The sequence below is a fragment of the Prionailurus viverrinus genome, chromosome B4, assembly GCF_022837055.1.
Source record: "Prionailurus viverrinus isolate Anna chromosome B4, UM_Priviv_1.0, whole genome shotgun sequence".
NCBI lineage: Eukaryota > Metazoa > Chordata > Mammalia > Carnivora > Felidae > Prionailurus > Prionailurus viverrinus.
The window spans coordinates 76,544,720-77,059,450 of record NC_062567.1 but is presented as its reverse complement, the minus strand read 5'-3'; the positions used below and the strand labels follow the sequence as shown (position 1 = coordinate 77,059,450).

The following is a 514,731-nucleotide window of genomic DNA, read 5'->3' as shown; positions in this document are numbered from 1 at the left end:
TGCCCTCAACTCCATCCCTCCGAAGTCTGTTTGATTTTCCTTCCGTCCCTGCCGCCCCCCCTCTCTCTGTTGCCATCCTCACGTACCCGTATGCGCACACTGACTCCACAGTCACAAAAACACATTCATCCACTCTAACCAGCTTCACAGGCTAGACACACACACCGCGTCGTAAAGCATTTATTAAGGAGCTGAGTGCTCACCAAGGCTCTGAGCAATGCCCAGCACAAGCCATGCCTACAGCCCGCTTGTTCCCCAGCCCAGTAGCTCCCTTATCAGTCACCCTCCTCTGCCTTCAGGGTCCCTGGGTGGGCAACCTGTACCAATCCCTCTCTCCACCCACCTGAACCCCCCACCAATCCACCCCCCTTCCAGCCCCACCTGGATGACATCCTTCCATCCTTCCTTCTTCCCTCCTGTCGCCGTCTCCTAGCAACCCCATCTCATTCCCTGAATCCCTTCCAAGGAAATTAGAGATAATGGATCTCTCCTCTCTCCATCTCAACTCCTCTTTATTGATCCTCCTTTAATGAAAGTTAATTATAACAATGATTTAATTAATAGAATCCCTCTCTTCCTTTATTGCTTCCCGTATTAAGACTATTAATAAATACGAGCTGGGCTGACAGAGGCATCCATCACCCGCCTGGGATTCCCCCCATCCCTCCTTTTTCCCTCCCCCTTGCCCCCTCCCTCGCTTGGCCTATAAACTTGCCGGGGTAGTGGGGGTTAATCAGAGAGGAATTATGAGCCAACATCCCCAGCAGGAGGTGCATTTAATGAAATCACTTGTGATTTATGTCTGGGGGAGGTTGAGGAGGGAAGAATCTGGAACCCAGACATCCTGGCTTCCAGAAGTATGCCCCACCTAGTGCAAAAGGGGAGGATAGGAGACAGAAACGGGGGCCCAGAACCCCTGCTCCCACCCCACAGCTCCTGCCGAGCCACACACACACACACCCACAGGAGCCACATGGGTAGCTGCACGAGGCCATTGACACAGGCTGCCAGACTAAATAATAGCCCTTATGAGGACTGTGGCATAGGTTTTGTTCTTTCCCACCTCCAGGACTTCACAGGGGTCATTCTCATCTCCCATTATCCCCAGCCCAGTTCTGCCCCACCTTCCCAAACCCATGCCTCCATGAAGCCCGCCCTCCCCTCCCCCAACAGTTCCTCACCAGACTCCTCTACCTGGATATCTAGAGTTCTTCCCTCTGCCCTTCATAGGTCTTCTCGTGTGCTATCTGCCCCTTCAGGCTGGGAAGTTTAGAGCCATTTCTCATCCCTACTCATAATTTGCCTACCCCAGGATCCAGTGCATGGCCCCTGACGCGGGGAGCTCAGGGAAGATCATTGACTGCCTGGGCCAGGAGGGAAGACACCTGGGTTCCAACCCGAGCTCATTCTCCTACCCACTCGGTGGTATTTGGCAACTCAGCCTTTCTCGTTGTTTCCCTCCTGGAATGGATGGTCTCTTCTGCCCTGCTTCCCAGCATCTATGCAGACGGTGTTGGATCTGAATGGGCTCAAGGCCCTAGTGTGAGAGGAAGAGTCAGACCAAGTAGCAGCAAACAGGCACTGGGGTGTCAGTATCTGGTGGGAGATGACGAATCCAAACATCGCTCCCTGCTTCCAGAACCTCGGTGGCTGCGTGTTGCCTACAGGAACACGAAGTGCAGGCCATTAAGTGTGCCAGTCAGGGTCTTCGCCATCTGACTCCAACTTGCCTTTCCATTTCCCTCCCACCCTAAGGAACCCTGGCGTCCAGCTTCATGGAACCACTCTACCATTTTTGCATACCTCTGAGCACGTGCTTGCCCCACAGCTCAGGGGACACCTCCTCCATGAGGTCTTACTTGACTTCTTGCAGTTATCCCCCGGGGGGTGTTTTTCATAAAAAACACTACAACACGTTTACAAGCCTTTCTTCTTTCTCAACTCTAAACAGCTGGAGGGCAGGTTCTGTGTTTGTACGTGGAAAAAAGAAAAGTTATTTTTGCCAGGCCTTCAAAAATAACTTTTTAAATTATTTTAATAAAATATTTCCCGAAAAATATTTCATGCATACAAAAGGGTATATATATATATATATATATATCTCCACATACAAGAGATAAAGAACAATAAAGTGAACATTATTGGACTTTACTAACCAGCTTTAGGAAAACATCACCAATGCCATTGAAGTGTGCTGAGGTAGCCTGAAGAAATAAAGTGTGACGTCCTTTGGGACAAAGACATGTGCATTAATTCAGAGAACTTTCTGTAGTGTTCTTTATGGGTCAGGTTCTGGGCATAGAGAATCGGGATGGAATAGTCAAAAACCCTGTTAAAAACTGCCCTCACAGAGCTTATAGTCAAAGCAACAAATCTTCCTAAGCAAGATAAGCACTACTTTAGAGGTATGCACAGCATGCTACGGGGCCACAGAGGAAGGATAATTAACCAAGACTGGGGGACGCAAAGCTTCCCATGGGTGACCATGTAGAGGCTGAATCTTAAAGAGACAGAAGGAACAGAACGTGCAAAGACATAACTGGCTTAGAAGGCTAAATACTCGGGGCTGCTGAGTGAGGATTGTGCACTGTGTGAAGTGAGACTGGAAAGATGGACTAAAAGATACTCACACATTCACTCAACAAATATTCATCGAGTGCCTACTATGTGCCCGGTGCTGCTCTAGGCACTGGGAAACAGCATGAACAAAACATAAGAGGAGCGCCTGGGTGGCTCAGCCGGTTAAGCATCCAACTCTTGGTTTTGGCTCAGGTCATGATCTCACAGTTCATGAGTTCGAGCCCCACATCAGGTTCTGTGCTGACAGTGGGGAACCTGCTTGGGATTCTCTCTCTCCCTCTGCCCCTCCCTTTCTCTCTCTCTCTCTCTCTCTCTCTCTCTCAAAATAAAGAAACTTAAAAAAAATAAATAAGAGGGGCCTGGGTGGCTCAGTCTGTTAAGCGTCCGACTCTTGATTTCCGCTCAGGTCATGATTTCATGGTTCGTGAGCTCAAGCCCTGCGTTGGGCTCTGCACTGACAGTGTGGAGCCTGCCTGGGATTCTCTCTCTCTCTTTCTCTCTCTCTGCACTTCTTGCACTCACACTCTGTCAAAATAAATAAATAAACTCTAAAAAAAAAAAAAAAAACAGAAAACAAAAACCAAAAACATAAGAATGCCTGTCCTTACAGGACAAGCTTACACTCTATTGCCAGATCATGAAATTCCAGAGCAATCAGTGAGGAACCTATTGTAATAACCCAGGCAAAAATGGTGAACACTGCACTTAAGCCATGTCAAGAGGAAAAGAGGCAGAATTCTTTAGGATGCAGAATTAATGGAAGTGAACAGACGGAGTCAAGTTGATCCCAGATTTCTAGTTTCAATGAACAGATAACCAGCAATGCCATTCACCAAATAAATAATATAAATGGAGAAATACATCGAGGGAAATATGACCGGTGCAATTTTGACTTGTTGACACATTTCCAATGTGTTTGCAATCTTCCAAAGAAGAGAGAGATCCAGTAGGCAGTTGGATAGATATTTAAGTCTGGAGTTTAAGAGAGTTTGGAACTGAAGACAGAGACTTAAGATCCTTGAAAGTCAAGGTGATGAGAGTGAAGAAAGATCACCCAGGTGTCCCTGCATGTACAGTGAGAGGGCAAGAGGGCCAAGGGCAGAATCCAGGTGACCATCCACATGGAAGAGAAGTTCAGAGAACGCAAAGTCACGGAAAAGACTGGGAAGGATCAGTCAGAGGGAGAAAGGTGTGGCAGGTGCAGCAGAAAGGTCAAGGAAATGACTCCTGGAAACCACTGGATTGGCAGGTCACTGGTGGCTTGACGAGAGCTTGAGGAAAGTGTTGTAGGTGGAAGTTACTGTACCACCAGACTTCACAGAACCTGTAATAGATACACAATTCCAACCCATGGGAATTGGGAGTATGTCTCCAGACTCACATAAAAACCGGGACTCCTGAGTCAAGGTGTAAGAAAAATCAAGGGCAGGAGCCAAGATGTCCGGATCCACCATCAAAGAATTCGTACTTGCTTTTGACCAGCCAGGTGTGAGGCACACTCTAAGCCTGCACTATCCGCTATGGTAGCCACCAGCCCATGTGACTCCTGAGCACTTGAACTGTGGCTAATCCAAACTGAGATGCTGTGAGTATAAATTGCATAACAGATTTCCAGACTTTGTACCAAAAATTAAAAAACAATTTAAAATAATTTTATGTTGACTGCATGTTTAAATGATAATAACTTGGATATATAGCATTACATAAAATATGTTGTTAAAGTTAGTTTTGCCTGGTTCTTTTTTTTTTATTACTATTAAGGGGCACCTGGGTGGCTCAGTTGGTAAAGTATCTGACCTCGGCTCGGGGTCATGATCTCATGGTTCGTGAGTTCGAACCCCGCGTCGGGCTCTGTGCTGACAGCTCAGAGCCTGGAGCCTGTTTCAGATTCTGTGTCTCCCTCTCTCTCTGCCCCTCCTCACACACCCCCCGCCCCCCCGCTTGTACTCTGTCTCTCTCTCTCTCTCTCTCTCTCTCTCTGTTAAAAGATTTTTATTTTGGGGGCACCTAGGTGACTCAGTGGGTTGAGTGTTCGACTTCTGCTCAGGTCGTGATCTCACAGTTTGTGAGTTCAAGACCCATGGTTGGGTTCTCTGTGGTCTGCTTGGAGCCCACTTCTGATCCTCTGTCCCTCTCTCTCTCTGTACCTCCCCCATTTATTCTCTCTCTCTCTCTCTCTCTCAAAAATAAACATTAAAAAAAAAAGATGTTTATTTTCAAGTAATCTCTATGCCCAATGTGGGCTCAAACTCATGACCCAGAGATCAAGAGTCACGTGCTGTCTGGACTGAGTCAGCCAGGCGATCCTCACCTCATTCTTTTGACTTTTTTAAATGTGGCTACTAGAAAACTTAAAATTCAAAATTCAAAATTACGTATTAAATTTTTACTGCACCGTGCTAACCAAAGCCCTGCCCCAGAATGGGACATCTCCAGACTCCCAACATCCCTAGCAGAAGGAAGATGTATCCCAGAAACTTCCAAGACTGCATTCTAGACACACCCCTTTGCCCCATGTCCCAAGGCCATAACCTAAGGATCCCAAGGGATCCCAGTGCTTAGTACCCATCTCCAGATCGCCATTCCTGTTCCCACCATTTTTTTTTTCTTTCTCCAGGTCTATTGATAATCAGGTGAGCGTAGAAATGACCTTTTCTACCTCACAAAAGTGCATTTTTTTCCAGGCTTAGAATCCAGAATCTCTCTCTCCCAAACCCTAAATTTAGAAGCCATGTCTTCCCTCTTCTGTTTCCCCTGTTTCTCAAATCATGGCGTTGTGGCCATCACGTAGGTTCTCCAGATTTAACTTGTCATACTTCCTAGCCATGTGACCTGGAGCAAAAACACTTCATGTCTCTGAGCCCTTATCTGCAAGATGTGGAGAACTGCTACCTGGGAAAGTTATCGTGAGGATTATATGAAATCAGACGTGTAAAATGCCTTGCACAGAGCCAGGCACACGGGAGGTACTTTATAATTTGGGGTTTTCTGTTTTGCATCTTACCCCTGCGTATTTGGAGAAGAGCGAACTCGGGTTCATATGATATATGGGCAGTGATAGGACCTCAAAAGCAAAAGGGCGCTTAGAGATATATTTGCAGCTTCTCATTCAGTACAGAAATTCCCTGGACGACATCCCTCATTGGTAGTCATCCAACCTCTGCTTCAACATCTCCAGGGGCCATTCACTGGTTCACACAATAAATAAGAACAAGGCACTGTGGGAGCCACAAAGAAGGGCAGACACAGATCTTGCTGTTAAGGAGCTTATATTTTAGCAAAAAGGATATATAGAGGAATAACTGTAATACAGGGTAAATGTGGTATGTGCCAATTGAGGTGCCATGACAGAGCCAACAACCTTACAAATTAATCCACGTACAACAAAGCATGACTCTAATATTGAAATTTCTCCCAAGTGTCAGACCTCAGTTTTCCCTACTCATTTCGTAGAAAGTGGTACAAAATTCTTCCACACTAGATCACCAGACTGTTCTCAAGGAGGACATTTCTGTAATAATCTTAAAACTCCAGGAGGGTGTGGCCATGGAAGAGGCTAGAGTGGATGAATGGGAGCACGGGTGTGGGGAGAATTGGTTTTGCTGCAAGACCCTCCGGTCTCTTCCGTATCACAGAATTTCTGGGAGTCCCTAGATGTTCATCCCACCCTCTACGTACTACCAAGGAATTCCTGCCTACCTGGAAAGCCCTGAACATCCCTACTCTCAGGACTTATCCAAACGTTTTTCTGTCTGTGCTTTTTCTCTCCCTTCCCCCCCTCCCCCATCTTTATCACATTTTCTTTATCTTTATCAGCATCTCTATAATTTTCTTTGTGTCCATTTCTGCTTCAGTCCGTCCCTCTCGTCATTTAGATTTGGGTGTCTGTTATTCTTGAGAGGGTCTCTGCCTCCATTTCTGTCTTCCTCTCTTTTACTCTTTATCATCGTTCTCCATTTCTTGGTCGGTTTCCATTTTTCTGTCTCTGGCCTTGCTTTCTCCCCAGCTGCCGCAAAGCTATAAACCCAGCCGGCCCTGCAGCAGGCAGCCGCCAATCACTAGGCTCCAGGAGTTGGGGGAGGGGGCTGCAGGGAGGTGGGGACCTGGGGAAGCTGGGGCACTGTTGCTACAGCAGGGGAGGGGAGAGGCAGAAAAGAGCAAAGAGATGCCACTCCCAGAAGGCGACCACAGCTGCCTCCACAGCCTGTGCCTGGACCCCCATCCTGCAGGGAACAGACACCTGGCCTTCTTTCCATTGTGAGCCAGAGTACCTGGGTCCCTCCCATATCCTCCCCAAACCATGATTTCTCATCCAAAACCACTGACCACAGATCACTCCATAAGAGATTTGTCTCCTCCTTCATTCTTAGGCCCTCCCAAGATGAGGGAGCTAAGGGACCCTGGGGGTCTGAGGATGTCTGGGACACATGCTTACGTGAACACTGGGACAATAAAAGGATGGTCAGGACAGGCTGGAGGGAAGGATGCTGAGAAACAATGGGTATTGGGGAGGCCCTGAGAGGAGGGGGAGTCCTAACGAGCAAGGATGAGCCAGAAGGTTGGGCATTCCAGGCTTCTTACCAGCTCCCTGGCCATTCCTAAGGCAGGATTGACAGCCAGAATCCCTGGTCCCTGGGGCAGGTGGGGATTGGGCAGATTAGGGTGCTGCCTAATGAGCAACTACTTAGCCCGTCATTAGAAATCTATAGGGTCGGGGAGAGGGTGGGGGTTGGGGGTGTTGCCCAGGCGGGGAAAGCTGGGAAGGGGAGGGATTAGCCAGAGATTTTAGGAGATTTTAGGAGAAGGGCAGGGGAGGAGGAACAGTTCCATGTTGTAGGGCAGGAGGAGACCGACCCAGCAAGTAGTAATTCCTGGTGTGCCGGCGACCCCTGCTGGCTACGCACATCACCACCTGGGAGACGAGAAGGTACGGCCAGCCTGTGTGAGTCCCCGTGTGGGTAGAATGTGACACTGCGTTATACGAATGTCTCACCGTACCACAGTGACAGGGCGTATTAGCGCTCCCCGTGATAATGTGTGGGCACCCCCAGGTGAAGGCAGAAATGTGACCAGGCACAGAAGCCACAAAGTTCAGGTCCTGAACTCCTGGCCCCCCGGTGGGCAGTCTGGGTGTCCAGGTTGGGTGAGGTCTTTGAGCCCACCATGTGTCCTCACTAGTGTCACAACAGCAGTACAGATCCATTCGGTGGGGCGCTGCTGGCATCAAAGTGAAATTAACAAGTCCAGGGGGGGGGGGAATGGGCGCTTTGGAATCAGACATCCCTGAATTAAAATTCTGATGCCCCCCCCTCACCATCCGCATGACCTCAGGCAAGTTACTGAACTTCTTTGAGCCCAATTTCCTCACCTATAAGGGCATAATAATACCTATCTCGCAGGGTTACTGTGAGTATTTAGCACAGTGCCTGGCATTTAATAGATGCTAATTTTCTGCCTCCCTCTCCCTTTATCTACTCCCACCCCCAAGGTCAAGCAGAGATTTCAAAAGGCAAATAAACTGAGGATGATGTTGACAATGATGATGGTGGTGGTTTATATTTACATCACTCATGCAAATCATTTTAAACATATTTTTAATACACGGCTTTTTTTCCTTTTTATTAGCCAAGCACATCATGATCATGTTTTATTGGGACAGAAATATCCTGGTGTTATGGCAGGTATCTAGAAGGATGGCCTTATGAAGTGATAACAAGGCATGACAAATCTTTCTTTATTGTGATACATTTTCATTACTCAGGTTAATCAGGAATTACCCATTAGAACAAGGGCTTAAGATAAGTACATGACAATCATCTGTGGAGATCAGAATCTCCTGATTTTCCAATGGGTATCTAATTGTTATTGCTGTTGTGGGGGCCGATTAATGCTTTGATTGAACTGGTCTTAAAGCATTAGAATAACTCAAGGAGCTATGACAGGTAGTTAGAAATAGTATATTCTGAAATTAAAAAGAAGACGGATTTCAATTCCACGAACGAATATTCTGATCCCGACAGCAGTCCAGTGACCGGGCAAACTGTTTATGAAGTAAAGAGCTCCATTTCAGTGGGAGGATTGAAGCAGAAGCCGCCGACTCCCTGGCAAGCTCACTGTGACAGAAATTGAGGCTGCAAAGGGACACTGGAGAAGAGGCCCTCCGAGGCCCCTCCACAAACACACTCCAACACACAAGTAATACTTAGCTGGTAGCAGCGTTGTTCCAAATGGCATTACTGCCCTCCCCGCGGTCATTGTTTGTCACCATGGAGTGGAGGCGGTGGGGGGAGGGGACATAGAAATAATAACAACTGTATTCTTTTCCTCTCTCAGACTTTGTTCTTCCTAAGGAAAGGCAAGACCCCAGGATCTTTCCTTCTCTCGCCCCACATTCCTCTTGATTTCTTCTGCAATCCTTTTTTTTTTTTTTTTCCCTCCTAGCTTAATGAGATCCACCTTCGAGTATCTTAAAGAAAACCTTAAAGAAAGGGCTTTTTACATCCTTTAATTCTGTCTCCAAGAGGTGGGCAAGCAATGGGTGGGGGCAAAGAAGGGAACAAACATTTGTTGAGTCCTCTTTAGAGCCTATGCTGTAATTTTAGCATTTGATGGAGAGAGATGTGTATCTGCTGTGGCAGGTAAGTGTGGAGATATAAAGTATCTATTGTTTTCTAAATGTGGATGCATCTGCAGGAGTTCTTTGCTGTTCCGGCCTCTCTGAGGGACTTTGGTATCTAGCTGCCTGTGGAGAGATCTGTGTGCAGCTCCTCTGAGGGTTTCAATACCTGCCATGTGTACATTGATGAGCCAGGAGTTATTCTTCTCGCTTCAGGATCTTTGTACCCGATCCCAGGCTTGTCTTCCCCCCATTCCTGGGCACAAAGGGGTGGTCACATCAGGCCCCATCTCCCTCCTTACCTAACAAGTGTGAGGCATTGCATTCCCCATCTCATCACAGTGCCCAACCAGACCCACAATAAGCCATGTGTATCCTGTGGCCCCTCCTCCCACCTCTGTGGAGAGTCCTTGGCACCCTCCCCTCCTGGCTGCCCCCACTCCCCACTTTCCATGCCAGGAGAGATCTAATTACACAGAAATTAGTACAGAGAAGGATCGTTTGCTTTTATGGCACCAGCACCAGGGCAGCTGTAAATCTGGGGCCGCTGCTGTAGCCGCCTCTGGGCACTGTGCAGGCTGTAGGGGGGCTCTCACCTCCACACCCCACTTTGTTCCACCTCGGTCCAGCTGCCTGGGCCTCCACCCCTGCCCAGGAAACCAGAGCCCTCTTTGGTTCCTATCTCAAGGGAGTAGGGGGGGGGCCTGGGGGGAGGTGTGGCCAATCAAAAATGACACATAATAGGTGTTCAATTAATGTTATCCGAACGATCAGAGAGGCGTTAATCCCAGCAATGCCAACTGGTACCCAACTACCCAGACCAGTGGCCAAGGAATGTATGTATATTCCTGGTAAGTACTTACTAGATGGTCTCCACTTCCTTATGAGTAAATGGGGTGTTCTGTCCCCCCATTCTGACCCAGGGGGTCATCCTGGCTTCCACTTTCCAGACCCTAAACTCCTTCTCAGGCAGCATCAGTTAATGAAAACAGCCCAGGGTTCAGACCTTGAATCTTCTGTTTACTGGCTCAGTGACCTTGGACACCCTACAACTTTCACCTGACCCTTGGTTTCCTCGTTTGTGAAAGGGTGGTCATGAAACCCATCTTTCAAGTTGTTGTGAGACATCAGTGAGAAAGTTCTGGATCAGGAAGAAAGTAGTCCACTAATCGTTATCACTGGTAACATCTTGCTAGCTAACACATCCATGTCCCCATACCTCTTAACTAGCCTTTATCCCAACCAACTCCCTCAAGTGCCACCATACAATTTGGGGCAACTGGATATGCAGGGTGGTCGTTCCCAACCTGGAAAGAATGTTTCTTTATTTAAGAATCTCATCGGGGGCGCCTGGGTGGCTCAGTGACTTTGGCTCAGGTCAGGATCTCCAGTTGGTGAGTTCAAGCCCCACATCGGGCTCTGTGCTAACAGCTCAGAGCCTGGAGCCTATTTTACATTCTGTGTCTCCCTCTCTCTCTGCCCTTCCCCTGCTCATGCTCTGTCTTTTTCTCTCAAAACTAAATAAGTACTAAAGAAAAAAAAAAAAAAAAGATAGGTGATTCCAACAGTCCTTGTTTACCTGGAGACACCACTTTACACATAGCCAACCCTCTTCAAGCTCTCACCTTGGCAGTAATTATTTTGATCTCCTTATTTTCATGGAGGATATGAATTTGTTCCTTGGGGTACTGGAGAGTCTTGTAAATGGCTGGATAAAAATAATCAAGGACTTGGGAAATTAGGAAGGAGTAGGAGCTGCGGAACTAGGGTGGAGACAGGAGGCTTAGACCCATCCCAGAGCAAGGTCTAGGGGCCCTTCAGGGAGTAGCAGAGACAGAGGCCGACTCCCATCTTCTTGCCAATACAGTCTCTAAACCCCGGGACTTGGGGTCTCCTCCCTCTTGGCCTCTTCTATTTGATGTCTCCAGCCCAGGCCACTCAGACAAGAATTCCTGATTTTTCCCCTATGAACGCTAAGTGGTGTGTAGGCCCGGAAGGGAAGAGCCAAAGAAAGGAAGGGGTGCATCCTCTTCCCCAACCGGTCTGCCTGGATCTCCAAGCACCATTTGTCAGGACCCCTTCTCCCATCCTTCAGGGGCACGAGGAGCCCACATGAGAAAGCTGAGGCACATCCTCCGTGTCTGGCCTCTCACCCCCTGATCTGCGTCCCAAGGAGGGTGAGGATTTGGCGTGAAGGGCAGAGCGGCTGGGGCATCTCTGGCCCCCGCCTCCCCCACCCCCAACCCCAACTCAGGCTGCAGTCTCTCCTCGTTGTAGCAGAGCGAGAGCAAAGGGACGGGCAGTAAAGATGAGTGATGGCGCGGAGACAAGCAGAAATACACCATCATGAAAATGCTAATGACTCCTTGCTCTCTTTCTTTATGGTTGGAGTAATACAGACTTCAATCATAAAAACAATCTCCCAACATTTTAATGGGCTCCATCATGCCCGCACTTGTCGGTATATTTGAAGAATAAATCACCCTCCCCGCTCGGAATGAATTCGCTGTCAAACTCGGCTCCCTCGGAGAAAATGGATGGGGAGCGAGGATGGAGGGGTGTGTGTGTGTGCGTGCGTGTGTGTGCGTGCGTGTGTGTGTGTGTGTTGAGGGGGGGTGGGTCCTTTCCCTGTCTAACTCCCTCCTAAACCGTTCTTCAGACTGTTGTGCGAGATGCCTGCATCCTGAGTGGGAGGAGGGGGCAACTGGGAATTGGTGGAGCTGAGCCCTAAGGGAGGGTTTGGGGCAAAAAAGGGCAAGAATTGAGGGACTCCACAAGGAGAAGCCGCCCCTGAGATGGACAAGGAAGAGAGGGGCAGGAACTGTGGCAGCTTTGGACGGAAGGGGCAAAATCTTGCCATTGAACCGAGAGAATGCAAAGAAGATGCAAACCGCATACAAATCCGCATTATTTCTGCGTTATTTGGTAGGATTTCTTTCAGACTAGGCCTCAGGCAGAGGCGCCGAGGGAAAAAGGAAAAGTTCGGGAGATCTCTCTGGGGGAAGAGAAGGCAGAGAGGCAAAGAAACGAGACCAGGAGTTCTCGCTCTGAGCTTGCAGGTTTCAACGCAGTAAGCCACAGGTCCACACTGCAGGGAGAGGCAGAGAGTCCCGTGTAATTCTCATTTCCATACAGGTGGCCGTCAGCCAATGAAAACTTGGGATGCGCACACTATGAGCAGCCAATCCTAGTAAAGGATGAGCCGAGCTGCCAGGCTTAATTGCGTCTTGATTGGTTGTGATGTTGCTAGGCAGACATGGAGTCCTGGAGATTGATGCAGGCAAGACTGAAGAGGCAGGTGGATAAGAAAATATCTGGAAACCTAGACTCCTGGATTGACATTTTTCTTCCCGATCTCCTTTATTCCTAAAGGATTAATGGGGTCAGGGGAATGACTCTCCCTCTCCTCCTCCGCTTTAGTGGGACAGAGCTAAACAGTTGCATCTTTTTCCCCAAACGCCTTCAGAGAATTCTGGCTACTTCCGGGGTCTTCTAATCCGAAAAATCCCCATGAGGTATTTCAACCTCACGATCAGTCTTCCCACTACGTAAGTCCTTTCTGAGACCTATCTTCAAGACTTCCGACAGTGGTGTAGGGCAAATTTTCCCTAATAGGCTCAGGAAACAAATCTTGCCACCCGTTCTTCCTTCATTACAGCAACACTCAAAGAACAAGAGAACGCCCTACCTCCTGGCCACTGCACCATGACCCAAGGGGGGCCCTGCAGACCCTGCGTGGGCTCAAGGCGGCCATAACCTACCCCCAAAGGGCGGCGTGGTGGCGTTCCCAAACACGCGGTTTCTGCACCTTCATGCATAAACCCGGTTCCCCTGTCACCCCGCTTCTGCAGTTCCTCTCCCTCCGCGTGACCCGCCCTCCACACACTACCCCTCTCCCCAGCCCTCTCGCCCCCACCCCAGCGCACCCCCGCCTGCAGCCTCCCCTGCTGGAGACTAGGCGCCGGAGCCTCCCGCGGTTCCTGAGTCACAGCCTCCGGGGAGGCCGGAGGGAGACTGCGCGGGGGGGGGGGGGGGGGGAGAGGCGGGGGCTGCCGCCGGGAGCGGCGAACCCGCCGGTCTGAACTAGACCGTCCGCGAACAATATGCCACCATTTAAATCTGAACGCACGCCAGCCGCCGATTGTGATGTTAATTCGGGGATGATTTAGGGGGGCGGGACGGAGGGGGGGCTGGCCGCCTCTCTGTCAAAGTGCTGTCCGGGGGCTTAATATTTGTAATTGAAGCTGATGAGGACTCCGTCTCTGTTTCCACTGATAAAAAAAGGCAGGGAGGGAAAAAGAGCAACTAAATTATGGGGCCGGGAGAAAAACATGATTAATCAAAGGTTTGAACTGTCGCCGTGTTCGAGGCCCAGTAAATCTCGCCCGGCCGGGGCTTGTGGAGGCCGGAGGATAAATCTGAACCGCCCGGTGTTTGCCGCCCCTTTCTGTTTGCCTCTCGGTTAGCACGTCAATTAATTCGATAATTGGATTTGAAGAGATGTCAGGAGATTATCGAGGGGCAGCCGGGAGGAGCGGGTGTGGAGGAAGGGGCCGCGGGAATGGCGAGGAAGGAGGCGAGAGCCGGCGGGGTCAGGTGGTGGAAGGACCCAGAGAGCCCGGCCTGCCGAGACAGCACCTCGCCCGCTGCCTGAGCGAGCGCCTTTCGAGGCAGAGACCCCGGGGAAGGCGGCTGGGTTGTGCCTAGCCTTCAGCTGCGGTTCCCAGGCAACGTCTCCGCACACGCTTCCTCCGAGAAGCTTTCCCAGATTTTCTCTAAATTCTGCCCTCTCGCCCTCAACTCCCTTCCCAGTTCGGTTCTGCATTTGAAGTTGACGGTTGTCCCGGCGTGAATTCATTTGCAATTGTTTGTGTGTTTGTTTGTAAACTGAGTTTAACTGTTCCCTGGTCCCTTCCTCTGATTCACCCCATCTGACCCAGAGTCTGCCCCCCCAAAGCCTGGGGTTTCCCAGAAAGGCAGAGAGGGCGACTTGTTTCTGAATCCCTTACCCTAGTGGTCAGAACAGAACTTTTTCCTCATCCCCCCAAGGGCCTTTCCCCACCCCCATCCCCACCCCCTTAGAATTCCAACCTAAAATCAAAGCTACTCTCTGGAGTACCTGGGTGGCTCAGTCGATTGAGCGTCTGACTTCCACTAGGGCCCTGGTCCAGAAGTTCGTGGGTTGGAGCGGGCGTCAGGCTCTGTGCTGACAGCTCGAAGCCTGGAGGCTACTTAGGAATCTGTCTCCCTCTCTCTCTCTGCCCCTACCCTGCTCTCACTCTGTCTCTGTCTCTCTCTCAAACATAAATAAACATTTAAGAAGTTAAAAAAAAACAAAACAAAAAAACTCTGCTTAAGGAAAACACCTTTACAAACAAATAACATACCCACGAAGTAGGACCCCAAACCACAGGTCACCAGGCCCTCAGCTGCAGCCTGACTTAGAAGTAGCTACTTCAAAAATTCAGTCTTTTAGGGACTGTCTGTGCAGGATGAAACTTTTGATCTCGGAGTTGTGCGTTTGAGCCCCACTTTGGGTTCATAGAGATTACTTTAAAATAATTTTAAAAATCTAAAAAAGCGAGGGAGGGGGGTGCCTGGGTGGCTCAGTTGGTTAAACATCCGACTTCGGCTCAGGTCATGATCTCACAGTTTGTGAGTTTGAGCCCTGCATTGGGCTGTGTGCTGACAGCTCAGAGCCTGGAACCTGCTTTAGATGCTTTGTCTCCCTCTCTCTCCCCTTCTCCGCTAGTGCTCTGTCTCTCTGTCTCTCAAAAATGAATAAATGTTTAAAAATTTTTTTAATAATAATAATTTTTTTAACCTAAAAAAAATAAAATAAAAATCAGTCCTTTAGTAACTTAAGGTGGACCCCCTAAAAGAGTGGACTCATCTCCTAGAAGGGGAGTGAGTTTTTAAGGGTTCCCTCCTACCATTTCTTTGTTTTGTTTGGGGAGTTTGGGGTTTTGTTTTTTGTTTTAGAAATGATCTTGATTTGATATTTGGGGGCATGGTAAGTAAGGTCAGAGGAGAGCTTATGTCTGTCTGCCACTGTGCGTTGAGTGTGTGAGAGAGAGGCGGGGGGAGGGAAGGAGAATTTTTTAGTAGGTTTTTCTCCCTTATCTCTGTAGAATTTTATGCAGAGATGAAGAAGAAAATTGCAAAAAAAAAAAAAAAAAAAAAGCATACAGGAGAACCATGCAAATGATTGTGGAAAATGACAAGATGAGATTAGAGGCTAGGGAAGGTGGTGAGAGCAGGGACATAAAGGCCATCCTGCCAGGTTACCTGGTGTTAAAGAAGCCTAGGAAAAGACATTAGCAGGCACCCCAACCAGAGGCTGCCCCAGTGAGAACAGAACCCACAGCTACCCTTGGTACCCAAACAAGGGTGATTAAGGAGGGAGAGCTGAGCCAAATAATAACATGAGGGGTACAGCAAACCAATTTTTATTTAAGCACACCAGCTTAGAATACTGACTGATGCCAGCCAACCACGCACACTTGTTCAGATAATTATCATCCTTTGTCTGCATACGTAGGAGACAAAATCCCATCTATGGAGGGACAAAATGGAGCATTTCGGCAGCTTCGGTTTCTGTGTGCAGGCTCCTCAGAGAAGTGCATTTGTGCCTGCTCTTCCATGCTACCTGGTCTCAATCTCCTGCCCACGTAGATTAAGCTCCACGGCTTCAACTGACTGAAGCCTGGACTGAAGGGGGCTGACCACCTGTCCTTCGATCATAGCTTAGTTTTTCCTATGTGCTGTCTGAATGCTTCCTTGATTGCAAGCATCCTGTATACTGGAAAATGTTTTCACTTAAACCTAACAATTAAGGGATGGAGTCACAGAATTTGAGTTCAGGGCTCCTTCTGCAGCTCTCGCTATGCTCCCCATCAGCCAAGCCTTTCATGAAGCCATCGAGATCTTCACAGAGGGGCACCTGGGTGGCTCAGTCGGTTAAGCATCTGACTTCTGATCAGGTCACGATCTCACAGTCTGTGAGTTTGAGCCCTGCTTCAGGCTCTGTGCTGACCGCTCGGAACCTGGAGCCTGCTTCAGATTCTGCCCCTCCCCTTCTCACTCTCTGTCTCTCTCAAAAATAAATAGACATGTCTGGCGCGCCTGGGTGGTGCAGTCGGTTAAGCGTCCGACTTCAGCCAGGTCACGATCTCGCAGTCCGTGAGTTCGAGCCCCGCGTCGGGCTCTGAGCTGATGGCTCAGAGCCTGGAGCCTGTTTCCGATTCTGTGTCTCCCTCTCTCTCTGCCCCTCCCCCGTTCATGCTCTGTCTCTCTCTGTCCCAAAAATAAATAAACGTTGAAAAAAAAATTAAAATAAAATAAAATAAATAGACATGTTTAAAAAAATATTTTTTTAAGATCTTCATATACAATTTATGAAAAAAGGATACCCATCTCATGAATGACAGTACCACAAGCTGCCCCTGATACCACAAGGAGGTAAAAGATGAGAGTTAAGGGATCACCACAAGATTTGGGCAGTCGAGGCTGGTAGAAAGAGCACAGGACTTGAATTCAAAATAATAGGCTTTAAGACCAGTGTTATCACTCTTTAGCTCTGTGAGCAAAAGGCGCTGATGATCAGTTCGCTGAAATGACTTGTGCCGGTCACACAGCAAGCAAGCGGCAGGGTCAGCTTAAGAACTCAGTTCTCCACTTTCCCTATTCACATGTAGACAGCGCAGTGTAAAATCAGACTTCTTGGAGTCAGGTCCTATCTTTTCTGCTTAGTGGTTGTGTCTCAGTTTCCTCTCGTGCAAAGTGGAGATAATAATCATTCATACCTACTTCATGGAATTATTGTTAGGGTTTAGATAATTCATGTGAAGAAATCAGCACTACATCTAGCACATAATAAGTATTTAATAGTAACTGTTTTCATTATGATGGTGGACATAGTTCTTATAACTCACCAACCTGAATGATGCAAAGGTATTCACCGATGCCTGTAAAATGCTTTGTGATTTAACCACGAGGACTTAAGGGAAGCAGTGAACACCACCTTTGAAAGATTATCTGTTTTGATAACCCTAAAGACCATTTCTCCCCCCAAACCAGTCTCACACCTTTAAGTCTGCCAGAACCAGATTCATATAGGAGGGTACACCTGGAACAGCTGTATCAGGGGATTCAGTTATTTCATGCATTTGTTCATTTGTTGAATGTCTAGTTGAAAAGAAGTATGGCCCCTCAATCTATCAAACCTATATTGATGGTCTATCATGTGTGCAACACATTTAGAAGCAGTTATCAAACCATGAGTCATTACATTATTAGTTCCTCTCTCTATATATATATATATGTGTGTGTGTGTGTGTGTGTGTGTGTGTGTGTGTGTAGAGAGAGAGAGAGAGAGAAACATTTATTTTTATTTTTTTAATGTTTTATTTATTTTTGAGACAGAGAGACACAGAGCATGAATAGGGAGGGGCAGAGAGAGAGGGAGACACAGAATCCCAAGCAGGCTCCAGGCTCTTAGCTGTCAGCACAGAGCCCGACGTGGGGCTCAAACTCACAAACCGCGAGATCATGACCTGAGCCAAAGTCAGACGCTCAACCGACCAAGCCACCCAGGCGCCCCAAGAGAGAAACATTTTTATATCCCCAGCACCCAACACAGTTCCGGCACATGGGAACACAATAAATGATACTGAATGAGTACACAGACACAGACAAATGGGAAATGCTAGAAAAATAGAAACAGTTCCTTCCCTTAATAAGCTTAAGCTCTAATTGGGGAGATAAGACTTTGCACACAGGAAAGAGTAAGAACAATATAAGACAGTAAACATATCAAGAGTGTCAACGCGTTCTAGGTGATACGGATTAGGAAGAGCTCAAGGGAATGTGGGGTGGGTGGTGGGGAGAGAGGCCTAATATGAAAAGAGTGGACTTGAAATAAAGACTAGAATTTGGAATGGTTGAGGAGAAAGAGGGAGGTCCAGCTGCAGGAACAGCAAGAGTGACAGCACGTGGTAAGAACCTATACATGTTCCAGAACAACACAAGATCAACTTAATAAGGAGGTCAGACTCCGACTTTGAAAGGCAGAATCCATATGTGCTCACAACCATGTGTTTCTCTGAGTGTGTTTCTGGTCACCAAAAAAAAAAAATAATAATAATGTTTGCATTTTCTATTATGTCAGATCATTCACACCTTCTTCCCCTATCTTAACCTGAAAACCAAGTAAACAGCTGCGACTGCCAACAAAACAAACAGATTGTGAAAGCAATTACACCATTACTATTTCTCATTTATCTGCATACAAGACAACTTACTCTTCCTCTTTCTCCCACATGGTCCTAGCCTGAGATGGGATTATTACTGCCTAGATTATGACTCTTTCCTTCATAAACTCCCTTTCTCCCAGACCCCCTCCTCCCAGACAGCCTTGCCTGAGAAAAACTTCCTATCTTTTCCCCAGCCTCCATGGTTGCTTTGAGGAAAGCATGGGGCGTGTGGAAGGAAAACAATGTGAATGAGTGGTTGTTATTAAATACCAGATGCTTGGTACAGATTAGCTTATTTATTCTCACGATAATCCTGTGGGGGGAGATATTATTATTATTATCCCCATTTTATAAGTAAGGAGACTGAAGCTCAGAGAGTTCGCCCAGATTCACAGAAGAGGAAATATCAGAATAGAGATCTGAGCCCAATCTATAGGATCCCAAAGTCTATGCCCTTAGTCCTGGCCTGTTTTAGAAGCTCTCCTCCTCCAGAGTGAGGATAACTTCAGGCCAAGGGGACCAGATCTCATGACTCCCCCGTTCTGAGCTATCCTCCAGTTACCAGAATCCCTTGCCAAGCACCCCTGAGCCCACTTTCAGGACTTCTTCCTGAGTCCAATCTCCTAAAAGCACAGAAGGAGCTTCTGGGGGAACACCACTCACTAGCCCTGTGGGCCTGGAGTGTGGATGGAGTTCAGATGTGTGGTTGCCCTGAGCACACACTTTTGTGTGAGGCCCCTCAGGTAGCAGGACAGAGCCTGGAATGGAAAGAGAACCCCAAAGGTCAGATGAGGGGCCAGAAGAGTCCCAGAATTCTGAATATAAATCTTCCAGTTGGTATTGATATAGTTGTCAAGATAAGAGGGCAGAACATGTTTTATTTAACAGTTTGTTACCTTTGATTTATAACTTTTACATATTTAGACATTTGGTATGTAGGCCTTCATATATATATATATATATATATACATATATATATATATATATATATATATTTTTTTTTTTTTATCTTGCCCTGGGCCCCAGAAATGTTACGGGTAAGCCTGTTAGTCTCACTATGACACTGACTCTTTTCCTCCTGCCCTTCCCATTCTGTCCTTTGTGCCTAGAATGCCCTAGACTTGCCCCTCTTGATTCTTACAACTTCCCAGATCCCTCTTTCCCCTGAAACTTTTCCAGCTGACTACAAGAGCAAGCACGGGTTTCCTAGCCTCTGTCCTCTCACAGCCACCAAGATTTCTGCTATTCCCAGCCTGAAGACACTGTGGCCGACTTACACGGCAGCTTGTATTCATTTTACTCTCTGTCCCTCCTTTCTTCTGTCCTTTATGTCAGGGAGTCTTCAGGTGGCCTGTAGTACTTGTGAGTGGCTCCCATGGGCCACAACCCTGTCTTACCCTCTATAGAGAAATATTGGGGAAGATCTTTGTTCTTAGAGGAACTCCCAATCTGATACACAAGGCAGGCCTCGGGACTCAGGCAGGGTTTGGAAAAGTGAGGACAGGGGCGCCTGCCTGGCTCTGTTGGTAGGGCATGCAATTCTGGATCTTGGGGTTGTGAGTTCAAGCCCCACATTAGATGTGGAGATTACACAAAAATAAAAACTTTAGGGACACCTGGGTGGCTCAGTCAGGTAAGTGTCTGACTTTGGCTTAGGTCATGATCTCGCAGTATGTGAGTTCGAGCCCCGTGTCGGGCTCTGTGCTGACAGCTCAGAGCCTGGAGCCTGCTTGGGATTCTGTGTCTCCCTCTCTCTCTGCCCCTCCCCTGCTCCTACTCTGTCTCTGTCTCTGTCTTTCTCAAACAAACATTTAAAAATAACATAAAATCTTTTTTTAAAAATGTAAGGACAGAACCAGGGTTATCTAGATGGTGGTTTCAGTTTCATTTATATATATATATATATATTTTTATTTTTTAAGTTTATTTTGAGAGAGAGAGAGAGAGAGAAAGAGGGAGAGAGAGAATCCCAAGCAGGCTCTCCCCTGTCAGTTCAGAGCCTGACCCGGGTATCGAACCCACGAACCGTGAGATCATGCCCTGAACTGAAATCAAGAATTGGACACTTAACCGACTGACCCACCCAGGTGTCCCTCATTTTTATTTTGTTAAGGAAGCTCTACCCCCAACGTGGGGCTTGAAATGACAACATGGACCTCATGCTCTACTGACTGAGCCAGCCAGGTGCCTTTTCTGTTTCATTCAGTGTGTTGAAAATGGAGGGAGTAGAGCCCAGAGAAGAGGTTAGATTCATGCAGGGTCATTGGGTACAGGACCAGGTTTTAGAGAGCAGAGCTTCTAGGTTGAAGAGCCCATCAGGTGGTTCCCAGAAAGGAAAAGGACTAGGCTTTGGAGAGAGCCAGAGAATGGCATCATTCATGACCCAGGCCAGAAAACCAAGTACCATATTCATCTACCCTTCTCCTTCATCCCCCACAACAAGCCGTGAATCCTATCAGTTCTTCCTTCTGACTCTCTTGAGCTCTGCCCACTTCTCTCCATTCCCACTATCACCACAAACCATCTCCCATCTGGATTTTTTAATAAAGATTTTCTTTTTAAGTAATCTCTACACCCAAAGTGGGTCTCAAACTCACAATCCCAAGATCAAGAATCGCATGCTCCACCGACGGACCCAGCCAGGCACCCTCCCACCTGGATTTTGGCAACAGCCTCCTATTAAATGCTATGCCCCTAGTCCTCCCACTCTCATCCATTCTCCACCCTAGAGCTAGAATGATCTTTCTAAAGCACAAATCTAAAATGCAAGAGCTTCGGGGGGCCTGGCTGGCTCAGTCAGTGGAGCATTCAACTTTTGATCTTGGGGTGGTGAATTGGAGCCCCACATTGGGTGTACAGATTACTTAAAAAGAAAATAATAAAAACAAATGCAAGAGCTTCTCACTCTTTTGTTTAAATGACTCCTTGTTGGGGCACCTGGATGGCTCAGTTGGTTAAGCATCCAACTTCGGCTGAGGTCATGGTCTCGCAGTTCATGAGTTCAAGCCCTGCGTCGGGCTCTATGCTGACAGCTCGGAGCCTTGGAGCCTGCTTTGGATTCTGTGTCTTCCTCTCTCTCTCTGCCCCTCCCCCACTCACGCTGTGTGTGTGTGTGTGTGTGTGTGTCTCAAAAATAAACAAACATTAAAAATAATAAATAAACAAATAAATAAATAAATAAATAAATAAATAAATAAAAACAATTCCTTGCTGCTTCCTGAATAAAATCCACATGTCTTAGCTTGATGCTCAAGATCCTTCAAGACCTAGCCATTAACAACCAGTCTCGCCTCTCTGCACCCTCCAACACTCAAAGCTGTTCATTCCGGCCGCACTGAATTACTTGCCCTTTGTGGAAGAGACCATGTAATCCCTCACTTCGAAGACATTATATTTACTGCTCCTTCTCTATGGAACATCCTTCTATTCCCTCCCTATGCAGGTCCTCCTTGTGGGTCTTAAATGTGACCTCCTGGAAGTCTTCCTTGACTACCAGTGCTCAGGATTGGGATGCATGTCCTCCCTATGTCCTCCCTCAGGACTGGGATGCATGTCCTCATTTCCATAGTGTCCAATGCTTACCCCTCTTACAATACTATCACACTGCGTTGAAATTATTTGCTTTATTTTTTTAAGTTTATTTCTTTGTTTTGAGAGAGAGAGAGGTCATGCACATGTGTTTGAGCAGGGGAGGGGCAGAGAGAGAGGGAGAGAGAGAGAGAGAGAGAGAGAGAGAATCCCAAGCAGAGCTCAGAGGCTGACTTGGGGCTCAGTCTCAGGAACCATGAGATCATGACCTGAGCCAAAATCAAGAGCCAGATGCTTAACCGACTGAGCCACCCAGGTGCCCCAAAATGATTTGCCTTTTAATTCTCTGTATTCCCTGATAGACTCTCAATTTTTTTTAAAACAAAATTTTTTTAACGTTTATTTATTTAGTTAGAGAGCACAAGCAGGAAAGGGGCAGAGAGAGAGGGACACACAGAATCCGAAGCAGGCTCCAGACTCTGTGCTGTCAGCACAGAGCCCGAGGCGGGGCTCAAACCCACAAACTGTGAGGTCATGACCTGATCTGAAGTCGAACGCTTAACAGCTTAACCAACTGAGCCACCCAGGCACCCCTAAACTATAAACTTTTTAAGGGCAAGGACTCTATATTATTCACTGTTCAATCATTCACAGAATTTCTGCTGAGAGCCTACTGTATTCCAGACACTATTCCAAATGCTGAGGATACAGTAGTAAAGAAGGTCCCTGGCCCAGTGGGGCTTATCTTCTAACAGGAAAAAAAAAGAAGAAGAATATTAATAATACACTATGATAAGTGCTAAAAAGAAAAATAAAGGAAGAAAGGAGTTAAAGAAGAGAAAGTAGTGACTATTTAGATGGGGTGGTCAGGAAAGGCCTTATAAGGCGGTGCTCTTTGAGGTGAGACCTAAATAAAATGAGAGAGTGTATGATCGGGGACAAGAATGTTCTGGGCATAGGAAATAACAAAGGGCTGCAGTGGGAACAAGCTGGTATGTCTGAGAATCAGTAGGAACAAGCTGAACCCTGGAATTTTTTCTTTGAGCCCTGGAAAACTATTGGGAGGTTTTAAGTTGCATTATCTGATCTACATTTTAAAAGATCACTTTAGTTATTTACTGAGTGGAGAATAGATTAGGGCAAAACCAGTCGGAATCCAGGAGACCAGCTAGGAACCTATTGTAGTGGTCCAGCAAGAGCTGTCAGTGGCTTGGACCCACTAGATTTTGGAAGTGGTAAGGAATGAGCAAATGTGGGATATATTTGTATTCTCACGATCCAGCATGATGTCTGGCTACACATTCAATAAATATTTGATGAATGAATTAAGAATTAATTAATCCAACTAAATGAGGACTCTGAGCTGGAACTGAAACCATCCATCCTTTAAGCCTTTACTAAAATGCCAAGCCCTCTACAAACTGGAAGCAGATAGCGGCCACTGACGAAAGATCAGTACTAGGCTATACGTATTTTGTTAATTCCTAAAAATCAATAGGGAGATGACAAATATCCCAGTAGGAAAATGGGCAAAGGACATACATGAATAGGCATTTCACAGAAGAAGAAACATGAGTGGTCAATAAATATATGAAAAGATGCTCAACCTCATTAATAATAAGGAAAGTATAGGGGCGCCTGGGTGGCTCAGTCGGTTAAGCATCCGACTTCAGCTCAGGTCATGATCTCGCGGTCTGTGAGTTCAAGCCCCGCATCGGGCTCTGTGCTGACAGCTCAGAGCCTGGAGCCTGTTTCAAATTCTGTGTCTCCCTCTCTCTCTGACCCTCCCCCATTCATGCTGTTTCTCCCTGTCTCAAAAATAAATAAACGTTAAAAAAAAAAAATCAGGCAAGAATAAATTTAAACCACTGTGAAATATCATTTTACATCCCACAGATTAGTTAAATACCAAAGTTGGTAAGGATAAGGCAGCAACCAAAACTCAGATGCTTTGGTGGGCATAAATACTGGAAAGCAATTTGACATTATCTGGAAAAGTTCATATCGTACAACCTAACAATTCCCTTTATGCAGAAACTCTTGCTCACGTATATCAGGAGACACGTACAGAAATGTTCTGAGCAGTATTGTTTGTAATGGCAAAAAGCTGGAAACACACCTAAATACTCATCAACAGGGGAACTGAGCAACAAATGAGTGGGTTATTACACATCGATGAAAATGGATGAACTACAGCTATCTACATCAACGTGGATGAATCTTAGAAAGATAATGTCGAATGAAAAGGGCGAGCAAAGGGAGTCTACAAACAATATTATATCATTCTTAGCATGGTAACAAAATAAAAAGGGGAGCCAAAATAAACAATATATGGCAAAAATATGAAAACAAATCTTGCAATGATAAACATAAAATTCGGGGGCTACTATAAGAGAGGAGTATGTGGGGCCTCTCGGTGGCATTGGTAATAATATTTTTCTTTTCTTTTCTTTTAAATAACTCTACCCCCAAAGTGGGGCTCAAACTCAACCCCAAGATCAAGAGTCACAGGCTCTACTGACTGAGCCAGCCAGGCACCCATGGAAAACAAGGATTTTTGTCTTATTTTGTTCATGCATGTCTATGTTTCAGGCACCTAGCACGGTGCCTGGAACATAGGATATCAACAAATGTCTGTTGAGTAAATCCTATATGTTACTTGCATTCTTTCATGTGATTCAAATTATTTCATACTTTTTTAAAAGAAAAAAAAACTATTTTAATCATGGTGTCCCCTTGCTCATTCTAGCTGGAACTCATACTGCCCCCTCAACATCGGTTCTGCAAATAACCTATTAAATCTTGTTGCATATCATAGCTGTATGTGCATATGTCTTTCTTATTGATTATAAATTTATGAAGACAATTTTTTGTCTTAAAAAATTTTTTTTAGCTTTTATGCAGTTTTGGGAGAGAGAGAGAGAGAGAGAGAGAGAGAGAGAGTGTGAGCAGGGGAGGGGCAGAGAAAGAGAGACACACAGAATTGGAAGTGGGCTCCAGGCTCCAAGCTGTCAGCACAAAGCTCGAAGTGGGGCTCATACTCACAAACGGTGAGATCATGACCTGAGCCGAAGTTGGCCGCTTAGCTGACTGAGCCACCAGGCACCCCCTCTTTATTTTTATTTTTATTTTTATTCCCATTATTTTTGTTCCCATTCACACTGTTTTTGTTCCCATTCACACTGGTTTTATTCCCGCTCACACCACGAAGCACAATACCTTTCACGTAGTAGATGCTCAGTAAACATTGATTGCTTATTTGAAGTCACAGGAGACAAGGGCAACCCAGAAAGGACAAAGCTATGCTATTTACATTTAAAGCTGAAAAAAGAACTTAATTATCATCTAGGGCTCTCCCGCACATTTCAGCTGAGAAAGCTGAAGTCCAGAGAGGTGAAGTGATTTTTCTCAAAGTTATATGACTAATTAGTAGTATTACAAAATTTAGATTCGGATCTCTGGTTTGTGTCCTTAGGTCTTCACATTATATCACAGTGACTTTTATTTTCTGTTTTGTCTGTGTGTGTTCCTTGGCTTAGGAGCCACCAGACGGCAAGCACCAAATCTATGTTTACATAGATACTTAATCATGGCTTCTAGATAAATATGTAGGACCTGTACAAATTCATCATACAAATTCAAAGGAACTTCAAAATTTGTTTGGCTGTCCTTCTGCCACCAACTGTCCCACTGGCCCCTCCCTCAGAAGCCTGGATACTACTGATTCTTTCCCTCCTTCCATCTATTGTTTTCTTCCTCCACGAATAGGGAGGTTTACTGATGGCTCACCACCTGCTATCCTGGGGAACTGATTTGGCATGAGAAAATAGGAAATCCATCAGTCAGCACCCACTGGCCCCAGGAGCTTGAAATTAACAATCGCAAATAGGGTTCAAGACTTAAGAATAGTCCTTGTTGGGGGGGCACCTGGGTGGCTTAACAGATTAAATGTCTTGACTTTGGCTCAGGTTATTATCTCATAGTTCATGGGTTCAAGCACAGTGTCGGGCTCTGTGCTGACAGTTCAGAGCCTGGAGCCTGCTTCGGATTCTGTGTCTCCCTCTCTCTTTGTGCTCTGCCTCCCTCTGTCTCTCAAAAATAAGTAAAGGTTAAAAATAAATAAATAAAAATAATAGTCCTTGTTGGGGGTGCCTGGGTTGCTCAGTCAAGAATAGCACGCAACTCTTGGTCTTGGGCTTGTGAGTTTGAGCCCCACACTGGATGTAGAGATTACTAAAAAAAAAAATAAACTAAAAACAAACAAAACAAAATAAAACAAAAAAACCAAAGAATAGTCCTGATTGGTAATACAAAGGTAGCCCTTTCAACTTGTACAAAAGTGCCTGTTTAACAGAATGAAAGAATATCCTAGAAAGCTAACTAACACTGGAGAGAGCTTCAGAAACCACCTACTTTTCTCCCTGATTTTTCCAAGTGAGGAAATTAGAGTTTTGAGAGATGAAGTAACTTGCAAAGTTATTCACCTAGTTAGTGGTAAGGCTGGGACTAGACTCCCAGTCTCCTGCTCCCAAGACAGCTGTTCTTTCTGTGCCACGTGCCGGTGACATGTGCATCTAGCAACACGCATCATAAAGTAGCCTCATCCTAGCCTTTAGAAGTGAAAAATAAATTATTCAAACACTTCCTCTTCTCTCTGGCAATTTTTTTTTCTTTGCATTTCTCTGTGTCCTACTCTCTCTCTCTTTTTATCCATCTTATGTTTCTCTCTGTGAATCCATCTTTCTGTTTGGGGTTTCAAACTGAACTGTGGCATGCCTTTCGAGATCCTTTTGATTTTTCTTCTCGGAGCTATTGTGTTTCCCGTCCGAAGGCAAACATGCATAAGCCAATCAAGACTCATTTTTTGGTGACCTTTGTGGAAAAGAACACCCAGAATTTCCATGTGAGAGGTGCTGGACCTCCCTCCTAGCCTAGCTAGTCAATTAAAATGAGTCTCTGGCCCCCCTGAGGGCTGTTAACCAATCCTAAGAAAGAAAAGATCAATCTCATTTTTTCGTCACCACTGTGCAGGGAGGCTGCTAACCAGTCAGAATGTGCCACTAACAGTCATTAGAAAAACTGGCCAATCAGGCCAACCTTGTTACATGGTCTGGTAGGAAAAGAAAGGGATTGATTGGAAAGGATAGTCTGGCTCCACACCCTTTCCTTCCTGGATCCTAGTTTTCCCTCACTGAAGTGGAGGAAGGACCCTTTCCCAAGCCCTGGATTAAGAAGATCCCTCGACCTTCGCTAACGTTCTCTTTTGTGGTCTTCAAATTCACTCTTCCCTCACGTAGCTCAACCGTTTTTACATAGTCTGTTTCCCTACTGATTGCATTTCTGACTTCAGGCCTGGTAGCAATAGCCTCCCGAATACTTGGCCCTCCCCACAGATCTCTCCATCCACCTACCTGTCAAATAACTTGTTTTGCATGATTTATGAGGGTGGAAAAGTTCAGTAAGTGATAAGTTGAGTCTCGAGATATCATTGAAGGGACCTTGCAATCGAGTCTCCAGGGAGCAGTGCAGAATTGAGTTGCAATGCTCCCAACTCTAATGATAATAACAATAACAATAACTATTATTATTATTACTATCATGTATTGACCTCTTACTGAGTTCCAAGCACCTTGCTAAAAGCTTCACATCTATTATCCCAATATTTGCTCAGGGGTAAGCACTATTATTATTCCAAATCTGCAGAGGAGGAAATCGATTTAGAGGGGTTAAACAGCTTGCCCAAGATCACAGTGGCTTGGAAACCCTGGTTTGCGTGAATCCGGAGCCCACCACTGAACCAGGGTAGGGGAGAATTAAACATTGCAGGCTCTAACAGCTTGCGGGAGGAGCCAGCTTAGGTTCCTCGTGGGCCCCTTGGTCCCAATCCCGCTTTGGGATTGTCGGCGATATCCGAGAAGGGTCTGAATTGTCGCAACAAACAGCTGCAACAACCGTTCGGTGGCAGCGGCTCCTGAGGACGGAGGACTTTTTGCCTGGGAGGCTGTGAAGCTGAGAGCTGAAAGGAATTCAGGATGGGCGGGGGGGCGGGGGGTGTCTGGGGACTTCAGGGGAGATCCTGGCCGGCCCGGCTTCCCTCTCTGCTCACAGCATCTGACACCGTGCCTGGCACCAATTGGTACTTGGTAAATACCTGTTGATTGACTCCCAACGATCCCCAGCTCCATTCTTCACCTACCCCCACCCCCTTTCCACCCCGAGTCAACAACTGGAACGGAAGGGATATTGGGGAATCGCAGGGCAACCAGGGAGAATCCTCGCCCGAGCTGGAATCGTGGATTTAGGAAAGGCGGGAAGTCCCCCACCCTTCTCTCCTCGCCCGCGTCTCCGATTTCTCCCCACTCTTTCCCCTCCCTTTCAGGAGCTCAGGGCCATAAAAATGCAGATGGAGGATCGGTGTGAAATAACGGGCCCATATAAATCCCTCTGCCGCCCGCCTGCAAGATGGATTGGCCGCATTGAAATTCCTCCGCGAGGATAATTAAACTCGGGGCCTCATCCGGGCAAAATTACATTCCTGTAATGGCGTCGCTCGGGGTCCCGGGAAATTGCTCCGTGGGCTTTCAGCGGCGGTTTTTATCGCCGGCCGGGGTGTGCCTGGCTGCGGCTCGCCTCTCCTCCGGGACCGTAAAGCTGCTGCCGTGATTTATCCTCCCCTTCTCCCAAATCCGATTAAATGGAGGAGCTCGGGGCCGGGGCGCCGCGGGGCCCGGGAGCCGGGAGGGGGCGGCGGGAAGGACGGGGCCAAGGAGGGGAGGACAAACGGCCCCTCAGAGGGTGGCGGATTTGGCTTTATTTACAGCCGCGGCTCTCTTTTTATTTTTTATTTTTTATGGGGGTTTGGTGAGCTTTCCCCGTCCTTCTCGTGCTGCATTCAAGCGCGATGCCTGGGTAGCTGGGGTTTGGGCATGAGGAAAAGTGGGTAGGCCCTGCTGCCCTCCTTCCAAGGGGGCTGCTCAGAACCTGTCTCCCGAGACCAAGAGGCCTAGAAGAAGGGATGAGGGCCGGAGCTTCCCCCCACCCCCAATTTATTTTGGAAAGGAAGAGCAAAAGGGCACGAGGGAGAAGCGGAGAGGCATGGGGAACTGCTTAACTCCCACGGATGGAGCCTGGGCAGAGGCCCGGGCATGCCTGCAGTGACCTCACAGCCTCACTACAGGTCCCTGGTGCCTACTATTCCTTGACTGTCTCAGGACTCCGGAGAGAAGGCTTAGTGTCAGGACGCCTGAGTCACAATCATCATTAGCCCCTATCTTCTGGTTCGATGACGCTGGTTTCCTCACGGCTGATCGCTAGAATAAGAAAGACAGAGAGGAAAATAAAGGCGGGGCCGCCACAGGCAGCTGGGGCACTTTGCTGACTATTCGCCCACGGAACGGGTTTCCCATCCATAAAGTCAGGGTCCCTGGGCGACAGAAGACAGAAGTCCCATGACTTCATTTTCCTTCTGCCACATTTGGGCACCGAACCCCAAACCCGGTGTTTGTGATTTAACACTGAATTTCTGGTGTGGGCGGGGCTGACAATGTGACTGCACATGCTGGGTACGGGGACGTGAGTCCCAAGATCCCAAACGCCGAGCCGACCAAACCGCCGGCCACGTTACAGATCCGTTTCCACTGCAGTTGTCCTCATTTCTGTAGAGGGTCGGCTCCGCCTGCAGTTTCTCCTCTCAAACACCAGGTGGAGCGACTGGCCGAATGCGGCCACAAAGCTGGCAGGCGGCGCTGTGGCGCCTGGGCCGACCCTCAACGCTGCGATTTTTCTATCCTTAGAAGAACGACTCGTTGGTTCAGGCCGCGCCTGCGCCGAGCCTTCCTTTCGCTCTTCCCGCCCTCCCCCCGCCCCTCTCTGTCTTCTGTGCTCTGGGAGCAGGTAAGGCCTTGGGCCCTCGCGCCCGCGATGCGCCGCGCACGCGCGCGGGACACCCACCGCGCACGAGTCCTTTGAGGTCCTTACCTTGCATGCTCCCACCCTGGCCCTGACGCCCTCCCTTGGGCCTGGTACTCCCGCGCCTTAGGGCTGCCCCTTCCGCGTGCCGTGACCTCCAACCGCGCGGGCCTGGCGCCATCTTGGATGTCTCGTGGGAGGGGGGAGGGAAGACCGCCTTGGAGCCGGCGAAAGTCCAATCCCAGAGGGCTCGTTTTCACCTTTTCCTCTCGACCCTTGCAGACGCTCTCGTCTCACCCTCTAGACTGTTCAGAGTTGTCACAAACCTCCGGCTCTCTCCTCCTTTTTATTGCTTTCCCTTCGCTTTCTGACTCGTTCCATTCTTACCCAGCAACTGCAAGACTTGGCCCCAGGACTTCAGATGCCACGAGCAATGGAGAGAGCAGATAGTCTGTTTTAAAAGTAAACGTGAACGTGGTAGAACAAAACAGCCAAAACACCTTCTCCGTTCGGGCTGTGCCCTGGGGAGACCTATGGCAGGAAAGAGGCCGGTTTCTTTGAAACCATTGGCTGTCTCCCAGTTTCTCCTCCTTCCACTCCAGTGAAGTTGGAGGAAACAGAAGTGGTGGGCTAATAGCGAGGTTTTCTGTTAGAGGCAGCAGGCCCAAGAGAGTCGTGTGGGGCAGCCTGGGATAGTCTTCACCGGCCAGCTTTCCTGTCAAGGGTCTACCAAGAGTCCCCTGGCCCTGCTCTCAAGAGGAAAAGAAGGTTTAAGGAAGGGAATGGGTAAGTCAGCAGCCCCCTAATTCGGCTGATCTACACGAAGGAATAAACTCATGATGATGTAGGCCCGCTGATTCTGGATGAGGCTGTGGTCCGAGGTGTCCTAAGCTAACAGGTCCAGACTTGCCTGGTTAGGTGGCCAGTGGAGGCATCTGTACTTTGCACAGGGCTCCCTTAATTGCCACCTTTTGTTGTGGACTTGTAACACGTCAGCACTACTTTCAGCTGTTTACACGTTATTTAATTTAACCCCCCCAGCTATATTTTATGAATGATAATATTGAGGTTTAATTGCCTTGGGGAAAAAAACTATTTACTTGTTTATTATTTTTTAAGTAAGCTCTATGCCCCACTTGGGGCTTGAACTCAGGACTCAGGAATCACATGCCCTATTGACTGAACCAGCCAGGTGCTTTACTCCTCCTGTTCTTTTCTTTTCTCTTTTCTTTTCTCTTTTCTTTTCTTTTCTTTTCTTTTCTTTTCTTTTCTTTTCTTTTCTTTTCTTTTCTTTTCATGTTTATTTTTTTGAGAGAGAGGGAGAGAGAATCTCAAGCAGGCTCCATGCCGTCAGCTCAGAGCCTGATGTGGGCCTGGATCTCACCAACCGCGAGCTCATGACCTGCGCCGAAATCAAGAGTCAGACACTTAAAAGGCTGAGCCACCCAGGAGCCCTTCTTTTTTAAAGTATTAGGGAAATTTTGGATTTTGACCCAAGAAAACCTTTATAGTCTGCAGCAGAATTAGGATAGAGTTAACTTACGGGCAGTTTAAGACAGGGGACAAGAGTTGAAGGCATGGATTAATCCAAAAGTGACTAAGATTCTGGATTCAGAGGTGTAACCTGGGAAAATATTGAGTACAACTCCTTTAAGGAAGTGCCCTTTAACAGGTTTAAGTAATCCTGAGTATTTCAACTTGTAGCATATTAAGAAGTATTAAGTGTGAGATTTCAAGTCCTGGATCTACCACCACCATCATTTCAGGACTGATTTTAAGAATGTGCTCTTGGGGTGCCTGAGTGGCTCAGTCAGTTAAGCATCAGACTTTGACTCAGGTCATGATCTCGTGGTTCATGGGTTCGAGTCCTACGTCAGGCTCTGTGCTGACAGCTCAGAGCCTGGAGCCTGCTTCGGATTCTGTGTCTCCCTCTCTGCCCCTCCCCTGTTTGTGCTCTCTCTCAAAAATAAATAAAGGTTACAAAACAAAAACAAAAAAGACTGTGCTCCCAGTGTACCACTTGAGAAGCTTGTTTGAAATATAGGATACTTGGGCCTTATCACCAGAGAGCTTGTCCAGGAAGGTCTAAAGTGGCACCCGAATATGTATTTTTTTTTTAATATGCATTTTTTAATACATATACCATCCCTGCCTTCAGGTAACTAGTTCACATGAACGTTGAAGAAATTCTTTTTTGTAGGTCTTTAACCCACCCACTCCTCTCTCAGATAATTTCTACTAACTTAGGCACCTACAGGGTGTCAGCTCTGTTTTAGGTCTTCGGCATACAAAACAGAATGCCTCTTAGTGTGATGGTGCAAATGAATACGTTAACAGTCGTGGCTAATTAGAGTAAAGGCAGGATTCTTCCTTGGTCTGCCTCGCCCTGTTAATTAATGTAGGAAATGGAAGTCTTTTGGGGAGTCCAATAACTTCCAGGGATTTCAGTAAAAAGATTTTTGGAGATCCTTCCAGGGTCTTGGCCACCAACAACTATCTCCCAAGAGTCCTTAAAGGGCAGCAGTTTTAGTCCCAGACAATGAAGTCTTGAGAAGAGTTCCTTTTAGAGAGAGTAAGGAAAATTTAGGTAGAAGACACGGGAACTTCCTCTGACCACAACTCGTGAAGCTATAGAAATGAATAACAAAGCTGAGACCAGGTGGCTGCTTGTTCAGACTAGGGGGAGTCACTTGATTATAAGGAAATCTTGGAAGCTGTGTGGAGGAAATCTTGACTTTAAGGTTTTATTTTTTAAGTTTATTTATTCTGAGAGTGTGTGTGCACATGTGCACACGGGGATATTGGGGCAGAGAGAGAAACTCTGACAGTGCAGAGCCTGATGCAAGGGCTCAAACCCATGAACCGTGAGATTATGACCTAAGAGTCAGACACTTAACTGACTGAGCCAGCCAGGTGTCCCTTGACTTCAGGGTTTTAATTCTGTCTCTGCTGATGACTTGAAGTCATTTACTGTGCTGTTTGGGCCATGTAAATTTAACGGCACCTTTTCTGCTATTAAGGATATCCTTTGGAGCGCCTGGGTGGCACAGTCAGTTAAGCGTCTGACTTTGGTTCAGGTCACGATCTCACAGTTCATGGGTTCGAGCCCCGCATCAGGCTCTGTGCTGACAGCTCGGAGCCTGGAGCCTGTTCCGGATTCTGTGTCTCCCTTTCTCTCTGTTCCTCCCCCACTCATGCTCTGTCTCTCTCTGTCTCTCAAAAACAAATGTTAAAAAAAAAAAAAAAAAAGATACCCTTTGATGAACAAGGACAATATTTACAGCGCTACTTTTGTAATTCCAGCTCTCCTGCCACAGCCCCTCATCCCCTGAAAATGTATACCTGTGCAAAGTTCGTCTCCTCCCCCTTCTTGGTGAGTGCTTGCCTTTTCTGGGAAAGTTTTTGAAGAGGGGCATCGTGTTTCTTCCTTGCCACACGTTGCTCTTCACAGCTGGGTTGAGGGAAGGTCCTTTGCCGCGTTAGCCTGACAACAGAGAGTGAATGCTTACCAGGCACCCCTGTCTCAGATCCCTTGGAGGCCAGTTAATTCTTTTCATCCAACTATGTTAGAAGAGTGTAAATGAGAATCTCGAGTAAGGTCAGGTTATTCCTATCTTGAAACTCTGTGTGCCTGTAAACTGGAACCCTGCCAGGAATGGTAAGCATGAAGTAGGTAGCCTAACTTGGACCGAGTACACGCTGTGTTCAGGATCTTGCGCTGAGTGTCAGAGTCATACCTGGGAGTTCCCTCCGGAAGCTTCAATTTGGGTGGCAAGTTGAAACACACGGAAATACACGTTGGAAAAATATTTTGACTTAACAAGCAACAGCATGGAAGAATTTATAGATTAGATGGTGGAGGCAATTGGTTTATACATCTGTAAGTGAAAAGGAGTGATATTATTATTGGGGGGGGTACCATTGATTGAGCACCTGAGTTTACCAGTTTGTATACATAATTTCATTTATTCCTCAAATCAACCCTGAGGTACAGCATTCCAATTTGGTAGAAGAGAAAGCAGGCTTAGAAAGATTTAAGTGACTTGTCCTAAGATCACACAGCTGAAGTAAAGGTAAGATTAGAATCTAGATCTATCTGATTAAAACCCTGGCTGTTAACTACCATGTTGTCTGCTTTGGTTTGGGGTTAGAAAAGGCTACGAGAAGGGGTGAATTTTGAATGTGGATCTTTGTGCCTATTTTCCTGAAGGATGTGTCTAGGGAAAAATGCTCCCCTAATCATTGGCTTCCCTCTTATGGGTTGGCCATTACCAAAATATCTCTCTCTCACTGAGTGAAGCAAATGCTTCTGGGGCTTAGATTTCTTCCTGTTCTAGAGGCCTGTAAAAGGGTATGGGGAGAGTGGGTAATACCTCATAGCCTGAAAGGAAGTACGTTTCTTCCCTTAAAACAAAGGAGAAGCCTAGGAAGCAAGAGAACTGGTTTGGTTCTTGAGTCTAAAATTTACTGGAAGTAAAAGAATGATCGAAGATCAAGAGAATGAATGGGGCATCCACGAAACAACTTGGGGTGGTTCTGAAATTCCTCCACAGCCATCCTTGACCCTCTTGCCCTTGTGTCATTCCCCCTAGGTCAGGAGCACCTCTCAGCTGTTGAGCCGATCACTGTCTGCAGTGGCACTAAAACCACCAGAGACACTGACAGATGAGGTACTTTATAAGGTGGAAATTGGGCCTGTGGTTGGGGGTGAGGGGGGAAGAGGGTTACCTGGCAGCACCAGTAGGGGGAGTGCTGAGGACGATCATCACAGACTAAAGTTAGTGAAGGATCAAGGCCATTGGCTTTAGGTGAGGGTGGAGGACAGTTGATACCACATATGATCTAGTGTTCCAGTTTTTGCCACTGGCAGTGCATGCCCATGTGTGCTGCTGATAACTACCATTATGTGACCTGGTTTACTGACTTCATTTAGTGGCAGTTGGTCCCAGGAAGACGATGATTTCAGGGCACCAAGAACAGGCTAGGCCTTCAGTCTTAGACTTCTAGAGCACACCTGAATTTTGAAGGTATTTGATGTCTACCTCTTGCATCAAAGAGTTCTGCTTGGCAGCATGTTAGGGGATTTTCCAGGGAGTTAAAAGTTTTTCTGTTTGGGGGAGAAGCCATGGAATGTGGTAGCATAAAGGGTTTAAATGGCACAAAACTTTCTGAAACAAAAAAGAGATTTCTTAAAATCTTTATCCTCTACCTGCATCTTCTTCACAGAGCCTCAGCAGCTGGGCAGCCCCACGTCCCCTGACCTCACTTATTCCTAGCCGTGGTTTCCAAACCAGTGCTGCTTCAAGGGACATCGACACAGCAGCCAAGTTCATTGGGGCTGGGGCTGCCACAGTTGGGGTGGCTGGTTCTGGGGCTGGAATTGGGACTGTGTTTGGGAGCCTCATCATTGGTTATGCCAGGTAAGCTGGGCCCTCAATTGGCTCTCTGTTTCCAGAGGTCTGGGCAGAGATATCTGGGGATCTTGAGCTATATGTCCTATACAGTAGCCACATGAACTTATTTGAGTTCAAATTTTAGTTAACTAGGGGCACCTGGCTGGCTCAGTCAGTAGGACATGTGACTCTTCATCTCAGGTCATGAGTTCGAGCCCCATATTGGGCACAGACGTTACATAAAAATAAATAAAAATTTAATTAACTAAAAGTACACAAAGTTTAAATTTTGTGTACTTATAATGTGGCTAGGTGGCCACGTGTGACTAGTGGCTACCATATTGGAAAATTCCATTGAAAAGCTTTGGTTTAGAGTAGGAGTCAGCAAACTGAGGTGGAGGGCCATATCGAGCCACCGCCTGTTTTTTGTATAGCTGAGCTAAGAATGGGTTTAACATTTTTAAAAGGTCATGAAAAAGAGACCGTATGTGACCCACAGCATCTAAAACGTTTACTATCTAGCTCTTTACGGAGAAAGTTGGCTACCACTGATCTAGAGCCTCAAGTCAGCATAGTGGTTTCTTTACTGTTTTTCCCCATCCCTGGGAATTCCCGACCCCCCCCTCCCCCATCACTCCTGGGAAAACTGCCTTTGCAGCCAGCCCCACAGCTTCCTGACACTTGGGACTGTTTAGTCCCCACCAACCCCTGGCAACTCACTGTTAGAACTAAATTAATCCTCTAGAGACCTGCAAGTTCTCTTAATGCCTTTGAGGAAATAGGTTTATTTTTTGGGATGTATATGAAACAAGAAGCCTGACTGCTTCTGCATCCACAGTTCTGTTAAAAGCTGGCGTTGCTTTACCTTATCAAGGCTTCCAGAGGTGACAGAGTAAGGGAAATAGAAATTATATATTGACTTTCAAAGTTGGAAGACTTACCTTTATCCCATTTTGACTCATAATCTAAACCCCACAGACCATTTGTAGGCTTTTTTTTTTTTTTTTTTTTAAGTTTATTTTGAGAGAGAGAGTATGTGCACACACAAGCAGGGGAGGGACAGAGAGGAGGAGAATCCCATGTGGGCTCCATACCAGCAGCACAGAGCTGGACTCAGGGTTCAGTCCCACCAGCCGTGAGATCATGACTGAAATCAAGAGTCAAGACACTCAACCGATTGAGCCACACAGGCACCCCCCCCTTCCCCCCGCATTTCTTAAAGCCCAAAATCTTTAACTAATTTGAAGTGAAAGAAGGTAGTGTGTCCCCTGGCTTTATGGAACACCACTAGAAAAACCCCATTGTAGAGGGTTTTTCTGGTTGTGTTTCATCAGGCCATAGGGTTCTGAAGTATGCCCAAAGACCATCTAAAGAATAAAGAGGAGACCAAGCCTTTAAAATCCCCCACTTTTTTAACATTGTAGCTCGGCTTTTATACATTTTTTTATTTGGGGTTCTGCTCCTTCAAGTTTCAGAGCAGTGCTCTGATAGATTCTGCCACTCTGGATACCTGTTCCATCCTGGTTGAGCCCTGGATAGTTAAAGGTCCAGGCCCAGAGGCCTTAAGTTAGGCTATGGGTGATCCACTAGAGGAGGTTATGTTTGTACCTGGGCCATGTTAAAGAATTTTGGATTGTCCACTCCCATCACTCAGTCTCTGTAGAGCCCTTGATGGATCCAGCAGGAATTGGGGCCTGATGGTGCCACCGTGAGAGACTCATTACATAAGATGAGCTTGAGGAGATGAATTTTCCCCGAGCCCACCTTTGATGTTTATCTTTTTCTTTGTGTGGACTAGAAATTCAGTCTTTTCTCCTCCCCTTCTCTCAGGAACCCCTCTCTGAAGCAGCAGCTCTTCTCCTACGCCATTCTGGGCTTTGCCCTCTCGGAGGCCATGGGGCTATTTTGCCTGATGGTGGCCTTTCTCATCCTCTTCGCCATGTGAAGGAGCCGTGTCCACCTCCCATAGGTCTTTTTCCCGTGTCACGTCTGCCCTGTATGTTCCTTTTCCTATACCTCCCCAGGCAGCCTGGGGAAAGTGGTTGGCTCAGGGTTTGACAGAGGGAAGACAAATAAATACTGTATTAATAAGATCTTTTCTTGTGTCTCCTGTGTATATTTGTTCTCCTTAGTTGGCTGAGTGCCTTGGTGAGAGTGTAAGGCCTGGAGGGTGGTGACAGTTCTAAGTTCACCAGGAGTCTGGGCTCACTTGTTCTTTATTCTCTGTGTCAGGAAAGCTTTATTCAAATTAGCACTCCTTTTTTAATAATTTTCACCGGGGATGGCCTGTTATCTTGGAGGACTGGGTCAGTAGAAACGAACAGCAGTGGCTTAACATTTTGACTAATGGGCTCGGGCTCTCTGTTGCCACTGCTACTATCCTGGCTCAGGGCCTCCTCACCACCCACTTGGTCTATTGCAGTAACCTTTTAACTGGCCTTCTGCCTCCAGTCTCTTCCCTCTAGCATTTACTTCTGCCCACCACTGCCAGGTTAATTCTTAAGTATAAGACTAGTTTTTGTCATTTACCAATTCAAGAACAGTCTGCCCTCAGCTTTCTTGGCTTTATCTTTTATTATTCCCATACTCTACCCAAAGTGGTATTGTCATTTTTTAAATACTTTCCCTCTTTCCTGTCCTTATCTTCACGCCTTGCCCTTTGGCCATCTCTGCTTTTTCCTGAATCTTTGCTCACTTTCCTCTTTTTCAAACTCCCTGTTGTCTTTAAAGACTGAGTTTAAATGCTACCTCTTACTCCATGAAACTTTCATCTGGTTTCCATCTACCATCAGTCAAATGAGCATTAACTCAAATAAAGGACTGTAGATCATGTTGTATCCTTTATAATGCTTAGGGTCTGTGTAAATTGTGGATTTGCTATGTACATGTGTGTCCTTTATCTTCCAAGTTAGACTATTGGTTTTTTGAAGGGACTATGTCATGTTCATTTTGTATCCCTAATAGTATTTAGCATGATATATCTCAGCAATATTTTTTTTTTTTTATGTTTATGTTTGAGAGAGAGCACGAGCGAGGGAGAGGCAGAGGAAGAGGGAGATAGAATCTGAAGCAGGCTCCAAGCTCTTGAGCTGTCAGCGTAGAGCCCAATGCAGGGATTGAACTCATGTGAGATCATGACCTGCGCCAAAGTCAAACGCATAGAGGACTGAGTCACCCAGGCACCTCTCTCAGTAATATCTTTGTCAAATTTTTTACTTGGTCATCTCACCCATCCACCTCACTTCAAAAATGAGGAAACTAAGACTTTGAAAAGTCAAAGGATTCTCAGGAACATTCAGTAGCTGAGCTGGAGCTAGAGCAAGGATCACATCTTTTAATCAGGGTGTCAGACTACCATACTCGATCTTGTGGGACTCCCCAAGCCCAGTGTTGCCAGTGACTTATTTTCCCAAGCATGAAGGAAAGGGCAGAATAAGCAAAGTAAACCTTTTCCCTTAAAAATCCCCCCAAGAGGGACTTTGGACAGTGAGGTTAGTAAAAAGTAACGAATTTTATTTATTTTTATTTTTTTTAACATTTATTTTTGAGAGACCACATGAGCAGGGGAGGGGCGGAGAGAGAGAGACACACACACGCAGAATCTGAAGCAGGCTTCAGGCTCCGAGCTGTCAGCACAGAGCCTGACGCAGGGCTCAAACTCACAGTCTGCGAGTTCATGACCTGAGCTGAAGTCGGCCGCTCAACCAACTGAGCCACCCAGGTGCCCCAAGAATTGTATTTTCTAAAAGCTGGATACATTTTTAGATACCCAACGCACGCTTCAAGTAACTGGGTTAAAGTCCTTTCGTGATAATGTGAACGACCACAACAGTTTTTCTTTTGGTTTAATTGAGGACTATAAAGCCCAGGGTAGAGACTTAACCCCAGAGTAAACATTCTCAGAAAGCAGGTCATCCAAAATCTTTCACCCTTGTCCTTTTGCTGTTGTGATCGAGGGTTGAGAGGGATCCTATCCACGGTTTGCTTCCAGATTGCTATACTGTTCCCAGCTAAGTGTATTGTGGGCTGTGGGGCTCTAAGTGGGGCTTTCACCAGAACAGCTCGAGCCAAGAGTAGGTGGAAGGTATCTACATATTTTGAGATGAGAAATAGACCTCTCTTTTGGTCTTGAATTTGTATGTCTGGTCGGTCCGCTGCCCATCCCCTTTCTGAGTCATCCAGTATCCTGTTTTCTTTCTCTCCTTGGCCCTTTCTTTGGGATGGATTCTAGCTAATCCCTTATCAGCTTAGGTGCTTGGAGAACTCAAGGTTTAGTGGCCTTGTGTTTTTGTTCTCGCTGAGGTGAATGATGAGATGGTGTTGCAAGAAGCTTGGAAGCAAATTTCTTCGGGAGGAGTCAAGGCAACCTCTCTTTTTCAAGCCCCAGGAGATAATTTGCTGGCAGCCAAAGCTACTAATAACATGGAGAAGGGAGTGCTATGTTTCAGTAGAGGGTCCAAGAGCAAATTTCCTAGAGATCTTTCCAACTTTGATCACATTATGTAATGAAAGCTTTTTTTTTTTCTCTCTCTCAAAAAAATTGTTAATGTTTATTCTTGAGAGAGAGGGAGAGACAGAGTGTGAGTGGGGGAGGGGCAGAGAGAGAGAGAGAGAGAGGGACACAGAATCCGAAGCAGGCTCCAGGCTCTGAGCTGTCAGCACAGATCCCAACCTGGGGCTCATGAGCCATGAGATCATGACCTGAGCCAAAGTCAGACACTTAACCGACTGAGCCACCCAAGTGCCCCTGTAATGAAAGTTTTCTTCTTGCCCTTGTAGTTTAGAAAGAGCCCATGATTTGAAATCAGATATTTTTTTAAAGTATATTGGGGGCACCTTGGTGGCTCAGTTAAGCATGACTTCGGCTCAGGTCATGAACTCATGGCTGTGAGTTCAAGCCCCGCATCAGGCTCTGTACTGGCAGCTCAGAGCCTGGAGCCTGCTTCAGATTCTGTGTCTCCCTCTCTCTCTGCCCCTCCCCTGTTCACGCTCTTTCTCTCTCTCCTTCAAAAATAAATAAACATAAAAAATTAAAGTATAGTGGACCACAGTGTTAAATTAGTTTCAGGTATATTGGGAAATGTTCTAATCTCTCTTCTACCATGGCCACTGTGATGTTAGACAGATCACTACCCAGTAACTTTCTAGGACCTCAGTTTCTCCTCATCTATTGAATAGGGATAATAATGTTCATCTCAGGAATTATGTGCATAGACACAGGTCCAAGAAAAGGAAAGGATGGTACCTTCAAAATTTAATATATAATTATTATTTGCTTTCTCATTCCCCATGGACCTCAGGGCATATCACAGGCATTTTGGAGATAGCTTCTCCCTTTTCTATGGTTGGCATAGAAAAGGGAACTGACTATCCAAAATTTATAAAGTCTAGCCATAATGCATCTGAGAGAGAACCCAGGGATGCTGAAGATAGCGAGGCTTGCTTCCCTCTTCTGCCTTAGTTTTTTCAAGAGTCCTTTGCATTTCTTCAGAACCAGGGGAAGAATGCCATTTAGGGAGGAAGATGATGTCCTTTGGAGATCCTCTAAATGCTAAACAGCAATAATGAGTAACCCTGTTTCAGCCTTCCTCTCCAGATGGATTTATTAATTTAAGGCTTTGTCAGGTCACCAGGATGAGATACGTATTCAGGAACAACACTGATAATTTAGCATAAGTTGGTGTCCAGGAACCTAGAGACTGCTCTGTGTCTTACATCCTTTGAAGAGAAATGAGGTGAAAGAATATTCAGGTTGAATTCTGAAATAGAAAAAGGGAGAGGAGTAGCATCACACTGGTGAGGAGATTATATTGTCCTCATCCTCTTTTTGAGCAAAGAAATTGTCTTTATTGAGTCATATCTAAAATTATCATGCATTTTCCAACATGAATTCTTAGGACACACTCTTGGATGGCTTGGTGTTCTCACTGTTTGATGAGGAAAACTTAAAATACAAGGTGATTTTTTTAGTCCCCAAGCATTCTTTAAAATGTTTTTATTTTTGAGGATTTAGCTCCAGGTACTGTGAATGTTAGGAAGTATATTGTGACCAAACTAGCAACCTTAGAAATGGCAGAAGGTTGGGGCGCCTGGGTGGCGCAGTCGGTTAAGCGTCCGACTTCAGCCAGGTCACGATCTCGCGGTCTGTGGGTTCGAGCCCCGCGTCAGGCTCTGGGCTGATGGCTCAGAGCCTGGAGCCTGTTTCCGATTCTGTGTCTCCCTCTCTCTCTGCCCCTCCCCCGTTCATGCTCTGTCTCTCTCTGTCCCAAAAAAATAAATAAGCGTTAAAAAAAAAAAAAAGAAATGGCAGAAGGCATGATGGGTAGATGAGGATGAGGTCAGACCTCTCTCCTCTCAAATGCTTGGCTTCTCTTATTAGCGTGAATGGTTAGATAGTTTGTTCCCACTTTCTTTGTCCCCTTACCCCATAAGAGATTCTTTCCTTTCATCTTTTGAATAAGTGCTGAGGTAGGCAGGATTTTTTTAATGACTCCCCTAAATATGTCCTGCTTGAATCCCCAGAACCTGTGAATTTGATGGGATATGATGCGTGTGGTTTTGTTACATTAACATGGCACAGTTGACTGAGATAGATTATCTGTGTGGGTGTGATCTAATCGCATGAACCCTTAAAAGCAAAGAGTTTTCTTAGTCTGGTGGCAGAAAGAGAAACGGGAGATTTGAGGATTCAAGGTGCCATTGCTGGCTTTGAAGACCTAGGGAACCACAGGCAAGGACTGAAAGGTGGCCTCTGCGAGCTGAAATTGACCCCCTAAACAGGAGCCAGCAAGGAAATGGGGACCTCAGTCCTACAACTGCAAGGAACTGACTTCTGCCAACAGCCTAAATGAACTTGGAAGTGTTTGTTTCCTCAAAACCTCTTAAGATTTCAGCCCAGTCAACACCTTCCTCGACTTTGGCTCTGTGAGACCCTAAGCAGAGAAGATGATCAAGGCTTCCTGGATTTATGATGGAACAGTAAGGTGATAAATGGATGTTGTTTTAAACCACTAAGTTTATGATAATTTGTTATGTAGCAATAGAAAGCTTACACAAATGCAACCTTTCAATCTGGAAAAGGAGTAACGTTTCATCTGAATCTTGCACTGAGAAAAAACCCAAAAATTGACTTCTCTGACCCTCTGCCTCTTGACTTCATTGAATCTAATCTAGCTCAGGGGCGCCTGGGTGGCTCAGTAGGTTAAGCGTCCGACTTCAGCTCAGGTCACGATCTCGCAGTCCGTGAGTTCGAGCCCCACGTCGGGCTTTAGGCTGATGGCTCGGAGCCTGGAGCCTGCTTCCAATTCTGTGTCTCCCTCTCTCTCTGCCCCTCCCCCGTTCGTGCTCTGTCTCTCTCTATCTCAAAAATAAATAAACATTTAAAAAAAAAAAAAAAAAGAATCTAATCTAGCTCAGAAAGGCTAAAGAAGGAAAGACCTTTAAACACAAATTGTATACCATGGTCTTCTACCATAGTCATTTCATTTGTATGAAATAGATATTTTTTCTTGGTTTAAAAGATGAGAAAACGGAGACTCAGATTCAACAGTGATGACTCGGTCCTTGAGATTATCTAGGCAGAAAGTAATAAAACCAGATAGAAACCGATGACCAAAGCTGCCTATATTATATCACACCACAAGGTAGAGGAGCCACAATACCATTGGTGGAGAGGGAAAGACAGATTAGACAGTTTTTCAGATTTCTCAGTGAAGGTGATTAGTCTGTTTTTCTTACAATTACCATCCTTGTTGTTAACTTGCAGATAAGTAGCATTTTGCCTCCCTCTGGGTTCATTTTACCCCACTGCTCATTTCCTGGGTATCTGGACAGGCTCACTTTAGTTGGCTCAGCTCTGCCCTCAAGATGGATATTTTTAACCATTGTAGATTAGAGCCTTCCAGGAATCATGTAGCTGCTTTTACAGAAACCAACTCTGCAGATGTTGCGGGGCAAGGGGAGTTATGTGTGTGTATGGGTGGTATCTGAGACCAGACAGACTTGCATCCCTTTTGTACCTTTAAGGCCTTTCCATTCTCATCTCCCAGCATTTGGAGCGAGGACTTTAAGTTTCCAAAACATAGCTGCAAAGGATAACAAACAGCTAGCCTATAACTCCCATAGCAACAGGGGAATAGTCAGTAGGGATTTAGCTCAGGAAAATTTGTGCAGTGCAAAAGACCTATAAAATTTTCAGAAAGCAGCTTGGCCCTATAGAAATGAGCAGATTGAAAGTCCCAGAATCCTGGGTTCAAGTCACTTTTGGTACAGTCTTCTTATGCTTCAAGTTCCTTCTCTGGTGTGAAATGAGCAGGTTTCCTTGAGATGCGCCTCCTGGAGATGTCACTGAAATAAGTGGAATTAGATTAAAAAAATTTTTTAATGTTTATTTTTAAGGGAAAGAGCGCACGTGCGCAGGAAAGGGGCAGAGAGAGAGGGAGACAGGATCTGAAGTGGGCTCTGTGCTGACAGCGGAGAGACAGATGCAGGGCTCAAACCCACCAACTGTGAGATCATGACCTGAGCTGAAGTCGGATGCTTAACTCACTGAGCCACCCAGTGCCCCAAAATTAGATTTTGAAACTTCTTTTTGGCACACAAGATCTTATAAATTGTCTCTATCTCTGCTCTTTCTTGATTACTAATTTACCAGGAGTAACTTAACACTAGGATTCTCCGCCAGTGCTAAAATTAGACTCCACCACTCTGGGGCTTCCTTTCCTCCTCCTTGCTTTGTTTTAGGGCTTGAGGGAAACATGTACCGTTGGAATTAAACTAAAGACTAAAGAAAAACTTTTCCCCTTAGAAAACACTATTTTCATCCTACCCACCTTATCGTCCTTTTACAGAAGGAAGCCAGCTCTGCCCTGGATTTTGATTATTTGATTCAGTTGTACAGATGGACTCGGGAAAGCCTAGGAATCCTTTGGGAATAAGAGAGGAATAAACAGAATTGGAATGGAGACAAGTTAGTCTCCCGGTCTCTCCAGCCAGCTTTCCTTTCCCAGCCAGATAAGCTTTCTGCCATGAAAACTTCGAGGTTCTCTGTCACATCACAAAAGGGCCTAGAGTTACTGCTAAGTGTGCTGACATCCTGTCTGAGGGTGGGAGGTTCAGGTATTGGGCACTTTTCCTGACCAGAGATCTGGGGAAAAGAAACAGGCGAGAAGGGAGTCAATCTTTTCCAGCTGCAACCTAGAGAGAGAAAAGGAACAAATTCTTCACCAGGGAAGATTGTGTAAACAGTGCCTTTGGCTGGAGCCATAGAGTTGGGGAAGCAAAGAAAGGGATCTTTGTTCTCCCCTACCCCAGCCAGAGCACAATCGTAGAGCTGGGATTGTTTGCTTTGGCAAGGGACTCCCTGCTTGAAAGGACTAGGCGTTCCAGAGACTGGTGAGGCCTCTGTTGGGTTTCCCTTATGGAGCTGAGGAGAGGATAATCCCTGGCCTAAATTTTTTACCTAAGGAAGTGAGCTGGGAAGCCTGGAGGCCTAAGGTATCTCGCCCATTCTTTAGCTTTGTTCACCTCCTTCCCTTTCCAACTTGACCCCACCACAGGATGTTAGTTAGCTTCAATCTTCCTGCCTTTGAGGATGCTTGTGGTTCTTGTACTAGTGTTCTATCCCACAGACAGCAAGAGAATCCCAGCGCTCCTTTCTAACGAATCAAACAGGAAAAAGGGATTCCAAGATTATCTTATTCATTCTGTTACTCTTTTTTTTAAGTTTATTTTTTATTTATTTTGAGAGAGAGTGGGAGGGAGGGGCAGAGAGAGAGGAAGAGAGGATCCCAAGCAGGTTCCACACTATCAGTTCGGAGCCCGGAGTGGGGCTCGAACTCAGGAATCATGAGATAATGACCTGGGCCGAAAATCTAGAGTCAGACGCTTAACCCACTGAGCTATCCAGGTGCCGCTTTATCCTGTTACTTTTTGGTTGTATTGCACATGATGCTGATAGTTGTGGGCAATCCAAAAATCTCCAGAAATGTCCCATTTTCTTTGGGTAGCATTAATGTCTCACAAATGTGAAATACCATTTATGTATTGCCTGCTTATGCCAAGTGTTTTACAAATGCCATTTCTTCATGACCACCTATTAGGTAGATACAATTACCCCATTTTACAGATTGGGACACTAGGGATTAGCAAAATAGAATAATTTGTCCATGGTGCATTAGTTTGCTAGGGCTACCAGAACAAAGTACCACAAACTGAGTGGCTTAACAGAAATTTATTATCTCACAGTTCTGAAGGCTGAAAGTCCAAGATCAATGTGTCAATGGAGTTGGTTTCTTCTGAAGACTGTGAAACAGAATCTGTTCCATGCCTCTCCATTAGCTTCCAGTGGTTTGTTGGTAATCTGTAGCATTCCTTGACCCCTAGATCTGTGCCTTCGTGTTCAAATGGCATTATCTCTGCGTGCATGTCTATGACCAAATTTTCCCTTTTTATAAGGATACCAATTGTTGGATTAGGGCCTTATCCTCCTCCAGTATGACCTTATCTTTAAAAAAAAAATTTTTTTAACGTTTATTTATTTTTGAGACAGAGAGAGACAAAGCATGAACGGGGGAGGGTCAGAGAGAGGGAGACACAGAATCGGAAACAGGCTCCAGGCTCTGAGCTGTCAGCACAGAGCCCGACGCGGGGCTCAAACTCACGGACCGCGAGATCGTGACCTGAGCCGAAGTCGGCCGCTTAACCGACTGAGCCACCCAGGCGCCCCTGTATGACCTTATCTTAACTGATTACAACTTCAATGACTATTTCCAAATGAGGTCACATCTGAGGTACGAGGGTTAGGACTTCAACATATGAATTGGAGATGGAGGGGAGACACGATTCAACTTGTAATAGATGGAAATTTGCTATGTCAAGATTTTAATTGGGGGGGGGTGCCTATGTGGCTCAGTTGGTTAAGTGTCTGACTCTTGGTTTCAGCTCAGGTCATGATTTCATGGTTTGTGAGATCAAACCCTACATTGGGCTCTGTGCTGACATCACACAGCCTGCTTGTGATTCTCTCTCTCTCTCTCTCTCTGCTCCTCCTCCACTCACTCACCCTTTCTCTCTATCTCTCTGTCACAAAATAAATAAACTTGAATATTAAAAAGATTTCAATTTGGGTCTGACTCCAAAGCCATTTGTTCTTCCTACTATACTTTATGCCTCCTTAAAATAAGAAAGTTATTAAAAATGTCTCCTAGTTTCCAATGTCTCTCATCTTCAAGCCAAACTCTTTGTTGCAGCTGCTAGTTACCTTTCTAAAATGTGAATTTGATTAGTCACTCTCCTACTTAAAATCTTTGAGTGGTGGGGTGCCTGGGTGGCTCAGTCAGCTAAGCATCCAACTTTGGCTCAGGTCATGATCTCATGGTTTGTGAGTTTGAGCCCCATGTCGGGCTCTGTGCTGACAGCTCAGAGCCTGGAGCCTGCTTCGGATTCTGTGTCTCCCTCTCTCACTCTCTCTCTCTGCCCCTCCCCCGCTCACACTCTGTCTCTGTCTCAAAAATAAATGAACATTTAAAAAAAAATTTTGTTTCGAGTGGCTTCCAGTGGCTAGCTGCATAAAGTCCAGATACTTTATGGTGGTAAACAGGGTCTTTCTTCCATGCCTGTGTTTTCAGCTTCCTTTCTCATCACTCTCTCCTCCATTTAGTCACCATAAACTCCAACCATACTGACCTGTTTGCAATTCGCAGCAAACACATTATGCTTATACACTCCTTCGGGACTGGCTTTCATCCATCACTTCTCCAAGTTTATTCCTCTTATAGTTATTCTCATTTCAGCTGTTCAAACCAAAAGACCCTAGACTCATCTTTGATTCCTCTCTACTTCCTTGACTCTATGCATCTATCTCCACTGTCACCACCCTAGTCTAAACCACCATCATCTCACATATACTACTGCAATAGCCTCCTAACTGGTCTGTCTGCCTCCGTTCTTGACCACTCCATAGTAGAGTGACACGTAAAGTGAAATTGTGATTGTTATTCTGAAAAGAACTACCAATGCCTTACCATTGAACTTGGACTTGAATCTGAAGTACTCACAATGCCTCTAAGTCTACAAGACTGCTCTCTACCCACTTCACCAACTTCACCTGCGATTACTCCCCCATCTCACAGTATGTTAGCTATCTATAATTGTGTGACAGTTATACCCCAGGCTTAGTGGCTTGAAACAACAAATATTTATTATCCCACAGTTTCTTTGGGTCAGGGATTTGGGACTGGCTTAGCTAGTTGGTTTCGCCTCAGGACTTCTGTTGAGGTTGCAGACAAGATGTCGGCCAGAGCAGCAGCCCCAGTTAATTCAAGGATTGGGACTTGAGGGTCAGATTCCAAGGTGTCTCATTCACATGTTGGCAAGAGGTTTCAGTTCCTTATCATGTGGGCCTCTCCATAAGGGTGGTGGGTGTCCTCACAATACCTGGCTTCCCTTCTAGTGAGTGATCCAAGAGAGAAGTAGGAGAAAGCTACAATGTCTTTTATGGCCTATAATTCAGGTTTATTGAGGAATAATTTATGTACAATAAAATTCACCATTTTAAAATGTATAATGTGTTGACTTTGGGCAGATGTATAACATAATGTAACCATCACAATTGGGATATAGGACATTTCTATCACCCCAGCAAGTTCTTGTGTGTCTTTATAGTCTGTCTCCCCCCGCCCACCACCTTCACCACAGCCTCTCGCAACCACTCATTTGATTCCTGTCTCTGTACTTTTGACTTTTCCAGATTGTCATGAAATGGCATAATACAGAATGTAGGGTTTGTGTCTGGCTCCTTTCACTTCATGTGATGCTTTTGAGATTCTTCTGTTGCCTGTATTATTCCTTTTTATTGCTGAGTAGTATTTCATTGTATAGATGTGCTATAATTTCTATATCAGTTCACCAGTTGATAGACATTTAAGTAGTTCCCAGTTTGGAGCTATTTATAATAAAGCTGTCCTAAGCATTCATGTATGGGTCTTTGTGTGGGTAGATTTCTCTTGGGGAAATACCCAGGAGTTGGATTTCTGGGTTATGTGGTAAATGTATGTGTAACTATGTAAGAAACTGCCAAGTTGTACACCTGAAACTAATATAACCTTCTATGTCAACTATTCATCAATCAATAAGGAAGGGAGCGGGGGAGGAAGGAAGAATTGCCAAATTGTTCTCCAAAGGGGATATATCAATGAAGGAATGAAGGCCTTTGAATATGTTGTTTCTTTCTTTCTTTCTTTCTTTTTTTTTTTTAATATGTTGTTTCTTTAAACTGAATAATCTGGATACCTGGCTGGCTGAGTCAGTAGAGCATGTGACTCTTTTTTTTTTTTTTTTGGTAAGTTTATTTATTTTGAAAGAGAAAGAGAGCGCACACACACAAGCTGGAGTGTGAGTGGGGAGGGGCAGAGAGAGAGAGGGAGAGAGAGAATCCCAAGCAGATTCCTCACAGTGCAGAGCCCTACCCAGGGCTCAAACTCAGCAAACCATGAGATCATGACCTGAGCTGAAATCAAGAGTTGGACACTTAATTGAATGAACCACCCAGGCGCCCTGAGCATGTGACTCTTGATGTCGGGGTTGTGGGTTTGAGCCCCAGGTTGGGTATAGAGATTACTTAAAAATAAAATCTTTAAAAAAATGGAATAGTCTTCCACCCTTTAAATCTCATATATACCCATTAAAACAGCTCAATAAGAAACTAAACTTGTCAACTCGCTCTAGAGTTTGTTGTTCTTTGCTCTGTGTGGCTATACATACATTTGTTTTAACACTTAACTATGTTATATTGTAATTATTTATGTACATATCTGTCTTGGCCACAAGATTGTGAATATCTGTGACATAGTAGCCACTCAGTAACTAGTTTTTAAATGGATGAATGAATGAAAGAAATGTCTAACATTATGGCTTATATTATAGTTTATCGTTCTATAAGATGGAGCAATTTAAAAGCAAAACAAACAAAAATACACACAAAATAAGAAATAAATACACCTTAAAGGACCACTCTTTTTTTTTTAAAGAGTTTTTAAAGTAATCTCTACACCGAAAGTGGGGATCGAGCCCACAATCCCAAGATCAAGAGTCACATGCTCTAAGACTGAGCCAGCCAGGCACCCCTTTAGAGGACCACACTTCACATTAGATGGGGGGGGGGGGGGGGGGGGGCGCCTGAGTGGAGTCTACTTAAAAAAAATAATAAATTGATATTTTTTTCTTTAAGTAATCTCTACACCTAATGTGGGGCTTAAAGTCACAACCTTGGGATCAAGAGTCACATGCTCTACTGACTGAGCCAGCAAGGCACTTGAATAAATGCAAACTTAAATTCAGAGCTTTGGAGGTAGCCTGTGTCAGGAAGAACCCCTCGAAGCTTAAGTGTCTTTAGCTTCAAGGCAAATCTACCTCTAATGCCAGGCACTATTCTAAAGGTATTACCTAATCTGCTTAAACAACCCTATGAAGCAGAGCTTCCATTTTAGAGACGAAGACGTTGAGATCCAAAGAGACAGCAAATTTTTACAGGATCCCACTACTAGTAAGTATGGCAGGGAGGTTTGGAGCCCAGGATGTCTGGCTTCAGAGTTTGCTTCCCTGAATCAGTGTGAAGTATTTATCATTCATTGTAGGTCTAGATCTGGCATTCCCCATCTAAGGTAACTTGTAAATCTGAAACCTGGCTCAGGGTTTGGTACAACCAAAGCTGCAGGGCATGGCTTTCTTTAAGTACCTGGGGCATTTCTCTAGCTAGAAGCTTGAATATCTTCAGAATTTAGATAAAGATGAAAGAGTAACATTGAGTCTCTGGTAGCTCTCTTGGGTCCAGCTATTCTATTTTTTCTTCTGAATCTGTATACCTAATAACCTCAAACAGGGTCATTTGGGGTATAGCTATGTAAACCATTATGGACGTAGAGGTACTTACCTGGCTGGTTCAGTTGGAAGAGCACGCAACTCTTGATCTTGGGGTTGTGAGTCTGAGCCTCGTGTTGGCTGTAGAAATTACTTAAAAAAAAAAAAAAAGAATATTATAGACAGATTAGCTGCACCTAGTCTAATAATGAAACGTCATTTCCTTTCTGCTACAAGTAAGAGTAGCCAATAATACTGTGAATGACAATGAGAAATCAAAACGTTTGGAGGCTTTTTTTCTTCTTAATTAAAAAATAATTATGAGCCTACTTGTCTTCTTCCTTCCTGTCTTCCTCCTTCCTTCCTGAATAATTTAGTCTAAGAGCCATTCGGTGGGGATTGTAGGAGTCCAGTTAGTCGAGCAACCACAGTGGCCCATTGTGGGGTGCTGGAGCCTGAGGAGGGTGAAGAGGTTTCTGATTCTATGTGGAGAGACCACTGTGGGAGTCTGGCACGGGGTATTGGGGGTCAAGAGGGCATTCATGGTGCAGGGAAGCGATTGGGCAGCAATAGCAACAGAAGATTGATTATATATAAGGGGGACTGATCAAATAAATAAATATATTAAGGGTAAAGGAAACCAGATTTTTTCTGCCAGACAGGGTCTCAACTATGGAAAAGGACAAAAACAGAAAGAATCCTGTAACATTGGGTTAGAATTGGAGGTATCAGAGTGAAATATATATACCTACACATACATACACATATTTCCCCCCGAATTCTGTTCTGAAAGGACCTCAGAATAATGACTCCCCCTAGCACTGATCACATCTGGTATTGGTTTCTAGTACCATTCTCCACTAAAAAGGACCATTGCTTCTTGGAGAAAGGGCTGACCCAAGGCCTGGGGAGGGAAAGTTCAAGACAAACCTGAGACATCTGATTGTGCCAAAAAAGTGTGGAATGACCTAATAATCACAGGGACGTTTTAGAAGGATGCAAGAGCAAGCTTGAAGGGGTTCCCACTTGTCAAATCTGGGGCAATTTGAATATCAACTAAATAATAACAGTAAAAGATTAGAATCCACTGAATAAAACAGGAATCTATGAGCCATTCTGATAGTAATTAATTAAGAAATAGGAAGAAGAAAAAGCTTTTCGCAGTAAAATGACTAATAAACATAGAAGGAATGATGGAATTAGAACGTGTCACTTAGTAACCATCATAATAACCACAAAACATCAATGACTACTAAACCCAGTGGGTGAAAACTGGACAAGGAATACGAAGTCTCAAAGTACTTTCCCACAAAATGCTTATAAAAGTATAAAAATAATTTTACAGTGGAGAAACCTGGCAGACATCACCACAACTAAGAGATTAATGTTACCATTAATGGGACAAATCAAAATAATGTATAAGCTGATGGGATGCAATTAGAACATCACTTCTGTTGTAATCCCTGACAAAAATGCATAACCTGAATCTAATCATAAGAAAATATCAGACATACCAAACTGAGGAATATTCTATAAAATAGCCGGCCGGGGGGCGCCTGGGTGGCTCGGTCGGTTAAGCGTCCGACTTCGGCTCAGGTCATGATCTCATGGTCCGTGAGTTCGAGCCCCGCGTCGGGCTCTGTGCTGACAGCTCAGAACCTGGAGCCTGTTTCAGATTCTGTGTCTTCCTCTCTCTCTGCCCCTCCCCTGTTCATGCTCTGTCTCTCTCTGTCTCAAAAACAAATAAACGTTAAAAGAAAAAAATTAAAAAAAAAATAAAACAGCCGGCCGGTAGTCTTTAAAAGCATCAAGGTCATGGGGCGCCTGAGTGACTCAGTCAGTTAAGCTTCTGACTTTGGCTCAGGTCACAATCTCACTGTTCTTGGGTTCGAGCCCCGCGTTGGGCTCTGTGCTGACAGCTCAGAGGCTGGAGCCTGCTTCGGATTCTGTGTCTCTTCTCTGCCGCTCCTGTGCGCTCTCGCTCTGTCTCTCTCTCTCAAAAAAAAAAAAAAAAAGAAAAAAAAATTTTAAATATTTACAAAAAATAAAAGCGTCAAGGTCATGAAAGTTAAGGGAAGACCAAGAAACTGTTCCATATTGAAGGAGAGTAAAGCAACATGACAACTAAATACAACACGTGACTGAGCTGGATCCTTTGGCTTTAGAGGATATTTTGGGGAAAATTGGCAAAACTTGAACAAAGTCTATGGATTATATAGTAGTAATGTATCAAATATTAATTTCCTGATTCTGATGGCTTTATTATGGTTATCTAGAATTCCTACTTGGTAGGAATCATACTAAAGAAATAAAAAGCATACATTTTAAAAAGGAAGAACCAAAACTGTCTTTTTTCATAGGTATCATGAATGTTTATACAGAAAATCCTATGGAATCTACAAGAAAACCACTAGAACTAATAAGGAAGTTTGACAAGGTTACTGGGTAGAATATCAATATGTAAAAGCCATACACACACACACACACACACACACACACACACACGCAGGTATTGTTAGCCACTGGACTCTGAGTCTGCAAAAGGCCATTCCACTGTTCTATCAAACCAGCTGCTTCAGGACCGTGGGAAATATGGTAAGACCGGTGAATTCAAAGACCATAAATAGATTCATTGCTGCACTTCTTTGGATGAGAAATGAGTTCCTTGATCAAATCAATGGTGTATGGACTACCATGACGGTAGATAAGGCATTCTGTAAGTCCATGGACGGTAATTTTGGCTAAAATATCTCAGGTAAGGAAAATCTATATCCAGAGTAAGTATCTATTCTGGTAAGAACAAAATGCTGCCCCTTCCGTGATAGAAGTGGTCCATTGTAACCAATCTGCCATCAGCAAGCAGATCGCCCCAGGGAATGGTGCCATATCGGACACTCAGCAATGGTTGTACCCAGATTGGCTTTGGTGAATGGAAGTCCATATTGCTGAGCCCATGCATAACTTCCATCTCTGCCACCATGTCCAGTTTGTTCATGAGCCCATTGGGTGATGACAGGAGTGGCTGGGGAAAGAGGCCGACTGGTATCCATAGAACGGATCATCCTATCCACTTGATTATTAAAATCTTTCTCTGCTGAGAGCACAAAGTACACAAATATTTTCACGTTTTTTGCCCATTCAGAGAGTCTATATACATACTTCTTCCCTAAATTTCCTTGTCATCAATTTTCTACTCATATCCCTTCCAAGTCCCTGACCATCCAGCCAAACCATTAACCACAGCCCATGAATTGGCATATCATCACATGTCTGGCTGTTTCTCCTTCCAAGCAAAGTAAACAATCAGGTGCAGAACAACCAGTTCTGCTCCCTGGGATGATTTCCTATCAGGAATGTCCCAGAAAAAGGCTGCAGTACAGCAACTGTCTACTTCAGCATGGTACCTGCACATCATGCAGAACTATCTGTAAACCAGGCCTACGTCTCCTCTTTATCTCCTAATCATAGAGAACTGTGTGAGGCCATCAGTGCAGGCCAGGAGAGGATGCCAGTGTGACAGGAGTGGGGACCACGGGCATCTGGGCCACCTCTTCATGTAACTTACTTATGCCTTCAGGACTTGCTCAGGCCTGATCACCTAGGTACCACTTCCATGTGATGATGGAGTGCTGCTGTGCATACCCAACCTTACGGCTTAGTGGGTGAAACAACACCCAGTTCATGATGGGTAGCTGAGGTTGCCTGGTAACTTGGTGGCTCATGATTAGGAATTCAGTCTCTACTATGGCCAACTAGTAGGCCAAGAACAGTTTCTCGAAAGGAGAGTAGTATCTACAGAGGATGGCAGGGCTTTGCTCTAGAATCCAAAAGTCCTATGTTGCGATTCACTGACAGGGACCTACCTGCCAGAAGCTCCAAACAGCATCCCTGTGTGCCACTATCGCTTCAAGCACCATTGGATCTGGTGGATCACGTGGCCCAAGTAGCAGAGCAACTCGCACGAGCCCTGTTGTGAGGCCTGCTGTTGTGGCACACTCAAAACTAGCAGCTTTTTGGGTCACTTGGTAAGTAAGCTGTAGTAACACCCAAAGGAGGAATACGTTGCTTCGGAAGTTCAAAGCAGCCCACTGGGGGGCGCCAGCGTGGCTCAGTGGGGTCAGCGTCAGCGGGGTCTGTGAGCTCAAGCCTCAAGTCAGGCTCTGTGCTGACAGCGTGTCCCTCTGGCCTTCCCCCGCTTGCGCTCTCTCTCTCAAAAATAAATAATACACATTTTTTAAATAATAAATAAGTAAATAAGCAAAGCAGCCCACTGGGCATTGTGACTTTATCGTTTGTGGGAGGGGCCAGATGCAACAACTTATCGATAACTTCATCTTGGAAGGGGGATAGCTCCACATGCCCCACACTACTGGGCCCCTAGAACTTTCACTGAGCTAGAAGACCCCTGAATTATTGGATTTATTTTCCACCCTCCAGCATGCAACTATCTTACAAATCAGTCTGGAGCAGTTACCACTTCTTGTTCATGAGGTCTAATCCGCATCATGTTCTTGATGTAATGGACCAGTGCAATGTCTTGTGGAAAGGAATGACAATTAAAACTATCGTGAACTGGGGCGCCTGGGTGGGGCTCAGTTGGTTAAGCATCTGACTTTGGCTCAGGTCATGATCCCACTGTTCGTGAGTTCGAGCCCCACGTTGGGCTCTGGGCTGACAGCTCAGAGCCTGGAGCTGCTTTGGATTCTGTGTCTCCCTCTCTCTCTGTCCCTCCCTGCTTGCACTCTGTCTCTCTGTCTCTCTCAAAAATAAATAAAAAATTAAAAAACTATTGTGAATTAAATTGTGATTATAGGGCTCAAGAGTTGATATACCCTTGAGGTAAGAGAGTGTATTGCTGACCTTGCCAATATAATGTTTATTTACTCATTTACTTTTTTAAAAAATGTTTATTTTTGAGGACGCACATTCACACACACACACAAGCAGGGGAGGGGAGAGAGAAACGGAGACAGGATCCCAAGCCGGCTGTGCGCTGACAGCAGAGGGCCCCATGCAGGGCTTGAACTCACATGCTGTGAGATCATGACCTGAGCTGAAGTCAGACACTCAACCGACTGAGCCACCCAAGCACCCCTGACCTTGCCAGTTTAAAGCAAACAGCTTCTGGTGGGCCTTATTGACAGGGATGGAGAAAAGGGCATTTGCCAGATTGATAGCTGCACACCAGGTAACCAGGGCATGTGTTAATTTCCTCAGGCAATGAAACCACATCTACAGCAGCTACAACTGGAGTCACCATCTGATTAAGCTTACAATAGTCCACTGTCATTCTCCAAGGACCACGTATCTCCTGCACAGACCAAATAGGCAAGTTGGATGGATTATGTGTTCTGGAACTGGGAAAATAACCATAGGATGGGTTCAGGGACCAGTGGACCCACTGTGAGGACCTGAGCTAAAACTCCCCAAGCCCCTACTCTGACTGGTGGGCCACAGTGACATTTTGGGTCTCCTAGAATTAGTGTCAGTTCAGAATCAGTGCCCAGTAGCCCCTGGAAATTCGGATTCTTTCTTTAACCCTAATGCAGTTACACTGGCGAAAGACTATAGGTTCCTTTGTGGAAGGCTTGGAGAAAGATTAGCAGTATAAATTTCAGTACCAGGGTCCTTCATCAAGGGGACCCAGCCTCCCCTTCATCAAGGGGACCCAGCCTCCCCTTCATTAAAGCAGTTCTGAGTCTGTAAACTGGCTAAAGTGTGAGAATGGATTGAGGGGCCATGACTCTGTGATTCAGGTTAAAGTCTTGTCCATCTGACCTAGAACTTTTTTCCTTATACCAATCAAGTAAGAAACTTAGTAGGCTTCTTATCTATTACACTTCTAGAAACACCATGAACAACTAGTCAATGCCACAGTTCTGTGAGCATCAGATTATTCTGATTGCCTCTACTATCTATTATGGTAATCATGCCTACCTTGCCTTTGGTGGCTGACTGCTGCCATTTGGCCCTTGCCCCTCAGGATCTAATTACTCTCACTGCATTTAGGTGTCGCAATTCAGTGACTGCATTGCTCACTGTAAGGTCTGGTCTATAGAGAAGAATGATCACAGAGTTCTCCAAGGATTCTTGGGTTCCCCTCATGAAATTTTTTTTTTAAGTTGATTTGTATGTTTTGAGAGAGAGAGAGAGAAAACACAGGAGGGGGAGAGAGAAAGGGAGAGAGAGAGAGGATCCCAACCAGTCTCCATGCCGTCAGTGTGGAGCCCGATGCAGGGCTCAAACTCAAAACCATGAGATTATGACCTGAGCTGAAATCAATAGTTGGCTGCTTAACCGACTGAGCCACCTAGGTGCCCCTAAATAAAAAAAATTTTTAAGAGTTTTATTATAAGATTTATTATAGCAAATTAGTTTATTGGGGTGCCTGGGTGGCTCAGTCAGTTAAGTGTCTGACTCTTGGTTTTGGCTCAGGTCATGATCTCACAGTTTGTGGGTTCAAGCCCCATGTCAAGTTGTGCACTGACAGAGCAGAGCCTGCTTGGGATCCTCTCTCTCTCGCTCTTTCTCTGCCCCTACCCTGCTCACATGGTCTCTATCTCTCTCAAAAATAAATAAATAAGCTTTAAAAAATAATGAATTACTTTATAACAAATAAATACGTTTACCATTAATTGGCTTATGCAGTTATGGAGGCTGAGAAGTACCACAACTGGAGACCCAGGATAGCCAGTGGTTTCGTTTGTGTCTGAGTTCAAGAGCCTGAGAACAAAGAGAACCAGTGGTGTGAGTTCCAATCCAGATCTGAAGGCTTGAGAACCGGGACTGATGGTGTGAGTTCCAATGTAACTGGAAGAGACAATTCTATGTCCCAGCTGGAAAGTATTTGGACAGAGAGCAAATTCTCCCTCACCCCCAGCTTTGTTCTAGTCAGGCCTACAATGGATTGGATGAGGCCTACCCACATTGGGGAGGGCAATCCATTTTGTTCAGTCCACTGATTCAAATGTGTTTTTGGAGGGCTTTTTCTCATGACCCTGAGATCAAGACCCGAGCTGAGATCAAGAGTCTGACACTTAAAAAAAAAAAAAAAAAAGAGTCTGAAGCTTAACCATCTGAGCTACCCAGGTACCCCTACTGATCTGATTCAAATGTTAATCTTATCCAGAAACACTGAGAGACACATCGGGAATAATATTTAACCAAAAACAAACAAACAAACAAACAAACCACAATAAGAAGCCATCACACATGTATTAGAGGCAGTTGAACTCTCATAGCTTCATTGTGGGAATGCAAAATGATATATTCACTGGAAAACAGTTTGGCAGTTTCTTTAAAAAATTACACATTTAGGGGTGCCTGGCTGGCTCAGTTGGTGGAGCATGTGACTTGATCCTGGGGTTGTGAGTTCAAGCCCCACGTTTGGCATAGAGATTACTTAAAAAAATACATACACACATACATACATACACACATTTAGCTATGATTGAGCAATTTTACTCCTAGGTATTTCCAAAGAAAATGAAAGCATATGTTCATAAAAGACTTATGCACAGACTGTGGTATATCCAAACAAAGGAATACCACCCAACAATGAAAAGGAATGAACTGCCAGAGTGCGTGGCTGACTTAGTGAAGTGTGCGACTCTCGATTTTGGGGTCGTGTGTCCCAGCACTACGTTGAGTGTGGAGCTTACTTACATTTAAAAAAAAAAAGGAGGGGTGCCTGGGTGGCGCAGTCGGTTAAGCGTCCGACTTCAGCCAGGTCACGATCTTGTGGTCCGTGAGTTCGAGCCCCGCATCAGGCTCTGGGCTGATGGCTCAGAGCCTGGAGCCTGCTTCTGATTCTGTGTCTCCCTCTCTCTCTGCCCCTCCCCCGTTCATGCTCTGTCTCTCTCTGTCCCAAAATAAATAAAAAACGTTGAAAAAAATTAAAAAAAAAAAAAAAAAAAAAAGGAATAAACTCTTGGTACATGCACCAGTATGGATGAATCTCAAAATAAGTATGCTGAGTGAAAGAAGACAATTTTTTTTTAATTAAAAAAAAAATTTTTTTTCAACGTTTATTTATTTTTGGGACAGAGAGAGACAAAGCATGAACGGGGGAGGGGCAGAGAGAGAGGGAGACACAGAATCGGAAACAGGCTCCAGGCTCTGAGCCATCAGCCCAGAGCCTGACGCGGGGCTCGAACTCCCGGACCGCGAGATCGTGACCTGGCTGAAGTCGGACGCTCAACCGACTGAGCCACCCAGGCGCCCTGACAAATTTTTAAAAGTATATACTATATCATTTCACTTATATACAATTTTAGGAAATGAAGGATAATCCATAGTAAAAGAAATGTCAATAGTGTCTTGGGGACAGCTAGGGGAAGGGGATGGGTCGGAGGGACAGATAACAAAGGGATGGGAAGAAACCTTTGGGGGTGATGTGTGTATGTTTATTATCTTGATTGTGATGATGGCTTCGTGGATGTATACATATTTAAACCTATCAAATTGCATGGGCCACCTGACTGGCATAGTCGATAGAGCATGTGACTCTTGGTCTCAGGGTTCTGAGTTCAAGCCTCATTTTGGGCACAGACCTTAGTTAAATAAAACAAAACAAAAACAAACTATCAAATTGTACATGTTAAACACGTGTAGTTTATCTTATGTCAATTATACTTCAATAGGACTGTAAAAAAACTTCAATAAGAATGTGAACTGAGGGGCTCCTGGGTGGCTCAGTCGGTTAAATCTCCGACTTTGGCTCAGGTCATGATCTCGCGGTCCGTGAGTTCGAGCCCTGCATTGGGCTCTGTGCTGACAGCTCAGAGCCTAGAGCCTGCTTCGGATTCTGTGTCTCCGTCCTCTCTGCCCCTTCCCTGCTCTCTCTCTCTCTCTCTCTCTCTCAAAAATTAATAAATGTCAGGGGCGCCTGGGTGGCTCAGTCAGTTGGCCTTAGGTTCATGGTCTCACAGTCTCTGAGTTCAAGCCCTGCGTCAGACTCTGTGCTGACAGCTCAGAGTCTGGAGCCTGTTGCAGATTCTGTGTCTCCCTCTCTTTCTGCCCCTCCCCTGCTCACTCTGTCTCTCTGTCTCTCTTCAAAATAAACATTAAAATAAATAAAATAAAATAAATAAATAAAAATTAATAAATGTTTAAACATTTTTTAGAAATGTGGATTGATATAAAGTAAAAATATTAATAATAAAATATTTCAGATACAGACACAGCTTTACCTACCGGGCCCTCCCCTCCTTCTTACACAGACATAACCTACATTCCTGAAAAGTTGCTGTGTATCATTCTGTGTGTCTTTATACTCGTCTAATATGTATAAATATCCATAAATTATATATACTATAAATTATACATATTTCTTAACATATTTTATAGTTACAAATGGCACCATATCGTATGTATTCTTTTCCAACTTGCTTTCTATTATGTTTTTGAGACTTACCCATGTTGATAAATGTAAATGTAAATGTAATTCATTCATTTTAACTGTTGTATGGTAGCCCATGTTTGCAAGGAGGAGCCGTTTCCAACTGTGTGGCAATGAACATTGTACACATGTCTCCTTGTATACAAGTGTAAATATATCTCCAGGGAAGACTCCTCCACAGGAAATTACTAGGGAATACAGCATATGTATCTTCAGTTTTATGAGGTGGTGTCAGATTGCTCCAAAGTAGTTGTTCCAAGCATTTGCAATAACTATAGCCTCGCCAGCAGTTTCTGCACGTATTAGTTTTCATTTGCCAAATGGTGTGAAATGGAATCTTATTATTTTAATTTCCATTTCCCTAATAAAGAGATTGAGCATCTTTTCATATGCTTATTATTCATTTGGGCTTCTTCCTCTATGAATTCTCCTTATTATCCTTTGTCTAGCCCATTTTCTATTACATTGTTTGTGTTTTTCTTATTGGTCTCTGGGAGTTCTTTATATATTCCATATACTTATCCTTTATGTGGATTGCAGATATCTTCTAGTCTGTGACTTGTCTTTTCACTTTGTTTATGATATCTTTTGATATAGAGAATTTCAGTCTTCTCAGTCTTTCCTTTCATGGGTATGCTTTTTTAGGGTTGCTCAGGAATACTTCCCTATCATGTTGTCATAAGAACATTCTCCCACAATTATTTCTAAATTCTGGCTTTGTTACTAACTAGCTATGTAATCTTGGGCAAGTTTCTTCATCTTTCTGGGCCTCAAAGTTCACATCTGTAAAATGAGAATGGTAATGTCTACCTCATAGAGTTGTTCTTAGCATTACTCATCTGTATCGGGCAGGGACCCAAAGGAAATAAATGTTACTCTTAAATTAGAATGATAAGAGATGCGGGGCACCTGGGTGGCTCAGTCTGTTAAGCATCCGACTTAAGCTCAGGTCACGATCTCGCGGTCCGTGAGTTCGAGCCCTGAGTCGGGCTCTGGGCTGATGGCTCAGAGCCTGGAGCCTGCTTCTGATTCTCTCTCTCTCTCTCTCTGCCCCTCCCCCGTTCATGCTGTGTCTCTCTCTGTCTCAAAAATAAATAAACGTTAAAAAAATTAAAAAAAAAAAAGAATGATAAGAGATGGGTTTATTCACAAAAGTATGGTTGGGTGTAGGGAAACCACAAGGAATAGTACAATATCCTGAGGGTAGTAACAACAAAGAAACTATCATAACACTGAGGCCAAAAGGGAGGAGGAAGGTAGGCAATGGTTATTGAAAGCAGACTCCATGTACAAAGGGTCACCTTAGGAGAGATAATGATCTTAGATCCAGGGACAGGATAAACCTGAAGCAATTGGGCAGGGAGTAGCCTGGGGAATAAGTACTCTTGAGTTCACTGTTTTCTTTTCCAAACTCCTACTGGGGTTCTGCATTGGCCGAGGCCAGAGGGCAAAGAAGTCCACTGATGATGTCGATATGCACACTGGAAAGAAGGGAAAGAGTGAATCTGGAGGAGCAAATGGAAGATATTTGGTAGTACATTCAACTGGAATTTATTGAATCCCCAGATGATCCAGGTACAGTCCTAGGCACTGAAGGTACAACAATGAACACAGTGGACAAAGTCCCTGACTAATGGGAGGAGACAGATGATAAATATAAGTGAACACACTACGTCATGTAGTGATAAGTTTTAGGAAAAAATGGGGTGAGACGAGGATAGACTGATGTGGTATGAGGTGTAGAGCGGTCAGGGGAGCATCTCTGAAGAAGTATCATTTGGACCATGATTTGAAGAAAGTAAGGGAAGGAGCTATGTGTATATCTTGTAGGAAAATGCAAAGGTTTTGAAACAGGACCATGCTTGGCAGTCTGAGGAAAGGTCAAGAGGTGGTGGTGTTGGAAAATAATGAGAGGAGAGAGGTGGCTTACTTAGATCAGGGTGATAGCAATGAAAGTGGAAATAAGAGGTGTGATCCTGAATATATTTTGAAGGTAGAGGATCTGTTATCTCTACAGTATTTGTTGATGTGGGGATGTTTGAGAAAGACAGATACCAAGGATGGCTCTACAGGATTTGGCTGGAGGTGCTTGGCTGGCTCAGTCAGTAGAGCACGCAACTCTTGATCTTGGGGTTGTAAGTTCAAGCCTCACGTCGGGCATAGAGATTACCTAAATAAATATATTTTTAAAAAATAGGCTAAGCAGGGGTGGCTGGGCAGTTCAGTCAGTAAAGTGTCCGACTCTTGGTTTCAGCTCAGGTCATGGTCTCATGGTTCATGAGTTCCAGCCCCGCATTAGGCTCCACGCTGACAGTGTGGAGCCTGCTTGGGATTCTCTCTCTCTCCCTCTCTCTCTGCCCCTCTCCTGCCTCTCCATGTCTGTCTTACAATAAATAAATAAACATTAAAAAATAAAGAAAAATAAAAATAGGCTAACCAAAAAATTTTAAAGGAAAATCTGGGGATTGTAATGTCCATAAGGGGCTTTGGAGTATGTTCTGATATATTCCTGGGGAGATTCCTGGGACCATGCACCCATTCATAAAGCTGTGTACATGGTCAGAAAAGACCTGAGAAGCTCTTAAACTCTCACCATTGACTAACATTGAGGTTCTGCACAATCAAGAAGTGAAGCTTCAGGCAAAGAACTGCCTGCCTGAGTGTTGAAGGCATGCCCCAATATGCATTAAGAGTCCCTTGGCAAAGATATACTGGATCCGGGCATTTAAAGAAATTTCTGACCAATAATTAGCTGACTACTACGCTAATTGAGCAGATACTTCAGTGGACACACACACAAAAAAAAACAAAGAAAACAGAATCTACAGAATTTTTTAAAGTTTATTTATTTATTTGGGGGGGGGCGGGGTGGAGAGGCAGAGAGAGAGGGAGATAGAGAGAATCCCAAGCAGGCTCCACATTGTTGGTGCAGTGCCTGATGCAAGGCTCGAACCCACAAACCACAAGATTATGACCTGAGCTGAAATCAAGAGTTGGACGCCTAACCGACTGAGCCACCCAGGCACCCCCAGAATCTACAGAATTATTTCAGAAAAACCACTAAACAAAAAAAAAGAAAAGACACACACACACACACACACACACACAAAAACAATGACAACTAACAACAAACAGCATCAAAACAGACCTTGGAGAGGGGGGAGAATCTGATTTTCATTGTTGTCACATTAATATATTTATTTATTTTTTAAATGTTTATTTATTTTTGAGAGAGAGACAGAGCGTGAGCAGGGGAGGGGCAGAGAGAGAGGGAGACACAGAATCCGAAACAGGCTCCAGGCTCTGAGCTGTCAGCACATAGCCGGATGCAGGGCTTGAACTCATGAACTGCAAGATCATGACCTGAGCCGAAGTCGGATGTTTAACCAACTGAGCCACCCAGGCGCCCCCCACATTAATATATTTTAATGTCCAGTTTCAATAAAAAATTATGTGATATTCAAGGGAATAAGAAAATATGGATTATACACAAGAAAAAAAGTAGTCAGTAGAAACTGTCCCTGAGGGGCGCCTGGGTGGCTCAGTCAGTTAAGTGTCCGACTTCAGCTTGGGTCATGATCTCGTGGTCTGTGAGTTTGAACCCCACGTCAGGTTCTGTGCTGACAGCTCAGAGCCTGGAGCCTGCTTCAGATTCTGTGCCTCCCTCTCTCTCTGCCCCCTCCCCTACTCATGCTCTGTCTCTCTCTGTCTCTCAAAAATCAATAAATGTTGAAAGAAAGAAACAAACAAAGAAAGAAACAAAGAAACAAAGAAAGAAACTGTCCCTGAGAAAGGCCATAGACTTACTAGATGAAGACTTTTGATTAATCACATTTAAAATATACTCAGGAGCACCTGGCCCACTTAGTCAGTAGAAAATGCCACTCTTGATCTTGGGATCATGATTTCAAGCCCCACCTTGGGTATAGAGATTACTTTAAAAAAATAGAAATTTAAGGGGTGCCTGAATGGGTCAGTCGTCAAGCATCTGAGTTTGGCTCAGGTCATGATCTCATAGTCCATGAGCTTGAGCCCTGCTTCATGAGCCCAGGGTGAGCCCTGCTTCTCTCTCTCTTTCTCTGCAACTCGCTCACTTGTGCTCTCTCTCTCTTTCAAAAAAAAAAATAAATTAAAAAAATTATATATATAGAGGCGCCTGGGTGGCTCAGTCGGTTGAGCGTCCGACTTCGGCTCAGGTCATGATCTCATGGCTTGTGGGTTCGAGCCCCATGTTGGGCTCCGTGCTGACAGCTCAGAGCCTGGAGCCTGCTTGGGATTCTGTGTCTCCCTCTTTCTCTGCCCCTAACCCACTCGCATTCTGTCTCTGTCTCTCTCAAAAATAAATAAACATTAAAAAAAGTAAAAAAAAAAAAAATATATATATATATATACATTAAAAGAACTAAAAGAAATCATGTATGAAGAACTAAATGAAAGAGAATGACTAATCAAACAGAATATCGATAAAAATATAGAACCTATTTTTAAAAGAATCAAATAGAAATTCTGATGTTGAAAAATATAATAACTAAAATGAAAAATTCACTAGAAGGGCTCAACAGTAGATTTGAACAGACAAAAGAGAGAAATAGGGAATTTAAAGGCAGGCGAATTGCAATTATCCAGTCTGAGGAACAAGAAAGAAGAATGCAGAAAAATGGACAGAGCCTCAGAGACCTGTAATACTCCATCAAGTATACATGGAAGAAGAGCAGAGGAAAAAAACACAGAAAGAATATTTGACAAAATAACAGCCAAAAGCTTCCCAAATTTCATGAAAAACATCAGCTACACATCCAAGTTCAACAAACTCCACGTAGGAAAAATTCAAGCAGATTCATACCTACACACATCATAACCACACAATCAAAAAACAAATACAAAGAGTGAATCTTGTTTTTTTAATTTTTAAAACATTTTAATTTCATTTAATTTTTCATTCAGTTATAATTTACATATCAGCATATCCAACTGGATGAGTTTTGACAAATGCATACACTCCTATGTCTCTGCTACCATCAAATTTAAGTGTTTATTTTTGAGAGAGAGAGAGAGAGCACAAGCACGTGAGGGCCAGAGAAAGAGGGGAACAGAGGATCTGAAGTGGGCTCCATGCTGACAGCAGATAGCCCAATGTGGGGTTTGAACTCATGAACCATGAGATCATGGCCTGAGCCAAAGTTGGAGGTTTAACCAACTGAGCCACTGAGGCACGCCAATTTTTTTTTTTTTAATTTTAGAGAGAGAGAGAGAGAGAGAAAGAGATCAAGTAGGGGAGAGAGGCAGAAGGAGAGAATCTTTAGCAGGCTCCCCTCTCAGCATGGAGCCTAATGTGGGGCTCAATCCCATGACCCTGGAATCAACCTGAGCTGAAATTAAGAGTCAGTCGCTCAACCAACTGAACCACCCAGGCGCCCCTAAAAAGTGAATCTTGAAAGCAGCAGGAGAGAAGTGATTCACCACGTACAGGGGATCCTCAATGTAATTTCACAACAGAAACGATGAAGGCCAGAGACAGTAGGGTGACATATTACAAGTACTGGAAGAAAAAGACTGTCAACCAAAACTTCTATATTCAGCAAGTCTATTCTTCAAAAATAAAGGAGGGTGCCTGGCTGACTCAGTTGGTAGAGCATGTAACTCTTGATCTCACAGTCATGAGTTTGAGTCATGTAGAGATTACTTAAATAAATAAAACTTTAAAAATGATAAAAGGATTAATTTATCAAGAAGATATAGCAATTACAAACATAAATGTATCTAACAACAGAGCCCCCAAATACATGAAGCAACAATTGATGGAACTGAAGAGATAAATAGTTCAATAATATTTGAAGACTTCAGTACTACACTTTCTTTTCTTTTTTCTAGAATTAAGGTGTCTTATTTCTTTGTATCAAGAGTACAGAAAATGCTTATTGTCATATTTCTATACAAGTGAGAATCTTTTCTATGCCTTGGTAAATTGTTAGCCTCCTTTCTAAATTTGTATTATCTTCCAACATTTTATCCTTTGCACTTTCTATGCCATGAACAATCTGAGAGTTCCTTCAATGAGAATTTTTTTGCCAGCATCACTTGCTGTGGGACATCTCATCCTTTTTGTCACTTTCCTCATTTATGGCAATAAGTTCACCTTCACTGAGTTCCTTTGCTTGCTTATCCCGAGTCTCTAGAATGGCACCCACCAGTGTCAATATTCCCTTGATCAGCTATCTTTTTGAAATTCCAGTTGTATTCAATTTGAATTTCACTTCCTGCATTACCCTTTTCATGTCTTCCTTCTCTATCACATTTGTTGGCCAGTAACCTCCGTTAATTATCCATTTTTGTAGATGTCACATGGGCTATCCCTGGAAGACAAGAAGGCAATGCAACTACACCCTGTGCTGTTTTGGGGTAAACTGAATAACAGATGCACAGTGACCAATCACTGACAGACTTTGAAAGAAGTGACATGACTGCTACCCATCGTGATGCACATAGCTACAAAGTATTTTGTGTACTGATGAGCTAACAGTGAAGTTTGTACTTCATGCAAGTACTCACAGTTCATATACCATGGTAACTGAAATTTGAACCATGTTGTTGACAGGAAATACCCTACTTTCAGTAATTGATAGAACAACAGAAGATCAACGAAGATAAAGAAGATTTGAACAAAACTATAAACGAACTACACTCAACAAGTATCTATAGAACATCTCATCCAACAATCACAGAATACACATTCTTCTAAAGTGCACCTGAACCCTTTTCCGGAGTAGACCATACATTAGGCCATAAAATAAGTCTTTATAATTTTTAAAACATTGTAACTGTGCAAAGTATCATAGTAAAATAGTTCTTTGGGGGTGCCTGGCTGGCTCAGTCAGTAGAGCATGAAACTCTTGATCTTGGGGTTGTGAGTTCAAATGTCACATTGAGTATGGAGCCTACTTTAAAAAAAAAAAAAGGTTCTCAGGGCACCTGGGTGGCTCAGTCAGTTAAGCAAACGACTTCTGTGCAGGTCATGATCTAACCATTTGTTTTTTAATTTTTTTAAATGTTTATTTATTTTTGAGACAGAGCATGAACAGGGGAGGGTCAGAGAGAGAGGGAGACACAGAATCTGAAACAGGCTCCGGGCTCCGAGCTGTCAGCACAGAGCCCAATGCGGGGCTCGAACCCACGGACCGCGAGATCATGACCTGGGCCGAAGTCGGACGCTCAACCGACTGAGCCACCCAGGTGCCCTATGATCTAACCGTTTGTGAGTTCAAGCCCCACCTTGGGATCTGTGCAGACAGCCTGGAGGCTGCTTCGGATTTTATGTCTCCCTCTTTCTCTGCCCCTCCCCCCTTGCACTCTGTCTCTCTCTCTCTCTCAAAAATAAATAAACATTAAAAAATAAACAAAATAGAATAACATAACAAAATAAAATAAATTAAATAAAGTTCTCAAGAAGACTGAGTGACTCAGTGAGTTGAGTGTCCAACTCTTGAATTTTGGCTCGGGTCATGATCCCAGATTGTGGGATCAAACCCCATGTCAGGCTCTATGCTGAGTGTAGAGCCTGCTTAAGACTCTCTCTCTCTCTCTCTCTCTCTCTCTCTCCCTCTGCCCCTCTCCTCCACTCTCTCTCTCTCCCTCTGCCCCTCTCCTCCACTCTCTCTCTCTCTCCCTCTGCCCCTCTCCTCCACTCTCTCTCTCTAAAACAAAATTAAAAAAAAAAGTTCTCTGATCACAGTGAAATGAAATTAGAAATGAATAACAGAAGGAAACAGGGAACTCACAAATATGTGGAAATTAAACAACTCAATCCTGTATAATCAACAGGTCAAAGAAAAAATTGCAAGTTAAATTAGGAAATACTTTGAGGGGCACCTAGTTGGTTCAGTCAGTAGAGCATGTGACTTGATCTTGAGGTTGTAAGTTCAAGCCCCATGTTGGGTGTAGGGCATACTTAAAAATAAAATCTGAAAAAAAAATACTTCAAGATGAATGAAAATGAAAACACAACCTATCAAAACTTATGGAATGTAGTGAAAGTAATACTTACAGGAAATTTTATAGCTACAAGTGAGTGTAGTAAATAGAAAAAAAAATCTCAAATCAATTAGCTAAGCTAAAGAAAAAGAAGAGCAAGAGCAAAGGGGCATCTGGCTAGCTTAGTCGGTGGAGTGTACAACTCTTGATCTCAGGGTTGTGAGTTTGAGTCCCATGCTGGGTATAGAGATTTTTTTAAAATTTATTTTAAATGTTTGTAAAATTCATTTTGAGAGACAGAAAGAGATGGGAATGCAAACTGGTGCAGCCACTCTGGAAAACAGTATGGAGGTTCCCCAAAAAACTAAAAATAGAACTACCCTATGACCCAGCAATTGCACTACTAGGCATTTATCCACGGGATACAGGTGTGCTGTTTCAAAGGGACACATGCACCCCCATGTTTATAGCAGCACTATCAACAATAGCCAAAGTACGGAAAGAACCCAAATGTCCATCAATGGATGAGTGGATAAAGAACATGTGGTATAGATATATGATGGAATATTACTCGGCAATCAAGGAGAATGAAATCTTGCCATTTGCAACTATGTGGATGGAACTGGAGGGTATTATGCTAAGTGAAATTAGTTCGTCAGAGAAAGACGAAAATCATATGACTTCACTCATATGAGGACTTTAAGAGACAAAACAGATGAACGTAAGGGAAGGGAAACAAAAATAATATAAAAACAGGGAGGGGGACAAAACAGAAGAGACTTAAATATGGGGAACAAACTGAGGGTTACTGGAGGGGTTGTGGGAGGGGGGATGGGATAAATGAGTAAGGGGCGCTAAGGAATCTACTCCTGAAGTCATTGTTGCACTATATGCAACTAATTTGGATGTAAATTTAAAAAAATTAAAAATAAAATTAAAAACAAATACATAAAAATAAAAGAAATAAAAAAAGAAAGAAAGAGAGAGAGAGAGAGAGAGAGAGAGAGAGAGACAGAACATGAGTCGGGGAGGGGCAGAGGGAGGGCGAGAGGATCCCAAGCAGGCTGGGTGCTATCAGCACAGAGCCTGAAGTGGGGCTCAGTCCCACAAACCATGAGATCATGACCAAAATCAAGAGTAGAACCCTTAATCAACTGAGCCACCCAGGTCCCCCTGGGTGTAGAAATTACTTTTTTAAAAAATCTTCAAAGTGGCACCTGGGTGGCTCAGTCGGTTAAGTGTCTGACTCTTGGTTTCGGCACAGGTCATGATCTTGTGGTTTCGTGAGTTCGAGCCCCACATCCAGCTCCACACCAGGAGTGTGTTTCTGTCACATTATCTGTCTTAAAAGAAATAAGTAAGCTTTAAAAAAATTAAAAAATAAATAATCTCAAAAAAAAAAAAAGAAAAGAAAAAGAGGACCAAGAAGGAGAAGGAAGGAAATAATAGAGATTAGAGAATGAAATAGAGAATATAGAAATAATAGGGAGGATCAGTGAGGCCAAAAGTTGGTTTCTTTTGAAATGATCAACAAAATTGACAAAACTTTAACAAGACTGACAAAAATAAAAAGAGAGAGGATTCAAAAAAAGAAAAGAAAAGATTCAACTCACTAAAAATGGGAATAAAAGAAAGTACATTACTTCAGCCTCACAGAAATAAAAAGGAGTATAAAGGAATATTATGAAGCATATGCCAAAAAACTTAGCCTAAAAGAAATGGAAAAATTCCTGAAAAGATACAAACTACAGAGGCCAACTCAAGAAATACAAATAGACCTATAACCAGTAAAGAGATTGAACCAGTAAGAACAAAACAAAGCAAAACAAAACTCACAAAACTTCCCACAAAGAAAATCCTAGGATCATAGAAGAGGAAGCGACATTTCTCAATTCATTTTATGAGGCTAGTATTATCCTGATATCAAAACTAGATAAAGACACCACAAGAAAACAAAACTACAGATTAGTATCTCTTAAATACACAAAAATATTCAACAAAATGCTTGTAAACAAAATACAGCAACATGCAAAAAGGATTATACACCATGACCAGCTGGGATTTATTCCCCAAATGCAAGCTTGGTTTAATATATGAAAATCAATCAATGTAATACACCATGCTAATAGGATAAGGAGAAAAATTACACTAGTATCTCAATGGGTATATTTTCTAAATGCATTTAATACCCTTTCATGATAAAAACACAGCAATCTAAGAATAGAAACAAACATCTTTAATGTGATAAAGGGCATCTACAACAAACCTACTCTTAATATTTTCTTTTTAATTTAATTTAAATTCTATTTTATTTTAGAGAGAGAGTGTGCGAGCAGGGGAGAGGGGCAGAGGGAGAGAGAAAGAGAGAGAATCTTAAGCAGGCTCTATGCTCAGCACAGAGGCTGATGCAAGGCTCGATCCCACAATCCTGAGATCATGATCTGAGCCGAAATCAAGCATCAGATGCTTCACCAACTCAGCCAACCAGGTACCCACTACTGTTAATCTTTAATGAGATAAACAGCATCTACAACAAGCTTACAGTTATCAGCATACTTAATGGTGACAGACTAAAATCTTTCCCCCTAAAATCAGGAACAAGACAAGGATACTCACACTCACCACTTCCATTCAAATTTTATTGAAGGTTTTAGCTACAGGAATTAAGCAAAAAACAAGAAATAAAAAGCATCTAGATTGAAAATGAAGAAGTAAAAAAACTATCTCTATTTGCAAGCGATCCTCAGGAATCCACAAGAAATCTATTAAAGCTCATAAATAATGCAGTGAGATTGCAAGGTACAAGTTCAGTGTATAAAAATTAATTGTGGGGTGCCTGGCTCAGTCCACAAAGCATGTGACTCTTGATCTTGGGGTTGTGAGTTTGAACCATATGTTGGGTGTAGAGATTACTTTAAAAAATTAATTGTATTTTTATATAGTAGCAATAAACAATCTGAAAATGAAATTAAGGAAACAATTTCATTTACAATAGCATCAAAAGGAAAAATACTTATAGATAAATTTAACAAAATAAGAGAAAGATTTGTACACTGAAAACTACAAAACATATTTCAAAGAAATTAAGAAGACCAAAATAGGGGCGCCTGGATGGCTCAGTTGGTTGGGCGTCCGACTTCGGCTCAGGTCATAATCTCACGGTTCATGAGTTTGAGCCCCGCGTCGGGCCCTGTGCTGACAGCTTGGAGCCTGGAGCCTGCTTTGGATTCTGTGTTTCCCTCTCTCTCTGCCCCTCCCTTGCTTGCACTCTGTCTCTCTCTCTCTCTCTCTCAAAAATAAAAATAAGTATTAAAAAATTTAAAAAAAGGCCAAAATAAATGGAAAGACATCCTATGTTCGTGAATTGGAAGACTTAACATTATTAAGATGGTAATACCCCCCAAATGGATACAGATTCAATACAATCTCCATCAAAAAAATTTTTTTAATTTAATTTTTAAAAAGAATTTCAGGTTAGTTAACATACGGTGTAGTCTTAGCTTCAGGAGAACCCAGTGATTCGTTTCTTACATATGACACCTAGTACTCATCCCGAAAAGTGACCTCCTTAATGCCTGTCACACATTTAACACCCCCCCCACACACACACATACTCCCCTCCAGCAACCCTCAGTTTGTTCTGTGTATTTAAGTCTCTTGTGGTTTGCCTCCCTGTCTGTTTTTATCTTATTTCCACCCCCCCCATGTTCATCTGTTGAGTTTCTCAAATTCCACATATGAGTGAAAGCATGTGATATCTGTCTTTGTCTGACTTATTTCACTTAGCATAATATATACCCTCCAGTTCCATCCATGGTGTTGCAATTGGCAAGATTTCATTCTTTTTCATCACTGAGTAGTATTCCATTGTAAATATGTACCACATCTTGTAAATATATACCGTTTGGGCTCTTTCCATAATTTGGCTATTGCTGATAACACTACTATAAACATTAGGGTACATGTGCCCCTTCAAATCAGCATTTTTGTATCCTTTGGATAAATTCCCAGTAGTACAATTGCTGGGTCATAGGATAGTTCTATTTTTAATTTTTTGAGGAACCTCCATACTGTTTTCCAGAGTGGCTGCATCAGTTTGCATTCCCACCAACAGTGCAAAAGAGTTCCCCTTTCTCCACATCCTCACCAACATCTGTTGTTTCCTGAGTTATTCATTTTAGCCATTCTGACCAGCATGAGGTGATATCTCATTGTGGTTTTGATTTGCATTTCCCTGATGATGAGTGATGTTGAACATCTTTTCATGTGTCTGTTTGCCATCTGGATGTCTTCTTTGGAAAAGTGTCTATTCATGTCTCTTGCCCATTTCTTCATTAGGTTATTTGTTTTTTTTTCCATCAAAATCTTAACTGGCTCTTTTGCAGAAACTGACAAACTGATTCTAAAATTCATATGGAAATGCAAGGGACCCAGAATATCCAAATCAATCTTGAAAAAGAAGAACCAAGTTGGAGGACTCACACTTCCCAATTTCCAAACTTACTATAAAACTAGAGTTATTGAGCTATTTTTATATGGCATAAAAATAGACCTAAGGAACAATAGAACAGAATTGAGACTCCAAAAATAAGCCCAAATATTTAAGGTCAACTGATTTTGATGAGTGCCAAGGTAATTCAATGAGGACAGAATAATCTTTTCAACAAATGGTATTGGGACAACTGAGTATCTATTTGCAAAAGAATGAAATTGGATCCCTACCTTATACCATATAGAAAGAGTTATCTTAAAATGGCTCAAAGATCTAAATACAGAAGCTAACACTATAAAAATCTTAGAATAAATACAAGCATAAATCTCTGTGTTCTTAGATTACTGTTGTATACCAACGGTACAAACAAGCAAAAATAAATTGGACCTTACCAAAATTAAAAACTTTTGTGTTTCAGAGCAGCTGGCTGCCTCAGTCAGTAGAACATTGTTGGATTCTTGATCTTGGAGTCATGAGTTCAAGTCCCCATTGGGTGGAGAGATTACTTTAAAAAAAAAATTAAAGGGGCGCCTGGGTGGCGCAGTTGGTTAAGCGTCCGACTTCAGCCAGGTCACGATCTCGCGGTCCGTGAGTTCGAGCCCCGCGTCAGGCTCTGGGCTGATAGCTCAGAGCCTGGAGCCTGTTTCCGATTCTGTGTCTCCTTCTCTCTCTGCCCCTCCCTCGTTCATGCTCTGTCTCTCTCTGTCCCAAAAATAAAAATAAACGCTGAAAAAAAAATTTAAAAAAAATTAAAAAATTAAAGACTAAAACTGTTTTTTATTTTTTTTAAATTTTTTTTTAACGTTCATTTATTTTTGAGACAGAGAGAGACAGAGCATGAATGGGGGAGGGTCAGAGAGAGGGAGACACAGAATCTGAAAGAGGCTCCAGGCCCTGAGCTGTCTGCACAGAGCCCGATGCGGGGCTCGAACTCACGGACCGCGAGATCATGACCTGAGCTGAAGTCGGCTGCTTAACCGACTGAGCCACCCAGGCGCCCCTAAAACTGTTTTTTAAAAAACTTGTGGGGTGCCTGAGTGGCTCAGTGGTTAAGCATCCAATTCTTGATTTCAACTCAGGTCATGATCTCACCATTTGTGAATTGGAGCCTCTGCACTGACAGCATGGAGCCTGCTTGGGATTCTCTCTTTCCCTCTCCCTCCACCCCTCCCCAACTCGCACTCAAAATAAAAATAAATAAAACTTAAAAAAAAATTTCTGCTTCAAAATAAACACCATCACCATCAGAAAGTGAAGAGACAACTCATAGAATGGGAGGAAGTATTTGCAAATCATATATCTGATAAGAGTCTAGTATCTAGAATATATAAAGTGCTTTTATAACTTAATAATAGAAAGACAACGCAATTACAAAAGGGGCAAAGGATCTGAATAGACATTTCTCCAAAGAAGATATATAAGTGGCCAATAGGCACATGAAGTGACATTCAACATTGTAAGTCATTAGGGAAACATAAATAAAAACTACAGTGAGATACTATTTCACACTCACTGGGATGGTGAGAATCAAGAAGATGGACAATATAATTGTTGGTGTGTAGATTGTAGATGCGGAGGGATTAGAACCTTCATACATTGTCGGTGGGGATGTAAAATGATGCAGCTGCTTTTGAAAAATCTGGCATTTCTCAAAAAGTTAAATACTTACCACATGACTCAACAATTCCATTCCTCAGTATTTATCATGAGAATTGAAAACAATACTTGCCTAAAAGCTTGTATATGATGCTCAAAGCAAAATTATTTTACAATACCAAAACAATGGGTACAACCCAAAAGTCCATCAACTGATGAATAAACAAGACTTGGTATATCCATTCAATGGGATGTTATTCTGCCATGAAAGGAATGAAGTGTTGATGCACACTGACATGAATGAACCTCAAAAACATTACATTAAATGAAAGAAGCCAGACATGTTTTCAGATATTATAAAGATCAGATATTATATTATTCCATATACTTAAAATGTCCATAACAGGCAAATCCACAGACAGAAAGTAGGCTGATGGGTGCCAGGGGCTGGTGAGGGGGCAAATGGGGAGTGACTATTTAGTGAGTATGGACTTTCTTTTTTGAGGTGATGAAAATTTTCCAGAATTGGAAACTGGTGATGGTTGCATAACTTTGTAAGTATACTAAAAATCACTAAGTTGTATACTTTAAAAGGTGAATTTTGTGGTATATGCATTACATCTCAATAAAAAAATACGACTGGGACAATCGCGGAATTTTACCAAGATAGAGAAAACTAGGGACACATGTGGGAGAGAAAAGCAGAATTTGTTTTGGACATGGCGAAGTTTGAAATAGCCATTAGATCGCACTCTATGTTAACTAATTAATATTTAAATCAATCAAACAAACAAATAAAAACAAACAAAAAAGAAATACCCATCGGAGGGGCCCCTGGGTGGCTCAGGAGCATCCGATTCTTGGTTTCAGCTCAGGTCATGATCTTACGGTTTGTGGGGTTGACCCATGTCTGGCTCCACACTGACAGCAGGGAGCTTGCTTGGGATTCTCTCTCTCCCTCTTTCTCTGCCCCTCCTCCCCTCCCACCCAAACCAAATAAACTAACGCGCGTGCGTGCACACACACACACACACACGCACAAAACAAAAAAGAAATTCCCATTAGATATCCAAGTGGATTTCTGAAGTATGTAATTGGAAATATTAGTCTTCAGTTCAGGGGAGAGATAGGGGTTGGAGATATAAATTTGGAGGAAAATGAATTAATACATGTAAAACACTTCAAATGGTTCCTGGAGGCTCAGTCTGTTAAATGTCTGACTTTGGCTCAGGTCATAATCTCATGGTTTGTGAGTTCGAGCCCTGCATCTGGTTCTGTGCTGACAGCTCAGAGCCTGGAGCCTGCTTCACATTCTGTGTCTCCCTCTCTCTCTGCCCCTTCCCTGCTCATTCTGTGTCTCTCTCTGTCTCAAAAATAAACATTAAAAAAAAATTAAAAATTTTTTTTAATGTTTATTTATTTTTGAGAGAGAGAGAGACAGAGTGTGAGCAGGAGAGCAGCAGAGAGAGGGAGACATAGATTCTGAAGCAGGCTTCAGGCTCTGAGCTGTCAGCACAGAGCCTGACGCGGGGCTCGAACTCATGAACTGTGAGATCATGACCTGAGCCGAAGTCAGACGCTTAACCGACTGAGCCACCCAGGCGCCCCAAAAATTTTTTTAAAAAATAAAATAAAATGGTTCCTGGAACACAGCAAGATCTATAAATGTTAGCTACTATATTTATTATTTTGTATGTATAGAGTAATAGTCAATTGTCCAAACACAATTTGTAGAACGCTTTACTCCCTGACTTTTTTTTTTTTTTTAAGATTTTATTTTTAGGTAATCTCTACACCTGGTATGGGGCTCAAACTCACAATCCTGAGATCAAGAATCGCAGGCTCCACTGACTGAGCCAGCCAGGCACCCCTACCCCCTACTTTTTTTTTTTTTTTGAGAGAGAGAGAAAGAGAGAGAACTGGGGAGGGGCAGAGAGAGAGGGAGAAAGAGAATCCCAAGTAGGCTCCACACTCAGCACAGAGCCTGATGCAGGGCTCCATCTCCGAAACCATGAGATTATGACCTAACTGAAACCAAGAGTCAGACGCTTAAACCACTGGGCCACCCAGGTGCCCCTTTACTCCCTGATTTTTAATGCCACTTCTGTTATATACAAATCTCCCATTTCACTGAGGATTTGTTTCTATTGTTGCATTCTTTTTTTTTTTTTTTTAACGTTTATTTATTTTTGGGACAGAGAGAGACAGAGCATGAACGGGGGAGGGGCAGAGAGAGAGGGAGACACAGAATCGGAAACAGGTTCCAGGCTCTGAGCCATCAGCCCAGAGCCCGACGCGGGGCTCGAACTCCCGGACCGCGAGATCGTGACCTGGCTGAAGTCGGACGCTTAACCGACTGCGCCACCCAGGCGCCCCTATTGTTGCATTCTTTTAACTAGGAATTGTTTCAGGGGAGAGTAGATTGGAAGCCAAGACTTCTCTCAACTTTTCTCAATTCACTTCACAAGAACATAAGTGGTTCTATGCTTCTGTTTCACCTTTGTTACCTAGGGAGAAATCACCTGGATTCTTTCTACTTTTTAGAGGGTGCTATGAGGATGGACGATATCTCAGGAAGGGAGTTCAGAAAGCCAACTAATATAACGCTGTAGAGGGAAGTTACCTGAGAGAAAATAGATTCCATTGGTAGTACTTTGGGTCAATTCTACTTAAAATTATGGTAACTTTTTAAAGTTGGTTTTTGTTTGGTTGGTCTTTTCATTGTGGCAAAACCCCATGTAACATAAAATGTGCCATCTTGGGGGTCCCTGGCTGGCTCAGTTGGAAGAGCATGTGCCTCTTGATCTCAGGGTTGTGAGTTCCAGCCCCAAGCTGAGTGTAGAGATTACTTAAAAATAAAATCTTTGGGACAACCGGGGGCTCATTTGGTTGAGTGTCAGACTCTTGAATTCGGCTCAGGTCATGATCCCAACCTCAGGCTCTGTTCTGAGCACAGTGCCTGCTTGAGAGTCTTTCCCCCTCTCTCTCTTTGTTCCTCCCTCCACTCCTCCCTACTCATGTGTGCTCTCTCTCTCTTTCTAAAAAAAAAAAAAAAAATATATATATATATATATATATAATAAAAATCTTAAAAAGTAATAATAATTGAAAGCTTATTTATTTATTTTGAGAGAGAGAGCGTACACAGGAGGGACAGAGAGAAGGGGAGGGAGAGAATCCTAAGCAGGGTCTGCAATGTCAGTGCACAGCCTGATGCAGGACTCGATCTCAGGAACAGTGAAATCATGACCTGAGCTGAAATCAAGAGTTGGGACACTTAACCCACTGAGCCACCCAAGCACCCCTAATTTTTTTTTTTAAAGTACCATCTTGGTTACCACATGAGAACAAATTTTAATATAGTCTTTCCATTTGATGCTTTACCTAAAATCGTCCCAAGGCTGTCTTCTCATAATTCAACTGCTGGTGCAAACATGTTCCTTCTTCAAAGAGGCCTTCCCGACGCCAGGAGTAAAAGTTGCTTCCCCACCTCCCCACTTGCTGTCTCATTACCCTGAAAGCACTCTTCACTACTGAAATATTTGTGTTTATTGGGTTATTAACTGTCTCCCCTTCCCCACAAAGATATAACTTCTACCAGAGCCGGGACTTGGTCTGTCTGCTCGTCTCCCCATGCCTAGAACAGTGCCTTGCACATACTATGTCCTGTTAAGTATTTGTTGAGATACTTACTGAATAATAAGTAGTGTCTTTAATTCCCAGTGCTATATATTTTATCTCATTTGATCATTACAACTCTTTGAGTAAAATGGGATTACTAGCCCCAGAGTAAAAAGATTCAGAGAATCATCTCGCTGGAAGTCACAGGCTAACTAAATAACAGAGTTGGGACTGCTTAGGTAGGTGGCTTGTTTTTTCCAATACATTCACTCCAGTTCTAGGATTAAGGGCATTTCACATTACTTTCCAATTAAGGAAGTGATAACTCTGGAGGAGAGTAGAAACAACCTGCACATTTATTTGTAAGTCGCCAGTTCCCTTACCATCCCCACCCCTTATGCAGACACACACATAGCAGAGTTATGGCCACACTGATATTATTCTAAGTGCAAAGAAGAAAATGCAATTACTCAACTGTTTGGCAACCTGAATCCCCTTGTGTATCCGCCTCAAGTCCCTCCCCGCCCCCTTTTTCTTTTAAAACAGCTTCATTTAGGTATAATCTTTCATTTTTCTTTTTTTTTTTTCCACGTTTATTTATTTTGAGAGAGAGAGAGAGAGAGAGAGAGAGAGAGAGAGAGAGAGAGAGAGAGAATCCCAATCAGGCTCCGTCTCTCGGCTGGAGCTCATAGCCCAAATCAAGAGTCTGATGCTGAATCAACTGAGCCACCCAGGTACCCCAAAACTCTTGTTATTCAAGTGTGCTCCTTTAGCGGCCAAGGGAGGGGAAACCAAAGTGCGCTCCTTTTAAATAATCGCATTCCCTATAATGTTTACTTGAATATACACTTTTGAGTTTATTTATTTAAGGGATCGCTATACCCCAGGTGGGGCTTGAACTCATGACCTTAAGATCAAGAATCGCATCCTCTTCTACCAGGCGCCCCTTCACGCTACCTTTTGGATCTCCACCACTACAAGCGTCTGGAAGGATTCCCTTTCCCTTTCGTTTTACCCCTATATTCCACAGCCAAACACGTGTAACCTGTGTGTACCGAATTCGCTCAGCCTCTCTCCCCAGTCGAGCCCGACGCACCGAAAGCCCGGCCCCTTCTTTTTTCCGGAGCCCCGCCTTTCGGCCCCTTTCCAACTTAGGTCCTACGGATCTCGCCCTTCCTCCCCCAGCACCCCCCACATCTCGCGAGAGGTGAGAGCCCCTGGCCGGACGAGAAGAAAGTATCTGCTCCGCTGAGGGGGGAAAGAAGGAGCTGGAGACAGATTGTGGGACCGAACGCGGGCGGGCGGGAGGCGACGGAGCTACCAGCGGGTGAGTTCTTTTAACATTAACTAGTCCATGATCTGGCAGAGTCTCCCTTTCAACTCTGGCCAGTCCCAGTGTCCCAGGCCGGGGTCTCCCCTCCCAGTCTGTGTTGGACGGGGGCGCTGAGGCGGTGGCCGGGCCCAGTCTGAGGAAGTGGGTGGGGCATGGGCTAACGCCGGCCAATAAAAGAGAAGGAAGCTACGATTGGCGGCGATGAACACTAATGAGAGATCGTCCTTACCTTGCGGAGTGCCGCCCCTCTTCTCTCCCTCCTACCGCCTCCTTCCTTTGGGGGGGAAGGCGGGGCCAGAGGCCTGAAGTGTGGGGAGAACTTGGGGTAAGTAGCCCCGGGGGGCACAGGGCGTGGCAAGGACAGGGGAGTTGAATCCTGAGGGAATGAAAGTCTGGTAGAGCCTAATGGGAGGATCAGGGGATGGAGTGGAACGGGAGGAAGGGGAAGGGTACTAAATTGGTTGAAGACCCAGGCTTATCAAAGAGTGGTGTTAGGAGCTTGGCATTGGAAGAGCCAGGGGTAATAGGCAGGAGGTAGGGAGAGTAGGTGAAAACATGGCACTGGGTTTGGTTGGAAAGATAGGTAGGAGTAAATCATTGGAAACGGGAGTCCTGGCATTTCGACAGCATTATGAAAAAGCATAGGGACAGGATTTCAGAGAGAAAGTCTGAATTTGGAGAAGATTCAGTGAATGAGTTTAGGAAGTTAATAGGGGTGTACTTAGTAGTCAAAAAGCATCGGTTTTGAGAAGGGTGTAGGAATTCAGAGGGGGTAAAGGAGGTGGTGTTTGGAAAGGAGACAGCTGATAGATACGTTTTTCGCCTAGGTGTCAGAAGCAGCCTAGGATATTGATTCGGGGCTTTTGGTGTATAGGGCACCTAGTCTGGTGACCAGCTTGCAAGAATGGTGGGATAGGGGTACAGGAGGAGAAAAATAGAACAATTTCATCACTTCTATTGTGATTTCCTTTCTCTCTCTCTTCCTTTTCCTACACTCCTATCTTCCTAAACTCAGGGATGGGGGCTTGGGACTTAAGCAGCCCAAGTTGGAGCCCCATTGGGAGTCATGTTGCTCCGAATTGCTTGTTATGTTCTCTGACTGGGGTGTTTACTACCCAGGGCACCTCCTACCCAGATTGCCGCGTTGCTACTTTCCTAACTTTAAAAGTTTGTTTTCTACTTAATAGAGGAGTATTTTAGTATCTCCGAAGGTTGTGTCCTAGTAAGTGTAGGGTTGTGGGGGTCTGCAGAGCTTTCTGGGCAAGCTCGCTTGATTCTTATGTTTAAAAACTTTGCAGTAGTGTAAGTAAAGTAATTCTTATAAAGACATCGGCCTTTACAGTTCTTGTAAGCACAGAAAAATATACTCAATTGAAGTTTGTTTTGTTAAATGTCGTATCCACTTATATTCTTGAAGAGTTGTTAAATGGATGGCTGTAGGTAGTTTTCATTAGCTTATATATTTTAAACGGTGTAAATAAGATGGACATGTATTTCAGGAAAGTGAAAAAAATTCAGTTTCTTCCTTTGTGTCTAGACTCAGAAGCTAAAGATATGTCATAATATCTTAGGGCAAGTGTTGAGGAAATCAAACACAATTTGTACTTAAACATGGAGGATGTAAGGTAAGTGGAGACTATTGCGAAATGTAACATGTCTGTAAGAAAAGAAGCTAAAGAAAAGTTTGGCAGCTATACTAAGTAGTCTTACCAGTTCTTAATTCTGTACAGCAAAGGGACAAGCCTTTGCCCTTTGTTTGATAGTTGTGTATTTAATAATGGATTGAACCAACGCAGCCAATTAATTAATAACTTCTTTTCTATTGCATAGATTTGTCTTTTCCATCCTTCTCTTCTTTTACTTTTGAGAAGCAAAATAATGTCTGAAATGCCGGTAAAGCTGTTACATAAAGAGAAGCTGGAGTGTGTTGCTTTGTATTAACCTTCGGTTTTCAGGGACCATTTGAAGCTTTTTCTCCTGGCCAGAAAGTTGCCCCTACAACACATTAAGACTAATTAATTACTGACACTTTGGCGTTAATTACTGAATTGGGTTCCAGTATTTCACATTTACAGCAGTTCTATTGGGCATTCAGACATTTTTGCGGTTTGCCTGACAGCAGCACAAAAAAATATACAGTGAAGAAGCAAAGTCCCTTGTTTTATTCTCCCATCCTAGAATTTGTGATGGCTTTAACTTGGGCACTATTAAATGCAAGATTCTTTTTTCCTTCATTAGTGTTAACACCTAGCAGAAAGCTAGAGAGTGCTAATATTCCTCATCTTTAAGCTTGTGGATCAAAGGTTACATCCTGGAAGAGTTTCAGTGTTGTAATTTTTAAGCATTTTGGTTTACCATTGCTTCTAAATGTTCACGGATACTGCTCTTGTACCTCCTTTCTCTTTCCTCTCCCACTTCCAAAATGAAAATTGTTTTTTTCAACCAACTCTTAAGCTATACTGCTTTGCCTCAAGTAAAGTCCCTGGCTCTGCCTGAACACAGCTGCTCTGAAGTTCTCACGAGTTACTGTTTTGTACATGTCAAGACGGAGTTTTTCCTAGGCTTCAGTAGGAGGGAGTCAGTGTTCAAGCAGCCTCATCCACGCCTGATAAGGAGGAGTCTTCTCCTTGCAAGGAAGTTTTAGGTGGAGCAAATAGCGTTGCCTTGTACATGCATAACAAAGACAGCTCTCTTCTTGAGACTAGTTGGCAGGCTGGCATATAATTGTCCCTTATCCCTTGATAAAGGTACTAAAGTTAAGATGCAGATGTTGTTTCTTTGAGAAAAACAAATGCAGCATTCATTAAGAAAGAAGAAGCATTAATTTCTTTTGTTGTTGGTTTCTCTGAAAATGGTATTATGATTTTAGAGTTCATGAAAAAGTCTTCCATCGGGGTACCTGGCTGGCTCAGTCGGTGTAGCTTGCAACTTTTGATCTTGGGGTCATGAGTTCGAGCCCCATGTTGGATGTAGAGAGAGAATACTAAAAAAAAATAAATAAACTTTAAAAAAGAGAAAAGGTCTTCCACCTATTTAGAAACATGTCAAGGAAAACAATTTTTAAGCATCTGGTTTTTGAATGTTGTCTTCCTGCAGCAGGCTTCTTTGGGGATCAATATATTCATGAAATGTGAAAATACATTATATTTGGAATCCCTGGTACTTGGGTCTTTTCACTTCCCAATGTTATAAGGAAGAGGTCCCCACTTCACAGATACCCTATCCCATTATTGGAGGTCTACTTCTAGAACATTCTTTACATTGTGCTGAAGCTCTGTAGTTCTGCCATTTGCAGCTACAATAAATAAACCTAATTATTTGTCAACATGGTAGCCCTTCAAATATTTGAGGACGGTTATGTCCCATGAAGAGAGGCTTCTCTTACTGGGGTAGATATTCCAAGTTATGTCAGCCATTCCTCAAATGACCATTTTTAATAAAGTTCACGTTCCTCATCAACTCGGTTGCCTGAATCTTTAGGGTTTCTTATCTAGAACTGAAATAATGACATCTCAGGTATAATCTGATCAATACATAGTACAAGGGAGAGTATGGCCTCTTTTCTGCTGCACTTGGTACCTCTGTTCTTAAGGTCTAAGATTGCATTAATTTGTGTAATTTTTTACATGTAATTGATGACCTTACATTTATCCTTGTTATTGTCATCTTGTTAGTTTGTGTTTATTGTTTTAGCTTAATAATGTTATTTAGCCTCTTGGCCATTCCTCATGTCATATTCTCATATTTGTATCATTGATAGATAAATTTGATAAACAAGACATAAACATGACCCCTATGTGTTTGTTTTAGGTCACTGGTAAAAATAAGTAAGAGTGGAGTGATGCTCTGTAAATCAGCACTCCATTAATCAACCTTTCGGGTAAAACTCAATTGTGAATCCACCTACTGTTTTATGTTCTTAACCTACATTTCCTGTGAAATATAAAGAGGTATCTTGTTGAAATCTAAATATATTGTCTCTGACCTATCCCTGAGCTCCTAGGCTAGTGACCTGTTAAAAAATGAAATGAAGTTAGGGGCTCCTGGGCTCAATTAAGCGTCCGACTTCAGCTCAGGTCATGATCTCAGGGTTTAGTTCCTGATTTCGAGCCCCACATTGGGCTCTGTGCTGACAGCTCAGAGCCGGGAGCCTGATTTGGATTCTATGTCTCCCTCTCTCTGCCCGCTCCCTGCTCACGTTCTCTCCCTCTCTCATCTCTCAAAAATAAACATTAAAAAAAAAAAAAAGAAAAAAGAAATGAAGTTAGACATTAGTTGCTACCTAGCTATGTTACACTAGTGTTTATAGATCACTACATTACTTGCCGGTTGTTCATAAGCCATCTATTTAATAATTCCCCTATTTTGGGGGCACCTGGGTGGCTGAGTCGGTTGAACGTCCGACTTCGGCTTGGGTCATGATCTCACCATTCGTGGGTTCGAGCCCCACATCAGGCTCTGTGCTGGCAACTCAGAGCCTGGAGCCTTCTTCGAATTCTATGTCTCCCTCTCTCTCTTCCCCTCCCCTGCTCATGCTCTGTCTCTCTCTCTCAAAAATAAATAAACATTAAAAAAATAATAATTCCCCTATTTTTTAGCTGTAATTTTCCTCCCATTTCCAACATTGCTGGTCCTGCTTTATTATTTTTTTTTTTTTACTTTCTCTTTATTTTTTAAACAATTCTAGAATGATTAACAGTGTTTCTTCATAGGTGGATGTTTTTTGTCATCAGGTGAAATTCTGTTTTAGAAACTTTTAGGAAGGAAAAAAAAGAAACTTTTAAGAAGAAATGTCATTCCCTCAACATTTTATTCATTTATTCATTTATTTATTTTTAAGTATTTATTTTTGAGAGAGAAAAAGAAAGAGAGAGAAAATCCCAAGCAGGCTTCACACTCTGCGCTGAGTCCAACGTAGGGCTTGGTCCCAGGACTGTGAGATCATGACCTGAACCGAAATCAAGAGTCAGTTGGACGCCTAACCAACTGAGCCACCCAGGCGCCCCATTCCCTCGACATTTTAAGTTACATATTAAAAAATTAAACTTTTGCCCATGTAACAGTTATATTGTAGCTGCCCCATAATATTGATACCTCCAAATTAGACCTAAGTTTTCATTTTCTGTTTGGAATAAAAACCTATACCACCTGTAAGAAAACACACACACACACACACACACACACACACACACACACACACACACAAAATTGACATTTATAATTACAGTTTATTGATGTGGTGGCCTAAGTTTGCCATGTTCTGTGCTGTAGGTAAAATTGTGCTAGCAATAAGCCAGAAATCAGAAGACATCTCTCTAGGGACTAAAGACGATGTTGGCAGCCAACATTACTTTCCTGTGTGTTAATTTTAGACCTGATAGTTGAATTTATGTTTGAGCAGTTTTAGCTGATAAATGCATTTTTTAAAGCACCTTCCTCTTTTGGGGTTTTAATTTTTACTTTCACTTTTAGAAAATTGCAAATTGTGAATGGAAATGTCTGTGCAGAATAAAGTAGCATGCCATTAGGGACAGGATGCATCTTCTTTTGATAGCTTCTCATCCATCTGAGATTGTTTAGTTACGAATTCTCCTGGAAAGCAGAACGATGGACTTGACGACCCCTCAAAGTCCTTTCCAGTCCACACATTCATAAATAGAAACTCAGATCAAAGAACTTATGTTGAAGAATGAGGAAGAAAAATAGAGTGTAAAGAAAATGAAATTGAAATGGTTCTGCTGACCCAGTGGGAATGGCTAAACAAAAAGTAAGGAACATAAATGAGAAGAAATAACTCCTTTGAGCAAAAACACCAGAAAACAAAACAAAACAAAACAAAAACCCAAAACACAAAAGTCAACAACAACAACAAATATTTTGCATTGGGGTCATTTCATGTCTTTAAATATTTCATCATGATACTTTCTTTCCAAAATTTCCCTGGTGGACACTTTGTATTGAAAGAATGTTTTTTTTTTTTTTCTTTCCTTAAGTCATAGTATTTTGTTTCCTTTCCTTCTCTTGTTTATCCTTTTGTTTAGAAACTTTTTTTGGTGGGGGAAGGATTTGAAGAATATACCCACTGCCTGTATACAATGAAGAAGATTCAGTTTAGTTTTGAAAGTAAATGTATACTGCTTGGCTTCCTTAGAGAGGAAGGATGAGTGTTATATTTCAGGAAAAATTTTATGAAAAGACCAGTTTGTTATGTAGTTTTTAAAGCTTTGTAAGCAGACACCTAGGAAAGATTCCCAACTAAGGCAACTGTGAGTTACTACATTAGTATTGTGAAGGGTATAAGAACACTTAGTAGGAGAACAAAACTCATTAGAGACTCACAACTTCACTTTGTTAGCTTTTTCTCATTTTTTGGTGATTTTAATTCTAAATGTTCTCATATATTTGAAACCCGAGCATGTATAGAATTTCTCTTCTGGGGGTACCTGGCTGGCTCAGTTGTAGAGCATGAGACTCTTGGTCTTGGGGTTATGAGTTCGAGCTCCACGTTGGAGGTAGAGTTTAGTTAATAAAAAAAGGTTTCCCTTTTCTATTCAGTACTGCATTTATCCTTAATAAATGTCAATTTATGAAGGTCTAACAGGAGCCATGATTTAGCTTAAAAAGTCACTTTTTGTGAGCTTGTGGCTTGGGCCTCTGTGGGACATTGTTTTGACATAGCCCCACCTTCTCACAAAATCCAACTTGTTTTGAGTAGAATTACCTATTAATATCTTCTTATCTGGTATAGTGCTTTTTGCTGACATAATGGACAAAGGAGATTTATATGCTAAATTGGTCATACTGTATTTGGGGCTTAAAATTTACAATGTGGTAGAAAAATTACATTTTTTTCACATTAAAAAATAGAGTGTAATCATTCTTTTTGAATAGGAATATGCCTGACTATATTATAAAAACAGGATGACTTATTGGATAGAACATATGACTGCTATAAATGATTTGTGTTGGCACCAAGTTTCTTGCCAGTAATGTTTATTTAAGCTTTATCAAACTTGAGTGACACCATGTTGGTTTTATTTAACATGGTTTTTCTGGTATTTCTGATACTAACTTGTCTCCTGTAGCACCATTTTCTTTATTGTTTTAAGTTTTGGGCAAGCAGTAGTTTGCTGATATTTTATACATCTGTGTTTGGGACTGTTGAAAGCCAATCAGTGAGCATTAGAATACCCCAAACAGATCACTGTGTTGCCAATCTGTGGACAGTCTTAGAAAATAGATACCCGCGCCCCCCCCCCCCCCCCCCAGACAGTTTCTAACCATTGCCATGATTGTCATCGTGAGATAACTGTAGCAATTTCTTATCTAGGACCAACCTCATACTGGAGTTTAATGTTAAAGTCTATCAGGTTTGTTGTTGCTTGCAGTCTGTTTAAATTAAGTCCATAAAAAAAATAGTAAGTTCATGAAGATGTTAAATTTATCCTTAAAGATTAGTATTTTGGGGCGCCTGGGTGACTCAGTTAAGTGTTTGACTTTGGCTCAGGTCATGATGTTGTGGTTCCTGGGTTCCAGCCCTGCATCAGGCTCTGCACTGACAGCTCAGAGCCTGGAGCCTGCTTCAGATTCTGGGTCTCCTTCTCTCTCTGTCCCTACCCCACTTGAACTCTCTCTCTCTCTCTCTCTCTCTCTCTCTCTCTCTCTCTCTCCCAAAAATAAATAAACATTAAAAAAAGTTAAAAGATTAGTGTTTTGGGGTTGACTGGTGTTGGTTTATTGTTTTAGTGATGATACTTTATCTGAAAATGAGTAGGAAAAAACACAAAACACAACATTAGATTTAAAAAAATTTGTTTTTAATGTTTATTTATTTTTTGAGAGAGAGACAGAGTGTGAGTGGGGGAGGGGCAGAGAGAGAGAGAGAGAGAGAGGGAGACACAGAATCTGAAGCAGGCTCCAGGCTCCAAACTGTCAGCACAGAGCCTGACGCGGGGCTCGAACTCACAAGCTGTGAGATCATGACCTGAGCCGAAGTCAGATGCTTAACCAACTGAGCCACCCAGGCGCCCCCAACATTAGATTTTTGACAGCTTACCATTTTCCAGGAATTTTTCGACTCCTAAAATGCATATTGAAGCCAAACATAAATAGGTATAATGTTCTCTAGTTATTTCTAACTCTGCTTCCTGCTTAGCAAGTTGTTGCTTCTTTGTCTTTGCTTTATTAACTTTTCTGAGGATAGCTCAGAATAGTTCCTTGAATCCTCCAAAAGCCTAGAGAGACTTAAAAAAAAAAAAATTCTAGTCAAGTAGTTGCCTATATGAAGCTGCTTTCAGATAGGTTTTAAGCTTTGGCCATGTGTTGCCTAACTTATGATTCAGCCTAATTCTCACTCCCATCTGTTTTCAGTCATTTGCTACAAAACTATTTGGTCTATTTAAGCTGGCTCCTTTTTTTGAAACCTGTCCCTGCATGTCAGAGCTCGAAATCCAGAAATTAATTTTAACCTTCTCTTTGATCAGTCCAGGGTATTCTACTGCCTGTGTATTTCATAAAGCAATGGGTTTCAAACTGCTTTTGGTCTCAGTACCTATCCCTTTATACTCTACAATTTTTGGGGACTCCAAAGGGCTTTGGTTTGTCTTGGTTATATCTATTGATATTGAACATACTAGAAATTAAAATGGAGCAGTTGAAAAAATATTTATTTTATTTTATTTTTAAATGTGTTTTATTTGTTTATTTTTAGAGAGAGAGTGCATGAGAGAGTGGAGGGCGGGAGGGGCGGAGAGGAGGGAGAATCCCAGGCAGGCCCCATGCTCAGCACGGAGTCCTGTGCGAAGCTCCATCCCATTACCCTGGGACCATGACCTGATCCGAAATCAGGAGTTGGGCATTCAACCAACTGAGTCATCCAGGCACTGTGAAAAAATATTACTTTAAAATGATAGCATAAATAACTGTATTATAGTGTCAAAAAAAATTAGGGGAAGGGCTTCAGATCTCTTTAACATCTGGCTTAATAGAAAACAGCTGGATTCTGGGGCACCTGGGTGGCTCGGTCGGTTAAGCGTCCGACTTCGGCTCAGGTCATGATCTCATGGTCCGTGAGTTCGAGCCCCGCGTCGGGCTCTGTGCTGATGGCTCAGAGCCTGGAGCCTGTTTCCGATTCTGTGTCTCCCTCTCTCTCTGCCCCTCCCCCGTTCATGCTCTGTCTCTCTCTGTCTCAAAAATAAATAAACATTAAAAAAAAAAAAAACCAGCTGGATTCTTATATCTGCTTCTGCATCCAGTCTGTTACACTATGTTGTTTTGGTGAAGTATATGAGGATAACCTGGGCTCACACTGATACTTGATAGGAAAAGGAAAGATTCTTTTCAGATAGTTGTAGATAGTCTTTCCTTGATACTATACCAGAATCCAAAATGTGGTAGTTTCTTAAAGGTTAGCTGTTGTGTAGAATCTAAAATCACATCTGTGAACTTTTAATACCTTATTACGTTAAAATGAATTAGCCTATCTTGCCCTTTAAACAGATGGTTTACCCATCTATGACTTGAACGGCCCTCTGAAAGGGTCTCAGGGATCTATGGGCATCCCTGCACCCCACTTTGAGAACTGCTGTCTGATAGTACCAAACTGGAAAAATACACGCGTTTACTATGTGGAAGAACTAAACTTTCCAACCACTTTAGTGCCTCTCAAATGCTGGGTTACTGACCATTTGCATTGGAATTACCCAGGGTGTTTTTTTAAGTGTAGATTCTTGGGTCCCAAAGCCAAGAGAATCCAGGAGGCATAGGAATCAGCATTTTTCAAGGTGCCCAGGTGAATATGCTAAAGATTGAGAACTATAGAGCTAGATTAATTAATCTTATTTTAAGAAAACCTAATTTCTGGGGTGCCTGGCTGACTCAAGCAGAAGAGCATAGGACTCTTGATCTTGGAGTTGTGAATCTGAGCCCCATGTTGGGTGTAGAGATTACTTAAAAAAAAAAAAAAAAAAAAAAAGAAAGAAAACCTAATTTCTAAAATTTGTAGTCAAATAAAAAGGAATTGGTTGAATAGTCACATTATAAAAGTTCTTATTAATTAATACATATACTCTGACATTTCTTATAATTGGGATCTCCTAATTAAGCATGTACTTTAATTAATAATAGTTATTTATGAATATCAAGAGTTTGCAAACTAAGACCAGAGAGTAAATATGTTAGGCTCTGCAGGCGTGAGGTCTGTGTTGTAAGTACTCAACTCTGCCATTGTAGCACGAAAGTAGCCATAGACAACATGCAAAGGATAAGCTTGGTTGTTTGCCCTTCAAACTTTTTTTTATGGACACTAAAATTTGAACGTCATGTATTGTTTAATTATGATGATTATTTTAATGTTTATTTTTAAGAGAGAAAGAGAGACAGAGCACAAGCAGGGGAGGGGCAGAGAGAGGGAGACACACAACCTGAAGCAGGCTCCCAGGCTCTGAGCTGTCAGCACAGAGCCCAATGTGGGGCTCGAACCCACAAACCATGAGATCATGACCTGAGCCAAAGTCAAACGTTTAACCAACTGAGCCACCCTGGTACCCCAAACTTCATATAATTTTTATGTGTTCTGAAATACTTTTTTTATGCTTTTTTTCAACCATTTAAAAATGTAAAAACCATTCTTAGCTTGTGGGCCATACAAAAACAGGTGGCAGGCTGGCTTTGGCCCACAGACTGAAGTTTGCCAATCCTTGACATATACTAGAACTGGATTGTAAATTGAAAAAATTTATAATAAAATATACTTAATGTTAAAACTATAACATTATTTAATTTCCCTAGACAAAAACAATGCTCCAAGAACTTATAATCCCTCAAATTCATATTTCTGGGCATTCACGTATATAATAAACATGTAAGAAACACCTACTGTGTGTAAACTTTTGGAAAGACACAATTCAGGTGGAAGTAGTTATATAATATACAAGTTGTCATATAACTTTCAGGAGTCCTAAAAAGATGTGCTGTCAATTTTTATATCTTCTTTCAGGTGTGTGAGAATAGGTAACTAGGATTCAGGCCAACCTCAACCTCTTGACTCATCTTTTGCCCATTTTTTTATAACTCTGTACCTCTGTTTTCCAGTCTGTTAGTTAGCAAAGTGCTTTACGCTTTGTGTTTTTACCCAGATATAAAACAGTAAGGCAAGTTAGTTTAAGATTGTAATGATGTATGTGCTTTCTATATTGTCCTTTTGGGGCAGTTAGTTTACGTACTAGTGAAATAATATATGCTAAACTGTTTTTATGCTAAATAACACAGTGGAAAACAAACTCAGAATTTATGAACAGAAATTTCAATTCCTAAATAATCTACTGCCTAGTAAAACTTGAGTCTTTGTTTTCTGAGGTTCACATAACATGTATTATAGTCTCACAGTTCATAGGTTTATTGGCATTTTTTCCTTAAATCATTTTTCTAGATGTAATGCAAATCACAGTAGCACCGAGTATCCTATGGAGAATCAAATGTTGAGACTGCTGTGGTAGAGATCTTTGGTGTTTGTACTTTTTGCTTGGCGGCAGTTAAATTATCTTAGAGTCAGAAACTTAGTATCCAAAGTTATGTTCTTGGAGGAGAACTGTTTGTATATAATTTCTTTCTTTTTAATATCATAAGGAAATGGAGCCCATAGAGCTCTGTTTGGGTGCCTGTCTAAACTTTTTAGCTTGTTTATAGCTGAGCTGAAAGGCATTCAGTACCTGCTAAGCTTGGTTTCAGCTCTTTATTCTCTTTATGATGAATGGATGGGGCCATTTCTGAATGTTTAATGTAAGTAATACTAGTTGTTAGGGAGCATTCATAGGATTCTGAAAATGAGTCCTTGAAGGTAACAAAGGAGGAACTATCTTGAACTGCTTGATTACCCTGTGTATCGTTATGTTTAAATTTCCACTGTGTCTATTTCTATATGAGCTGTTAGTTTATAATTTTAGAAAGATTTTTTGGTAGTCCATTTTGAACTTGTTAATTTGTCAGTTGGTTCTGTTGCTTTGTAGTAGAGAACGAACAACCTTGTATGATTTGTAAGTATGCTGTTTAGTGCTTTGGAATAGTCTAGCAGATGTGGGCCTTTTTGAAACTCATTAGACATGTTTTGTTTTTTTTCAGTCATGCAGATCAGCATTTTTTTTTTATTAGATTACATCATATTCTGTATTTTTATTAAAAGCAATCTGTGATCATTGTAGACTTTGGAAAATTCTGAAGGTACAAAGAAGAAAACAAAATCACCTGGAATACCATTACCCAGAGATAATCATTATTAACATTTGATGCTAATTCCCTTATCTTTTTTATGCTTTTTTTTTTTTGCTTTTTTTTTTCAGTAGGCTCTACACCCAATGTAGGGTTGAACTCATGACCCCAAGATCAAGAGTCTCAGAGTCACTTGTTCTATTGACTGAGCCAGCCAGGCATCGTCCCTATTTTGTTTTCTTTTTTTGTAGATTTGGAATTATGGTGCATATGCAATTTTATTTATTTTTATTAAAAAATTTTTTTAAAAATTAAATTAAAATGTTTATTTTATTTTTGAGAGAGAGAGAGGGAGCGAGCATAAGCGGGGCAGGGGTACAGAGGAGCAGAAGAAGGCTCCTTGCTGACAGCAGAGAGCCCGATGCAGCATGCCCTGAGCATGAGTCGGGCCCCCAACTGACTGAGCCACCCAGGTGCCCCACATATGCAATTTGATAGCCTGCTTTTTTCCCCCCACAGAATGTATAGCATTTTCTCATGTCATTAGATAGCTTTCAGAAACGTTATTCTTAACAACTTAAATATAGTCTATTGTAAGGCAATATCTTAATTTATATTTATCCATTCTTCTTAAATGTTTAATTTCCGTTCCTTTTTTGTTGTTATAAATAGAACTATGATGAACATTTTATTTTTTTTTTTTTAATTTTTTTTTTTTAACGTTTATTTATTTTTGAGACAGAGAGAGACAGAGCATGAACGGGGAAGGGGCAGAGAGAGAGGGAGACACAGAATCGGAAGCAGGCTCCAGGCTCTGAGCCATCAGCCCAGAGCCCGACGCGGGGCTCGAACTCACAGACCGTGAGATCGTGACCTGAGCTGAAGTCGGACGCTTAACCGACTGAGCCACCCAGGCGCCCCTGATGAACATTTTAATACATAAGTGATCCATGTTTTGGGCTTTAACCTCAGAATAAAGTCCTGAAAGAATGATTTGTTCAAAGAATATAAAACACTTTAAGACACTTAATATAAATATTGCCAGATGGCTTTCCAGAATGATTGTTCAAGTATGTACTCCCAAAAGTCTTATATGAAGATGCCCTTTCTACTGCATTCTTTTATACTTGAAAATGTATCTTAACAGCTCTGGCCTAGGTTTTGTTTTCAAGGGCCAGTGAAGGGTTAATTTGACAAATAGCTTCCTTCTCCCAATTTCTTAAAGCTCTAACCAAAAACTACGGAGCCTCCTCTATGTTATTTGGATGATAAGGAAAGCATAGAGTTAGTTGGTTGTACTAAGTCACATCAAGTACCTTGGGCACAAAGTAGCTGTAAAGTATATACTTAAAATATGTCGTTAGACTTTAGTCTTTATTTTTTTTTTTTAATGTTTATTTAGAGAGAGAGTGCACACGCAAGTGGGAGAAGGGCAGAGAGAGAGGAAGAAACAGAATACCACAAAGGCTCCAAGCTGTCAGCACAGAGCCCAACACGGGGCTCAGTCTCACAGACCATGAGATCATGACTTGAGCCGACCTGAGCTGAAATCAAGAGTTGGACGGTTAACCGACTGGGCCACCCAGGTGCCCCTTTTACCAAGAGTTTTAATCCCTCTTTTGTGTGCTCTTGTCTATACTCTGGAATTGGCTAGCAAAGGAACTTGACAAATGACCACAAAGAATAAGAGAAATAGCAAGGGATTTAATATATATACTGATCAATCTGACTAATTGAACTTATAAATTAAGCCATCATTCTTACCACTTACGTGGCATCTCTCATGCCAGTTGACAAAGATTCTTTGACCAAACTTTAGTCAGGTTTGAGAACCTTCTTGTAGGCCTACCTGTGTACTTTCTTGTAAGATCCAGTTTTAGCAAGAACCGCCCCCCCCCACCCCCCCGCCTTCGATATCTGATTACCCTCACATCTGATCAGGTTCTCCATCTTTCTCAATCCCCCGGGTTATATGTGATCATTCTGGCCCATCTTTAGCAAGAACTTGGGGGTGCCTAGGTGATTCAGTTGGTTAAGCATCCGACTTCAGCTCAGGTCATGATCTCACTGGTTCATGAGTTTGAGCCCCACATCGGGCTCTTTGCTGTCATCACAAAGCCCACTTCATATCCCCTGGCCCCCTCTCTTTCTGCCCCTCCCCCACTCTCTCAAAAATAAATTAACGTTAAAAAAAATCTTATTAGGTCGGTTTAGCCAGAATCCCCCTTTGTCCTGATATTTCCTTTTAGTAATTTTTCTATCCATTAACCCCTACTGTGGTCGTTGGCTGTAAATTTCCACTTGTCCATGATGTATTTAGAACAGAGCCCAGGGGCGCCTGGGTGGCGCAGTCGGTTAAGCGTCCGACTTCAGCCAGGTCACGATCTCGCGGTCCGTGAGTTCGAGCCCCGCGTCGGGCTCTGGGCTGATGGCTCAGAGCCTGGAGCCTGTTTCCGATTCTGTGTCTCCCTCTCTCTCTGCCCCTCCCCTGTTCATGCTCTGTCTCTCTCTGTCCCAAAAATAAATAAACGTTGAAAAAAAAAATTTTTTTTTAAAAAAAAGAACAGAGCCCAGTTCTGCACTGAGGTCTCTTTCCCCCTATTACAATAGTTCTGAATAAAATCTGGTTTTTACTGCTTTAACTACTGTTCGGCTCTAGTTTTTCTTTGACACAGATGAGTGAAAGATTCTTTTCTTTCTTCTTCTTCTTTTTTTTTTTTGCAAAGGATTATTGTCTTTTTCAAAAAAAAATGTGTATTTATTTTTGAGAGACAGAGAGAGAGAGAGAGAGTGCAAACAGAGGAGGGGCAGAGAGAGGGGCATAGAGGATCCGAAGTGGGCTCTGTGCTGACAGCAGTCAGCCCAACGTGGGGTGTGAACACACCATCTGCGAGATCAGGACCAGGGCCAAAGTTGGGTGCTCAACTGACTGACCCACCCAGGTGCCTCTGTCTTTTTTTTTTTTTTTTAAATGTTTATTTATTTTTGAGACAGAGAGAGACAGAGCATGAATGGGGGAGGGTCAGAGAGAGGGAGACACAGAATCTGAAACAGGCTCCAGGCTCTGAGCTGTCAGCACAGAGCCTGACGCGGGGCTCGAACTCACGGACCGCGAGATCGTGACCTGAGCCGAAGTCGGCGGCTCAACTGACTGAGCCACCCAGGCGCCCCATCCTCTGTCTTTTTATGTCCACTTTGCCTGGCACTTAGTAGTTCCTAAGTAATACATTTTGAATGAATGAATGATAGCTAGTCTGAACCCTTTCTAGATTTTCATGAATCTTTAATATTAATGTTCTTTGATATTAATATGTTCTTCTCATTTTATATACTTAGTAGTATCTGCTTTTTGTTATTAGGAACCTAAGAACAGGGCCTTGGGTGTATTTGTATATGGCTTTTATTCCTTACAAAAATTGGGCCATTTTATGAACAGCAGTTGGTTACTAAAGAAATAATCATATTACACCTGGGTCCAGAGAACTGACTTTGTAGTCCTCGCTGACAGATTCCATCCTCATTCTATTAAAAAAGAAGAAAAAAGGATAGATATACCTGTGTGTGTGTGTGTGTGTGTGTGTGTGTGTGTGTGTGTATGTGTGTGTGTACACATAGAGAATCAGTTTTCTTATTTGCACATTGACCATTTTAGGATATACTTCTGGTTCTGTCAAAACTATGCAACAGATTTTATGAAATTATCCCAGTTAATAAAAATCAGTGTCTGAACCTTGGATTTTCTTCACTTCTCTCCTAGCATTCAGATAACTTTCTGTCTTTTGAATAAATAGTAATTTTTATCATTTATGCATTCTGGTGAGTCTAGTACATGAGCCTTTTTCTCTGCAGACTTGGCCTCTTGGATAGCCTTTTTCAGCATCTTTGTTTTCCTGTTCTGCGATCTCCTCTGAAAGCATCTCACTTCTCCTTGGAAGTGTCTCTCAATATATGTATCCTTTGCCTTTCATTTGTTGGCTAGTTCTATAAAATGCTTGAGTTTCATCCTGAGGAATAGATCATGGAGAAGACAGCAGACTTGAGTGTCGTGCCCAGACAAGTGATCTACTTGTCAAGTTGTACAGTTACAAATGGGCCGTGAGTTACATTCTAGTGAATGGCAGCATTATTATTCAAGATTTCACCTTTGTCTCAGTCTGTTTATACTATAGAAATGTGTTGGTTTTGTTTTTGAGAAGGCATCAGTTTGACCTCTCTCATGTATGAGATTTGCTTTAAGTATCAAATAGAAATAAGCAACACATTCTCTATATGTAGCAATTGATGCAGCAGATTGGGAATTAAAAAGATGTAAACGGGATTTTTTTTTTTTACTTTTTTTTTAATGTTTATTTATTTTTGAGAGAGACAGAGAATGCGAGTGGGTTGGGGTGGAGAAAGAGGGAGGCACAGAATCTGAAGCAGCCTCCAGGCTCCGAGCTGTCAGCACAGAGCTTGACGCGGAGCTCGAACTCACAAGCTGTGAGATCATGACCTGAGCCGAAGTCGGACACTCAACCGACTGAGCCACCCAGGCGCCCCGGGATTTATTTTTAATGTTTATTATTTTTGAGAGGGAGAGCACAAGTGGGGTAGGAGCAGAGAGAGAGGGGAGACACAGAATCTGAAACAGGCTCCAGGCTCTGGGCTGTCAGCACAGAGCCTTACATGGGGCTCAAACCCATGAACCGTAAGATCATGACCTGAGCCAAAGTTGGACGCTCAACTGACTGAGCCACCCAGGTGCCCCTAGAATTTTAAGTGGGAGAACAGATCATTATTGTTGTTGCTAAATATTCTTTAAAAAGACAAATCACTTTGAAGTGAAAAAGCAAGAATGATGGAAATGAAAAAGAGCAAGAGACTAAGGAATGATTTAAGAATAATTGTGGGTACTTAGGAAAGAGGGCCTTCTTCCTCCCATTGTGATCTTCCTTTTGGTGAAAATGGCAAAACAAAAGCTAGTAAAGTGGGAAGGAAGCAGGAAATCCCAGTTAGTGACTGTCAGATTTCAGTATTTAAAGAGCCATGAAAATGCTTGCTTCTGTTACATTTAATACTTTTCCCCCAACTTGGTTTTGCCTTTTGTTTTCTTTTAGAAAGTCATGATATTGCATTTCTATTCCTAGTAAGGATGCAGTTAAATAAAATTTGGAAGCCATATATTGTGATGTGATTGTACAAAACCAAGAAAACCAAGTTAAATTTTGAATTTTGTGGTTTGAGGGAAATTGTTCCAGAGTGTATTTAATCCCTCTCTGTGCCAGCGCTGCCCTAATCCTTAGCCAGCAAGCACCCTTTTCCTCTTCTAGGTAGAAGACAGAACATTTAGCCTCAAATAACAGAACCAAGGTAAAAGGAAGGAATCCTGCCTGGTTCCTTATGTTATGTCTGCTCTAGTCCTTGTAGTTTTAGTCCTGGTTGAAAAATCTGTTAGAGGACCTTGTTGAAATAAAATTCTCATTTTGTGATTATATCAGGAAAGCAGGTTTGGGGACTAGGAAGTGGAATTATCTCCAGCACAGCAGTTAGGATTTTTTCCAGAGACGAATTGCTTTCCAGAAATGTTCTGAATTTTCAGTCCTAGTGGCCTTGGTCTTTGTATTTATTTACTTTTATTTACTTGTATTTATTTTTTGTACTATGTCATAGTTCCAGAAAGTGCTAAAAAACTCATCACGTATTTAAAACAAACAAACCAGAAAACCCCCTTGTCCTGGGGCTGTGTGAAGAAGAATAAAGCTCTCATTTTCCCAGTACCCAATCATCAGCTCGAGCTGGCTTCTCCTAGGAACAGAATTTATTGAAGCAATTTATCCTGGCTAAATGTGATATAAATCTGTGTACACCTATGTACATACAGGCTCCCTTCCATTACAGCAATGCTGCAGCATCAGTTTCCTTCATAGTTAGACCCTGTTCCTATCACCCTGAAAGATGACTAAGAAGCCCTTTCTATTTTATGGGGCACCCCACAATTTTGAACACTGATTAGTTGTGGAATTACTGATCAGACTACCAGAAATACTGGTTTCCAACCCTAGAGTGAGTCTTGAGAGAGTAGAAGAGATGTTACCTAGCTACCCTCTGAGTTTTAAACATGCTTTTCTGATTACCAAATTCAGTCCAGCATTTTAACATTTTATTTTAATGCAGACCTGAGTGAGGTTAACTCTGACCTTTTGATTTTGGTTACAGTTCTGAAGTTGTTTCTAGGCATATTCAAATTCATCTTCTTCCTCTTTCATCTTCCCTTGTTAATATTCTTTTATACCCCTTTCTTTCTTGTAGAAGGATGTTCAAAAATGTCCTTTAGGAGTTTATTCTATGAAGACTGTTTTTATGCCCTTCCCCCCACCCCTTCAAAACACTGTTTATCTTTTAGGAATATTTTCCCTAGGATTTGCATTTCTCATCCTTATCTACCTCCACCTCTATTTTTATTCCTGGTTGGGAAATGAGAAATTTTCCCAACGCATTCATATTGGAATTATTGTTCTTTGACAAGGAATGTCTATCAACATTTCAAGAGTTTAGCCTCAATAATTAAAAAACAACAACAGTGTAAGCCCTGTTAAATTCTTCAGAGAAATAGAGAGGATGGATGGTGATGCCTTTTAGTGCCATTTCTTTTATCCCCTGCAGCAGCACACATCTGTTGGCTGCAACAGAGCAGCCCAAGAACTCTGGCCGAGAGCAGCACAAACAGCCGGAACATATTCACCCAGTAAACCCCCAAAGAGTCGACATTTGTTTTATTGCTGCTTTTAAAAACCTAGCCATAAATAGAATTAGAGGGGGAAGGGCACCGATATTTCTCCATTTGCCACAGACGATTGGTGGGGGGAGAAGGAGGCTCCCAGTGGGGAGAGAAGGTTTTTATTTTTATTTTTTTATTAATGAAAATCATTTCCCGTGTAGCCCAATAGGATGGGTGCTTTGTTTTCTTTGGCAATAATCTGGGATAAACGGCCCTTGCCAACAGTCTCGTAGTTTATACACCAGGGAGCCAGATTATAGCCCTGTAAAATGGAGCACCCCTCCTATAATCCCTTAATTAATTAAATGACAAATTTTGGTCTTCTCTAGTTCAGAAATATGGCTTCCGCATCGAATGTTCTGTGGATTTATTGACATAGGGAACTGCACTGGTTGTAATTCAGTAGACTAGAGGAGTGTGTTATATACTGTAGCAGAAAGAGGGAAAATCTAGCAAAAGGTCTGAAATTCCTTGACTATTGAGGTCTAAATTTTTCTAATTAAAAGTTTCAGTTGAGGCGCAGTAGATCATATGCCACCTGTCTAATGGGTCTCCCCAAAGTAGCCTGTGTTTATAGCTTTGATAGACAGCATTCTTGGAGCACCTGTTTCTAGGCTTGATATTTTTGAAGCACTTTTTTTTTTTTTAACTCCAGCGTATTTAACATAACTTTTCCCCCTGCCTCCCCCTCCTCAGCTCCGCTCTGCTATATGAAATATGGGAGACGACAGACCGTTTGTGTGCAATGCCCCGGGCTGTGGACAGGTACGTTTACAATATACTTTATTGTGAATGTCTCGTTGTGAATCAAAGTGGCTGTTTTATCACTAAGGCAAAGAGTTTAAAGCCGGTATTTTACGTGATCACTGGAGGTAATCAGATCAGAGGATTTGCAGTGTGTAAATCCATGTTATGAGGAAGTGTAGGCACTCTACCGTAATGAAATCTGCCTTGCTCTCTTTCATATTGTTATTCTACTGGTGTTTGTTTCCCGACACACAGTGTTGGGGAATACATGTTGCTCTCTCCTCCTTTATAAAGCTATCCATCTAAATACAAAACAAGTTTAGAAATATCTTTTCCTCAACCTTCAATGGATATAAAAAGTCTGCTTAACATTTAGAATAGGCAGCCGAGAATGTACCCGTTCACTGTGAACCACAATTTGCTGGAATCTGTTGGATTTTTTAAATAAGAAAAAAAAAAGTTTCTTTGGACTGTTGATCCAGAAAATCATTGCTGGTAGCTAAGGCAGATATCTGTCTATGTAGGGAAGGCAAATCCAGTGTAGAACCTGAGATGTCGCAGCAAATATATAAACTACGAGGTTTCTTAGCCATTTTCCCTCTCTTATGCCATGAAATGCCTTGTGCTGTTCGTCAGCTGCCATGTTATTATTTGCATATGTGTACATTTTGTGTCAGATATTTTTCATTATATGCTTTTTTAATAAAGTAATTTTGTTGAAGTTGCCTTTTTTTTTTCTTCTTCCCCATTTTGCACCTTCTTAACTCTTCTTCCTAGACCCTTCCCTACTGCCATGTTCCACAAAGGATGAAGAAAGGAATACAAAGAAAGTTTTATCTGCCTTCATGAATTGATTTTATGGAAGCTGAAGGTTGAATTTCTGTTCAGTTAGGAATATGCCATGTGACTGCCCAGTGACACTTACTGGTGGTATGTGAGATTGCAGACTAGTTCTATTAAACATTGTAAATACTTAGACAAAAAGAGAGAGTTAAGTTCCAGAGATTCCTAGGAATTGGAATTTGAGAGGTGAATGAGATGGGGGTGGTGACAAGGAATGGGCAGAAGGATGATTCCACATTCCAGTAAATGCTGAAAATTTCAGAGAAGACTAAAAAAGCCATTATATTCTGAAGTATTCAGCATCATAGGGTATATTTCCTTCCTTGTCAGAGTTTTCAACTTTATTGTTGGTTGGATGTTTTCCCCATGTGATTTATGTTTTATTCTTTTACAGTAGAAGCCACCTGAGAAATTAGGATAAATTTGTTTCCATTTTCAAACAGCTGTATTAGAATATATATCTGAACTTGATCCCTCCAGATTTTTGTGTGTGGATGTGTTGATAGCAGTAGTTACTGTGATTTCCATAATTGATACCTGGGACCCTTTTCATTTATCTCCCTTTAAAAATCTGCATTTTTGGTGAAAAGAGTTATTTTTCTCATACTTACATTTATTTTTCTTTGTTCATGGCTTAAGCTACTCAGTGCCCCTCTTATATGTTGTATGCTGAAAACCACCTAGACAAGGACTTAAAGAAATTAAAATGGAAAATCATCTCTGAAGCTCTCGGAAGAAGAAAGGTTTAAATAGGTTTCTTCAGACTGTCTATCAGAAAAGAGTAGTTTTCAATGAAATTTGTGAGATCCCAGATGGTTTTGTGTTTGTTTGTTTCTTTTTGTTTTGCATTTTTTGGACTAGAGGTGGTAAAAACAGTAGGACTTTTTACTTTGGTTCCTTTTGTATTGTTGGGTACTGTTTATCATAAGCCTTTTCCTTCCCCTATTTTTCCTCCCATTTCTGAACTGTCTGCTGGTATTTTGGTTGTTAGGACTCATTATAACCTCTAGTATAAGTCCCAAAGGCTTTTTTCCCTTTAGTGGATATGGTACTCAGGGAGATGAGTATCTTCTTTTGGATTCAAGGTACTTGTTTCATAGAAAAGCATAGAAAACTACGGCTTAAGTCTATGAAGGTAACTCCTTTGCATGTCAGAACTTTATGGTTAGGTAAAATTGTAGTTCTTTAGTTATATTTAGTCTTCTTCCAAGTTTCTCCCAATATCTAAGTAAAATTTAACTCTAGGATCTCTGCAAGACTCACTTTACTGTGATTGCTTTCTATTATATGAAATAGTGGAAATCTGGCAGAGAAGATAAATTTGGGAAAGCGAACTACCCTTGGCCTGTCATCCAACTTCCTTATATCCCTTGAAAATGGTTTCATCCTGGAGCCCTTTTGAGGCCTTCAAGCTATGTATAATCCTCTGTCATTGATTCAAATTTTTTATTCCAGAAATGGTAGAATAATAATTTTTTAAAAAGGCTATGTAAATTCCAGGACTGGCGATAAGAACCATGGTAATTTTTACAAGACACGGTTTGGAACTTACTGCCATAGAAGCCTCAAAAATCGGTGGCTCCGGTATACCACTTAGCGGAAGAAGGAATGAAAGCAAATTACAATTTAAGAGACTGATCCTTAAAAAACCAAACAACAGACGAAAACTATATGAATCTTGCATTATTTCAATATCTGTTCTGTGCCCGGACTTTACCCAATGGGCCCTAAACTCAGAAATCATCTTACGCCTTAATATTAAGGGAAGGTGAAAGGAAAATTTACCTAAAATAGACTAGTGGATTATGCTCTCCACCATATAATCAAAACCACCGGGCTTTCAATGGATACGTAAACATGTTTTGGTTGCTAGGTCTTTAATGGCTGTTATTTTTGGATTCTGTTCATGATCCACTTCCCAACAGTAAGTCTGATGTGACACAGCTGAATTCTAAATATGCTGCATGTACTTTTTTTAAAAAAGATGGCTGCTGAAGGTTGTGTTCTCTGCATTCTTGTCTGAAAAGACAGATGAGAGGGTGTTTTGAGCCCTTTCATTTCTGTTCTCCTGTTGAGACCGTGTTTCTCTTGAGGCCTAATCACTCTCATGAAGAGGAACTTAGGGAAACCAATATTCTTGCTAATACCTCTCTATGGAATGTGGTAGCAGAAGTAGTTAATAGAGCTGCCTCCAGAGAATGGGTTAGTGTTGTTAAGGCAACAGTACCCCAGATACCCTGTGGCAAAGGGTTGGTTGAATTTGAGTGGTTTGGGTTTTTGAAATGTTTATAAGATAGCATCTAATTAAAACCATTCTGACCATAAAATGGCTTTGCTTCTGTTATTAAAATAATAAAAGTTTCGTTTGGTGCTGAATTTAGGTAGTCTTTTAAGTTTTTTTTCTTTTAATTTTTTTTAATGTTTATTCATTTTTGAGAGAGAGAGAGAGAGAGAGAGAAACAGTGTGAGTGGGGGAGGGGCAGAGAGAGAGGGAGACACAGAACTCAAAGCAGGCTCCAGGCTCTGAGCTGTCAGCACAGACAGAGCCCAACGTGGGGCTCTGCGCGGGGCTGGAACCCACAAACCGAGAGATCATGACCTGAGCCACTCAGGCGCCCCAGTCTTTTAAGTTTTTGATGCTTTGAGAGACGTTTTTATTTAAAGATGGATTGTAAAGTTGTTTTATTTTATGTGCAAGCAGAAACAATTACAGTTGACCCTTGAACAGTGCAGGGGTTAGGAACACCCGTGGGGAGTTGAAAATCTGCATACAACTTTTGACCCCCCCCCAAAAACTTAACTACTAATAGCTTACTGTTGACCTAAAGCCTTACCAATAACATAAATGGTTGATTAACTCATATTTTGTATGTTATATGTACTGTATACTGTATTCTCACAATTGAGTAAGCAGAGAAAAGAAAATGTTATTAGGGAAATTGTAAGGAAGAAAAAATTTACAGTATTGTACTATGTTTATCAAATGGGCCTGCCCAGTTCACACCCGTGTCGTTCCAAGGTCAGCTGTACTATGTTTTTGACAGTAATCTTGGATTTGTAAATGCAGTTAGATAACTTATCTTTTAGACGTTTTTTTGTCCAGTTTTTATTACTAGAAGTCAACAAATTCCATATTCCCATACCTCTCTCTCTGGAACATGACACTGTTTTGCAGTACAAATTACGCAGATTTCAGTAGTCCTTCTGGTTATCATAACAAAGCCTTTGAGCAGAAGCTGATCATATAAGCTTATTACTTAGAATGTCTATTTCCTTAAGAACAGGAACACATTTCCTCAGAGGAGATACTTCTAATGCACAGTATCATCCCATTATTAGCCACTGAGAAAGATTTCTGTCATAACCAACTCTGTATCAACTCTGTCCTTTTAAGGACAAATCTTTTGATTGTTTCTCTGTCCAGTGTGACCTGATCAGCTCTTGTTATTTTTTTTCCCCTACGGATGTGTCCTACCAGATCTTTTCTTCTCCCAGAGGACATTTAGGTACAGGTTGAGGTTCTGTTCATATCTGAGACCTGAAACACATAACTAGCTCATAGACCTCCAGGGCCTGCTTTCCCTTTCTAAGGCCAAGAATAGCAATAGAGCCCTAGTTGTGGTGGGATTGAGGGCAGCTTCTTGTACCTCCTTATCTTGTCATATAATAGGAATAATGTTTATGGTGCTGTAGTCCTGGCTTCACTTGGCATTTAACCAACCTCCAGTGCTGTTTATTGCTTCGTATCCTCTGCCTCCATGAACATTATCCCTTAAATCTCTATTGCTTTGTAATATATGAGGCAACAAATAGCTTCTATGATTGGTTAAATGCCGGCATACTACAAAGGTATATGTTTTATTGCCTATGTAACACAAATCTATAGAGACTTTTTCTGTTATCCCAGCCCTCCCTTTAAATGGACCATACTGGTACTATGGGACTCTGGATTTTTAATTCTATCCTTTTGGCATGTTTCCCTATTACCTGGCATTGACACAAAAGAAAAGAAGGAAAATGGGTTGGTGCTGGTTACTAATTCTTTATGTTAGGGGAGCATCTTGAATTAGAGAATAACAAGGAAAGAAATGGCTGGTTAGGTAAACCCCATTTGTGGTGGTACGTACCATATTTACATGCTTCGGCAGGTGAGGGCAATTTCAGGCAGACAGATAAGCCTTTCTTCCTCACCCCCTGCCAAGAGTTTAAAAAAATTCAAATTTTTATTTAATAATTCATATTTCATTCAATAATTCATCCAGTTCCCATCTGGTAAGAGTGCCTGCATGCTGTCAGGCAGCTGAAAATACACTGCATTATACACAATTAGGCCAAATGCTAACCTTGTTTTTTGTAATAATATGTTGATTTTGCAATAACTTTCAGTCCACTCTGACTATGCTGCAGTTTTTTGTAGCCTTGTGATGGAAGTAGACCACCATTTTGCATTGTGTAGACAAAATTGGGACTGAGGTTTTTAAAACTATAAATGTATTAAGAGCAAGGAATTCAACCTGTTTTTAACGTCAGATCTGGCACTCTTGATGCTTGCCCTTAGAAACGTGTGGTTGATTATTTTAGGTTTTCGTATCACAGTTATTGTTACGTTACTAAGAACATGGTAGATTAAAAGCATCCCTGCCCCAGTTTGCCGAGGGGGTGGGGGAGAGGCTGTATGAACCTAATTAGAGCTATACCCAGGAAATTAAGATGAAATTTTTCAGTTATTCACTCTTGTTTTCCTTGGGTATGACTTAATATTTGGAATGGGAGCCCAGAAGCTGTTCTCAGAGCATTCCTAGTGGAAAAAAAATAAAATCCAGTATCTTTGTATCTCCGTTCTTCCTAAATCAGGAGAGAGGCTGTTTGTTAGTCCCTTCTTTCACAAACTGCCTTCTGTCTCTGGGAGCCTGTCCTTCGTTAGTCCCTCTTTTGCCACCCCTGCAAAACCACATATAGCTAGGTTGTTATACTTGCAAGATATTGTCATCGTCGTGTAGAATTCATCATTCTTTTATCAAATACTCTTCCAGCTAATGCGGCAGATTGAAGAACAGCCAGAGTGTTCCCTCTTTCTGGTTAGTGTGTTTCTTTAATGCAGATTGACTTGCTCAGCAGTCGCATTTTGTCTCAAACCCTTGTTAGGGCCTACTCTGTATGTGGATTCATAACACATCTGTGTGTACATCTACAGTGCTGTATAAATAATAATAAGTAATCACCAGATGGCCTATAACTGCTCCTCTGGACCCGCTGGGTCTCTTGAAGCTGTTAGTAAAGTCTTCTGGCGTTTTGCTGGGGAAAACTTGTCATAGATTTATTTCTAAAAAAATTCAAACTCACAACTGGGTGTTTAGGACTAGATATTGCTGTCTGTGTTGTAAATATTTAACAGGCTTTGTACAATGACAAGTAAAAGCGCCATTACTAACCACACACGGTGGCTGTGGAGCTCTTCTTCCCTCCCGGCCATTTAGAAAAAGGAAACGAAATGCCGATAAATTGTGCATTATGAACACGGTGCAAGAGATGCTGTCTGGAAGCTCTTTCATAGGAGAGGAAAGAGAACCTCAGTGTTCTGCTCAAAGGATGGAACCGGACAAACTTAAGCTTTTTAACCATATGCCAGTGACTTCTATTAAAACACAATGTCCTTTTTCAATGGGACTTGCAGTACAAGAAAAACCCCTTCATCTGGAGTTAGGGAAGAGCCAAGTCTTGATCTTAATTGAGTCTTTATAGCCAAATGATAAGCCCCTTTGAAAGGGTTACAGTTGCAAGTATTAGTAAACACTTAGCTAAATTTATATCTAAGAATGTAAGATACTTATTGTTTGCCAGTATTATTTATAAAGCGGAAGGCCTTTATTTTTGTCCTTTTTTTCATTTGTTTTTGTCAAAAGGGTTATATATTTTGCTCTTGGGGAAAAAAGTCTTATTCTGATTTTCTGCTTATAAATTTCTGTGCTATATTTCGCAATTGCTATTACCCTTGCTCCAGTACCTATTTCAGGGTACTTGCTCAGAACAGCAATGCATATTTTAAATAAAAATAGAACTGATTGTCTCTAAATTTTAATGTTTTAAAATCTTTGTTTGTCATAAGATAAAAAAGGTTTCACACAGAAAATGCTTATCTTAACTCTCAAGCCTAGTTTTCTTTTGTCTGTTGAGGGTCGAATCTATTTAACTATAGAGGGACTGTCCTATAAATCATAGCACATGGCCGTTACTTTCAACTTAGGATACATAGAAAGCTTTTCTCTTTTAAAATCTCATCTTGAAGAAGTGACATACAAATTGTGAGGGAGGAATGCTGCTATTAATAGTTTATTGTGGATATATTTTGTTTCTTAAATCCCTCAGAAAATTATCAGGCTAAGGATAAGATTTCACGGAGGTAAACATTGTGGAGAAAAGATGGAAGCTTTGTGGTTTATCTCTTTGTAACAGCACCTTTGTGTTTTTACTTTGAAATGTCTTTGTGCAGGGAAATATACCACCTAAGATTGTGCTTTGGTAAGAATCTGGCCTATTTGCAATTGTCATGTGAAAGTACAGAGAGAATGAGAATGAATTTTGAAATTAGCCCATTCCCAGTCTGGCACGCCATGTGCCCTGGGTGGCTGCTGATCCTGCCGGCAGATTGAAGAGCTGAACCAACTTCTGCTCTAAAGACTAAAATTGCCAGCCATCATTCCAGCTCTTAAATCTTGTTCACATCGATGATGTCAGATTTTGAGCAAACATAGTTCTGTCTTTAGATCCCAGGAGGAATCTGCAATTCCCTGGGTGTAAGGAAAGAGTTCTTCCTTTTTGCCTTTGAAAAACTTGAGTAGCTCTGCAGGGAAAGTCAGCAGAATAAATCTGCAGCCTGGCCGTGTCCTTTGAGTCTTTGTAGAAAGCTGAGTGCTCTGCTCGGCATTCAGCAGATTGGCTGTCAGAGTTGCAGCTCAGCTTATCAAAGACATAGTCTCTCGAAGAGCCATTTATGTTATTCCGGAGAGAATCATCCTGTGGCAAAAGGAACGCCTCCTTTCTCCTCCCAGGGGTCATATCTTCTTTTGATACTGGGCAATTATCCCTTGATTTTCTTGAAAAAAGACCTCAATTTACCATAAAGATTGGCGCGAGCACAGGTTGCAGACTTGGTTACAATGACAGCTCTGATTTCTTAGCCACAGGGAGAGGCATCAGGGTGACACTTGTAAGTATGCCAGAGGCTTAATGCTGGTGATTTTTCTGCCGAGTATCTCAGTACCCCTTATAAACTTGGTTTCTCTTCTCTTTCTCTGAGGGAGAAAACATTTGTTTTAGTTTTTGCATACCAGTCACTAAAAGTGATGTGAGAGTTGTCTCTCTCTCTCTCCTTCACTCACTTCCTCAAGCCTCTTTCCTTGTCTTCAGTTATCATCCTGTTTATTTTGAGATCAAGCTCTGTAGTTTTATCAAGCTCCATAGTCTCATTTTTTACTTTTTGCCTTCTTCTTGTATAGCTTATCTTGGCTGTTACTAGTCATTGTACCTGGCGGGGATTATTAAGCAGTGCTTCCTCTAATTTAAAAAAAAAAAATAGACTTTATTCTTTCGATCAGTTTTACATTTACATTTACAAAAAATTGGGTGGAAAGTATTGGAGTTCTCCGCTACCATATCTTGTATTAGTGTGGTACATGTGTTACAACTGATGAGCCAATGTTGATACATTAATATTAACTAAAGTCCATTATCTACATTAGAGTTTAATCTTTGTGTTGTACATTCTGTGGGTTTTGACAAATGTATAATAATATGTACTCACCATTACAGTATCATACAGGATAGTTTCATTGGCCTAAAAAATCCCCTGTGTTCTATCTATTCATCCCTCCCCACTCCTACCTCCAACCCTTGGTAACCACTGATCTTTTTACTGTCTCCGTAGTTTTGCCTTTTCCAGAATGCCCTATAATTAGAATCATGCAGTCCTCTAATTCTTTAAAGTTGTGAACAGATAGGGGTGCCTGGCTGGCTCAGTCGGTGGAGTGTGTGACTCTTGATCTTGGGGTTATAAGTTCGAGACCCACATTGGGTGTAGAGATTACTTTTTAAAAAATCTTAAAAAAAATAGTTGTGGGTAGATAACCCTACAGTTAGGAATAGCTGGGGAAAGGAAGAGAGAAAATTAAACATTTGAGGTCACAGCTCCAAGGTCCCTCTAAAAGTCCTGAGAATCTCTCCAGGAAGATGAAAGTGGCAGCCTTTCTTCTCTACTGGGAGTCTCTCTGATGTTAAAAGATTTGGCTTGCCTAGTGACTGTTCTACTGGTTCTATGTGTTGGGAGCAAAAAAGGATAGGATGAACATTGAATGGGCTGTATGTATCTGGAGAGTCCCGGTGTTAGGTCTGAGCAAAGCAAGAGGAAGTAGAGCCCATGATCCCTTTTCCTTTGAGGTTGAGGACAATAAAGTCTCCTTTCCGTTGCTCCCATGGGCAGCCTTATATGTGACTAAAGAAAATCAGTGCAATTTAAAGGTAAATAAGAAAGACTCCCTGTCTAAAAGTAATCCTCTATACTTCTACATTAGTTAAAGATTCATAACGAATACGTTTTTTAGAAAAGTAGATAGGGAGCTGTCATTGGCACTTTAGTATAAATCAGTTTAATCATAGATGTAGTACTGGCTACATAAACGAGGAGAAGGTTTTATTTGGGTTAAGGGATAGCGGATGAGGACTGGCTTAGGTGGAATGGTTCTTGAGCAAAGGAGACATGGCAACTTTTGAGGATGTCAAAGACAAACAGATTTATTTCTTAGTTTTGTTTTGGTTTATTTCAGCTTCCTTCTACTGGAAGATAGTTGAGAAGTATAAATCTTAAGAAGGACACTAATGAACACTAGAAGCAACTTAATTAAATCTCTTTGGCTAGAAAGAGAGACATTTCCTCCTTTTCCTGTTCTGGAAAATTTATATTGATAAAATATGGGGGAAGGAGAGTGACCCGATTTCTCTAGTTCTAAGATTCAAGTTTCCTATCTACTTAGAATTCCAACTTCCTGGTATTGGGTAAGATCTCTTTTCATAAAAATAGTGACTCTACACCTTCTAGGTTTGGCTCCACATGAGAATCTTCCAGCTTTGGCCTCAGTGCTAATTTAGTTACTCTGCTTGTTGAACTGAACTGACTCTGTGGTAAAGTGAACATTAGCCTAGGGAAGGTTCTATAACGTGATGTTGGGGATTAATATCAGAGTGCAGAGCAACAGATACATGTATACATGTACATACATACACAATTTAGAGGACATGTTGTGTCTGTATGATATGGAAAATTATATTCCACCCAAGGATCATATGGGGGGAATGGGAAAGGACAAAATACAAAGAAAATGATTTAACTTTATCAATGTAATAATAATAACAGGATTGGCAGTATACAATAGCTAACTGAGCTCTTATGTACTGTGCAAAAAGTGCTTTTATAGATATTATTTAACCCTAGAGATCCCCTGAAGGAGGATATAATATCCCTATTGTACAGATGAGAAAACTAAGGCTCAGAGAGACTGAATAACTCAGATGAGGTCACACGATATTTTGTGTGACCAGATAGATTCCAGACTGGCACTCTTTAACTACTAGGCTAAAGTGGCTTCTTATTATTCTCCTTGTACATGTAAATATACCCATCTAGCATAGGGGAAAAAAAAGAGAGAGAGAGAGTGAATAAGCAGTAATTTTTTGGCAAATGGTCCCAGTGCAATCAGTTAAGTAAGTCCTGACAACAGGTTATTACTGATCTAGGCATTTGGCTGCTATGCCAGAGAGAGCTGGATCTACAACTGTACAAAAAGATAAGAATTCTTACTCAGATGAAGAGACCTCTCTGCAGCCGCATGAGCCTTAATCTGTAATGGTTTTTTATTTGCCTGGGAATGCTGCTGAGATGTGATGAACTCTCTGTGAGGTAAACAACCACTGTTGTGTAGCAGGGACATGATTTTAAGATGAGAAAGAAAACAGATTCTTGACCAACCAGAAAGGTAGAACTAGAAAACTGGGACCTCAAAATCATAGTTTCAGCATCCTCCACTGATAGGCCCTAAAGAAGCATTGTGGTGTCGTCTTTGTGAATTCTCTGTTGGCTCACTTCCTGATTCATAGTCCCTCCTTCTCAATCTTAGTTTTATGTCTGTAAAGCTCCCCAGTACACATGATGCTGTCTGGGTGTCTTGCTTTGTGTAGTGTCATGTAGTGGTGGGGCTTCGGTTATAGTGGCTGCCATACTGATTGGTGACAAGAGGAAATGTGACTAAGGTGGAACTAGGATATGGTTAGAAGTTTGTTAACGGTGCAGTGAGATGTGTATTCTGCTTGGTGATTGCCAGCTTGTTTATTCTCTGAAGTTTTTGGCATATAGCTGCATGGACAGTCTTACCTGTTGAAAATAATAAAATTCTTCTCTACTCAGATCTTACATCCTCCTCTTTGATTTCATAGCACTTCCAGACGTCTAGTCTTTGCATTTCCATTGTGGTGTATTAACGCAGGGGATATCTCATTTTTCAATGGAAGTGAAAATCTGTGGCTAAGTAGATGTATGGAAATATTTACATGAAATGATTTGTGATAAAAATGTGTGGAAGTACACATAAAGGACTGAAAGAGGTTGGAGAGTCTCATGGTTGATATTTATAGTAAAAGAATTCTTTGTATGTTTTGTCTGAATGTCTTTTTATTTTACTGGAAAGTTGCTTAAAATATACATTTTCCTTCTTGATTCTGATAATGATTCATTGTATAACTGTGGACTGTGTGAAACTCTGTGTTCAACTGTAGAAAATATCTGACTGAAGTCTTGTCTTTTCTACCTCTGCCTAAGAAGTCAAATTCTTGGCTTCAGAGCTGAGAATGCCTTATTGGGCAAGGTTACAGACTACTAAAGTGATCACTCTAGGGGTCAGAGATCTCATTTGTTTATTTTGCTGGATGCCTCTGACAGGCCAGTTAGTTGTATGCATGCACTTCTGTGTGTGTTTGTGTGTGTGTGTGTCTGTCTTGTCTGTGTCCCGCCTGGAGTTCCTATAAAACCATAATTGCAGAGAAAAGGTGATTCAAAGCAGCAACCTATCAGAGACTCTAACCTTGACTCTAAGCTTGAACAGGTTATCAGACAGACAGTGGCAGCTTAATAGGATGGATGGATGAATTTTTTTTTTTAAAGGCCTGCATTTTAATACTGAGCCTCAGTTACTTTGTTTTTGTGTCTGTTCTCAAGATCACTGACTGGGAAAAAGACAAATAAATTCGTTTACCGGCATGAGTTACTTGAATCAAGTAAAAAAAGTTGTTGATGTAGTTGTAAAGATCTCGGTTGTGGTGTAGAAGGTGGAGTTTGCTCTCTAATACCAGAGTGAGCAGATAGTATTAGAGACATTTGTCACTTCAGCGAACATCATTTCTCTGTACACAGTGACAATCTGTGTGTATTAATTTTTTACACCGTATTATGTTCATGACTTCAGACATTTGCCATTTTGTTTCAGTTTGAGGTATTTCTTAGGACTAAGAAAGAGACTGTAGTCCACTTCGGCTGTATTGGGAGGGGACAGTAAAAGTAGTTACTCTAAACTTCTTAGGGGTCTGTGGGGCACCTGGGTGGCTCAGTCAGTTAAGCATCTGACTTTGCCTCAGGTCATGATCTCACAGTTCATGGGATCAAGCCCCATGTCGGGGGCTGTGTGCTGACAGCTCAGAGCCTGGAGCCTGCTTTGGATTCTGTGTCTCCTGCTCTCTCTGCCCTTCCCCACTCATGCTGTGTGTGTGTGTGTGTGTGTGTGTGTGTGTGTGTGTGTGTGTGTCCCTCTCTCAAAAATAAATAAAAATCATTAAAAAATTTAAAAATAAGTAAATAAAAGTTTCAGGGGTCTAGGTGTCTAAATTTGTTTTATAAGGCATTATATTAGATTCAGTTTAGCTATTTGGCTATTCCCTCTTCAGCCTTTCCTTTTCTTTCCTTCTAATTTTTACCTAGATAATGCAGAAGTGGAGACTTTATTTGAGCATTCTTTCACTTTATATGCATTTGAAACCACAGCCAGACAGCCTCCTTATGGAGGCTTGTACTTTCAGTTCTGCACATGTGACCACTCAGAGGAGAAAGCGTAGTGTGCACATAATGCAGCAGCTCTTGGCAGAGCAGTGGTTAAAGGTTTGAACGTATTCCTTGTTGGCTATTTTCTTAGTCCTAAGGGAGGCATTTTGCTCCTCCATAGACAGTAATCAGCTTGTCAGAGTCGAATGACTTTTTGTTTTTTCTTTATCTAGTAAAATGCAGTGGGCTAAGCCTTTCTGGGAAGCAATTTCTTCCTCCACCGCATGAACAGAAGGTCGTGGATGCTGTCTCTGAAACAAAGGGGAAGTGGTGATAGAAAAATCAGCGGCTAGGGCATAATTGGACTGGAGCTCTGTCAAAGAGACAACAGTTCTTGCTTGGAAGCTGGACTTTCTGCTATGCTGTGCTTTTCTGTTTTAACATTAGAATAATCAGCAATGAGTACTTCAAGCTTAATTTTTCAGGCTCTTTTCTGAGCCCCCTGAGAAGAAGCATGCTTCAAACTATTTATTTTTCCTTCATCGTTTTCAACTTTTTTCAGGCTTTATTTTTATTTAATTAAAAAATGGGGGGGTTTTTTGTCTGTTTTTTTTGTTTGTTTTTTTTGTTTGTTTGTTTTTGAGAGAGAGTGTGTGTGCACATAGGAGGGGCAGAGAGAGAGAGGGAGAGAGAGAATCCCAAGCTGGCTCCACCCTGTCAGCTCAGAGCCCATTGTGGGGCTCAATCTCATGAACCATGAGATCATGACCTAAGCTAAAATCAAGAGTCAGACACTTAACTGACTGAGCCTCTCACGTACCCCTAAGGCTTTATTTTTTTAGAGCTGTTGTAGGTTCATAGCAAAATTCAGGGGAAGGTATAGAGATTCCCCATATATTCCCTGCCCCCACAGCATCCTCCAGCTGAGTGGTACATTTGCTACGACTGATGAACCTACCCTGACATATCATTATCATACAGAGTCCATGGTTTACTTCAGGATTCACTCTTGGTATTGTACCTTTGATAGGTTTGGACAAAGGTATAATGACATGTATCCATTATTCTGTTATCATAAAATATTTTCACTACCCTAAAAATCCTCTGTGCTATTCTTCCCCTGTCCCCCAGCAACCACTGATCTTTTTACTATCTTTACCATTTTGCCTTTTTCAGCAAGACATTGGTTGGAATCATGCAGTAGGTACCCTTTTCAGATTGGCGTCTTTCACCTAATATGCATTAGTGATATGCACTTAAGGTTCCTCCATGTCTTTTCTTGGCTTGATACCCCATTCATTTTTGGTGCTGAATAATATTCTGTTATCTGGACATACCACAGTTTATTTATCCATTCACCTACTGAAAGATACCGTGGTTGCTTGCAGGTTTTGGCAACTATGAGTAAAGCTGCTGTAAACATTCATGTGTAGGTTTCTGTGTGGTCATGAGTTTTCACCTGCTTTGGATAAATACCAAAGAGCATGATTAATAGATCATATGGTTAAGAGTATGTTTACTTTTGTAAGAAACAGCCAAACTGTCATCCAAAGTGGCTATACCATTTTGCATTCCTACCAGCAATGAATGAGAGAGTTCCTACTGTTTCACACCGTAATCAGCATTCAGTGTTGTTAGTGATCTGGATTTGGGCCATTTGAATAGGTAGGTAGAGGTATGTCATTGTTGTTTTAATTCGTGTTTTCCTGATGACAAGTGATGTGAGACATCTTTTCATGTGCTTATTTGCCATCTGTATATCTTCTTTGGTGGACTGTCTGTCTTTGGCCCATTTTTTAATTGGGTTTTTTTCATATTGAGTTTTCAGAGGGGTTTTTTTGTATGTTTTGGATATATATTTTTCTTTATCAGATGTGTCTTTTGCAAATATTTTCTCCCATTCTGTGGCTTACGTTCTCATTCTCTTGATAATTGGCTTTCACAGAGCAGAAGTTTTTAATTTTAACAAGTCCAGCTTATCAATTATTTCTTTCATGAATTGTATGCCTTTGGTATATCTAAAAAGTTTATTACCAAATCCAAGATTACCTAAATTTTGTATGTTATCTTGTAGGAGTTTTATAATTTTTTTAATGTCTATTTGTTTATTTACTTATGTTTATTTATTTTTGAGACATAGAGAACAGGGGAAGGACAGAGAGAAGGGGAGACAGAGGATCTGAAACAGGCTCTGCACTAACAGCAGAGAGCCTGATACGTGGCTCGAACTCAAGATCTATGAGATCATGACTTGAGCTGAAGTTGGACACTCAAGCAACTGAGCCACTTAGATGCACCAGGAGTTTTATAGTTTTGCCTTTTACATTTATGTCTGTGATGAAGACTGTAAGGTCTGTGTTTAGATTTTTTTTTTTTTTTTTTTTTTTTGGTATATGAACGTCCATTTGTCTCAGCACCATTTGTTGAAAAGAGTATCTTTGCTCCATTGTATTGCCTTTGTTCCTTTGTTAAAGATCAGTTGACTGTATATTTCTGTGGGTCTACTTCTGGGCTCTCTATCCTGTTTCGTTGGTCTTTTTGTCTGTTCTTTCACCAATACTACATTGTCTTGATTACTGTAGCTTTAGAGTATGTTTTGAAGTTGGGTAGTGTCAATCTGTCAACATTGTCCTCCTTCAATACTGTGTTGGCTAGTGTGGGTCTTTTGCCTCTCCACTTAAACTTTAGAATTAGTTTGTTGACATCCACAAAATAATTTGCTGACATTTTGATTGGGATTGCATTGAATCTATGGATCACATTGGGAAGAATTGACATCTTGACAATATTGAAAAAACAGTTGACTGTTGTATATTAACTTTGTATCCTGCAACTTTATTGTAACTACTTATTAATTTCAGGAATTTTTTGTTGTTGTTGTTGATTCTTTTGGATTTTCTACATAATGATTATGCCATCTACCAACAAAGACAGTTTTATTTCTTCCTTCCCAATCTGTATACCTTTTATTTCCTTTTCTTGTCTTATTGCATTAGCTAGGACTTCTGGGACAGTATTGAAAAGGAGTAGTGGGAGGAAACATCCTTGTCTTGTACCTAATCTTAGTGGGAAAGCTTCGAGTTTCTCAACATTAAGTATGATGTTAGCTGTAGGTTTTTTGTAGATGTTCTTTATCAAGTTGAGGAAGTTCTTCTATATTCTTAGTTTGCTGAGAGTTTTTATCATAGGTGTAGGATTTTGTCAAATGCTTTTTTTGCACCTATTGATATGATCATGTGATTTTTCTTTAGCCTGCCAATATGATGTATTACATTAATTATTTTTTGAATGTTGAACCATCCTTGCATACCTGGGATAAATCTCACTTGATTGTGATGTATAATTCTTTTTATACACTGTTGGATTTTACTTACTTTCTTGTTGAAGATATTTGCATCCATATTCATGAGAAACATTGGTCTGTGATTTCTTGTAATATCTTTGCCTGGTTTTGGTTTTAGGGTAATGCTGTCCTCATAGAATAAGTTAGGGAGTATTCCCTCTACCTATGTCCTCTGGAGGAGATTATAGAGAATTGGTATGATTTTTTTTTCCTTAAATGTTTGGTAGAATTCACCATTTAACCCATTTGGGCCTGGTGCTTTCTGTTTTGCAAAGTTTTAATTATTAGTTAAGTTTATTTAATAGATACAGACCTATTCAGTGTGTCTGTTTCTTCTTAATGTAAGTTTCGACAGATTGTGCCTTCTAAAAAACTGGTTCATTTCATCTAGGTTATCAAGTTTTGGGGCATAGGGTTGTACATAATATTCCTTTGCTAGCCTTTTACTGCCCATGGATAATGTTAGTAATTTGTTTTCTCTTTTTTTTTTTTTTCTGAATTAGCATAGCTAGAGATTTATTGATTTTACTGATCTTGCAAAGAATGAGTGTTGGTTTTATTGGTTTCATTTATTGATTTCTTGTTTTTATTTTCATTGATTTCTGCTCTAATTTTTAATATTTATTTTCTCTGCTTTGGATTTAATTTGCTCTTCATTCTTTAGTTTTCTAAGTAGAAGCTTAGATTATTGATTTTGGATTGCTCTTGTTTTCTAATATATCCATTCATGTTCTAAATTTCCCTCTAAGTCCTGCTTTCATGTATTCCACAAATTTCAATAAGGTGTAGTTTTAATTCCATTTAGTTCAGAATATTTTAGAATTTCTCTAGAGATTTCTCTTCTCTAACCTGTGTGTTATTTAGGGGCGCCTCACTGGTTCAGTTGGAAGAGCATGCGACTCTTGATCTCCGGGTTGTGAGTTTGATCCCCGCATTGGGTATAGAGATTACTTACCTAAATAAAACTAAAAACAAAAAAGAAAAAAAAAGAAATGTTATTTAATTCCAAATATTTGAGGACTTTTCATCTGTCTTTTTTGCTTTCCTTTTGATTTCTAGTTTAATTCCATTGTGGTCTAAGAGCAGAAATAGTACAGTTGCTGGTTTTTTGTTTTTTTTTTTTTTCGTGTTTATTTATTTTGAGAGAGCACGGGAGCACGAGTTGGGGAGGGGCAGAGAGAGAGAATCCCAAGCAGGCTCCACACTGTCAGTGCAGAGCCCAGTGTGGGGCTCAATCTCACAAACCATGAGATCAGGACCTGAGCCCAAATCAAGAGTTGGACGCTGAACCAGCTGAGCCACCCAGGTGCCCCAGTTCTTTTACATTTTTTAAGGTGTGTTGTATGACCCAGAATGTGGTCTGTCTTGGTGAATGTGCCTTCCATGTGAATTTGAGAAGAATGTGTAATCTGCTATTCTTGGATGAAGTTTTCTATAGATGTCATTTTAGTTCATTGATGGCTCTGTTGAATTCATCTGTGTCTTTACTGATTTTCTGCCTGCCGGATTTGTCCATTTCTGATAGAGCAGTGTTAAAGTCTCCAACTATAATAGTAGATTCACCTATTTCTCTTTCTCATCAGTTTTGGCCTCACATATTTTGACACTCTCTTGTTGGGCACATAGGTATTAAGGATTGCTCTGTCTTGAAGTATTGACACCTTTATTACTGTGTAAGGCCCCTCTTTATTCCTGATAATGTTCCTTGCTCTGAAGTTTTCTCTCTTTGTAATTAACGTTACAATGGTATATCTTTCTCCATCCCTTTGCTCTTTATGTGTCTTTATTTATTTTATTTATTTATTTATTTATGTCTTTATGTTTAAAGTGAATTTCTTATAAACAACATGTAGTTGAGTCTTGTCTTTTGATTCACTTTGATACTCTACCAAAAACTACCATATTTGTTATGGTCATAGTTCAAGAGGCCAGAAGTCTGAAATCAAGCTATGAACAGAGTCACATTCCCTCTGGAGGCACTCAGAAGAATCCTTTCCTTGCCTCTTCCAGCTTTTGGTGGCTGCTGACATTTTTTGGCTTATGGCCGCATCAATCTCTGCTTCTGTCTTCAAATTACCCTCTCCTCTTTGTGTCTCCCTTTGCCTTGCTCTTACAGGGATACTTGTGATAGCATTGAGGGCCCAGCTGCATCATCCAGGATAAGCTCTTCATATCAAAATCTTCAGTTCAGTCATCATCTAGGTTAACATTTGTGGGGACTAGCAATTAGGACACGGGCATATCTTTGGGAGCTGTTATGGGTTGAATTGTGTCCCCAAAAATTTACATGTTGAAGTCCTAACCCCAAGTTAGGACTCAGAATGTGTCCTTATCTCAGAATGTATCTCAGAATGTGACCTTATTTGGAAATAGGATTGTTGTAGATATGATTAGTAATATGAGATCATACTAGAGTAGGTTGGGCCCCTAATTCAATATAACTGATGTCCTTATAAAAAGAGGAAACCGAACACAGATATGCACCCGGGGAAGACACCATGTAAAGATTAGAGTTATGCCACCGCAAACCAAGGGACACCAGAGATTGCTAGCAAACCACCAGAAACTAGGAGGTAAGCATGGAACAGATTCTCCCTCACATCTTCAGAAGGAACCAGCCCTGCTGACACCTTGATTTCAGACTTCTGACCTATGGAATTGTGAGACAATTAATTTTCTGTTGTTTCGGGTTAGCTTTAGCAAACTAATATATGAGCCATTATAAGCCTACCACACAGTGCTTTGAAATCTTTTGCTATGGTGACTTGTTACCAAGAAGTGAGGACTAGGAGTACCAGTCTTCATTCCTCCTTGACACCCATCAGTATGCTTAATGGCCTTTATTTATCCTTTCTTTCCTCTCTTCCCTTAACAGATGGGACTGTTGTAATGTGATAGGTTAATGTGAAGGTTAATAGGATCCTATTAGCACCTCCTGGTTTTGTCTACATTCTGATATAATAGGATGGGAGGTTCTATATAATTAGAATAATTTGTTATCATTTTAGCCCACAGTCAAAAATTGAATATGGATTTTCACAAATGTCTCTGGTGAGAGACTTGGTGCACACCGAGGATCTGTTGTAAGAATAAAATTAAGGCATTTCCCTTTGTGTATTTTGCCAGGTATTTCCAACCTTGAGTTAAGACTGGGGACAGGTTTCCAGAAACTAGCCCATGAATAATTTTCTCAGTTCAGTCAGACTCTAATTAGCTTTTGTGGCTTTAGTTTAATGAAAAATATATATATTTGAGGAGGGGTGTAGGAGAGGGGGAAATGGGTGATGAGCATTGAGGAGGGCGCTTGTTGGGATGAGCACTGGGTGTTGTATGTAAGCGATGAACCACGGGAATCTACCCCTAAAACCAAGAGCACCCTGTACAACCCTGTATGTTAGCCAATTTGACAATAAATTATATTTAAAAAAAAAAATTAAATACTTGAATACTTAAATACTGTTAGACACCATGCTAGATACTAGTGACAGAAAGATGTAAAAGACAAAGTATTCACTGTCTCATAGGGAAGTCAGACACGTAAAAATGTAGTTACATTGTAATATGAGAAATGTAATAAAACAAATATTTGCAAGTTCAGAGAGGGCTGGTAGACATCAGGGAAGGTTTCCTGGAGGAGATGATGTTTTAACAGTTTTGAAAGATGGGCAAAAATTTGCCAAAAAAAAAAAAAAAAATATATATATATATATATATATATATATATATATATATATATGTATATATTTTTGCCAGACAGAGAAGGTAAAGAAGAATATTAGAGAAGAGTATTCCACACATAAGAGAAGAGCAGACACAAAAGAAGGAGACAGCATGGTACATTCAGAGAAACTGCAGGTAGCTTGGTGATGATGCAGCATGGATTGTGATAGCAGTGGGAGATGCGGCTGGAAAGGTTGGCAGGGGCAGTTTCCCCAGCACTGATGTTGCTGCCGTATTGGATCACTACGGATAGTCGAGAAGTGTGTGGCTAAGTGTTACTGTTAGGCAGCATAGGTTCCATTCTTTTCCCCTGCCTGCCTGTGTTCTTCCAATGCAGACCTCTGTTCAGTGGCCAACATTCCAAAAAATACCTCTTATGGCTAAAAAACACATCCAAAATATAAGGAGTTTCCCGTTTGCTTGGTTTTATCTCAGGGCTTTCCAAGTCAGACACAAAGATAATCAGTCTGCTAAATGTATCAGTAAGAGGGTAAGAATTTCTGCATCAAATTAAGGTGGCAAGGCAGAATCGGTACATCTTACAAGCTTCTGGTTTATTCAAGGGACCTGCCAAACCATTTGAACCTTTGCCTATTTCTTTACTATCCTGTAACCTCTACTGTAGTTGCTGAGGCTGTGGACAGTTAAGTTTTGATAGTTTGTTTAAAACCAAAATATAATGCTGCATTTGGGAGTTATTTTAGAGTGAGTGAGTGAGTGAGTGAGTGAGTGAGTGAGTGAAGTCTTGTAAGCTTGTCCCAATCATTGAAACACTCAGTTTTGGAGTTTTGGAGACTGAGATATCTGTATCTTTCTATCTTTTTTCCTCTCTTCCTCTTCCACCCTCGTCCTTTCCTCCCTCCCTTACCTTCTCCCTCTCTTTCTCTCTGTCTCTGTCTCTCTCCTCCAGGTTCAATTTTTTTTTTTTTTTTTTTTTTTTTTTTTGGCTGAACTGTTATAATAACGAATTGTATAAGTCCTTAAAGGGGCAGAATTTTAGCTATTGTGGCTCTGTAGTGTCATTCGTACATGCTCTACTCAGCTCATTGTAAGCATTCAGAATGTCCTGTATTATCAAGAAGTGTTTATTCTTTTTCCATAATGAAATTTTCAGCAGCCCAAGAGAAAAACACAGTGTCGTAGATCAGACTAACTTTGATGGTTAGGACCCACACTGTTCACACTGTATCTTGTCTTTCCCACCCATATGTAAGATCCAGGCATGACAACACTTACTGTGTGGCAAAATAGAAGATAAAAGTGTTTGATGTCTTATTCAAGGGCTCTATACCTCATAATATCCTAATAAGAATTTGGGAAGAGAGTGGAGATTGAAAAACATAAATGTGTAATGTCCAAAAGAACCTAATAGGAGTGTGTGATAATCGTTTTGACCCAAAAAGCTTCCCCTGTTTTGTTAAGAACTAAACTTTAATAGTACTCCAACTAAGGAGCTACATCTGGAAGGTAGAATACTGAAAGGTCTACCATTAGGCAAGAGCTGTGGAGAAAGCAGTCAGCCAGTCAGCCATGTAACGGACACAGGACCAAGCCCTGCTGAATTACTGCTGGGATTTCTCTGCTCCTAGGCACTGGTTCCTTAAAGTTTGTGAGCATTTAATCCATCTATGTAAGTAGCCACTATCTAAAGAAAGATAATGGATCTATTGTTGCTCTTTTTTTTTTTTTTTTTAGGAAGAGAGAGCACGTGATTGGGGGAGAGTGGTAGAGGGGGAGAGAATCTTAAGCAGGCTCCACGCCCCAGCACGGAGCCCAACACAGAGCCTAACGCAGGGCTCAGTCCCACGACCCTGGGATCATGACCTGAGCTGAAATCAAGAGTCAGACTCAACCGATTGTACCACCCAGCATCTCGTTCAGTCTTAAGTAGAATTCCCAAGAGTGCCCTGGCGTTTAATACAGAGCCAGCCATTAAGTACTTGAGGGGAAAGAGCAGCCAGGAATAAGAGAAGATGTGGGTCAACCTAAAACTCCATATGTTATTGAAGAGGATCTTTAACTACCTCAGGTTTAAGAGCCTCATGACAAGGTGCTTCTCTCTTACCATTTTGTCCTTCCCTAAAGCCCAAACAGTATATTGCCAGTATTTGTAAGGAACCTTGTGGAAATAGGTGATGATGAGATGAAGTAATCTATTTGGTATGCTATGTGAAAGTGAAATGGAATTCTACATTAAGGTACAACTGATAAATATTCATGAAGATGTAGAATGAGATACTGTCTTCCATATTCCATTTCCAAGTTCCTTAAATAGAAAATGAGGAAGAATCTATCCTAAAAATCATCATGTGTTGGTTAGCAATGGTTTAAGCTGCAACTATTTCCCATAGCTTAAAACTTTGTGAACACTTGTAACGCAAGAAGTCTAGAATTAGGACTATTTGAGCAGCTAAGCCTCCCTGCCCCACCATTTTTAGCATATACCTTTTAGTCTCAAGTTTGTTGCCTCACAGTCACAGGATGAGCAAAAAAAGAAAAGAAGCAGCACCAGGAACTTTCCTCTTTTAGTTTCCTTTTTATAAGGAAACAACAGCTTTCCCAGAAGTGCAGTCTTCTATCTCAATCCCCTGTGGATTTCTGTGGCCTAAGCTGTGTGACCGCTTTAATCTTAGCTGTATGGGAGGCTGAGGAAGGGAGTATCTGGCTTTTCAGCCTTTATAGTGGGAGGCAAGCAAGGGAGAAGGGTGTGGAATGGAGACTGGGTTAAAAAACCAATTGTGTCTTCCTCAAACCTATTACCTCTTCCCTGTCTCTCCTCCACTACGACGACAATCCAGTGTGCAAGGCAATAATTGACAACAGCCTCTTCACGACCAGAGAGGCCTGATAAGCCATACACATTTCCAGTTTTAAAGTCATTGGACCCAGAATTTAGTTTATGGCTTTACTGGAAAAAAGTCACAAGGGAATATTACACTAAAAAAGAGAGATTCTGAGAAGGTGGCAGAGTAGGAAGCACCAGGAATCTGTCTCCCCTCCTAGACAACAGTTGTACTGGCAGAATCTGTCTGATGTAACTATTTGAGAATTTTAGAGTCTATAAAAGGCTTGCAATTTACAGGGGGAAAGGATTGGAAGGTAAATTATGATTAATTTTAGTCAGTTTCAGCTCAGCACAGTAGTAGCTACTCTCCCCCACCCCCAGCCAGGAGTGAGGCAGCTGTGTATGTGTTTTTGGAGCAGCTTTGCCACAGCATATGGGAGCTAAGATGGCCAGAAAGGACCCTGTCCTCCAAATATCAGATCTGTGCTCTGATCAGATCACAGATCTGATCACAGAGGTGTGGACAGAGAGGTAGGTAGCCATTTTTGTTGTACCTCACCTCATTGTTGCAAGCCCCTCCCCATCTGGCTGAAGTGATTTCAGGGAGTTTTAAAAGGTTGGCACTTCCCCCACTTTATTCTTCACTTTTCCCCTGTTTGGGAGCCAGACATTAAAGACTAGCACCCTGGGGTGCCTGGGTGGCTCAGTCGGTTAAGCGGCCGACTTCAGCTCAGGTCATGATCTCACGGTCCGTGAGTTCGAGCCCCACGTCGGGCTCTGTGCTGATAGCTCAGAGCCTGGAGCCTGTTTCGGATTCTGTGTCTCCCTCTCTCTGACCCTCCCCCATTCATGCTCTGTCTCTCTCTGTCTCAAAAATAAATAAACGCTAAAATAAATAAATAAATAAATAAATAAATAAATAAATAAATAAATAAAGACTAGCACCCTTAGAAAACAACTGCATATATAAGAAAATTAGAAAGTGACTATGTGTATGCAGGGAAAGGCTCAGAAAAGTTGTAAGAAGATACCAAGCTTATACCTCAGACTGATCCTCAGCACAGAAATACCCTACAACAACCAAAATCACAAAAATAATAACAAAAATCAACAAGACTTGAGGAAGGGGAAGAATCTGATTTCCAGAGTTACTACTTTATTAAATAGATTCAAATGCCCAGTGTTCGGGACACCTGGCTGGCTCAGTCAGTGCAGCATGCAGCTTTTGATCTCAGGGTTGTAAGTGTGAGCCCCACGTTGGGTGTAGAGATTACTTAAAAATAAAATCTTAAAAAAATGCCCAGTGTTCAACAACAACAACAAAAAATCACATGGCATACAAAGAAACAGCAAAATGTGGTGTATTCAAAGGAAAAAAAGAACAGAAACTCCCTGAGAAAGACCTGATGGCAGATCCACTAGACAAAGACTTTAAAACAACTGTTTTAAAGATGTACAGAGAACTAAAGGAAGATGTGACAAAAGTTAAGAGTGTGTGAACCATATGGAAATACCAATAAAGGTAGAGAAAACTTCAAACGAAACCAAAAAGAAATTCTGAAACTGAAAAGTACAGTAACTGAAATGAAAAATTTACTAGAGGGATTTGAAGGTAGATATGAGCAGGCAGAAGAAAGAATCTACAAATTTGAATATAGGAGAATGGAAATTATCAAGTGTGAGGAACAGAAAGTAAGAAGATTGAAGAAAAGCAAACAGAGCCTAGAGGACCTGTGTGATAAACAAGTGGACCAGCATACACATTGTGGTAGTCCTGGAAGGAGAGAGAGAGACAGGAGCAGGAAGAATCTTTGAGGAAATCATGGCTGACACTTTCCAAATTTGATGAAAGACGTGACTTGTAAGCATCCAAAAAGCTCAACAAACTGCAGGTAAGATGAACTTAAAGAGATCCAGACCAAGACACATTTTAAGCAAACTGTGAAAATACAAAGACAGAATCTTGAAAGCAGCAAAAAGGAAGTGAATCATCACATACCAAGGATCCTCAATTATCAGATTTCTGATAAGAAACCTTGGCGGTCAGAAGACAACAGGCTGATACATGCAGTGCTAAAAGAAAACCAGCTACCCATCAAAAATCCTGTATCCAACCAGACTGCCCTTCAGAAGTGAGGAGGGGTGTGCCTGGCAGGCTCTGCCAGTGGAGTGCATGACTCTTGATCTCAGGGTTGTGAGTTTGAGCCCCACATTGGGTATGGAGATTACTTAAAGATAAAATCTTTAAAAACAAAAAACAAAAGTGGGGGAGAAATTATGACATTCCCAGATAAACGAAAGCTGAGTGAGTTCATTTCATGACCACTAGACCTACTGTACAAGAAATTCTTAAGGGAGTCCTGCAAGATGAAATGAAAGGATTCTAGTCAGTAATCCAAATTACAAAAAAAATCATTTACAGGAGCATCAAAAAGAATAAAATACTTAGGAATTAACTTAACCAAGGAGGTGAAAGACTTGTACAATGAAAACTGCAAAACAGTGCTGAAGGAATTTAAAGAAGACATAAATAAATGGAAACACATCCCATGGATTGGAAGCCTTAATATTGTTAGAATGTCAGTATTACCCAAAGCAGTAAGATTCAATGCAATACCTATGAAAATCCAATGACATCTTTTATTAACAGAAAACCCATCCTAAAATTCATATGTAATCACAAGGGACCCTGAATAGCCCTCTCTCTCCTCTCTCTCCTCTCTCAGTAATAAATAAAAACACTTAAAAAAATTTTTTTTAATTGTGCATTAAAAGACACTTTTGAGGGGCACCTGGGTGGCTCAGTCGGTTAAGTGTCCTACTCCTAATTTTGGCTTGGACATGATCTCATGGTTTGTGAGTTCAAACCCCTCATCGGGCTCCACACTAATGGCACAGAATCTGCTTGGGATTCCCTCTTTCTCTGCCCCTTCCCCACTCATATTCATTCATTCTCATTCTCATATTCTCTCTCTCTGTCTCTCTCTCTGTCTCTCTCTCTCTCTCTCTCTCAAAAATAAATCAATGTAAAAAGCAATAATAATAATAAAAAAATAAAAGACACTATCAGGGGTGCCTGGCTGGCTCAGTTGGTAGAGCATGCGACTCTTAATCATGGAGTCATGAGTTTGAGCCCCATGTTGGGCATGGAGCATACTTAAAAAGAATTTTAGAAAATAAAAATTAAAAGAAAAAGACACTGTTGAAGGTAGGTTGGGGAAATGGGTTAAATAGGTGATGGGGATTAAGGAGGGCACTTGTGATGAGCACATGGTATTGTAGGGAAGTGTTGAATCACTATTGTACACCTGAAACTAATATTACGTTGTATGTTAACTAACTTGAATTTCAGTAAGAACTTTAAAAAATGCATAAATTACATACAAATAAAAAATAAATAAAATGTATCTTCAAAAAAGACACTGTCCACAGTGTAAAAATACAACCCACACAATAGGAGAAAATATTTGCAAATCATGTATCTGATAAGAGGTTAATATCCAGAATACATAGAGAATTTCTAAAACAAAACAATGACTTGATTGAATAATAGGCAAAGGACTTGAATAGACATTTTTCCTAAAAAGATATACAGATGGCTAATGAGCACATGAAAAGATGCTAAACATTACTAATCATTAGGAAAATACAAACCAAAAGTACAGTGAAATACTACTTCACACCCATTAGGATGTCTACTTAAAACAAAAACAAAAACAAAAAAATAAGTGTTGATGGGGATGTGGAAAAATTGGAACCCTTATGCACTACTGATGGGAATATAAAATGGTATAGCCAGGGGTGCCCGGGTGGCTCAGTCAGTTAAGCATCCGACTTTGGCTCAGGTCATGATCTCATGGCTCATGGGTTCGAACGCCACGTCAGGCTTTGTGCTGACAGCTCAGAGCCCGGAGCCTGCTTTGCATTCTGTGTCTCCCTCTCTCTCTGCCCCTCCCCTGCTTGTGCTCTCTCTCTGTCTCTCAAAAATAAACAAATGTAAAAAAAAAAAAAAAAAAATTTTTTTTTTAAATGGTGTAGCCAATGTAGAAAACAGTATGGTGACTACTCAGAAAATTAAAAATAGAATTACCATATGATCCAGGAATTCTACTTCTGGGTATGTCCCCAAAAGAATTTAACACAAGGTCTTGAAGAGATATTTGTACACCCATATTTGTAGCAGCATTGTTCACAACAGGTAAAATGTGGAAGCAACCCAAGTACCCATCATTGATTGATGAATAAACAAAATGTGGTATATACATAAATGGGATATTATTCAACCTTAGAAAGGAAGGAAATTCTGCAGTATGCTACAACATGGATGAACCTGGAAGACATGCTAAGTGAAATAAGTCACAAAAGACAAATACTCCACTTATACAGTCAGAGTCATAAAGACAGAAAGTATCATGGTGGTTAACAGGGGTGGGGGGAAGAGGCAATGGGAAGTTATTGTTGAGTAAGTTTAGAGTTTGGTTTTACAAGATGAAAAGAGTTATAGGGATGGATGGTAGTGATGGTCACACAACAGTGTAAATGTAATATCACTGACTATACACTTACAAATGGTTATGATGGTAACTTTCATGTGTATTTTATAAATAAAAATTTAAAATTTAAAAAATTAAAAGAGAGAAGAAAGAGATTTGTGCTTACTAGTTTACTGTGATACTAGGGAATCCCATGGAAAAAAGTTGAGAGGATTAGAACATTGGCTAAATCTATTGAAACCTGAAGTAAGATTATATTTCTCAACCACATTGAGCAACAGGCAGAATTTAAAAATAAAATACCTAACCTTTCCCAACTTAAACTGGTAAATTATATTTACTACCCTCTGTCCTACACTGTTCAGTCCCTGTTGGAGATGGCCTATATGACCTTGAGAGCTCAGTTTCTATTTTGCTGTGATATATTGGGTACCTGCAACTTACTTGACACAAGACATCACCTATGGGGTCATGGTATTTCACATTGTCCTAAACGAAAGGAAGGAACAAGGAACCAAAACTAAAGTGAGTGATCAGGCTGAGTGTTTAAAAAATCTACTACTTACGGATGCCTGGGTGGGTTAGTCAGTTAAGTGTCTGACTCTTGGTTTCATCTCAGGTGGTAATCTCATAGTTCGTGGATTTCAGCCCCTCATCAGGCTCCATGCTGACAGCACGGAGCCTGCTTGGGATTCTCTTTCTCCCTCTCTCTCTCTCTGTCCTTCCCCTCCTTGCACACACACACACACTCTCAAAATAAATAAAGAACTTAAAAAAAAAAAAAGAATTAAAAAAAAAAAAAACTTCTGGTACTTAGAGGAATAGTTGTATTATCATTAATCCAAATAATGTAGAATAAGCATTGATATTAATCCCAGATCTTAACAATGAAGATCCAGCAATTCAATGTCAATTGTGGTTTTAATATTCTTCCCCCTCCCAAGTGATTTGTTGACTAGATTGTAATATTCCTTTTCTTCTTGTCAGATACTCCACACTTTATAAAAGGAGAAATCCAGATTTCAACAGTGCTTGACTCCTGGGGGATACTGATATTGTTCCCTATAAAATTCAAGTAATTGGGATCCTAAAACAAACAAACAAACAAACAAAACTGCTTAAAAGGTTGTGGTTAAAATTACTACTAGTGGTTTGGGGAGTGAAGAAAGAAAAGGATGCTGTTTCTGAATTGACATTTTTTGCATAGAGCATTTTAGTTGGTAGTAAAATGAAGTTCAGCAATGGACTGTGTTACTTAAAGAAAGTGAATTGACCCATAAGGCATGGTACCAGGGTCCTTTCATACAACAGCAGTATAATTCAAGCATGCTGAAATTACCATAGATGCCTTTCTGTAATAAAGGGAATTTGGTGTCTAACAAAATAGTGGAGAGGATACATGAATTTTTACTTATTTGAGCAGTGACGTATACTTTGGAAATGGAGATGGAAAGGCATCAGAACATTCTGAAAGTGTTTCCCTGTTAAAGTCTTAGGACCCAAAGGTAATAAAGTTTTTGAACAATTATTCTCCTACCACTCAGGTCATGACCTCACGGTTCATGAGTTTGAGCCCCGTATCAGTCTCTGTGCTGACAGCTCAGGGCCTGGAGCCTGCCTCGGATTCTGTGTCTCCCTCTCTCTCTGCTCCTCCCCTGCTCACACTCTGTCTCTCTCTCAAAAATAAACCAAGGTTAAAAAAAAAATTTTTTTAAACAAAAAAATAAAACTTGACCCAGCCACTCAAACAGAAATTTACTGAGCCCCTACTGTATGCTCACCACTGGGCCAAGCCCCGAGATGGGGCAGCTGGGAGGGTAAAGAATAAGTGTAGGATACATTTTTAACTCTTCAGTGGTTTACAGTGTACATTAAAAGGATAAAACTATGAGACCATATAGACCAAAATTCTAAATTATGTGGTACAAACTGTTGAAGTACCATACACATTTAGGAAAGATAGATTACTAAAGAATCATTAGAGAAGTTTTCAAAAAATTTCAAAAAAATTTCAGCCGGGCCTAGGAAAAAATGGTAGGATTTGAATAAACAGAGGGAAGAGAGGAAGACATGGCTGAGAATAGGCAAATTGTATGGGGACATAAAACTAAAAACAAGTAGACTTTGCAGATCAGTAGAGAGAGTGACCTGGATAGAAAGCATCCGTGGAAGAGGGAAAAAATCAAGTCGTAAAAATTCAACAGGACCAGAAAACTAATGCTTTTTATGTTCCTGTAAAATCTCCTTTGAGAATGATTTCGACCCCCTTCTCAGAATCAAGAACTTCTTTTCAGTGATTTAATCCCCTTTGTTGCCATTTTGACTTTTTCTTTTTGTCTTAATTTTTGCAGTTGTATTTGTTTCATATCCTAAGCTCCTCCCATTAGAAAATTTTGGTCCTGGGGCGCCTGGGTGGCTCAGATGGTTAGGTGTCCAACTTCAGCCCAGGTCATGATCTTGCGGTTCATAGGTTCAAGCCCTGCTTCCAGCTCTGTGCTAACAACTCAGAGCCTGGAGCCTGCTTCAGATTCTGTCTCCGTCTCTCTCTGCCCCTTGCTGGCTTGTTCTCTCTCTCTCTCTCTCTCTCTCTCTCTCTCTCTCTCTCTCTCTCTCAAATAAAAATAAGCATTAAAAATATATATATATTCTTGGTCCTGAATGGACCCAGCCTCTAGTTCCATTGGAAAGGTTGGGTATTTAAGATACCAACTCCTTTTGGATATAGGTGATGAAAATTTTGCCACCATTGTACACATGGACCAGAGTTTGTAAGTTGGGGATGCTTTGTAGCACTTTAGTGATATATGCTAATTGGCACTTATTCAGCAAATATTAAGTACCTACTGTGTGCAGATACTGTTCTAGGTGCTTGGGATGTTTCCACATACAAACAAATGAATAGGGTCCTTGCTCTTGAGCACTAGATGGCTTCATTGTGAAACTAACTATCAAATAATGTCTCTGCTCTTAAAAACTCTTTTTATGGTGGACTAATTTAGTCAGTGGACAGAATCTTCTCTTTAAGATACTCAAATAGCCTTCTCCAAACAGAAAATTCCTCAATCTATGGGCAAAGGAATTTACCCTGGGTACAATTTGGTGTGTTTCCGCCCCCCCCCCCCCCCCCCCACCGCCTTTAGTTTGTCCTCCTGCATTCCCCTGACAACATTTTCTCTTGGAGTATTTTGGGAAAAAGTTTCCTGTTCTTACTGTTCCTCTATAAATTACCTTGCTCACACATACTGCCTATGAGCTGCCACTGCTGTGGTTGTATTTATTTGTTAAACAATTCTGTTCTTTGAAATGATTCATTTAAGAGCCATGAAGCATTCAAAGCAGGATGTGTGACTCACTTAGTAAATAGCATCCTGAAGTAGAGAACAGGAGCCTAAGATTGACTAAGGTACAAATGAAAGTTATGTTGGCTTTGAGGTGTGTATATTTAGTCCTTTCCCTTCTTCTCCCATTCCCTGCTTTCCCAAACACAAACCATCTCTTGCGTTGGGAATAGAAGCGCTGCAGTGATGGTGAGAAGCATTATTAAGACTGTTGCAGGGGCGCCTGGGTGGCTCAGTTGGTTGAGCGTCCGACTTCAGCTCAGGTCATGATCTCGCAGTTCATGAGTTCGAGCCCCATGTCAGGCTCTGTGCTGACAGCTCGGAGCCTGGAGCCTGCTTCGGATTCTGTGTCTCCCTCTCTTTCTGCCCCTTCCCTGCTCATGTTCTGTCTCTCTCTGTCTCAAAAATGAATAAACGTTTAAAAAAAATGTTTTTTAAATAAAGACTGTTGGGGCGCCTGGATGGCTCAGTCGGTTGAGAGTCTGACTTCGGCTCAGGTCATGATCTCATGGTCTGTGAGTTCGAGCCCCGCATCGGGCTCTGTGCTGACAGCTCAGAGCCTGGAGCCTGTTTCAGATTCTGTGTCTCCCTCTTTCTCTGACCCTCCCCCGTTCATGCTCTGTCTCTCCTTGTCTCAAAAATAAATAAACGTTAAAAAAAAAAAAATTTAGGGGCGCCTGGGTGGCGCAGTCGGTTAAGCGTCCGACTTCAGCCAGGTCACGATCTCGCGGTCCGGGAGTTCGAGCCCCGCGTCGGGCTCTGGGCTGATGGCTCAGAGCCTGGAGCCTGTTTCCGATTCTGTGTCTCCCTCTCTCTCTGCCCCTCCCCCCTTCATGCTCTGTCTCTCTCTGTCCCAAAAATAAATAAATGTTGAAAAAAAAATTAAAAAAAAAATTTAAATAAAGACTTGCGGATCTCCTAGTTTCTCCTTTCAGAATATGTGATCAATTGAAGAGATTAAATAATGCTCATAAAAAGGTTGGTTATTCTTTCTACTCTGTGTAGCACTGATATCACTGTATTTTAGAGCTTGCCCCCCATAGTTATTAAGCTTTCTATGGCTTTTTCATGCTATTTTCTTTCATCAAAATATGTCCATGTGTAGATACTGTAAAAAAAGAAAGTTATTCTGTCCATGCAGCGCTGCCAAACCCAGAAACTTTGGAGAAGGAGATAGATTTGGTTTCAGCATAAATGAATTTCCAGACTATCACAAATATAAACTCAGTTCCTTGCATTGTTTCCTGATAGTTTAGCATTCAGGGCTCATTTCCTAATAACTAAAGAGTTCTCATTTGTCTCCTTCCCCCAGTCTACTCTTCTAAAACAAGGAAAGGGACTTGTATTAATCATAGGTCAGGGCATAAGAGCATTTTTAAATGTGAGACAAATCTACATGGAAACTGGAGCTGTGGTGGCCAAAAACAACATTTCAGGAATGAATTTGGCTAGGGTTTGAGTGCATATTGCACAGAAATTTCATTGGTCACAATACTTTACCCAGGATTTAGCTTGAAACTATTACATTTCTAATGCCCGTATGCTTGTGCCTGGCTCAGAGTCAATAGGCAAAAATTTTGCTCTAGTTTGGCTTGAGCTCTCCTTCACCCTGAGCCTTCTCTTCAGTTCTGTTTAGTGCTGTTATTTCAGAAAGTTTTTGAGAGACTAGTTTTAACTAGATTAAGAAAAGCACTCTCTCTAAACACTGACTTGTTTAGAGTTATTCTGCAAAGAAAAACTAATTTATACTACAATACCTGTCTACCTGGAGAGTAAAATGTAGAGAACTAGCTTGAGCACATGCTGTATGCCAGGTACTATATACGGTTTTATGTGATCATTTCATTTAAAAGCTTAAGAAAAGAGGGATATGAAGAAGACCTTCAGAGTGCCTGAAATGTTTCATGTCTTCATGTAGGTTGTAATCACAGTGGGCATTTATTCGTATAAAAATTCATTGAGCTATATGTACACTTAATATTTGTGGTTTTTTGTACATGATCTATACCAATTAAAAAATTTTAAATCCTTTTTTTTTAATGTTTATTTTTGAGAGAGAGAGGGACAGAGCGCGAGTGGGGGAGGGGCAGAGAGAGAGGGACGCACAGAATCCGAAAGAGGCTCCAGGCTCTGAGTTGTCAGCGCAGAGCCCAGCAGGGGACTCGAACTCAACAAACTGTGAGATCTTGACCTGAACTGAAGTCGGACACTTATAACCGACTGAGCCACCCAGCCGTCCCTAAAAAACTTAAAATCTTAAGACTTCATTCATTGAAATGTATTTCTTTTTTTAATTTTTAAATGTTTATTTATTTTTGAGAGAGAGTGTGAGCGGGCGAGGGGCAGAGAGAGAGGGAGACACAAAATCTGAAACAGGCTCCAGGCTCCAAGCTGTCAGCACAGAGCCCAATGTGGGGCTTGAACTCTGGAACGGCAAGATCATGACTTAGACCAAAGTCAGACACTTAACCAACTGAGCCACCCAGGTGCCCCCATTGAGATGTATTTCTGATTTACAGTACCCACCATCCATGTTTGTTCTTCAGGCCATTCCGCATTCTTTACACTTTACTCTGTTCATTTGGTCAGTTTGCTGGTAGGTAGGATACCAGATTCTACTATCACAGAAGGATAGGAGAAGCTCAAACTTCTAGAAACAGAAAGCATTTTTTACCAAAGATCGCCTGTAGAAAATTGTTAATAAGAAACTATACTGTCCCTGCCCATTTCACAACTGATAACCAGTTTTCAGATCAATTTCCTCATACCCCTTACATTCTATTTTATGTTTCTTAACATTTCTTAAACTAAGAAAATCTCCATTGGGGAGTAAAAATCAAAAGTAGCCAAAATTGTTTTGATTTTCTTCTTCTGTATTACCTCTTTGTAACTAACAAAACAATGTGTGAGAGAGAATTCCATTTAATTTGTTCTTCTCCCAATTATAGTGCCTTCTGTCTCTGTCTTCCTAATTTCCCTATCCTAAGTATTTGCAGATCTGTGGTACATCAGCCATTTTATAAAATGAGGTTGGGAGTTTTCTGCCTGTGTTTTTTCCCTTCCAAGTTTTAGATCCAAAAACATGTGTTGGCAGTTTGGCAAGGGAAACTAAAAAACAGCCTTTTCTTCCCCCCTTGTTTCTTTCTCTCCTTCCCTGTTACCGTGTAGCAGAATTTCTTAACAAAGACACAGTTGATATTTTGGGTCAGATAATTCTTTGTTTTAGAGCCTTGGCTTGTGCATTTCAGCATATTTATCAGCATCCCATGGCTCTACCCTGTAGAGGCCAGTGGCATCCCTCTGGTTGTGATCAGCAGAAATGTCTCCACACATTGCTAAAATGTCCCTTGGGAGTCAGAGTTATCCCTGCTTGAGAACCACTGCCATATAGTATAAACTATATTTAGAGAAAATGGGTTCAGGGGGAAAGACTCAAGACTGGCACATGAGTAAAATTCCCATTGGATCTTTGAGGATATTATCTAGGTCAGAGCTGACCAAATGAAATATGATGCAAACCACATATGTAATTTAAAATTTTCTAGTAGCCACATTAAAAAGTAAAAGTAAATAAGTAAAATTAGTTTTAATAATACATTTAACCCAGTATATCCAAAATCTTATCATTTCAACATGTAATCAACATGAAATTAATGAGATATTTTACATTCTTTTTTTGTACTAAGTCATTGAAATTCAGTGTGTGTTTTGACTTACAGTACATCTAGCCACATTTAAAGTGCTCAATAGCCTCGTGCGGCTAATGGCTACCATATTGAATAGGGCAGAGCTAAATCATCTTGTTCTCTAGATAGGGTGCACATTACCACGTAATACTTCTCCTCACCTATTTATGCCAAGAAACTGCCCTGATTCATTTACTTGAGCAAATTAGATGGTAAACCGTAAGTTACTATACAAATCCTCTCCCAAGGCATGTAAACTGCCTTTTTGATCCAGTATGACTTACATTCTTCAGTCTCCATTTTGAATGATAATCAGCCCTCTGCTGTCTTGAAGATGGTTGATATCTACATATTCCTTGAACATTATCATTATTTACCCTACAACCAGAGTGACTGTTCCCTCAGTGGTTCTTTGCCAAATCCTTAGTCATAGGTAAGACCAAAGAACAAAGGAAGACCCATTAAGGGTATTAACAAATGGGAGAGTTAGATTTTTAAATGGGCAATAATTCAAAAAGGAAATCCTTTTGGGAGCTCCTCTGCTCATTTTAATTCAATAGAATAATAAGGTCAAAATTTTTATCACTTAATGATTTTAGATATTTTGAGAAATTGCTTTCAGAGGGATGGGTTTGCTAAGCTTGCATTTCAAGACTGATCTAGGGAATTCTTAAGGATTAACTTTAAATTTTTTTTTTTTTGAAGATTTTATTTTTATGTAATCTCTACACCCAGTGTGGGGCTCAAACCTATAACCCTGAGATCAAGAGTTGCACTATCCACCAACTAACTAAGCCAGCCAAGCGCCCCCTTAAGGGTTAACTTTTATAAATGTAAGAGAATAAAAGGAACAATGAACATAATAGCCAAATTGACATTCACTTTGATAAAAAGCTTTAGCATACTTTTATCCTCCCATTCCTACTCTAGCCATATAAAAATTGTATTAAAGGGGTGCCTGCGTAACTCAGTCGGTTAAGCTTCTGACTCTTGATCTCGGCTCAGATCTTGATCTCAGGGTCGTGAGTTCAAGCCCCATGTTGGGCTCCACGCTGGGGCATGAAGCCTACTTTAAAAAAATTGTATTACAAATTACAGGGAGAGCCCAGGCCAGTGCCCTGCTTCCTAAAATTCAGCCCATTTGCCTCCTCCTCTGAAGTGCATTACCTGATTTAGTCAGGGACTTTTTTTTTTTTTTTAGAGACTCTAAATTTGGGGGGTGTCATGATCCCCATTGACAATTTGGTGAAGGCTGTGAACCCCTTCTCAGAATATTGTTTTTAAATTATTAAAGTAAAATATATAGGATTATAAAGGAAACCAGTTATTTTGAAATAATAGTTCTCAAAATTATTCTTAAAATATTTAATAATGGAATGCATTATTAGATAACAAGTTCCAGTGTGGGTCTCGTGACTACCATAGTTTCAAATAGTGATGAGTATAAAGGATATTTTGATATATGTGGTAAGAAAATATGTGTGATTTCTATTATGAGTTAGGAATGTTAAATTTCAGGGTTTAGTGAGAATAAAGATACAGCTTTTTTCCTATCAGGGTTCATAGTTATCAAACCTTCTGAGCTGCTGATGGGTGGGAAATCCCTTCAGCCATCTTCAGTTCTTTTCAGATCCCAGCTTTTGATTTGGAAAAAATAAATAGCTCAGTAGCTCAAGGGGGAACATGGTAGCATAGCATGGAAGGGGGAGGGGGCGTGCAACAGAGAGGAGCAAGGGCTAGAGGACAATAAGACAAGTCAGGACTGTGGAGCACAATTCTAACAGAAGGGGAGTTGCCTTTTAAAATACTAAGTGATCCTGACCAGCACAAAACCTGGTTGAGTTTTTTTTTTTTTTTTTTAATTTTTTTTTTTTTCAACGTTTATTTATTTTTGGGACAGAGAGACAGAGCATGAATGGGGGAGGGGCAGAGAGAGAGGGAGACGCAGAATCGGAAACAGGCTCCAGGCTCTGAGCCATCAGCCCAGAGCCTGACGCGGGGCTCGAACTCCCGGACCGCGAGATCGTGACCTGGCTGAAGTCGGCGCTCAACCGACTACGCCACCCAGGCGCCCCAAACCTGGTTGAGTTTTAAAATCTTTTGGGGCGCCTGGGTGGCTCAGTCGGTTAAGCGTTCGACTTCAGCCCAGGTCACGATCTCAGGGTCCGTGAGTTCGAGCCCCACATCAGGCTCTGTGCTGACAGCTCAGAGCCTGGAGCCTGCTTTGGATTCTGTGTCTCCCCCTCTCTCTCTGCCTGTCTGCTCATGCTCTGTCTCTCTCTCTCTCTCTCTCTCTGTCAAAAATAAATAAACATTAAATTTTTTTTTAAAAAAAGGACTTTGCTTGAAAATCATTCTAGATTCTAGAACATTGTGCAAAAATTTTCAGGCTACGTCTATGAAATTTCCATGAAGAACTTATTATAAACATCTTTTTGAAAGATTGTTAGAACATTACCAATGTTATGAAATTCTATACCTTTGCCTAATCCACTACTCTTCCCTAAAATGATGGTTTTGGGGGTGCCTGAGTGGCTCAGTCGGTTAAGTGTCTGCCTCTTGGCTTTGGCTCAAATCACGATCTTATAGTTAATGGGTTCGAGCCCCGCATGCGGCTCTGCGCTAACAGTGTGAAGCCTCCTTGGGATTCTCTGTCTCTCTCTCTTTCTGCCCCTCCCCTACTCATGCTCTGTCTTTCCCCCTCTCTCTCTGCCCCTCTCAGTCTCTCAAAATAAATAAATAAACATTTAAAAATAAATAAGTAAAATGATGGGTTTTGTTCATTGTAGACCAGGTCCTGCTCACTTCCTTTTACCCAATAGCTGGGAAACCCAGAACCTCAACGGTGACTTATCTAACCTACAAATATCATACCCCTGGTTAAAGACTATTCTCTCCTTTCTTCACCCCAACCTCACCGTTTTTTTCCTTAGGGAGAAATCTGTTAAGGACACAATTGATGCCTAGGGTTAACCAACAACAGAGAAAACTAAGTTGTTGGCTAAATTCTCCCACACTTTATTCACTTTTCTCCTGGATCCTTCTGAAACCACTCAGGCAGTCTTTTGAAGGTTTACATTTTGGTTCTTTATACTTTTAAGTGAAAATTCACTTTTCCCTTCAGGCCTGTAGGCCCAGCCTGGAAGGATTTTACACCAGAAGCTAGCTTTAGTTGTGATAGGTCTCAGAGAAAATTTGGGGGAAGATACTTTAAGGTAAAATAAAGGAACTTAAATCGAAGTTCAGGGTCACTTTATTAACTGGATAGGACCTGGGATGGATGAAGCTAACTCCTATCTGGTTCGCAGTCAAGAAGCGCTGTGGAAAAAGAGCTAAAAGTGTTCGGTGGGAAGTGTGTATGTATCTAACAAGGAAAGTAAAAAGAGGGGACTAACCAGTCATTATTTTTAGAAACAAAAAGACAAATAGAACCATGTTTCAGAGCCTGGCTGGTGAGGGAGCTGTGGGAAACCACAGCATCCAAGCTGTTACTGTGTTGCAGGCATGTTTTAATGAAGGAACTGGGCCAGCCAGCCTCAAAGGGAATTTTGAGGGTATCATTCTTTTGAATTACTGCTGTTCATCTGTTCTCTTCACCTCCCCCGCTCTAAAGAAGGGGTGGAAGCATAAATTATTGTCCAGTAACCCTGTCTTACGTGTCATAAAATGAGGCAGACCTAGCCTCACCTTTTCATTGTCCTTTCACCCAAACCCCTAAATAAAGAAAGTCGCTATACCATCTCCTTTCTTTCCCCTTCCCTCGTCCTGCCGACAGGCTTCTCCCCACCCCAACAAAAAATTTTTTGCTTGCATCTTTATTCTGTCATTATATAGCCAGCAGCATTGCACTGGCCCCTTTATGGCTGACAGAGCCCAGGCGGGCTGCACGACGAGGGGAGACAGCATTTGGCCGATGGGGCTGGTGTGTGCCATTACTGCTGGCCATTGGGCCCCTGTCCTCTACAGCCCCATCCTGGCTCATTAAAACCCTGAGCCAAATAGCTGGGCAGGCGCCTGCTGCAGCACTGTGGGGGCCAGGAAGTTAAATGGTTCTCCTAATCCTGCATAATTTATCTCCCTGTTAGCCCCCTCATAAATAGTCCAATTCAGCCCCACCATGGAGAGCTTCACTCTGAATTTCCTATTTTTGTGATGACCAACGAGTGTCCAGCTTTGCCCTTCTTCTCTCTTTATTATTATTATTTAAAATTATTTTCCCCTTGTTCGCTAAGAGCCTTGCCTAAATGTTTTTTTCATTTGGAGCCTCCTGCCTGGACCCCACTTCACCAGCAATCTGTCCACTTCTCGCGTTTTGGACCTGATATTACAGAGCAGTTGGTGCCGCGGTCTTCCTCTTCTCCTCTCCTCCCAGCTTTCTAGTGCCCCTTTTTCTCCTTCCCCGTATTCTCCTTTCGTCCAGCTCCTCTCCTTTTCCATCACTTCCAGTTCTTTCTCCTTTCCATTCCCTCTCCAGTCCCCCTGTCCAGGGACCATCCTTGTGCAGGATGTTTAGTAGGACATTGTAAAAGGGCACCGAAGCGCTTATTTTTTTTTCACATCTCTGTTTCTGTTTCGTTTCAGAGATTTACAAACGAGGACCACCTGGCAGTTCATAAACACAAGCATGAGATGACATTGAAATTTGGCCCAGCCCGAACTGACTCAGTCATCATTGCAGGTATTTGCTGCCCCAGAAGCCACGTGCCTTGGTATCACCAGACAGTTAAGATTAATACCAGGGACCAGATGTACTGGGAGCTATACTCCCCTTTTCCCATTAAGAGCCCTGATGTGATCTGCATTTAATCAGGAAAAAGGAACACTAAAAGCTCCCAAGTTTCTATTGTGCCCTCCATTCTGTTTTTAATACAAGATTGGGTTCTGCGGTTTTTGAGGGTAGGTGTGTTGAGGTTTAGTCTTGGCTTTTTTCAGTCTATTCCCTCCTTGCCTTCTTTTTATTAAGACTTTGGAAGATTTACAGACAAAAGACGCCTTTGACATTTCTCCATACCCACAGCGAAGGGGTGAACAAAAGAAAGCAAGAAAGCCGACCTAGCCTGGCTGCTTCTCTTCCACTGGGTGTCAGTTTCCCCCAAGCAGGCTGATTGTCAGTTCGTAAATTCAACTTGCCTCATGAACCCAGACGGTGTTGAGGGCACATTTCCAAAGCTCAGACAAGACATTTAGTCAATGGGACTCTTCTAAGCCAATTTGGGTGACCTGGAACCTCTCACTGATTGTTTTAGATACTGGCTTGCTTACATATGCCATTCTCAAGGGAGTATCCCTAGCAACTACTCTCAAATCATGGGCAGTTCTGTTGTGCCATTTTCAGCTAGACAGACATACAAACCAAAATGGGCCTTTTCTTTTGATACTATGAGGGGTTCTGGTTTAACCTGGGTTAAGCAAGTTTATCTCAGTATTTAACCAATAGGGGATTTTGTTGGTGGTTATTACATAAGTTAATAACTCAGATAAGGCACAATTTCTCTATTACTAGCCAAAATGCAACCTAAAATACAGTGAAAGAAAGAGAGAACCTCCTTCTCTATACTTCTATGTGTGAACAAAGGAACTTGCCATTACATATCTCCTATTCCTTATTAATTCAGCAAATATTTATTGAATAGCTACTTTGTCCACCAGCCACTTTGCTAGGAGCTTATAGATTGTAATTCCTGGAAAAGGACATGAGTGGGGACATTGTCATTGATGATCCTTAAGAAAGTCTGGAGGAAGGGGTGCCTGGGTGGCTCAGATGGTTGATCATCCGACTCTTGATTTTGGCTCAGGTCATGATCTCACAGTTCATGGGATCGAGCCACTCCTCGGGCTCTGTGCTGACAGTGTGGGGCCTGCTTGAGATTCTTTCTCTCCCTCTCTGTCTGCCCCTCCCACATACATGCAGGCACACAGTCTCTCAAAATAAACTTTAAAAAAATTAATAAATAAAAAAATGTGCCCTAATCTTCCTATTTTTTTTAATGCTTATTTATTTATTTTTTTAAGTGTTTATTTTTGAGAGCTACAGAGACAGAAGGTGAACCATAGAGGGCAGAGAAAGAGGGCGACACAGAATCTGAAGCAAACTACAGGGTCTGAGCTGTTAGCACAGAGCCTGACGTGGGGCTCAAACCCACAAACTGTGAGATCATGACCTGAACTGAAGTCAGGTGCTTTACCAACTGAGCCACCCAGGTGCCCCAATGTTTATTTTTTATAGAGAGAGGGAGAGTAGGGGAGGGGCAGAGAGGGAGGGAGACACAGAATCCAAAGCAAGCTCCAGGCTCTGAGCTGTCAGCACAGAGCCTGAGGATGGGTGGGGCTCGAATCCAAGACCTAGGAGATCATCACCTGAGCCGAAGTCAGACACTTAACCCCCTGAGCCACCCAGGCACCCACCCCTCCTATTTTACTTTAAGGCTGTTTATATTTGGATTTTCAGGCTTTCTGTAACCTAGCCTGATGGTACCTACCTACCCACCTTTGGTTTTTGTTTGTTTTTAAAAGATGTGATTTGCTTTGCTTTGCTTTGCTTTGCTTTGATTTTTTTAAACTAATGCTAATGGCCATCTGCCATTTCTTTTTTTTTTTTTTATGTTTATTTATTTATTTTGAGAGAGTGAGAGCAAATGGGGGAGAGGCCGAGAGAGGAGGAGAGAGACAATCCCAAGCACACTCCATACTGTTAGCACTGAGCCTGACACAGGGCTTAAACCCACAAACGGTGACATCATGACCTGAGCTGAAATCAAGTCAGACACTCAACTGACTGAGCCGCCCAGGCGCCACTTAAAGATTTTATTTTTAAGTAATCTCTACACCCAGTGTGGAGCTCAAACTCATAATCTCAAAATCAACAGTTGCACACTCCACCAACTGAGCCAACCAGGCACCCATACCTACTCAACCTTGTATATAACTTATATACCTAACTTGATTATCTTTTTTTAATTATCATTTTATTTTAAGTAGGCTCCACATCCAGCATAGGGCTTGAACTCACAACCCTGAGATTAAGAGTCATGTGCTCTACCAACTGAGCCATCCAGGCTCCCCCTGACTTGATTATCTTTACCCTGGACGTACCTTTTCCTCCTCATCTATACATGGTGCCCATACCCTTCCTCTCTATGCCTTCACCTGGCTGACTCCTCTTACCCTCCACATCTTCTTTCTCTTGGTGAAAACCATTCTTTAAGGGCCAGCTCAAATCCTGCTTCTTGAAACCTCTTAACTATTCTGTCATTTATTTGTCATTCTTTAATTACTACAATAATTTTATTCTCTACTGCACGTGGCACCTAGTTTTTTATATACCATGATGCTATCTATGTATATTTATTTCCTCAACTAGAAAACATCCTCTTTGTTCTCTAGGGCAAGAGCCATGTCTTATATTTGGGCAGAACTCCTATACTCCTTTCCCTCTCCTCCCCCAAATTTACCCAAAAGTGTATGCATGTACCATCAAGACACATAGAAAGTATTCAGTAAACACTTGTTGATTTCTTTAGAGTCGTCAGAGCAGGCAAAGGGTTTTCTTATACGTTTTCAGGCTATTTGCTTGTTTGTTCAGGAATGGGAGAAGTTTGTATGAGTCTCAGGTCAGAGAACCAAAAGGCCCTCTTCTGCCATCACTGTGCCCTTAGCTGCCTCATCCTGTTTCACTTGAGTTGTGATTTTTTTGTGTGTGCCCTTACTGAAGTACTCTTGAGCATAAAAGATGATATTACCTCCACTCACCCGGGGATGGAGGGAAAGTGGCTTCATCATTGGCCAACCAAAGCTGCCAGAGAACCTTTTAAAACTATTTTGGGAGGTAGTGGTAACTTTTCCAAACACTCTGATTCAGAAGAGGTTTTGTTTAAATTGAAAAAAAAAAAAAAAATGCTCTTTCCATGGAAAATCCCAGTGGACTATTTCCAATCGATCATGCTAGGAGTGATTTTAATCCCTGGTCTCACTCCTTAAAACATCATTTAATCATTGTTCTATATCTATCATTCAGTTTAGTGGTTTGGGGTATAAAATGAATCCCCGAGGTGACTAGCATGTCAAAGAAAACCATCATAATAGAACTTTAGATTAGGGAACAAGATTCAGGTGACCTAAGAGAGAAAAATCAGAAAAGCAGAATGGGGAGAGAGAAGCACAAATCTAAAATTCAGGTTGCTTGAAAAGTTCCCATGGGTTACGGATCTCGCCTTCCTCTTCCCAAGGGCAGAGGCACTGTTGAAAGATTTGTGCAGCCCCTGAGAGGATATTTTGGCTGGCAAATCTAAATCCAAATATCCTGGTTTCCGGAATTTGCTCTGGGCTCAGGTCTCTTTGAAATGAGCTCTATTGTTTGCAGTTTCCTTTCCTAGCTCATGATCTTGCTGTCTTTGTTCAGCAGCCCCTAGATTTGCCCACAATACCTTCAGAAGGTAGCAGACCCTTAGCTCAGTGACCACTGAAAGACAAGACACCGTATCTTTCTTGGTGGCTTTAGCAAGCAAACTCTACCATCTGACCCTCAGTTTCTTCTCCTTCTCATCAGATTTTAACACGCATCTGCTTATACCTCCTCACTTCAGACATAGCAGGGAGTAACTTTAAAGAGAAAATGTCGCTTAACTGTCCTTGATTTTCAGATCTGGAAGTACCACAAACTCCACCTGGGTGGGTGGTTTGGTTTTGTTTTGGGGGTGAGGGAGGTGAAACTAGCCTCTGGGAGTAAGGGGGTTAAGTGGACAGTCACACAACAAAACATTGTTCTGTCTTCCCTCTGCTGGCCTTGAGGCGGCACAGCACAGACACCCCCTCTGGTGGCCTAGCACTGGCCTTCACCTGCTCAAGCTCCATAAAACAACACAGAGACTCTCTCCAAACAGGAGAATAAAAATGTGTTCCCTATATACTCTCAAGTTTTAATTTCAGGTGAAAACTAAAATGAAGTCTCCTGTTTTGTTTTGTTTTTCATGTCTACAGATCAAACTCCTACTCCGACTAGATTCCTGAAGAATTGTGAGGAGGTGGGGCTCTTCAATGAATTAGCTAGCTCCTTTGAACATGAATTCAAGAAAGCTGCAGATGAGGATGAAAAAAAGGCAAGAGGCGGGACATTTGCTGAAAAACTGGCAGTGTTCAGATGGAGGCTGTTTTCATTGTGTCCTGGGACAATTTGCTTAACCGGTTAAAGCACAAAATAATGGGCTTCCTTCTTTAGAACCAGATAGTACCCACTGATCCTAGTCATCCTTCCACAACTTTAGGGGGCCCAGATGATGGGTCCTCACAAGTCTGTCTTTACCAGAAATTAGTCTTCTTTCCTGTTCAGTGCAGCATCAGTCCAGTAATCTATTTTTAAAAAATTATTTCTCTTTTGAATATGTTGAAGATGTTAAAAGATTATAAATTACTCAGATCCTATGAGATGACATTTTTTGGGGTCAAATCTCTTGCTCTTCTTACCTGAACTGTTTTCAGTCAGCCAATCAACAAGCATTTATTGAATTTGGACACTTCTTTGTTTCAATGTATGTAGCTCTTACCTTCAGGTAGCTTTCTAGTAATATTCAAGACAATGAACTTAAAGAAGGATGTTATGTCACGTTAGGAACCTACAAAGAAACTGAGGAATTTGTGCTTAGAAAAGAGAAGATCTAATGTGAACCAAATTGTAGTCTTCGAATATGTGAAGAGCTTTCATGCAAAAGAGGGGTTCAACTTCTCTGTGGCCCAGAGATAGGAATAGGACCAGCAGGTGGAAGCTATCACAAAGTATGTTCAACTATATGGAGGCTGCTTAGTATAGATACTGTAGAGAGGATTAGAATGTTGGAATCCCTTCGTATTCTGAGCTCTTTCCTTTTAAGAAGAAGAGAGCAGGTAAACCAAGAGAGCTGTGCATGACTTTTTTTCACCCAGCTTAAATTGTATTTATAAGAATCATCACTGGAGGTTTTTCCAAGTTCCATAGCTTCCTATGAGCACCTTTTCCTGCTCTCTCTCTCAAACGGAAAGAAAGGAGGGAGATCCAATGGCATATATTTGTAGTTCTGCTTTCAAATGGCTAGACTAGCCGTAGTCTTCTCATCATGATTTTTCTTCTGAAACTCCAGTCTGTCATCTCTCAGTTGCTTCGACCTATGTGGTATAATTTTATTTTATGGCTTCCCTACTTCATCCACCCCTCCATCATTTTTCCTTCCCCCAAGACAAAGAAATCAAATTGTTTTTTCCAGGATATGAGGGATTTAAGATCAAACTCATTATAGGCAAATTCAAGAAAATTAACCTCCCTTTAAAAGCTTGAAGTTTTTTCCACTTCCATTTTAACTCAGTTGACACTTCTGAAAGACCATTCGTAGCTGGTCAGGCCTTTACTTGTTGGGCATCTCCATATTTCTTTCTGCCCATATGGGGGTGGTCCTTACCGCCCCCTTGATGAGAAGAATGGACTCAGTAAAAGACTGTGTCTGGGAATGTTGAATGAGTCTAAAACTTTACTGAACTACAGCTTTTCTAGGAGATGCCTCTAAGGGATTTTAAACCTGTGGCTGTGTTTACTCAGAGGCCTCTCCTTCCCTCCACCCTCTGACTTTTCAGGGATCCCAGAATTAGTTGAATTGGGCCTGACATCTTTGCAATGTAGAAAAAAATGAGGGCAAAAATGAAAGCATCTTTGCTATTGCTCACCCCCATCAGATTGGAGAGAAAGAACCATCACCACCTTCTCTAACGTAGTAGACACCAGATTATCTTCAGTGTGCTCAACTACCAAGAAAATTTCTAGGGATTAAGGTAGCAGGGGAAGAGTCAGAAACAAGCTCCTCTTTCACCGAGAAGCCTAAGTTATGGAAAGAATAGAACAAAGGATCTACTTTGTCATGAAACTGAACTGCAGTGCCAGCCCTCCTGTCGTGGTGCAGTGTTGGGCTGTCATCTCAGATGGTTTATGGGTCCTGCAAAGCCATTTACAGCTTCACAGTTCTGTGAAGTGATTCACCATGGCCAGAAAAGTACTGTCGTTCCTTTTTGGTTTTCTCTAGTCTTGCTTCTAGGACCAAGTTCTAATTTCCTTCACTGAGCAAATGACCAGTCTTTCCTTTCTTTTATTACCCCAAAATGCTTATCTTTCTAACTTCTAGCCTCTACTACCAGATTTTGGGATGAGATCACATCACCATCACTCATGGGAAATTCCCCAGAAAAGATCTTCCCTATCATGTTTGCAGTACTTAAAAAAAAAAATTTTTTTTTAATGTTTATTTATTTTTGAGAGAGAGTGCAAGCAGGGGAGGGGCAGAGAGAGAGGGAGACACAGAATCCAAAGCAGGCTCCACACTCTGAGCTGTCAGCACAGAGCCCGATGTGGGGCTCGAACTCGTGAGCAGTGAGATCATGACCTGAGCTGGAGTTCGATGCTTAACCGACTGGGCCACCCAGGCGCCCCTCATGTTTGCAGTACTTTAATAGCTAATTTGTTTGCTTTTGATACTTGGATAATCTAGTCCTTGTGGTTGGCAGAAAAAGTGCTCACAGTTGTCCAGTGGCCAACAGAGCTGCTTGGAAATAGGCAAGCACTCGATTCAGGAAATCATTTTACTTTTCCTGAAAAATAATATAACTATGGTATTTGCGTGGATTTAAGTGTCAGCTTTCCCCCCGCCTTTCAGGGTCTTTATAAGCATTATAAGTTTGTTTGTTTGTTTGTTTGTTTGTTTGTTTGTTTTTACCTTTCAGAAACTATAAGTATTCACCCATTGTGAAACAGGTATTATTTCCATTTTACAGTTAGAAAAACAGGTTCTGAGAAGTTAAAATGATCTGCCCAGAGTTGTACATAAAACCTAGATTCCATATTTTCTTTGACTTGCAGTTCAGTTCTTTGACCAAAAGCTAAACTTAGAAGTATATTTCCTCAGAGCACCTGGCCAGCTCAGTCCGTGGGACATGCAACTCTTGATCTCAGGGTCATGAGTCCAAGTCCCATGTTGGGTGTGGAGTCTACTTAAAAATAATAATAATAATAGGGGCACCTGGCCTCTCTCTGCCCCTCTCTCTCTGCCCCTCCCTCGCTTGCACTCAGTCTCTCTCTCTCTCTCTCAAAAAAAAAAAAAAATAATAATAATAATAATAAAGTATATTTCTTCATTTTTTAACTGGAAAGATTTAGATTCAGCCTGAAGGGAATGATTGGGTTGAACTCTGCTCATTTCTCTCTTTTAACAGGCTGCTGCTGGGCCCCTTGACATGTCTTTGCCTTCCACACCAGACATCAAAATCAAAGAAGAAGAGCCAGTGGAGGTAGACTCGTCCCCAGCTGATAGCCCTGCTTCCAGTCCCTGTTCCCCGCCACTCAAGGAAAAGGTAAATTTGCTACCAAGAATTATCCCAAATGTTAGTTGGTGGGTAGATTAAGCTTTTATTCATTAGTTGTATAAATAATGGGTGATACAGGATTGATTATATTTACATAAATCTTCATTGTTTAGAAGATTTATATAAATGACACCTATCCTCGGACCAAGCAGTTCCACTTCTGAGTCTTTATGGAAGTGAAATTAGTGTGTATGTCCACTGTATGGCAGTATTTAAGAATGCTCAGGGGCTCCTGGGTGGCTCAGCTGGTTAAGCGGCTGACTTCAGCTCAGCTAATGATCTCACAGTTCATGAGTTCGAGCCCCGCATCGGGCTCTGTGCTGACAGCTCAGAGCCTGGAGCCTGCTTTGGATTCTATGTCTCCCTCTCTCTCTGTCCCTCCCCTGCTCATGCTCTGTCTCTGTCTCAAAAATAAATAAATAAACAAACATTAAAAAAGAATGTTCACAGCAGTTGTACTATAATAATTAAAAAACGGAAGTGGTTTAAATGTCCATCAACAAGAGAATGAATAAATAAACAAATTGTGGTATATTTCTAAATACCACACGGCACTAAAAAAGAACAAACTCATGAACTAATGGTATAAACAGCCATGCGGGTGAATCCCACAAATGTTATACTGAACAACAGCACCAAAATTCAGACACAGAAGTATACACATGACTCCATTTACATCAGGTTCAAGAAGAGGCAAAAACTATTTGATGATGATAGAACTCAAAATAATGTTTAGCTCTTGTGAGGGAAGGTTTGGATCGGGAAGGGACACGGGAGAACCATCTGGGGTGCTGGAAATGGACTCCGTCTTGATTTTACATATATAAAGTCACTTAGTTGTGTCCTTTAGATTAATACACTTTATATATGTTGTACTTCAGTTAAGAAGTAGAAAAGAAAAAAATGTGTAATTCATAAATTGGACATTAAATGATTTAGGAAAAAAGTCTTCTTAGAAGGAAATCTTCTAGTGGCACAAAGAGAAAACCTACTAGGATTCTGAGTATTATTTTTTTAAAGGGAACTTTTTATGAGGTAATATTTTTTATAAATTTATTGAAATAACACACATACAGAAAAGTGCGTAAATTGTAAGTATACAGCTCACTGAATTTTCACGAAGTTTACAGCCCGTGTAACCAGCACCTAGATACTCTCAAAACCTCAGAACCCGCCCCCCCCCCCCCATGCCTCTTTCCAGTCTCCACTATTCTGCTAGTGGTTGTAATTTTAATGTCCAATGTGGTTAGAGCATCTGTATCTCATTTTACCTCCCTCCAAATTTGGTTTGATAACTTCTCCAAACTACTCCCTCCCTAAACATTACAACTCTCCTTCCTCCCTCCCCTTTTCATTAGCAACCAGGTCCTAGAAGTTGTCTGGAGACGCTTGAGGGCCAGTGTGGCCACTAGCAACTAAGACCCTAACCAGGTTAACAGTGGGAAGTAGTTTGTTTTATTACAAGACCATTATGCAAACTCCTGTGCCCCCCCCCCTTTTTTTTTTTTTTAGTTTTATTTATTTAGTTTTAAGCAATCTCTACACCAAACGTGGAGCTCAAACTCACACCCTGAGATTAAGAGTCTCATGCTTTTCCGACTGAGCCATCCAGGCACTCCACCCCCATTCCGCCACCATAGCCCTTTTTTAAAGGGCTCTCTAGGAAATATTGGTTGCCTTATCGCCGGTCTTACACCCTGTCTGTTCTCATTAGAGATCGGAGGACTCTCAGGCATCAAATTTGGAATGAGAGTGGAGCACCTGGGGGGCTCAGTCACTTATGCATTGGGACTTCAGCTCAGGTCATGATCTCACAGTTTGTGAGTTTGAGCCCTGGCATTGGGCTCTCTGCTGTCAGCATGCAGCCTGCTTCGGATCCTCTGTCCCCTCTCTCTCTGCCCCTCCCCTGCTTGCACTGTTTCTCTCAAAAATACATAAACAGTAAAAAAAAAAAAAAAAAAAAAATTTTTGAAATGGGAATATAGAGACTGTGAGAAATTTTTACAGTCCCTGGAACTTATATGGCACTCCAGTGCTTCTGCAAAGATTCCAGGTGATTTTCCAGCTGTCCTCTCATTTGCATAGCAATCATCTCTGAAAGGGAGATAGCCAAAAGGTCTTAACTCAGCATTCCTATTGCATGGGTGAGTGAGGTATGGGTCCATGATCATGATAGAGTCAGGGCATGATTTACATGAGCTGCCACAGTGCTCTTTCCAGTAGACTTGTTCCACATTTTACCAGCTACCTGTTTGCCTATAAGCAGCCCTTTATAGCATTTTGTGATCTGTTGGTCTCTTCTCCCCAGGAGGTGGCCCCAAAGCCTGTTGTGATCTCTACCCCCACACCTACCATCGTGCGCCCTGGCTCCCTGCCTCTCCATTTGGGCTATGATCCACTTCACCCAACCCTTCCCTCCCCAACTTCTGTCATCACACAGGCTCCACCATCCAACAGGCAACTGGGGTAAGTAAAGAGAGCAGGGAGAAACAGTGAAGCCTGAATCTTTTTGTACTTGATGAAAAACAGGACTGTTTTTGAATACTCAAGGAAAACAAGTCCGTGAGATTGTCTCTCAGAATAAAATTTCCCACCATAAACAGAAATCTTTACCTTGTTAGTACACAAGCAAGAATTTATTTGGAAATAATGCTTCCTTAATTTGAAGGTTTAAGACTTCTTTGATCTAAAAGAAGAATCTTTAAGAGTTTAGGAAGTTCATCAAAATGGTGGAGGCCACACAGGGAAGTATATTTTAATTCTTGGCCTCAATCTGCACAAGTTTGGGGGAGCATTACTGAATGACGGACTGAAACCCATTTAGTCATCTTTTTTGAGTCTGGTGTCCCCCTCAGTCCCAGTTAGGGTTCTTGGTCTTTGCTACCCCTAATTTTGTTTGTCTGTTTGTCTTCAATCCTGGCATGGTCTATATAGATTTCCTAATGAAATGACTTGAGCTCCTGTCCCTAGGTACCCAGAGGTTAAGAGGTTGCTGTCAGGATTTAGCCTCTTAAAGCTTATTCCCTGGACCTACTAGGAAAAATACAAAGTGACATCTTTTGGAGGCAGGGTAGAGCAATACGGACAAAAAAAAACAAGAGAAATTAAGTCATGTTTGGCTATCATATGACAGAATTCAGCTTTGCAAAATGACAGCTTTGGTCCAAGTCCTGCCTAAGGCAAGACAGAATTTATACATGCCGGTGGTGGGGATGTTTGTGTAATTGTTCTAAAATCTTTATAGGATTAGCTTCCCACCCATTTGAATTCAGTGGTGCTTGCTTAATTTGCAAAGTGTAAAGATCTTACCATTTCTCTCCATCTATAAGGTAAGTACTCCCTACTTTTTCCACCTTTCTGAGGGTGTCAGGATTTTATAACGTTGCCCTATAGCTTCCCTAACTAGAGAAGACTGGGAAATCTGCTGTAATTCTAGGAGGAAGATCCCTAGGCAAAAGGGTCTGTATTGTGAGCATTTTACTTCATGTCTCTTCTAGATCTCCCACTGGCTCCCTCCCTCTCGTCATGCATCTTGCTAATGGACAGACCATGCCTGTGCTGCCAGGGCCTCCGGTACAGATGCCTTCTGTCATATCGGTGAGCTCTATAGTTGGGGCAGCCAACCCTACCCACACACTAATCCCTCCCTTCCACCTGAATGCTCATAAACACACGTGAGCCCCAGGGAAACGTGGGCTCTGGTCTGTATTAGTTGAGCATGGCAGCCTGCCCAAACTCTTCACTAACCTCTGCCAATCCAGCACTGTGGAACACTAGACAAAGCCTCATCTGGACAATTGGCTCCTGGTCTAGGAATTGGTCTTGCCAGCCCGCTGATTGGTTGATTTTACTTGGCACTTGGTGCCTCCCAAATTGCCCACCACTTTCCTCAAGATACAGCCCCAGTTTTTCCTATAGAAATTGTCATAGCACTGAAGGATTAGATTTCCTACCCTGTGGTGCTCTATGGGGGAAGGTATTTCCCAGGCTGTCCCTGTATGCCCTGTGGGCAGGTTGCACAGAACAGGCCCTGACATGCCAATCTCAGAAGCACTTGATTTTGGGAAGCTGTTGCCCTACCACTAGTATTATGTTCCCTTCTGGTCTTTCTTCCTCCTCTTAATCCAGCTGGCCAGACCTGTGTCTATGGTGCCCCACATTCCTGGTATCCCTGGCCCACCAGTTAACAGCAGTGGTTCCATTTCTCCCTCTGGCCACCCTATGCCATCAGAAGCCAAAATGGTGAGTACATCCCAGCTTGGGGCAGTGTTGGCCCTTTCGAAAGAAGTGTTATCAGTGTAGGTTTTTCAAGTGAGCCAAGCAAAGAAACCTTATGGGGCTTGCAGAGCTAAAGATACCCTGTTGTGGGGTCTGGAGAAGAAAAGACCCTGATTCATGACTCCTATCTCCTCTCTTCCACCTTTACAGCCTGGTACATACACCATGGCAGTGAAAAGAGGCAGCACAGATTGTTTGGCGTGGAATGCTTGCTGTTTCAGTTCCAGGGTGACAGATGGAGGGTGGGTGAGTGGGCAGGAGAGCTGGCCAAGAGGTGAATAGCTGCGTAACCAGCACCTGGCCGGGTTCCAGGAGAGGGCTTTCATCTGGACTCTATTACTTCAACAACCCCCACCCTCCAACTGTGCCCAGGATGATAGCCAAGGAACAGAGTAGGCATTTTAGGGATCCAGGTGCACATTCTCCCTGTCATTTTCTTTTAATTCCTCTGTTAAGGGTAAATTGGCACGGAAATTTTAGCTATTTGTAAGGTCAGTATTAAAATTTAAGCCCACTCTCTTACCCGTGATAGAATCTTACCTTTGACGAACTATTTTTTATTACTGTCCCTCACAGAGACTAAAAGCCACCCTAACCCACCAAGTGTCCTCAATCAATGGTGGATGTGGAATGGTGGTAGGTACTGCCAGCACCATGGTGACGGCCCGTCCTGAGCAAAGCCAGATCCTCATCCAACACCCTGATGCCCCGTCCCCTGCCCAGCCACAGGTCAGTGGGTATTTGGATGGGGGAGCCCGCTGCACCACCATTACTCTTTATGTCATATCTGTTTGAATTTCAAGGAGCGGAAAAATTACAGAGGAGTGAGTTTTAGTTTTCTGGGCATCTTCCTGTACTTTGGTTCTTGTTAAGTTGGACAGCAAAGTGTGTTACCTCCTCTTAGGTTATACTTCTGTCAGGCACACTGGATAACACAACACTGTCACAGAGGAGGTGTCAGTTTTTTGTTTTTGTTTTTTGGTTTTTTTTTTTTCCTATAAACATGTGAATGGTGTATCTGCAGAGCCCTCTAAAATGTGACAGAACCTCACTCAAACCACTTTGTGCACCAAAGGAGGCTCCCCTAGTCTCTTTCCCATTTATTAAGTCCTACAAAAACCAAACAAACCAAAAAACCAAACAAACAAACCCCACAACAACCAAAAACAAAACAAAAAAACTTACCTGATTAGGTTTTATAGCAAAAATTGAGTAATAACAATTTATGAGTAAAATGTGATGTCAGAGGTGTCTGGCTGGCTCAGTTGGTAGAGTGTGCGACTCTTGATTCTCAAGCTTGTGAACTTGAGCCCCAAGTTGGGCATAGAGCATACTTTAAAAAATAATAAAAACATAAAATGTGATGTCATAGTACAAAGATGGCTCAGTAAACGAACAGTAAAACACCTTTTCCTTATCAATGTAATCCCTTTTTATCACAGAGAAATTAAAGTCTTAATAAGGCTAGAACAGTCCCATTTATATGCCCAGTTCTTTTCTCAAGGAAGCCTCAGTTTTAGTAAGTTTCTTCAAAAACTGAACAGGCCTTAGTTTTCATATTGTCTGTGCTGGACAGGTGACAACAACCTGAGATCGGTTTCTAGAATTACATCTTTGCCCAGCCCCTTTCTCCGATGTCCCCACCTGCTTCGTCAGTTACCACCACATGTCCTAACATTTAACGGCCATATGCCGCCTTAAAGCTTGGCCAACAACAAAAGCCTTCACTTGAGTTTTCTTGTTGGAAGCTAAGCTTGCCCACCATCCTGTAACCCCTTCCGATGCCAGTCTTTGGAGATGGTAAAGCAGCAGCCACCTTGCCCGAGTTGTGCTGCTTTCCCTCTTAAGAAAATGCCATAGGGACACCTGGGTGGCTCAGTCGGTTAAGCGTCTGACTTTGGCTTAGGTCATAATCTCACGGTCCATGGGTTTGAGCCCCATGTCGGGCTCTGTGCGGACAGCTCAGAGCCTGGAGTCTGCTTCGGATTCTGTCTCCCTCTCTCTCTCTGTGCCTCCCCCACGCGCGTTCTTTCGCTCTCAAAAATAAACATTAAGGGGCGCCTGGGTGGCGCAGTCGGTTAAGCGTCCGACTTCAGCCAGGTCACGATCTCGCGGTCCGTGAGTTCGAGCCCCACGTCAGGCTCTGGGCTGATGGCTCAAAGCCTGGACCCTGTTTCCGATTCTGTGTGTCCCTCTCTCTCTGCCCCTCCCCCGTTCATGCTCTGTCTCTCTCTGTCCCAAAAATAAATAAAACGTTGAAAAAAAAAAATTTAAAAAAAATAAAATAAAATAAACATTAAAAAAAATTTTATTTAAAAAAAAAATGTGATGAACTTCTTTTTAGTCACCACTGATTCCTTTCTTTCTCCTTCTTCCCTTCTTTCTCCTGGCACTCTTTCCCCTTCATTCCCTGCATGAGCTGCTGAGTTACTGTGAGAGAATAGGAGTCTGTCATTTCCTTTTCCCCATCCTCCTAGAGTGTCGGTCTTCACGTGTGCTCCACTGAGCTCAGGACAAAGAAGAAATTGAAAATCTCAAGAGAATTAGTGTAAACTTATCTTAGTACAGTGAGAAGTGATGACCCAAGGCCTGTAGCTCATTAAATTGAGTTGTAAATTTCTCCTCCATTTTTTTCTTTTGGGACATATAATATTAGTGTGAGTAAATAAAATTATCTCTTGATTATCTATATTAATGGGGAACATGATTTAGTAAGGCCTGAAGTGGAGTATAACATTTTTGGGTGTTTTTTTTTTTTTTTTTTTAATAAGCTCATGCTTATTCTCATGCAACTGATGTGAGTTCTGGCATTTGGGAACTACTAATATAGATATTCTCTAATAGCAACAGATCCAGGAAGAATTTATTTTTGGCATTGTTTTACATTATATAGTTTCTTTTATGCAGATGGCTGACCTTTCTACATTTTAATTTTGGCTGCTATTATAAAGTTGGTCTATCTTCTCTGAACACATATCAGCTAATAGAAAAGGAAGATGATCCAAAAGTACTTTAGTGACAGAGGACATCAGCGTAAAGTTTAAAGACAAGAGGCAGTCCTGTATGACCAATCTGTAAAGGGATTAAAGAACAGTTTTTTGTTTAAAAGCAAACAGACAAACAAGGTGGGGAGGGTGATTGCTGAGGATGATTAATAACTGATTATAAGTAAGAATACACTAATCATTTCTCTGCATGATAACCAGTATCTCGCTGGTAGTAAAATCTTTTCTCCTTTTCTGAAAGGTATCGCATTCAGTCGTTTGTATATATTGCTTGTCCAAATCAGTGATTCTCAAACATTTTTATTGTACGGTCTCCCTAAAAGTTCCCCTGACACCAGTCCCCATTATGATTTCCCTGCCTATAAGATTCCCTATTGTTAAGAAACAAAAAATGATGCTTGTTTCATCTTGGCTGTCTCAGAAATAATTAGTTTCCACCTGAGCTGTGGTTTGTCTAGGTATGGGGCTGAGAAGACTGGAAGGAAATGGGAGGCAGAGTGCGGAACTGCTGCAGAAGAGAAGCTCAGGGGCATGGCAGTGAGACTCAACGCTGATTGCAGAGACTAGTGCATCCCTTTACCAGATCTTTACCAGAGCTTACTAACTTCCTGACATCAGGTCTACTTTGAAAAGAGTTGACGTTCCCTTCAAGTAACTCCTCTTCCTTCCTGGGCACCAGGTCTCACCAGCCCAGCCCACTCCTAGCACCGGAGGGCGTCGGCGACGCACCGTGGATGAAGATCCTGATGAGCGGCGGCAGCGTTTTCTGGAACGCAACCGGGCTGCAGCCTCCCGCTGCCGTCAAAAACGGAAGCTCTGGGTGTCCTCCCTAGAAAAGAAGGCAGAGGAACTCACTTCTCAGAACATTCAGCTGAGTGTGAGTGGGTCCTGAATGATTATTGGGATTGATGAATCTGGGAAAGTGGGATTGAATCAGAAAAAAGTGAAACAGTATCATAAAAGATGATGATTCTTCAGATTAGGACAGATCCAGAAGATGTGCCAGGAAGTGCAGAAAGAAGCTCTTAACCGTCAAAATTAAAATACCTTCCCCAGGGACTAGAAAAGACATTTAACCATCTACTCCCAGACCTGCTGCTGGAGTCTGAATCAACCATAGACCCATTTGGATAAAGAGAATTGGATTAATTGCCCCAGGGTACTCTTTTAGGTCATCAGTAGAAACTGACTGGGGTTGTGGAACACCCAAAGGGAAATGTATATGCCCCAGATAATGCAGCTTAATAAAAGAAAGAAAAAGCCACACAAGCACAAATAGAAAAATTATAATCCAGATATTTTCTTGAATATTACTATTCTTTCTTTTGATTACTTACTAATTAAAAGATTTCAATACAAAGGTAGTGTACGAATGTATTTATATATATATATATATATATAACATGTATACACACATGCACGCACAAAGATACAGAACAAAACCAAAGTTCCTCTTCAGTATTATTTTTTCCTGTAGATAAGTTTGGTGTGCCCATACCAGACATTTATGTATTTCTAAGTATTTTTTCATTTATATTTTTTGTGGGGTGGTCAGGGAGGGACTGTGTGTTTGTCTTAACTTAAATGGGATAATGGTATCTCCTGGAGAACTGGCCATGTCTACAGAGGATCTACTTCATTTTTTTAAATAGCCATATAGTAGTGTATTCTATAGTGTGGTTATATCATAAAGTATGGATATTTATAGTATCTCTAATTTTTTTTTGCCAGAACAGCAATGCTGGAGTAAACATTGCATGCTTTTGAGTAGGTAGTTCTGTTAAATAGATTCCTGGAAGTAGGCTTTCTTAGTCAAAGGACATATGCATTATTAATTTTGGTTTGATTATATCTATCCTAAATAGGAGTAATGTTTCTATTATAAATCCCTACTTTTTACTGTAAGCAGCTCCTGCCGTCGAATTCATGACTGTACTGGCCCTGAGCTGTCTGAAGCCTTGCTGGATCAGGAGTCTCCCAGACTCAGGGGAGAAAATCCAGGCAGCATTCTGTCCTTACTGTGGGGACAGCTGCTGGGGGCTCAAGGGTAGAGGATGAATTTTCTTGATACCTTTATCTTCCCTCCCTCTTTAGAATGAAGTCACGTTACTACGCAATGAGGTGGCTCAGTTGAAACAGCTACTGTTAGCTCATAAAGACTGCCCAGTCACTGCACTACAGAAAAAGACCCAAGGCTATTTAGGTGAGTGACTCACAACCAAAGCAAGGTTGGTCAGTCAGTAAACTGCATGTGCTGCATATCTGAACTGTTTATAATTTTGTAAACCCATTCTGAATGTTCTGGGGGATCCAGACTAATAAGTGAACAAACAGCCTTTCTGGAACAACCAGTCCTACAAAATAACTTTTTTCTGAACCATATAGAGTTATCATAGTTGGAGATAAAGGGTAGCACTATTGATTGGGTGCCTCCTTTGTTTTTTTTTTGTTTTTTTTTCCAACGTTTATTTATTTTTGGGACAGAGAGAGACAGAGCATGAACGGGGGAAGGGCAGAGAGAGAGGGAGACACAGAATCAGAAACAGGCTCCAGGCTCTGAGCCATCAGCCCAGAGCCCGACGCGGGGCTCGAACTCACAGACCGCAAGATCGTGACCTGGCTGAAGTCGGACGCTTAACCGACTGCGCCACCCAGGCGCCCCAATGATTGGGTGCCTCCTTTGTGTTAGGCACTCTACCATCTGCCCAGTTCTCTCAAGAAATGGATCTTGCCCCCATTTATACATTAGAAGACCAAACTCAGAATAGTCATGTACCTGAGGTTACACAGTTGGGGAAGTGGCAGAGGCAAGATTCACATCTAGCTCTTTCTTATGTCAAAGACACTATCTGGGCCTCAAGAGAATATAAACAGCAGATGATGCATTGGCATTTGTTAAGCATTGTGATATGGGGGTATATTTTATCTTCCTAATGATGGGCTGATGGTGGTTTGAGTTTGTAACCTATGTGCACACATAAAACAGTGCTAGAAAGAGACAGTCATAGCGTCGTGCTCAGGACAAGCGCAGTCCTGAGATTAAAATTACTGTGAATACTTTGCTCATGGACAGTGAAAGCAAATAAATCTCCTTTGCAAATTTAACAAATTCATAGAAATTTTGGCTGTCAACTTTTGATATATTGAATTATTTTTCCACTAACTGTCTTTATTATTTCAGAGATGTGTTCCCATAGAAAAAGAGTAACCACATCACTCATTTTAAGCGTCTCTATTTAAATTTTAATTTTAATATGTACTTCAGGATACACTCATTCATTAAGCAGATACTGATTGAGCCTCTTCTGTGCCAGGCACTGTTTTATATGCTGAGGATATAATAGGAAACCAAATATTAGATTAAAATCCCTACCCTTGAGGGGCTTATATTTTAGTAGGCGAGACAGACAACAAGCGAGATAAATAGGTACAATATATGGTATGTTAGGTAAGAGTAAATACTTGGAAGAAAAAATAAAACAGGAAGAGGAATATGAAATGTTGGCAGCAGGGTTGCAATTTTAGATGAGGTGGCTTTTGAATAAAGACACTTAAGGAAGTGAGGGAGGGATGCCTGGGTGGCTCAGTCGGTTGAGCGTCCGACTTCGGCTGAGGTCATGATCTCGCAGTTGACGAGTTTGAGCCCCGCATCGGACTCTGCTGACAGCTCAGAGGCTGGAGCCTGCTTTAGATTCTGTCTTCCTGTCTCTCTGCCCCTCCCCCACTCTCTCTCTCTCTCTCTCTCTCTCTCTCTCTCTCAAAAATAAATAAACATTTAAAAAATTTATATAAAAAAAAAAGGAAGTGAGGGAGCTGGCTATGCATTTGTATAAGGGCAAAAAGTACTGCCAACAGGAGGGATCACAGTTGCAAAGACCCAAAGTAGGAGCATCAGGAAGGCCAGTGTGGCTAAATTGGAGAGAGTGGGGGGTGGAGAGTAGTTGGAGATGAAGTAGGGGAGCTTAATGGGAACAGTTCTGCATAGAGCCTCCTTGGTTGTAGTGAGGACCTCAGCCTTTACTCTCTGTTGGGGACCATCCAAGGGTTTTTAGAAGAGGCGTGACATGACTGATCCGATCTGTTTGAACAGGATCACTCTGTTGGAGTGTGCAGGAGCGCACGGGCAGGAGCGGGCAGTCCATTTAGGAGGCTGTTGCAGTCCTATGAGCAAGAGATGACCAAGCCTTGGACCAGGACGGTGGTAGTGAAAGTGGGGAGAAGAGGGTGAACTCAGGGTGTGTTCTGGAGTTAGAGCGACAGAGTTTGATTATGGGCCAGATGGAGTGGTGTATTTGTGAAAAGAATCAAAAATTGCACCAAAAGTTTTCGCCTGGGCAGCTGCCAGAATGAAGCTGCCATGAATTGGAAGTAGAGGGAAGTATAGAAAGAAATGGATTAGGAGCGTATCTGGAGCTCAGATTTGGACAAGCTGAGCTTAAGAAGCTGACTAGGCTTGGGGCGCCTGGGTGGCGCAGTCGGTTAAGCGTCCGACTTCAGCCAGGTCACGATCTCGCGGTACGTGAGTTCGAGCCCCGCGTCGGGCTCTGGGCTGATGGCTCAGAGCCTGGAGCCTGTTTCCGATTCTGTGTTTCCCTCTCTCTCTGCCCCTCCCCCGTTCATGCTCTGTCTCTCTCTGTCCCAAAAATAAATAAATGTTGAAAAAAAAAAAATTAAAAAAAAAAAAAAAGAAGCTGACTAGGCTTGCGGATGGAGGTGTCAAGTGGAAGCTGGTTATGTGGTCCTGCAGTTCAGAGGAAAGGCTGAAGATATAACTTGGGGAGTCAGCAGCATGTAGTTAGCTTTTAAAGCCACAAAACCGGATGAAATGTTCCTGTTACCAAAAGAGCACAGACAGAGAGAGAAAAGTAGTTGCAGGACTGAGCCCTGGGGTACTTCCAACATTTAGAGGTCAGAGAAAGGAGAAGAAACCCACAGATGAAGCAGAATGAGCCACCAAGAAGGCGGGAGGAAAATGAGCTGAGTAGTGGGTGTGGTGTTCTGGAAACCATAATAAGAAAATGGTTCAACAAGTTCATTGATCAACTATTTCAGATCCTCTTTGATGGGGTAAGGAAGGCAAGGACTGAGTATTCATCAGTATGAAAAATATATATACAGTAAGTTTTCTACTCAATCCTTGCAAGAACTTTTAAGAGGTAGTTGAGCCATTAAACTACTTATTTCCAAAGCTGTATTTAGTTCCTGCTGTGTGGTGTAGACACCGTGGTAGGTATTTAACAAAGGATAAATGACACACTGTCTCCGCCTCTGAGAAACTCAGAGTTATGAGGAGATAAACATGTCAACATGTGAATAAGGTAAGTGCAGCTAACCGAGTCACACGGCCCCTAGAGTGGGAGCTTCCTGAGGACAGGCCTCCTGGTTTATTCATTATATACCCCAGTGCTGGCACACAGGATGCTTGGTAAAAATGATGAATCGATGGAATAGATGAATGTGCGCTCTGAAAGCCCAAGCGATGAAATAGTTAATTTCATGAGTGCAACAAAGAAGGCTCCACAGAGGGGGTTATAGTTGAATCCTGAAAGAAGACTCAGACAATGAAAAATACAACCAACTCTTACTAGTTTGCCCATATTTATTGCATACATCTCTGTTTAAGCAGCCGTAGAGGTTATGTGACATTTAGTAAAACTCGACTGAAGAACAACATGGAGTCACCTCTGTGTGCGGCTCAGCTCTGTGTTTATCGTCACTTTAGGTGACGTGGCATAGCTCATAATACGTGTTTGAAGTCATTAATGCCTAGCTAATTGATAGTCAGGAGGGTCCAACAGGCCTCTTTGTAGTTTGTTGTATTAACTGAACCTTGGCCCAGGACTGGTCATAACGTCATCTGAGTGCAGCTTGATATTTATCAGGCTCACCTGTGGTGCAACTGGTTACTAAAGGAACATAAAAAATAATGGAACAATTAAATTCTTGTGGGAATTAATCAGGATAGCTAAAACAAGCGATCTATTTTAAAGCACCTTTAAAGACATGGATAAAGGAAGAGTGTTCCAATAGGGGTAACCTAGAAGCCAGATGGTGTAATTAACATGTTGAGGTGTCTGCTTTACTAGGATAGGTAGATTAATGTGGGCCTAGTTCTTGCTGCCCATCTCACAACTTCCCATTTCCTAGCCCCTCCATGGCTTAGAAGCCAAGATTCTGGGAAGCTTCCTCCCGAAATGATGGGCTTCCTTTTCTTTTGGACTCCTTTAGAACTGTGGCACAAGGTAGTCCTGCTTGTTTGTCCATGTTGTTTTGTAACCACTTGCTCTCTGCTCTTTGCCTTCCTCCCTGGCAGAAAGCCCCAAGGAAAGCTCAGAGCCCACGGGTTCTCCAGCCCCTGTGATTCAACACAGCTCAGCAACAGCCCCCAGCAATGGCCTCAGTGTTCGCTCTGCAGCTGAAGCTGTGGCCACCTCGGTTCTCACTCAGATGGCCAGCCAAAGGACAGAACTGAGCATGCCGATACAGTCGCATGTGATCATGACCCCACAGTCCCAGTCTGCGGGCAGATGATGCCTCCCCTGGTGGAGAGGTCCCTAGCCAGAGCTCGCCCACCCGAGAACCAAGAGAGATGTCATCTTATCCCCTCCATCTGCCTTGGACGTGGCGGTATGAGGGAAAGATTGTGTGTTGTGAGTAACGGACAGATGTGGGGCTTTTCTCTTCAGCCACATGGTCGTGTACATTGACACCTGTACTAGGAGCCTCCCAGCCCCAGAGCCACATAGATCATCCCCTAAGGGGGCAGTTTCTGATGTACCTACAGCCAAAGGCCTTTCCAGATGGTCCGAACAATCACCCCAGCCTGTGCATGTGTACCTGTCTCTTAACACTAACCCTTGGCACTTCTAGGTTTTGGGTTTCTCAGTTGCCTCTCTTCCCATGAAGCCATGGCTTCCTGTTCCTTAGCAGCATGCCACCTCCTGCTAGGTAGAGGGAGGCTAGTGTTGATGGCAGGTCACCCGCTGGCCCGCCTCAGCTACCCCATAGGCTCAGGACTTTGTCTCCCATTAGCTGCTTATTTTATCCCCTTTTCCCCTTCCTGAAGTCTAGTTAAAACATTCACTTATGGTGAATGTAGTTACCTTTGATACATGAATTAGCAGTATTTTCCAGCTCTTCCATAAACTTTAGTCCTTCTCCCTACCTGCCACCAAAAAAACAAAACAAACAAAAAAAAAACACTCAAAAACAAAAACAAAGCAAAAAGAAACAAACCCCAAGAATTCTAATCCTTTTTCAACTATTTCTAGAGCTATTTGGGTACCTCATTTTTTGTGTCTTGAGTTTTCCCGGTCTCCAGGTGGGGCCTTTTCCACCTCCCACTAAGCCTTGGCAAGATCATCTTGTGTGGCCTTATTAGCTCTTGCTTGTTAGTGAAAAGGGAAAGTGCCCCGAGTGTGACTGATTCCCTGCCTCCCCAGTCCACCCTCCTGCAGTTATCATTAGGGCAGGCAGGAACAGTATAGTTTAAAGCTCATTCTATCAGGTTACTAAATTGAGTCTTTATGTTTTACAAGAGTTTACTGGCCAAAGCACACATATTCCATTTGGTCGTCTGTCCGCTCCTGTATCTCCCTCTTTGTCCCCGTCTGTGTCCTGCCTCTGTCTCGCTTCTTCCGATGCAGCCTCCTGGAACTAGATGCCCCCTAGATGCAATGCATCCCCAAAGGCCCAGCCCCAGGACTCTGAGACATCAGAGCCAGGGTCCTGAGTGGGTTTTCTCGAGGGTCAGGTAACATGGGGAGAGGCAAGAGAGAGAAGGTGCAGTACTGACCTCAGCAGAACAGCCCTGCTTGGGGAAGGTCTGGCCTGCCCAGGGAAATTGGTGACTATTGCTCTCAGCCATTCTTACTTTGAGGCGTTAGGTTGCAGGGGGAGAAATTCATCCCTCTTGTCCCTCTTTCTTCCCCATTAAAACTTCTGATCTTCCTTTGGCTCTGAACTATGCAATTTCTACCAGGGCCACAGGAAGTGATCCAAAGCCAGAGGCCTGTGGATAGATAGGTCAGCTTTAATAGCCTGTCAGTATGAATCCCTTCCAATTATCCCAGAGCCACCTTCTGCCATCTGCCCAAGCCAAGAATGCCCTTTTCTCCCTCTCTCCTACCTCCATCTTAAACATACATGCAAAATAACTGCCAGCTTCCTTCCTTAGTTTGTTTCCCAGAATTGGCTGTCATGGGGGAATGAGGAAATCTAAGCTACGAGATTCCCGTCTTCCCAGAGTGCTGTACTGGTGAGCCATTCAGGTGACTTGTTCTGCTGCGTTTGTTTTTCTTTTCCCCTCCTGCTTTTCAGAACCAGTGCTGAACACGACACACCTGGTAAAGAGAAGGAAGAGAAAACACAGTTTTCTCATCCTCTACCACCCGGGACCCAACAGGAACAGCCCCCGAGGTGACTCAGACTAGCAAATGGCCTGGCAGATGGTCGGGATACAAGTCCCCACCTCCAGGGACTGCACTTGCCTTCCACAGTTCACAGCCATAACTTGTACTCAGGACTTTTCCTTTTGATGGCTGCTCCCTGGGACTTTCTTCTGCTTTAGTTGTGTTTCATTTTTTATCATCTTGATTTCCCACCAGCAGCCTTGCCCTAAAGCTTGACTGAGTTTATGGCTCCTAAGGAGCCTTCACAAGACCCTGGACTATTTTTCTTCCCCCTTCATTCTAGTGTTTTTCAAGTTAAGAATCCGTTTGTCACTGCATACGTGCCCTGCCTCACTGTTTGGCTGTGGAGGAAGTTTGAGTCGTACCCGTCTGTCCCCATGTAGGACAGCTAGTTTATTTAGAGGGTCTCTTAGTCCCCATGTCTCCTTCCCTCGAGCCCTTACCTCATTGTCATCGGTGGGAAGTTCTTATTGGGGCCTAAATGAGGGGATTGCCAGAACCTTACTGGTGAAGCAGTAGGAAGGGACAGGACAGAACCCTCCAGATAGCTCTTTAGCTGGTCCTTGGCCTCACTGAGAAAGCAGGGCAGTTGGTTATCCTGAGACTCTCTCATAGTTAAGGGGAATGTCACTGATACTCACTTGTTATTGCTGCCAGCCGTGTGGCCACTCTCCCTTGGCCTTTGCTTTCCAGACTCATCTGGACCAGAACCAAGCGTCATGGAGGGCGTCACTTCTCCCTTCTTAATGACCGTGGCCTTTCTAGGGGCCCAAGGGAGGATACTTTGTGAGAGGAGCTGAGAGTGTGGATGCCTTGGGACTCTAAGCAAACACAAGATTCAGGCCTCCCACCTCATTCCGGAGACACAGCTGATAGATAACCAAGGCCATAGAGAAAGGTACCAGACCAGGTCTTCAGGTCTGCAGACTTTTGCCCTATTCCTTTAAAAGAAGGCTTGCTCAGAGTTGCAAAGCCTGAGAAAACTTCCCTCACTGCTAGAGAGGGAAAAAGTAGGCCCTCCTTTACTTGCTCTTCCCCTGTTGGTTGTACACCCCAAATCTGGCTTCCTTCAGCCTCCACTCCTCTCCATGGTCCTAAGCACTAGACCGTCTACTCTTGGTAGTGGTAAATAGGAGACGACCTAACCTCACTCACCTTGCTGCCTTCCCTACGCCTGTTCTGCCATTCTTAACTCTTTTCCTGATTCACTGCCCTCCAGCACTACCCATCCTGGTTGACGGGGTACTTAACCATAACCATCCCCTGTCTACAGCCTGAACCACCAAGCAGACACCAAAATACTCCTCCTCTGGTTTCTAAGGCTCCCCTGCTCCACACTGAGAGGCTCCTTTAAAGGTGCTAGCCCTGCGACAGCCCCCTTCCCCTGAGAGTCCCCCCTTTCTTTCATGACTTCCTTGCCATCCCCAAATCATTATTTTTCATTAATATTGTACATTGTATACACAGGAAGGAAATGTATTCTTTTTTTTTTTTTTTTTAATTTCATAACCAGTCCGTTTAGAATCCAGTCCTCCTAGTTATATCACATATGCCTTTGTTGATAGTGCTCTTTCCGCTTTCTTTAGACTTTTGTTTGACAGGGGTGGAGGGGGGAATGGGACAGGTGAGGACCCCAAGGCAGATTAGAGGATTCCCCCATCCTGCTTCAGCCCCCCACAACTTTAATCATCCCCCTCACTGTATAAACCTGATTTCTCTCTGTGTTCGCATACATGCATGTACACACAGACATAAATCCCCACCCACTCACCTCAAAGTGGTGACCCAGCAGGAATGAGCGTTAAGTGGCTACTGGCCACTATTCCCACCCCATTACCAGTTCATCTGTCTCTCCTTGGGGTAAAGTCCTACCCCCAGAATGAGAAAAGGCTGGGGAGAATAAGGCAGGCTAAGGCAGCTGTGTCCTTTGTAGATGCAGGTTTGTATTGTAGCTGTCAGGGTTTATTTTATTTTTTTAATGGGGGGCTGGTAGCACAGAGCTATCATCAACATTAGCTACTGGTGGGTGATGGTTTAGCTGTAAGAAATGGCTATGAGCACTAGTTTCATTGACCTTCCCTTAGGGTGGTGGTTCTCAGGATGTGGTCCAGGCTCAGTAGCAGCAGCAGCACCAGTATCTGGGAGCTTGTTAGAAATGCCCATTTGGGCCCCACCACAGACCTATTGAATGGGAAACTGAACTGGGCTGGGCTCTAACAAGCACTCCACGTGATTCTAACGCACACTAAAGTGTGAGAACCATTGCCTTAGGGGCAAGCTGGAAAATCCTTGTAGGGTGTCAGGGATATTTTAAGTACCATCCTCTGCCTTAGCACTAACACATTTTTCCACTTCCTCCAGTACCTCCCTCCACCCCCATTAAAACAACAACCACGTCATTCATCTCAAAATCTAGGTTTGAGTTCCTTCTACTTCTTCCTAAAACCTGCCCTGCCTTGGTCTGGACAGGAATTGTCGCATATTCCCTTGCAAACTGGTCACTCCACAGTCTTTGTTACGGGAAGGATGGGCTGGAGCTCTAGCTGTCCTGTAACACACACACACACACACACACACACACACACACACACACACACCCCTTTCCAGCAGGGAGATGAGCCTCCAGCCCCAACAGTGGAGGCTACAGCCTCCTGACATTGTGTCTGTTGAAAGAAAGTGGTGTGTATCTATGGTTATATCTCTGTTCATCTGTGTACCTTTGACATGTAGCAGCCCCTCTCCGTCCCGTCAAGGAGCTCGACTCTGGGTCTGGGTCTCCCCAGTCCCCAGTGGCGGACTTTGACAGGTGGGAGGATGCAGTGCTACGGGCTGTTCTGTTACAAAACCGTCTTCTCCCTTTCCCTGCCACCCGACTCGGCATGATCCCTGTGAGCAGGCTCTCACGATCTCCCAGGACGGGGCTGAGACAGAGGCTTCACTCTGTTCTCCCTAACCGTGCCTTCTTCCATCCCCCGCCCCTTACCACCCAGCAGTTCTCCCCCCAGCCATGCCTTCTCCTGCTCCCCCTTGCCCTGACATATATTGTGCCTTATTTATGCTGCAAATATAACATTAAACTATCAAAGAGAACCACTGTTATGTCTAATGCTTCGGTACTCTGATCTACAAGTCTCATTGGCCACTATTCTCTGGGAACTCCTTGGGCTTTCATGTCTGTGCTTTTCCTCACTCTCCCGTTTTTTAGGACAGAAGGAGCAGGGATTCTTATCCCTCCTTTTGATGCAGGGAAGACACAGCCTAGAGAAGGTAGGTGGTTTATATCAATTACATAAAGACAAAAGAAGGCGTAGAGACAGGGGCTCACATCTGTGCACTGCCACGGGCACAAGGGCCTCCACATTATGGGAGCCTTCGCTGTAGAACTTGTGTGCTTTATGTGGATGGGGAATGGTCGGGTGTCTGAAGGCAAGTGGCCTCTTATCTTTCAGTGTTTTTCCCCACCTTCCTCCCAACAATAAAAAACAAAAGCAAGCCCTACTCTCAGAAAGTTTCCAGCATGACTAGGGGAGTGCACACACAAACACACACACAGGAGTTAAAGATGTGGGGAAGAGGTCGATCTGGAAGTGAGGGGTGGAGCTTATTTAAAAGCAGGTAAGAGTTCACAAGAAAAACAGATAATGGCCAGGAACTGGCAAGGGGCAGGGCAGTCACTAGTAATTGCTCATGTTTATGTATCCTTAGATAATTAGCACAAATGAGGAAGAGGGAGCCAGGCTACAGAACTTGACCAGGAGATAGCAGGTGCCTCTGAGGGCTTCCAGGTAGAAGAGAAGTGACTTAGAAGCTGTTTGTGGTTGGTGTTTGGTATAACTGATGCAAGTAGGAAGCCTGAGTCTCTGCAGGAGAGTGGGAAAGGCAGTGGTGGTCTTCACTGTGTTGTGCTCGGGAGCGCATGGGTTTCCAGAGAAGGTGAGAAAATAAGTTGCTGAAATCCAAATACCAAAGCTGCCAAGATCGTGAGGCTTTGGAAGACCTGGGACTGAAGGGAGGGCACTTTCCCAAGTTGGGAGAATTAACCCATCCCAGCTGCAGGCGTATCTTGTTCTGTTGCACTTTGCAGAGGGTGGGATTTTTTGTTTTGTTTTTTACAAATTGAAGGTACAGGATCCCAGTGGAGGAAGTACGTGCAGATGTGGGGGAGATAGTAGCAGAGAACTAGACTTAGAAGTGGAGCCTGAAGATGGGACTGCATTGGTGTAACCCCATGATCCAAGCTGAACAGAGGAGCTGCTGCTTACAGAGGAGCACAGAAAGTGGTTTCTTGAGACAGATTCTCCTGGTGAAGGCGCTGTCAAGACTAGGAATGACAAAGGATTTAGAATATTACAGGGCGGATCTCTGTAGCACGGCCGGTTAGCTCGTCCGGCTGTTAACCCAAAGGTTGACGGTTTGAGCCTACCCAAGGATGTGATATTTGTGGTAGGATGTTACAGGGGTATCTGGCTGGAGTACCGGTTGGTGGAGAGGTGACTCTTGATCTCGGGATTATGAGTTCGAGCCCCATGTTAGGTGTAAAGATTACTTAAAATTAAAATCTTCAAAAAAAAAAAAGATTATGAGAATATTACGGAAACATAGTTGATAAAGCAGTGGTTGAATTTGAGAGGTTTGACTCTAATTTTAAAAATTCTGTGGGTAAAGTGCTATCAAAGAGCATCACACACTACTGAGAAATCATTCATGGAAGGAAGAGCTAATCGATGTGGCAAACTTCATTGTCTTATTTTAAGAAATTGCCATGCCACAGCCACCCCCACCCTTTAGCAGTCACCAACCTGATCAGTCAGCAGTGATCACCATCAAGGCCAGGTCCTCTACCAGCAAAAAGATTACAGCTTGCAGGGGGCCTAGCTGGCTCAGTAGGTGCAGCATTGGCTCTTGATCTCAGGGTCCCTGAGTCTCAGGACTCAGGGTCCTGAGTTCAAGCCCCACGTTGGGTGTAGAGCTTACTTAAGGAAAAAAAAAATTACCATTTGCTAAAAAGCTCAGATGATTGTTAGCATTTTTTAGCAATATCTTAACTTTGTTTTAAGTTTTACTTATTTATTTTAAGAGAGAATCCCAAGTAGGCTCCACGCTGTCAGCACAGAGCCGGAGACAGAGCTAGATCTCATGAACTCTGAGATCATGACCTGAGCCGAAATCAAGAGTCAGATGCTTGACCAACTGAGCCACACTGGTGCCCCAGGAATATTTTAAATTTAAGGTATGGACATGATTTTTTTAGACATTTGCACACTTAATAGACGATAGTATAGTGTAAACATAACTTTTACAGGCACTGGGAAACAAAAATTCATTTGATTTGCCTCATTGCGATACTTTATTGCAGTGGTCTGGATCTGAACCAGCAATATGTCTGTTCGTACCAAAGAAGATAGCTATCTCCATTCTGGACATAGGAAGTTAGCTAGACCTGACCTTTTCTGAATTGAGCCTCAGCTCAGATCCACTTGTAATTGATGATCAGAGACACCAGGAGAATCAGGGTAGCAAACACTTATTGGCTGCTCTGTGCTGGGTGTAACACTAGATGCGTTGCATTCATTAGGTCATTTTCTGTTCACAACAACCCCTTGGTAATGCCTCATTTAAGATGAACTGAGGTTTAGGTTGACATTTGCTCAAGACCCACGGTGACGTGCACGTGCTGGCATTACAATGGCTCTGTCTGACCCCAGAGCCACTCTGCAGTGGTTCACACACCCTCACAATGCTGCCCCTCTGGACTTCTGTCAGATAAGAACAGACAGAGGCCTTGATGTGGTATAGGATCATTTCCCACAGAAAAACCACCTGCTCGTGGACTGGATACTCCTCCCTTCTAAGAAGCGGTGACATTCCAAGATGTGATGATGATGAGTGTCAGGTTCTGTGCTTGGGACCGACTGAGACCAAGCTTACAGAGGGAGGCCGCATTAATAGAAACCTAGTATCTCGAACATGCAGATCAAAACCTGCTCTATTCTACCTATCCAAAGTTATAGATTGGTTGCTAGATGGCTTGCTAAAAGAGGGAGGTCCCCTTAACAAAAAATAGAGTGGAAGAATCAAATACGTGAAAGGCTTGCACACATGAAAGATGTGCAACAGTATGTGACTTAGTGGGGCACACTGAGACCCCTGGTGGAGGCCACAGGAGACGGAAGCCAGCATGGCACATGGATAAGTCTGCCCCACCACTGTCTCAGGAGATGGAAAATTCACTGGGACTCTGCAAGGATCACCACTGCTAACGTTTTGAGGACACTTGCTCTGTGCCAGATCCTGTGCCAAATGGATTACAAAAAGTATCTCAAATAATGCTCACCCTGGAAGGTAGTTTCTTTTATGTCTTAAAAATTTTTAATTTTTTTTTCAATATTTATTTTGAGAGAGAGAAAGAGAGAGAAAGCACGAGCTGGGGAGGGGCAGAGAGAGAGGGAGACACAGAATCCAAAACAGGCTCCAGGCTCTGAGCTGTCAGCACAGAGCCCGATGTGGGGCTTGAACTCACAAACTGAGATCATGACCTGAGCCAAAGTCAGATGTTCAACCGACTGAGCCACCCAGGTGCCCCATTTTTTTTAATGTTTATTTATTTTTGAGAGAAAGAGTGTGAGTGGGGGAGGGGCAGAGAGAGAGAGGGAGACACAGACTCCGAAGCAGGCCCCAGGCTCCAAGCTGTCAGCACAAAGCCCGACCTGGGACTTGAACTCATGGACCACGAGATCATAACCTGAGCCAAAGTCAGACGCTTAACCAACTCAACCACCCAGGCACCCTTCGAAAGTAGTTCCTTTTAACGTTGCCATGTTTTTCGGTGAGGAGACTGTGGGTTTTGAGAGATGGCTTGCCCAAGACTGATCCACAGACTCTTTACTTCATGGCACCTCTCCAGCACAGGCTAGAGAGCCACACGGGGCGGGGACAGGGGAAGTTGAGGAAGGGATTCTAGGATCAGAAGGGAAACTCTATCAGATGACTTTGAAGGACCCCCTTCCTGAGAGCGACTGATTTTTTCCTAAGGCAGAATTCCTGTCACCTGCTCCAACAGGTCAGAGCCAGGCAGAGGCTGGGGTGACTAGTAGGAGGTGAACAGAGCCATATTCCAACCCCAGTTTCCTGCCCCTGCCTTTCTGTGACTCTTTAGAATCAGGCTTAGGAACCTCCATTCTCCGCCCCCCCCCCCCCCCCCCACCCTTCAAAGAGCAGAAAAAGGAAATGACCAGACTTGACAGTGCGGAGCTGTGGCCACAGGGTGGCAGCAGTGCCTCACTGCAGAGGATGGCTCCAGAAGCCCAGGTGAGGTGGGTCCTAAGCAGCGCTCTCTAGTGTGAAGACAGGATCAGTCTGCAGAGATTTGAAGCAATCCCTACTGTGTGGGCTCTGAAACCTTGTAGTCTCCTTCTGTATCCCATTTTTCTGTCCACAAGCAAATCTCAGAATAGTGATCCCATTTTCAACCCTCCCAAGAGCCATGTAGGCAAGGGTGTGAATGGTCTGGATGACCCCAGCTGCAGCCACAGTCACGGCAAGGATCAGGCTCCATCATTCTGGCTAATTCTAACCCTGGCTCTTAGTTCCTCCCTCTGTCCCGGGACATAATGCCTAGCCCTTCTTTAGAAGACTTCCTCTATGCTTTTATTCTCTAAGGAAGGAAAGAGGAGGTGATCAATTGGCGCTCTCCAACCTATTGAGAAATCGGGGGTTCTTGAAGTCCCCCCAGGGCCTGGCTCTGACAACACATCTGCAATTAATGATGCTTCTTGAGCTCTGGAGACAGGATTTATGCATCTAATAAAGTCTCTAACTCCAGGCTTAGAGGTTGGGGGCCGGAGGCTGGGAGCAGGAAGTCCCGGGGGTGCCATGGGAGGGGGTCCCAGGCGGCTCCTAATGGAGCCGTGCATTTCCATTGACTGCTCTAGATCCCCCCTCAGGCTCCTGTGGGGTGGGGGCCGGAGCACAGCAGGTATAAGAGGCGGGTATAGCCGCAGGAGGGCAGATGGCAGGATGGATTCCAGGCGGGCAGCGGTGCTGCTGGTGCTGCTGCTAACAGACTGGGGCTGTGCTGAAGGACCAGGGGGCCAAGACGAAGGACGGCAGATCTTCGTGGTAAGTTACCACCCCCTCTCCATGTCACCATTTTTCTGTCTCAGCGGGAGGCTTGAGCTCCAAGTTCAGATACTCGGGCTGCCAGTGTCTTCACTGGGTCCTCATATCTGAGGAAATGGCTCCTCAGCTTCCCTTTGCCTGGTGACCTAAACGTCCAAGGCCTTTGCCCATCTTCCTTCCCCGATGGCCCTGTACCACAGGAGGAAGACAGCAGGCCCCGCCCGCTGCAGGAGGCCCAGACCCCTGGGTCATTCCTGCACTCCCTGCTCCAGGCCATGCAGAGACCCGGCCGAAGCTCAGCCTTTCGGTTTCAGCCCCAGAGGTGAGTCTGAGAGGGACACTGGGCAAGGCAGGGGCCAGAGGGACAGGAAAGGGGCAGGGGGCGATCTGGGAGGGGCTGAAAGGACCTTCAGCTGAGGATGGATCTCTTCTAAGGTTTGGCAGAAACACCCGGGGCTCCTGGAGCAGCAAGCAGTTGGGTCCCCGAGCCGGGGAGGAGCTCAGCGCCCCGTTCTGGAGCCTGGCTGCCCCTCAGCGCTTTGGGAAGAAGTGACACATCATCCCTTGATATGTTTGCGTGCAAGGCTCACAACTGAAAGTGCCGCATCTCCCTTGCCCCCCCCCACTCCCCACCCCACCCCGCAAATAAAGCTGTCCAGCTTCTGAATCCACGTGTCTGCCTGTATGAGACTTCAAAGGGCTGGGAGAGAGCCCTGGGACCAGAACCACGGCCCCCTCCATCTCCACAAAACCCGAGCGCCGCAGGAGCACAGGCAGTGGGGCCCCCGGAGGTCACTGTACCTAGCCTCCTGCCACTAGAAAGGCAAGTGTGGGGACGTGTGGGGAACCAGGTGGGGAGGCACAACAGGGGAGGCAATCTGGTGCTAACCTCCTTTGTCGTCAGTACCAGTCAGAGAAACCAGAGCAGACGTAAGAATCCAAGACGCAGTGCGTTTATTCTGGGCTCTAGAGGAGAGCCCCCTGATTTCATTCCCACTCGTCACCACCAGTGACAGGAGGCCAGATCTTGAGCCAGCCAAGGCCCTGGGGTCCCTGGCTCCTGGCCCTGTGTCCTGAGCCTGCAGGCAGGCAGTCTGTGTCAGAGGTAGAGACGGCACCTCCAGGGGTACCAGAGCTGAGCAGACACATAGGCTGGGGGCAAGAAGGGCAGGCAGCAGGGGTGCACGTCCGTGAGTCCGGCTGGGGCTTTATTTGCTGCCCGCCATGATCTTGAGGTACTGCAGGGCACGGCAGGCAGCCTCGCCGCGGGCTGCCTCCCTGGTCGCTGCAGAGCCGTGACACACGGTAGCCGGCTGTGTGGACAGCTCCACCAGGCACTGGCAGAGCCCACTCAGGCTCAGTTCCTCTGGAGAGCAAAAGAGAGGAGGGAGGCGTGGTTGGGTGGGAAGGCAGAGCCGGGAGGGGTACATCCACATCACCATCATGCCCTCCCCCACCCCCGTCGGCCCATCTGTACTTGCTCTGCTTCAGTCCCCATCATCCCCGGCCTCCCCGCTAGCCATACCAATATCCAGATAGCTGACATGGAAGGCCTGCTCTTCAGAGAGCTCACTGAGGACACTGCAGCAGGCAGGGCCCAGAGCACCTAAGGCGCCCAGGGAGCAGCTGCGGAGGGACAGGATCTTCTCTCCCACTGAATTTCGCAGAGAATCCCAGGTGCAGCCGGGGCCCCGGTTCCGAAGTCCATCCAGGCGGGAGCCCACACCCTGACAAGATGGGGACAGTGAGAAAGATGCAACCACGAGCTGAGACCCAGGCACCGAACGTTCAATGCCAAGGAGGGAAAAGCCCACAGAATGAATGCTTCATCCAGCTTGCCTTCCCCGAGTTGGCCCCTCTAACTACTAGACTCTGGACCAGGGGTCCAGGCAGCCTTCCTCATGCCAGTAACAGCAGGCTGCAGGGCCCCTGCCCCGGGTCAGCTCCCCACAGCACTCACCAGGCAGGCCTGTAGCTGAGGCTGAGAGGGGGCCCAAGGAACTCTGGGTCTGGTAGGAAAATGGGGAGAAGCAGGCCTGGGACCTGAAGAGGCTCACTCCCGAGTGACAGGCCCATGTCCCCAGGGCCCTTCCTGGCATGGAGGATGGACCACAGTGCCTGGCCCGCACAAACCACTCACAATGGAGAAGTGATCGTCATCAGGCTCTGCCTCATTCCCATCCCGGGCATCCAGAGGCACCGTGTGCACTCGAAGCAGCATTTTGGCCGCCGCATTACGCTTTGCCAGCTTTTTGGAAGTGCCACTGCCTGCGTGTGGGGAGAGGGTTGCTGGATTATGATCCCCAACAGACCCAGTGCTTTCCACCCAGCTCAAACTTGAAGATTGAGGGTCCCCTCACGGGATGTCAGTTGGAAAGAGGAGCTCTGGACCTGCCATGCACCTGAGAACCGGTCAGCCAGAAGGGGGGCAAAGGGCAGAGTGCAAGGGAGACGCCAGGAGGAAGGGAGCCGAGCCAGGGGCTCAGCCAGGACAGCGGGGCTTTGGCAGAGAGAGGCTAGGAGCTGCCTGCGGCCGGGGCTGGAGTAGCTGTAAGAACTCCCCTCCGCCCGGTTACCAATCTCAACGAAACGCTCCACTCGGCAGGTCATGGTAAACTCTTTGCGGTGGGCCGGCCCAGACTCTTGGGTCACCGTGTACTCAGGCAACCGCCAGCCTTTCTGCACCACCAGCTCCTTGGAAGGGAGAGACAAGGGTGTGCAAGGCTGAGTGAGAAAAGACTCGTCCTCTCCTTCCTCCCCTGGGAGCCTCAGGTTCCAGGTTAGAGGAGGAATAAAGGATGTGGGAAAAGCCCTCAGAACAGGGGAAGAGCCCCAAATGACCGTCCCTCATGGCCCCAGGTTCAAGGGAAGACAGGCATGCGTGGGAAATGAGGATGGGGGCACACCTGCAGAGCGCCAACAGGATTGCACTCGGACTGCTGAGGGGAGACGGGGGGCTGCACCTCCATGGGGGGGCTCCTGAAGGAAAAAGGGTCCAGGCCAAAGCTGCTGGGGCTGTCCCTTTTGCGGCTCCCCATGAGTCCTAAGCCCTGCTTCAGCGTCCCCATGACCATTTCCCTACACCCCACCTGGCAGGCAGCTGTCTGTCCAAACATCCAGCCTGCTTCCTCCCCCTCCCACCCAAGTGAGGTCTCTTCCAGGGCCCAGGCCCACTGAGATTTTTCTGGAACAAAAGATCATCACCTTGCCGGGACAGTGGGAGAGGGGCTGTATATCCAGTCCCTGGAAGCACCTGATGGACGCACACACAGGACCATCATGTGACCAACTCAGAAGCAAATGGGGCCTGCGAGACCCTCAGACATGGCCAAATATCATCCACGTGGCTATTTAAAAATCATAAATTCCCTCCTGTCCCAAGAGCTTACCAGCTGGTACGAATTCTTCAAATGCTGGTCCCCAACTATTCCATCCTGTTTACTCTCAGACTTGCTCCTGCCTGACCAGCCTGAGTCCAAAGGCTGGGGGACCAAAAGCCAGGACCCCTTCCTTCCCACCCACCCACCCCCCCCCGCCCCCTTCAGGCAGTCAGGAAACACAAGATACCTGGTTGGAACAGCAGATGGAACAGGAGTCGCAGCCACTGCAGCAGTAAAAACTGGAATGTCCTCAGGCAGTGAAGAGTCTAGGGGAGAAAAAGAACTTCCCGAGGGGAAGGGGGCCTTTGATTCACACCCATGTGTTGGGCGGGGGGGCGGGGGGGAGGGTAGAGGGTGGGGACCCAGGTCCTCCTGACCTGCCCATCCCCTAAGAAAACTTCTTCCACTTCAGCCAAAGACTCAGGGAAGCTTAACCACCAGCGATCCTTTGCTGCCAAACACTGGATCAAAAAGACTGAGAGAAGGGGAAGGAGGGTCTCTTCCTACTCAAGAAACACGGAGGCTACAAACTCCAATGAACGTGTGGAGGAAGGAGGGACAACGTGCTAGACAGAGGCGGCGTGCTGGGGAGTGGCCCCTCTAGCCTCGGCCTCCGCCCCGCACCCTCCCGAGCCTGGGCCCAAACCACAGCCACAGCCCTTTGACATTCCCCCCCAAGGATCCTTCACAGCAGCAGGAGCCCTGGAAGCATCCAGCTCGTCCAGAGGACACTCTCAGGGAGAGGCCCAGGTTGAGGCGGCTAAGTGTCACCAGGCCAGCCCTACTGGGCAGAGGAGGTGGCCGCACAGGGGCCTGCGTTCCTGGCAGGGCCTCTAGGAAGCCTTGGCTGTTCCTCCCTCACCTGCTGTCCTCCAGGGCCGGCTCCAGCATGCTCCCCCCTTTGAGGTGTTTGAGGGCCACCTCAGCTGCCTTGTGCTTGGCTGCCTTCTTGCTGGGGCCCTGACCTGGGAGAGGGGCGTGGGCAATACTGGACGTCACTGGGAGGACAGAAGAAAAACCAGCATCCCACAGCCTCTCTCCTCACAACTGGAGGGAGTCAACCAAGCCCCACTCACCAGGTGCCCCTGCCCAAGACTGGAAGCGTTACACTAGCTGCTGGAAGGAAGGGCTTTTATCTTCCCAGGAGCTCCCCAAATCAAGTCATGCCGGACATAAACTGCTCCTGAGTTCACACACCTTGGGGTGCGGATTCTTTCCCTGCCTTACTTTCCCCTGGGAAGCACTTTCTTTTCTCTCAATACAGATAGACGACTGCAAAGGTAGAAAGAGGGTAGGCTCTAGAGTCAAGGCCTGGCTCTGCCACTTACGAGGCATGGGACCTTGCACGAGTCGTTGCATCTCTCCGGGTCTCACTTTCCTCATATTCAACATGAGGATACTACCATCTACGTCACTCGATTAGACTGGTTTAAGATTAACTGGGAATTTGGTCAAGCACCTGGAACAGAGACCAGTGCAGCCGACACATACTCCCCCAAATACTTCACTGAGACTTGGGTTTATCTCCCCCTTCTCCTCTAGGATGATGGCAATCTGCCAGAGCACTGTGGCCGTCCTGCTTGCTCCTCCAACTCTCCCAAGTCCTACCCACCTCCTCACAGACCCGTTTTCCCAATCCAGTCAGTGGCTTTTCCCCTGAAATCTCTCCTTCCCTCACTGGCCTCAGAGAAGATGACTGGGAAGAGACTCCAAGAAACAAAGCCAGTAGGGCCCTGTGAATGCACACCCCAGCCAGGCTGCCCAAGCCTTCCTCACCAGTGCAGCTGGTGTCGCCAACGGTGACCCGGAAGGTGAAATTAGGCTGGTGGGCTTGGCCCTCGGCTTTGAGAAGGTCGTACACGGGCGTCTTCCCTATTCTGGTCCCATACTCCTGCAGAAGGCTGATCGGGGTCTTGCCCGGGTTGGCTGCCAGCATTTGCTCTATACTGAGGGAGGCGGGAGGCACAGACCCTCATCACACCTCCAACTCTGCACCCACCTGGCCAAGCACTATCAAACCCAGGCACACCATGGGGGACATAGGGTCCAGGGGACCCCGGACAGTACAGCAAACACTAGCTGGATTCAATGTGGAGTAGAGATGCAGGCTGGGAAAGCAGGGTCCACTGCCCCCAGAGCAACCGGGGAATGCACTGTTCCTGTCTCGGTTAGGGAAGAGGATCCTGTACCCCAGTGCAGGTCGCAAGTGCATGTCCCCTGACACAGTGCAGGCCAGGGACCCGGTACCCACCAAATGCACTGAAGGTCGGGGGCATTAAAGCCAAGTGCCCCAAGTGCAGTCTGGGAACCGGGCCAACCCAAACTATTTAGAGCAGGAGGCAGTGGCCACTGCCGGGATGCATGCCGGGAACCACGGCCCACTACCCCAGTGCTTGCCGGGAACAACCCTCAGGCCAGGTGCATGCTGGGGCCGCGCCGCTAACTCCTCCGCACCGCGCCACGTTTTTCGCCCGGCAGGGATCGGTACGAGGCGGCTCACCTGGGCAGCCCGCAGCCCGTGGTAGTGCCGGAGCCCTGCTCCTCTTCACTCATTCCCACCTCCGTCCCCGCGGGCGCCACCGTGACTGCAGCCTCCACGCGCCCCAATACACAGCCGACGAGCTAGGGCCGGGGCCAAGCCCCGAGTCGCGGCCGGTCGGGCCCGCCGCGGGGCATGCTGGGACATGGAGTCCCCCTCCCACCTGACTCCATGAGTCTCCATCGGGAGGGGAGCTATCCGACCCACAACTCTCCGCGTGGTTTGTCCTGCCAGGCAGCACCGCCTTCTGGGAGGAGCAGAGCCCTCCACTATCGCTTCCCGAACTGAGGGTGGTTATGTGTGTGTGTGTGTGTGTGTGTGTGTGTGTGTGTGTGTGTTTTAGTAGCGTTCCGCCTTTTTTCCGCGTCTCCCCTCCCCGGGGCGGGCATGCGTACTAGTAGAGTGGAAGAGGCTAGAGGCGGGGTGGTGAGGGGTAACTCGAGCACCCGGTCCTTTGAATCCCGAGGAAACTACAAAACCCAGAAGCTCGCGCGCCATATTTGTCGCAGCTGGAGGGGCAGGGTCAGGTGTGCACGGAAAGCTTCGCGGTATAATTGGTTATTTCCGATTGCGCTGACTTGCTCCAGCAGATTGCGATTGGTTACGTTACCTAGAAGGGCGGGGACAAGGAAAGAGTCAGTTCCCCTTGGCCCCGCCTCTTTTCTGAAGAGAGGTTGTGATTGGTCCAGTGGCGAGGCGGCTGTCGGATCCTAGCTCTTTGCAGGCTCGGAGGATAGGCCTTCCTTACCTGGACGCGGGGAGGAAACTGTTCTTTGCCCCTCAAGCGGTGGAGCAGGCCAAGTCCATCTCAGGCAGTTCCCCCTCAGCTCGCGGCCTAAGCTCCTGGCCCTCGAGCCTTCGTCTCACAGCATCTGCTTCCTTTTCCTTCACCCCCCTTTCCCTTAATTCTGGCCCGCAGCCTGTCTGGTTTCAGTTCTTTTCTAAAGCCTGTTTAGAGTGTCCCTAGTCAACCTTTTTGTAGCTGGCCAGGAGACCCCCTCTGGGTGCTGAGAATCAGGCTATGGTTGGGACAACAGGATCAGAAGGACACAGCATTCCTTCTGCTGTGGGTCTTGGGTCTCTCAGCTGAAGAGACAGCAAGAGAGGATTCTGGTCTTTTAAAACGAATCCACTAATCTAGGTGCAGAGCAGAACACGTATTTTTGAGTTCCAGAGCTCCAGTCTCTCCTCCCCAAAGTCTCACGACCACGGAGTCAAAAGATGTAGGGGAAATCTTGTGACCTTGGAGAGAGATCACGAAAATGTCTGAGTCTAATGAGTGTTCTGAGAACGGGTCAGGTAGTGGAGGTCCAGAGGAATGTCGGAATGATAATGAGCAACACCGAAGGGGGACGGGGCACTGAGCTGAGTGGATTCCAATTGGGTAGAACTGGAGTGGTGACAATTAGGGGAAGGAAAGCTGGCAATAGCGGTATGACAAGGGAAGCAATGCTAGAGCTCTGAGCGGGTGTGGGTTGTTGAGGGGCTGCTGTCTAAGCGTGTAGGAGGGAGTTTATAAGGCTGGTCATAGAGGGCTCCTACGGAATCAGCGTAAGGCCCGAGGTGCGACTGCCACCAGACACCGCCTGCAGGGAGGTGAGGGGCCCAGAAGGGCCAGGGAAGAGCCTGGAGTGCGCCGGATGGCAGCAGCAGGCTCCTTTAAGAGGCCGGCGGCTCCAGCGCAGCATCCCCCGCTCAGGGCGTGTCCGTCCCGGGGGGCCAGGGGCGGGGGCCTTGGAAGGAGCGGGAGTTCGAGCCGACTGGGGACGGGGCTAGGGGTCGGGGGGTGGGGGGAGAAAGCTGGGGCTGACACCCGTGCACCCGGACACCGCACAAGCATCGCCTGTGGCAGCGCCCCGGGTCCGGTCGAGGGCAGCGGGGGGAGGAGAGAAGGAGGAGGAGAAGGAGGAGGAGGCGGGAGCAGCATCCGGAGCCGAGCTGCAGCAGCGCCGCCTTTTGTGCTGCGGCCGCGGAGCCCCCGAGGTGAGAGCCTGGCCGAGTTGGGGGGGGTAGAGGGCAGGGATGGGTCCCTGTCCTGGGATCCGGGTGCAGAGGGAGGGTCGGGATGCAGATGTGGCGGGGTGGGGGAGGGTGGCGCGGGGATGCTGAGGCTGTGGGGCGGAGGAACTGGGGACCTGGACCCGACGTCTGTGGTGATGGGAAGAAGGGGAACGGAGCGGAGGGACGCCGCGGCCCAGCTTGGAGACGAAGGGCCTCTAGAGCTGGAAAGGACCGTATGGGGTGGGGGTGGGGGAGATGATTGGGGGACAGACTTAAAGGACAGCGGACAAGAGAACGTCCTCCTCTCCTCCCACTCATCCTCCAGAAGGGGAAGAGGGAAGGAGGAGGAAGACTTTGGGTCCCCTCAAGGAAGGAAAGGAAGGACGGGGGCCTGATGCGCCCACCGTCCACCTCCCCACCACCCCACCACCCCCACTCCCACACTCGGCCCACTGCACCTGAGGGTTATAGGCTGAGAGCACCTGTGCCTGGATGCCCAGGTGATGGTCCTCCTCCCCTTCCCTCTGATGCCCCTAATCGCCTCCAGCTGTGGCATTCACCTTCTCCATCCAGCTGTTGCTTCCTCCCCTCCCCCATTCATTTGTGGCTTTCTCCCTCTTTCTCACCTCCTGTGTCTCCCCTAACCCACTTCCCCAGCCCAGGCCTTTCAGGAACCTCCTCCCTTTCCCCCCAAACATTTCTCAAACTCCTGGGCTTAAAAATAAGCAAGAATCTGTTCCACACAGTTGTGACTCCTGATAACCATGGTGTTGGCTGAGGAGCGGGAAGAGAAGGGGTCAGAGGCTCTATAGCTAATGGACGGAAATCGGTGGGGTGCCCCTGAGCATAGAGGGAGGAGTCCCGCCTTTAGCGACTTTAACTCTGCACCTGCTCCCTCTTGGGAGGAGAGTGGGTGGGTGGCCCTCAACCAAGAGGCAGTGTGCTTGAGGTCTATGCCTCACCCAGAGTCCTCTTGGCCACAGCAGTGCCTCCCTCCAAATAACATTCCCTTCCAACTCGTGGGTTCGACTCCATGGCTCTGGGAGCTCTGATTTTCAACTTGAGGGTCATACCAAGGGAAGGCGAGCACAAGGGATTCAGGAAGGAAAGGGCTCAAACGCTCCCTGGTCTTCCTGTCCAGACAGCAAAGTTCCCCAGAGCTTCATTCAGGGCCTGCTCTCTCCCATCTCACGCTTCAGGCTGGCCGAAATCACTTGCCCTCTCGAGCCTGCCACTCATCCATTCTCACAGTGGGCACTGAGGTGATGCTGGGGAGACCAACAGCGTGATACCCCAACTCCAGCACCCATGAAAACACAACTAAATACCCATCCCCGGATCAAACCCCATTATGGGCAGAGGAGGCAAGAAGTTTAAGTGAGGACTGGCTTGGACGTCCTGCGTGTCCTTACAGCTGAGGGTGACAGAAACCCTCTCAAAACCAGGTGCTGTTCCGCAGTCCTTCCCCTGGAAGTAATAATGTCATCTGGCTTTGCCAGGGAGAGGACCCTAAGTCCTAGTACCCACCGCCCCAGACTCACCCAGTGGCTTCTCATGTGTGGCCCTACCTCTCTCTTGCCTGGGCCCAGAAAGAGGAAGGGACTAGGGAGTCAACCCCTCCAGAAGCCCCTCCCCGGGCAGAAGGAGGATACTGTGGAGATGGGCCAGCAGGCCCCACGAGGGCTTCAGGAGGGGCTGGTCCCAGAGACTGGTCCGTCTGCTTCATGTGCTCCCAGAAGTACCAGGGTCATCTGTGTGTTGGGGGAAAGGTGACGTGAGGAGGCAGGGACACTATCGTAGAGGCCACTCAGGATCATCCAGGATAAAAAGCCATTGGTCTTTGGTTCCGTCTTTCTTTGCTCTCCTTTTTTCCCTCGTGTTTGCCTACCTCTCTTTCCACCTGTACCCTCTCTGCTGCAGACGAGGAAAAGGGGAAGAAGGGAATCACATTTATAAAAAATCTGCTACTGCTTGTTAGGCACTTTCCGCATGGCTAATGTTTATGGGAGCTTCCTGTGTGCGAGGTACTGGGCTAGGAACTTTATTTGTATTCTCTTCCTAGCGTCAAAAACAAGACTAAGAGTTGGGTAGTGTTATCATCATCTCTATTTTAGGGATGAGGAAACTGGGGGCCCCGGGGTGGCTCAGTGGTTGAACGTCCGACTTCAGCTCAGGTCATGATCTCAGGGTTCGTGGGTTCGAGCCCCACGTCAGGATCTGCACTGGCAGCACGAAGCCTGCTTGGGATTCTGTCTGTCCCCTCCTCTCCCTGCCCTTCCCCTGCTCGCACTTTCTCTCTCAAAAATGAAAAAAACATTTATTAAAAGCAAAAAAAGTCATCTGTTCAAAGTCTGAAAAGCAGTTAGTGGCAAGAGCTTAGGTCTTGAACCCGGGCCTGCTGCCCCAGGCCTATCTTCTTAGCCACCACGTTATATACTGTGGTACCACTGTGCCCTTTCGGAGAGAAGAAACAGGTTTGTTCAGAAGTCTCTTACTCCAGGTTGCCCACCTGGTCCGGAGCAGAGACAGGACCTCAACCAAGCCTCTCTGATTCTCAGGCCACCCACCCTCCCTGGATAGCACACTGTCCCAAGTTAGATGACAGGAATGGATGAACACTCTGAATTTTTATTTCCTCATTTTCAATTCAAAATCGATTTTTTATTATTTTATTTTTTTAAGTTTATTTATTTGTTTTGAGAGAGAACAAATGAGCAGGGGAGGGGCAGAGAAAGGGAGAGACAGACTCCCAAGCAGGCTCCATGCTATCAGCCCAGAGCCCAATATGGGGCTCAAACTCCGCAACCGTGAGATCACCACCCAAGCCGAGATCAAGAGTCGAACGCTTAACCCACTGAGCCACCCAGGTACCCCAATTTGTTATTATTTTAGAAATAATTCAAAGTTATTACTGAAATATTAGAAAAAATCGATAAGTCACAAGAGAAAAATAAAAACACCCACAATCCCCCCTACTTAGAAACTGTTACACTTTGGTATCTGTCCTTCCAGATCGATCAATCGATCAATCTTTCTTTATTTCTTTATTATTTTTTGTCTTCCACATCTTTTTAAATGTGCACCCCCACTCAGGAGCTATTTGTTTGAATGTGCTGAACTTCTTCCAGGTCCACCTGAGGGCCTGAGTAGGAGGGACCCTGTGGCCCTTCATACCTTGCTCCTACCCCTCCCTCCCCTTCGCTTCTGACCTCAAAGGGTAGGGCTGAGGGGTGATCCTGGGCCACATTGGCCAGGGGTTGAGTATGGAGTGCAGGCCTTCTCCCTTAGCCGAGAGGGGAGTGGAAAGGTAGGCTTTGCAGAGGAAGGACTGAGGATCTGGAGGGGCAGTGGCTGGGGACTCTAGCACACCACTGCCATTGTGACCTGCTTTCCCTGGAGCCTGAAGTCAAGATTTGTCCTGGGGAAGTAGAAGGTCAGAGACCAAGTCTCCCTTTTTCTGGTCAGACAGAAGAGATGGCCTCTCCAGAATCCACAAAGGGAGACCTGGTGGCCAGCCAACCAGGAAGACAAAGCCAGGAGCCAGGCACTGTGTTCAAGGCATTCCCCACATCATCTTAACCCATCCCCCCACCCCATAAGATAGGGTTGGGAGTCTTGGAGGGATTATGGTCTTTAACTGGTGGCAAAACTGAGGTTCTGGCTCTGATCTCTCCAAGTCCAAAGTTGGCTCCTTTTTCCTAAACGGCCCTGCCACCTCCCCCAGCCCTGTCACTGCCCAGCCTGCTGGAAGAAGAGGTGGTGGCAGCTAGGGGGTCTCAGGGCTTGACCTGTATATGGCCCCGGGGGGGGGGGGGGAACGGCTGGATTTAGAGGTGATCCCAAGTGTACCCCAGGTTCTCAGGGGGAGACATTTCCCCCTCATGCAGGTATTGAGAAAGCTGTAGTTCTTTCGCTGTGTGAAGAACTTTGTATTCAAAATTTAGAAAAACAGCTGCTGCCAGTGGCCAGGAGGCAAGGTCAGGAGAGGTCGCAGTCCCTTACCCTGTCAGGAGCTCCAAAGCCCGCGGAGGTGGAACTAGCGTCCCAACATCTTGGGTCTCCTTTCCCTGCGAAGACCTGCCTTCCCACCCCCACTGGAGAGAGCCGGGGAGTCTTCCTTTTATTCTTGAGTGCACAACCAGGTTCAGGACAGGGGTGAGTGCTCAGTGTGAAAGCCCTCAATTTAGACAGATGGCCTTGCCTCTCCACCGAGCCCCCAAGACTGCCAGACATGCAGCTTGGCCTTGAGATTCTGCTGTTAGAACAGGACGTTACAGGAAAGAACTCAAAGGGTTCCCTAGCCACAAGCCTCCAGCACCTCAGACGGGAGACTCCAGGAGGAAGAATAAACAGGGGGGACCTCCCTGCCCCCATCCCCACCACAGGCTCCTGAGGGGGCACTCTGGGAATCACCAGCAAAGCAGAGGATCTGGTAGCTGAAACTGAATTAGGACCTCCCAGGGTGTCCGGAGAGCCTCTTCCCCTGGCGGATGTATAGTTTAGGGACCACTCTGTCCCCTCACCCAATCTGGAGTTCTGCACAGTAAGCACTTGGTAAATATGGTTGACAAAATGACAGAGATATCCACCCCCTCCTGTCACATCCCTGCCCTCCCCCCATGCTCTGCATAATTGATGGCTAGGGAGACAGCTCCCCTCCCCCAGGGTGACTGAATGTCTAGGCCAGGGGCTCCAAGCCCGGGATCTGCCCCCAAAGCCCTGGCGCCAAGGCCCAGCTGGGGGGGACAGTGGGACACAGCTGGCAGGTTGGAGATAAAGGAAACCGTGAGGGGGTGTGTTGGGAGAGGAATCTCCAGTTGACTGCAGCTCCCTGGGGGCTGCGCTTCCCCTTACTCCCTCAGGTCAGTCTGGATGGGCCACATTAGTCAAAGAACAGGATGGGGGCTGGCCTCAGGAGCCTGGCTAGACTCCCTCCTTCTCCCTGGGTCCCATCTTGTACTTCGGGTACTCCCACCGCCCTAAAGACAAACAGGTGAAATGGCTTCTCTCTCCGTCTCCCCAGTTGCTAGTCCTGGATACCGGAGGGGCCTCTGGGGAAGCCTGGTGACCTGGAGGGAGGCTTGGCGGCAAGTGTCTGAGCATTGTCATCCTAGTGGCCAAACACCCTGCGAGGGCTGAAAACTTCCTTTTAAAACCTAGGTGTTGTGCCTAGTCAAGGCTCAGCTTCTAAATAGGAAAGAACTGGGAACGGCACAGATGGTCTCCGCGTTTTCCAGTTCTTTCTCAGCTACTTTTCCTCAGCGTCCTCTCTGCTTTTCACATCCAGTTGTTCAGTCCATCCTTCCCAGATTTGATTCTGCCTGCGCTTCGCTCTGTTTCAGTCTCTGTGAATCTCTCGGCTCGTCCCTCCCTCCCTGGGTGTGCCTGTGGTCCTTTCTGTGTCCGTCTCCCTATCTCCCCATCTCCTGCTTTCTCTGTGGCACTGCACCCCCGATGCCAACCCAAGTCGGCTCTCCCTCCTCTCGGTGCCCTGGCTGAAGATTTGTCTGCATGACGGGTCAAGGGAGGTATGCGAAGGAGGGGAGCACGCAAGCGGCGGGCGGAGGGCACCGGGGTCCGTCCCCGCAGCCCTCCGGGTAATCGGCACATGGGCCTGCCCGGGTCAGGGGCGGGGCCCAGGCGCAGCCCCGCCCCCGCCGTCGCCGCTCACGTGACTCTGGGCTAATCTTGTCCTGGTGACTTCACACGCCGCCTCGGGCCCAGTCGTCATGGTTACGCCGCAGCGCCCAGCGCTTCCCCCAACCCGCTGTGTCCCCTCCCCTTCCCCACCCGGACCCCCTCCTTCCGCCGCCGGGCCCCCGCCTGGTCCCAGCCACGCGCCCCGCGCCACGTGATGGCCGGGAAGGAGGTCGGGAAGGGGGAGGGGGCGCCGGGGCCGTAACCCCTTCGTCCCCGCCTCGAAGGGCCCTCGTTGGGGCTTCCCGCGGGACCTGCCAGCGGCCCAATCCCTCCTGCCCTCCTCGCTGGGCACCTGCCCGGCGGGAGCGCTTGGGGGGCACAGACGAAAGCCCTCGGGTCCTGCAGAGTAAATCCCTGGCTTGTGTTTGTCTTTGGCATTGCAGTGTGTGCATCTAACCCCTCCGAGGCGCCGATAGCTTGCAGCATATGTTGAGGATTGAGAGGCTGGGTCTGTGACTTCAGCTTTCTGAGCCTTAGTTTCCTGCAGAATATAAAGGGACCAATGGTAACGGCTCCTTCCCTGGATGGTGGCGAAGAGCCAGGGAGCTACTGAGTACGTGGTGTAGGGACGGTCTTGAAGACGACCGTCCTGCCAGCGCACCTGATGCCTGGCGAAGCCCTGGGATCCCGTGCGCGAAAGCCAGGGGCTCTCCAGGAGTCCAGGCTCTCAGAGGAGTCAGACACGCCCGAACACACCGTGCATCCAGGATAATAGGAGCCATGACAGGGGAAGCACGGGGGGGCTGTGCCAGCCCCAGAAGGGACATGAACTCAGAGTGGCGGGGAGAGAGAGGAAGAAGACTTCGAGGATGGAGATTTGGAGAGATGGGGCTTGAGAAGAGAAGGCCTGGGGGTGGAGCTTGAGCCTCTTCCTGGCTAAGGCACCCTGGGCAGATTATCCAATACCTCTGTCACTAGGGGTGAGTTTCATTTTGAGGATTAAATGAGTTAATGCGCCTACTGACAGAGGCTAACATACATAGGAAGCCTTCCATAAGAGTTAGCCGTTATTATTAGATGTTCTGGCACAAAAGCCCGACGGTATCCTGATATCAGGCACAGTTCTGTATGGCCCGGGTACCAACAGCAGTGGGAGAGGAGGCTGGGGAGGGACCAGAGCGTGGAGATGAGGCTAGGCTGCTGGACCAAGGGCAGTGAGGGTCACTAAAGGGTTTGAAACTGAAGAGGGGGTCCTGGCCAATCTGTGTTTTAGAAAGATCCTTGAAAGGGCTGGTGGAAAATGAAGCAGGGGGAGCCAAGAAAGTATAGGAGACTACGAGTCAGTTGTTCTGGGCTAAGTGACGCAGCTAACGAGGCCTGAACTAAGACAGTAATGTAGGACTCAAGAGAATAGAATGGCACTGGGTCAGCTTTACAGATGGCCAGATTCAAGTAGGAACCACCTGAGGTGCTTTTTACATATGCGGGTTCTAGGCCCACCCCACACCCAATGAAAAAGTCCTTGAGAGGCCTGGAAATTTGTTATAAGAGCTGAGACCATCCGAGGTGCCAAACCTCTAGGTCTATCTGTGTCATCATCCAGTGACCCCTTTTTATGTGTGGATTCCTGTCCCTCCTCGCCCGTTGTGATTCCGAGGCTCTGGTGCAAGGGTTCGGGGAGGACCCTATTCTGAGGAACAGTTAGAGGATCCCTGCCCTCAGGAATCCTCACATCCCATGATTTGTTAGCTCACTGGAGGTGGAGGGAGACAAGACCAGGGCTCCAGCTGTCAAGATCTGGGCAGGTTTGGGATAGGTTGAAGAATTCGCTGTGCCTGAGTGAGAGCTCGCTTACCCCTTTGTACCGTTGGAGAAATTGAGGCCCGGATCCAGTTTGCCCAAGGTCACACAGCCAGGAAGTGGCAAAGGCTAGAATTCAGATTTTTTTTTTTTTTTTTTTTTTTTTTTTTTTTGGTTTAATGGTTACTTTTTAAATAGCACCTGGTTACAAATTGGGACACATCTCCCCTGTCTGGAAAGCTGGTCCTTGGTTTGGGCAGCTGGGGATGGGAATGGAGAAAGAGGAAAGGAGACGGGGCCTTCTGTAACCACCCCCCCTGGGGGAGCAGCAGATCAGGTGGCAGTGCTAAGGGGGGGTGAAGCAGTAGGCAACCTCGTTCTGACACCGCTTCTGTACCTGCTCTGGGTCCGCCTTTGCCCCCAGCTGTATGTGTGTCCCCCACCCCCGTCGGGGACAGGAGAGCTGATTGGTTGCGGGCTTCACTTACTGGCGAGGCCCCGGTGTGTACCCGTGAGCCCTGGAGAGGGAGACCCAGATGGGAGCCCTGAGTGTGCCTTGGGATGACTCTCGCCCGAGTTTAGTGTCCCTGAGAGGCCTCGGCTGTTTCACGTGTAAGTACACGAGCGGGAGCCCCGGTGCAGCACCGGTATGTGGGAGGCCCAGGAACGTCATCGAAGAGTGCCTGAGCGTCACCCGCCTGTGCCTCAGTGCGAGGGAGATCTAAGTGTGTGCCTACTGTGTGTCTAAGGTTGAGACTCAAAACATGCATGCCTGAGAGACCTTTATGTGACCTGTGTGTGTGCATGGGAGCTTCAAGTGGAAGAAAAATGAGCTCCGGAGGGGACTTTCAGTAATCTTACAAGGCTAAGGGAACTAGTCTGTGACCAGAGTACTTGAGTTTCAGACCTATCTTACCAGTATGTACGTACGTGAGTGGGGCTGTTACCTGTGTCTGCTTGAAAATGATACTCAGGTATGTTACTAATAGATGCTTGAGAGCCAGCTTGTGGATCGGGTTCCTTAGAGGGGTCCCAGGTGAAACGTGGAGGGTACCCGAGGGCGAGGGAGGCTGAGTGTGGTTTCCAGGAGGGCTGTGGTGAGCCCAGATCCCCCACCCAGGCCTCCCTGCCTCTGGGGCGAGCGTTCCAAGCTGGCGCACCTCGGGCCCACCGTCCCTCCTTCCTTTGTTTCCATAGGGCCCACCGCCGGCCACCACACCGGGCCCCAGAGGCCATGGCCTGCCTCCACGAGACCCGCACACCCTCCCCTTCCTTTGGGGGTTTCGTGTCCACCCTAAGTGAGGCGTCCATGCGCAAGCTCGACCCAGACACTTCCGACTGCACCCCCGAGAAGGACCTGACGCCTACCCAGTGTGTACTTCGAGATGTGGTGCCGCTCAGCGGGCAGGGTGGGGGCGGACCCAGCCCCTCCCCAGGCGGAGAGCCACCCCCCGAGCCTTTTGCCAATAGTGTCCTGCAGCTTCACGAGCAGGATGCAGGGGGCCCAGGGGGAGCCACTGGGTCCCCTGAGAGTCGGGCGTCCAGAGTTCGAGCAGATGAGGTGCGGCTGCAGTGCCAGAGTGGCAGTGGCTTCCTGGAAGGGCTCTTCGGCTGCCTGCGCCCCGTCTGGACCATGATTGGCAAAGCCTACTCCACCGAGCACAAGCAGCAGCAGGAAGGTAGGCCGCGTCTTCGCGGGGGCCCGTCTCACTGAGATCTGTGGGCCCTCGCCGCCTCATCACCTGATGACCCTTTGCTTCCCCGAGCCCAGCCACGGCCCCTTATCCGTCCACCAGCCGCCGACTTCCCTGCCTCGTAGGATGCCCGTCTGTTCCCACAGCGGGCCCCCCAAACCTAGTCTTCTTGGTCTGCTTTGGCTGCTTTTCAGCCTCAGCCGCCCTGAGTCACTTCGGCCGGCCCAGCGCTTTCCCCCCGCCTGCCCATCACAAGGCCGAGCGTGGCTTTCTCTGAGCCTTGTGGCACTGTGCCTCCTGTTCACAGACCTTTGGGAGGTCCCCTTTGAGGAAATCCTGGATCTGCAGTGGGTGGGCTCAGGGGCCCAGGGCGCTGTCTTCCTGGGGCGCTTCCACGGGGAGGAGGTGGCTGTGAAGAAGGTACGGGACCTGAAGGAGACTGACATCAAGCACCTCCGAAAGCTGAAGCACCCCAACATCATCACCTTCAAGTAAGGGCCAGGGCAGGGGCCACTCTGCTGTGGGCAGGGACCTGCCTGGGCAGCAGGGATCAACTCCACCTTTTCCTAGAGACGATGCCCGAACAGGCTGGGTGGGAACGGGGGCTCCAAGTGTGAATCAGGGGAGTGCTGGGCTGGCTGAGGCCCTCACACCGCCGTTTGGCCCCCAGGGGCGTGTGCACCCAGGCTCCCTGCTACTGCATCCTCATGGAGTTCTGCGCCCAGGGCCAGCTGTACGAGGTACTGCGGGCCGGCCGCCCTGTCACCCCCTCATTGCTGGTTGACTGGTCCATGGGCATCGCCGGTGGCATGAACTACCTGCACCTGCACAAGATTATCCATAGAGACCTCAAGTCCCCCAAGTGAGTAAGCAAGCACGCACAGAGAAGCTGGTGCGCGTGGTCTCCTGCAGGTGACCCCACCTCTTAGCGTAGCCGTGTCCCAGCTTCCAGACCCTGTCCTAAGCTCATGTGGCCGTCTCAAAAACCCCTCTCAAATGACAGTCCTGTCTCGGGAGGGCCGTGGCAAGCCCCCTACCTCTGGGTGTCCCAAGGGACTTCACACAGGAAGTTAGCTGCTGCAGCTAGATGAGGTGCGGAGGGGCCTGGACCCCAGCTGACTACGATCTTTACCAGCATGCTAATCACGTACGACGATGTGGTGAAGATCTCCGATTTTGGCACTTCCAAGGAGCTGAGTGACAAGAGCACCAAGATGTCCTTTGCAGGGACAGTAGCCTGGATGGCCCCTGAAGTGATCCGCAATGAGCCTGTGTCTGAGAAGGTCGACATCTGGTGAGGGCCAGGTTGAGGACTGCGACTGGCAGGTGGCCAGCCCCGGGGAAGGAGGGAGCTTCGGGGGCCTGAGGCAAGGAGAGGAGCCTGACAGCCAGGGCCTCTCAAGGGAGCCCCTCCCAAGGGATGTCCCCTCTTATCTATCCCCAGGTCCTTTGGTGTGGTGCTGTGGGAACTGCTGACTGGAGAGATCCCCTACAAAGACGTGGATTCCTCAGCCATCATCTGGGGCGTAGGAAGCAACAGTCTCCATCTGCCTGTGCCCTCCAGCTGCCCGGACGGCTTCAAAATCCTGCTTCGCCAGTGCTGGTAAGGGTGGCCTGGCAAAGCTGGGAACACAGGGTTGTTGCTGATGATCAGCCAGCACCTAGGACCCAGGCATCCCGACCCAGAATCCTGAACACAGAAAAAGGGACAGACCTCCCTCATATGGCTTTCCAAGGCCCCTGGATTCAGGGCACAGGTCAAGGGGACTGCAGTTTCCAGCGGAGTGTTGCTGGACTGATCCAGAACCTGCGAGGGTACAGTAAATCGTGCAATGCAACACTGAGCTAGTGGCATCCTCGTCTGTAAAACAGGGACACCAGTGTCTGCCATCCAGAGCTGCTCTGGTGCGCCTGCGAAGGGCAGGCACGGCTGCCCAGCATGGGGGTTTGAGCCTCAAGTTGGCCGCCCTAGAACTCAGGAAGAAGGAGGGCCTTGGACTCCCGTTTGGGACCTAGACTCTGAAGGGAGGGTTGAAGATTTCTAATCTTTGGTTAACCATTTCCCACAGTTAGGTTTCTTTTAATGGAATGAACTCAGAAAAAGGTGTTTTGGCAAACAAGTTGGAAAACAGGATTAGATAGGCTTCCTTACTGCGGGACTTTTGTCACAGAGTACATTCTAGGATTCTCCAGGACGTGCTTTGGAGAAGGATGCCCTAGTTCCTTTCTGGTCTTCCCTGAAATAATCCCTTTGTCTCCTCCAAACTCCATTCCCTCCAGGAACAGCAAGCCACGAAATCGTCCATCATTCCGTCAGATCCTGCTGCATCTGGACATAGCCTCAGCCGACGTCCTCTCCACACCCCAGGAGACTTACTTTAAGTCCCAGGTGTGCTATGGGTGGAAAAGGAATACCTCAACTCCTGCCCTGTGGGGAGGCGGGGAAGGGCCGACTGGATGGCAGGTTAGCTCTTTAAGAGGGCCGAGACCCCATCTTGACCAGTCCTATGCCTACTCCCCTCTTGCTCCTGGTCTGTAGCAGGGCAGCACCTGTATAGGCTTCCTACGGGTGTGAGGTCGGTCCCTCACCCCTCATTGTCTGTCCACCCCCTAGGCAGAGTGGCGCGAAGAGGTAAAGCTGCACTTTGAAAAAATTAAGTCAGAAGGGACCTGTCTGCACCGCCTAGAAGAGGAGCTGGTGATGCGGAGGCGGGAGGAGCTCAGGTGTGTGCCTGTGTCTGGGAAGGGGACACCTTCTGTCAGGACAGCAGGGACCATGGACCAGTTCCCAGAGACTGGGACAGATTACGGCACCAGGTGACGCTAGGTCACCCAGGAGACCCTTCTGCCTGTTTCAGACACGCCTTGGACATCAGGGAGCACTATGAAAGGAAGTTGGAGAGAGCCAACAACCTGTACATGGAACTTAATGCACTCATGCTGCAGCTGGAGCTCAAGGAGCGGGAACTGCTCAGGTAACCACGTGCTCCCCGTGCATCAGATCTCCAGTCTTCGTGGAGCAGTGTGTGACGCAGTGAAGCTCTTGAGCCTGGGTCCCCCTTTCTGACCACATGCCCAACTGAGGTGTCTGGTCTTTAGGAGGGAACAAGCTTTAGAGAGGAGGTGCCCAGGTCTGCTGAAGTCACACCCTTCCCGAGGCCTCCTGCATGGGAACACGATGGAGAAGCTCATCAAGAAGAGGAACGTCCCACAGAAACTGTCACCCCACAGTAAAAGGTGGGACCAGAGTTCACAAGTGCCAAGGTTTAAGAATGGTAAGGGGAATGCCAGAGGCATGGGTAGAGGTCAAGGAGGCCAGGAAGATTGATCTATAGGTGGGGAGATGTGCTTCATACTACCCAAGGTTAGGGAGGGCTTTCAGTGGGTCAATTTGTGAATCTCAGACTTGTACTTTTTCCCTCTTCCCCCAGGCCAGATATCCTCAAGACTGAATCTTTGCTACCTAAACTTGATGCTGCCCTGAGTGGGGTGGGGCTTCCTGGGTGTCCTAAGGGCCCTCCCTCGCCAGGACGGACTCGCCGTGGGAAGACTCGTCACCGCAAGGCCAGCGCCAAGGGCAGCTGCGGAGACCTGCCTGGGCTTCGTGCAGCTTTGCCGCCCCATGAACCTGGGGGACCAGGAAGCCCAGGGGGGCTAGGAGGGGGACCCTCAGCCTGGGAGGCCTGCCCTCCAGCCCTCCGTGGGCTCCACCATGACCTCCTGCTACGAAAGATGTCGTCATCGTCCCCGGATCTGCTGTCAGCAGCACTGGGAGCCCGGGGCCGAGGGGCCACGGGGGGAGCAGGGGATCCTGGCTCACCACCTCCAGCCCGGGGAGACACCCCGCCGAGTGAGGGCTCAGCACCTGGCTCCACCAGCCCAGATTCACCTGGGGGAGCCAAAGGGGAGCCACCTCCACCAGTAGGGCCTGGTGACGTAGGGCTGCTGGGAACTGGAAGGGAAGGGACAGCGGGACGGGGAGGAAGCCGGGCTGGGTCCCAACACTTGACCCCAGCTGCACTGCTGTACAGGGCTGCTGTCACCCGAAGCCAGGTAAAGTATGGGGTGGTTCCTAAGCTCTTTCCCTTTCCTTGTTCTCCCTGGGACCCCCAGTCCGTAACTCATTTCCCATATTAGGTTTTCATCTTAAACCATTCCCTACTTAACCCTTAGGACTACGTTCCCTCCTCGAGTCCTTGCTGACCTCGTCTTTTGACCACAGTCCCCTCATCTCTCCTGTAGAAACGTGGCATCTCATCAGAGGAAGAGGAAGGAGAAGTGGACAGTGAGGTAGAGCTGACATCGAGCCAGAGGTGAGTGACACAGTACAGGAGGCAGTGACACGGTCTTGCTTCTTGGGCTGCAAGGCATGCTGACTGTAGCCCCTGCCTCCCCAACATACAGGTGGCCTCAGGGTCTGAACATGCGCCAGTCACTATCCACCTTCAGCTCAGAGAATCCATCTGATGGGGAGGAGGGCACAGCCAGTGAGCCTTCCCCCAGTGGCACACCTGAAGTCGGCAGTACCAACACGGATGAGCGGCCGGATGAGCGGTCTGATGACATGTGTTCCCAGGGCTCAGAAATCCCACTGGACCCACCTGCTTCAGAGGTGGTTCCTGGCCCCGAACCCAGCTCCTCATCCATCCCACACCAGGACCTACCCAGAGGGGAGCAGGTAAGTCACAGAAACAGCTAGGTATTAAGGGGCAGATGCTTAGTCATTTGTGATCTACTGGGTAAACAGGAGCAGAGGCCAGAAAGCTAGGTATTTAGCCTCCAAGTCACTCAGCAGCTGAGCCCAGTTCCCTCCCTATCAAAGAGCAAACATCCACATGGTAGAATTTGAGAGGCCCTAGGATAGAGCACATAGTATGGTTAGTAGGTTAGCAGCGTTGCTTGTATGTATAAATTGCAGCCAAGAGCAATCCTGAAACCAGGAGTCTGGTGCCTTGGTAATGGCCTGAGCAAAGATCTGAAGCAGTGAAGTCTGAACTGCTGGCTGTTACAGAAACCTCAGTGAAGGATCTTGAAGGAATCTATTTTCTTTGTAATGCCAAGAGATGCTGAGCCTCACTTCACTGCATTTCTACTCTTCACAGGGCCCTCCCAATTCTGAGGACTCAGACTGTGACAGCACTGAACTGGACAACTCCAACAGTGGTGAAACCTTGCAGCCTCCAGCCTCCCTCCCTCCATGAAAGCCACTCTTATTCCTGTACATAGAGAAATATTTATATAAATAATATATAAGCGCCACATAATCAACAGAGAAAGATGGGGCTGTCCCAGCCTTAAGTCAGGCTCAAGGGAGTCTGACCCCTGACCAATTCACCTGAAACTCTAGGGATACTGGCAGCTGTGGAAGTGAAGGACAAGCACTACCCTAGAGCTGTGGGTGCGGGCAAACTGGCCCCTTCCTGCTTCACCCCATTATGTTCAGCAAGCGGTAAGGCAATAGAAAAGCCAGACTTGCCTCTTATGTTCCTCTATACTCTTTCCCCCCTGACCCTGGGGAGGAGGAAAGGGAGCCACTTAGACTGCACTTTTTCCCCCCCCCCACCCGTTTACTCTGTTTACATATTTTGCACTTGGGAGGAGGGAGGCTAAGGCTGGGTCCTCCCCTCGGAGGTTTCTCAGGTGGCAATGTAACTAATTTCTTTGTCCCTCCATTTCTCTGCCCAAGCCCTGGCTTAGGGCCTAGGGGGAGTTTAGGAGATTGTGAAAGCATGTGATGGCTCAGGCTGAAGAAATGGGATGTTGTTTTAAGTCCCTGCTTTTATCCTGGTGCCTGATTGGGGTGGGGACTGTCATATTGTAACCCCTGTGAAAAATCTTAAAATATAACCACTCCATGCAGGCCTAGCTGTTGAGGGTTTTTTTGATGAATGTATGGGGTAGTACACATGGTCAAGTAGGAGCCTTAGGCTCCATACATTATCTGAGACTCTGGACAAGTTACAAATTATTCCCTCCTTTTATGTGGTTTTTTTGTTTTGTTTTGTTTTTACTAAATGAACATCACTTAAAGTTCCAACCTTCTAAAATTATCTGCAAAAATGGGAACAGGTACATCTTTCTAAAGGACTTTAGTAAAAGGACAGAAAATGTTACGACACCCATTTTTATGAAGAGAACTGTAAATGAATAGTTATTCAAAACAGGAAAACTGGTCTTTTAGCTTGGCCGACAGAACAGACATGCCCAGCAACCTGAATCCCAGTCAGACATCCATCCGACTGCTTCCGAAGTATGCATGTGCATCCTTCCTTCCCCACCCCACCGCCCATCCAGTGGAAGTGCTTGCCTACTCTCTGCAGACAAGTCCTAGGAAAATTTAACCCCCAAACTTTCGGACAAAGGGCACACAACCAGCTTGCAACAGCTATTAGGTCACTTTGCAATGAAGGCTCAAGGGAACACTGGATCAAGGGCTACAAAAAAAAAGATGGAGTGGTAAAACAGAAGAAAACATCTTAACTGGAATAAAGCCTTCTATTCAAAACCCAAGCAGGGTCCTTGTCCTTTGAGGCATAAGAGGTGCAAAGAGAACGGCAAGACAACAGGAATAAAACCCACATGAATCACTGTGGCATCCAGTTTCTATTCACAAAGAAAAAGCTCCAGTCCATCTTTTAATTTTTTTGAAAAATTCCTGACATTACAGAACTAAACTGAAATGTATTAATATTCCACTCTTACATTTCCATGACAAACAGAAAAAAAAATTCATGAGCCAAAAAAAGGGGGGAGGGGAGAAGCTTATAAAACTAAATATGGATCTCAGCATTAACAGCTGAACAGAGAAAGGAATTAAAACGCTTTAATTAAAAAATCACGAGTGGATGATAAAGTGTGTAGAAACTGAAAATTTACAAACTATTTAAAACCTGGAATCGCTGACTGTTCAGAAACTACACAGATGGATCATGGGTGGTGGTGAACAGCAGAAAGGGATTATGGATGAATCTGCATTGTTCTAGCTGCTCCCCATGCCACCCGTCTCCGAGGAAAGCCTGTAACACAAAAAATAAACAACTCAAATTAGTTTTCTGAATGCCCAGCTGCACCTCACCTCCAAGAACTGTTAGCCTAGTTGGTGAGATGTGAAGGAGTACATAGTGTTTCAGTATCAAGGCAGACGTTTAAAGATTTGTTGGATTGGTACTTGGTACCAGGATCCTGTAACCCCTGCAATCCAAGCTTCCTGAGCCAAATTACCTCAGAACAGAAGGAAACAGACTCTGTTACCAACTGTGGGTGTTCTTCTAATGATGCTCTTTGGAATATTTGTGGGAGATGTTAAATGCTTTCCAAAAATATGCCACACGCTAAAACCTCCTCTTACAGGGTCACAATACACAGAAGCAACTTTTCTTTCTTTACTGAGCTTATTTTAGCTCCTCCCAAGCTACTGATAGAAAGCAGCTTAGGAAACATTGATCTGAAAGTAGCTTCATGAGGCTAACGTTGAAACATCAAAAAAGGCTTCAGTCCTGGGGTGTTTTTTTTTTTTTAAGCACTGTGAAGGTTATTCCTATTAAGAAAATCCTAAACGCTAGGAGATGTTAAAAGAACAGCAAGTATAGTTTAAGTATGGGTCAAGAATTATACCCAACCCATAGTTTTTAGGACTTAAAGCAGAAGCCAACATGTTTCAACAACTCCCTAGTTCATTCTAGAAGCTACGAAAACCTGTTGTTTCCTTAAGCTAAACTCTCCATCCAAACATACCCAGCTATGATGCCTTCTGTCTCAAAAATATCATTTGAGGTCCTGGAACCCAATTTTGGGCTCTGATGGAAAAGTAAGCATTTAGTCTGCTTCACTGATTACTGCACAGTCAGCAAGTCTTAGCTCCCACTTTGAACAGAACTATATGTGTAACAGTTTCAATTCCTAAATTTAGTTCATAAAAATCTTTAACTGTCATAACCTATTTGTGGTATCTAGTCAAAAGAAAATGAATGGTATTTTGTCATCTCCATCCCTTCCACAACAATGTAAAGTCAAAGGCTGGTCTGAAGGGGGGACGGGGCGGGGGGGGGGGGGGGGACGAGGACACCCAAGATCCAGGAAATAGGTCAACTACAAAACTGTATTTAATTTTATATCTGAAATTGTATTTCTACCTCAGCATAAAGGGGAATAGTTCTTTAACGGGGCTGATTCTTGCCAACATCAAAATAGGAGGACCTAGGGCAACATAAACTGTAAGCCCTGAACAAAAGAGTTTAGTGAGGAGTGAAGTTTTAGGAAAGGAGCTGCTGGAAACAGTTTAGATCTAGGACCCAAAGAAATCAAGTTCATGCAAGAAGGTGATGACACTCTAGCACCAAAAAGAACTCAAAGAACTATCCAGAATTTATACACACCCTAAGCATTGATTGAGGCAGGAGGTATAGAAGGGGCAAGAAGGGAAAAACCCAACCGTAATCACACTAAAGGACACTATGATAGAAGGACCACATGGGGGAGCCGAAGTTTTTAAAAATTGAACATCAAGTACCTTTGGTGGTGGCAGTCGACACCTTAAACCTCTGCTTCCTTCCCCACAATCCTCCTTTAGGGAATACTCATTAGGTAAAGAGGCCTTCTAATCAAGAACTAGATAAAATAAAAACCAGGTCTCTTGGGGGGGTGGGGGGATGGTACCAGCAAAATTAAGTCGTAACTACAGAAAGAGCTTATGAAGGGAAAGCTGGACCATATGATAAAGGAGCAGCCAGCAACTAACAAGAAAAACTACCTGGACAGGTTGCTCCTCATGCAGACTTTGGGACAAGTTACTAACTCATAGGGCCAACCTGGGATTGAGGGACCACAATGGCATGAGATAATACATTGCAACACTTACAAGCAATTAGTTTGTTTTTTAACACTGTAAACCAAATGGGATGTGTGTGTGCGTGCTGGGTGGGGGGCGGCGGATGGCAGGAATTTCTACACTAGTTCTCTAATGCCTTGCGAAGAACCGTATACATTCAGGTTGAACTGAAGACTATCAGAGGCCTTCTGCCATCACACCTACAGCATTTCTGGTCTTTTGTGGAGACAGAACTGTGGTCCTTGGGATAAGGAAAATAAGGCTTCAGGGAGATTAAAAGTACACTTGAGGGAAAGTAGTTACTGCCAACTAGTCACTCATGTGATCTGTGAACTTAAATTCTCCAAGGCTTTTTTTTTTTTAATCTGATAAGGGAGTGGATTGGTGAGTTATAGCTGACCTTAAAGGTTCCAAGTTTAGAATTCTCAATTCATGACAGGGCTGGTGGGAGACAGAAGGGTGGGCAGGGAATAGAAGGAAGCGTAAAGGGACTTAATCAGGGTTGGTTTAGGAGGACTGGGGAATCCTGTCAAATTCTAGGTGATGTTACAGTTGCTTGTTCCAGATCTACCCAGTGTCAGAGGAAGAGGGGTTAATTCTCATTCAGAGGAACGCAGACAAAAGCCAGCAAACTTTATTGGACTTTTCCCAACTTGCCTCCTCGTAAAGAAGTAACTTCTTTATATGTATGTTCTGTAAAAGATCCTCAAAGTAACCACTAACCAGAGGAAACAAGCCTGGGATGGACACCCTTGTTACCTGCTATTGGCAAGGTAAGGGATTTTAGAAGTCAGAGAAACTGTTTTCACTAAAGAATCTTAATGGCAATTATGGAAGACCTTCAGGATTTAATCCGCTGCAGGCCCATCTCCTTTTGTGGGGAATGACAAAGGACAACAACTAAATTAACCAGGGATACAAACAAGCCCGAGTCAGTTTTATACAATCCCTAAATTGAGTAGCCACAGGTCACAAGCTCCCCACCCCTTTACCCTTCACAGCACACAATCAACTAAAGTTCTTACTGTGGCAACTTTATTACAGCTAGAAACACAAATCTGGCCAGGAAGGCCTGCTGATAACCATTAAATAATTAAAAAAAAAAAAAAGTTAACGGAGAAGCTTTTATTCATTAACACAGAGCCTAACACATTGTTATATTGCAATGCAGAATAAAGCTACAAAAAAGTAACAGAATGAAAAAGAAGAGCAAGAACTGTGGCTCTAGATAAAGAATTCAACAAGTCAGACTCTGAAACAGGCACTCCGATGAAATGGCCTAAACCTAACCCCAGGTTACCATTGCCCCCACCCCCACCCTGTTATTCCCAAAATAGTAAAAAGGAAACGGTCACAAGCTCACAATTGTTTGGTTCTCACCAATGTTAACAAAGAAAAACAAAATAAACCAAGGAATACTTGAGGGGGTGCCTCAAGATATTCAATCAGTAGGGGGAGAATCTCTGTTTCTCGCCTTTCAGTTTGTTAGTTACACATGGCACGGCAGAGGTGGTGGTGGTGGTAGCTGAAGCCCCGGTACCCTTAGCAGCAGACACAACATTTAGAGCCAGGAGAGGGATGGGTTTCATGCCAAGCAGACTGGAGACACAAGGGGCGGTCGGAAGAGGGTTGGGGAGGCTGGAGGGTGCGTCGGAGGTCCCCGCTGTGGCGAGCGAGGGGGTGGTGGTGGAGGAGGAAGAAGAAGAAGAAGGGGTGGAGGGTTGAGAGAGGTTGATGCTGAGGTGATCAGGGATCGTGACGGAGGCTGCCTGGGAGGAGGGTTTAGCGTTTTCTAAACTGTAACAGAGGAAAAAAAGGAACAAAAAAAAAAGGGTGGGTGGAAGGGAAGACCACAAAAGGGAAAAAGTACAGGACAAAAACTGCTTGTTACCAGTTAAGTGCCTCTGGTTGCACATTAGGAAGACCTAATACCAACTTGTGATAAGCTACCTTTCTTTAAGTCTGTGTCCCACCCTCTAAAAATGTATACTTTGCCAAATTCCATTCCACGATGCTATTTAAAACTGCTATGGTGAAGGAAAAGCTGACAGACTGAGAAAAGAAATCACACAGAGCACACTTCCATGTATCTGACACATGAATCCAACTCAGGAGTCAAAGGATTTCAAAGTAGAAAATGAAACAACACTCGTATCAATCTCCAAACAAAGAACAAATGTCTCTCACCCACCAATCACTTGTGAAGCTGTGGAATATTATACAGAATTAGAAAATTTTCCCCCTAGCACTGAAGTTTGCTTCCATCTCCACAGCAAACTAACCAATATATCACGATGGGAAAGGACAAGAAACCAAAGTAGGTCACTAATTTCAAAACTTTAAAGAATGTAGCATTTTCAAAGAAAAATGCTGAGAACAGAAGTATAGATAAGAACTAGGAAAGCTTCATTTCTGGTAGGAGGAGGGGGTGAGAAAAAAAGCCTTTTGTTTTTGCCTGATCATACTTCTAATAGAGACCTTACAGAACTGGAACATACTCCTGCACTGCTGAAAACCTCATTTAAAAATATAAAAATACGCCTCTATTCTTAAAATAAACTCTAAATAATAGTAATGACCTGGCAGCTCCCAAATGCCTGCATGTTTCTAAAGCAGAACTGCAGTATTTGCTGAGAACTGTCTGGACAACCTGCCCCACAAGTTTAACTCTTTAAGGGCAGGGACCCTCCTCTTAAGATTCCATTTTGTTTACCGAAGTCCAGAGACCCTTACAATCCATAAAGCAGGGGATAAAGAAAGGACTCAGACTGACAGAATAAGCAGAAACACTCAGACTCCATTACTGAAAGCAGAGAAATCTTTCTTGCCTGGTAGTAAAACTAGTTTGCTTTTTGTATTCAAACTAGGCCAAGATGGGGAAGTGAAGAGTAAGCTTTGTGCATGTACAGTCTTTGCTTCGGTGTTAAATGAAGCTTTAAAAAGTTGTAACACAAATTCAGTTTGGACAGTTTCATTAAATAGGATGACTCTAAATAACCAGCCATTCAATAAAATAAGGATGATCCTGAAAAGAGTGACTGAATCAGGAAACTCTGGTGAAGTTCTGGTTCCTTCCAATGTAGACACTGACCCAGGTACAGGAGTCAAACAAACCGCTTCCATTTAAGCACTACCTGACAATATTCAGAGCAAGCCTACCCAAGCAGAAGAAAGCCATCTCCAGCTTCCAAGAACATGATTCTCGCCACTTAACTCCTCCCCATACCCCAATTAGAAACAAGACAACAAACCTTTCCAAACAGCCTATGTAGAAAGTTTACCACCATTTCACACTAAAATGTTAAGAATTTGATGTGCTTGGTAGCAGAAGAAAGCAGATCTAGACACAAAAAAGTCTTTTTTTGCATAAATACTAGTAAGTACCTCAAGACATTAAAAGGCTTCAGGCAGAAGTCAAAACCACTGGGGAATTGATAAATTCTTAACCAGGAGATAAAAGACAATGGAATAAATACAAAGTCAGTGACTATAAATGTAATATGGACTTCATTTGTATGAATTCCTTTCCCCTGAACTCTTAACACCTTTTATGCGCAACAAAGACTGAACAGTTTTAACAGAGGTAAATGACAACTAGACAAAAATCTACAGAAAAAGGATGGCTAAGCCCCTTGGGCAATGGCTAACTGGCTTAGAATGTTAGTAAGCAATTAAAAACATGACTTAAGCACTTGTGCTGAGAAAGCAAGAAATATAAATGCCTTGTAGAATGCCCACTGGAATGGTCCTGCTACAACTATCTTGTGTGGTAACATCAGCTCGGTTTGGTAAAGAAAAATGAAACCTCAGAAGTCATTAAGGTATGAGATGGTGGGGGAAAAAAAAAAAGAGAGAGAAAAGAAAGAAGGAAAACATACTAGACATTTCTGAAATATTCCCAAACCTAAGCCTCCCCTTTCCCACAAGCTGTGAACAATGGAACACATTTGCAATTTGAGAAAAATGGATGTTTTCAGAGTAAGTGGTAATGGTTGCTTCCCAGAAACTACCTTGCTGTCACACATTTTTCTTGTATCAATTAGGGCGTTCTGGAGACTAAACCCAATCAATGAAAGAAATATTGGTCTATGATACGTACAGCAAAAGACCTACATTTGGTTTTAAGTCACTATGGGTGCTCTAGTCAGAGCACTATTCTGCTAGTGAAGTCATACTCTTTCCACTCCTAAAAACAGCAAGTCAAATGCAAGCCTTCTGTCCCCCTCCCCCATACAATTTTATTACAATCTGGTTACTTCCTCTGCTACACTAAAAATGGATTAAAAAGTAGGGCTAGACTTAAACTTTATTGCCATCTCCACCCATCCCCACTCCCATCCCCCAAACACTCCCACATTTAGTAATACATTGTAGCTTTCCCCAAAACACACATTACTTGTGTTGCCACCAACAAGACAAAAAAGGCAGGGAGGGAACCCTTACCTGACATTGATTAGATATTGAGCCAGGCTAATGCTGGCAGCAGATCCAGTGATGGTAACCTGCCTATCAGTAGATCCTTCCACTGGGTTCGCAATTTTGATCTGCGCCCCAGACATCTGACGGATCTCATTGATTTTGGCGCCTTGGCGCCCGATTATGCAGCCAATCAACTTAAGGAAAAAAAACAAGGCACACCAAATTAAGAACTGCATGGCTAGGTCCAAGAATTCCATCCTACCCCTCCGGCCTTTTATAGCTCCAGTCCACGATAATGGGAACAGAAACTACTATCTGCATTCTACACACTCTACTCACTCCTGATTTCAAAACTTGAGTTACAGACTGCATCTCAACTTGTGCCCTATTGTTTTGTCTGACCACTAACAGGTCAGAGCCAACTCTCAGCTGACTGACTCCCTAGTAGCATCAGCTTATTTCCTCAGGGTACTAACTAGACAAAATAAAACTGGCAACATCGTAACAAACCAGTTTATCATGGCAAGGGACAATAAAGGTCTCTAGTTTTTGGCAACAAAGATGCCAAATTCATCCTGCTATGATTACCATTTTAATACACCGGTAAGAAATCTGGCTAATTTCGAATGCTTTTCCTTCAGAAAAAAGTAAAAACTTGGGTCTCCATTCATACTGTCTGATACTGTACTCTAATAACGTGATACTGAACACATTTAATGTAGATAGTGAGACTGAGAAACTGAGGTTATTATTTTATTATTCTCACAATTTAAATAGCCACATGTGGTTAGTGACTATTATGCTGGACAACACAGAACATTCAACTGCTGCTTTAAGTATAAGGCTTCAGATATATACAAGAAGCCAAGGCCAATGGGGTATTCTATCTGAAACAAAAAGGTTCTTTCTGCCTCATGAAACCTCAACACAATAGTGTTATCAATTTTCTCCATCAGTTTTTATTCAGATTCTACATACTCTAAAATTTTTAATTTGGGATCTTTTTAAAAAAACCCACTTTCTTCCCTAGGTCTTGTAAGTGGCATGACACCGCATCAACACTTTTTTATCCCATGAAACCCTATTAACTATACTTACATCGTTTGGAATGGTGAGTTCATGAGAAGTAGTCTGAGCAGATGCATCCAAACCTGCTAAAAGACAGAAGAGAGCAAGGAAGTTCAATGCAAAGCATACAAACCCCCCACTGATTTGCACATTAACCTAACAGAAGGAAACAAACTGGAAACCCAGCATTGGCTGTTGGGATTCATCACTAACTTGGAAGCCTCCAAAGAGGAAAGAGGGGGAAAGGGTACAGAAATAATGCTGGAAAGGTTCCTCTGTACACTCAGAAGAGCTGATTTCATGCCATTTCCTGCAAAGCCCAGCCTATTAGCATATAAGGGGATGGAAGCAAGGGGCAAGGGAATGTAGTATACTCAAAAAGGACCAAAATCTAACCAAGTCCTTCTGCACTGCTCCCCTTTTCTGCTTAGGATTTCCTGCTGCTGTTGTGTTCCAATTTTATCTCACCTGATGCTCACTAGCACCAGTGCCAATATCATGCCTGTTACTGGGTACCATGGACTTTTGGCACACATGCAGAGTTGCTTTAAATATACCTGTATCAGATTAACACCTCCCCCAATCCTAACCTATACTTGAAGGTCAGAGAGAATGAAATGGCAGCCAGGTGAGGAAAGTTTATTTCTCCAGATTTATTCCCTGTCTTTTGCTCAATTGCTCAGTAATTTGTTCTGGTTTTTATTTTGTTTTCCAAAGAAAAAGAAAAAAATCCCATTAGCAAACACTCATACCCATCAATAATACTGACATCTGGACCCAACCAGGTCAGCTGGCTAACTCTCAAAGCTAGTCTTGCTCTCAGCTGTGGCTGCTAAACTCAACATTTTTAGAAGGGGGTTGGCCAGATCCATCAAGGGACCCTCAGGGGCACCAGGCCCACCCCTTTGCTCTCTCAGCTCCTTTCTGCCATGTGCATGTTGCTGGTATGTCATGGGCAGTGAAACAAGACTCCCACCAGTTTATTAATATAACAGTAGAATACTACAGATTTTTTTTTTTAATCATTACCCCAATAGCCTTTCACCTCTGGAGAGCTGGATTCAATGCCTGTTAAGATACAAGTGAAAATGAGTTTGGTGGTCTCATCCTAACCCTATCGGACAAGTTATTCCTTATACAGAAAAAAAAAACCCCAAAAACAAAACAAAACAAAAACAACTACACAATTTGGCACAAATGGATTCTCTACCCAGATCTGTGAATAGCTGGTGGAGAGAAAGGGGGTGCCAATCAGATCAAAGGGGCAGCAGTGAGGATGGGTTAGAAGAAATATCAGCCTACCCTTTGCCTGACAAGCATCCCCAGACCTCACCCCAAACCTTCCAGGGCCTTTTTTTATTTTATTTTTTATTAGAATAACTCACCCCAAATGAAAACCAAGTTAACAAACACATTACCTCTTTCAGTTTAGCGATAGAAGACAGGCAAGTTTAAACCAGCAGGATGCTGGGTAACGAAGTATGTTTTAAACAGATGTCAAACTGAGACCTTGGGGCTGGCCTCTGTCTTGCACTACACCTTACAGAAATAAACACTGAGGTATCCATACCACTGAATCCGGTGTTGCCATGCGTCATGGGAAAATGAGACTGTTGCATTGCCAACTGGTGCAGCTTGGTCAACTGCAGGGAGGAAACAGGAGAGGTTGGCATTAGAAGAGTAAGAGAGCCAGGGCTCACGCACATTCAAATTTGAAAATGCAGAGCTCCTGATCCCCAAAGTTGACTCTACTACTCAAACTACAACATAGGATGGGGCTTATACCACAATCCTGGGGATGGGGCAAAATATGAAGGTAAGGGTTAGAAATAGAAAGGGCACAGTAAAGAGAATGAATGCATTTTGGGTGTGTAAAAGAAAAGCAGCAGCACCTGCCCAACAACCATCCCCTTGTGGGCTACTTAATGAAGGTGTTTGCAGCCATTGCAACAGTTGCCCCAGGGACAAGCACAGACAGGCTAGGTAAACAAACTGTGCAGTGGTGCTAGGGAAACACACCATGCAGGGTTCTGTCATTATCAGGAGGAGGGAAGGAGATGAGGGGGCAGGGAGACTGCAAGGAGGAGAAAGATTAAGATGAAACCAAACTGGACTCAGCACCCCCTCACCAAAAGATTTCTACAGCTTTTCTTCTTCACCTATATATACACTACCCTGGCAGTTCTACAACAATCCCTCCTCAAGGCTACTTTCTCTCTTGGGCCAAACACTAACCAAGAACCAAACCCAAGTTCCCAAGTCTAATGCTCAGCACCTGAAAGGGTTAGTAATGATAGAGAAAAGTGCAGAAAGAAAATGCCCTTAAAGGAAATCTGAATACCAGCACTTTTAAGTAAGAGTTTTTAGTGGCAAGAAAAGTTTTATGGAGTTGAATTCCCAAATATTCAGCTTCTTATTCTTCCCTGTGTAAATAAGCCCCTTTTCCACCCCTCCAGATGCTTTTTAAATTGTCACCTCAAATTGAGGAATACAGTACGCAAGGGCAAACCCAACCTCCCACTCCTCCCCCACAGAAAGGACTCCATGAAGAGATGCAGTCAGTCCACTGTCAATTTAGACTGTGCCCTGGAATAACAAATGATAATACACCACAGAACATTTCTTTTTTAGACACAGTAATCTGGAAAACAGGATAAAATAGAATCTAATAATTTGCTGGATTATAATTTCCAGTGATTATATTATCAGAAGGCAAACAAGGTGCTACTATGCCCTGATTACAGATTATTTAAGGGCCAAAAGATGGGGTTCACCTTGTGAGGAAAACAATACTCCATATGCTTAAGACCCAACTCACTTCTGCCTATGTGGAAGAAAGAGTGAGACAATTTTGGATGGGAAAGGGAACTTTTCAAAACAAGAAGTGAAAACAAAACTTACATCTGGCTGTGGAATGGCATACTGTCCTTGAATGGTATAGGCCTACAAAAGGAGGAAAACAGTTCCTATTAAAAAAAACCAATCAGGGACAGCCACCCAGAGGGAGAGGGGGAGACAGATTTCAACTAGCCAGGAAGCCAGAGTTGAACTAAAGATGGGGGAGGCCACAGATTGAGGCAGTAGATGGTATCTCACAAATACAGTCAGACCTGAGTTGGCTTTCTTTGAAACCTAAATATGATGACTTATTCCAGGAGGCCTATGAAGGGAGCCAAGTTCCCTGCAATCAAAGGCAAAATACACATTTGTTTCTTAATGAAAAGGTGGGAAGTGGATTAAGGAATGCCTCGATTGACCAAGCCCCCTTTCTCCCTCTGTACAAGACAGCCTAGGAGGAAAATGGTCTCTTCCCTCAACCACCCCAACCCTTATGCCAATCATGGTGACATGAATGTTTGTATCTGCATAAACCTATACAGCATGTTCTATAACACTTCCCTTTCCCTATCTAATTTTTTTCTACATCTGCCTAAAGACCTTAAGTGCACTAGAAGCTAGTTTAATCCCTAACACTAGGGAGCTGATCACAGGAACACAAATAAATAAAATAAATCACTGTGTTCTAAATCCTGCACCTTCTCCCACCTCCCACTCCATAAAAGGCACTTGCAGCTCCCACTACACCCTCCTCCCCCCACACCATAACCTCCGAAAAGGGAGCTGGGTCTTCAGGGCAATGGGGTGGGGGACAAGGAGGAACAGGAAGGGAGGGGAAGGAGTGGCTGGTTAACAGGATGTGAAGCTTTTCACATCACAGTGGCCAGTACCCCCAAAAGTGCACCCAGGTGGGGGGTGGGAAGGTGAAAATGGGATAGGAAGAGTGGGAGATGGGGAAGAAGGGTTGAACAACAACAAAAAAAGGAAAAAAAAAAAAGGAAAAAAAAAAGGAAAAAAAAGGAAAAAAAAAGAAAAAAAAGAGTTGGTGTTACCATCTGGTGGGCTACGCGGCCTGTGTGAAATGAGGTGGGGGGGGTCAGTCCAGGTCCCCGTGGACAGGTGGTGTCCACAGCACAAAAATCACCAGCGCCACTGGCCCCCCGCGTGTTGGCAGTCTCGGCTGAGGCGGAAGGATTGAGTGAGCCTTGGAGACTGAACATCCCCTCTCACCTCTAGAGGTGGTCCCTCCAGGTCAGGGTTGAGGCACATGGACGGGGTGGTGTGGGGAAAGCTCGCACTGTCGCTGCCTGTGCTGTACCTGTCCTGTGGATAAATAGAGGATTTCAGTCTCCAGGGCTGTCAATCCGGCACCTTGTCACCAGCATGAAATTCACACAAAAAAAGTTGTTTAATTTTTTCTTTTCCTTTAAAAAGGAGCTCACGACACAATTTGAAACGAGCTGCAATCAGTGAATTTAAAAAAAAAAGTTACCTTGTGGCAGGTATCACACTGCACAATTGGGCTATTTTCAGTAAGAATGAAGGGGTGGGGCAACAGAGCTGATGCCAGCTACTGGTCACTGTGGGATTAAGTTGAACCCCTATAGAGCCCACTTTTGTCACAAAGGAACAAAAGATACAGGTCCATCTGTGGACGTTGCATAAATGGGTCCATTTAAAAAGGCCCGTGGAATAATAAGGGCCACTCATGAAAGAAGCTGCAAGCCTTTAGAGGGTGGTCAACTGAATAAAGGGTGGGGGAGGGTGGGGGGAAGCAAAGAGGTAAGAAGGGGGAGGTGGAAAGAGGAGGAAAGGAAAGGGAAATGAAGAATTATAGAGAGAATTGCTGCTATGCAACATGGGACTCTTTACAATCCCAAATGGGAGTGGAAGAATCCAGAAGAGCAGGAACATGGAGTTCCTGGGGAGAAGGGAAAACTCCTAAGGCTAAGCCTCCTTGCTATACTATACTGACTCTGGGCCTTTGTTTATCCTGCCTGACTATCCAGACTATCGGAACCCTTTGACCAATCCAGTTTCTATAAAGCAAGGTACTAAACTGTCTCAAGGTAATACTGTGACATGATTAATTTCTTGTGAAAGCTCCCAGAAGCACATGACAAACTAAGTCCGCAAATTCTTGTTCAGTTTTATGCCAACTCAAAATAGAATGTGAATGGGATGGACTTCGTTCAGGCTTCCCCCAATTCAAACACAAGATGGAACTAATTAAGTGTGCTTGTAACAGGCCAACCCCTCATTGGGAAAAGGCATTTTGAACAATGTACTTGCTTGCTTAGGCAGCCACCAAATTGAAGGTCACTATTTCAACCTGAACCCCAACATTTAAAAAACTGACCTACCTACTCCTCAAATACTAACAACAAAGCATAAAACTACCCTGGGTCTAACCCGTGCTCTTGTCATAAAAATCTAACTTCAGAATAAACCATATGCCAAAGATCAAGAGTTTAGGTGGGTGAAGTAGAAAGAGGCCAAGGGGGTGCTTTGGTGTTCTTACTCTAACACCAAAGGTCATAGCACCACAGCCCAACATGCTCTCCCCCTTCTATTCTTGCACACTGAACCCTTACCCCGGGCTGGTTTCAGTTATGCCATGTGGGTTCAAACCAGCTTATGAGGTTAAGAGTCTGGGGGAACAACACACTGGAGTTTGGGAGTGAAAGGGTAGGAGTAGGGGAGGTGAGGTGGGGGGGGAGGGGAAGTTTGTAGGACACTCAAGTTTAGGAACCCCCCAATTTTGAGACCACCATCCAGAATCTCCTTCAGAGGTCCAATTCTTTGCTTTTATTCAGACCTCTAAAGAACACCCCACACATTAAAAAGCATGGATGGGGTGGGGGGGAAGGGAGAGAAGTAGTGACACCAAGGCAATTTAACCCTTTCTTCTAACCCAACCCACCTTAAATTACCAAGTAAATTACCTCTTCCGAGTGCCTACAAAACTCCCATTGCCTGCTAAAAATTAAGAGCTTGGCATTCAGAGCTTTCTCCAGTACAAAAAATAAAACTAAAAGCAGGTCAAACTATGGCCAGAGTATAGGTTTCAGCAAGCATGCAGAGTGGCCTGGTGTGCTGCTGGCAAAGTTTACATTTCAAATATAATCCTTGTTCATTGTAGCCCACCAATAAGAATTTTCTTACCTGACCACCTGCAAAGATGACTGGAGAACTGGACGGCTTGGGCCGGTACGGGATGGTCACGCCCTTCGGGGGGGACTGGGAGAGAGTCAGAGGGGAAAAAAACAAAAAGAGATAAGGTTTCAAAGCTGCTTCAGCTGTGTGGCTTAAGCTCACACAGGTCAGTTATATTAAAAACTGTATTAATTTCCATCCCCTCACCTACCAACGTTGTCTCTGGCTAGATCTAATCTCAAATCATCTGCAGTTATTTGCCTTTAAAGCAGTAAGATGGGTCCGTGGACTACACAGCTCACACTAATTCTCATCAAGGCAGATTCCCCTGTAATAATTTACGCATTATTTCCATGTTTTCAAATAAAACTAATGAACATGACAAACCTCTATGTGTATATATGAAGTTGGTAATTTAGGATCTTACATTTTGGCCTAAACAGGAAATGAAATAAAGTACACAAATATTATGCCTGGAGAAATATACACGGTAAGTAGTTCAAAGGCTCAATCAACATTTTCCTAAATTCTACTTGAAAATTCTTTTCTCACGAATATAGGAACATCTCAATGGCAGTTCTAAATGTTTTATTTTCCCTTAATTTTGCTATTCTTGTTTTAACTGGATAGCATATACTACCAGGACCTCACAAGTTATTCATAAACACCATCACAGGTAAGTTTTTTTTCACATAGAAATATTTTGAATATAATCCTGTCTTAAAACATGGAAATTAATTTGAAGAATACGTCAAAGTTGCACATAGCCAAAATACTGTAATCCAAAAGGCAACTTAACTCAGTTTCTCTGGAACCCAGTTACATATTTTGTCCACTCAGACCAAGTAGTGAATCGTCCCCTACCAACCCTGCTAGAATTGCTGTTAACCAAAAGATCACGGCTGCTTAACAGTTTCTATTTTTGCTCAGACTATAAGAAAAGTGGGGGGGGGGGGGAGGAAAATATGAACTCACAGAACCTCTTCCCCACCCCCACTGGAGGCTTCTAACAGCTTCACCTAATTCTAGTCTTACTAAATATAGATCAGTCTGTCTCCCTAGAATCACCCTCCCCCCATTCTCAGCATGAGCCTGAGGGCTTACCTCCAACATGACCACGCAGATCTGTTTCACACACTCAATGATGGATTGCGGAATGCCAGCAATAGTGATGGCCCGCTCAGTTGAGTTGGGGAGCATATCCCCTGCCACCTGGACCTGAGCCCCTGTACTCTTTGGGGTAGAAAGAAAATTTTTAAAAATCAGAAAAACTATTCATGCTCTTCCAATTCCCCAAGCAGTAATTGTGCAGCAGCGATACTTATCCCATTTCCTATTTTACCCTTTTTATCCTCCCTTCCCACTCTTCCCTTATTCCAGATAGGACTGTTTAATCACAGTTATAAATAAATTAGCCTCTGGAAGTCAGTAACAGCCTAAATTTAAGCTGCTCTCAAGAAAAAGGTCCTACTAGATAGTTTTCTTTCAGCTAATGACAGCTTCGTAAGCCATCAAAGTCCCCACAAATATCACCCACTTTTCATTCTTTTATTAAACAAATATTTATATAACGCCCCTTCTATGCACCAGGCACCATTCCAGGTTGCTTGGAATACATCAAACAAAACCAAAATCCCTGCTCTTCTGGCATGCACAATATGATCCCAAAAACTCCTTTAGAAGCCATTCAAATTTCATTCCAATATCCAATTTAGTAACTCCCAGATACTATTAAAAGCTTCCGTAATTCAATGTAAATTCCAGCCTAAAAGGGAGCAGGATTACAACTACATCCTAATATACTTTCCTGTTTTCCCCTTGCTATTTAGGTGTTTGGCCAAGGAAAATATTTGCTGTCATTCCATATCAAACTCTAATCTCTTCAGACACACAAAAAAAGCATATAGTCTCATGGAAAAGTTGCCAAATGAAAAATGGAAACAGATCATATGCAACAGAAATTCTGGTTAACCTTCTGTCTTACTGTTAAGATAAATGAATTGTAAAAACAAAACCAAAAAACAAAAACAAAAACCATCCTACACATTATTTATATACATGTGTCAACTGTGTAATACTTTCCTTCCCAATACACAATTAAATCATAATCGTCTAGGACTACTACTTTTGGTAACAACCTTCATTGCAAACGTTAACTTTTCCAAGCCATACTAAGAGCTATTAACAGAGAAAACCACATTTAGAATAATTAACATTTTCAAGACGACAAAAGTCACCAACCTCTCGTATTTCCTTGATCTTGCAACCACCTTTCCCAATGAGAGAGCCACACTGACTAGCAGGGACCACCAGCCTCAGGGTTACTGGGGGTCTACTGGCAGCTGTGCTATTGGTCATAGAGCTGCTGATGTCCTTCAAAAAGAAATGAGAACACAAGAATCTAAGTTTAAGCAGATCCCTGGGACCCACAACTGCTATAAAAGAACCGTTTAACCTTTTAAGGGACGTTTCAGTCATGATCTACCATCAACAAAAGTTCAAATATTACCCCCTCCACCCCCAAAACAACTATTTCCTTAAAGATAAAAACACCTATAAACTTCCTCTGATTATCCCTAAATACAGTTTCTTTCATGGAGGAAGAAAAGTGACTGTTTTGGAAATCAGAATTGACTGTAAAGGGAAACAATATCAAAGTCAAAATTAAAACATTCAGATGAAACAATGCAACCCCAAATTCGAATAACCAATTCTGTTCTCTTAGAAAAATTAGAAAGATTAAGCAAGTGTTTCTATTTGTTTTAATTTCTTGGTAAAATCACCATTATACAAACAATGAAACTGAGGCCAAGTACTCGTCCCAATCACATCTAAAAAGCTATAGATTTGAAATTAAAAGACTGTATTGGCTCCAAAGCCCACTGTCTTTCCCATAATATGCTACTTCCAAAAAGTCATGGTTTTAACCTAGTTAAATTTAGCCCTCTGAAGATTAAGTGGTTTAAACATCACTTCTCAGCCTAATCACTATGTAGTAGCTAGACCTGAAAAGTGCTTAAACATAAGCCCCTGAAGTCAAGGACATGTTAAAGTACGAATAAATTTTCTGAATGTTTTTTAAGCTTCAAGCTCTGGATTAGCAGGGCCTTGCAGGTCAAAAGATAACATTTCTGATCTTGGCCAGGATAAAATTTCAGGCACCATTAAGTATCCAACCACCAACCAAGCAGCAGCCAATAGCTCTCCTCTGCCTGTGGTGTCAAATGCATGATTAGCAGCATTACTGAAGAGGGGGAGGAGGCTGAAGACCTAGGGCAATGGTTGTAGAGTATCTGAAGGTTGAGGGATCTTGGTGAACAAAAGAAACAAAAACAAAACTTCCTTCTGCCAAAAAACTTCTGGCATTGATAATTTTCTTCTGAAAACCTATAAAACATATTCTCTTCCTCCAAGTATAGCTCTGACACAAAGTTATCAGACTGAATTTCTTAAAAATCCCAACTGCACCCAAGGTTGAAAAATATGTTATTTATGGCATGTATTAGTGTTCATCAGGGCACCTAACAAAAGCACATTTATTTAAGTTCATTCAACTATAAATTAGAGGACGTGAAGTTTACCAATGCAATACCATCATACCTTCAAAACTACTGGTCAAAAAATAAAAATAAAAAATGGGTTTTCACACTTTTTTTTTTTTTTTTTTTTTTTTTTTTTTTTTTACATTGAGTCCTCAGTAATAGTCAAGCTAGTCCTTTTAATGATTCAAGTGACTTACGGTTAAATTTTGGGAACACTGAAGAGGAGGTTTGTAAAGGACCCATTTACAGATTTATGATCCAGTCTGGCCTTCAATTTAGAAAGCTCTTAGAAAAATCACTAAGCTATCTAGAAGCACTTTAAAATGAAGATTCAGGGGGGGAATGAGTGAAAACAAACCTCTTCCAGTTTGTCAATGATCATAGCAAAGGCTTTGAAGATGGCATTAGTGGGTCCAGCCAAAGTGATAATTCTCTCAGGACAATTCCCTTCTGAGATGTTGATACGTGCACCGCTCTGGATTAAAAAAACAAAGCCAAGAGGTTAACAGACAAAAAAGTCTGAGCATATACAGATTACACAGCCCCTCCCAAATAAGATGACCAAGGAAGCTACCTATACGCATGATCTTAACACAAGCCAATTTCGGATTTCAAACATTGCTCATATTTGCCCTCAACACTACAGAAGCTGGCTTAAAGCTTGAATGAATTGAGGCTTTCTGGAACTACATTTCCCAGCATATTATGTGATTACAAATAACCAGGCCAGAAAAACACCAGATAGGAGTATTGATTCCTTCTAATTGCTCATTAAATAAAAATTTTGCCTTTAAGGGCTTTTAACAACCCTTAAACTAGCCCCCCCCCATCCCAGCCCCCTATAACTCACCTCCTCACGCATCTTCTTAACTGATTCTCCTTTCTGTAAGAGGAAAAGTCAAGAATGAGCTCCAACTGCTGTTTCAACCAAGACTGACTAAATAGTAATTAAAGTTGAAGTGAAACAGTCTTACCTTTCCGATGATACTGCCAACTTCCTGCAATGGAGAAAACTAGTGTCAAATAAGAGGAAACTCAAGTGTTCATATTAAAAAGGAATTTTTAACTGTCCAAAACAATGGAAAAACTCAGATTTATTAGGAAGAGGAGTAGGGAGGCTTACTCTCTTCTTTGCTCAAAACATAACTGAAGGTACCAAAGAATACTAAAGGAATAATGATTCAGAAATAATCAAATACTATTCTGTGTTTAACATAACTTATTTTTTGAAGTACCAAATCTGTATAGTTTCCCAAAATTGTCTTGGCGGAGGTTATCTATTTATCACAAGCTACACCAACCTCGATGAGGAAAATCTTATTATCCAGGTATGAGAGTCTTTGGCTCCATCCTCTAGTTAAGCCTTTCCTGCTCAGTGGAGCTTCCTACTAAAGTCTGTCCATTTTCCCACTACACTCTCATCTACTCTGATAGAGAAGACTGCTAAAGCCAGATGCCCCACAGTGCTAATCTGATGAGCTCCAAGATGCATGCCCTCTCTTCCTGGCCTCTCCCCGAGCAGTTACTATGACCCAATTTCCCAAGCTGGTGCATACCTTTCCATGCATAAGTAGCCGGATGGTGAGAGTGACATTTAATCCACCTTCAATCACACCGGTGTCCATGTCGAGCAGTGTTCTGGGGAGCTGGACTTTGAGTGGTCAAGTCTTTGGTCACTGGTGGGGGTGAAGCCAAAAACTGAAATGCAAACATGACCAAAATCAGAGGGGGAAAACAATAGGAGAAATAGTTCCCAGAGTCACTTTCACTGTTACAAATGTTTTTTGACTCTTTTCCTTATATGACAGCCTATCCATTGGGAAGCTTGTATACACCCAGCACAACTGCACTAATGACAACCATTTACAGCTCAGGTTCTGATAGAGTATGGAAAGAGACTCTTCAGTCTGCTGTCCTTAATGGTAAGGTTTCCGCTGACTGAGGAGGAGGAAGATTCCTTCAATCCGCAATGGTTGCAAAGGAAGTGCTGAACGTGCACCAGTTGTCCTTCAACAGAATAAGATTCGACAGGATACAGAAACACCTGGAAATCATGAGGCCAGACCTCAAAGTAATCAACTACAGACAGACAGATGACCTTTTGCTTCCCTGTTAAGTAGCACGCTCAGGTTGAGAGCAAGAAAGGACACATTAAGTTTTCTTACTTGCAGCAATTTCTAGATTAAAAAAAAAATTTAGAGGTAGCTCACATTACAATTTCAAATGTTGATAGATGACACCAAATAATTTTAATAAGATTTAAATCAACAACCTCACTGAAAATGGCACTATCTGAAAAGCCTTCTATGAAGGCTGGGATTCCATATTCCCCTTTGGGAAAAGGCTCAATACATTAAGTACATCCTGAGTCCTTTCTCCCATCCCCTCTCCTGACCCAACTTGATAATCACTCATATTTGAAAATCTGCCTTGCTTCTGCGTATTAATCTTTGTTACCACTCCACCTTTATTCAAATCTATTAAATCTTAAATTTTCTTCCAAAGAAAACAATGAAAATAAGACTACTGCTAAATATTTATTGTATAGTTGTCTTAAGCAACAGCAGGAATAAACCTTTCCTACAGAGAAAGCTCTTTCCCCACCCATCATCTGAAACAATATTCCTAACATTTCTGTCTTGGAATAACTAACCAAACGTAGAAAGAGAATTTGTTTGTGAATATACCTTTTCCTATGATACCTCCTTAGGACCTAATAGCATTAGCTTTAAAAAGGTTCTCCAAAGTTGATAAATTTCACCAGTGACATTTTTAGCAACCATCCCTTCAAAAGTCAACATCAATGATCTCTCCTTCAGCTAAGTTTCCCCCTTCACAAACCAGCCACTGTTTTAACTTTGTTCCAACACAAAGCCCATCCCCTAAACACTTAAAATGTTTAAGTTGCTGCCAGATCATGCTGTATATGGCGAACTGCCTTGTGGTTACCTCCAAAATAAGATTATTAAAAAGACAGACTTTGCATCCCCAAGGCACCTCATTGCCCCATTGTCAAAATAGAATTGTTGGCAAAATCCCAGAATTCAACACTTTTCACTCAGGGAAAAACAACAGTGCTGGGGGGGGGGGGAGGGGGGCCGAGGGAGACCGTTACGTCTTTAAGAATGACTTTTTAATAAGCTATGGCTAAAAAAAAAAAAAAACTGGCAGTTTAACTCTTTATCCCCACACAAATGTAACTGGAATCACTTTCAAATACCACAGTAACACAAGTTCAAAAGAGCAGGAAAGCTGAAAAACCTATTAGAAAGCCATTTCTTGATTAAGGCACAGACGTGCATTTCTAACTCCAAACATCCAAGAATCTCTGTCATTTCTCTCCCGCCTAGGTTAATATAAATGTACCCAATCCCAGAAATCCAGCTGTTAATCCTGCAGTCCATTACCCCTTCTCCTATAAATAGCTCGGCCTGGGTCTATACCGGCAGGCATTTTCTAATTTCAAAATTCGTTACCCCGAGAAAACGTCCTGAATAACTCGGTAACTGGGAGCCCGTTTACCCTTTCTTTAACTCCGCAGCCCCCCTCCCCTCGGTCATCCAAGCATTTTCCAATTAAAAAATGCCCCCCCCCCCATCCCTCCACTAGAAAAGAGAGAAGGGAAAAAAAATAAACGGTTCGGTCGGGGGGGGGCGCTGCGATCCAGGGGGAGGGGCCGGGCTAGTAGCGCCTCCTCGTGTGGCTGCGCCAGCGCCTGACCCCCGCGGGGAGCCGCGCTCACCCGCCCGGCCAGCAAGCCGGCCATCGCCTCCCCCAACCCCCTTCAACCAACAAATCCACCGCCGCCCCCCCTACCGCGCGCGCGCCCTCCTTGACTCCTGCGCAGCCGCCACCGGGAAAAGGCGGGGGGAGGGGGGTAGGCCTTGCGCGAGGCCTACTAGGCCGCGTCTGAGCCAGGGCCTCGCGTGAATGGCCGGCCAGGCAGACTGAGGGGGTAGGCGCTCACGCGGTACTACGCGAGGCCGGGGCTCGTGACGAGGACCGGAGCCCGCAGAGAAAGATGGCAAGAGTGGAAAGAAAGCTATAGCCGGGGGCGGAGGGAGAATTTTGAAGCTTACCTGCAGGCGCGAGGCGACTGAGGGGAAAAGGGGAGCGGGCGGGAAGGGGAAGGGCGGGAGGCCGGGGGCGGAACAATAGGGGCGGGCGGGAAGGCGAGGGGGGCCCCGCGGGCGGGCGGAGGAGGAAGGGGGGGGTGGAGGAGGAGGAGGAGGAAGGGGGAAAGAGACCCCGGGGCGGGTGGAGGGCGGCGGAGGGCGGGCGGGCGGGCGGAGGGCGGGCGGGCGGGAGAGGGCGCAGGCTGCGGCTGCTCCGGCTGCTGCCTCTGCTGGTCTGGGAGGGGGACGGGGCGGAGCGGCCCGCTTTCAACCCCGCGCACCCTCCGACCCCGGAAGCGCTAACCGCCCCGGGGGCCGGCGAGGCGACTGCGTCGTCCAAACCTTCCCCACGCAATGCGGACGGCCTCCCTACAGCCTAGAGCGGCTCCGTGGACAGCGTCGGCACCAACGAGACAATACCTTGTAGCCGATGGCTAAGTCTATGATAGAGCGGCAGCGTAAGAACAGGGAGGAAGTTAGTGGCCCCTAGCGGAAAGATTGGAAATCCCAGGCGTGCGTACGGAGAGAGTTGGCAGTCGCCATGGATAAAGGGAGACAAGAGGGAAAAGGGATGGGTGAAGAGAATGAGAAGAGACGGGAAAAACCCAGTAGTCTATAGTGATACTTAAATAAAAGAAAGATTTAAAAAAACTAATTTGCCACATTGAAGGCAACTTTTACACTAGTTCCTTACTCTGAAAATTAGTAACTAAAAGCAAAGAATTAAGCATTTACTCTCTCTTAGGAAGAATGTAATTCATCCGTTAAGGGAAAACTCTTTTAAGAGTTCCATTTAATAAATGTAGAAAGAATGAAAGAGTTAGAAAATCACCATTCATTCTGCAACCCAAAATGAAATAATTCATTCAGGCCAGTCTCATCAAACATCAAAACTTTAAGTGAAAAGCTATTAGGGGAGCAGGATATTATGGGGCCAAATATCACCACACACATAATTGACAAATCGCACGGGGGGGGGGGGGGGGAGGGGAAGTAATCTAAAATGGAGGTATCTGATAATCACCATCTTATTCAAGTGATCAAACTTTGTATCACTAATCGCAGGATACCCGTTGACATTATGTGGTCCTTGATGAGATACAATAAATACATAGCATTATCTATTAAATATTCTTGTCAAAAGCGCTTAATCTAATCAACCTTTACCACTAATTTGCAACATACAGAAAATGTATCAGCAAATTCAGAATGTTGGACAGTTTGCAAGACAACTACCTCAGGTTCTTTAATAAGGCAATGTAATAGAAAAGAAAGAGGAAGAAGTGAAAGAAAAGAAATTTAAAAGGAAATAACAAATGTAAGGTATGGATCAGATCTTGTTTGCTTGTTTTTAAATAGCTACATAAGACATTTGGGGGACAACTGAGGAAATTCAAACAAACTGAATATTAGCTAATATTAGGAAGTATTTTTAATCTTCTTGAGTGTGATCATGGAATTGTGGTTATGTAGGAGAAATGCTGTTTAGAAGGTGCATGATGAAGTATTTATTGAGCATGGGTCATGATGTATGCAACAGACTTTCAAATTGAAGCAAATATAGGAAAATGTTACCAATTGTTTAGTATGAGTGGTAGGTTTATGGATAATCACTGTACTGTTTGTAAACTTTTAAGAGATAATTTTTATAACAAAACTTGGAAACAATATGACGTGGAATGGAACAAGATTGGCAAAATGTTGATAATTACTGAGGCTAGGTGATGGGAATATAGGAGTTCATTAAACTGCTTTCTCTGTGTATGTCTGTAAATTTCCATGTTAAGACTTTCTATGAAAAACAAAACAAAACAGAGAAGAGCTCTGGCAGGGAATAAGACAAAACAAGAGAAGGAAATAAGAGAGAGCAAACCTCGTTCAAGTCCTTTAGATGTCAGTTCTGGCCTTAATATTAGTAAGTTTATTTTATCGGGCAACCCCAATTCAATGGAGTCATCTGAAGAAGAACAGCCTTCCAAAGTGGAAAATACAGCTTGGGTATTCCAGTGCCTTGGGGGCGGGGGACATTAGAAACAATGTGAGATAGAAATAAAAAGAAGTGGGGAGCCTGGGTGGCACAACTGGTTAAGCGTCAGGTCATGATCTCACAGTTTGTGAGTTCGAGCTCCATGTCGGGCTCACTGCTGTAGGCACAGAGTCAGCTTCAGATCCTCTATTCCCCTCTGTCTCTGTCCCTCCCCTGCTCTCGCTCAGGCTCTCTCTCTCAAAAATAAATAAAACATTTAAAGAAAGGAAATAAAAAGAAGTCTGTACTTGCAAAGGCAAGGGGCAGACCAAATACTGAGAGGAAAGGAAAACAAGAAAATGTTAGGACATAACATTTCAAAAAAAATTTTTTTTAAGTTTTGTTCATTTAAGTAATCTCTACATCCAGTGTGGGGCTTAAACTCACAATCCCAAGATCAAGAGTCACATGCTATTCCAACTGAGCCAGCCAGGTTCCCAGGACAGTAACATTTCAAATCAAACTAAGGAACAGGCTTACTGAGAGGCCCAGGCAGAAGGTCAGATTAACCTCAAGATTTTGCATTAGGGTCATTTATATTCCAGGGACCCTGTGAGCTGGGGTGAAAGTGAGTGGCTATTCAAGCAGTCATCTCTGATGTGGAAGGCAAAACAAAGATCAAATACAAGTTGATAAAATAACATCATCCTTAGTATGGCTTCTCCTAGGACTGGGCAACAGTTGTAGTCAGCTTTGAAAGAGAAAGATGAGATGCATTTAATGGCAATACCTAATAATTTTACAAATCAATAATTTTCTCTCAGAAAGGGAAAGAAGAGAGTGAGTTTTCCTTGAGCTACAAAACGACCTGATATAGGCAGATGATTCCAAAAAGACAGCAAACTAAAGACTCATCCCATGACTGGCAATCCCCCAAAGCTAAAGTGACAATTTTTTTAATATTTTTTTTTAATGTTTATTTTTTGAGACAGAGAGACAGAGACAGAGCGTGAGCAGGGGAGGGGCAGGGATAGAAGGAGACACAGAATCCGAAGCAGGCTCCAGGCTCTTAGTTGTCAGCACAGAGCCCAACAAGGGGCACGAACTCATGAACCGTGAGATCATGACCTGAGCTGGAGTCAGACACTTAACCGAATGAGCCGCCCAGGTGCCCCTAAAATGTCAATGTGTATTTTATTTTTTTAAAGAGATTTTTAAAATGATTTTTTTTTTATATTTATCTTTGAGAGAAAGAGCATGAGTGGGGAAGGGGCAGAGAGCAAAGGAGACAGAGGATTCGAAGTGGGCTCTGCACTGAGAGCAGAGAGCCTTATGTGGAGCTCAAACCCATGAACCATGAGATCATGACCTGAGCCAAAGTTGAATGCTTAACCAACTGAGCCACCCAGGTGGCCCTCAATTTGTATTTTAGATCTCATGGGTTTCCTATCCTTTCCCATTGTCAATTGTGTGGAAACCTTGCTATACTTTGTTTATAGTAGGAAGAGAATGGCAGAATCCCGGATTCCCCTGGTGGACACAAGGTGGTGAAGTCATAAGATAAACACATTTGAGAACCACCATCTTTAGTGCTTTATATCATTGCACAAAACATGGCGCAAACCCAATGCTCTCAGGGGACAGGCAAGTTATGTAATTGGGAGAAAGAAGGCAACAGAAGTTGCAATGAGAAGACTGGAGTGCACAGGATCCACCTATAAGGAATGACCACTACTCGAGGCCAGATTTTCTGCCTTCAGGAATGAGGATCCACTGTTGCTAGACTTTCTAGCTTGAAATCTAAATCTTTATTGAAAATGTCTGGGGACACCTGGGTGGTTCAGTCTGTAGAATATCCAACTCTTGATCTCAGAGTTGTGAGATCAAGCCTAGCCTACGTTGGGCATGGAGCCTACTTGGGGGGTGGGGGAGAGTCTGATATTTAGCACAGAATGGGCTCTCCACAAAAAGAAAAAGAAAAAGAGACAGACAGACAGACAGACGGATGGACAGACTCATAGCCAGATATAGCCATGGGCATCTGACTTTTCAACCTCAGTTGTTTTTGTTTTTTGTTTTGTTTTGTTTTAGTTTATTTTGAGAGAGAGAGAGAGAGTGCAGGAGGAGCAGAGAGAAAGGGAGAGACAGAGAATCCCAAGCAGGCTCAGCACAGTCAGTGTGAGCCCGACGTGGGACTCAAACTCTACGAACCTTGAGATCATGACCTGCGCTGAAATCAAGAGTCGGACACTCAACTGACTGAGCCACCCAGGCATCTCTCAACCTCGGTTTAAGATAAATGTACCAAAATGTTCACTGTAGCAGTTAAGTGTATAACAAGACTGGAAGCAATATAAAATCCCAACAATAAAAGATTGGATAAATTGAATGGTGTTAAAAACAAGGTTGTATTCACTAGCACACTTCCACACATGCATGCACATACACGCAGATGGAATGAACTCTGAGATAGACGGTTAAATGAGAAAAAGTTAGGTCCCAAAGAGGGCATAGAGTATGCTCCCATATAAAGTGGGGAGGAGGAAAATAGGAATGATGTAAGATAGAAATAAAAGGGGGGCACTTGACTGTACACAGAATAGCTCTGGAAGTTTACAAAAGTATCTGGTAGTTGTGATTGGCTCTTTCTCGGAGAAGAGAGAGAATCTTTTCACTCAATTTCCTATTAAAAATGTTACAATCTGGGGGCACCTGGGTGGGTCAGTTGGTTAAGTATCCAACTTCAGCTCAGGTCACTGTTTGTGGGTTTGTGAGTTTAAGCCCTGAATTCGGCTCTGTGCTCTCTGTGCTCTCAGCATGGAGCCTGCTTTAGATACTCTGTGCCCCTCTCTCTCTTTGCCCTCCCTGCTCACACTCTCTCTCAAAAACAAATAAACATTTTTTCAAAAATGTTACAATCTGGGGGCCCTGGCTGGCTCAGTTGGTGGGGCATGCAACTTTTGATCTCTGGGTCATGAGTTGCGGTCCCAGGCTGGGCATAGAACTTACTTTAAAAAAATAAATCAATTTTAAAAGATAAAACAAAAAAGTTACAATCTTTTTCTCAAGTACATGTATTGCTTTCAGCTTTTAAAAAGTTAGTAAATTTGGGGGGCACCTCAGTGGCTCAGTCAGTTAAGCATCCAACTCCTGATTTCGGCCTAGGTCGTAATATCACAGTTCTTTCGGATTGAGCCCCACATGAGGCTCTGAGCTGAGAGCCTGCTTGGGATTCTCTCTCTCTCTCCCTCTCTCTCTGCCCCTCCCATGCTCTCTCTCTCTCTCTCTCAAAACAAACTTTTTAAAAAAGTTTTTTAAAAAGTTGATAAATTTTTGAGAAATAACAAAACAATAGTAAGGCACTGTGCATATAGCTTAGAAATGCCAGGATGGGGAGATGTGCTCTCCATGGTTAAGAGTGGGGAGAAAGGGGGGCACCTGGGTGGCTCAGTCGGTTGAGCGTCCGACTTCAGCTCGGGTCACGATCTCGCGGTCCGTGAGTTCAAGCCCCGTGTCGGGCTCTGGGCTCATGGCTCAGAGCCTGAAGCCTGCTTCCGATTCTGTGTCTCCCTCTCTCTCTGCCCCTCCCCTGTTCATGCTCTATCTCTCTCTGTCTCAAAAATAAATAAATGCTAAAAAAAATAAAAAATAAAAAAAAAAAAAGAGTGGGGAGAAAGGGGGCACCTGAACGGTTCCATCGGTTAAGCCTCCAACTTCGGCTCAGGTCATGATCTCATGGTTCATGGATTTGAGCACCGCATTGGGCTTCAGATCCTCTGTCTCCCTCTCTCTCTGTCCCTTCCCCACTAGCACTCCCTCTCTCTTTCTCTTAAAAATAAACATTAGGGGCCCCTGGGTGGCTCAGTTGGTTAAGTGTCCGACTTCAGCTAAGGTCATGATCTCGTGATTTGTGAGTTCGAGCCCTAGGTGGGGCTCTGTGATGACAGCTCATGTTCTGGAACCTGCTTGGGATTCTGTGTCTCCCTCTCTCTCTGCCCCTCCCCTACTCGCATTCTGTCTCTCAAAAATGAATAAACGTTAAAAAAATTTTTTTAATAAAATAAATAAACATTAAAAAATAGTGGGGGGGCGCCTGGGTGGCGCAGTCGGTTAAGCGTCCGACTTCAGCCAGGTCACGATCTCGCAGTCCGTGAGTTCGAGCCCCACGTCAGGCTCTGGGCTGATGGCTCAGAGCCTGGAGCCTGTTTCCGGTTCTGTGTCTCCCTCTCTCTCTGCCCCTCCCCTGTTCATGCTCTGTCTCTCTCTGTCCCAAAAATAAATAAACTTAAAAAAAAAAATAAATAAATAAATAAATAAATAAATAAAAAATAGTGGGGTGTTGGGGCGCCTGTGTGGCTCCGTTGGTTAAGTGTCCGACTTCGGCTCAGGTCATGATCTCATGGTTTGTGGGTTTGGGCCCGCATTGGGCTCTGTGCTGAACTCTTGCTCAGAGCCTGGAACCTGCTTCAGATTTTGTGTCTCCTTCTCTCTCTGCCCCTCCTCCACTTGTGCTCTGTCTCACTCTGTCTTTCAAAAATAAATAAATGTAAAAAAAAAAAAAAAAAAACAATAACAGTGGGGTGCCTGGTGGCTCAGTCTGTTAAGCGTGCAACTTCAGCTCAGGTCATGATCTCATGGTTCATAGGTTCAGGTCCTATCAGGCTCTGTGCTGACAGCTCAGAGCTTGGAGCCTGCTTTTAATTCTGTGTCTCTCTGCCCCTCATCCGTTCATGCTCTTTCTCAAAATAAATAAATATTTAAAAAAAAAAAAAGAGAAAGAGTGGGAGAGAAAAGGAGTGAGTTTCCTAATTTCACAATTTCTTTTTGTGTTTTCCCCTTCTAGCCACTGCTGTGTTTCTCCTTATTTCTAGTTTGTCAACATCTGTTTCTCTTCACCCCACAACCCCCCTGTGTCCATATCTCCCTTCTCCTCAAAAAAGAAGAGCTGATGAATACTGAAAACTTGATTTCAGCTCAGGTCATGATCCTAGGATCATGGGATCGAGCCCCGAGTCAGGCTCCACGCTGAGGCTTAGGATCCTCTCTCTCCTTCTCTCTCTGCCCCTCTCCTGTGCATGCACATGCTCTCTCCCTCTAAATGAGGGGCTCTCTGCCCCTCATTTCCTGCATGGTGACTCAGGCTCAAGAACTAAACTTTCATTCTACCCCTGTTTTTTTTTTTTTTTTTTTTAATGTTTATTTACTTTGACAGAGAGAAGGCAGAGAGCAAGCATGGAGAAGAGGCAGAGAGAGAGGGAGAAAGAGAATCCCAAGCAGGCTCTGTGCTGTGAGCAGAGCCCAACTCAGAGCTCAGTCCCACAACCATGAGATAATGACCTGAGCCCAAATTAAGGGTTGGACACTCAGCTGATCGAGCCACCCAGGCATCCCTCATCCTACCCCTTTTTACAACTCTGTGCCTCTGTAAAACTGTTTCTTCTGCTTGGAATCCATTGGGTTAAGAGCACAGACTCAGGAGCCAGACTGCCTGAGTTTGAATCCTGACAGAACCACTTCCTGCGTCAGTTTTCTTTGCTTACAAAATGGGAACAATGGTACCTACCTCATAGAGTTGCTGTGAAGATTCTGGAAGTTATAAACATAAGGCACACAATAAATGCTCAGTGTTAGCTGGTACTTTTTACCAACTGGGCAACTCCTACTTTTTCTGAGGCTCAGCCTGGATCTAGTTCATTTTCCCAGTGGCACTGTCACTCCTTCCTTTGTTCTCTCACTGCTTGGTCCATGTCTCTATTGTGGTCCTTTTTACTGTATTATAATAACCTATTTACATGTCCATCTGTTCCATTAGATCTTGCGAATCATGAAAGGCAGGAACTGTAGCTTCAGCACCCAGAACACAGTATTTCCTCAATAAACAATTTTCCAGGAAACTAATCTAGTCCCACTGGGAGACCTGTGATTCCCAAACATGCTATGGAATTCTGTGACTCTGTACCTAAGCACACATGCCTTTCCCAACCCCTCTCCCCACTCCACTTGGAAAATCCACTCTTTCATTTTTTTTTTCGACTCATCCTTTCCATGCTCCAGGCCCAAGAGGCAGTTGAAATGTCACTTTTCCTGACAGGGAAAAGGGCCCCATCCTTGAGGGTCTTACTCAATAGATTTGGGGCAAAACTCTAAATCATTCTGATAGCTGATGGGCAGCCAGGGTTAAGAACCTCTGTAGCAGATATGAAAACTTAAGCTAAAGACCTATTTCTGTTCGTTGAAGGGAAGACAGTAAAGATTCATACCAGCAGACTGAACCAATTCTGAAGGTTCTTCTCACTTAAATATAGAGACAGTACGGCGTCTTCTTCACTGATGCTCTAGTTCCTGGATATAAAACTGATACACTTTGGAGGGTCTAAGGAAGGGCAGCAAAAGTGGTAGAATGTGCTGGGCCCAACCAAGGTAATGGCACGGGTGAACAGAGACAAGGAAAAACAGCTTTATTTGCACTGAGAGTTGGAGAATAAGAAGGACCTGAGCCAGCCTACCAAGCTAAGGAGTGAGATTAGGTTCCAAATGGACTCCACCTCCCAGCAGCCTTCCAGTTAGTACGATCAATAAAGGCCTGATGGGAAATGTATTTGCCACTAAATTACCAAAGTGTGCCAGCCACCTTACAAAAACAGTACAGTTTCTTTTTCACTGTAATTCAATTTCCACAACACCTCCCAACTACAAGTATTACAAAACCACATTTTACAGATCTTAAACTTGTCTTCAGCACTTAGCTCAAAGGTCTCATCATCCTCAAAAAATAGTCCTGCTAAACTCATCAGCTAAAAGTTCTATCCCAGTAGTGAGAAGAAGGTCTTTGCTAGCCCATGGGAATTCTTTTCCCATTTTCCCTAGCCAGTTAGGGCTGAACAGAAGAGGAAGGCTCAGATTGCAGGGGCTGGGGGGGGGGGGGGGGGGGAGGGAGGGGAAGGTGAGCGAGGAAGGGCACAAGAGCTAATTTTCCCCAGTAACAAGATGGCATCTGAAGCTTGATGGGAGAGCAGAACTGGAGAGGCTTGAGGGAAGGGTCCAGGCCCTGTATTCAGTCAGAGTCACTGCTGGAAGAGGAGGAGGAGGAGGAGGAATGCTGTAACGGGAAAGGGGAAAGGAGACAGCATCAGATCCAATGACCATTGATCACTCCATGGGACATTCTTTGGTGCTCTACCCCTCCACCCAGCACCCCCTTGCTTCCTAAGAAGGTCAGCAGTTTTGAAACAGACTGTCTCTTAAACAGCAAAAGCAAACATTTCTTTCAGCAGTGAACATATAAGAATGGATTAAACCTTCCTAAATCATTGCACAGAACTTAATATTGCATTTGGAGCATATTTCCAACTTTCTTTACCTGACTCAATGCCTTGGCAAGGAATAAATACAGGCACTAGCATAGCATAGTGCTGAGACAGCTGCTACTTTACAAATGCTTACTGATTGGTCACATGGAAAGTTCTTGTAGCTATGATTCTAAGACAAGTGAGTAGAAACAGCAGCTGTGTGCCCAACTATCTTTTCTTTTTCCTAAGCCCCAAATGGGAGAAAGTGAGGAAGGTGGGAGAGAAGGTGGAGAGAGTACTAGTCAAGATTCTTTACATGCGTACTCCCATCAACTGTCATCAAAAACACTTTTGAGTCTCTCTGGGGTAATTTTTCCCCCCAATTCAATCTCATCTTTCCTTCTCCTCAAGCTTCCACCAAAGACCTAGATCCAGGAGGTAGTGCCCAAAGCCCCAAGGCAAATAAATAAACACTAGGCAGAAAAAGGTAAACTAAGGCCTCCTCAAGATCCAGGTTGGTTTTGTCCTTCCAGAGTTGTCCTGAGAGCTATTTGCTGCTTAACACTCTTCTAGAAGGAAGATACTTCACCTTGGGGCTGTGCACGAAATTTTTACCTGAGGCTGAGAGTCACTGAGAGTCCTGCTGGGTGGTAGGACAAAAAGGCCCATGTAATTAGCACAACACCTTGTGAACACTGAAGGTGGGTGTATCTAAGTTGCTAAAAGAATCTGGGGTGGGGGGGGGAGCAAAAGTTCTGGGACAGAGAAAGACAGACAGGAAGAGCTTTAGATTCCAATATCTATGTCTAAGGCTCAGCCTAGCCCTCCCTGATAGAAGGTCCAATTAGCCTAATATTCCAAGATTATCAGATTCTTACCAGTGGGAATCCTTTACAAAGAAGAACCATCTACCAGAGCCACATAATGGCTGCTTCACGTCCTCAGACTGCAAATCCCCCTTACCCATTCCTGCCAGCCTAGTCCCTCTGAGGGGGCACCCCTTCCTAGCCAGACTCCAGAGGGCACTGACCTTGCCATGTTTGTGGTGTTTGTGCATCTTTTTATGAGCTTTCTTCATTTTCTTCCGCATCTTCTTGTCCATCACCATTCCTGGTGCTACCATGCCAGGTGCCAAGGGATTCACAGGAGGCATGCCAGGAGCAGGTGGTGGGTAGGGAGGTGGGTAGGGACCTAGGGGTTGGCATCCTGGATACCCTGGTTGTGGCACAGGATGAGGGGGCCCACCTGGGGGAAAAGCTGGATTCCCCTGGGGAGCTTCTGGAGGAGTTGGAAAGGGGCCTGGAGGATAGGCAGGATTTACAGGCGGTGGGTGGGCAGGATTGGAACCTCCAGGGTACCCAAGGTTAGGAGGATATGGATTTGGCCCTGGTGGTCCTGGTGGAAGAAGCAAAGAATAAATTAAGATCAGAATTGCTCAGACCCTCTGGCAACAAATGCCTACAAAAGAAGATGAGAAACACCGTTTCTCACTCAATACTTAGAGGGAAAAGCAAAGGTGAGGAAGGAGAACGGGGCGTAGGGGAGACAAAGCTGCGCAGGAGACAAAGGTTAAGGACTGACAGGACTGGGGGGAAAGGGAGACCGTGAACTCTAAGGAAAGACCATTGGTCAGCTATGGTTTAAGGACTGCTTTTGCGGTGGAGAGAGGCGGAGGAAAAACTGACACAAAAACTTCCTGTTGTGGGTTTCATATGAAAAGGGGTGGGGGTGAGAGAAGAGATCCCCAAACACCTACCGGCATTGGGATTCCACATGTTCAGGTGTTTCCTCCAGCCTGAGGAGAAAGAAATGAAGGCAAAAAGCTGACGGCGCAGAGGTGGGAAAGGGATTTTGAGCCTGAGCCCAAACCCAACGCGTCTAGCCCTACAGTAGACTCAAAACTACCAGGACCTCTACATAAATGCTTTTTTTCCACCCGTTCCTTCCCCTACCTATTCTTTTCCCTAGTTTCCTAACTACAGGAATTTAGCTTCCAGGACCCCTCCACCTTCTACTACCTCTGACTGCAGCTGGAGGTCTCTAACTCCTCAGGAGAAGGGCAGAGTCCGCGAATCTCACCGTCGTCATCCCTCACCACCCTTTCCGTGGTGACTTTAACCACCCACAGGCTACGGAAGGACCTTAATTTTACAGGCGCCAGCTCGGAGGGGGAGGGACTCAGGACCACTCCACCAGTCCTCACCCCCAGGCTAAGAGAAGGACCCGCCTCCCGGCGAAAGGGCAGGAGGCTCAGCAAAATCCTCTGCCGCTTACAAATGTAGACACACCCCCTTCCACATTAACAAGAGTAAATGGAGGTCCTGGCTCCTAGCTGCGGAGGGACCCCTGAGCCAGAGACAGGAAAGGAGGAACCCAGCTGCCCGGTCACCTTTACGCCACCGCCAGGGCTTGACTCATCTCGGCTCTCACTTCCTGGTCACCCCCAACCCTAGGCTTCAGCACCCGCCTCTGCTACCGCCTAATTGGTAATTACGTGATCTTTCAGCGTTAGTGAATGGAGAACACACGCATCAATCATTCTAGCCCGAACTAGGCTAGAGGACAACCGTTGCAATAGGGGCGGAGGCGGGTGTAGAGGAGCGGGCCGGCCGGAAATCCCTGGGGGCGGGGCCAAGAAAGACCCGGGAGGTGGAGGAGCGAGTTTCTGGGCAAAGTCCCTCCAGAGGCTTTGAAGAAACTCAGCCCATGCCCTCTGAGCTCCCTGTTCAAAGGGTGCGACACCTTGTAAGGTGAATAATACACCATGGTAAGTACTGTAACACGAATATAGAGCATGTAATAAAGGGCGGGGAGCTGCTGAGGCTCAGCCCCAAGCCTTAATTTCGCCACCTTCCTCCTAGCTGCCGTGGGAAGTAAAGAAACGTGCTTGGGCGAAATACAGAGATTACCTAATCCCTCCTTGGAGTCCCTATTTTAGGTGCATAGCTCTGCTACCTGTCGAATTGGATAAAACAGATAAAACAAGTCATCTTCCCCACCCTACCCCCCCCCTCTCGCCCATAAGTAAGCTCAATGCCAAATGTGGGGCTTGAACTCACGACCTTGAGATCAAGAGTGGCATGCTCTTGGGGGCGCCTAGCTGGCTCACTGGAAAGAACATGCGACTCTTGATCTCTGGGTCCTGAGTTTGAGCCCCAAGTAGGCTGTAGAGATTACTCAAATAAATAAAGGAATAACTTTAAAAAAAGGGGGGGGGCATGTTCTATGTACTGAGCCAGCTAGGAGCCCCTGAAGAGGTCATCCTTGATGGCTCTCTTCTTCACCTTTCCCTCATCCCCTTCCAACACCACGAAGTGTTCATTTTGTCTCTCAAATAAATCTGAATGCCTTCCACTTCTCTCCATCGTTCCTGCTCCCAACCTACCATCATCTCTGGACTGGATTGCTGCCATGGACTTTTTTTTTTTTTCTTTTTTTTTTTTTTCCTTTTTTTTTTTTTAAATCACAACAAACAAGCTTGTTTTAAATAAACATAGAAAACCATACACTCCAAACTTAAAAATACTCATTCTTGGGGCAGCTGGGTGGTTCAGTTGGTTAAGCGTTGGACTCTTGATTTCTGCTCAGGTCATGATCTTAAGGTCGTGGGATCTAGCCTTACATCCAGCTCTGCACTGACTGCGCTGACCCTGTCTGGGATTCTCTCCCTCTCTCTGCCCCCTCCTCCCCCCAAATAAATAAATAAACAATTTTTTTCAACATTTATTTATTATTGAGAGATAGACACAGAGCGTGAGCAATGGAGGGGTAGAGAGAGGGGGAGACACAGAATCTGAAATAGGCTCCAGGCTCTGAGCTGTCAGCACAGAGCCTAACACAGGGCTCGAACTCACAAACTGTGAGATCATGACCTGAGCCAAAGTCGGACACCCAACCAACTGCACCACCCAGGCGCCCCAATAAACAATTTTTAAAAATACTCATTCTTCCTAAGCATACTTAGACTATTCATAAAAAATTGGTCTCAACTAATATAATTCAAATTTCAAAGAATTTTAGAATACATACCATATTCTCTAATCACAATGTAAAATGTAAATACAAACATATATCTGGAAACTTAAGAAAACAAACAAAAAGGCTTCCAAATAACTTTGGGTCAAAGAATGAACCATGATGGAAATTAAATACTTTGAACTAAATCATAATGGAAATATTACATCCCAGATTTGTGAGATACAAGAAATATGAAGAAAATAAATTTTATATTGAATTCATCATCTTGAATTAAGGATTTTGATAGATTTTGAAATATTTCTTTTTTTTTAATTTTTTTTAACGTTTATTTATTTTTGGGACAGAGAGAGACAGAGCATGAACGGGGGAGGGGCAGAAAGAGAGGGAGACACAGAATCGGAAGCAAGCTCCAGGCTCTGAGCCATCAGTCCAGAGCCCGAAGTGGAGCTGGAACTCACGGACCTCGAGATCGTGACCTGAGCTACTGAGCCACCTAGGCGCCCCTGAAATATTTCTTAATGTTTTTAATTTATTTTTGAGAGAGAGCATGAGTGGGGGAGGGGCAGAGAGAGGGGAACAGAGGATCCAAAGTGGGCTCCATGCTGACAACAGGGAGCCTGATGTGGGGCTCGAACTCATAAATTATGACATAATGACCTGAGCCACAGTCAGACACTCAACTGACTGAGCCACCCAGGTGCTCCAATACTTTTTATTTTTAAATAATTTTTAGATTCACAAGAGGTTGCAAAAAAACTACAATTCCCATGTACCTACCCTTCCCCAATGATAATATCTTACATAACCATGGCACATTTTGATACAACTTCCTAATCAACTTTGTGCTAAATATTTGAGATGAATTGGAATATTTTCTATTTTTCCTTAAGCTCTAGGACAATTTATATCTGTATTATTTATTTCTTGGAAGATTCAGTTTGAAAGAAATTATTGTTGTTTCTATGTGGCCATAATGCCTTTTAGAAGTTAAATATTTCATGGGGTTCCTGGGGGCTCAGTTGGCTAAGCATCGACTTCAGCTCAGGTCATGATCTCATGATCTCATGGTTCATGACTTCAAGCCCCGCCCTGAGCTCTCTGCTGTCAGTGCAAAGCTTGTTTTGGATCCTCTGTCCCCCTCTCTCCTCCCCTCTCCTGCTTTTGCTCTTTCTCTCTCAAAAATAAATTTAAAAAATTTTTAAAAGAAGTATTATTCATAATAGCCCCAAAATGGAAACAAATCCAATCAATGTCCATCAACAGATGAATAAAGTGTAGTATGTGTGTACAATGGTATATTATTCAGCCTTAAAAGGAAGGAAATTCTAACACATGCTAAAACATGGATAAACTTGAAGATATTATGCTAAGTGAAGTAAGCCAGGCATAAAAGGAGAAATACTGTATGATTCCATTTATATGAGGTACCTACAGTCATCAAATTCATAGACAGAAAGAAATTGTCAGGGACTGGAGAATGGAAAGTTATTATTTAGTGGGCACAGAGGTTCAGTTTGGAAAGGTGAAAAAGTGCTAGAGAAGAATAGTGGTCATAGTTGCACAACAAAGTAAATGTACTTAATGTCACTGAACTGTACCCTTAAAAATAGTGGAAAGAGTAAAAAAAAAAAAAAACCAAGCTCATTTTGAATACTGTGTGAGGAAAGAACAAGATAGGGAGAGGTGGTTAAAATGGAATCAGGGAAGCACCTAGGTGATTCAGTTGGTTGGGCATCTGACTTTGGCTCAGGTCATGATCTCACCTTCTGTGTGTTCAAGCCCCATGTCAGGCTCTGGGCTGACAGCTCAGAGCCAGGAGCCTGCTTCAGGTTCTGTGTCTCCCTATCTCTCTGTCCCTCCCCCACTCATGCTCTGTCTCTCTAAAAAAAAAAAAAAAAAAAAAAAAAAAAAAAAAAAAAAAAAATTATAAAAATATATATATATTTCTTAAAAAAAAAAAGTAATAATAAAATACAGTGGAAACAGGGAGCCCAGTTAGGAGGTTACTGTTGTCGTGTAGAGGAAGAATGGTGGTGGCTTGGATGGAAATTGTGAAGAATGGTCAGACTCTGGGTATTTTTTAAGGTAGAGCTTAGCAGATTTGGACTGGATGTGAAGTGTGAAAAAAAATAGAAAAATCAAGGATGAACCCAAGGACACTGAGCAACTGAAAAATAGTGGTGCCATTTACTGAAATGAAGAAGATGAGCAGAGGAGCAGATAGGAGTACAATTTTGTTGGACAAGTTAAATTTAGGATGCCTACAAGATATCCAAGTGGAGATGTTGAGAAACCAGTTGGATTTGGCAATCTGGAATTCAGGGAGAGGTTTGGTCTGAAGAGAAAAAAAATTGAGAGTTATCCAGGTATGAAAAGCCAAGGAGCTAGATGAGGTCACTAGAGGGCAAGTGTGGCCAGAGCAGAAAAGAGGGTCTAGCATTTGGCCTTCAGCATGACAATGTTTAGAAATTGGGAAGAGGGGCAAGCAAAAGATACAGAATGAATGGTGAATGAGGAAGGGAAAAATCAGAAGAGAGTATGAATGAAGCACTTAAGGAGGAAGCTATCAAATGTGTCAAATGTTGCTGATAAATTATGTAGGGCACCATCTAAGAATTGGCCATTGGATTTTGAAAGGATGGTGAACTTTTTTTTAACACTTTATTTTATGTTATTTTATTTTATTTTATTTTATTTTATTTTATTTTATTTTATTTTATTTTATTAGAGAGAGAGAGAGAGAGAGAGAGAGAGAGAGAGAGAGAGAGAAAGCCCAAGGAGGCTCCACGCTCAGTGCAGAGCCCAACACAGGGTTTGATCCCATGACCGTGAGATCATGACCTGAACCGAAATCAAGAGTCAGACGTTCAACCAACTGAGCCACCCAGGCACCCCAAGGATAATGAACTTTTTAAGAGTAGTTTTAATGACATGGTAGAGATGAAATTTTGCCTGAAACAAATTGAGGACAAAATGAGAAATGAGGAAGTAGGACAGCAAATAAAAGCAATTCTTCCAAGGAGTGTTGGTAAATAAGGAAGCAGAGAAGTGGAGCAGTAATCAGAAGAGGGTGGGAAGTCCAGGAAGGGCTTTTTTTTGTGGGGGGAGGGGGAAGCACAAATGGGAGAGGGGCAGAGAGAGGGGGTCAGAGGATCTGAGGCAGGATCCACGGTGACAGGCTGACAGCAGTAACCCTGATGTGGGGCTTGAACCCACAAACTGTGAGATCATGACGAGAGCCAAAGTTGGATGCTCAACCGACTGAGCCACCCGGGAGCCCCTAGGAAGGGCTTTTTAAGATGGGAGAGCTTAAAGCATGTTTGTAAACTGATGGGAATAATCCAGTAGGGAGGAAAAATGACATTGCTGGAGAAAGAAGAGATCATTGAAAGAACAAAGTGACCAGAAAGAGTAAGGTTTCAGTCCATGGATGGAGGGACTGACCTTAGATAGGTCAGTTCACAGGGTACAGTTCAGTGGTTGAGAAAATGAGTTCTGGAGCCAGACTACTTACTTTGTGACTCTGGACAAGGCACTTAAAAAGAAACTTCCAGGAGCATCTGGGTGGTTCAGTTGGTTAAGCGTCCAACTCTTTTTTTTTTTTTTTTAATTAAAGTTTATTTATTTATTTTGAGAGAGAGGGAGGGAGGGAGGGAGGGAGGGGCAGAGAGAGGGAGACAGAATCCCAAGCAGGCTCCACACTGTCAGCGAAGAGACAGGGGCTCAGGCCCGGGAACTGTAAGATCATGATCTGAGCCGAAATCAAGAGTCGGACACTTAACCAACTGAGTCACCCAGGTGCCCTCCCCCCCACACCCGTCCAATTCTGAATGTAACTCAGGTCATGATCTCAAGTTTCATGAGATCAAGTCCCGTGTCGGGCTCTGCATTGACAGTGCAGAGCCTGCTTGGAATTCTCTCTCTCTCCCTCCTCTCTGCCCCTTCCTTCCCCACTCTCTCTCTCTGAAAATAAATAAATAAATAAAAATTGGGCATCCACTTTCGAATGTCCCTTCTCTATAAAGAGAGTTTCCTACTATTCTTCCTTTCTAATCTTATATTCTAATAAACTTTGCCTGCTGCTCAAAAAATAAAAAAAATAAAAAATAAAGAAACCTCCAGGCCTCAGTTTTCCCGTCTATAAGACAAAGGATCATAATAATACTTAATTTATAGTGAGGTTTAGTAGTTTAAAAAAAATTTTTTTTAAACATTTATTCAGTTTTGAGAGACAGAAAGAGACAGAGCTCTTTCTGGAGAGCTGGGAGGGACAGAGAGAGAGGGAGACACAGAATCCAAAGCAGGCTCCAGGTTCTGAGCTGTCAGCACAGAGCCTGATGCATATAGAGAAGTTTAGATGACTTAATACACATGAAAGATTTAGAACACCACTGGACATACAGTAAGTCCTATATATGTATTGGCTGTTAGTATTGTAATAGGAGGGAAATCAGAGTCTACAGGGCCAAATGCAAATGCATTGGTAGATGGAATGGTGGGAAGATGTAAACATCCTTTGCTGGTTACTGTCCTTTTCTTTCTTTTTCTTTTTTTTTTTTTTTTTGTTTCTTCACGTAAGTAAAAAGCAAGCTTGTCAGTTGACAGGGAGGTAGGAGGAAAAGGTTAGAAATAGTCATCTCGGAAAGTGGGCAAATGAATTGACTAGGGAACTGTAATAGGGTTGCTGGGCAGCTTGAAGGGCCCACTTGAGGTCTGTGAGCCAAGTATATAAAGTGAGACCATTCAGCACAGGTGGTGGTTTCCTGCCGGAAAACTCCAGTGCTTAGGTACAGCTGTGGAATAGAACTGGATTTAACCTTGGACTAGGGTTTGCCTAGAAAATACAAGTAAGGGGAAAGGGAAAAGAGGGCAAGGCAATTAAGTGTGCTTGCATGGTCGTGATTATGATGGTAGATGATGGAAAATAAGTTGAAGAAGGAAGGAAAGACACAAGGATGTGATGGACAGTGACAAAGTGGCAGGTCAATGGATTGTATGTCTCAGTAGAGGCTCTCTAGAGTGAGCTGAATAGGTAGAAGGTGGTATCCAGAAAGTGGAATGCTTGAAACAGTTCTTGGTGGAGGAAAATCTCCTTGGAAGGAAAAGGTCAAAGAAGAAAGGATTAAATAGATTTATCTGCTAGTGATGTATAGAATGTATATAGAATGATGATAAAAGTAGTGATGTATAGAATGTATATAGAATGATGATAAAAGTAGTGATAAAAAGAGACTTTGAGCCAGTTGCTGAAATGTTCAACAAATACAGAGGAGTGACCAGGAGGTCTGTAAATGATCACAACAGGTGAAGTAGCAAGTGGTGTGGTCTGATGGCATGTATTTCACTTTTTTAAATCAATTTTTTAATGTTTATTTTTTATATTAGAGAGAGAGACACAGAGCATGAGCAGCGGAGGGTCAGAGAGACAGAGACAGAATCTGAAGCAGGCTCCAGGCTCTGAGCTGTGAGCTGACAGCACAGAGCCTGGGACGGGTCTCAAACTCATGAGCAGTGACATCATGACCTGAGCTGAAGTTGGGTGCTTAACCACCTGAGCCACCCAGCTGCCCCTGATGGCATGTATTTCAGAGATGCTTGGGTTTTTGGAGGAGAAAGATGGATAAATGATCTGGAGGCAACCACAGACAGAAAGGAAAATATCTACCGTCCTCCAGAGTATGCAAAAGGAAAAAAGCTACCACTCTGGGAAAAGCAAGGTTCATTTTCATGGGTGGGAGAAAGTGAAAAGGACATTCAGAGAAGAGGTTGAAGATATAGAAGATTTTGTAGATATTTCCCTAGACCCGAGGTAGGCACTATAGAAATGCCAAGCAGCATGAGACGCCTTTCACTTGCTTTCTAAGAACTTCAGGTAGGCCTATGGCAGGTAGACGAAGGCATAAAACTTTATCCCAGAACCCAATATGTGTTACTCTATAGGCTCTTTATATTTTTCCTACTAGGTCTGTTGGTCAAAAAGCATTTATTGAAAAGAAATTTAGCACATCAAAAGTGAACGACACCCTCCTTGCACAGATGAGGAAAAACAAGCTCGGAAAGCAGAAATGGTTTAGTGCAGGCTTCACCCTTGTTAGTAACAAATTCAGGTCAGGAATTCTATCCAGTCAGGACTCTATCCAGTCCCCCAGGCTGTATGCAGAGTCCTGAACTGAGTGCTATAAAGGAACCGGAAGGAGTATAAACTATGTTCCTCCACACCCTCTATGCTCTCAGTTACAGTCTAGGTGAGAATGTGATGCTCACATATGAAATAATTTCAGCAAACAACATAACAATAGGCACAAAATATGCTACAAGTTGTGTTCCTAAGTACCAAAGGGAGACAATGTAAAGTCACATGCAGCTTTTCAAGGAATGTTTCCTGATGATAATTTGTTTACGTGCTTTCAATAAATTCTATAAGTAATTCATGAGAATTAAAGAAAATTTGGAAAACAGAAAAGCAGAAAGAAAAAGAAAATTGTTTTTGAGGTCCCATTACCCAAACAGAATCGCTACTATTTTTTTTTTAATTTTTTTTAACGTTTATTTATTTTTGAGACAGAGAGAGACAGAGCATGAACGGGGGAGGGGCAGAGAGAGAGGGAGACACAGAATGGGAAACAGGCTCCAGGCTCTGAGCCATCAGCCCAGAGCCCGACGCGGGGCTCGAACTCACGGACCGCGAGATCGTGACCTGAGCTGAAGTCTGACGCTTAACCGACTGAGCCACCTAGGCGCCCCCAGAATTGCTACTATTAATACTTTGGCATATTTCCTTTTTTTCTGGCATGAACTTTTTAAGTAAACACTTAATTTTAATAGAACATGCAAATAGTTCAAAATCCAAGAGGTAAAAAAAAAAAAAAAGTTGGATAGTGACAAATCCGTCTTCTTCTCACCGACCACTGCCCCTGTCTTCAGCCACATAGCTTCCTTCCCATGAGCCCATCTCTGTTCAGAGATTTATGTTTTCAACTCTCTAAAAAGTGTACTTATAAAGTATGGAGTTTAGTTAATAATCACGTAATCACGAGGCTATATTGGATCATTAAGGTAACAAATATATCATACTAATGTAAGATGTTAATAATAGGGGGAACTGGGTGTGAGGAATACAATTATTCCCCCAAAATTGCATCTCCATGACATAATACGCATCTCTGTGAGCATGGGGTCACTAATCAGCAGTATCGTACGAGGTAAACACTGGGTTTGGCGAAGTAATCTTCACAAGTGGGACTCTAATATTTTATCACAGAAGTAGGGAATCATAGGATTGTAAATGACTTAGAGAATAATGCACTCCCCTTGCTGAGAAAATTAAACAAATAAACATTTCTAAGAGTTCACAGTTAGGAGAGCCAAGATTATCATCTTAAGTTTTCTGGGTTTTATGTTAGTGATCCCTTCAATACAACATATTACAACACACCTACTCAAAAATACCGCAAGTGTGCATTGTCATGCTTACAACAACCCTGCCATTGTTCTTTGTATTTGTGGCCGCTCTGAGTTTTGGAGATGGTCATACTTTTGTTTAATAAGCTTTCTTTTGCGGGGAGCAGTTTTAGATTTACAGAACGATTGAGAAGGCAATCAGAGTTTTCATATCCCCCACCCCCAGCCCCCTATTATTAACACCTTATATTATTATGGTATGTTTGTTACCTTAATGTAATGATCCAGTACAAATTCATGATTACTAACTAAACTCCATACTTTATCCAGATGTATTTAGTTCTCACCTGGTGTCCTTTTCCTATTCTGGAATCTTACCCAGGATATCACATTTTATTTAGTCGTCATGTGTCCTTAGGCTCCTCTTCGTTGTGACAGTTTCTTAGGCTTTCTTTTGTTTGTTTGTTTGTTTTGTTTGTTTGTTTGTTTTTGGTTCTAGTTTTCATTTAAGATTTTTTAAAGTTTATTTATTTATTTTGAGAGAGAGGGAGAGAGAGAGAACGAGAAGTGTAGAGAGAGGGGGAGATAATCCAAAGCAGGCTCTGTACTCTCAGCACAGAGCCTGACAGGGGGCTTGATTCCATGAATCTCGAGATCACAACCTGAGCCAAAACCAAGTCAGTCAAGCCTGCTTAAGATTCTCTGTCTCCTTCTGCTCCTCTCCCTTGTTTGTTCTCTCTAAAAAAAAAAAAAAAAAAAAAATTTAAAGAGTATGTGACTCTTCATCTCAGGATCGTAAGTTTGAGCCCCACATTGGGTGTAGAGATTACTAAAAAAAAGAGAGAGAGAGATGGAGAGAGAAACGGGGTGCTCTTGAGAGCCAGGGAAGAGGGTAAGGCAGCCCAGCTGGTGAGGGGGAAGCGGGATCTTGGATTTTGATGTGTTTGGTTTCAGGTGGTGGCTGCCTGTTTACATGATGATGTCTTGCAGAGAATTAGAATTCTGAAGGAAAGTGAAGTCTCAGGGCTTGAGAGTGGACAGGCTCTGCACAGGCTAAATCCTGGAACTCTAGAACAACCAAGCTAGAAAGGGACGAGAGATCATCTCAATGTTCAGTCACAACTGTTCCCATTTATAGAGTGTCCACTGAGGTCAGGTGCTGCACAGGACCTGTCACCTCTTCTTTTTTACCCTGAATCAACTCTGCAATCAGGGTGGGCATTTTTATCCATACTTTACACATGATAAAACAGATTCTAGGGTTAAGTAACTTGCTCAAAGACATAGGGCTCAGTCACTGAGCAGAAATCAATCCTGTTGTAGTGAAGTCAGAGCCGTCCCAATCGTCTACTGGAGTTAGACCAGAAGGCCTCCAACCCCCTGATTTGGCAAGTGAGAAACTTGAGGCCTAGAAAGAGAAAATAACTTGCCCAAGTGCACTCAGGTAGTTAGAAACTAAACTAGGGGGGCTCCTGGCTGGCTTAGTTGAAGGAGCATGCAACTCTTGATCTTGAGGTCATGAGTTCCAGCCCCACACTGAGTATAGAGCTTACTTAAATAAAGTTTAAAAAAAAAAAAAAAAAGAAGATCCGGTCATGATCTCATGGTTCATGCATTTGAGCCCTGCATCAGGCTCTGTGCTGGCAGCTCAGAGCCTGGAGCCTGCTTCGGATTCTGTGTCTCCCTCTCTCTCTGTCCCTCCCCTGCTCGCACTCTCTCTCTCTCTCTCTCTCTCTCTCAGGAAATGAATAAACATTAAAAAAATTTAAAAAATTAAAAAAATGAACTAGTGCTATAAACCAGGCACCCATTGTAACACGTCCCTGAAGGGCACCCTGTGTGAATGGGGTCTGGGGTGGGAAAGAAAAGCCACTAGAAATCACACACACACACACACACACACACACACACACACACATACACACACACGCACAAGAAATAAAGGAAGAACTTCTCAGCAGAGCTCACAATCTCCACATAACCTCCCCTCTCTCTCTCCACAACACACCCTGCGCTTTTGCTCCCGAGGTTCCTTGTGGTTTCTTACTGCACCACATGACACGACACCTACTGCCCTCACCACTCCTGGAAAACCACTCATTCAAAACCCAAGCTTCCCGTGCCCTGTGAGGTCTTCCCACTCAAGCCTCAGGAGAGGACACCCCCAGGACCCTGTGCAGGCCCCACAAAGTGAGCTGTGCCTCTCTGAGCACCTTCAGAGCAGCGATTTGATTTCATCACATCCACCCCTTTTTCCCCAGTGCTCTGCCATGCGATCCCACCAAATAAAGGCTTGGGGAAGAGAAAGAAAAGACAACAGACAGGAGGAGCCCCAGGATCACATGAAGGAAGGCCCCAGGACATGGAGATAATGCTGACTTCGTCTCCTTCCTGTGCACACCCACCCCTAGTCACTCATCGGGACTGCAGTGTACTAGATGGCCACAGAAGGATCCAAGCATTCCGCAAGTAGGAAAGGCAGTGGTGAGGCAGAGCAGACAGGCATCTGATCACCATATTTATGTTTGCATGTACATAGGTTATACATAAACTGCATATTTACAGGTGAGAGATGGTACAGGAGGACTCCTGGCACCAGGGCCTTGCTGAATGCTGAAGCAGCAGACATTCAGTGGAGGCCTACAAGGGGGAATGGCAGTGGGGAGGAGGTGAGAGGCAGTCTTCTGGGCAGAGAGGTGGGCAGTCGTGGGTGCAGCTCTCTGGGAAGGGGCGGGCCTCCTGAGGATGGGCCAGGGCAGCCAGGCGCTGCTGTACACACTCAGCTGTCAGCCGTGCTTCTGGGTCTGCGTCCCAACAGTCCTCTAGCAGCTCTCTCAGGCCACCAGGGTCCTGGCAAGAAGGACCGGGAGGCAAGTTTAATCCCGGGATCCTGAGTGGCCCCCTGACCAGCCCCAGAGTTGAAAGGTGCCCACCGCTACCCTGTTCTCAACACTCCTCTTCTGACCCTCCCTGGAGCCTCCCTCCCCCGGCCCCAAATGAGACCCAGCCCTCAGCATCTTGCTTCCTATGAGACAAGTTCTTTGGGTGCCTTCCAGAGGGACCACCTTTTCCTCTGAGAAGCTAATTCAGGTTAATGACTTAACACACTGATGGGAAATTACTCTCCTTCCTTTCAGGCAACCAGGGTCTTAGGCAAACACTGCTTAACCCAACAGATACTTGTGCAGTGGAAATTTCAGACCAGGTAGCAGGGAAAGGGGCTTCCTGTTAGGAAACTATTTATACAGACCCTGCAATTTCACCATTTGGCCACTATTTTAACCCTTTATACCCAGGGCTGGCTTTTATTGGGTCATGGTAGAAACCCAGATGTGTAGGACAGGACGAGGAATTTTTGGATGGAGTGTTGGGCTCCTGGGTACCAGGAGTGGAGCCATTTTGGGAGCAGAGCTCAGGGCAGAAGCAAGGCCAAGGTAGGCTTCCTGGAGGAGGGGACTGGGACACAGGGCTTACGGACGGTGGAGACAAGAGAGACAGACCAAGCAAGTCTGAGCAAGAGGAAGGTGCCTGTCTCAGGAATGGCTGTGTGAGACTTATGGTAGAAGAGGATGAGCTGAGGTACAGGGCAAGTTTGCTCAGCTCCAGCTGAACATGAGCCAGGAGTGGTGGCAGTTGAGAGGAGACAGGAGCAGATGGGCTGGTCCTGGTAGTCAAGTCCTTGAAGCCCAGACCCACACCCTCCAGGTCCCCAGCCCACCAGCAGGTGGCCTCTTACTGTGGTGAAGCAGTGCCAGGTGGATGGGATGTAGGGGCGCCTTCTCTCCTCCACGGCCAAGGTCCACAGCTCACAGGTGGTAGGGGTGCTGCCCAGTTCTGCCTCATAGGCCAGTTGGAAGGGTGGTGGTCTGCTCTCTGGGGAAAGGCACAGGGGGCTAGGTGTCAGCTAGCCCTAGGGTGTCTCCTTGTGGAAAGGCCGAGAGGGAGAAGGGCAGAGCTTCCTGCGTCAGGAGGCAAGTGGATCTAGAATGGGCAAGTGAGACATGGAGAGGAGGGGAGAGGGGGCACCGTCACACTCATTCTTACCAGGCCACAAATCTGGGCAGCGGCTCAAGATCTCCCATAGGAGCAGAGCCAGAGAGTAAACATCGGCTTGCCGGAGGGCTGTGCCCCAGTCTTGTAGGTCCAGAGTCTTGTCCAAGAGCTCTGGTGCCATGTACCTCTGGGTGCCAGCCTAGAGGGAAAGGCATGGAGGGCCAAGAATCATCTCACTGGCAAGCCTCGCTGCAACACTGGTACGCACGACATCCCCCCAACTAGACTCAGCAATGTCCCAAACTCTACAGGTACTGCCGCATTGCTGCCACAGCAAAGGCCACATCTTCATCAGGAACACTGCCATCATCTCTGGGCCTCACCCTTATCCAGAGTACTCACCTCCATGATGGCAGCTGGGCCTCGGGGTTGAGTTGGGGCCCAGGTGGGAGGCTGGGTGAGGCCAGGGAGCACCAAGGCAAGGCCCAGGTCTCCAATGGCACACGACCCATCCTCCCGAATGAGCACATTCTGGCTGCTCAGATCTCGGTGGGCGATACCTGGTTTGTATTGGCCTGTGGTAGAAGCCAAGGTTGAAGGGGTATGGATCTTCTTCCTTTCTCTTGACCCTAGTTCTTCCCATCTCTAGCTAAGGGAGAATCAGAAACATAGTAGTGTGGCTCCTGATTCCCATGGCTTCCTACTCCCAGCTCACCCACCATCCTGCCAGCGCTCCTCATGGAGAAATGCCAGGCCCCGCGCCAGGGACAGCGCCATCCGCATGGAACTTCCCCAGTCACTGGTGTGCTGGGTCAAGTAGTGGCACAGGGAGCCCTAGGGAGTAGCAGAGAGAAGAGGAAGACACATGATAAGCTGGAGGTGGCTGATCTACCCCAGGGAGCAGAGATCAATTGACAGACATCCCCCTGCCTCCCCCAGCAGACTGACACACTGATCCATCCAGGCTGAGACAAGAGGCGGTGGAGGAGTGAGAATGTGCATCAGTCAGATTGACTGGAAAAAGAGTAACCTTACTTCAAATGTCTGAGCTCTTACGATGTGCCAGCCCTCCCGTAATCCTCACAACAACCCTAGGAGGTGTGTGCTCCTGTGATTCACGTTTCACCAATGAGGAGCTTGAAAGAGAGCTAGGTAAACTTGCTGGAAGTCACCTGGTGAGAGACAACCAGAGCTTGAACCCAAGCAGTCTCACTCTAGCGTCGCTCACTAGTAACCACCTTCTACTGCCTGGGGACTTGAGACAAAAACAGAAACAGAAGAGGCAAGGCAAACTAGGTACTGGTACCTTTTGTGAACCTCCTGGCCTGAAGTGTCAGGCCTGTATAGGATAGCCAGCCGATGGGGACAGCTGTTGGGCAGAAGAGCAGCAGGTGGGGGGCAGGTGGAAATTGGGAGGCAAAGGAGTCACAGCATCCCTCATTCAACAAACATTACCAAGTGCCATCAGTGTGCCAGGGAAGTCAAACAAACAAACAAAACCAAGAAAGCAGAGATTTTTGAGCTGGGCATTAAGGCACAAAGAGGGGACTTCCCAGAATTCAAGATGTCAGAGATCGAGGACTGCAGGTGCTAATAAAGTCCCAAGTCCTTAGCAGGCCCACAGGGCCAGGCTGGGTCTGATCCTTGCCTGCCTCTTCCTCTTCCTCTTTCCCGTCCGTGACCCTCCCCTCGAGTCACATCTCTTATTCTTCTCTCACAGTACCCCCTCTCTCAGCACTTAACGCGCTTGACAAAACTCAGTTTTGTGTTTACCTGACCCACTCTGTCTCCCCCACTACTCTATAAAATCTACAAAGGCAGGGGCACCTGGGTGGCTCAGTCAGTTAAGCCCCTGACTCTTGATTTCAGCTCAGGCCATGGTCTCATGGTTCATGAGTTCGAGCCCCACATTGGTTCCGGGCTGATGGTACCAGAGGCTGCTTGGGATTCTCACTCTCTCCCTCTCTTTCTGTTCCTCCCCTGCTCATGCTCTCTCTTTCTCTCAATATAAATAAATACACATTTAAACAGCTTAAAACATAATAAAATAAAGTCTACAAAGGCAGGGACTAAGATGTCTTTCTTAGCACAGGAGGTGTGACATATAGTTCATACACATTTGTTGAATGAATATATAAAGGAGTTTGGCGGGCCATGCCTTGAGATATTTCTTTACCAATGGTTTTCTTTAAGGATGGGAATATGATCGTTTTGAAATCTCCTCTTCTTTGTATTTTATGAGTTAAAAACATTAGCAAGTATTGCTTGTGTAATAAAAAACCAAGAAAAAACCAAAAAAACATTTTTAATGTGGAGAAGAAGAAGTCTAAAGAAGAATAAGCACGAGCAGGGCCCCGCTGCCATCCAGCCATGCACCCACATACACACACATGCAAACACATAGAGATGTCCCTCGATCCTCACCTTTGGGTGCAGCTCCAGTACCAGCAGGGGCCCACAGGGCAAGGGCCCAGGGCCCCCTCTGCTGGCGGTGATAAAGCGGACAATGTGGTCGTGCTGTAGGCTTGGCAGTTCGTATAGTGCTCTCTCAGCTTGGAACTGGGCCACGGCCCTCAGGGAGAAGGCCTTGATGGCTACCAGCTTGCCTTGCAGCTGCCCAGCCCACACCACTGTGTGACCTCCTTCCCAGATTACCTGGTGGGGACACAGTGCCGGGGGTGGGTCTCAGCTAGCGTCAGGGCCAGGCTTCCTCCCCAGACCACCTTCTGGGGGTGACTGGAGGACCCTCCCCCACCCCTCCCCGGGCACCTGGGAGAAACACAGCTCGGGCAGCTCAGGCAGCTCGGGCAGCTCAGCACTCCAGTCCCTGCCTGAGCCTGGCTCTGGCTCTGGCTCTGGCTCTGGGCCACCTTGGACTCTGCAGGCCTTTCGCTGTAGCAGGGCTGGGGCAGAAAAAAGCCCTTGTGTCAAGGTGCACAGTCATGGAGACTGGGAAGGGGGTTTTGTGGGAGGTAATGGGCTCAGGGTGTAGAGATCTCAGAACCATGGGGTCAGGGGAACATGGAGAGGGGTCAGAGCTTTGGGGCAGTGACTTGGGGTCACAAGGGAGGAATGGGGTAGATTAGTACCCAAGATGATGCTGCCCAGCAGCAGCAGGAGGAGGAATAGCCCCAGCAGCACCAGCACCATCCAGATGGACTCGCCTGGACATTAAGGCAAGAATGCAGCCTAGATGAGCCCTGTCCCAAATCTGCTCTGTTCCTCTCACCCTCCTCAGAGAACTTGCTTCTGGATCCACCCCCACCTTGGTCACAAGCCCCTTATCTCCCAGTCACCAGGGCAACCAACTTCTCAAGGCCAGGAGGAGGAAAACTTAGGATGGGGGTAGGGTGAGAACTGGCCCTGGTTCTACCTCTCATCCTAACCTGGGCCCCAGCCCCCACCAGGCCGCAGCACCCTGAGGGGCTACCTGGGACAGCTTGGGGACCCTGGGAGCCAGGAATCCCAGGGCTCCCTGGAGGAGGCAGATGGCTGTAATTGGCATTGCAGAAGTCAGTGCCACAGGAGCAGGTGAAGAGAGTGGACCTGGGGCCAGGGTGGGCTCGGGGGCTCAGCTCACAGTGGGGGGCCTCACAGTCTGGCTCATCACTGTCTCGGCATCCTGATGGGGTGGAATTACAAGAGGAGAGAAAGGGAGAGAGAGAGAGAGAGAGAGAGAGAGAGAGAGAGGGCGAGCGAGCATAATGGAGTCTAGGAACAGAGAGGGTAACCCCGTCCTCTATCAAAGACATCCCCTCCATCTCATATGGGCTTTTCTTTCCCTCCACACATTCCATTTCTTCTTCTCTCCCACTGCTATAACCCCCCACCCCAGGATGTACCTGTCTCCCACCATAGCTATCACCTGCTATATACTTTGCCATTCACCTTGCATCTCCACCTGTGCCTGGTGTTGGGTCAGGTTCCAGATCCCAAAACAGCAGCGGCTGTAGAGGCAGCGGATAACCCTGGGGGGCCCTGGTCCTGCATCTAGCAGCTTCCCCAGTGTCTTTGTGCTTCCCCGCACTCCAGGGGCCTCAAAGAACACACAGGTCCGCCTGCTTGGGGGTGCTGTGGCCCAGGATGGGGAGAGGGGAGGGTTCAAGATGGGAGTGAACGCAGGGGCAAAAGCAGCAGCCAAAAGGAGGGACAGAACATGTTTCATATCCCAGGGCCAGCATGGTAAAGCCACAGGAGGAAACAGGGTCAGCAGAGGCCTGGAACCTGACCCCACCATGGGGACACATGGCTGTACCTTTTGCCCTCACTCACCCACCCCACTGATTCTTCCAAAGGGATGGCTGCTGCTTCAAGTCCCGCTTTCCCTCAATGGGTGAGTGGAAAGGCCCTGCCCCACCCTGTAGACACTTACCTTGCACAGCTATGGGGAGGAGTACCCAAAGGCCCAGAGTCCCCAGCATCATGCTGGAGGAGGCAAGCAGCATGGAGAGGGGAGCATGAACCAGCACAGCTGCCCCCGGCAAGAGCTTCGTTCAGATACAGGACGCTGTGGGTCTTCTGATCCCTCAGTCCCCAACTCCGCCCCCCTCCCTCTTTCCAGTTGCTGCGGGGGAGATGGCTGCTGTGGGGGAGAGGATGGGTGTAGGGAAAAGCAGGGAGAGGGAGGAGCAGAGAAGCAATCACATATCCTCTTCTCTGCAGCCGCCTCCTCTTTTCTCTGCAAAGTGGGAGGAGGGGGTCTTGGAGGCCCAGCTGAGAACCCTGTGATGCCTGACTTCAGACCTCTGCCCTTTGCTGACCCTGGAAGAAAGTGCTGGATCCTGTCAGTCCTTCTTAGGCTGGAAACGAGAGTGAGGTCAACTGAGCCATTTGGCTGTGCCCAAGATCTCTCTAACCCTTATTTTCAGGGCTTGGATCTGTAGCTCTCTGGGCAGAGGCAGGCTTCACAGACCATACTAAAGTTGACCTCAGTTTCCAAACTCAAGAATCAGAAAGCAGTTATATAAAACTTCTCAGAGTTTAAAAAAGTCACATTGAAAAATGGGAATAATGGTAAATTTTATGTTACCAAAAATTTTAAAATCATATGGAGTCATACACTGAACAAAATCACTATTACTGAGAAGGTAACAAACTTTTATTGAGCACCTATGTGCTATGGCACAGCTAGGGCTATGCATTTTACAATCATCTCATTTTCCCATTGAGCTATTTATTATTATTTTCACTTTACAGGTAAGAAAGCTAAGCTTAGGTAACTTGCCCAAGGTCACTCTGCTAGGAAACAGAGCTAGGATCTGAACCTAGGTAAGTCTGATTCCAAAGCCCAGGCTCTGTTCTTTACATTATGTCATGAGGCCTGAAAACAAAAAATTCAGCAGTAAAAAATATTTCCATTTGATACAGTGTTTGAATATTTGAATTTGGATGGCTGAGAAAATGTACACCATTCATTACCTGCCAGCAGGCACTAACTAGACAAGGAGGGTCCAGTTCAAACTATCGCCACCAGAGGTCAGCAGACATAGGAGAAACTCAGGATGCTTCCTGGGGGCAAAAAGGGCCAGCCTCCTCTGAGGACTAGTATCACATCTCCTGTATCTACTAAACTGCAGAGACTGTAAAACGTGAAGGGAGAGCACAGGGTATACAGTGGGAACGTCAGCATGGAGATGGAAGAAGTCTATGGTTTGTGGTGCAATAGGAGACAGGAGTCCAGCTCCACCAGACTCTTCCCCAGAGTAAGACATTACAGTAATAGGTAATCATTTCCACATCTGTGAGCAGTTGGCTCCCATGAGAATTAGAGTCAGAGGGGACCGGTTCCCTGTTTTCCTAGCCTCTGTCCCCCTGGTGGCTGCCTAGAAACCTTTCTGGCAATGGTCTGGCTTAGACCAGGAATGAGGCTGTAACTCTTTTTTTTTTTTTTTTAATATATTTATTAATGTTTTATTTATTTTTGAGAGTGACAGAGAGAGAGAGAGAGAGAGAGAATGAGAACAAGCAGGGGAGTAGCAGAGAGAGAGGCAGAGGATCCAAAGCGGGCCCTGCACTGACAGCAGAGAGCCCAATGTGGGGCTCAAACTCACGAACCGTGAGATCATGACCTGAGCTGACGTCGGACACCTTACCCGACTGAGCCACCCAGGTGCCCCAACTCTTTGATTCTGGAGCCTTTCTCCTGGGGACCCTGCATGAAGGAAGGAAAGAGTAAAAGCTCCAGTAGTTGTGAAAGAGCAACTGGAGGAATGACGAGGGCCAGAGGCAGATAGACAGCTGCCCATCCCTCCCTCCGACCTTCTGGGAGTCTGCAGGGCCCTGCCAGTGAGATGGAATGTTGTACTTAGTTACAGCGATCTTCCTTCACCAGCTCCCAGATCAGATAAGTCTGGGGGTGGGAGTGGGGAGGTGGGCAGGCAGGAGTTGAAGATCAAATAACTTCTTGTGTCTGGAGTGTCTCAGGAGACTACCTCCTCCAGAGGGGAACAAGGCAAGGATCAGGCAGGAAGGCAGTCTCCTCACCCAAAGCCTTGGATAACTACTCCTTTTCAAAGACAGAAACATTCCAGCCAGGTTTATGAGGTGAGGTGGTGATAGAAGGGGTAAGAATCTGAGAGCTGAGGGATTAGGAAGGTCCTAAGAAAGAACCTCAGTATAGAAATAAAGTCTCCCTGGATTCCACATACACAAAGATCTTCATCAGGATCCCGATTCAAGTCTGCAGTGGCCCAGTAAGTTACCTGTGACCCCCATGTCTACAGGGCTAAAGTGAGTTGTTTATTCACTTAACTCAGAAATATCTATTCTGTTGTTTTGTTTTTTTTAATTGAAGTAATCCCTACATCCAAGGTGGGGCTCAAACTCACGACCCTGACATCAAGAGTCTCGTGCTCTTCCAACTGAACCAGCCAGGCGCCCTTAGGTCTCAGTCTTAAAAAGGAATTTCACTAGGTGCTGGGTCTACAAAGAGATGTGTGATTCCTGCTCTCCAGGATCTCAGAGTCTAGAAAGGCAAGAAGATACATCAACAAGCAACCAGAAAATTACATGTCAGACTAGGGGTGTGGGCAAGGAGCTATATAAGGAGAAAGATCAAATAAGTTAATTCTGTCCAGGGCAGACAAGGGAAGAAAAGTACCTAGAGGGTGTGTGTTGGGGGCAGGGAGAGTAAGCAGGAGAAAGGGGTATGAGATATGAAGAAGAAAAGCACCCTAGATTGGAAAGGTTTTCAAGTTTCTATCAAGGAGACTAGACTTCTCCTAAAAGCAAAAAATTTTAGGGAGGGATTTGGTGGCAGTGCGGAAGATGGATGATTGGCTCGGGGAGACTAGAAGCAGGGAGATCAGTTATGAGACCTGAGCACTAGCCAAGGTGAGTACTAGAACAGTGGAAATAAAAAGAGAAAAAGTTGAGATACACTGTATTGGTAATATTGACAGGATTGGTAATCAAATGAATGTTGGTATTTGAAAGAGAATTGAAAGATGATTCTGAGGTTTCAAGTATAAATGATCAAGGGGTAGTAACACTGTTAAGTGGGATGGGGAATATAAAGGACTATTTCCCCGTCTTACATGTTCATTTTGAGTTATCTGTGGGACATCCAGATGAAAATGTCCTGTAAGCAGTCTGCCAGGTTGAGAGAAAAGGTTGGGCTTAAAATTTGGGATAGCTGAAGAGTGGATACAACTTGTTTAAGGGGGTGAAAGGCAGAGTAAGGGAAAGGACACACGACAGGGACACCAACATTTAAGGGACAGAAGTAGCTATGAAGGAGACAAAGAGTCAGAAAGGCTGAAGGAGAACGAGGAGTTATTAGCCCCACACTCCAAGGGACCAGAGCTCTGAGATGCACATGGTTGCTTCTTAGTAAGGTCTAAGAGGCAAAGGACTGAAAGACCACTGGAGCTGGCAACAGATCGCTGACGTTTCTAAGAAACAATTTCGTAAATGATAGGTGCTGAACAAAGTGGCCTGAGGGGTGAATAAAAGAGAAGAACTAAGTGTAAACTACTTGCACTAACTGTGGCAATCAAAAGAGACTAGATCTGAAGTTCACAAGTGGAAGCAGAAGGACAGAGGGACAGATAACATGCTTACAGGGTGACAAAAGGGAACCCAGGAGAGACTGAAGATGAAAGGGGAAAATATCATCAAAACAAGTGAGGTTGAGTGCACAAATGGCAGTGCTGGCCTTGCAAAGGCAAACTGTTTCACTCCCAAGAAAAGATAAGGAGGTAAACTCGTATCAGTGACTATATAAATGTAGGGAAAGGGAAGTAAAGAAATTCATCATCTCCGTGTAATAGGAAGTAAATCATCTGCTAAAAAAATGGGGTCAGGATTGGGAAACCTGCAATTAATGGTGTCTCTCTTTCACCTGACTATGAAGTACTTGATGGCAGGACCTGTCATTTTTTATCCTCAAACTAGGTTAGTACCCAGGACACAGTAAGGGCCCAATACATGTTTACTGAATGCATAGATGACACAAATATTAAAGGCCCATTTAGAGCTACAAAACCAAAACAAGAGCCCAAAACCAAAAAATCCTCCCCCGCACCATTAAAGTCAAATGTTAAAATGTTGTATCGCTAATGGCTACATAAGGAAATCCAATGGCTGAGTTTAGCCACGGCTGAGTGACTGACAAAGCAAAGGTAGTCAAATGAACACAATTGACTGAGAATGCTGGTAGCCACAGTATAAACAAGTGACCAAGGATTCTTGGATAGGTAGGAAGGGAAGTGAAGCCATAGGCTGTTGGGAAGTGGAAAGACTGTCAGAATAACTTCAATTTCAGTTTCAGATGGGGCCATAATCTAGATTCGATCATGTGAGACACAGACTGGTATTAATTGATGTAAAATACGTTGGGGCTACATCTTAGTTTCTAAATACCATTCTCCAATAAAGAACTAAGGGTCCTTGGAGAAATGGCTGATCCTAAGGCTAGGACAGGGAAAATACAAGATAAACATGAAGCATCTTGTACTTCAGAAAGTTCTTTAAAAAGTGCTCAAAAAAGTAAAAGGATGTAGATGTATCAAAGAGACACAGGAGCCAACCTGAAAGAGCTCCCAATGGTCAAAGCTGGGACAGTTTGAGCAATGAAAATAATATAGTACCGAATTACAGACCAGGTCTAAAATAAATATACATTGAGTACATACCAATATAAATTAATAGTGAGGGGAGAAAAGACCGTTTTCTCACAGAATCCCAAATACTCTACATAGATACTATTTCCACTAGGAAGAGAAACTTAATTCCTACCAACTCCATTAAGGGTGGGCGAGATTTACTGACTTGCTTCCAAAGAATAGGGAAAGAAAAACAGTGGAGAAATCTGACAAACATTATCTTAACCAAGTGATGAAGACTATCATCAGTAGGGTCATGTGGCTATGACCCTTGATAGGATGTGATGAGGACATTTCACATCATTTCACCTGTGTGGTGTTTCTTCCAAAAACCTATAAGCTCAAACTAATAATGACAAAACATCAGAAAAATTCAGATTGGGGGATATTCTACAAAACACTTGGCCAATACTCCCAGACTGTCAAGATCATGAAAAATAAGAAAAGACTAAGAAATTGTCACAGACCAGAGGAGACTTGGGAAGAGTATCAGCTAAAGGCAATGTAGCATCGCAGAATGGATTCTGGAACAGGAGGACATCAATGAGAAAATGTGAAACCCATAGAGCCTAGGGGTTAGCTAATAGAATGTACCAGTGTCAGTTTCTGAGATTTGACAACACAGAATATTTACAATAGAAAAAAACTGGGTAAGGAGTACATGGAATCTCTCTGCACTATCTCTGCAACTTTCCTTTAAATTTAAACATATTCCAAAATAAAAAGCTTATACACACCAAAAAAAAAAAGAGGTTGGGCCTGCCCCGTTTCTCTTGGTCCTCCACATTTCTATGTACTCATGGTACATTGATATGGTCATGAAATTGTTTGCCTGGGAGTTAAGTGTAGGGCAATTGTATTAACATGTATGACGGCACAATGGTGTACCTGGAAACCTTTGTTGGGTTCAGTATATGAAATTACAACCATATTTCTCCCCATTCCCACCCTGTCAACACACCAGAGACGTGGCTTTTTATTAAAAAAACTTTTTTTTAATTGGTTTACAAAGGAGCTACAGACTACATTGAAACTAATCTTTGTACAAAAAAGGCAAAAAAAAAAAAAAAAAAAAAAAAAAAGCCCCAAAACACCCAGAGACAAAAGGTAGGGGGAGAGACAAGAAAGGAAGATACAAAAGAGCAGGAAGAAACTGAAAGACAAGAGATTAGCATCATACATACATAAGATCAGGGGGGAAAAAAAGAGCAAGAAAGATGAGAGTGCATTTAGAAGTATTTCCCCACACAGCCCTGGTGATAATCAGATTGGAATCAACAACAAACACAGCATGAGAATATTAAGAGATTTAAAAAGGCAACAGTGGTATGGAGACTGGTTATCGCCAGTGTTGAGAAAGAGAAACCTGTTGTAGGCACCGGAGACTGGAGCACTGCCCCTCCCTCCCAGAGGATGACAGACCCGGGAAGAGGAAGCAGGCCCTGGGGCAGCTGCCATTGGTGTGTGTAGAGATGGTCTCCTCAGGTCAATCTCAGCATATTATCCCCATCTTCCCCCCAGAGTCTTTGTACCCTAGACTCCAGGTGAGGGTACAGGACGTCATTGGGAGGAAAAGGTGAAGGCCTGCCCTAGTCCACACCGTTCAAGAGCAGTTGCTGGGAGAGTGGAGGGCAGCGTAGATAAAGCCCATTCCCCTGTGGAGAAGGCACAGTGTAATTCCTGAAGGTGAGACAGAGGAAAACACACACCCCAGGAGAGGTATCAACAGAGTCCTCACCACCTGCAGCCCCAGCTTAACCCCATTTGTTATGTTTTTTGATACTGAAGGGAGTTGAAGGACAGATCACCACACCTCTTCTCACTTAGCAGGGACAAAGACGACTGGGGATGTCTGACAATAAGGAAAGAGGAAAATAGGACAATGTACTCATTTCTCTCAAATGAACGTGGTAGAGGAAATCTTTCTGGGTTTGGGGACGTCAAACTGGAGAAGACATAAGGGAGGGATGAAGCCAGGGACCCCCTTTTTTTCCCCTTGCCTAGCCTTCAATCTAAGGCAAGTGAGCCAAACTGGAAAGGAATTTAAGCTTAAGGCTGTTCAATGTCCTCCCGGGGGCTGGTGTTTAGGGAAGGCAGACAAAGAAAAGAAACAGGTCAACCTCAAAGCTGGTCTGCTCATCCTCCTAGAAAAGGTCTGTACCCCAGGAGGAGAGCCAAGAGAGGCACCCAGAGAGAACACATGCTCCCAAACAAAAGTAATAACCTGCCCACATTTTATCAGCAGTTTTCAAAAGCAATGTTTTCCGGGGTTGGAGAAATGCCATATCCTCCTCCCTTTCCCCAAAACTACTGCTGCCACCTTTCATCCTTGCATATTAAGTTACTGGCTCTCTTCTAAGGGAGATGAAACTCTGAGATTTCACATTTCTCTTCCCAACCCTAAGAGGCTACCCAGCTTTGAATAGGGGGAAGGAGAGCTATGCTAAGGGCCCCTCACTTGAGGCAGCTAGACCATCCTCATTTCCTTGGTACTGGGATCTCCAAAACTTGTTTGGTCCGATCCCAAGGTCCAAAAGGCATCAGGGTACTTACAATTGAATGAAACTCTAAGCGAGTAGCACCAGGGCTCCCCCGAAGTGTAACAGGGGCCTGATTAATACCCCCAGAAGAACCCCTCAAAAAGTATATAAATTTATTGCGTCCTAGCAAAGATCTGCAGCTTCCAGTATTCACACAGTGTGAAGATATTAACAATACAAAATATATTCTGAAAGTCAAACATCTGCAGTTCATAGTGCTTTCTCAGATTTGTTAAAAAAATACAATGCTTAGTTTCCTATATAGGATATACAAAAGCAAAAAAAAAAAAAAAATATATATATATATATATATATGTATATAGTAGAAATAAATCAACCAGCCATAGTAATTTACAGCTTTTGTCTCTAACCCTCCCCCAATCATAATCTTTACCCCACACTTCAGTCTATATTTTCTGGGATCAAGAGTTCTGTGTTCTATTTATTCTGAATCAGGCTGAGAAATATCCATTAAATTGCATTCTGCATAGCACCCACAAACAGGGTGCTAGCTGGGAGGTCCCTGAAGGAAGATGGTGTGGGTTGTTACTGCTATGGGTTAAAAGTGAGACAATCAAATGACACACAGATGAATGTGTATGGACTGAAAGGACAACCTGAAAGGACAAGGGAATGAGTGCTTTAATATTACCAGTCCTCTGGGCATCTCCTGCCTCACAGGCTTGGTCATTTAACATTTTTAAATAAAAAAGCAACTCATGAAAGGTATTTGAGAATATACCTGTCAGTTACATTGATTTCTGCTGGCCAAAAAGTTCAGGGAAAGGATTTTCAGCAGTAAGCTCCCGTCTTAAGGAATGTAGGCTCCTCACTCCCTGTGGAAAAGACTGAGCAGCCCCCTGCTACTGGGAGACAAGAGCAGAAGCTGCTTCAGTTTGGGGGCCAAACAAGATACTGGATCTGGAGCCTCCAAAAGGGTATGTGGAAAGAACTATGAATTCACTTACAACAAGGTTAATGAAGGGAACTGAAGGTAAACCAGCATTCCATCCCAGAGAAAATAATCACCAAATAACCTTCTAAACGCTTACAAGTCCTCAGCATCATTAAGCTAGTTTATAGCAAATAATTTCATACTGGGGAAGATTCCATTCTTTGAAATGCTCTAGCAAAATACTGCATGCTCCAGTGAGTTATACTGCCCTTTTCCTCCAAAAGATGCCTATATACATGATTACAGATATAAAATAATAGGTTGAGTTCTGCCTTTCAGTGGGAATAAAGGGTGTGTGATAAGTGGCGGGGCATGGATGACTTTTACTTCAGTATTAACAGAATTTGATCTGGGGAAAGTTTCTCGCAATAGTTCCTGAGTGTATTAAGTCTGGAGAGGAAGGACCAAATGGAGTGAACTACTGTTCAGGATATTAACAGTTATTGTATTTCAGGTTAAACAACAACACAAGCTTACCCAGACACTAATTTGGATAGATTTTATATAAAATATATAGAATCATAGCATCATCTATTTGTAGTCAAGGTAAAAAGATTTATGAAAGAAACTAGGACTCTGCTATAGATCTGGATGTTGGTTTTCTTTCAAACACAAAAATAGTTTCTTTTTAAAAAGTGCAGTAGAATATCCCCCATTCATAATTGTAGCTAATTTAGCATAAGCAAAGAAATGACCTCAGGAACATACCCAGGTTTTAAGACAGATTTCTAGGTAATGGGCCTGAAAGGCATTTTGAGCTGAATTTGATTTATTTTCCAACAATTTCAAATATAATTTCTCATCTGTGTGTAGATATATACAGGCACAAAACACACTCACACACAGTCATACACAAACACTTCATTTTCTATCAGATCAGGGCAATTTTTTATTGCAGGTCTCTTTTAGTATAGGCTAACAGAAAACCTATCCCCAATCTAACAGATTACACACATACACACAGCCATTTCCACACTTCCTCACAGTGAAAAGCTCTCTGACAGATACCAGAAGGTCAAGAGAGACAATGTTTTAATGGCTGGGCCTTGAGGACAACTCTGGTTGCATTTAAGTCTCAGTGCCAAATGCACTAAGAGTTCCCTGCCGCTATAATTTTTGGATCAGTCTCTTCAAGAATCAGGCCATGGAGAAAGCAGGATGGTGTCTCCCAATCTCTCCTATAAACCACAGTGGTAAGACAAGATTTCTTTTTGTTCTGGGCTGTTGTTCCCATGATCGTGTGCTTCCTTTTCCCTTAGGAACCACCCAAGGAAGAATTAAGAGAAAAGATCAAAGAACCACTGCCTTGCCACGGGTACAGACTCTGGAGCTCTGCAGAATGGAAACCTGGAACAGATTTATTAGCTGATGCTCCTTAATAACATGAGAAAGAAACTACCAGGGATGTTCAAAAGAGGAAGTGCATTTCCTTTCAGAATGTGACCTCAGAAACCCATACCAAAGCTTAGACCTACTTTGGAAGACAGCTGTACAAAAGTCCAAATACTCCACTAATTCCTGAACTGGACTACTCTGAGTCACTTCCACTTTTGAGCGCATCATTTTCCTATTGAAAGCCCCTACATATTATTTGACCACTTTTGACAGTTTATACAAATTGATCCCAGATTATAACCTTTAAAGGGTCTCTTGTACAATTCCACAGAAAGACTTCTGACTCTTGATGCTTACAGCAGCTGATGAGAAGAGGTGCCTTTGACTCTCCAGCGCCAAGAGGGTGCCTGCGTCAGTAGTAGTTTTGAACACTCTCTCCACAGCTACCTCAAGCATCAGCCTGGGCTTCAAGGCTCTCCATTCTGCTGCTGGGACCAAGAACCTTAAAAGGTTGACAGAAGTGCCTCATCCAGGGATCATTACCAAAATACGAAGCAATCAGGTGAGAGAAAGGGAGACAGAAAGGTTGAGTCAAGAAAGGAGTGCAAGAAGCTGATCCCAAATAAAAAGACAAAATTAAGAAAGGAAAAACATTATGTATGTGTATATAAACTAAAAGCAGAGCATATGAATGCTTAATCTGGTGGGAAGCCAAGACAACATCTCTAGAAAAGCTTGATGTGTCACAACAAGGCTCAGCCATAGGGAAATAAGGCAATATAAAAAATGACCAAGGTATTTTGGTCACAGAATGGTCTCCTTCCTCCTCCCAGCCAACCCCTGCAAATGCATCTCTATATATCTTTTATATATATATATATATATGTATATATATATAATATAGAATCTGGTTTTTTTTTTTTTGTTAAAAAGTATTTCAATGATCATATATATTTATCAAGGCATGATGGCTTTAGGAAAGGGGGGGGGATCCATCATGGGGGAGCTGAGAAGGGAAAGGCAGGAAGGGGAGGCTGGGGTAAGAAGTATAAGAAACTGTTTGGGGTCAAACAAATGCCCATCAAAGGGTGGCACCAACAGAATTTTCACTAATGTTTCCCACTTCAAGGAGGTACTGATGATATAGGTGGGTGCCAGGACCCCATCTCTTCTCTTGTATCCCTCCCCCAAATTCTTCCCACCACCATGCATTTTAATGCCTCATGGCTCTCTCTCCCACATGTCTCTTGGACCCATGCTACCTTGCATCCCAGGGTTGATGGGTATGGCCCATATGTCTCTGGCCCCGGGTGCCTGATCTCAGAAGCCATTGCCACTGATATTAATGGACTGCAGATCCGCCACCTGCATGACGTTGATGCCACTGTTGGCAAGACGGGCAATACCCTCTGGACAGATGGCCTCCATGGCTACCATATTGGTGGTAATAAGGGCTGAAGGGGTGGCAGTGCCACTGCCTTCTGAACCTGCCCCACTGTCCAGGGGCAAAGTGCCCACACTCAGGGATACACCTGGGCCTCCTTTCTTATTCTGGTGGGTCTTGATATGCTTTGACAGGTGGTCACTCCTCATGAAGCGCTTGGGACACTCAGGGCAGGCAAATTTCTTCTCACCTTGGTAAAAGAAAAGAAGATAAGAAACAGACATCTTAGGAAATAGGATTACCTTGTCCAATTCATGGCTTTCAAACTATATTAGAATATTAGGCAATCTTAAGAAGGTGATAAAAACAATAAAAATCCGTTAAGTATCTTTTTGGGGAAGGGGAAGAAAAACAGGTACAGGTCAAGCAGTACTCAGAAAGGAAGGAACATAGCAAAAAATAAGGCAGAAAATCCCACTGAAAACCTAACTTCTTCCTTCTTAAACGTTTTCCAGATTAACTCTAATTCCATTTATGATCCACACATTCACTTTCAAACTAAGCTGTTCAGAAATTTTAGTTATTTCATAGATATATTTTGTGTCTTTCTATTCTGATCTATTACTATTTCTCTGGGCTCCTACTCACCTGTGTGTGTGCGTTTGTGTCTCTGTAGCTCATCTGAACGTGTAAAGCGCTTCCCACAGTATGACCAAGTACACATGAATGGCCTCTCGCCTGTATGCCAGCGCAAGTGTGCCCGTAGGTGTGAGGTCTTGCCATATACTTTCCCACAGCCTTGGATGTGGCAAATGTGCTGTTTCTTTTTGCCAGGATCCCCAGAGCCCCTGAAAATAAGAACACAACTATTCATCATGCATTCCAGAGAGAAAAATTAAAGAATCCCAGTGTCAACAGGTTATTACCTGACGCCCTCAAAAACTAACCCAAATTTTTATTTTAAAAAAAGGCTTCTTGGGGCGCCTGGGTTAAGTGCCCAGTCGGTTAAGTGTCTGATTCTTGGTTTCGACTCAGGTCATGCTCTCATGGTTTTGTGAGTTCGAGTCCCAAGTCATGATTTCATGGTTTGTGGGATTTAGCCCTGTGCACTGTCAGGACAGAGCCTCCTTGGGATTCTCTCCCTCTCTCTGCCCCTCCCCTACTTATGCACGCTCTCTCAAAATAAAAAAAACTTAAAAAGAAAAAAGGAAAAAAAAGGTTTCTCTTTAGTATCAAAGGAAAAACCTTTGGTTGATTCTGAGTCTTAATACTCAAAATTCAAGTTTAAGTTTCCTTTCTACTGGATATTTACTCTTCCCTGTTTTTTACTCCTTAATCAGTTTTGATGTTTGATGTTTGTGGGTGACTTGGAAAGTCTGTAAGGCATTTTCCTGTATTTTTCAGGAAGTTTAAGTCTCAATACAAGCATTTTCCATGGGAACTACTGTGAACATGGTGATATTTTTGGCTGGGACCTTACTTAAGGAGCAAAGCACCTAGTGGAAAACTTTAAAGAAAATATAATAGTTTACAACTATAAACTTATCTCCTAAAATAAAGCTCAAGAGCCAAATGGTAAATATTAAAAGCTGGAAATCTACAGCACTATCAGGGACTTCAGTGGGAGAGAAAGATGGGCTGTATAAAAGTTAAAACAGGGGAAAAAAAATCCTAACTAATTCAAGGTATATTTTAAAAAATGCATAACATATATACATATATATATACACATACACATATATACATGTATGCATATATATATGTATATACATACACACATACATACATATACACACACCCACACACCCAATATGAAGCAGTTCCTAAGCTTCTCTCAGCAATCAGTTCTGAAATGTTTTTGCCAAACCAATTTGTTCCATGTGTGATCCATTAGTGGGCATTGGGGAGATTTCCAGGGACTTTTCTTGGGTTTTAACAGCACATATTAGCAGAGGGGAAAAAACCATAACGGAAATGAAATCACATGTAGGTAGAAATCAGAGAACTTACTTCAAAAATTTAAATCCACTTTAAGCTTTGTTAGAAGGAAACTACTGTACTCAGTGCTTATTTTTTTCTTCTAAAGATTTTATTATTTTTAAGAAATCTCTACACCCAATGTGGGGCTTGAACTTAGAATCCCAAGATCAAGAGTCACACACTGCACTGACTGAGCCAGCCAGGCACCCTCAGTGTGCTTTTGATGCAGGTGTTTCCTGTAACATATGGTTAACCTACAAAGAACTCAAATTATTTTTGGTTTTGGTGCTTTTCTCATTTTTGTATTTATTTATTATTTTAAATGTTTGAGAGAGAAAGAGAGAGCGCGCGAGCTTGCACCACACAGGGGAGGAGCAGGGCGGGGGATAGAGGATCTGAAGCAGGCTCCATGCTGATAGCAGACAGCCCCATGAGGGGCTTGAACCCACAAACCATGAGATCACGACCTGAGCCAAAGTTGGACACCTAACCGACTGAGCCACTCAAGGTGCCCATTTTTGTATTTATTTTTGAGACCAAAGCTTAACAGATTTTTAAGGTGTTAAGATTTTTTAAGGCATTAAAAAATCTATATGACTTTCTATTTTCTTTCAAAAGCAATGAATTGTAGAAAAAGAATAGAACTTGGTACTCTCCAGAAATAATACTGAATAAAATAGAATATTCTACTAATGAGAAAAATTTGTCAGAACTTTGCTCTGCAGGACATATTAGGTTCCATGATGGAAGAATTTTCTTTTCTTTTTAAAACAAAATTTTTTTTTAATGTTTTTATTTATTCTTGAGAGAGAGAGACAGAGTGTCATGAGCGGGGAGGGGCAGAGAGAGGGAGACAGTGAATCTGAAGCAGGCACCAGGCTCTGAGCTGTCAGCACAGAACCCGATGCAGGACTCGAACTCACAAGCTGTGAGATCATGACCTGAGCCGAGGTCAGAAGCTTAACCGACTGAACCATCCAGGAGCCCCTGGAAGAATTTTCTAACTGGAGTAGTATTTTTTGTCTGTTTTGAAGGAAAAGAAGACTCAGAAAACCCTTATGACTCTCACATAGCCACTATAAAAAAATCATTACAGTAGGTATGTTTCTTTTTCTTTGCAAGACTATTTTACAAGCAACTTTGTTAAAACCATCTCAAAACAGACATATGGTAACAATCATCAGACCAGTTGGCTGCATCTGATTACCTTATCTCTGGAGAAAGCAGGCACCTATTAAGGCCCCAGGTCTTAGAGTAGATGAAAGGCTCAGAGCTGGAACTAAAATCCTATAATATAACCCAATCAAATGTATTGTACTCTCTATCTCTGGTCCCTCTGCAACACTGCCAAGTCTTAAATGTTAAAAAATTAACCCTCCTCTGCTTACCTCCAAATCCATTCATTTTTCTCCTTTATACCCTTAAGACACTGGCTGGGTCAACTTACCTTCCTTCACTATCTTTACAATAGGGGCAGGTGCATGCTTCACGCCGGGTCCTCCGACCAGCCTGGGGTTGGGGATCTGGGCTGTTTTCTCCTTCTTCTCCACCTGCTGTGTCATCATGTATTCCATCACCACCAGCTCCGTGGAGGCCAAGCTGAGCTCCATGATCACCTGAAATTAAAAGAGCAAAAGGGTTAAGGTGAAGTAAGGGAGGTCATCAAGTTGCAGTTATTTCAGTGACACTTTACATTTACAGCACCATTTCTTCAAAGCTTTGAAGCCACATTTACTAATATTGCCATCCATTCTTGAAATCTCAAAAACCATCACTGAAAATACAAAGAGCTAGCAAATATATAAAAACATGATCAACGTCATTTTATTTTTTAAAAATATTTTAAGTAATCTCTATACCCAATGTGGGGCTCGAACTTACAACTCTGAGATAAAGAGCTGCATGCTCCAGGGGTGCCTGGGTAGCTCAGTTGGTTAAATGTCCAACTTTGGCTCAGGTTATGATCTCACAGTTCGCGGGTTCAATCCCCGCATCAGGCTCTGTGCTGAACACTTGCTCAGAGCCTGGAGTCTGCTTCAGATTCTGTGTCTCCTTCTCTCTTTGCCCCTCCTCTGCTCACACTCTGTCTCACTCTGTCTCTCAAAAATAAATAAGTGTAAAGAAAAAAAAAAAGAAAAAAGAGTTGCATGCTCCATCAACTGAGCCAGCCAGGTACCCCATTCTCATTTATTTTTTAAAATGCAATTCTAGGGGCGCCTGGGTGGCGCAGTCGGTTAAGCGTCCGACTTCAGCCAGGTCACGATCTTGCGGTCCGTGAGTTCGAGCCCCGTGTCAGGCTCTGGGCTGATGGCTCAGAGCCTGGAGCCTGTTTCCGATTCTGTGTCTCCCTCTCTCTCTGCCCCTCCCCCGTTCATGCTCTGTCTCTCTCTGTCCCAGAAATAAATAAAAACGTTGAGAAAAAAAAAAAAAAAAAAACATTAAAAAATAAATAAATAAATAAATAAATAAATAAAATGCAATTCTATGTATAGTGGACTTTTGTAATTTTTCACCTATCAGATCACAAAAAGTTAAAACTCTAATAATGCACAGAATTAGCAAGGATATGGGGAAACAGGCATTTTTAGACATAGGTGATGATAAATCAGTACATTTTGAAGGCCAATTTGGCAATTTTTGTTAATATTTATTTTGAGAGAGAGAGTGCGAGTGGGGGACAGGAGCAGACGGAGAGAAAGAATCTTTCAGGGATTCTGAGCCAAAATCAAGAGTGGGTGACTCAACCGACTGAGCCACTCAGGCACCCTCGAGCATGTGACTCTTGACCTCAAGGTGATTATTTCAAGCCCCATGTTGGGCACAGAGTTTATTTTAAAAAATAAAATGACATTAAAAAAAAAATTTAAATATACATCTTCAAAGTAATTCCACTTTGAATCAACAATGTCCTATGGATATACTCCTGGGTATACAAAATTTGTGATGATTTTTTTTTTTAATTTTTTTTTAACGTTTATTTATTTTTTGGGGGGGACAGAGAGAGACAGAGCATGAACGGCGGAGGGGCAGAGAGAGAGGGAGACAGAATCGGAAACAGGCTCCAGGCTCTGAGCCATCAGCCCAGAGCCTGACGCGGGGCTCGAACTCACGGACCGCGAGATCGTGACCTGAGCTGAAGTCGGACGCTTAACCGACTGCGCCACCCAGGCGCCCCTGTGATGATTTTTTTAAGAAAGTTTATTTGAGAGCAAGACAGAGAGAGAGAGAGCGCGCACGCGCGCTTGAGAATGAATCCCAAACAGCCTCCACGCTGTCAGCACAGAGCCTGACATGGGGCTCAAACTCACGAACTGAAAGATGACCTGAACTGAAATCGAGTCAGGCACCTAACTGAGCCACTCAGGCGCAGCGACGATAATGTTTTCTATAGCTTTGTAACAACAAAAAACTAGAAACATGAGGTCATGATCTCATGGTTCAAGTCCCATGTGGGGCTCTGCACTGGCAGTGTAGAGCTTGCTTGGGATTCTCAGTCTCTCTCTCTCTCTGCTCCCCTGCTTGCATGTGTGTCTGCGAATGTACGCGCTCTCTCGCGCTCTCTCTCTCTCTCTCTCTCTCTCTCTCTCTCTCTGTCTCTAAGTAAATAAACATTTAAAAAAAGAAACAACATTACAAATCTCAGTGCTTGGTTTTACTTCTGCACCTAACCTCTACTCTTTTCAGCTCATCAACATAATTTTGTTACAATGCCTAATAATATGCTCTCCTGGTGCTTTCCTTCTCATTGCACCACTTCTAAGCATCAACCTATGGCATTAAAATAAATTGTAGTGTTCTGAGATGTTCATGATTTTGGCAGAGCTTAACAGGAAGGACTGGAGTACAAGGTTAAGAACAGGTTTTGGAGTAGGACAGATGTAGATATGTGACCGTTCTTTAGTTATCAGTTTCTCCCTCAGTAAAACTGGGATGAAACATTATCAATCTCATAAAGTTGTGAAAAATAATACATGTAAGGTGTTTAGCACAGTATCTGTCACATAACAAACATTTAACACACTGTAGCTAATATTATTAGGAAAATATCTGTGGGAAAACAACTGTGAGAAATCATGGAATAAGATATATACCACTATTTTATTTAATCAATTTGCCTTAAAAACTATATATGAAACTGAGGAGAAACTCCCTGTGATGGGGATGGATAATTTCTCCTCTTGAAATAAGCCCAAAAAGCTCAGCAGGTAAGACAGAATGCTAGTTAATATCACCAGTAGTTACCTACCAAAAATTACCTTCAGAAGAGATATTTATGAACCTGTAGATTCAGCTATCTACAATGGGTCTTTAGAAACAAAATAAGCAAAACCATGATCCATATAAGCAAATCATCTTTGATCTACTTTCCAAATTAATCTAACTCCATTAAAATCAGAGAAGCAGTTCATTAAACCCCAAAGTTCTCCACTGTCACAATCAAGTAGAAAGAAGCAAACTTTTCTCCATTTTACTGAGACACAAGCCTAACATCCAGGACATGGCATGATTCAGTAAAAAGGGAAACAAAGAAATACTTAGATACTAGGACTCTGTAAAACCGTATCTCTAAGCCTCTATCAAATTCTTACAAAATGGACAGTCAAGGAGCGCCTGGGTGGCTCAGTCGGTTAAGCGTCCGGCTTAGGCTCAGGTCGTGATCTCTCGGTGAGTTCGAGCCCAGGGTCAGGCTCTGTGCTGACAGCTCAGAGCCTGGAGCCTGCTTCGGATTCTGTCTCCCTCTCTCTCTGCCCCTCCCCCGCTCATGCTCTGTCTGTCTCTCAAAAATAAATAAACATTAAAAAAAAATTTTAAAAACAAAATGGACAGTCAAAGCTAATATCCTCCTTGACCCCTGCTATGACTGCAAAGGATTTTTTTTAATATGAAACTGGAAATAGGGTTAAATGAGTTTCATTTAACTTTAAAAGGGGATGAAATACTAACAAAGCATCAGCATCAGACCAGAGTCTGTTTCCAGCCTCTTTTAATAACAGTTTTAGAAAAAGAACAGTTTTATCTTAGAATGTGGCATCAGTTAAGCAATGAAATAAATTAAAGATTTTCCTTTCCATGATGAAAATAACAAGTAAACCAAAGGCACAGTTTAATGACAGTCTTGCCCAACCCAGGGTTGCCTCTAGCATCAGTTATTGTAATAGCTGTGGCAGTTAACACACTTTTTCAGTTTCTTCAAAGGGAAGAAGTGTGCTGAACTCATGAACTTTTAAGAAGACCACCATGACAAGTCAAATAACTTATTCTTCTCTGATAAAAGACCCGGGCAATACTAAAATAAGAAACTCCTCAATAATTTTCAAAAGGGTAGTTCCCACACCCTTCTCTATTCACCTGGTCTCTGGAATTATTGGGAGAACACGGTCTTCTTTAATTCAGTAAGTATTAACACAGTATGACTGATTTTCAAAACTATACCTATATTAAGCATACAATGAGTTTTCTGAACGTTTCATTTGACACAATAGATTTAATCTAAAGAATCAAATCTCAGTCCAGGAAGTGTTTGTGTGTTCAGCCACATTCAAGCACAATATAGGTAACACATCATCTAAGCAGTAGGAACATCCAGAATATAGCTCTAAATCAAGAAATAAAAGCATCTTTAGTAACAGAAATAGTAATTCATAATACATTGTACTTTATTTTTCAAAATAATAATTTTATTAATCTGGTTTCCCAGTCCAAGCAAATCAGAAAAAGGAAGAGAAGGACTGTACTTTTTAATGACACAAAAGCTGACAATTGGGAGTGATAAAATGTAAAAATTTTACATTTTTACAAAACATTTACAAAAAAATTCATATAGATGGCCTCCAAATTCATCTCTACATTGACTACTTGGTTATGCTTGAGATACAATTTAACATAAGAGACAAAATTAATGCTTGATTCTGTCAATTACTAGTTTGCATAACAATTAGCAGATTTCCTAGAATCCTTGCAAAGTGACAAGATGACTTTTTTCCTTTTCTTTTTTTTTTTTTTTTTAATTTTTTTTAACGTTTATTTATTTTGAGACAGAGACAGAGCATGAACAGGGGAGGGGCATAGAGAGAGGGAGACACAGAATCTGAAACAGGCTCCGGGCTCTGAGCTGTCAGCACAGAGCCCGACGCGGGGCTCGAACTCACGGACCGTGAGATCATGACCTGAGCCGAAGTCGGACACTTAACCGACCGAGCCACCCAGACGCCCCTTCCTTTTCTTAAAAATTCAAGTTTATTGGGGTGCCTGGCTGGCTCAGTCAAAAGAGCACGTTACTCTTGAGCTCAGGGTCATGAGTTCGAACCTCACGTTGGGGGAGATATTACTTAATACACTTTAAAATAAATCAAGTTTACAACTCTGAGCACAAGATCCTGAGATCAAGAGTCAGATGCTATACTGACTGAGCCAGCCAGGCACCCCTAATGTGAATTTATACTTTCTCTCATAACTTCTACCTTAAATTCTTTTAGCTCATGTTTTAAAATGTTTATTGAGAGAGCACGCGCGCGCATGAGAGGGGGATGTGCAGAGAGAGAAGGGAACAGAGGATCTGAAGCAGGTTCCTCACTGAGCACAGACTCTCATGTGAGGCTCAAACTCACAAACTGCAAGATCATGACCTGAGCCGAAGTCAGAGGCTTAACTGACTGAGCCACCCAAGGTACCCTACAGTTCATTATAGATAATAAGGTTTCACTATAGAGTTTTTGGTTTTGCTATCTTAGTTTCTGTAGCTATTATAATTTTTGTTTTGGAACTATTTTGGACTTACAGAGACACTATAAAGATAATTCAGAAAGTTCTTACACATTCTTCAATGAGCTTCCCTTAATAATCTTATATAACCAAGGTACATTTGTCAAAACTAATTAAGTGATATAATACTAGTAAATAACAACAGGCTTTATCTGGATTTCATCAGTTTTTCCACTAATGTCTTTACTCTCTTCCAGAATCCCATCCAGGATACTACACTGCATTGAGTTGCCAGGTCTCCTTAGGCTCCTCAGATCTATGTGTCTCTGCCTTTCATGACCTTGACAGTTTTTAAGAATATTGGTTGGTATTTTCTAGACTATCTCATAATTTGAATTTTTTGGGGGGGGGTTTCTCATTAGACTAGACTTATGTGTTTTGCAGAAGAATATCATATCAGGGCAATACATTCTCATCACACCACATTAGGAGATATGCAAGCTCAACATACTGTTTTTAGAAGGGAGATTCAGGAAAATTTTAAAAAAGTGGGGGGGGAGGAAGAAGGAAAAAGACAACTACCACTATTTTCCCACAATTTTCAGTATGTCATATTTTGAAAGTTTTGAAATAAAGATTCAGTCTTTTAAAGTAATTACTTAGGGGGCATCTTGCTGGCTCAGTTGGGAGAGCACACGACTCAATCTCAGGAGTTATGAGTTCCAGTTGCACATTCACCATAGAGATTATTTTTAAAAATAAATAGGGGCACCTGGGTGGCTCAGTTGGTTGAGCATCTGACTTGACTTCAGCTCAGGTCATGATAAGCCTGGAGCCTGCTTTGGATTCTATATCTCCCTCTCTCTCTGCACCTCCCCAACCTTCTCTCTCTCTCTCTCTCTCTCTCTCTCTCTCTCTCTCTCTCTCTCTCAAAAAATAAACATTAAAAATTTTTTAAATAAGTACAGGTGTGCCTTGGTGGCTCGGCTGGTTAAGCGTCCAACTCTTGATTTCGGCTCAGGTCATGATCTTATGGTTTGTGGGACTGAGCCTTGCATTGGGCTCAGCATTATCAGCGTGGAACCTGCTTGGGATTCTCTCTCCCCTACTCTCTGCCACTCCCCCGCTTGCATGCTCTCTTTCTCTCAAATAAACACACTTACAAAAAATTAAATACATACATACATACATAAAGTAATTATTTAAGTGGATTCTCTATTTGTGGTTGTTTCAGTGGTTATGTGTATGCATGTGCATTAGGCTATGGGGCTCAAAAGTAGATACTACCACGTTTCCAGTTTTCATTCACTCCTTCTTCCTGCCCAAAAGCCACCTGATTTTTTTTTCAGGTTAACACTCTGCCAGGTTAAAAATATTCCCCTTCTCAGATACCCCTGCAGATGAGAAGTAGTCAAGTGACAAGGTCTTGGCCAATTAGGTGTAAAACAAAATTGCTGGGTAAGGCTTCCAGCTCTTTTTTTTTTTTTTTTAAGTTTATCCATGTATTTTGAGAGAGAGAGCGTGCGTACAAGAGGGGCAGAGAAAGAGGGAGAGAGAAAATCCCAAGCAGGCTCCACGTTATCAGAGCAGAGTCTGACATAGGGCTTGATCTCAACCATGAACCATGAGATCGTGACCTCAGCTGAAATCAAGAGTTGGATACTTAAATGACTGAGCCATCCACGCCATCCCAGGAAAGCTCTTTAAATGGGAACAACTAAGCTTGTTTCCTCCTTTATCAAGCTTCACTTTTTCCTCCTTTATCCTGTCTGGAAAGAAGTGACAATGCCCAAAGCTAGTGCAGCTGCCTTACAAGCATGGCAACTGTCTCACATTCAGGCAAAAGTAAACATGACCAGGGTTCCCTGAGTTGCCGCAAGAACTTTGGACTCACTACCTTCAGACTTCATGTTACATAAAAATAAGCCCCTACCTAGTTAAGTCATAATAGGTTTCCTGGTATATCCAGCTAAATATACGTTCCTTAACTATAAAAAAAAAAAAAAAAAGAAAAAGAAAAGAAAAGAAATTATGTATGTATATAATATATATAATAATATATATGGTTTTTTTTCTTTTTTTATTTTTTTTTTTAAATTTTTTTTTTCAACGTTTATTTATTTTTGGGACAGAGAGAGACAGAGCATGAACGGGGGAGGGGCAGAGAGAGAGGGAGACACAGAATCGGAAACAGGCTCCAGGCTCTGAGCCATCAGCCCAGAGCCTGACGCGGGGCTCGAACTCACGGACCGCGAGATCGTGACCTGGCTGAAGTCGGACGCTTAACCGACTGCGCCACCCAGGCGCCCCATTCTTTTTTTAAAAAAGAAATGCTGGGCCCATTAATTTTTCTTGACTATATGGTCTACACCTCAGTATGTCCTACAAGTATTTTGTGTCACTATTTTTTGTGTCAAATTGGTAAGAGCCTTTTTTTTTTTTGTCCAGCTCCCAGAACTATAAGTGGGTACACATCTAACAAAAAATTCTAATTAATTTATATTAAATTAGACCACACAATAATAGAGAACAGACACCAGAAACTTACTTCCTCCTGAGACAGAACATAAGCCCTTGCTAATTCATTAGTAACTTGTGCTCAATACAAATCCATATACCTTGCTTCTAAACTCATTTTTTCCATGGGCACCTGGATGACTTAGTGAGTTAAACATCAAACTCTTGATTTTGGCTCAAGTCATGATCCCAGAATCGAGGGATCAAGCTTGGGCTCTGCACTGAGCATGGAGCTTGTTTGGGATTCTCTCACTCTTTCCCCCTGCCCCTCTCCCCAGCTCACATACCCCCTCTCAAAAAGGAAAAAAAAAGTTTGAAATTCATTTTTTCCACATTAATTCTTTCCTGATTATAGAATTACTACAGCATATTATACACACACACACTCTCTCTCTCTCTCTCTCTTTCACACACACACACACACACACACACACACACACACACACACACAATTTACAGACTTTACTATATATAAACTTCCTTTAGGACTTATCCCTATAGTACCCTATGCCATGTGGACTCCCTAAGAGTAGACTATAGAAATGTTTATCAATTATTTACTGTCTATTGTTCCAAGTACTATACTAAGCTCTGGGGATTCAAACAAATAGTTCTCGCTGTGAAGAGCTTGTAGTTCTCTAGAGAAGAGAGAAACCGATAATTTCAAAATAGTAACATAAATGTTATAGTAAAAGCCATTCCAAGGATATTCTGGTATTGAAAAGGGTAAATTCCCCATTCTGGAACTTCAGAGAAGGCTTACTTCCCAGAGGAGCTGATATTTGGGCCAAACTCTAAAGAATGCATAGGAGTTAGCCAGGTGAAAAATGTTGGCAAGGGAGGGGTTCCCAAGTAGAGGGAACACTACGAGTAGAGTGAAGGAATGAAGAGGAGTGGAATATGGTGTAGAATGATGGCTGAGTAAAGGGAGAAGATGGATATGGAGAGATGAACTTCAAAATAGATGACATCATCAGATCCAAGACAGATATTCAAATGACTGAGTTTTTGAAGTTATGGTAGAGAGAGCATGGAGAGGTAAGCACTTTCATACAACTCCCAGCAGCATGAGTGCACAAAAGGATTTAGCAGAGAATCAGCATGGTGTGTGTACACAGGGCATTATGGCCCAGTGTACATCAAGTTTTTAAAATCTGACTAATCTTTTTTTTTTTTTAATGTTAATTTATTTCTGAGAGAGACAGACAGAGTGGGAGCGGAGGAGGGGCAGAGAGAGGGGAGACACAGAATCTGAAGCAGGCTCCAGACTCTGAACTGTCAGGAGAGAGCCTGATGCAGGGCGTGAACCCACAAACCGTGAGATCATGACCTGAAGTCGGACACTTAACCAGCTGAGCTACCCAGGTGCCCCGTTACCTTTTTTTAATGTTTATTTATTTTTGAGAAAGAGAGCACGTGCCCCTGACTTATTTTTTAACCCAGTAAGTATAAGTCTAGGAATAAGGACACATGCCAGATACTGTATTAAGCTCTGGAGATAGTCAGATATAATCCTGGCCATTATAAAGCTTCTATCTTACTGGGAAGATATAAAATAAAATCAACTATAATATCTGCCCTATAATTTATAAAATAAAGTACTAATAAAATGCTCTAAGTATCATAAGAATTGGGAGGGGGAGTATTAGAAGAAAAAAAAGTGAAATATTATGAGCTATCCCATTAGATAATGGTGGAAGATAATAAATGTCTAAAGTAGGGCTGTGGTTCCAATGAAGAGAAAGGCACAGATAATATTTAGGAGTGGGGTGCCTTGGGTGGCTGAGTCAGTTGAGCGTCTGACTTTGGCTCAGGTCATGATGTCCCGGTCTGTGGGTTCGAGCCCCGCGTCCAGCTCTGTGTTGACAGCTTGGAGCCTGGAGCCTGCTTCGGGTTCTGTGTCTCCCTCTCTCTCTGCCCCTCTCCCACTCATGCTGCGTCTCTCCCTCTCTCAAAAATAAACATTAAGGGGCGCCTGGGTGGCTCAGTCGGTTAAGCATCCGACTTCGGCTCAGGTCATGATCTCACAGTTCATGAGTTCGAGCCCCGCGTCGGGCTCTGTGCTGACAGCTCAGAGCCTGGGGCCTGCTTCACATTCTGTGTCTCCCTCTCTCTCTGCCCCTTCCCTGCTCATCCTGTGTCTCTGTCTCAAAAATAAATTAACATTAAAAAAAATTTTTTTTAAATAAATAAATAAACATTAAGATGGGATGCCTGGATGGCTCAGTTGGTTGAGCGTCCGACCTTGGCCTAGATCATGATCTCGCTGTTTCAGAGTTCGAGCCCCATGTCAGGCTCTGTGCTGACAGCTCAGAGCCTGGAGCCTGTTTCAGATTCTGTATCTCCCTCTCTCTCTGCCACTCCCCGACTCATGCTCTGTCATGTCTCTCTCTCAAAAATAAACATGAAAAAAATAAATAAGCATAAAAAAAAATTTTTTAAATAAATATTTAGGAGTAAAAACAGTCAGGATTTAACGACTCAATACAGGGAACTTCAAAGTTTCTGGGAGATAAATGAAACAGCAAGACTGCACGGGATATGAACAAAAGAGAGGCAATAAATACAGTAGTGTCCCCTTATCTGCAGATTCTCTTTCTGCAGTTTCAGTTATCCACAGTCAATCACAGTTGGAGGCCGATGATCCTCCTGACATTATTGTGAGAAGGTCAACTACAGCCTAATGCTATGTCACAATGCCTACATCATTCACTTCATCTTATCACGTAGACATTTTGTCATCTTACAGCATCACAGAAAAGGTGAGTAAAATACAATAATATATATTCTTTACAATAAGATATTTTGAGAGAGAAACCACATTCACATAACTTTTATTATATATTATTGTAACTGCTATTTTATTATTAGTTGTTAACCACTTATAGTGCCTAATTTATAAACTAAACTTTATCATAGATATGCACATATAGGAAAAAACATAGAATATATAAGATTCAGTACTATCCACAGTTTCATACATCAACTACAGGATGATAGTATCCCCAGCAGATAAGGTAAGGCTGTTGGATTTTTTTTTTTTTTAATTTTTTTTTTTTCAACGTTTATTTATTTTTGGGACAGAGAGAGACAGAGCATGAACGGGGGAGGGGCAGAGAGAGAGGGAGACACAGAATCGGAAACAGGCTCCAGGCTCTGAGCCATCAGCCCAGAGCCCGACGCGGGGCTCGAACTCACTGACCGCGAGATCGTGACCTGGCTGAAGTCGGACGCTTAACCGACTGCGCCACCCAGGCGCCCCAGGCTGTTGGATTTTTAAGAACTTTCAAACACACAAAGGAACTCATTAAAACTGGGGCGCCTGAGCGGCTCTCAGTTAAGTATCCAACTTCAGTTCAGGTCATGATCTCACAGTCCATGACTTTGAGCTCTGCATCGGGCTCTCTGCTATCAACACAGAGCCTGCTTCAGATCTTCTGTCCCCCTCTCGCTCTGTGCCCCTCCCCAACTCACACACACACTCAAAAATAAACAAACATTAAAAATAAATATTTAAAAAAATTTGAGGGGCATCTGGATGGCTAAGTTGGTTAAGCATCTAACTTCACCTCAGGTCATGATCTCACAATTCATGAGTTCGAGCCCCACTGACAGCAGAGAGCCCACTTCAGGTCTCCCGCTCTCTCTCTGCCCCTCCTCCGCTTGCATGCATGTGCGCGCACTACGGCACATGTATGGTCTCTCTCAAAAATAATAAAAGCACACTAAAAAAAATTTGGAATCTAATCCAGTAGCTCCACTCCTAAGTATGTAACAAAAAGAAATAAAAACATTATGTCCATACAAAAACTTGTACACAAATGTTCATTAACAGCATTATTCATAATGTCAAAAAGCAAAAACAACCCAACTGTGTCAATTTGATGAATGGATAAACAAAATGTGTTATATCCACACAATGAAATACTACTTGGCAATAAAAAACAATGAAATACTGATACATACTACAACATAGATGAACCTTGCAAACGTTATGCTAACGAGAGAAGTCAGTCCCAAAAGACTACATATTACATATTGCATGATTCCATTTATATGAAATGTCCAGAACTGGCAAATTCATAGAGCCTGCAAGTAGTGGTTGACTTGGACTGGGAATGACAAGTGAGAACAGAGAAGAACAGCTAATGAACCACATGGTATTTCTTTTTAGGGTGATGAAAATGTTCTCAAATAGATTCTGGTGGTAGTTGCACAACTGGGTGAATATACTAAAATCTACTGAAATGTACACTAAAAAATTTTTTTAATTAAAAAAAATTTAAAAAAAATCTTTTAATAAAAAAAATTTTAATGTTTATTTTTGAGAGGGAGACATAGCATGAGTGGGAGAGGGGCAAAGACAGGGAGACGCAGAATCTGACGCAGGCTCCAAGCTCTGACAGGGCTAGAACTCACTAACCGTCAAATCATGACCTGAGCCAAAGTTGGATGTGTAACCAACTGAGCCACCCAGGTGCCCCCTGAACTGTACATTTTAAATGGGTGAATTATATGGTATAGGAGTTATAGCTCAGTTAAGATGCTTTAAAGAAGAGTCACCTAAGTGGCTCAGTTGGTTAAGTGTCCGACTGTGGATTTCGGCTCCGGTCATGATCTCTCAGGTTCATGAGTTCAAGCACCATGTCGGACTCTGCGCTGGCAGTGCGGAACCTGCTTGAGATTTTTTCTCTCTCCTTCTCTCTCTGCCCCTCCCCTGCTCATGCTCTCTCTCAAAATAAGTAAATAAAAAAAGTTAAATACATTCAAATTTAAATAAAGTAGAAGAAAACACACCAAAATTGGTGACTGTGATGGGGAGTAGTTATTAGTTTTTTCTCCTTTCAATTTCTCTTATTTTCTGTAATATAATTATATAACTTTTATCATTAAAAACACCTACACAGCAAAAAACTAAATTAAAAAAAATCAGCCTGTGCATCTCACCCTTTTATTATTAACCGTGTTTTATAGATTTAACAACTGATTCTTCACATCTCAGTAAATGCGTAGTTTTCTTGAAGTATGGAGCAATCTGCACAATGATGTCAAAGGTTCTTACCAGTAGGTGTCACTATAACTAAATGATGGAGGAGTTTTTAAAGTCCACCCTCCCAGCAAAGAGGCTTAGGGGGGCAAAAAAAGGGAAAAGCAATCCACAAATTTTAACTGGGATCACTTGAGGAAGTAGAATTCAGAGGTTTCTCCATCAAAACTAGATTTTTTTTTCCAGCTTTGGTTATGTTTCTTTCTTTTTTTAAATTTTTAACATTTATTTATTTTTGAGACAGACAGAGCGGTGAGTGCGGAGGGGCAGAGTGAGAAGGAGACACATAATCCGAAGCAGGCTCCAGGTCCTGAGCTGTCAGTGCAGGGCCTGATGCAGGGGTCGAACTCTTGAACGGTAAGATCATGACCTGACCCGAGGTCGGAAGTTTAACCCACTGAGCCACCCAGGCGCCCCAGTAATGCTTCTTTACTAAACACTGTAGTTTTATGTTACCCAACATGAATTCAAAAGTACAGATATCCTTATTTTTTGTGTCCAAAAAATAAAGATCTCAAAATTTGATTATTAGTAACATACTGAAATTCTCCTACTAAATTCCAAGACTTTCACCTACTTCTCACCTTTATCAACATCATTCCACAATGAAAACTGTTTTTCAAGAAAGAGAAAATAAATAAGAATTGTCATATCTTTCCCCCCAACTCTCAGCACAGTGATAGTTTCCTGGAGAAGGGGTCTCACTTTAACATCCCTCCCAAACTAGCTGTAATTACTATTATTATTCAAACTGGTATGATTTATTTAAATCATTTAATTTAATGATATAATAATTTGTAATTTATTTAAACACACACACACAGAGGAAAGCTGTGGGAGAAGGATATAAAGATTAAGAGAATATAGTCATTTGGTTCAGTTTATTAAGAGCAAGAAAGTGATGAACAGGAGAATAATAAAATTAATTTTGGACTTAATTCATGCTTCCACTTTCCTGATTAAAGGAAAGATGAGGCAGTTCTTTCTGCCCACAGGTCCTATCCCCATGCTTAATAAAACCACTTTTTCTGCACCAAAAAAATAAAATAAAGGAGAGATAAGCATATCTTCTCCTCTCTTGTTGGTTTTTAAATCAGGTTCTTTTTTTTTTTTTTAAGTTTTTATTTTGAGACACACACACACACACACACACACACACACACACACACACACACACACACAGAGGAGGGGCAGAAAGAGAGAGGGAGTGAGAGAATCCCAAGCAGGCTCCACACAGCACAGAGCCCAATACAGGGCTCCATCCTGCAAACTATGAGATCATGACCTAAGCTGAACTTAAGAGTCAGATGGATGGGGGCGCCTGGCTGGCTCAGCTGGTTAAGTGTCCAACTTCAGTTCAGGTCATGATCTCATAGTTTGTGGGTTCGAGCCCCATGTCAAGCTCTGTGTTGACAGCCTAGAGCCTGTTTCAGATTCTGTGTCTCCCTCTCTCTCTGCCCTTCCCCTGCTCAATGCGCTGCCTGTCTCTCAAAAATGAATAAACATTAAAAACAAGTTGGAAAAAAAAAAAAGTCAGATGCTTAACCGACTGAGCCACCCAGGTGCCCTAAATCAAGATTGTTTTGACTGACAGTTGGACTGTTCATATCCATTAACTGATATTTTTAAATTACCGGGAGGCTCTGATGATTAAAATTAACAAGGACATTAAATACACTATTAATGCACTATAATGGTGCAGTTGGACAAACCTAGGTCTGAATCCTGGTTTCACCACTTACCAGCAGAGTAACCTCTCTGAGCCTTACTTTCCTCATCAGCAAAAAAGATATAATTATACTGGACTAATAAAATTAATGTAAAGCAGGGGCACCTGGATGGCTTTGTTGGTTAAGTGTCCAACTTCGGCTCAGGTCATTATCTCATGGTTCGTGGGTTCGAGCCCTACATCGGGCTCTGTGCTGACTCAGCAGGCTCAGAGACTGGAGCCTGCTTCAGATTCTGTGTCTCCCTCTCTCTGCCCCTCCCCTGCTCCCACTCTCTCTCTGTCTCAAAAATAAACATTAAAAAAATTTAATATAAAGCATACTTAGCATCGTTCCTGACACATAGGAGGCACTCAATAAATCACTGTATATTAAGAAAATAAAAGGGTTGAATGTGACTTTTAATGTTTTTTTCCTCCCATCTATATGTGCACCCCTACTACTCACGGTATGTTATTTTGAACTTAACTAGAAGAGTTATAATATCAAATTCAATCATCAGTGTTTTTTTTTTCCTTGGGGGGAGAAAAAAGCTATGGGTTGGTTCTTCTCTAAAGGTTTTCAGTAAAGAAGAATCTACTGTGACTAATGTATTCTTCTCACATTCCTCCCCACAAAATAAGATTTATATTAATTAAAGTTTTTCTCTTGAAAAAAACTCAATCATCAGTATCTCTAAAACAGCACCAATAAAAAAATATTGTAAAACAAACAAAAAATAAAATGCACATTAATATTTTGCTTCTAACCACTGGATGTACCATTAAAAAAGGAAAATCATATCAAAGTCTTCAAATTATATTTGATTCCCATTAAAAGTAGTTTGGTGTTGATTAGTAATGCAGAAATAACCATTCTGAATACACAGTGTTGTCTTGAAAGGAGAAACAGTACAGATTAAACTTCATGTTTTCAGAAAACTTTCTGGATAAAATATAGTAATGAGATGCTATGTGATAATAAAACCATGAAAGCATGTTGAAGTAGAAATATACATAGGGAAGGTAAGTTCTTTAAACTCAGGTATCCTAGAGACTCTCCCCTAAACAAGACCAGATTAATTTTGCTTGTAGGGCCTGAAGAAAAATGAATAGTAATAGTCATCTATCATGTTTTGTGATAAGATTTTTTAAATATAGTACTAATAAGAGTAACGGAAACCAAAAAAGGATATGGAAACATCCAAATTCCTACCATCCCATCAAATCATTATCACTTTTCCATCTTTTCCCAATACTATTCATAGGCACAATACACTTTACCTAGTTGTGATAATAGTTACATTATACATAAAAGTCTGAAATAAAGAAGTAACTCTTCAGATCCACACCATTCTGAGATCCCTGCAGTGACCAAATACGCACCTACGTGCTGGGTACCTCTTAATGATAGAGCTCTTAAAGTTTATGCATGAGTAATGCCTGCAGTACAATTATATAATCTGATGTACTATAGTTAATATTTCAGCCGCTCCCTAAGCATAAACTCTACAGTCACTTTTTAATATGAGAACCAGACTTCATCTTGTCTTAATTTACCTAGATTACTAGGTAAGTACTAAAAGCAAATATTCTCATTTATACCTAGTGTTGCAAAAACACACTGCTGCTTTAAACTGCCAATGACAGTATCACAAAAGAATGTGAGATAGAAATGCTACTCCATGAAAATATACAGGTGCTCATCTATGCATCTGTGTACTCCTTCTCTTATACTGGTTTCCTTCAACTTTTGCTTGATATGGCAATGGATAATTCAGACATATTTAATATATTTTAGGTTTTCTGTTCCTTTAATACTACATAATGAATGAATCACCAACAAACTCCTAACGACTTATTCTAAGTACATTATGATTCAAAATTTGACAAAAGAGAAATAAATTGTGGCAAATGACTTGATAGAATATGACACAGTAATTAAAAACCACCCCTTTAGAAAGAGACATAAAACAAGGATCCTTACTATTACAACTATTACTTAACAAGAATGAAGTATAAATACTAGAAAGGAGTAGGTAAAATTATTTGTGGGTCACAGGAGTATACCTAGAAATCCAAAGAAAATCACTAAAACTATTGAAAGCAGTAAGATTACAGTAAGCCATATGAAATCAATGCCCATAAGTCAATAGCTTTCCTATTTACAAATAAGAATCCGTAAGAAATAAAATGGAAGAGGGGTGACTGGATGCCTCAGTCGGTAGAGCATGCGACTCTTGATTTCATGGTTGTGGGTATGAGCCTCGTATTGGGTGTAGAGATTACTTAAAAATAAAATCTTAAAGCTCTTCCCGTAAGCAGCCTGAGGGGATCTCTGAAAATGGTCCGCTATTCACTTAGCCCAGAGAACCCAACAAAATCATGCAAATCAAGAGGTTCAAATCTTCATGCTCGCTTAAAGAACACTGGTGAAACTACTCAGGCCATTAAGGACATGCATATCTGAAAAGGACCAAGCATCTGAAAGATGTCACTTTGCGGAAGCAATGTGTGCCATTCTGTCGCTACAATGGTGGAGTTGGTAGGTGTGCCCAAGGCCAAACAGTGGGGCTGGACACAATGTTGGTGGCCCAGAAAGAGTGCTGAATTTTTACTGCACATGCTTAAAAATGCAGAGAGTAATGCTGACCTTAAGGGTTTAGATGTAGATTTCCCTGGTCATTGAGCACATCCAGGTGAACAAAGTCCCCAAGATGCAGCACAGAACTTAACAGGGCTCAGGGTCAGATTAATCCATACATGAGCTCTCCCTGGCACATGGAGATGATCTTTACTGAAAAAGAGCAGATTGTTCCTAAACCAGAAGAGGAAGTTGCACAGAAGTAAAAAATATCCCAGAAGAAACTGAAAAAAAAAAAAAAAAAAAAAATTTACGGCCTGGAAGTAAATTCTGCATAAAATAAATGCAAATAAAAGTAAAAACCAGAAGGGGTGCCTGGGTGGTTCAGTGGGTTAAGCATCCAACTCTTGAGGGGTGCCTGGGTGGCGCAGTCGGTTAAGCGTCTGACTTCAGCCAGGTCACGATCTCGCGGTCCGTGAGTTCGAGCCCCGCGTCAGGCTCTGGGCTGATGGCTCAGAGCCTGGAGCCTGTTTCTGATTCTGTGTCTCCCTCTCTCTCTGCCCCTCCCCCGTTCATGCTCTGTCTCTCTCTGTCCCAAAAATAAATAAAAACGTTGAAAAAAAAAAAATTTAAAAAAAAAAAAAAAAAAAAAAGCATCCAACTCTTGATTCCAGCTCAGATCACAATCTCACAGTTCATGAGTTCGAGCCCCAAGTAGGGTTCTGCACTAACAGCATAGAGCCTGCTTGGTATTCTCTCTTCTCTCTCTCTCTGCCCCATCCCCCAACCCAAAATAAACAAACATTTAAAAAAAAAAGTAAAAATGGAAAACAAATCTTAAAAATTAATTAATTAAAAAAAGGAAGAAAAGGTCTTATTCATAAGAGCAGCAAAAACTATAAAATGCTAAGCTTAACCAGCAAGAAATGTGTAGGACAAATAAGAAAATAATGAAAACATAATGAATCAATCAAAATAAAAATTCCCATCATTTCTCGGCTTTTTGGCTAAAATCAAATGTAAAATAAAAATCCCAGAAGGATTTATTTGGGGAACCTCACAAAATGTGTCAAATTCACCTGGAAGAATAAGTGACCAATCAGGAAAAATTTTTAAGTAGTAATGAGGGAGAATATTAAAGCTTTTATAAGATTTATTAAAACAAAGTACTAGGAAAAAAAATAAAAACAGGCAACTCAGAAAAGAAAAAAATGCAAATAATAAATGAAAATATATTTAATTCCCTAATACTCAAATAATGCTAATTAAAGCAAGAATCTTTTCCCCCTTCTTATTGGCAAAGACTGATAATAATGGGAATATAAATTGTTAGCTTTAGAAAATCAGTTTAACTGTAAATATCAAAATATTAAGTGTATAAAACCTTTGACCCACTGATGCTTAGAATTTTTTTTAAGTAAGCTCCACAGCCAACGTGGGGTTTGAGCTCACAACCCCGGGAGCAAGATCCACATGCTCTACCGACTGAGCCAGCCAAGTGCCCCTCTTAGAATTTTTTTTTTAATTGAGGTGAAATTCACATAGCATACCATTAACCATTAGCATACAATTAACCATTTTAAAGTGTATGATTCAGTGGCATTTAGTGCATTTACAATGCTGTGCAACCACTACCTCTCTATACTTTCAAAACTTTCAGCACCCCAGAAAAATACCCATACCTATTAAGTAATCATTCTCCATTTTCCCCTCACCCCATACCTTGGCAACCAGTGTCTACAGATTCTCCTATTCTAGATAGTTCATATAAACAGAATGTTAAAATATGTGACCTCTTCTCTCTGGCTTATTTCTTTTATTTAACAGAATGTTTTGGGGCACCTGGGTGGCTCAGTCAGTTAAGCGTCTGACTTTGGTTCAGGTCATGATCTATCTCACGGTTCATGAAGTCAAGCTCCACATCAGGCTCTATGCTGACAGCCTGGAGCATGCTTGGGATTCTTTGTTTCCCTCTCTCTACCCCTCCCCCGGCACGTGCTCTGTCTCTTTCTCTCTCAAAAGTAAATGATAAACATTATTAAAAAAAACACCCACAACAGAATGTTTTCCAGGCTCACTCACATTGCATTTATCAATACCTCATTCCTTTTAATGGCTGAATAATATTCCATCACGTGGATAGATCACATTTTGTTTATCCACTGGACATTTAGATTGTCTCCATCTTTCCATAACCATGAATAATGCTGCCATAAACACTTGTATACAAGTTTCTGTGGGGCCATATGTTCCTTTTTCTCTTAGAAATATACCTAGGGGGATGCCTGGGTAGCTCAGTCATTAAGCATCTGACTTTGGCTCAGGTCATCATCTCACAGTTTGTGAGCACAAGCCCCACTTTGGGTAAAATATGGTCAAGCCCTGCTTCGGGTGAGCCCTGCTTCTCTCTCTCTCTATCACTCTCTCTGTCCCTTGGATTTTCTCTCCCACTCTCTTTGCTTCCCACTCACCAGTGCCCTTTCTCTCAAAAAGAAAGAAAGAAAAGAAAAGAAAAGAAAAGAAAAGAAAAGAAAAGAAAGAAAGAAAAGAAAGAAAAGAAAAAAGAGAAGAGAAGAGAAGAAAAAAAAGAAAAGAAAAGAAAAGAAAAGAAAAGAAAAGAAAAGAAAAGAAAAGAAATGTAATTAGGAGGGGCACACCTGGGTGGCTCAGTGGGTTGAATGTCTGACTCCTGATTTTGGCTCAGGTCATGATCTCACTGTTCATGGGTTCCAACCCAAGTCGGGCTAGCAAAGCAGTACATGACCTACTTGGGATTCTCTCTCTCCCTCTCTCTCTGCCCCTCCTGTGCACGTGTTCTCTCTCTCTCAAAATAAACATATAAACTTTAAAACTGAATAGTCCATGGAGTATAAAATTTTTTTACACAATTTTCCATCCCTATGTTTTTTACTTTTTAATATTTGAGAGAGAGAGAGAGAGAGAGAGAGAGAGAGAGAGAGAAAATGAGCGGGGGAGGGGCAGAGAGACAGAGGGAGAATCCCAAGCAGGCACCATGCTGTCAGCACAGAGACCAACTCAGAGCTCGATCCCATGAACTGGAAATCATGATCAGAGCAGGAATCAAGAGTTGGCCATGCCCCACATCCGGCTCTCTATCAACATGAAGCTCACTTCAGATTCCCTGTCCCTCTCTCTCTGTCCCTCCTCCTCCCTCCCTCCCTCTCTTCTCTCTCTCTCTCTCTCTCAAAAATAAACATCCATGGAGGGGGGGGGGGCTGGGTAGCTCAGTTGAGCGTCTGACTTCAGCTCAGGTTGTCATCTCATGGTTCCATTTGTGAGTTCAACTCCACATTGGGCTCACTGCAGTCAGCACAGAGCCTGCTTCAGATCTTCCATCCCCCTCTCTGCCCCTCTCCCACTTGCACTCTCTCAAAAATAAACAAGTTAAAAAATAAACAAACATTACAGAGAAAAAAAAAGAGTCGGCTGCTAGATCAACTGAGCCACCCACGTTTTCAACATGCACCTATTTAAGTTGAAATGTTTATTTCTTAAATTTTTATGGTAAGACACACCTTGGTAATATAATATATATAATATTTTTCAATACCTCCATTTTAGTTACTGAAATAACATTTTAAGAATTAAACAAAGGGGCGCCTGGGTGGCTCAGTCGGTTAAGTGTCCGACTTCGGCTCAGGTCATGATCTCCCAGTCCGTGAGTTTGAGCCCCGCGTCGGGCTCTGTGCTGACAGCTCAGAGCCTGGAGCCTGTTTCAGATTCTGTGTCTCCCTCCCTGTCTGACCCTCCCCTGTTCATGCTCTGTCTCTCTCTGTCTCAAAAATAAATAAATGTTAAGGAAAAAAAAAAAAAAAAGAATCAAACCAATTGGAAGTGCCTGGGTGGCTCAGTCGGTTGAGGGTCCAACTTCAGCTCAGGTCATGATCTTGCAGTCTGTGAGTTCAAGCCCCACGTCAGGCTCTGTGCTGACAGCTCAGAGCCTGGAGCCTGCTTCAGATTTTGTGTCTCCCCCTCTCTCTGCCCCTCCCCTGCTCACACTCTGTCTCTGTCTCAAAAATAAATAAAACATTAAAAAAAAAATAAACCAATTAGTTGTCAGAACGTTTTCAGAAGTAAATCAAAGAACCACGAGTAATTTAAGTCTGGATGCATCTGAGTTTGCTTCATATTGCAGGTAAAAGTAATACAATTTGATGATATGTTAGAGCTTTTATTAAGACAGCTCCCACCAGGCATTTGACTAAAAGATTAATTACCATTACACCAAGATGTCTGGCCAAGCTGCAGTAAGTATATAAGTAAGAATATAAGCTAGAAATGAGAATATCCAATTGTCTGGGACAACAGTTTTCTGTGGCTGGGGGGTGGGGGAATCACAGAATTATTTCCATAAAGGGAAATGTTTGCCAGCAACAAGCCATCTTTACTTTTTGTGGCATTTTATGCGAAAGTAATTAAAATAAGGAGGTAAGCAATTACCAGTTACCTAAGAATGATTTATCATTAAAAGCATGCTCACATTGTATATCATGACAATTTTTCTTATACAATCCAAACCAGCAATAATTCCGGTCTCAAATCTCAGCCCTTGAGTTCCATTTTAAGCATCTTACTTTACAAACATCCGAGATTTAAGTAACCTAAAAGCAGCTGGATAATAACTATTATGTATATATTAATGATCTTGCTCCATTAGGTTAGGATATTTGGAAATAATCTTATGAGAAAAGTACTCAGAAAAGTTAAAAATGTAGTTCTGACTATAAACATAGCACAAAAATGTGAGGGTTTTTTTTTCTTTTTTTTTTTAAAGTTTCTTTATAGAGGGGCGCCTGGGTGGCTCAGTCAGTTGAGCACCCGACTTCAGCTCAGGTCATGATCTCACGGCTCATGAGTTCAAGCCCCACATCAGGCTCTGTGCCGATAGCTCAGAGCGTGGAACCTGCTTCAGATTCTGTGTCTCCCTCTCTCTCAGCTCCTCCCCTACTCACACTCTTTCTCTCAAAAATAAACAAACATTAAAACAATTTTTTTAAATAAATGAAAATAAAGTTTCTTTATAGAAGGTAAAAGCAAAGTTACCAAAGTAAGCATATTTTTTCAGAAAATGAAAAATAGAATTACCATATGATCCATCAATCCTACATCTGGGTATATATGCAAAAGAGTTGAAAGCAGGATCTCAAAGAGATTATTTATACACCCAAGTTCACAGCAGTACTATTCCCAAAAGCCAAGAGACAGAAGCAACCCAAATGTCCATGATAGATGAACAGATAAAGACAATGTGGTATATGCATACAATGAATATTATTCAGCCATACAAAGGAAATCCTGTCATATGCTACAATATAGATGAACTTTGATGATATTGTGCTAAGTGAAATAAACCAGCCACAAAAAGACAAGTACTCTATGATTCTACTTATGTGACAAATTAGTAGTCTAAAGTAGTCAAATTTATAGAAAGTAGAATAATGGTTGCAAGGGAATGGTGGGAGAGGGGAAATGAGTTTAATGGGTACAGTTTCAGTTTTGCATGGTAAAAAAGATCTGGAAATCTTCTGCAATGTGAATATACTTAATTAACACTATTGAACTGTTCATTTAAAGATGATTAAGATGGTAAATTTAAGAAAGGAGGAACAAGATGGCAAAAGAAAATCAAAGACATCTCGTTACTTTGAAAACATGAAGGTGCTGACACCTCAGAGCCTGGAACCTGCTTCGGATTCTGTGTCTCCCTCTCTCTCTGCCCCTCCCCTGTTCTAAGATGAATAAATACTATAAATAAATAAATAAATAAATACACACACACATACATACATACATACATATATACATACATACATACCTGACAATATATAACACAGTAAAAGAAAACTATAAATCCAAAATAGTGTGGCCCTATGGTTTCATATATTTTCTGCAACTGTCAGTATTCGTTGTGTGAAAACTTGTCCCCTCTGGAGTGCACTAAGAGTAGATAACTATAGCACAACAATAATTGGAGCTCCATGAAAGCCAAGGACCATCATCTGTTTCAGTGAATTCTGAGAGCCTAGCACATTTGACACACAGTAAATATTCAATAAATTTTGCTAAATTTGTCTATGAATAAAGCATGAATCCATTTTCACTGCTACACTTTTTGTATCTAACTCTTAAGTCTGCTGGGGGCAATTATATTACTAAGTATACTGGTGTTCAGTAAATGCCTATGTAAGTTAACCTAACCATGAGTATTACTGAATTTCTTAACAGCCTTTAATGCTAAACAAGGAAGCCATTCAAAACATGATAATACCAACAAGATAATCTGTTAAGAGAATGCCAAACCAAAGAAATTTCTTGATAATATGGAAAATTTCCAAATACAGTTTTCAGAGTTAAGAGCTTTTTACCTTCTTTAAAACAAAATAAACATGAGTGCAAGAAATTGCCGAAGAATTCTAGGCATAGTACTTTTCAGATACCACCAGTGACCATAAGAGATATTATACATTGTCTATGTAAGGCCTGGACAAAATTGGGGCCTATACAGTCTCTCGAAGAGTTGTTAAACTATATCCCCAACAAGTATGTCAGGATAGTTTTTTGTTTTTTTTTTTAAATCAGAAATGTGATGGGTAGAGAAGGCAGGCACTGAAAGGGAATTTCCTGATAACATGGAAAACAATAGGTGACGAACAATAAGGAGATAAAGTTTGCTATGAAAGTGTCTCAAGCATATCAGGAAAAAAAATAAGGAAGGTAACAGGGAAAACACATCGCATCTCTTTAACTGTAAAAAGGAAAAAGGGGGTGGGGATAATACCATTCTACACACATATCTCTATATGATATAGCTGACCTTCATGTTTTCAAAGTAACGAGATGTCTTTGATTTTTCTTTTGCCATCTTGCTCCTTCTTTCTTAATGTTTTGATCACATCACTAATTATTTATATTTTGCTTAATTAAATTCAAATTAATCTGATTACAACAAATCATGATTCATAACAAAAAGTTTATGAAGAAGTTGTTGTTGGGGTGCCTAGGTGGCTCAGGCCATTAAGCGTCAGACTCTTGGTTTTGGCTTAGCTCATGATCTCACCGGATGGTGAGATTGAACCCTTCCCCCAATCCAGCTCTCTGCTGTCGGCACTGAGCCCACTTTGGATCCTCTGTCCCCTTCTTTCTGCCCCTCCATCTCTCTCTTTTCTCTTCTCTCTCCCTCTCAAAAATAAACATTTAAAAATTAAAAATCTTAAAACCAAAAAATACTAGTGTAGTATAGTGGAAAAAGATACTGATCTGAATTCAAAAGATCTGTTACAGTGACCTCTGGCAAGTCGTTGAAACTACTCCACATTCTGTCAAAATGGGGGTACTGGAAGGGGTGAGGGTTTTCAGCTCTAACAGTCTTCAGTTTAGTTGCTACTACCATTGATAGTCTGGCTTAATTGTATTGTTTGCAAAGAGCTGTAATTTTTAATCTATCAAAACAGGTCAAATTCAATGAAGAACATACTGAATAATATGAAAAGATCCACCTTAATAGCATTTAACCTTTCTTAGATTATTTGCAGCAAACATTTGCTTTCCTATAAAAATAATATTTTTTACATTTTCAGAGATGTATAGATTTTTAATTTAGTTCTCTCATCATTTAACGGTCAAGTCTCTATCTTCACATAGGGATTTTATATTTTAACTCCTTCAAAATTGTTAAGTCATTATTTATTTTGTACATAGACACGGAGGTAGGACGATTTACAGTAAATTAGAAAGGCACATCCAAAGTTGTCAAACAAGTAATACTGCCCAGTTTCCATAAGCTATTCAGAGTTTTAAAAACACTGAAGCAAAAGTACAATTCAACTTCCAGCTCAAATTTGCAACCAACTCTAAAAAATAAAAAATAAAAAAATAAATCTTTCTACAGAAACTTTTTCAGGGTCTTCTAAGGGAAACAATTCTTAAAACCTAGCATGGTATTAATAATATAATCATAATGAGGGCATATACACTTTAAAATAATGGTTAGGCACACAAGCCCGAATAATAATGCTAAATGTTAGAGAAAGGAATAGCACTATTATGACACACCTTCTGTAGGAAATATGAAGAACAATAAACATCAAAGTAGAAAAGTTCAACTAGTATTATCCATTAATGGTTAGACATCTGATAAATAACTTACAAAGCATTATGTAATAGAGCTTTTCCACAGATGTTCATTTTACATCTTAAAACATTTTCAAGGAGAGAAAACAATTAGAAGCAAGGAATGAGGAAAACTAAATTAGTGGCAACATTTAAATGCTACTTTACAAAGTGGAACAGTTAAAAGGAAAGGGAGATATGAGAATAGATATTAAACTTTTCTGAAACACTAGGCACCCTTGTGCTCTTGTTATTTAATTAAGAACTAAAATGGCCACATTACACAATGCAACGTGATTTAACAATGACGTCATTTACAGAAAGCCACTGGAATGAATAAATAGGAGCAACTGACAAGGTCTGAGGACTGTCTTCTCATTCTTTTCAAATCAATGAAGGCACCTGGATTTTAAAGGAGACCTTTTCTACTTAAATTGAAATCACTTAAAAACACTAATATCACCTTCAGAAACAAATATAACATTAGATAAAAAAGGCAAACGATGCAGAAACATGTGATGTTATATTTGATAAAGTATATTATTTTAAAAAAGAAAATTATCTCATTTAATCTTTTGCCCTAGAATAATTCTAAACACATTCAAATCAGCTAAACCCATTTACATTGTTCAGGTACCCTAGTCTAAAATGCAACTTTTTAACAAATTAGGTCTCAGCAATCTGACCGCAAGTTTAGCGACACTGTTGGCAAACTAACTCTGGTATCACATTTAACTTAACTTCTAAGAGAAGACATTTTCCTGACCCCGATAAAACCAAGCAGATGTGAAATTTTTATTTTTAGTGCCTGAAATTTGCCTGAGTGAATTATAGCCATCAAGGAAATATGTTCTATTCTCCTGCCAAAGACCAGCCCTGAACTCTTTATTAGGCAGAACTCCCACAAAGTCATACAAACTGTCTTTCAAAGCTGCACCCCCACCCCCCAACCTGGTAGAAGAGTTTTCAGGACATAGCAGTGTCTGAGAAAAAACCTGAAGCTTTAAACTGGAAAAAAAAAACAAGATCTGTGAGAGTGTAACTACAAAATGAGAGGAAAGGGTGTTGATTTAAAAGACAACAAAACAAGCTGCAGATAACTTAAAACAAAACAAAACAACAACAACAAAAACCCCTCAGAGCCCATAGATCATTTCACTGTCTAGAAATTAAACTTAGTTTACTGGGTGGTCCCTTCCTCACTACCACCCACCAGGGGCTGAGCCATAAAAAACACAGGATATTGAGATGGCTGGCTTACTTTGGTTCTAAGTTTGTGCTTTTGCCTGTGTATTCAGCAAACAAAAATAAACAGTGAAAGTCAACAGGGGAGCTTAAATGATTTCTAAAAGATGATTTTTAAAAATAATAAAAGTAAACAAAGTGAACACCAAGGAGGCTGCAGGCTTCCACAACCATGTAATAAAGTCTCATTTTGTAGAATGCTATGTATCTATCCACCAAGCTATACCTCACAACGGGACTTCACATTCAATGCTCTTTCTACTACATTATACTGGCAAGAGACTGAGCTTTTCCAGTAAAATCACTATATACCAGTAAGGGGGTAAAATGAGCCATTTTTAGCAGCCAGGCAACTGCTGAACAGCATTAAGGCTTCTAGGAAACGATTTTATTAGCTTTCATTAAGGATAAAGTTAGATCAACTGAAGGGGAAAAAAATGTTGCAGAAGACTAACCAGAAAGAAGGAAACTTTTCTCTTCAGAAACCACTATTAATGAAGCAACCAATCCCAACTCTCGCAAAATGGCCTTTCAGAGGCTCATTCTTTCATTAGTGAATGTCAAGCTGCTGCTACTTTACAGAAAGGCATGCATTTTCTTGAGCTCAGAGACCATCAATAATAGCTAGGTAGCCGTATCCTATGACATATTAAATGGCAGGCTTCCCCAGAGCATGATTTAGCAATGAGAGTACCTCATAACTGTTCTCCAGAGCCTAAGTTATAAACCTTTTAAAAATTGCAAGGATCCAAATTATTACTAACTGGAACAATCTCGCAGTTTTGCCTTCCTTTGACAAAGAGCAAAACTGCTGGATACAACAACCTAAGAGCAAAGAGAAAACAAACATGCTAGTAAAGGTTATCCAGCCAAGTGTCTAATTTTCCAGGCTGCTGAATTTCGTTTTCATTAACTTTTTCCCATTTCTACTATCATAATTTTTAGCCTATAAAACACTTGGCCAACTCTAGAACATTAAATTTCAAAGAAGCAAAGACAGCTTTTCTAAAACATTTTTAACGATCTAGAGATTTCTCATGTCCTAAGTTAAAACTAACAGGGAATGCCTTAGACTAGAACTAACCACAAGCCCTAGCTCTGGCTGTAGTCTGGCCACTTAACTGCTTCTTCATACCTCAACATCCTCTTCTAGAAAATAAGGCAGTTGTACTAGATGATTTCTTAGGCCCCTTCCAGCTCTTTCTATTCCAAGATCTCCAATTTATTAAGAAAATTGTTATCTTAAGGCTCAAAATGTCATCATTCTAAACATGACCTCAAGAATGTAAAAAATTTAGGGAACTTGAACAGATCCCCCCCCCCCCCCAACACCATTTTCCAAAACTGCAGGAGACAGGAAATATGGCTGTCTATTTATTATCCTCTTTAATGTAAAAACCAGTATAAATGAAATGAGAACTTGGGGCACCTGGCTGATCAGTCAGAAAAGCATTCAACTCTTGGTCTCAGAGTCATGAGTTCAAGCCCCACGTGGGGTGTAGAGATTACTTAAATAAAACTTTTTTAAAAAAGTGAACTGAGAACTCTAATAAAAGTAAACAATTCATAAACCCACATGTATTCCAACAGAACTAGAAGTTTGGTGACATTAAACTATTTCCCATCATAATTTTTATATATCATGGCAGAATATAAAAATCTATAGAATCATCTTCTTGTACTTTATTAAAGATTAGCTCTATTGCCACAGAATTTAAAATGACAAAATTCTAAACAGACTTTCACTTTTTTAAATGGACACGTTTCAAATTTCAAATTAACCAACAGTGAAACACTGTTCAAAATGAATAATTGAATATTGTGGTCAACTGATTCAACATACATTCCAATACATACCTCTTCCCGAAGGACTCTTTTTCCCTTCAATGCTCTCCTTATTCCTAACTCCTCTCAACTCCACCTCCCCACTCCATTCCAGGCCATGCTCCCTTTCTCTACCCTCCCTTCTCAACCATACATTACTTTCAAAGCAGTCTAGGAAGTGGTTTTCTCATCTAGGAAGTACCAGAACCACCCAGCAAGCTTACTGAAAATATACATTAGTGTAAGGGGAGGCAGACGGATTCCACTTTTAAGGTAACCAGAAGTTTAAAAAATTAAACTTTAATTAACCGGCTTGCTCAGAAAATAGGATACTCTAGCTAACTAAAAATTAACCATGAAATTTATTTCATTAAAAATTCTTCCGGAATCCACTACGTCACTCTTCCCTCACTTAAGACTTACAGCTCATAAGAAATATCTGATTATTTAGTAACTGTCATACAAAGAGGTCAAGTTTATAATCAATTCTTATCTTACAAAGGGGTGGGCTTGTACGCCAAATAAAGCCCTTGAGGTAAGAATGGTTTTACGTTTTTAAAAAGTTGCAAAAAAAAAACAAAACAAAAAGAATACTACATGTCTCACAAGCCCTAAAATATTTACTATCTGGCCCTTTACAGAAAAAGTTGCCGACCCTTGTTCTGTAGCACCAAAGGCACTGGAAGTACAGTGACACCAGGGACGCTGCCCAGAAGTGCTCCTTTCTCATGAGATTAACTGAAAAAAAGTTTCCGTTAAGTCAGTTCCAAATGACTTAAACAGAATCATTGCCATTTCTCTAATCAACTTGCCCTCAAGAAACTGTTACCCACGAAAGTGTCTATTTCCTTCCTTAGACCCAACGGTTGCAGTTAAGATGCTATTTAGCTCTGGAAATTAATATAAAAGATTGGAGGCTTACCTGGGGCATTTGCTATAGCCAAGGGCAGGCTTGGAAGCTGGTGCACCTGGATTCCTGAAGCACCCAATGCACTGAGGTTAATGGTCTGGAGGCCAGGCATGGAGGAGAGCTGAGCAGCATTCACAGTGACTGTGCCGGTAGGGATGGAGGCAGCTGAGGCAATGGGTGTAAGGGTGGTATTGCTGCTGCTGGTCTGCCCCAAGGAAACGCCCTGCATTGGGGCCAAGGTGATTGTCTGGGCCTGTGGGTTCTGAACTTGGAGATTCTGCAGCTGAAGAGTCTGCCAACTGACCTGTCCATTGGGCCCCACTGTTGGTGTCCGGATGATGATGGGGCCAGAGTTTGGAACAGCCTGAAGCTGGAGATTCTGGAGGGTTTCCTGGGAGATAGCTTGAGTTGTAAAGGTCTGCCCTGACAATGGTGCTGCTTGGAGGGCCTGGAGAGCCTGTCCCCCTTGAACAAGCTGAGGCTGGATAAGAATTTGCTGCTGTTGCTGTGTCTGCTGGTTCTGCTCTCCCTCTTTTTGTTGACTTGCTTGCAGAGAGCCTCCAGATGTCTGGTTCTGTTGGATGTTTAGAGCATCAGACCCCTGTAGCCCACTGACCCTCTGGGGTGTCTGCCCTTGAGAGTTGGTCCCTGCTGATCCGCTGGTGGTAAAGTTCATAATTCCCATGTTGCTGGTGGTAGTAGTTGTTGAGTAGCTATTGGCATTGGTGAAAAAGGAGCTGGAACTGGCTTGTGATGATACCAAACTGGCAGAACTGATGGCAGTCCCTGAGGTGGCGGGCTGTGAACCACTCTCTTGGGACCCAGAGCTGCTGATAGTGACTGCCTGAGAGCTAGGAGTCAAGGTAGCTGCAGAAACGCTGTTGACAGGTAGCAAGGTGATATTCCCATTTAGGGCCACTGGTACATTGGTCACATACTGAGTCTGTCCTGAGAGTACATTATTAGCCAGGCCTTGAAGGGGGACAGCCTGCTGGAGTAGATTTGGCATAGCAGCAATGATGTTGCCTCCACTTCCTCGATTTGTGATGATCTGTTGGTTTGCACCTGGTATGATCTGTATTTGACCAGAACCATCCTGCTGCACTTGGGCCCCAGTGGCAGCGAATTGCAGCTGTTGCCCATCAACGGTCTGGAACTGTGGGATTACTTGATACTGAATATTAGGCATCACTCCAGGTAATCCTGTCAGGACTTGCTGGTTCTGTAAATTGGACGTGGCAGCCACAACATACTGCCCACCAGAGACTGTGCGATTCTTGGAAGACTCACTGCCATTGCTGCCATTGGTACTGCTGCCACTCTGTTCCTTTGAGGTAGGGGTAGCCCCAGAGGAGGAAGAGATGATCTGCCAGCCATTGGCACCCTGTGAGAGTTGTGTGGCTGTGAGGTCAAGCTCACCTGTGCCCCCTGACTGGCTTGGGCCCTGGGAGTTGTTGCTGTTTTCATTGGGTGACTCAATTCTGCTGCAAGTTGCTGCCAGCAGAGCCAAAGGGGATGGCTGGGATTCCTGGCCAGAAAAGAAAGGAAAGGAAAGGAAAGGATAGGAAAGGAAAGGAGTTAGTTCACTGACACCCAGCTGCCAGCCCAGGGGGCAGTATAAAACAAATAAACAGCCAAAAGGTGCAAAGAATGGGGGAAAATAACAGAAACAAAAAGTTGCCCCATCTACACTGTTGAAATTCTCATCTGAGGGGACCTCCCAATCATCTGTGTCCCTAGCTACAAAATGGTTCAGCCCCTTCCTAAAAATGTTTCTGTGAAACAGTAATCATCCAAGAAAACTTACATTCTCTTAACATGTCCCCCAGTCCGTCCTGATTATCACTTACCTGCCCTCCTCCTCCTCCACTGCTGCTACTGCCTGTGCTGCTGCTTCGAGCCTGAGAAAAGGCACCACCACCATTACCATTGCCCCCATTATTTCCACCAACTCCTTTTTCAATCTTCACCACAGCTGTCATTTCATCCATGGAGTGATCTTGGTCTAAAAATTAGAGACAAACAACTTAAAGTTGGAGAAAGAAAAAAGGTAAAATGATATGATAAAACAGAAACATCAGTACGGTTTAAAGCACTAACGTAAAAAACAAAAAAAAAGTGGCTTGGAAAAGGGACAGCTGTAGGACATACAGAGCATAAACTAGGCTGGGTAATGCTAAAACTGGGCCTCAATTCCCCCTTGCACAAAATTAAACTCCTAAAACATTGAAAATGTGCTTTGGGTATAGAAAATATGAGGAGCAGTGGACATGCTCAAAGAGTTTCAAAATATAAAAAAGTATCCCGGGGGGAAAAAAGGAGGATAGATAGGTAAGGCAAAAAACAACATGTGGGTGGATGGAAATCTTGCTAAAATTAGGGTCAAAGGATATGGAGAAAGAAAATTCAAGTGTAAAAAGCAACAATAGAAGAGGGGCAAGGTAAAAAGAACAAAAAGTGTGAGTGAGAAAACATTTGTGAATACTGCTAAAGGGGCTAAAGGGGTCCAGGGGTTAAGAATCTGGAGCTTTCGGGGAAGACAGAGGGCGGGCCCTAGAGGGAAAGGGCGGTTTCGGGGTGAGGGGCGTGGAAAGGGCGGGACGGTGGGGGGGAGGGGAAATCTACGGGGGGAGGGGAGGGCCTTGGGGCAGGCGGCGACCAGAGGGCGGACCAGGGAGGCGGTTGGCCCGGGCGGGGCCTGCACTGTTCGGGCCGCCCCCGCGGCTCCAGCCCCCGGCGGGAGGAGCCTCAGGCGGGCCGCCGAATAGTGGGGGGTAAGGCCCGTCCCCCGTGGCCGGGGCGGGCAGGGGGCGGGCGAGGCCACGCTGCCCCCTCCCCCGGGGCGGGCGGCCCATCCCCCTCTTTCTCGCAGGCCCCGCCACTGCCCCTTCTCCCTCCCTTCCCTCCGCCCCGGGCGGGACCAAGGCCGCCGCCGCCGCCTCCCGCCCGCCCCCCCTCACGGCGGGGACCGCCCGGTCGGCCCTCGCGCGCGCCCCCTCACTCCCCTCCCACCCCTAAGCGTGGAGTGGACTCATCCTTACCGCTCATGGTGGCAGCTGAGGGACGAGCTCAAGGGGGTCCTGTCCGGGGGGGTTGGGGGGGGCCAGGAAAAACGCGGACGCTGACGAGGCAAGCGAACCCGGACCGGACAGGGAGGGGGGGGGTAAGGAGGAGGGAGCAGCGCGCCACAAGCCCGGCCTCGGCCCCGCCCCTTCACTGCTGCCCCGCCCAATGAGGGAGGGAGAAAGGAGGGACATGAAGAAGAAGGACGGGCAGGCTGTCCAATGGCAAGATTCGCTTGCTCTCTGAGGCGTGTAAGACAAAGTTGCGTGCCGGGTGTCCGCCCAAGGAGGCCGCCCTCTCAGTTTTAAAAGCCAATGAAAGACGCAGGAAGTGAGGGTGGGCGGGAGCTGGTGATGATAGGCTTGGAAAGAAACCAGTCAGCCGCCAGGCGGGCTCTCTGAGCGGTAGGGATAGGAAGAGCTTTGATTGGAATGACAGAATAACGACCAACCAGAACTCTGGACATGCCTGGGCAAAGTCCCTGGTGGGAGGTGGTAAGAAGTAGGCAGAAATGGGATAGGATGAAGCTGATCAAAACCAATCAGAAATCAGGCGGGCAGCCAGGAAAGTTCTGATTGGATTAACACTGAAAAAAAGACAAGATAGGACGCAAATTGACGCGAACGGAAAGCCAATTAAACGCCGAATGAACTCTGAGGGCGGGATTCTGGAGTGGGCAGAGAAGCGTTGGCGTCTCCCTCAGTCACTCAGTCCAATGAGGCGGCGAAGGAAACCAGGCACCGCCTCCAACTTGGCCAATGGGCGTTACGGGAACCTCCCGACATGGGGGAGGGAGCAGGGCTGTGCCAAGAGGAGTCCGTCGCCATTTTGGCCCTCCTCAGGGGACTTCTTCGCAGTGATTAGGTGGCACGCTTCAGTGGAGCTCTTCTGCTCCACAAGTGTCAGGGCCACGACATTCGGTGCTCGGTTTTGCCTGGCCACCAGGGCTCGATTGAGTCTTCGCTTAACCGCTCTTAAAAGTGCCTCTCAAGTCTACTCCTTCCCGGGGTGGGCGGATGCCTCTGAATGTGGGTGTAAGCCCTGTGGGTGCGGGCGCGACGAAATCTGGCGACGCGCTCCCTGTTAATACTGAACTGACCATTCGCGAGGGCTTTGAGACTCCCAACTAATGCCATTTTATTAAGTTCTCCCAGCCAAAGGTGCTAACTGCTTGATTGCTGTGGGGTTAACCTTCCAGGAGCTGGTCTGAGGCGAAGCGCATTGGAGAACCACCTAGAGCGAATGCCCTGCAAACCACTTCCTTTTTCTCCCCTTCATTGCAAATACCATCCAAGCATAAAGAGCTCCTGCTTTCGCAACCACAAAGTTAAAGGAGATTTTTTCCCGAGGCACCTGAGTTTCTGGCCTTCCATCCCACCCCTCCTTTTTCCTGGTTTCGGTGGAGGCGGCCTGGGTGATTTGTCATTGCCACGAGGTCATTCTCTGTAGCACTTACGTGTTGTCACTTCGTTATCTACAATCCAGCGCTTCGCGATACGTTGTCATGTTTTAAGGTCTGGATCTCCCTAAAACAGGCCTCTGCTGCTTTGGATAGGGCCTGAATAAGGTGAAGCGGTTGTTGGGGCGTGTTAGGGGCCTAAGGTCAGTTAGGCTTTCCCATTCCTCCTGTCCTTCTCACAAGGAAGATGATAGTAGTAGGATGTTACGTATTTTATAAGAAAGTTGGGCTGGGAAATAACTGGCCCAAGGTCACGAAGCTAGTAAGTTGTAGCGCCAGGTTCCAACCCGGAACGATCCCACAAAGACTTATTTTTTATTTATTTTTTTAATGTTTGTTATTTGAGAAAGAGACAGGGAGCAAGCAGGGGAGGGGCAGAGAGAGGGAGACACAGAATCTGAAGCAGGCTCCAGGTTCTGAGCTGGCAGCACACAGCCCGACGCGGGGCTCGAACCCACAGATGGCAAGATCATGACCTGAACCGAAGTTGGATGTTTAACCCACTGAGCCACCCAGGCGCCCCCCCCCCCAAAAAAAGTCTACTGTAGATTTTAAAACAAATAAAGCATGCCTGCTCTAACCACTTACATATGTATATATGAGTATATACACAGTTTTTCAAAAACACTTTTGTATTCTCCTCTAGCTCCTGAAAAAAATTCCTGCCCTAATTTCCATGACAGCTCAGATGGCATTATCCTCTTGCATACCTTTATATAAAACATCACATTACATTACAATTAATAGCATACCTCTAGATCAAAATTCTCAAAATATAATATCAGACTCTATCCAAATCCTTTGGGCTGCTTTGTTTAAAAAGGTGGATTTGGGGATGCCTGGGTGGCTCAGTCGGTGGTCGGGGGAACATGGGACTCTTGATTTTGGCTCAGGTCACGGTCTCCGTGTCAGGCTCCTCGCTGAGCATGAAGCCTACTTGGGATTTTCTCTCTCCCTCTCTCTCTCTCTCTCTCCTTCTCTTTCTCTGTGCCCTTCCCTTGCACACACAGTCATGCGCGAGCTCTCTTTTGTTCTCTCAAACTTTTTTTTTTTTTTAATATTAAGAGATTCCTAGTCTCTATCTCAGACTGATCAAATCAGATTCTTTGGAATGGGCTTGAGAATATGTATTTTTAAAGTTCTTTAAAAGTGATTCTTTTAAACTAAAAACTAGTTCTTTCAAGTGATTAGTCCCTAAGCCAGAGTTTAAGAAACACTAAGGGATAAAACTGGAAGAGAAGAAACTTCCAGAAGGGAAGAAACTTCCTGGAGGTTAGAAACTGCATTAGTCATCTTTGTAAACCAAGCTCTGGAGATTCTAACAGCTGTTTAGTGTATTCATCGAAAGACCACACCTAAACTTGCTGAAGGGGTGGGGGGAGGAACTAACATTAGAGAGCAGTCTTCAGAACATTTCATGTATATACTGTATGTATTCTCTGACTTAATCCTTTCAATTAATTTAAATTGCCATCCCCTTTTGCAAATGAGAAAACTGAGGCTCCAGTACTTAAGTTAAATTATGATGGTTATTTAGTTCCAAAGATTGTGTTTTTCCCCATGATTCAAATCTGGTCTATGCCTGAAATAGGAACTAGAGTTTGATTCTGAGGTACTGAGAGAAAGGTCTAGATTTAGACTCAGACATTCAAGGGCCTTCATCCTTTTCACTCTTTGCGTCCTCAGGACCAGACAGAATTCCCAATCTGGCTAGTAAGAGATGTCTTACACATATGCTCGTTTACTGATGAGAGAAAAAATGGGGGGCACCTGGGTGGCTCAGTCAGTTGAACATAGGACTTTTGGTTTCAGCTCAGGTCATGATCGCAGGGTCCTGGGACTGAGCCCCATGTTGGGCTCTGCACTGAGCATGGAGCCTGCTTAAGATTCTCTCTCTCCCCCTCTGCCCCTCTCCCCTGCTTGGTCTCTAAAATTAAAATTTTTTAAAAAGAGAACAAAGGGGTATGATCCATCTCGTCCAATTCATCTCTGAAAACCTGAACAAAATTTATTTAAACAGAACTAAAATAATTTCTATTTTTTCCAAAACTAAAATACATTTTTTCAAATGAATAACTTATTTCAAGGTTTCTCAAATCCCATGCATGCCAATGTCAGTCTACATAACCATTTGTGAAATCATTCCAATAACTCCTAATGACTGTGTTTGAAAAGCAACACGGATGGGTCATTTGAGAGATGATGCTTTACTTCAAAATCAATCACAATAATACATGTACTAAGTGGTAACACTCCAGGGTGGTAGTCAAGACTCTTAGTGGTCCGCCTGCCCTTATTCAGGCTCATCCTCCATTACTGTCCACTGCAGTCTTACCTTTCATTTTGTTCTTTGTTGGACTCTTCCCACAAAGCATTCTCTCTTGGGTTTTCAATGTCCAGAAACACAATTTACTCAGCTTGCCCTCCTGGGCTACCAAACTTTTTCTCTTCTCTTCAATAAGAACGACTTCTATGAAGTCTTTCCTACTTCCCCCAGGTACTGGATACTCTGTCCACTATGCTATTTTTACATACCTCCATTAGAGGTATCTACATATCCAATCTCTTCCAACTAGATATCTATCCAACTAGATAAAGCATCCTGACTGAGGGCCTGGATGATGCCTTTTCACTTTGTTTTGTCTGTTTTTCTGTTTTGTTTTAAATGTTTATTTATTTTGGGAGAGCATGTGTGCGTGCGTGCAAGCACAAGGAACGGGGAGGGGCAAAGAGAGAGAGAGAGAGAAAGAAAACACCAAGCAAGCTCCACGCTGTCAGAGCAGAGCCTGATGCAGGGCTCGATCTCACCAACCTGAGCCAAAATTAAGAGTTTGGATGCTTAACTGACTGAGCCACCCAGGCACCCACTATTGAATTTTTTTCCTCTAGGTTTGCTTTTATTTAATTAATTGATTTGTTTTTAAATTAACTTATTTGGGGGGAGAGAGGCAAAGGGAGAGGGAGCCAATCTTAAGCAGGCTCCACCCCAACATGGAGGCCATATACCTTTTCACTTTGTATCCTTAGGGCCTAGCATAGAATTGATACCCAGGAAAAAAACACTTAAGTGAAAGAAGCCTAGTTCCCAAAATCCTGAAGAGGTCTCCAGATAATACAATACCAAGGACTGACCTTCCACATTTAGTTGTTTGCCTTTTACAAACTAAATCATTCTTCCTGATTTTGAAGTCACTCTAGTTTTCATCAATTTCCCACTCCAAGTGCCTGGCTGGCTCAGTCAGTGGAGTGTAGGACTCTTAATCTCCAGGTCATGAGTTCGAGCCCCACGTTGGGTGTAGAGATTACTAAAAAAACTAAACAAATTTAAAAAAGAATTCCTACTTAGCAAAGCTGGGAACATTTTACAAATTAAAATACGCAGATATTTCAAAACCTTCCTTTTACACCATCATTGTAAGCTTCCCTCTCAAGTCGTAAGTCAGCTTCCGACTACAGCTATTAAGTACACAACAGACTCAATTTTTTTTTTACCTGTTGTGCCTACTCTAGGATAAAGGAGCTTAGGGAAGAAAAAGTAAGAGAGAGTCCCTGATAAGATAATAAAGTATCAACAGTCTTCTGAGCAAGAAAGCTTCTCTCTGAGCAAGAAAACAAGCCTAGAGTTTTCGCATCATGCTATCTAAGGTCATCTGAAGTGCAATGGTGACTAGAGAAGCTTGGTGGATCATCACACACATCCCTCAGTCTTTTCAAGGCCCTGGAAAGGCAAAAAACAAAAACAAAAACAAACAAACAAAAAACACCTAAGAAAAGAACTATGACAAGTGTGATTTCTTTGGGATGCTCAGAACCTGTTGATAAGAAATCCATAAATTTATTATTATCATTATTTAAAAGGATTCATTCTGTGCCTTTGCTATGTCTATTTCCTTGTCTGAGAAGCATTGTGGTTCATCCCTGCCTAGTCTGTAGCTTGTACTAGGAAGGCCTCCGTTCAGTCTGGCAACCTGTCAGTGGCTCTGGTGGTCTTGAAAGCCCTAGAGGAGGAAGAAAGGCTTGGAGGGAATGAGAGTTGGGAGGCATGGTCAAGAAAAGAATTTAGTTATTGTTGGAGCTAAGCTCTGGCCCAAACTTCTTGAGTATTCTCTTTTCTGAAGAGGGCTGCAAGATGACAGGCCTGACTTTAAACCCAGCTGATGGTCACTGGAGCTTGAAGACAGTTTGGCAGATAAAAGCAGAGGTGGTTTGAGGTGGTGGGGAAGAGGAGGAGGATGGCTGAGACTAAATTCTACAATCCATCTGCATTCTAGAAAGCTAGAGAAGGCAGGCTCAGGTACCAGGAAGGCTCAGAGAGGAGCTTAAACCCCAAATTGAGCAAACAGAGAGCTTTTCTGAACATATAAATCTGACCCCTACGGACCCCTTGGACTTAAAACAAACACATAATCAAAACACTTCCCTCTCCTAAAATGTCCAAACCCTTCAGGCTCCTCAGGGATCCTCAGCTCACCAGACCTGGAAGGGTGCCAGTGCTTAATGCCAATTCATCCACCAGTCACCCCCACCCCCACCCAAACCTCGGCACCCCAAGGGTAGCTGGGGTCCTGCCTGGCAGTTAGTTCAGCACTAAAAGAGAATTAAAGGAAAAAGTACTCTTTCAGCAAAAATGAAGCAGTTTCCTCTCCTGGGACAAATCGTCCTGAGTCCCCTCCAGAGTCCAGATTCGAAAGTCACACCACCCCCGGCTTTCCATTCCCAGAAAGGAAAATGGCCCCGGCAGGCGCAAGAGGACTGGAAAAAAAGGCCTGCCCTACCCGGGCACCCAGGACAGAAGCTGGAGGAAGGAAGAGGAGGAGAAGGCAGGGGGGCTGGCCCGGTTTCCCCCTCCCACAGAACTGGGGCCACCCTGAGGGCGGGCGGAGGGCCGGGCTGGGGGAGGAGGGAGGCGGATTCATAAACAAACTCGCCTGGGCCACGAGGTGCCCAGAGGAATGGGGTGGGGTTTGCCGGCCTCTCGGGCCCAGCCTGGAGCTGGATGTCTGGTGTGGGCCGGGCTGGGCCTCTCCACCCCCAGTTTCCGGAGAGGGGTGGACCCTCTGGCTCTCCCCAACCGCAAACCCCTCCTTCCTGCTTTGCCCTCCCTCCCTTGGGCCCAGAAGCCAGCTGAAGTTCGCAGAGGCCTGACACCTCACTTCTCTCTTCTTCCGGAAGTTTGCACTGTCCCCAGGGCGAGTGGGTGGCTCCTGGAGGGGGGGAGGGGGGTGAGAGGAAGGCCCTAGAACACCCTGTTCATTCCTTCCTGAGGTGGCTGGAGGATGGTGGAGAGGGAAAGGTGGGAGAGGGCAGGAGCTTCACAGACTTTTGCCTCTAAGAGGGGTTTTCCCACCACTGTCCTGATGCTGATGCCCAGCTTAGAGGTAACCTTTACCAACGCCTGCCTTCTTTCTGCTCTCCCCTCCCCCACCACTGCAGGTGCTCAGACTTGCCCGGACAAAGGTCCCTGGGAGTCTCTCAGGAAGAACTTACTCAGTCACTCACAAGACTAGTGACTAACACCTATAGATAGTATATCTCCTTCTTAATGATTAGGAAATACATTCAGGATTTCAGAAGTGGGCCCAACTAAGGTCTCAAGGCAGAGTGAAACTCCCAGACACCAATTCTACTTCTCTGGCATTTTCCCAAAGTGTGGTGCACCTACTACTGATGGAATGTGAACTTTTCTGTATGTGTTCTTGGAATGAACTTGACAAAGAAATTGAATTATGTATCAAACCTATTATTTCACAAGTGTTATTGTTATGATAAAGAAAAAATTGGGGCGCCTGGGTGGCTCAGTCGGTTAAGTGTCCGACTTCAGCTCAGGTCATTATCTCACAGTCCCTGAGTTCGAGCCCAGAGTTGGGCTCTGTGCTGACAGCTCAGAGCCTGGAGCCTACTTCCCATTCTGTGTCTCCCTCTCTCTCTGCTCCTCCCCTGCTCATGCTCTGTCTCTCTCTGTCTCAAAAATAAATAAAAACATTAAAAAAAATTTTTTTAAGAAAAAAATAAAAATTAATGGTATACTATGGAACAAGAGAACCTGATAATGTCAAAAATTATGGAGATGGAGTATAAGTGATTGAAGTCTGGGGAAATAAACTGTACATCCTGGTTTCAATCTAGTATGCAGCTGTTTCTAAGGAAGAATGGAAATTCTTCGGTGAGGGGCTAATTTAGAGGATGCACAAGGCTCCTTCCAGCACTGACATTCTAAAGTTTAAAAGCAATTAAAGAGTATCATAAGTCAGGATCTGGAAGCCAGGGAAAAAGAAAAACTGAGCTAGTAGAGTCAGGAATTTTCTCTGAGCCACACCATCACCAGGCTCACCAGGGAAGGGCTCAATGCTAAAAAGGAAGGCTTCTTGCTCTTCACAGAGGAGAATTCAGGACACAGTGAACAGGTCCTAGATTGGTTCCACCCCCAATCCTGGGGAATTTTGCCTGGTTAGTCTCCTAACCTTTTTGTGCCTCCTCCCTGACCTCCACCCACTCTGTGATGGTACATACCAGCAGCCACAGAGGTTGGGGTTCAGACAGAGCTCAGCTCCCGGGTCCATAGGGGGTTGACTGCCTAGATCTCCTTAGGCTTCGCCTCCTCCCAGCTTCAAAAACACGGAGTCAGGCCGCCAGCCATGCACATTATGTGTCCCTGATGTAGTGCAATTTGAAGAGCACCGCATCACTTACCAGTATTCTTTCCAATATTGAACCTAAACCTAAAGAAGTGTTTACATCTAATCTGTGGTTTGCAGAAAATAGGAAGGCTGGGGGAACAAAGTAAGTGGAAACAGAAAGAAACAAATCAGAAAAATCCCAAAGGTAAGACATTCTACAGGGCATTGACTGTTTATTCAACAAGTCAATGGCCTGGAAAAAAGAGGAAGAAGGGCTGTTCTTGCTAAAAAAAGAGAGTTAAGGGGCAAAACAGTCACATGCAACATGATCCTGTTTTGAACAAATGACTTGTAAAAAGACGTCCTGGGGACAGTTGGGAAAAATTGAATAAGGACTGGGTATTACATATTAAGGAATGATTTAACAATCATTTGGTGGACATGATAATAGTATTGGGATTATATAAGGACATTTTTATTAGCAATGCATATTGAAATATTTAAGGGTTTTTTTTTTTAATATTTAAAGATTTAATGTCCTGTCTGTACATTATTTATTTATTTATTTGTTTGTTTATTTATTTATTTATTTATGGGGCACCTGGGTGGCTCAGTCAGTTAAGCATCCAACTTTGGCTCAGGTCATGATCTCATAGTTTGTGAGTTCGAGCCCTGCATCAGGCTCTGTGCTGACAGCTCAGAGCCTGAAGCCTGCTTCGGATTCTGTGTCTCCCCTCTCTCTGCCCCTCCCATGCTCATGCTCTGTCTTTCTCTCTTAATAATAAATAAACGTTAAAAAAAAAAGTAAATTAATAAATTTTTTTTTTTTTTTAAATAAACTCTATTCCCAACATGGGGCTCAAATTTAATGACCCTGAGATTAAGAGTCACGTGCTCTACCAGCTGAGCCACCCGGGTACCCCTCATGTCTGTAAATTATCTTAATACTTTTAAAAAGGAATAACTGAGGGGCACCCGGGTGGCTCAGTTGCTTAAACTTCCCACTCTTGATTTTGGCCCAGGTCATGATCTCTTGGTTCGTGGGATCGAGCCCCACTAGCACGGAGCCTCCCTGGGATTCCCTCTCTCCCTCTCTCTCTGCCCCTCCCCTGGTTGCTTACTTGCTCACTCACTCTCTTGAAATAAATAAACTTAGAAAAGAAAAGAAAAAGAATAATTGGTGGCAGGTAAGGGAGGAAGCAGTTTTGGGATAGGAAAGCAAAAGAAAAAAGTAATAAAGGAATAACTGAATATTTGTCTAAATATGGCAAATATTGATAATTGTTGAGTCCAGATGATATTTACATCAAATTCATTTTCTCCTCTATTCTGATTTAAGTGATTTTTTTTAAGGGGTTCCTGGATAGCACAGTTGGTTGAACATGATCTTGAGCTTTGTGAGTTTAAGCCCCACATTTGGCTCATCGCTGTTAGCGCAGAGCCCACTTCGGATCCTCTGTCTTCTCTCTCTTCCCCTCCCCCAGTTGCTCTCTCTCAAAAATAAAACACACACACACACAAAAAAAAAACAAAAACAAAAACAAAAACAAAAACAAAAACAAAAGGGCGAACATTAAAAATATACATAAAATAGGGGCACCTGAGTAGCTCAGTCGGTTGAGTGTACCAGCTTTGGCTCAGGTCATGATCTCACTGCCCATAAGCTCGAGCCCCACATCGGGCTCTGTGCTGACGGCTCAGAGCCTGGAGCCTGCTTCAGATTCTGTGTCTCCCTCTCCCTCCCTCTCTGCCCCTCTCCCACTCATGGTCTGTCTGTCTCTCTCTCTCTCTCTCAAAAATGAGTAAAACGTATGTATAAATAAATAAATAAATAATTTTTTAAATAATAAAATGGTTAATGTTTTTAAATTAAATACTCATAATAACTAAAATACCCATTGGCTTCTTTCTCCTTTGCATCCCCAGGAGCCCGTGGCCTCCTTTTCTTTCTGTTGGAGTACACATCTTCTCCCCCGTTCTCTCCTCGTTTGCCCTTGCCACATCAGCTTCGGGCCCAGTGCCAAAGACATGTCACCTCTTGCCACACAGCTCAAGATTTGGTGGTTTAGAGGACAGAAGTAGAAGTCTGAGGCTTCGTTTATAGCACCTTTTTAGAATCAGTTTCCGGGTGGTGATAGCAGAACTGGGGGGAGACACTTCCCCCCCCCCCCACCTGAAGCCATACATTTCTCAGCTAGCAAAAAGAACTCAGGGAAAATTGGGCAATCTCCCCTGGGGCAGGCTTCTGACCAAGGCTCAGGAGTGAGACAGTAGGCTGGGGAACTTCCTGCCTCCAAATCTGTGTGATTTTTTTTTTTTTTTTTTTTTTTTTTTTAATCTTCCACCATTCCCATCTCCTCCCATCCATCCCAGACCAAAGCCAATCTGTCCCTTGTCCCCTTTCATTCAGTGTTGAATATGCTCCATGTGATAGAGCGGTTAGACTTTTCAGGAGATGAGATGAACAGGGTCCTCCCTCAAGGAACTCACGGAGGCCTGACTCACACACAGCGAATTATAATATCCTGCCTTAGTGCAATGAAGGAAATGCATACACGAGTGATCCCTTTTTAAAGGGCCTGATGCCCAGTTTTCTTCTCTCAAACTTCTGTCTTCAGACTCCTGCCGTTCCCCACACAGCAATAATCAGCCACAAGCCCCACCAGTCCTACTCCACAAATACCTGTCAGATTTATCCCCACCTCTCTCTCTTCATATCCCTAGTCACTGCCTTCTTAGGCATCCCCATCACTACCTACTTGATGATGCTACCATAGAGAATAGATTGACCCTCCTCAAACTAGTCTCCACTGCCCCCTTGGCGTCTTATCTTACCCAAGAGAGATCTCATCATCTGATGCAAAGTGGGATCACATCTTTCCAGGCCCTACCTTTCATCTAGAGATGTAAATAAAGCTCCAGCCATGCCCATTCAACTATTTACCCTTCACAAAATAGGCCAAGTGATTTCCTCTGTGACATCCCTCTGATGCATACACAAGTATGTGCCTGGACTGCCCTTCCCCCATAGTAGTTCAAGAACTCACCTTTCAAGTCTTAGATCAAGCTTCGTCTCTGCAATCCTTTCCAGAAATATCCCATCTGTCCCTAGAATTGGCCATACTTCTCCACGTGCCCCCATGGCGATCTCTGCTGTTCTTCCCCTTTGCAGGTTCCACACTTTATTGCATTTAATTGTCTGTACATTTATAAACATTGTGGAGTAAAGTGAACCTGGGTTGTGGAGCCACAGGTCAAAGTTCACATCCAGGCTTAATAACTGTGCAACATGAGGCAAGTTACTTAACCTGTTTGAGCTTTAGTTGCCTAATCTATAAAGTGAGGATAGTATTACTTGTCTGGAAGGGTTGTAGAGAAATAAATGAAAAAGTGGCAAGTCATTTTTGCTTTCATTGTGAGGTTGTGTTGTTTGTTTGTTTTTGTTTTGTTTTGTTTTTTAATCTGTTAATCTGTTTCATTTTGTGTGTGTGTGAAAAAGAAATCTTTTTTTTTAGAGGCACCTGGGTGACTCAGATGGTTAAGCATCCAACTTCAGCTCAGGTCATGATCTCACAGTTTGTGGGTTCAAGCCCCACATCGGGTTCGGTGCTGACAGCTCAGAGCCTGGAGCCTGCTTCGGATTCTGTTTATTCCTCTCTCTGCCACACCCCCTCTTGCTCTTTGTCTCTCAAAAAAATGAATACATGTAAAAAAAAAAAAAGAATAAAAAAATCTTTTTTTAAGTTTGTATTTATTTTTAAAGATTTTATTTTGGGGCACCTGGGTGGCTCAGTCAGTTAAGCGGCCGACCTCACCTCGGGTCATGATCTCACGCTCCGTGAGTTCGAGCCCCGCGTCGGGCTCTGTGCTGACTGCTCAGAGCCTGGAGCCTGTTTCAGATTCTGTGTCTCCCTCTCTCTGACCCTCCCCCGTTCATGCTCTGTCTCTCTCTGTCTCAAAAATAAATAAATGTTAAAAAAAATTTTTTAAAAAGATTTTATTTTATTTATTTATTTATTTATTTATTTAGAGAGAAAGCGTTCATGAGCAGAGAAGAGGCAGAGGAAAAAGAAAGAATCTTAAGCAGGCTCTAAGCCCAGCGTGGAGCCCTACTCAGGGCTTGATCCTATGATCCCGGGATCATGACCTGAGCTGAAATCAGGAATCCAATGCTCAACCCAGCCAGCCCAGCGCCCCTTAAAGGTTTTATTTTTTAAATAATCTCTACATCCAATGTGGGGCTCAAACTCACACCCCCGAAATCAAGAGTCACATGCTCCACCAACTGAGCCAACCAGGTGTCCCAACTAATTAAAATTTACTTATGTACATACTTTTAAATTTAATTTTCAAAATGTTTTTATTTTATTTTTCAGAGACAGAGCACGAGTTGGAGAGGGGCAGAGAGAGAGACACACACACACACACAGAATCCAAAGCAGGCTTCAGACTCTGAGCTGTGGGCACAAAGCCCGATGTGGTGCTAGAACCCACAGTGAGATCATGACCTGAGCCAAAGTCTGACACCCAACAGACTGAGCCACCCAGGGGCCCCTTCATATTTTTAAAGTTTATTTTAAGAGAGGGCAGCACGGGTGGGGGAGGGGCAGAGAGAGCGAGCGGGGAAAGAGAATCCCAGGGAGATTCTGCATTGCCAGCATGGAGCCCTACTCAGGCAGGGGAGGGACAGAGAGACAGGGAGACAGGAAGACAGAATCCCAAACAGGCTCTGTGCTGTTAGCACAGACTCCTGACCTGGAGCCGTGAGATCATGACCTGAGCCAAAATCAAGACTCAGATGCTTAACTGACTAAGCCACCCAGGGACCCCACAACTAATTGGAATTTAAAAACTTGGGGTGCCTGGCTTAGTGGAGCCTGTGACTCTTGATCTCAGGGTTGTGAGTTCAAGCCCCACACTGGGTGTAGAGATTTCTTAAAAATAAAATCTTAAGGGGCGCCTGGGTGGCTCAGTCGGTTAAGCGTCCGACTTCAGCTCAGGTCACAATCTCGCGGTCCGTGAGTTCGAGCCCCGCGTCGGACTCTGGGCTGATGGCTCGGAGCCTGGAGCCTGTTTCGGATTCTTTGTCTCCCTCTCTCTCTGCCCCTCCCCCATTCATGCTCTGTCTCTCTTTGTCTCAAAAATAAATAAAAAGTTAAAAAAAATAAAAAAATAAAATACAATCTTAAAAAAAACCTAAAAATAGTTAGCATACAGTATAATATTAGTTTCTGGTGTACAATATAGTGATTCAACATTTCCATGAAACACCTGGTGCTCATCACAAGGGCACTCCTTGATCCCTATCACCTATTTCCCCCATCCCCCCACCCACGGTAATCTGTTTGGTGTTTGTTTTTATTACTCTGGTAACACACGAAAAGAGAAGTATCTCTTTGTATAAGATTCAAACAGCCAGGGGCACCTGGGTGGCTCAGACAGTTCAGTGGCCAACTCTTGATTTCAGCTCAGGTCATGATCCCAGGGTTGTGGGATGGAGCCCTACTTTGGGCTCTGTGCTAAGTGTGGAAACTGCTTAAGCTCCTTTCTCTCGCTCTGCCCCTCTTGTCCAGCCCTGTGCGTGTTCTCTAAGAAAAAAAAAAAAAAATTCAAACAGCCAGTAGTTTTGGAAAGTACATGCACACCTCCCTTTATTAACCTATCTTGCACACAACGTTCTCTCTTTTCCCACCTTCACCAGTTAATAGTTGGTTTGTAGCCTTTCTATGCATATGTTAATTATATGCATTTACACATATTTATATACATCCAACAGGCATTTATTCAATGCCTACTATGTGCCAGGTACTGTTTTGGTATGGTAATGAAGACACATGACAGTGAACAAAATAGAAAAATCCTGCACTCTTTTGAGTGTAGTTGCTATGTTCACACATACCTTTGTTGTTGGTTTTTTGTGTGTGCCAATAGGTAGGTATAGGTATTATTTGATAGCTTGCTTTTTTCTACTTAACAAAATCTGTTAAAGATCTTTTCATGTTAACTTACTTCATTCTTTCTTAATATTTCAAACTCTCCCACAGCAAATGTCTTCATTTGGGCTCACGGGTGGCCGTTAGGACAGAGTGGGGAGCTGTGTATAACAGAGTGGTTAAGGGCACAGATTCTGGAGACAGACTGTAGTTGTGAATCCTGACTCTGTCACTTACTAGCTGTGTGACCCTTGGGCAAGTCACTTAACTATCTGCCTCACTTATCTGCTCTGTCAAATGCAGAACTAAGAGTATTTACTCCATAGAATAGTTGAGGTATGGTCAGAATCCTGGCACATAGTAAACGCTCAATATATAGTATCCGTATAGAGTCCCAGAAGTAGAATGGCTGAGTAAAGATTACGCACGTTTAAAATTTTGATACACTGCCAAATTATCTTCCCCAAGCACTCCCAGTTACACTCATACCCACTGTGAAAGTGGTCATTTCCCTAAATTCAAAATCGTTGGCAATCTGGCAATTCCCATACTTGACGTTTGTTTTTTCCTGATTGACCAAAATTTATAAGGACAAATGTCTTTTCTGGTTTTGTCCACTTGTATTTTGTTCTCTGTGAATTGTCCTTTCATTTCCTTTGTCCATTTTTCTACTGAAATGTTTGACTTAAAGAAGTTCTTTATGCGTATTAGATATTAATTCTTTGTTAAAATCCACTTGCAATGAGGGGCGCCTGGCTGGCTCAGTCAGTAAAGCGCGTGACTCTCGATCTCTGGGTTGTAACTTCAAGCCACACGTTGGGTGTAGAGATGGCTTTAAAAAAATAAAATCTTGGGGCGCCTGGGTGGCGCAGTCGGTTAAGCGTCCGACTTCAGCCAGGTCACGATCTCGCGGTCCGTGAGTTCGAGCCCCGCGTCAGGCTCTGGGCTGATGGCTCAGAGCCTGGAGCCTGTTTCCGATTCTGTGTCTCCCTCTCTCTCTGCCCCTCCCCCGTTTATGCTCTGTCTCTCTCTGTCCCAAAAAAATAAATAAAAATGTTGAAAGAAAAAAAAAATTTTTTTTTAAATAAAATCTTAAAAAAAAAAAATCCATTTGCAAGGATAGGGATGGAGCCAGAGAGCATAAGGCTAAGTGAAACAAGTCAGAGAAAGACAAGGCTCTATGATTTCACTCAAATGTGGAATTTAAGAAGCAAAATAAATGAGTCAAAGGGAGAAAAAAGAGAGAGGGACAAATCAAGAAACAGACTCTTAATTATAGAGAACAAACTGATGGTTACCAGAAGGGAGCGAGGTGGGGGGATGGGTGAAATGAATGATGGGGATTAAGGAGGGCACTTGTCCTGATAAGCACCAGGTGATGTGTGGAAGGTGATGTGTGTGTGTGTGTGTGTGTGTGCCGCAAAATTTGTTAAAATATGTCAAATATTTTCTCCCTAGCAATTGTCTTTTTTTTTTTTTGAGATAAAATCAACTTAAGGGAGGTATAATTTTTACACAATAAAATGCACCCATTTTAAATGTATATTTTGATCAGTTTAGACAAATATATACCCGTGTAACCATCACAACAATCAGGATATAGAACATTGCCCTAAAAGGTTCCCCGTGCCCCATTGTTCCAATCCCTGCCAGCCTTCAGCCCACACACAACCACTGATGTGCCTTCTGATTAGATTTCATTCTATTTTTTTTTTAAGTTTTATTTAAGTAATCTCTACACACGGGACTTGAACTCACAACCCTGAGATCAAGAGTCACACCTGCCAGCGAGTAAGCCAGCAGGCATTCCTCATCCACTCACCTTTTGATGGATGTTTGAGGTGTTTCCAATATTTTGATTTTATGAAAAAAGCTGCTATGAATCCCATATATGTCTCTGCGTTTTTATTTCTCTTGGGGTAAATCCCTAGGATTGGAGTGGCTGGGTCTCATGGTAAATGTATGTTTAACTTTATAAGAAACTGTCAAATTGTTTTCCAAAGTTGCTATACTATTTTACATTTTTAAATATACGTAAATACTTGGGGTGCCTGGGTGGCTCGGTTGGTTAAGCATCCAACTCTTGGTTTTGGCTCAGGTCATGATCTTGCGGTTCGGATTCAAGCCCTGCGTGGGGCTCTGAGCTGACAGTGCAGGGCCTGTTTGGGATTTTCTCTCTCCCTCTGCACTCCCCCCTCTCAAAATAAGTAAGTAAACATTTAAAAAATTTAAATATACATAAATACTAGATACTCATCCTTTAAAAAATACTGGAAATATTTCCTCCTTGTCAGTTGCCTTTTTAAAAAAATTTTTTCTTAATGTTAATTTATTTTTGAGAGAGAGAGGCAGAACGTGAGCAGGGGAGGGCAGAGAGACACAGAACCTGAAGTAGGCTCCAGGCTCTGATCTGTCTACACAGAGACTGATGTGGGGCTCAAACTGTGAGATCATGACCTGAGCCTAAGTTAGACGTTTAACCCACCAAGCCACCCATGCACCCGTCTCCTTGTCAGTTGCCTTTTAATTTCGATGTTGTTATCTATGCAATAAAACTTATTTTTTATGGATCAAATCCATTTCTCTTCTTTGCATATTGAGGTGGGTCTCATTTATTTTCGTATCTCCAGTACCTGGACCTGTACTGGGCACAAAATAGCCCCAATAAGTGTTTATTGAATGACTCAACAACAGTGAGGAATTCTGCTATCCCTAGAAATTTGTAAATAGGGTCATATTCTGATCATTTGGCTAACACAAACAGGTCATAGGTGATAAATTTAACCGTCAGTAAAAGACCCCAAAGTATTATCTGCAAAGGAGAGGCTGATGAGATTTGGAAACACCCAAATCCAATCTGTGCTCCACAGAGCACCTACTTGATCCTTCTTAAAAACTCTCATCTGTTTGTATTACACTCCCCCACTTAAATCTTTTCAAGGCTTTCCAGTACCCTGGGGACAAGGTGCTCCAACCTTAAGTTGGCCTGCAAGGCTCTGAGTCATCTGGTCTTCAAGTCTGGCTATGGTCTCCTCCTCCCTGTCTGTACATGTTCTTCCAATGTGCCACGATCTTCCACCCCCACCTAACTTCCATGCATCTTTCTGGACTCAGTTTAACAATCATCTCCTTGGGGAACCCTTCCTCCCCCAACTCCTAAAAGAGCCTTAGGTCTCATATAACCCTGTAGTTACTTCAACTTTTGTTTCCCCCAAAGATTATAAGTTCCTCAGGAAAGAAGGCTACTACAGCGAGAGAGGGAGCATCCCAAGCAGGCTGCACCCTGTCAGCACTGAGCCTGATGTGGGGCTCAAACCCATGAAGCCATGAGATCAAGACCTAAGCCAAAACCAAGAGTCAGACGTTTAACCAACTGAGCCACCCAGGCACCCCAATAATTAAACTTAAAAAAAACAAACAAACAAGGTTTATCCATGTTCTTATAGATATATCCAGTTCGTTATTTCTGTTGCATAGTAGTCCCTTGATGATGGAGAATTAACTTCCTTATACCACAAAGCTGTCATAAATATCCTCATACATGTTCTCCTACAGTTCTATGCAGTATTTTCTTTCTTTTATTTAAAAAAATTTTTAAGTTTTTATTTATTTATTTTGAGAAGAGGGTGTGTGTGAGCAGGGTAGAGGCAGAGAGAATGAGGGAGAGAGAGAATCCCAAAGCAGGCTCTGTGCTCTTAGCACAGAGCCTGACGACACAGGGCTGGATCCTGCAAACCATGAGATCATGACCTGAGCCAAGATCAAGAGTCAGACACTAAACCAACTGAGTGACCCAGGTGCCCCATGATAGTGATCATTCCAAAATAAAAATCTGGCCATTTCACCCCCCTGTTCCACACCCTTCAATAATTCTCATTTCCTTAGGAAAAAGCACTAACTTTTTTTTTGATGTTTATTTATTGTTTTAAAAATTTTTTAATGTTTATTTATCTCGGAGAGAGTGCGCATGAGAGAGTGCAAGCGGGGGAGGGGCAGAGAGCGAGAGGGAGACACAGGATCTGAAGCAGGTTCCAGGCTCTGAGCTGTCAGAGCCTGATGTGGGGCCTGAACTCACAAACTGCAAGATCATGACCTGAGCTGAAGTCGGACGCTTAACCGCCTGAGCCATCCAGGTGCCCCAAATGTTTATTTATTTTTGAGAGAGAGAGAGAGAGCGAGAGAGCACAAGAGCAGGGGAGAGGCAGATAGAGAAGGATACACAGAATCCAAAGCAGACTCCAGGCTCCAAGCTGTCAGCACAGAGCCTGAGGCCAGGCTTGAACTCCTGAACCGTGAGATCTTGACCTGAGCTGAAGTCAGATACTTAACTGACTGAGCCACCCAGCTGCCAGGAAAGCACAGACTTCTTAGCACGAAAAAGGAGTCAAGTCATTTTACATCTCTGTATGTTTCTTTCCTTCCTAAAATGACCTACCAATACTGCCTAATCCATAAGACACTTGTTTTTGTTTTGTTTTTTAAATTATCAGTGCAGATTTTTTTTTCAACGTTTTTAATTTATTTTTGGGACAGAGAGAGACAGAGCATGAACGGGGGAGGGGCAGAGAAAGAGGGAGACACAGAATCGGAAACAGGCTCCAGGCTCTGAGCCATCAGCCCAGAGCCCGACGCGGGGCTCGAACCCATGGACTGTGAGATCGTGACCTGGCTGAAGTCGGACGCTTAACCGACTGCGCCACCCAGGCGCCCCAGTGCAGATTTTTTTTTTAAGTTTATTTATTTATTTTTGAGAGAGAGAGAGCACGCACCCATGAGAGCACAAGTTGGGGAGGGGCAGAGAGAAAGAAGGAGAGAGAGAATCCCCAGTAGGCTCCACACTGTCAGCTCAAAATACAAGGCTCAAATCCAGGAACTTCGAGATCACAGCCGAGCCAAAGTCAGATGCTTAACCGACCAAGGCACCCAGGCGCCCCCATAAGGCACTTGTAAAGTCCAAATCAGTTGATGTAGGGGAAGTGCCACTGTAGCCTGTAAAAAACTATAGAAATGTTGGTTTTATTAATAGATTGTCTTTTAATATGTTTCTTCTCCTTAGAGGTAGGCTTCATGTTTATTTTAGCCGGACTTGAGTGATGTAAAAATGTGGGTGGTAGGGAGTGGGTGGTTCACTCATTGGATTCTCCTGGCAGCACCCAGGCCTGGTGTTAATACAGTGAGGGAAGAGGGACTGTGAGAAGGCTGGAGGCAAGGGGATCAGGCTAGTGAGGCTTAGGGCAGGGGTTTTGGATCCCTGCCCCTTCTCCTTCCCAGTTTCTGTAGGCATCTGAGTATGAAGATCAGGCTTTTATATTTTTCATTTATCTTTGTTATGTCTTATAACCTTCGAGAAAGGCTCATCATAGATGCATACTAAATGTATGTTGATTGGTGGAGAGAATCCGGACTATGCCAGGCTCAGATGTGGGAAGTTAGCCTTGTCCTTGTCCCTGTTGCTGGTGAACCAGGGGGTGAGCCTCCATGGTCCCCAGAGTTGTCTCTCTACTCCTCACTGTCCACCTCCCCACCACCTTAATGGCTTCTCTCCCCACACCCCTGTCCTATGTATCTTCCATCCATCCTTCAATTTTCTACAACAGTGGAACCCTCCTCTAGGAAGTCTCCTCAAGTCTGAACTGGGTGCTGCTCCCCTAGCATTCAGCACTCATAACAGCTACACAGCAGGCAGTGAATTTTCTTTATTTTACTTAATAAAATATTAAGTACCTTGTTGGTTTTCTGTGAGGGTCATTTACTCCCATTGACAGATAAGGAGACTGAGGCTCACGGAGTTTGCACAAATTGCAAGTGGTGGGGCTTGAATTCACACTCTAGTCTGTCTGACTTCAAAGATACTGCACTTACCCACTACTCAAACTGCCTCCCGGTATCATAGGAACATAGCTATTTACCTGGTTCTCTTCTACTAGATTGCACAACTAGATCCTTGTTAAATGCTGTATTGGACACTTCTAGCATATACCTGGAACACAAAAGATGCTCAGGAAATATCTGTGAAAGGAGGGCAGGTAGGTAGGTGGGGCAGGAAATAGACCCTTGCTTGCTGAATTCTGGCTTAGGAGACAGGACACCTTTGGACCTTTGGCAAGTGCCTTGTCCTCTCTGAGCCAAGATCGGGGGAAGGGGCAGAATCAGTACCATAGGCCTCTGAGACTTCTTCCCACCCGAGACCTTGCCTCAGTGCTGATAGCTCTGCCACTGCCCCCAGCAAAAATGTGCCAACCTCTTTCCCCTAACCAGACCCCGGTGGGAGAGGGATAGGTGGAGTCACTGAGCAGCTCACTCCTGCCACCTGGTGGTACGGAGGAGCCTTGCTCAATCTTCCTTGCAGATCCAAGGAAGGTCTTGTCTGAAAAAGTCTGGAAGCTTTTGCACACTGCTCTTCAGTCCAGGAGTTTTGCTTTCTCTGGAATCCCTTCCCATTCACAGCACACATCAACATTCCTGCTATTCCAGTGCACTGAACTGAGCTGGATGAAGTTAAGACCCCTAAAGATCGTAAATTCTGGAAACATTGTGTTGCACACCTCCACCATAAGGGCTTCAAGACAGAAGCGACACTAAGTAAAAAATAAGTACAAGTAAGGTGCCACAAAATTCTGATTTCTCTTACGATGACTACTGGAATGCCTTTATTTTTTAAAATATAAAATACAAAGTATTTATCTCAACATTTCTGTTTGTTTTAGTGCCCCTGCTTTGCTGTGCTACGCACTAAGCACTAACGTAATGCTGGGTAGCACACCATGGACCCTGTTTTGGGTGACAGAATCTTCCTAGTGAGCTACCTGAGGGCAAGGGTTGTTGTCTTTTATAAGATTTTGCCTTTCGGGGTGCCGGGCTGTCTCAGTTGGAGGAGCAGGTGACTCGATCTCACAGTTGTGAGTTCAAGCCCCACATGAAGCATAGAGCTTACTTAAAAAAAAAAATTACAAAAACTAATAAAAATAAATGGAATTGACCACTGAATTGATTAATAGGCTTTAATACTGGAGGGACACCTGGCTGTCTTAGTCAGTGGAGCATGTGATTCTTGATCTTGGGGGTTGTGAGTTCAAGCCCCACATTGGATACAGAGATTGCTTAAAAATAAAATCTTTAAGGGATGCCTGGGTGGCTCAGTCAGCTAAGCATCCAACTTCATGATCTCACAGTTCATGAGTTCGAGCCCCGCATTGTGCTCTCTGCTGTCAATGCAGAGCTGCTTGGGATCCTCTATCTCCTTCTCTCTCTGCTCCTCCCCCCCACTCACACATGATCTCTCTCAAAGCTAAACAAATATTTTTTTAAGAAGATTAAAAAATAATAATTTAAAAATTAAAAAAAAAAGATTTCAGGGCACCTGGGTGGCTCAGTCAGTTAAGTGGCAGGCTCTTGATTTCAGCTCAGGTCATGATCTCCTGGATCATGAGATCAAGCCCCACATTGGGCTGTGCTCTGACAGCTTGGAGCCTGCTTGGGATTCTCTCTCTCCTCTCTCTCTAACCATCTCCCCACTCGCTCTCTCTCTCTCTCAAAATAAATAAATAAACATTAAAAAGATAAATAAATTAAAAAATTAAAAACAAAGATGAAAAAAAGGACTTTACACTGGAACTACGGCAAGAAGTCATAGGCTAGATGGAGGAAGATGATGGTTGCACTAAATAAAGGACTTCCATGTATTTATAGAAGGAAATTATCAAGTAAGTGAGTAAAGATGGCTTGAGTCATTCCCTTACCAGGTGAAAGCTTGAGAAAGAGGAGGCTATGCCTTCTGACTAGGCCACAAGACCAAGGAAAGAACACAATGACTTTTGGTCAGGATGATTAGTTGTGGTTCTTATGATTATTATCATATTTCCTTATCCCTCTATGGTGATCTTGTATCCTAGAATTTCCAGAACTCCACAATTTCAAATATTTCTAGGGGCACCTGGGTGGCTCAGTTGGTAGAGCATGAGACTCTTGATCTAGGGGTCATGAGTTTGATGGGGCACCTGGGTGGCTCAGTTAAGTATCTGGCTTGGACTCAGGTCATGATCTCACAGTTCATGGGTTCGAGCCCTCATTGGACACTGTGGGGACAGCTTAGAGCCTGGAGCCTACTTCAGATTCGGAGTCTCTCTTTCTCTCTGCCCCTCCCCCACTCTCACTTCACACTCTGTCTGGGTCTCTCTCTCTCAAACATAAAATAAATATTGAAAAAAAAGTATAGGGGTCATTATGAGTTTGAGCCCCACGTTGGGCATGGAGCCTACTTAAAAATAAGTAAGTAAATAAAAATAAAAATAACCAAATATTTCTCCCAAACCGGTAAGATGTTCCAGAAAAGAGCCAACTATTCCACCCTCAGCTTTTCCAGTGCTCTGTCCCGTATTGTATTGTATCCATGCTGAAATCTGTACCCTTCCCAGCAAAAGACAAATATGCCAGATGTAAGAATTAGATCCCTGATGAAAAAAAAAAAGAAAAGAAAAAGAAAAGAATTAGGCCCCCATACTGGAAAGGCAGTGGGCAGAAGAGGATAAGGCCAAAGAATGGGCTGAGCAGGGGGGTGCCTGGGTGGCTTAGTCTGTCTAACTTTGGCTCAGGTCATGATCTCACAGTTTGAGAATTCGAACCCCGCATGGGGCTCTGTGCTGACAGCTCAGAGGCTGGAGCCTGTCTTGGATTCTGTATCTCCCTCTCTCTCTGCCCCTCCCCTGCTCACACTCTGTCTCTCTCTCCTTCAAAAATAGATAATCATTAAACAAACAAACAAAAAAAGAATGGGTTGAGCAGGAGGCACAATACCCACACTCTTCTTTTTAATCACCCTTCTAAGAGATAAGGGATCTGGGGGAGCAGTGGAGGGTGGGTGGTCACCAGTGAGACCACAGGTCCCAGGTTCCCAGAGCTCCGTGGAGCTGCATATTCTCGCCTCCTCTTTGTCCTTTGACTGCCATGAATGAACCCACGGACACCATATGCTTTTTCTCTAGGAATCTGGAAGCAACTAGAAAGTGCTCTGAGGCTAGCACCAAGGGGGAGCATCACAAATTTTCTCTACCCTGGTCCCCAGGATCCTGGAGAAAGGGGTCAGGCCTAGGAACCATCCAGAAGTCGAATGGAATGGTAGGTGTTGTCTGGCAGGGCACAGGCTGCCTTAGGTGTGTCTGTCTGTCCCCTTACCCTCTATTAGCTAAAGTCTCCCTGCTGTCCTACCTCCTCTGGTATTCTGGGATTCCTAAATTCTCCTTAGCTGGCAAGGAAAATCCAGTGCCCAAGGAGACTTTAGAGGGGTAAGGGACTATATGTATATACATAGAGAGAGAGGTCATCTAGGTGTTTGTTGAATGTATTTATGTGACTTTGTGTGTCCTCTAACACCTGGCCCCTGTGGTTCATGAAGTGTCACCATGAATGCCCATGGCTATGTGACTGTCGCATGTGGTGTGTGCCTTTGTGTGTCAGGGCAGGGGCTCCCTGTGGTGCGCATGTGTTGGGAGGGGATGATAGTGAGAGCCTGCCTCCCTCTCCTCCTCCCCCACCCCTGCTCCCATCTGGCCTTGATCAGCCGGTCCCTGGGGAGAGAGTCGCGGTTTCGGATGCAGGAAAATGTTCCAGGAAGCGGCCACTGTGCGGGCCCTGCTCCGGCTCCCCCAGCGGAAATTGTTCCAGCGGGAGGGGGAAGGGAGTGTCGAGATAGGATTAAGGGAGGGGGGTGGCTCTTGGCTCCCCTTTCCATGGGATAAAGCAGGATAAGTTGATGGGAAGCTCAGGTCACCCAGGAACCTGGAGGCTGGTACCTAAATCATTTAATGCAGGAAAATTGAGAGCCAACAAAAGAAGGTTACTTTTCTTATCTGGTTCTCTTTCCGGTGAAGTTTGAGGACTGGGATCTGGGTGGCCCTTGTGTTCCTTTTCTGGCCCTGCTAGCATGTATCCAAGCTGGGGATCAGGACACCTGGGTCTTGTCAGAAAGTAGTGTAGCTGGGGGGGGGGGGGGGGGGCATAGGATTCAGTCCCCTCTTCTCCCCTCTGAGGGGGCTTTGAAGCTTGGGTCCAGGACTGGGAGGGCTGCCTAATTGGGATAATGGAGGTTAATGGGGCGCCTGGAGGGGGTGGCCACGCTCCTAGATCAAAGAGCCCAGCTCTTCCCAACCACCACAGCTGGAGGTCACAGCTGGAGGGGGAGGGGCAGGGGCTTCGGGCCAGCCAGCAGGGGGTGCTCTGGCCCCTGGATGCTTGTCCTCTCGAGTGGGACCCCTTCTTCGCTGGGAACTACTTTTGCCTAGAGAGTGCTTATGGGGAGCGGGGGATAAGGAAACGGGGAGCCCCGAGATTCAGACTCCTCTTTGCGGGGATATGGGGGTGAGGAGACCGGCACCCGAGGCTGGCAGCCTAGGGTCGACGGCGCGTTAGTACCGTCGGAACCTCAGGCACTTAGGGTCCAGAGGAGGACGCCTGGGATCCAGGTCTCGAGACAGCCTGGGCTGGGGAGGCAGGACTCCCATGCTGGGTTCAGGCCGCAGAGAAAGTATTGGGCGGGGCCGCTGGGGGCGCTGGCTGGGGCGGAGGGGACAGGGGCACTCGGAGCGCCGCCGCCGCCGCCGCCTACCCCCCTCCCCCCGGTTGGCGCTCCCTCTCGGGCTCTAATCGGCGCGGCGGCCGCAGCGGGCAGAGTCAGCGCCGCCAGTCTCCGGGACGCGACTCCCAGCAATTGTGGTTGGGACCGCAGATATGCAGCTGCCTCCTGCCCGGGCGCCCGGCCCGGCCGACCCCGCCCGCGCCCCGCCCCCCGACCGGCCCGCCCCTCTGCCTCCGGCCGCGCGGGGACACTGAGGCACGCCTGGCCGGTGACGGCCGGGTTTAGACTTGAGAGCCCTCTCCCCACGTCCCCAGACCTCACGATCCGTCCGTCTGGTGGGGAAGGAGGGGACACCTATCCCCGAAGCAGCTGGAACTGGGGCTGAGACCCCCCGCCCCCAGTCCCGCCTTCGCTGGACCGCTCGCCGGGCCTCAAACCTCCACGCCCAAAGGGTCGAGCAGTGCTTTGAGATCCAAAGGGGGGCGCCCGATTGAGGGTGTGTAGAAAGGAGGTGGTAGTGGTGATGGCTGAGTCCCAAGGAATCGCATTAACCCGGGCCCCGGAAAAAGGAAGGGTGGAGAAGGGTGGCCTAGGCTGACTGTGAATTTAGAGAGTTCCTTCGTAGGGGGAGGGGAGGGTCGGTGGGGAGAGGCAGGAATGGGTGTCAAACGGGAAAGGAAATAGTTAAGGAGGGATTAGGGCATTGTGTTGGGGACGGGGCGGGGAGTGGGGGGTGGGGGGGAGGGGAGTCCTTCTGCGAGACTGGAAGCCTGGTCCTCTGACACTGCATGGTGCCTTCCTTCTGTTGACCAGATCCAGTGGCTGTCAAGGGCCGTTCTCAGAACTGAATAGGTAAAATGCCTGCGTGTCCTGTGTGCGTATGCACACACACACACACACACACACGTCAAGGGAAGTCCCTCTTGACTGCTCCCCCCACCTCCCTTCTCACATCCGGTCAGGCACTAAGTCCTGCCTGCACTGCCTCCTCCACACCACCCTTCCCTTCACTTCTAGGCATCCCCTCTGCTGCTACAGGCCACATCTCACCTCTTACCTGGACTGCTGCCACACTCTGGTCCCCGTGTCTCTTAATTTTGCCCTCCTTCAAACTCTGACAATACTCATAAGCACCATTTATGCAACAACTACTAAGTGCCAGACACTGTGGTAAGAGTTCCACATGTATTATTCCTAATCCTTATAACAACCCTGGGAGGTTGCTGTATTATGTTTCCCCATTCTGAAGTAGAAGAATCTAAGGCATCAAAGGTTATATCGCCTGGCCAAGCTTACACCATAGTAAATGGCTGACTTACCCAGAACTTCCTGGCTCTAAGCCCCTATTCCAATCTACTCTCTGCTGCGGGGACTATCTTTCTAATATATGAATATTCCCGTATGTTGCCCTTAGGACCAGGTTCAGAGCCCTTGCACAGTTGGTTAGAACTTCTACATCAGCCTCTACTCTGTGCTCAGTCACACTCAACGTTGAGCATTTCGAAAGTGTTGGGGCGCCTGGGTGGCTCAGTGGGTTAACCTGCGACTTTAGATCAGGTCATGATCTCATGGTTTGTGGGTTCGGGTGGCATTGGGCTCTGTGCTGAGGGCTCAGAGCCTGCAGCCTGCTTCAGATGGTGTCTCCCTCTCTCTCTGCCCCTCCCCCACTTGCACTCTGTCTCTCTCTCTCAAAAATAAATAAACATTAAAAAAAAAAAACCTGTTGTTAATCTCTCACACCTCTGGACCTTTGCATACACTCTCCCCCTTGCCTGTAAATGCTTTTCCTCTCTTCACCTGGCTAACTATTTACTCTTCATTTTCTTTACCTAGTCATTGCTTCTTTCAGGAAGCCTTCCTTGATTCCCCAAACATAGGATTAGCTTCACTCTTGTCTTCAGTAACATCTAGTAATTTCTCTCTCCAGATACTTCCTACTCTTTATGTTAGTTGCTGGTTTGTGAGGCAAAGGGCTAGGACTGTTGTTCAGGTTGCACGCCTGAGTCTAGGTCGCTGTGCTAGGTGCTCATTGAACATTTATTGCATGAAAGAATATTCCCCCGGTCCAGTCTACATCTCAAAAACAAAAACTGTGCTTCCAAGAAGAAGTGGAGCAGGTCAGAGATAGTGAGGGAAATGTGTGTCTAGGGTTTTGAAGAACCATTTCCTTGGGTTGTTCACTCCTAAGGATAGAAAATGGGATCAGGGCCCCATCATTCCACGTTATCTTGTTTAAAGACACTAATACAGGGGAGCCTGGGTGGCTCAGTCGGTTGAGCATCCAACTTCAGCTCAGGTCATGATCTCGTGGTTCATGAGTTCGAGCCCCGCATTGGGCTCTGTGCTGACAGCTTAGAGCCTGGAGCCTGCTTGGGATTCTGTGTCTCCCTCTCTCTTTGCCCCTCCCTGACTCACACCCTGTCTCTCAAAAATGAATAAATGTTAAAAATTTTTTTAAAAATAATAAAAACACTAATATATTTCATATATCCGACTCCAGGGCATATATTTTTACAAAGAGGCACTTCCTGGGCATGAATAGAGTCTTAATCCAGTGCTGACCCATGCGAGACACCCACGGCAGGTTCCCTTATTCCAGGGTCAGACCTCAGTCTTTTCCTCCGTTTTCCTTTTGTCCCCTGCCATCCTTGCTCCTTCCCTTTTCATAGCACTTCTCTTTATTTAAAAAATTTTTTGGGGCGCCTGGGTGGCGCAGTCGGTTAAGCGTCCGACTTCAGCCAGGTCACGATCTCGCGGTCCGTGAGTTCGAGCCCCGCATCGGGCTCTGGGCTGATGGCTCAGAGCCTGGAGCCTGTTTCCGATTCTGTGTCTCCCTCTCTCTCTGCCCCTCCCCCATTCATGCTCTGTCTCTCTCTGTCCCAAAAATAAATTTAAAAAAACGTTGAAAAAAAATTAAAAAAAAATTTTTTTAGTTTTATTTATTTAATCTCTACCCCCAACATGGGGCTTGAACTCATGACCCTGAGATCAAGAGTTGCATGCTCTTCCAACTGAGCCAGACAGGTGCCCCAGGACTTCTCTTTCTGATTCTGATCAGCCTCTCCTGGAATTACTATATTATCTCAGGACTCCAATGTCCACTAAAGAAGCCAAGGCTCAGAGCAGAGGGGAGCAAGGGCCAGCACCAGGAGTCCTGCCTTGCAGCCCTGATGCCGGAAGAAGGAATGGGGAGACCCAGCAGAGAGTGAGGGAGTTGGGCTATACATATAGCATGTAAGTGTGGATACCTATGGGCTGGTGAGAGGAGCCCCATTTCCAAGCTCTCCTATACAGAGGTTTCTGGCTTCTTAAAAGCTTCCCTTTTGCCCTGTGTTCTCAGCTTTGCCTCCCAGAATTGGATCCTTTTACCCAAGGGCCCTGAGCCTAGGCTCAGAATTCTCCATCAAACCACAGGTACGTGCTCACATCCAGAAGTCCTGAGTGGATTGTCCCTCAACCCAAGGAGCAAGTTTTCCTGGTCACTAGCTCCATTGTTTTTGGAGGACCCAACAGATTAGCAGCTGTCCCTCAGGGCCTTTTATCTCTAGCCCCACCATCTCTGTTTTCCCCTGTTTCTCTCCGTTCATCTTCCTGTTTTCCTGTCTCTAGGTTTCTTTTTCTTTCCCATCCCCTCTGTGTTCTCTGTCACTGGTGTCTCTCCTGGAGACAAGGGCTGGGCCTGGGTGCATGGGGGTGGGGGTAGCGGCCAGACCAGGGGCCCGGGACATGAGCGCAACTTTCCAAGCTTCTCTTCCAGGCCCCTGTGGTTGGGGAGCTCCACAGAGGGAGAGATGAGTCAGCGGGCCCGCAGAGCAGGGGGGGGAGGGGTCTAGGTGGGGGTGGGGATGCCGGGGTTCCCCAGGGCCAGGGAGTTCGCTGGGGCATCTCCGTCTCTCATCTCTGGAGGATATGGGGAGTCAAGGAGCTCTGGTTCCCCAAAAGGTTCACTAGAGGTGGCTACACTAGTAGGAGCTGCAGGCAGCAGTTTATAGGACTGGCAGCGCCCTCCTCATCACCCTTATTCTCAGATTCCTCCGGGAAGAGGGGTTCCTAAATCCCCCCAAGGAGACTTCAGGGACCTTTAGAGCTGTACAGCTGTGGTGATGGGCCTGTGTGTATGTGTATGACACCTGCCATATATGTAAATGTGTGTACTGATGGGAGTGGGTGGGAGTCCCCAGTTGGGAAGGTGTTCTAGGTGACTGTGAGTCTGTCCCTATGTATGTACGCTGGTGTGCGCATTCTCGTGATTGGGGGTTAGGGTAGGTGTCTTGTACAAACATCATCTATATGAAGCTAGATATATAGGTGTGTATCAGTGTGGGTGCCTATGGAGTAGTCAGTGGACCCTTGAGCAACATGGGTTTGCACTGTGTGTGGGTCCATTTATACACCCATTTTTCTTACAGTCCAGTACAAAAGTATGTTTTCTCTTCCTTATAACTTTCTTTTTTTTTTTAAATTTTTTCTAGTATTTATTTTTGACAGAAAGAGAGGCCGAGCATGAGTAGGGGAGGGGCAGAGAGAGAGGGAGACACAGAATCTGAAACAGGCTCCAGGCTCTGAGCGGTCAGCACAGAGCCCGACGCGGGGCTCGAACTCATGGACTGCGAGATCATGACCTGAGCCGAAGTCGGATGCTCAACCGACTGAGCCACCCAGGCGCCCCTCCTTATGACTTTCTTAATAACATTTTCTTTACTCTAGCTTACTTTATTGTAAGAATACGTACAAGTCTATAATACATATAACATACAAAATCTGTGTTGACTGACTTTATGTTATGGGGAAGTCTTCTGGTTCCACAGTAGGCTATCGGTAGTTAAGTTTGGGGGAATCAAAAGTTATATGCTGGTTTTCGACTGTGAGGGGGTTGGCACCTCCAACCCTTGCATTGTTCAAGGGTCAGTATATGTTCATAACTCAGCATGTGTGTGAGCGTGTATCTAAAAGTGTGTCACTCATTAGGTATGAGGGTATGTGGATGTATTCCAGGGGCTCTGTTAGCTGTTCATGGGTGATTCTAGGGTAGCCAAACCTTCTATAACAACAACAGGAAAGGGTTAGGAGTCCCTTTGGCTTACGGCTGTCAGAGGGAGCCCGGTCTAGGAGGGTGAGCAGCGGGCAGTGGGTGTGGAAGGAGGCAGCTTCCTTAAGGAGTAGGGGGATAAGCAGTCTTCCACTCTGCCTAGTTTTCACTCTCTCTCCACCTCACCCCATCCCACCCCCCAGTCTTTCCAAAAGATCCCAAACCATTAGAGAGAACTGAGGCAGGTTCCGGATTCAACCCCTCTAACCTAGAAATCCCACCCTGATTCTTCCAGGGGAGGGAGGGAAGGGAGCGGTCCTGTGGTTCAGCCCAGTCCTGGGGTTGAGAGATCAGAAAGGCACCATCCCACCCCTTCCTTCAGGGGCGTCCATCTCAGAGCTCAGCATCTGGGTGGCCATGGGCGGAGGCTGAGGGGCCCCCAGGGTGGTGGGGGGTGGTGGATAGAAACCAGATGCCTAGGGGGTTTATACTGGAAGGACCAGAGCCGCAGCCTCTACCCGCCCCTGCCACATGGCGCCTCTGCCTGGGCTGCCCCACCCCCTGGGAGGCTGGGCTGAGGGAGGCCTGCAAGGGTGGAGGCAGGTCCTTGGTCAGGGCTCCCAGTCGCTGCCCCTACCCCCTGGGGGCACTGGGAAGGGGGTTAGGGGTCTGGACCCAGGAATACCAGGGCCTCGGCTGGGCAGTAGGACTATCTTTTAAATGAGTGTGGAAAAAGTCAGAACCCAGGGTCCCAAGGGAGGCAGCTGGGGCTTCAGGCAACCCCTCTACCTGGCTTTGGCACCGGCCTTTGGGAGGGGGCTCTGTGTCCAGGCGCTATCCTATTGGGGGTGATGCATCAGGGACCCTGGCTGACATATTTCTGGGAAACTTGCTCCTTCCTTTTCCTTCCCTAGCACTCCAGTCCCTCCCCAGGTACAATTAGGGATAAAGCCCCCAAGGGAAGTGGAGAAGGTTGACCTCTGCCCCCATCTCCTCTCCCCAACCCCGCATCTCTATTCATCCTTCCTTGTTCAGTCCTTTCCTTTCTTCCCCAATGTAGGCTGAGACCCAACCTCTTCTCTCACCTGCCACGGCTCTTCTCGGTTCTGGAGTCTACACTTTTCTCCTCTGCCTCAGTTGCCTGCCTGATCTAACTAGTCTCAGGCTTTTCTACTGGCTGTGCAGTAATTTCTCCAAAGCTTCCCCTTCTTATTCCCAGTTTCTGAGTGGGGGGCCCCAGAAGTCCATCTGGCACCTCAGCCTCGGATGCCCCCACCAGGGGGAGACTGGGAGGTCAAGGGGACACCCCACCACGGGCACTTCCTCTTGGGCAGACGGGTGGGGTGGCCCATGTGTAATCATCGGACACAATTATGCGCTATTTATACTCCCTCCCCGCCCCCCACCTGCCTGGCCGCTTAACCCTCTGCCTCCTCCAGACCTGGCCATGCCTCCAGCTATTTTTTCTGTCCTGTCCTTCCAAGCCATTGTCTCTATCTTTGTTCCTCTGGGCCTGTTTCTTTTCCTTTTTCTTTTTTTCTGTTCTCTGTTTTTTTTAAAGCCAAGCACCTGGCCTTCTGTTTCCCTCTTGTCTCTTTCTCTTTTATGTCCCACAGAGTCTCTTCTGATTCTCTTGGATTGTTTTATTTGTTTTGTGTATCTCTAGGTCTTTCTGCTCACTCGCTCTTCCTTCCTTCCTTCCTTCCTTCCTTCCTTCTTTCCTTCCTTCCTTCCTCCCTCTCTTTCTTTCTCTTTCTTCTTTGTTTTCTTGTTTCTTTCTCTTTTGTCTGCCAGACACTCTGTTTCCCTAAACCCTTTCTCCAAATGCTGAGCCCCCAGGGTTGCTTAGGGTAATTCACATCATGGGGCTGGAATCCAAATGCCTGGTCCTGGTCCTGAATTTTGATTCTGCCTGCTAATTAAACTGCACTTAACCCTCCCTGAACCTCCAGTCTGCTTCTCCCTCTTCCCCACCTTTTCCTCAGTGGGCACAAAAGAAGCTAGGCAGTGGGCACTCAGGGGAGAAAGTGAGAGAACTGGGTTGGGGAGTTGGGGGGGGTCCTTTTCACTGATGGACATGGACCCCGCTGTGGGAGAGATGCTACCGATTGGCTGCCCAGTCCCTTCTCTCTCATAAACTTACCTTAGGACCCAGGTTTCAATTATTAAGACTTTTTGGGTTTCCCTCACCCAACCTAGTCCACCTTCCTTCTTTTCTTCCCTTTGTGATGAGAAGTCATAGTTGGGAAGTCCTGCCGAAGCTCTAACTTCAAGTCTGCCTGCTTCAGAGGGAACTGATGCATGGCAGTGAGACAGAGAACTGGGAGCTCCCTCCCAGGAGAGCATGATCACTCAGAAGAACTATCCAGCAAAGCATAGAGATTTGACATGTGGCCAAGAGGAGCTTAGGGATGGTAACTGGCAAGGAATGATGAAGGCTAGGGCTTATCTTTTTGGGAGTCAATCCAAAGGGGCAAGGTTCGAGCACAGATGAGTTGATCCAATGAACTTCTACCTCCACCCTCACTCCTTCCCACCTGAAATTTTCTTAGAATCGGAAGATCCAGGTTCTGCCCCACAAAATGAGGTAGGCCTAGGTGGTACTTTCTTAGGAGTGAAACTGAGGCATTGGGAAGAAGATTGGGGAACCCCTGAGCCTGTGCCAAGCCTTCCTCCCACTTTCCACCCCTTCCTCCAGGCCTTGCTCTGGAACCTGCCTCAGTGACCCTAAAAGTTTGGGCAGCTGAAGCCTCCACCCAGAGCACGGCCCCCCTCCTGTCTCTCACAACACGCTCGCACACACACTGTTCTCCTGATCTAGAGGTGGGTGACGGGGGACGCAAGCATCTCTGTGGTCAGCTCGGGTGTATGTGTGGTGTGTGCACCTCCAGCCATGTTCCTGGGCTCATCTGAGTGTGAGTGTGCCTGTGTTCATTCATGACAGCGGCTGTGGCCGTGTGGGCAGTGCTGTGTGTGCGGACGTGTGCATGTATCATCCTGTGTTTGTCCGTGAGTGCGTATGTCAATGTGTTCCAGTCTCTCTGTGTGAGTGTCGTCCCCAATCCCCCATCCCCCCCCTGGATCTCTAATTAGTGGTTTGGGGTTTGTTCCTTTTCCCTCCTGTTCCTTCCCTCAGCGGCGCGGCGGCCTCAGCAGCAGTAGGAGCGGCGGCAGCAGAAGCGGCGGCAGCAGCAGCAGCCAGGACTCTGGAGTCAGAGTAGGATTGTAGGATCGCAGCCCGAGTGGGAGCAGGAGTGGAGCTGGCCTGGGAGAGGAGCGGAGCCCTCCTGGGGCCCTCAGACCACCCCTTGCCTGCACTCCCACTGCCAGACCTCCAAGGAGGAGACACCCAGGACACCCAGCCCCAGAGCCCCCCAGGTACATGACACTGGGCAGCCCTGGGAGGGGTTCCCGCGGAGGTCTATGGGATTGCTGGGGGCAGGGTGTGGGACACCTGGGCCCACCGTCCCTTCCACCCTTCCCCTTCAGCAACTCCCCCCCCAACCCAGGACAGACACTTGACAACTTGCCCAGGGTCCTACCCTCCTCCTGCTTCCACCCCTTCCCTGGAGCCCTGTTTGTCCTCTCCCGCCCAGATCCCTTCTTTGGGGAGCTCAGCAAATGGAGCAGGAAATTTGGACCCTCTGCCTCCCTCTCTCGCCCTGCTCATTGGATCTGGAGCCTTCTCCGCTGGGAAAGCTGTAATTAGAGGGTGGATCCCTACAGACAGAGAGCAGCCCCCCCCACCCCCCACCCCCCAGTCCCTTCTAACTTTAGATCTCTTCTCTCCCATTCTCCCATTCTCCCTCCCTCTCCCTCTCCCTCTCTCTCCGGCTCGGCTGGCTCTCTCCATCTGCCTAGCTCCTTGGGACCCGTTCCCCAGCCTCAGGATGGCGTCCTCCCTGCTTGAGGTAACTGCCCCCTCCTCCCCCCAGGACACCAGCAACGGTCCTAATGGTCCTAATCCTTCCCCGCCCCCTGCCTCCCAACTCACACAGACAGTGGCTGTGGTGCTTGTCACTTCCAGGGTCCCTCTGATGAGGAGAGAGGACAGGGCTCAGAGGGGGGAGCAGAGGGCCGGAGGAAGGGCTGGAGAGAGAGGGGCCAGGGGTCAGAGAGCTGTCAAAGGAAGATGAGAGGGGCCAGGTCAGAAGAAGGCATGGACCTCTGAGGTCCACAGCACACGCCAACCCCGAGGAGTGGACAGGGATGGAGAAAGGAGGAAGAGGAGGGGTAGGAGATGAGTCAGCTCTCACAGACAGGGGGAGAGAGTGAGAGGGCTGGTGCGGTGGGCACCAGGCACTACACTTGGTATTAGTGCCTTGGGGGTCCCATATCCGGGAGCTCCTGGCCTGAGCCTGGGCCACAGCTTGTCTGGTTTGTAGGTGGGCAGGGGCTGGGCCTCGGGGCCGGGCTGTGTAGGGGAAGAGGTGAATTATGAGAGAAGGGAGAAGGGCAGCCCTGTGCATGTGGGGGGGCTGACCAGAGGAACTGGGCCCAGGCCTGAGAGGGAAGCAAGGAGGAGGGCCAGGGTCTGAGGCCGCCTGCCCGGCTCACAAATATTTAGCTTTCAGCCAAAGACAAACTCAGCTCTATTTTGGGAGTGGGAGGCTCCAGGGCGGACTGGGCCACTTCCCCTACAGGCTGGGACCCCGGCATCCCTTGCCTTTGGCACTGGGGTTGGAGGGCGCTAGGGTACCATGGAGGTCAGGTTTGGGGGTCTTGAGAAATCACGGACTCTACCAGCGGGGGCAGGAGGAGACTCCAGGTGCATAGTTGGAAAGGAAGGACTCATAGCCACTCAAAGCCACTGAGAATGTCCTGAGTTCTCCTGGCTTCTGGGTCTCTGACTCTGTTTCTCTGTCATCATCTCTGTCCTGTTTTCTGGGTCCCTCCACAGGAGTTTGGGGCCGACAGCCCACCCTTCAGGTCAGCCACCTTCAGTAGCCTTGAACTTTCCATATTCACAGGCCCCTCAGAAGCCCCCATTTCTGCTCTCAGTGCCCTAGCTCAGGTCCCAGGGGTGATGGGCTGACCAGGAAGCGGATTCATTCAGCCTCCGGGAGAGATGTGTGTGAGACCCGAGCGAAAATCTTTTTTAACACCTGTGTTCACTGGCCTGGGCGGAAGTGCTCGGATGGAAACCAGCGTGCCTGCATATGCATGGCTGGCTCCGTGCGAGCACAGGTGTGTGTGTATGTGTATCAGCTGGGCCATCTGAGCATCTGGTCGTCCAAGTGAAGAATCGTGTGTGTGTGTGTGTGTGTGTGTAAGACCGGGAATGGTGAGTTTGTGACTGAGTTTGAGGGAATGGCATGCAAGCCAGTGGTGTGGACACGATGTCTCTCGTCACTGCTCCTGCTCCGTATCCAGTCGGGGTCCCCAGGTGTTGTGCTCTACTTCCTGTTGCAACGAGGGCAGATCGCTGACCCTGCCATTTTCCCACTGGACTCTATATCGAGCCGTCATTGAAACACTGCGGTTGGTCTTGAGGAAGTTCCGGGACCAAGGTGTGTGGGGATCCTGGGTCCATCCAGGGCAGGGGCAGTGTCAGTGGGCGTGGGCACCACGCCAGGTTGCCAGCGTGGCACTGGTGCCTGGGGGGAGGGGCTGGCCCAGAGGCCTGTTGGAAAGACACAGGATCGGGGTAACACTTCTGGGCTTTTCATGTCCCTCACTCCTCGTGAGCTGGAGATGCCCCCAACACAAAGGCACTCCAGTCCTTCTGTCTGTTTCTCCTACTCTTGGGGCACTGGGGCCCTCAGTTGTCCCCTTCCCCCACCCAGGAAGCCCCCTGCCTGGTATAGGTGGGCTCTCTGGTGGTGGGAAGAACTTGGAGGTTCAGAGAGGGAAACGGCTGCTGTCCGATGAAAGGATCACCTGGGCTGAATGAACTGCAGGGGAAGAGGCCAGAGGGAGGAATGGGGGTGCGGGCCAGGTGGGCAGGGAGAATTGCAAGTGGGGAGACCCAGACAACATGGCGGTGGCTGAAATGGAGAACTGGAACCCAGGACCGTGTGTGCCCAGAGAGGATGGCCAGCTGGTCCTCAGATGTAGCGTGAGCTTCAGCAAGAGGTCAGCCCGGCACTGTGAGCTCCCCGGAAAAAGGGGGCCCCCTTCCCTGGCTGCATGTAGGAGTGAGAGAGCTGGGACAGCTCCTTGTTCTTTCTCTGGAGACTCCTTTTCAGTACTTGAAGCCTGCTTTTATTGTTTTAGCGGAAGGTGGGGGGGCAGAGGTCGGAAGAAAAACAACCGGAAGGTGGGACCCCTGGGTGCCCAGGAAGGTGATACATTTGATCAGGTATGGGGGTGCATATGTAGGACCCCCTCAGGAGCACGCAAGCAGCCACAGAAGGGAAACTGAGGCTCTGATGAACCTAGCCAGGTGCCCGGCTCTTGGCCTCCAGAACCTTCCGAGTGGGTCTGGTGCCTTGCTCCCCCTTCTCTGCCCTCAGGGGCCCTGAGGGCCACCACTCCAGGGCTGGGGTCTCCTGTTGGCCTGGGGCTGCTAGCCTTCTTTCACCCCTCCTTCCTTCTCCCCAGCTGGGTGGGGTCCCTGGGCTTGGCTGAGGCCCCTGTGGCCACAGTGTGAGGGCCGGGCGGGGGGGACGGCGTCGGCGTTTTTAAAAATAAACCGACCGCAGGGAAACCAACGGAGCCGGGCTGGGCCGAGGGGGAGAAGCGGTCAGGGGGAGAAGGAGGGAGGAGTGGCCTGGTCTGGGGGTTTTCTGGGGCCCAGCATCATGGTGGTTTTCTCTTAGGTAGGAGATCTGTCCTCCTCCTCCTCCTCCTCCTCCCCCTTCCACTTTATTTTTTCTTCCTCCTTTCTTTCCCTCTGTTTTCCTCCGCCTTCCTGCCTTCCAAGCCCAGTCTCTCTCCATCACCAATTTGTTTATTCTCCTTTTCCTCTCTCTCCCTGCCCTTTGTCTTTTCACCTTCCTGCTCTTTTGGGTTTCTGCCCATTTCTGCCCCTTGATGCCAGTTTTCCCCTCTGCCTCCCCTTCCCCCACCCCTGGTGGCTTTTATGTCTGTGCCTCACCCTGTGCAGGGTCCTTTGCTCCTCTCGGCTCTGGGTCTCTGCCTCTCCCCTTGGCACTGCATGTTTTTCCCTCTTCGTTCTGCTAGGATTTGACTCCTGCGCCGGCTTCCCTGCCTCAGCCTACCCTCTGCTTGGAAGACTCCAGGGAAACTTTGGCTGGGGAGGACCGAGGGCTTTTCCCGTAGCCAGATTTGAGGAAGGTTTTGGTGGCTCAAATTTGGGAGGAGTCCGTGGGGTCAACAGGACTTCAGAGAGAGGTAACTGGGCAGGGCGGGGGCCTCAGGTTTGCACTTGGGGAGCAGCACAGGGGTGATGACTGCACACACCCCTCACTGCAACCTTAAAACCCCAGACCTACCTGTAGGATTGGTGTCACACACACAAACCGCATGCTCGGAGGGACCGGGCAGGTCTTAGATGCTTGGGTTCTTTTTTAGCTTTCCTGGGAAAGCACCGGGTACATCAGCTTTTGAGGGCCCCAGTCGGGGAACTGTACAGGGCCAGCTTTTGAGGGCATCTTTTTGGGTGGGGTTCTCAGTATGGATGTCTGTACCAGTCAGAGATTCTGGAGGGGATCTTCTCCTCCTGGGGTGTCCTGAGGTTGACCCAGGGAGGGGTACCACGAGTTCCCGAGGGATGGGAATCTCAGGGTGGTTTGGCCAGGTAGCAGTAGCATGATGGGTATTAAGGGCGTCTTGTGCTTGGAAAAGAGCCCCGTGCCTCACATCTATATATCTTCCTTCACTCACGGGGCTGGAAGGGTGTCGAGAGATCAGCTACATGAGGGCTACATGTTAGGGGACACTGGACATGGAGGGGCATGGCCATGAGCCAGTATCTTAGCCATCCCAATTCCCAGCCCCAGAGGAGTGTGAGGACTTTGGGCTCCTCCAGCCTTCCCAAAGGGGTACCAGCTGGCTCCACAAAGCAGGAGGGTGCCCACTGCCCGCTTGAAAGACATTCTTGCCTCAGCCACAGTCCTGGCTTGGCGGCAGCCCTGTTCCCTCTCAATGTCCCAGTGTCTCCGCGTCGCTTCCTCTTGCTCCCCAGCTCCAGAGTCCCTGCCAAGAGATTCCTTATTCCTTACATGAGGCTGTGGCCTCAGGGAGACCGGGGCACTCGCTGCCTTCGTCAAGAGCTGAAGCAGAGACAGGAAGTGGGATATGGGGGTAAAGCTGAGAAAACCTGGAGTGGGGGGGGGCGGTGACTGCAGTCCCCTAATACTTCTCTTTCTCCCCATGTGTCTCTTTGAGACTTATCTTTCCTCTCCAAGTCTCGGACCATGACCTCTACTCTGAACCCACTTCCAGGGGCAGGACCCCTAATTCTCACCTCACCCAGGTGCGGCGTCCATCCCAGGCTCTTCTCGTTGCTATTTAAGAAGTGTCTCCTGTTCCTCTGAGTCCCTGGCACCCCCCAGGAACTCCACCGTGAGCTTGGCCTGGGTCGGGTTGTTAGGCTGCAGTCTGGACCTCCCTCTCCTTCCGTGAAACCATCTGGGCTCTGCCCTGGGGCCCAGGGTTCTTGGCTGGCCCCTCCACCTCCCATCCTCTTGAACTCTTCCTGGAACCCCCTTGGTTCTGCTCTCCAAGCCTCCGGGCCTCACCCCAGGGTTTTGCTCTTCCTTCTACACTTTCTCGTCTCTCCCTAAGCAGTGCTTCCCTCTGTCCACAGGAGGAAGCTCACTATGGCTCCAGTCCCCTGGCCATGCTGACGGCGGCGTGCAGCAAATTTGGTGGCACCAGCCCTCTGCGGGACTCAACGACACTGGGCAAAGCAGGCGCAAAGAAGCCATACTCTGTGGGCAGTGACCTTTCAGCCCCCAAAACCATGGGGGATGCCTACCCAGCCCCCTTTTCAAGCACCAATGGGCTCCTCTCACCTGCAGGCAGTCCTCCGGCACCCACCTCGGGCTATGCCAATGACTACCCTCCCTTTTCCCACTCATTCCCTGGGCCCACGGGCACCCAGGACCCTGGGCTGCTAGTTCCCAAGGGCCACAGCTCTTCTGACTGCCTGCCCAGTGTCTACACCTCTCTGGACATGGCACACCCCTACGGCTCCTGGTACAAGGCAGGCATCCACGCAGGCATCTCACCGGGCCCAGGCAACGCTCCTACTCCTTGGTGGGACATGCATCCTGGGGGCAATTGGCTAGGTGGTGGGCAGGGTCAGGGTGATGGGCTGCAAGGGACACTGCCCACAGGCCCTGCTCAGCCTCCACTGAACCCCCAGCTGCCCACCTACCCATCCGACTTTGCCCCCCTTAATCCAGCTCCCTACCCAGCTCCCCACCTCCTGCAACCAGGGCCCCAGCACGTCTTGCCCCAAGATGTCTATAAACCCAAGGCAGTGAGCAACAGCGGGCAGCTGGAGGGGAGCAGTGGGGCCAAACCCCCTCGGGGCGCAGGCACAGGGGGCAGTGGCGGATACGGAGGCAGCGGAACGGGGCGCTCCTCCTGCGACTGCCCCAACTGCCAGGAGCTAGAGCGCCTGGGGGCAGCGGCAGCTGGGCTGCGGAAGAAGCCCATCCACAGCTGCCACATCCCCGGTTGTGGCAAGGTGTACGGCAAGGCCTCACACCTGAAGGCCCACTTGCGCTGGCACACGGGCGAGAGGCCCTTCGTCTGCAACTGGCTCTTCTGCGGCAAGAGGTTCACCCGTTCGGACGAGCTGGAGCGCCACGTGCGCACCCACACCCGGGAGAAGAAGTTCACCTGCCTGCTCTGCTCCAAGCGCTTTACCCGAAGCGACCACCTGAGCAAGCACCAGCGTACCCACGGCGAGCCCGGCCCAGGGCCCCCTCCCAGCGGCCCCAAGGAACTGGGGGAGGGCCGCAGTGCGGGGGAAGAGGAGGCCAGTCAGACGCCCCGACCTTCGGCTTCGCCGGCCCCCCCAGAGAAAGCCCCTGAAGGCAGCCCAGAGCAGAGCAACCTGCTGGAGATCTGAGCTGGGTGGAGGGTCTCCAGCCCCAGGGCTGCCTCGCCAGCCTCTTCTGGCTTCGTGGACCACTGCTTGCCCCTCACCCCCTTTTGCCCCTTGCATGCTGCCCTTGGGGCTCTTGCCGGCTCCCCCCTGGCCATTCTGGGCCTGGGGGTCTCCCAGCATGCCTCCTCAGCTCACCCCTCCCTATGCCTCGAGCCTGTAGTGCAAACTCTCATCTCAGGCCCTCACCTCGTGCCTGATTTCTGCACTCTGGCTTCCTAAGTTCTTCCCTCGCTCCTGCTCACGGCTTCCCTCTCCTCTGCTCTCACAGCATCATCTCATTTTCCTTCCATCTGGGCTCTCAACGCTTTATTTCTCCATCTCACTAACTCCTTAACAAACATCCTTTGTCAAGATCAGCTTCCCAGGCTAATTTCCCACTATCACTTAGCTTCCAGGCTCCAGTCTTCCCAATTTCTTATTCCACTAGCTTTCCATGCTCCAGAGCGTTCTTTTTTGTTTGTTTGTTTTTTGGTTTTTGGTTTTTTTTTTTTACAAACACATGATGATGATGATGATGATGATGATAATTTATTGCCCCCTGGTGGCCTCTTTATTAGGGACCAGAGTTAGGGGGATTGGGGTTAGTGACCTGGCAGGGAGCAGGGTGCCAAAAGTGGGGCAGACCAGTGGGGATCTGATCCCAGAGATGGGGTGACCCCAGGGTCAGGGAGGCTGCCCCCAGGCCTGTATATTTAACCCCTATGTTCCAAGAGAAATGAATACTAATAATAATAATTCTATTTATCTAAGTTATGATGACAGGTCAGGTAGAGTGAGCTGGGGAGGGAAGGAGGTCCATTTCTGCTATGGAAATTTTAGCTAAATGTATCTCTGTTTAGAAAAAGTGTTAGTGGAGATCTTGTTAATAGAATTTCTATCATCAGGGTCTCAGTTAATGGGGTTTCTCTTTTAATGGAATCTCTGCTAATAGGGTTGGTTAGCTAGATCTCTGTTAAAGAGTTGATGGGGGGGGGTGTCTCTCAATTAGGGATCCCTAGTATTCCCAGCCCCAGCCAGAAGCTGTGAAACCTCAAGCCCTATGGAGGGGAGGACTGGAATGTACCCCAGCTTCCTTGACCCCAGAGCAGGTTCTTCCACTGCCCCTCCCCTGACACCATGACCCCGGCAGGCTAATCCCTTGTTGCCATGGTTATGGAGAGCTTGCAGCTGCCATCCTGGACACGCTTTTTTGTGGAAGCCCACCTAACAGGAGGAGCACAATGGTTTGGATGTGCCTCTCCTAAAGAATAGGTGGGGAAGGCTTTCTTTGGGATCAGATTCAAGTAAATCAAGTATTTATTGAGTGCCTATTCTGTACAAGGCACTACTAGGCTGGTGCCTAAAAGCCATGAGAAAGAATTTATAGAGCTAGGAGGACAGAGGTCCCCAAGCAGATTTGGGGTTGCGTCCACAGGGCCCTCAACCTGGGACTTCCAATGCTCCCAACTCCACCTCTGGTGACTTTTAAAGCCGCTTCGTGCCTTTGAATGCCTTTCCTGTGACTTTGGATCCTCCTTTTCTGTCTCCTGCTTCCTCAAGGCCCCAAGTTAAAGGGTTAAAGCCTCTGGAGCTTGGGGAGAGGGTAATATTGGGGAAGGGAAAGGATCATGCCCTCATGGAGTCTTTTTTTTTTTTTAATTATTATTATTATTTAATAAAAAATTCGATTTTAACTTTTGTCCTGGTGAGAAAAGAAAAAGAGGAAGGAAGAAGAGTGAACCACAGGATTTTTCCTTGGCAAACTGGGCACTCCCCACGGGCATCCTATCGTGCCCGTTGGCACACTGTGCCCGCGGCAGAACGCCCGCGTCGGCCAGGCCCTCGGGCGGAGGTCAGTATTCGAGCGCCCAGAGCTCTCCGTGTCGAGTCGGGAAGGCGGGGAGGTTTCCTCCCCGGCTCTTTCCTGCTTCTACCTCCGGACTCCGGCCAGGGCAGGGAGCCGGCTGGCGCGCCGGCCCCGCGATCGCCGCGCTGACTACTGCGCCGCCCCGAACCGGTCCCGGCGGGCGGCCCCGGCCTGGCACGTAACCGCCCCCTGCCCCGGGCCTGCAATCAGCCGTGCCCGCCGCCGAGTTAGCGGACGAACAAAAGCCACTCTGTGGCGGCCAGCCCGGAGCCACAATAGGGCTTTGTGCGGCCCCCGCCCCCGGGCTCCCCCGCTGGGCTGAGGGGGCGCACCGGCGGCGCCCCCGGCGACCGTCACCCCCCCCCCCACTCCCGCCGGCTCGGGAGGCTCTGCGGGCGGGCTCGGACCGCCAGCCCCCTCCTCAGCCGGCCGCCGCGGCCGCCCCGTCCAGGTGCGAACCCTCCTGCCCTCAGGCGGGGCGCGCCGCTTCAAAGGGGCTTTGAAGAGGGCCGCGTTCCAGGGCTCCTCCCGCGGACTGGGGTTGGGGGCCGCGGCGGAAGAGACGCGGGGTGGGGGAGGGGGTCCCGGGCTCCCGCCCCCATCCCGCCGGGCAGGCTCCCCGGGACCCCCCAGGGCCTGGCCCTCTCGCCTCCCTGTCCCCGCCTGTCCGGTGCCAGCCCCCACCCGCCGCGGCCTCGCGGTCCTTCCCTCCCGGCCCCTCGGCCCCTTTCATCTTCCCTAGACTCCGCTTGGGGTTTTGCTGGTTTCTGGGAGATAAAAACCGCCTCAAATAGCGGCGGCGCGCTGCCAGGACAAACAGGGCCCGGCGGGCCATGTGCGCCTGGTTACCGGCCCTGAGCCGGGGCGCCGGGCCTCGGCGGGACGATCTCCCGGCACGCAGGCTCCAGAGGCGCCTCCCGCCTCCCAAAGTCGAGGGCCCCTTTAAAAGCCTCGGGCAGGGCCGCTGCCTCGGTTTCCCGCCCAGGTCGTAGGGAAGGGCCCCCCTGCCCCCCATTTGGAGACCGCCCGCTGAGCGCTCGGAGTTCATGGGGGCGGTGGGTCACAGTCTCTGTGTTGCCGGGGCCGCCGCGCCCCCTGGTGAAGTTAGTGGGAAGTGCGCTAGGCCTGGAGGTCGGCCTCCCAAGAATCCGCAACTCGTGAAAAACACTGGACAAACCTTAAACACCGGGCAGGCGGGGGTCCGATGTGAATACACGGCGCACTGTTCCTCCTCCCCAGTTCACATTACAGGGTGAGAGGAAGGCCCCTAACCCGTAATTACAACACAACCTGTTGGTGAAACTCAGGCTTCACCAAAAGGAGGCGGAAGTTGCAAGCCTAGTCCGCAGTGATTTGTTGGGGGATATGTATGGGTTGGATGGTGCCATGATTGAGGTTCAAGCAAAAACTTTGTCGGCGGGTTCTCAGTGCTCCCCACTAACTGTCAGAGTCATTGACTCCCTCTTTTCCTCCAAAGCCTGTCCTGCTTCGCCTTCTCAAGGAGAGCTTTTCCAGCCAGTTTCCCCAACTACCCTCGGCTTTTCTCTACATCCTTTAAGCTTTCTGTAACATTCCAGGTGACGGTGAACTAACCTAGCAAATTAAACTGAGGCTATTTAAAATTTGGTCAAAAAAAAAAAAAAATTTGGTCTGTGCAGTATTACGTGGGAGGCGTTTTGGAAATACAGCTTAAAAGCTCCACCGCAGAATCTGCATTTTTAGCAGGATTCTCTGGTGGGTCTATGTTCACTAACATTTGGAAAGTACTAGAGTGGAGGAGACCCGTGGCTTTCTCCTTGTTAAGGGCATTTTCAGAGGAGACTTCTTGTTTTCTGACCCTGGAATAACTCTCTTGGGGGCAACTTTCCATGTAGAAGGAAGGGGCAGACAGAGTCCACGAATGCTAAACTTAGAACGCCCCCTAGTTTCTCCAACTTGACTGGCAACTCTTGGGAGCAGTGACTATGCCTTATACATTTCTGTGTCCCCAGAACACGGTCCTTGGAATTGCTCATTAACCTTTGTTAAATGAATAAACCAGGGGCACCTGGGTGGCTCAGTGGGTCAGGCACACGCCTCTTGATTTCGCTCAGGTCATGATCTTGCTGTTAGATTGGGCTCTGTGCTGAGACAGCGCTGAGCCTGCTTGGAATTCTCTCTCCTTCTCTCTCTGCCCTTCCTCTGGTCGCTTTCGCTCTCTCTCAAAAGAAATAAACATTGGGAAAAAAAATCAATAAACCAAAGCCAAGGTCACCAAGTTCATGGCAGAGTTATGGCTAATCAAGTGTTTAGTACTTTATGAATTATTAAATGGCTTCATTTCCATTATTTTGTATGGGAAACAACCATGTGAAATAATGAAGACAGTGCAAAAGTGAGGAAGCTGAGGCTCAAAGAATTCAAAGACTTTTCCAAAGTCACACAGCTGCAAGAAGAGCTCCAATTCTGCATTCTAGCTCCATCCTTTGGAATTAGAATAAAACCAATCTCACTTTTATTCTTTTTAAAAAAGATTTTATTTACTTATTAAATTAAAAAAATATTTATTTGAGAGAGAGAGAGAGAGAGAGAGAGAGAGAGAGAGAGAGAGGCAGAGTACGAGCGAGGGAGGGGCAGAGGCAGAGGGAGACACAGAATCCAAAGCAGGCGCCAGGCTCTGAGTTGTCAGCGCAGAGCCGTAGGTGGGTCTCCAACTCACCAACCGTGAGATCATGACCTGAGCTGAAGTGGGACATTTAACCCACTGGGCCACCCAGGCGTCCCAAGATTTCATTTTTTAAGTAAACTCTACACCCGACTTGGGGCCCGAGCTCGCTACCCCAAGGTCGAGTCGCATGCTCCACCAACCGAGCCAGCCAGGCGCCCCATCTCAATTTTTAGGATGCCTGGTTTTGATGTTTTTAGGTCCAATCTCTCTGTGCCTCACTTTCCTCTTGGTGACAGAACAGTGCCCACCTCATGGGGTTGTTGTAAAGATTACACAAGCACCTCACTATGTAATACGTGCTCAGGAAAGGTCACGGTTTTCTAATTGTTCTCACTCCGCCCTCCACGCCTAACCCTGGGGACCGGAGGTTTCGGACCTCTCCCTCTCCCTCCCAAGGTCTCCCCTGACTTTACTCCTCTCAGAGGCTTTTCCCTCAGCTTTCTAGCCAGCTGCCCCAGACAGTCCGCATTTTCCTCTGGATGATCCACAGTCCTGGGAGAGTTTAATTAGATACTTCCCTGAACGTGGCTTATTTTGGGCTTTCCGAGCGCTGAGAGGGGGAGTGGGAAACTGTGTTGTGGAGTCTGGAACTGGGAAAAACAGCAATCTCGCATAAAACAAACTAACAAACACGCACACACAAAACCCGCTCCGACCGTTAACTAGGGGTTGGCCCCGCGACACACCCGCGCCGCTCTCCCTCCCGCCGCCAGGCGGCGCGCCAGGAAGCTCTGGAAGTCGGCCCCGGACTGCGCACGCGTTCGTGTTCTGCCTTACTCTTCCCCTCACTTCCGCTGAATTTTGCATCGCTGTTTGTCCCAGACGGCGACCCGTACGGGTCCGAATCTAGCCCGGGAACTAAGAGTTAGAGGAGCGGGATCCGCGAGTTTACCGATTCCGGACGGCCTCGCGACCGGCAAGATGTGCTCCCTGGGATTGTTCCCTCCGCCGCCGCCTAGGGGTCAAGTCACCCTCTACGAGCACAATAACGAGTTGGTTACAGGCAATAGCTATGAGAGTCCGCCTCCTGACTTCCGGGGCCAGGTGGCCGGGGCGAGGAGGGAAGGGACCTACAGACATGGGGGCGGGGCACGGGGCACGGGGAACCGGAGGCAGCGTAGCGGGGACTGGGTAGCTGTCCTCAGTCCGGCGAACTGGAAACCGCCTGGCCCAGGTTTGAGAATAGAAGGGCTGGAATGTATTTTAGGGCTGGGATTGGAGAGTGAGGGATGTCGAGGAGCTGTGGGGGCAGGTCTAGAGAGGATGGAGAGAATGAGGGAGAACTTAGGGGATGTGAGGGTGCAGGAGAGCTACCGAAAAGTTCGGTAGTTGTCTACGCTGCGGAGGCACAACCTGGAGCTTTTTTTTACCCACAGCGTTCCTAGGGAGGAAAAGGGAGAGAAACTGACACTTACTGAGCATTTGCTACTTACGAAAGAGGCTCTGAGTCAGATGTGCTTCACAGATATTATAAGATTTAATAATCACAGCAATCCTATGAAATACTCTAGTTTTCCAGATAAGGAAGCTAAGCTCAGTTTCCTTTTCCCACCAGGGTTACATGTATGGGAATGGGAAACAGGTGTTTGGAGCCTCTTACTCTTAGCCCAGCCATGGTTTGGAGATTGACCGGGAGTTCAGCAAAGATCCGGGGGAGAGACTGACTCATTATTACACCACTTATTTCTGGCCTGTAGTGGATCAATCTTCCTGTTCTGAACCTGACTAAGGATCCCCTGAAGACCCCTGGGAGGCTGGACCATGGCACAAGAACTGCCTTCATCCACCACCGGGAGCAGGTGTGGAAGAGATGCATCAACATATGGTGAGAGGTGGCGAAGGGTCTCCTGGGCGGTGGTCTGCAGATCCTGAAAAAAGAGGGGTCACCGTCCCTCTGCCTTGGGCTGCCAAGCTCTCTCTAGGTTAGGGCTGGATATCATCCATCATAACAAATTAGCTGCCCTTACTGAGAAACCTAAGTCAACAGTAGTTCATTTCATCTCCAGTGATTTGCCTTGCTTTCTGATTTAAGTGAGTCTGCTCCCTGCCCCCTCTTCACATCATTACCACTTTCTGAGCTTTTGTCTGAAGCTTAGGTATAGGTATTATGTTGCAGTGAATAAATAATCTCCTATTTAGGTCATTCATTTGGTGCATCTCCCTGTCTGGATTCAGTTCCTGGCTGTATCACTTTTTAGGTGTGTGATGTTGGGCAAGTTACTTAATCACTTGGTCCCTCTCTTTCCTCATCTGTAAAGTGGAACCTATCTTACAAGATTGTAGTGACAATGAAATGAATTAATGGATGTAAAGCACTTAGAGAACAGTGCCTGGCCCGCACACACTAATCCCTTCAAGGGTTAGTTATTATCACTGTCATGTGTAGGATAAATTCCTACAAATCCAATAGGTGGGTTCAAAGGGAGTGTTCCTTTGTACTCTCATGAGCAGCTGCTGCTTCTCCCCGCCTTTTTCTGTGCCCCCTCTTCCTGATGTCCCTTAAATATTGGTGTCCTGGGCTGGACCTAAAATTGATACTTCATACCGGGTGTTGCCTTGTCTGCCAAACCCCCTCAGTTGGCTCTAACATAGGCTTCAGACACTCAGCATGTTCAAAGCCGATCTCTTCATTTCCTTTTCCAAACCTGCTTCTACCTTGTGTTCCTCATCTCAGGGAATGACCTTACTGCTCATTCAGGAGCAAGTGGGTCGAATGTAGGCTCTGGGGCAGACAGGTTGAATCCTGATGCTACTGCTTCCTACCTAGGTCACTGTGACCATATTAATTTTTCAGGCTTCTGTTCTCTCATCTAAAAATGCAGATGTTAACAGTGCCGATTTTGTAGGGTTGTGATGGTGGCTGAATTAGATAATGCGTGTGAAGCATCTAGCCCAGCCCCCGACATACTGTAAGCAGTATTAGCTGCTATAAGTATTACATAGGTGTTTCCTTTGCTATTACTCTTACTAATGTCTATAAGCCTTCACATTCTGTTCATTTTACTTCTTCAGCCTCTCAAATCTGTCTGCTTTTCTCCAACCTTATTGGTTCAGAGCACTTTGGCCTTTTTTCCAGATTTGTGAAATAGCCTCTTACCCCATCTCCTTCTCTCTGTTTTTGTCCCCTTCTAATTTGTAGCCAGACTGATCTTTCTTTCTTTCTTTCTTTCTTTCTTTCTTTCTTTCTTTCTTTCTTTATGTTTATTTTTGAGAGAGAGAAAGACAGAGAATGAGTGGGGGAGAGGCAGAGGGAGAGAGGGAGACACAGAATCTGAAGCAGTCTCCGGCTCCGAGCTGTCAGCACAGAGCCCGACACAGGGCTCCAATCCACAAGCTGTGAGATCATGACCTGAGCCAGCGTCGGATGCTCAACCGACTGAACCACTCAGGTGCCCCAGATTGATCTTTCTAAAATGCCAATGTGATCAGTTGATTCCTCTGTTTAAAATCCTTCCATCGTGGGGAGCCTGGCTCGCTCGGTTGGTAGAGCATGACTCTTGATCTCAGGGTTGTGAGTTCGAGCCTATGTTGTGTGTGGAGATTACTTTAAAAAAAAAATCTTTTCTTGGTTTTCCATTCGCTGGCTTAGGGCAAGTCTTGATCCCTCGATCTGCTTACAAGGCCCTGAAACACCTCTGAGCCTTAGTTGTCTTGTTGGTAAAATGAGCAGAATGCCATTTAGATGAATGTGATAATTAAATGAAAGGATTATATATAAAGTGCCTAGCACATACTTGGCACTCATTAAAATGTGAGTGCATGGTGTTTTTTTTGTTTTTTTTGTTTTTTTTTAGATTTTATTAAAAAAATTGGGGCGCCTGGGTGGCTCAGTCGGTTAAGCGTCCGACTTCAGCTCAGGTCACGATCTTGCGGTCCGTGAGTTCGAGCCCCGCATCGGGCTCTGGGCTGATGGCTCAGAGCCTGGAGCCTGTTTCCGATTCTGTGTCTCCCTCTCTCTCTGCCTCTCCCCCGTTCATGCTCTGTCTCTCTCTGTCTCAAAAATAAATAAACGTTAAAAAAAAATTTTTTTTAAAAATAATTTTTTTTAGGGGCGCCTGGGTGGCTCATCTGGTTGAGTGTCCAACTTCGGCTCAGGTCATGATCTCATGTCTCGTGAGTTCAAGCCCCACATCGGGCTCTGTGCTGACAGCTCAGAGCCTGGAGTCTGCTTTGGATTCTGTGTCCCTCTCTCGCTGTCCCCCTCCCTTGCTTATGCGCTCTCTCTCGCTCTCTCTCTCTCTCTCTCTCTCAAGAAGAATAAATAAAACATTAAAAAAATTAAAAAAATTTTTTTTAAATGTTTATTTATTTTTGACAGAGAGAAAGGGAGAGAGCACAAATGCACAAGCGGGGGAGGGGCAGAGAGAGAGGGAGACAGGTTCCAAAGCTGCCCCCACACGGACAGCAGAGAGCCTGATGTGAGGCTTGAAGCCATGAACCACTAGGTCATGACCTGAGCTGAAGTCAGATGCTTAACCAGCTGAGCCACCCAGGCCCTCTTAAGATTTCATTTAAAAAAATTTTTTTTTAAATTTTTTATTTATTTATTTTTTTAAAAATTTTTTAACGTTTTATTTATTTTTGAGACAGAGAGAGACAGAGCATGAACGGGGGAGGGGCAGAGAGAGAGGGAGACACAGAACCGGAAGCAGGCTCCAGGCTCTGAGCCATCAGCCCAGAGCCCGATGTGGGGCTTGAACTCATGGACCTCGAGATCATGACCTGAGCTGAAGTCGGCCGCTTAACCGACTGAGCCACCCAGGCGCCCCTTAAGATTTCATTTTTAAGTAATTTCTACACATGATGCGGGTCCTGAACTTACAGCCGAGAGATCAAGAGTCACACACTCCACTCACTGAGCCAGCCGGGTGCCCCTGAATGCTCTTATTTTTAGTGCATGTTTATTGAATGAATATAACTTGGGGAGGGAGACTGAAGGCATCAGAATAATCTGACTCACAGCTTTCTCTCACCAGGCGTGATATGGGCCTTTTTGGGGTGCTGAATGAAATTGCGAACTCGGAGGAAGAGGGTAAGTGTTTTCCCCTCCAGCCTTCTCTAGTTTTATGGTTGGCATCTCCCCTCCATATTTTTCTTAACTTCTCCCAGCCCATTTCCCTTTAGCCCTGTTTTTTCTGCCGCATTGCTGTGCCCGTGCCATCTTTTCTCCCCTCTGCCTACGTCACATCCCCCAGAGTGGGTACCCCAAGCATTTGCTGGGCGGAAGGACCTGGGGGATGCTCGTCCTTGCTCATCCTTCATCTTAGGGTACGCATTGAGAGCCCTGTGAATGGTTTAACCAGAGCTGCTTCCTCAACCTCACAGTGTTTGAGTGGGTGAAGACGGCTTCCAGCTGGGCCCTGGCACTCTGTCGATGGGCCTCCTCTCTCCACGGGTCCCTGTTCCCCCACCTGTCCGTAAGTTTGGCTCCCCCCCAACCCCAACCACTCCAGCCACCGTTCCCTCACTCCTGCCCCCTTCCATTTCCCATCCCTTAAGGTCAGGGTGGGGTGGGAGTCTGCAGAGGGTGGGAGCAGTGCAGCTCCCATTGAGGGGATAAACTCCCTGTGTCCCAGCACCCCTTCTATCCGCTTTGTTCTTACAGCTCAAGAGTGAAGATCTGATTGCTGAATTTGCCCAAGTCACAAACTGGTGAGTGTACGAGCTCCAGGGCTTTTGCGGGAAGGAAGTCCTGAACCTTGGAACTTCTCTGAGGGAGAGGGTAGTCAAAGCAGAGACCCCTCCCACTGCTTTCCCGACTGTTACCCACATTCTCCTTCCTCCTACTTCCCGACAAAAGAAATGAAAAGGGAAAAACAATACTGCCCTCACGGGAAAGGGAATCTGGGCCTCTGGGCTGGGGGACGGGAAGGTGCAGGTTCCCCTTCCTCATGGTCACTCCTGCGCCAGGTCCAGCTGCTGCCTGCGGGTCTTTGCGTGGCACCCCCACACCAACAAGTTTGCGGTGGCCCTGCTAGATGACTCAGTCCGCGTGTATAATGCCAGCAGGTATGTGGCAGGCCCCGACTCTGCAGTCTCCATGTCCATGAGTCATCTCCCTATCCCCGCTAGCCTTGGTTCCAGGGGTCCTGTAGTTCCTGGGCCTGGTCCACAGGACCCCTTCCAGAATCGTGTCAGGGAGGCTCTACAGCTAGACACGTCCTATTTCCGGGTCTAATCTTTATCCTAGCCTTCTGTCTCACAAAACCCCTGGGCTCTGTGTGATCAGCTTTCTTCTCTTGGCTTTCCCTCCTCAACTGAACTCCGGTCCCCTGAGCTATAGTGTCCCTGCTCTGACTCAGCTCCTTAATCTTCCCCACAGCACTATAGTCCCCTCCCTGAAGCACCGGCTGCAGCGAAATGTGGCGGCTCTGGCCTGGAAGCCCCTCAGTGCCTCTGTCTTGGCTGTGGCCTGCCAGACCTGCATTCTCATCTGGACCCTGGACCCCACCTCTTTGTCTACCCGGTGAGTCCCAACAGCCTCTGTCTTACCTTGGCCTGAGGGTTGCGGCCAGGCCAGTGGTGGTGGGTGTTGAGGTCTGGAAGAAGTTCTTTGTCTTCACAGTGCTTCGCAGGGCTGTGGGAGAAGCAGACCTAAGGTCAGCGTCAAGGTGCTGAGAATGCCATCATCTAGAGAAAGGGACGGAACTAGGAACTTCAGGAATTGTGGGGAGTGTGTATCCATGGATCGTGGAGTGGAAAGACTTCTTTTTCAGAGGACTGTCTGATGTAGGGTTTAAAGGAAGTGGGGGAGGGAATTAATGTAGACAGAAGTTGAAATCAAGGAAATTTGAAGAAGAATACCCACGAGAACTAAGTAAATATAAAACCAGAAACTGATTCTTTGAATTATGAATAAAGAAAGAAAACTTTTTGGCCAGCCTTATCAGGGTAAAAGAAAACATCAAAGTATAGTATTTTCAAAGTGGGAGAGAAGAGATAACAGCAGACATGGAAGAAAATAAAAGAACAATTAGAGAATATCATATAAAAGTTTAGACCAACCAATGAAAATCTAAAGGAAATATTTGATTCTCTAGCAAAATTTAACCAAAGTGGATTGTGTAAGAAATTAAAACAGATGAGTTCTACCACTAAAAAAAAAAATGCCAGGCTACGGGGCTCCTGGGTGGCTCAGTCCGTTGAGTGTCTGACTTTGGCTTAGGTCATGATCTCATGGTTAGTGGGTTTGAGCACCGTGTTGGGCTCTGTGCTGACAGCCTGGAGCCTGCTTCAGATCTGTGTCTCCCTCTCTCTGCCCCTTCCCTCGCTCATGCTCTGTCTCTCTCTCTCTCTCTCAAAAATAAATCAACGTTAAAAAAAAATGCCAGGCAATTTTGCCAATGAGATGGCATTATGAGAGTTCTATGATAATTTGGATGTTGTTTGTTTATTTTTAAAGTAGGCTCCATGCCCAACATAGGGCTTGAACTTTGAGATTGGGGCATGACCGTGAGATTGAGTCTCATGCTCTATTGACCAAGCCAGCCAGGCACCTTTCCATATTTTTTGAATTAGATCAGATCATCGAAAAATTTGGAAAGCCTCCTGATTTTTTTCCCTTTTAATAAACTTTATTTTGGTATAATTTTAGATGTTTAGAAAAGTTGCAGATAGTACAGAGTCATGGTACACCTGTCACCCAGTTTCCCCCATTGTTAACATCTTACGTTACTATGTTACCTTTGTCAAAACTAAGAAACTGATGTTTGTACATGACTAGCTAAGCTCTGACTTTCTTCAGATTTTACCAGTTTTTCCATTGATGTCCTCTTTCTGTCCCAGAATTCATCCTGATTTATTTTTATGAAGCTAAATCCTAAAACTTAAACCTGACAATAAGTAGTATAAGAAAGATATTTGAGCATAGATTCAAAAATCCTAAATAGGGCTGCCTGGGTGGCTCAGTCAGCTGTGTCTGACTTTGGCTCAGGTCATAATCTCACAGTTCGTGAGGTCGAGCCCCACTTTGCTGAAAGCTCAGAGCCTGGCATCTGCTTCAGATTCTGTGTCTCCCTCTCTCTCTCTGCCCCTCCCCTGCTCATACTCTCTTTTTCTCAAAAATGAATAAACATTTAAGAAAAATATTAAAAATCCTAAAGGAAATATTAGCAAATAGAGTCCAAAAGCATATTTATTTATGTATTTTTTAAGTTTATTAATTTATTTTGAGAGAGTGTGTGCACATGAGTGGGAGAGGGGCGGGGGGGGGGGGGGGGAGAGGCCCCAGCAGACTCCACCCTGCCAGAGCAGAGCCTGACGTGGGGCTCGAACTCACCAACCGCAAGATGATGACCTGAGCCAAGACCAAGAGTCAAGTGCTTAACCAACTGAGCCACCCAGGTGCCCCCAAAAGCATATTAAAAAAAATCTTAACCATGTAGAATTTTTCAGAAATTAAAGACTATTCATTGTTAGGAAATCTATTAATATGATTTATTGCACTAGCAAGTTAAAGGAGAAAAATATTTCTGTCCATAAATGCTCTTCTTAAAAAGCAGACATTCCAGGTGAAAACAGAAAGTAAAATAGGAATACAAAGAGATGATCTAACATAAAAATTTACTTAGGAGGGAAAAAAAAAAAGTATTTACTCAGAATCAGTAGCTCTCGTGTTAGACAGTGAAATAGGAAATATTAAAGGTATTTTCTCCAGTAATGTCAAGATAAAGACAGTTACCATTATCACTGTTATTTTTCTTTTCTTTTTTATTTTTTTAAAGATTTTATTTTTTGGAGGTGCCTGGGTGGCTCAGTTGGTTAAGTGTGTGACGCTTGATTTCGGCTGAGGTCATGATCTTGCAGTTCGTGGATTCAAGCCCTGTGTTGGGCTCTTCACTGACAGCACTGAACCTGCTTGGGATTCTCTCTCTCCCTCTCTCTCAAAATAAAGAAACATTAAAAAAAAAACAACAACAAACATTAAAAAAGATTTAATTCTTTGAAGTAATCTCTGCACCCAAACTGGGACTCAAACTCACAACCTGAAGATCAAGAATCACATATTCTACCAACTGAGCCAGCCAGGCGCCCCTCATTGTCACCATTGTTAATCAACATTATTTTTGGAGATTCTAGTGCGTGCATTAAAACAAAAAAAAATGTGATGTCTTGAAAACGAAGGGAAAATTATTATTCTTTGAAGGTAGGATTTCATACCTAGATAAAACAAGAGACTCAACTAAAAAAACTGTTTGATCTAATACACCTAAATGTAGTAAGGTGACTGGATCCAAGAAACCAAAAACTTAATAGTTTTCTTTTATACCTATAAAAATTATTGAGAAATTGAAGGAGAAAAAATATTCTATTTACAGTACATACACTTACTGAATCGCTAAGAATAAATTATTAAATGTATTTAATCTACCAGACATCTGAAGAAAGTTGTGGAAGAAACTTGAACTAGAGCTGACTAAATGGGGAGACATACTATATGCCCAGACAGGAAAGTGTAATCACAAAAATACCAAATTAAGTGGACTTGCAACCAGAATTCTTCTGGCTTTTGTTTTTCTGAACTGGGCAAAATGATATTCAGAATTTTTATTAAAGAATAAATCTGGAAGAATCGCCAAGAAAAGTTGGCAAAGAAAGAATATTGAGGGGAGACTTGCCCTACCCAGTATTAAAATATTTTATGAAGTTACAGTAATGGAAAGTTACCACTGTCTGGATAAACAAACCAGATCAGTATAACTGAATAACGGAACAGATCTAAGAATATATGAAAATTGAATATATGATAAATTTGGCTTATTATTACAATAAAGAAGTTGTGTGTGTGTGTGTGTGTGTGTGTGTGTGTGTGTGTGTGTGTGTGTTTTAGTAGTTTAGTAGTGTTGGGATAACTGGCTATATCCTTTTGGGAAATCATAAAGGTAGTCTTTGCTTTATACTTTATCTACAAGTAAATTCCAAGCAGACTAAAAAACTAAACATAGAAATAAGGGACTAGAAGAAAATACAGAATATTTCTTATTCAGAATGATATTATTAAAATTAAAATGTTTGATAATATCCAGTACTAGCAAGACCAGGAAAGTGATTACTTTTTTTTTCTCGTGAGAAGACTATATTGTACAAACTTTTCACAAAATAATTTGTTGGTGTATTTATATTTATTTAGTTAGTTAATTTTTGAGAGAGAGACAGAGTGAGCAGGGGAGGGGAGAGAGAATCCCAGGCAGGCTCCACACTCTCAGCAAGGAGCCTGATTTCACAAACTGTTAGATCATGACCTGAGCTGAAACCAAGAGTTGGACACTTAACTGACTAAGCCACCCAGGCACCCCTATTTTTTAAAAAGTGCCAGCCTTTTTTACCCCCAAATTCTGAATTCATGGTAACGTGAGTATATAAGGATATCGATACAGAGAATTTTTTTGCCACATTATTTGTAATAAAACATTACGGGAGTGCCTGGGTGGCTCAGTTGATTAAACGTCCGACGTCCGACTTCGGCTCTGGTCATGATCTCACGGTTCGTGAGATTGAGCCCTGTGTCAGGCTCTGTGCTGACGGCATGGAGCTTGGGATTCTCTCTCTCTCTCTCTCTCTCTCTCTCTCTCTCTCTCTGCCCCTCCCCTGGTCACATGTGTGCTCTCTTTCTCTCAAAATAAATAAAGAAACTTAAAAAAAACCTACATCGTAAACAATTGTGAAATCTCCATTGGTGGAGGCATGAGTGAATGAATTACAGTTTATCTGTTCAGGGGAACGGAGATAGTGGAGCCACTGAAAAGAATGAGATGGATCTCTGTGAACGGACCTGAAAAGATAACTGACTTAATGTAAAGTTCAAGAATAAGTTGTGTTCTATGATCTAGGATCTCACTGGCACTAGAGGTAGTTACAGTTTGGTGGAAAGGGAAGAGGATGGCATTGATTCAGGTCACAGCCTGCACCCGCCAGGCCAAGTATGTGGTTCTGGATGTACAGAGCTGACGAAGTCACAGCCTCATGGTGGAGGATGACCTCACATGCAGCACCTTTGTGACAAGCAGAAAATAATGCGGGAGCACAGACAAGAAGACTAATTCTGACAAGGAAAGACAGAAAGACAGGGTTTGCAGCACGGGATGAGTTCTGGGGAGCAGCAGCAGATATTTCTGGAAGAGAACTTGGAACCCTGAAGTAGAGTCATAGATGATCCCAGGCCCCAGGCCGGGCGATGCGGCAGGGAGAGGGCTCTGGTCTGGGGCAGAGCACGGCCTCTCCCCTGCTCAGCACCATCCAGCTTTGCTGGTCAGTTCTTGTCTCCTGGAGGCCCACGATACAAGCTTCCTCTCTTTCATGCACTTTCATCCATGGACCTCATGGTGGCGACTCTGCCCTTCCCTCCCCTCCCCTCCCCTCCCCTCCCCTCCCCTCCCCTCCCCTCCCCTTCCCTCCCTCCCTCCCTTCCTTCCTTCCTTCCTTCCTTCCTTTTTTCTTTCACTTCCCTGACCCTTATTCATGTCTTCTAACTTGGATTTGAGGGGCCATTGGGTTTGGAAGTTTTAGTGGAAGGCAAGGAAGTAGAGTCGGGGGCATTCCTTTTGTCGCCTTCTGACTTGATACCGTTTCCCCTCGGCAGACCCTCTTCTGGCTGTGCACAAGTGCTCTCTCACCCTGGGCACACACCTGTCACCAGCTTGGCCTGGGCACCCAGTGGGGGACGACTGCTCTCAGCTTCACCTGTGGATGCTGCTATCCTGGTGAGTGGTCCCCACCCCTCCTTTGGCCATTTGAGCCCCCTCAGACTTGAGACAAGAGCATTCTTCTCTGGTGGTGGAAAATATCCTGGGGGCTCCACTGACAGCGTGGAGCCTGCTTGGGATTCTCTCTCCTTTTCTCTCTGCACCCTCCCCTGCTTGCTCTCTGTCTCAAAATAAATAAAGTTCTGCTTGCTATCCCTGTACATATAAACCTATTCTCCTGTTTTAACAGCCCCTCTCTTGCTTCCTCCCCTTTCTGTGTCTTTCTACCTAGAAGAAGGGCAGCCCCCATGACAGGTCAGGGATGCTGGAGTTCCCTCTCACTCCTGCCCCTTCTGCCTAGGTATGGGATGTCTCAACGGAGACCTGTGTTCCCCTTCCCTGGTTTCGCGGCGGTGGGGTTACCAATCTGCTCTGGTCTCCGGATGGCAGCAAAGTTCTGGCTACCACTCCTTCAGCTGTCTTTCGGTGAGTGGGAGGAGAGCAGGGGAAGGGGTAAGGACAGGAACGACCCAGAGAAAGGCACTTGGCTCCTGGAACTTCCAGCAGGAAGTTCTGTGACCATTCTCTGACCTGGCCCTGAGACCGGCAGAGGGAGGGAAGTACAAGTTTTGGAACCTAGAGGTCCTAAGCTGTGACCTGACTCTTTCTGGTGCAGAGTCTGGGAGGCCCAGATGTGGACGTGCGAGAGGTGGCCTACTCTGTCAGGGCGGTGTCAGGTAAGAGGCGACTGTGATTCAGAGAGCCAGGGAGCAGGTGGGCCCCAGATTGTCCCAGCTTGTCTCCCTTTGTCCCCCTACAGACCAGTGTTCCTCTACCTTTTGTTCCTTGACCCCAGACTGGCTGCTGGAGCCCAGATGGAAACCGACTGCTGTTCACTGTATTGGGGGAACCACTCATTTACTCCTTGTCATTCCCAGAACGTTGCGGTGAGTCAGGGGAAATGGCTCCGGATGCAGAGTATCTGGGGCAGTCAGAGGAAGGCAAGAACCCCCTGGAATATGCTACTCTGAAGGATAAAGGGAAGTAAAACTTGGGAGACTTGAGAGGTGTTGATGCTTACAATAGGTGGGAGGCAGGGGACCAGTGAGAGGCCCTTTCCTGTACTCCAGAGCCTCTGCCCTTCTTGCAGGGGAGGGAAAGGGGCGCGTTGGAGGTGCAAAGTCAGCCACCATTGTGGCGGATCTGTCTGAGACAACAGTACAGACACCAGATGGAGAGGAAAGGTGAGCTGATTGGTGAGGGAGGGGCAGTCAAAAGGTGGAGGGGCCATGCTGAGCCCTCCCAACCTACTGTTCTGACCCATAGACTTGGGGGAGAGGCTCACTCCATGGTCTGGGACCCCAGTGGGGAACGTCTGGCTGTGCTCATGAAAGGTAAGAGTTGGGGAGGAAGGACTTTGTTCGGCTACAGCCATCTTCCATTAATGGAGGGTGTCCATGTCCTGGCTGCAGGTCTCCGCCCTGTCCCGGGATTCTGCCTATAGGGGGCCTTCCCTGTCACATCCATTTCTTACAGGAAATCCACGCGTCCAGGATGGTAAACCAGTCATCCTCCTTTTTCGCACTCGAAACAGCCCCGTGTTTGAGCTGCTTCCTTGGTAAGTGCCAGGTAGGCCCATCAGGTCTGGACTCCCCACCAGCTTTCCCACACCGAACCCACATCCTACTCCACTGCCCGGCTCCAGATGCCTGCTCACCTTCTCCCCCTAGTGGCGTTATCCAGGGGGAGCCAGGGGCCCAGGCACAGCTCATCGCTTTCCATCCTTCCTTCAACAAAGGGGCTCTGCTCAGTGTGGTGAGTAGGCCAGGCTACTGGGCTCTTCGGGAGCGGGGTGGAAGAACCAGGGCTTTGGCTGCTGTGTGGCCTTCTTTGGGCCTAGGCTCTGATAGACTTTTTTTGTCCCTCTCTGCAGTGCTGGTCCACAGGCCGAATTGCCCACATCCCTCTGTACTTTGTCAATGCCCAGTTTCCACGTTTCAGTCCAGTGTTTGGCCGAACCCAGGAGCCCCCAGCTGGGGGCGGAGGCTCTATTCATGATCTGCCCCTCTTTACTGAGACATCCCCAATCTCTGCTCCATGGGACCCTCTCCCTGGGCCACCGCCTGCCCAGCCCCACTCCCCTCACTCCCACTTCTAATAATAATAATAATAATAAATTCCCTTCTTTGTTTTCCACTCAGTTATGAGACTTTTTTCCAGAGAGTTGCGCTGGGGTTTAGTGAAGAAAAGAAGGTGTGGACTTTGGGTTAAGATGGCTGTGTCACTTTTCATGAATTGGGTCAGATTATTTAACTTTAGGAACTGGGTGGTTTTCAAATGCTTTGGAAAGCAAAGCTGAGAAAGTACCTACCATGGACTTTGGCATATAATAAACATTTCACTTTTCCCAAATTTCAGCAGGTTCCCAAAAGGGTGCAGGGCAATAATGGGGCAAGGACTTGATCAATATGAGACAGATGGCATTTTATTAGGGTAGGGGATTTGTGGGACTCATCGGCACTGGGCGCTGGGCCAGGGTGGCACGGGCCATGCTCAAGGCACCCTCTCGGGTGTGGTGCCCACCAATGAAACCGCTGGTGTGGACAAAGATGCAGCCAGGAATCCCACTGACCTGGTCCAGGGCCTCATCCCGAAGTCCCCGCCATGGCTCTGGCAGGGGCAGCCTACAAGTGAGCAGAAAGAGGAAATTGGTGGGAGCAAATGGAGGCCTTGAGGAAGAGAGAGAGGGAGCACAGAAGAGGCCAAGGTTAGTGGCTCCCTCTGATAAAGGGCTGAAACAGACCTGAAGGTCTGCAGGGCGGTCCTCTAAGGGCCTTACCGGCTCTGGAATGAGTGGGGCTCCTTGGGCACACACTGTACCCGCCACTGTCCAGCCTGGTCAGTGTAGATAACAAAGGCGATGGTCACCGGAGGGGACAGCCCAGATTCCAGGTGGTAGAGGTGCTCCTTCCAGGGGCATCCACCTTTGGCCAGTTCTACTATCTCCCCACTTGGGTCCACCTGAAAGGGAGGCATGGTTGGAAGGTTCAGGATGAAAGTGGGAGCCCCTGCCGACCGGCAGCCTACCAGCAATCACCAATTCGTGAACCACAGTGCCTCCTCCCAGGCCTGTACCTGGAATCGCTGGGCCAGGGCCTCTTCCACCAAGGCCCGGGCTGGCAGCCAGCTGTGCTGGTAGAAGCCCACTCTCTGCAGAAACTCCTCTCGAACTAGATCCATTGCACGCTTGAAACCAGCCTGGGAATCGTGGGAATCAGAACCATGGTGCCGGCCCCAACTTTTGACTTTGCTAAGACTGGAAGAGGCAACCACTCTCATTTCCTCCCCCGAAGCACTTACTTGCCTCACAGTCCCTTCCCCTGGGGCTCTCCTTACCTCAGTGTCTTGGTTGGGCTGGTTCCAGGTAGGATTAAGCCGAGCAACCCGGGCGCTCAGTGTGGTGGTCAGCACATATCTAGGCTCTCCCTCCTCCCACTGGGAGATCCCATTGTCCACTGCATCCACCTCCTCCACGAAGTTCTCGTACATCTAAGGCAGCAGCGGGAGAAATGCTCTTGAGGGTACCTACCACTCGCATACAGTTGTCTAGGTTTCAAAGTATGCGCACACACACTCTTTCATTGAATCTTCACAACAGTCCCGTGAAGCCTCTCGGCATTCATTGGACGAAGAAAGGGGGAACTGGGGAGTTCAGCGGCTTAAGGTCAAGCTAACAGTGCTGGGGCTGGAATTCTGATCACCTGACTTCTAATCCAGCACTCCCTCCGCTACTGTGCGGAGCCTGAGTCAAGGCCAGTGTGTGTGGGGTGGGGGCTGCTGACTTCAGAACAAGTTCCATGAGGGGCTCTGTGGAAGTGGATGGATCTCTGGCTGAGAGTGGGTGAGTCTCCAGGGAGGCCGAATGGGCTCTTCAGTGACCTGGTGAGTGAGGTACAGAGGGGTCTGGCCAAACACAAGTCAGGTAGAGAGACAGCTGGAGGAGACACAAGCTGGGATGTGGTTCCAGGGAAGCCCAGAATGTGCCATGTGCTGTACCTCTTGAGCCTGCAGAAATGGCAGGGCAGGGCCTCAGGAGCCTGGGGGGTAGAAATGATATGCGGTATCAATGCTTAAAGCAAAACTGCCCGACGACACAGGCCTACAATATCAATATGTCTGCGGTTTGCAGAAAAGTGCTGTTCTTGGGGAGAGCCGATAAACTCCTCTGTGCCCAGCACCTCTTGGTCTGGACCCCAACATGATGCTCAGTTAAAACTTGGTACAACCTCCTTTAATTGCTTAGAAACTCCTCAGCAAAAGGGAAAACGGACTCCAGCAGTCTGAAAACCTTAGTATTCCAAAAGCTCCAGTTCAACCATTTATATTTCTTCACTTCTTTGGATCATACTCCTCCTGTGTCACAGGGGCAGATGACAGGCAAGTGGAGACAGAAATGAACTCAATGGCCTCTGCAACGACCAGAGCTGACTAAATCTGAGGTTTGACTTATGTTTTTAAATGTATTTATTTTGAGAGAGGGAGTGCACATGCACGAGTAGGGGACGGGCAGAGAGGAAGAGAATCCCAGGCAGGCTCCAAGCTCAAAACAGAACTCGACTCGGCGTTCAATCTCATGAACCGTGAAATCATGACCTGAGCCAAAATCAAGAGTATGCCGCCCACCTGACTAAGCCACCCAGGCACTCCTGAAGTTTGACTTGTGAGCTTCATGGGAGTGGGGTCAAGTAGGTGTCCTCAGAATCCCTGTTTGATGTGACACGTGTGCCAGGGTGAGTGGCCCCATCCCCTCCCCGCAGCAGGAACGTGTGGAGCTGCTTGCAGGGGGTGCTGATGGAACCTGCAGAAGTTTTCGTAATCAAAACCCTTCCCAGCTGAGCTTCCCAATCCATGCGTCCGAGATCTGCCCCCGACCCTCCTTCAGGGCAGCCAGAACCTCTAAGCCTTAATGCTTCCAAACGTAAGCAGCCACCTCTATTACCAAGTTGTTAATGCATGTCAGGTCAAGAAAAGGACCAGGAAATGCTGCTTTACAGTTTTCAAAGCCCTTCTCCAAACACCACCTCATCCACTTCTCACAACTGCCCCACGACAGAGATGAGAGAGACTGACCATCTCCTTGTGAGAAGATGAGCTTGAGGGAGAGGGTGCTGGGCTAGCTCTGGGCCAGGATTCCTGACCTGAGGCCCAGTCCTGCGTGAGGCCCACTCCCAGCCGGTGGAGATGCATATATGGGTCATCTCTGTCCTCGGGTCCCCACCTTGTCATAGATGGTGCCCACCATGCTGTCCTCTTCGTTAGTGCCCAGCAACTGGGCCAGCAGCTTGTGCCCGAAGTGCAGATAGATGAGTCCCGCACTGCTCAGCTTGGTCTGCCACGGCTTCCCAGGAGACAGGGAGCTCATGGTCTCTGTGAAAGATCTGAGGAGCACAGGGAGGTGGGGCTGAGGCAGAGCTGCCCCAGGAAACCCACAGTGTGTGTGTGCACGTGCACACACGAGTGGGTGAGGATGCTGGAGAATAGTCAGGAGTTGGGAGGAGGAAGCCCAGCTGTGAAGGCTTCAGCTTTTCCTTGGGGTTCAACATGGACGTCAGCTTGGAGTCCCCATTCATACATGCATTCAACAATGGATTACTGAATGTTTACTACATGCCAGGCTTTGTGTGTTAGACGTTAGGGATTACAAAAAAAAAAAAAAAAAAAAAAAAAAGACCTAAGACAACGTCCCTGCCTTCAAGTTCATCTATTAAAGGTAGACAAGCGGGGCGCCTGGGTGGCTCAGTCGGTTAAGTGGCCGACCTCGGCTCAGGTCATGATCTCGCAGACCGTGAGTTCGAGCCCCGCGTCGGGCTCTGTGCTGACAGCTCAGAGCCTGGAGCCTGTTTCAGATTCTGTGTCTCCCTCTTTCTGACCCTCCCTCGTTCATGCTCTGTCTCTCTCTGTCTCAAAAATAAACGTTAAAAAAAAATTAAAAAAAAAAAAAAAAAAAGGTAGACAAGCACACAAACGACCAAGTGAATGCTCTAGCTAGGTTATAAACAACGATAAGGAGGGAAGGGGGAGGGAGTGTGTTCAGGCCAAAAGATGAATCAATAGGTGTCGCCAGCCAAAGAGTGAAGGAGAAAAGGCGTTCCAGGCAGATGGAACAACATGTACAATGGCTGAGAGATCTTTTCATGGAACTGCAAGAAAGGCAAGCTTGGATGCGAGGAGTGGCAAAAAATAAAGCTGGAAGGGTCAGCAGGGGCCAAATCATAGCAGGCCCTGTCCGCCGTATTTTGGAGCTTGGACTTGATGTATACGTAGTGGGGAGCCACTGAGAGACTTTAGTGGATAAGTGCCTGTTAGAGCACTGTGCTGGCTGGCAGACAAAAAAATATATATATACGCAAGATTACCTGCAGCGGTGTAGGTGAGTGAGGAAGGCAGAAATTTGAATTCTCAGTGGCACAGAGAATAGGGAAAAGGTAGGGCAGTTCTCAGGGAAACAGAAACCAACCATAGCTGTAATTTCTAACTACCAGTCCATCATAATCCCCTAGGGAGCTCATTTTTTGTTTTAGTGTTATTATTAAATAGTGGGTAAGTACAAAAATATTTATAAAATGTCCATAAGGTATAAAGACTAACATAGTAACTCCCTCAGATAAAAGTTCAAAAAGAAGCAAAACTAAATTGTTGATGGAAAACAGACATGTGCTGAACTACACGGCAGATCAAGGGCAAGATGGACACAAAATTAAGGATACTGCTTACTTCTGGGGACACAGGGGGATGGGACAGGGAAGAAGTACTTGGCACAGATGCAAAGGTAATGGTAATGTTCTAGTTCTTAGGTTGGGAGATTGGTTCTTAGGTGTTCATTACAGGTTTTATATTCTGAAAACGTACATTCTTTTATGTATCGAACGCTGCATAGTTTTAAAAAAAGTACATAAAATCATGAGAAAAAATAAATTAGTCAATACTGTCAAATGTCCCAAAGAGGTCAACTGAAGTGAGACCTTCAGCCAGCAACCTGAGTTTGGTGGTGAGGTCACTGGTGCCCTTTCCATGAGCACTGCCAGTGGAGAGACTGGGAGAGGACCAGCTAAATGAATGAATGGAATGAACTGGAAGGGAGGTGGAGCCAGGATCCGCTCTTCTTTTGAAGACAGGCTTTGAAGGGAGGGGAGGAGATGAGGCTATAAATAGAGGGTTCCCACACCACATCATTTATGAATGTAACATGTACACTTGGGAAGGAAGCGAGGGAGAGAAATACTTAAAGAGAATTAAAATAAAACATCCTCATAATCTCTCGGAGATCACCACTTTCAACAGTGTGGTGTATATGAAGGAGGGTTTTGTTTTTCGGTTACTCCTTTGATTTCCAGGCGGGAGAGGGGAGGGGTGGGCAAAAAGCAGCAGAAGGGCTGGGGTTCTGGAGAATGGCGGTGTGAGCCCCCAGAGTTAAAAGTAATAACATCTGGAAAGGGGCGAAGAGAAGGGAATGAGTTTCCTGAACAGGACGGAGGGAGCTGAGGATGCCTGGGAGTGGGAATCTGAGGGTGTGCCCGCAGAGGCTCAATTTCCTTGGAAAAGTGGGAGAGCTTTTCCCGGGGGAGCTGGAGGAGGCAGGGCCTTGAGGAGAGGGGAAAAGGGCTGGAACGGTCCTGCGGACGATGGGCTGGCCTCGGAAAAGAAAGACTTCCCAGTGGAGGAGTATAAATGAAGAGGAAGACCACACACGTCTGAGCGGCCACCAACCACCGCCACCGCGTGGGCCCAGCTGTCTGAAGCGGCACGGACACGTGAAAGGACGACCCTGGGCTGGGGTGCTGAAGGGGGCGAGGACGGCGCCAGTGAGAGGAAAGCCTGGCTGAGCGGAGGAAGGCGGCCGGTCGCGAGGGGCCAGAGGCCGGCCCGGGAGCCAGGGGAGGCCCGAAGCAGGATGGACGGGTGCAGAGCGGGCGGAGGGCTGGCGGGCTGGCGTCCCGCGGGACTCGGGGGTTGGCTTTCAAGGATGAGGCGGTCCCCTTCGCTGACGCGGGCCAGACCACCGCGGCGGCTGCTGCCTCGGAGCGGAGGAGAGCCGAAGTCAAAGGAGTTCAAGAAATAGTATCTGGGAGCTCACCTCTGGTGATGGTCATATCGGTGTCTCTGCGGGTCGTACTCGCCACCCACGTCTACCACGATGTCACAGGCGGCCAGTTTTTCGGGGTCCCGGGTCCGCACGATCTCTGCGTCCTGCAGGGAACACAGGAGGTGAGGGGGCGGCTGGGGTCGTGAGGGAGGAGGGGCGCACGGGCGCGGCCCGCGCCGGAGGCACGTTCGGCCGACCGTACCCGGTACTCGGGCAGGAGGCGCAGCAAGGCGCACGCCAGGGCCTCATCGCAGTGGAAAGTGCCGTTGTGCGTCCCGATCCGGGGCGGTGCCATGCGGCTGCTGCGGGGTCGCTTGGACGGCGGGACGGACTCCAGGCTGAGCGTCCGGGGCCCGGCCCGGGAGGGTGGCGGCCGCAGCAGCAGCAGCAGAGGCAGAAGACCACACAGGGAGCGGTGGCCCATGCAGCCTCCCGCCCCGTGGGGAGGCGGGTCGCCAACCCGGAAGAGGAAGAGCCCGCTCAGTTCCATTTCCGCTGGGCGGTTCCCATGGCAACCGTCCGCAATGTCCAGGTCCGCTCGGCACTTCTCCCCAACGCCCCGAGAGGCTCAGGGTGGAGCCTCCTAGATAAGCACCGCCCCATCCCTACAGAGCTGGCTCTAGGGAGGGGCACAGCGTCTCGACCACCGCCCTCCGGTCTCACCACCAGTCCTTTGCTTAATGCAAGAAAAGACCAACATTCTGCCCAGCTGGCACATTTATTAGCATGAATAAGACCCTTCCCTTCCTTGACCCCAGGAAGCCACGCCCACAAAGTCCCAGGCTCCTTGAAGCAGGGTCCCTCTGTCCCATTTCTGATACAAGCTCTCAGGCCTTGGCAGTAGCCTGAGTTGCCCCCAGGGCTGTGAGCTGCTGAATCTTCTGGCTCATCATCTCCATGACAGCTGTGGAAAAAAAGAAGCGTTCAGACCCTGGTCTGGAGCTAGAGGGGAGAACCCAGAGTTCAGGAAGTGAGAAAAAAATTAAGGACAGGTGGACAACCAAGTACAGTTAATAAAACTTTTAACACAGTGATTCACTGGGGGACACACACAAATTTAGAGTCTACAATGTGTCTAAATATGATAACCACCGGGACATAAAAATGAACAAAATACAGTCCTAAATGATTCAAACATAACCAGAAAATTATACTGTGGATGAGAGTTTTGCCTTTAGAAGAGTGCTTCTCAATTCTGTGTAACGGAATTACCTGGGGAGCTTTTAAACAAACACTGACCCCCAGACAGTAAGTGCCATGACACTTACCCTGTTTCATGGCATGCTTCTCCTGCAGAGCTGGCTGGATTTTCTCCATTTGCTTGGTGAGGAAGTCTATCTTCCTCTTGAAAAAGTCCTTGGCATCCTCAGCTGTCTGCAAGGCCAGGTGAATGAAGGGCTAAGAGGAGACCCCATGCTGCACTCTAGCTCATCCCCTAAACTTCCCTTCTCTGCTCAGAGAGGCATCCACGTGGTAACTTCCACTCACCTTTTCTACATAGTAGCCTGTTCCCACATCGATGAGGACATGTTCCACATCATGTAGCTTCCCCGGGACATACATCTGAGAAGTAAGGATTAAGGGAAAACTAGCCCAGCAGGAGTCATGATTCCCTGTCAGCTAACCTGCTTGGCCTTTTCTAAAAAGCTACAAGGCACAAGGACTGAAGGATCTGGAGGCCTCAGAACTATACCTATACACTCCAGATGGGGAGGGACAGAGAACTCGGTGCCTTATGGAGAAAGGACATATGCTGGAAACACCCTCTGGCCCTCCCATTCTCCAAGCAGTTCTTATAACTCTTCCCACTAGCCCCTCTAGAAGGACTACATACAGTGTTTTCCTACTGCTGTGGAGTAGTAAAAGTGAAAAGCCAGCCTCAGGGCACCTGGGTGGTTCAGTCAGTTAAAGGTCCAACTTCCACTCAGATTTTGATCTCACGGTTCATGGGTTCAAGCCCCTGCGTCAGACTCTGTGCTGACGGCTCAAACCTGGAGCCTGCTTTGGATTCTGTTTCCTTCTCTCTCTCTGCCCCTCCCCTGCTCAGACTCTCTCTCACTCTCAAAAATAAAAAAAATAAAACATTAAAAAAAAAATAGCCAGACCACTTTCCCTCAACAGCCCCAATCACAAAATCACTAGCTAATTCCTGACAGACTTAATGCTAAGTGGCCAATCCCTATGACACTACTTCTGTTGTTTTCTTTTCAGCCTGTCAGTTCTCAGCTTCCAGGTGCCCTACTGTCACAACTCACTCATTCAAGTAAAACAATCCAGATTTCTTACTAACAACAGTTTGGAAATAGCCACTGTTAAACCAAAATTGAGGATTCACACACAGAGCCGACCCCCTTGTTTCTATATCCTATCCTTCTATTGTTTATGTCTTCTAAGTTATTAGTCAAAGTGTAAACACACCTGTTTTGTCTTCACATTAGACGATATTCTCAAACAGCAAAGGGAAATAATCACACCTCAATTCTACACATGCCTTTGTGCTCACAAAGCATTAGCTGGATATTGGCCCCAGGCTAGGAGAGGTATAAAGTGTGTATAATAAGAGTGTTCTCAGAATCATGGGGACACTCTGCAGTAATCAAAACTAATCCCACCTTTTTTTTTTTTTTTTTTTTTTTTTTTCCCTCGAGAGAGAGACAGGTGAGAGAGAAAAAGAGACAGCAGGGTAGCAGTTTCTGTCGAAAGGATACAGAACTCGTCAGTGGGACGAGTAATTCTTTCCCTGTGAAAGCAATTAAGACAAACAAGCAGGGAAGGTTAAGACGTTAAAGGGAGTTCCAATACGGCACAGCACAGAGATAGTAAGAAACAGGGACAACAGGAGCAGAGGAATGTCCCGTACATTTCAATTCTAGGCAGGCAACATGCAAAGGGCTCACATAGCGGCATACAATACGTAGTGGATTGCTTTCTCTTCTCAGGTAAGGACAACTGGATTAGAAGGCGGGGCGAGAGTAGCCGGCTCACCACATCCCCCATGTCGCCTTCACGCGCCTACCCCATACCCTCGTTGTTCTTGTTCAGCACGTTCAGACAGTCCTTGGCTTCCACATACTTGGTCTGTACCACCTTGAGCTGGGCAATGGACGTGGACAAGAACTCCACTTCCTAGGGAGGACGGGAGACAGGGTCAGTCTGGGAGGTGGAGAAAGAGGGGAAGCACTGCCGGAAAGGGGGCTTATCCTGGGATGGTGTGGGGGTTTCGCAGGGGAAGGCAAGCATTCCAAAGGGGGGAGGAATGGGGGCGAGAGAGTACGCGTGGGCAAAAGGGATGTGAGGCGGGAAAGGGGTGTCAGCCGCCCGTCCTCACCTGGTCCAGCTGGTTCTTGAGCATCTCTAGCTGTGGCAGGTTCAGCTCGGTGATGTTAACTGACTGCGCCATGTTGGGAAGGAGGACTAACGAAGCGGAAGCCGCCTCGGCAAGCAACGCTCTAGCCGCCCTCTGCGCATCTCGATGGATGCGCCTGGAGGCCTCGCTGCGCCGAACATCTCTATGATCCTCCATCCCGGAAGAGAAAGAAGGGCTGGAGTCTTTAACTTGAATTGTAGAGCAGCTCGTGATTTTCACAAAACCTCGCCCGCCTGGCATAGCAAAGTTGTAGCAAACAGGCTTCCTACGCTCAAGGAACTTATAAAAATCTTAAAAATATCCAGTTCATAACAATATTGCAAAGCAATGTATGCTACTCCACGTGGGTCGTATAAACATAGTGAATGACAGGCAAGCAAGAAACCTGGGAAGTTCGCGGGTCAATAGCATCGCAAACGCGGTGCTTTGGGATCACCAAGAGTCTGGTGATGGAGAGAATAAGGAGACACGTTATCAACCAATAAGTACAGTACAAGGTTTATTAATCAAAACGATGTTTTACCGTAATGTGTTAGATGTGAGGGATACACAAGAGTGTAAGATAATGTGCTTCTGAGGAATTTAACAATCTAGTTGGTGAGAGAAAAAACATATGTAAATAGAATTCCAGAGAATCTACTGCTGACGTGTGCGGTCCTGACAAGTGTAACAGGGGTATGTGGGGGAGAGAACAAGAGCCTCTATCACCCACGTTGGAGCAGGGCAGGGCAGCTGAGGCATTAAAGCTAGTGTTACTCCCAGGATACCTGAGCACAGGAAGACAGGACAGACATGATGGGACCTGGCCAAGACACTCTCAATGGGTCTATCTCTATGCTTCCTGAAGCCTTTGTATCCACTTAGAGCATTTTGGGGGGAGGTGGGAGGAGAGAGAAAGAGGGAGGGGAGGGGAGAGAGAGAGCGGGGGGGGGGGGGGGGGGAGGGGAGAGACAGAGAGACTGACTCTCAAGCAGATTCCACGCTCAGTGTGGAGCCTGACTTGGGGCTCCACCCATGACCCTGGGATCATGACTTGAGCCAAAATCAAAGGTCAGATGCTCAACCAACTGAGCCACTCAGGCACCCCCAACTTAAGAGCATTTTGATACCCTTCAGCTTTGTCTGCTGAGGCCAAGCCAGGCCCACCTTTGTCCTGTGGTTTTGCCTTTCTTCCTAACACTCTCAGACTTGGACTCCTGCAAGCTATTCTCACCTCTTTACAGTACCACATAGTGGGAGGGAGCAATAATTTGTCTTCAAATGTTCTCAGATGAACCACACAAAACACAGGGTTTAAATGTTACATCTTTATTATATTAAGGTTAAATCAAAAGGAAATATTTCATATAAAACACTGTAAAAGTCATTTAAAATATTTATCCTAAGGGTTAAATCTAAGAACAGGAGGTAGAACAGTCACATGGCTTCTATCTGTGATAGGACAGCTCCAAGGGATCACCGCAGGGAGACAGGCAAGCCATATGCCACAGGTGCAGCCCCAATAAGATACTTGAGTCGGGGAGCCTGGCGCGCCTGGTTGACATAGTAGAGAAGAGGGGCTCCTGGGCCTGCTCCAAGCCAACCCTGCAGCAGAGCCTCCGTGTAGCGGTCAATGTCACGGTCAGTCACATCCCAGAGGTTACCCAGAAACAGGGGACTGGGGGAAAAAAAAGAACTACAAAGTGAGGGCTCTAAAACAAAATACATGAGGAAGGATTTAGTGTTCAGACCTGGGAAAGAACCTGGGGTGGGGACCTAGGTTAGGCCCTCGAGACTCACCAGCCAGCCATGATATACTTGAGCACGATTCCAGCCCCCTCCAGGTTTCCATGCACAGCCAGGGCTGCGCTGCTGCAGCCAAACAGCAGGGCCACTGCCCGGCAGCCGAGTCGCAGGACGGCCTGTCCATCCAGGAAGCGGGCACCCGCCCCGTGCCCTGCATAGCTAAGGCAAAAGGATGTGAGATGAATCTGACCCAGCAGTAGCCGGCCTCTGGCGTGTCTCCGGGGGCGTCCTGAGTCAGCCAGTGGCTTGAAAGCCACAAAACAAACTATGGTGATACCCACCCCCCCTCCCCACTTCCCTGCCCTGAGCACTCACATATATAAGTCATGCTCTGTCAAGGCTGCTTGCACTTGTTCTGGGCTCGGCACCTCCCCAACCACCCCTTTCCAGCCAGCTTCACTGCAGGGAAAAGGTAGGAATAAGAACTGGGGTCAGCTGGCAAAGAGGGCAGAGGGAATGCTAGGCAGAAGGTGGGCTGCAAGCTTTGATTCAGGGGAAAAGGACATGTTGCCCCTCTCTACCCTCCCCCACCCCCTTTCTTACTCTTCTCCCCCTGACCTGCTAAAATTGGCTCGAAATTGCTCCTCTGTGCTTGACAGATTATTGTGAGGGTTCAGGACGTAGAAGGTATTGCGTGGATCCACCCCTTGGCTTAGCACTGCTGAGGCCCCCGACTGAGGAGAAGACACTGGTGATCAGGATCCTGGTCTGGCCAGAGAGCCCAAGCTTCAACAAACTCCAAACCCCTTTCCACGACTGAACCATCCCATCCCTAAGACCCTCTCCTGTCTTCCCAGATCTCCCTCAATTACTAATCATTCCCCCACTCCCTGAAACCCACCTCTCTGATGATGGAATAGCTGAGCAAGAAGTGGAAGGAGGGCAGCCGAGTGACAGGCAGTGCCCGGAGACTGGGGATGCTCTCCCATGGCAGCTTTTGCAGGTCCTGGACAAAAAGCATGCAGGGATTACCATCCCCAGGCAGGCATCCACAAGCATCAGAAGGGGGCAGAGGGGTGACCTGCTGCCCGCTGCCCACCAGATACGGTCCCTCCAGCCCCCAGCTCCTTACCTTGTCTAGCACTAAGACAAGATGCCTATTGCTTGGTACTGTCTGACCCTGAAGACGTCGTACTGCCTCACTCAGAAGCTCTTGGGCTCGTTCTGGCCAGGCTGGGCACAGCCCATAGGCCAAGGTCTCAATGTCCTGAGGGGTGAGGGTACTGGCACCACTGAGCATGGTCTGCAGGGGAACAGTGGTCAGTGAGGGCCATCGCTCCCATCTCCACTCACAATGGCAGTGGGGGAAGAATTAAGTCCAGCTTCTTCCCCCTCCCAGATTTCTCAACTCACTTTCAGCAGAGCTGCATCAGGATATTCCCAGCCACATTCCTGCAGCAACTTTTGTAGGCGGGAGGCCTCCTGGGCAGGGCCAGGGTCCTCACTGGATGGCAGCAACAGTCCCCTCCAGCAGCCCAATACATGCTTTTCTAGGGAAATGATGAGAGCCTGAATGAGGAAGAATAGAACGTTCGGTCAGAGAGGAGCTGAGGAAATGGGTTTTCCAACGTATATATTTGTTTTACACATCTTCCCGCCAGTTAAAAAGGCAAGAAGCTAGAAACGTTTTTCATTTGCTGAGACTCTGGGGGAGTACAGATAAGATGATTTATCACATATCACTATGTCTTGACAAATACAAACAGGTGGGCAATGAAAGCTAAACCTGGGAAGCTGATACTTGGGCTTAAATCTTTTTTCTTGTATGTATCCTCAAACATTCTGTTGGCATCACCCCTTTAAGTTTTTAGCTCTTTTTTGAAGTCGTTCTCAAGTAACATCATTTTTTATTTAGGCTATGCTTCCAGAAAGGACTTGAGGTAACTCGGCACTAGCCCGGACTCCTGAGAGAGAGGACAGTGACACGCAGGGTCACTCCCAGGGCAGGCCTGACCCCACCCCACCTTAGGAGCACACACCTCCATCCTATGGTCCAGTTCTAGCCGTCCTGTCCACCATTCTCGCTTGTCAGTACAGCTGCTGTTCTCTTTCTGTTCCTTCTGGATGGTGTCAAACTCTTTCAGGGCCGAACTCAGAGGAAGCTTTGGGAGATGGGACTGTGAGCTTTCTGCTTGTCCACGTGATCACCACCTCTCCATCCCCCCAGCTGCGGGATATGAGCAGCTTGACCAGAAGCCTACCCCAGCCCAACTTTGCTTGCTGGCCCAGGAAACCTACCTTGCTCTGGGCGGTGGGGATCTGCACAGTGACTGGGGGATTGTCTTTTTCCAGTCGGGTCAGCAAGAGGGTGTTGCCCACGGTTCCAGGCTGAAGTGTGGCCAGAGCTAACACACACACAGTCACCCCTGACACACAGAGCATACCCAGAATCATTTCAGCTCTTACAAGGAACTCCCTTCCCCATCTTCTGCACTCAATCCTACCTATCACTCAAGACAATTCTAAAAAATCTCTGCTCACTGGAGTTCAAGCTGCTCTCCCCGAACAGCCCCCTGTGGAGAGAGACCACATCTTGTACTTCGATGTGTCCCTCGCAGAAACTGACAAAAGTTCCTGAACAGAGGGAGGCACTCAAATCATCTGTTAATGTGTTTTGTTAGTGCAGGGAGACTCTGGACATCTGAACCTACCCCTGAAAAAAGACACTGAATCTGCTAGTAACGCAGAGTGGAGGTTAAAAAAAAAAAGCACAAAACTTCCAAATTTAGCGTATTTCTCTTTGGTGAGAGTAACAAAATGACAATCAGTGAAAAGGGAGGATATGTTCTTCTATAGGGTCATAAATCTACGTTAACTAATGCCTTAAACTCCTTCCCCTAACTCCTTAGTAAGAAGATGCAAAAAAGGACAGGAGAGCCAGCTGAAGCCTGCTGCCATACCGCTGGGGATCAGAGCCAGGTGCTCCTGGAAACTCTCCTTCTCAGGCTCAGGGAATTGACCAGATCCTGAAGCCCTGAAGGAAAAGAGGTGCTGGATGCGGGCCAGGGGGACATCTCCAGGCCTGTCCTGCAGGCTCAGCCTCTGCACCTGGTCTGCCATTTCGAGTGATCCCCGGTGCTTCTGGGCCTTGCTGCAGATAACATAAGTAGGGGTGAGTTCTCCCTCCTTCAAAATCTAGACCTTCCTTCCAGTCTGTCCCCTGCATGGGCCTTGGGGAAACTCACCTGAGCTGCCTGTGGAGGTGGGTGAGCAGCTGGTGGCGACAGGTGATGGACACAGACTCAGTGACAAGGCAGGCTGTGGCATAGGGATCCCGGTGGCCCAAGCACAAAGCCAGGAGGCGGCAGAGGTAAGCATAAAGTCCACTAGGAGGGCAATGACTAACCCCACGGAAAGCAATGGTCAATAAGTCACAGATGGAATCCAGGGTAGAGAGACCTAGAGGAAGGTGAAGATACTTGCTGTAGATGAGTCCCATACTGTTTAGCTGATGGAACTTTCCATAAAAGTCCCAACTTTTCATAAAACTTTTATGGAAAGTTCCAAGTTTCCAAGGTTCTATCTCATCTCCCACTTGGATAAAAAAAAGCTACCATTAATGCAGGGCAATGTGCCAGGTGGGATGCTATGCAACTTACCTCAACTCACCCCATCCCCCCAAACCCCATTTTATAGGTAAGTAAATAAAGGCTCAGAGAGGCTGAGTAACTCGCACACATCTAGTGAAGAGAGTGATGGGATTCAAACCCAGGTTCAAAGGCGACCGGATCTAGATGAGGATCCGAAGACAGACCCATGGGCAGGCCACAAGGGCATCAAATCAAGCAACCTAGAGGCTCGCCCTCTCCTAGTGACCAGACCTCAGTGGTTAGCCTCACCAATGGCTACAGGGGCAGAGGAGAGTCGGAGCCGAGGACCAAGACTCTTGTCTCTCTCCTTGTCTGGGCATGGGACCAGCAGCTCCTCTTTACTGGAATCACGTCTCAACACTTCACATTCTCCTATGGCTGTATCAGGTCCTGGAGCTGGTGCCTTCCCACCTAGGGAGAGAACGTGACTTTCTGTAGTTTCTTCCTCCTGTCGTCTCCTTTGTTCTTTCTAGGATCCATTCCCGGAGCCAGGAACAAAGTTGTATTTCTGTACTGTCTTTGGCATCAGTTATTTCTTGTGCTTTGGTCCCAGGGCAACCCCGACCCCCAAAGATGTATGCACCTTCTACCTCCCACCGTTACCATCTTACCTGAGGTTGAGTCTTCCCCGTCAGAGCCCCTGAGGATCTCAAAGCTCATTTCCATCTGGTTGTCAGTCATTTCCTCCTCAGGGATGGTCCTCATGATCTCAGAGCCCAGCTCCTCACAGTGTCCTGATGTCACCTTCTTGGCCCTCCGGCTCCTACCACCCAGGCCTGGGAACCCAGGGGCACTACTTGAGGCTGCCACTGCAACTGTCTTCAGGCTCGGGTTCTTCCTGGCCTGGCCCCGGCCCCGGCCCCGGCCCCGGGAAGCAGTGCCCCGTCTCTTGGGCCCCTCTGCAGGCCGTGCCTCAATTGAGACAGGGTCTTCCAAATCACTGTCATCACTGAAGTCCACCTGGGATGGGTGGGAAAGGGAGAAGGGCCAAGGGGCCTTCAGTGATAAGACATCTGCCAGCAGGTGGTGCTGCAGACGCACACTCTCAGAGGCCTTTGGGGGAAGATTTAAAAATTAACCTCTCCAATTGAGGCAACTCAGTCAAGGGCCAGGACTCTTGGGTGAGGAAGGAGGGAGAGAAGGGAGGAACAAAAGGACAAAGGATGAAAAGGAAGAGGAACCACAGAGTTAAGGAAAGCACCTTCTGTTTGAAACAAAGATAGAATTGTCTTTCTGTGCAGGTTAACAGTAGAGCTGAAGGCCCCACCAGGCCCTGGGAAAGGCACCTATTCTGAATTCTCCAGAACCACCCCACCTGACACCAACACCACCCAGCCGCAGTCCCACCTCACCTTGAGGCGCGTCTGGACCCTCTGTTGTACTCTAGGGGCCTTGGGAACCTCAGGCTTGCTCTTTGTAGGGAGGACTTCCTCAAACACAGTAAAAGGGACTCGAGTGCCTGCTGGCCTGACCTGGCCTGGGGGCTTCGGTGTACAGGGCAGTCCTCCACCTTCCAGACTTTTCAGAGAGGTATTATGGAGGGGCTGGGTAGATGAGGCTGCCCGCTGACGCCCCCTTCCAGAAAGTTTTTGGCTTCGCGGCTTAGAGGGCTCTGAGCCTGGGGAGGGTTTTACTGATGGTGGCTGCCAGCCCCATGAGCTTGCAAAAAGTTGGGTAGTGCAGCAGTTGAGGCCGGCCAGCTTTGCAAGGGCCCGAATCAAGAGCAGGCTGGCTCGCCAGGGCTCCAGGTGGGGTACTCGTGCTGCCACAAACTTCAGCCCCGACTCCAGGACCTTCCCCAGACTCTTGTGTGATGGCCGGCTCAGCCCCTCCAGTGCCAGCTGTGTGTAGGCCTGAGCCAAGATCTCATCCAAGAGGCTCGGGACAGGGGAGGGAGGTGCTTTGTGATTCAGGGTAGTTTGTAGAGCTTGGGTGAGGCGCTCAGTGGCTGCAGGGCAACCCTTTAGCACGACCTGCAGCAGATCCAGACCCTGGGCCTGATGGCCCAAAGCCAGCCTCACCCCCGCTGTGACCAATGCCCAGCGCAGACAGACTGCTGAGAGCACGGGGCTGGCACAGAGCAAGCAGTCACACGTGGGCAGGTGGGTCAGGAAGCCGGGGCTGGGCTGGGGCTTCACTTTCAGGACAGGGGAGGAGTTAGTAGAAGGTGCCACAGGACCTGGCTCCTTGGCCACAGTGGCTACCAGCTCCAGGGCAGGGCCTCTTAGGAAGGGCTCCTCTTCAGGGAGCTCTGGAGGACGACGGACCCGGGTCTGCTGCTTGCCCTTCTGCAGGTGGACTTTCTTCACTGAGTCCAGGTGCTGGGCTAGCCCGCCAAACTCTGGGGAGAGTGGAGCCAGAATTACAAAACTGGGAGAAGTGATACCAAGTGCTTCCTGAGCTACCCCAGGGCCCAACTCCTTAATATAGGTGTTATTTACTTACTGCTTGTACGGATTACTGTCTGATCGGACTAAATATTAGTATGGCTTATTTTTGTTTTCAGTAAAATCCCTAATGTTTCTTCCCATCCCATAATAGATAAACCCAACCCGCAAAACCCCCATACCTGCACCTGAGACAGCTGCATAGCTCAGGAAAGCAGGTGGGCACCAGGAGGCCCACGTCTTTATCCTGGCTCTGGGCCCCAACTAGGCCCATGATCCTGGTCCAAAACACTGAATTTCTCAACTTCCTCATTTTACAAGTGAGAAAAAAAAACCATGTGTCCACCTGACTTTCCAGGGTTTTGTGTGGGTCAAATGAAACACGAGAGGGAAAAGTGGTTGATAAGAAAAAATGTACCATAAATACACTATTTTATTATTAACTTAAGCCCTCCTGAGGACACGACATTTGTGCTGTCCAATAGAGTGGCCACTAAGCCACAATGTGGCTACTGAGCACATGAAATGTGGCAAGTGACTGAGGAATGAATTGTAAATTTTATTTAGATTTAAATAGCCAAAATGTATTAGGCAGTGCTGAAAAGTAGAGCCACATTGGGTTAGTCAGATGGGCAAGCCATCTTAAGGAGGGACACCAGTGGTCTGATTGAAGCAGAAGAGTTAGAAGTCCCTGATTTAGGGGCGCCTGGGTGGCTCAGTCGGTTAAGTGTTCGACTTCGGCTCGGGTCATGATCTCGCGGTCTGTGAGTTCGAGCCCTGCATTGGGCTCTGTGCTGACAGCTCAGAGCCTGGAACCTGCTTTGGATTCTGTGTCTCCCTCTCTCTCTGCCCCTCCCCTGCTTGCACTCTGTCTCTGTCTCTCTCTCTCTCTAAAACGTTAAAAAAAACTAAAAAAAAAAAAGGTCCCTGATTTAGAAGGAACTCACACTTTCACATACAAAGATGTGTCGTAGTGTTTGTGTGCCACTCCCGCCACTGCCCGTGGGTGTGGGGGCATGGCTGCTCACCTGTGCAAGACTCCAGTAAGAACAGAACCTGCTGCAGGTCCGACTCACAGAGGTCAATGTCAGTGCGTGCCAGCTCCAGCTCCGCCTTCAGCACCAGGAACAGGGCACACCTTGTTGGGAGAGGAGGTAACAAGCAACTCATGCAAGTCTTTGTGTTCCTGAGTCCATCTTCCTGTCCCTTTCACTGGCAGCACTGGGGCAGGCTCCTAGCCTCTGGAGGACCTCTACTCTCTCGAGCTGACTTCAAGTCTACCCTGGGAAAACTCTCTACACTTCTCCCTCATCCCCAGTCATCTTTGTGCACGAGGACAGGATTTCCCAAACCACATTCCCACCCAAAAAAAAGGATCCTGTGGGCAAAGGGACTTAGGGAAACATGGTACACCAGCTCTCCCTTTTGGAGAATTACAATGTGGATCAGCGTACTGAAGGATGTGAGAAGTCCTACAGGAAATAAAAATGTCTAAGCTTGGTTAAGTCGGCATTTCCTACTTACTGAGCCATGGGATACGTTCTCCCAACCCCTCCAAACATAACACGTAAATCTGTGGAAGAGTTTGGGACCCCAGAGTCCAGGATGTGGGCACTCAGGTTCTGGAATGGCCTCCTCTGGCCTGTACTCACTGGTGTGGTAGCTGCAGTTTCGTCGTAAGTTTCAGGGCATCCAAGCAAAAGGCCTTGGCTTCGCTCACACAACCCAGATGGCCCAGGCGGGAGACCAGCTTCTCTGAGCAGCTCAGCACCTCTGTCAGAACCTGCCATTTTTGTACCAGATTTTCACCTGGTACAAAGGAGGGAGACGAGACCACCGTCACTCAGTCACAGCCTGGATCCTCTGGAGGCAAAGCTGGCAGCCCCACCATCTGGCCTGTTCATTCCCACTGGGCCTCGCGCTCTTCCTCAGACTCACCATAGTCCAGAAATGGGGTCTCCACAGCTGCCTTCTGAATCGAGAGCACGTCACTGCCCAGGAGCAGGAGGATAATGCTTCGGAGGAGCTTATGGGAGTCGACGAGTGCAATCTCAGGCGTCTGCCAGCCTGTGCAGGGAGTGGCGGGGGGACAAGAAGGGAGATGATGCCGCCAGAACTGCCACCACCTTCACCTACTAAGATAGCAAATGCAAAACGTGCTGCCGCTGTTCTTCTGTGCCTAAGGCAGACAGAGCGAATCAATCACAGAACTCTTTCCCTCAGACCACGTGGGGCCTCAGAACCCTTGTTAGTAGAGCATTCCAGCCAGGTACTAAGCAATCGATCAGTCGGCAGACAGAGACTCATATGCTATCCCAGGCCTACTCTGTGCAGCCTCTCAGTGGGCTAGTCCACACAGTTGGGACAGCAGAGGGGACAAGGGCTTGAGAAGAGCTGAGAGTGGACGATCCACACCATTTGACCACAAAGGGCCATCATCCACCCTATTCTTTCACCTTGGGCACAGAGCTGCTCCCGCAGGGAGGCTGAGAGGCTATCTGATGAGAGGCTGAGGTACGATGCCACCACCTGCAAGGCCTGGACACGCAGCAAGTACCAGGCCTTGGATGATCTCTGGAGGGCAGGGTCCCGAAGCACAGACAGCAACAGAGAGGCACCCTCAGTCACCTGGGAGACAGGGAAGGCCAGAGAAGAGTGGTGAGTGAGGTCAGAGCAGCGATTCAGAGCTTAGGATGCCCCTAAAGATCATCTGGCCCAGCCCCTGCTTTTGAGAATGATAAAAGCTGTGGAGAAAACGACAGCCTGAGAGGGCGCAAGACGCAGACAAGTCACACAGTTAGGCTGTGAGAAAACTCAGGTTTTCTGCATCTCACTTGATTTCCAATTTGGGCTCCATTGTCTTCCTGGGATCAATGTCATCTCAGTCTCTAGTCACAGGACAGTGTGACTGAGGCAATTAGGAAAGAACAGAAAGGACAAGGCTGGGAAACAGCACTGCTTCTCACGGTCGGGAATATTCTTCCTAGCTCCAGGGAAATTTCAGAAGCCTGAAAAATATCCCGAAAATCCTAAAAATCCTTCCAATACCTGGGAACTTCAGGGGTTAAGAAAGTGAAAAATACCTTCTGGTGAACACAGTAGAGTTGACTTCGAAGTAGGTTACAGGTCAGCGAAAGGAGCAGGTACGTGTCAGTGTTGTGATCCAGAAGCTTCAGGCTTGAGTCTGCCTCTTCCAGGTATAGCTAAGAAAACAATCATGGGATTCGTGAACATGCTGGTGAGGAAAGGCAGCCAGACTTTTCAAATTAAAGTGGGTTAAAACACTTGCAAGGAAAATGCAGAACACCTCCAACTAAGTATTCAATTATTTCATATATTATAACTTTACAACATGAGAGTTATTCAATCACTCGCTAAAATGTTCATTTAATATCTTTTGGTTAACTGCTATGTTAGAAAGACATAGCTGAATAAGGAATAAGCAAGACTTTCCATCCAATAGCTTGCAATGCAGTGGGGGTGCAGACACACCTGTGTAATCGTGACACAATGCCATTAGTAGTATGGGGACCCAGGGAAAGTAGGTGATTCTGCCCTTGAAGAAGAGGATGTATAAAATACTTCATGAGGGAGAGGACAATTGAGCTAGGCCTTGAAAAGAAAGTAGAAAAAAGGTGGGTGGAAGAGGTGTATTTAGGGTGGAGGGGCTAACAGAACCAAAGGGAGAGCACATACAAGGCTCTAAAGTAACTGGCGTGGATGGACAGAAGTTCCATGGTGGGGAGTGGCAAGAAAAAGCATGAGCCAGGATATAGAAGGTGTGCAATACCAAGTAAAGTGTCTAGACAGTATCATCCTACAGGCAATGAAGAAACCAATGAAATCCTTTAAGCAGGAAAAAAGATGAGATCAGATCTGTGCCTTAAAAGATCATGTTAGAAGACAAAAGGGGCCTCCCTGCTGGAGGCAGGGAGACCAGCTAGGTGGTGTTGGAGCAGTCCTAAGTGAGTGGAGAAAGGGCGACTAGGGCAAATGGTGGGGAAATACAGGATTAGTGGTGTATTTCTGGTGCAGGATCTATAAGACTTAGGAAACAATGGTTTTGCAGTGAGAAGGAAAGACGCTTCCTCTTCCCACAGCTGCCTCCCAGCCACTCCACACTTTACGACCCTCCAGCAGGATGTGGCAGTAGAAGGCAGGGAAGATGCCCCTTCAGTATCTTGTCTTCTCAGAGAAAAGATGGGTCACTAAAGCCAGGTCCCCCCGCAGCTCCAGGCTTAGCTGGCTGGGCACTCACCTGGGCATAGCTGGGACAGCCGAGCATCAGGAGCAGCTGGCTGGCGTGGCAGGAGGAGCCGGCTGCCTTCGCGTGGTCCTCCAGTCTCTGGGAGACGATCTGTACGAGCAGGAGGACCTCCAGAGCCTGCAGGGGCTGGTCAGCCAGGAGCAGGAAGTTTACCCAGCTCCTGCTCGAACCTCCCTTTCTACCCTCTGCTCCTCAGCCCTTTGAGACCTTGGTCTGACTTCAGAGCCTGGATGAGGTGTGGCTACAGACAAGGCCACCACCTGCCATCCTTAGGAAGCCTGAGATAAGAGCAGCGAGGGAGCCTACCACCATCCAGCCTCCAGCGTGAAAGCTTAGGTACCAGTCAGCATCGACAGCTGGGAGTTACCGAAAGCTTACTATGGGCCAGGCACTGTGCTGAGAGGTTTACATCAGGGCAGGGGGATGGGCGAGACAGGCAAGAGGATCAAGGGGTACAAACTTCCAGTTATAAAAAATGTAAGTCGCGGGGCTGAAAAAGTACAGCACAGAGGGTACAGTCAATAACATTGTGATAATAATGTATGGTGACTTCCCTCACCATGGTGAGCACTGAGTAACGCACGCTATTGCCAAATCACTATGTTGCATGCCTAAAACTAATATAATATTGTGTGTCAACCATACTTCAATTCCTTTTAATGTTTACTTACTTTTGAGAGAGCGAAAGCCTGAGCAGGAGAGGGACAGAAAGAAAGAGGGGACAGAGGATCTGAAGCGGGCCCTGTGCTGACAGCAACGAGCCTGATGCGGGGCTCAAAGCCCTGAACTGTGAGATCATAACCTGAGCGGAAGTTGGGATGCTCAACCGACTGAGCCACCCAGTTGTTTCAAGCCCCACATGGGGCTCTGCGCTGATAGCATGGAGCCCGCTTGGGATTCTGTCTCCCTCTCTCTCTGCCCCTACCCTGCTTGCTCTCTCTCTCTCTCTCTCTCAAAATAAATAAAAATACACTTAAAAAAAAAAAAGAATTCATAGATCTAAAAAAAAAAAAAAAAATTGAAGAGACACCTGGCTGGTTCAGTGAGGGGGGCATACAAAGTTGTGAGTTTGAGCCCCACATTGGGTGTAGAGATTACTGAAAAATAAAATTTGAAGTGAAACTTCAAAAGTCATAATAAAAATATCAAATTGTCAAAAAGAGGAGTTCACATGCATCAGCTCTTTTAATCTTTCATAGTGACTCTAACCCCAATTTTACAGATGACTATAGACTAAGAGGCTTAAGACTCACGCAAGTTAAGTTGCTTGCCCAAATTCACACCACAGGTACGGGGGAGAGCCAAGACTCAGATCTAGCGCTGAGGCAGCTTCCCTCGATTCTCATGCTAGAAATATGGCCTAATGGCCACAGTAACAAAGATCTTTTTTTTTTAAAAATTTTTTTTTTCAACGTTTATTTATTTTTGGGACAGAGAGAGACAGAGCATGAATGGGGGAGGGGCAGAGAGAGAGGGAGACACAGAATCGGAAACAGGCTCCAGGCTCCGAGCCATCAGCCCAGAGCCCGACGCGGGGCTCGAACTCACGGACCGCGAGATCGTGACCTGGCTGAAGTCGGATGCTTAACCGACTGCGCCACCCAGGCGCCCCCAAAGATCTTTTTTATGTACCATGTTCTTTTTCGGAGGTTCCTAATGTGAGGTCGAGGGAAGAGCTTCAGGGAGTCTGTGAAATGTCCTGATGTTGCATGTAAAAATGTAAAATTAAACCTATAGGCATCTATGTATGTTTCGGAATATACACAGCTCAAATTACCTAAGAATTAATAATAACTATATCTGACATTTGAATATGCCACTTAAGGACACCATGAGGTAGTGCTATTACTGTCCTCATTTCAGACACAAGGAAACCTGGGCTTAGGAAGTTACGTCACTTGCCAAGGTGAGTTAAAATAAAGGACGAAGCTTGTATTTCAACTTAGGAAGCCCGGTGAGAGAGGCCACAATGGGCTACATGGCTTCTTAGCAGATACACCAGCCAAAGAAGAGGAAAGAGTGGGCTTCTGGCGTGTGTTAACGCCCTGCCCCATTACCTTTGCCGCCAGCTGATAGAGGGCTGCTAGGGTCTGCAGTGAGGCTGCTGTCTGCTGGAGACACCGTACAGCGGGGGCTTGTGCCTTTGTAAGCACCTCCTTCCAAAGGGCCAGTGCTTGGTCCAGGCATTTGGACTGAGCTAGAAGTCAGAAGAAAGGGACCGGCCATTCTCTCAGTGTGGGCCATCTGGGGAGAATGCAGCCTTCTTCGTAATGCCCTCTGCCCTCTGTGCCCACCTCCCACCCTACTTCCTTTCCCCTACCTGGGGTCCCCATTCTGCTCTTAGGAAGACACAGAGGAGACCCCATCTAGCACACTACATTCACAACCCTCACCAGCATCTGCAGCCAGGTTGAAGGCAATGTTACTGTATAGGAAACGATCTTCTTGGAGTTTATCTTCATAGTTCAGGTCATTGACTTCAAATTCCTCCAGGTTATTAGGGGCCTGGGCTCTCCGATCCCGCTCGATACCCTAGATGGGGGGGAGGGGGGGATCAGGATAAAAAACAGGGCTGGCACCAGCTTACTGTGGGCCTGGGGGAAATAATCCAGTTCTGCTAAGCCCCACAGAAGCCACACTTACTTCCTGCATTTTGGTCTCCAGGGTACAAATGTAGAACCATAGGAGGGCCTGTGCTTTATCATCCAAAAGCCGATCCTTGGCCTGGGTCTCAGGCCTCACAGACTCCAGAAGCTGTAGGGCTTCCTGGATAGCATCCAGGGCAGAGCTGAAGGGAGAGGATGGACTTAAGCTGGGCCCATGATGAGTACCTGCCATAGTGTCCTGGGAAGGACCTTCTGCAGGATAGCCTGCCCCACCCTTTGAATGAGTACCCAAGGCCACAAACGGAAGTGGGTGCTCAGGGACTTGGGAGAGGGAAACGGCCTCTGAAAAGGGTAAGACGACCTAGGGTGAGAAGCAAGAGTGGCCTCCCCGGCTATTCTTCCTCACCAGTTGGTCTGCTGGGCAAAGTCATGGTAGCAGAGCACCTGAGCCAGTTCCACCAGGTAGGTGGCTCGAGCCCAGGCCCCAGCCGGTGTCTCCTCAGGGCTCAGCTCCAGCAGGTCACAGATGACGTTGAACCGTTCCTGCCCTGTGTCCGCTCGCACAGCCTTATAGGCCTGCAGCTCCTCCCTCAGCAGGAAGACCAGGGTCTCTGGGTCCCAGCCACTCAGGCTGTCTCGCAGAGTCCTAAGAGAAGGCAGGCCCAACGCCATATCAGGGAGTCCGTGAAGCATGGAGCTTCTGCCCCGTGCCAAGGAGTCCCAGCCTTGGCTTGCTGAGAGGTCACTGACTTCCCAGTCGTTAAAGCAAGGGCATTGCCTGTCCCCACTGCTCCCCTATACCTAGCACAGTGACTGTCATATAGTAGGCATTTGATAAATAACAACGAACAGAGGAATCAGTGCCTTTTTTCAGACAGAAGGATACACGAGACCACCAGTACCAAAAGCTAGCCCTAGCCAGGGAGCAAACATTGTTGTCTCCCTCCCCGCCAACTCACCTCAGCTGTAGCTCCTTGTCTCCTGCTCTGGCTGCATCCATCTTGATCCGAACCCAGAAGGTGACAGGCTCAGCCATGTGTTGGGGGCCACAGGGCTGCAAGGCTGTCAGCCACAAAGTCACCATCTTGCAGCCCTGGGCCTGTTTACCCAGTTTCTTCAAACTCTCTCCATGCAGCCGGAAGCACCTGTGCAACTGACCATAGAAAGCAGAGACCAAACTGCAGGGAGGAACCACCGAGTCCGTAATAGTGGGGGAGTACATGCCACACAGGTACATACACCACCAGGTGGTCCGCCAGCCCCCAAGCCTGCCCCAAGGCAGAAGACACCAAAGCACTAAACACCCCAGGGGTTCTCAATCTGAGGCTTCAATCCACCCCATCCACATATTTATGTCCACAGCCCTAGAAACCCGTTTCTCCTCCTGTAACCCCTCTCTCACAAGTCAGCGTCTTCTCAGTCCGAAATGCCAGGCCATCCTTGACCTTCCCTCCGCACCCCCCACCCCCCCACCCCGTCACAGCCAGTCACTTACTAAATTAATCCCGGGCTTCTTGCACCCATTCCCTTCTTCCCATCCCGCAAGACGCTACTTCAGTTCAGATACCCACCCTTTTCGGCCCAGGCTACAAGAGCAGTGGGGGTGCCCACTGTTGTCCTGGTATCTTGTTCATTCACCATAGTGATGCCAGAGAAACTCAAAATGCCAAGCTGACGTCATGCCTTCCTTTGAGAGGCTCATCTGCCTCACTCAAGATGAAAACCAAGGCCCTCTACAACCCATCTCAACTGCCACTCCAGCCAACCCATCATTTCATGGGTCTCCTTGCGATGGTTCTCACTCTGGTTACTTAAAGGGCCTCCTCGGGGAACTTTTAAAATAACCAGATGCGTGGGCTCTAGCACCAGAGATTCTGATGCAATCGGCTTGGGCCAGACATCAGAATGAGTTTTTTTTAAGTACATTCAGGGGATTCTAACATGCAACCAGGTTGAGAACCACCAGCTTGAACGTGGCTAAATATAAAAAGTGAGACCATTAAAAAAAAAAAAAAAATAGTAATAGTACAAGTGAGGTGTGGAAGACACCGTCCCAGGTACTTGGCTCTTAACACGCTACTGCAGGGCAGGGTCCTGGCCAGGCCCTTTCATGCTACTCAGGCCTCCAACATAACCTCCCTTCCTGCCCTCATACCTTCTCAGGAGGCACCTCAGGATAGGTGTCCGGCTTCACCAACCCCAGGTGCTGACAGAGGGGCTCAGAGATGGCACAGGCCTCGGAATACAGCTTGTGACTATAGAAGCTGTAGGCCAAGTTACTGGTGTAAGAGGCTGGAAGTGAGAGAGAGAATAGTTGACAGCGGAAATAGTTCCCACTGCCGCTCTCCTGTTGGAGAGGCAGTAGAGAGAAGCTCAACCTGTGGCCGGCTCAGTAGCTTCCAGATCAGACAGGAAGCCCTACTGCTAGGGAATGAGATAGGGGCAGCTCTCCCCTACCTGCTCCAACTCAGCCCGTGACGTCCATTCCTGTAAGGCACACCCACACCAGCAGCTCCTTTGCACTTGTTCTACAAGCGCAAGCTGAGTCTTCACTCCTACACAGGGCCCATTTCCTCACATGCCAATTTTTGCCTTCATCTTCCTCCGAAGGGCAGCATTTTGGGGTTAACGCTCTGGCCTATCCCTTATCTCCTCCTCCTCCTCTCATTCCACGAAAGCCACACTAGGAGCCTCCTTGCTGTTTCTTGACCACACCAGGATAGTTCCTGCCTTAGGGCCTTGGCCTTGACTGTTTCTTCTGCCAAGGATGTCCTTTCGCAGGTGTCTACACGGCCAACTCCATCACATCCTCCAAGTTTTGCTCATGTCACCCTCCCAAGCAGGCCTATCCTGACTCTATTTTAAGTGGTAACTTGCCCCCTCACCCACCCTGAACTCCTAATTCCCTTTCCTATCCTGCTCTATATTCCTTCCCCCCCGCCCCCACATTTCTTATCACTTTCTAACATATTGATAATTCAATTATTCTGTTGCTTATTATTATTCTCCCCTAACCAGACTGTGGCTTCGTGAGGGCAGGGATCTTTGTTTCATTTACTGATACACCCAAGTCCTCACAGTAGTGCTTGGCACATGGTAGGTGCTCAATAGATACTTGTTGAATGAACAAAATTTGCCCTAAACTCTAGTTTATGCAGCTTTTTGGCTATCAACACAGATGGCTGGAAAAAATTAAGTCAGGCTTCAATATTCCGGGAAGAATTTTCAAACTAGTAATTTTTGTGACTGCTGATGATATTTTAATCTCAATGGGTAGGTTCAACTACTGAATATATAAATATGAAAAGTTCTGGGGCACCTGGGTGGCTCAGTTGGTTGGGCATCTGACTTCGGCTCAGGTCATGATCTTGCAGTCTGTGAGTTCAAGCCCCATGTCGGGCTCTGCGCTGACAGCTCAGAGCCTGGAGCCTGCTTCAGATTCTGTCTCTCTCTCTCTCTCTGCCCCATTCCCTGCTCTCACTGTGTGTGTGTGTCTCTCAAAAATAAAAGAAAAACATTAAAAAAAAAAAAAAAAGTTCTCCAAAACTTTTCAGTGACTGAACTCATTGGGTTTGTATAATTTAATGGGGCCATCCTTTTTATAAACTGAAGGGAAAACGTATTATAAAATACAAAAATAGACAAAACTAAAGAATGCCGTTAGGATAATGGTTGCTTTGAGGAGGGGAGTTACTAGGAGGGGGGCAGAAGGAGGGGTTTCCCCAAGGTCTAAATCATGCTCTTACTTGACCTAGACGTTGGTTAAAAAGTATGTTCAGGGGCGCCTGGGTGGCGCAGTCGGTTAAGCGTCCGACTTCAGCCAGGTCATGATCTCGCGGTCCGGGAGTTCAAGCCCCGCGTCAGGCTCTGGGCTGATGGCTCAGAGCCTGGAGCCTGTTTCCGATTCTGTGTCTCCCTCTCTCTCTGCCCCTCCCCCATTCATGCTCTGTCTCTCTCTGTCCCAAAAATAAATAAACGTTGAAAAAAAATTAAAAAAAAAAAAAAAAAAAGTATGTTCAGGGGCACCTGGGTGGCTCAGTCGGTTGAGCATCCGACTTCAGCTCAGGTCACGATCTCACGGTCTGTGAGTTCGAGCCCCGCGTTGGGCTCTGCGCTGATGGCTCAGAGCCTGGAGCCTGTTTCCGATTCTGTGTCTCCCTCTCTCTCTGCCCCTACCCCGTTCATGCTCTGTCTCTGTCTCAAAAATAAATAAACGTTAAAAAAAAAAAAAATTTAAAAAGTATGTTCACTTTGTACTTTGTACTTTTCTGTATGCACGTTTCAACTGAAAGGGTGTGGAGAAGTATATATGCAAATTTATTTATACATAGTACATCTCCAGAATGATATGTAAGAAATTGATCGTATTAGTTGTCTCAGTAGAGGGGAACTTTGTGACCAGGATTAGGAGAGAGAGACTTTAGACTACATGCCTTTTTGCGCAATTTGTTGAAGCATTTTTACCTGGTTTCTAAAAAAAAATTTTAAGTTATAAATATTCTTTAAAACTTGGGGTGCCTGGATGGCTCAGTGGGTTAAGTGTCTGACTTCGGCTCAGGTCATGATCTCATGGTTCATGGGTTCGAGCCCCATGTCGGGCTCTGTGCTGACAGCTCAGAGCCTGGAGCCTGCTTCGGATTCTGTGTGTCTCCCTCTTTCTCTGACTCTCTCTCTCTCTCAAAAGTAAAAATAAACATTAAAAGTAAACATTAAAGGGGCGCCTGGGTGGCGCAGTCGGTTAAGCGTCCGACTTCAGCCAGGTCACGATCTCGCGGTCCGTGAGCTCGAGCCCCGCGTCAGGCTCTGGGCTGATGGCTCAGAGCCTGGAGCCTGTTTCCGATTCTGTGTCTCCCTCTCTCTCTGCCCCTCCCCCATTCATGCTCTGTCTCTCTCTGTCCCAAAAATAAATAAACGTTGAAAAAAAAAATTAAAAAAAAAAAAAAAAATAAATAAATAAAAAAGTAAACATTAAAAAAAATAAAACTTCTAGAAAGGTCATAGGGGTGCCTGGGTGGCTCAGTTGGTTAAGCATCCGACTTTGGCTCAGGTCATGATCTCGTGGTTTGTGAGTTCAAGCCCCACATTGGTCTCTGTGCTGACAGCTCAGAGCCTGGAGCCTGCTTTGGATTCTGTGTCTCCCTCTCTCTCTGCCCCTCCCCTGCTTGCACTCTGTCTCTCTCTCAAAAATAAATAATAAAAAAAATTTTTAAAAAAAAGGTCATAAAGTTGCATATCAGGTACATTTTCATGAAAGAAAACACCAAATTATGTTTCAAAGTCAATGACAAAAAACTTGTGTCTGCTATCATAAGTTAGCCTTATCACTTCTCTATTACTGTAAATGTTTAAAAAAAAATGTTTTTTAATGTTTTATTTATTTTTGTGAGAGACAGAGAGACAGAGTACAAGCGGCGGGGGCGGGGGGCGGCAGGCAGAGAGAGAGGGAGACAGAATCCACGAAGCAGACTCCAGGTTCTGAGCTGTCAGCACAGAGCCCAACATGGGGCTCGAACCCATGAACATGAGATCATGACCTGAGCCAAAGCTGGATGCTTAACCAACTAAGCACCCAGGCACCCCTGTAAATGTTTATAAGTACAAGTGATGAGGGTCACTTAAGAACATTTTTTTCACTGCCTCCTTAAACCATAAGGAGCCCCCAAGGTGGTCAGAACCATCCAGCAAGTGCTATTTGTCTGCCTAGTGAGTGATGACCTTCCCCCCTGCATCTGGGCCCCAGGGCACTAACCAGTCATGCCCAGGTAGTCAGTCAGCTCTTGGCCTGACAGGCTCTGTAAGGCCTCCAGCATCCAGACCACAGTAGATTTGCAACTTTCCACCAGCTGGGCCAGGTCAGCCAAATCAGTTACCTAAAGGGACAAGAAGGTCTTGAGAGTCAGAAGAGACATAATAGGTCCAAGGTGACATCTACCCCACCCCAAACCCAAAGCAACTCCAAAGCTCTACCAGGGCAGTCCAGCAACCCCAGACCCCAGGACCTGTCCAGGTCTTTTGATTCCCAGACTGTACCTGACAGCTTTGTGCAAAGTCATAAACCACCACAGTGTAGAGGTGAAGTCCCTGAAATTGCATCTGAACCAGAGACTGCTGCTGCTTGGAGGAATCCCCACAGACCTGAGGAAGGAAGGGGAAGGTAGGGTTGAGAGGCAGAGATACAGGATGAGCTCCAAACTGAAGACTGGCCCAGAGTCCTGGAGAGCTGACTCAGCCCAGGGAGTAGGAAGAAGGGCATTAGGAGGGGCCATGGCCCTCCCAGAGTAGACTAGGCTGCTGGTGGCTGCACTAGGCATAATCCAGAGAGCAGCTGACTGAGGAGGGAGCCAGGGCTTCCAGATCTTACCAAAGACCTTAGCCTGATAGCCTGCAGAACCACATTCCCACCCTACCTCTAGGTTTTTAACTCACACCATCCTGCAGCTGCCGGATGAGAGAGCAGTACCCGCCAAGAAAAGCAAAGAGGCCCAGAACAGCATCCAGTCCATAGCGTCTCTTGATGCCTCGCTCCAGTCCTGAGAGGAAGAACTGGCAGCTGTCACATAATGCCCGCAATGGGGGTGATGGTGCCTCCACACTGTTGTTCAGGACAGCTGATGCCTTGATCAGAAGCTCGGCCAGTGCCTGGGATCCTCCCTCCCCAGCCTGTAGCAGTTCAACCCCAAGTTGGCATAACTGGAGGCTGGGGGCCAGACTGGTGGTCCTTAGGTAATCATGGGTCTTCTCCACTACTCTCGTGGCCTTGGCATGGTGGCCACTCCAGCAGAGGCGACGGCAACGTTCCAGGGTGAGTTCCAAGAGACAGAGGGCCCTCTGGGGAGAAAGAGGACCAGGAGAACCCCCTCCCTCACCCACCAAAACTTTGATCACATGCCTGGAGAGCAGGTCATCTAGGAAATCAGCATCGGCTTCATTCAGACTGTGCCCAGTGGCATCAAATAGCTGATGGGCAGCTACCACTCGACAGGCTGTTGGAGAAGCAAAGTGGGGAACCTCACAAGGGGTACTTTCATCCTCCAAGAGTACAAGAAAGCTCAAGGCCTTCAGCCGAGTTGATAATGCAGCTCGCCGCTCCTCCAGGGTTTCTGCTGCCTTCCAAAGCAGAGAAAAGCTGCCTCGCGCCACAGCATCATAGTCCTGGGGAGCAGCTTGGCGAGAGCAATGCACCAAACAGGCATGAAGGGGTTTTGCGAATCGGAGCGTGGCCTCTGGGATTCCCTGTGTGGCAATGTTCCGCAAAAAGATGAAGAGAATTCGTTCCAGGTACAGGGGTGGGCGCTGGGGGGTAGACATCAAGTAGCCATTGTAAGCCAGCTCCGCCAGTTCCAGCAGGCTCTCCAGGTGCCTAGGGCAAGCCAGCTTGGCAGTCAGCTGCTGGTTGCAAGCCCTCAAGATGGCATCACAAGCTTGTCTCCTCTCGGCATCAGATCGGCAGCTGGATGAACCAGCTGGAAGCTTGGACAGGAACTCCTAAGAGGAGAGGAAGCTGTGATTGGGATCACCAAAGTAGGGAAAGATAACTAGAAAGGGGGCTTCTCAGGGGAGGATCCCCTATTAGTTATCTCTTCATATAAGACAAAAAACCCCAGCTCATCTTGGAAAGCCAGGTGTATCCAGAGCCAGACACAATCCTACCTTCAAGTCAGGCAGCAGCTCTTCAGCTTCCTTCACGCTGCTTAGCAAGGTCCCAAAGTTGATTCCTTTGAAGCTCCTCATGGCGTTGGAGGGCTAGGGAAAAGGAGAAGGATTAGAGTAGGCGGAGAAGATTCATAATGGAGGGCAGGAGAAGGGCTTGAAGGCTGCAGAAGTGAGGGGCGGTGGGGGGGGGGGGGGTTGTTTGCAAAGAATCTCATGAGAAATCCTATCGGGAGGGGCGCCTGGCTGGCTCAGTCAGTGGAGCTGTGGGATTCTTGATCTCCGGGTCGTCACTTCCAGTTCCACTTTGTAGAGATTACGAGATTACAAGAAAAGGGAAGGTAAGGGAAAGTAAAGGGAAGGTAAAGGGAAGGTAAAGGGAAGGGAAGGGAAGGAGAAAGAAAGACAGAAAGAAAAACAGACAGACAGAAAGAAAGAAACCCTATTCGGGAAAAACGCCCATGTCAGGACAGCAGGCTCCCGTTATAAACGGACGCCTCTGCTTCTCCTTCCTCTCGGGGGATCCGGAGCCTCACTACCCATTCCACCACCCCAACGCTCCATACCGGGAGGCCTCCACTGAGCTCGGAGCTCACCAGGACATCCGGAGGTCTCCCAACCTTCCTTCGCAGAGCCGCCCCTCCCCTCAAGTCAGCCCCGGGACCCCACCTCACCTTGGCACGTACACACGTTCACGAGTTCCTCTGGGCTTTATCGCCCCAGAGGTCGCCTCCCCACCAGGTCCAGGACTTACTCGCCAGGAGAAGAGCTCTGCAAAAACCCAAGACTCAACCTTCGTTTTCCGCGCCAGCCCCCCCTTTCAAATATCTCTAGCGACCAATGAGCGAGAGCTTTGTAACGCCGGCGTGCCGCGCGGCACAGTGGGAGTTGTAGTCTACCCGCCGCGCCGCACCATCACGTGATACCGGCGGCGGGGTCGAGTTGCTGTGGGCGTTAAGGCCTCTTGGGGGCGCGGGTTTCCCCGTTTACGCCAAGGCGGAGATCCTTAGCTACCCGTTGCTTAGTCGCTATCGGGAGAGCCAGGCCTCTGCCGCCTTCTCCCCTTTATCTTCAGCGCTCAGAGTTTAAATTTCAAGAGAAGAGAAATAGGGTAGACAACAAAAAGAACTTACTTGGAAACTCACGCGGTTTGGGTTACTGGGAAAATAGGGCGTAGCCTTTCCTGGAGTTCTTTAAAAATGTAATTTTCTGAGGGCACTGACAGGAGTACCATGACTTCCAGCCCCCCCCCCCCCCACCTCTTTCTTTCTCTCTCTCCCTCTCTCGGCCTTCCAGCCTTGCTCTTTACATAAACGGCATCAACTGGATTGTATGAGGAAGACAGAGGATCTAATGCTCCTTGATGGGGTGTAGAAGGTAGAGGGGAGGGTTAAGGGAAGAACCAGGAAAACTCACTTCACTGGGATATTTCACAGTCATTAATGGCTTACGTTTGCTAAGTACTAACTACATCCCCAAACGTGCAGAGTCAATTGGTTCTGTTTCTCTTTCCTTCCTCCACCAAAGAATTCAGTTCAAAATTCTGGTCTTCCAGTTAGCTTTTTCCTGATGAATTCTATTGGATAACTCATCCTTATCTACCTCCTTTCTCTTTCTTTCTTAATTTCTTTCTTTCTTTCTTTCTTTCTTTCTTTCTTTCTTTCTTTCTTTCTTTCTTTTTCTTTTTCTTTCTAGGTGTTATTTATGTAAGTAATCTCTACACCCAGTGCAGGGTTCAAACTCAGGACACTGAGATCAAGAGTGACATCTTCTTCTGACTGAGCCAGCGAGGTGCCCCTATCATCATCGTCTTTCTTCATCATTATCCACCTCTTTTAGGAGCTGAGATTCTAGGAGAGACTATTTTTAAAAACAAAGACAAGAACGAGAACATCCCCAAAGAATCTCAGTGTTGGAATGATAATATTAATGTAGGGGCTAAGTGTATATTGTAGACATTACATACATATCTCTTGTAGGGTAGAGGACCCAACAGAGGTGTTTGTAAATGATCAGTGAACGAATCAACTCTCATACTGCTCATTTCCTCTTGCTTACATCTTAGCAATCACTATTCATTTATTTACATGTTGTGTAGCAAGTGTTCTAGAACTATTTTCCTGTGTTTTGTTACATCCACTTGATTCTAAACTCCTTAAGGGGAGAGAATTTGTCCTTTTTATTCCTCTTCTTTATATATATATATCTCTCTCTTTTTAAAAGTTTATTTTGAGAGAGAGAGCACGAAAGAGGGGCAGAGAGAGAGGGAGAGAGAATCCCAGGCAGGCTCCATGCACTGTCAGCGCAAAGCCCAGTGTGGGGCTCGAACTCACAAACCGTGAGATCATTACCTGAGCCAAAGTTGGATGCTTAACCCACTGAGCCATCCAGGCCCCTTCCTCCTCTTTTTAAAAAAAATTTTTTGGGGGGGCACCTGGGTGGCTCAGTCGGTTAAGCATCTGACTTCACCTCAGGTCATGATCTCACACTCTGTGAGTTCAAGCCCCACGTCTGGGCTCTGTGCTGACAGCTCAGAGCCTGGAGCCTGCTTCAGATTCTGTGTCTCCCTCTCTCTCTGCCCCTACCCTGCTCATGCTCTGTCTCTGTCTCAAAAATAAATAAAAACATTCAAAAATTTTTTTTCAATTTTTTTTTTTTTTTTTTTTTGAGAGACAGAGAGAGAGAGAGAGAGAGAGAGCAAGCTCACACCCCTGCACAAGCCAGGGAGGAACAGAGGGAGAAGGAGAATCTGAAGCAGGCTCCACATTCAACTCAGAGCCCGATACAAGGCTCAATCCTATGACCTTGGGATCATGACCTAAGCCAAAATCAGGAGTTAGATGCTCAACTGACAGAGCCACCCAGGCGCCCTTATTTTTTTTTTAATGTTTATTTATTTTTATTAAAAAAATTTTTTTTAACGTTTATTTATTTTTGAGACAGAGAGAGACAGAGCATGAACGGGGGAGGGTCAGAGAGAGAGGGAGACACAGAATCGGCAGCAGGCTCCAGGCTCTGAGCTGTCAGCACAGAGCCCGACGCGGGGCTCGAACTCACGGACCGTGAGATCGTGACCTGAGCTGAAGTCGGACGCTCAACCGACTGAGCCACCCAGGCGCCCCAATTTTTAGAGAGAGAGAGAGAGAGAGAGTGTGGCACTTGTGAGCAGGGGAGGGGCAAAGAAAGAGAGAGAGAGAAAATCCCAAGCAGGCTCCACACTGTCAGCACAGAGCTTGACTCGGGGCTCAATTTCACGAACCATGAGATAATGACTTGAGCTGAAATCAAGAGTTGGGTGCTTAACTGACTATGCCACACAGGCACCCCTTTTTATTCCTCATATACTTCTTACAAGAAATAGGAAGTTCCTGGAGTATTAAGAGATTGATAAATTCTGACCATTTATGAACCTTAGTCACAAATTTCAATTCCTCATTTGAATGCCCAGCTTCTAAAGAGAAAGCACAGGATAGTGGAAAGCACTTTGAGTCTGGACAGAGAAACTGGATTCTAGTCCCAGTTCATTGTATTATTAATCTGTGAAACGGGGATAGAAGCATCAAGCCTCACTACTTCCCAGGGGTTCTGCCAGCCTCAAATAGAATAGCCTTGAAATGATTTCCAAAGGCCCTAACAATGCTACATAGACATTTTATATGTATTGCCATATAAAGATGTCAGAGATATATGGATGACTTTTATAGTCCTCCTGAGGATTTCAATGGTTTTAAAGAGTGAAAAAACGAGATTACTGTTAGGTAAAAAAAAGGTTGCAGAACAGCATGATTCAACACTTTGATTCAATTTTTATTAAAAGACAAAACAAAAACCAACTGGGGCACCTGACTGGTTCAATCGGTAGAACATGGGACTCTTGATCTCAAGGTCATGAGTTTAAGCCCCATGTTGGGCATAGAGTTTACTTTAGAAAAACCAAACAGCATTCGAATCTTGGTTTCGGTTCAGGTTGTGATCTCACAGTTTATGAGTTTGAGCCCCATGTGGGGCTCAGCATTGACAGTGCAGAGCCTGCTTGGGACTCTCTCTCTCAAAATAAACAAACTTTGAAAAAAAAATTGGGCCCTACCCATTTATAAAAAAAATAAAAAATGACAAACCCCAACTAATATTAAATCTGTGGATTAGACTCCAAACAGTGGTATGAAGAGTGGGATTAAGGGAGCCTCTCCCTCTCTCTCTCTCTCCATATATATGTGTATATATATATATATATATATATATATATATATATATATATACATATATATGTATTTGCATTTGATGATCTTACAATGAGTTCATTCAATTTATTGTAAAAACACACACACACACACCTTAAAGCAAACATGAAGTATTTTTACATTAGATCTAATCCCAAGCATGACAAATTTTTGTTTTATAATTCTCTTCTGTGGTTCTGTGAGGAAGTGGTGGCAAAAAATAATAAAAGGGACGGAGAGAACCACAGGGTTGGGGTTAGGGGAACAGTGATGGGGAGTGGAACCTAGACGTGGCCAAAGGGCCATGGCCATTAGCTGGGAAAAGCTCCCCCTCTCCCTGAGCAGGGACTGAATTTCCAGGAAGAGATAGTCCTCCAGGTCTCAGAACCCAGTGCTGACCTCATGTTCCAATTCTCCTGCCTTCTTGTCCACTGGCTCCTGGTTCCTTGGGATGTTTCTGCTCTCCTCAGGATCACTTCAAAGTTCCAAATCAAATAATCATGTGTCCAGCTGGAGGGGAAGTCAGAAAATCAGGAGCCTCTTAGTGAAAGATAGTGGTGTGTATCGAGTCTGACACCAAGCTGACCTTCCCACTTGAGGAAGAGGAAATGAGTTCAAGTGGAACACACTGACACCCTACTCAGCTGCTCACATACCCCAGAGCAGAAGGCCTCTCAATTGCTTGATGCTTCCATCTGGGCCGGGACCAAGGATAAACACTTCTGGGAATCACCCAGCCACTGGGATGCATTGGAAAGTTCTATACCCCCATTACAGCCCTATCCATTCATTCTCACACCCAAATCTGGTTCGGCTCAGCTGGATTGGAAGAGTTTTAAAATAAAACATAAAAGCAAACACTACTGTAGTGCTTACGCTGTGGGCCAAGTGCTGTTCCAAGCCCTTATATACAATAATGTTTTTAATTCTCAAAAGAGCCCTATGGGGGTAGGAATGACTCTATCATCCCTATTTTACAGATGAGAAAACTAAGGCACACATTTGAACCCAGGCAGTCAGGCTCTGGCACCATCCTCTTAACCAGTTCCCTACGCTGCCCCTCAGCAGAGCATCAAAAGCAGAGTTTTGCAGGCAGTGCGCACCTGGTGAATCCATCCCTCCTTTGACTTAGATGGGCAGATACCAAAAAGTGGACCGGATGGCCAAGGCTAAACACTCCCGGTCGCTTGCCCGTCTCCCAGGACAGGGCTTGGGATGAGGGAGCCAGGCTAGAGGGGGAAAGGCAGGGGACACAGGCAGTCCATGGCACAGAGGAGGCACTGGGCAAGCAGCATGAAGCAGTTTGGCTTTGGTTTTGCCATTCACGTGCTACGTGCTCTTCAAGTGGACCTCCCTCGTGCGTAAAAAAAGTTTTTTACCAGCACCTTTGGAGAAAGCTCAAGGGGGACAAAGCTAGGAACCTCATTAGTCGGTCTCCTCTTCCTCCCTATTTCCTGATCACTTAGGAATGTGAGACCTCCTCGTGCTTCCATTAGTAAAAAAAATTACTGCTATCCAAAACAACCAATCATTGACTAGGCTCTGGATTCTAGTCTCGTAGACTTCCCAAATGGGCAGCTCTTAGAAAACCAGGTTGGGCTAGCCTGTTTCCTCTCCAGATACATACTAAGCAGAGCCACGGGCAAAGCACCCACTGGTGTGTACATATGGAGGACACAAAGGCAAGTAAGCCACAACTTGTGCCTGTCCTCAAGGAGACCATACTACGGTGGAGAGGGACGGAGAGTCTACAAATACCTATAAAATATATGTAGGCCCAGCTCAACAGGGCAGAAAGAGGAAGTGGAGTTTTGCAAGAGATTCTGTCTTTGCTTCAAGATAGGGGACGGAAAAGATATCTGTTTTTCTGTACCTAACCTCTGTTCCCTGCAGTCTGGGTGACGGAACTTGTTTTTTCTTCTTCTTCTTTCCCGAATAGGGACCTGAGACCACCACCCATTCCTCCCCCCTCAGCCTCACCCTGCAGAAGCCCATCTATGCCGAATTCCTACAGCACCAGCTGATGTTATCTCTCCGCACAGGTCGGAACTTGCAGGTCTTGGTCCATCTTGCATCTTCCTGTCTGGAAAGCAGTCTGGGACCCAGGGACATATTGTCAATCCCTTTCCAAAACGGGTGGGTCCCCCATGCCCGGCTCAAGCACATTCCAGGACATAACCTTGAGCCTGCCCTCCCTTCATCCCCACCTTTTTAAAAGCTGGCTCTGCTTCCTCTGACAAGCCTGGGTTTTGGTGGGAGGAGGAAAGGCAGATACCATCAGGTGAGGCAGGGAGGGGCCCTCCAAACTGGTGTTCCCACTGGTACTGTTTCCTGCCCTGATGGCTTCCTCACCCTCACTCAGGCTGGGTGGGGAAGAGTCAGGTACAGACAAGATGTCCCAGTCCCTCAGCCATTCACTGTTCTCTCCCCTTGGCATGCCCTTCACTTAGGTTGCATGCAATGATACAGGACAGAGGACCTGGTGAGCCCCGTTGGTGCTGGACAAATGGTGCATTCTGCCAGGTAGCGTACACGGGCTGAGCTCCAAGTTGTTTCTGCAGGAAGGTCCCAGATTGTCCCAAGGGGGTGGTCATAGAAGCAACTCAAACCTCTGGAATCTTTGTTCAGTGATGTGGGCATTCACCCCACATCCTCCAGACACGGTCTCACCCTGGATGTGGAGCAAGGGTCTTGCTGGGCAACTAGAAAGGGTACCTGTCTCCAGGGTAACAAGATCTAGAAGATCTAGAGGCCTCAAGCATTTCCCACCCATTTCTGCTACGAGGCAATGCTACGGCTCTCAGTTTATATATACTGGAGACAGTCTTAGAGAGGCTAGAAATACAAATACCGTCTTCTGGCAACCCCATCTCTATCCTCAAACTCTCCAGCTGCCCACTCACCAGAAACTACTGATGTGGGTACAGGTGAGGGTAAGTGAATCCAATCAATGATCAATTAAAAGTGTTTATTTTTAAATGGAAAGGGAGTAACACAGAGGCAACTTCTGGCATCTTCTTTCTAGGCCATCACCCCCACGTGCTCTCCAGCTCAAAGCACTGGCGGGAGGGGCCCCGGGACAGGCTGAGGGCCCAGACAGCTGCGAAGTCAGTCACAGAGAGATCTGTACAATTCTAGAGAGGTGGGATTCAAGAGTCCTTCCCAGCCTCCTCATCCTGGAGCAGGGCTAGAGCTCAGGGGCATAGGGCTCTCCGGTGGGCGAGGGCACTCGCAGCTCAGCATTGTGCCTTACCACGGTGAAGAGCCCCACCACCGCTAGCAGGGCCATCACCATGACGGCAGAGCAGATGCTGAACATGTTCCGAGTGCCCGTTTTGTGATCGCTGTCATGGAGGACTAGGAGCCCCAGGCAGGCCAGTAAGTGCAAGGGCACCCGGAACCAGTTGAGTACGCCAGCTTGCTCTGTCTCAGGGATCACCTTTCTCCGCAGGAAGCTCATGCTGGGAAAGTATAGCCCGCAGGCCAATTCGATAAGTAGGAAGGCTATGAAGGACTCCACTGGATTCTCCTGGCCTGGGCTGGTGGAGAAAGTCAACATGAAAAGGGAGAAGACGACGATGAGGACAGCAAGGGAGAGTAGGTGCATGGGCTGAAGGTGGTACCTCTTGGAGGTAGCGATGCGGTACAGGGAAGAGCCAAGCAGGCTGGCTGCCATGAAACTGGAGAAGACGATGCCCAGCGGGGCCCCATGTGGGTCCAGCACAGGTGTCCAGAGGAAGACAAAGATGAAGATGACACTCTCAAACAGGGCTTGTATGGTGCCTAGCAGTAGCACGCGGCGGTCTGACAGGAGACAGCGTAGGCCTCCGGCACAAGTCCTTGAAAAGGCACGCTGCCGATCATAGTTCTCTCCCCAGTTATGAAGGGCCAAGGCCCCAGCCAGAGCCAAAAGAGGGATGGCAGCCACGAAGGGCGCTACAGGCCCCAGCCCCATCCAGCAGGCCACAGCCTCGGCTGCCACGCCTGCCACTACAGCCAGCACATGGTTCCAGAAGGCAGCTCGGGCAAAGGTAGCTGGGATCCACTCAGCAGGGAAGTCATGGCGCTCCACGTGTTCATGGATGTACCAAGCCTCAAAGGCAGAGAAGAGCAGGGCGGTGGACAGCCCACCAAGTGCTCGGCCCATCAGCAGCACAAAGTAGTCCCAAGAGAGTTTGGTTAAGCAGCATAGAGAGTAAGTGAGGGAGAAGAGGACACAAGACTTCTTGCGACCCAGCCAATCCACAAGGGAGGAGGCCACCAGTCCAAAAAGGACTGTGGAGGCAAGGCCACAGACATAGAGGATGGCAATCTGACCCTCCAGGAAGTGGTAATGCTGATACAGTTTATAGAGGTAGGGGGCCTGGAGCCAGTCAGCTGCCAGGGCCAGGAAGTAGACCTGATAGAAGTCCAGTTGAAACCGAAGGAAGGAGGGGTTGCTGCAGGCCCTTCCAGGGGGCTTAGCCTGGCATCTTGACAACTCCAATCCTAGGCAGGAGGCCAGGAGGACCACAAAGGCAAGGTAAGCAGTCACCAGCATGGCGGGCCCCCGGACGACCTAGAGAAGGAGGGGTGGGGGTGGGGTGAGAGTCACATCCATTGCCCAGGTAGCACTGTCAAGGGGCTGGGTGTCTAAGCAGAAGGCAGTTCCACCCAACCCCCTCCCCCCCTGCCAACTGCATTTCCCCACCCCTCAACTCCACTCCTCTAGAGCTCAGACCGGAGGGACCAGTTGGGTGGGTGGGAGGAGTGGCCCGCCAGAGCCGTCTCCTAGGACACGGTGGGGCAAGGAGGGGTAAGAGGAGATGGGAGAAGACTGAGCACTCGCCCCACCCTTGCCTGGCATAGCAAAGAGGGAGTCCCTTCCATACAATAATTCCGGCCCCACGAGTTAAAGGGATGCTGCCCTCTTCTTCCACGACAGCTTCTGCATACTTCTATTACCTCCCATTCCCTCTGGAGAGCTCGTTTTAGCCCTCAAAGTCTTTCCATCTGTCCAGGGCATCCCTCCTGCCCGCGCGGGCCTCCCGATTTGCTTCAGGGTCACGCGAGTGCATCTCGGGTTCCCCCTCCTCCAGGTCTTAGGCAACCCCCTGCGCCCCCTAGCCCCCGCCCAGCGCCCCGTCGCCGCCACACCCACTCGCGCCTCGCCCAGACCCCGTCTCACCTGCTGCCCCGGTCTACGGGGACGCCCCGGACACGTCCGGCTCCAGGCCGCCCGGACGCCCTGCTCGCTCTACCTCCGGCTCCGGTTCGGGTTCCAGCAGCTTGCCCGCCTCTCAGCCTGCTTCCGGGAGCCGGGTAGGCCTCTGGCCGCCGCCATGATGGCCCCCTCACGTGACGGGGCGCGGCGCTCAAGCTCCGCCCCTGCTCCGCCTTCTGCCCCCCCAACCTCTGCTAGGAGCCCAACTCTCGACGCCCGCAGTAAAGAGTAGAGGCAGTAGTAGTTGCTACTGTCGCTCCTACCCCCTTCGCTGTTTTCCCGTGATACCCGCTTCTTCGACTCCCGGGTGCCTGTGGGGCCGCCCTGAAATAAGGATCCATTTTTTCTCTCCCTCCGCAACATGGAGAATGCCCGCAGTCCCGCAGACTCGCGGGCTGGCGCTTCCTAAGAAATGTCGCTACCCCGAGTCGAGCCGGCTCCTCGGTTTCCCTCTTTCTCACAGTAGCGACCGCCAGGCCCGACGTCAGTATGGCCCAGACACCTGAGGGAGGCAGTGTGGTGTAAAGGACTTTGGACTCGGGCTTGCAGCCGGGCTAAGGCTCAAATCGCACCCCTGTCACTTACCACTGCGTGGCCTCGGGCAAGCCACATTACTTCTCAGTGTCCCAATTCCTTTGTCTGCAGTCACAGGAGAGCAGTGCACAAATTAGAAAGGCTCAAGTTCAGCTTTGGTGCTGAACGCCCACCTTCTGCCACTTACCTAAGCTGTGTTACATTGGAAAAATTATTTAACCCGTCTCCTGTCTTACTGTTATTTCCAGTGGCTTCCCATCTCATTAACTGTAAAAGTCAGAATCTTTATAATGACCTACAAAACCTTCTATCCTCTGTTCCTCTGCTACTTCTCTGATTTCATCTACAATTCTCCCTTTAGAGTCTTTCTACTCCGTCTATACTGGCTACCTCCCGGGCCTTTGCACACTGTGGCCTGCAAGGTTCTGGTTCTTCTCCCAAATACCCACATGGTTCCCTCCCTCAGCCCCTCCAGTTCTCTGTTCACATGTCACCTTATCAGGCCTTCCTGAGCCATCCTGCTTAAAATAGCAACAACACCACATCCACCACAGCAATCCACCTGCTATCCTTCCAGCCTCTATTCACCTTTGCTGCATTTTCCCTATACTTCACACCATCTGGCACACTGTGTTTTACTGATTTACTGTCTCTTCTCCTTACAAATTTTTATCTATTTGTTCACTTGTATTCCCAGTAGTTAAAACAGTTATTGGGGAGGTGCCTGGCTGGCTCATCTGGAAGAACATGTGGTCGTGAGTTTGAGCCCCAAGTTGGGTGTAGAGATTACTAGAAAAAAGAAATAAAGTGGGGCTCCTGGGTGGCTCAGCTGGTTAAGCGTCTGACTTCAGCTCACGTCATGATCTCACGGTTCGTCGGTTTGAGCCTCAGGTCGGGCTCTGTGCTGACAGCTCAGAGCCTGGAGCCTGCTTCGGATTCTGTATCTCTCTCCTCTCCCTGCCCCTCCCTCTCCCGCACGCTGTCTCTTTCTCAAAAATAAATAAACATTAAAAAAATTAAGAAAGTTAAGAAACAGTTATTGGTAAGTACAAAGGATTCAGTAAATATTTGATGACTGAATAAGTTAATCCAGATAAGTTACTCTAAAAAGTATTGGCCCATATTAGCTGGTAACACTCATCAAACGGTTATCATGTACCTAAGCTCTGTTTTAAGAATTCCTGGGCTGTCTGCTGTAGATGAATTATTTAACTGTTACAAACAACCCATGAGGTAGGTACTATTATTATCCTTGAGAGTTGGCAAGGTTAAATAATGTGCCCAGAGTCACATGATAAGAGGTAGGGTTAGAACTGGGACCCAGATCTTTCCAATTCCACACTCATAGTTTCTGAAAAGATTAAATGAGTTTACTCACTTGCACAGGTGATTGGCAAGTGTTGGTTTCCTTTATACTAAAGTTTGGAGGGTAGAGGGTGGGAGAGTCTGGGATCGTATCTTGAGAAATACTTTCTTACGATAAGGTAAACAGCGAAGATTTATATCTACAAGTTCCAAAGTGCCTTTATTCCTAACTGGCACCCTCCTACAGAGGGTGGTTCCCATAGGGAACCCAGGGCTTCCCCCATGGGCTTCCCAGGGGAAGTGGTTCCCATGCATTCATCTAGAATCACAAAGCCTCAAAAACCATGATTTCTCCAAGGTCATTCAGTGAGTGAGGGCAAAGGCAACCCAAATGCTCTCCATCCCATTCCCGGACTGAAGCTCCTTGGACTCATGTCACCCATTTCTTTTGGGGGTGGCGGTCATCCTGAATGAAGGCAGGAATGGGACAGGATGGCCTTGCATTCCTGGCCTTCTGTTTTCCAGGAGGGAGGCCAGTTTTCCCCCATTGTTGAATCGCATTTTGCTCAGAAGCACCTGGCAGAAAGAGACTTACAGCAAGATTACATTATTTTGGATTATTTTTGTTTATTGTGGGACATATTAAAAATATGTTTAGTCTTTTTAAAATGTTTTTTATTGATTTTTGAAAGAGAGAGAGAGAGAGAGAGCATGTGAGGAGGGGAGGGGCAGAAAGAGAATGAGACACAGAATCTGAAGCAGGCTCCAGGCTCTGAGCTGTCAGCACAGAGCCTGATGTGGGGCTGGAACCTATGGACCGTGAGATCATGACCTGGACTGAAGTTGGTCGCTCAACTGACTGAGCCACCCAGGGGCCCCAAAGTATGTTTAGTCTTTTTTTTTTTTTAAGTTTATTTATTTATTTTTGAGCGTGGGGGAAGGGGCAGAGAGAGAGGGAGAGAGAGAATCGCAAGCAGGGATCCCAATGCGGGACTCAAACCCGTGAACTGTGAGATCATGATCTGAGCCAAAATCAAGAGTCTGATGCTTAACTGACTTAGCCACCCAGGCAGACACCCCCAAAATATGGGTAGTCTTTTTTTTTAATTTTTAAAAGTTTTTAAAATTGGGGGCGCCTGGGTGGCTCAGTTGAGCGTCCAACTTTGGCTCAGGTCATGATCTCACGGTTCATGGGTTCAAGCCCCGCATTGGGCTCTGTGCTGACAGCTTGGAGCCTGGAGCCTGCTTTGGATTCTGTGTCTCCCTCTCTCTCTGCCTTTCCTAGGCTCTCTCTCTTTCTCTCCGTCTCTCTCAAAAATAATAAATAAACATTAAAAAATGTTTTAAAGTTTTTAAATTTATTTTTGAGAGGGAGAGAAAGCAAGTAAGCAAGGGAGGGGCAGAGAGAGAGGGAGAGAGAATCCCAAGCAGGTTCTGTGCTGTCAACACAGAGCCTGATGTGGGGCTCAAACTCACGAACCATGAGATCATGACCTGAGGTAAAGCCAAGAATCAGATGCTTACCCAACTGAGCCAACCAACCGCCCCCAAATATGTTTAGTCTTAAGGCTCCTCTGTCACCTCAGAACTGTGAAAAACAGCTGGGAAAGTTCCTAAACATGGGAAATGTGCCAGCAGAGGACTGGAGGGGATAAAAGGCAGCCTGTGAATACAACATATCTCTAGAAGATGCTTCTAGCAGACTGAAAGGAGGGCTGAGGTCTGTGTATTGGGGAGGCACAGGAGAAGTCCTAGTTTTCAGGGAAGGTGGGAGGGTGGTCTGGGAATATTGAGGAACTGTGCTTACCAGAGGAGCAACATTTAAAACTTTTATTATGAAAATGTTTAAACATACACACAGGTAGAGACCAGAGTTCTATGAACCCCTACATAGTTAATTCAATAATATAATTCTGTCACTTTGTTGCGTCTATTCCTTTAATTCCGTCCTTTTTTTATCTGCCCAAATATTTAAAAGTAAGTATGTCACTTCACTCCATACTTCAATATGCACCCCTAGGAAATAAGGCCCTTTTCTTACAAAACCCTGAAGCCATTTTATGTCTAACAAAATCAATACTGACTCCTTGGCATTCTCCAGTCCGTAAGTAAAAGGCTCCAACTGTCTGAAACTGTCCTTTTACAATTGGGTTATCCAATCAGGAACCAAAAGAGTCCACATGCCCCATATAATAGTAGTCCTTTTATGTCCTCTCTCAATTTTCCCCCCTAGCCATTGACTAGTTGAAGAAATTGAGCCACATTTCCTTGAAAAGTTCCCACTCTCTGGATGTGTCTTCTTACTTCCTCGTTGTGTCATTTAAATTGTTCCTCCATCCCTGATATTTCCTGTTAAATGGAGGTTGGTTTTAGAGGTTTGATTAGAATCATGTTCAGTTTTGTGTGTGTGTTTGCTCTTTGTTTGGCAAGAGTCTTTCATGGGTGGTGCTGAGTGCTTCAGATTGCATCACCCCAGGAGGTACGCAGTAGAGGGGTTATACCCCTTTTAGTGATGGTAAGATTCCTCAGTGGGGTTAGGTGCTCACGGCTTGATTCCTCCATTGTAAAGTTCACCATCAACCATCATCTTTGGTTTCATCCATTCATGATTCTTGCTTTGATCAATTATTTGATCAAGGGCTGCCCAATGATTTTTCTAATTCCGTATTCCTTCCACATTAGCTGGAATTCTTCTTAAGAGCTATTTGGCTACCCTGAAATATAGTTTATACAGCACAGGCAGCATAAATACTTAATTGGTTTTTTTTTTCCCAAAGATTTTATTTTTACATAATCTGTATACCCAACGTGGGGCTTGAGCCTACAACCCCAAGATCAAGAGTCACACACTCCACCAACTGAGCCAGCCAAGCACCCCAATTCTTTTTCTTTTTAATTGCCAATTTTCAGAATAAGAAATTGGAAGAAACATCATTTTTAAAAAGTTTGGGCTTGGAGCTGAGTTGAGATGGATGGCCTAGATGGTGGGGAAAGGAAGGACAATTCTGGTAGCTGTGTCCAGCTCTGCTCACTCCAGGGCATGGGGTGTGTGTGAGACAGACAGACATCAGAGGACTCAGTGTCCTGGACCTTGTGCAGTAATGAGATGGGCATGACACAGGCATGGTGTAGAGGCACCTGCAGGACCCAGGGAGAGAGAGAGAAAGCCAGATTTGGGGAGGCAGAAAGAGATAGGAAATGAATACACAGCTAGACCCAGATGATTGGAAGGGAGGCAAGCACAGAAAGGGAAATAGAAATGGAAGAGATTGAGAATGAAATGCACCAGAAGCAGAACAGGATAGAAAAGCAGAGAGACGGGAGTTTGGCTGGCTCTGTCAGTGGAGCGTGCGACTCTTGATCTCCGGGTCCTGAGTTTGAGCCCCATGTTGGGCGTAGAGCTTGCTTAGAAAAAGAGAGAGATAAGGTGGATCGAAAGACCAAGGAAGAAAATAGAGGTGAAGACACAAACTGAGACTGGGAAGGGGGAAAGAAAAAGACATATATGTTAAATAGACTTTACATTAGATGGGGAGATAGAAGGAGGGAGAAATAGAAGGATAGAAAATGAGGAAGGCTGATGTAGAGGCAAAGTTAAGTGAAGGCAGAACCTCCCAATGACAGAAAGAAGGAAATAGAAATGGAGAGAGTGATGTAGAAAGACAGAAGGAAGGGTACACAGAAAGATAAACAGATAGAAAGGAAAGCTCAAAAGAGTCCCAGAGAAGGAGGCCGAGAAAGAGAACATTGAAACAGACTGATGTCAGAGGACTTGAGTGTGGAGGGATGCTTAGGGGCTTTTAGCTAAGGGTCCAGCCCTGAGCAGATACCTGGGGCTCTTACTTCCAGCTTCCTCTTGGTGGCTTCTCCAAACTCAGGTCCTATCCACAGGGACAGGGTATTTTGACTTAGCTATATGGATGGGATCACTGAGACCAGACTTCCCAGCTTCCCTTATCCCCATGCCAGATGAGCATGGATGTCACAGAAGGGATTATTGCTGGAAGATTGAGGTCATGACACTGCGCGAGCACTCAGAGATTTGAAAGACAAGACATCCAGGCAGAGAACTCCAGGTTCCTAGAAGCAAAGGACCATGAAGGATGTCATGATATCCAAGGGGAGGGAAGAGCCAAGAACCCTCTGCTCAGCCTTCTCCCCTGGTCTAAGAGCCACTGACCTTCTTTGCCTGACTCAGGATGAGAGGTAAGGGGTCCACAGACTTTTGGGTCAGTAAGGGATACGGGTGGAGGCCCAAGTGGCAAGAGACAACCCCTGGACAAAGGGCCCCCTACTGCCTCTAGAGGAGGGATGTACCTTATCCATGAGAACTGCAGAGAAGATGAGCCAAGAAGGATGTCCAGCAGAGGCTGACTACAGGAAGAAAATGGCCAACTTCCTCACCTTCCGAGGCCTTGAGGGAAGCTCTGAGAAGCATGCTTTCCATTTCAGAAGTTGCAGAAGAGGAGGTTCTGGAACCAGCGGGAGCAGGCCCAGAAACTAACATCAAAGCAGATGCCCCGCTCTCAGGGACTATGGGGGATGCGCGGGGGCTCTGAGCAGTCTTCTGCCTCTACCTGTCTGGGTGAGGGGTTTAGCTGATGCCTCTCCTCACTCCAGAGCTTCTGCCTCCCCCCAGAGGAAGCAGCTGGCAGAAGTGCTCCGGGAGACCAGACCGACAACCTCTCAGCGGGGCAGCAGTCCAGCTAGACTATGAGACAGTGCCTCTGAGAGGTGCGTTGTCCCCGGAAGCAGCGGCTGCAGCGGCCAGTGGAGCCTGGAGGAGCCCCTGGGCCACAGCCACAGCTGTCACTGCAGCCCAGGCAGGAGCTGGGACAGGCAGCTCGGCCTCTGGAGCAAGGGTAAATTGGGCAAGGTGAGGGGTGGCAGCAGGTCACGTGCGGACCAGCGCACAAGACACAGGAGCTGTGGGGACAAGTCAGGGGAGGACAGGCAGGGCAGGGGGGGCAGGAGCAGGTACAGGGTGGGCCAGGAAGACCGCCGGGGCAGGAGGGGCAGGTAGCTGCATGAGACGGATAGGCAGTGCAGGAGCAGGTGGGAGGAGGACAGCTAGGGCAGGGGCAAAAACAGGCAGAGGGGGGACAGGACAGACAAGGGACGGCAGCTGGTGCGGCGTGCCCAGAGGGTGTAGGGGGCTGTTGGTGGGTGGCCTTCTTGTTGCGAGGGCCCAAGCGTAGGCCGAGGGAGAAGTCCATTCAGCTGCAGGAGCGGCCAGGCTGGGGGTTGGGTGAAGGGAAGGGCAGGGGTGAAGTAGGAGGGGCAGACTGACAGAGGCAGGGGTGGGGGCAGGATTAAACCTAAGACACTGCTGAGCCTTTGCTGATCCTGCTGGGAGCTCAGACCTCCCCAGCCAGCCCTCCCCCTCCAGGCCAGCCCAGGGATGCTCTCCTTCCACGCTCCCTTCCACCGAAAACCCTCCAGCTGCACCAGACCAGAACGTGTTCTTCAAATACGACATGCGCTCTCATGCCGCCAGCCCTTTGTTCCCACTGTTCCTTCTGCTCTGCTCAGCGTGCCCTTTTCTTTTCTCCACCTGGTGAGGTCCTCTCATCTCTGAAGTCTTCCACTTTATTCCATCAAAACGTTTTTCTCGAGCTCCAGGCACCTGACCCCTGCCTGTTTAAGGACCCCTGCCCATCACCCTTGTGCCATGATGGCCAGAAAAGCTGCGGCCAGAGCTCCCAGACAGTCCCCAGAGGGGATTTAGGGAAGCAGCAGCAGCAGCAGCAGCCCCCAGCAGAAGCTGTCTGACACCGAACCAGGGAAGTTGGCGGGAGCTGGCAGTGGAGGGAGGATGCCTGTGTTCTGGGGATTTCCACACAGGGCAATTCCCAGGTGTGGGTGTAGGGGTGCTCAGATATCTCTGGGAGATTGACAACCAGCCTGGACAGTTATTGTTTGAGGACTTATCATATATCGGGTAGTGAATAAGACAGCGAGGTTGCCTCTTTTATAGAGCTCCCATAAAAGTGAGGGCTCAGGCAGGGTGGGGACAAAAACCAAACAGGTAAATAAAGAAAATACATGAGCTTTTTTTCAGAGCATGAGAACGACTGTGAGAAACCCAGGCTGCCCGGATCAAAAGTGGCTCCGAGAGGCCAGTCCATCAGCAGGGCCAGGTAGCCAGCCCCCAACAGTCAGGTATGCTGGCACTTAAGGCTTGGGGGGAGATAAAGTGTCAAGTCCTAGCAGACCAGGGGAGAGCTGCCTGAGACTGAATGGAACCCAGGTGGCCAGGCTGTGGAGACAAGCAAAGCTGAGGAGGGGGTAAGGAATGTGGGAGGTTGCCATCTAAAACTGGGTGGTCAGAGAAAGTGTCACTGAGAAGGGATATTTTAGCAAAGACCTGAAGGAAATGAGGGAAAGAGCTATGGAGATGTCTAGTGGAAGAACACTGGGGCAGAGGCGGGGTTAGGCAGTCACACATGACCATGGGACTGGGGGTGAGGGGCAGAGTCATAATGGCACCGGTAGAGAGCAGGGCAGGGGCCTCAACATGCAAGGCCCTGGCACTCACAGCAGGGGCTTGGATCTTGTTCCAGTAAAAGGGAAAAACGCTGAGGGTTTTAGGCAACAGAGTGTACAGTTCTTCTTGGTCCTACGCCTGCCCCTGTTTAGAATGTTCTTCTTCCTGCATAATTGGAAAACTGCACTTTGGAAAACAGTCAGGCATTATTTGATAAATTGAAATTGCCTGTACATACACTTTGACTGTTAGGTTTTTTTTTTTTTAATGTTTTAATTTTATTCTTTAGAGAGAGAGAGAGAGAGCATGAGTGGGAGAGAGGCAGAGAGAGAGGGAGACACAGAATCCATTATTTCCTTAAAAAATTTTTTTTTAAATGTTTACTTATTTTTGACAGAGAGAGAGACAGAGCATGAGCAGGGAAGGGCAGAGAGAGGGAGACACAGAATCCGAGGCAGGCTCCAGGCTCTGAGCTGTCAGCACAGAGCCCGACGTGGGGCTCGAACTCACGGACCATGAGATCACGACCTGAGCAGAAGTCAGACGCTCAACCAGCTGAGCCACCCAGGCGTCCCAAGGGAGACACAGAATTCACAGCAGGCTTCAGGCTCCAAGATGCCAGCACAGAGTCTGACAATGCTGAGGGCTCAAACTCACAGACCGTAAGATCATGACCTGAGCCAAAGTCAGACACTCAACCGACTGAGCCACTCAGGTGCCCGTTTTTTGTATATTTTAAGTAGGCTCCATGCCCCACACGGAGCCTAATATGGGGCTTTGAACTCATGACCAAGATCAAGCCCTGAGCTGAGATCAAGACATAAGCTGAGGGGCACCTGGGTGGCTCAGTCGGTTAAGCGTTTGACTTCAGCTCAGGTCATGATCTCACGTTCGTGCGTTCAAGCCCTGAGTTGGGCCCTGTGCTGACAGCTCAGAGCCTGGAGCCTGCATCAGATTCTGTGTCTCCCTCTCTTTCTGCCTCTCCCCTGCTCACACCCTGTCTCTCTCTCTCTCTCTCTCTCTCTCTCAAAAATAAACATTTAAAAAATTATATATTAAAAAAAACCCTGAGCTGAGATCAAGAATCAGATGCTTTAACCAACTGAGCCACCTAAGCGTCCCCCTTTTATTTTTAATTGTTTACATATATTTTTTAAAGTTTATTTATTTTGAGAGAGAGAGAGAGAGAGAGAGAGAGAGTGAGTGAAGGGGAGGGGTAGAGAGAGAGGAAGAGAGAAAATCCCAAGCAGGGTCCGCACTGTCAGTGCAGAGTATATAGGGCTCAAGCTCAAGAACTGTGAGATCATGACCTGAACCTAAATCAAGAGGTGAACGCTCACCTGACTGAACTACCCAAGTGCCCATCCCTTTTTAAACTAAGCTCTATGCCCGGTGTGGGGCTTGAACTCACAACCTCGAGATCAAGAGTCCCATGCTCGGGGCGCCTGGGTGGTGCAGTCGGTTGGGCGTCCGACTTCGGCCAGGTCACAATCTCGCGGTCCGTGAGTTCGAGCCCCGCGTCGGGCTCTGGGCTGATGGCTCAGAGCCTGGAGCCTGTTTCCGATTCTGTGTCTCCCTCTCTCTCTGCCCCTCCCCCGTTCATGCTCTGTCTCTCTCTGTCCCAAAAATAAATAAACGTTGAAAAAAAAAAAGTTTAAAAAAAAAAATAAATAAAGAGTCCCATGCTCTCCCGACTAAGCCAGCCAGGCGCCCCATAACTCTTAGTTATATAGCCTGGAAGAACTCTTGCATGTATGTACTGGGAAACATGTACAAGAATGTTCTTAGCACCATTGTTTATGGTAGGCATACTGAAAACAACTCAAACATCTACCAACAGAATAAAAACGTCAATCATAAATTGTGATATATTCATGCATACCATGAAACAATAAAAAGGCAGTTAATATGCGAAAACTTGGATGTGTCTCACAAACAGGAAGTTGAACAAAAGAGGACACGAAAGAGTAATACAGTATCATTCCATTTACATAAACCTCAAAAACAGGCAAGATTAGGGTGCCTGGGTGGCTCAGTGGAGCGTGCAACTGTTGATTTCAGCTCAGGTCATGATCCCACGGTTGTGGGATAGAGCCCTGCACCCGGCTCCGCGCTGAGTGTGGATTCTCTCTCTCCCTCTGCCCCTCTCCACGGTTCTCTCTCTCTCTGAAAAAAATAAAATAAAACAAAAGCAACATTTATTTTACAAAAGCAGACAAGGTTAAGCAATAGTATTTAGGGGTGCATACATAGGTCTAAAACTGTAAAGAAAACCCAGAAAATAGTCATCACAAAAGTCAGGATGGTGGTTACTTCTTAGGGGAGGCAGGGAATTGTGGGAAGAACACATGGGAGCTTCTGGAGTGCAGAAAATACTACTTCTTGACTTGCCCGGCAGTTAAATAGGTATTTGCTGTATTCCAGCTTATTCATACACTGTTCATAATATATTTATATATTCTGTATAGAAAGAGAAAATAAAGTACTGCTTTTTTCCCTCTGGTCCACACCACCTTGCTCAGATCGTTATGCTGAAGTTAGATACTGCTTAGTCCCCTATACCTGACTTTTCCAACCAGATCTCAAGGACAGCCACCTTCCTTGTATTTTTGGCATCTCTCCATGCCTGGCATGAGGCAGATAATAAATATTTGCTGAATTGGACTGAACTGAATTTCCCAAGTCTCTCATCCCATAGAGAGAGGGGAAGCTACAGAAGAGGAGGGAGCCGGCTATGGCAAAGAGCACTCGGGACCACCAAGACCTGGGTTCCCATCTCAGCTTTGGCACTTCCTAGCTGTGTGATTTGGGCACGTTGCTGTTAACCACTCTGGTTCTCAGCTCCCTCTTCTGTGAAATGGGGCGATAACTGCTACCTCTCTGCACTGCTTTGTGGATTGAGTAAGGTACATGCGTAGCACAGCGCCTGGAACACAGTAAGTGCTCAACCAAGGGTAGCTCCCCAACCCCCTGGCCCCAGCCCCACATCTTTTCTTCAAAGGAGTCTGCTGGAAGGGGCAGCCAGACTTCAAAGATGGGCCCAGAGGGTGGGACAACATCTTTGGGGGAGGCCCCTGAGGCTAAAGTGGAACTGTAGTCTGGTAGAGAGCTGGCAGACGGCGCGATCCAACTGAAGCTGAACGGATCCCAGGCAATTGGTGGGAGTTGGCAGATGAGGTAGGACACCAAGGTTCTGGGAGTTTCCATCCAGGGGAAGTCCCAGGTGTGGGTGCGGGGGTGCCAGGCTGGCCCCACCCAACACCCTTGCTCCAGGGGATGTGGACACAGGGAGGAAAGTGGGTCAGAGCAGGGCTGGAACTTAACTCCATTGGTCCCATGACCTCTTTGCCAGCTCCAGAGGCGGCACAGCCACAAAGAAGCCTGCTCCCTGCTCCAAAGGGCCTTCGATTCCTTTTCGCAGAAAGGAAGAACATTGGCACCTAGGTGTCTGGGCTAGAGGAAGTGGAAGCCCCCCAGTGGACAGAGGAGAGAGAACCCTTTAACCCCTGGACTGAGGTTCTGTACTAACCACTGCTACACCCACCCACGTGACGACTGGCAGAACACCTGGAGCTCTCACCTCACACATACTCCAGGCAACCGTGGAGGCAGACATGCTCCTAGTTCCAGGGAGTGGGACAGGTCAGGGCTGGATCAGGAAGGGGGAAGGTGCATGGCAGAACAGCTCTTAGGAGAAGGCTTTTCTGTCTGGTGAGGCTCCAGCTCCAGCTCCAGCTAGGCAAACATAGGAATCCCGCACTCTGGGGGACTTGCCAACAACGTGGGGCCTTGTTTTCTGTGTATAATCTGAGGCCTAAGCCTGTGGTTTCCTCTTCCCTATCTGTGCCTCTATTTCCCTTTCCGGAGGAGGAAATGAAGGAATGGCTGGAATCATTTCAAGGTGGGGTCACCAGGTGTCCCAGGGTCCCCCTTTGGCCATTATGAGGTGCTTATCATCTCTCCCTTGTACCATATAAAAATCCAGGAGGGGAACAGACATGGCGGGGGATCCTCTTCTTTCTGAGGGGAGCAGGGTGGCTGGGAAGCAGGGCCCTGATTCCACAGGGCCTTTGCACATATTCTTTTGTTGCCCTCCTTTCTCTTTACTCTCCTCCTCAGTTTTTCCCAGAAGCCTTTCCTGATCTCCTTGGCTGGAGGAAAAATCTTCCTATTATCCATTCTCATTGTATACCTTAGGTGTCTGTATACTAGTGATCACTTGCAATTTTGTGGATTATTTGGTTAACATCGGACTCCTCCCTCAGACTTTGAGCCTGCAGGGGCAGGAACCATACCTGGGTATTCATTCCCAGAGTCTAGTACTTGCCTGGCACACAGTGGATACTTAAAAAAGATTTGTTGAGATAATGAATAATGGATGTTCAGGGAAGAAACTCCTAGGATTGTTTAGACTAGTCCCCAAATCCTGTGTTTCAAAATCAAGGCCTTTTTCTATATGGGGATCTAGGTGGTACTGAGGCTGGTGAGGACCTTCTACACAAAAATTCATTCACTAGGAAACCCAACAAACGGGCAAGTGGCAAAATAGCCCTGGTCATTGGGGCACCTGCATGGCTCAGTCAGTTTTGGCTCAGGTCATGATCTCACAGTTCCTGAGTTCGAGCTCCACGTCAGGCTCTGTGTTGGACAGTGCAGAGTCTGCTTGGGATTCTCTCTCTCTCTCTCTCTCTTTCTCTGTCCCTCCCCCACTCATGTTGTCTCTGTCTCTCTTAAAATAAATAAATAAACTTAAAGAAAAAAAAGTGAAAATAGGCCTGGTCAAAGGGGTGGAATTGAGCAAGCACCTGGGGCAGGGCTGGCACCAACCTTGGCACGGAGGAGGCAGAGGGGGAGGAGGTGAGAGAGGAGAAGAGGAAAGGAAAAGAGAAGACACGTGTTGTACAAAACATGTTTTCATCACACTCTCCCTGGGTGCCTTGGGCTCCAAGCTCCCATGGCACTTTGGTGCCTTAATGATGTCCTTGGGGGCTGTAACACAGCTCTCCCACCTCCCACAGACATCTGCCAGCCACCTCCGAGAGCGGCATAGGGCATTCTCCCCAGCACCAGAGTGGGCATGGGACAATCACCTACTCAATGTCCTCCTTCTGGTGGGGAGGGGGTGAGGGTGACAATGGTGGGGGGGGGGGTGCAAAATAGCACAGTCAGGGCAGGTGGGTCAGATGTCCTGTCCTCACAATCTCTCCTTTTGGTCTTTGTGATGAGGAAAGCCAAGGAAGCCTGGTATGGGCCTAGGGCCCCCAAGAAATGATTTCTCCAAGTTGCCCCGGGGTGACTCAGTGGAACAATCACAAACAGAGTAAAGGCTAGAAACAGGGATGACAGAAGGGAAGGAGAAATGAGGGGAGCTCTCTCCACCAGCTTCCAGAATAGAAGGCCCTCTTTCCAAGCTTCCTCCTGGAATCCCTGGACAGAACACCGGTTCTACTGCAAGAGGGAGAGAAGAACCTGAACCCCTCACAATGTTCCACTTCCCCGATCCCCAGTCGGCCTGGCGGTTTGGTTTGACTTCCAAACAGACCCCAGTCATTGGGTCCCCGGGAGGGGCGGGGGCGGAGGCGCGGCAACCCTGAGGGGAGGGGCCAGCACTGGGCGGGGCTTCCTGGGCATCGCCCCCTGGCTGCCGTCCTCGGCTGGGGACGCAGCAGGCCACCAGAAGGGAGGAGCCACAGTTACCAAAGACGGATGGATGGACAAACACCCACCAGAGACAAAGACAGGGGCAGACAGACAGACAAACCAAAACAAAGAGAAGGGCAGAGAGGGAGAGAATTCTAGATCTGCTCTTTCCAGTTTACCACAAGTGTTTGGTCCCCTGTTTAGCTTCCCTGTTCCCATCTGCCACTCCAGCTGCACAGTCTCAGAGCTCTAGCTCTTGGCCTGGGGACCAGCCCCTGAGCCCCCTTAAGGACGGGGGGGGGGGGCAGTTGAGAGAGGAGATACCCAGCAGGGAGAGTGTCACGGGGGTGGTGCCTGGTTCTGTGTCAGGATGCCCAGCCAAGGGCTAGGGAGGGAGGGAGTGGTGCCCTTGCCTGGTCATGAGGACAGGAGACTCATTCACTGTAAACCAAGTACAGATGTGCTGGGACAGGGAGGGGGAATTAGGGCCACATTCACAAACCGCAGTTGGGCCTGCCCTCCTTGCACCAGCCACCAGCAGCAGGGCTGGAGGGGTTAATTCTGCAGCCTCCTGGCAGGATCCCTGCCACACAGGCGGGTGCTATCCCACCCCAGCCTGGATGCCTGGGTCCAACTCCCTGACACTTGCCCCTCCCACGCTGTTGAGAGCTGCTCCCAGGGTAACCAAGCAAAGTCAACAGCAGCCAGGCCACCTGGGGACGGGACCCTGGAGTACCTATTCCCAGCTCTTTCCACCCCTGGAGTGAAAGAGAGGGCCTTGTCTGCACCCCCATCGACGCCTTCTGTTCTCCAGAGATAGCCACAGCATGCCCCTTCTTCCGCCCTCTCTATCAGCTGACTCTGGCTAGCCAAAAGTGGCCTTTCCTAAGAGGGAGGACACCTGGGCCTCAGGGTGGCAGTGAGGACAGAGCAGAGTAATTTCTGTACGGAAAATGTGATGATGTGATCAGGAGTCCACATCCCCAGTGCTGGCCCCCCTGGGATTGTTGCTGGGGGAAGGTCCTTTGGGCGCATCTCTCCAGCCCCGTCCAGCCCTGTCCTGCTACCGTTTCCCTTCTGTCTTCAGTAGAATGGAAATAAACCCCTGGCTTCCCACTCTAGGGCTAACAGTCTTTGGTGGTCATGTTGAAGTCAGAGAGTGTTCCCCATCAGACACTGACACTGACTCTGGGCATGCGCGCGCATGCACACACACACACACACACACACACACACAGAGTCAACAACATTCGTGGCGCATCTACCAGGCAAGCAGGCGCTGGTTAAGGCAGACACACACCCTCTGCTTGGGCTTTCTCCCTCACACCCAGCCAGAGGCCCCTCCCACTCCCAGCTAAGGTTCCTCCTTCCCTGCTCGCCAGTCTCTCCCCCTCCAGATCCAAGCCCAAAGGTGGGGACAACTTTGGCAGCCAGGGACCCAGGCACCCTAAGTCCTGAGCTTACTCAAGGCAGGGTGAGATGACGAGGTCTTCCAGGCGGGGGGCCTCAGCACCACCACCCTCCAATCCCACTAGTTAAACCAGTTTGCTCCTGGGACCAAAGGACCATCTGGGATAGGCCAGGGGAAGTAGAGACTACTTTGACCTGCAGGTGGAGGCGAAGCAAAGGGCAAAGACTGTGGCGTTTGCTCTGTCGTACCCCTGCCCCATCATTCCACCCGGGGGATGGTGAGACTACAGCTCCCATCGCCTCCCTTCGGGAGGTAGCAGACACTGGCCACACTGAACCACACAGCCTGGCCAGAGAACTCAACCAGTCCCCCTAAATGGCAGGAAGAGGAAAAGTGCCAGAGAGAAAGGGTGGCATCATGGGCCCAGGACACTGACCTCGTCTGCCAGCCTTGCCCGGCCTCCTGGGGATGGAGCCACGGAAGCCCAGCAAATGGGAGGGGCAGAGACCCAGGCGTCCTGGGCTGCCCCGCCCAGTCCCCCTCCCACCCACCCCCGCCCCCCAGCCCCAGGGCACCGAGGAGGGAGCCGGGCAGGGGCAGGCGGCAGGGGAGGGAGGAGCGAGGGCGGGAGGGGGAGGAGGGAGCCGGGCTGGGAGGGAGGTGGGGGGGTGGGGAGGGAGAAAAAGAAAGAAAATATTTTCCGTGTCCCCGCCTGCAGAGTCAGTGTGCGGTTTGGGAGAAAATGTGTCGGATATTTTGGGGCGGTCACGTGGGCGGGCGGGCTCCGAGAGGCCCCGGGACAGTCCCAGCCTAGAGCCCGTGCCCCCCCCGCCCAGAGCCCCCCATTGCCGTGAGCCCCTGACACCGCGACGCCGCATCCTCGCGACCGCCCGACGCCGGGACCTGGGGCTCAGCGGCCTCCCTTCCCCCTCCCTCCCCTCCAGGTGAGTCAGGCGGGGAAGCAGGCTCGCCGCCGCCCGCGGACGCTTGGGTCCCCGCCGAGGTGGGCTGGGGGCGGGGGCGCTGGGGAGCGACGCCGCCCAGTCCCTGCCGGGGCTGCTCGGGCGGTCCACAAGGCTGGAGGGGCTTCCTGCCCGACTTGGGGGTCAGCCCCGATGCCGGAGGGATTGGGGAAGATTTAGACAGGCTGAGGCTGGGCTGGGCTTCAGCAAAGCTGCATTTCGGTGAATAGTGGGGAGAGCACTTGGGGACGAGTCTTCAGGCAGAGGGGTTCTAGCCTACTTTTGTGCTTTGGAGTGTGAGGGAAGCCAGGGTTCCCTCCCGTGTGGAAAGACCTTGGCCAGCCCTTGGTCAGGCTTCCCCAGGGGAGTCTGAGGGGTGGCCTTCTGGTCCAAACTGGTCCAAGTTCCTCTTTCCCCAGTGGAATGGCCCAGTTTGGACATCAGAAAAGCAAGGAAAGCATCCAGAGGCAAGCGCTCCTAGCCCTCTGGGTCCAGGAGTTTGCAGAGACAAGTGGATAGGGTAGGGGTCTGTGAAGGTCCCTTAAACCCTCAGTTCTATATTCCCTCTCATTTGTCCCCAGGTAGGGGGTGAGTCTTGGTTCCTTCCAGCCAAGGACGGGGGCTCCTCAGGAGTATTCAGGAGGGGAGCCCAAAGGGAACAAAGGAAGAGCAGGAAGACCTAGGAGTTGTAGTCTGGGAGCCCCATTGACATGCTTCTCTGTCTTCAGCAGTTACAGCCCAGTCCCCTCAGCCTGACCCAGTATGTAGGAGGGGATCTCTGCAGGTGGCCAGAGGGTAAGAGTATGCATGGGTGTGGGGGGGGGGGGCAGGGGAGCCTGAGGAGGTGTCTGTAAGGCAAGAAGCTGAGATGACTGTGCCCCCTGAAGGGGGCAGGGCATGTCCAGGACAGCTGCAATCCCAGATCAGGTCTGAGACTCCTGCCCTTACGGTTACTCCTCAGATGCTGAATTGGGGTTGAGGACCATAGGCAGTGTCCCATACCCTTGAGGCAAGAAAAGAGAGGAAGGAAGAGGGGCAGGGGGCAGTGTATGCAGGGCGCCTGGAGCTTGGGTATCTCAAATGGACATACACACGCACACGTACATGCCCACGCGTGCACGCACCCATACACATGCACGCTGTAGCTTAAAGTCTGGTAGGCAGCATAGGGCACACACCCCCGCCCCGGCACACCCCCACCCCTGGCTCAGAAAGCCACCTAACTGGCACCTCCAGTTCCCCCCTCTGCCCCACCCTGCCCGTGCCCTCCATTGCCCACACACATTCCACTGGCATTGCCTGCCTGCCTGCCTCCTGGGCACTGCCCCTCCCTGGGGCCAGTGGGGTGGAGGGAGGGCACCTGGGGATGAGAGGTGGAGAGCTCAAGGGTCTGGACTCCCCCAAGGGTGGCACAAGGCCAGGGAAACCCAGGCCACCGCTGCCTCCTGGGGAGCAGGCTGGGGGCCCAGGCTAGAGCAGAGGATGCCTGGGTTCTCCGCCCAGGCTGGAGATGGGGTCATGGAAAAAGGTGGTCGTGTTTATACAGAGGGGAGGGGGGCAGCGGGTGGAGAGCAGCCGACAAGAGCAGCTTTGTTCCAGGCTCTAGAGCAGGCAGGGCAGCAGGGAGACGCGCCCCCCCCCCCCCCCATCCGGCAGCCCCCTTCATCCATGCCCTCCCTCAACTCCACCTCAGCCCTAAGAGAAGCAGCTTTGTAAGGGCCCCTTTCCCCTAGTCAGCCCCACCTCCATCTGAGATGGCATCTTGGGAGGAAAGAAGGATTCTCTTCCTTCCACAGGTTCCCCAAAGAACCAAGGCATCTGGGTCCCTAGTGTAGGGTTGCCTTTTACTCTCTGTACCACTGTCTTCGATCCCTTGGTCCCTTCCTCCACCCAGGACTTAAGACCCTCCCCTTCCCTTCCCAGCCAGGGCAGATAGGAAGCAAGGCTCAGAAATGGGATGCCTCTCTGTCTCCTTCCCCTCTCCACTCAACTCTCAAGTCCCTTCTCTGAGGGAAATTGGGAGGAAGTCTGGGGGAGAGCTGGGCTGCCCTTCACTCATTACAGCCTCATTCTCTGGTAAGGACCAGGAGTCTGAGCATCCCTCTCTGGGACCCCGAAGTCCTCCCACCCCACCCTCAGGTCTCCGTTTCCCACCTGTAAGTGAGAAGCAAAGACAGTGGGTGCTGGAGACAGATCCCAGGTTCTGTCTAAGGCAGTCTGCAAAAGATGGGGGGGCTTTAGTAGCTTCTCACCCTTGGCATTGGAGGGGTTAATCCACCTGGAATGTGGCCCAGCCTGTTGAGCTATGGCCCAGGGGCCTCTGGGGCCCGGACTCCTGGCTCCACCTGGGCTTAACCAGGGATGAGGACTTGAGGGAATAGGGGAAGGAAAAGGAGAAGGACCCTGGGGGCTTGGGGCTCAGACTTTCAGGGCCTGGGGAGAGACTGGGGTAAGGAGTCTGAGGGTGCTGGGGATATGGGTGATGCCCAGTGAGGAACAGGGGTAGCTTCATACATGGGGACTGAGTGAAGCGTGGTGGGGTTGGAGTCTGAGTTCCTGTAACCTCCTTGATAGTTTAGCCTCAGGAGTTTGAAGGCCAAAGTAGATGAGAGATAGAAAAGAAAGGAAAGGAAGGAAAGGAAGAAAAGGAAGGGAGGAAGGAAGGAAGGGAGGAAGGAAGGAAGGAAGGAAGGAAGGAAGGAAGGGAGGAGGGAAGGAAGGAAGGAAAGAAAGAAGGAGAGAAAAGAAAAGAAGAGAAAAGAAAAGAAAAAAAAAGAAAAGACGATGGAAGGGAGAGAAAGGAAAGCAGAGGTACAAAGACTGAGATATATTGATTCTAGAAGCAAAGACTAATAAAAGGAGATACAGAAATGCCTATCACCTACCTCTGGGCCTGCCCATGCCATGGTCTCTGTGTTTCATTCTTAGTCCTTCTCTGTCCTTCTGCATCTCAATCCATTATGGTTCTGGCTGATAGAGGAGTTACCGAGACTGGGGTGACTTTCTTTCCCCAACCCCTCACTCCCTAGAGGGTGGTTCTGGGGCTCCTGAGAAAGCCAACGTTTCCTTTATCAGAACAGCAGGAGAGAAACCACTTGTCTAGCACTAGGATTCCCATTTCCTCTCTTCCTCCTTCCTCTCTCCCTCCCTTGAGCTCAGGTTTAAAATCTCAAGGGGCAGGCTACATTGGAGGGAGGATAGGATGTAGGGAGGTCTTCCTGGAAGCAGAGGGCTCAGAGAAGACAGAGAAAAGGAGATGGAGAAGCAAAGTAAGGGGAGGACAAGGAGAGGAGCTCCCTGGCATCATACCTGGCACACAGTGGCCATCAGCATCTATGGATTTGAAGGAGAGAATGCAAGACCAGTTAGGGAGTGAGGAAGGGGTAACTGGAGAGAACTGGGAGAGGAAACTGGGAGAGGAGTATTGAGGAAGATAGAGACAGAAGGAAATGCTAATTACAAGAGAGGTATTGAGGAAGAGAAGGTACAAAGAGAAATAACATGAGACACACAGCATGTAATATTTGCCCCATATCATTCAAAACACTTTACATATGTTAAATCATTTAATCCTCGCAACAGCCTTATGAAGTGGGCCCTATTATTATTCCCTGTTGACAAATGAGGAAACTAAATTCAGCCAAGAAAGATTAAGTAACACGCCCAAGGTCCGGCTAACAAGTGGTGGGGACCAACTCAGGGCGCCTGGCTCCAGAGTCAGTGTTCCTACTCACCGGACTGCAACTCCTCTTCAGAGAGGTGTAGGGCCCCAAAGTTACAACAGAGATGTTTGCTTTTCCCGGGGGAGTAGAGAATTTGAATATATATATACACACACAGATATATATACATGTATATAGACACACATGTATGTGTGTGTGTATATATATATATATGTGTGTGTGTGTATATATATATATATATATATATATATATATTTTTTTTTTTTTTTTAAATAAAGTAAGGTCTACACCCAACATGGGGCTTGAACTCACGACCCCGGGATCCAGAGTTGCATGTTCCACCACTAAGCCAGCCACACGCACCCTGAGAGTTTGGATCCTGGCTCCACCACTTACAGCCATGGGACCTTAAGCCAGTCACTTAACTTCAGTTTCCTCCTCTGTGAAATGGGAATCATAATTCCTACTTCACAGGGTTGATGTGAAGGTTGAATCAAGTGTCTAGCCCACTGGTGTTTAATGGTCCCTTCTCAGCTTGGGAGTCCTCTCTGCCAGGAGTCCTAAGACCATTATTCACTTTGGAAACCAGTTTACCTTTCCCTGGGGAGTTTTTCTCAACCTGTATTAGCTCCTGCCCTGCCCTCTACCATGTGATAGAGGGCCCTGAGGCAGGGCAGTACAGACCCTGGAAGCATACAGGGAAAAGGCTCCAAGTGAGAGAGGGCCATGGGCTTGGAACCTTAGGGTGATCATTCTCTCATCCCTCCCTTTCCTCTCTTTCTCCCTAGGACTCTTGGAGACCCAGTGGGCAGGCCAGGAAGGGCGGGCACGGAGCCTCCCAGGCTGGGGCAGTGGGCATGGGCGGGGGCTGTGGCTGAAGACCTCCCCCGCCCACTGCAGACCCCAGGGGATTCAGCCTCCCTCACCGCAGCTGCCATGGCCACCAATAAGGAACGACTCTTTGCAGCGGCTGGTGTCCTGGGGCCTGGATCTGGCTACCCAGGGGCTGGCTTCCCCTTTGCCTTCCCAGGGGCTCTCAGGGGGTCTCCACCTTTCGAGATGCTGAGTCCTAGCTTCCGGGGCCTGGGCCAGCCTGACCTCCCCAAGGAGATGGCCTCTCTGTGTGAGTCTCAGGGACCTTGGGGGATGAGGGCAGGTGGCAATAGGAAGACATTTGGAGGGTGGGTGCTACAGAAAATTGGCACCCTAGTTAGCAAGACTGGCAGGGATGGGGGTTTGATCTAATGGAGTAGATGACAGGGGTGGCCATGACAGGAGGGGGTTTGGATGTGGAGCAAATGGCATTGCTTGCAAATGAGAGTTCTCTTGCCCAAGATGTCTAGAATGTTGGGGTCTACAATCGCCCCCCGAGTCAACCGGCAGTGGGGAACACTTTGCATGGGCAGCCAAGGCTGGGTCTGGTGAAGTCTGAGGCTTCTGCCTGCATGCAGTGGTGGGTACCAGGAAGCACCCTGGGGAATGGAGGAGTCTGGAAGGCCAACCAGCTGACTGTGATAGAGAGGTGATATTGTTCTGAATTAGGGGCTGGCAGCACAAAAAGGAAATGAAATGGAGCCAGGTGCCCAAAGATGTGTGGGGTCAGGAAAGTCTCTTGTTGGTGCTAGGGAGGGTGGAATCAGTTGCAAAGAAGGTGGCTCTTGCACCATAAGTAATCCAGGGAGGTGGAGGGGGTGTTTCCAGAAGCATCCTCTCCTCCAGCCATGTGTGTTCTGGATGCCTCCCCTCCCTCTAGGTCTGGCATGGTGCCCACGTGCTGCAGATCCCTACTTGTCCCTCAGGCCTGCCCTCTTTGGGTTAAGCTTTTGAGTGCTGACAGAAGACAAGCCTTAGGCCTCTCCTCTTCCCTCTGGATCTCCTTTCCTCCCACTTGGTAGTTGGTCTTCTTGACCAAGCCATTACAGGCGTGGGTGCCCATGAGCTGGAGGGCTGGACCGCCGGGTTCAGTGGGGTAAAGGGTGAACATGTGAGAAGCCCTCACCTGGAAAGAAAGAGAGGTGATGGGAGGAGAGACACAGAGAAGGGCAGCTCCAGAGGCATAGAAACAGAGATGGAGAAAAAAAGACAAAAAGATAAAGACATCCTTTATAAGCTCCACAAGCTCAGGGAGAGGGAGGTGGGAGAAAGGGGCCCTGCCTTCAGGAGGGGCAGTCGGAGGGTCGTGTGTATGTGTAAAGAAAGGGGTGACTAGATGGGGCTGGCAGCTTTAGTGGAAAGACTGTGCTCATCTGGAGAATGTGTGTGTGTGTGTGTGTGTGTGTGTGTGTGTGTAGACCACATGCAGTTGTGTGTGCACAGCATGTCCCCGAGACTCTGCTCATATACAAAATTCCAGTGTGTGCAACAAAGAGTCAGTGTGAGGAGTGAGGCGGTATTTAATAGGGCTGCTGACGGTGTGTCTGGCGTTTGGTGAGACCTGCCAGTGGCATGTCTGTAGCCCAACAGGGGTTATTTGGGTGGCATGCAGGTGAACAGGAGAGCACAAAGCCCCCCTTTTTGGAAACCTCAGCTGGGCTTCCCCTACCTCATTTACACCCCATGAATCTGTCCCAGGGCCTGGGGAGGTAGGAAGAAACCATCCTCCCACATGAATGTACTTCTTGCAGAGAACCACACGACTCGGTCCCTTGGGACTTGAGTTTCTCAGGTTCTGGGAGAAGCCACTAAGGCAGAGGGAGGAAGGTGGGAGAGGAGAAAAAGAATGGTAGTGGGGGAATGCTGAGAGCCAGTGGCCAAGCCCCCAGGGAAGCTCTCCTTGGGCCCCTGCGCCCTGGACGCATGGAGATCAAGGTCAGGGATCAAAGTAAGGTCAAGACTGGGGAAGGGGTCACCCTGGGCTCTATCCCCCAAGGTTTCCCTGAAGGAGGGGGTGGGGGCCAAAAGGAGAAATCCAAGGGAGGAGCCAGAACCAAGGCAGGTAGCTGGAGAGGGTGCGGCTGGCAGCAGGAGACAGGCCCGGGCAGAGAGATGTTGGTGGGGTGGGGAGGAGGGGAAGGCTTGGGTCCAGACAGCCTGCACGAGAGTTGAGCATGCAGCACCCAGTGGTAAATGAGGAGGCAGAGGGGAGAGGAAGGGATCCTGGAGTCTGGGAGACCTCCCACAGTGGGAGAGAAGCTGAGGGGTGAAAAGGTCTAGTCTCTCATTTCTCTGACCTGCTGTCCCTTTTTTGCCTGGAGCCGCCCAATGGAGGGGGATTGGAGGCCTAAGTCTGATGCCAAAGCCACACTCACCTTGAGTCTGTGTCTCTCTCTTAGTCTATGGGAGGGAGGGTGGTCCATGAGAGAACCTGCAACTTCTCCCTGAGGCTGCCTCCAGGATCCTACTGCTGGGTCCCTAGCACCTTGGAGACATCCACGTTGAGAAGGGAAATCTCGCCCCACCCCTTGGGGTTCTCCAGGGGCCTGAGTGGGTAAGGCAGGCATCTCAGAACCCTGTGGTGGAGGAGAGGAGGGGCGGTGGGAGGGGGGCATGTGCTGCAGAGACAAGCACAGGCCTGTGTGCATGGGAGAGCAGAGGTGTGTATGTGTGTGCACGTGCGTGTGCTCACACGTGTGCATGAAACCCTGGGGTCCGTGTCTCTTTGTATCTCCGTGCTTATGAACACTGATGTGTTCTGTTTGCTTTGACAAGCCTACAGGGAACAGAGTGGGTCGGGAGGGACCCACTTCCCTCTTCCCCCTCTCGAGGAGATGTCTGTGGTGGTGAGGACCTAGCCCTGTTTATCCTCTGAACTTGGTGACGGTGTCCCTGGGGCAAGGAGCCCAGGCGGCACCACACTAAGTCACATGGAGAAACTGAGGGCAGGCTGGCACAGGAAGAAAAAGAGTTCTACTTTAAAGCAACTGAAAAAGAGAGACTCAGAGACCTAAGCAAGGTGACAGAGCACTACACAGGCCAAAAGGCACAGACACAGAGAGAACCCAGACGCTGGGAGAGGCCAGCAGAACAAGCAGGCGGGTAAGGGTGGCAAGCAGGCGGCAGTGAGGCCTCCTCCAGGAAAAAACCCCAGCCGACTGCCTCCTTCCCTTCCCCTCCCCTCCCTGGTCTCCGCCGCTCAGGCTCGGGCTCCAACTCCAGGCCTACACAAACGGGGCTTTGATTGCAACAGGAAACCTCTCCGGCGGGGGGAGCTGGGCAAGCCGCCGCCGCTGGGGCCCAGGCTGCACCCCCCCTCTCCTGGCCCCCTACCCAGTCCCAGCCCCCATCCTGCCCAGCGCTCCTTACACCCCTGCTTTGGGCCCCGTCCCCCATTCACACCTCCCTTCTCTCTTCTGCTGCCCCCTCCTCCAGAGACCCCTCCCCACCGCCCTTCAGGTGGGACTCCTAAGTTAGGACTTACCCTTGGGGTGGGGCTTCTTGCTTTGAAATGCCCCCTCTTCACCTTTTTGAGGGAAGGTTTTGGAAGAAAAGGAGAATTTAGTGGGAGGAATTCAGAGCCAGTTATCCTCCAGACCCATCCAGAAGGTGGCAGGAGGAGGGGAAAAGGAGGGGTGCATAAGGAGTTAGCTGTTCCTCCCTCCACAGTCCCTCGTTGGCCAAACTCATCCTTGCCAGGGTTGTAGAGGCTCTGAGGGGTGACCATACAAGACTCTCAGTGCTAATGGCCTTGTTAGTGGGGGAGGGGTATGCTTCTCTTTGCCTCCGGGGTCTTGACTTTGTGGGGCTCTAGTGGGGAGGGGTGCACTGTGATGGTGGGGATCATAGATGGGGACGGGGTGAGTCAGGCAGCAACCCCCCCTCATACTCCCACCAGGCTGGTGGAGAACATCTGGTTCCCATGAAATGCTAGAAGGCTAATGGGTCTAATTGCTGCAATAAGGGCTGGGGGGACTTTGGGGATAAGAGGGGGCACTAGATCCCCCCCATCCTCTTACCTTCTCCTCAAGGCTGTACTAAGTAAGACTGCCTAGAATGGGGGGTTGGGGTTGACGGGAAGGGTGGGCCTGGCACTCTAATGCCTTGTCCCTTAAAGGCCCCCTCTCCCTGCAATGCCTGGGAAGCACCACAGATGGGGTGATGAGGAGTGGGGTGCATCTGGTGAAGAGAAAGGGGAGGCTATTGAGGACTCATGACTTCCTGGAGCCCTCCACCCCCCTCCTGTGCCCCACTCCCAACCCCCCTCCCTGTGGCCTGGCCACTTCTGGTTCTAATTACCAACCAGGCAGGCTTGACTTAATTGGGACCTTTCAGATTTGGGAGGAGAGGGGGGGTACTGACAGCCTGGAGTTGACTAATCAGGGCTCTTTCCCCCTGGTTGGGGGGTATTTCCCATTTTGTACCTAATTTTTTTTTTTACCACTGCCCAGATTCTGATTCAGAAATCTATCATCCCCCCCTTTTATTGGGGGGGGGGGCTGGCTTCAGAAATGGGGTATTTCAGGTTGGGGGCAACAGCAAGGAGCTCACACTGGGTTGGAAAGAACACTGCAGTCCCGCTTCATCCCTACTTCGAGCCCCCAATCAGGCCTGGCACCCCGCGCCGCCCCCTGCATCCACAAGCCTGGCCCTCCTTCCCAGCCCTGCCCGCTCCCCCCCCCCCCCCTACCCGGCCGCCACCCCGGCCCCTCCTCCGCGCCCGCCTTCCCTTCCCTGCCTACTCTGGCACCCGTTCCTGCTTTTTATTCTTCCAAACTGGCGCCCCACTCCTGCAGCACCCCCAGTGCGCCCCCCACCCGGTACAACAGATTCTTAGAAAAGCGCGCCCCGCCCTGGCCCAGCCACAGCCGCCAGGCGGGGGAAGGGGCCGGCCGGGCGCCTCTCCCGCTCCCCCGGCGCTCCCCGTGTGAGCCGCGCTGACAGAGCCGGCTGGGCCGGCCCGCCGGGCCGCCGGGCGGCCGGGCGGGCGGGGCGCGGGGGAGGGGGCGGTTTCCGGGAGTCACCGCCGCTGGAGCTGTCCCGGGGCCAGGGTCCCCGATTCGGCCGGGCGGCTAGGGCAAACTCTTGACGTGGCCAACCCCCCGCCCCCCTCACCCCCTGCTCCGCCGGGCGAGGGCGCTCAGTGCCCGGAAGGGGCTACCGAGGGGACAGCGAGGCGGCCCTCTGAGATCTGAAGGGCACTCAGTGTGGCACTGAAGGGGAGAAGGGGCTGTTATTGCCAATGGGGGGGGGGGGGATATGTAATGGCTGTGAGAACAGTTGACGACCGGACCCGCAGTTACAGCCGAGAGGGGCCCTTGGCAGTTTGGGGCAACTGGCACGGTAGAAAGTCTGGGGGAGGGGAGTTGGCACTCAGCAGGGCAGCTTCGTCGGAGGCGCGGTTGGCACCGTAGGGGCAGTTTGGGGTGGGAGTTTTGTGCTCTGAAAGTGAAGTCAGGTTCGAGAAAGGGGCAGTGAGAGACGCGGTGGAGCGCCAGGGGAGCGTCGGTCGCGCGACGGGGCTACGGGGACTGGGGAGGGAGGCAGTCCGGGCCGCGGCGGAGGGAGGACAGCTCGGGCTAGGAGGAGTAGACTCCAGGCAGCGCAGGAGGGGGCGGGGGACTCCGCGGCGGCGCTGGCGACGGCCTGGGCGGGGTGGGGCGGGGCCGGGTCAGGAGGAGGTGAGCGCGCCCGGCCACCCGCCCCGAGGGGGGTTCCCGGAGAGTTCACGGCGGGAGCGCGCTCCGGCCCTTCGACCGGGGGTGGGGAGAACGGGAAGGAAGGAGGAGGCCGCGCGCGCCGAGCCGCAGGAATGTACGGTTCGGCCTCGAAGCGCGCGCGCGGAGGGAGAGGGAGGAGCCAGGCCTGGGAATGAGGGGGTGGAGGTAGTGCAGGTCCCCGGGCCCGGGAGAACTGCCCCGCGCTGGGAACCTGCATGTTCCCCTCTCCTCCGTCTTCCCTGACACCCCAGCCTGTAATGACTGGTGTGCAAAGAGTGTTGGGAGGGATAGGGGGAAAACTCAAAAGGAAATGCGTGTGCTTGGTTCCTCTATTCCTTCCCCCCATCCCGGACAAGGGCACGCGCCGAAGTGCAAATGCGTGCAAAGCCTCGGGGCTGTGGAGGGAGAATGCTTGCAAGCATTTTCCCGAGCCAGATGTGCTTGCACAAATATGTGCTTGCATAGATGTCTGTGTGCCTCTGTGATTTTATGTGCGTGCAGAAAAAATGCATGCGCACTATTGCATATTTGCAAATATGCGGCGCCTGCCTAGATAAATGCATGCACGGGTATGTGTCTAAGCAAGCGCGCGCGCCGGGTGCGAGTGTGTGTAAGTGTGCGCTCCACTCCCAGCTCAGCTCGTCTTAGTGCCCGGCCCCCTTCGCTCTCCAAGCCCCACCCCCCACCCCTCCGGGCTTCGCTTTTACAAAAGGTCTCCCCAGTGTTAGCTGCGGAGGCGCCCAGAGCTAGCCGGCCCGCGGCCGAAGCGGCGGCCCTGGCTTTGCGCCCCGCCCAGTCCCTTTCCCCTGCTGGGGATCCCCCTCTTCCCCGCCCACCCCTTACCCCCCATGCAGCCTGGCGCCCTATGCTAGCCCTCCCCCTCCCCCCCTCCAGGAGCGGGGCGCCGCCGGGGGAGGAGGGGGAATCGGCTGCGGGTCCTTGGTGTTCCTAGCACCCAGCTTCCCTCCAAGCCGGGTCGCGATGTACGACTGCATGGAAACATTTGCCCCGGGTCCGCGACGGCTGTACGGGGCGTCGGGGCCCGGGGCCGGCTTGCTGCGCAGAGCCACGGGCAGCTCCTGTTTCGCCGGATTTGAGTCTTTTGCCTGGCCGCAACCCGCCAGTCTGCAATGTAGGTACCAGAGCCCAGGGGTGGGGGGTGGGGTGCAGGAGAAGCAGCGGCTCACTCTTTCCGTGTGTAAAAGGTGGAACTGGGGTGCAAGCGGAGATTCTCACCCTCTCTATGTGAGGGGCGGGTGTGTACCAAAGAGAGGTACTGGCCCTTTAAACGTGGGACTTCAGCGACTCATTTGGGTGTGTGCATTAGTGTTTGGAGTGTGTGTGGTTTTTATGGTGGGTGTTTAGGTAGGAGCTGTGGTTGATGCCACTCCAGAATTCCTGGGGATAGGGAGAAACCGAGGTGTTATTGGTAGCTTGTGCCCGCAGGTCCGTGGCCCCGGAGAGATACAGCACCCAGGGCCGTGGGTGGCATTAGTAGGGTCCATGTGGGAAGTTGAGAGCGTAAAAAATATTTGCAGAGCGTGTGAATCCCTGGAGTGTGCGGCGCCTGGCGTCGGCAGTGTGGGTGTGAGGGTAGGGGGTCTCTCCACGCAATGTCGCCCTCCGACAGCGTTGGCAGGTCCTCCGCACGGCCCTATGTAGGGATGTTTGTGGCGTGAGGCCGGGAAGGCGTGTGCCCCTGCGTGGCTGCGGGGGCGGTTTTGGAAAGTGCTGCGTTCGAGAGTTCATCCTGTGTGTTGTTCGTGCGGGGTGCGCCGGGTTGTGCACACAACCAGGAGAAGGCTCGGCTCTGGCGCCCCCTCCCCCATCTTAAAAAGCACTGTGTGGTAATGTGTATAGGATTGTATGCAGAGAGATGACTTTTTCCTAGGGCTCCAACACACACAACTTCAGTAGGAAGCGTAAAGTTTAAAGCAAAGCCTGTTTATGGTGGGGGGCGGTGGCCTGGAGGAGGCAGCGGCACGGAGAGTAAGACTACTGGGTCCCCAAATATCCATCTTCCCCTCTCTGTGAAATGGGAGATGCCAGGCCTGGGGCCCTGGAACCCCTTTCCAGAGCGGTAATAAAAAGCTGGGGACTGAGAGGCAGTAAAAATGAAGTCCAGATGAGAGGCGGCTTTGAAGCCTGGGCCGAAGTGCCTGGCGGGGGTGGGCGTAGGGAGGAGCCGAGAGGGGAGCCTGGAACACCCCCCAAATTTACCCCGGGCTGGGACCGCGCTGGTAGCCCGGTGCGGACGCCAGCGCGAGGGGCTTGGGGGCAGCTGGGAAGGGGCGGGTGGCGGGCGGGGCGGCGGGCGCTGGGGGAGTGCGCTCGCGGGGTCACCGAGCCCCCGCCAACGCGCCTCGCTGCTTGGCACTCGGCAGCGCTGTTTACGAGTTCGGCTTTTTTTTTTTTCTTTTTCTCTCCTTCTTTCTTTTCTTTTTCTTTTCTTTCTTTTTCTTTCTTTCTTTCTTTTTCTTTTTTTCTTTTTTTTTTTTTTGGTTCCAGGGCAGAGCTGCTCAGATTTAACAACTCCGAGACTGAAGGAGGGAGGTGGCAAACAGGAGACCGTACTTTGGGGTGGGGTGCGGCAAGAAGTAAAAGTGTGGCATTTATAGGGTGGAGAAAGCATGGAACTGTTTTTGCTTTGCACCAAATCCTGGTGAATTCTTAACCTTCCTTTCACTGTCCAATAGAAAGGGGAATTGGGGTATGTTGGGAGGGGTGCTGAGGTGGAGAGACTCCCAGGAGGGCTTTTTGTGGGGGCTGGGTAGGGATCCAGCCCTTTCCAGGAGCATGGCAGCCCCTCCCCCCCCCCCCTTGGCTGGCAGTATGGTTTTGCATTTCAATTTGGACCAATTAATTTGGCCTCTAGGGTCTCAGTGGGCTTCAGGCCTGCTCCACACACTTTTAGAAAGTAGTTGAGACCTGTGTCTAAAGCAGGGAAGGAAAGAGGTCCCTTGAGGGGAGGGCCACATGGTGTGTTTGTAGGTGTTTGGCGGTGTCCTGGTGCTGCGCTGGCAGGCCCGGGTGTTTGTCTGGTAGCTGAGCTGCTCCCTTGCAAATAGGAAGCTGGATGTTGGGGGGCAGCTTTATGATTTGTGCATTCACTTCCACAGTGTGGCTGGAGTGAATGTGCCTTTACGCCTGCCTGTGTGTGCTCTTCGGTGCCAGGGGCCTGTTGGGACATAGGAAGCCATTGGTAGTATGTCTACTTTTGTGCCCTGACTGTTGTTGATGTGTGAGAGTGTCTCCAAGGAGGTGTGTATCAGATTGTGAGTCTGGGCTTCTCAGTCCTGCGCCTCGCAGCTGGGAGCGTTTACAGCCGGTTATAAAGAGTTTGTTTGAAGCTCCGCTCAGCCTGGCCAGGAATTTCCTCAATTTCAGCAATTTGGGCTTTAAAAGGAGAAAAACCCAGAGCCCACCCCCCTCCTCCCCAGCAGGGGCCCCTGCCTAGCCTGGGAGCAGCATCCCGATGGTGGGGTCTCAGCCCAGGGCTGAAGAAGGGAATCTGAGCAGGCTTGACCCAATTAGCCTTCTTGTGCCCTTCACCCTCAGATTGACCAGAGCCACTGGGGCGCACTCGAGGGTTCAGGGGGCCGAGTTGTGCCAGAGGGGTGACAGTACCACTCAGACAGGAAAAGCTGTCCCCAGGCCTGTCTCCTTGCGGCCCCCAGTCTTTATAATTGCCTGGCACTGCCCTATGCCAGTCTGACCGCACCCAGGGCCCTTTCGCAAGAGAGGAAATGAGGCAGCGCTCTGCGGGCAGGGAGGGCGTCAGCGCCTGAGTGAGCACCACCCCACGCACTGGCCTGCGGGCAGCACGTGTGCCCTCCTAGGACTGCAGGAGGGGTCCTGAAAGGCATTCCAGCCAGCCCCACGTCTCTCAGTGCCCCTCCTGGAGTCTCCCGCCCTGGGGCCTGAATAGACTCGAGGCACCTTCTTTCCTCCCCTCTTCTCTGTCCTTTTCCATTGGGGAATCTCACTCCAGCAGGATTCTTATGCTAATCGTGTCGGTGTGTGTTGGGGGGTGGGGAGGGCTTCCCTCCTGTGGGGTAGGTGGAGCTAGCCCGGAACCCCAGCATCCTGGGCATTCCTTCTGCCCTTCTGGCGGTATGGGGCGGACTTTTGACCAGGTGGGCTGCAGCGGGTTAGAAGGAAGAAGGTGCTCTTGAGGTGGGTGCGTGGGACTCTCCTTGGGGAGGGTCTTCGCGTTTTCTTGCGTTAACTTGGGCCCTCTAGGTTTGGGCAGCGGGTCCTACAGGTTGAATAATTTCTAGGTTTTTCTGCCTCTGAAGATGAACCACAGACCCCAACCCCCCCCTCCCCAAAACCGAAAAAGGTTTACTGAGCAGCCTCCTGAACAGAGGGTGCCCACTCCCACCCCTTCCGTGTGGCGTGGGCCGAGGCCCCATTTGAGCTGCGATTGGGTATTTGTGGGGAAAGTTTAGGAGTGAAGACATAGGCTCAGAGAGGGTCCAGAGATAGCTCCCCTCCCCCTCCCCCAGGAGCCCTGTTTACCCACTGTCACCTGACTTTTCCCGCTTTGCTACACTCCCAACCGCTTCTCAACCTGAGGCTCTGAGCAAATACCTCAGTCTCTCCTTCCCCGACTTCTTGACTTCTCAGACTCCCTGCCTGGCCACTTAGGTCTAGTCAGAGAACCTGAGAGCCTGGGCTCCACCATCAATTGGCAGTGTGTCCCTGGGCTGGTCACTTCCCCCGCTTAGCCTCAGTTCCTTCAGGTGTAAAATCGGGCTGTTGCATATCTGCTAACCTACTTTTCTTTTTAAAAAAAAATTTTTTTTTCAATGTTTATTTATTTTTGGGACAGAGAGAGACAGAGCATGAACAAGGGAGGGGCAGAGAGAGAGAGAGGGAGACACAGAATCGGAAACAGGCTCCAGGCTCTGAGCCATCAGCCCAGAGCCCGACGCGGGGCTCGAACTCACGGACCGCGAGATCGTGACCTGGCTGAAGTCGGACGCTCAACCGACTGCGCCACCCAGGCGCCCCGCTAACCTACTTTTCTTGATACCTGTGTCCCCTTTGCTCCACTGCCTCAGTGGTTTCTGGGAAAAAGGACATTGGCCGTTATCTGGGGTGGGGGGGGGTATGAGAGGGAGAAGTTGGAGGATTATTTACCCTGTACTACTTGAGAGAGAACAAGGTCCTCTTTGACCTCGGGGTACCTGGGGTACTGAGTCATTTATCCAGGCGCGAGCTACAGGTGGCTGGTGCTTGCCTACCCAGCCCCAAATCTATTGCCTCAGGAAGAGGAGGATGATGGGAAGTAGATAACCCAGCAAGGTGGACCGATGTGACAGAGAGTGACTGAAGGGTGCAGAGCCACAGCCCATAATCCCTCCACCTACCCACTTCACAGCTGGGGAAACTGAGGCCCAGAAGTTAACTTCCAAGATGACCTTGGCCTGGAATTTGAGGAACCTCGCAGTGTCATGAGGGCTGGCAGTATCTGAGGGCTCGGGCTGGCACTGTTGTGCAGGGAGACGGCCAGACTGTGGCGGGAGGTGCACTGGTAGCCGTTGTTCGGGGCTTTCTGGAAGTGTTTACTATGGGGCCGTGCGTGGTTGTTGGGACTTTAAGCCACTGTGGTGATGATGGTGTTGTCATCTCTGAGCTGGAGGGACAAGTGGGAATGGGGTGTGCCTGTGTAGTGAGGATGCCGGGGAGATCTGAGGGGTCCTTCTCCCCCAACCCTCATGTCATTGCTTTCCCCCTCAGCGGTGGAGACGCAGAGCACTAGCTCAGAGGAGATGGTGCCCAGCTCGCCCTCGCCCCCTCCACCTCCTCGGGTCTACAAGCCGTGCTTCGTGTGCAATGACAAGTCCTCTGGCTACCACTATGGGGTCAGCTCCTGTGAAGGCTGCAAGGTGTGTGCATAGTGGGGGTGGGGCGCGCTGGGCCTCCGGGTCCAGACCAGAGGGGCAGGACGCTGTGCGTGGGTGGCCATTCCCACGGAGTGGGGAGGAGCTGCTTTGCACACACGTGGCTCGCAGGCTGGGTCCAGCCTGGGGCGACCCGAAGGGCCTGTGAGAGAGGCTGGTACTCCCAGCATCCTGCTTCACTGCCCACCCCCCACCCCCAACTCCAGGGCTTCTTCCGCCGCAGCATCCAGAAGAACATGGTGTACACGTGTCACCGCGACAAAAACTGTATCATCAACAAGGTGACGCGGAATCGCTGCCAGTACTGTCGGCTACAGAAGTGCTTCGAAGTGGGCATGTCCAAAGAAGGTAGGCCCCTAGCGCTGGCCTGAGCAGGAGCCCTCCCGCCCTCCCCTGTCATTGCTGCCCTCTTCCCACTGGCCACCCCCACTTCTCTGACCTCTGAGACCTGGCCTGCCCTGGGATGCTGCCTCCTCCCTGGCCAGTCCTGTTTGGTTAGTGCCATTCACCTAGGAGGCCCCACCCCTTGCCATTCTCCCCTCTCAGAGCTTAATCCTTCCTCTGAATGAGTGAGTGGGGGTTACCTACCGGCTCACTTTGCCCTGTTTTATGGGGAGGTGGGGGGGGGGCTTGCCAGTCCCCTCCCCTGCGCCATTGTGCTGCCAAGGCTATAAGTGGATATCCTGCCGCCCGCATATCCTGCCCCCCCCCCTAGCTCCTGAGGGGTGACAGGAAGGGCAGGATGGAGCCGAATGGCTCTGGAAGGGAGCAGGGGCTGCAGGCCCTGGGTGGGGCTGGAGAGAGCCAGCCTGGGAATGAGAGCTAATGTAGGAGCTAGGGAAACTGAGGCAGTGGTTAGGGTCCCAGGGAACAGATGTTCATGATAAGGATTGAGCACATGATATTAGGATGAGAGGGGATACCCAGAGGGAGGTTCTGAGGGTCCCGACCCTCCCGTGCCTTTGCCCCCAAGCTGTGCGGAATGACCGGAATAAGAAGAAGAAAGAGGTGAAGGAAGAAGGGTCGCTTGACAGCTATGAGCTGAGCCCTCAGTTAGAAGAGCTCATCACCAAGGTCAGCAAAGCTCATCAGGAGACCTTCCCCTCACTCTGCCAGCTGGGCAAATACACCACGGTGAGTCCAGTGAGGGCAGGGGATTGTTCGCTTTGGGGACTAGGTACGGGTTGTATTGAGGCCATGGTCTGGTGCTGAGGGACAAGGAAAGGCAACAGAATGCAGAGGGGGGAGCTGGGGGTTTGGGTGGAAGGAAGATAGCCCCCACGGCGGGGCTTAGCTTGCATTCCAACCTGCCCTCCCTGTAGAACTCCAGTGCAGACCACCGGGTGCAGCTGGATCTGGGGCTGTGGGACAAGTTCAGTGAGCTGGCCACCAAGTGCATCATCAAGATCGTGGAGTTTGCCAAGCGGCTGCCTGGCTTTACAGGGCTCAGCATTGCTGACCAGATCACTCTGCTCAAGGCTGCCTGCCTAGACATCCTGGTAAGTTAAGCCCTGTGGCATGTCTCCCACCAGGCCTGACCCTCATGTGAGGCCAAGGAGTTGGTTTACCACAAAGATTTCATTATCTCTCTTTACCCCTCCATTCTGGGACTCCCCAGATCGCCTTTAAACCCAAGCTTTTTTTTTTTTTTTTTTATCTTAACTCCCCTCCCCAAGACCCGATCCTACGCTTCTGGACGCTCTGCCTCCTTCTGACTCCCCTTCCCTCCCCAGGCTTCAGATTCTCCACCTCTGCCTTCCTCCCCATGCCTGCTGCAGGTTGCCCTCTTTCTGGACTTAACCTCCTCACCTTCCACGTACATCCCATTGCCTCTTCTCCCCACCGGACATGTGGTCCTCCCCAGAAACAGCACTAACCCTCCCCCTTGCCCACCTCCAGATGCTGCGGATCTGCACAAGGTACACCCCAGAGCAGGACACCATGACCTTCTCTGATGGGCTGACTCTGAACCGGACACAGATGCACAATGCCGGCTTTGGGCCCCTCACAGACCTCGTCTTTGCCTTTGCTGGGCAGCTCCTGCCACTGGAGATGGATGACACGGAGACAGGACTGCTCAGCGCCATCTGCCTCATCTGCGGAGGTGCAGGGGCGCCCCCTGGCGTTTGCTCAGACTCCTTTCCCACCACAGCCCACACCTGATCTCTGACCGGGCAGGAGACCTTGGTCCCTCTCCCTGGGATTGTTGCACCTGCCCCATCCACAGACTTCTCAGACCCAGGACAGGCCCTCTAGCACCTTGGAGCATAGAGCAAAAAGGAGAGAAAAGCCAGAGAGAGCTGAGGAGGTCCCAGATACTGGTGCTGAGATAGGGGTGTGGGCAGGAGTGATTTACCAGAGGGGAGAAGGTACAGGGCGTGGAGCAGGGGAAGTGGCCTGGGTAGGCCCAGGAACAATAAGGCAAAGGGCTGATAGGACAGAGTTTGGGGCTTGGAGTGCCATAGGTCAGGGACAGCTGGGGATCAGCCACTTGTCACGGTGTCCCCCATTTCTTTCTCTTTCACTGCACTGTGCTTGTTCCTGTAGACCGCATGGACCTGGAGGAACCTGAAAAAGTAGACAAGCTGCAGGAGCCACTGCTGGAAGCCCTGAGGCTCTATGCCCGCCGGCGGCGGCCCAGCCAGCCCTACATGTTCCCAAGGATGCTCATGAAGATCACTGACCTCCGGGGCATCAGCACCAAGGGTTAGTCATGAGGGAACCTCCCCTCTCTCTCCCTGGAGCTGTTGGTCTCCCAGCACAGGCAGGCAGACAAGCAGAGACAAGAACAGAGTGGGTGCGAACCGGGCGGCCTACGCTCTGGAATCCTAGCTCTGCCACGGGCTCGTGGGGAGACTCTGGGCAAATTCCTTTACTTTTGGTACCTTGTTTTCATGTTTGTAAACCGGGCTTACTTACATCTACCTCATAAGCTATCGAGAAGGCTAAACGAGTTAACGCAACGGGCTTAGAACCACCTTGAATTAAGGACGCCATTCCCCAGTTGCGGTAGCTGCATTTCAAGTGCTCAGTGGCTAGTGATGACTGTACTGGACGAAGCAGATAATGCCATCATCGCAGAAAGTTCTGTTGGACATTGATGGTTCAGAAGGATGCCTGGCAGATAGTAGGTTCAATAAATACTAGCTGTTGTTACGAATGTAAGAACAGGCCTAGCAACAATTGGCCAGTCGCGGACATAGGAGGATGGAGTGCCTGGGGAGTGGAGGTGACAGTTGGACTCGGTGTGATCTTTGAGGAGATGGTCTGAACAATGGGATGGCTTGAAAGAATGGCAACGGGCTTGGCAGAGAAGGCAGGTAGAAGCTGCAGGCAGAGGAGTGGCCCTCAGGAACTCTGCAGAAGAGAGGGTGAATCTGAGACAGACAAGTGGCAGGCTTGTGCTGGGAGCCCCTGGAAGGCCAAGAAAGGTTAGTGAGTTAGCCTCAGGGGGCATGGGCCTCTGTTCCCCTGAACCTTTGTTCCTCTGTTGCAGGAGCAGAAAGGGCCATTACCCTGAAGATGGAGATTCCAGGCCCGATGCCTCCCCTAATCCGAGAGATGCTGGAGAACCCTGAAATGTTTGAGGACGACTCCTCGCAGCCTGGTCCCCATCCCAAGGCCTCTAGCGAGGATGAGGTTCCCCGGGGTCAGGGCAAAGGGGCCTGCAGCCCCCAGCCTGACCAGGGCCCCTGACTTCCCCTGCCGTGGGGGTTGGGGCTCCAGGCAGCAGACTGACCATCTCCCAGACACCGCCAGTGACTGGGGGAGGACGAGCTCTGCCCTCTCTCCACCCCTTCCAGTGAGCTCCTTGTTTTTGCCAAAGTTTCCAGGGGTGCCTCTGTGTTCATCCCCTTCTTGTTCTAACTGGCTCCCTTTCCTGTCTCAGGGGCCTGCCCTGCTCCCACCAGGAGAGAGGGCAGAGGAGTGAGCCTGGGTTTGGACTCTAAAATCTCGGCGCTGCCCCTCAGACACCAGGGTCCCAGGCTCCCCAGGGCAGGAGGAAGACCCTGCCAGTTCCAAAGCCCCTTCCTCTGCCAGGTGCTTAGGCCTCTGGGAGCAAACAGGAACACTAGAGACCAAAAAAGGGGCGCAGGGGGAGGGCTGAGCCCACCCTCTTGCCCCTGCCCTTGGTGCCTCATGCTGCGTAATGTACCTGCCGGGCTCACACTGCCCTCTGTGCCCCATCCTCGTGCCAGGTCAGGTTGGGGCAGGCTGGGCCCTGCATTTCTGTGGAGGGCCAGAGGGTGAAAGGGACAGATGCGCGTACATTCGGCACCTCTTTGCTTGGGCCCAGAGTTGACCTTGTGCCCTCCGTTACAAGCCCCTCCCCGAGCCCTGTCATGTGCCTTGGGCTTCCCCTGCCTCCCATCTCAGCCACCGGGGCAGGGACGCTCCTACACTACAGAGGGGCCAGGGGATCCCTCTCCCCCTAGTGCCTGACCCCCCTTGATCTCCAGAGCAGCTTGGCCCAGGGAGTGGGGGGTGGGCGCTGCTTAGCTGGTCCTTCCCTGACCCAGAGGAAACCTCTATTTATTTATTAGCTTTTGTTTACACCCTGGACTTGACCCCTTCCTCCAGGGGTCTTGGGAGGGGGAGCCCAGGGCCCCTGTGACCCCTCCCTTCTTCCTCCAATCCCCAGTTTGTATTTAGCTGCCAAATAAGATTCCCACTGGCTCCCCTTTTTCTCTGGGGGGTCAGGGTGCTGTTCCCTCCCCTCTGTTTACATCTCCCCTTCCCCGCTGTATCGCATATTGCTGAGTTTTCTATTTTTGCAAAATAAAGTGATGGAAACTCATGGCATGTGGCTCCCTCTGGGAAGTGGCAGGGGACATGACTAGCTGACCTGGAGAGGGACTGGGTGAGGAAGGTGAGCTCCCAATCTACCGGATTTTGCAGCTTTCTTAGGGAAACCAAGGAAATCGGATGAAATGTGCCTGGATGGCGGTGGTGGGAAAGTGGGGTAAAGGGAGCCCCCAGGAGCTTACCAACCGGGAGGCGCGTGTCTGGGCCTCCTGCAGCCACCAGGTGTGTGCTGTTCTTAGACTGGATGCGGTGGGCCTCTGGGGAGGTGTGAATGGGCCCCGAGGTCTTTTAAGTTGTCCCCACCCCCAGTTATGTGTATGTGCATATCTGCCCATCTCTGGGGAAGGGGTTCATGGAAGCTGCACTTGGTTCTCGTGAGGGTCTCTGGCCCCAGAAGAAAAGAACCGCAGCCTGCATCTAAGTTACAGTGTTTCTGTTTTACACCACCCCTCCCTTTACTTAATGAGCTCCCTGACTCTACGACCCCACTATCACCTTACAAATCACTCCCGCTGCCCCTTGTGACCCCACCCCACCCCGTGACCTCATCCCCATGACCCCACTGTTACCTTCTGTACTAACATCCTTGCCCCTCCATGCCTCCCCTCTGCAACAGCTCCCATCCTCAGCCCGCTCAGGCCTTCCCACTGTGCCCCTGGACTCTCCCCCCTCCCTCTGTGACTCCCCCTCCACGCTGCCCTCCCCCCACCCTGGGGCCCGCCTTCTTCCCTGGGACAGCACCCTGCCTACCTTGTACCTGGCCGCCTTCAAGAATGACCTGTGCTTGTGGGAGAGAGAGGGGTTGAGGATGTGGGAGTAGGGGAGAGAGAAGATTGAGGAAAAGCAGAAGAAGAAAGTGAAAGAAGCTCTAGAGGAAACCACAGGGCCTGTGGGGAAGAAGGGGTCATCACCATGGTAACCCCTGGTTGTGGGGGAAGGGTATAAGGTCCGGTAGCCTGAGGCCAGCCGAAGAAGCCCACCTCCCCCCACCCCTGTCCCCAGTTGCTCCTTCCAGCGGCTACACTCCTAAGACCCACCTGATGCTCCCTGTGCACCCACTAAGAGACGGGCACCTGGCTCGGTGCCTGGCTTGTCAGTCCCTGCTGCACAGAGTGCCCCTTCGGGCAGGTAAGACAGACCTGTGACAGATCTCACATCCAGTTCCTTCTGAGTTCCCTGTGGTCAAGTGTGGGCCAGGGCCAGGTATTTTCCACACCCTCTTCTCCAGACAGGCTTCATCTTTGCCATTACCGCACTCTCTGCCTCCTCTACGCCTTTCCCAGCCGCCACTGCTGTCTCTGCGCAGTGGCCTCCCAGTCTCATTCTCTGAGCCCGGCCCTGTGTCTTTCTCCAAGTTCCCAGTGCCCCAACTTTGGATTTCTCAGCCTCTCCGCTTCTCACCGTGTTACTTCTCAGCCACTGAGTCTATTTTCAAGCCCTTAGGTTGTGCCAGGCTCTCTTGTAAGCAATTGGTAGGAGTCCCCTCATTTGATTCCCGCAACAATCCTGAGTGCCACTTGACAGATGAGAAGAAGCCACAGGAAGGTTAAGCAACTACCTAAGTTCCCACTGCTGTAAGTGATAGAGCCAGGATTGGAGCTCAGGCAGTTTGGCTCCAGAGCCCATGGAGTTAAGCATCCACCATCATACAGTGGGCACTCGTTTTTCAAAATTAGAGCCTGTCGCCACTGATTTCCCACTCATTCCGGGACTTACTACCTCCATATTTCTTCCTTGCTATCGTGTTCCTGTGTGAAGAAGTGGAAGGGTCGATTTGCCAGGCAGGCAGACCTGGGTTGAAAACCCAGACCAGCTAGTTATTACTATGTGGCCTTGGGCAAGGATTTTTATTTCTTACCTCTGAGCCTCAACGTCCACCTTAACCTCTTAGCCTCTACATCTGTAAAATTTGACCCCAGGGGGACATTAACGTACGGATATGTCATGAAGTTGTTGCAAGGATTAATGACAATATCGTGATATGCCCGGCATGTAGTGGGTGCTCAGTAGACAGACGAGCCTCCGTGCTTCCTTTCAGATCCCTGTATTGTCAACCCCCTTGGCCCAGTTCCACCCCTCTGGGCCCCACCTTCTAGATCAGTTACCCCACCACCCCGAAATCTCCCCCACCCCACCCTAGGGTGTGTCACTTCCTCCTCTGCAGCCTCCCAGATCAGTACATAAAGGCCGCCGCGGCTGGAGGAAGGGCTGCTTTGCACGCACCTGTGAGTACCAGGGCACCAGCCCTCCAGCCTCCTCTCCTTACTAGCCCAGCCCCCACCCCTGCTCCCAATCTCCCGGGAAGAGGACGCTGGGCTCTGATCCCAAGACACCCAGGGTTCAGGTGAGACTCAAGAAAGGCTCTGAAGTCTTTTCTGCATTCCTGAGATCCTCATCCCTGTTCCCTCCAGCTTCTCAAGCTCTCCCTCCCCGCCCCCCCCCCCCCCCCCCGTACCCTCCTCACCTCTCTCTCCTGCATGTGTTTCCCAAAAGTGGGCCTGGAGGGAGGCAAAGAAGGAAGGGGATGTATGATGCTATCATCTGGGTGCCTGCCATATGCCAAGGGTTATGTCATGGTAGGGCTCTCCCAAGAGGACTCCCCAGCTGCTATCCCTGCTGCCTAGTGCCTGGTGCTCAGCTCAGATCTGCCAGTGGCACCTTGGCTATGGTGGCAGCGTGGCTGCCAAGACTGTGGCAGCGTGGCTCGGTTCTCTTCCCTCCTTGGGACACTGAGTGGGCAGCAGAGGATTCCACTTGATTTGGAAGATCTGGATAGGTTGGGAAAATGCTCTGTTTCTCAGGTGCTGAAGGGGGTGTTAGGGTGTTGGAGTCAGGATAGAGCCCAGGAAAAGGGAACAACCACGGGGGGGAAAGAAGACCGACTGAAGAGGACCCATCAAGGGAAGAGAAAGGGGATTAGGTGGAGCCCACTGGAACTGGAAGGGAGAAGGCACGGCTTTTGATGATGATGGTGCCTGGGTTGGAGGCGAGGAAAGTGGCAAACAGACCGAGTCCCGACCTGTCTTCATCCCTGTTCATTGTGTGACTGTGGGCAAGTCACTTATCACTCTGGGATTCAGGTTTCCATTTGTAAGAGGGGATTGAGTTAGACAGCTCTGCCTTCCTTTGGTTAGGATAGGAGAGGAAAAGGAAGTAAAACAAAGAACCGTAAAGACGTGGAGAAGAGAAACGCAGCAGAGGGATGTCATCAAACTTTTGAACAGGAGGGTGGTGGGGGAGAGAGAAGGAGACAGAGAGAGAATTAACAAGTGGCAGGCCATGTATCCCCAAGTAAGAAATGAGGGGGACAATTGGGAGAAGAGGGTGGGGGAACGCTGTCCAGAGAGTCCCAGGGGCTCCCTTTAGGGGACATGAGTGGGCTTGAGGTCTCTGGTTTGTCTTATCCTGGGGGCCCCACCTGTGACAGATGAGTCAAAACTGGGCTTTGTGCTACAGCATCTCAGGCCTCCTCGACCACAGGCGTGCAGAGCAAGCGGGGCTGAGGTTACAGTGAGGCTGAGCCTGAACCGGCCTCGCATGGGGGTGGAGGTTCCAAGACATATATATACTACACCTAAGGTCCCAAATGGTGCACAGTGGGGAGCAGGACAGCTGAGGTCACCCCACCCCTTCCCCAGTCTGAATCTAAGCCCAGGCTGGGGCGGATGCAGACGTTTTGGGACAAGGAGTTAGTTGGCCTTTCTCATACACACACCGCCAATGGGAATATAAACTGGCATAGATGCGAAGGCGGTTGCATCAGCAATCACTCGCCAGCATTACAAATGATGCCAATTTATTGACCCTACAAATCCTCTTCCCAGGATTTATCTTCCGGATTCACTTGCACACATGTGAAATGATAAATGCATGGGTTTTCACCGCAATAGTTTTATTTATTCATTTTGAGAGGGGGCAGAAGGCAGAGAGAGAAAGAGAATCCCAAGCAGGCTCAGCAGAGACAGCACAGAACCCAGTGCAGGTCTCGAATCCACAAACTGTGAGATCACAACCTGAGCGGAAACCAAAAGTCAGATGCTTAACAGACTGAGCCATCCAGGCGCCCCCAGCATTATTTTTAACAGTGAGTAATTAGAAACAATTTAAATCCCATTGAGAGACTAACTGGGATATGATACATCCATGCCACGGAAATGTATACCGCTGTGAAAATGAACAAGGAAGTTCTTTATTTTCTTGAGTAGCAGGATCTCCAAGAAAAGCAATTAAAAGAAAAAAAGGGGCACCTAGGTGACTCAAGTCAGTTAAATGTCTCGATTTCGGCTGAGGCCATGATCTTACGGTTCATGGATTCGAGCCCCGCATCGGGCTCTGCGATGACAGCATGGAGCCTGCTTGGGATTCTCTCTCTCCCTCGTCTCTCTGCCCCTTCCCTGCTTGTACTCTCTCTCTCTCTCAAAATTAATTAAAAAAAAAAAAAACATTAAAAAAATCTTTTAAAAAAAGAAAAAAGGGGGACAAACCCGCATGTATTCTAGAATTGTGATTGTAGACTTCTGTCATGTGATTCTACCATTTGGAGAGTATATATTTTCACATTAGTTTGTGTATGCATAAAACAATCTCTAGAAGGATTATCAGCAACAAAAGATAACTTAAAATGACGGTTATTCATTTAGGGTGAGGTGTGGAAATGGGAGGAGGAGGATGGGTATGGGAGATTTCTCACTATCTCAATGTTTTGATTTTTGATAAGATAAAACACACATAAAATTGATCACTTAACCCATTTTTTAAGTGTACAGTTCAGTGGCTTTAAGTACATTTATGATGTTGTGCGACCATCACCACCATCTAGTTCTGGAACTTTTTCTTCACTCCAAAAGAAGACTGCCCATCAAGAAGTTATTCCTCATCCTCCCCTCCCTCCCCAACCCCTGGCATCCACTTTCTGCCTCTGTGGATTTGGGGAATCAGAATACTTCACATGAACGGCATCCGACAAGATGTGGTCTTTTGTGACTGGTTTCGTTCACTTAGCCTAGTGTTTTCAAGGTCATCGATGTTGTAGCCTGAATCAGCACTTCGCTCCTTTTTAGGGCCAAATAATGCTTCACCGTATGGATGGATCACATTTTGTTTAGCTGTTCATCAGTTGATGGACGTTTGCGCTGTTTCTACCTTTAGGCCACTGTGAATAACACTGCTTTGAACAGTCACATCCCAGTTTTTGTTTTAACTTACTGAGGAATTATCAAATTGTTCCCCACAGTGCCGTGCCACCAGCAACGTATGATGGTTCCATTTTCTCCACATCCTCACCAACACTTATTTTCTGTTTTATTTTATTTTATTTTATTTTATTTTATTCTAGCCATTCTGCTGGGTGTGTGGTGGTATTTCACTGTGGTATTTGATTTGCATTTCCTTGATGACTAATGGTGTTGAGCATCTTTTTATGTGCTTGTTGGTTATTTGTCTATCTTCTTCAAAGAAATGTCTATTTAAATCCTTTGCTGTTCAAAAACTGGGTGGTTTGCCTTTTTGTTGTCAAGTTGTAAGAGTTCTCTATATATTCTGGATACTTATCAGATACATGATTTGCAAATATTTCCTCCCTTTCTGTAGCCTGTCTTTTCATTTCATAGTGCTCTTTGATGCACAAGAGTTTTATGTTTTTATGAAGTCCAGTTTATCTTTTTTTTTCTTTTGTTGCTTGCGCTTTTGATGTCATAGCTAGGAATCCACTGTCAAGGCCAAGATCACAAAGATTTACCCTGACATTTTCTTCTAAGAGTTTATAGTTCGAGGGCTTACATTTAGGCCTTTGATCCATTTTCACTTAATTTTTGTATATGTTGTGAGGTAGGGATTGAACTTGATTCTTTTACATGTGGATATCTAGTTATCCCAGTACCATTTGTTGGAGACTGTTCTCTCCCCATCAAATAATTTGGCACCCTTGCCGAAAATCGATTGGCTATAAATGGATGGATTTATTTCTGGACTCTCCATTCTATTTCACTGATCTATATGCCTATCTTTATGGCAGTATCACGTTGTCTTGATTACTATAGCTTTCTAGTGAGTTTTGCAAGTGAGAAGTGAGAGTCCTCCCATTTCATTCTTTTTGAAGATTTTTTTTTTTTAATGTTTATTTATTTTGAGGAGGGGGAGGGGCACAGAGAGAGGGAGACACAACCAAAGCAGGCTCCAGGCTCTGAGCTGTCAGCACAGAGCCCGACCTGGGGCTCGAACTTATAAACTCCGAGATCATGACCTGAGCCAAAGTTGGACGCCTAACCAACTGAGCCACCCAGACACCCCACAATTCCATATAATTGAATCAATCCGTATAATGGATCCGTATAGGATCAGCTTTCCCACCTCTAAAAAAAAGGCCATTGTGATTTAACTTTTTGAGTTTTGAAGTATGGCTATGGATTGCCTATTCACAATTTTAATTAATACATTTTTTTAAATTAATACGTTTTTTAAAATCAGAAATTTGCCTAGAGGTCATTCCAGGAATTACCCTGCCACAGGCTCTTTCTCCAGTCTATATTTGCTTTGTGCAAAGGACAGGAAAAAGAAAATTTTGCCAACCATGGCCTGCCTTCCTCCGTTATGCCAGACTTTTAGAAAGTTTTCTTATGGTCTAATTTTCATTCCTCTTGCTACCGTGTCGGCTACCCTTCCCTGCTTCTTTCACACACTTCTTCGTCAGCTCCAGCCTTCCTTCCTCTCATTCCTATTCCCCGACCTTCCTCCTTTATTTAGAATCCTTGACCCTCTTCCTGTACTTAGAATCCAAGATTATGAAAGCTGCAAGGACTGCCAGATTATTTATTCAACTCTCTCTCTTTACAGATGTGGAAACTAAGGCCCAGAGAAAAAGTCTGACTTGCCATACAGCCAGTGAGGGACTGAAGCAGGACCAGAACCCGGTCTGTTTCCTGTTCGGTTCTGATTCCACTGTGGCTTGCAATCTTGGTGAATAGACCTGGGCGGATGTAGACCTTAGTGCTTCCAGGCCTAGTCCCCAGACTCTTGTTAGGCCATTTTGCCCACGTTGGCCCTAGGGAAGTCTGCACACAGGAGGGACAGGGTGTGTCTGAGGCTCCTACCCAGGCCTGGGACCTGCCCCTTCCCAACATTTTGAAGAAACTGCTGAATCCACAGGGGGAAGTGAAACTATGAAGGGAGATAAAGATTTGGGGTAGAGGTTTTTTATTTTTTTTCTTGAGTAAGCTCTACACCCAAGGTTGGGTTTGAACTCATGACCCTAAGAACAAGACTCGCGCTCTACCGACTAAGCCAGCCAGACACCCCTGGGGTAGAGTTTTGAGAGTGACAACCACAGACTTACTTTATTTTATTTTGTATTTTTTATTCTTTTTTTATTTTTTACATTTATTTACTTTAAAAAAAATTTTTTTTTTCCCAACGTTTATTTATTTTTGGGACAGAGAGAGACAGAGCATGAACGGGGGAGGGGCAGAGAGAGAGGGAGACACAGAATCGGAAACAGGCTCCAGGCTCTGAGCCATCAGCCCAGAGCCTGATGTGGGGCTCGAACTCACGGACCGCAAGATCGTGACCTGGCTGAAGTCGGACGCTTAACCGACTGCGCCACCCAGGCGCCCCTACATTTATTTACTTTTTGAGAGCCATAGAGAGACAGAGCACAAGTTGCGGAGGGCAGAAAGAGAAGGAGACACAGAATCCGAAGCAGGCTCCGAGCTGTCAGCCCAGAGCCCGATGCAGGGCTCGAACTCACAAACCGGAAGATCACGACCTGAGCCGAAGTCGGATGCTTAACCGACTGAGCCACCCAGGCGCCCCTTGACTTACTTTATTTTATTAAAAAATGTTTATTTATTTTTGAGAGAGAGAGAGCAAGTGGGGGAAGGGCAGAGAGGGGGACAGAGGATCCTAAGCAGGCTCCGCGCTGACAGCAGCAAGTCTGATGTGGGGCTAGAACTCACAAACCCTGAGATTATGACCTGAACCTAAGTCGGACACTCAACCCACTGAGCCACCCAGGTGCCCCAACCACAGACTAATTTTAGAGGACTGAGAACCTGGAGGTCCTCCCTAAGGACCCATGTGTCCCCCTTTGTATCGTATTGCAGGCCATGGTGGCTTTGTCAATGGTCCTTGTTTTCCTGCTGGCTCTGAGCCGAGGTGAGAGTGAATTGGATGCCAAGATCTCATCCCTAGAGAAGGTCACAGAACGGGGGGATCCTGATCTGTCCCTGCCGGGGTCCTGCCAGCCGGCCCCCACCTGCCAGAAATGCATCCTCTCACACCCAAGCTGTGCCTGGTGCAAGCAACTGGTAAAGATGGCTCCGTGGCCTTTGAACCCTGTGTATGTGTATGTGCAGAACGGAGATAGGTTTGCGACTGTGTGGTTTTCCGGGTGCTCTCTGCAGTCCTGTGCGTGACTGAGTTTGTGCACATAGGACTCCTGTGCGTGGTTGTGTGTGTGTGTGCATACTCAAGCATGCAAGTTTCCTGTGTGTATATGTTTGTGTACCTGTGCGTTTGTGTATATACGGAAAAGACTTGTAACCATAAATTTGGAGGAAGTGTGTCTGTGCTGGAACTCATGCTTGTGTACAGGGAGAGGGACCTGTGGTACGTGTATACATGTGAAGAAGTGCGTTTGTCAGCCTGGGCAGCCATAACAAAACTGGGTGGCTTAAGCAACAGGAATTTATTTCTCATTGTTCTGGAGGCTGGGAGTCCAAGATCAACATGCCAGCCAATTTGGTTTCTGGTGGCAACCTTCTTGGCTTGCAGGCAGGCTGTAGACAAGCTCTCCGGTGCCTCTTCTTACAAGGGCATTAATCCCATCATGAGGGTTCTACCCTCATGATCTCATCTAACCCTAATTTCTTCCAAAGGCTCCATCTCCAAATGCCATCACACTGGGGGTTAGTTTTTAGCAGAAAGTATGTGACTGGGTTTCTGAGTCTATGTTGGGGGTGTGTGTACCTCATAATGTTCCCAAGGTATGTAGCAGCCTGTGGCTGGGGGAGTAGAAGGGAAGGAGTTAGAGGTGTGTACACCTTGGGGGAAAGGCTTGATCTGCCTAAGTGGCCAGGAAGGATGCTGGGGAGCAGGTGTCTCCCTGGCTGGTCAAACAAGGCTGTTCTTTGCTTTATGCCTTAAAGAGACAGGGCTCATGGAGTGACAGAGCATGGCAGGTAACTGCGTTGGGGGCGAGGGTGAGAACAGAACTGTCTCCCTCAAAGGAAGAGGGAGAGTTAGATGAGAGATGAGGGCAAACTCACCAGAAGGAGAAGGCACAGCCACAGTGGCTGAGCAGAGGCTGAGCCAGCCCAGGAATCTGGGAGGACCGGAAGAGGAAACTCAGAGTCAGCAGGAGGCAGAGAGCAGAGGTACCAGGCAGGGGCTTTGGGGACAGTCAGATATGTGTCTGCCTCCTTCAATCTTTGGACCTGAGTCTGGCACCAGGGCCAGTTGAGAAGCCATTGTAACTATTTCCTTCCTCTGCCACTTCCCAGCCAGTCCCAGGGGTGCCAGCCAACTGGGGGGAGGGGGTGTCTCCTCTTCTGTCCCTGTCCTTCCCCTTCCCAGGAATTTGGCCTGGGTCTCAGCCTGACCCCCTTCCAGTTTGGGCCTAAGCATGCAGGGGAGGTTGGACTAGGAGGCCATGCTCCTCTTTTTCTTGTGGTAGTGAGGTCCCTGAGATCTCAACAGGAAGTCTGTGGCCCTAGGGGGAGGAGAAAGGTAGGTGGCTAGGGAAAGGGGGTTGTCTAGATAAGGTGGGGGCTGGTGGGGTGCTAGAGGAAGCGGGCTCTGACAAAGACAGGATGAGGTGGCTGTTGGGGGAACCGGGAAGGGAGGGCATCCTAAGGGCTCAGGGAACTGACCGCGAGGGGAGGGTTAGGAGCGGCCGGCAACCCGGGGGTCGAGGGGGGGGGGGGGGAGGGGGAGGTGGGGGAGAGGTGGTCTGGGAACAGGGCTGGGGGGGGTGTGGAGGACTAGAGTCCCCGACGCACCTCCCCTTGGGCGCAGAACTTCACCGCGTCGGGGGTGGCGGAGGCGCGGCGCTGCGGCCAGCGACAGGAGCTGCTGGCCCAGGGCTGCCCCCCGGGGGAGCTGGAGGAGCCCCGCGGCTGGCAGGAGGTGCTGCAGGACCAGCCGCTCGGCCAGGGCGATCGCGGCGAGGGGGCCACCCAGCTGGCGCCGCAAAAGGTCCGGGTCACGCTGCGGCCGGGTGAGTCAGGGGGCGGTGGGCTGGGCTGGAGGTGCGGGCTGAGATTCGATGGCGCTCGCTGACCCGCGCCATCCCCCACCCCGCTTCCCCAGGGGAGCCCCAGCAGCTCCGGGTGCGCTTCCTCCGGGCAGAGGGCTACCCCGTCGACCTGTACTACCTTATGGACCTGAGCTACTCCATGAAGGACGACCTGGAGCGCGTGCGCCAGCTCGGACAAGACCTGCTAGCGCGGCTGCAGGAGGTCACCCACTCAGTGCGCATCGGTGAGCTCGGCCTCTACCTGCAAAAGCCGCTTCTGCTTCTGCCAGCGTCCTGGGCGCACAGGGGCCCTGCCTGCCCTCTCCCGGTTTTTAACAGACTTGGCCAGGCCCCGGGTTTCTGGCGTCTCTCTCCCAGAACATCCACCTTCTAGGACAGAACTGGAGGGGATTTAAGAGACTACGGGTGGGGGTAACGGAGGCCCAGAGTCTGGCCAGACCGCGTTCAGACAGCTCCCAGGGGTCATACAGCGCACTCTGGACCTGCCAACCCAGATACTGCCCTGATGCCACTTTCTCAGCCATTTCTGTTTCTCTAGGAAAAGGTCTAAATGTCCCTGTCCCTGGCTGCGGCTTCCACACTCACATCTGCCCTATTCAAGATCCTCTCCTTTGCCTCATGCTGCTACTACACCCTACACCCTCTCCTTCTTCCTCAGGAGAGAGAGATCCTGTCTGACCCTCCCCTCATCCTCCTCTTAATCTCCTCCATCCCCCATTGCCCTGAGTCAGTGGCCTAAACCCTTTGTCCCTGCCAGGTACTCAGTCCCTGTGCTCTAGGAGCACCCGCTCTCGTGATCTCCTCTGCTCCTCTCTGACTGTCCCCCTCACCCCCCCACTTCCCATGGACCTTTGCCTTCTGAGTCCTCAGCAGCAGACCTTCCACCCTGCTGCTGGCCAGTGACTTTGGGCACAACCTTCGTGATTCCCCCCCCCCCCCCCCCCCAGGCTTTGGCTCCTTCGTGGACAAAACGGTGCTGCCCTTTGTGAGCACAGTGCCCTCCAAACTTATCCACCCTTGCCCTACCCGGCTGGAGCGCTGCCAGCCTCCCTTCAGCTTTCGCCACGTGTTGTCCCTGACCTCGGATGCTAAGGCCTTCGAGCGGGAGGTGGGACGCCAGAGCGTGTCTGGCAACCTGGACTCGCCTGAAGGTGGCTTTGATGCCATTCTGCAGGCTGCGCTCTGCCAGGTGAGGAGGCGGGGAGGGGATCTGAGTCTGAAGAACCCTTTGGGGCCAAGACTGCCACCTAGGGTCGTGCAGTGCCTGGTTCTGGGGGTGCCCTTTGTACCATAGTCACTGGAGTTTGCATATTTATTTTAATAATTTCCTGGTGGATTGGAGTAAAACATCTTGAGGAAGAGGCATGTTTTTCTAATTCATAAGAAGGCCTCCGCTAGCAGCAGCCCTGTCTGGGGGATTGGGGGGAAGCAGGGAGCTGGAGATGGGGGGGGGTGGGATGGCGGAGGGGGGGGCTGGGTATGGAGATAGACAGTGACTCAGAATGAGGCTGGCAAATCCTTGGCTCATGGAGCCCAGGTGCACAGCCTACCTCCACCCCCACCCCGATTCCAGGAGCAGATTGGCTGGAGAAATGTGTCCCGACTGCTGGTGTTCACTTCAGATGACACATTCCACACAGCTGGGGATGGGAAGTTGGGTGGCATTTTCATGCCCAGCGACGGGCACTGCCACTTGGACAGTAATGGCCTCTATAGTCGCAGCCCAGAGTTTGTGAGTCCCCACCCTTGCTCCACCCCTCCCCCTCCGAGCCACACCTCCTCTACTCCCAGACCCCCCTCTCCCCAGCCTCGTTGTCCTTACCAGTGACCACCCTGCCATCTTTCCCACCAGCTCCTCGCTCCATGTGCCCCCACTGCTCAGACAGAACCCTGTGCCACCCCACTCCCTAGCCCCTTCTGCCTTCCCGAGCCTCCAGGGTTCCTCTAGCTGGTGGAGCCCTGGTTCCTAGATTTCCTGGGCTGAGGGCACCTTGGATGTTATGGGGGAGACCTGTGGTGCTCACCTTTCCCCGCTCCCTGCCCAGGACTACCCCTCTGTGGGTCAGGTAGCCCAGGCCCTCTCTGCAGCAAACATCCAGCCCATCTTTGCCGTCACCAGTGCCACACTGCCTGTCTACCAGGTGAGAGCTGGCTGAATGCCAGACCTTCCCACTTCAAGCCTTTCTCAACTTCCTCAAAGACCCCATTCTCCACCCCCCCCCCCATATGCCCTCCTTCCAGACCCGCAGAAGCCCATTTCCCTAGAGCTGTGACCCACCATTTCCCTGGACTCCTCTTAACTCAGGAGCTGAGTAAGCTGATTCCTAAGTCCGCAGTTGGGGAGTTGAGTGAGGACTCCAGCAACGTGGTACAGCTCATCATGGACGCCTATAATGTGAGGGGCTGGGACCGGGGGAGCATGGAGAGGGCGGGCACTGGGAAGGGGCCTCAGGTGGTGGGCAGCAGAATTATCAGGGACTGATCACTTTTAGCAACTACCTACGGTTTGCCTGTGGCTGTCATTCCTAGTTCATCTGCTCAATCTTACATTCTCAAATCTGAAGCGTCTGGTTTGGGCCGAGCACTGGGCAAGGAAGGGAAGGAACACTCACTGAGCTTGTCTTTCATGCCAACCACTGTCTTAAGTGCACATACTGTTTGCCGTCTCATTTAACTCTGCTAAACCCCTGGTTGCTATTATCATCCCTATTTCATAGGTGGGGATACAGACACAGGTCCCTGAATGACTTGCCCGAGGTCACATAGTTAATGGACGGAAGGGCTGGCATTCGTGCCCCAGTCAATCTGTACAGAAGGAATGTGACATCTAGAGCCTACTTTCACTAAGCTTACAAATAATTCAGAGATATTCTTCACAGGAACCATAGAGTTTTACAGGTAGAGGGAACCACAAAGATTCTTAAGTGCTTCTTGGGTTTAGGTCCTATCTCTAACCATGCTCTAGGCTTCTTAGGACAGGGACCACCATGTCCTAAACCCATGGTGAGAAAATTTGAGACGGTACCAAATTTCCCAGGGCAAACTCGATTTAAAGACTCTGCCTTTTATGCACACAGGTTATGTGTCATCATTTGGGGTTTGAGAAGCAGCCATTGCACATTGATAGGCCCCCCCCGCCCCAGTGGGGCCCTTGCTGCAGCCGCACTAAAATGCTAACCGAGAGGCCTCTAACTCCTGTGTGATGCACCCAAAGTTCTCACAGTGCCATTCCTGCAGAAATACCTCTTGACTGGGCAGAATGCAAGGGGTCCCCAAGGCAGGCTGGGGCAGGTCATGGCAGAATTTGGAAAGGCTGGAGAGGACACGAGGTGGGGTTTGGAGTCCTGCCTTCACGTGGTTACTTGCTCTCTTCCACAGAGCCTATCATCCACTGTGACCCTTGAACACTCTCCACTCCCTCCTGGGGTCCACATCTCTTATGAATCTCAGTGTGGGGGTCCTGAGGAGAGGGAGCGTGAGGCTGGGGACCGGGGCCAGTGCAACGAGGTCCGAATCAACCAGACGGTAAGAGCCAGCCGAGATAGGCAGAAGGAAGGAAGTGGGGGTGGGGGGTGGGAAATTGAAGCAGGCAGGAAAAGATGGGGGGCAGACACAGAACAATGCAAAAGCGTGGGGTAGTTCTCCATCCATCCCTTCTAAAAGGCTTTAATGAGCAGCTTCCTCCAGCAGGTTTCTACGAGATGGGTGTTAGCATGGGCTTATCCCTTAATTTCCTAAGGAATAGGTTTCTGGATGATCAATGGGTTTGGTGTGGTGTGCACGTGTGGGTGCAGGATCTCAAGGCTGATTTCTGCCCGCACTGTCCTTAGGTGAATTTTTTGGTTACTATCCAAGCTACTCACTGCCTCTCAGAGCCCCATCTTCTGAGGCTCCGAGCCCTTGGCTTCTCAGAGGAGCTGACCGTGGAGTTGCACACACTGTGTGACTGTAACTGCAGTGACACCCAGCCCCGGGCTCCCCACTGCAGTGATGGCCAGGGGCTGCTGCAATGTGGGGTGTGCAGGTGAGGATTCCTGCTTCCTTTCACCCATGTGACTGTCCACACATGACCAGCCCCGGTATCCCTCCTCTGCCTTCTGTCCTCCCACTGGCCATCTCCAGACCTCTTTTGCCAGATGTCCCAAGACTCCATCCTGATTTTCATGTGCAGCTTCCCAGATGTGCCAAGACCCTCCCCTCCCCCCAAACTCCCTCTGCTCTCTTGCTCCTTGGTGCTCAACTATACACCGGCATCCGTTCAGCCACTCATCTCTCTCCAGTTCTTTTGAGAGCTTAGGTTTAGAGGATCCTGGGAAAGATAGGTCAAGGGATGGTCAAACTCTCTGACCCACCTTTCCCTCCTCTGGCTCTGCCTTCCCCTCCCAGCTGTAACTCTGGCCGTCTGGGTCGACTCTGTGAATGCTCTGAGGCTGAACTGTCCTCCCCAGATCTGGAATCTGGGTGCCGGGCCCCCAACGGGACAGGGCCCTTGTGCAGCGGGAAGGGACGGTGTCAGTGTGGACGCTGCACCTGCAGTGGACAGAGCTCCGGGCCCCTGTGCGAGTGTGATGATGCCAGCTGTGAACGACATGAGGGCATCCTCTGTGGAGGTACCTGCAGACTTTGGGGGAAGGGTGGGGTCAGAGTGGCTCCCAGGATATTTCGGCTCTGGGAACATCATGGCACTAAGGGCAAGTATCAGACTTTGGTGTAGGAGTTGCAGCTATCTGGCACACTTGAGAGGGAATTGGACGCACAGAACACTTCAGCTCTAGGCATCCCGTGGTGGCATGTGATGTCCTTTGTGTGTGAGTATGGCTGTCACCCTGAGCGTGATTCTGTCCCAGGCTTTGGCCGCTGCCTTTGTGGAACGTGTCACTGTCATGCCAATCGCACGGGCAGAGCGTGTGAGTGCAGTGGGGACACGGACAGCTGTGTCAGTCCTGAGGGAGTGCTCTGCAGTGGGCATGGACGCTGCACGTGCAACCGCTGCCAGTGCCTGGATGGCTACTACGGTGCCCTGTGTGAGCAGTGCCCAGGCTGCAAGACGTCATGCGAGAGACACAGGTGAGGCCTCCCGTCTTGCAACTTGGGAACAGGGGCACGGCGGGGGTCGCTGAGCCACTCCCACCTGCCCACCTCTTTCTGCCGTGTGGTGTGGGGAGCACAGCTGCCCAGCTGGTAACTTCTTGGTGTCCACTGGACAGGGACTGTGCAGAGTGTGGGGCCTTTGGGACCGGTCCCCTGGCTACCAATTGCAGTATCGCTTGTGCTGATGCCAACGTGACCCTGGTTTTGGACCCTATCCCGGATGACGGCTGGTGCAAAGAGAGGACCTTGGACAACCAGCTGTTCTTCTTCCTGGTGGAGGAGGAAGCCAGAGGCAGGGTCATACTGAGAGTGAGAGCCCAAGAGAGTAAGTGGGCAGAGATGGCTGCGGACGTGCCAGAGGGAGCCCCGGAAGTTTGATGGGTGGGGCTTCAGAACTCTGGGCTTGGGCAGGTGAAGATAATGGGAAACCAGGTAGGGTTTGAAGCAGAGCAGTGAGTCCAGGCAAAAGCAGAGGTGATGGACCAAGTGGACAAAGCTAAGGCCCTGGGCACCACAGAGATAACCTCGGACCCTGCTGGGTTCCTTTTCAATGACAAGCAGGGCTAGGGAAGCTGGACACATTGTGGGCAACCGTTGATCAACCCCTATGCCCCAGCCCCCAGAAGTCTGTGTTTTCTTCCCCACAGGAGTAAATCACACCCTGGCCATCGTGCTGGGCTGTGTGGGGGGCATCGTGGCAGTGGGACTGGGGCTGGTCCTGGCTTACCGGCTTTCTGTGGAAATCTATGATCGCCAAGAATATAACCGCTTTGAGAAGGAGCGGCAGCAGCTCAACTGGAAGCAGGTAGGGAGACTGCGTCCTACCCCACTGGGCTGGGTTTTGCTTGCTTTCCCTGGTTAAGACCTCTGGTCTCTGCTTCCCTGCCCCACCCCCAACCTGGACTCCTCCAACCTAGGTCATCCCCTTCACTTTGGTCTGTGCGTCCTCTGCCCCCACCCCTCTGCTAACTTCCATCAGCTCTGGGGGTGCTGCTCAAGTTCCAGGCTGGCCTCTTAGGACTAGGTAAAGGAGCAGTCGGGAGGTTTTTCCTCATTTCCCATCTTCTTCCTCAGGACAGCAATCCTCTCTACAGAAGTGCCATCACGACCACAGTCAATCCCCGCTTTCAGGAGGCAAGGAGTCCCTTTCTCTGAAGGGGGAAGAGGCACACTCATCCCAGGACTCTTCTTTTTCTCAACAGCCCGGTAGGGCAGTGCTGAGGAATGGTCACCACCTACTTCCTTCTCAGAGTGACAGTCGAGGGCGGCCTCCCACTGCAACCTTGCTTCCCTACCTCACAAGGAGTGTGGGCTTAGTTCCTCCGCTCCCTGTATACAATAAAGAGTCTGACCTCAGAGCACAGCTGTCATCTTGCTTCACCCAAGGCCAAAGCAGGCTGTGGAGCCTGGGCCTCGGGAAAACTTGCTCATTCCTCCTCCTGCCACCTGAGGGTGGGGAGAGGTCCTCTAACCTGGTGTGCAGGAGATTCAGTATGTGGCTGCCTGGGAAGTGGCTGGTCAGGGTGGGCTAGTGAATCCTCCGGTCATGCATTTGCAGGAGGACTACAGAACCACACTTGGAGAAACACAGCTGGTACTTGACCTTATTTCGTTCTGCTGTGCATGTTTTTTCTCTTATTCAGAAGTGATATCCTGTTTTCACTTCTACTTGTTGCTCCTGTGGAGTTTTACATGGTGGTTTCTCGGATGCAGGACATCTGGGGTGGTTATATTGGGGGAAAAAAAGGATAACCACTTTGGCCCCAAAGAAAAGGTTTCCCAAAAAAGAGATAGTATGTAGAAAAGCCCCATTTTCTTTTTATTTAAATATCCTAAATATATCACGAAGGAACATACACTGCACTTTAATGGTAAAAAGATACAAGTTTATAACATCTTATAAAAACTACCATTTAAAAGTGATCTTGTTCATTTGATATTCCCCTCCCCCAATAGCAAAATAAGTATATTAAAAAAAAAAAAAAGGGCGGGGGGGGGGGGTAGGGAGGGAAGGTGGGAGGGAAAGAGGAAGAGTAGGAGGGATTGTTAAGATAAAAGCCCCAGGACTGCAGCAGAGGCAAAGAGCATCTGGGGAGAGGGTTAGAAGTTGTGGCGGGACCCCATGTCTCATTTAACCCTCCAATGTCAAGCCATGGGGCACAATCAGTAGCTAAGTGATGAAAGGCTGTAGGGGAGTGGATGGAGAAGAGATGGGTACAGGGCAGGGCTAGTAGGGCCTGGTACAATGGCCCACCTGGAACGGGTGCTACTCTCTTTCCCAGGTCCCCAAATTCCATGTCCTGGTCTCTGAGAGCCTGCCCTATCTCCCTTTCCCTTCACTCCACACACACCTGAGGCATCTGTCCAGTGCTAGGCCCCACCAGCTAAGGAGGGCTGGGGTGTTGGGCCCAGGAGCCTCTGCAAGCGCTCTTAGGCTGTGGTTTCCCTGGGGTGTAAGTGGGGCTCCTGGACCCTCGGGGGGGGGGGGGCTGAATCACTCCTTTTCACCTCTTTGCTCCTCTCTCCTCACACATCACTGGCCCCAGATCCTCAACACCTGGACAACTGAATGAACCACCTGCTCCTGAGTTTCCCCCACACCCAATCCTTGGCAGGGGTGCTTCTGGTATGGTTCTTCACACATCTGCTCACACATTCCCTCTCTCCCACCCACCCAGGCAAAAGGCTGAGGCTGTGGGGGGCCAGGGCACATTCTGACCTAAGCACACGTCCATACACGTAGGCGCATAGGTCACTCCTGGGACTCTAGCCACCCACACCCCAACTCTACACAGATTAGCTGCAAGTGACAGTGAACAAAGCCTCCTATTTTCAAAAGTGCTCATGGGACAACTGTTTTCTGAATGTAGCCTCCTTCTGAGAATACACTGCCAGATGTGAATGATCAACTCTGGCCCCAGCAGAGCCCTCTAACAGGAAAGGGGCTCACTCACACACAGGAAGATACCCTGCTTGCAGGGACAACAGGGCAGCTCCAAGGACCGAGGTCTAGGTTCTGGACCCTATCAAATGGAAGTGCCGGCATAAAGCTAGAAGAGCACAGGTGGCAAACACATTCCCTAGTGTCTCTCCCAAAGGATCTCAGGTGCCATCAGGGAAAATCTGAAAGGTGCCACACCTTTCTTTTTCCCTGGAATCCTCACATTTCAGAGGTATGGACGCCCCCCGCCCTCCACCCACCCCCCCGCCCCAATCTCCTCCTGATTAGGTAACAGCTAGGAATTTTCTGCTGCTGTTCCCTACATTTTGGAGGAAATGAAATCACACTTCCCGGAGTGGCCACCTCAGATCCCCACTGACACCTTGGTCAGGTTCACCAAGCATCCAGGATTACGCCATGATTACTCCCCCAACAGGTCAGGGCAGGCCACAGTGGGGGTCAATCAACCCCCTGAACCTTCCATAGCAGGAAGAGGGTTTCTTATTTCACTTTAGAAAATTCATGTTCACAAGCTCTGGCTTGGGTTAAACACCCTAACCAGCCTGTTAAATCAATCTAAAAAACTCCCTCCAAAACAAAGCCCTTCAGTCCCCTAAACTGAGTTCCTCAGCTCTTGCTGGGACCCCAAGCACCCTTCATGGTGGTGGTGGTGGGGGCTGCTTTATGCTCATCCTCCCCTGAGTTGAGGGCCAGAAAAGGGTTTGGCTCAATAATATGCCATCTCCAAGCATACAAACACAAGCACACATGTGAATGAACACACTCATGCACACGTGCGCGCGCACACACACATACACCCCTGATCACTTTTTTGGGGGCAGATAAGGTGGTGGTGTTGGGGCAGAGAGGAGCAAAGAATACAGTTAACAATAAAACCCACAAAAGGTTTCCTCCTCAGTCCTTTCTCTGCAGCACCTCCCTCCCCTGCATTCTTTGTTGGGTAGGGATGGCCATTAAGAAGGAAGCCAAGATCTTGTTCTTTGGGACCAAAAGCCACACCCCTATCTCCTTTACCTGAATACAGTGATAGGACTGGGCAGGGAAAGCAGCTCACACTGCTCAACAGTCATGTTAGGGGACACCAAACTCCTTTGTTTCTTGAACAGTTGTTGCCCAACTTGGGACTAGTCTCGGGTTGTTCCTAAGAGGGCACAAGGAGAGAGAGCCCACTTTGATATCCATGACTACCTGCTCGACACCTTTGTCTGGCTCAGGAGTCAATGGCAGCGAGGTAGCCACAAACTATGTCCAAGATCGAGTGCCCAAAAGGGGCACGAAAGGGCTTCATGGGCCACTCTCACCCAAGTTTCCTCCAAAAGGCACTTGAGCTGACCCCATTAGGTACCAGTGTGGCCTGGGCCATTACATCAGCCCTGGGCACAATTCTTGCTCTTTCCCGAAGGAAATCAGAGGTACCTGTCCACTCCAGTTGGACCCAGCCCTCGTCTGCTCCTCCCACCATTCTTCCTTCTGTCCCTACAGTGTATAAGGAGGCCAAAGTAAGCTCAGCTGCCATCCCTGATCCTACTCTCCTTCAAACAGGAGGTGAGATGCAGGGCTGCGGAACACTGAGGATCAACTGCAACTAAAAACTCAGTTTTGGGGAGGGCTGGACCAGCCATAGTCCCTGCTTTGACCAGGGCTCTATGCTTCCATATTACCTTTATCCACAGTGTACCTGCTAAAATTGCTTTTGAATAAACAAAAACAAGAATAGAACAAACAAACAAATCCCTCTCCCCAATCCTTTCCATTTCAGCTGCCAGCTGGAGTCCAAGGTTGTGGGAGCCACACCAGTCTTGGTCCTGTACCTTGAGTCCCCACCTATAACCTCAGCCAAGGGTCCAGGGACTAGCTTCCCTACCCAGGAATGCTGTAGGAACTTCCCCGAGATACTCATAGTCTCAGATTATTTACAGAGCTGAGGCTCTGAGGCTGCTGTCCCCTGATGCACTCTTCTGGTCTCCTGGGTCCACTCCTCCAGGAGGGGGACAGGTACAGACGGGGTGGTGGTGGGACCATCAGACCAGAGGGGGTACGCTCTTCGGTAAATTCTTCTGATCACTCCCACCACCCAGGGCCCCTTGCGCCTATAGAGAAAACTGCCCGTCGGAAGTCTTGGACTGGCACCCTTGGCACATCCGTTTGTGTCTGAGTAATCGATCTGTCCGAGAAAAACACTGAGAAGAAAGGAAGGATTAAGTGCTTGAGAGGAGAAACTCAGCTACCTGTTGGCTAGTTGTCTTCCCCACACGGGAGGCACAGGTCCCATTCCATATGCCCTCAGCATGTACACAGAAGGCAGGAGCACACAGTGGTTAAGAACACAAGCTCTGAAGTCCGAATCCTGGCTCTACCAATTAGTAGCTGTGCAACCTTGGACATGGTATCTAACAGTACTTAATTGGTACATTCATCTGCAATGGGACTAAAAGTACCTACTCACAGAATGGCTGCTTTATTCATCCAATATTTATTGAATGTCTGTCTCAAGGCAGGTACAGTTCTTGGGGCTGAGGATAGAGTGGAGAACCAGAGGGGCAAATTCTCTGCCTCATGGAGTTTTTATTCTAGTATTTTGAGATTCAGTTTAAGAGGGTGGAGCAAAGCAACCAGGAAATGTTAGCTGTTATCATTTCTCATGTTTTGTTCTTGTCTTGTTTTGGTCCAAGCTCTTACATTCTCATCAGATCACATATGACCCCGAGGGCAGAGATTGTATTTCTCCTTCCAGGAGCACCAGCTCCAAAGTTGGACTGAATCTTGGCTCTACCCTTGATCTGCTATATCCTTAGGAAACTTAACCTCTTTAAATCTCAATTTCCCCACATGTGACATGACAGGAACACAGCTAGTTTATGGAGTTAACATGAAGATTAAATAAAATAATCTATGTCAAATATGCTCTCACAGTGCCTGGCACAAAATAAGTCCTCAAGAAATGCTGCTATTGTTATTACAATTATTCTTATGGCCCCTCCCTACAATCAGCAGTAAGCCCAGAGAGATACACCTCCCACTGAGGTACTAATTCTATCATGGCCAGGAATACTAGATGGTCCCTTGTTGGGCAGGGGATGGGAACTGGCCCTGGTTCTTGGTGAAGGCAAAATCCACGTGTGGGGTGGATGGATGACATGTGAGCTTACCTGATGACACCGTTCACACTGGTAGGGCTTTTCGCCACTGTGCACACGCTTGTGACGCTCCAGGTGGTATTTCTGGATGAAGCGCATATCACATATATCACACTCAAATGGCTTCTCACCTGGCCCAGGTGGAGAGAGAAATTAATATAAGGAGGTACACATGGCAGGGATTTCATTTCAGGTATTTTTCCTGAAATTTTAAATTTCAGCAATGTGCAGACACCTAATGGGAAAGGTCCTCAAAGCTGCTGTTCTCAGTGACACTAGATTGTAACAGAGCCATGTGATTTCTCTAGCTCACTCACTCACCTTCCTCCTCTATTTCTAATACCCAGCCTTTAAAACAAACCCAACAAGAGCTATACACACACACACAATACAAACCATAGACTATTCTCCTCTGAAAATACGAGCAAAAGACTTACCAGTATGAATTAGGATGTGCCTCTTGAGGTGGTAACTGCTCCTAAAGGCTCCAAAGCAGTGTTCACAAATAAAATTTTTGGGAATCTTTACTTGAAAAGAACCATTTTGTTCCACTACCACCACCTGGGGGCAACAATCAGGCATGTCATAAGGCTATCCCTCTGCCTCCTTTTTGCCTCCATTCTAATCTGAGTCAATTTCCAGTTGCCAGACAAAGTAATCTTTCTGATGTTGTCATCTCCCACACTGCTTACTAAGAGACCCTCTGAGGAAGAAGGTGGGTGTGGGTAAGCTGTCTGCCCCCATCAAACTCAACACTCTGAATGTCTACCTGCCTCTTTGGCACAGGATCCCATGCTTCCCTGATCCTCCTTCCCTCACGAAGGATGTTCCAGAGAGGGCAGACATCAAATACCAAAGTGACCTATGGATGAAATCTGAGTGACACACTCACTGGCTATTAAGTGACCAAAACATCTAGGGAAAGTTTCAGGTTGAACCACAGAGGGAAGAAGAAGAGGATTACCCCATTACAAAACAGTACCAATTTGGGGATTACCCCATTACCTGCCTTTTTAACAGTCTTCTTTGAATGAGAGGCCTCAGCCAAGCTGTCATCATCTTTGCGACTACGGGACTTATCGCTGTCTTTTCGGTGGCCCTTTGAAAACAAATCAAATCTAAACTCACAGTCTATCTTAGAACACAAGACAGGAAAACAAACTTGTCTGCTTTCAGACAAGTTATAAACGAGAATAACCACCTGCCCCAAAGGTTTAGAGAACGTACCCATCCATTTCCTCTGCAAGTACTATGGTGTTAAGGGTTGTAGGTATAGAAAAGACCTTCCTTAGCTCTCTAAAATACGCATATTCATTCATTCCCCAGCTGGATCCTTTTTTCCCCAGTTCCCTAAACAGAAGCACCGAGGAATCAAAACTCGACATCTCCTGGCAGAGAGCTTGGGCCATCCAATCCCCAGGTGCCACAACGGACTCAAATGCTGTACCTGACTCGAGCACCTCAGCACATCAGGGCTACCTGCCCGTTCTCCATTCTCGGCCTGCTTGCTGGCAATCTGGCTCAGCATCATCTTCTTGCTGGCTGCAGTGGGAACCAAACTCACACCTGCTAGGCCTTCACAAGCCAGGAGACTTGCCTAAGTTGAAAGGAGATGAGGTGTCAGGTCACCTGGCAGGGCAGGGCAAAAACACGCTGCCATCTTCTATAGAACTACTTTTTCCACCCAGCCACAAACAAAGTGCTTCTCTAGGGAGTGTCCCTCTTACTGCGAAACTCTGCTTCCTTCAAGAGTCCTCCCTAACTCACCTCACCAGGAACAAGTTGCTTATTTTGTCATTCATCAGCATTGAGGTATACATCAAGTGAATAACCAAGTATTATCAACACTTTTGGCATTAATGGAGTGCTAGGTATAGCGTGTGGTGTGTCTGCGTGTTACTAGGTTTTCTAGGCCTTGTGAATGGGCATGAGTGTCTGCCCTGCTGACTCACTGAAAGGGGAGATTTCTAGCAGACCTTGCCTCCTTCCTCTCTCAACAGCAGCTTCAGAGCCCACTTACGATTGGCAGACCTCACTGGTGCCACATATATATTCTATCAGGTTCTACAAACATGTTTATCAGTAAAATTAGGTCATTTCTCCCTTTGGATTTTAAACTCCCTATGTGCCATCAATTGTAAGAGATATAAAAATTAAATCACTTGGAAGGATTTTAGGATTGAATTATCACTTTCTCGTGACTCCCACAGTCATTTATCTGTGTGCATATCCATATATTTTCACATCCTCTGTTCTATATACACTTTAGACAATACTTAAACAAAGGATGATTAAGAAAATTTCCTTTTTATGGCTACCTTCTTCCAACTGACTTAGTCTAGCCAGCACTACAGAATTTACTCTTTTTACTGAAGAAATACCTTTTTTGGGGGGGGTGGTGAGGGGGAAGAAACACTTCAAAAAAATAGTTGGTCAGCAAACTTCCACAAGTGACATATTACAAAAATTCCTCTTAGAAATTCCTTTTAGGGGCACCTGGGTGGTTCAGTTGGTTGAGCATCCGACTTCAGCTCGGGTCATGATCTCACCAGTCCCAAGTTCGAGCCTCATATCAGGCTCTGTGCTGATAGTTCAGAGCCTGGAGCCTGTTTTGGATTCTGTGTCTCCTTCTCTCTCTCTGCCCCTCCCCAGCTTGTGCTCTTTCTCTCTCTCCAAAATAAATAAACATTAAAAAAAGAAAGAAAGAAAGAAATTCCTTTTAGTATATCCTAGGATCCCTTCTTTCTCCTTCAAGGGCTTTGGATAGAAAAGTCTACAGGTGAAAAGCTTAGCTCTGCCATTTACACTGTACAATCTTGGGCAAATTACTCTACCTCTTTGGGCCTCAGTTTCCTTAAATGCAAAATGTTTATGAGAGTGTCTACTCTCACATGGTTGATGGGAATGAAACTAAGGTATAAATGTCTAGCAGGGCCCAGTTAGTGATTAGTGAAAGGCAGTGTTCTCAGAACAAGAGTGAACATGATGCTGTGAAGTGGGTTGCAAACAAAGAAAGAAGAAACTGAAGGGCTCCTAATCTGCATGGAAAGGAGGAAGTTATGCATGCAGCTGGAAGGAAGCCAATTATACTGTAATCAGGCTGCCATCCTGGTGAGACTGGTAGGGGAGGGTCCCTGGAAGAAAGCTGGGAGCAGCTCTGGGGGTGCCTGCACATGGCTTTGCTATCCAGACTTACAACAACCTATTACATCATCCTGTCTCTCCAATCCATCCTGTACCCTCACAGTGACAATTACTTTCTAAATACACTGACCTGACATCACTCTGCTACTTAACATTCTTCAGAGAGTTCCCATTCCTTACAGAATAAAGTCTAATTCCTTAGCAAGGCATAAAAAGCCCTGGGATTATACTCTTACTTCTCTAGGAAACAACTCCCTCACCCTAACTTTTCCCTCTAGCATTACCTATCCTATCCCCCTCACCCATTTGAATCTTTTCTTCCTTAACCAGCAAACCCTGTAGTACTCCTAACCTCATCGCATTCTCCCATGCCTCTAGGCTTCTGCCCATTCAGTTCTCCTTATCTGACTGCCCTGTTCTGCTTGTCTACCTAGGAAAATCCTCTGTATCCTTCAAGCTCCATCCACTTTTTTCCATCCAGGCAGAGGTACCCTTCTCTCCTCTGCAGTGTACATACCTCTATTATTGCACGTTCCTTCAATCAACAGATTCATTGATTGCTAGCCAACCACCATGCAAGGTATTGTGAATATAAAGATAAATAATAGACTGTTTCTTCATTTCCCGCCCCCCGCCCCACCCCGACTAGCCTGGAAGCTTGCTGGGGACAGGGACAATCTTATTCATCTTTGTATCCCCAGCACAATGCCTTGCATGTAACAGGAGTTCAATTAATTCCTGTTGAAAAAAAAAACAAATGAAGCATTCACCAGACTGTTCACTCCCTCATGCCCCTCAGCACTTAATGTACCAAGTGTAAGCTGAGTAGTTGTTTTGCAATGTCCCATCAGTGCCTGTGATGCAGAATAGCCTACCTCCTTCATTTGACTGGAAGCTCCCTGAAGGCAGGGGCTGTGGCCTGTCTCCTTTCCTTCCTCTAGATCTCCCCCTGGTGCTTAATACAGAGCTTGGCTCACTGGGTTGGTCAATATGTTGACTAGGACAGCATTCAAGAGTGAAACTGCAAACACGCTTCCCAGTGATCTTGAAGGAGGAGGATTCTATAGCTTTTTACCTGAGCCATGCTGATTTCTCACTTATGCAACCCAAAAGTTCAGGAGTTTCTCAATCCACCTTTCCTAAGACACTGTTGTTTGAAGAACTGTCACCAAATCACTGTAACAACTCCTTCATGTCCCTTCAGTCCTGCTGCCATATTGAATTGCCTTTGTCTTCAGACAGAGCTTAGTGTCCTCCAAGGGGAAGATGGATGTTCCAAGAATCCCTGGACTCTGCCTGGATCCTGCCTATGGTCTGAAGAAAAAGCTTGCCAGTCTTGATTTTCCAACTGAATCCTCTCGTTGAAGTTCACGATCTGTTTCAGAAACCTGAAACCAGAAAGGAAATGGGGCTGTTAGGTGCAACATTCTCAGGCCATACGACCTGTGGTAGGTTGAACTTTTTTTTTTTTTTTTTTTTTGCTGGGCGCTCTCCGTGAACCTCAGAAAGAGGACATTAGTCAAGCAGAGTTTTCTTTCTAGGTCAGGAGTAGAAACTGGTCTCCTGGGCAAAGAGGAGCTGCCAACAGGAGTAAAAGTAATTGGGGCCTCTCATAGAGGAGCCGCAACGGGCCAACTGCTTGGATTTGCCATCTTAGGAATAGAAGGGGGCGGAGGCCCCTCGGGGCTTTTGTGCCCAGTGGGCCGGCCCGCGAACCTCGCACTCTATTAAGGAGACCAGAACTGGGGTAGAGGACAGCTCGAGGGCTATCGCTGGACGCTTGAGCTGCAGGCAGCAACCGGACTGGCAGTGCGCGCCGGGCCGGCCCACACGTGCGCGTTCTCCGATTCCGCCCGAAGGTACGGAAACTCGCTGCGGAGGTGGAAGGCAGGCAGGCGGACGGACGCCGGCGCTGCGCGTTCCCTCCCTCCTCCTCCTCCAGCCTGCCAGCCAGCCACCCAGCCGCAGCGCCCCACCGCAAGAAGCCGGAGGAGAGCGCCGAGGAGCGCGCGAGGTGCGTGCTCGCGCCCGCGTCCCCGCCAAGCAAGCCCCCTCCGCCGGGCCGGCGACGCGGCCGGACTGGCGGGCTGGGGTGGGGGGGGGGGGGGGGGTGCGGTACGCGCGCGCGCGCGGCCCCTTCCCCTCTCCGGCCCCCCTCCCTTCGCCACGCGCCCCTCCTCCCTTCCCCTCCCCCTTCCCGCGCGGCGCCCCACGGCCTGCGAGCTGCTGAGGCGCTGCCGCCGGCCCGGACGACGCTGCGCTCCCTGAGGCGTGCTTCTACCTGCCAGGCGCGGCCTCTCGCAGTCTCCCCCGCCGCGCGGCGCCTCCTCCAGGTCCCAGCGCACCGTGCCAACCCCGTGGCCGTCGCTGCCCTGCCGGGACCGAGGCAAGTTTACAAACACCAACCCGGGGCCCGTTTCCCCGGAAGTACTTCCCCCTCCCCCTCGTCCTCTTAGCCGAGCCGCAATATCCACTTCCGGGCTCGGAGCCTGGACCGGCGGGAGCAGCCAGAAAGGGGGTGAGGCTGAGGACGCTGGGAGGGGGGGGGGGGGGGGCGTGCAGCTGGTGAGTGGGCGGTGCCGGCGCGCGGAAGGACGGGAAGAGGGAAGACCGGCTGTACGGCGCGTGCGCCATGGTACGGGCGCGCCTCGGCGGCCATCTTGGCTGAGGGCAGGAACGAAGACCGTGAAGTGACGTTCTCCGGGAGCTGTTTGATGGGTTCTGCTAGGTGGGCTGGTTAAGTAGGGCTCCTTGAAAAAGCGCCATCAGTCTCCCTTCTTCGCGGACGTTTTCCGTGTCGCTTCTCAGCCTGGAGCCCCAAATAGAGCCTGAATAGTTTGTACCCAGCCTTTTCACGTAACTCGGCCGAGATCCTCTTTATCTGAGTTTTCTATCAGGCCCAGCTCCGAGGTCCTCTTATCTGAGTTTTCTATCAGGCCCAGCTGTGCAGATTTGGGGGGCGCCCAGTCAGCTGGGAGAAGAGTTAACTTTGCACGGGTCTGCCGTGTACACACACCGCGCACCCCGAGGCCAGTCTTGTTACCTTATACCGCTTATTTCTTCATTCCAGACTTTCCAGCTTCTGACATTAGTCTCCTCGCCTGGAGGAAGAAGCCATAGGACTTCCCTCAGTAGACTAGTTTCGTTAGAGACTTGGTGATGCAGGGTGGCCCCTGGGCCCGGCGTTAGGAAAATGGAAACTGGAGCCTGTCTTCAAAATCTCCCAACTTTAGCTATTCGGGAGAGGTCCCGCTAAAGATGGACTATGTCAAGTGTACTTAATGGAAGGAAATGTCAATTCGATTTAGGTCCCAGCTTCTGCTGTAGGTGCCATCCGGTTGTGAGTTTAGAAGAATTAATTGAGATATCAAAAGAAAAAAATTAGGAAAGAAGAAAGGAATTCCCAACTATTTGTATAATACAGGTTTCATTTCCCTGAGCACTTCATGTTTTGAGCCATTGACCGCAAACCTTGGTGCTCTTAGACTTGTAAAATTGAGATAACATAGAGAAACGTCATCAGAAATGAGTCTTTAGTTAAAAAAAAAATTAGCTCATATTTATTTTGGCAAGTGCACACACACAAAAGAATAAAAGGCAAAAAATGTTATGTTTCCTCTTCTATCCTATGCTCCTGGAGATAGTCACTTTTATCAGTTCGGCAAATACACCTCCAGGCTTTTTTCTTTTTTTATATATTTTTTAAATGTTTATTTATTTTTGAGACAGAGAGGGACAGAGCATGAATGGGGAGGAGCAGAGAGAGAGGGAGACACAGAATCCCAAGCAGGCTCCAGGCTCTGAGCTGTCAGCACAGAGCCCGATGCGGGGCTCGAACTTATGGACAGTGAGATCATGACCTGAGCCAAAGTGGGACGCTTAACGGACTGAGCCAGCCAGGCGTTCCAGGCTTTTTACTATGTTCATACAAAACTTTTTTTTTTTTTTCACCTAGAGTATATTTATTGAGCACCTACAGTGCAAGACACAAGTGCTACATTGTAGACATCTAAGTTCTTTAACATTTTAACAGTTGTTGCATAAAATTCCAACTTATATTGGTACTTTGATTTGTCTAGACTCATCCTGATGAACATTTAGGTTAGTTCCATTATTTTGTTTTATAAACAGTGCCATAAGGAATATCTTTATATAGGTATCCTTTTGTGCTTATAGATTTGTAGATAGGATATGTGCATTTAAAATTTTAATTCTATAAAATTGAATTTCAGTTTGTAACAATTTACATGCTCACTCAGAACCACGTGTGAATGTCTCCATTTCCTACAACATAGCAATACTGGATACTATGAATTTTCAGCCCAGTTGCCAATTTGATAGATGAAAAATAGTAATTTCATCGTTTAAACTTGCATGTCACTAATACTGGAGTTGACAACTTCTGTTGCTTCTTTTCTAAGTTATATTAACTTTTTACTTGTTATATGCATTTAAAATCCTTTCTCTTAGTTTTTCAGTTGTCTTTCAGCCCCCCCCCCCTTTTTAGAGCAAGTTATGCTTTATGTGAAAATATTTGAAATCTCCTATCAAAAATAAGAATAAGACAGGAATGTTTACCATCAAAGCTAATATTGTACTGGAGCTCCTGGACATTGAGAAGTCTCATTATTTTCATGTGGTATATTCATCTAGAAAGGGAATTGATTGACAAAATACTAAAACTAGTGAGCTTAGCAGCATGGCCAGATATGAGGTTAACAAACAAAAATTGTAGATATCAAATATAAGAACAATAACATCATAAAAATGAAATAATCTCACAGTAAGAATATTACATTTCTAAAAATTTTTTAATGTTTCTTTTTGAGAGAGGGAGACAGAGCATGAATGGGGGAGGGGCAGGGAGAGAGGGAGAGACAGAATCTGAGGCAGGCTCCAGGCTCTGAGCTGTCAGCACAGAGCCAGACTCAGGGCTTGAACTCACAAACTGTGAGACCTGAGCCGAAGTCGGATGCTTGACCGACTGAGCCACCCAGGTGCCCCCAAGAATATTACATTTCTAGAAATAAGTTTAACAGAAAACTACAAGTCATATACTAAGAAAACCAGACTATCTTAGTGAAAGACAAAAAGGCCTTAGTTAAATGAAGAGTTTTACCATGTCTGTGAATAGAAACACTTGTGTAACAGCATAAGTTTTTGCCTTAGATTAAGTTAAGTTCTAATTAAAACAGGACTTTGCATGGAACTTAGTCTGATTTTAAATTTTTGATGGAAAAGAATAATTGCAAAGAGAGCAAAAATTGTTTTGGAAAACATGGAGTGGGTAAAATAATGGGGGGATAAAGCCATGAGTTATCTTTAACCACTTTAATGGTGTCTTTCTCTATACAGAATTTTAGAAGTTATCCATAGTCAAATCTGCCTGCAGCTTTTGGGTTTCTCTGATGCTATCTCAAGATTAAAAAAATATTTCCCTGTAGTTCCTTCTTTTTCTTTTCTTTTTTTTAAATTTAGTCAGTTAACATGTAGTGCAATATTGGTTTCAGGAGTAGAACTCAGTGATCATGTACATACAACACCCAGTGCCCATCGTAAAAAGTGCCCTCCTTAATACCTATCACCCATCTAGCCCATCCTCCACACACTTCCCTCTGTCAACCCTCAGTTTGTTCTCTATTGTTAAGAGTCTCTTTGGGGCACCTGGGTGGCTTACTTGGTTAAGCGTCCGACTTTGGCTCAGGTCATGATCTCTTGGTGTGTGTGTTCGAGCCCCACATTGGGCTCTGTGCTGACGGCTTGGAGCCTGCTTTGGATTCTGTATCTCCCTCTCTCTCCCTGCTCCTCCTCTACTTGTACTCTGTCTCTCTCTCAAAAATAAACATTACAAAAAAAAGTCTCTCCCCACAGTTCCTTCTGACATTCTTATAGTTGTATATTTTCAGCTTTTGTCTTTCTCTCTGCTGCAGTTTATTTTTGTGTATGGTAAGAGGTATTTAGAAATGCCAGACCTAAAAGTAACCAATACTGTAGTGGGAGAGGTACTAGCCTAGAATTCAGAAAATCAGAGATCTAGGCTTGCTGTCGTGTCTCCTTTGTAATCTTGGACAAATTAACTCTGGACTGAGAGTCCTCATCTTGAAAGCTGGGGCGAATAAATAAATACCTTTCCGGCTAATTTCTGGCACTACTGCCAGGATCAAATGAGGTCATAGATGAGAAGGCTTTGAGAAAGAAGAAAACCCTTTGCAAATTTTCTAAGTTATCATTAATACAGATTTTTGGTCTATGCAAATAAAATGTGAGTGGAATGCAGCATTATTCTTCAGTATCAGGTAATAGTTGGTCTATTCATCCAAATGTTTATTGAGTGCCTTTGTGCAAGCCCTTGGGGGAAGGGAGTGGAGAGTTGGGAAGATGAAAACTATCTTTTTTTTTTTTTTTTTGAGTGCCTGTTTTGTATTTAGTGCTTTCCTTAAAGATAAGACCTTAACCCCCCAGGACTTTACAATCTAGAAGCAGAGAAATCACTGTACATATAAAGAGAATTGGTGCCTTTATGGATGTGGGTATTGAGTCCATGGGATTTGTTAGCAGGTGGACAGTACAGAGGTCGGTGTTGTCACTTTCTAACAATTAGCCTGGCAGAAAGTGCTTTAAGAAACTGCCCTGGTCTTTTTTGCCCACAGGCAGGCCTCCTCCTTCGTGACTTCCCTAACTTTTTTGGCGCTGCTCTGCGCTCAGGCCCACCCTATCAGTTATTCAAATAGTATCCTAACAGATTCCTGATTAGTCTTTTCCTGCACCAGCTCTTTATCGCCTTTAAGACCTGAACGTTTTCCCTTTGAAGACTGCCCTGGGCCAATCTGAGCAGAATTAACCAGCCCTGCCTTTCCTTGTGAGCATTCCATTCTATTGTGGCAAGTGAGCCTTTATTTTACCTGTCCACCTCCCTACTGGTCTGTCAGCTGGAGCTCACAGGGCAGACACAGCCCCCCAGGCAGATACTGAGTCAGTGTTTGCTGAACTAGCTGAGCTCGTTCCTCTCTCTGAGAGCCTTTTGGGTTGTGTAATAGAAATGAGCACTATATAGCTGGCTACCTTTGTGACCAGTTAGACCTTTTTAATGATAGTGGATCAAGGAGTTGGGAAACCATGTGAGGTACTAGGGCCATTCTTGAGCCTGGTGATTTTTTATATTTTAGAGTTCTTACTGCTCCTTAAATTCCTTAATTTTTCTTGTTGATTAAAAATAACCTTTATTTTACGGGGCGCCTGGGTGGCTCAGTTGGTTGAGCGTCCAACTTTGGCTCAGGTCATGATCTCAGGTTCGTGGGTTTGAGCCCTGCATCAGGCTCTGTGCTGACAGCTCAGAGCCTGGAGCCTGTTTCAGATTTTGTGTCTCCCTCTCTCTCTGCCCCTCCCCCACTCGTGCTCTGTCCTTCTCTGTCTCAGAAATAAATAAACATTAAAAAAAATAATAACCGGGGCGCCTGGGTGGCTCAGTCGGTTAAGCGTCCGACTTCGGCTCAGGTCATGATCTCACGGTCCGTGAGTTTGAGCCCCGCGTCGGGCTCTGTGCTGACAGGTCAGAGCCTGGAGCCCATTTCAGATTCTGTGTCTCCCTCTCTCTCTGCCCCTCCCCTGTTCATACTCTGTCTCTCTCTGTCTCAAAAATTAAAAAAAACGTTAAAAAATTAAAAAATAATAATAATAACCTTTATTTTAATTACACAAGTAATAAGTTATCATATAAAGTTTTAGAAGTATAGGTGTATAAGAAAATCAAAATAGGGGCACCTGGGTGGCTCAGTCAGTTAAGCATCTGCTCTTGATTTTGGCTCAGGTCATGATCACATGGTTCGTGAGATTGAGCCCCATGTCAGGCTCTGTGCTGACATTGTGGGAGCCTGCTTGGGATTCTCTCTTCCTCTCTCTCTGCCCCTCCTCTGTTGTGCATGCATGCTCTCTTGTCTCTCAAAATAACGTGAAAAAAAATTTAGAAAAGAAAATGAAAATAATCTATAATTCCAATATCCAGGAATAACTGTTATTAATATTTTGAAGGCTTTTTCCATCTTTTTAAAGTCTTTAAAAAATGCATGGGGAATGACTGCTAACAGGTATGGGGTTTCTCTTTGGGGTGATGAAAATGTTCTGGAATTAAAAATGTGAACGACGTACAACTTTGTGAATATCCTAAAAAAAAAAACAACCCACTGAATTGTACAATTTAAAAGGGTGAACTTCCTGGTATGTGAGTCATATCTTAATAAAGCTGTTCTTCTTCTAAAAATGTTTATAGATACATAAAGTGTTGCCTTTTTCTGACCTGAGAGCAAGTTGCAGATATCATGCTCCTTTTCTGCTAAATGTTTCCGCATATGTAAGAATATTCTCTTACATAACCACAATCCAGTGATCAAATTCAGGAAATTTAACACTGACCGAATACTAATATTTATGATGCCATGCACAGTTAGTTTCCACCAGTTGTTCCAATAATGGTCTTTGTGGCAGGTTTTTTCTTCCTTATCCAGGAGCCGATTTAAGTTCACACATTCCTTTTTAAATTTTTTTTTTTTTTTTTTTTTTGAGAGAGAGAGTAGGATTGGGGGAAGAGCAGAGAGAGAGAGAGAATCCCAAGCAGGCTCGGAGCTCTGTGCTAAGCCCGACATGGCCCTTGATCTCATGACCAAGAGATCATGACCTGAACTGAAATCAGGAGTCAGACACTTAACCGCTTAACCGACTGAGCCACCCAGGTGCCCCTCAAACATTCCTTTTGATTGTAATGTCTCTATTTCTGGAACATTTCCTCAATATTTCTTTGATTTTCACGATGCTGACATTTTTGAAAATAACAAGTTACTGGGGTGCTTGGGTTGCTCAGTCAGTTAAGCGTCTGACTTGGGCTCAGGTCATGATCTCACAGTTCGTGAGTTTGAGCCCCATGTCAGAGTCTGTACTGACAGCTCAGAGCCTGGAGCCTGCTTCAGATTCTGTGTCTCCCTCTCTCTCTGCCCCTCCCGTACTCATATTATGTCTCTTTCAAAAATAAAAACATGAAAAAAAAAAGAGAAAATAACGAGTTAGTTATTTTGTAGAATTACACTCAATTTAGATATGCCTGTTTCCTCACCATTAAATTCAGGTTATGCATTTTTGGCAGAAATGTGACATGAGTGATGTTGAGTGCTTCTCAATGCCTCACATCAGAAGGGCTGGTATGTCAGTCTATCCCATTATTGGTGATGTTGCCTTGAATCTTGGGTAAGGTGGTCCACCAGGTTTCTCCACTAGAAGGTCATCATTTTCCCCTTAAGGTGTTTTTTTTTTAAGGAAAGGAATTTTGCAACATAGCCCATAGGAAAAAAGTGAAGCTTTATCCAGGTTTTACTGTGATGCTGATGTTTTTGAATGAGAGAAAGATGTGACAATATTTGAGGATTAAATGAAAAATAAAAAAAAAATCAGTCGAGGATGAGGAGGCAGGAGAACAGTCAGAATCTAGATTTGAGTAACCAGTGGAAGATGGTTGCCATTCATCAAACCAGGACACCTAAGAAGAGTGTATTTGAGAGGGCTGATGTTGAGTTCAGTTTTGGAGCTACTGAGTATGAAGTGCCCATGAGACTTCTAAGTTGGGCAGGCGGCTTCCTGGACGTGGACTCAGGAGAGAGGTCTGGAATGGAGGAGCTACCAGGAGGTAGCCCAAAGCACAGATGCAGTTGTCTAGGGAGTGGTGCAGATTACAGGTAAAAGAAGCATTGGGACAGAGCCCTGAGGGACTCCAGCATTTCAGGGAGGGCCAGGGGAAGGTGAAAATGCAAAGGGAACTGAGAAACAGTTGGTGGTAATCCAATGGAGCCAGTGAAAGAAAATGTTGCTCGGATAAGGGTGATATGTGCCCATTGGATTTGGAAGTTCTTGGTGGCTTTGAAGGTGGAAGCTATGTGGTGGGCTGAGGAAAGCATGAGAGGAGAGAAAATGAAGATGGAGTGGGGACAGCCCTTTTAGGAAGGTAGGGGGCGGCTGGAGTGGGAATGTGTGAGGTTTAAACTATTTATTTATTTATTTATTTTTTAATGTTTATTTTTGAGATAGCACGAGTGGGGGAGGGGCAGGGAGAGAGAGAGACACAGAATCCGAAGCAGGCTCCAGGCTCCGAGCTGTCAGCACAGGGCCTGACGCGGGGGCTTGAACCCATGAACCATGCGATCATGACCTGAGCCGAAGTCAGACACTTAACCCACTGAGCCACCCAGGCGCCCCTTGGTTTAAGCTATTTAAAATGCTGTGAGAAAGAAGTAGTAGGAAGGAGAGTTGAAGAAGTGAGGGGATAACCGAGAGGGTATCCTTGAGGGAAAAGGAGAGGAAGCGTTTAGACCAGTGGTTTCAACTTGGATATCTATAGGGCCAGGCAGGCAATGTAGATGAGTGAGGTGGGCTGGTGTGGACTGAGGTGAAACAGAGTGCAAAATTTTAAGGGTCTATGTCTCATGACCTTGTGATGAGAGATTACATCTTCACCCATCGCCGTGAGCTTGCCTTGGTCAATGGGATATGAGCGGATGTGCCATATGCCAGGTATGAGCAGAATTTTTAAGAGTCGTTGCGTGGTTTTCTCTGCCTTTGTTCCTTTCCTTCTGCCATGAGAACATCGTGTCCCAGATAGGGGCTGTTCCTTCATGCTGGATCGTGGAATAAAGGCACGTGGGTCAGGACTAGAGCCAACCCCACCACCAATGTAAACCATGAAAGAGAAATAAACTTCTGTTGTTGCAAGCCCGTGGGATTTTGAAGCCGTTAGTTACCACGGCAAAATTGACTAATGCAGATGTTCAACTAAAATGAAACCATTCTAAGATATCATATTGTACTCAAATTAAAAAGATTCAGAAGTTTGATAGGCATACTCTGCCACCGAGGCCAAGATCACAGGCACTTTCATATACTGGTACCCTCCGGAAGTTGGCAATCCTTATCAAAATAACAAATGCAGATGGCTGTAATAAAAGAGATAATAGGGGCACCTGGGTGGCTCAGTCAGTTGGGCGTCCGACTTCGGCTCAGGTCATGGTCTCGTGGTCCACAAGTTCAAGCCCCGCATCAGGATCTGTGCTGACAGCTCAGAGCCTGAAGCCTGTTTCTGATTCTGTGTCTCCCTCTCTCTCTCTGCCCCTCCCCCACTCACCCTCTGTCTCTCTGTCTCTGAGAAATGAATAAACCTTAAAAAAATTTTTTTTTTAAAAATAAAAATAAAAAATAAAAAATAAATAAAAGAGATAATAGTAAGTCTGACAAGGATTTGGAGAAATTGGAACCCTTGTCCAATACTGATGGGAATGTAGGATGGTACTGGCACTTTGGAACGCAGTTTGGTAGTTCCTCAAAAAGTGAAACACAGAGTTACTATACGACCCAGCGATTCCACTACCAGCTACGTACCCCGGAAAATTGAAGACATGTGCCCACACAAAAACCTGTACATTTATGTTCACAGCAGCGCTGTTCACAATAGCCAAAAAGTAGACACAACCCAAAGGTCCGTAAGTTGGTGAATAGATAAATAAAACGTGGTATATCCATGTGATGGATTATTTGGCTGTAAAAGGGAATGAAGTTCCGATATGTAGCCGCTATGTGCTACAAAAATGAACGAACCTTGAAAACATTATGTTCAGTAACAGAAGCCAGTCGCAGAAGATCATATATTGTATGCGTCTATTTATATGAAATGTCTGGAATAAGCAAATGTGTAGAGGCAGAAAATAGGTTAGTGGTGGCTGGAGGTATAAGGGGGTGGGAAATGGAGAATGAGGAGTGACCACTGATGAGTTTCTTTTTGGGGTGATGAAAATGTTCTAGAATTAGTGATGGTGGCTGCACAATTTTGTTACCGTATATATAAAAAACACCACTGAAATGCACAATGTAAAGGGGTTTGTTTTGTGACATGTAAATTATATCTCAATAAAGCTGTTCTATTTAAAAAAGAATAGGGCGCCTGGGTGGCTCAGTCGATTAAGCATCCGACTTTGGCTCAGGTCATGATCTCGCGATATGAGAGTTTGAGCCCTGCATTGGGCTTGCACTGACAGTGCAGAGCCTGCTTGAGATCTTCTCTCTCTCCCTATCACTCTCTCCACCCCTCCCCCACTTGCTCTCTCTCTCTCTCTCTCTCTCTCTCTCTCTCAAAATAAATAAACTTAAAAAAAGAATATAGAAGTTCTATATATGCTGATAAAAGGTCACCTATATATTGTTAACTGAAAGAAAACAAGATACAAATCAGTGATTATATGCTATCATTTGTGTGAAAAGAGAGAAAGTAAGAATACATAGTCACATTTGTTAGTATTTACAGTAAAAACTCTGAAAGATTACCCAAGAAACTATTAAAAATGGTTACCTGTGGGAGCGGAAGGGGGAATGGGGCACATGGAATGGTTGGGAATTAGACTTTTCACTATTAATATTTTTTATATATTTTGATTTTTGAACTACCTGAATATAGTGCTTACTCAAAAATAAAAATCGGAAAGAAAGCATGAATGCAAAACTGCAATAATAATAAAGGGTCAACTCCAACTACAGATGATTGCCAGGCCTTCTGATTTTTTTCACGAGGAGCTGGAAGTTATAGTATTGTCAATCACTTTTCAAAGTTTTTTTTTTTTTAATTTTTTTTCAACTTTTTAAATTTATTTTTGGGACAGAGAGAGACAGAGCATGAACGGGGGAGGGGCAGAGAGAGAGGGAGACACAGAATCAGAAACAGGCTCCAGGCTCTGAGCCATCAGCCCAGAGCCTGACGCGGGGCTCGAACTCACGGACCGCGAGATCATGACCTGGCTGAAGTCGGACGCTTAACCGACTGCGCCACCCAGGCGCCCCATTCACTTTTCAAAGTTTTAAAACAGGGGCACCTCGCTGGCTCAGTTGGCAGAGCATGTGGCTCTTGATCTTGGGGTCCTGAGTTCGAGCCCCACATTGGGCCTAGAGATTATGTAAACAAACAAACAAAACATACTATACAAGCCAAACAAAACCACCTCTGTGCATGAGAGTTGGCTCACCAGTGACCTTGCTTAGACTGTGAGCTTCATGACAGAGCTATGGCATTTCCATCCCCCACCCTTTTAATTAAGTAAGCACTATGCCCAACATGGGGCTTGAACTCACTGACTGAGCCAGCCAGGTTCCCCTAGGGCTATGGTCTTTTGCTCTCTATTGTACCTCTAGCGGCCACCAAAGTGCTTGGTACATACTAGATACTGAACAAATACTGAAAGAAGGAAGGGAAGAAGAGAAGGAGGAAGTTGGAGGCGGTGGGGAGGGGGGGAGGTATCCAGAGGGCAGATAACACAAAACTGAGTGCTTTTATCCTCTGAATATGGTTACTGCCTTCATTACAGTCCCTGGGATTCCCTTCATCTCTCTCCTGTGTTGGAGGTATTTGATTTGGTCTGCTTCTCCTGTCTTTTGTCTATGACCTGGTTTTGGTGTATTTGTTTGTTTTGTTTTATCTCTGGAAGTCTTCAGATCCCCCATTGTTCTAAAATAATATTATAATCTGTCTTTGTTTTGGTCATTCAGTGGATTCTTTTAATCTATCTTTCTGTTCTGGGGCGCCTGGGTGGCTCAGTCGGTTGAGCATCTGACTTCATCTCAGGTCATGATCTCACAGTTCGTGGGTTCGTGCCCCGCATCAGGCTCTGTGCTGACCACTTACTCAGAGCCTGGAGCCTGCTTCAGCTTCTGTGTCTCCTTCTGTCTCTCTATCCCTCCCCTGCTCATGCTTTGTCTCACTTTCTTTCTCAAAAATAAATAAATGTAAAAAAAAAATTTAATCTATCTTTCTGTTCTTTACAGATGTCTTTGATTTCCTTCCTCCTTTTCTCCCCCCGTCTATTTCTGAAACTTTTATTACTCGACTATTGGGCCTTGTGGATTGATCTAAAGTTCTTTTCTTTATCCATCCCTTTATATTTTTATCTTTCTGTGTGATTTTCTTGGCTTCCTTTTATTTCTAATTTTTCATTTCAGTTGTCATATTTTTAAAATCCTAGAGCTTCTTCATGTTCTCTGAGTATTCCTTTTTGAGGGCGACCTATTTTTTAATGAATGCAATATCTTCTTGAAATTTTGAGGCTTTCTTCTCCCTGCATTTCTCTTCTTCCACCAAATGCCTTTTTTCAGTTTGTCTTTTTACCTCTGTGGTTCAGGTTAGGGGCTTTTCTCAAGGGTCTGGTAACTCTGGCTGGCTGGCCGCTCCCATCGAAGAGGGAGGCACTCAGGCGTATTAGAAGGCCCAAGTGTGTGGGTAGGCCATATTGACTTGTGGGCACCACTGACCGGGTGATCAGGTGAAGACTGAGATAAGAGCGTCAGGAGATCTTTTCTCTGGGGCTATCAAGGTCAGTTTCTCTGGAGAGGAACCCTCTAGTCTCCTGGCCCTAGAAGGCTCACCCCTGGCCACTGGTTCTGAATGCTGGTTAGAAGAAAGGAGCTGATGTGATAGTCACTTCCTTCTCACCCTCCTCCACTCAGTGCAATGCCTCATACTCACCTGCTGTGCTTCCCTGGCCTCCCTAAGTCCCACCCTACCTGTTTCATTTTCTCTAGAAAACAAATCTCTTGCTTTCTTTGGAAGTCGGGGGAAAGAAGGAGAGTTTCCCGGCTGAACAGGTTGGGGGAGGAGAGTGCGGGTTTAACTGTTCGTTACACAAACTTACACAACTCCTTCCTGCCTTCCAAGATGGCTGGTGTTTTTAATTCCTGAGCCCTTCTGGGCTTCTGCCCCAAGAACCAGCTCGTTTCCCATTGGCATGGCCTTCTGCGGACACACTGGTTTGACTTTCTGCCATTTGCTAAACCAGTTACCACTTCTCATCTGCTTTCTATCGTCTATGATTAATGACATCTCTCACCTCTTGTCTCTCTTCTCATTTGCTTTATTCTCCCGGCTTTAAAATTTCACTGATGCAATTTTAGCAGTTTCAGGAAGGAAGAGCGGTAAACGTAGGTGTTTAACCTGCTGTGTTTAATCGGAATGAGCACGGAGACCATGAATTTGTAGCGATGTCGATTTGAATGGTTGGGTGGCTTTTACTAGCAGAATCCAGTAGTCCTGGTGGATTTGGTAAGAGAAGGACTGGCCGATTGGAGTGGGGTTTCACCGGGTGGATTTGGTGGAAGCACCAAAGGGCCGGGGAGTTGAGGATTTTGCACAAAGAGTGGTTGAAACGACAGAACATACAATCTGGGTTGCAAAAGTGAAAGGAATACAGGTGTGGGAGTTGATGGTTAGAGGAGTCGATGGACTAGAGATCCCATGAAATTGGAAGAAACTTGTGAATTTTTTAACAAACGCTACTTGTTCCTACCACCATCTTCTCAGCTAGGGGCTAAGGCCCTGTTCCTAACTCCATTCATGTTTCTTTGCTTTTGTCCTTCTTCCTTTTAAAAAGAAAAACTCTTTGCAGGCAGGGGCCCTTCCCTCTCTAAGGTTCCCAGGGCAGGATTGCGTATGGGGAACAAGGGTAGTGATGTCTCATCTCCCCGTTTATCCCTGGAGGAAACTGGGAGTGCTAGAGCCCTCACCTCCAGTTTTCATTTCTGAGCCATGACTGAGGTGGAATGGGTAAAGCAGGTGCTGGGAAGGCGGCCACACACAGTCTTCCCTGTAGACCCTCTCTTCCGAGCTTTGGGAAAAGCCTCCCTCCTGGCAGGGGTCTCTCGTTGCTCACCAGCTGTTCCCTCCTTACAAACCTGGCAACCTGTTTTCTACCCACACTGAGCTCCTGTGAACACCAGTAGATGCCTTAGGGGTTCTGTCTTGAAAACCCCTTATTTTACAGAAACTGAGGCCCTGAAGCATTCTCACTTCTGGCCCAGTGGTCTTTGCACCACAGCAAACTCAGTGCCCAAGAGAGCCGCGTGAGAGGCAATTGAGCATAATGGTTAGGAGCAGGGGCCTCAGAGCCTGACACACGTGGGTTCAGACCCAGCTTGGCCACATGCCGGCTGCGTGATCTCAACAAGTGATATACATAGTACCTCTGGAATCTTAGAGGTACCTCTTCCTCACCTTTAAATGTTGGTAATAGGGGCACCTGGGTGTCTCATTGGGTCAAGGGTCTGATTTTGGCTCAGGCCATGATCTCACTGCTTGTGGGTTCGAGCCCTGTGTCGGGCTCTGCGTTGACAGCTCAGAGCCTGGAGCCTGCTTCAGATTCTGTGTCTCCTTCTCTCTCTCTGTCCCTACCCCCCTCTCAAAAATAAACATTAAAAAAAATTTAAATGTGGGTAATAAACTTACCCTAAACAGTTGCAAAGATGATGATAATACATATTAAGTAGAGTGTGGCATATAGTAAGTGCTGTCTTCCTCTGCTTCTCTCCCTCAAGTCTCTCCACCCAAACACCCCACAGCTGCCACCTGTCAGGAGAGCTAAAGTGACATTGATGAAGGATTGACTCTTTCATTCGCAAGGCCTGGGTCAGCTCTCCTATTTTCCCCAAACCCAGTCTGCTGAGGGAAAGTTTAAGGGTGGGACCACTACGGTCCCTTGAACCTGTGTTTTCAACTAGTGCAGGGTTCCAGCAGCTGTTGACAGATTATGTCAGAGCATCCCACTTTGAGGAAGGTTCCTCTTCATGTTTCCTGGATCCTCTCGCCCCCTCATTTGGGGCGAGGGTTCCTAAGCCTTGGATTTCCCCTCTCTCCTTGACCATCTCTCCGAACATTCTCTCCCATTGGGAGTGGAGCCCATCACAAGGCTTTAGCTGTCTGTTCTAGCAGTTCATCAGCACTTTGGGCTGACCTCCTCATTCCTCTATCCTTTCCTACCCACGCCACCCTTATTCAAATGTGGATCACTTCTTGCCTGGTTTGCAGCAACGCCCTGTTAATTCTGCAACCCTGTGCCATATACTGGTCTTCTGAGCGTCACTTTCATCACATTATTCCATGCCACAGAGTCTTTCAATGGCCTCCTGTTTTCTGCAGGATAAAATCCAGATCCTTGGGCCTAGGTGGCACTCAAGCCTCCCCATCATCCTGCAGCCCTGCCCACCCTGCCTTTGCTCCCATATCATCTTTGCAGATCTCCCTCCAGCCAGCCTGGCGCCTTCACTGACCTTCCATACTCTGTTCCCATGTTAGCCCATGGCAGCCCCCTGTCCCCGAATGCCTCTCCCCACCCCCACCCCCCACTTTTGCCAATCCCATTTCTCCTGCCCACTTTCAAGGTTCAGCCCCAGTCCCACTACACATCTTCCCCAGCCTTCAGCCTCCACCCATCTCCTCTTTTCCTCAATAGCCCTTGGGGGCCGCATCCAGCCTGCCCTGGGCTGTGACTGTTGCAGGTGCATCTGTGTCCTCCCAGCAGACAGGGGGACTTTCTCAGTCCCCAGCACCCTGTCATGAACACAGTTGGTGCTCACTTCAAACAACTGCTTTCTGTGTATTGAGCACTCTCAGCCTGCGGGGCACAGGATGACACTTGTTTAACAAAATGCTTCCTCAACATAACCCCTTTTTCTTCCCGCTCTAGGAGAGGACTTTGGAAATCGGGATGGGTCTGAAAAGCCTCTGGGGGTTGGGATGCAAAGAGATAAACCATTTCACCTCCACCTGTCTCTCTCTCTCAGGCTCCCTCCCCCTCGGTCTCCAGGGTCACCTGCAGCGGTTTCCTGCCCCAGCTGCCCTCATCTCCCTGCTGAACATTCCCCACGTCCTCCCTGTGGTCGTGGTGGTCGCAGCCAGGTCCCACTTCAGCTCTCTCATTCTCTAGTCCTGCTGGCTGTTCTCTTAACCCTGATGTTAATGTTTTTGCCTTTCATCTCATCTCCCCCTTCTTCATGTTAGCTAATGATTATTCAGGGACTTAACCCGCTGTCCCTGTCCCAAATCTGTAAGTTCTCTTAGGGGCAAGGGTCATGAGAGTGATCTCATGGTCATGTGACTGCTGCCTATACGTCACCCCCTCTGCTGTCCTGGTCCTAACACTCTCAAAGTTAGTTGTGTGCCCTGCCTCTGGCTCACTTGAACGGAGACCTGAGTGGAAAGGTACGCCTCTCATCTTTGCCTTGTGTGGGCAGTGGCCACGAGTTTCCACCTGCTCACCACTAACTTTCCTGCTGTTGCTACTGACTTTCTCCCTGGGCCCTCACTTGCCCTTGTCTGTACAGTGAAGGCTGGGACTGGGCTGCAGGACTCGGGCCATAGGCCTGTTATGGGGGTTGGGATTCTCGCTGGTCAGTTCCAGGTGGAGTACACAGGCTGAGTAGGGAATAACTCCTGCTTTGCTCACAGATTTTATCCTGATGGCTGACTCGAAACCACTCTTCTCCCTTGATGGGGACCCGGTGGCTGCCGAAGCCTTGCTCCGGGATGTGTTTGGGATTGTGGTGGATGAGGTCATTCGGAAAGGAACCAGTGCTTCGGAGAAGGTGGGTCCTTTCCCCCTCCTCCTGCCGTGCACCACACCTGGCTCAGAACTGTCCTCCTCCCACCAGGCTTCTCCCCAGAATTCATCACTGTCTCACTGGGTGCCTCAGGGATTCTATCCTGGGTCACACCGTCTTTACCCTGGTTCATGAGTTGCTTTGGAAATATTTCTAACTCGTTTTCAGTGCAAGTTGAGATGTGGCTCGGGCAGCCAGCTGGTGGAGTGTCCACGGGCCCCCAGAATCCCCTGCTTCTCTTGCTAGGTCTGCGAGTGGAAGGAGCCAGAGGAGCTGAAGCAGCTTCTGGATCTGGAGTTGCGCAGCCAGGGCGAGGCACCAGAGCAGATCCTGGCGCGGTGCCGGGCGGTGATCCGCTATAGCGTGAAGACCTGTGGGTCCTGGGTCGTGGCGGGAGGAGTGGCCGGAGTTCGCCCCAGCAACTCCACTCTGAGCTCCCCGCCCCCCTTGTCCAGGTCACCCGCACTTCTTCAACCAGCTCTTCTCAGGGTTGGATCCCCACTCTCTGGCCGGGCGCGTTATCACTGAGAGCCTCAACACCAGCCAGTGAGTCTTCCCAAGGCCGCTTCCCCCACCCTCCAAAGGATTGGGTTTCGGGGAGACATAGCCCTGGGGGAAGGAGGAGAATGGTTTTGCTCCCCACCCCCTGCCCCCTGTTTTCTGGCATCTCTACTGGCAGTTTTTCTCCTTGTACCCTTTGGGCTCCCTTTCTCCCAGCTTTCGCATGCCTCCTGACCCCAGTTTTTCCTCATTCTTGCTTCTCTGGCTCTTTGTCACCAGCTCATTCCTCCCTTTGGACCTTTCCTCACTCAGTGTCTCCACCTCCTTTTTCTACTCCTCTGAGAGTCTGACCTGGCCAGCCCTCCCTCCTCTTTTCCCTTCTCATCCCTCCCTCTCCTGGCAGGTACACTTATGAAATTGCCCCGGTGTTCGTACTCATGGAAGAAGAGGTGCTGAAGAAACTCCGGGCCCTGGTGGGCTGGAGCTCTGGGGATGGGGTCTTCTGTCCTGGTATGTGAGAAGGAGGAAGCCTCTCTCTGGCCTTTTTGAGGGTTCCTCCTCTCCCACTATTCTCATGCTCTGTGCAGGGAGGGGTGACTCCTCCTTGTTTCCTCTCCAGCTGGGCTTGGGCCAAACCAGAGAGAAGCTGCCTAGTCCTCTGTATCCTCATGTTTGCCAAGCAGTCCATGGGATCAGCACTCTAGTGCCTGCTCTGGGGAGGGGAGGCACCGTCCCAGGTCAGCCCAGGACGTGGAGGGGAGTAGTCAGGGGGATCTGCAGATCCTGGGGCTGTTCTGTGTTGTCAGCAGGCCATTTGCAGAGCCCTGGGAGCCAGTGTCTCGTGCTTCTTTGATCAGTTCTCCTGGGTGGAGAGGTCAGGGGTAGCAAGCTCCAGTTTTGACCCACTGCTCCTCCCTCTTGCCACTCTCCCCGTGACAGGTGGCTCCATCTCCAACATGTATGCCATGAACCTGGCCCGCTATCAGCGCTACCCGGATTGCAAGCAGAGGGGCCTCCGGGGACTGCCACCCCTGGCGATCTTCACATCAAAGGAGGTGGGAAGAGGTTCAGACCTACCCTGGGCCTCCTGATTCTAATCTTCAGCCAGCTGAGTCAGCCTGCCCAGACCCATCTCTTCTGGGGCCAGCCTGCCCCCAGGCAGAGGTGCTCCCTTCCAATCAAGGGGCTGAGTAAAGGCTTCCGTTCACCTTGCCTTCTGTCTGAAGGTAGCGAAGGGACAGTGAGTGCAGGGGACATAGTCCACACCCTTTCTACTCAGAGTGTGGTCTGTGGACCAGCAGAATCAGGATCACCTGGGAGCTTGTCCGAAATGCCAGATCTCAGGCCCCAGCCCAGACATACTGAATCTGAATCTGCATTGGAACCAGACACCCTGGTGATCTGTGGGCACAGGAATGTTTGAGAAGCCCCGGTCTACAGGGTCTCATCCCCAGTCTCTCCCTTCCAGTCTCTCCCTTCCCCATCCTCCCTGCCCTCTTGCCCCCAGCCTAATCCGCCCTCTGCCTTTCTCCACAGTGTCATTACTCCATTAAGAAGGGAGCTGCTTTTCTGGGACTTGGCACCGACAGTGTCTGGATAGTCAAGACAGATGAGAGGTGAAGGTCCTTCCGTTCACATGGCTCAGACCCAGCGTGGCACAGTGTACCTTCCTGCTGCCAGAAGTTCTGGGCTCAGGCCCATGCCCCAAGTGGGCTTTTCTCCCCGCTGTTCCTACAGAATTGCCACTTCTGTCTACCAGTGTCTCTAGCCCTGTCCCCTGAGATCCTCTCACTCCCCTTAGGGAAAGATCAACATTGTGGCCTCTGCATAGTGAACCCCACATTACCCTGTTCTCAACAGGTCTGCCTCCTAGCTGAGAAAACCCAATACTTCTTTACCCACTCAGTTTTCTTTTCCAGAGGGAAAATGATGCCTGAAGATCTGGAGAGGCAGATCAGTCTGGCTGAGGCTGAGGTGAGTGAGTAAGGGGCGCTGGGACAGTGGAGCAGAACCCCTTGGTCTTTTCTTGGAAGCTTCTCTGGGCTCTCCCTACTGAAGGCACTGTTCTTTCCTCTTCTTCTTCTTTTTTTTTCTTTAATTTTTTTTTTAACATTTATTTATTTTTGAGACAGAGAGAGACAGAGCATGAACAGGGGAGGGGCAGAGAGAGAGGGAGACACAGAATCTGAAACGGGCTCCAGGCTCTGAGCTGTCAGCACAGAGCCCGATGCGGGGCTTGAACTCACGGACCATGAGATCATGACCTGAGCCGAAGTCGGACGCTTAACCGACCAAGCCACCCAGGCGCCCCTGTTCTTTCCTCTTCTTGACCTTGGTGCCCATCTCCCCCATGGGCTAAAGTGATCAGTGGGAGCGAGGACACTCTGTGCTGCTCTCAGGGACTTTGCCGAGACCCATAGGCAGGACTGGACCCGAAGAGACAGGAGCAGACCTGAGTCACTGAGTGGAGTTTCCAGGGTGGCACCAGAAGGAAGATGCTGGGGACCTAAGTGCAGCGTGGAAGGTTTCTGTGAGCTGGGAGGCTCTGTGCAGGGAGAAGCCCAGGAAGCTGTGGTGGCCAGCGGTGAGGCTTGTGCCAGCTCCGAGCAGTGGGAAATGTGGAGGCCTCAGCACTCCCCGCTGACTGGGGGCCCGTGTGAATCACTGCAGCCACCTTGGAGGGCATTTTGGCACTTTCTATAAAAAAAAATTTTTTTTTCTATTTGGAGGGGTTTTTAATTTTGTTTTTGTTGGTTTTCTTTTCTAATAACTACGTAGTGATATCATTTTGTGATCGAGTTTCCTTAAGAAATAATGACGTTGAGTATCTTTTAAAGTGCTTCTTGGGGCACCTGGGTGGCTCAGTCGGTTAAGCGGCCGACTTTGGCTCAGGTCACGATCTCGCGGTCCATGAGTTCGAGCCCTGCGTCAGGCTCTGGGCTGACAGCTCAGAGCCTGGAGCCCGTTTCAGATTCTGTGTCTCCCTCTCTCTGACCCTGCCCTGTTCATGCTCTGTCTCTCTCTGTCTCAAAAATAAATAAAAACGTTAAAAAAAAATTTAAAAAAAAATAAATAAAGTGCTTCTTTGCTCTCTCTATAGCTTCTTGGTAAGTTGAGCGTTCAAACGCTTTGCCCATGCATGGACATATATATATATTTTTTAATTGAGTATAGGTGACACACAATGTTCCACTCGCTTTAAGTGTACGACGCAGTGATTTGACGAGTTTGTGTTAGGCTGTACTCACAAGTGTAGCTACCATCTGTCACCGTAACAACACTATTACAGTGTCATTGACTAGATTCCCTATGCTCTGCCTTGTGGCACTGTCTCTACAAATTTTGTTATACTTTATTTTTTATTAAAATTTTTTTTTAATTTAAAAATATTTTTAAAAAAGAGAGAGACACACACACGAATGTGAGTGGGGGAAGGGCAGAGAGCGAGGGAGACACAGAATCTGCAACCGGCTCCACGGGCCGAGCTGTCCGCACAGAGCCTGACGCAAGGCTTGAACTCAAGGATGGTGAGATCATGATCTGACTCGAAGTCAGACGTTTAACTGACTGAGCCACCCAGGCACACCTGCAATTCAATGGTTTTTAACAGAGTTGTGCAACATTCACTACAATAGATGTTAGCACATTTTCATCACCCTAAAAAGAAACCTTGCCCCCTTTAGCCATCAATCTCGTTTTCCCCAAACCTCCTACTAGGCAACACTAAGCTCCTCTGTGTCTCTGTGAATTTGCCTATTCTGGATTTCTCATGGAAATGGACTTACACTATGCACGGTCTTTTGTGATGAACTTCTTTTACTTGGCACCCCGTCTTCAAGGTTCATCCTTGTTGTGGCGTGTGTCGGTACTTCATTCTTTTTATTGCTGGATAATATTCCATTGTATGGAATAGACCACATTTCGCTTATCTGCTCATCAGTTGATGGACACTTGGGTTGTTTCCACTTTTTGGCTATTACGAGTAATCCTGCTCTGAACATTTGTGTACAATTTTTGCATGAACATACGTTTACATTTCTCTTGGTTATGTACCGGGAGCAGAATTGCTGAGTCATACAGTAACTGTATTTAACTTTCGAGGAGCCTCCAGACTGTTTTTCAAAGTGGCTACACCAGTTTTTCAAAGTGGCTACACCAGCTGTCCTACCAGCAGGGTGTGAGTGTTCCAGTTTCTCCACATCCTCAACAACACTTGTTATTTCTCTTTTTTTGCCTCATTTGTTTAAATTTAAGTGTAATTAACAGCGTTATATTACTTTGAGGTGTACAACGTAGTGATTCAACAATTCTATACATTACTCAGTGCTTACAACAATAAGTGCAGTCACCATCTGTCACCATGCATTATTACAATATTGTTGACCGTATTGCCTATGCTGTGTTTTCATCTCCATGACTTCTTTATTTTATTACTGGAAGTTTGTACCTCTGAATTCCCTTTATCTATTTCACCCATGTCTCCACCCACCTTCCTTCTGGCCACCACCAGTTTGTTTTCTGTATTTAAGAGTCCCTTTCTTTTCTTTGCTTTGCTTTTCTTTTTTCTCTTTTCTTTTCTTTATTTAAAAAAAAATTTTTTTAATGTTTTATTTATTTTTGAGGTAGAGAGAGACAGAGCATGAGTGGGGGAGGGGCACAGAGAAAGAGAGAGGGAGACACAGAACCTGAAGCAGGCTCCAGGCTCTCAGCTGTCAGCACAGAGTCTGATGCGGGGCTCGAACTTGTCAAACTGCGAGATCATGACCTGAGCCGAAGTCAGATGCTCAACCAACTGAGCCACCCAGGCGCCCCTTTCTTTCCTTTTCTTTTCTTTTCTTTTCTTCTCTTTTCTTTTCTTTCTTTTGGTTTTTTTTTTGTTTTGTTTTGTTTTTTTAGATCCCACATATAAATGAAATCGTATGGTATTTGTCTTCTCTATCTGACTTATTTCACTTAGCATTGTACCTTCTACATCCATCCACATTGTTGCTAATGGCAAGATCTCTATGTATCTTTTTGATTCTAGCCTTTCTGAGAGGTATGAGTGGTATCTCATTGTGGTTTTTATTTGCATTTACCCGATGATTTATGATGTTAAGCATCTTTTCATGTGTCTGTTGGCCATCTGCTTGTCTTCTTTGAAAAAAATGTCTATTCAGGTCCTCTGCCCAAATGTAATTTAATTAATTAATTATTATTATTATTATTATTATTTTGTTTATTTAGAGAGAGGGAGAGAGAGAGAGAGAGAGCGTGCAAGTGCAGTGGTGGGGGAAAGGGCAGAGGCAGAGGGAGAAAGAGGATCCTAAGCAGGCTCCTTGCTTAGTGCAGAACCCGATGTGGGGCTTAATCCCACAGCCCTGGGATCATGACCCGAATGGAAATCTCAAGAGTTGAACACTCAACTGACTGAGCTGCCCAGGCACCCCTATGATTTCATTTCTAAGTACTCTCTACACCCAATGTGGGGCTTGAACTTAAAACCCCTAGATCAAGAATTGCATGCTCTACTGACTTAGTCAGCCAGGTGCCCCCACTGCCCATTAAAAAAAAAAAAAGTTCTTTTTAATGTTTATTATTATTATTATTTTTTTTTTTTGAGAGAGAGAAAGCATGTGCAGGGGAGAGGCAGAGAGAGAGAGAGAGAGAGAGAGAGAGAGAGAGAGAGAGAGAAAGAGAGAATCCCAAGCAAGCTCTGAGCTGACAGCAGTGAGCCCAATGTAGGGCTCAAACCCAGAACCCACGAGATCATGACCTAAGCTGAAGTCAGACACTCCACTGACTGAGCTACCCAGGCACCCCGTCCATTATTTAATTGGTTTATTTGTTTGTTTTTTATTTTTTACTTTCTCTTTTTGATTTTAGTGGGTGTGACGTGTTATCTCCCTGTGGTTTTGATTTGCATTTCCCTGATGACTAATGATGTTGAGCATTTTGCCACATACTTATTGGCCATTTGTAGAACTTCTTTGGAGAAGTGTCTATTTGTATCCTTTGCTCAGTTTTTAATTAGGTTGTCTTTTGTTTTTCAGTTGTAAGTGTTCTTCATCGGTTCTAGATAGAAGTCCCTTATCAGCTATGTGACTTGCAAATAGCTTCTTCCATCTTGTGGGTTATCTTGTCACCTCCTTGATGTCCTTTGAAGCCAGAAGTTTTAGATTTTGATGGGGTCCAATTTATCTAATTTTTCTTTGGTTGCTTGTGCTTTTGGTGTCATGTATACAAAAGCTTTGTCTAACCCAAGCTCATGAAGAGTTATTCCTATATTTTCATCTAAGAGTTATAAATTTGTTTTTATTTTTATTTTTGGCATGCCCACCTGAGTTTTACATTTTTTAAGATTTTAAAAATACTTTTTAAATGTTTATTTATTTTTGAAAAAGAGGAAGACAGAGAGAGCAAGTGGGGGAGGGGCGGAGAGAGAGGGAGACCCAGAATTTGAAGTGGGCTCCAGGCTCAGAGCTGTCAGCACAGAGTCTGACGCGGGGCTCAAACTCAGGAACGGTGAGATGATGACCTGAACTGAAGATGGACGCTTAACTGATGGAGCCATCCAGGCGCCTCAAGTTTTTTTTTTTTTTAAGTAAGTTCTACACCCAATGTGGGGCTTGAACTCATGACCTTGAGATGAAGAGATGCGTGCACTACTGGCTGAGCCAGCTAGGCACCCCAGGAGTTTTATATTTTTAACTTTTACATTTAGTTCTATAGTTTATTATGAGTTAATTTTTATGTATGACAACAATTTCTTTTGCATGTGGATATCCAGTTGTCCCAGCATCATTTGTTGCAAAGAATATTTTTTCCCCAACTCAGTATCTTGACATCCTTGATGAAAATCAGTTGACCTTAGTAAATGTGAGGTGGTATTTCCAGATTCTCAGTTCTGTTCCATTGATCTGCACGTCTATACTATAGACCACATTGCCTTGACTGACGTGGCTTTGTAGTAAGTTTTGAAATGAAGATGGGTGAGCCCTCCAACTTTGTTCTTTTTCCAGATGGTTTTGGCTATTCTGGGTCCCTTAAATTTCCACATGCATTTTAGGATCAGCTTGTCAATTTCTGCTAAGAAGCCAACTGGGATTTTGATAGGGATTATGTTCAATTGGTAGATCTATGAACATGGGATATCTTTCCATTTAGATATTCTTTGGTTTCTTTCAACAATGCTTTGTAGTTTTCAGAATATATGTTTTGTACTACTTTTTAAAATTTATTCCTAAGTATTTTTTCCTCTTAGTGTTATAAGTGAAATTGCTTTCTTAATTTTATTTTTGGATTGTTCATTGAAAATATATAAAAATACAGATGACTTTTTAATATTGATCTTATACCCTGAAAACTTGCTGAATTCATTTATTAATAGTTTTTTTTAGTGGATTCCTTAGGACTTTCTAGATACAATATTATGTTATTTGTAAGTAGAGATAGTTTTGCTTTTTTCCCTTCTAATCTGGATGCTTTTTATTTTATTTTCTTACCTAATTGCCCTGCTAGACCTTCAGTATAATGTTGAATAGAAGTGGGGAGAGTGGACATCCTTGTCTTGTTCCTGATCATGGGGGGAAGGCTTTCAGTCTTTTAGCATTGAGTACGATGTTAGCTGGGGTTTTTTTGTAGTTGCCCTCTATTAGGTTGAGAACATTCCCATCACCTTCTAGTTTGTTGAGTAGTTTTATCAAGCAGGAGTGTTGGATTTTGCCAAATGTTTTTCTGTGTCTATTGAGATGTATTTTTTCCCTTTATTTTGTTGATACTTGTATTACATTAATTGGTTTTTTGGGTGCTACTCCGAGCTTGCACTCCTGGGACAAATCAATTTTGTCATAATGTATAATTTTTTATAGGTTGCTGATTTTTTAAATGTTTTTAAATTTATTTTGGGGAGAACGAGAGAGTGCGTGGGAGGGGCAGAGAGAGAGGGAGACCGAGGATCCAAAGCAGGCTCCGTGCTGATGGCAGAGAACCTCACGTGAGGCTCGAACTCATGAACTGCAAGATCATGATCCGACCTGAAATCGAGTCAGATGCCTAACTGACTGAACCACCCAGGTGCCCCTTATACATTGCTGATTTTGATTAGCTAGCATTTTGTAGGTCTTGTGTCTATATTCAAAGAGATATCACCTGTGGTTTTCTTGTGATGTTTTATCTGGTTTTGGTAACAGGATGAATTCAGAAGTGTTCCTCTTCTGTTTTTTGGACTTTTTGTGAAGAACTGGTATCAGTTCTTTTTCAGATGTTTTATAGAATTCATCAGTGAAGCCATATAGGCCTGGGCTTTTCTTGGTGGTATTTTTTTTAAATAGAAATTCAGGGGCGCCTAGATGGCTCAATCAGTTGAGTGTCCAACTTCGGCTCAAGTCGTGATCTCGCGGTCTGTGAGTTTGAGCCCCGTGTCGGCCTCTGTGCTGACAGCTCAGAGCCTGGAGCCTGCTTTGGATTCTGTGTCTCCCTCTCTCTCTGCCTCTTCCCTGCTCATGCTCTGTCTCTCCAAAATGAATAAACGTTAAAAAAATATTTTTTTTTTTAAATAGAAATTCAAGGGGCGCCTGGGTGGCTCAGTCGGTTAAGCGTCCCTCTTCGGCTCAGGTCATGGTCTCGCGGTCTGTGAGTTCGAGCCCCACATCGGGCTCTGTGCTGACAGCTCAGAGCCTGGAGCCCGTTTCAGATGCTGTGTCTCCCTCTCTCTCTGCCCCTCCCCTGTTCATGCTCTGTCTCTCTCTGTCTCAAAAATAAATAAACATTAAAAAAATTTTTTTTAAATAGAAATTCAATTTCTTCACAAACTTTTGTAGTGTTATAATTTTATAAATACCATTTTGATCTTCCAGTAAGACATTAACATTTTCTGAAAGCATATGAGCTTTGGAAATAGACCAGCAGATAGACCTAGGATTGAATTCCATCTCTGGAGCTTCAGCTTGGGGGTAAATTTCTTAACAGCTCTGGATCTCGGTGTCCTCACTTGGATATTAAGGAAGACAGTAACATTTTGTAAGGTTGAAAGGGCCTAGGTCAGGCATTGCAATAAGAGTTTCGAGATGGCCTCGTCACCAGGCTCTGGGTAGCTTTTTTTTTTTCTCTTAATGTTTATTTATTTTTGAGAGAGAGAGAGAGAGAGAGAGAGAGAGAGAGAGAGAGAGAGAGAGCAAGCACAAGCAGGGAAGGGGCAAAGAGAAAGAGAAGGAGTCACAAAATCCAAAGCAGGCTCCAGGTTCCGAGCTGTCAGCACAGAGCCCGACATGGGGCTTGAGCTCACAAGCTATGAGATCATGACCTGAGCCAAAACTGGACACTTAACTGACTGAGCCACCCAGGCACCCCAATTTTTAAAAATGTTTTTATTTATTTATTTTGAGAGAGAGAGTGTGTGGGGAAGGGGCAGAGAGAGAGGGAGAGAACCCCAAGCAGGCTCCACACTGTCAGCACAGAGCCGGACAAGGGGCTCCATCTCACAAACCAGGAGATCACGACCTGAGCCCGTATCAAGGGTTGGATGCTTGACCGACTGAGCCACCCAGGCGCCCCTCTGGAAGCTTTTGCGATACCTTCACAGCCTCTTTCCCCCCTGTTTTTCTGCCACAGGGCGCTGTGCCATTCCTGGTTAGTGCTACCTCTGGCACTACTGTGCTGGGGGCCTTTGACCCCCTGGAGGCAATTGCTGATGTGTGCCAGCGTCACGGGCTGTGGCTCCACGTGGATGTGAGTGGGACTGAGGCCTGAGGGTGGGGTGGGCCAAGCCAAGGCCAAGGCCCATGTTATTCCTTTTGCTCCACAGGCTGCCTGGGGTGGGAGCGTCCTGTTGTCACAGACACATAGACATCTCCTGGATGGGATCCAGAGGTGCATACGGCCACCTACTTCCTGAATCCCACCGTTCAAATCCTTGCTCCAGAGACTAGTCCTGGACTAGGGAGCTTCCCATGGGAGTGAGGGAAGGGGGTTGGGGGAAGGGGGATTGGAGAGCAGACTGCTGGGCTGACATGAGACTAAAGCCCCTTTACCGGAGATGTGGAAGAGTGGGGGGAGCGGCGGGGGTGGGGGGGGACTCTGGTTGGGCAGCTTGAGGAGGAGCCGGCTGATCTGGCTTTGCTGTGCCCACCCCAGGGCTGACTCCGTGGCCTGGAATCCCCACAAACTCCTCGCGGCAGGCCTGCAGTGCTCAGCTCTTCTTCTCCGTGATACCTCGGTGGGTCTGCCCTGCCCCTGTCCTCACCCTACCTCTCACCCTGGACCTCTGTCTTCCTACCTGTCCCAAGTCAGAGAGGGTCGTGGCCTTGCTGTGTCCTTCTCACCGTCCCATCTGAAGCTGAGTAGCTTCGACCACCGAATCCCCTGCAGTGCTTCCCCACCCCCGCCCCCACTGCGGCGCATCTTCAGGCAAAGGAAAATGTGTCCAGCTTGAGGTTGTAATTGAAGGGCTCCTGGGCCGAGTTTGGGGAGAACTCCGGGTGTTGGGAGAACACCCGGAGAAAGGGGCCTGAGTCAGCTGGCAGCCATCTCAGGAGTTCTGCCTGGTGCCAGGGACAGAAGGGTTGGGCTGAGCTAAGAAGCCCCCCTGTGCAGCTCCAGAGGGAGCCTTGGTGGGGAGGGTGGGGTCTGACAGTCCTCCCCCCTGCTCTCCCCACCAACAGAACCTGCTCAGGCGCTGCCACGGCTCCCAGGCCAGCTACCTCTTCCAGCAGGACAAGTTCTACGACGTGGATCTGGACACCGGAGACAAGGTGGTGCAGTGCGGCCGCCGTGTGGACTGTCTGAAGCTGTGGCTCATGTGGAAGGCGCAGGGCGGGCAGGGGCTGGAGCGGCGTGTGGACCGGGCCTTTGCCCTTGCCTGGTAGGAGTGGTGGCGGTCTGGGTTCCTCTCTCCCGGGGTCCCTGTCCAGTCCTGTCCTGTCCCACCCCCGCTCCCACGCCTTCACCCCTGCACCTCACATTTTTCTTGCCCTCAGGGTCTCTTGGCCCATTCTCTGGGTCTCTTCTGTTCCTGTATCTCTGCTTTTTTCCTCCTCCATTTGTGATTTCTTCCTCTCTGTTTCCAGGTACCTGGTGGAGGAATTGAAAAAGCGAGAAGGATTTGAGTTGGTTATAGAGGTATGACCAAGTCTGCTCTTTGGCATCCCTCTGCCTCTCCCCCCCCCCCCCCCCCCCGCTCTCCCCCCCTCAGTCTGTCCCACACAAAAAGCCCTGATGCAGAAGAGGGGCAGTGAGAGGGGATCATCACCCCTTCCACAGCCCACACCTTCTCCTCCCTCATTCCTCCCAGCCTGAGTTTGTCAACGTGTGTTTCTGGTTCGTGCCCCCCAGCCTGCGGGGGAAGCAGGAGAACCCAGATTACAGTGAAAGGCTGGCTAAGGTAGGTTCTCTCTTTTCTGGCTCTGGTTAGCCCAGTTGAGGGAATGGTGACGCATCTGGTGTGTGTCTGCCCCCTGCTGGCTGTGAATGGCATAGCAGGTCCCTTTGCTAGTTTGCTCCTGAGGTGGGGATGTGAACTGTAAAAGGGCACCAGCTTGTCCTCATTTCTGTGGGGGTGGGGATGGGGAATAAGGTATGTTTTTGGAAGGCAAAAGGAAGACAGAGAGAGATGTTCTGGGAGAAGTCACCAGTGTGCGGTACGTAGTCTGTGGGAGTTCTGCTGGGTGCTCAGGCCCAGGACAGACGCTTGAGGCCTTATTCACGGATGCTGGGGGCAGAACAACTCTATAAGGCCAGTCCAGACAGGCCTCCTAGAGGAAAGGAGATATGTCATGTCCTGGTCCCTAAGGATAGATTGGTACTAGATGCTGCAGATGGTCTGAAAGGACAAGAATGTTCTTGCCTTTGAGGAGTTATTTCGAAAATTAGAGTTACCTATTTGAAACCAATATGTTTGATGCAATCTTGTAAATTACACAGTAGATCACAAGGTACAGATCACAACCATTCCGGGAATTCAGAGAGAGGAGAAGAAGGTGTTAAAGACGATGAAGGCTAGATGTTGGACTAAAGCAGTGTTGGGAGTCAGGGAACAATCAGGATTTGGCAGAAAATGGCCTGTGTGACAACTTGGAGATAGGTAAGGTAGGAAATGATACAGAAGCTAGAGAAGACCAAGCAGGTTGGATGCAGTGGAAGAGGTGAACTGGGGCCAAGGTCAGGAGCTGAGCAGTGAGGACTCCCTCTGGAAGGTGGTTGAGTGAGAGGGAAAGACATCTCGGGGAGCCTGACCTGAGGCTGTAGCTGGAAGTTCCCTTCACCCCTTCCACAGGTGGCCCCAGTACTCAAGGAGCGCATGGTGAAGGAGGGCTCCATGATGATTGGCTACCAGCCCCATGGGACCCGGGGCAACTTCTTCCGTATGGTTGTGGCCAACCCTGCACTGACCCGGGCCGATATGGACTTCCTTCTCAATGAGCTGGAACGGCTAGGCCAGGACCTCTGAGCCTCCTCCTTGCTGCTGGCCTCGACACCCCCCCTCACCCTCACTGTCTGTGTGTATTCCCTTCCTGTGTTATCAAGAGCAGAGTGATCTTAACAATGTTTATATGTGTTGACCCACTGACTCTTCTATGAAATATTTGCTGTTGGGATGCCTGAGTGGCTCAGTCAGTTAAGCATCTGACTCTTGATTTTGGCTCAGGTCATGATCTCATGGTTTATGAGTTTGAGCCCCGCACTGGGCTCCACGCGGACAGTGCGGAGCCTTCTTGGGATTCTCTCTCTCCCTCTCTCTCTCTGCCCCTCCCCTGCTCATGCTCTTTCTCTCAAAATAAATAAACTATATATATATATATATATATATATATATATGTATGTATTAGGAGACTATTTAAACTACAGTACATCCACATGATGGAATGTTACTCTGTCGCTAAAATTATGTGTACAAACGATTTTTATTGATACGAGAAAAAATGATTTTAATTTAATGTTATATTGAAAAAGCTGGATACAGGACTTTATATATAGTGATAGCTGAGCTATGCTCAAACACACATAGGGAAAAAACTGATAAAATAAAATATGCCAAATGTTAATAGTTTTCCCTGGGATGGGATTATAGGTAATTTATAATTAAATTCTTTATACCTTTTGTGCTCCCCCCTTTTATTATATAATGAATATGCATTACTTTTATAATAGGGAAATAATAAAGTTAAAACTTCAACTATATTTTTTGGTATGTTTTGAAGTTTGTTACTTTTCAACCAGATAATAGAGAATGGGAATTTTTTTTCTAAAGGCAGGTGTAAGAGGGGCGCCTGGGTGGCTCAGTTGGCTAAGCGTCCAACTCCAGCTCAGGTCATGATCTCACAGTTAGTAGGTTTGAGCCCTTCGTCGGGCTCTGTGCTGACAGCTCAGAGCCTGGAGCCTGCTTCAGATTCTGTGTCTCCCTCTCTCTCTGCCCCTCCCCTGCTCATGCTCTGTCTCTCTCTGTCTCAAAAATAAAATGAAAACATTAAATTTTTTTTTTTTTTAAAGAAAAGAAAAAGAAAAGAAGAGCCCAGCAACAAAACATCCATCTCACACTTACAAACCTGGACTACTGTTGCTTTTCAGTTACTTTTCGGGAAAGAGACAATTAGCTACATAAGTTGTTTTGTTTTTGTTGTCCAAGGTTTATTGAAGATCTCACAGCCCAGCAGAAAGATTCAAAGGGCTCCACGTGGCATTTTTTGTTTTTTGTTTTTTTAATTTTTTTTTTAACGTTTATTTATTTTTGAGACAGAGAGAGACAGAGCATGAACGGGGGAGGGGCAGAAAGAGAGGGAGACACAGAATTGGAAGCAGGCTCCAGGCTCTGAGCCATCAGCCCAGAGCCGGACGCGGGGCTCGAACTCATGGACCCTGAGATCGTGACCTGAGCTGAAGTCAGACGCCTAACCGACTCAGCCACCCATGCGCCCCTCCACGTGGTGTTTTGAAACACATCCCAACCATAGGCCAAGTGACCTGCAGGTCGGACAGACTGGCAAAGTGCAAGGGTTTCAATATTTCCTTGGTGTGAGGATCTACCTCCGTGCTCTCCTGATCCGGAGCTGAGACCTCAGGACCGTAATTTTCTCTCTTTTCTCTCAACAGCTTGACAGAGAGCCCTCTCACTGGGCCTCTCTGAATGTGCTCCGTCTGATGCGTGACAACCTGCTCTCTTGTTGCAGAGCTCTTGCTGGGAATAGAGGCCATCTCCTTGCACACGCGGTTGCCGGTGCGGACGTAGCTACCCGTGTCGTACTTCTCCGTGACGACCTGGGCTGCCTTCTTCACGGCTTTGGTGCCAACGCGGCCCATGTTGGCAGGTTGGGTAAAAGAGGAAACAGCGCTACCCAAATTATTAAGGACGAGTGACAGATTTCCAGTTCCTAAAAATACCGTTTATGAGAACAATAATGTGGTCATGTAAAAATCATCCAAAGTTATTTGAAGAGGCAAATACAGATGGTACAAACCATAGCAAAAGAACATCCAAAATCGCAGACCCAATTCTCTTGACAATTTGGCCTGGGGAAAAAGCCTTTCTATTCAGAAATTACTAATAATTCCCTTATAAGCTTGTTACTCTATAAATGGTATTTAACTTCTTCCAAATAATAAAGTTGCTTGAGAGTATTAATAATTTGAACTCTAAGCCCTATTCTTTTTTTTTTCTTTAAATGTTTATTTATTTTTGAGAGAGAGCGTGCAGGAGAGGCCGAGAGGTGGGGGTGGGGTGGGGGACAGAGAACCCAAAGTGGGCTCTGTGCTGACAGCAGAGAGCCCAATGTGGGGCTTGAACCCACAAACTGGGAGATCATGACCTGAACCAAAGTCAGAGGCTTAACTGACTGAGCCACCCAGGTGCCCCTCTAAGCCCTATTCTTAAAGAGTTCTACATATCTGCAAAATGTCTTAAACTTAGTAAAAAAGACAGACTAAAAAAAAAAAATCCTATTTTCAACTCAAAACAAAGCTAGAAAGCAAAAACAAAGACTTCAAAATCCTTAAATCATCTCCATTTGAGAAATATTTTTTTAATTTTTTTTTTCGACGTTTTTTATTTATTTTTGGGACAGAGAGAGACAGAGCATGAACGGGGGAGGGGCAGAGAGAGAGGGAGACACAGAATCGGAAACAGGCTCCGGGCTCCGAGCCATCAGCCCAGAGCCTGACGCGGGGCTCGAACTCCTGGACTGCGAGATCGTGACCTGGCTGAAGCTGGACGCTTAACCGACTGCGCCACCCAGGCACCCCAATTTGAGAAATATTTTTAAGAGAAGGTTGGAAAGATAAGACCTACAATCAGTTGATCACCAGGTTTTCTCCATTAGCTTTATAAGCTAATGCTTCCACTATTTTTTTTTTTTTTTTTTTTTTAAGTAAGCTGAATACTCAACGTGGGCTTGAACTAACAACCCTGAGATCAGGAGTCACATGTTCCACCCACTGAACCAGCCAGGTGCCCCTACTTTCCTATTCCCAAAATTCAACCTTGGTGGCTCAGTTGGTTAAGCCTCTGACTTCCGCTCAGGTTATGATCCCACCTGTTGAGTTCAAGCCCCACATGAGGCTCTGTGCTGTCAGTGCACAGCCTGCTTCAGATCCTCTCCCCTCCAGCCCCTCCTCCCTCTCAAAAATAAATAAAATATTTTTTTAAAAATTCAACCTTTTTTTGGGGGGGGTGCTGCTAGGTCAGTACATGTCGAGGGACACCCATGGCGAGGAGGGCTCAGCTTGAACGTGGAAGGCCCTCACCTACTTCATAGCTCTTCCCGACATGAGGGTGAGCAGGCTGAACATCTTCCTGAAGTCGCATCACAGAGGACACGAGAGACCCCAGTTCGTCGCCTACCCCCATCTCCATATCAGGTCCAAGCCCTTTCCATGGGGAGATGGTAATCGTACTCTCTATTCCATAACTCTCACGTGAATCCACTTCTGACCTGCTGTGAAGAGGACCACTACCCAGTGAGGACCACAGCCCTGGTTCGGACCATGACTCTGCACACGGACCAGAACAGTATATGGTACCTTTAGCTCACCTTCCTTACTTGTATCAAATGATGACCCGTACACCGATCTTTCATCCCTTTGCTTATGGCAGGAGATGGCTTAAATAAATAACTTAGATTTGTTCACGAAAAAAGAAATTCAGCCTCTAAATCTCTGGATACAATATGGCAGTCTCCCTCCTGCTCTCTCTCTCTCCCGTCACCATTTATACAGAGCTCCTGCTATGTGTAATTCCTTTTGCTGCCTTCAAAGAGCTTGAGACTTAAGAAGTCATCCCTCACCCGAGGCATGTCACTGCCCCAGGGCCTTTGCACCTGCTATCCCGTTTTGCCTCAAAATTCATCTTTCTATGCGGTTTGCACCCTCGTGGACTTCAGATTTGTGTTCAGTTGTCATCTCCTTTGGGAAGTTTTGCTTGAATATTCTACTAAAAAATTACATTTTCACCTTCTGTTCTTGTATCTGCTATTCTGTTACCTGCCTTATGTTTCTCCATGGCATGGGTCAGTATCTGGCATGGTCTATATTTCAGTTTATCTATCTATCTATCTATCTATCTATCTGTCTATCTATCTTCTATCAATATATTTATTTATTTATTTATTTATTTATTTATTTATTTATTTATTTTCTGTCTCATCCGACTAGAATGTAAGCTCTGGGAGCTGCTTCCTAAAATGGAGTCTGATACTTACCAGATGCCTCATGAGCTCCAGGTAGTAGTTGACTTGCTCTCAGTCACGTAACTTCTAAGTGGTGGAGTCAAAGCCAAATTCAGGCTCTCTTTCTTCCGTTCTTCACCACGGACCTAGCCTGCTTCTGTTGTCGTGTGTACATAAATCACAGGTGTGAGGGTGTTAGGGCTGTTTTATTAATTATAGGCTGTGGATTTACTGCTTGTGGGAAGAAGGGAGTCATGCACAGGTTCGGACATCCATCTTGCCCTTGGCCTGGAGAAGTTGTATTTTGCATCAAACAGCAAATAAGGATGTTGAGAATACCTACCTGGGTGGGTTGCAATGTTGGAATAGGTTCTGTTTGGTTTTGGTTTGGTTTTAGTTTTGGTTTAAAGCAGTCTAAATGTTCAAGCGGCCAGACTCCACACAGCTAGGGAAGGAAAGTGGTACCTTCATAGGGAGGCCATGGGCCGAGGGGCTAAAAGCTGCGTGGGGCACCTATGAAATGGTAGCTCTTGAGGTTGATGGTAAGAGCCTTTTTAAGAAAGTAGATGAAAAGGAGCAAGCTACAGTAAGGTCAGAATTTGAATCAATACTTGGAACTTTTCTTATGTACCTTAGGTCCTTATCTGGCTGGTTCTCTTCTGTTTATGTACCTTAAAAAAAAAACACCTTTTCATTTGAAATAATTTGAAACTTACAGAAAAGCTGCATAAATAGTTACATAGAACTTCAATATGCTCTTTTTTTATTTAAAAAAAACCTTTTTAATGTTTATGTATTTCTGAGACAGAGAGAGACAGAGCATGAGAGGGGGAGGGGCAGAGAGAGAGGGAGACCCAGAATCGGAAGCAGGCTCCAGGTTCCGAGCTGTCAGCACAGAGCCCAACGCGGGACTCGAACTCACAAACTGTGAGATCATGACCTGAGCCGAAGTCGGCCACTCAACCGACTGAGCTACCCAGGCGCCCCAATATGCTCTTTACCTAAGTGTATTAATTTTTCACATTTTGACAAATTTTCTTTATCATTCTTTTATATACATACTATAACATTTTTTTCCTGAACCATTTGAGAGTGGGTTTTATACAATATATGCCCCTTTATCTCTTAATACTCTGGTGCATATTTCCTAAGAACAAAAATATTATCTTAAGTAGCCATAGTACAATTATCAAATGCAGGAAGTTTAACATTGACATTATACTTTAAAGTCCATATTCCAAAATTGTCAATTGTCCCAATAGTGCCCACGGTGGCATTTCCCCTCTCCAGTACAAGATCCCAGGCTAGGATCATGTATCGCATTTTGTTGTTATATTTCTGTTTCCTTAAACTAAAGTGAACTAAGCTTAATTGAAATAGTTCCTCAGCCTTCTTTGTCATTAATGGCATTGACATTTTAAAAGCATACAGGCCAGTCATTTTAAAGAATGTTCGTCTATTTGTTTTTCCTGATGTTTCCTCTCAACTGGATTCAGGTTATGCTTTCTGAGTTGGAATGTGATATAAATCATGTATGTTCTTTTCAAGGAAGTACTCTCCAGGGTCCACAATGTCCATCTGCTTATTGGTGATGTCATTTGATCAAGATGTTGTCTGGTTTCTACACAGTACAGTCACTATTTTCCCCTTTGCAACTGATAAACAATCTATGTGGAGTCATTCTGAGATTACACAATGTCCTCTTCTGCTTGTACTTCTCCAGCTAGATTTCGTATCCACTCATGATCCTTGCCCAAGCCAACTTTCATCATAATGGCTGCAAAATGATTATTTTCTAATCCCAACATTCCCTCCACTTTTATCATGTGGCATTCAGTTACAAAGAAGAACCCTCCTTTCTCCTTATAAATTCACTCACTCATTCATTCACTCATTCATTCGTTCATCTATTTACTATCAATATGGGACTTTGTTTTATTCAATAAGTTATAATCCATTTCTATCCTTACTTATTTTACTGTATTTATTTATTTATTTATTTGAGAGAGAGAGAGAGTCCTTGTGAGCTGAGGAGAAGAGCAGAAAGAGAAAGAGAGAGAGAGAGAGAGAGAGAGAGAGAGAGAGAAAATCCCAAGCAGGCTCTGTGTACAGCACAGAACCCAATTCCGGGCCCGAGGCAGGGCCCAACCCCAGGACCCTGGGATCATGACCTGAGCCAAAATCAAGAGTTGGTCACTCAACCAACTGAGCCACCCAGGCATCCAATCCTTACTTATTTTAATGTGCTCAAACTGTACCACTTTTAGCCATAAGAAGCCCCTTCAATCTGGCTCCTATGTCCTTTTGGCATGATTGTTTTGTTTTGTTTTGTTTTGTTTTGTTTTGTTTTGTTTCATTTCGTTTTGTTTTGTTTTGTTTTTAAAGCCCTGCCTTTGTTCCTGGTACAACAAAAATGTTCCAGGCTTATCTTGTGCCTTCTCTGCTCCACTTGGAATCAGCCATGTCTTCAAGGAACCCTAATTCCTTTTAGTGGAGAATGACATTTAGACACCACAATCTAGGCACCAGGTGTGTTCATAGTTCCTGGGTAGATGTTAGGGACTTCTAAAATTTAACATCCTTTTGGATCTCCTAACCCATCTTAACTGTGCTAAGGGAAACAAAAGGCAAGAGCTTTAAAGAGGGGAGTGATAGTTCCCTGGAAGATATCGCAGGGGCAGCAGAGAAAATGGATTGATAACCAAGCATGGTGGGGGTGGGGGGTGGGGGGAGAATCCAGAACACAGAGTTGTGGTGCTTCATTCTTCTCTCTCTCTCTCTCTCTCTCTCTCTTTAGAGAGGTTTTTTAATGTTAAGTGGTACCTTAACTCTTTAATGTTAAGAGTACCTTGTTGGGTTTTGTACAAAGAAGGCAACCCTTGGTTTAGCATTGTCATTACAAGTTTCATAGAATAATAGGTCTTGGAGTTGAAAGGCCTCCATAAGTACTCGCTTGATACAACCTTGGCCTTAAGGCAGATTTTTTTACCCTGTATTTTACAAATACAGCTGCCGAGGCTGAGCAAAGCTAAGGTTCTTGACAAAGTCACAAAAGTGTCTCTTAAGCAGAAGATACAGTGTATTCTGAAAAGGAATTCCATTTGTTTGTAAAAGCCACCATCTCTTTAATATTATCCCCCCAAAGCAATAATTCTGTGCTTTCTTTTCTAGACTGATAGTTTGTCAGTTGTTGAGATCCAGTTTCCACATGTTAGAGGAATTCAGTGGTCTGATGGCCTAGTTTTGAAAAATTCCTGAAGTTCATTTTTAGCAAATTCTCTGGTGCCAACATAATTAGCTTGCACATTTCCTTAGTTTGTAGTGTGTTATTTTTAGTTTTTTTCTTGTAACCAAGAAAGTTGGATGAGAAGTTTAAGTGTTTTTACGTCAACCGGAGGTGTTTTGGTGCTGTTCCCTTCTGCCAGAAAAGATAGACTTGAGGGTTATATATATCAGGTATTGATACTGGGATTTCTTTGGGGGAAGATTTTAAACCACATAGTCAATTTCTTTAATAGATGAGGGCTATTGAGGGTTGTGTCTTCTTGAGCAAGCTTTGGTAGTTTTGTCTTCCAAAAAATGGCCTATTTTCATCTAAGTTGCAGGATTTATTGATATAAATTATTATTATTATTATTATTTAAAAAATTTTTAATGTTTATTTTTTGAGAGAGAGAGCAAGTGGGGGAAGGGCAGAGAGAGACACACACACAGAATCTGAAGCAGGCTCCAGGCTCTGAGCTGTCAGCACAGAGCCTGACACAAGGCTCGAACCCACAAACTGCGAGATCATAACCTGAGCTGGAGTCGGATACTCAACCAACTGAGCCATCCAGGCACCCCTAATTATCTTTTTAATATCTGTAGAATCTGTAGTATTGTTACCTCCCATTCCTGATACTGATGATTTGTGTCTCCTCTCTTTTTTTCTTGTTCAGTTTAGTTAGAGGTTTATTGCTATTGACCTTCTTAAGGAACCAGCTTTGGTGTTACTGACTTTCTTAATTGTTTTTCTACTTTTCATTGATTTCTGCTCTAATCTCTATCCAAGTGAGTTTTCCAGATTGGCCATATTCAGTGCATACTGTCACATGTTGATGACGAAAGAGTAACGTGTCCTGAGGACAATGAAAGCTTTGCTTACTACAAAACTACAGTAATCAAGACACTGTGGTCTACAGTATAGACATATAGACCAAATTAATAGATTGAGAATCCAGAAATAAGCCCTCACATTTCCAGTCAATTGATTTTTAACAAGGATGTCAAGACAGTTCACTGGGGGAAAGAATAGTCTTCTCAACAAATGGTGCTGGGACAACTGGATAGCCATATGCAAAAGAATGTAGTTGAACCCCTTTATCACGTCATACACAAAAATTAACTCATAATAAATTATAGATCTAAATATAAGAGCTAAAACCGTAAAGTTCTTGGAAGACAATAGAGGAGTAAATGTTAGTGAGCTTGGGTCAGGCAAAGCTTCCTTATATATGTTACCAAAAGCACAAGCAACCAAAGGGAAAAAATAGATAAATTGGGCCACATCGAAATGTAAAAATTGTGCTTCAAAGGACACTATCCAGAATGTGAAAAGACAATGTACAGAATGGAAGAAGATATCCGCAAGTTATGTATCTGATAAGGGAGTTATCTAAAATAGATGAAGACCTCTTACAGTTCAATAATAAAAGACAAATTATCCAATTTAAAAAGCGGGCCAGGGATCTGAATAGACATTTCCCCAAAGAAGATACACATATGGCCAATAAACACCTAACAAGATGCCCAACATCGTGAGTCCTCAGGGAAATCAAAGCCACAATGAGATACCACTTCGTATCCACTGAGATGGTTATAACAAAAAAGAGGAATAACACATGTTGATGAGGATGTAAAGAATGTGAAACTCTCATACACTGCTGGTGGAATTGTAAACTTGTGCAGCCACTTTGAAAAACAGTCTGGCAGTTCCCCAAGGGTTAAATACAGAGTTATCATACGACCCAGGGATTCCACTCCCAGGTGTGTACTTAAGAGAAATGAAAACATACCTCCACACAAAATGGTGCACACAAATGTTCATGGCAGCATTATTCATAATAGCCCCAAACTGGAAACAATCCAAGTGTTCATTGTTTTAGTCAGGGTTCTCCAGAGAAATAGAACCGGTAGGCTATATATAGATATCTATAAGAGGAGATTTATTGTAGTAATTGGCTCACCTGGTTATGAAGGTTGACCAAGTTCTACAATCTGCCATCCGCAAGCTGGAGAACCAGAAAAGCCAGCAGTGTAACTCATTCTGAGTCCATAGGCCTGAGAACCAGGGAGCCACTGATGTCACTCCTAGCAGGAGGCTGCAGGCCCAAGAACCAGGAGCTCTGATCTCTGAGGATAGGAAAAGATAGGTGTTCAGCTCAAGAAGAGAGTTTGTCCTGCCCTTGCCTTTTTTTTTTTTTTTAAGTTTTTTTTTTTTTTTAATTTTTTTCAACGTTTATTTATTTTTGGGACAGAGAGACACAGAGCATGAACGGGGGAGGGGCAGAGAGAGAGGGTTTAAGTTTTTTATTTTGAGAGACCGCATGAGCGAGGGAGGGGCAGAAAGAAGAGAGAGAGAGAATCCTAGGCAGGCTCTGCATTGTCAGTGAGGAGCCCAACTTAGGGCTCCATTTCGCCAACCAGGAGATCATGACCTGAGCTGAAATCAAGAGTGGAACACTCAGCCAACTGAGCCTCCCAGCCTCCCTTGTTCCATTTGTTTTTGTTCCATTTGGGCCCTTAAAAGATTAGATGATGCCCGCCCACATTGGCGAGACAGGATCTCTCTACTCAGTCTACTAAATCAAATGCTAATCTCTTCTAGAATACCATCACAGACTCTTCCAGAAAAAAAATTTTTTTTCAACTCTCTGGGCATCCCTTAGCCTAGTCTAGTGGGAACAAAAAATTAACTGTCATATTCATCAGCTCATGAATGAGTAAATAAAATGTGGTATATCCATACAATGGAATGTTATTTGACCATACAAAGGAATGAACAGCTGGTTATGTTACAACATGGTATAATTTTGAAAACGTTATGCTAAAAAAAGAAGCCAATCTTAGAAGACCCTGTATGGTATGTTTCCATTTTCCTGAAATATCCAGAATAGAAAGTGGATTTATGACTGCCCAAAACTGGGGGGGGGGGGGGGTTGAGGAAAATGGAAAGTGATTTCTAATGGGTATAAGATTTTAGAGAGCAGTGATGAAAATGTACTAAAATTGTGATTAATTTTATGTGATTTACATAATTAACTTATGATTAATTAAATGTACACAAATATGTGAATATATTAAGACCATTGACTTGTGAATTGAATGGTTTATGAATTACATTTGAGTAACGCTAAAGTATATATACTTGAATAAAGGTGATATACTACATATGTATATATCTTTCCATCTAAAACCAGGAACAAGATAGGTCCACTCCCTCTTTCTATTTAATATTGTACTAGAAGTTCTAGCTAGGTAATAAGGCAAGGGGAAAAAAAAACATAAAAATTGGAAAGGAAAAAGTAAAATTGTTTTTATTTGCAGGTGACATGATCATCTATGTAGAAAATTCTAATGAATCTACAAAAGTGCTACTAGACCTAGTTCAGCAAGGTTGCAAGATATAAGATCAATATACAAAAATTAATTGTATTTCTGTACACCAGCAACAAACTATTGGAAGTTGAAATTAAAAGACAATATCATGTACAATATCATCAAAAAAGAAGAGAGAAATATGTATGGACAACTCTGATGAAAGATGTGCAAATCCTGCACATTGAAAACGAAAAACATTGGTAAGAGACATTAAATAAGTCTTATGTGGAGAAATATGCAATGTTTATGGGTTGAAAGACCTAATATTGCCGAGACACCAATTCTCCCCAAACTGATTTATAGATTGACTGTAATCTCAATAGAAATCCTAGCATGGTTTTATAGAAATTGACAGTTGATCCTAAAATCCATATGGAGGGACACCTGGGTGGCTCAGTCGGTTAATCGTCCTATTTTGGCTCAGGTTATGATCTCACAGCTCGTGAGTTCAAGCCCCACATCGGGCTCTGTGCTGACAGCTCAGAGCCTGGAGCCTGCTTCAGATTCTGTGTCTTGCTCTCTCTCTGCCCATCCCCCACTTGCTCTGTCTCTCTGTCTCAAAAATAAATAAACATTTAAAAAATTAATTAAATTTTATAAACTAGTGTCGTTTTATTGATTTTTTTTTTACATTTATTTTTGAGAGACAGAGCACAAGTGCGGGGAGGGGCAGAGAGAGAATGAGACACAGAGTCTGAAGCAGGCTCCAGGCTCTGAGCTGTCAGCACAGAGTCCGACATGGGGCTCGAACTCAAACCGTGAGGTCATGACCTGAGCCAAAGTCAGACGCTTAACCGATTGAGCTACCCAGGCGCCCCTAAACTGGTGTTGTTTTAAAAAATAATAATATAAAATCCATATGGAAATGCAAGTGATCTAGAATAGCCAAAACCAACTTTAAGAAAGAAAAAAGCTGTAGTAGTTACGCTACCTGATTTTGAGACTTTTTTTTTTAATGTTTATTTATTTTTTTTTTAAATTTTTTTTTTCAACGTTTATTTATTTTTGGGACAGAGAGAGCCAGAGCATGAACGGGGGAGGGGCAGAGAGAGAGGGAGACACAGAATCAGAAACAGGCTCCAGGCTCTGAGCCATCAGCCCAGAGCCTGACGCGGGGCTCGAACTCACGGACCGCGAGATCGTGACCTGGCTGATGTCGGACGCTTAACCGACTGCGCCACCCAGGCGCCCCATTTAATGTTTATTTTTTGAGAGAAAGAGAGAAAGCATGAGCGGGGGAGGGACAAAGAAAGAGAGAGAGAGAGAGACAGAATCTGAGGCAGGCTCCTGGCTCTGAGCTGTCAGCACAGAGCCCGACCTGGGGCTCAAACCCACGAACTGTGAGATCATAACCTGAGCTGAAGTTGGATGCTTAACCAACTGAGCCACCCAGGCACCCCTGATTTTGAGACCTAAAGAGAGTTTTAGTAATCAAGACAGGGTGCGAGACAAATAGATCAATGGAACAGAAATGGGTCCAGAAATAGATCCACATATATATGATCAATTGATTTTTAACAAATGTGCAAAGGCAATTCAGTGAAGAAAGAATAGGCTTTTCGACAAATGGTTGTGGTACAATTGGCTATTTGTAAGCAAAATTAGCTAAATACCTCATGCTCTGAAAATGTGAGGAAACTGAAAACCTCATGCACTTCTGGTAAAAAAAAAAAAAAAAAAAAAAAAGTAGATGGTTCCTGGTCTAGCCATTTTGGAGACTATCTGGCAGTTTTTAGTGGAATTAAACATATCTTAAAAATTAGTTCCTAGGAAATCCTAGAGGGAATCCCTGTTTCCTTAAGCCCACACTAAATGTCCACTACTAGGTTAAGGCATACATAAAAAATCAGTGTGTGCATATATAGAATGCTACACAGGTATCAGCAGAAATGTGCATATTTGAATATAGCACCATTTATGTATCTCAAACAGCGATGAGTATGAATGGGATGAGAATTATGGCATAAATTACTTCATATAAATTAAAAAGGTAGAGTACAACACTCTATTTTTCAAGCATACAGAGAGATGTGTCATGTATTAGAGTGAATCTGTCTGGCACAAAAGGAGATGACAGGAAGGGATGGGTACTGGAGTAAGAAGCCATACCAAACTATGAAGAGACACCTTTGTAGACCCAGGATTAGCACAAAAGTGAATAGAGGTGAGAAAACAGCCACAGTGAGCCCAGACAACTTTTTCCAGAAGGAAGCTGAGAAGTAGGAGCTTCATGAGGATGTGGGGCTAAGAGAGAGAAAGTTAGAGATGGGACATAGTGGAGGAGCATGTCTGGATGCTTATGGGAACCATTTGGTAGAGAGGAGAAAGGAGGGGGTTGACACCGGGAACTCATAAAAGGGACTTAGTGTTGGAGATGGTGAGAGGCAAGAGAAGGGTCTGTGATGGAAAGAGGGCGAATTCCTGCAGCTCATAGGAGGGACTTGGAGTGGGGAAAAGCTGAGCGTATGTTTGTATGTTTTGGGGGGATCGTAGACTTGGAAATGGATGGTGGGGAGAGAAGAAATGAAATTGTTTTGGCAAGTGGGAAGGGAGTCCTCCAGATTAATTGGAAGATCATTGGACATTGCTGAAATGCCCATTTGAGGTCTGTGTTTCAGAATTGCGGAGTATGTGTTATAGGAGGAGGGCTCCAAGCAATAGAGCAAGGGAGGAGCGATATGGGAGGGAGAAACTCCAGCTAGGGCAGTTATGGAGGCTGCAGGCCACTGGGCCAACACAGACTGGGGAGGGGACCACAGGAGAAGGTGGGTGTTATATGGAGGTCCCAAGACAGGCAAGGAGATTTGGATAAAAGACTGGACAAAATCACGGAGGTGAAGGGAAGGTGTTTGAGGCAGAGGATGGGCACAGAGTTTGAGGGACACAGATAGGGGAGCAGAGAGGAGACCCTTTCTAGGAACAAGGTGGTTCCTAGCCCAGGAGGAGAGCCCTGCTGGGCGGGAAGGTGGCCGCAGAGCTCTCCCCTGCCTCACATGCATACCCCCACTCCAGGCACCTCCCACCCCCACTGACATCCTGGAGGGAGGGCTGGGGCAGTGCTGCTCCCACCCTCTGTGCACCAGGGTAAAACAAGGGTACCATGAGGGCTCCGGAGCCTGTGCAAAGGAGAGACTTTCTGGTCTGACTCACTTCTACTCAACTTCAGTTCAGCCTAAAAGTGTTCTGCTCTGGGTGCCACTGCCCTGTTCTTGTGCCAGGAGTAGGGCAGCAAAGCACCAACAAGGGCTTTGGTGGACAGGGGGTCCTGGATGGAGCCCCGTTGTATACAAGCCTTAGTACTAGGACTAAGTTGAAGAACCCAACGCAAAATGAGTAGATGATACCTCCCTGACATTGGATTAATTTCCTTACCGTAAACAAAAGCTGTAATTTTGAAGAAGGACAGCTCAGTTTTGTGTATTCTAAAAAAAAATTTTAATGTGTATTTACTTTTGAGAGAGAGACAGCACGAATGGGGGAGGAGCAGAGAGAGAGGGAGACACAGAATCCAGAGCAGGCTCCCGGCTCTGAGCTGTCAGCACAGAGCCTGACACAGGGCTCAAACTCATGAACTGCAAGATCATGACCTGAGCTGAGGTTGGACACTCAACCGACTGAGCCACCCAGATGCCCCTGGTTTGGTGTCCGCTAATGCAGTGTTTCTCCAAGTGTGGTTCCCAGACCAGCAGCGCCAACACTCCTTGGGGATCGGTTAGCAGTGCTAACTCTTAGGCCACCTAGATGAATGAATCAGAAACTTCTGCGGCCGGGCTCAACTGTCTCTACTAGCAAGTTCTGGAGGTGATTCTAATGTATGCTCCGGTTCTAAGGGAATTTCCACTCCCATCTCCAAACACATGCCTCTCCTAAGCCATCTTGCTGCTGGGCCCAGGGGCAAGATGTGCAAGTGAGGGCTTGAAGTTCAAGTTAGTGAAATGAAAGCCTAATGTGGGGAGACCTGGCGAGGAGCTTCTTCATTTTCACCACACAGGAGTCTGGAGACTGGCTTTGGAGAGCCCCTGTGCTGAGGTCAGGACCATGGGCGATCTTGAAAGAACATGACTCAGAGGGCCTTGACTTTACAGGGATGAGGTCATCATAGGTGGTTTTCCTGCCTACCAGACAGCATAGGGACCACTGAAGAGTTATAAGACAACTTAAGAAAATACCAGGAGCACTTAAAGAGATTCAAATAGTGTACCAAAAAACAACAACAACAACAACAAAAACAACTACAACAACAACAAAAACAAAAACACAAAAACCTTTCTGGAACTAAAGAAACATTTTTTCAACAAAACAAAGTCAGTATATGTATTGAAAGAGAGAAGTCTGGTCACTTCTGAGACTCAAATTAGTGGCTTGGAAGAACAAGTGGAAAAAATATTTCAAAGCATGGAGCAAATAATACGAAGAGATGGAAATAGCGAGGAAAACATGAGACTTGGAGAATAGATCCAGTAGTCCTAACATTCAAATATATTAGCTCCAAAAGAGTGAAAAGGCATAGATGGAAGAGAGGCAATAATTTAAAAATAGAAGAATATTTCAGTGACTTGAAAGAAAGATCTGCGCTTGTAGACCGAAAGGGCACAGGAAGACCAAAAAAGAAAAAAAAAAGAAAAAGAAAAGAAAGAAAAGACAGACATCTAAGCATGAAACTCCTGAATTCCAAGATTAAAGAAAACATTTTCAAGTTTCTAGACAGAAAGAGCAAGTTCTGTACAAAGGGAAAAGAATCCAATTGACCGGGGACTCTTCATCGGCAGCACTGGAAGCTAACTAACGTGGGGACAGTGAGAGAAAAGGACGGTTGCCCAGGGACCTCATCCCCAGCTGGAAAGCTTTCACTTGTCAGAGCAAAAGAAAGATATTTGGAGCTACAGATGATTCAAAGAGTATATCAATCTCCTGTCTCACCTGAGGAAAATACTTAAGAAAAAAATTGGTTAGGGAATAGAGAAGTCAAGGTAGAGGAAGATGAAGGGGAGGAGAAAACCCTGCAGTGAGCAAGAAAGTTGGCAAAATATCATACTGTTAAATGTTCATGGAGCTTGACAGACACCTAATTATATCTAGGAACATAAGTACTGTGCTACCTCAGCCAAACCTAGGAATTGGAAGCACAATAAGAAAGATCAGTAAAAGCATTCTAAAGGTCTCTCTTACTGGGGTAGAAAATAAAACATCTGGCAGGAAATAAAACATCTTAATGGAAGAAACAATTGGCATATTAAAAATGATGGTAATGAAGTAGGTATTGGATCATCAGTGCTGGGAAAGAAGGCAACTATCAAGGGAATGGAAAGGTTTAGTAGAACTTCCAAAATAACAAGGGAGCAGGGAAAGGGGAACGGATAGCAGCAACTTGCTATGGAATGATTAAAGAGCATACAAGACAAGGGGCGCCTGGGTGGCTCAGTCGGTTGAACGTCCAGCTTTGGCTCAGGTCGTGATCTCGTGGTCCATGAGTTCGGGCTCTGTTGACAGCTCAGATCCTGGAGCCTGCTTTGGATTCTGTGTCCCTCCCCCTTCTCTCTCTATCCCTCCCTCACTCATGGTCTGTCTCTCAAAAATAAATAAATGTTAAAAAAATTTTAAAAAAAGAACATACAAGATGATATAAGAAATGAAACCAAGGGGCGCCTGGGTGGCTCAGTCGGTTAAGCATACAACTCTAGTTTTGGCTCAGGTCATGATCTCAAGGTTTCATGAGTTCAAGCCCTATGTTGGACTCTGCACTAGCAGCATGGAGCCTGCTTGGGATTCTCTCTCTCCTTCTCTCTCTCTCTCAAATAAGTAAATAAGCATTAAAAAAAAAAACCTCAGGCTATCATTTTAAAAATTAAATTTAATTTAAAAGTTAGAAAAAAAGATCCTCTCCTTAGAGTGACTACAAAGTCTGGCTTCTGGGATGGTTGTGAACGTGAATATTTTGACCTTCTGAACCCATACAGTCAGGACACTCTTCATTTTAAGGTCCACTTTATAGCGGTGGATACTGTGGCTCACGAAATGAAAATACTTGTGTAAGGTCTATACGGACAGTTCCTCTCCTGGGTCTGTGGAGGGAAAGGAGGCCTGCTATGTGCCCTTTCCAAATGTGCTAGAGGCTTGCCAGGAGTAGAAGATTAAGGGGTGTGGAAACATGAACTGAGGAAGGAGGAGGTGGGAGGAAGGCGAGGTTGGGTTTTGGGGAGGGGCAAGGCACCGGAAAGGCGAGGCAAGATGCCACCTAAGACCCTCAGCCCCTGCCAGCACAAAGTCTTGCTGCTGTAGACACAACTCTTCAATCATGCCTGTCCACTGTGGGCCTTCAACAAATAACGAAGGGAGGAATAAACAAATGAATGAATAAAAAGGGATACAAACTTTATTATTGTATTGGAAGCAGTACAAAGAGTCAAACCTTTCTCAGACCTTGATGGCCCTCATTTCTCTAAGTCACCCCACATTCACCAAATCTATAAGATCCTTCAAGTATCCCCAAGTCTGGACAGTGATGAGGTAGGAGGGGGCTCTGTGCCCAATCCGTGGGGCGTGGCGGCTCAAGAGCCACCACCACAGTGAGTTTGTGCTTAGCGGTTCTACAGGTCCTCAGATCTCAGTCCCTGGCATTTCCTGCTGGGGTCATGCCTGCCAGGCCCCCTTGACTTGGAGCTAGATCTAGGAATGCAGGGAGAGGTGCTCTGGTCCGAGGCTTTGCAGGCAGAGAAGGACTTGGTGGCGTCCTCTGGGCAGTGACAGTGCTCTGACTTCTAGGTATGGCAGGACCAAGATCGAGGTGTCACCAGCCCCCAGAAGGTTGTCTGTGCCAGAGAAAGGTGAGTTATGCGTGAGTCCCTCCTGTCCCCACCCTACGCGTCCAAGACATGGGAGCCCATCACCCCCAAACCAGGCCTAGCCCCTGACCATGGCTATTGAATTGGGCAAGAACAGGGGGCTGGCTCTTGGAGAGGGGAGGTGTGTTCTTCTGGATGGGGAGCTGAGGGAGGGCGGTGGTCCCTTACCTGGGGTAGGGGGCAGTGTCGCCGTGCATACCATTCCTGGCAGTACAGGCTGACTTGGATGCCTTGGCCCAGAAAGAGCAAGGTCCACATTAGCACATTCCATGCTGGGCCTGTGTGCCGGTCATGCATCATGAAGTTCAGCAGCCCTGATGCAGGAGGAAAGGTTGTTACCCCAATTCCAGTGCCTTGTCTCCTTGGATGCCCCCCATCCCCCCATCCCAGGGTACTGGGAAGAGATGGAACAGGAAGGCATCATTGAGGAAGATCTTGAGCCCAGCTCCGGCAACCCATGGAGGTCTCAAGCGGCTCATGTAAAACCAGGATTCCTCAGTTTACACATCAATATCCTGGATCTCATACTACACCTCCCAGCCTCATGCCAGTTTTCTCTCCTTTGTCTCCCTCTATGTGTGCCCTGCTCAGATGCTCCACTCCAGCCAGAAATCTTCTCTCACATCCCCCAGGATACCTCCTGCTGCTTCCCTCCCTGTTCCCAAGTTCCTCCCCACCCCAACTTTCATGCCTCTTCCCAGAAGAGTATGTGGCCTCCCCCATCCATCTGGAATCTGCAGGAGCAGGACTCCTGGCCTCCTCCCTCTGGATGGCTCCCCCTCCAGTGGCACACAGAGGCCAAGCTCACCTCCAAAGACAAGGAAGAGCATGAGCATGACCGGGTAGAAGAATCCCAGGACAAAGCAGAAGATGTACTCATGGACCACTGCAGAAACCAGGAACACACCCAGCATGGCTGCCCCTCGGGCCCGGCCACCGAGAAGCTGGCAGGGGACGGGGGAGAAGGGTGGAATGAGTCTCTCTAAGACTCTTCCACAAAGAGTCCCCTCCTTAAGGAAGCCAGAAAGTATACAGTACAATGGAAAGAATATGAGATTTGGGGGTCTCAAGGGGTGATGCGTCCTATTTAAGTTCTTTGGGCCTTACATGCAATTTTTTAAAGGAGACATAATAATACTTACTTCTCAGGATTACAGTGCAGATTATGTATGTGAAAAGCCTTGGTAACTGAGAATTGCTACATGCATGTTTCTTAGAAGTCTAAGGAGGAGAGAAATGCTCTGTGGAGGGGTGGGGTTAAGAGTAAAGAGGGAAGGAAGTTAGATCCTAAGAAGGATTTTCTGCCCACTGGGTTGGGTAGAAAGGAGCAGATGAAAGTCCAGGGGGCCCCTAGGTCTGGAAAAGGAGGATGATGCAGAGGAAGGGAAGGAGAATGTTCTGGGGAGGCTACATTAACTGTGGGAGCTGAGGGGGTCTGCAGAGCCCATACCCACAGCCCATCTTGATAGACGTAGCTGTACAGCCAGTCATGGACCACCACGTTCCAAGTGCGGTAGTAGTTGGAGAAGGACGTTGAATTCCACCAGTCCTGGGGAAGAGTGGGTCAGGGTTAGGGGAAGGAGGTGAGCATCAGGGCCCTGACTCTTCCCAGGCCCCAGTGGCTCCCCCTTGCTCCCTGCACCCTATCCCAATTTTCTTCCACAAGGGGCTGGGCCCTGGCTGAAGAGGGACAGCAAGAACTTTCCCTGCAGTCTCTTCAGGACCTGAGGCCCACACTCCCTCCTTCATCCCCTTCCAGGAGAAGATGGTTCCAGTGTACCATGCGCACAGAAGCAGTTAGCCCTGGCTAGTCAAGAGGTGGACAGGTGGCATTAGAGCCACACCCAGAGGAGCGCGTTTCTCACGTGAGAGCTTGACAGCACAGCTGAGGTGACACCCAATGGAGCCATCATCCTCCCCAGATCGCTCCCCAGACCTCCCTGCACCCAGCTCCCAAGTGGCCAGGTCCAGGCCCCACCCGATAGAACATTCTGTCTCCAAACCGTAGCATCTCTGCGAAGGCGTTGAGCCAGCAGTGGAGGAAGGCAAAGAAGATGAGCAGCAGCATGAAGATGCCTGGTGAGTGGGGACAAGGGCTGCATGTCAGACTGCCCACCTGGCTTCCTTGGGAAGCCCTGAGGGGCCCTCATCAGCAACCAGGGCCCCAACTCCTTCCAGCCAATTATTTGTCACTCACAAATTCTTACATTCATTAATCCATCCATCTGCTCATGAACTCCAAGCCACATGTCAGGGATGCACAGATGAATCTCAAAGCCCTGGCCATTGGCAGTTCACAGAGTGGTTGGAGAGAGAGAAAGAGAGAGAGAGACAGAGGCAGAGATCGGGACAGAGACATGTCCAACCATGCGTCAAGGTCAAATGTGCTGGGAGCTAAGCACGGGTGGCCATTGAGGTGCTTGGGAATGCAGAGCAAGGGGTGGGTCATAGTGACTGATGGCTAAAACTGACAGGCTTCCTAAAGGAGGGGGCATCTCTGTTATGGGCCTCCAGAAACGGACTGGAGTTTACAGCTGGAAAATGGGGAAAGGTCATTCCAAGCTGAGACACCAGTATGAGCAAAGGCCCAGAGGCATGAAAGTACATGTCTTTCAAGGAATGGCTGAGCTTGTGGCAGGACAAGAAGATAGGCTAGGCTGTCGGGGAAGGGGTCTTGAATGCCAGGCCAAGGGGTCGAATCTTATCTGGAGATGCCAGCAATGGGGAGTGACTGGAGTTTTGGAAGCAGAGTAGGGAATGATTAACCTGTAGGAGGGAATTTCATCTGGGCAGCAGTGTCAGGGGAAGGTGGGAAGATTAAGAGGGAAAGCAGGCAGGCGAGGAGGCTGATGTGGAAAGAGGGAGTTGAGTGGCCATCTGAATGAACTGAGACCCTAGCAATGGAGCAATGAGGAGGCGGGGGACACATGTGGGAGAGGTTTCTGAGGCAGGGGGTGTTGAATCTGACTGAAGAAAAGGAGTGAGGGGAGGGAGGAGCCCCCCGCTAAGCCTTCCCAGGGTGCAGCCCTCCCCAGCCCTGCCTTCGGTGGGCATACCTGGCAAGGTGGCATGCATGATAGACAGCACCAGAGCCCGGGTACTGAAGGGCTCCCGGCTCATGTTGGCAAAGACGGGAACGCAGAGGCGGCCCAGGATGAAGCAGGCATAGAGTACGCAGCCCAGAGCCTGGGGGGCGGTGGGGGGGGGGTGCATAACTTTGACAGGGGTCACTAGCAGCTGCCCCCTCAACTCTGGAATTGGATTCTGGCCCAGCACCTGCCTCCTCTTACCTTAGCCCCACCCTCTGACCTCCTCCCCAGGCCTCCCGGACCCCACTTCCAGAAATGCCCCACTCAGTCACCACAAGTCACACTTCTACCCCATCTTCTGACCTGGGCAAAGTTCTTGGCCACGTAATTCCACCTGACATTGGGTGTCCTGCAGCAGCAATGGGGACAATATGTTTTTAGTCTTTTTATCTTTTAGCTTGTTCCATACCCACTGGTACACAGGTTCTAGGGCCCTCTCTCCGAAGCTCCCTCAATTGCTCGGGCCTGGGAGGATTATCTAGGCAGGTAAGGGTCTAGAACACTTTGGACCTTCCCCAGTAGACATGGCAAATGGATTTTTAACTTGAAGGTCAACTAAAGTGCAACCATCGGGAGGTTGCTCCAGACCGATGGGTTTCCCAGGGTGCAGGATTTTCAGTGCTAACACTGGGACAGCCCAGGGCCAACCCAGGACAGTTGGCCGCCCTTGTGGGTTGTGCTTGGAGAAGGCTTGGAGAAGGCGTAGTCTGTCTGACACCTATTTCCCATTTTTATTATGGGATGCTTCCTGAGAACATGGTCAGTGCCTGAGGCTAAAGGCCTCAGAGAGTGGAAAGTAGAAGGCAAGGTCCCTGATGGGTCTGGGCATTTGGGAAAGAGGAGCAGGGTCTTACCTGGGGTAAGTCTCCCTGTAGATTAGTGTGGGGCAGAAGAGGAAGTAGAGGTAGCTGGAGAAACTGGGGGCCCGCATGCCCTCACCTGGGGAGGAAGGAGAGGGCTTGGATCAGTGAAGTGGGGAAGGAGAGAGGGCAGGGGGAATGGAGGCTGGGACTGGTGGGTGGAGGCCTGGATGGGGCAGAGGTGCGGTGGGGAAGGGGTGGAGTGGGAGGGACCCGACATTGGGTCTGGAGGTGCAGTCGGGAAGGTGAGACTAGGCAGGAGCTGAAGCTGCTCTTTGGTTGCCCTTCTTTTGCTTCCATTCTAGGCACCCTACTTTCTGGTGCAGCACCTGCTGTGGCCAGAGTTTCATTTGGTATTTATAAGCTCCACCACCCATTCTTTCTCTCCTTCTGCTCTGACTCCCCCACCACGTTTTAAAAAAGATTTTATTTTTAAGTAATTTGTACACCCAACGTGGGGCTCGAACCCATGACCCTGAGATCAAGAGTCACATGCTCTGCCGACAGAGCCAGGATATACGTCCATCAGATCTTAAGTCCAACACTTAACCACTCGGTCATCCTGGTACCTCCTGACTTGCTAATATGAGGCTCTCATACTCTGGGTCTTTCCAGGCTAAGCCTGGAAATTGGAAAGCGCCAGAAGTCCTTGGCCACAGAGGTACCATATCTCAGAGGTGGGACCGGAGGATGCCTAATGACTAAAGCCCACAGAGTCTAGTTGGAGGTCAGAATTCTGCCCTGGGAGCAACACAGGCTTAGGAAGTCAGAGCTTTTATGAGAATCCTGGTATGGCTGGCTTCATTCAAACAGCCAAAATGACTGAGTTCAAAGCAGTGCCTCACCTCCTCTGGCACAAAGGGTTCCAGGCACAGCCTCTCTCAAGAAGGAGTAGCTCTTCATCAGGAGCCTGACCTGAGAAGGAATGGAAGGGAGGTTAAGTTGCTGTGTGGCTTTGAGCAAATCACTTAACATCTCTGTGCACTTGTTTACCGAAGAGAGAGGCCGGCGGATTGCAAAATCTGTACGATCAAAGCCCATACTTTATTTTTTTGTCGGGTAGTCTTTTAACCTAACACAGGTAGCTGCTGGGATGAATCAGGAGTAAAGACGTACAGGAAATGCCAGGGCGGAGCCTCCAACCAGCCAACCCCCCTGACTCCTTGCAAAATCTGATTACTTTTGCATAACAGCAAATATCCTTGGTTCCTGCTGGTGCCCTCAAATCCTTCCAGATGGACTCCGCCCCTAGTAACTAGCTCTGCCTCCACCAATACTGTAGTATCGAGTCCCCTTCCCCACAGGGGCCCTACCCCAGCCTCGCCTGCCCATCACTCCATCACCTACCTGCTCAAAGACCAAGATACAGCGGGAGGCAGGCGGGAGCTGATACTTCAATGCCACGTGGACAGGGAGGACCCAGAGCACGGTGGTGTGGACAGCCAGCATCATGCAGCCCAGGCCCACCCCCAGCATCCAGGCCCCTCTTGCCCGGGACCTCGCCCACAGCCTCAGGGCCTGGTAGGGCACCAGCAGAGTGGACAGGAACATGGGGACCCACGTCATCAGCGCCAAGGGCAGCTGTCCAAAGCTGAAGATCAGTAGGTCAAACTCCAGCATCAGCCTTGGAGTAGAGAGGAAGAGACAAGGTAGACAAATGTGTGGCCCGACTTTGTCCCCTCCCTGTGCAGTCAGAACTCTTGGGAAATAAACTGAGGCATTTTGCCTGAGTTTCCAGCTCCCCATATCTGAAGGTGTTCAAGATGGCACCTCTATTGTCCCAAACTTCTAACACAGGGCGTCGCTAGAAAAGACTGGATTGTGGGATGGGTTTGCTTACAAATGACCTTTAGAGCCCTCTGAATTTTGCGGTGTTGCAGAAGGGCTCAGAACTTTGTATGCCGTGGGCATTAGAATATGAGGTTTTCAGAGTTTAACTTTGATTTTTGTCAGTTTTGTTCTTTTGGAACGTCTGTCGGTGCAGACGCAAGTTAGTGGAAAGCAGGTCGTTAGGTGTTTTGTTTGCTTAGGTTAAGAGTGTTTGGCTTGTAATGGTGAAAAGTTGGAAACAACCTAAGTGTCCCTTGGTAAAGGACCAAATGAGCAAAAGACTGGCACCGTGGGCTGACCTGGAAAGATCTCTGAGATAGGAAGATAGGTTGTTAAGGAATGAAATCAAGAAGTACAGTGAATATCTTATTTATATAAACTTTCTACACACCGCTTCTTGGTTCTTATAGACACGTGGGGGTGAATGCGTGGCAAATGCTCTAGAGGGACTCGCTCAAACCTGTGAAAACCCTTACGTCCGGTCTGGGGTTGAGGGAGTAGTCGGGAAGGACGGTCCCTTGACACGCATTTGGACTTTTTACTGAGATTTGATCCTTATACCACTCATAGAATTAACAACAGTTTTACCAGAAGGAAATACGTTGCAGAACCTGCAGATCTTTGATCCTTTTCTTTTTACTGCTTCCTAAGCCCTACTTAGGGTGAGGTAGGGGACATGCAAATACAGACCCCCTGGGGCTACAGAGCCCTCTGAGGCTCACCCCCAGCGTGGGGGGGGGGTGTGCTCTTTGGGGGCATTTGTATGCATGTCTGTCTCCCCCCTCCCCAAGACTGGTAGTGCCTCATAGACAGGGAGGGGGTCTGGCCGTCATCTCTCTGGCTCCCAGGGCGGGTCCTTGGGAAGTGCTCCATGAGGGTTGCTTGGATTGAACTTGGGGAGAACTTGAGAGAGTGGTGTGAAGCGAGCCTGCTAGCTTACATGGATCTGCCTTGGGGCAAGTTTCCCACTGAGAAGTATTTGAGCAGGCGACGACAGAGTGTCCCCAGAGTGGCTGACCTGGAAGGTCAGAGCAAGGGCCATCCAAAGGCTATGGAAGGAAGAAGTCAAGGTCCGTTTTAGGTGGGAATGTTGCTGGAAGCAATGTTGATGTGGGTCCAGGAATCACAGGATAAAGGAGGGCTTGTGCTGTCTTAAGCCAGTGGCAAGTGGAACACTAGGGACCTAGGGGGTGTGATCCACGTGCCTGTCCCAGGCATGCGGGGGGGCGGGGGGGCGCCTACCTGCCCTCATCAATGAAGTCGATGGCCAGGGTGCTGATGATGAAGACGCACAAGCCGGCGATGAACATGTGGTAGATGGTGCGGAAATGCTGTACTTCCATCAGCTCGCTGAGGGGACAGGGGCCCGAATGTCAGTGTGGGAGGGTCCTCGAGGTCCCGCGGACCCGCTCAGGCACTGTACGCGGGTGGAGGTGGGGTGGGGACTAGTGATTGGGAACTTCCAGCTAAAGGCTGGGCCGATCACACCCAGGGCAAATGGGGAGACCAAACTTTAGAAACCCTCTCCAAGTCTTCCCTCCAAACACCTAGAACCCGAGGATGAGAAATGAGGTGGCCTGGGACCCTCGCTGAATCCCTTTCTTTTCCTCCATCCCTTGCCCTTTACGTGGACTTACTCAAGCAGGGACTTTCGGATGATGAAAATTTTCCGCTTCCCCAGGGATGGCTCCCGGGCCCTAAATGAAGACAGTTGTTCTGGATCAGGACCCAGAGGAAGAAGGCCCTGGGTAGAGAGCAGGGCCTTGCAGAAGGTCAATACTTGGGAGCCAAACGCAATAGTAGGTAGGTCAGGGCCAGGGCCAGAGGGCAGGAGCAGGTGGAAGGTCAGGGCCAGGGCAGCAAAAGGCCCCAAAGGTGGAGGTCAGTGTTGGGCAGGCAGAGGCAATACGAGCAAAAGAGGGAAGGTTGAAGTCGGGGTCATGCCAGTGCTGGCAAAGGAAGTATGAGATGATATTTAGGGCTCATGACCCTTATGCTAGAGGAGCCCGCTCTAGCCATTCCCCAGCCCCCAGGTCCTCAGACTCTTACTTGCTCAAGGAATCTGGAGGAATGGAGGACAGGGGTCCGCCTTGTGGTGGGTAGCATTGGATGGCCTCCTGCACGGCCCGATCCAGCAGCTCTATCAGCTGTCCCTGTGCTTGCTCCAGCAACTGTGTCTTCACAGCCTACAGGGCAAAGCAGGGCAGGGCCCACTGTCCCTCCACCCGGGCAGCCATCCTCTGGTTCCCCATATATCTACTGAGCTTCTTCTCTCTGAGCCAGGCGCATTGCTAAGCGCTGGGGATAGAAACATGAACAGGCACGGTTCCTGCCGAGAGGCTCCCCCCAAATTTCTCTCTCTCTGGCTTCCCAGACCAGCAGTGAGGACCAAGGAAAGACATTTCCAGCGCCAGGGCCTGGATCCCAACCACCTTGTCGTCTCTGACCCTACTCCCTTCCCCCTGTCCCCAGCCTTCCCTCTGCTGACCTTTAGCCCGACTAACAGAAGACTGTTCACTGGCTGACTCTTGGCCCCTGCCCTGCTGACCTGTATTCCAACCCCCTCCATCTTAGCCGTTGGCTCCAACCTGATCTGAAAGGTTTTGAACCCAAGAACAAATTGTCTTTATCACCAGGCTGGTCTTCGTCCCTGCCTCCTTCCACTCCCAAGACCTGTCCATCTTGACGTCTGACCCCTGACCTCCCTCACCTCCATATGTCGGGTCCATTGCACCAAGTCCAGGCCTCTGTCCTTCTCAATGTTTCCTAGGGGGCAGGGTCAAAGGGCACACCCAAGGGGGAGGGGGAGTTAGGGTTCTGTGACCTTGTACGGACCCAGAAACATCCTCTTTCCAGGAAATGCTTTCTGCAAGCTCCGCAGCCTCCCTGCCCCCAACCAGTCGATATGTAGTATCACAGTGAGGCGATCAGAAGGGGAAGTTATGGGAGGCGATCAGAAGGGGAAGTCATTTTTGCAGGGGGTGAGGCCACTGGGAGCCGGAGGACAATACCCGGGACTGGGAAGCTACTCCATTCACCCTCTGGGGTGAAAGAGTCTGCAAGATAAGGCAAGGCCCCCGCTCCGAATGTCCCTTTCACTTCCCTTTCCCGGCTGGGCAGTGAGGGACAGAGGCAGGGGCTGCCTCCCCTGTCCTCCCAAGAGAGTAGGAGCCTCCCCCGCAGCAATGCGTCTCCACCTCCAATGCCCCCTGAGCTTTCTGCACCCCCAGAGGGTGCCTCACCACCTCCGGAGCGTCGGTGCTCTTGCTCTCCTCTCGGCCCTTCTCCCTTCCGCGATCGGGCTGCCCTTGGCTCCATGGTGTGAGTCTCAACCGGGCAGTAGGCGGCTATGGAGTGTTCCCTCCCTTCCTTCACAGCCTGCCAAGCTCTTATCTCACTCGGTTCATCTGACAGCTCCAAAGACTAAAGTCCTTTCAGGAGGAGGAGACCTCCAGGAGCACAATAGGTTATCAGGTCTAGAGGGTAACACTTCTCAGCTACAGGCTCGGCTCAGCTGGCTGTCCCAGGGAGGGTTGCAACACCCCAACAGCCCTACCCGCCACCCAGATGCCCAGCTGAGCGAGCTACCCCTCCCACCAGAACAGTGGCCGTGCACTGTGTACCTATGTATGTCCATGGGGAGGGGGACTTTGCCTCTCTGAGGCTTATCACGTAGGATGACTTGCCTGCCGATCTCTTTCCCAGCAGCCTGATCTCTTTCCCAGCAGCCTGAAGGATCTTTAGGTATCAGTGCACTCGGCTCCCTTAGACCAGGAGATAAGGTGTGGGAAAGAACCTTGTCAGCTCAAAAGCACTGTGTGCAAGTGATTAGTGTTCTGATGTGACTAATGTTCTGTGACAAGGTGGCGTTCTGGCCCCTCCAGGAAGTGTTGGGTGCCAGGACCCCCTCCCCCCAAATCAGCTCTTCCCTACACCTGCTTGGATTAGCATGTGGGCAGAAAGGGGGCAAAACAAACACTTATTCAGCACCTAGGGAACACCAGGCATCGTCACTGACCACTCTGAAGGAAGAGCGAGATTTGAATCTTCCCTCTGTCATTTACCAGCTGTGTGACTTCAGGCGAACGACCCAGATATCTTAAGCCACAGTTTCCTCCTCTGAAAAACAGGGGCCAAAGTTCCTCCCTCACAAGGTTATTGTAAGCTCAGAATGAGGTAGTGCAGGTAAAAACACAGGGTCCAGGGTCTGGCCCATGGGAAGGGCTTAGTAAATAAGAATTTCCTTCCCTTTCTTAGTAGGATGTAATGGAAGGATAAGTGCTTCGAGAGTTTCCTCTTTGTTGGGCTTCTGCTGGGGATTAGCTATTAATCCTTTCTCTCCCTTCTCCCATTGTGTCCAAAGATGAGTGTTGGAAACAAGGTCACAACTTCAGACCAAGGTCATGGCCTCAATGTCTCCCCTGCTCTCGCTCCCTGGTGGGTACTGGGGTGAGGGCTGAGGGCTGGGAACCTCCGCCAATGGCTGTCTCTTGCATCCCAAGTGCAGCAGGAGAGACAGAAGGTAGTCCACGGGAAAGGAGAGCTGCTATGGGGGACGGGTAGAGAGGGCAGGGGCTCCATAAATGTGAGAGGTGGACCCAGAGATGTAGGCCAGAGACCCCCAACACAGCTTTATTAACATCCCAAGCCAACACCAACCATCTTTCCATGTGTGGGGTCCCAGGGGTGAGGGGGACACTGGGAAAGGGCCTGACGGTGGAGTGTGGGGCTCAGGGCTCCCGAGTTACTCGTCACTCAACAAATGACCCAAGATGATAGCTCCATGCTCCTGCCAATGGTCCTGCAGCCTCCCCCTCCCCGCCCCCTGCCCAGCCTTAGCCGCTGCTCCCGGTGGGACAGGAGGAGCCTCCTTCGCCTTCTGGGGACCCCGGCAGGGGCTGGCCCATCCGATCCACACACCAGCAAGGACCTCTGCGCTGGCCCTGGGAGGAGCGGCACTGGGGAGAGAGGCACACGGATCAGAGGTGCGGCACTGAGGCTCCCGCAGGAGGGATGGGAGGGCCCGTGGGTGGGGGATGGGCTGTGGGCCCCAAGTCTGAGTGTGCAGAGACCTCTGAGAGCTCTCAGGACAAGGAGACAACCTGGGTCCCTTTCTCTTGCTCTCCTCTTCTCCACCCACCAAACGGTGCCCATTCTTCTAGGCAGAACAGTAGTTCTCAAAGCGTGGTTCCCAAACCAACAGCTGCAGCAGCAGCGGGCACTGTGTTAGAAACGCGAATTCTTGGGCTGAGAGGGGCTCAGCCACCTGGGCGTTCCCAGCCCTCTGTGACTCTGAGCCGCCTCGCAGATGTGAACCTCTGAGTCAGGCAGTCTGGCTCTTCTGCCACAGCGTGGGGCTATTCTCTAGGTTTCTGTGGGCCCTAAAAGTTGGGGGATCATTAAAGGCAGCGGCAGTGTCTTCTTTGTGTCCCCTTTGTTGTTGTTTTTAATGTTTGTTTGTTTCTTTGTTTTGAGAGAGAGAGTGAGCACGAGCTGGGGAGGGGCAGAGAGAGATCAGGGCAGAGAGACAGGGGGACAGAGGATCCGAAGCAGGCTCTGAGCTGACAGCAGAGAGCACAGGGTGGGGCTTGCACCCACGAACGGTGAGATCACAACCTGAACCAAAGTCAGATGCTTAACCGACTGAGCCACCCAGGCGCCCCTCTTTGTGCCCCTTTGTAAACTCCCCCCACCCCATCCCTGGTAGGAGCCTTGTGCCACAGGACCGAGGGGAGGAGAGGTGGGGGCCTCACCTGCCGCTTCCGGTAGAAGCCCCGATGGTCACAGTTAGGCACGTAGAGGGTCTGAGCCCCTCGGTACACCTCGGTCTGGAGTTGCTGCAGCACCGAGTCCAGATGTCTGCGGCACGGGCCCTGGGGGAAGAGAGTGCAGGCAGCTCAGAACCCGTCCAGCCTACCTCCACTGTCCACCCCCCTCCCACCGCCAGCCAGGTTCCCAGGATGCATGTGGGAGACTTCTCCAGGCCCAAGGGGATAGCCTCGGACGGGAGTGTGTAGGACTCCCCACCCTTCCTGCTCCCTGCCATTCACAAACGCACCATCTCGGTGTCTTGGGCACCCCCCGGACTGGGCCGGGCGGGAGTGGTCGAGGTGCCCGGATTCCTCTGTTGGTCTCTGCGGTTCACATCCTGTGGACGAGTGGTCCCTGCCTGGGATTTACCCTCCTTAGGATTCTCCCCTACAGCCACAAGGGAAATGGGGGAAGAAGAGTCCAGAAATCAGCCAGATGTCAAAGACCAGAACCAAACGGAAGAGACTCCCTGTTCACCTTGACTCCCTGAAGCGGGAGGAAGGGAGGGGCTTTCCAAGTAGGAGAAATGAGGGTGCTTAGAACCTGGCTCCGTTACCTTCTCTTGGCTTCAGTTACTTTCTCCGACAAATGGTGATATTAGCTTTCCTGACAAAAAAAACCCAGACTAGTTTTAAGGCTTATAAGGGAGAAGCACTTTGGAAAGCAAAAACCTAGGACGAGTACAAGTACATTGATTGGGAGGCCTTGGGCTTGGGGAGAAAAGACCTGGCTCTTCCCCCTGAAGCCAGCAGGGGGTGCACCAAGCCAGGGAGATGAGACAGAAGAACAAGGGGTATGGGAGGGGGTTAGCAGGGACCCAAGTGGAATGTGTGTCCCCGCTGTGACCCTGCGGTGACTCAGCCCACCCCCTCCCAGGCTGTAGACATGGTTACTTTAGGGGCGCTTGCATTGGGGGCCTCTCCCTTCTGGTCTCCCATAGCTCAGCCTAGCTCAACCCCAGTGGTCCCAGGAGCAGGTACGATTCAGCCCTTAACCAGGACAGGCAGAGGGCAGGTTGCAAAGATGCAGGGAATGAAGGGCTTCTGACCTACAGGTTGCTCTTGGCTCTGGAGAAAATGTCACACGTGGTGTCTGGGGGGCCTAGGGAGAGCTCAGGATGGGAGGAAGTGAGGAAATAAATCAGGGCGTCAGGGCAAGGGAAAGGCAGGGAGGAGAGTGTGCACTGCCTGGAAATCGCCCCAGGTGTAAAATGAGATATTATGGCCCCTAAAGGGATCGTCTCTCCCTTTCCATGCCCAAAGACAAGCTCTGCTCAAGTCCCCAGTCCTCAGACCTAGACATTTGCTCCCACCTGCCTACTACCTGCAACCCAAGAGCAATTTCCTCTGCAATCCTGACTCGCATCCTTCTTCCTCCACCTTTCTCAGACCTTGCCTCTCATTCCCTCCACGACCATGCTCCCACTGCCTCCTCTGACCCACCTACACACCCCTTCCTATGAGGACCCTCTAGCAGCTTGGACCCAGGCGTTTGGGACTGAAAGAAATTCCAAGTTAATTTCTCATCCCTTTCCATGGAAGAAACCAGGAGATCAGATGCCTGGTTGGGGGGAGGGAGTGCGCTGCTTTTATTTCCTGCCCTATCTCTCCCTGCTGCCCCCCATCTTTTGGGTTCTGACTCACTTCTGTCCCATCCACCCAATGACTCAGCCTTCTATTTTCCTCCCTAGGGTAGGGTGGGGTAGGGTGGGTGGAGGGTTCTGAGCAGCTTTAAATCATAACCCTGATTTGGCAGATTCCTTCTTTTCCCACCTCTATCCCATCCTTTTGAGGCCCACAGAGTCCGCCCTCTGACCCCAGTGTAGTCTGACACAATTCAGGATTTGGGACATCTTCTGTTCTAGGCCCTATGTTCAGGTGCTTTGGACACCCTGATAGTAAGAGGAGAGGAGGGGATATTTCTCAGTGTGTGTGCAGAATTTGGGAGTCGGGGTTCCCTTCCCTCTTTCTCCAAATGGAAGCTGAGAACAACACCTGGGTCCTTTCTCCAGCTCCGGGGTCCAGGGAAGGAGCTGGGATGCTGTGGCAGACGGCATGGCCCTAAACCCTCCACCCTCACCTTTCCCCTCAAGAGGAAATAGAAGGGGCCAAAAAGGTTGACCGCTGGGACATGTCCCTGCTTTATCCCCAGGGGCCCCTAGCTGCACCCCGGCCTTCTAGCGGCTCCCCGCCCTTGCCCCTTCATCCCCCCCCCCCCCCACGCAAACGTGACGCCCAGGGTTAGGAAGGGGAAGCATCAATGGCAGAACCCATCGCAGGGCTCGCAGGGCTGCCCGCGTCCTTTCCAGGACCCTGCCGGCCGCTTTGCGGGTCTCACGTGGGCGGAGCAGGGGCGGGGCGCGGACTCACCCGAGGGCGCGCGCGCCCGGCGGCAGCGGCCCCGGCCCAGCAGCAGCGCCCGCAAAGGCGCCTCGTCTTCCTCGGGCGGCTGGCACTGCAGTCCTGGGGCGCAGTTAGGGGTGTAGACCCCGCACTGCTGCCCCTCCCTCCTGAGACAGCCCCCAGCTTCCTTACAGCCCTCCGCCGGCGGCCCCCCCTCCTCCTCCACGCAGCCCCCTGGACAACCCGCCTGCACCCCCTGCCCGCAGCCTGGGCACCGTGCCAAGGCGGCTCCTGAGCGGGCAGCGAGCAGCAGAGTTAGCAGCAGCAGGAGCGGCAGCAGCCTGTGGGGGGTCATGGTCAGGATTTTTGCCCCGTCCACTCCTCCCAGCGCAGTCGTAGCACAGCTGCTGCCCGCCGCCGCCCCTCCGCCTTAAGTAGCCGCCGGTCAGGGGCCGGGCCCTTTAAGAGCCAGGTGAAGGGGGGTGGGGGGAGAAGGCAGGGGCATTCCCTAAACTGGGTGGGACTGAAGAGGCTCCCCCCGCCCCCACCTGGTCCTCCCCACTTTTCTCTGCCCACTCCCTTCCCAGTTTCTGTTTACTTCCCAAATTACTCTGATTTTTCTTGCTTTGTTCCCGGGACTCTTGGCCGGAATTTGGGAGCTGGACAGCTGGCTGGAGGCACTGGAGAGTGGGGAGGGGTGGAAGAAGGAGAGGACGGGAATTGGGATGAAGGGAAAAACCTGGAATCCAGCGCGAGTGTCTGTGTCCTGTCGGGGATGAAGCCGCCGCGGGGACTCTGGTGGAGAGGGGACTGTTGTCTGAGAGGGATGGGGAAGGGATGGTGTGTGGGAGTCACCAGGGAGATGTGTGCCAAGGGAAAGAGAGAAGGCAGGGATGATGGGTAATGGGGTCTTGGGATAGCCCACTGCTGATGGGAGAAAGTAGCCCAAGGGAGAGGCAAGGAAGAGCAGGGCCTGAGATGTTAGTGTGGGAAAACACGGGCCAGGGGGCCAGACTGGGGGATAGAACGGTTGGGGGAAGCAAGGGGAGAGATGGGGAGAGGGTGGGGAGTCACACCTTGAATGAACAGGCTTTAACCCTAGGATCGCGGTGGGCTCATGGGAGTATCCCAGAGGGTCCAGTGTGCAAGGGCGACAATGCGCTCGCTGAACACCTGGCAGGAAGGGACAGGGTAGTGGTGAGGGATTAACCCATTGAATTATGGAGGTGGTGGTGTATAGGGGTGGGTGGGTGAAGCACAAGTTAGCATGAACCCATACTCAGGGGCTCTTGGGAACAGTGGACAGAAAACAGACCCCCCCCCCCCCTTCTGTCATTCATCCAGGTTAGCCCACTC

The 514,731-nt window shown here is 46.5% G+C and overlaps 23 protein-coding genes and 1 pseudogene across 72 annotated transcripts; 10 read left to right on the top strand and 14 right to left on the bottom strand.

Annotated features, from left to right (window-relative positions):
* The first annotated feature begins 29,802 nt into the window (after window positions 1-29,802).
* On the top strand, window positions 29,803-37,372 carry ATP5MC2 (ATP synthase membrane subunit c locus 2). Of its 2 annotated transcripts, none has more exons than XM_047868123.1 (5): window positions 29,803-29,871; window positions 33,190-33,259; window positions 34,479-34,556; window positions 35,113-35,306; window positions 37,110-37,372. In XM_047868123.1, the coding sequence occupies exons 2-5, from the start codon at window positions 33,221-33,223 to the stop codon at window positions 37,222-37,224; spliced, it is 426 nt and encodes a 141-aa protein (XP_047724079.1). In that variant the 5' UTR covers window positions 29,803-29,871; window positions 33,190-33,220; the 3' UTR covers window positions 37,225-37,372. The 2 variants fall into 2 exon arrangements, with proteins under 2 accessions (XP_047724079.1, XP_047724078.1); XM_047868122.1 differs by lacking the exon at window positions 29,803-29,871 and adding an exon at window positions 30,648-30,672.
* Window positions 37,373-78,413: 41,041 nt separating this feature from the next.
* Window positions 78,414-165,165, top strand: LOC125169873 (cyclic AMP-dependent transcription factor ATF-7). Of its 4 annotated transcripts, XR_007153822.1 has the most exons (13): window positions 78,414-78,539; window positions 98,203-98,271; window positions 137,119-137,215; window positions 141,514-141,632; window positions 144,760-144,897; window positions 147,218-147,375; window positions 148,407-148,506; window positions 149,038-149,151; window positions 149,764-149,916; window positions 152,872-153,069; window positions 154,287-154,395; window positions 158,506-158,842; window positions 163,809-163,941. XR_007153822.1 is itself a non-coding variant. In XM_047865720.1 (12 exons), the coding sequence occupies exons 2-12, from the start codon at window positions 98,224-98,226 to the stop codon at window positions 163,982-163,984; spliced, it is 1,410 nt and encodes a 469-aa protein (XP_047721676.1). In that variant the 5' UTR covers window positions 78,414-78,539; window positions 98,203-98,223; the 3' UTR covers window positions 163,985-165,165. The 4 variants fall into 4 exon arrangements, 3 of the variants coding, with proteins under 3 accessions (XP_047721676.1, XP_047721675.1, XP_047721677.1); XM_047865720.1 differs by lacking the exon at window positions 158,506-158,842 and having other exon boundaries at window positions 163,809-165,165; XM_047865719.1 differs by lacking the exon at window positions 163,809-163,941 and having other exon boundaries at window positions 158,506-163,693.
* A 2,104-nt stretch (window positions 165,166-167,269) lies between these two features.
* Window positions 167,270-169,388, top strand: NPFF (neuropeptide FF-amide peptide precursor). Its single transcript, XM_047865722.1, has 3 exons — window positions 167,270-168,721; window positions 168,922-169,043; window positions 169,157-169,388. The coding sequence occupies exons 1-3, from the start codon at window positions 168,398-168,400 to the stop codon at window positions 169,272-169,274; spliced, it is 564 nt and encodes a 187-aa protein (XP_047721678.1). The 5' UTR covers window positions 167,270-168,397; the 3' UTR covers window positions 169,275-169,388.
* A 264-nt stretch (window positions 169,389-169,652) lies between these two features.
* TARBP2 (TARBP2 subunit of RISC loading complex) lies at window positions 169,653-174,969 on the bottom strand. Of its 3 annotated transcripts, none has more exons than XM_047868546.1 (9): window positions 174,602-174,969; window positions 173,878-174,047; window positions 172,964-173,066; window positions 172,289-172,384; window positions 171,628-171,700; window positions 171,298-171,415; window positions 170,862-170,989; window positions 170,247-170,448; window positions 169,653-170,087 (listed from the first exon to the last, which is right to left on the bottom strand). In XM_047868546.1, exons 1-9 carry the CDS (start codon window positions 174,652-174,654, stop codon window positions 169,930-169,932), a joined length of 1,101 nt encoding a protein of 366 aa, XP_047724502.1. In that variant the 5' UTR covers window positions 174,655-174,969; the 3' UTR covers window positions 169,653-169,929. The 3 variants fall into 3 exon arrangements, with proteins under 3 accessions (XP_047724502.1, XP_047724503.1, XP_047724504.1); XM_047868547.1 differs by lacking the exon at window positions 174,602-174,969 and adding an exon at window positions 174,353-174,500; XM_047868548.1 differs by lacking the exons at window positions 173,878-174,047; window positions 174,602-174,969 and adding an exon at window positions 174,353-174,489.
* Window positions 174,970-176,451: 1,482 nt separating this feature from the next.
* MAP3K12 (mitogen-activated protein kinase kinase kinase 12) lies at window positions 176,452-191,640 on the top strand. 4 transcript variants are annotated; one of them, XM_047868529.1, is made up of 14 exons: window positions 176,452-176,623; window positions 185,279-185,760; window positions 186,083-186,266; window positions 186,446-186,637; window positions 186,911-187,069; window positions 187,220-187,378; window positions 188,056-188,164; window positions 188,390-188,499; window positions 188,634-188,750; window positions 188,875-189,012; window positions 189,207-189,828; window positions 190,018-190,088; window positions 190,180-190,453; window positions 190,878-191,640. In XM_047868529.1, the coding sequence occupies exons 2-14, from the start codon at window positions 185,316-185,318 to the stop codon at window positions 190,974-190,976; spliced, it is 2,679 nt and encodes an 892-aa protein (XP_047724485.1). In that variant the 5' UTR covers window positions 176,452-176,623; window positions 185,279-185,315; the 3' UTR covers window positions 190,977-191,640. The 4 variants fall into 4 exon arrangements, 3 of the variants coding, with proteins under 3 accessions (XP_047724485.1, XP_047724486.1, XP_047724484.1); XM_047868530.1 differs by lacking the exon at window positions 176,452-176,623 and adding an exon at window positions 183,174-183,261; XM_047868528.1 differs by lacking the exon at window positions 176,452-176,623 and adding an exon at window positions 184,814-185,055.
* Window positions 191,641-192,359: 719 nt separating this feature from the next.
* PCBP2 (poly(rC) binding protein 2) lies at window positions 192,360-213,911 on the bottom strand. 13 transcript variants are annotated; one of them, XM_047868534.1, is made up of 15 exons: window positions 213,705-213,909; window positions 211,182-211,323; window positions 210,600-210,623; window positions 210,476-210,508; window positions 209,984-210,100; window positions 208,325-208,456; window positions 207,188-207,316; window positions 206,093-206,179; window positions 204,158-204,250; window positions 202,991-203,032; window positions 201,660-201,732; window positions 201,119-201,157; window positions 200,120-200,172; window positions 199,046-199,215; window positions 192,360-192,791 (listed from the first exon to the last, which is right to left on the bottom strand). In XM_047868534.1, the coding sequence occupies exons 2-15, from the start codon at window positions 211,248-211,250 to the stop codon at window positions 192,755-192,757; spliced, it is 1,098 nt and encodes a 365-aa protein (XP_047724490.1). In that variant the 5' UTR covers window positions 211,251-211,323; window positions 213,705-213,909; the 3' UTR covers window positions 192,360-192,754. The 13 variants fall into 13 exon arrangements, with proteins under 13 accessions (XP_047724490.1, XP_047724492.1, XP_047724487.1 ...); XM_047868536.1 differs by having other exon boundaries at window positions 206,093-206,167; XM_047868531.1 differs by having other exon boundaries at window positions 200,120-200,175; window positions 213,705-213,908.
* An 8,238-nt stretch (window positions 213,912-222,149) lies between these two features.
* PRR13 (proline rich 13) lies at window positions 222,150-225,512 on the bottom strand. 4 transcript variants are annotated; one of them, XM_047868552.1, is made up of 4 exons: window positions 225,490-225,512; window positions 224,752-224,790; window positions 224,026-224,390; window positions 222,150-222,805 (listed from the first exon to the last, which is right to left on the bottom strand). In XM_047868552.1, the coding sequence occupies exons 2-4, from the start codon at window positions 224,768-224,770 to the stop codon at window positions 222,761-222,763; spliced, it is 429 nt and encodes a 142-aa protein (XP_047724508.1). In that variant the 5' UTR covers window positions 224,771-224,790; window positions 225,490-225,512; the 3' UTR covers window positions 222,150-222,760. The 4 variants fall into 4 exon arrangements, with proteins under 4 accessions (XP_047724508.1, XP_047724505.1, XP_047724507.1 ...); XM_047868549.1 differs by lacking the exon at window positions 225,490-225,512 and adding an exon at window positions 225,385-225,473; XM_047868551.1 differs by lacking the exon at window positions 225,490-225,512 and adding an exon at window positions 225,199-225,290.
* Window positions 225,513-236,045: 10,533 nt separating this feature from the next.
* On the bottom strand, window positions 236,046-244,361 carry AMHR2 (anti-Mullerian hormone receptor type 2). 2 transcript variants are annotated; one of them, XM_047865507.1, is made up of 11 exons: window positions 242,740-244,361; window positions 242,256-242,438; window positions 241,798-241,989; window positions 241,457-241,531; window positions 241,137-241,270; window positions 240,792-241,022; window positions 239,087-239,201; window positions 238,770-238,942; window positions 238,419-238,566; window positions 238,111-238,247; window positions 236,046-237,224 (listed from the first exon to the last, which is right to left on the bottom strand). In XM_047865507.1, the coding sequence occupies exons 1-11, from the start codon at window positions 242,810-242,812 to the stop codon at window positions 237,015-237,017; spliced, it is 1,671 nt and encodes a 556-aa protein (XP_047721463.1). In that variant the 5' UTR covers window positions 242,813-244,361; the 3' UTR covers window positions 236,046-237,014. The 2 variants fall into 2 exon arrangements, with proteins under 2 accessions (XP_047721463.1, XP_047721462.1); XM_047865506.1 differs by having other exon boundaries at window positions 242,256-244,361.
* A 4,239-nt stretch (window positions 244,362-248,600) lies between these two features.
* Window positions 248,601-289,470, bottom strand: SP1 (Sp1 transcription factor). Its single transcript, XM_047865505.1, has 6 exons — window positions 289,371-289,470; window positions 288,180-288,334; window positions 286,342-287,857; window positions 257,113-257,281; window positions 254,334-254,533; window positions 248,601-253,935 (listed from the first exon to the last, which is right to left on the bottom strand). Exons 1-6 carry the CDS (start codon window positions 289,375-289,377, stop codon window positions 253,622-253,624), a joined length of 2,361 nt encoding a protein of 786 aa, XP_047721461.1. The 5' UTR covers window positions 289,378-289,470; the 3' UTR covers window positions 248,601-253,621.
* LOC125169792 (60S ribosomal protein L17-like) lies at window positions 273,981-274,558 on the top strand (annotated as a pseudogene).
* Window positions 289,471-322,813: 33,343 nt separating the features above from the next.
* SP7 (Sp7 transcription factor) lies at window positions 322,814-328,988 on the top strand. Of its 2 annotated transcripts, none has more exons than XM_047866754.1 (2): window positions 322,814-322,911; window positions 327,714-328,988. In XM_047866754.1, exons 1-2 carry the CDS (start codon window positions 322,891-322,893, stop codon window positions 328,986-328,988), a joined length of 1,296 nt encoding a protein of 431 aa, XP_047722710.1. In that variant the 5' UTR covers window positions 322,814-322,890. The 2 variants fall into 2 exon arrangements, with proteins under 2 accessions (XP_047722710.1, XP_047722711.1); XM_047866755.1 differs by lacking the exon at window positions 322,814-322,911 and adding an exon at window positions 324,469-324,510.
* A 5,377-nt stretch (window positions 328,989-334,365) lies between these two features.
* Window positions 334,366-347,461, top strand: AAAS (aladin WD repeat nucleoporin). Of its 5 annotated transcripts, none has more exons than XR_007153957.1 (16): window positions 334,366-334,624; window positions 335,278-335,405; window positions 338,557-338,612; window positions 338,906-338,997; window positions 339,186-339,232; window positions 339,491-339,589; window positions 339,903-340,046; window positions 345,159-345,279; window positions 345,623-345,747; window positions 345,938-345,998; window positions 346,118-346,301; window positions 346,412-346,505; window positions 346,588-346,655; window positions 346,798-346,879; window positions 346,967-347,076; window positions 347,195-347,258. XR_007153957.1 is itself a non-coding variant. In XM_047866749.1 (16 exons), exons 1-16 carry the CDS (start codon window positions 334,502-334,504, stop codon window positions 347,417-347,419), a joined length of 1,734 nt encoding a protein of 577 aa, XP_047722705.1. In that variant the 5' UTR covers window positions 334,371-334,501; the 3' UTR covers window positions 347,420-347,461. The 5 variants fall into 5 exon arrangements, 4 of the variants coding, with proteins under 4 accessions (XP_047722705.1, XP_047722707.1, XP_047722709.1 ...); XM_047866749.1 differs by having other exon boundaries at window positions 334,371-334,624; window positions 346,992-347,076; window positions 347,195-347,461; XM_047866751.1 differs by having other exon boundaries at window positions 334,376-334,624; window positions 346,118-346,208; window positions 346,992-347,076; window positions 347,195-347,461.
* A 267-nt stretch (window positions 347,462-347,728) lies between these two features.
* On the bottom strand, window positions 347,729-353,879 carry MYG1 (MYG1 exonuclease). Its single transcript, XM_047866756.1, has 7 exons — window positions 353,607-353,879; window positions 353,396-353,508; window positions 350,540-350,699; window positions 348,658-348,810; window positions 348,397-348,519; window positions 348,101-348,282; window positions 347,729-347,945 (listed from the first exon to the last, which is right to left on the bottom strand). The coding sequence occupies exons 1-7, from the start codon at window positions 353,826-353,828 to the stop codon at window positions 347,750-347,752; spliced, it is 1,149 nt and encodes a 382-aa protein (XP_047722712.1). The 5' UTR covers window positions 353,829-353,879; the 3' UTR covers window positions 347,729-347,749.
* Window positions 353,880-354,103: 224 nt separating this feature from the next.
* PFDN5 (prefoldin subunit 5) lies at window positions 354,104-356,838 on the bottom strand. Its single transcript, XM_047866757.1, has 6 exons — window positions 356,733-356,838; window positions 356,428-356,530; window positions 356,113-356,144; window positions 354,893-354,967; window positions 354,673-354,778; window positions 354,104-354,308 (listed from the first exon to the last, which is right to left on the bottom strand). The coding sequence occupies exons 1-6, from the start codon at window positions 356,802-356,804 to the stop codon at window positions 354,232-354,234; spliced, it is 465 nt and encodes a 154-aa protein (XP_047722713.1). The 5' UTR covers window positions 356,805-356,838; the 3' UTR covers window positions 354,104-354,231.
* A 1,225-nt stretch (window positions 356,839-358,063) lies between these two features.
* ESPL1 (extra spindle pole bodies like 1, separase) lies at window positions 358,064-379,887 on the bottom strand. 2 transcript variants are annotated; one of them, XM_047867424.1, is made up of 32 exons: window positions 379,731-379,887; window positions 379,057-379,149; window positions 377,833-378,891; window positions 377,437-377,541; window positions 377,156-377,276; window positions 373,562-373,698; window positions 372,366-372,559; window positions 371,813-372,052; window positions 371,444-371,588; window positions 371,194-371,332; window positions 370,858-370,997; window positions 368,792-368,926; window positions 367,617-367,736; window positions 367,500-367,541; window positions 366,990-367,161; window positions 366,472-366,600; window positions 366,186-366,342; window positions 365,562-365,671; window positions 363,499-364,487; window positions 362,758-363,106; window positions 362,396-362,557; window positions 361,742-361,955; window positions 361,457-361,647; window positions 360,795-360,922; window positions 360,536-360,658; window positions 359,910-360,065; window positions 359,629-359,799; window positions 359,398-359,502; window positions 359,115-359,230; window positions 358,872-358,955; window positions 358,551-358,715; window positions 358,064-358,428 (listed from the first exon to the last, which is right to left on the bottom strand). In XM_047867424.1, the coding sequence occupies exons 2-32, from the start codon at window positions 379,135-379,137 to the stop codon at window positions 358,227-358,229; spliced, it is 6,381 nt and encodes a 2,126-aa protein (XP_047723380.1). In that variant the 5' UTR covers window positions 379,138-379,149; window positions 379,731-379,887; the 3' UTR covers window positions 358,064-358,226. The 2 variants fall into 2 exon arrangements, with proteins under 2 accessions (XP_047723380.1, XP_047723381.1); XM_047867425.1 differs by lacking the exon at window positions 367,500-367,541 and having other exon boundaries at window positions 379,731-379,827.
* A 6,340-nt stretch (window positions 379,888-386,227) lies between these two features.
* On the bottom strand, window positions 386,228-388,627 carry MFSD5 (major facilitator superfamily domain containing 5). The gene is made up of 2 exons (XM_047867426.1): window positions 388,444-388,627; window positions 386,228-387,834 (listed from the first exon to the last, which is right to left on the bottom strand). Exon 2 carries the CDS (start codon window positions 387,814-387,816, stop codon window positions 386,464-386,466), a length of 1,353 nt encoding a protein of 450 aa, XP_047723382.1. The 5' UTR covers window positions 387,817-387,834; window positions 388,444-388,627; the 3' UTR covers window positions 386,228-386,463.
* Window positions 388,628-392,223: 3,596 nt separating this feature from the next.
* LOC125170343 (sperm mitochondrial-associated cysteine-rich protein) lies at window positions 392,224-397,093 on the bottom strand. 3 transcript variants are annotated; one of them, XM_047866912.1, is made up of 3 exons: window positions 394,636-397,093; window positions 394,149-394,398; window positions 392,224-393,032 (listed from the first exon to the last, which is right to left on the bottom strand). In XM_047866912.1, exon 1 carries the CDS (start codon window positions 395,532-395,534, stop codon window positions 395,025-395,027), a length of 510 nt encoding a protein of 169 aa, XP_047722868.1. In that variant the 5' UTR covers window positions 395,535-397,093; the 3' UTR covers window positions 392,224-393,032; window positions 394,149-394,398; window positions 394,636-395,024. The 3 variants fall into 3 exon arrangements, with proteins under 3 accessions (XP_047722868.1, XP_047722867.1, XP_047722869.1); XM_047866911.1 differs by having other exon boundaries at window positions 394,149-397,093; XM_047866913.1 differs by having other exon boundaries at window positions 394,162-397,093.
* A 7,458-nt stretch (window positions 397,094-404,551) lies between these two features.
* On the top strand, window positions 404,552-425,801 carry RARG (retinoic acid receptor gamma). Of its 6 annotated transcripts, none has more exons than XM_047867592.1 (10): window positions 404,552-404,800; window positions 405,550-405,613; window positions 409,290-409,624; window positions 420,840-420,988; window positions 421,210-421,351; window positions 421,977-422,137; window positions 422,326-422,502; window positions 422,903-423,107; window positions 423,551-423,709; window positions 424,500-425,801. In XM_047867592.1, exons 3-10 carry the CDS (start codon window positions 409,438-409,440, stop codon window positions 424,697-424,699), a joined length of 1,380 nt encoding a protein of 459 aa, XP_047723548.1. In that variant the 5' UTR covers window positions 404,552-404,800; window positions 405,550-405,613; window positions 409,290-409,437; the 3' UTR covers window positions 424,700-425,801. The 6 variants fall into 6 exon arrangements, with proteins under 6 accessions (XP_047723548.1, XP_047723547.1, XP_047723549.1 ...); XM_047867591.1 differs by having other exon boundaries at window positions 405,547-405,613; XM_047867593.1 differs by lacking the exon at window positions 405,550-405,613.
* A 2,188-nt stretch (window positions 425,802-427,989) lies between these two features.
* Window positions 427,990-442,507, top strand: ITGB7 (integrin subunit beta 7). Of its 4 annotated transcripts, none has more exons than XM_047865382.1 (16): window positions 427,990-428,153; window positions 432,641-432,717; window positions 433,906-434,109; window positions 435,818-436,019; window positions 436,112-436,282; window positions 437,006-437,247; window positions 437,632-437,790; window positions 438,104-438,199; window positions 438,364-438,453; window positions 439,437-439,583; window positions 439,889-440,082; window positions 440,445-440,668; window positions 440,906-441,125; window positions 441,266-441,474; window positions 441,797-441,954; window positions 442,224-442,507. In XM_047865382.1, the coding sequence occupies exons 3-16, from the start codon at window positions 433,909-433,911 to the stop codon at window positions 442,302-442,304; spliced, it is 2,394 nt and encodes a 797-aa protein (XP_047721338.1). In that variant the 5' UTR covers window positions 427,990-428,153; window positions 432,641-432,717; window positions 433,906-433,908; the 3' UTR covers window positions 442,305-442,507. The 4 variants fall into 4 exon arrangements, with proteins under 4 accessions (XP_047721338.1, XP_047721339.1, XP_047721341.1 ...); XM_047865383.1 differs by having other exon boundaries at window positions 432,641-432,763; XM_047865384.1 differs by having other exon boundaries at window positions 428,002-428,034.
* Window positions 442,508-442,947: 440 nt separating this feature from the next.
* On the bottom strand, window positions 442,948-452,811 carry ZNF740 (zinc finger protein 740). 3 transcript variants are annotated; one of them, XM_047865391.1, is made up of 7 exons: window positions 452,674-452,811; window positions 451,468-451,780; window positions 448,696-448,845; window positions 448,258-448,347; window positions 447,686-447,809; window positions 447,261-447,379; window positions 442,948-446,291 (listed from the first exon to the last, which is right to left on the bottom strand). In XM_047865391.1, the coding sequence occupies exons 2-7, from the start codon at window positions 451,474-451,476 to the stop codon at window positions 446,202-446,204; spliced, it is 582 nt and encodes a 193-aa protein (XP_047721347.1). In that variant the 5' UTR covers window positions 451,477-451,780; window positions 452,674-452,811; the 3' UTR covers window positions 442,948-446,201. The 3 variants fall into 3 exon arrangements, with proteins under 3 accessions (XP_047721347.1, XP_047721348.1, XP_047721349.1); XM_047865392.1 differs by lacking the exons at window positions 451,468-451,780; window positions 452,674-452,811 and adding an exon at window positions 451,268-451,461; XM_047865393.1 differs by lacking the exons at window positions 451,468-451,780; window positions 452,674-452,811 and adding an exon at window positions 450,910-451,007.
* On the top strand, window positions 451,834-483,933 carry CSAD (cysteine sulfinic acid decarboxylase). 4 transcript variants are annotated; one of them, XM_047865389.1, is made up of 16 exons: window positions 451,834-451,840; window positions 452,252-452,406; window positions 468,679-468,815; window positions 469,077-469,203; window positions 469,286-469,376; window positions 469,735-469,841; window positions 470,271-470,386; window positions 470,868-470,947; window positions 471,251-471,305; window positions 478,923-479,039; window positions 479,116-479,180; window positions 479,445-479,526; window positions 479,972-480,171; window positions 480,377-480,428; window positions 480,601-480,690; window positions 481,582-482,572. In XM_047865389.1, the coding sequence occupies exons 3-16, from the start codon at window positions 468,690-468,692 to the stop codon at window positions 481,753-481,755; spliced, it is 1,482 nt and encodes a 493-aa protein (XP_047721345.1). In that variant the 5' UTR covers window positions 451,834-451,840; window positions 452,252-452,406; window positions 468,679-468,689; the 3' UTR covers window positions 481,756-482,572. The 4 variants fall into 4 exon arrangements, with proteins under 4 accessions (XP_047721345.1, XP_047721344.1, XP_047721343.1 ...); XM_047865387.1 differs by lacking the exons at window positions 451,834-451,840; window positions 452,252-452,406 and adding exons at window positions 464,922-465,209; window positions 483,396-483,933 and having other exon boundaries at window positions 481,582-481,804; XM_047865386.1 differs by lacking the exons at window positions 451,834-451,840; window positions 452,252-452,406 and adding exons at window positions 464,922-465,209; window positions 483,473-483,932 and having other exon boundaries at window positions 481,582-481,804.
* LOC125169710 (40S ribosomal protein S17-like) lies at window positions 483,169-483,602 on the bottom strand. Its single transcript, XM_047865394.1, has one exon. It carries the CDS (start codon window positions 483,600-483,602, stop codon window positions 483,186-483,188), a length of 417 nt encoding a protein of 138 aa, XP_047721350.1. The 3' UTR covers window positions 483,169-483,185.
* A 15,019-nt stretch (window positions 483,934-498,952) lies between the features above and the next one.
* Window positions 498,953-509,674, bottom strand: SOAT2 (sterol O-acyltransferase 2). Of its 4 annotated transcripts, none has more exons than XM_047866255.1 (16): window positions 508,846-509,674; window positions 508,465-508,671; window positions 507,933-507,988; window positions 507,272-507,408; window positions 506,860-506,919; window positions 506,465-506,572; window positions 504,740-505,016; window positions 504,238-504,307; window positions 503,387-503,471; window positions 502,836-502,881; window positions 502,500-502,629; window positions 501,422-501,519; window positions 500,894-500,992; window positions 500,252-500,387; window positions 499,612-499,757; window positions 498,953-499,410 (listed from the first exon to the last, which is right to left on the bottom strand). In XM_047866255.1, exons 2-16 carry the CDS (start codon window positions 508,538-508,540, stop codon window positions 499,360-499,362), a joined length of 1,575 nt encoding a protein of 524 aa, XP_047722211.1. In that variant the 5' UTR covers window positions 508,541-508,671; window positions 508,846-509,674; the 3' UTR covers window positions 498,953-499,359. The 4 variants fall into 4 exon arrangements, with proteins under 4 accessions (XP_047722211.1, XP_047722212.1, XP_047722214.1 ...); XM_047866256.1 differs by having other exon boundaries at window positions 508,465-508,986; window positions 509,241-509,674; XM_047866258.1 differs by having other exon boundaries at window positions 507,933-507,998; window positions 508,439-509,674.
* A 153-nt stretch (window positions 509,675-509,827) lies between these two features.
* On the bottom strand, window positions 509,828-514,077 carry IGFBP6 (insulin like growth factor binding protein 6). The gene is made up of 4 exons (XM_047866262.1): window positions 513,403-514,077; window positions 511,281-511,420; window positions 510,976-511,095; window positions 509,828-510,180 (listed from the first exon to the last, which is right to left on the bottom strand). Exons 1-4 carry the CDS (start codon window positions 513,728-513,730, stop codon window positions 510,058-510,060), a joined length of 711 nt encoding a protein of 236 aa, XP_047722218.1. The 5' UTR covers window positions 513,731-514,077; the 3' UTR covers window positions 509,828-510,057.
* Between the last annotated feature and the right edge of the window lie 654 nt (window positions 514,078-514,731).

Coding starts and splice junctions, on each gene's coding strand:
- ATP5MC2 (XM_047868123.1), top strand. CDS start 33,221: ATGTATACCTGTGCAAAGTTCGTCTCCTCCCCCTTCTTG. Junction 33,260..34,478: donor TCGTCTCCTCCCCCTTCTTG/GTGAGTGCTTGC, acceptor CATTCCCCCTAG/GTCAGGAGCACCTCTCAGCT. Junction 35,307..37,109: donor CTCATCATTGGTTATGCCAG/GTAAGCTGGGCC, acceptor CCCTTCTCTCAG/GAACCCCTCTCTGAAGCAGC.
- LOC125169873 (XM_047865719.1), top strand. CDS start 98,224: ATGGGAGACGACAGACCGTTTGTGTGCAATGCCCCGGGCTGTGGACAG. Junction 141,633..144,759: donor CAGATGAGGATGAAAAAAAG/GCAAGAGGCGGG, acceptor CTCTTTTAACAG/GCTGCTGCTGGGCCCCTTGA. Junction 149,152..149,763: donor TGCCATCAGAAGCCAAAATG/GTGAGTACATCC, acceptor TGTCCCTCACAG/AGACTAAAAGCCACCCTAAC.
- NPFF (XM_047865722.1), top strand. CDS start 168,398: ATGCATCTAATAAAGTCTCTAACTCCAGGCTTAGAGGTTGGGGGCCGG. Junction 168,722..168,921: donor AAGGACGGCAGATCTTCGTG/GTAAGTTACCAC, acceptor CCTGTACCACAG/GAGGAAGACAGCAGGCCCCG. Junction 169,044..169,156: donor TTTCGGTTTCAGCCCCAGAG/GTGAGTCTGAGA, acceptor ATCTCTTCTAAG/GTTTGGCAGAAACACCCGGG.
- TARBP2 (XM_047868546.1), bottom strand. CDS start 174,654: ATGAGTGAAGAGGAGCAGGGCTCCGGCACTACCACGGGCTGCGGGCTG. Junction 170,449..170,861: donor ATGACGATCACTTCTCCATT/GTGAGTGGTTTG, acceptor CCATCTTGTCAG/GGTGTGGGCTCCCGCCTGGA. Junction 170,088..170,246: donor TGTCAGCTATCTGGATATTG/GTATGGCTAGCG, acceptor TTTGCTCTCCAG/AGGAACTGAGCCTGAGTGGG.
- MAP3K12 (XM_047868528.1), top strand. Junction 185,761..186,082: donor GCACAAGCAGCAGCAGGAAG/GTAGGCCGCGTC, acceptor TCCTGTTCACAG/ACCTTTGGGAGGTCCCCTTT. Junction 189,013..189,206: donor CTGTCACCCCACAGTAAAAG/GTGGGACCAGAG, acceptor CTCTTCCCCCAG/GCCAGATATCCTCAAGACTG.
- PCBP2 (XM_047868531.1), bottom strand. CDS start 211,250: ATGGACACCGGTGTGATTGAAGGTGGATTAAATGTCACTCTCACCATC. Junction 210,101..210,475: donor TTAAGAAGATGCGTGAGGAG/GTGAGTTATAGG, acceptor TTTTTAATCCAG/AGCGGTGCACGTATCAACAT. Junction 201,158..201,659: donor TGGCAACACCGGATTCAGTG/GTATGGATACCT, acceptor GTATCTTAACAG/GCATTGAATCCAGCTCTCCA.
- PRR13 (XM_047868552.1), bottom strand. Junction 222,806..224,025: donor AACACCACAAACATGGCAAG/GTCAGTGCCCTC, acceptor TTCCCGTTACAG/CATTCCTCCTCCTCCTCCTC.
- AMHR2 (XM_047865506.1), bottom strand. CDS start 242,604: ATGGTGGGGTCAGGTTCCAGGCCTCTGCTGACCCTGTTTCCTCCTGTG. Junction 241,532..241,797: donor GGGTCCCCAAGCTGTCCCAG/GTAGCCCCTCAG, acceptor CTTAATGTCCAG/GCGAGTCCATCTGGATGGTG. Junction 238,943..239,086: donor TGAGGAGCGCTGGCAGGATG/GTGGGTGAGCTG, acceptor CTTCTACCACAG/GCCAATACAAACCAGGTATC.
- SP1 (XM_047865505.1), bottom strand. Junction 287,858..288,179: donor GTGGAGGAGGAGGAGGGCAG/GTAAGTGATAAT, acceptor TTTTCTGGCCAG/GAATCCCAGCCATCCCCTTT. Junction 253,936..254,333: donor ACACAAACGCACACACACAG/GTGAGTAGGAGC, acceptor TCTTTTACCAAG/GTGAGAAGAAATTTGCCTGC.
- SP7 (XM_047866754.1), top strand. CDS start 322,891: ATGGCGTCCTCCCTGCTTGAG. Junction 322,912..327,713: donor TGGCGTCCTCCCTGCTTGAG/GTAACTGCCCCC, acceptor CTCTGTCCACAG/GAGGAAGCTCACTATGGCTC.
- AAAS (XM_047866749.1), top strand. CDS start 334,502: ATGTGCTCCCTGGGATTGTTCCCTCCGCCGCCGCCTAGGGGTCAAGTC. Junction 334,625..335,277: donor CTCCTGACTTCCGGGGCCAG/GTGGCCGGGGCG, acceptor TCTGGCCTGTAG/TGGATCAATCTTCCTGTTCT. Junction 345,748..345,937: donor ACTCCTTCAGCTGTCTTTCG/GTGAGTGGGAGG, acceptor TTTCTGGTGCAG/AGTCTGGGAGGCCCAGATGT.
- MYG1 (XM_047866756.1), bottom strand. CDS start 353,828: ATGGGCCACCGCTCCCTGTGTGGTCTTCTGCCTCTGCTGCTGCTGCTG. Junction 350,700..353,395: donor CGATATGACCATCACCAGAG/GTGAGCTCCCAG, acceptor TGTGCTCCTCAG/ATCTTTCACAGAGACCATGA. Junction 348,811..350,539: donor TGGGCACCATCTATGACAAG/GTGGGGACCCGA, acceptor CTGCTGCCTTAG/ATGTACGAGAACTTCGTGGA.
- PFDN5 (XM_047866757.1), bottom strand. CDS start 356,804: ATGGCGCAGTCAGTTAACATCACCGAGCTGAACCTGCCACAGCTAGAG. Junction 356,531..356,732: donor TCAAGAACCAGCTGGACCAG/GTGAGGACGGGC, acceptor CGTCCTCCCTAG/GAAGTGGAGTTCTTGTCCAC. Junction 354,309..354,672: donor GAAGCATGCCATGAAACAGG/GTAAGTGTCATG, acceptor TTTTTTCCACAG/CTGTCATGGAGATGATGAGC.
- ESPL1 (XM_047867424.1), bottom strand. CDS start 379,137: ATGAGGAGCTTCAAAGGAATCAACTTTGGGACCTTGCTAAGCAGCGTG. Junction 373,699..377,155: donor TGACTACCTGGGCATGACTG/GTTAGTGCCCTG, acceptor TCTCACTTCCAG/CCTCTTACACCAGTAACTTG. Junction 359,231..359,397: donor GCTATTCCATCATCAGAGAG/GTGGGTTTCAGG, acceptor TCTTCTCCTCAG/TCGGGGGCCTCAGCAGTGCT.
- MFSD5 (XM_047867426.1), bottom strand. CDS start 387,816: ATGCTGGTGACTGCTTACCTTGCCTTTGTGGTCCTCCTGGCCTCCTGC.
- LOC125170343 (XM_047866911.1), bottom strand. CDS start 395,534: ATGGACTTCTCCCTCGGCCTACGCTTGGGCCCTCGCAACAAGAAGGCC.
- RARG (XM_047867593.1), top strand. CDS start 409,438: ATGGCCACCAATAAGGAACGACTCTTTGCAGCGGCTGGTGTCCTGGGG. Junction 420,989..421,209: donor GCTCCTGTGAAGGCTGCAAG/GTGTGTGCATAG, acceptor CCCCAACTCCAG/GGCTTCTTCCGCCGCAGCAT. Junction 423,710..424,499: donor CCGGGGCATCAGCACCAAGG/GTTAGTCATGAG, acceptor CCTCTGTTGCAG/GAGCAGAAAGGGCCATTACC.
- ITGB7 (XM_047865385.1), top strand. CDS start 433,909: ATGGTGGCTTTGTCAATGGTCCTTGTTTTCCTGCTGGCTCTGAGCCGA. Junction 436,283..437,005: donor CACCCACTCAGTGCGCATCG/GTGAGCTCGGCC, acceptor CCCCCCCCCCAG/GCTTTGGCTCCTTCGTGGAC. Junction 440,669..440,905: donor TGAGGGCATCCTCTGTGGAG/GTACCTGCAGAC, acceptor ATTCTGTCCCAG/GCTTTGGCCGCTGCCTTTGT.
- ZNF740 (XM_047865391.1), bottom strand. Junction 448,348..448,695: donor TGCTGAGGTGCTCGAGTCAG/GTACAGCATTTG, acceptor TTGTTTTCAAAG/GGCCACCGAAAAGACAGCGA. Junction 447,380..447,685: donor GCACATCCTAATTCATACTG/GTAAGTCTTTTG, acceptor CACCTGGGCCAG/GTGAGAAGCCATTTGAGTGT.
- CSAD (XM_047865387.1), top strand. CDS start 465,188: ATGGCCTTCTGCGGACACACTG. Junction 479,040..479,115: donor GGCTGTGGCTCCACGTGGAT/GTGAGTGGGACT, acceptor TTTGCTCCACAG/GCTGCCTGGGGTGGGAGCGT. Junction 479,181..479,444: donor CTCCTGGATGGGATCCAGAG/GTGCATACGGCC, acceptor TGCCCACCCCAG/GGCTGACTCCGTGGCCTGGA.
- LOC125169710 (XM_047865394.1), bottom strand. CDS start 483,602: ATGGGCCGCGTTGGCACCAAAGCCGTGAAGAAGGCAGCCCAGGTCGTC.
- SOAT2 (XM_047866258.1), bottom strand. CDS start 508,540: ATGGAGCCAAGGGCAGCCCGATCGCGGAAGGGAGAAGGGCCGAGAGGA. Junction 500,388..500,893: donor TCTATCAAGATGGGCTGTGG/GTATGGGCTCTG, acceptor GTCCCCTGCCAG/CTTCTCGGTGGCCGGGCCCG. Junction 499,758..500,251: donor GCTCTTCCTTGTCTTTGGAG/GTGAGCTTGGCC, acceptor CTCCTGCATCAG/GGCTGCTGAACTTCATGATG.
- IGFBP6 (XM_047866262.1), bottom strand. CDS start 513,730: ATGACCCCCCACAGGCTGCTGCCGCTCCTGCTGCTGCTAACTCTGCTG. Junction 511,421..513,402: donor CCGGGCGCGCGCGCCCTCGG/GTGAGTCCGCGC, acceptor TTGTGGCTGTAG/GGGAGAATCCTAAGGAGGGT. Junction 511,096..511,280: donor GTGCCCAAGACACCGAGATG/GTGCGTTTGTGA, acceptor CTCTTCCCCCAG/GGCCCGTGCCGCAGACATCT.